Below are 569,062 nucleotides of genomic sequence, written 5' to 3'. Positions count from 1 at the left end.
GAAGTGACCTGCCTTAGGACACATGGCAAGTGGCTCAAAAGCAGGACTTCCCATTTCTGATTCCCTGATGATAACTACTAGTAAGAAAAGCACCTTGGTACATATCGGACCCACATTTTTCTTCCAGTTCAACATCTATATAAAATAATAGTTTTTACCTCAAAAGATTTCTATGGGGATTTGAGAGATAGGACAAATAAAACACTTAACATCTTACTTGATATACAGTAAGCACTCAATTGGGCTTCCCCAATGGCTCAGGAGGTAAAGAATCTGCCCACAATGCAGGAGACACAGAAGACATGGGTTGGATCCCTGGATTGGGAAGACCCCCCCCCCCCCCCCCCCAGGAGGAAATGGCAACCCACTCCAGTATTCTTGCCTGGGAAATCCCATGGACAGAGGAGCCTCAAGGGCTATAGTCCATGGGATCTCAAAGAGTTGGGTATGATTGAGCACTAGCATGCACTTAAACACTCAATAATCAGTAACTTTACTTTTTGAGGCGTATTTTAAGATTTTATTTAACGCATATGCATGTCAGCCATACATTTTTGAAGATTTGTAAATCTTCAAAAGATTTGGAGATGTCACTTCATGTCTCAGTTTTAAACTCTTCTACATTTCAAGTGTTTCTGAAAATTAAGTTCTATGAAAAGAATCATGGTGCCTTTGAAAGAGGGCAAGAGTTCCAGAGGTCAGCTTGTAAAAACTTTTATCAAGCAACTCCTGTTACAGTGTTTAACGAGTAAACTTGAGCTTTGTTGTTGTTCGGTCACTAAGTCCTGTTCTACTCTCTGCAACCCCATGAGCTGCAGCATGCCATGCTTCCCTGTCCTTCTCTATCTCCCGGAGTTTGCTCATGTAAATTACCAATAAGACTAGTTCTAGCCTTAAAGAGCAAAATGCAAGGAAAGTGAAATGTTAAATTGAAGAAGCACAATTCCTGGTTGGGGAAAGGATCTTACTCTTCATTGCTCTTTGCATGGTGTTCCTGACGGATGATAAACAAATGAAGGGAGAAAAACTGACTTAAGGGGATCATCCCCACCCAGGGATCAAACCCAGGTCTCCCGCATTGCAGGCATATTCTTTACCATCTGAGCCACCAGGGAAGAATTATTGGAAACTAATTCCTAATAATTCTGCTCAGTGGAGACTAAATCAACTCCACCTGACTGAGCTGATGTTTTAGCCCAGAGACTAAAGCTGGCAGCTGACCATCCATGGTCACATACCCAAGGTCCTCCCTCTTAGTGGAAAGGCATCCCTGGGAGATCAAATTAAAGATCCGAAGGTGTGTTTGGTGAAGATTGAATTAGATCAGAGGGAACTGAGTGTCCTTCAGGGATATCTCTAGCAGTTGAGGAGGCCCTGTGGAATAACCTTCCTTCCCTCCAGAGAAGTTTCAGTCTGGATAACTGATTTGGACTGTTCAAAGCTTTGGGAGGTTTTTTACCCCATCTTTGTTTCAGTTAACTGCCTTTTTGCTCAACTTTTCTGAACCTTTTCTCTTCCATTTACACCCCTGACAGCATGGCTTGGAGTTAACAAGTCCCAGGTGGCCTTTGCTGTATGGTATGTGATAAACAGAGCTTTCCTGGTGGCTCAGCAGTGATGGAACTGCCTGCCAATTCAGGAGGCCCGGGTCTGATCCCTGGGTCAGGAAGATCCCCTGGAGAAGGAATTGGCAACCCACTCCAATATTCTTGCCTGGAGAATTCTATGGACAGAGGAGCCTGGTGGGCTATAGACCATGGAGTCACAAAAGACTCAGACACGACTTAGTGACTGAACAAAAAGACATAGTAAACAACTTTTATTCCTCTTCACACCTTGAGATCCACATAGTTACAATGGGAATAGCCCAGAGCCTCCTCACTAGCTTGGTGTTAGGATTAATGAAAAGTCAAGTGCGAAGTTTCTGGTCTTGAGCCTGTCACATGATAATTCTTCAACAAATGGCAGCTGTCATTATTTGCATAATGTAAATTTAATTTTCCTTGCTGAGGATACATCAAGGTACATACATCATGCATGAGTTTATAAAAATATCTCTAAAATAGTTATTTCTTGAAAATGTTCACCTTATGTTGCTAGTATCATGGTGGTTAAGTTTAGATTGATTTTTTTTTTTAAATTCTGAATTTCAGAGAGTGACATTTTATGAACTTATACCTAATTGTGAGTGTGTATCCAGTTTGAGACTTGCAGTGGTCCATGAACTACCTGAAATTTAGTAATACTTATTGGGCTTTCATAGGTCAAATATTTGAGATCTGATTCTCTTGCAGGATAAAGTAGACTCTACTGGAGATTGGAAAACTCTACAATTAACTTTAAAAAAGCATGTCATTTGGGGGAATCCCTTAGAATTTCCCTCATTTCTAATTGTAGTGGGTCTGTTGTACTATTTTACAAAGAGAGGGCAAACTCATTAAAGTTTGTTGGGATAGTTCTCAAAAGTTCAAACAGGCTTTGATTTCTTTATCCATTTTGGAAGCTTCAGATTTTTCAAAAACCCTTCATTATGGCAATTGATGCAGTCGATGTGATTATAAGAACTTTGAGAACAGAAAACATACTGCTTTTCTGAATTTCTGAGAAAATTATTGCCAAAGGAAAGAATTTGACTTCTGTCCAGAAAGAATATCTGATTTGTTTGGATTTGGGATAAACTCAAGCCATATATGTTTGGCCAAGAGTATAATTTGTGGACCGATCACCAAGCTCTAAGCAAGACTCAGGTTTCAGAAAGCTATGACAACATCAGGGATCTCACGTGATTATTAAACATGCTCTGGATAGATGAATATTCAGGCCAAACACAACAACAAAAAATCCTTCTCATCAACAGGGCACTGAGCAACTCCTGGGCCTTCAAGAAATGGATGTTACTTGATGGTGTTTTGTTTGGATAGCAGGAGAGGGAGGGAACAGAGCAACACAGAAAACAGCTTCCTAGAGGAGCAGGGGCAGAGCTGATTTGGGGGAGCCCCCTTTCTAATCATGTGTTTCCTGATCCTGGCAGTCATGGAGATTTTGTCCTCTGCACTCACAAGGAGGTATCTGGGGATCCTTCAATGGCTGTGCCATGGGCTTCAAGGTGGCTCAGTGGTAAAAAATCCACCCGCCAATGCAGGAGACCCAGGTTCTATCCCTGCGTCGGGAAGCTCTCCTGGAGAAGGCAATGGCAACCCACTCCAGTATTCTTGCCTGGGAAATCACATGGACAGAGGAGCCTGGAGGGCTATAGTCCGTGGAGTCACAAAAGAGTCGGACACGACTGACTAAACAGTAAGAACAGAGGACCATGCCACATACAGGAGCGTTCCTCCCTGACATGGCATCTGTTTCTTCCTTCCTTCTCTGGGTCTTAGTTGTGGCATGCGTGCATGCTACGTCCCTGCAGTCGAGTCCTACTTTGTGCAACGCTATGGACTGTAGCCCTCGAGACTCCTCTGTCCACGGGATTTCCCAGGCAGGAGTACTGAAGTGAATTGCCATTTCTTCCTCTGGGGGATCTTCCCAATCCAGGGATCAAACCCATGTCTCTTACATCTCCCGCATTGGCAGGTGGGTTCCTTACTACTAGCACCACCTGGGAAGCCCCTGAGTTGTGGCGTGTGGGATCTATTAATAGTTCCCTGCTGCTACTGCTGCTGCTAAGTCACTTCAGTCGTGTCCGACTCTGTGCGACCCCATAGAAGGCAGCCCACCAGGCTCCCCCATCCCTGGGATTCTCCAGGCAAGAACGCTGGAGTGGGTTGCCATTTCCTTCTCCAATGCATGAAAGTGAAAAGGGAAAGTGAAGTCACTCAGTCATGTCCGACTCTCAGCGACCCCATGGGCTGCAGCCTACCAGGCTCCTCCGTCCATTGGATTTTCCAGGCAAGAGTACTGGAGTGGGATGCCATTCCCTTCTCTGAATAGTTCCCTGACTAGGGATCAAATCTGAGCCCCCTGCGTTGGGAGTCTTAGCCACTGGATCACCAGGGTAGCCTCTGACATGGAATATTTCTAATGTCTGCATTTCTCTTCAGGAAGCTTTTATTTTTAAAATTTTTGTTTGTTTAAGGTTTTTTTTTTTTTTTTTTTTTGCTATGCTGCAGGGCTTACAGGATATTAGTTCCCAAACCAGGGATTGAACCCAGGGCCATGCAGTGGAAGCACCAGGTCCTAACCACTGGACAGCCAGAGAATTCCCAGTACTCTTTCTTTTATGATTTGCTTTCTGTTTTTCTAACTGGGGCTTCCTTGGCGGCTCAGAAGGTAATCTGCCTGCAGTGCAGGAGACCCAGGTTTGATCCCTGGGTCAGGAAGACTCCCTGGAGAAGTGAATGGCTACCCACTCCAGTGTTCTTGCCTGCAGAATTCCATGGACAGAGGAGCTTGGAGGGCTACAGTCCATGGGGAAGCAGAGTCGGACACGACTGAGCGACTAAGCACAGCCCAGCACAAGCATCAGATCAGTGGCTAACTAATTTTTTTCTTTTTAACCCTTTGTGACCCCTCATTGCCTTTGCCCCCACTAAGGACTGATGCTCCCCCCTCCAACTTGGGGGAGGCCCTCTCAGGGTGTCCTCAGGCAGCAGGAACAGCTTCATGGCCTAGATAGGCACTAGATGGGGACAGTAGGGAGGAGAAGAGACACTTAAAGTCGAGATGGGGGCTGCTGCTGGTGTTCAAAGCTGTGCAGCCCAAACCAGTGAATCTAGAACATTCTGCCGATTCACTTAACAAATCTTTGACTGATAGGTGTCAGGGACAATTTACATGTAGACAAATCAATAGATACATGCTGACAAATGGTAATTAGCACCAGGACAGGAATAGGGTTCAGTGACAGAGAATATTGTGGTAGTGAAGGGGAGGGTGGGAACCTATTTACACAAAGTAGTCAAAGTCGGTCTCTGTGGGTGAGATCTGAAGGAAGAAGAGGAGCCAGCTCTCGGAGGGCGGAGAAGGGGCGCAGGTGAGACAAACAACGCTGGGAGAGTCTTGGGGTAAAAGAGAGCTCACGGGATTCATGGAGCCGAGAGGAATCCAGCATGACTGGAAAACTATTGTGAGGGAAGGCTGGCGAGGTTGCAAGATTTGGTGGTAGATTTTATTTCAAGTACAATGGAAAGCCATGGGTGGGAACTTCCAGTTGGCACAGTGGTGAAGACTCTGTGCTCTGAGTACAGGGGGCCTGGGTTCGATCCTTGGTCAGGGAACTGGATCCCACATGCTGCAACTAAGACCCGGAGCAGCCCCAAAACAGAAAGCCATGGGTGGTTTTAAGGCATGTTGTATGTGCATGTGTGTGTGCACGTGTCATATCACATGGAGACCTGTGAGGAGGTTCCTCACCAGAACTGGAAGATGGGACCACTTGATCCCTATTCCAGCCATTAAGGAAACTTCAAAATGTCATTCAAGTACGTTCCTGGCCAGTGGCACAAGATAAGATGATTAGAGATGAATAATCAAAGCCCTTTCTCCTACCTCCAGGACACTGACAAGACCGGAGGTCCCATATTGCATAGCATGTCCTGACTTTTAACTTCCAGCCTCTCATTTCAGGGTGTCTCATTGCACGGTCCCAGTGATGCCTTTCTGTCCCACACTGAGTCCCGCTCCTTTTCCTCCCTGTCTCGCTCTCCTCCTCCTCTCCTTCCTCCTCACCCCTCTGCCCTCCTCATCCCACCCCCCACCCCAGTTCTCCCCCTGCCTTCCTCATTAAGAGTCAAAGTAACTTGCCAAGCCGCAGCTCTTAGATTCCTCTTTTCCCCAAAACATTTCTTGGCTGGTCACCTCAGTCCCTGGTTCTCGCCTCTCTTTCCAGGTTGGAGGCTTCTCTGGTTCCCCATCACCTCTCCCCTCTCTCAGGCAGCCCAACCCCGAGGTCACTCAGTTTTAAACATGTCAACAGGAAGAAGCGCTCTTGCTCTCACCCTGTAAAAAGAACGTGTGAAGGGATGAACCGTGGGGACATCAGTCCGTGGGCACCAAGACCGCGGAAGGCAGCTCTTGAAAACCAGACGGGACAGAAGGTATCACTGGGCGGCCTCCCTTCTTGGCTCATGGCACCCTCTGAGTCAGGATAATGAGAGAACATTCTTAAAACATGACTTAACCACGCTCGGTCCTCAAACAAATTCCTGGATGTGTGTGGAATACGCTCTACCAGCAAGCCCAAGCACAAACATGTGGGGTGGGCTTGTCAGCACGCTTCTCAGAGTTGCTACCTTTACAAAGCCACCTTCTGAGCCAGTGAGTGTGGGTTCAGCTTTTAAAACGTAAAAAAAAAAAAAAAAAAAAAGCCAGAGACACAACGGGGTTTTTTATGGCTGTATTTTCAGAGTTTTGTATTGTGGTGACTGGGTTTCTGTCTTAGGGGACTGGGAGGGGGGGCGTGCCCTTGACATCACACATCAGCAGGAAGACATTATGGAAAAGTCTTTCAGAGATAGGAAAACAAGATATTGTCCATCTCCAAAATCAAGCAGAGGGAGAGAGAATCCCAACTAGGGTGCAGTTTGTCCTTTAATTCATTTATACCTGGAGTGTGTGTGTGTGTGTTTACCACAGGCGGCTTATCTGAGTGGATTTTAAGAAATTAATTTAACTGAAAAATAATTAAATTACAAACAGAGGAAAAAGCGTTTGGTTGGCATCGTACGGGGTCAGAGGCCGTTGCTAATGCAATATTTCATCAGTTGGCTCATTGCTATTCTTGCATTGATGTGATTTCATTTCTCAAATAGCTCTTATCGTGGCAGGCTTGCATTTAGGATACATTGTACAGATGCCTTATAATCATTTCAGTGTGTTTACTTAAAATTTTAAAAGCAATTAAGCAATTTAAAATATATTTGTGTGTGTGTGTTTGTGTGTGTGTGTGTACACACATCCACAGAGAGATTTTATAAATGTCCAGACTAGGGTTCTAAGTGAACACTGGGGCAAGTGTTACATTTATACACTGTAGGGCCCTTCATGCATTTCAAAGAGCTTCATGCAGGCGAATGTTAAGCTTGTTTCATACCCATTGAAACTACCATTATCTTCCTTAATACACTGAAGAAGCCAGAATACAAAGTCTCCCTGTGTCCCTTATCCAAGGCCACACAACTGTTACTGGAACCCTGAGCTTCCTGAGTGCCAGTCACTTGCTTGCTGCACATCACAAGTGCTGGAAAATGGTGATGAGTCAGTTTGTTAAAAAATATAATAATCTACTGGAGAGGGGGTGAGGGAGGGGAGGGTTTTGAGATACTTGCTTTTTATTTTGATACAAAATAGAAAGGGCCAAGCAACCTTCTGGCAGGGTCTGAATAGATACGTGTGTATCTAGGTGGTGGTATCTTCATGCCCCGACCTGTCCCACGCCTCTGCCCCTTCATCTTTGCTGCAGAATGTTGTGTCCAGAGTTGAGAAAAACAGTTTGAGGCAGGGGTTTGGAACTGCGTTCCCCCAGCAGGATGATAGACCCTCCTGGGATCCTCCCACCTCAGGAGGCAGGGAGGTGCAGTCATGTATTCATTCATCAAATGCTTATTAAGCACTTAAGTGCCAAGTCCTGGGGACAGAGAGGAATAAGATGCAGTCTTTGTGCTTGTGGGGGAAGAAGGAAGGTAAACAAGGATGGAACAAGCCCTACAATAGAGGAGGGTGTGGGCCTGGGAGACCTGGACGGGGAGATGGAAAGAGGGAAGGTTCTCACGGTGAGGAACGAAGTGCCTCCAAGCATTGCTGGAGGCCCCACTCAGTACTGCCTGGTGACGCGTCAGTTCCCCTTGGATGGAAGCATTTCTCACAGTGCCAGGCGCTGGCTCCTTCTGAGCCAGATGACGTTGGCCGTCAGCTCTCCCCGCCTTCCGTCTCTATTTCCTCCCTCCCCCACTTTCTTTTTGCTCCCAGTCTTATCAAATTCTACTCAGGGCAGCCACACGTGGTCCATCATTTACGGAATCAAACCGATCTGAAAAGTATTCACATTAAGGTATGAATGACTAATATGGGGGGCACCTGGGAACACGTGCATTTACCAGGCTTCAAAACCTAAAGCTTTGGCTGGCTAGGGAAAAACCATTTTCCTTAGCATGCTGGAGTGCTACAGGCACCTCTGAATTCACATAGTCTGGATAGTTGCCTATTCTTTCTGCACTTAGAGCTGGCCTTGTTTCCATTCAGTCGTATGTGTTTTTCCCTCCCGGCCCTCTATTGTGGCTGCATGATAAGGCAAGGGTGGGGGCCCGATTACTACTAATCTGAGACATTTTGGCTGGATCTCCCACAAGGCTACAGAAACAACAGCTTTGAAACGTTTGAGACACCAGTGATGGAAAACAAAGTGGCTATAAGTAGGACCTTCAGATGCTGTCCCCTGCAAATGCACTCACTCATTTAGTTCATTCTTCTTTTTTTCTTTTAAAAATTATTTTATTTGGCTGTGCTGGGTCTTGATTGTGGCACTTAGAACCTCTTAGTTGCAGTGTGTGGGATCTAGTTCCCTGACCAGGGCTGGAACCCAGACCCCCTACCTGGGGAGCGTAGAGTCTTAGTCACTGGACCACCCGGGAGTCCCTAGTTCCTTCTTGATTGCTTGCATTTTTTCAGCTTCAGGACAGAATTGGTGTGAGTGAGTGCATGAATGAGGAAAACATTGTGGGCTGGTAAATATAGTGAAATTATATTCCTAATGTTGGGTGGGAGGAAGGAGGACGTGACTAGTAACCTCTACATCATTCTCCCTCAAAGTTTTCCACTAGGATTCTCCCAAGGGCCCTCAGTTCAGTCGCTCAATCATGTCTGACTCTTTGCGACCCCATGAATCGCAGCATGCCAGGCCTCCCTGTCCATCACAAACTCCCGGAGTTTACTCAAACTCATGCCCATCCAGTCGGTGATGCCATCCAGCCATCTCATCCTCTGTCGTCTCCTTCTCCTCTTGCCCCCAATCCCTCCCAGCATCAGGGTCTTTTCCAATTAGTCAACTCTTCGCATGATGTGGCCAAAGTATTGGAGTTTCAGCCTCAACATCAGTCCTTCCAATGAACACCCAGGACTTATCTCCTTCAGGATGGACTGGTTGGATCTCCTTGCAGTCCAAGGGACTCTCAAGAGTCTTCTCCAACACCACAGTTCAAAAGCATCAATTCTTCGGTGCTCAGCTTTCTTCACAGTCCAACTCTCACATCCATACATGACCACTGGAAAAACAATAGCCTTGACTAGATGGACCTTTGTTGGCAAAGTAATATCTCTGCTTTTTAATATGCTATCTAGGTTGGTCATAACTTTCCCAAGGGCCCTACTTGACTGTATAAAAGTGTCCTATTGCCATAGAGTACTGCTTTTGATTTTGTGCATCCCCATCCAGATGAAGTTGTGTAGTTTCGGTCAATTCTATTAAAAATTATCCCTTCGTCAGCTCTGTACTCTGTGACAACCTAGGGGTGGGAGAGGCCGGGGGTGAGGAGGAGGCTCAAGAAGGGGGTGTATGTATACTTATAGCTGATTCATATTGTTGTACAGTACAAACTAACACAACATTGCAAAGCAATTATCCTCCAATTAAAAAAAAATCATCTCTTTGTGGGAGCCTGGGAAGTAAAGACTAGTCATCAAATGTTTTTCAACTTCCAACTTAGTTCATTCTGAGGAGCTGTCTTCTTTTAAACACTATAAACTTCAACAGAAGTTTCAGAGTGGACATGTCTCATTGGAACTGTCTAAGAGCAATGAAATGGGAGAAGGCCTAAGTAATTTAAAATTTTCTAGTAACCATATTTAGAAAGGTAAAAGCAAACTGGGAAATTCAATTTTAATAATATACACTTCATAATATATATACATATATATATAATATTTGCCATGCCCTATGGCATGTGGGATATCAGTTCCCCCACCAGGAATTGAGCCCACACCCCTTTTAAGGGAAGCTTGGAATCTTAACCACTAGACCACCAGGGAAGTCCCTAATAACATATTTTTTAAAACTCACTATATTAAAATATTTCACCATGGGATTGACATAAAAATTATTAATGAGATATTTTACTTTTTTGGTACTAAAGTTACATCCTATATTTTTCAACTCCAGTGCATCTCCACTGGGACTCATCACATTCTAGGTGTTCGTGCATAGGGTGTGGCTGGCAGTTACCGTTTAAATGCTGCGACACTCTTAGTATCTTTTTGTTTGTTTTACTGAAGTCCTATTGATTTACAGTGTTGCATTAGTTTCAGGTGTACAACAAAGTAATTCAGATCTACAGCTAGCTATCTATCTTTATCCTTTTCAGATTCTTTTCCATTATAGGTTATTACAAGATACTGAAAAAAGTTCCCTCTGCTATAGAGCATCCTTGTTGGTTATCTATTTTATATATAGTAGTGTGTGTCTGTTAATCTCAAATTCCTAATTTATCTCTTCCCACCACCCTCCCACCCCAATTTCCCCTTTGGTAACCATAAATTTGTTTTCTATGTCTGTGAGACTGTTTCTGTTTTGAAAATAAGTTCCTTTGTATCACTTTTTATGTTACACATGTGACATCATATATTTGTCTTTGACTTCACTATGAAAAGTTCATCATAAACCTATGATAGGTTCATTCATATTGCTGCAAATGACAATATTTCATTCTTTTTGTGGCTAAGTAATATTTCATCATATATATATATATATATACTATATCTTCTTATCCATTCATCTGTTGATGGACATTTAGGTTGCTTCTATGTCTTAGCACTATGTAAATAGGGCTGCAATGAATATTGGGGTGCATGTATCATTTTGAATTAAAATTTTCATCTTTTCTGAATATATGCCCAGGTGTGGGATTGCTGGATCATATAGTAGTTTTATTTTTAGTTTTTTAAGAAACCTCCATACTGTTCTATATAGTGGTTAAATCTTGGTATCTTTGCTGCTGCTGCTGCTAAGTCGCTTCAGTCATGTCCGACTCTGTGTGACCCCATAGACGGCAGCCCACCAGGCTCTCCTGTCCCTGGGATTCTCCAGGCAAGAACACTGGAGTGGGTTGCCATTTCCTTCTCCAACGCATGAAACTGAAAAGTGAAAGGGAAGTCAGTCATGTCCAACTCTTCACGACCCCATGGACTGCAGCCTACCAGGCTCCTCCGTCCACGGGATTTTCCCGGCAAGAGTACTGGAGTGGGTTGTCATTGCCTTCTCCCTTGGTATCTTTAAATGTTAGCAATTTAGATACTTTCTCCAGGGTAAAAATATTTACAATGTGAGAATCAGTGTGCCTTGAACAAGTGATGCCTGAATATGGTTGTGGAGAGTTAATTTAAGGGAGTGGGTGTCAGAACTGGGGCTTCTAGTCTGGGCCTCTTTTAGTGATTTATTGAAAAAAATATTTTTAAAGTGTGAAATGTATAGCCTTTACCAGCAATCTGAAATAAAGGAGAAATTAACAAAGCAAATGGTTATTCTCCTGGCATCCACTCCTGAAGTGAAGTGGTAGTTGCTCAGTTGTGCCTGACTCTCAGCGACCCCATGGACTGCAGCCCACCAGGCTCCCCTGTCCATGGGATTTTCCAGGCAAGAATACTGGAGTGGGTTGCCATTTCCTTTTTTAGGGGATCTTCCCGACTCAGGGATCAAACCCTGGTCTCCTGCTGCAGGCAGATTCTTTACTGACTGAGCTATGAGGGAAGCCCTGAGACCACAAAATGGGAGAAGGGGAAGGAACCTTGGAGATTGTATCGATTCACGTCTCTCCTTGGAAACAATGTTGTACTGTTTCCCTGTCTGTATCTCAGAATCACAGAGGGAAATGTCAGGGGAAAATACTGATTCCTGGACCCCCAGCTTAGAGAATCAGATTCAGGTGGTCTGGGGTCATGTGTAGGGTATCAGTAGTCTTTAAAATCCTCCCAAGTGATTCTAATGTATGGCCAGGCCTCTGAGTGCAGAAACATCCCCTTCATTTTATAGATGAAGAAACAGAGCTAATGATTAAGCAACTCACTTCAAGTCCCACAGGTTGTTAGGGGGAGAGTAGGGTCCAGAACCCAGGAATTCTCCTCTTGCTTATCTCATACCCAGAGAAACACTTCAGTAATACCTCCATCACACCTCTTTTCCCTGCTTGGTCTCAGAATTTCTCTCACTCTGAATTGAGATACATTACCCAGATCAACCTAGATTAGACAGAAACTTCTAGTAAAGGCTCTGAGCTTTTATTTCCCAGAAAATCTCTAAATCAATGATAACTTTAAAGTGGTTCTCATCTGGGTTGTTGTTGCTCAGTCGATCAATTGTGTCCGACTCTTCTGTGACTCCATGGATTGTAGCCCACCAGGCTCCTCCATTCATGGGATTTCCCAGGCAAGAATACTGGAATGGGTTGCCATTTCCTTCTCCAAGGGATCTTCCCAACCCAGGGACTGAACCCAAATCTCCTGCATTGGCAGGCAGATTCTTTACGACTGAGCCACCAGGGAAGCCCTCTCACCTGGGGCAATGGCCCTAAATGCCTCTCGTTTTAGGATCAGTCAGGATCTGGAAACTTTATACTGAATATTGGGTTTTACTGGAAAGGGTAGGGAGGAGCCCTGAAGAAGCTAACACCTGAGTCTGATCCAGCTAGCTCATCCTCACTGACTCACAGCTAGAGCTAGTGGTTCCTCCAGAGGGGCTTCATAGTCAGAATACCAAACAGGAAATGCGCATGCACAAAGTGGGCTTGGGGGAGGGGTTGGGGGGATGCTTGAGCCCCTGGGTGGAGAACAGCCAAGGCCTGTCTCCTGTCCTTCTGCACCCAGGGCACAGCGACGGAGGTCCTCTGTTGCCAGAACTGCTGATGGTCTAGTTACTCCAGAAGACAGAAATGTAGGTCTGTGTTTGTTTCTGTTCTTGTGAAGTACCCTGATTTGTGAATGTTGGCAAACAATCCAATTTTTAGAAAAACACAGGGTCAAGCAAAGCCCACTCATGAGGTCTCTTCTACCTAGAAGTGCAAACTTTTAGTTAAATCTAAGACTTTTTCATGCTCAATATTGAGTTGTGTGGGTTTTCAAAATGGTGATCTCATGCCTTTGTGTTTGATTTTTGCCCTGACCCTGTGAAGCTGATGAAAGCAGGTGGCAGTAACAGAAGGGAAAAATGGTAGAAAAGTCATACTGTTACTGAAAGTGGGGTCCAGCTGCTCACCACCCTGAAGTTAAGATAGAGGAAAAGAAAGGTTGCTTTATTTCTGAGGCCGGCAAGGGGTGGGGGAGCGAGATGGGGGGCGGTGGTGACTCCTGTAGGCAGAGGGAGGGGGCCATAGGTAGAAACAGCAGGGTCAGCTCTGACAGTTATCTTGAAATTGGTCATGCAGTGGTCTGATGAGCATCATCTTGATTGTTTTAAGTACAGTTAGTCTTCAGTTCCAGAGATGTTTTGTTCCCATTTCCTTGAGGCCAGTTCTCGGAACGTTGGCAGCGTCTGTCATGGCTACTATCTGGTCATTGTGTAGTTAACGTCTTCCACCTGGTGGGGGTAATGTCAGTATCTATAATACGGCTCAAAGGACAAGGCTCAGAATATCATCCATCGTCCTTGAGGAGGAACAAAAGGTACCTGACTTTGCTTAATCACTAAGCTATTATTTTGTCCTCTTTGACTGCTTTCATTTGCTTCTGTATTTTCTGATATCTCTGATTAAACTTATTCTCTGGCTAAAGTTTTTCTGGCTTCCCAGGTGGCTCAGCAATAAAGAATCCTCCTACCAATGCAGGAGATTTGGGTTCGATCCCTGGGTTGGGAAGATCCCCTGGAGAAGGAAATGGCAACCCACTCCAGTATTTTTGCCTGGAGAATTCCATGGATAGAGGAGCCTGGTGGGCTACAGTCCATGGGGTTGCAGAGAGTCGGATATGACTGAGCACACACCTGTTGTATGTATATCAATGCTACTCTCTCAATTTATCCCACCTTCTCCTTCCCACTTACCCTCACCCCCGTCCACAAGTTTGTTCCTGAGTTTCTTTTAAAATTTTACTCATTTTCTCACTGTCCACATTATTTTTGGGGTTTGGCACCTGTGACACGTCATGCATTTTCAGTATAAAAATGAAAGTGAAGATCATTACAGTGCCTAAGTTCTGACACTATTTATTTTTAACTTCTTTTTTAACGTATAACAAATCAAGCTATTATTAGCATTGCCATGGATAGGCTAGTTGTTCTATATAGGGGTATATAAGGAAAAAATGTTTTCATTTACTATGAAATGAAATGGGAGATTTCGACTCCCTCGAAGTCCTGGGGCAACCTCTTTTTTTAATATATGATATTTTTTTAAATTTGATTTTATTTATTTTTTAATTGAAGGATAATTGCTTTACAGAACTTTGTTTTCTGCCAAATATCAACATGAATCAGAAATAGGTATACATATGTCCCCTCCCTCTTAACCTCCCTCCTCATCTTACCTCTCCAGGTTGTTACAGAGCCCCTGTCTGAGTTCCCTGAGACAAACAGCAAATTCTGGGGCAACCTCTTAGCCAATGAAATGATAATCCAAATAAAAATTAGAATTACTCTTACCCACATTCTTTATTTCAAGAAAAAAGCATCCTGGCTAAGTCATCAGTGCGACTTTGAGAGCCCTTGATTTCAAATAATCTGAGGTATTAATAACACGTAAAGCCTTTTTCGTTAACAATGTAAGAATTGATGCTAAATTACCCTTTCATCCAAAGTACACTGTAAAAATAAGTGTAAGTTGTTTGTGAAGCATTTTGGAGATGAACGTAAAATATGCATGGCATTTGTGTCTTGGCTATTCTCCCTACACATAACCTTGAATTTCACCGTGATTTTTTTTTTTTTTTTTAATGTAAAAGGCTTAAAATTAGAATCTGTACTTGTGAGTATCTGTTTCAGGTATATTTCTGTGAACAGTTTCCCCTGTCCTCAGATAAACAGAGGTGGGTAACTGTTTCTGACAAAAGCTGTAGGGAACAAGATTAAACAAGAATTAGAGCGATTATATTTTCTTATCTAAAACCTTCAAGTCTTTGGAAAACTGCTTGGTTTCTATTTTGAGTCATGCTGCCCACATATCTTAACGACAGAATTTTTGCATAGTTTTGCTCTTCCTCTTTTTCTCTCTGTTTGGGTGTATTTATTATTTCATATGTGATGATGCAAAGCTCATTAAAAGGTCCATTTATATTCTTGTTATCTGCATGGGGATCTAGCTATTTCTCTCTTACTGTTTATAGAACCCACACTGTAATATTCAGATTTGCTGGCAATGGGCCCTTTCTAACACCGTATACATTCCATTCCCCTCTGTGACTCTATTTATGGGAGCTCCTGTGATTTATCCAAGACTAATAAAGACAGTGTAAAAGGATGGTCTGTGGGTTTATCCATCCATGGAATTTTAGCACTTTCAGAAGGAGGTTTGTCTTATGTTCTTTCTTCCCCCCAATTTAATTAAAACAACAACCGAAAAAAGCGTCCGTCCAAGTGAGTGACAGTTGGCAGATCTGCATTATTCAGCTGGAGGGACTCCAGCGTTTCTGATGCTTGGAGATGGACAAGTAATTACCTCCTGTCTGTGACTATTTTCTACCAGGCTAAGCCCAATGTTTATTGTAAACTATCTGCCATTAAAAGCTGTAATAGCAAGCCTTATGTTCCCACACCATAAATTTGACTGCACTGTTTTTTTATTTACCTTCGTGTTTTATTACATTCTTTGAAATGTTTCATTCTAAAGAAAGATAACAGAAGAATGAAAATTGAACAAATTCCAAATTCACTCTTGAAAAAAAGATATGCTTAGCATACATGTATATATATACATATTTTTGCATACGCCTGGACAGCCCTGATGGCCACTTTCTGGATATTGGCAGCTTCCATGAAACTATTAGATGCAGTTGCTATTAGTCCATCACTTGTTAAATGGTCCAGAAAACAGCCTAAAAATTAAAGTTTAACCAGACCATATAGGCCCAGGGCATCAGCTCACAAACTTTTTATTCTCAGGACCCCTTCATACTCTTAAACTGTTTTTGAAGACCCCAATGAGGTTTTGTTTGTATGGATTATATCTATCAGTGTTTATTGTATAAGAAATGTGAACGGAGACCATTTAAACATATTTTTTAATAAGGATATGTATTTGTTTTAAAATAACTTAAAAATCTGTTACATGTAACATTCATAACATTTCAAAAGAAAAATTGCTATTTTCTTTAAAAAAAGATGTAGTGCAAAGAGAGGGATTGTTTTTAGATTTTGTGTGATTTAATAGAAAAAAGACTCATCTGCAACTTCATTCAACTTGTTGTGATATTAATATGTTGCTTTGGTTAAAGTATGTGAAAAGAATCTGGCCCTACTCATATAGGTAGTTGGAAAAGAGTATTTTAACAGCCTTTTCAAATAATTGTGAATATTCTTCTTTGACTACCAAACCCAGACTCCACAGGTAGTAGCTTCTTAAAGGTTAGTTGCAATGAGGAATTGGAAATCCTCTTAGTGAACGTTTATTTTTTTTAAAAAAACTAACAGACTTTGAGAGAAGTTTCAGCTTTACAAAAAATTGAGCAAGTTGTACAGAGTTTCCATAAACTTCCCCCTCTCAGTTTCTCCTATTATTTATATCTTACATGAGTGTGGTTTATTTGCTAAAATTGATGAACCGGGGGACTTCCCTGGCTGTCCAGTGGTTAGGACTTCACCTTCCAACATAGGGGTGTGATCCCTGATCAGGGAGCAAGGCTCCTACATGCCTCAAGTCTAAAAAACCAAAACATAAAACAGAAGCAATATTGAAACAAATTCAGTAAAGACTTTAATAATAGTCCACATACTTTGGCCACCTGATAGTAAAGTAATGCTTAAAAATCTCCAAGCCAGGCTTCAGCAGTACGTGAACCGTGAACTTCCAGATGTTCAAGCTGGTTTTAGAAAAGGCAGAGGAACCAGAGATCAAATTGCCAACATCCACTGGATCATCGAAAAAGGAAGAGAGTTCCAGAAAAACATCTATTTCTGCTTTATTGACTATGCCAAAGCCTTTGACTGTGCAGATCACAATAAACTATGGAAAATTCTTAGAGAGATGGGAATACCAGACCACCTGACCTGCCTCTTGAGAAACCTGTATGCAGGTCAGGAAGCAAGACTTAGAACTGGACATGGAACAACAGACTGGTTCCAAATAGGAAAAGGAGTACATCAAGGCTGTATATTGTCACCCTGCTTATTTAACTTATGTACAGAGTACATCATGAGAAACACTGGGCTGGAGGAAGCACAAGCTGGAATCAAGATTGCCAGGAGAAATATCAATAACCTCAGATATGCAGATGACACCACCCTTATGGCAGAAAGTGAAGGACTAAAGAGCCTCTTGATGGAAGTGAAAGAGGAGAGTGAAAAAGTTGGCTTACAACTCAACATTCAGAAAACTAAGATCATGGCATCCAGTCCCATCACTTCATGGCAGATAGATGGGGAAACAGTGTCAGACTATTTTTTTGGGCTCCAAAATCACTGCAGGTGGTGACTGCAGCCATGAAATTAAGACGCTTACTCCTTGGAAGGAAAGTTATGACCAACACTAGATAGCATATTAAAAAGCAGAGACATTACTTTGCCAACCAAGGTCCATCTAGTCAAAGCTATGGTTTTTCCAGTGGTCATGTATGGATGTGAGAGTTGGACTATAAAGAAAGCTGAGTGCAGAAGAATTGATGCTTTTGAACTGTGGTGTTGGAGAAGACTCTTGAGAGTCCCTTGGACTGCAAGGAGATTCAACCAGTCCATCCTAAAGGAGATCAGCCCTGGGTGTTCACTGGAAGGACTGATGTTGAGGCTGAAACTCCAATGCTTTGGCCACCTGATGTGAAGAGCTGACTCATGGGAAAAGACCCTGATGCTGGGAGGGATTGTGGGCAGGAGGAGAAGGGGACGACAGAGGATGAGATAGTTGGATGGCATCATCAACTTGATGGACATGGGTTTAGGTGGACTCCAGGAGTTGGTGATGGACAGGGAGGCCTGGTATGCTGCAGTTCATGGGGTTGCAAAAAGTTGGACATGACTGAGCGACTGAACAGAACTGTGAAGGGCCAACTCATTGGAAAAGATGCTGATGCAAAAGATTGAGGGCAGAAGGAGAAAGGGGTGACAGAGGATGAGATAGTTGGATGGTATCACCAACTCAATGGACATGAGTTTGAGCAAACTCTGGGAGATAGTGAAGGACAGGGAAGCCTGGTGTGCTACAGTCTATGGAGTCGCAAAGAGCTGGACATGATTTAACCACTGAAAAACAACATAAAAAAATTGATAAGCCAATATTGGTACGTTATAATTAGCTAAAGTCCATGGCTTACAACAGAGTTCACTCTTTGTGGCATATAGTTTTATGGGTTTTGATAAATGCATGTCATGTGTCCACCATGACAGTGTCATACAAAATAGTTTCACTGGCCTAAAAATCATGTTCTCCACCTACTTACCCTTTGCCTTCTTCCCCCAGACTCTGGTTACTATTGATCTATTTATGATCTCTATATTATCACCTTTTCCAGAATATCTTACAGTTGGAGTCATACCCTATATACCCCTTTCAGACTGGCTTCTTTCACTAAAGCAATATGCATTTGGTATTCCTTTATGCCTTTTCATGCCTTGATAGCTCATTTCTTTTTGTAGCTGGGTAAAATCCCATTGATCAGTGTATTACAATTTGTTACCCATTCAGCTTTTGAGGACATCTTAGGTGCTTTCGGTTTTGGGAAATTATAACAAAGTTACTATAAACATCTGTGTGTGAGTTTTTGCAACTCAATTTGGGTAGATGTCAAGGAATGTGATAGCTGGGTGCTGTGGTGGTTGTGATTAGTCACTAAGTTGAGTCCGACTCTTGTGACCCCATGGAATATAGCCTGCCAGGCTCCTCTGTCCATGAGATTTCCCAAGCAAGAAGACTGGAGTGGGTTGCCATTTCCTTCTCCGGGGGATCTTCCCAACCCAGGGATCAAACCTGGCTCTCTTGCATTGCAGGTGAGCTCCTGCATTGCAGGCAGATTCTTTACCAAATGAGTCACCAGGGTTCTCTGATAAGACTGTGTTTAAGTTTTTAAGAAACTGCCAGACGATCTCCCAAAGTGGTTATACCATTTTGCATTCCTAGCAGCAGTGAATGAGTTTTCCTATTGTTCTATATCCCTGCCAGAATTAGGTATTATCAGTTGTCTTTTTCTTTTTTTTTAATTTTAGCCATCTAATAGGTATACAGTAGTATCTCATTGTTTTGCTTTGCAAATGGCTTCTGATGCTGAGCATCTTTCCATGTGCTCATTGCTATCTGTGTATTTTCTTTGAGTTGTCTGTTGAGATCTTTTACTCATTTTTTAAAAATTGAGTTGTTTATTAAATTGTTGAGTTTTAAGAGTTCTTTGTATATTTTGGATACTACTCTTTAATCAAATATGCATTTTGTAAATATTTTCTCCCAGTTGCTTGTCTTTCTGTTCTCTAAAGTCAATGGACCTTTCATACTGGTACGGTTTGGTGCCACTGCCTTGATTTCTACTAAGACACCAGCAATTTCACCCACCATTGTTTAACATCAGTGCAAATTTCAACACAGGGAAAGAGGCAAATAGCATCTTAATGATCTCTATAATTATAAAGATAGTTTTAATTTTGTGAGCGCCCTAGGAAGGGTCTCACAGATCCCCAGGGCCCACAGACCACATTTTGAGAGCCACTGGTCTACAGTAAACAAGTATAACCCATACTATTTAGTTCAAGCTTTGGAAAGACCAAATAGAAATCTGTTTCCCAAATGTGAAATGTTAACTTCATTTTCTGCAAAAATGATTTAGAAGGCACAAAAGAAATATTATGCACTGAAGTCAGTGTTCTAATTCATTGGGCAGAGTCAATTTTGTTTAGATTTTTTTTTTCTCCCAATGGCTCTTGGCAGGATATCATTCTTATTTTTCAAGAACTATACTGTGTGTATGTATAAATGTATTACCTAAAGTCTGTGAGCCAATGAATGTCTCTTTGATAACCAGAAAACTGATAGATATGCCCAGTAATGGGCTTATAATGTATTTGTATACATAGACAGTATATGGTGTCCTCAAGTTTTTCCTTTCTTTTCTCACTCCTCCGCTCAGATATAAGCATAGAAATGGAGAAAGAACTCTGATTTTGCAACCAGCAGAACTGGATTTGAATCTTGGCTATGTAATCTTATTTAACTTCTTTGAGTCTTTTGTTCTCCATCTGTAAAAGGGAAATAATATCATTGCCAAGACTGTGAAGATTATATTGAGTTGGCCAAAAAGTTCGTTCAGGTTTTTCCATTACATGAAAACCCAAACCAACTCTTTGGCCAACCCAATATAAGACAGTATATATAAAGCCTCTAGAACCTCAGAGGTATCACTCAAATAACCAATATCATCATCAAAAGTCATCCCTTCCATTTTTAACAGTTTCACAGTCTATGATTTTCTGGCTCAGATAATTATGCCTTAGTGTGAGTTTTCTGGAGAAAATACTAATGAGACTTAGTGTATCTCTCCAGGACTACTGTTTTTACAGGGACCAAAACCAGAGAAATAAATCCACTGTTGTCAACCCCCAGCAGGGGGACTAAATATGGGAATGAATATGAGAAGCAGCCAGAATAGAATGTAAGGATGGAACCAGAGGAGGTGTGATGAGGTGGCTGAGACCTATTCCAAAGGCAAAGGTCTAGCAGTGGTCAAAAGTTAAGGATAGCACAGGGAGCTCGGCTCAGTGCTCTGTAGTAACCTAGAGGGGTGGGATGGGAGGGCAGGAAGGAGGTTTCAGAGGGAGGGCATATATGTATACTTGTGGCTGCTCTATGATGTTGTTCAGCAGAAACCAACACAACATTATAAAGCAATCATATTCCCCAAAAAAAGTTAAGGGTGGGACTTCCCTGGGGGTCCAGTGGTTACGAATCCATCTTGCAATGCAGGGGACACAGATTTGATCCCTCATCTGGGAGATAAGACCCCACATACTGCTGGGCAACTAAGGCCTCAGGCTGCAACTACTAAGCCCTCAAGGCACAGCAAAGGTGGTGCATAATGCAACTAGACACAACTAAGACTCCTCTGTCCATGGAGTTTTCCAGGCAAGAATACTGGAGTGGGTTGCTGTTTCCTTCTCCAGAGGATCTTCTTGACCCAGGGACTGGACCCATGTCTCTTGTGTCTGCTATGTTGGCAGACAGATTCTTTACCACTAGCACCACCTGGGGAACCCCAAATAAAGTTAGGGGTGAAGGCAAATCATGGGGTGTGTTCCAGAAACAGCAGAAGGGGAAAATCAGTAGTGAGCCATCAGGGGCATGCCATGGGGATGTACACGCCCACACAGAATTCCCGTGGGCAAGGTTTATTGCATCTCCCTTCGTCCACAAACACCTCAGTGCTGCTTCTGGCAAGCATGACAGATCAAGAAACCTACTGAACGAGGAAGTATTTTTAGGACAGAGGAGACCTCAACACCCTGGAAATTCAAAGTCTGGGTTCTGAAGCTTCGCTTCCTGTACTTTGAATCCTGGTTCCTCTGTCTGCTCTTGTGTGACTGAGGGCAATCGCATGAGGCAGTCCTGCTTCCATCTTCTCAACTGTAAAAATGGAGTAGGTGTTGTTATTAGGACATTGCTTCATGTGAAGCATCTAGAACAGTACCTGATGAGGGGTAAAGACTCAACACACCCCAGCTTTTGTCACTTGTCTGCCATCCGTGTGGCTCACTCCTCTGACCAGCACTGGGTACAGCTGTGTGAAATTTCTGTGTGTTTATCTGTGGGCTCCCCTGATGACTCAGCGGGAAAGAACCCGCCTGCCAATGCAGGAGACGCAGGTTCGATGCCTGGGTTGGGAAGATGCCCTGGCAATCCACTCCAGTATTCTTGCCTGGGAAATCCCATGGACAGAGAAGCCTGGCGGGCAGTCATTCCCCAGCCTTTTTGGCACCAGGAGCAGTTCCGTGGAAGACAATTTTTCCATGGACCAGGGTTGGGGTGGGGAGATGGTTTCAGGATGACTCAAGCACATCACGTTTATAGTGCCTTTTATTTCTATGCTAATGTCATTGCTGATCTGACAGGAGGTACCAGCCCTTCGCCCAGAGGTTGGGGACCCCTGAGCTGCGATGCTATTGGTGTGATGCATTTCACATCAGGCTCCCATCTCTGTTTCCAAGTTCATGCAGGGCCAGCATACCAGTAAATATACCCACAGCATGATGTTATTTATGGGGACTCCAGACCCTCCACCGATGACTGAAGCTTCAGGCCATTGAGTTTTAAAAAAAGCTTTTCACTCTGAGTGATTTTTATTGTGTTACTCTTTTCAGATACAAAGTGTGATCATTGTAGGAAACTTAGAATGTAAGGAAATGTAAATCACCCATAATTCCATTGGGAGTTAACATTGGGATTTTTTTTTAAATTAATTTTTGTTGAGTAGAGTTAACTTTATAATGTTTTAGTATCTGTTGTACAGCAAAGTGATTCAGCTATATATTTACATATATCCCCTCCTTTTTGGACTTCCCATTTATGTTGGGATTTTGTTTTGATGAATTTCCTTCTAATCATGTTTGCACCCATACAGAGAAAGTGAAGTTCTCTCAATCATAAAGTGCAAATACTGATAGAGAAGGTATAAATCAAGTCTTTATCAATTAATAAGCTATTTTTTAAAATGAATTATAATTGCTTTAGAGTGTTGTGTTAGTTTCTGATGTATGATGAAATAAATCTGCTATATGGATATATATATCCCCTCCCTCTTGGGCCTCCCACCTCACCTGAGAAGTGCATTTTCAGTCAAATCAGTTCTAACTGTTGAGGTTTTTAAGTGATAAGAATCTCTGATGCATTTAAGTCCACACCAGGTAGAGAACGAAGCAGCTCAGTCACAATGCAGTTATTCATTCAATAAACATTTATTACTTACCTGCTATGTGGCTTGGCACTACTGAGCCCTGGTGTAATAGAGAAATGAAAAACAAGCAAACAGCCAACTAAACAGTCGACTCCATTGTTTATTGCAGTGTTGTTTCTAGTAGGAAAAAGTGACATTTATTACCAACGCTAAATGTTCATCAGTAAGTTATGGCACAGCCTTCCAATAGAGTTGTAAAAAGATTAAAAGTAACAGGGAAGGTGGAGTAGATATACTTCTCCCTGTTCTTTCCACCAAGTAAACCTGAAAACCCTGGACATTATATAGAAAATGAAAGAAGACTCTGAAATGTGGAGAAAAGGCAGAGTGGCTAAGGATGTCAGGACCTGAGGAACAGCATGGCAGTCTCTTGGATTTTTTTGCCTCGTATACCTCACACCTGCAGCTGAAGAAGCCTGCAACCTGGAGATGCCAACAGGAGCAGACAAGAAAACCCAAACAATAGCCTGCTGTCTCTTCCCAAAGGATTGGAAAAGGAACAGCCTAAGAAGACAGAAGACTTTTCAACAATGCTATGGGCTGTATTCAGATGTTGTAACCCTAACCCCCAATGTGTTAATATTTGGAGATGAGGTCTTTGGGAGATAATTAGGGTTAGATGAAGTCATGAAGGTGGGGCCCTTGTGATGGGATTAGTGGTTTTATAAGAAGTGTGAGTGAGAGATCGCTTGCTTTCTGCCATGTGAGGACAGGGTAAGAGATGGCAACACAGCGAGAGAGCCCTCATGAGATATTGACCTTGTTGTCCTTTGACCTTAGACTTTCAGCCTCCAGAACTGTGGGAAAATAAATTTTCGTTAAGTCACCCAGGCTATGGTATATCTTTTGTCATAACAGCCCAAGCTCAAGGGCTTCCCAGGTGGCGCTGGTGGTAAAGAACCCACCTGCCAATGCAGGAGATGTAAGAGATGCAGGTTCAATCCCTGGGTTGAGAAGATCCCGTGGAGGAGGGCATGGCAACCCACTCTAGTATTCTTGCCTGGAAAATCCCCATGGACAGAGGAGCCTGGCGGGCTACAGCGCATAGAGTTGGACACGACTGAAGTGACTTAGAACCCAAGCTGATTAAAACAGATTTTGGTACCGAGAAGTGGGATGCTGCTGTAACAACTACTTGTATGTGCAGAAGCAGCTTTGGAACTGGGTAATGGGTAAAGCCTGGAGAAGGGTATGGCAACCCACTCCAGTACACTCGCCTGGAGAATCCCATGGACAGAGGGGCCTGGTGGGCTACAGTCCATAGGGTCATACAGAGTTGGACATGACTGAAGTGATTTTGCATGCATGCATGCATGCCGTGGGTAAAGGCTGGAAGAGTTTTGAGGTGCATGCTAGAAATATAGATGTTAAAAGTTATTTTGGTGAGGGACTCCCCTGGATATCCAGTGGTTAGGACTCTGCACTCTCACTGCTGAGGGCTCAGATTTGACCCCTAGTCAGGGAACTAAAATCCCACAAACCACATGGTGTGGCCTACAAACAACAACAACAAAAGTGATTTTGGTGAGATCTTGGACAGAAATGAGAAATAGGAGTTTGAAAATTGAAGGAAAGGTGATCCTTGTTATAATTTGATAAAGAACTTAGCTGAAATGTGTTCTAGTGTTTTGGGTAAGGTAGAATTGTGAATGATAAAATTAGATACTTTGCTGAGATTTCCAGGAGAAGAAACCATTGAAAGAGAAGTTTGGTTCCTCCTGAATACTTCGAGTAAAACGTGGAAGAGAAGAGATGAATTGAAGAAGGAATTAAGAAAAAGGAACCAGAACTTGAAGATTCAGAAAATTTTCAACATATCCATATTGTGGGAAAAAAAAAAATGAGAGGACTTCACAGGTTGTCAAGTGGTTAAGAATCTGCCTTCCAATACAGGGAACACAGATTCTATCCCTGGTCGGGGAATTAAAATCCCACAGGCTGCAGGGCAACTAAACCCATGCACCACAACTAGAGAGCCCATACATGGAAATGAACAGAGGCCAGAATAGAGATGGAATTCCACTAGCAAGTTCAGTTCAGTTCAGTCGCTCAGTCGTGTCCGACTCTGCGACCCCATGAATCACAGCACGCCAGGCCTCCCTGTCCATCACAAACTCCCGGAGTTTACTCAAACTCATGTGCATCGAGTTGGTGATGTCATCTAGCCATCTCATCCTCTGTCGTCCCCTTCTCCTCCTGCCCCCCAATCCCTCCCAGCATCAGGGTCTTTTTCAACGAGTCAACTCTTTGCATGAGGTGGCCAAAGTATTGGAGTTTCAGCTTCAGCATCAGTCCTTCCGATGAACACCCAGGACTTATCTCCCCAGCCAGTTTGAATTAAAGGGGACATGAAGAAAAGAGGTGACATGAAGGAAGCCGCGAAGTGGAATCACTGTCTTGGGGGATCCAGGAGGCAGAGCATGGAACCAAAGAGGATTATTCTCAAGCCTTAAAATCCAGTGGAATTTGCCTTGCTAGGTTTTAGCTTTGCTTGAGATCCATCACCCTTTCCTTCTTTCCTGTTTCTCTCCTTTGGAGTGGAAATAATCTATCCCAAGCCTTTGAGCATCTACAAAACACCTACAACAGTTAAGATTATACTCGATGGGGAAAGACGGAAGCTTTTCCTCTAAGACTGAGGCCAGCCAAGGAGGTCCACTCTCACCATTCTTATTGAATATAGTGCTGAAAGGTCAAATCAGTATAATAAAGAAAGAATATGAAATGCATTTAAGTTGAGAAGGAAGGAATACAAAGTTTCCTATTTGCAGATGACATGACCACATAAAAAAATCCCAAAGAATCTGCCTCCCCCACCCAACAAAAAACAACTAAACCAACCAAACAAAACCCTTGTAGAACTAAATGAGCTCAAGGGTGTGTAATACAAGATCAAAATCCAAAGATCAATTATATTTCTGTATACTACCAATGAACATGTGGATACAAAAATTAAAAATACTGTACTATAAACAATCCTTCCAAAAAAATGCCTCGGTATAAATTTAACAAAACAAGAATAGGACTTGTATGTTGTAAATTCTACAATATGAGGAAAGATATCAAAGAATATCTAAATGAGAGATATTCCTTTTCCATGAATTGGAAGACTCAACATAGTAAAGATATCAATTCTGCCCAGATGGATATAAAAATTTAATTCCTATCAAAATTAGAGCAAGACTTTTTATAGATGTCATCAAGAATATTCTAAGCTTCATAGGGAAAATCAAAAAGCTAAAACAATTTTGAAAAAGATAAACTGGAAGTAATCAGTCTACTGGGCTTCCTTGGTGGCTCAATGGTAAAGAATCCACCTGCCAATTCAAGAGATGAGGATTGGGTCCCTGGGTTGAGAAGATCCCCTGGAGAAGGAAATGGCAAACCACTGCAGTATTCTTTCCTGGGAGATCCCATGGACAGAGGAGTCTGATGGGCCACAGTCCATGGGGTCACAAAAGAGCCGGACATGACTTAGTGACTAAACAACAGATCAGTCTACTAGATTTCAAGACTTACTCTATAGCTCTAGTCATTACAGCTGATAGTATTGGCAAAGAGACACTTTAGACATATTAATGGAACAAAAAAGAAAATCTAGAAACAGGCTCATACGAATATGCCCAATTGATTTTTGACAAATATGTAAAACCAATTCAAAGGAGGCAAACCTCAAAAAATGCTCCTGAAGCAATTAGATATCTATAGGCAAAAACAAACAAACAAAAAAAACTCAGTTGCTACAAAAAAGAAAAAAAGGGTCATAATTTAACTATGAAATGTAAAACTGTAAGACAATTAGAAAAAAAAAATAGAAAATCTTTGCAACCTAGGGCTAGGAAAAGTCTTAGACCTGACACCAAAAAAATAATGTCCATAAAAAGAAAAACTGATCATTGAGACTTCATCAAATTGAAATTTTTGTTCTGCAAAAGATTTTGTTAAGACAAAAAAAAAAAAAAAATCTCTGGACATGTTTCTCCAGAGAAAATATTTGCAAGCCATATATATGATAACCAGAATATCTAGAATATATAAAGAATTTTCAAAACTCAGCAATAAAATAGGCAAAAATCCAATTAGAAGATGGCCAAAAGGCATGAAGATGCTATTAAAGATGGCAAAAAAACACATGAAAAGATGTTCAATATTAATTGTCATTGTTGTTCAGTCGCCTAATCATGTCTGACTCTTTGCAACTCCACGGACTACCATATGCCAGGCCTCTCTGTCCCTCATCATCTCCCAAAGTTTGCCCAAGTTCATGTCCATTGCATCAGTGATGCCATCCAGCCATCTCATCCTCTGATGCCCTCTTCTCCTTCTGCCCTCAATTTTTTCCCAGAATCAGGGACTTTTCCAACGAGTCAGCTGTTCACATCAGGTGACCAAAATACTAGAGCTTCAGCTTCAGCATCAGTCCTTCCAATGAGTATTTAGGGTTGATTTCCCTTAAGAATGACTGGTTTGATCTCCTTGCTGTCCAAGGGACTCTCGGGAGTCTTCTCCAGCACCACAGTTCGAAGGAATTGATTCTTTGGCCCTCTGCCTTCTTTATGGTCCAGCTCTCACAACCGTACATGACCACTGGGAAGACCATAGCCATAATTATATGGACCTTTGTCAACAGAGTAATGTCTTTGCTTTTCCACACACTGTCTAGGTTTGTCATTGCTTTTCTGCCAAGAAGCAATCGTCTTCTGATTTCATGGCTGCAATCACCATCTGCAGTGATTTTAGAGCCCAAGAAGAGGAAATCTGTCACTACTTCCACCTTTTCCCCTTCTATTTGCCATGAAGTAATGGGGCCAGATGCTATGATCTTAGGTTTTGTAATATTTAGTTTTAAGCCAGCTCTTTCACTCTCCTCCTTCACCCTCATCAAGAGGCTCTTTAGTTCTTCTTTGCTTTTGCCATTAGAGTGATATCATCCACATATCTGAGGTTGTTTGTTTCTCCCACTTGTCTTGATTCCAGCTTATAACTCATCCAGCCTGGCATTTCTCATGATGTGCTCAGTGTATAGGTTAAATAGGGTGACAGCAGACAGCCCTGTCGTACTCCTTTCTCAGCCCTGAACCAGTCAGTTGTTCCATACAGGGGTCTAACTGTTGCTTCTTGACCTGTCTACAGGTTTCTCAGGAGACAGGCAAGATGATGTCTGGTATTCCCATCTCTTTAAGAGCTTTCCACAGTTTGTTATAATCCACACAGTCAAAGGCTTTAGCACAGTCAATGAAACAGAAGTAGATGTTTTTCTGGCATTCACTTGCTTTCTCTATGATTGAGCAGATGTTGGTAATTTAATCTCTGGTTCCTCTGCTTTCTCTAAACCCAGCTTGGACATCTGGAAGTTCTTGGTTCACATAATGCTGAAGCCTAGCATGCAATATTTTAAGTGTGATCTTACTAGCATGAGAGATGAGTGCAATTGTCTGATGGTTTGAACATTCTTTAGTACTACCCTTCTTGGAAACTGGGATGAGGATTGACCTTTTCCAGTCCTGTGACCACTGCTGGGTCTTCCAAATTTGCTGACATATTGAGTGCAGCACTTTGACAGCATCATCCTTTAGGGTTTTGAGTAGCTCTACTGGAATTCCATTGCATCCACTAGCTTTATTGACGGCAGTGCTTTCTAGGGCTCACTTAACTTCACACCGCAGAATGGCTCTGGGTGACAGACCACACCATCATAGTTATCTGGTTCATTAAGACCTTTTTTGTACAATTCTTCTGTGTGTTCTTTCCATCTCTTCTGAGTTGACTAGGTCTCTACCGTTACTGTCCTTTATTGTGCTCATCTTTGGGCGAAATGTTCCCTTGATATTTCCAATTTTCCCGAAGAGATCTCTAGTCTTTCCCCTTCTGTTATTTTCTTCTAGTTTTATGCACTGTTCATTGAAGAAGGGCTTCTTGTCTCTTCCTGCTATTCTTTGTAACTCTGTGTTTAGTTGGATGTACCTTTCCCTTTCTCCCTTGCTTTTCACTTCTCTTCTTTCTTCAGCTCTTTGTAAAGCCTCCTCAGATAACCACTTTGCCTTCTTTTCTTTTTCTTTGGAATGGTTTTGTTTTCTGCCTCCTGTACAATATTTTGGACCTCTGTCCCTAGTTCTTCAGGCATACTTAATCCCTTGAATCTATTCATCACCTTAAGTCGTACCTGGCTGACCTAGTGGTTTTCCCCACTTTCTTTAGTTTAAGCCTGAATTTTGCTATGAGAAGCTGATGATCTGAGCCAGTCAGCTCCAGGTCTTAATTTTGCTGACTGTATACAGCTTCTCCATCTTCAGTACAAAGAACGTAATCAATTTGATTTCAGTATTGACCATTTGTTAAAGTCTTCTCTTGTGTTGTTGAAAACGGGTGTTTGCTATGACCAATGCATTCTCTTGGCAGAATTCAGTTAACCTTTGCTCAGCTTCATTTTGTTCTCCAAGGGCAAACTTGCCTGTTACTCCAGGTATCTCTTGACTTCCTACTTTTGCATTCCAATCCCCAGTAATGAATAGAACATCTTTTATTGGTGTTAGTTCTAGGAAGTCTTCTAGGTCTTCACAGAACTGATCAACTTCAGCTTCTTTGGCATTGGTGGTAGGTGCATAGGCTTGAATTTCTGTGATGTTGAATGGCTTGCCTTGAAAACAAACTGAGATCATTCTGTCATTTTTGAGGTTGTACCCAAGGACTGCATTTCAGACTCTTGTTGATTATGAGGGCTACTCCATTTCTTCTATAGGACCCTTGCCCACAGTAGTAGATATAATGGTCTTCTGAATTAAATTCGCCCATTCCTGTCCATGTCCATTTTAGTTCACTGATTCCTAGGATGTTGAAGTTTATTCTTACCATCTCCTGCTTGACCATGTCCAATTTGCCTTGATTCACGGACCTAATATTCCAGGTTCCTATGCAGTATTGTTCTCTGCAGCATTGGATTTTACTTTCATCACCAGACACATCCACAACTGAGCGTCATTTCCGTTTTGGCCCAGCTGCTTCATTCTTTCTGGGGCTATTATTAGTTGTCTTCCACTCTTCCCCAGTAGCATATTAGAAACCTTCCAACCTGGGGGGACATCTTTCAGTGTCATATCTTTTCGTCTTTTAATACAGTTCATGAGGTTCTCACGGCAAGTATACTGGGGTGGTTTGCCATTGCCTCCTCCCTATTCGACATTAGGGAAATCCAAATTGAAACCACAATGAGATACTACTACTTAACTGTCAGAAAAGCTAAAATAAGAAATAACTACAATATCAAATGCCAGCAGTGATGCAGAGAAACTGCTTCACTCATATATTGCTGGCATGAAAGTAAAATGGTACAGCCACTCTGGAAGACAGTTCGACAATGTCTTAAACTAAACACATAATGACCAGGCAACCCAGAAATTACAATCTTGGACATTTGTTTCAGAAAAATGAAAACATATATTCAGTTCACATAAAAACCTATATACAAATGTTAATTGCAGCTTTATCCATAGTAGCCCCAGACTAGAAACAGCCTAGATGTCTTTCAACAGGTGAGTGGTTAAATGGTGGTCCATCCAAAATACTATTCAACAATGTAAAGGATGAATTATTCACACAACAACCTTTCCATGACTCTTCAGAGAATTATGCCAAATGAATAAAGGCAATCCCAAGTGGTCATGTGTGGATGTGAGAGTTGGACTGTGAAGAAAGCTGAGCGCCGAAAAATTGATGCTTTTGAACTATGGTGTTAGAGAAGACCCTTGAGAGTCCCTTGGACTTCAAGGAGATCCAACCAGTCCATCCTAAAGGAGATCAGTCCTAGGTGTTCATTGGAAGGACTGATGTTGAAGCTGAAACTCCAGTACTTTGGCCACCTCATGCGAAGAGTTGACTCATTGGAAAAGACCCTGATGCTGGGAGGGATTGGGGGCAGGAGGAGAAGGGGACGACAGAGGATGAGATGGTTGGATGGCATCACCGACTCGATGGACATGGGTTTGAGTAGACTCCGGGAGTTTGTGATGGACAGGGAGGCCTGGCGTGCTGCGATTCATGGGGTTGCAAAGAGTCGGACACGACTGAGCAACTGAACTGAACTGAACAAGAGGTTATATACTATGTGATTCCATTTATAAGACACTCTTTGGTTGGCTGGTTTGGTTTTTTTTTTGTTGTTGTTGTTGTTTTTAATAAATTTATTTCTAATTTGAGGATAATTTTTTACAATATTGTGTTCATTTCTGCCATACATCAACATGGATCAGCCATAGGTATACATATGTTCCCTCCCTCTTGAACCTCCCTCCCTCCTCCTACCCCATCCCACCCTTCTACATTGTTACAGAGCACCAGGTTTGAGCTCCCTGCATGCATGACACTCTCAAAATGATAAAATTATATAAATAGATTAGTGGTTGCCAGGGGTTAGGAGTATGTCAAGGCTGTATATTGTCACCCTGCTTATTTAACTTATATGAAGAGTACATCATGTGAAATGCTGGGCTGGATGAAGCATAAGCTGGAATCAAGATTGCCAGGAAAAATATCAATACCCTCAGGTACGCAGATGACACCACCCTTATGGCAGAAAGCAAGGAGGAACTAAAGAACCTCTTGATGAAAGTAAAAGAGGAGAGGGGAAAAGCTGGGTTAAAACTCAATATTCAAAAAACTAAGATCATGGCATCTGCTCCCATCACTTCATGGCAAATAGATGGGGAAACAATGGAAACAGTGAGAGACTTTATTTTCTTGGGCTCCAAAATCACTGCAGATGGTGACTGCAGCCACGAAATTAAAAGACGCTTGTTCCTTGGAAGAAAAGCTATGACCAACATACACGGCATATTAAAAAGCAGAGACATTACTTTGCTGGCAAAAGTCTGTCTTGTCAAAGCTATGGTTTTTCCAGTAGTCATGTATGGATGTGAGAGGTGGACTATAAAGAAAGCTGAGCACTGTAGAATTGATGCTTTTGAACTGTGGTGTTGGAGAAAACACTTGAGAGTCCCTTGGACTGCAAGGAGATCAAACCAGTCCATCCTAAAGGAAATCGGTCCTGAATATTCATTGGAAGGACTGATGCTGAAGCTGAAACTCTAATACTTTGGTCACCTGATGCAAAGAACTGACTCATTGGAAAAGACCCTGATGCTGGGAAAGATTGAAAGTGGGAGGAGAAGGGGATGACAGAGGATGAAATGGTTGGATGGCGTCACCAACTCAATGGACTTGAGTCTGAGCAAGCTCTGGGAGTTGGTGGTGGACAGGGAAGCCTGCCATGCTGTAGTCCATGGGGTTGCAAAGAGTTGGGCTCGACTGAGCAACTGAACTGAACTGAAGAGTTAAGGAGTGGATGGGGTCGAAGAGAAGTGTGTGTATTTATAAAAAGGTAGCCTGGGAACTCTTGGTGGAGAAGGAAATGTTCTGAATTGTGATTGTATCAGTGTCAATGTTCTGGTTGATAGTCCTACGGTTTCATAAGACTTACCATTGGGGGAAATTTGGTAAAGGATATACAGGACTTCTCTGAGTTATTTCCTACAACTTCATGTGAATCTGCAATGATCTCAAAATAAGACATTTAATTAAAGGAGTCAGGTAATATGTTTGCCACTTGAGATATGATGAATGTCCTATCCAAGTCCATCAAACCCTACTTGAAGCCCCCGCAGAATGACTGTTCAACTGCTCATCTTCAGTGCTTTTCTCTGTCTAGAGCATTCCATTCAATGCTTCCTGCAACCCTATGAAGTGCCATCATCCCCAGCTCTCTGATGAGGAAGCTGAGGTCAGTGAGGTCCCCTGACACACCCCAGGCCACACATGTACAGACCCAGTATTCTCAGATTCACCCTCAAGGTGCAGAAGATCACATTTTAATTCAAGTGGGGTAAAGGGTGGAGAAGAGAAATAATTGCCTCAGGCTTTGAGAACTCAGATCAGATAGGAGCAAATCCAATTATAGGTCTCCACCCACCTATCCTACTTTGATGTCCCTGCACAAAAGCCACTCCCTCCGGGAGGCCTTTCTGGAATTTCCAACCCAGGGACATCTTGCCTCCTCCTCTGAGACTCCCAGAACCTCTGGTTCAGTGCCTTCCCCATGGCTTCCCAGTCAGCCTCAAGGAGATGTGTCTATTGGAGATGACAAATTTCTGTATCTCTGGAAAACACGCATCTTATGTGGCAATGCTAGAGTCCAGAGGAGCCAGGTGCAGCCCAGGGGAGTGGGCACAGCAAGGTGAATCCTCCCAGATGGAAGCTCAAGATTGTGGGTTCAGGACTTCCCTGGTGGTCCAGTGGCTAAGACTCCACACTCCCAATACAGGGGACTCAGGTTCGAACCCTGGTTAGGGAACTAGAATTCCACATGCCACAACTAAGAGTTCGTGTGCTGCAACTGAGAACCAGCATAGCCGAATACATAAATATTACCAAAAAAAGACTGTGGGTCCCCAGAACTATGGTTTGTCATCCCCAGAGCTCAAGAGTGGAGGGTAGGGAGAGGAGAGTAGAGAGGTTTTTAGGGGCCAACTACACACTCGAATCACCTGGAGGGAAGATGGATTTAAAAATACTGACCTAGTGTCACTTTTAGAGATACGGAATTCAGCTTATCTATAGCAATTGTACCCCTGTGCTTCCAGCATCGTGGATGGTGGGATCTGGTCCACAGGCTCTGAGTCTGCTATCTAGTAGCTCCCATACCCAGCCCTGTATGAAATCATAACGACATTACCATCAACAAGAAAGTCATTGCTTAGAGTGGCTTCCCTAGTGATCCAGTGGCTAAGACTTTGTGCTTCCACTGCAGGGGATGCAGTTTCGATCCCTGGACAGGGAACTAAGATCCCACATGCCGAGCAGTGTGGCCAAAAAAAAAAAAAAAGTCATTGCTTAGAGATACATATTGAAGGATTTATAGATGGGACATCTTACAAAGAGCAATGAATTCCATGCTAACAGATTTGGTTTCTATCTTGACGGCAAAGGGCCTCTATTGGAAGAAGTCAAGTAGAGGTGGCTATAAGATCAGAATTGTAATCTTGGAAGACCATTGGGATTTCTCCTAGTTATCCAAATCCTTGTCCTTTATAACAAAAGAAAGTCCTGAATCACATATTGCATTCTGTTGTCACATCTCTTTAGTTACTCTAAATCTGAAATGCTTCCTCAGTGCTTTCATTGTCTCTTATGAACTTGACTTTTTTGAAGGATCTGTTACTGTTGCAGGATGTCTCTGGAGCTGGGTTTGTCTGATGGTTCATTGTGATGATATTCACATTATGCATTTTGACAGAAATACCCCAGAAGTAATGCTGTGTCCTTCTTAGTGCCTGATATCAGATGATGGGCACATGAACTGTGCTGCTAATTTAGATCACCCAGTTAGGGTGGTGTCTGTCAGGAATTTTCTTTGGAAAGTTCTTATTTTTCCTTTTGTAATTTATAAATTCCCTCTCTGAGATTTTGAGACAATTGTAAATAAGCTGTCATTTTCAAGTGTTTACCCTTTAGTAAAAATTAATAATTCTAGCTTGCATCAGTTACTATTATGATGGTTGCCAAGAGGCAGTTTTCTACTTTCATCATTTGTTCCATACTTAATGGCTAGTTTTCTTCTGTAAGGCAGAAATTTTGCTTTTCCTCCATTTATTTGTTTAAATACACAAACACACACACACACACACAGAATGTATTCTTATTTAATGAATCCCTTGACTTTTTTTTTTTTTTTAAACAACTCTCAAGAACACTTTTTTGTTGTTTTGTCTTTTTTTGTCTCCTTTCCACCTTTTGGTTCTTTTTCCTATTGAAATATAGATGATTTACAATATTGTGTCAGTTTCAGGTATGCAGTTATACACACACACATATATATTCTTTTTCAGATTCTTTTCTCTTATAAGTCATTATGAAATATTGATTATAGTTCCCTGTGCTATATAGTAGGTCCTTGTTGCTTATCTGTTTTATATATAGTAGTGTGATATATGCTAATCCCAAATGCCTAATTTATCCCTCCCCATCTTTCCCCTTTGGTAACCGTAAATTTGTTTTCTATGTCTTTGGGTCTATTTTTCTTTTGTATACAAGTTAATTTGTATTTTTTTTTAGATTCCACATATAAGCAATAGCATATGATATTTGTCTTTCTCATCTGACTTACTTCACTTAGTACGATTATCTCTGGGTCCATTCATGTTGCCACAGATGGCAATATTTCATTCTTTTTCTATGGCTGAGTAATATTCCTTCGTGTGTGTGTGTACTACATCTTCTTTGTCCATTAATCTGTCCGTGGACTTTAGGCTGCTTTCATGTCTTGGCTCTTGCAAACAGTGCTGCAATGAACATTGGGGTGCATGTATCTTTGTCAATTATGGTTTTCTCTGGATATATGCCCAGTAATGGGATTGTAGGATCATATGGTAGCTCTGTTTTTAGTTTTTTAAGGAATCTCCATACTGCTCATCATAGTGTCTGCACCAATTTACATTCCTACCAACAGTGTAGGAGTGAATCCCTTGACTTTTAGGCCTTCTGCATCATGTTTTAGGTATTTCTCTTGTAAACAGCACATGGCTAGACCTTTTTTTTTCCCCCCACACTGACTTTACAACCTTTAAGCAGTGAGTTTTATTCCTTTATATGAGTTGTGAAAATAGTATACATGGGTTTATTTCTGTAAAAAAAGATGTAGAACTACACATACTGATGTAGAAAAATGTCTAAAATGTAGTTTTTAGGAAAAAAGCAAATTGCAGAAAAGTATGTACAGTTTGAGACCATCTGTTGGGGGAAAACATATTTGTATATATATTTCCATAGTCATGAACATTTCTGGAAGGTTATACAAGAAGGAAGTTAACATTGATTACTTCTAAGTAGCTGGACTGGAGGTGGGGCATGGGGGGTCTACTCATAGTTCAATATATTAGTTAAATTTTAGCTTTGTGATCAGGTGTTCTTTTCTTTCTTTCTTTTTTAAAAAAATATTTATCTGGCTGCTCCAGCTCTTAGCTGCAGATCTTCACTGTGGCATGCAGGATCTTGTGTGTGTGTGTGTGTGTGTGTGTTTAGGCTGCAGCATGTGGAATCTTTTAATTGTGGTATGTGGGATCTAGCATGAGCAGGGATCAAACCCAGGCCTCCTACAATGGGGGGCATCTTAGCCACTGGACCACCAGGTAAGTCCCTTTTCTTTTTTTAAAAAGCAACTTTATTTATTTGTTTATTGGATGTACCATATGGCATGTGGGATCTTAATTCCCTGACCAGGGATCAAACCTGTGGCCCCTTCAATGAAAGTGCAGAGCCTTAACCACTGGACCATCAGGGAAGTCCCTTTTCTAATTAAAAGGCCCAATGTTTGCCCACTAGAAGCTCACAACTGAGGACAGTGACTGAGCAACACTTCACTGTGTATTTTGGAGACAGTCAGAGGAAAGCCCTGGTGGGGCGCGGTAACAGCCAGGTCAGAAGACAGGCGGGGGAGGCCCCTGCAGAAGACATCTGAGTGCAGTTCTGAAGTGGGGCATCTTGGCTTCATGAAAAGACTGTAGGCACTAGAATCAAGCAGGCCTCATCTGAGTTCCTGCTTAACTACTTATTAGCTGCACGCAAATTAGCATGCACCAAATTCTGCAGGTCCCAGGGGATCATTGGGAGGATTAGAAATCATAAAATGTGCTTCCAACACCAAAATAGTGCCCATGTCAACATTTCATGTACTTTTGAAGAATGCATAGGTGTTAAGCAAGGGGAAAGCGTGCTTAAGAGGGAAAGGCCATCATTCAGAGGGACAGCATGTGGTTTACCAGGCCCAAGCTTTGGGTGCTGGCCTGGGGAGTGGAGGGTGACACAGGGACAGCTTAGGAAGAGCCTTAAATTCTATGCTAAGGAGCCTGATTTGTATTTTGAGGGCAAGGGGCATCTATCAAAGGATTTTTTTTTTTTTTTTGACTGTGCTGGGTCTTAGTTGTCACATGTGGGATCTCTTAGTTGCAGCATGTGGGATCTAGTTCCCTGATTAGGGATGGAGCCCAGACCCCTTGCATTGGGAGTGTGAAGTCTTAGCCCCTGGTCCACCAGGGAAGTCCCTATTGAAGGATTTTAAGTGGAAATGGTTCTAAGACCAGATTTGTAATTTCAGAAGGTCATTGACAACAGATTGAAGGGAGAGGGGCTGAAAGTCCAGTGAGGTTGCTGCAGTAATCCAGAAGGTAGATGGAGACATGAACAAAAGTGCTTGGCTATGAGGAAGGTGGACTCATGAAGACCTTATCACCTATTGGACACAAGAGTGGAGAAGAAGCAAGAAGTCCAAATAACTTTGTCTTAAGCATGGTCTATGTGGTGGTGTGTGCAGGCAGACAGGTGGAAGAGTAGATCTGGAGGAAAGAAGAGTCTAGCTTTAGGCATGTTGAGTTTAAGGTATCTCTGGTATGTGTCACTGGATATGTGAGGCCAGAACTCAGAAGGGAAAGTCTGTGCTGGAATTAAACACTATTCTGTTAGTACAAGAGAGGAAGGGTGGCCAGAAAGGCAATGATTATTCTGAGTAAGGATCAAGCATAACAGGGTAATGACTCAGTCACAATTACTTGGTCTTAAGGTTATTTTTTTTTTTTAACTGTACTTAAAAAAAATTTGTTTGGCTGTGCCGGGTCTCAGTTGTGGCATGCAAACCCTTGGTTGTGGCATGTGGGATATAGTTCCCTGACCAGGGATCAGACCTGGACCCTCTGCATTGGGAATGCAGAGTCTTAGCCACTGGATCACCAGGGAAGTCCTGGTCTTAAGGTTTTAAATAGAGGTTGATTAAAAGTGTCAGTATCAACAACCATCAAGGCCTAAGGGAGTATGAGAGGCTTAATGATGACACCAGGAGGAGGCTAGTGCTATTAAAATAACCAAATAATATTAGATGTCTCCAGCAAAAGCCTCAATTGTTTGTTCTTCCAAGGGGAGCTATTAATACACGTGTTGAAACACCTTTGGCAAGTGGTAGACTTCACCTGAATCTGACAATTACGTTATTTCTTCAAATTAGAGATCTAAAGATATGGATTGGAGAGTAACTGATAAAGCCTATTAAATGAGATGAATCCTAAGCAAAACATTTGAAAGCCTATGTCCAAAACTTTGGGTGTGGTTCACTGTGGTTCATCAAACCAGTCGATCCTAAAGGAAATCAACTCTAAATATTCACTGGAAGGACTGATGCTGAAGCTTCAATGTTTTGGCCACCTGATGCGAAAACCCAACTCATTGGAAAAGACCTTGATGCTGGGAAAGATTGAGGGAAGGAGGAGAAGTGGGTGAGAGAGGATGAGATAGTTGGGTGGCATCACCGACTCAATGGACATGAATTTGAGCAAACTCTGGGAGATAGTGAAGGACAGGGATGCCTGGCGTGCTGCAGTCCATGGAGTCACAAAGAGTTAGACATGACTTAGTGACTGAAAAACACTGCAATTCATAGCAACATCCATATGAGTATAACTAGGAAAAATCAGAGTCACATTAAATAAAAATGAGAATTCCAGAATATTGGCTTCACAGCAGGCACCCTATGTAACTGATAGGGTAACCAAAGGTTGTTGCTGTGAGGGAGGCCTCCCATGGATGTTTTCAACCTGGGTCCCTAGATGAGGGTCTTCACAGTTGACAGAGCCCTATGGATGGTTTGCAGAGTATTATGTGAATGTGTATAAGTGTACATTTTCTGGGAAGAAAGGCCTCCAAACCACTATTGTAGAAATTAATCCTTTTCTTTCTCTGATGTACCTCTTCTTTTATTGATTTCTTATTATTTTCTTTTTTGTCCATGCCTGGGGCTTAATAGACCACAAAAGGAATCTGCTTACCCCACAGTCTAGCCTGGTTCATCCACATATGGTTGAAATGACTGCTGACTCTTGGTCTAGAACAGCTATTTCAAGCATCCCACCTTGTTTTCTATAAAAATATATACTAGAACCTGCTCTGAATTATTTTGTTTTATCTAACAGAATCTTGCATAGAGACCAGTTTATAAAACTGATTGAAAAAAAAAAAAAAGCTCTGTATGTACCCAAGTAGGGAAGTCTGGTCCCACCCACCAGGCCATCCCATAGATGTATATTTGAGGTATATTTTAAAACCACCAGTGTTATGGAATCTAGAAAAAAAGGTATAGATGTACCTATTTGCAGGGCAGGAAGAGAGATGCAGACAGAGAAGGAACCTGTGGACACAGTGGGGAAAGGGGAGGGTGGGATGAATTAGGAGGGAAGCCCTGACATATATATATACACACACACACACACCACCACGTGTAAAATAGATAGCTAGTGGGAAGCTGCCGTGTAACACAGGGAGCTCAGCTTGGTGCTCTGTGATGATCTAGAGGGGTCGGGTGGGGGAGTGGGAGGGAGGGGACATAGGTATATTTATAGCTGATTCACTTTGTTGTAGAGCAGAAACTGACAGATTGTACAGCAATTATACGCCAATAAAAAATAAAACCACCAGGGTAAATCAGGGTACTGGGGTTGAGATCAACTCCATCAGAGTCCCTATAGGGAAGCAGCATCAGCCATGGTGCCAAGAAACACAAGATAAGGATATTTCTGATCTGCTAGGCTTAAAAGATTATCCCGATGGGGTGGCTCTTATGGAGGGAAAGGAAGCCAGCCCCGGCCTGTCCTGGTTAGTTGAGTTGTCGAGGGTAATGTGAGTGAAACTGATGTTTCAAGCCTGATATCTTCATCAGTTCGATCAGCTCGATTTCATGCCTACAAGGCACACCCCAGGTTGCCGCTAAATTTCTTCGCAGAGAGTGGGATATTTATAAGAGCTTTCGAGTAGGAGAGTTTAGAGGGCTACATGCAAATCCATCTTTAATCTGGAAAAAAAAAAACAAAAACAAAAAAACCACTTAACTCTTCTACTCCCCTGGACTTTGGTGCCCACATTGTAGACCTAGCTCCTGTGCTTCCCCATCCAGTTTTTAAATTTTTTTCTGTCTTTATTTATTCATTCATTTTCGACTGTGCTGGGTCTTTGTTGCTGTGCATAGGCTTTCACTAATTGTGACGAGCCAGGGCTACTATCTAGTTTCAGTACTTGGGCTTCTCATTGCAGTGGCTTCTCTTGTTGCGGAGCACCGGCTGTATGTAGGGTGTGTGGGCTCAACAGTTGCAGCACATGGACTTAATTGCCCTTCAGCATGCAGGATCTTCCCAAGGATTGAACCCACATCCTCTGTATTGGCAGGCCGATTCTTTACTACTGGACCACCAGGGAAGTCCCCACATCCAGTTCTTTGATGGAGTCCATTACACCTTGACCACGGTTTTCTAACTATCTAGGCTCAACTCTGAAGCTGCCTTCATTTAATGCTTTTATCCCCCTCCCTCCTCTATCCAGATTTTTTTTTCAAGGTATATTTATTTGGTTGCACTGTGTCTTAGTTGCAACAGGTGAGTTCCTTAGTTCCTTAGGCATACAAACTCTTAGTTGGAGCATGTGGCATCTCATTCCCTGACCAGGGATCGAACGTGGGCTCCCTGCATTGAGAGCACAGAGTCTTAACCATTGTGCCACCAGGGATTTTATCCCTTGCCCAACTCGCCCTCGTTCCCTGCCACAACCTCTCCCCATTTCCTCCCTACGTAGGAGCAGAAATGGCAGAGAGAATCACCTGGAGAGGCCATCGCTTTATTCCAGTGATGACACCACCTCCCAGTCATTTCTTTGTAACTCTTCTCTTAAAGCCCCTGTCATGTTATTTTAAGTATCTTCAGTGACTATATTTCAGGGACTGATGTTTCCAATGGCCAGACATTATTCAAGTTCATGCACCATAGCAAAGACTGGGACTGCTCTTTGGGTCACCAAAGTAATAAGATTTGATTTTTCTCTCATAATTTGCAATCTGGGCTCCAAAAGATATTCCGCTAGACTCTAACTGAGGACAGGGGCTGTGTTTGTTCTGCTCATCACTTTATGCTCAGCTTGGAAGACTGTAGGTGTTTAAATAGTATTTGCTGAGTGAATGAGTAGGACTTCCAAAACTGTCCGGAGCAGAAGCAGCATCCTTTGAACAAGTACATGATCTCTTGTGACGTCAGCCATCCTAGGACCCCACTGGCTGAGCACAGAAATCTGGACTCGTGTGTTCTCCCCTTATTTCCTCTGCTCACATGGAGAGATACTGCCGACGAGTTGTGAGCCCAGAGAGTCAGTAACAATTAAATCAGGAATGTAAACCTTGGGATCGTCTACATGTTGAAGCCACGTGTGTAGATGTTGTTCCCGAGGGAACCTCTGCCGAGGCTGCCGGTCAGTACCACGTGTCTCAGCCTTTCCATGATAAATCGCTATTACCAGAAATCTTTACAGAATGTTTTCAAGTACAGCTCAGTGCTTTAGATAGATTTGTTTTTCTCTTCATGTGGTGGAATCACATCTGGACATTAGTTAGATGTATTTCATCTAAAAATAGCATTTATCCAATTTACTGTCACTTGAGGAGAGAAACCTCTTTTTTTTCCTTCATTCTTTTTAAAGGCAGACTCCACTGATAATTCTCTGCAGGCTAACATGGCTCGCTGCCATTTCATAGAGTTAAAAATAATAAAGGTATCAGGTTGTGTGTGTGTGAGTGGATAAATGGAAGTACAACAAAGTAATGGTTTTTATAGATGGAAAAAATATGACCACTGCATTCTGATGGCCCTTTTCTTCATTTTTTTTTCTTTAAAGTCATCACTGATCTTCCTGGTTATGTGGTTAAGCCCTAAACTCAGCAGTGGGATGAACTACAACAGACTCTCCTGAGTAATTACACCGGGGCCACAGGACATGACTTGGGGGATTTTTGTCTTAGGCTGTCTTCTTCTTATCAGTGATCATTTCGTCTCATCAATCAACCATTTGGGTTTTAGAAAGAAAGGTGGAGAGAAATGAGAAAGGAATCCAGAATAAGAGATGAAGGAAAAAACAGTAGCAGGGGTTCAAGCACCAAGCTCCTGGAGCCCTCTGGAACACTTTGCATATATTTGAAGGCAGAAACTGGAATTAAATGTGACTAAAGAAAAATCCACACTCTGCTCCTTCCACCTAAGGTGCTGACCTCGAGTAAATCAGAGTGGGTTCAGGAAGAGACTATAAGGAAGGAAGCACTGACTAGTCAGTCCCAATTTCACCTCTGTCAAGGCCATTGGTGGTTCTGGAAGTATATATCTTCAGGGACGGTTCTTGGACCTTTCTTGCCGTGTGACACTTGTCATGTCTCCCTAAAGAGAACTCTGGCTATTGTGCTATTTCTCTAAAGACACATTCTTATTCCCCACCCCACCCCCCCCTTTACCAATGAAATCATTATTGTCATCAGTGTGATAGGATGATTTCTGTTTTTCTTTTCTTTCTTTTGTTCTGATGTGAACCATTTTGAAAGTCTTCATTGAATTTGTTACGGGACTTCCCTGGTGGCTCAGTGGTAAAGAATCCGCCTGCCAATGCAAGAGATGTGGGTTCGATCTCTGGGTCGGGACGATCCCCTGGGGAAGGAAATGGCAACCCACTCCAGTATTTTTGCCTGGGAAATCCCATGGACAGAGCAACCTGGTGGGCTATTGTCCACCAGGTAGCAAAAGAATCTGACCCGACTTAGCAACTAAACAACTGAATTTGTTACAGTGTTGCTTCTGTTTTATATTTTGTTTTTTTGGCTGTGAAGCATATGGGATCTTAGCCTCATGGATTTGAACCTGCACCCCCTGCCTTGGAAGGTGAAGTCTTAACCACTGGACTGTCAGGAAGTCCCTGTTTTTCTTTTCAATGCACCTTCCAGCCAGAGTTCATGGGTCTGACCTGTGACTGTTATGAGGTGTTGTCCTTTGCCTGTCGGAGTGGCTTCCCTGGCCCTCTGTCAGTAGGCCCTGAGTTTGGAGTTCCTTTCCATGCAGCAGGGAAGGGTTTGACTGACTCTGTCCACACATCCTCTACCCTTCTCATTTGTGACCTCCCCTGGGTGGAGGTGTGAAATGGGAGGTGTTAGCACCACAGCCTGAGCTGTGGACTTGAGCCACACTGGCTGAGCTAAGTGGCAATTCAATCCAGGACCTTGACATTGTTGGTACCGTGCAAGCCTGCAAATGATTTGCCCACTGGGACAGGCTTAAGCACATCTGCTCGATTTTCTTCCAATGCATGAACACAGGGGCCTTCTAATTCCTAAGCATATCCAGCCTATAAAAACCTCTGCAGCAGCAACCCTGAGATTGGAACTGTTGAGCCGTTTTCATTTCGTGAAGTATTTTTATAGATTTTTTTTTGCTTCAGATACATCTTGGCATAAATGAAACAACAGACTTAACATTTTAAGAGGAGACTCTCATTTGCCTTCAGTTAGTTGCAACCTTCATTTCTCAGCTATAAAAATTTAACAGATATGTGAGTATCACGGGTGGAATGAAATTAATTTTTACCACCCACAATAGTTCATTAGTGAAATAAGGAAAGTATTTAATGGATTTGTGCTTGGTGCACCTAAAATTATTTCACCGTAATGAAAGGTCTTGAAAGACTAAGAAAAAGTATGATGACAATTAAATTGCCTATCTGAACAGTATTACTGTCGAGAAGGAAAACAGACTTAAAATAGCTCATTGTAGAGTTGAAAAAGATGGAGAAATCCATAAAGGAAGCATAAAGATGTTGCAAATGGAAGGAGAATCTTAAAAAAAAAAAACCAACACGATTCTTGTTCTTTCTTTGCACGAAGTCCCAGATTTTCAGGATCTTCCATTTCATTTTTTTGGGGGGTGTGACTTGTTAGATTCCTAAGCAAGCTCTATTTTTCTGCTTTAAAAGGTAAACCTTCATTCTTCCCAAATGTACCAAAAAACCACTAAAAAAAAAAACCCTAACCAAATGTACAGTAAAACTTTGTATTTTTCATGTTTGAAAACCTACTAATTAACAATTTGACACTCCTGGGACTTCCTTGCTGGTACAGAGGCTAAGACTCTGAGTTCCCAATGCAGGGGGCTGCAGTTCGATCCCTGGTCAGGGAACTAGATCCTACATACTGCAACTAAGACCCAGGGCAGCCAAATAAATAAATACTGAAAAAAAAAAAAAAAAAACTTGACACTTCTGATGGGAGAAAGGCCAATAGGGCAGAAAGACAATGGGAGCGAGTGTTTAATAAACAAACTTGCCTTCAGCCCTTGAGTTGTGTCCCCCCCCCCCCCCCATAATGTCAGAGGTGGAAGGGATCTGAGCAGCCATTTCGTCCAACATCCTTTTTTACAGATAAAGAAGTGAAAGCATAGAGAAGGCAAGTGATTTGCTCAAGGGCACACAGTTAGTGGTTGTACAAGTAGAGAATTCAGTTCAGTGCCTTCTATCATGATAGATCAAGGCTTGCTAGCACTTCAGCAGGAATCCGTTATTATACCTATTGAAAGAAAGTGAAAGTTGCTCCGTCGTGTACGACTCTGTGACCCCCATGGACCATACAGTCCATGGAGTTCTCCAGGCCAGAATACTAGAGTGGGTAGCCATTCTCTTCTCCAGGAGATCTTCCCAACCCACGGATTGAACCCAGGTCTCCTGCATTGCAGGTGGATTCTTTACCAGCTAAGCCACCAGGGAAGCCCTATTATACTATTAGTTTTTATTTATGCATTTAATTGAAAGAAATAAAAGTCCTTTGAAACGTCCTCTAATGCAGACTTTTCACAGATCCTGGTTTTTTTAATTTAAAAAATTGTATAATTCCTTTACAATGTGTTAGTTTCTACCGTAAAACAAAGTGAATCAGCTGTAAGTACACATATACCCCCTCCCTTCCACCTCGGATCCCATTTCAATACTAAGTCCTTTATGCTCCATCCCAAGACCAGATGAATGGAGTCAGGTTTTCCTGCAAATTCTGTCCCAAGCCAGTGGGTAATATGTATCCTTTGGTTTGTTAGGTCAAAGAACAGCGACCTTCCTCACACTTTGGGAATCCTCTTGGCTCCATGAAGCTTGTTTGTCTGCATCTTACCTCCCTCTGCTCCTCTTAAAAAGAAAAAACTTAAAAGTTTATTTATTTGGTTGCCCTGGGTCTTAGTTGTGGCATGCAAATCTTCCATCTTCATTGTGGGTTGCGAGATTTTTTTGTTGTGGCATGCAGAATCTTTAGCTGCAGCATGTGGGATCCAGTTCCCTGACCAGCAATCAAACCTGAGTTCCCTGCGTTAGGAGCATGGAGTCTTAGCCACTGGACCACCAGTGAAGTCCCCTTGTACTCATCTTGACTGTCAGAAGAAAAAAGCAAAGAACAAACCCCAGATTTCTTCCTTGTTGTCTGATAACATTGTACCAAAGCCACAGTTTTACCTTTCTGGTTTTCTAGCTGCTTGTGTTTTTATCATCTGAACTTAAAAATAATTTTAATGACAGATAGGTGTCTTCTGGAAGGTCAAGAGAAGGGTGGGTGTGAAATCTAGAATTCATTGTGTGTCTTGTCATTTTATTCTAATAATTCAGTGCTTAACTGTGCTGGGCATTTGATGTGTAGAGGCCAAGACTGGAAAAAAAAAAAAAAAAAAGATATGAGGGTCCCCATACTCAAAGAATTGTTAGTCTGGGGGAACTAAAATAAAAAACTAGAAATTATAGGTGGGTTGAAAGTGAAAAAGTGAAAGTGTTGGTCGCTCATTCGTGTCTGACTCTGTGATCACATGGACTGTAGCCCACCAGGCTCCTCTGTCCATGGGATTCTGCAGGCAAAAATACTGGAGTGAGTCGCCATTCCCTTCTCCAGGGGATCTTCCTGACCAACGGATCAAATCAGTGTCTCTTGCTTTGGCAAGCAGATTCTTTACTGTCTAAGCCACCAGAATGGGTTACCAATAATAAAACAACCACTACAGCTGGCCCTGGCTAACTTCATAGAATGAATCCATTAGTCTCTTCTTTCTCCCCATCTGTGAAGTCTCCCTTCCCTCATCACCCAGAGGGAGAGAGGGGCTAACAGGATTGGAACTAGGGCAAGGCAAGTGAGGCGCTTGCTAAGTCAAGATTTTAAATAGTGCATTAAAATCCAAATTAATGCAAAAACCCCACAAACAAAATATCAATATTTAAGTAGAGGACGAGTTCTACTGATTTTTCCTTTTTTTGCCTCAGGCTCTAATATAGTTTGGCATGACATTTGGAGTTAATATCCAGAAATAAAGCAGAATGTGTGTGTATGTGAGAGAGAGAAGAAAGAGGGAGAGAGGGAGAGAGGGAGAGAGGGGGAGAGAGAGAGAGAGAGAGAGAGATGAATCATAAAGTCAAAAGAAACCTTAATGCCCCAAATTTAGTTCAGTCAAGTTTATAGGTGAGGAAACTGAGAAGCTAAAGTTTCACCTTAAGCCAATCACAGATATTTATTTGTTAAACTTTTTATTTTGTATTGGGGTATAGCTGATTAAGAATGTTGTAATAGTTTCAGGTGATCAGTGATGGGGACTCAGCCATACATATACATGTATCCATTCTCCCCCAAACTTCCTTCCCATCTAGGCTGCCACATAACATCGAGCAGAGTTCCCTGTTCTGTACAGTAGGTCCTTGTTGGTTATCCATTTTAAATCTATCAGTGTTTACATGTCCATCCCAAACCCTCTACTTATCCCTCCCTCACATTATTCCCCCTGGCAACTGTAAGTTCCTTCTCTAAGTCTATGAGTCTCTTTCTGTTTTGTAAGTCCATTTGTATCATTTCTTTTTAGATTCCACATAGAAAGGATGTTATACAATATTTCTCCTTCTCTGTCTGACTTACTTCACTCAATGTACCAATCTCTAGGTCCATCCATACTGCTGCAAATGGCATCTTTTCATTCTTTTTAATGACTGAATAACATTCCATTGGATATGTGTACCACATCTTCTTCATCCATTCCACTGTTAATAGACTTAGGTTGCTTCCATATCTTGGCTATTGTAAACAATGTTGCAGTGAACATTGGGCTGCATGTATCCTTTTGGATCATGTTTTTCTCCGTATATAAATACCTAGGCGTGGGATTGCAGGGTCATATGGTAGCTCTATTTTTGGTTTTTTAAGGAGCCTCCGTACTGTTCTCCATAGTGGCTGTACCAGTTTACATTCCCACCAACAGGGTAGGAGAGTTCCCTTCTCCCCACACCTCTTCAGCATTTATTGTTTGAATCAAAGACGTCTTAAAAAATTATTTTTAATTGGAATATGGTTGGTTTACAATGTTGTGTTAGTTTCAGGTGTATAACAAAGTGAATCAGTTATACATATACCTACTCATTTTTTTTTTTAGATTCTTTTCCCATATAACAGATACCTTTAAAAACACCAAAGCTTGGGACTGTTAACCACCAGTACTGTGAATACTTACATACTTATACTTACCCAGTAATAGCTTCCAAAGCAGAGGAAACTTGGCTCCCCCCAAAGGAGGCAAGCTCAATAAATTGGTCAAATCAGGGCATTTTAATGGGCTATAGACATAGAACTTTTAAAATAGCTAAAGGTCCCAGAGCACATGCCCAGTCTCTTTGTATCCTTTGCATGTAAGGATTCCAGGAAAATAAGGCATGACCTGAAGACCCAGCCACTGCCTGATTTTGGATGGCAGTGCTTGCAAGGGGTTGAGGGGTAGGAGGGGTCTTGGTTTCAGGCTCAACTGATATTCCCCCTGCTCTGGCTAGGAGACCCACATGACTTTGGCCACTGGGGCAAATACTCTTGCCCATGTAACCCTGCCTTCTTCTTTGTCTCTGCTCAAAGGGGACTTTGCTGGCAGGGCTTTTCTTCACATTGGCATGGGTTGACCTTCAGGATTGGATATGTGCTTTGCTTCTGATTCAGCAAAAGTATCCTTTTGCTGCACTTTGTCTTCAGTGAGTAGAGGTTCCCTGGTGACCTTGCAGGAATGAGTGGATGGTGGAGGGAAGGAAGGTTTGGGTATTCCAGGGCCATGGCCCAATTCTGGACAAGTGATAACAGTCCTCAACCTACAAATAACCATCAACATCCCATTTTGGCAAGACTTAGAATACAGTCCCGGAGAAGGCAATGGCAACCCACTCCAGTACTCTTGCCTGGAAAAGCCCATGGACAGAGGAGCCTGGTAGGCTGCAGTCCATGGGGTCGCGAAGAGTCAGACACGACTGAGCGACTTCACTTTCACTTTTCACTTTCATGCATTGGAGAAGGAAATAGCAACCCACTCCAGTGTTCTTGCCTGGAGAATCCCAGGGACGGGGGAGCCTGGTGGGCTGCCATCTAAGGGGTCACACAGAGTCGGACAAGACTGAAGCAACTTAGCAGCCGCAGCAGAATACAGTCCAGTTACGTGGTGATGATGAAAATTCCTGTTCCTCCTTGCTCCTTCCCCATCCAAGTCTCCAGGGAAAGACTCTATCCTGTGCACACATGAGGGTTCTGACAGCAGGAGTTCTGAAAAACTGATCAACTTGTCCTGGGTTGCTTGGGACTTTCCCACTTTTAGCATCAAATACGCCAAAGTCCCAGGTGATCCCTCAGTCCCAGGCAAACCAGCCCAGTTGATCAGCTTCAGTGACCCGCAGCCAGTGGTCACTGGGCCACATGGTGATCTCAAGAGTCATTAGAGAGCTAGAGCATTTGGCCTTTTTTTAAAGAATAGGATGGAACCTCAAGTGAGTGGAGTAAAGGGGCAGCTGAACTTGCTTTTCAAGTTTGGGCATGGGAACTCTAGTAAAACTCGTCCTTCAGCCTCTGATAAGAATCAGCTGCTTTTGGCCAGGATCGGTGCTGAGTGCTACACTTCCAAAGCAGTGAGAGTTTATTACTACCCTCATGGAACTTGGGCTGTGGGCCAGAGGTGTCTTGTGAGGACTCTTGGGTAATCGGCAAACACTGACGCCAGCAGTACATTTGATCCCTTGTCACCATCAGAATCAGGGCAGAGGAAATGAAGACAGGATCTGCAGGACCCAAATCTCCAGGGACAGGCTTTCCAGCAGGATACACCCTCCTGTACGGTCAACCTCAAAGCATCTCCACAGGCACCAGGCTCAGCCTGACCTTGGCCAAGCCTCCCTCCAGGGACAGGGCTGATGGAGCTGTGTGAGCTCCATCATACATACATACATACATAGTGGTATGTAGCAGTCTTGCACCTGGATGTTTCAGAGGCAGCTGAGGACAGGAAGGCAAGAGAAGGAATAAAGGCAGGACCATCAGAGTTACTGTTTCCTCTTTGGTACATCTGTGCCTGCACACACTCTCTCTCCAGTCTGATAAAAAAGCACGGAGAACTCTTATGGTTGGAATCAGAAATGTGAAGTCCCAAATGAAACCAGAAATGAAAGCAGAGTAAGTGTGTGTGTAGCAAAAGAGGTGAGGGTGCCAAGCAGATCAGGAAGATTTTCGGTGTTCAGGGTCTTCCCTGGGGCATGTTCAAGGCATCAGTTAACTCAGGATATCTTAAAGGCATCACCTAACCTCCAGTGATAACTTCCATCACCCTGGAATACGCAAAGGCTTCGGAGGTTTCAAAGAGATCACATACTATGGGACAAGAGAGTATTGTTATGAAATGAGTAGCAGGAAAGCATGGGTAAGAAGCAGATAGAAAGATTGGGAGGAGTAACAGATGAGGGGTGGACAAAGGCTCTGATCAGGGAGCTGGAAGAGGTTTAAAGAACCTGTGTTGAAGCAGATAATAGTCTTCTTTTTAAAAAATTTTTCATTGGAGTGGAGATGATTTTCAGTGTTGTGTTGTTTCTGGTGTACCACAAAGTGCACCAGTTATACATATATTCACTCTTTTTAAGATTCTTTTCCCATTGTAGGTCATTACAGAGTATTGAGTAGAGTTCCTTGTGCTATACAGTAAGTTCTTTTAGATATCTATTTTATATATAGTAGTATGTATATATCAATCCCAATCTCCCAGTTTATCTTCCACTCTTTTACGCCCTGCCCTGGTAACCATAAGTTTGTTTTCTACACTTGTGATTCTATTTCTGTTTTGTAAATATGTTCATTTGTACAATTTTTCTAGATTCCACATATAAGTGATACCATATGATATTTGTCTTTGTCTGACTTAACTTCACTCTGTATGACAATTTCTAGGTCCATCTGTGTTGCTGCAAATGGCACTATTTCATTCTTTTTAATGGCTATTATTCTACCTGTGTACCATATCTTCTTTAGCCATTCCTCTGTCAATGGACATTTAGGCTGTTTCCATGTCTTGCTGCTGCTGCTAAGTCGCTTCAGTCGTGTCCAACTCCGTGCAACCCCATAGACGGCAGCCCACCAGGCTCCCCTGTCCCTGGGATTCTCCAGGCAAGAACACTGGAGTAGGTTGCCATTCCTTCTGCAACGCATGAAAGTGAAAAGTGCAAGTGAAGTCGCTGAGTCATGTCCGACTCTTTGTGACCCCATGGACTATAGCCTACCAGGCTCCTCCGTCCATGTCTTGGCTATGGTAAACAGTGCTACAATCACATTGGAGTGCATGTATATTTTCAAATTATGGTTTTCTCTGGATATATGCCCAGGGATGGGATTGCTGGATCATATAGTAGCTCTACTTTTAGATTTTTAAGGAATCTCTATACTGTTCTTCATAGTGGCTGTACCTATTTACATTCCCAACAACAATGTAGAAGGGTTCCTTTTCCACACTCTCTTGAATTTATTGTTTGATGACTTTTTGATGATAGCCATTCTGAGTGCTATGTGGTGATACCTCATTGTACTTTTGTTTTGCATTTCTCTAACAATTAGTCTTATGAACCCCTTTTCATGTGCTTTTTGGCCATCCATATGTCTTTTTGTAGAAATGTCTATTTAGATGTTTTGCCCATTTTTTAATGAATTTTTAAAAAAAATATTTGACTACATCAGGTCTTAGTTGTGGCACATGAGATCTTTGTTGTGGTACATGGACTTTCTAATCGTGGCACACAAGCTTAGTTGCCCCAAGGCATTAGTTCCCAGACCAGGGATTGAACCCAAGTCCCCTTCTCTGCAAGGTGGATTCTTAACCATTGGACCATCAGGGAAGTCCCCAGCCCACTTTCTTTCTTTCTTTTTTTAAATTGAGCTGCATGAGCTGTTTGTATATTTTGGAGATTAATCCCTTGTTGGTCACTTTATTTGCAAATATTTTCTCCCATTTTGTGGGCTGTCTTTTTGTTTTGTTTATGGCATCCTTTCTGTAAAATAAATACCATTGATATTTTTTGATAGGGATTGCACTGAATCTGTATATTGTTTTGGGCAGTATTGTTATTTTCACCATATTGATTCTTCCCATCTAAGAGCATGGTATAGCTCTCAGTTTGTATCATCTTTGATTTCTTTCATCAATATCTTATAGGTTTATTCCTAGGTATTTTATTCTTTTTGAAGTGATGGAAAATGGGATTGTTTCCTTAATTTCTCTTTCTGATCTTTCATTGTTAGTATATAGAAAGGCAAGAGATTTATGTGTATTGATTTTGTATTCTTTAACTTTACCATATTCATTGATGAGCTCTAGTAGTTTTCTGGTAGCATCTTTAGGATTTTCTACACATAGTATCATGTCATCTGCAAACAGTGACAGTTTTACTTCTTTTTTTCCAATTTAGATTCCTTTTATTTCTTTTTCTTCTTGGACTGCTATGGCTAGAACTTCCAAAATTATGTTGAATAAAAGTAGGGTAGACATCCTTGTCTGTTCCTGATCTTAGAGGAAATGCTTTCAAGTTTTCACTGCTGAGAAAGATGTTTGCTGTGGATTTGTTGTATATGGCCCTTATTGTGTTGAACCTTATAGGTTCCCTCTATACCCACTTTCTATAGAGTTTTTACCATAAATGGGTGTTGAATTTTGTCAAAAGCTTTTTCTGCATCTATTGAGATGATCATATGGTTTTTATTCTTCAGTTTGTTAATGTGGTGTATCAAATTGATTGATTTATTATATTGAAGAATCACTGCATCCCTGGGATAAACTCCACTGGATCATGATGTATGACCCTTTTAATGTATTGTTGGATGCTGTTTGATAGTATTTTGTTAAGGATCTTTGTGTCTATGTTCATCAGTGATATTTGCCTGTAATTTTCTTTTTTTATGATATCTTTGGTTTTGGTACCAGGATGGTGGTGGTCTTGTAGAATGAACTTGGGAGTGTTCTTGCCTCTGCAGTTTTTTGGAAGAGTTTCAGAAGGATAGGTATTAACTCTAAATGTTTGATAAAATTTCCCCGTGAAGCTATCTGGTACTGGATTTTTGTTTGTTGGAAGTTTTTTAATCATAGATTCAATTTCAGTACTTGTGATTGGCCTGTTTTTATTTTCTGTTTCCTCCTGGTTCAGTTTTGGAAGGTTGTACCTTTCTAAGAATTTGTGTATTTCTTCTAGGTTGTCCATTTTATTGGCATATACTTGCTTGAAGTAGTCTCTTATGAGCTTTTGTATCTGTGGTGTCAGTTGTAACTTCTTTTTCTTTTCTAATTTTATGGATATGAGTCCTCTCCCTTTTATTCTCAATGAGTCTGGATAAAGATTTATCAGTTTTTTTTGTCTTTTCAAAGAATCAGCTTTTGGTTTCTTTGATCTTTTCTATTGTTTTCTTCATCTCTTTCATTTACTTCTGCTCTGATCTTTATGACTTCTTTCCTTCTGCTAACTTTGGGTTTTGTTTGTTTGTCTTTCTATAGCTGCTTAGGTATAAAGCTAGATTGTTTGAGATTTTTCTTGTTTCCCAGTATAAGATTGTATTGCTATAAATTTCCCTCTTGGAACTGCTTTTGCTGTGGTCCCATAGGTTTTGGCTTGTCATGTTTTTGTTGTCATTTGTCTCTAGGTAATTTTTTTTTTAATTTCCTTTTTGTTATCTTCAGTGAGTCATTGATTGTTTAGTAACATATTGTTTAGTCTCCATGAAAAGTGAAAGTGTTAGTCACTCAGTCATGTCCTACTCTTTGCAACCCTATGGACTGTAGCCCGCCAGGCTCCTCTGTCCATGGAATTCTCCAGGCAAGAATACTGGAGTGAGTAGCCAGTCCCTTCTCCAGGGGATCTTCCTGACCCAGGGATTGAACTCAGGTCTTCTACACTGTAGGCCAATTCTTTACCATATGAGCCACCAGAGACACCTCCATGTTTTGTGTCCCCCCCACCCCACCCCGTAATTGATTTCTAATCTCATAGCATTGTGGTCAGAAAAGATGTTTGATATGATTTCAATTTTCTTTAACTTACTGAGGCTTGATTTGTGCCCCAAGATGTGATCCTGGAGAATGTTTCATATGTACTCAAGAAGAAAAGTGTATTCTGCTGCTTTCAGATGGAATGTTTTATCAATATCAATTAAGTCTATCTGGTCTAATCTGTCAACTAAGGCTCATGTTTCCTTATTAATTTTCTGTCTGGATGATCTATCCACTGGTGGAAGTAAGGTGTTAAAGTCTCCCACTATTATTGTGTTACTGTTCATTTCCCCTTTTAAGATGTTAGCATTTGGCTTAACCAAATGTCGCTTTAGTTAGCATTTGAGGTACTCCTTTATTGGGTGCATATGTATTTGTAATTGTTATATCTTCTTCTTGGATTGATCCATTGATTATGCAGTGTCCTTCCTTGTCTCTTGTAACAGTCTGTTTTAAAGTCTATTTTGTCTGATATGAGTATTGCTATTCCAGCTTTCTTTTGGTTTCCATTTGCATGGAATATCTTTTTCTATTCCCTCACTTTCAGTCTGTATGTGTCCCTAATCTGAATTGGGTCCCTTATCGACAGCATATATATGGCATCTTGTTTTTGTATTCATTCAGCCAATCTCTGTTTTTTGGTTGGAAGATTTAATCCATTTACATTTAAGGTAATTATTGATATATATGTTCCTCTTGACATTTTCTTCATTGCTTTGGGTTTGTTTTTGTAGGTCTTATTTCTTCCCTTCCTCTTTTTTTCTGTTCTCTTGTGGTTTGATGACCATATTTACTGTTGTGTTTCAGTTGCTTTTCCTTTTTTGTGTATCTCTTGTAGTTTTTTGATTTGCGTTTCCTACAAGGTTTTAATATAGCAATAACCAGGTTTCCCTGGTGGCTCAGATCATAAAGAATCTGCCTGCAATGTGGGAGACCCAGGTTCAATCCTTGGGTCAGGAAGATCCCCTGGAGAAAGGGAATGGCAACTCCAGTATTCTTGCCTGGAGAATCCCATGGAGCCTGGCAGGCTATAGTTCATGGGGTTGAAAACAGTCAGACACAACTGAGCAACTAACACTTTCTGCACACACAAAGGTTAAGTTGCTGGTCTCAATTTCAAATGCAGTTCCCATTTTCTGTACTTGTACTCTTCTCCTCCCACCCCCCACATCCCCCTCACCTCACCCACCCCACCCCTCTAGATCATCACAGAGCAGTGGGATTAACTCCCTGTGCTATAGAGCAGCTTCCCACTAGCTAGCTAGTTCATGCATGGTAGTGTATAAATGTCATCATTACTCTCTCATTTCATCCCGCCTTCCCCTTCCCACCCTGTGTTCAAAAGTCCATTCTCTATGACTGCATCTCTATTCCTGCCCTGCTAATAGGTTCATCTGTGTCATTTTTCTAGATTCTATATATTTATGCATTAATATACCATATGTTTTTCATTATCTGACTTTACTCTGTGTGGCAGACGCTAGGTCCACTTACATCACTATAGATGACCCACTTTTCTTTTTATGGCTGAGTAGTATTCCACTATATCTATGTACCACATCTTCTTTATCCATCCATCCATCAACAGACATTTAGGTTGCTTCTATGCCCTGGCTATTGTCTGATCCTTTCAATGAATACAACTTTCTTTAAAATTAGTCCATAAAAATCAGAATATAAACCATGTAAAGCAGAATGACAAGTGTGGATAAATGAGGTCTTTGTAGTATATTTGTAGTACTGAAAAGGCTGGTTCTACATTAGGGACAGCTGATCTTCACCCCACACCTAGAAGGAAGGGTTTATTATTACTTGCAGCAAGAAAGGAGAACACTGGGGATGTTTCCCAAAGCAGTGTCTCTCCAAGTAGCAAATTGGGGAAAGTCTTAACTGTGGGTACATGCATATTTGTGAAGGGGCTTGAACGGTAGGCAGAGTCCAAGTTTTAGTTGATTGAAGGGGACAGGCTGACCTTTAGTGCCAGGGAGGTGCTGGCTGAAGCATTTGTTGATGACATTTCTTCATTCCTCAGTTAATGTGTATCTTCCTCTTTGTTTTGGTTCCTATTATTTAATTCCCCAGCTTCTCTTCTTTTTCTTTATGTCTTCCTGTATTAAAGGGACTAAGTGCCCACATGCCCATCCCCTTCTAGAAGCCTCTCACGCTGCACACAGCCCTGCCTTTCCTTTCCCCACCACCTCACTCCCCCCCACCCCTCCACCTCCTGAAGCTGCTGCCGGTCCCCACTCTTACTTGAACTTGTTTAAGTATGCTTCTATTCTTGCAATCAAAGCTGTATCTTGAGCCCTTATCTCTTCCTTCCTCTTTGTAGGTACACCTGCCAGTGGTACCCTGAGGTGAGGAGTTGCTCAGCCTCCCTGGTGCCCTCCAGAACACGAAAGACCACCAGGCCTGCGTGCTCGGAAGCATCTGAATATTTAGAGGTTGGCAGATGGTTGGTTGAATTTTTACCTTTTGGGGGAACATTTCAGCACCTTATGGACAAGGCTCTTGGGCTCCATTTAAGCACCTTCTTAAGACCATGGATGAATGTTGTTGTGCAAAACAAGGATCCACATGCATACTGCCACTGAAGCCTGCCTAGGCGGTAAGCTTAGCTGGATAGAAAGTGGTCAGGGATTTCTTTATTTAAGAATGAAAAACACAAAATTGGGAAGGAAAGTGGACTTCATCTCCCTAAACGGAATGACAGTAGAACAGAAAAACCTTTTTCTATCTCCAGAAGGGAATTGTGGCAGGAGAATAGGAGCTTTACGGGGAATTACTGGTATTATCAAAGGCTTTTCAAAATAGACTTGAAATGAATAGCTGTGCGCTCGTTTTATTACTGCCTTGTGAGTTTACATTTTGTTTTTGTACGGTGTTTTTCTCCCCCTTATGAGACGGTTGCTAGGGCTTGTGAGCAAATAACCTTTATTGTGTTGAATTTGGGACTGAACATAATTATCTCATAATTTGGGTTCAGAGTGCCATTTTTGACAGTTGTATTATGAGCTTTTAGAGGAAAATTGAGGCCACATGTGGTAAGCTGCTTCCTATTCAGCTGCCCTTCAAGTTATGGTGTCTCAGCTTTCCCTTCCCCCCCCAACTCCGCACCAGTGCAGCCTCAGGACCAGATGCTGCCGGAGGCAAATCATATGATCCAGTGTATCGCCAAGCTCCAGCACCGTCTCTTCTGAAAAGACTCTGGTCCCGTCAGTGCCTTTTCCCGGATGACTCTGTGGACATGCATCTCCAGGGATGCTCCTACCAGGAAAGTTGTGAGTCAACAGAAGTTTTGTAAATTGCATCAATGTTCCTAGCAACCTCCCTGACCATTTCAGAGATGCTTCATCTTCATTTCTGACTTGTCTGTCTTGTGGGCAGCACTTTTTACCTAATCTGTCCTACAGCATTTCTATAAAGGAGGGTAATGTACTGTGAACAAACTCTTAAATGTACCAGGAGAGCACACTGCTTACAGAAATCCTTAAATAACAATCCTTTTTAAAAAATTTTTTCTGTTCCTTCCAATAGGAAGGAATTTGGGTTCCCTAGCAGAAATTTGGGTTCACCTAGAAGCAGGTCTCGAGAAGAGAGTTTAAGGGCAGATGGTTTATTAGAGAAGTCATGCCAGGAAACACCAGTTGTTGTTGTTGATTTGCTCCGTTGGGTTCAATCCTTTGTGACTGCAGCATGCCAGGTTTCCCTGTCCTTCACTGTTTCCCAGAGTTTGCTCAGATTCATGTCCATTGATTCGGTGATGCCATCCAACACCAGTAGGAGAGGGGGAGTTGATACAGGAAAGGAAAGGAAGTCCACACAAAGTGAATCTTGGAGCTGGTCACTACTTAGGCAAGGTAGTGGGGCTTGATCCTCGCGGGGATCTCTAGGAAACAGCGTAAAGACACACCGCAGATCTGTGCCACGTGAGGGTGAGGAACCTAGGGTTATTTATATTTGGGCTCCTTCAGTCACTGGTGGAGGGCTGCTTCTGGGGGAGAGAGTGGATGATATTTAATCATTTCCTAGCACTCTACCTTCTACGCAGGCAGGGCTGTCGAAATCCAAGACAGCTCTTGGATGGTAAATGCTGGCAAATGGAAGCCAAGCCAAATGTAAGTGGCTGTGGGCAGGAACACCAGCGCATCTGCTACATTCAGCTTCTCCGTCATGCCTGGGAGTTACTACACCCACTCTTCCTCATCCTTAAGTGTCTTCTAGCTGAATTCTCTGCAAATCAGAAAAAGGTTCTTAGAGACTTATTATTAGGAAAGTGAAGTTTTCCTTCAAAATATTTTCTTTATATAGAAACACTAGGAAATGGAACCAGTGGCCACAACCAAGGCTTAATATCAAGCCTTTTCAAAATGCTCCATCCATCACTTGCAGTGGATGGAGGATATAGAAGCAAGTATAGACAGCCTTTACAGTCAAGATTGTTTTTATTACACCATCAGTGGATTTCCATGATTAGCAAAGACTTGCTTCTTCAATGCTTTTCTTAAAAAAATATGTATATATATTTATTTATTGGGGTACAGTTGCTTTACAATGATGTATTAGTTTCTGCTGTATAGCAAAGTGAATCAGCTATATATATATCTCTCTCTCCACTCTTTTTTTGGATTTCCTTCTCATTAAGGTCGCCACAGAGCATTGAGTACAGTTCCTTATGCTATATACTCAGTTGTTGTTTAGTTGCTAAGTCACGTCCAAGTCTTTTGCAACCCCATGGACTGTAGCCCACCAGGCTCCTCTGTCCATGGGATTTCCCAGGTAAGAATACTGGAGTGGGTTGCCACTTCCTTCTCCAGGGGATCTTCTTGACCCAGGGATTGAACCTGTGTCTCCTGCCTTGGCAGGTAGATCGTTTTACTGCTCAGCCATCAGGGAAGCTGTGCTATACAGTAGGTTCTCTTATATATACATTACTTTGTACAACATAGATGTCAATCCCAATCTCCCAGTTCATCCCACCGGTTTCCCCTCCTTGGTATCCATATGTTTGTTTTCTATGTATCTTAGATGCTTTTTGAAAGTATGTGCATATACCTGGGTACCTCATGAACCATGGTGTGGCAGGGGTCCAACAGAGGTATGGGATGCTGTCCTTTTGTAAGTATCAGCTCTAAACACTGACAACTGAAAAGAGTGATGAAACCCAGGCATCCTAGTTTCTGTATCTTGGAGGCCCTGGATCCTCACATTCCTGGTGAGTTCTGCTTTGTCTTTATCCCTAATGGCTCTCTGGCAGCTGAACAAATCATGCTTTGGGTGGCTTCCTACTATTTTGAGGGTTGAAGAGTCTAAGTTCCTAACATAGCATCAGATGGGGATCTTGGTGCTGAGAATTAAGCTCATGGAGTCTCTCTTGCACAGAGATACTACAAATGAGTGGAGCTGAACTTCCCTCAAGAGGCATACTGATGGACTGGCATCTTGGCAAAATGGACTCCAGGTCAGTTCTGCATCAGATCTGCCTAAATGGCAGCCTGTATCAGATCCAGGGACCATTTCTACTCTGACTCCTCATTTCTAGTCCCTGATGTGTAATTTGTGAGGTTTTAGAGCTAGAAAAAAACTTTAAAGATCATCCAGCCAACCTGCCTATTTTGCTGATAAGGACCCTGCATTCCAGTGTGGTTGAATCACTAAACCCAGAGTCAAACAGGGAGTCAAGAGCTGGGCTGAAGGGAGAGAAAGCCAGTCTCTTACCTCCCATGTAGTTAATAAAGCAGCAAAATTTCTCAGTGGATGCAGGAGAAGTAAACGTTTGGTGCCACATTTATTTCTGGTATACCTGCTCAGGACAGTGCAAGGCTGTCTGGGAATCTGAAGAATGAGACTTTTAAAGCTCTCACACTGCTTGAGCTCTTTGCTTCCCATCTCTCTTCCCCTACTTCCACTCCCAATTCATTCTCCATCCTATTTTCACTTTTGTTTTTTGGTGCCAGAACCCAGGAACTATTTTCTCTCTTTTCTTATAACTCATGTCCTTCATTCCAGCTCCCTAATTCCCTTCCTCCACCATTTCTGTGTTCCCACTCTACCAGGTTCTTTCTCTTCTCCACTACTATATATTTCTCTTTCTCATATTTATCTATCACTTCTCTTAGCTGCCCTTTCCTAGGCTCCCTGGCTCTCCCCCTCTGCCGTCTTCGATCCTGGAAGCATACTTGGTTATGGTGGTAGGCAGCTTCTGTGATAGCCAATGATCCCCAACTGGTCTCTCTGCCCTCATGGAACCTTTTTCCTCCTGGTACAGGATGGACCTTGTATTAAATAACTCAATTCTAATGAATAAGATATGACCAAAATGATGGGACATCACCTGTAAGCTTAGGTTTAAAGAGGCCATGGCTTCCATCTTTGAGTATGAGGAAGCCGGCTGCCATGTTGTAAACTGTCCTACTGAGGGGCCATGGAACAAGGAACTGAAATCTCCAGCCTAACAGCCAGCGAGGATCTCAGGTCGGCTTACCATCACATGAGTGATCCTCTTCTTGTGGAGCCTGGAGACAACTGCAGCCCCTCTGATACCTTGATGGTAGCCTATGAGAGACCCCCAAGTCTGACGCCCCCAGCTGAGATGCTCTTGGATTCCTGACCCACAGAAACTAACATAATAAATTAAAAAAATTTTTAAGTACTGTTGATTTACAATATTGAAATGTCTGCACCCGTTTGAACTGTAGCCCGCCAGGCTCCTCTGTCCATGGGATTCTTCAGGCAAGAAAACTGGAGTAGGTTGCCATGCCCTCCTCCAGGGGATCTTCCTGATCCAGGGATCGAATCCAGGTCTCTTACGTCTCCTGCACTGGCAGGTGAGTTCTTTACCACTAGCACCACTTGGGAAGCCCCTTGGGAATTCCCTGTGATACACAGTAGGTCCTTGTTGATTATCTATTTTAATAATAGTGAAGTGTTTGTTTTTAGCTGCTAAGTTTGGGGGGCAATTGGTTATGCTGCAAAACTAAAAATGCACAGTTGTCCTTTATAGGCCTCCCCTCAGAAACGTTTGTGCTCTCTGAGCAAACTGCTGTGCCGGTTGGGCCTCAGTCTCCCCATCTGTGAGGCTTGGGGCTTAGAGTCTAGTGTCCCAAGTCTCCTGTTCATGAGGTTGTGTAGCCTGTGAGGTTGCAACAAACCCTGTCCATTCTACTGTTCAGCATAGGAAGCCTGGTTAAACCTGCACATCTTTGTACGTTAAGCTCCACATCTTTATATTTGCCTCAGATTTTTCATCCTATTATCTGAGGTCTGTTTCTAATTTCTGACGGAATCACAGTGGCCCATTGTGTGCCTCGCTCTGCCTGACACACCAGTTGCATTTTGGAGTCACGGCTATTGTCTTTTTCGCCGCTAATCTCTTGTTTTGCAAAATCCCAATAGAACCTGTGAACAGAGAGAGTTGCCCTGGTGCCAGATCCAGGCACTATGTGGCCCCCAAACAGGGTTGGATGATAGACAGACAGACAGCCTGTCTGCCACCCGAGGCATCTTTTCTTGCTTAAAGACTTGCTCCCCAGATTGCAGACTCCCTTCCAATGCTAGCAAAGACTGGAACGTATTAAATAAGAGCAGAGCTGAAATTGGATGGAATGTCTAAGCCACTTAGATTCAGACCTCTCTTTCTGGGGAGCACGTGAGAAGGGGCTGGATGCGTGAATAACGTAGAAGAAGATGTCTTCCATACCTGTCTCATACCATTCAAGCCTTAAGCAATGGTAACATAGTTTTTCTTAAACATGGCCTATAACCCAGGATCCATCACTTATATGTGGTGTCCATGGCAACCAGGCAATGGTATGGGATCCCTTCTCACTGGGGAATTCCTTTTATGGCTCATTTCCGAAACCAGCATGGCCAGTACCCGAGTCTGCAGTTTCCCAGTTGCTTAGCAACCAGCTCCTATGCTCTAGTCACTAAGAACAGCAGACAGTTAAAAAACTGTTTGTCATCAGAATCATATGTTACATTCTCTCTACTTTGTCTCTTTAGAATCAAATAATTAGTGTGTGATAAGGATGCGGGAAAGGGCACCCACTCCCTGCGGTTAATGCCTCCACTGCTCCTGGCGGGCTGCTGCAGGCAGAGGGAGGGAGGAAAATGTTAGCACGCTTTCGGCTGGTAATTAAGCAGCGCAAGCCATCTGCACATTGAAAGCTCTACATTTTTCACATCTCGTGGGGGCATCGAGTAAGTACAGGGCCAGCAATCTGTGTACTGCGTTCCCTCCCCCAAAGCAGAAAAGCCAGGCTCCACCCACAGGTGTTCACTGGACCACCGCTCCTTGGGTGACATTCTTGGGAGGGGTGAGTTGGTTTGTTGGGTTTTTGGTGGAAAGGCAAGGAGGCCATGTGGCCTTTTGAGTGACAGCCTTGGTTCTCAACCAGGGGTGATTTTGCCCCTTCTCTCTTTCAGGCAAGGTCTGCAGACATTTTTGGTTGTCATAACTGGTGGGGGAGAGGGATGTTATTGCTAACTAGTGGGTAGAGACCAGGGATGTTGCTAACCATTCTATGATGTTTAGGCAAAGGACAGCCCCCAACAACAAAGTAGTAGCCTACCCACAATGCCAGTGTGCCAAGGTTGAGAAACCTCAACGTTTAGAGAAATCAGAAGATCTAGCCACCTTGTTAAAAACCAACACTATAGCCAACTAGCCAAGACAACTTATCAAAATGTTGACAAGGTAAAGATGGGACTGATGAAAATCCATTCAATAGACAATTCCAGGGACTTCTCTGGTGGTTCAGTGGTTAAGACTTCACCTTCCAATGCAGGGGGCAAGGGTTCGATCCCGGGTTGGGGAGCTAAGACCCCACATGCCTCATGGCCACAAGACCGAAACATAAAAATTGACAATCCCAACTGGAATTTCTGTATGTACAGAACTCCTCTGCCCCTACCAGCACTCACTTGGCGCATGTAGAGCAAAGGCCCCCTGGAGTTTGTGGCAATGGAGGAGACTCTGAGGTTGCCTCCCTGTAGGAGAGACAGAGAGAAGGGACGCAACTTTGGCATTAGACAGATTGGGTTTCACATAATGAGTCCCTTGACTATGCACTGGGGGCTCTTAGTAAAAGACCTAAGAAGACTGTCTTCTCAACTCCAAAGTGGGTTTTGTAAGAACTACATGTCAGAACACGTGAAATGCCTGACCCCTATCCAGCTCTATTTCTCTTTGTGTCTTAGCCTAAGGACCCCAATTGTTCTTTCTTCTACTTTGAACTTTTGATGAATAGGAACAAAGGTGCCGATCTTATAATGACGGAGGTCATTTTATTTAGCAACGAGTCAGGGACAAAAGCATCATTTGGAGGATTGTTGGCTGGTTGTGTGTGTGTGCACGCACGTGCATGCTCAGTCATGTCCAAGTCTGTGACCCCATGGGCTGTAGCCCACCAGGCTCCACTGTCCATGGGGATTTTCCAGGCAAGAATATAGGAGTGGGTTGCCATTTCCTTCTCCAAGGGATTTTCCCAACTCAACACAGGATCAAACCTGTGTCTCTTGCTTTGGCAGGCAGATTCTTTACCACTGCACCACCTGGGAAGTCCAGTGTTACCATTAAGAGTGTTACATTGCCTCCATTTTACTGGTTCTGCGACCCTGAAGAGTTATTTAACCTATCTGAGCAATTTCTTGTCTATGAAATGGGGATAATTATTACCTCTTGTGTTATTGTAAAGATTGAAGATCATATATAAAGTGCCTAGCCTGGTATCCAATAAAAGGTAGGCACTTGATAATATGACAATATACATATCATGCAGGCATCTTACCTTATTTTTTTTTAACTAAGATGGGCATGTGTAATTCTAACCCAGGATCTTTTCCACTGATGCTGAGAATAAAGCTAATGCTATGCGTTAGGAAGATACAACTGGCCTATTTCATCTATGACAATCAGATTTCACTCAGTCATATATGGTAGTTCCAGTGGGCACAATATTATGTAAGCAGTTTGGAGGCTATTTCTATTTTCAGCCCGTGCTACCTCTTTGTGGCGGGGGGTAATGAATGCCATACATTTAGTAACCATTTTTTTACTTGCTTGAAATCTTGGGACTGTCTCAGGACAATTCCTAGTTCTAATAAGTGCATTTTAGTCTGTGTTCCTATTAACTGCACCTTTAGTAATTTTCTAGACTGTAGCACATCCCCTGTCACCCTCCACCCTGGCCTGAAACAGAAGCCTGTCCAGTCCCTGATGCATTTCTCGAAATGCATCAACCTGAGCTACACATTCCTTACAAAGGTAATATTTTCTGTGTTTTTGATCCTTATTTTTCCTAATAATTTCACAAAACACGTAGGCATCTGTGGGCCCAGAGTCTTTGCTGCCCCCTCTTGCAATGAATCCCAAGTCCTTTTTCTGGGTCACGACAGCTGGTTCGTAGTGGCAGTGTCATCTTCTGTAGTTTGTACTCTCCCGCCCTGTCATGCCCTTATTCTCAGCAAAGTTTGTCTGCTAAGGTCTTGCCCACTCAACCAGCCTCACTTAATCTCACCCCTGTTGGCTTCTTGTTCAACACCCAACAGAGACAGTCTCAAGTCTTTAAACACTTAGAAATCCCACTGCTTCTTCTAGACGGTTGAGTGATCCCACCTAATTTTGCCCAATTGACTCAAGGAGTACAGCTCTCATATGTCACTGCTAAGATTTTTCTCTTCCATGGGGGGGGGGGGTGATAATCAAATGATAAATTTAGAGGTTGCTTGCTCATCTTTTCCAAGCAGAATGATAGAATCTCACCTGGAAGCTGCAACAACCAGGAAAGGCAGAAGGGTATTTCTCAGACATATATGAGCCCAGCTCCCCAGAATGCAGCAAACAGGAGCCTCATTTCTGAACAAGTGAAAGAAGCCAGATCCACAGTCACCCCGTGGCTGTGAGTAGGGAAAACTTGAGGTTTCCCAGGAGGACCAGAAGCACTCAAAATATGTGGCAATCAGAGCAGTGGCTAAGAAAGAGTCCAGGCAGGTTGGGGGTATCAGGCAGCTGAGTGCTGGCACCACATTTGGGATCCAGGATGACAGGAGACTTAAAACAGGGTACTGTCAGAGCTCTGAATCAAGGCAAGGTTTTATCAGGGGATGAATCTGAGCTCCAGGAATGAGAGTCGTACAACTGAACCGAGCTGAAGACAGAGGCTTAAAACAATAAAGCACAAGGGTTAACAGAGAGGGAGGGAAGGGGTTGATGGCTTCTTTGGGGGCAAAGAATCTTCTCTGTATTCCTGTAACACTAGTACAGGCTCCTAGAAGATCAGTCAGTTGATCAGTTAGCAGGTAATATTGACTATGTACTCTGTGGGCATCATTCTTCGCATAAAGTTCCAGCAGAATGCTAACCTCATGAGATGCCCAAGAAAAACATTCTACAGTCACTAAGTCTGGGATTTTTGCAAACTGCAAGTGCCTCTTGGAAATCTACAGTGTATATAAGCATTTTAGAAGCTCAAACTTCTCTGTTATAGAAATCTGTGTGTTTTATTCAATGTTTCTCCAACAGTTGACAACAGGATTCTTCTGTTACATGAAAATGATGAGCATCCTGTGGACACACTGTGAGAGACATTGTTCTAGAGAATTCCTAACCTGGTATTCCCAGGCCCACCCTTGTTTCCCAACTTTACCTTCCTTTATTTTCCCACATTCCAACCACATTGAACTCTTTCCCCTTGTACCCGCCCCTATTTCACATTTCCTTCTTTACTGTTACAGCAAGTGATTCATCATCTGCTCCCAAAAAAGGAAAAAATGCTGAGCCTTTCTCACTTCAGCACACCCCCTGCACCATTTCTAGTTATCCTTTAAGGATCAAATCTAAAGAGACACTCTGCCCCAGCCTCCCTGTTTCTATAAATGATCCATTTTCTCCTCTGATCCTTTGTGTCACTCTATCTGTTACTTTTAGAGCACTCAGTACTTTTTGATTTGTATGGCCATTTATGCCTTTCTAATTAAAAGACAATCCATGACGGATTCATTTTTATATTCCTAGCCAAGAATACAGCTCACTTGTAGGATTGTTCAAGGGAACAGAAAGGAAGAAGCTATGAACAACAACAACAAATGATGTCCAAGGCAGAAGTAAGTTTCTCAATGCTCAGGCTAGAGATGGCAGCTCCTCTGGCTCACCTGTTGTCAACTCATAATCACCTTTGTGAACAGACTCATCTATCATCATGTGATGCCCCTGGGGCCCAGACCGCCCCCCACCCCCACCACCACTACCAGAATGCTTTTCAACACAGTGCTCTGGAGAGTCATAATCAACAAGTCAGGGTCGGCATGACAGAGGAAATCTAATTGTCATCACTGATTTGGACTTTTCCATGAAGTGAAAGTTAGGAGAATTTAGCAGGCTGAACATTGGAGGTGTTAATACTTTGGATCAAGGACTGTCCATAACAGAAAAGAGCAATTAGCAAAACTATTCATTATACTTTCATGTTCATGTCTAGTCTCAAGGCTAATTATTTGTATAATTAACATGTTACCAAACGCAAATAATTGATGAGCCTGATCTCTCAGAATGGAACACGAGTCTTGTGAAATGTAAATAGCTGTGAATTACTAACAGTTTCCTTTACATAGCCTAATAGGGCAATGCCTGTAAAAATTAAACCATTTTCGTGTAAGCCCATGAATGCTAGAAGACTGACAAAGTAAAACAATACGCTGTGTGCTTAAAGGCATTGAAAAAGCACAGGTTTTTAAATTCTCACTCTACTGCTTTCTAGCTGTGACCTTGGGCAAGTTACTTAATCTCTGTTTAACTCATGTTATTTATAAATCTCAGTTTCCGCATTTATGAAATGGGTGTAACAGTGGCCCCTAGTTCACAGGATTGTTGAGAATTAAATGAGGGTTGACTCATTTGTAAAGAGTGCACAGTAAATGTGAGCCATTGTTTTCATTATTATACTTAGTGTTGCTTGGATTTTATACAGAAAGAAATATTAGAGGGATACATGTATATGTATAGCTGAGTCCCTTCACTGTTCACTTGAAACTATCACAACATTGTTAATTGGCTACACTGCAATACAAAATAAATTCAAAACAAAAAATTTTGAGGGAAAGGGAATGTATACAGATGTCCCTTTTACAACACCATTCATGTGTTCCTATAAAGTTCGTATGGTCTATGGCATAGCCCATTGAAAAGAACTGGACTGCCTGGAGGAAAAAAAAAAAAGGTTGGGAAGACCACTCAAAAAACTGATACAGTTTTGTAACCCAAGCACTAACAAAAACAATGTCAGTACTAACAAAATATTAGCCCCACTAAACCTTAGCTTGAACATTGCACACTGCATTCCTTGAACTCAGGGACTGCTGGTGCTTCTTTTGAGATAAAAGTCCTGGAGAACATTCATTTCTAAGAGGGATCAGTTTAATCAAAATTGAACATGTGATTTAAGTAGTGTTCTGGTTTAAAGGGAAATGTCTTCACAGATTCATCATCAGTACCCTGAACTTCTCTAGAAAGCACAACATGATGATAACAGGGATTCTTAAAGTCACTGAATCATTTACTTTCTGCACCCAAAAAATATGCAGCTTTTCTTTAAGACTTCCATAGAGTGCTAAGGTTTTATTTTAAAGAGGTAGTTACTGTAAGAAAGAGTGCCTCTGTGTCTCTGGTTGCTTCAAAATTTTACCATGCTAAGAAAAATAACTGCATAGGAAACAACATGACTTCCATGTTATATCAATTCCCTATTTACCTATGGCAGGTAAGGTAATTCACATGTAAAACACATGTTGTAGCAATACAGTTTGCATTGCCTATCTCCTACCAGTTGCTGTGATAGGAGCTAAATATAATCATATGATTTAATCTGCTCATTAATCTAAGGTGGTGGGTATCCTTATCTCTGATAAGACTCAGGGATATTAACTTGCCTGAGATCACAAATTCTTAAGTAGCAAAGCCAGAACTCCTCTTTGGAATCGAACTGATTCCCAAACTCACATTCTTTATGACATTATACCCTTAAGAGTGGATGGAACAGGAAAGGAGACAGATACCCCTGGCTGTGGTGATGAGTAAAAGCCTGATTCCTAACCACAGGTCACTAACATTTAATCTCATTTAATTCTCACAACACCCCTCCTACTTAGCTATTCTTATCATCACTTTATAGATAAGAAAACTGAAGCTCAGAGGAGTTACAATTGGCTGGTAGCCAAGCCAGGATTCAAAATTAGTCCTACCCAGCTCCTAAACTGGGGTGTTTCTCCCTATGTCCTATATGTGTCTTTATGTTTAAAGACAGCATTCCTAGATATCTTAGTTCATCTGCCTGCTAGTTTTTTACAAAGCTGAGTTATACATCCCCATTCTCCCATTCTTTCAGCCAGTGAATTCCACTGTGCATGCATGTACACACACACACAACTGGAAATTCTCACAGGTGCAACTTATCAAGCATGTTTCATAGCACAACCATAAAATACTAGCCTCTTTCAGTGTTTTTTATTTTTCTCTTTGTGCTATTTAAATTTGCCTTTTAAACAGCCTAGAGGAGAACCTATAACTAAAAAACTGTTACCTACTTAGGATTCAAGAAAAGCAATTTGTTAAGCAGAACATCATTTATTGATTCTGTTAATGTATTTTTATTTTGTAATTCTTAAAAAATAAAAAATAAACTACTATTGCCTTCTTGGTTAAAGGAGTGACAGTGTATTCGATCAAAAATTAACAAATATTAGATTTCTTTGCCATAATAATGCTGTTCTTCATATGGAAATGTGATACCAATCTATTGATTGGAAAGCTAAGTGAAATTAGGAAAACCATGCCTCACCTCAACGAAATGAGAAGTTCAAAGAAATGGAAACCATCAAACCCCAAATAAATCCTAGAGCTGAAAAATACAATGACTGAACTGAAGAATTCAATAGAGTTTCAAAAGCAGACTCAATTCTGCAGAAGAAAGAATCAGTGACCTAGAAGACAGGACACTTGAAAGGTGAAAGAATGAAAGAGAGTGAAAAAAGCCTATAGAACCTGTGGGATATAATCAGCGGAAGCAATATTGGCATTATGAGAATTCCAGAAAGAGAAGAGAAAAATTAACAAAGTACATTTAAGGCAATAATGGCTGGACTTCCAGTGGTTGAGAATCTACCTGCCATTGCAGAGGATCCCTGTTCTGGACATGGGGCAGAGCAATCAAGCCCATGTGCCACAACTACTGAGCTTGTGTTCCAGAGTGTGTGAGCCACTATTAAAGCCTGTGTGCTGCAAGTACTGAAGTCCTCACACCTAGAGCCTGTGCTCCATAACAAGAGGAGCCGCCACAATGAGAAGCCCGCAAGACACAAAGAGTAGCCCCCACTCAATGACACTAGAGAAAGCCCACACAGCAGCAAAGACCCAGCACAGCCAAAAATATTTTTTTAATTTTTAAAAGTTTTAACAATGGCTGAAAACTTCCCAAACCTGGGGAAAGAAATGGACATCTAGATCCATGAGGCCCAAAGGACCTCAAATAAGTTGACCTTAAATAGGGTTACACCAGGACACATCATCATTAAATTGTCAAAAGTCAAAGAATTTTGAATGCAGCAAAAGAAGAGAGAAGGTGTTTCACAAGTTTATCAGTAGATTTCTCAACAGAAACTCTTTAGGCCAAAAGAGAATGGAATGATAAATTCAAAATATTCTGAATGTCTTTTGATAGAAGTATGCTTTGATTTCTTTATCTTATTATTTTGTGTAACTTCTACAGGTTTCTCCCTTGTGGGTATCATGAAGCTTTTATAAAATAAGTTAAAATACCCTATTTTAAAGTGATAACGTCAATAGAATTCTCAGACTTTACACTTTTCATTCTCCACTGCACAACCCCCCCCCCCATCTTTTAGATTATGTTGTTGGTTTATGTACAATTTATAGTGACAGAAAAAAAGCCAAACCTGTCAACCAAGAATTCTATACCAGGCAAAGTTGTCCTTGAGAAATGAAGGAGAAATAAAGCCTTTCCCAAACAAACAAAAGGTGAGGGAGTTCATCATTAGACCAGCCTTACCAGAAATGCTAAAGGGAGTTCTTTGAATGGAAATAAAAGGATGCCACTTAACATCATAAAAACATAAGAAGGTAATATTAGTAAATCTCACTGCTATTGGTAAATATATAGTCAAAGTTAGATTCTGTAATATGGTAACGGTGATGCATAATTCACTTACAACTCTAGTTTAAAAGTTAAAAAATGCTGCCACTTCCTCTGACCACACCAGTCCCAGTGGGTTGGTACCTTGCCTGATGCCACTCCACCCCCACCCACCTGGGCAGGTGAGTGCACTCTGGGGCAGCCTCAGCAGCAGATGCTGGTGGGAGGCCCCCACACAGAGGTGGGGCTGAAACCACAGCTGAGCCTCAGAGGCTGTGCAAGAAGAGCTGAGAGATCTCCTTGCAACTGTAGGAACCATAGGTTTACATCCCTGCTGTTGGCTTTGTAAAGTCAGTGCCTGGGGAACATCCAAATGGGGGATGGGTCTGGCTTCAGCAGATATGGGCTTTGTGAACTCACCGACAGCTGAGATGGGTCTGGCTTTAGCAGATATGGGCTTTGTGAGCAAGTACACATAGGGATTGGACCAGGCCAGAATCTGAGCTTCCTCTGTAACTCCCACAGTGGGTCCAGGTGCACGATTACTGCAGTCCAGGGACCTGACTTCAGTGAATCTGCACAGCTGGCCTGGTGAAAACAATGCCTGAGAGACATCAGGGCCAACTGCCAGCATACTCACGGTTAAGGTGGGGCTGAGAGCAGCTCCAGTGACAGTGTAATTTGTGAGCACAATGGGTGAAAAGTGACACAGCAGAATACACTCACCGGTGAACAGCTCCAGAGGAGGAAAACTCAGTGACCTCTCTCTCAGTGAGAGTGCTCCAATCCTGCCTACCTCACACTGCAATCAGCAACACAGCTCAGAAACAGATCTGGGGCCCTCTATTCCAACAACTAGGGAGCAAACCCTACCCCTGACAGGGAAGCAACAACTACAGAACAAGGGGGAGGCCCCATTCAACATGCAGTGCAGACTCAAGTCACCACAACATCAGTCATACCTCCTATGAAGGGATAATGGCCAGTATACATTCAGAAGAGAAGTGGAAGACATTTATGCTATAAACAGCCCTTGCATCAAAAAGTATTAAAGTCACACAGGCTACACAGGGAAGTTCCCACATAAAAATAGCCCACATAAAAAAGTTCCCACATAAAAATTGAGGGTCAGGCATTGGGAGGAAGAACTCCCAGAGCATTTGGCTTTGAAGGCCAGTGGAGACTGTCCTCACTCAGCAGGAGCTCCACATGGCTGGGAGAAACAGAGGTTTCACCCTCGAGGAATACACCCTCATATTCAAGACCCTGTGTGTAGTGGGACCCAACACAAAGCAGTATCTCCATAGGAACTGGGGCTAGACCTAACTAGGGGTCTTGAAGGATCTTCTGTAGAGTCAGAAGTTGACTAGCTTACCTTGGGGGCAAGGACACTGGTGGCAGAGACCCTAAGATATATTGATCAGCATGAGCTCTCCAAATGGTCCCCATTTTGGCACCAAGACCAGGCCTCACCAACCATCTACAGGTTCCAGAGCTGGAATGCCTCAGGCCAAACAATGAGCAAGACAGGAACACAGCCCCACCCATTAGCAGACAGGCTGCCTTAAGTCATACTGAGCTCACAACTTCCTCAAAACACACCATATGACACAGCCCTGCCCACCAAAGGATAACACCAACAGCTCCACCCACCAGAAGGCAGGCACCAGCTCCTTCCACCAGGAAGCCCCCATAAGCCCCTGGACCAACCTCATCCACCATTGGGTAGACACCAGGCATAGCAATAATTATGATCCTCAGGCTGCAGACAGGTGACCACAAGCAAAGAAAGTCAGATAAAATGAGATGACAGAGAAATATGTTGCAAACAAAGAAACAAGGTAAAAATCCACAAGAACAACTAAATCCAAGAGGAGATAGGCAATCTACCTGAAAAAGAATTCAGAGTAATGATAGTAAAGATGATAAAAAAATCTCAGAAAAAGAATAGAGGCACAGCTTCCCTAGTGGCTCAGTTGGTAAAGAATTTGTCTGTAATGCAGGAGACCACTTGCCAATGCAGGAGACGCAGGTTCACCCCCTGGGTGAGGAAGATCCCCTAGAGAAGGAAATGGTGACCCACTCCAGTATTCTTGCCTGGGAAATCCCATGGACAGAGGAGCCTGATGGGCTACAGTCCCTGGGCCCAACTTAGTGACGAAACCATCACCACAGATAAAGAAGATACAAGAAATGTTTAACAAGGAGCCAGAATATTTAGAACATCCAGAAATGAACAATAAAATAACTGAAATGAAAAATACACTGGAAGGAATCAAAAGCAAAATAAATGAGGCAGAAGAACAAATAAGTGAGCTGAAAGATAGGATGGTAGAAATCACTGCCACAGAACAAAGAAAAAATAATGAAAAGAAATGAGACAGTCCCAGAAATTTCTAGGACAATATTAAATGCACTGGCATTAACTTTATAGGAGTCCCAGAAGGAGAAAAGAAAGAGAAAAGACCTTAGAAATATTTGAAGATATTATAGCTGAAAACTTCTCTAACATGAGAAAGGAAACACAAGTCCAGGAAGCACAGAGTTCCATATAGGATGAACTCAAAGGGTAACACACTGAGACACATATTAATCAAACTGACAAAAATTAAAGACAAAGAAAACAAAATCAAAACCAACAAGAGAAAAACAACAAATAGCATGCAAGGAATTACCATAGGGTTACCAGCTAATTTTTCAGCAGAAACTCTGCAGACCAGAAGGAAGTGGCACAATATATTTCAAGTGATAAAAGGGGAAAATCCACAAACAAGAATATTCAACCAGCAAGGCTGTCATTCAGATTCAATGGAAAATCAAAAGCTTTACAGACAAGCAAAAGCTAAAAGAATTCAGTACTGCCAAACCAGCTTTGGGCTTCTCTGATAGCTCAGTTGGTAAAGAATCTGCCTGCAATGCAGGAGACCCCAGTTTGATTCCTGGGTCAGGAAGATATGCTGGAGAATGGATAGGTTACCCACTCCAGGATTCTTGGGCTTCCCTGTGGTTCAGCTGTACAGAATCCATCTGCAGTGCAGGAGACCTGGATTCGATCCCTCAGTTGGGAAGATCCCCTGGAGAAGGGAAAGGCTACCCACTCCAGTATTCTGGCCTGGAGAATTCCACGAACTGTATAGTCCATGGGGTCACAAAGAGTCGGACATGACTGAGAGATTTTCACTTTCACACCAGCTTTACAACAAATGCTAAAGGAACTTCTCTAGGTGGGAAACAGAACAACAACTTAAAACAACCTTGTGTGTGTGTGTGTGTGTGTGTGTGTGTGTGTGTAGACCACTATATCAAAACCTCATTGGAACAGCAAACCAAAGGACTACAGTAAATACATGCATGAAAAAGAAAACACAATCAAAACACAATACTAAAGATAGTCATCAGATCACAAGAGAACAAAAGAAGGGAAGAAAAAAGACCTACCAAAACAAAAAAACAAAACCACAAAGCAATTAAGAAACTGCCAATAAGAAAATATATATCAATAATTACCTTACCTATAAGTAGATTAATCAAGAAGAAATAGAAATTATAAAAACAAACTAATCACAAGTAATGAAATTGAAACTGTGATGAAAAAATTCCCAACAAACAAAAATCCAGTACCAGCTGACTTCACAGGAGCCTTCTATTAAACACTTAGGGAAGAGTTAATACCTATCCCACTGAAAATCTTACAAAAAAACTGCAGAGGAAAGAAAAGTCCCAAGCTCATTCTACCAGGCCACCATCACCCCAATATAGGGACCAAATATACCACCAAAAAAAAAAAAAAATCTATAGGTCAATATCACTGATGAACAAAAACACACAAATCTTCAACAAAAATACTAGCAAAGGGAATCTAACAACACATTAAAAGGATCATATACCATGAACCAGTGGAATTTATCCCAGGGATGCAAGGATTCTTCAGTATTTGTAAATCAATGTGATATACATTAACTGAATAAAAACCATATGATCATCTCAAAAGATGCAGAAAAAGCTTTTGACAAAATTCAATATCCATTAATGAAGAAAAATAAAAAACTCTCTAGAAAGTGGGCATGGAGGGAACCTGCCTCAACATAATAAGGGCCGTATATAACAAACCCACAGAAAACATCATTCTCAATGGTGAAAAACTGAAAGCATGTCCTCTATTGTCAGGAACAAGACAAGGATGTCCATTCTTACCACTTTTATTCAACATAGTTATGGAAGTCCTAGCCACAGCAGTCTAGAGTAGAAAAAGAAATAAAAGGAATCCAAATTGAAAAAAAACTGTTTGCACGTGACCTAATACTACACATAGAAAATCCTAAAGATGCCACCAGAAAACTCTTGGTGCTAATCAATTAATTTAGTAAAGTTGCAGGATATAAAATTAATGCACAGACATTTCTTGCATTCATACACACTAGCAACTCCTTCATGGATCACAACATCGTTGTAGTAAAGGGGCTTGCATAACTCAATGAAGCTATGAGCCATGCCAAGCAAGGAAACCCAAGACAGATGGGTCACAATGAAGAGTTCTGACAAAATGTGGTCGACTGGAGGAGGAAGTGGCAAACCATTCCAGTATTCTTGCTGTGAGAACCTCATGAAAAATATGAAAAGGCAAAAAGATATGACAGTGGAAAATGAGCCCCCACAAGTCAGAAGGTGTCCAATATGCTACTGGGGAAGAGCAGAGAGCAATTACTAATAACTCCAGAAAGAATGAAGTGGCTGGGCCAAAGCAAACGATGCTCAGTTGTAGATGTGTCTGGTGGTGAAAGTAAAATCTGATGTTGTAAAGAACAATATTGCATAGGAACCTGGAATGTTAGGTCCATGAGTCAAGGTAAACTTGATGTGGTCAAGCAGGAAATGGCAAGAGTGAACATCAACACCTTAGGAATAAGTGAACAAAAATGGACATGGATGGGAATGGGTGAATTTTATTCAGATGAGCATTGTATCTACTACTGTGGGCAAGAATCCCTTAGAAGAAATGGAGTAGCCCTCATAGTCAACAAAAGAGTCGAAAATGCAGTACTTGGATACAACCTAAAAACAACAGAATAATCTCAGTTCATTTCCAAGGCAAACCACTCAACATCACAGCAATCCAAGTCTATGCCACAACCACTAATGCTGAAGAAGCTGAAGTAGACCAGTTCTATGAAGACCTACAACACCAAAAAAGATGTTGTTTCATCATAAGGGACTGGAATTCAAAAGTAGGAAGAGAAGAGATACCTGGAGTAACAGGCAACTTTGGCCTTGGAGTAGAATATGAAGCAGGGCAAAGGCTAACAGAGTTTTATCAAGAGAACACAGGTCATAGCAAACATCTTTTTTCCAACAACACAAGAGACAACACCACATGGCCATCAGTAAATAGTCAATACCAAAATCAGAGTGATTATATTCTTTGCAGCCAAAGATGGAAAAGCTCTATACAGTCAGCAAAAACAAGACCTAGAGCTGACTGTGGCTCAGATCATCAGCTTCTCATAGCAAAATTCAGGCTTAAACTAAAGAAAGCAGGGAAAACCACTAAGCCAGCCAGGTATGACTTAAATCAAATCCCTATGAATATGCAGTGGAGGTGGCAAATAGATTTAAGGGATTAGATCTGGTAGACAGAGTGCCTGAAGAATTATGGATGGAGGTTCATAACACTGTACAGGAAGCAATAACCTAAATCATCCCAAAGAACAAGAAATGCAAGAAGGCAAAGTGGTTGTCTAAGGAGGCTTCATAAATAGCTGAGGAAAGAAGAGAAATGAAAGGCAAGGGAGAAAGGGAAAGTTATACCCAACTGAATGCAGAGTTCCAGAGAATAGCAATGAGAAATAAGAAGGCTTTGTTAAATGAGCAATGCAAAGAAATCGAGGAAAACAACAGGATGGGAAAGACTAGAGATCTCTTCAAGAAAACTGGAGATATCAAGGGAACATTTCATGCAAGGTTGGGCACAACAAAGGACAGAAACGGTAAGGACCTAATAGAAGAGATTAAGAAGTGACAAGAATACACAGAAGAATTATACAAAAGAGGGCTTAATGACCCAGATAACCACGATGGTGTGGTCACTCACCTAGAGCCAGACATTCTGGAGTGTGAAGTCAAGTGGGCCTTTGGAAACATTACTATGAACAAAGTGAGTGGAGGTGATGGAATTCCAGTTGAGCTATTTAAAATCCTAAAAGATGATGCTGTAATAGTGCTGCACTCAATATGTCAGCAAATTTGGAAAACTCTGCAGTGGCCACAGGACTAGAAAAGGTCAGTTTTTCAATCTGAAAGAAGGACAAGTCCAAAGAATGCTCAAACTACCATACAATTGTGTTCATTTCACAAGCTAGCAAGGTAATACTCAAAATCCTTCAAGCTAGGTTTTTGCAGTTTGTGAATTGAGAGCTAATGGATATACAAGCTGGGTTTAGAAAAGGCAGAGGAACCAGAGATCAAATTGCCAACATCATTGGATCATAGAGAAAACAAGGGACTTCCAGAAAAACGTCTACTTCTGCTTTACTGACTATGCTAAAGCCTTTGACTGTGTGTGGATCACAACAAACTGTGGGAAAAGTCTTAAAGAGATGGGAATACCATACCACCTGACCTGTCTGCTGAGAAACCTGTAAGTAGGCCAAGAAGCAACAGTTAGAATCGGACATGCAACAATGGACTGGCTTAAAGTTGAGTACAACAAGTTTATATATTGTCACCCTGCTTATTTAACTTATATGCAGAGTATATCATGCAAAATCACAGGCTGGAATCAAGAATGCTGGGAGAAATAACCTCAGATATGCAGGTGATACCACTTTCACTCAAAAAATGAAGAGAAACTGAAGAGCCTCTTGATGAGGGTGAAAGAAGACAGTGAAAAAGCTGGCTTAAACTCAACATTCAAAAACTAAGATCATGGCATCTGCCCGATCTCTTCATGGCAAATAGAAGGGGGGGAAATGGAAGCAGTAACAGATTTTCTTTCCTTGGGCTCCAAAATCACCACAGATGATGACTGCAGCCATGAAATTAAAAGATGCTTTCTCCTTAGAAGGAAAGATATGACAAACCTAGGCAGCATATAAAAAAGCAGAGACATCACTTTGCTGACAAAGGTCCATATAGTCAAAGCTGCTTTATATAGTAGTCATGTACGGATGTGAGAGTTCGACCATAAAGAAGGCTGAGTGCCAAAGAACTGATGCTTTTGAATTGTGGCACTGGGGAGTCACCTTGAGAGTCCCTTGGACTACAAGGAGATAAAACCAGTCAATCCTAAAGGAAATCAACCCTGAAGATTCATTGGAAGGATTGATGCTGAAGCTCCAATACTTTGGCCACCTGATGCAAAGAACTGACTCACTGGAAAAGACCTTGATGCTGGGAAAGGCTGAAAGCAAAAGGAGAAAGAGGTGGCAGAGGGTGAGATGGTTAGAAGTATCACTGACTCAATGGACATGACTGAGCAAACTCCAGGAGACAGTGAAGGACAGGGAAGCCTAGTGTACTGTAGTCCCTGGGGTGGCAAAGAGTCAGACATGTCTTAGTGACTGAACAACAACAAATATACTAGTGACGCAGGACTACAAGAAGAAATTAAGGAAATCCCATTCACCATCATGCAAAAAAGAATAAAATACCTAGGACTAAACCTACTCAAGGAGGCAGAAGACCTGTATTCAGAAAAGTATAAAATACTGATGAAAGTAATCAAAGATGACACAAACAGATGGAGAGAGATACCACGTTCTTGGATTGGAAGAATCAATATGGTGAAAATGAAAATATTACCCAAAGCAATATACAGATTTAATTCAATCCCTATCAAATTACCAATGGCATTTTTCAAAGAATTAGAACAAAAAAAATTACAGTTGGTATGGAAACACAAAAGGCCCTGAAGAGCCACAGTAATCTTGAGAGACGAAAATGGAACTGGAGGAGTAAGGTCCCTCACTTCAGACTACATGTACCACAAAAGATACAGTAATCAAGACAGTATGGTTCTGACACACACACAAAAAAAAGAAATATGGATCAATGGAACAAGATAGAAAACCCAGAGATAAACTCATGCACCTGTGGTCACCTAATCTATGACAAAGGAGGCAAGAATATACAATGGAGAAAAGACAGTCTCCTTAAAAAGTGTTGTGTGGAAAACTGAACAGCTGCATGAAAAAGAATGAAATTAGAACACTCCCTAATAGCATACAAACAATAAAAATCCTCAAAATGGATTTAGAGACCTAAATGTAACCCTATAAAACTCTTAAGAGGAAAAATAGGCAGAACATTTTTTGACATAAATCACAGCAAGATCTTTTTTGACCCGCCTCCTAGAGTAATGAAAATAGAAACAAAAATAAACAAATGGGACCTAACTAAATTTAAAACCTTTTTCACAGCACAGGAAACCATAAAAAAGAGGAAAAGACAACCCTCAGAATGAATGAAAATATTTGCAAGTGAAGTGATTGACAAGGGATTAATCTCCAAAATATAGAAACAGCTCATGCTGATCAATATTTTAAAAACCCAATCAAAAAATGGGTGGAAGACCTAAAGAGACATTTCTCCAAAGAAGACATACAGATGTCCAAAAAGTATGTGAAAAGATGCTCAATGTCACTAATAATTAGAGAAATGAAAATCTACAAAACTACAAAGAGGTATCCTCACACCGTCATCATCAAAAAATCTACCAACAATAAATGCTGGAGACAGTGTGGAGAAAACTGTTGGTGGGAATATTGGTATAGCCACTATGGAGAGCTCTATGGAGGCTCCTTAAAACCTAAAAATAAAGTTACCATATGATCCAGCAATCCCACTCCTGGACATATACCCAGAGAAAACCATAATTCGAAAAGACACATGAGCCCCAATGTTCACTGCAGCACCATTTACAATAGCCAAGACATGGAACCAAACTAAAAGTCCATTGACAGATGAATGGATAAAGAAGATATGGTACATGTATACAATGGAATATTACTTAGCCATAAAAAAAACAAAATAATGCCATTTGCAGCTACATAGATGGACCTAGTGATGGTGTTACTGGGTTAAGTACATCAGAGAAAGACAAATATCATATGATATCACTTATATGTGGAATCTAAAAAATGATACAAATGAACCTATTTATAAGACAGATGTAGAAAACAATCTTATGGTTACCAGGGGGAAAAGGTGAGATGAGAGGGGAGAGATAAATTGCGAGATTGGCCATGACTGATTCATGTCAATGTATGGCAAAAACCACTCAATATTGTAAAGTAATTAGCCTCCAATGAATAAAAATAAATGGAAAAAAAAATTTTTTTAAATAAAATAAATTGGGAGATTGGGGTTGAAATATACACACTGCTATATATAAAATAGATAACTAATAAGGACCTACTTTATAGCACACAGAACTCAATTCAATACTCTGTAATGACCTATATGAGAAAAGAATCTAAAAAAGTGGATATATTTATATGTAGAATTGATTCACTTTTCTGTACAGCATAAATTAACACAACATTGTAAACCAACTATACTCCAGTTTTTTTAAAAGATAAGTTACAGAATAGTAAAAAAAAAAGTAATAATAACTTCAATAACCTAATCTCTTATTGGTTTCACAATATAAAAAATATGTAAAGTATACCATCACAACCTAAAATGTGAGGGGGAAGAAAAGGACAAGTAAAAGTTTTGAAATGCTATTGAAGTTATCACTTCAGCCACACATGTAATACTTTCTAGGATAGACCATGTACTAGGCCACAAAACAAGTCCTAAAAACTTAAGATTGAAATCAGTCTAAGTATTAATATTTCTGACTATAATGATGTGCAACTAGGAATCGATAACAGAAGGAAAATTGGAAAACTCACAAATACATGGAAATTAAACATTCTCCTGAACAACCAAGGCATCAAAGCATCGATTAAAAGGGAAATACTGTAGATTTCAGTTATATTTGGGCTTCCCAGGTAGTGCTTCCCACTTGCCAATGCAGAAGATGTAAGAGAAGCAGGTTTGATTCCTGGGTCAGGAAGATCCCCTGTAGAAAGGCATGGCAACCCACTCCAGTATTATTGCCTGGAGAATTCCATGGACAGAGGCCTCTGGAGGGCTACAGTCCATAGGGTCTAAAGATTTGGAATCTTTTTAAAAGGGCAGGGGGAGAAACAGTCCCAAACTCATTTTACATAGCCAGCATTACAGTGATAACAAAGTCAGAAAAGGACAAAAGGGAAAAAACTACTGGCCATTATCCTGATAAAAACAGATACAAAAATTCTCAATAAGTTTTAGCAAATGAAATTCAGTAGCATTCTTAAAGGGACCATTCACCATGATCAAGCATAAATCACCCCTGGGATACAAGGATGGTTCAACACTGCAAATCAATGTAATACACCATATTAATAGAATTAAAGAGAAAAATGTGATCACCAAAAATGCAAGAAAAAAACAGATGAAATTCAGCATCCATTCATGATAAAAAAAACTCCTAACAAATTAGGTTTAGAAGGAATGACTCACAACAATAATAAAGGCATATATAGCTAGCATCATACTCAGGGTGTTTTGTTAAACTGCTCATACTCCCAAAAAGCCATATATAGGTTAAATGTAATCCTTACCAAGAGTCCAACAGCATTTTTTTAATTTAAGAAAAAAAGATCAGATTTGTGCCCCCATGAACTGTAGTCCACCAGACTCCTGTCTGTGGGAATTCCTAGGCAAAAATACTGGAGTGGGTTGCCATTTCCTTCTCCAGGGGATCTTCTTGACCTGGGGATTGAATGAAACACCTGAAGCCATAAAACTCTTTGAAGAAAACAGAGGCAGTGAGCTCTTTGACATTGGTCTCGGTGATGAAAATTTTTTAGATTTGATACCAAAAGCAAAGGCAACAAAAGCAAAATAATAAAACCAAAAATCAAATGGGACTACATCAAACTAAAAAGCTCCTACACTGCAAAGAAAACCATCAGCAAAATGAAAAGGTAACATACCAAATGGGAGATAATATTTGCTAGTCATATATAAGAGATTAATATCTAAAATGTATAAAGAACTCATACAATAGCAAACAACCTGATTTTAAAAATGAGCAGAAGATCTGAACAGACCTTTTTCCAAAAAAGACATACAGATGGCCACAAGGTACATTTTTATGTGTTTCAGGTACATTTCAGGTGTTCAAAATCGCTAATCATCAAGGAAATACAGATCAAAACCAAAATGAGATATCGTTTCACCTTTGTCAGAATGACTTGTTACCAAGACTTGTCACCCTTGTTACCAAAAAAAAGAAATGACAGATATCAGTGAATATTTGGAGAAAAGGGAACCCTTGAGCACACTGTTGGTGAAAATATAAACTGGTTTAGCCAGGAAAAGGGTATAGAGGTTCCTCACAAAATTAGACATAGAAATACTATATGATCCAGAAATTTCACTTCTCAGTATTTATCCAAAGAAAATGAAATCACTAGCTTCAAAGGATACATGCACCCTCTTCCACCACATTCACTGCAGTATTATTTACAGTAGTCAAGATATGGAAGCATCATAAGTGTCCACTGATGGATGAATGGATAAAGAAAATGTTACAGGAGGAGGGCATGGCAACCCACTCCAGTATTCTTGCCTGGAGAATCCCATGGACAGAAAAGCCTGGCAGGCTATAGTCCACAGGGTCGCAAAGAGTTGGACATATATATACGGTGGAATATTACTTGGCTATAAAAAAAGAAGAAACTACTATCATTTGCAACACATGGATGGACCTTGAGGGCATTATGCTAAATGAAATAAGTCAGACAGAGAAAGACAAGTACTATATGATCTCACTTATACTGGGAATTTAAAACAAAAAGTCAACTTATAGATAATAAAGAAGAAATTGGTGGTTGCCAGATGTAGAAGGTGGGAATGGGTGGAATGGGTGAAGGAGGCCAGAAGTTTTAAACTTCCAGTTATAAAATAAATTAATACTGAGGATGTAATGTATAGCATGGTAGTTATGTTTCTGAAAATCACTACATTAGGAGTCATATAATCTATTTCATTGATCTAGTTATAAATTCTTATGCTTTATTAAGCTCCTTCTTACTAGGATAGCAATTCTAATTATATTAAATGGGAAGGTTAATTTGTAAGGCATTTACATTTTCTTCATATTTAGATTTAATATCTTTATATGTCTTCCAGTAATATTGTATGCTTTTCTTCGTATAGGTTATAACTTGAAACTTTATCCTACTAGGTCTTCATTTATTTTTGCCAGAATCCAAGTTTCACTCACTTTTGCCTTTTACTCATTCTCCCATCTAGCTAGGCTCAGTGATTTCAATAATTTAATGTAAGGCAACAAAGTATAACCGCCTGCTCTCAAACTTTAGAGTGCATCAAATCATCTGAAGAGCTTGTTTAAACACAGATGTTCTGATTTAATAGTTCTAGCATTGGGTCCAAGAATTTGCATTTCTAACAAGTCCTCAGGTGATGCTAAAGCTGCTGGTCCAGAGATTACACTTGGAGAACCACTGTTTAGACCAATGCTTCTCAAAGCATTTGTATGCTTTAACATGCATACAAGTTTTCCAAACACCTTGTTAAATGCAAATTGGTTCTGATTTAGTAGATCTTCAACAGGACTGTGTGATTCTACACTTCTAACAAGCTCCCAGATAATTCTCCTTCTGCTGGTTCACATATCATATTTTGGGTATCAAGGGAATAGAATGAAGAGTATGGACTTTGAATTCAGGCAGAATTGAGCTTTTGGTGGTGGTGGGGTTTTTTTTTGCCACATAGTATGTAGGGACTTAGTTCCCTGACCTGGGATGAAACTTGTGGCCCCTGCGTTGGAAGCAGAGCCTGAACCACTGGACCACCAGGGAAATCCAAAGAGTTTTGGTTTTTTTTTTTCAGAACCGAGTTTGAATGCTGGTCTATACGTACTAATTGATGACCTTGAAAAGAAGTTCTTTCCCTTCAGTTCAGTTGCTCAGTCGTGTCCGACTCATTGCAACCCCATGGAGGGCAGCACGCCAGGCCTCCCTGTCCATCACCAACTCCTGGAGTTTACTCAAACTCATGTCCATTGAGTCGGTGATGCCATCCAGCCATCTCATCCTCTGTCGTCCCCTTCTCCTGCCTTCAATCTTTCCCAGCATCAGGGTCTTTTCAAATGAGTCAGTTCTTCACATCAGGTGGCCAAATTATTGGAGTTTCAGCTTCAGCATCAGTCCTTCCAATGAATATTCAGGACTGATTTCCTTTAGGATGGACTGGTTGGATCTCCTTGCAGTACAAGGGACTCTCAAGAGTCTTCTCCAACACCACGGTTCAAAAGCATCAGTTCTTCAGAGCTCAGCTTTCTTTATAGTCCAACTCTCACATCCATACATGACTACTGGAAAAACCATAGCTTTGACTAGATGGACCTTTGTTGGCAAAGGTCCTTTGCTTTTTAATATGCTGTCTAAGTTTGTCATAGCTATTCTTCCAAGGAGCAAGCATCTTTTGATTTCATGGCTGCAGTCCCCATCTGCAGTGATTTTTGAGCCCAAGAAAAAAATAAATTTCTCACTGTTTCCACTGTTTCCCCATCTATTTGCCATGAAGTGATGGGACCAGATGCCATGATCTTAGTTTTCGGAATATTGAGCTTTAAGCCAACTTTTTCACTCTCCTCTTTCACTTTCATCAAGAGGCTCTTTAGTTCTTCTTTGCTTTCTGCCATATGGTGGTGTCATCTACATATCTGAGGTTATTGATATTTCTCCCGGCAATCTTGATTCCAGCGTGTGCTTCTTCCAGCCCAGCATTTCTCATGATGTACTCTGCATGTAAGTTAAATAAGCAGGGTGACAATATACAGCCTTGATGTACTACTTTCCCTATTTGGAACCAGTCTGTTGTTCCATATCCAGTTTTAACTGTTGCTTCCTGACCTGCATACAGATTTCTCAAGAGGCAGGTCAGGTGGTCTGATATTCTCACCTCTTTAAGAATTTTCCACAGTTTGTTGTGGTTCACACAGTCAGAGGCTTTGGCATAGTCAATAAAGCAGAAGCAGATGTTTTTCTGGAACTCTCTTGCTTTTCTGATGATCCAACAGATGTTAGCAATTTGATCTCTGGTTCCTCTGCCTTTTCTAAAACCAGCTTGAACATCTGGAAGTTCACGGTTCACATACTGTTGAAGCCTGGCTTGGAGCATTTTGAGCATTACTTTACTAGCGTGTGAGATGGGTGCAACTGTGCCGTAGTTTGAGCATTCTTTGGCATTGCCTTTCTTTGGGATTGGAATGAAAACTGACCTTTTCCAGTCCTGTGGCCACTGCTGAGTTTTCCAAATTTGCTGGCATATTGAGTATACTACTTTCACAGCATCATCTTTTAGGATTTGAAATAGCTCAACTGGGATTCCATCACCTCCACCAGCTTTGTTCATAGCGATGCTTCCTAAGGCCCACTTGACTTCACATTCCAGGATATCCAGCTCTAGGGAGTGATCACACCATTGTGATTATCTGGGTCGTGAAGATCTTTTTTGTATAGTTCTTCTGTGTATTCTTGCCACCTCTTCTTCATATCTTCTGCTTCTGTTAGGTACATACCATTTCTGTCCTTTATTGTGCCCATCTTTGCATGAAATGTTCCCTTGATATCTCTAGTTTTCTTGAAGAGATCTCTAGACTTTCCCATTCTATTGTTTTCCTCTATTTCTTTGCACTGATCACTGAGGAAGGTTTTCTTATCTCTCCATGCTATTCTTTGGAACTCTGCATTCAAATGGATATTTCTTTCCTTTTTTCCTTTGCCTTTTTCTCTTCTCTCTATTCACAGCTATTTGTAAGGCCTCCTCAGACAACTATTTTGCCATTTTGCATTTCTTTTCCTTGGGGATGGTCTTGATCCCTGCCTCCTGTACAATGTCACGAACCTCCATCCATAGTTCTTCAGGCACTCTATCAGATCTAATCCCTTGAATCTATTTGTCACTTCCACGGCATAATCATAAGGGATTTGATTTAGGCCATACCTGAATGGTCTAGTGGTTTTCCCTTTCTTCAATGTAAATCTTAATTTGGCAATAAGGAGTTCATGACATGAGCTACAGTCAGCTCCCGGTCTTGTTTTTGCTGACTGTGTAGAACTTTTCCATCTTTGGCTGCAAAGAATATAATCAATCTGACTTCAGTGTTAACCATCTGGTGATGTCCATGTGTAGTTTTTTTTTTTTTTTTTTTTTAGTAAAATGTTGCTGTTCAGTTGCTAAGTCATGTCCTACTCTTTGTGACCCCATGGACTGCAGCATGCCAAGCTCCTCTGTCCTCCACATCTCCCAGAGTTTGCTCAAATTCATTAGGAAAATACTTTATATCAAATCAAGAACAATAAAATTATTTTATGAAATAATACTGCCTGGCACATAATAAATACTTAATACATAGTTGTTCTCTGTCTCATATCTCAGAAATATATCTGCTCTACAGAATATTCAGTACCAGAGTCAAACCAAAGTCCCAGAGCTTTTATTTACAGATTAATCACAGACACCTTCACTTGAATGTCTAAGGTAGCATTATCTGTGTTCTCTAGATGTTCTGTAGTATTCTGTGATGAAACTTGGGAAGCAATTCCATAGTTCACTTTACTCATTCATGATGCACATGAACACATTTAAAAATTCTGCACTGAAGCAATCTGTATAATTTTAAGATATTATATTTTTTGGTTCTAGAGTTTCTATTTTTCTGTTGAGATTTCATATCATTTGATTCATTGTGAGCTTCTTTTCTCTTATAATCATTGAACTTAGCTATAATGGCCTCTTAAATTTTTAAAAAATTTATTGGAGCATAGCTTTTAATTGATTATTTATTTTTTTATATTTAGCTGTGCTGGGTCTTCACTGCTGCATGCAGGCTTTCCCCAGTCACCGTGAGTAGGGGCTCCTCTCTAGTTGTGGTGTGCGGGCTTCTCATTGCAGTGGCTTTTGTTGTGGAGCACAGGCTCTAGGGTGCGTGGGCTTCAGTAGTTGTGGCACACAGGCTTAGTTGCCCTGTGGCATGTGGGATCTTCCCAGATCAAGGATGGTACCAGCATCTCCCGCATTGCAAGGCAAACTCTTAACCACTGGATCACAAAGGAAGCCTTGGAGTATAGTTGATTTACAGTGTTGTGTTATTAATATTTCCAGGGGTATAGCAAAATGAATCAGTTACACATAAACATATATTTATTCTTTTCTTTTTTTTAGCTTCTTCCCCCATATAGGCCTACTTTAAAATTACTGTCTGCAATCCCATTATCTGGGTCATCTAGAGGGTTGGTCTCTGTTGATTATCTTCTATCTTGAGTAGGAATCACACTTCTTCGTGTGCTGAATTTTGGATTGCATCCTGGACATTGAGAATAATCCACTGTAGAAATCCTGAATTCTATTATGTCCCTTTAAAAAGTTTTCAGTTTGTTTGTTTGTTTTTTTAGTAGAAAGATAATGTGGCTGAACTCAAATTACAAATTGTTATTTTTTCTGAGAAGGGAATCAACTGAAATCTCAGTATACTTTTAGGGTTGCTTGGAGTCTGTAACATACATGCATGGTACAAACATCTGACATATTTGAGCAGAATTTATACATAGAATGTGGGCCTTTCCCTTTCTGGTTCTTTTTCTGAAATTCCTTCCATTTTCTAGCTGCTGTGGTCACCCAAATTGTGTCTTCTAGTTCTTCAACTCAGTAATACTGAGTTTCTATTTGAGTTTAAGCCACTCTGCTTGGGGCAGCTCTCAGTAGGGCCTGCTTTACATGAGGGCCAACAGCTGTAAAAATGGAAAGTTCATCCCATGCCATTCCCTTGTACATAGTGTTGGACACATTCAGTATCTGCTTGCGTTCATTTTTTCCAGTTTTTGTTTATATTTAAGAATTACATTTTCTCAAGAATTTAGTTTTTCTCTGCAGAAGGGTTGGTCTAACATGAGCTCCTGGGCCATCACTGGAAGTGGAATCTGGGTAATTTTCTTTAATCTAGCATTCCCTAAAGAGATTCTTCTTTTGGTAGAACCTTATTAGTATATTACGGGCCTTAGTATTTCATAGAACTCATTTGGGGAGATGCCATTCTAAGATTTTTATCCTGGGAGATTTAAAAAATGGTGATAAAATTAACAGATTAGCTAGTTAAAAAGCAAAATGGGTTTTGAGGGAAAGATGATGAGAAAGGCATTAAAAATGCAATCTCTCTCAATATTCTCTAAGGGATGTTCAGTGGGGAAGAGTGGTGGTTTTCCATGATAATGCTCTCAGAAATTATGGATGTACCCCCAAATTACTTAATTCTTTTAAATCTATTAGGCAGCTGAGATCTACAAATTTTTCTCAACCCTTCTCGAACCTGTTTGTGTTGTCTACTATCATTTAAGGTCACAGTTAAAGAGAAAACAAGATGTTTGAGAGATTAAGGCCTATAATTTTGCCTAAAGTCTTCAGGCCCAAATGCTGAGAGCAGGTCATAATGGATCTACACAACGAAGTAAATAATACCAAATAACATATGGAATCCACACAATCAATTTTGTACACTCTTATGGAAAAACCTGAATAAACTTTCTGGACAACCAAATATTTACTTTTTTTTCTGGCCTCTCATTTTATTAGAAAAAGCAATTAATAATTTGATATTAGAATATGACATAGGATCATATAGTTGCAGCCTAACCTACTCCTATTCTATTTTTAATTATGATGGATATAAAAGTAATAAGATAAAACTAAGCCTTGACAGTTGCTGTTTAGAAAAATAAAACTTGGAGATAAAGTGCCTTTTTGATCACAGTAGAAGATTAAGTTATTTTCATTATGATTTTACTGTCAAGTAAATTTTATTGTATTCTCTCAGAAAATTGGCAAACCATGTGCCATAATGGAATAGAGAGGGAGGATCTCAAGCTTAGAAGCCAGACACCCTGGGGTTTAATAATTCTTCAGTGTTGTAAAAATTAAATTAGATAACATTTATGAAATATATACTGTATATAAAGTACCTAACATAATGCTTGACATTCAGTAAACTGTTGGTTTTCTTCTCCAATCTGGTTTTTTGGGACTGCAAAAAGGAAATTCTTTGATACCAAACATGGATAGGAATATTTTCCTATTATTATTTTAACTTTGGACAGGCCAAGGAATGAAAGAAATGAGTCTTTCTATTGATAGATCGACAGCCTAGATCCCAAATGAAACCAAATTTTCCAAAAGATGAACCTGATCTTCTGCATTTTTAATCCAGTTTTTAATGTACTTCATGAGAATTATTTTCCCACTTATACCTTTATTCCCAAAACTGTCAAAATATTAATAGAAACTTCCTACTTGTTATATTTATACAAGCACATAAAGGGCTTTTTAAAAAATTAAATTCGCTTTCGGTTGAATTAGATGGAATCTTTTAGAGGAAATAAATCATTCTTGTAACAGTGAGGAAGTTGACCTTGTGGACTCCTTCCTGAGAAGGATGTTTCTTCAGTCCTGAATCAGGACTGCAAGACAAATCTTTTGGTGACTGCAAGACAAATTTGAGATCTGGAGACAATGAGCACTTTCTCTCACATCCACACTCCACAGGCTCTCTACCTGGGTCCTAATTTACCTAACCTTTGTCTTCATTCTTTGTCCTTGTTATATAGACAGATACATTTGAGATTAAAAACCAATCCGAAGGTAGGAAGCCTTTAAAGATGAAAATGAAGGGGGACTTCCCTGGAGATCCAATGGCTCCAGTGCAGATTCAGTGGGGATCTCCAGTGAAGATCCCAATGCAGGGGGCCCAGGTCCCATTCCTGGTCAGGGAACTAGATCCCACATGCCGCAACTGAATATCCTACATGCTGCAACATAGATGGAAGGTCTTGCGTACAACAGTTAAGACCCAGTGTGGCCAAATAAATAAGTACATAAATATATATACATATATTTTAAAAAAGATGAAAATGAAAATGAAGCTGTTCACTATGGTCCATTGTGAAAGAGGTCCTTTGACTCTCATGTCACAAACGGAGCAGAATAAAAACGGAGCGATGGAAGGGGGGTGGGGTAGGCAGAAATGATGAGACAGACAGTGAGGTCCTTGGTTTCTTAGCCCACACATCCTGACTATGTTTAGATTTGGGTGCACAGACTTTCCAAAGATGGCTGGAGAAGTCACCTGCTAACTGCATTCTGCCTGTTGGATTTGGAAGGAATAGGCTTTACCCAATACCTCATTTATTTTTTTTTAACTGCAGGTACATGTGCCAGCCCCCGAGGAAACTGATGGTAACCAATTGTCTATATGCTTTTGTTAGTGCCTCTTTCCTGCTGTGCTGGACTACGTAATTACTGGAGCCCTTACAAACGCTGATTGTCAATGTGAGTAATTTCACATCCCATCCATTTAATGAAAAGCTGTGAAAGTTGATCTTGGTTCTGCGGTAAGACTGGAACCAGACACAGGCTACCAATGCCTTGGAAATAAATATGTGCCCATCATTGTTTTCATTAGGTGTTGCTGTAACTCAGCCTCCAGGGAAATGAACTCAAGTCTGGCTGTCTTTCTGGAGAAGTTCAGATGTATTCTCAGTTTGGTGAAGTAGGCTGTCAGTTTCATTTATTGTTAAATTTTTGTAGTGGTTGTCAAGTGAGAGGTTGGCAGCCTCAAAGAACACAGTTCTCTGTCTTATCCACAGACAGGCGACATTGTAATTTGATACTTACTGGCAAAGAGGAATTCGTCCTTCCAATTAGGATTATTGGTGTTTTTTGTTTTTTTGTTTTTTTTCATTACAGGCTTTTTATGGTTTCAAAAGTTTTCTTAAAAGGGCAGCAAAATTAGCCTTAGATAGTATTTCTTGGATTGCTTTTAACAATGGCAATAAGGCCAAAGCTTCTAGTCTTGACAGAAGTGGTTTCTTTACAATTTGCTTTTATCTTGCCAGAATAAGAAACTTAAAAATGTATTTTTGTTATAGCTAAAGACCATGTTTTAGCTGATATCTTCCACAAGGACAGAACCACCTGCATCCTCTTGGATTCTCTCTTTAGCTTTGTGATCCTGAGGCAAAAAGTAGGTTTGCTTATTTGTTTGTGTTTTATGGAGGACTTCTGCTTCAATTAGCACGTTTAACATAACAAGAATTTATATGGCCATAAGTTCTGCACTTTACTGCAAGGAATCAGAGTTTTTAAATGACATTTATTTACCAAGAGCTGTAATCAAGATGGAAATCTTTATCTTAAAAATTCACCTTGGAAACAGAGGCAAAAAAAAAAAAAAAAAAAAAAGCCTTACTAGAAACTATTTTCCAACTCTTTTTTTTCCCTTGCAGGTGACACTAGCTCCACTTTCATCTACAGACATGATATCATCTACAGGGTGTACCCAGCGCCAAACTACTGCATTCTTTTGACCAAAACAGTGGTTTTGTGCAGCCTTACAGATGCAGGCTGAATAGCTTCAGAGTTGGCCTGCGTCTTCACAAACAGGTCGGAGCAGATTTGAGTTACACAACCCCTGCAGACAGAGCTGCTTTCCCCGTAGCCAGCTGGCGAGTTTACATTTGTCAATTACTTCCTTCAGGGCCTGGCTCAAGATTAATTTCCTCCAAGACTCCCTCTTTCACGAATTTACCTCACTCAGCCATTCCCTTCTACCGCATCTGCTGATTACTCATCTGATGCTCTTTGTTCTCTTCTGCCATGCACTGTTATGTTTTACCTCGTGATCATTCTCTAGATTTTTACTTTATCCTTCGGCTAAATTAAAACTGCCTTGAAAGTAGGGCCTGTCTACTTCTTTTGTGTACTTCTATAGCACGTAAGTATACTGAGATAGGTACATAGTTTCTTCATAAAAGGAATGCTTTGTGGTTGTCGTCTTGGGGCTGGGATTCTGCCTTGCTTTCTGTACCTGAAAACCAGACTCGCCGCTTCCACACCATGGGATGTCCCCAGTCTGCTCTGGTGATGGTATGCTGCCCTGGTATATTCTTCTCTGCTCTGACCCCAGAAATTGGTAACATCACCATGGATTTGATTTTTCCAAAGGTTAGATTTTCCATAATCAAGATAGTAAGGGTAGGGAGACACAAAAAAGAGATCTGCAAAGAATGATATTAAGTGGATAGTAGAGGATCCAAGAAGGAATAGAAGGGGACTTGCCTGGTGGCCCAGTGGCTAAGAATCCATGCCTCCAATGCAGGGAACTCAGGTTTGATCCCTGGTCAGGGAGCTGGATCCTGCAGGTTGAAGATAGAAGCCCACATGGCCACAACTAAAAAAGACCCCACATGACTCAGCGAAGATCTTGCACTTGGCAATGAAGATCCTGCATGCCACAACTAAGACCCAGAGCAGCCAAATAAATAATTAAAAAAAAAACTTAACAGCTTTAAAAAGAAGGTGGCGGCGGCATAGAGTGGGGGGGTTTCCCTGATGACTCAGTGGTAAAATATCCGCCTGCCAATGCAGGAGACATGGGCTCGATCCTGGGTCTGGGAAGATTCCACATGCCACGGAGCAAGTAAGCCTGTGCCCACAGCTACTGAGTCTGAGCTCTAGAGCCTGTACTCAGCAACAAGAGAAGACACTGCAATGCGAAGCTCTCGTATCACAACTAGAGAAAAGCCCTAGCAGCAACAACTAAAAATAAATAACAATTAAAAAAAAAAAATATATATATATATATATACACACATATATATAAAGAAAGAAGGCATGGGAGCAAACCTGTAAGTTTTGGAGAGAGCGGGGGTGGGGGGGGAAGAATAGGTAGCTGGGATAAGACAGAGCAAAGAGCTTAAACTCTTGGAAGGCAGCTTGGATTGAGGAGGGGCTGGGGAAATTTAAAGCAAAAGTGTTCCGAATCAATGCTGATTTGAAGATTAGTTAGAGGTGCAGTTAAAACATCTCTGAGATAAAGATTATAAGGCCTCACACATGCTTAGGGGATATGTGACCATGTGCGGGGGTAAATATGAAGCCACAGGATAAACAAGGCACTTTTTCTGGAATGTCTATTTTACTAAACAATTGTTGAAATCTTTCCATCTCAAATGAACTAACTTAAACAAACCTACCTGCCTTTTATTGGCAGGACTCACTTATTTGGAAAGCCCATGCAACTTCAGGTATGGCTGGATATACAGGTGCTCCAAAGATGTTGTCAGAACTCCCTCCATCTCTCTGCTCTGCTTGGCCCCCTTCTGTATGGAGGCTTTCTCCAACTTACATTTAAGCTATTGTTGGCAACTCAGATCCTTATTTACCCTACTTAGCCATCCACAAGAAGGAAAAGAACTTCTTTCTCCTTATATCCATACACCTATGAAAAGACGGGGCTTCCTTGGTGGCTCAGACAATAAAGAATCTGCCAGCAATGTGGGAGACCCCACTTTGATCCCTGAGTTGGGAAGATCCCCTAGAGAAGGGAATGGCTACCCACTCCAGTATTCTTGCCTGGAGAATCCCATGCACAGAGGCGGCTAGCAGGTACAGTCCATGGGGTCACAAACTGTTGGACACTATTTGAACGAATAACACTTTCACTTATGAAGACACTGCAATTGTCCCTTGCTTGAGATATGTGCTATGCCAGTGGAGTGCCATGATTGGTACAAAATTGGTACCTTTCCCTGGTCCATGCCAGCAGCTCAGCCCTGTGACTAGGGATCAAAGCCATTATGAACAATACACCCCTGGCAATGATGCAGTAGGTGGACAGTGATTTCCCTCAGGAAATGATGCTGGCAGACAAAACCGTCATGTCCACTACATGGAATGTTAAATAATTTAAAACATTTTATATTCAAATAAACCCACTCTGGGCTACCAGCAGGGTTGAGGGTACATGGTTTAACTTTTTCTGCTGGTATTGGAACTGATGAAAACATTTGAGGAGCGCTGATCAATACACACGGCTTTTTAACGCCACAGCTACTGTGTTAGCTGTGACTGTCCTTATCACACTGGATGTTGTGCTTTTCAGATGGAAATCTGACACTGTCTGTAGGTGGTGTAAAATTGCAGGGCCTGCATTTCCAATTTCATGGCATCAATCTCCTTGCTCCAAAGACTAGACAGACCTAGGGCTGTCAAGACTTATGGACAGCTTACAAAAAAAGCCAGTTGTGGGTGTTTCCACCTGTCTTCACCCCAGAGGAATGGACACAATAGAAAGTGATAGGAGGGATGAAAAACAACTGGAAAAGTCACAGGAAAATGTGCATAAGTATAAAAAAAAAAAAAGACTAGCATGGGGAAGCACGTGGGGTCCTACTACTCCGATCTGATCTTTACATTCTTGACCCACCTAGCACTCAGCCTACCATGATTTCATGCTCCCCAAATTGAGGCAGAACCCCAACAGTAGCAACAAACACATCAGTGCCCCACCCTTATCCCCTTGCCTTATCACTTCTGGTACAAGACGATTAGACTTCTGATCACCAGCTTTTGCATTTCCTTGTCTGAGAGTTTTTCTGGCCACTGCTAGAGTGTCGGGAAGTACCCAGATATTATCCTCCTGTGGCAGCCTTCAGACAGAGTGACTGTCCAGAGGTGAAGAAATACCCCAGTTCCCTGTCCCTTGGATGGGATCACTCTGAGGAACGTTCAACACCGGCTCTCAGCTCACCCAGTGTGATTGAGCTCCAGTTGTTCATAGTAACTGACATGCAAGTGTGCATGCATGCTCAGTCATGTCCAACTCTTTGTGACCCCATGGGTTGTAGCCCACCAGGCTCCTCTGTCCATGGGATTTTTCAGGCGAGAATACTAGAGTGTGTTACCATTTCCTCCTCTAATGGATCTTCCCGACCCAGGGATGGAACCTGAGTCTCCTGTGTCTCTTGCATTGGCAGGCAGATTCTTTACCACTTGAGCCACCTGGGAAGGCCTAGCTGGTTTGGCAACACATCTTTTATTGTCTAATATCTGTTCCCTCCCTTATATCACCCACTCCCACACTTACACCACTTAAACTACTTGCACTTGAGTCCTTATCTCAATGTCAACTTGTGGAGGAACCCAAGCCAAGACGGAGGTTTCAGGTAAAGTTTCAGGAATTTTCTCGAGGCTAAGGAAGACTTTCTGTGGTTTTGGATAGGAATGGTGGACCCATTATGCAAATATCCACTACTGTCTCTGTTTATTCATTTGGTTATTAACCCTTATGATATTAGGGCTATTCTGAGGTTGTAGAACTACCTGAGTCAATATGACCCCATGACACCTCTATGGGTTAGTTGCTATTGCATAACAATAGTAATCCACCATAATAACAACATTCCTTTATTATTACAGTTCATGCATCTAGAGATTGGCTGGGGTTGGCTGATCTGGACTGAGCTTGCTCATTCATGGGCAGTCAGCTGAGGCTCTCTTGCAGACTGAGCTTAGCAGGGCAACTCTGCTCTGTGTCTTTCTCTCTTCTCCAGGGACCAGCCAGTCAGCCTGGGCACATTCTTCTCTTGGCAGTGGCAGAGGTGGAAAAGTAAGATGTTCAATGGAGCAAGTCCTTCCTTAAGCCTCTATTTATACCATCCATATGAATGTTCCTTTGGCCTAAGTAAATCAGATGGCCAAATTCAGAGTCAAAGGGTAGGAAAATCTATTCCTTCCCTCTTGGAGAGGAGGTACAAAATCCCCTGGCAAGGGACATGAAGAGAGTACGGGATTAGAAACTGAGGCCAAATCTACCCCACACCTATACATTTGTCCTCATAAACCTTCACCTTTCTACTTATCTGTCTCCTGGGAGAGTCCCGCAGGAAACATTTGACTATCATCAATTTTCGTAACTTTTGTAAATTACATTCTGACTTGCTTAGGAAGGACGTTTATCTCTGTCTCTTAGACAGTCAACAACCTGTTTTTACAATTTAAAGCAGATGCAATAAAGGCGACCATCTGAACTTGCCTTAGTACTGAAGGAATGAATTTGAACTGAAATGTATATTTCAAAAGCTGAAGCATGACGGGAGAAACCAATTAGCAGCCAGGCAGTGCTGCTTCAAGACAACACACAGATTTCCAGAAGTGTTTAATTGGAGGGATTCCTTTTCATGATGATTCAGACAGTGTTATTTCTTAAACTTGACATAGACGATCCTCCCGCCTTCCCCAGACATGCCGAAATGGCACTGAAATGGAAACACCTATCATCAGTATTCGTTGCAGCTCCTTTTTTTGTATTCTTTGTCCATCAGAGTTAAAAAAAAAAAATTATGACTCATTGTTTTTCAAGGATGCTGCTTCCTCTGCAGTTTTTCAAGTTGTTTTTAGATAAGGTTTTTCTCTTTGTTTATACACTGCCCACTGAAGTTCTTTTTATATCCTAGGTTTGTATGTTTACGGGCCCATTAGACAAACTTCATAACACTGTTTTCTGCCCCTCAGTTGTCTCTGGTGCTTTGAAACAGACAGTACTCAAAAGAGAAAGAAAATGTGCCGAGATTCAGCCAGTGCCATGAAAAATAATCATATTGTTTGACCCTGTCCCTCTGATGATAACCTTTTATGAGAGCTCTGTTTCCTTAGATCTGCCTTCTGGGATTGCCTTTGTGCCGTTTCTGAAGTGATAGGTTTCTGAGGTCCTCCAGGGAATTGTCCCATTATCTGTGGGAGCACGGGAAGGATTTTTACAGTAACTCTGCTACAGTGAAACATTTGCCTTGAGGCTGGAATCGAAAATAGCAGCTGGAAGGACATTTGGAAAAGAGGGGAAGGAGGAGGTGTGGGAGTGTGAGAGAGGTGGAGGGACAGAGTTTTTCACATTTGGATTAAAAACACTAGCTCCAAGGCAGAACTGAGACAGGCCTGGCATCTCCCACCCTTGAAACTATCCCAAACTCAATTCTCCGAGGGCTTGGCTCTCAAAGCCGGTGATTTCAGTGCCGAGCGTGCTGGCTGGGGTCAGCGCACTGCTCTTGGCGATGAACAGTGAGTACCAAGATTCCTGGATGTCGACCAGCATCCCTGGCCTCTCTTCCATCACACCAAGAGGCGCGGAATGAATGCTGCTCCTCCCACAGCAAGTTAGCATCCAAAACAGAGAGCAGCTTCCTGGAGTAACTAGGAACTGGATGGCTAGTGTTTGCCCTCTTAACACTTGAGGGAGGGAGAGATGCTCAACTCTTACCCATAAGTGTCCTTGCAGTAACAGACACAAGTTATAGAAGGTGAGGGGAAGAGCCTCAGAGAAATAAACAAAGGGATGTAAACTAGGAATAGAGGCACCTATATTATCATGATGTAAGAGGGCGTGGCAACTAGCCTGCAAATATGGCCCCCAGTGAGCCATGCTTCTCAGTACTAGCCTTTTATGCCCTTATAAAATTTCCTCCCTTGAATGTGGGTTACCTGTGACTTACTGATCACCAGTAGAATATGGCTTAAATGACAATGTGGGACTTCTTTGAGACTAGGTCATAAGAAGCCGTGCAGCTTCTGCCTTGGTCTTCTGGGCCAGTGGTCTACAGACTTTTTGGCATGAGGGACCAGTTTCACGGAAGACAATTTTTCCACGGACGGGGAATCAGGGGGTGTTGACTTTGGGATGATTCAAGCACATTACATTTATTGTGCACTTTATTTAGCTTCAGATCATCAGGCATTAGATCCCAGAGGGTGGGGAACCCCTGTCCTCGACAAAAGGAGATACTTCTTTGGGACCCTCCTTCTCGAACCTGGCCACCAAGCCCAAGCCACACGGAGAATCCAGGGGTAGACATTCTAGTTGATAACCCAGCTCTGTTCCCTGTTGACAGCCTGCATTAACTGTCACTTCAGATGACTCTAGCCCCAGTTGCCACCTGACGGCAACCACATGAGATACCTCAAGAGAAACTGCCCAGCTGAGAACACTGGATACATAGAACACAAGATAATAAAGTTGTGTTAAGCCATTAAATTCAGTGGTTTGTAATCCAGAAGAGGTAACCAGAAGTTACACATTCACACACATGGACAGATACACTTATGGATGGATCCATCCATTGATGGATCAACTGAATAGTTTTTTATTTACTCATTTATTAATTTCTCCACAAGTATCTATGGAGCATACATGTTCCAGGCACTGTGCTAGTCTCTGGGAAAACAGTGGTGAACAAATTAATTATAGTGCCTGCCTCCAAGGAACTTACAGTTTAGAGGGTAGGAGTAGGTGGGAGCTTGTGTGGTCAAGAAAGCTTCCTCTGAGGTGTGATTTTTATTTTTATTTTTTGCCCTTCCTTAGTGGCGTGTGGTATCTTAGTTCCCTGACCAAGGATTGAAGTGGCACCCCCGTCAGTAGAAGTACAGTCTTAACCACTGGACCACCAGGGAAGCCCTGAGGTGTGATTTTTTTATGAATATATTTATTTAATTGAAGTATAATTGTTCAACAATATTGTGTTGATTTTTGCCAAACATCAACATGAATCTGGAGAAGGAAATGGCAACCCACTCCAGTCCTCTTGCCTGGAAAATCCCATGGACAGAGGAGCCTGGTAGGCTGCAGTCCATGGGGTTGCTAAGAGTCGGACACGACTGAGCGACTTCACTTTCACTTTCATGCATTGGAGAAGGAAATGGCAACCCACTCCAGTGTTCTTGCCTGGAGAATCCCAGGGACGGGGGAGCCTGGTGGGCTGCTGTCTATGGGGTCGCACAGAGTCGGACACAACTGAAGCGACTTAGCAGCAGCAGCAACATGAATCAGCCACAGGTATTCCTATGTCCCCTCCCCACCTACCCCTCTAGGTTGTTTCAGAGCCCTGGTTTGAGTTCCCTGCGTCACACAGCATATTCCCACTGGCTATCTATTTTACATATGGTGATGTATGTGTTTCCATGTTACACTCTCCATACATCGCACCCTCTCTTTCTTCCCCGTCCCTGCAGCCCCACCCCCTTGCCATGTCCATAAGTCTGTTCTCTACTCTCTGAAGTGTGATTTTAAAGTGGATATCTGAAATACGAGGAGTCAGCCACGTTAGGGATAGGGGTAGGTACAAAGAAGTTTCTAGAATAAGGGAATAAAGGGAATAGTTAGGACACAGCTGGATGGCATCATCGACACAATGGACAGGAGTTTGAGCAAGCTCCGGGAGATGGTGAAGGACGGGGAAGCCCGGCGTGCTGTAGTCCATGAGGTCGCAAAGAGTAGGACATGGCTTAGCAACTGAACAACAAGAACCCTAAAGCGGTAAGGAGCATGGAGTACTGGAAGAACTGAGAGGAAGCCAGTGTACTTGAGCTGAAGGAATTCTAGGGGAGAAACACTGGAGAGGGAGACCTGGGCCACCGTGGGCAGTCTTGCAGGCCATGGTAAAGAGTCTGGATTTTCTCCTAAATGCAAAGAAAAAGCGTGAAGGGCTTTTAGAGAAGTGACAAGATCCAATTTACATTTTAAAAAGGTCACTCAGGCAGCCCGATTGGAAGAGGGGAACCAGAGAGGCAGTCATCCAGGTGAGATGATGGAGGCCTACGAAAAGCCAGTCAGAGCCTAAGAGGCACCGAAAGGCACCTGCTTCCCACTGTGTCACTGGGGCCACCGCTCTTCAAGGTGCCCCAGCAGCTGCTGTTCTAAGGCAGCTGGTCTATGGCCTGTGCTTCCGCCTGATGACAAATGCCACAAGTCCATCAGTTCACATCCAGAAAAGCTCCAATTGTTTCAGCCTTGTTCTGGCCTGATAAGACGAGCAAGGTTTACAGCTGACCCACCCTGGTAAGGGTATGCGTCAGGTGTGTTCAACAAGCCTATTCCCCTCACTCCCCTTTCCCCGTGCACCCTCATTTCACACAGGACACCCACCACCCCAGGATGCCTATCAGCTAGGAGCTACAGCAACATCACCATCCCCACCCCGGATCCAGCATCTTAGGACACTTTATGTTCCAAGTGCCAGCCCATCTGGTTGACCAGATTTACTGCCTGGTTCTGAAGCCGTCTTTCCTGACCAAGTTGGCTGTTGTTAGTAGCAGATCCTGGGTCCTTGCGCTGTCATTAAATTAGTTGTGAATAAAAGGGAACCAGAGTAACTAAAGCCTACAGTCCTCAGAGGCTAGAGAAAACCTGTCAATAGTAATTATTCCCCAGGATTGTCATTACAAAGGTATTTAGCTCTGCAGGCTCAGCTTCCCTCTAACTTTCTCAGGGTTCATAGACTGTATTTTCATAGAAACTGCCAGCCACATTCTGACCAAAAAAGCCAGTCTGCATATATATATGTGTGTGTGTGTGTGTATGTCAGGGGGCAAGCACCGAATGGAACCCTAGGGGAAGAGATCTCATCACTGATCCCCTGCCTTCCTGTCAAATCTGCTTCCTCCAGGTCTCCTGCCTCCCCCAGCACCGTCTACCCACTGCCTGTCTAGTAGTCAGCCTTGACCTCTCCCTCCCCCTCTCTACCTATTACCACTCACTGACTCTCCCCCCAGATCATTCACTTTTCTCCCTCTGCCCACTACTACCTTAGCCTAGGACACATACGGCAGCAACCTCTCCGGTCTCTACACTCAGACTCCTCCCATCCACTTTCTGCAGCTTTGTTCTTTTTTTAAAAAATATTTATTTTATTTTGGACTTCCCTGTGAGTCAGTGGTAAAGAATCCACCTGCCAGTGCAGAAGACGTGGGTTTGATCCCTGGTCCAGGAAGATCCCACATGCTGCAGGACAAATAAGCCCGTGGACCACAACTACTAAGCCTGTGCTCTAGAGCTTAGAGTCACAATTACTGAGCCCACGTGCCACATCTACTGAAGCCTGAACACTCTAGAGCCTGGGTTCCACAAGAAGAGAAGCCACCACAATGAGAAGCCCTTGTGCCTCAACTAGAGAGTAGCCCCCCGCTCGCCACAACTAGAGAAAAGCCCATGCTGCATGGAAGACTCAGCATGGCCAAATAAATAAATAAAATTCGAAAAATACTTCTCTTTGTTTGTTTGGCTGCATGGATCTCAGTTGCAGCATGCAGGATTTTCAGCTGCAGTTTACAAACTCTTAGTTGCAGGATGTGGGACCTAGTTCCCCAACCAGGAATTGAACCCCGGGCCCCCTGCATTGGAGGCATGAAGTCTTAGCCACTGGACCACCAGGGAAGTCCCTGCAGCCTTGTTCTCAACTCTTCAGACTCCTCCCTCCCTGCTCCCTCCCCATCCTCTCTGCACCAGCCACCTCAATGGACTCTCAGCACCTCAAATAAGCTTTCTCTGAACTCTGGGCCTTCCCATTTACTAAGGAGATGGCAAACTAGGATCTGTGAGCCTGCTGCCTGTTTTGTAAATAAAGTCCTTCTGGAACACATCCACACTCATTCACTTATGTTTTGTCTACAATACACATAGCAACATATTTTTACATACAACAGCAGAGTTGAGTTGTTGCAACAGAGACTGCATGACTTGCAAAGGCTTAAATATTTATTATCTGGTCTTTTATAGAAAAACTTTGCTGCTGAGGGGAGTATGAGGGGGAACGGATAGTTTTACTACCCCTGCCATACACTATTCCTTCTGGCTGGAACTCTCATCCTATGTCCTTTTCCCACTTCTGTTCCTTCCTGCTCTTGACCTAGTTAACAGCTAATTTATCCTTTGCTCTGAGCCTAGAAGTAGCTTCCTCCAGGAAGTCCTCCATGACCACATCTCATCCCCTGGAAACGTTTCCCTAGCACTCTATTACTTTATAACAACAATTACAGTGACCTACTAGACTCTCCCTTTAGACTATGAGCTCCTTAGGTACAAAGATTGGGTCTTACAGACCAGCTTCTCCATTTGAGGGCCCTGGGGCAAGAGTATAAATTCACATGTATCATTTGTCTAAATATTAAGCACTATAAACTACAAGCTAGCAAACAGTTAAATAAAATACCTTTAAATTCTTGTTACCCTGACAAGTATTCCTTCATATGTGGTGAAAAGTACACATCAAGCTATTGTTTTGATATGATTAAAAGCTGGCAAAATTTTAAAGACAATTATGAGTGAATGAGTATTCCACTGGTGGACCAATGTTTATCTGAGTAATGAAAATGACACACAATTTAGGAACTACTGTATTATTTTATTTTATAAAATTTATTTTTGTCTTCATTTTGGCCAAACCACGTTATATTATAATAATCTAGGTTTTCACATAATGTGTGTTCAATTGCTTGTAATAAAGGATTAAAAATAAAATTGTATTAAAAGTTCAAAAAATTTGGATTACTTACACCCAAAATGTAAAGTAAAAATAAGGAAAACATGATTTTATGTATGCTATTTTTCTTCTAAGTTATTCAAAACCATGCATTAAAAAGGCAAAATAAGGGAATTCCCTGACAGTCCAGTGGTTAGGACACTGCACTTTTTTTCTTTCATTTATTTTTATTAGTTGGAGGCTAATTACTTTACAATATTGTAGTGGTTTTTGCCATACATTGACATGAATCAGCCATGGATTTACATGTTTTCTCCATCCCGATCCCCCCTCCCACCTCCCTCTCTACCCGATTCCTCTGGGTCTTCCCAGTGCACCAGGCCTGAGCACTTGCCTCATGCATCCAACCTGGGCTGGTGATCTGTTTCACCCTAGATAATATACATGTTTCAATGCTGTTCTCTCGAAACATCCCACCCTCGCCTTCTCCCAGAGTCCAAAAGTCTGTTCTGTACATCTGAGGACACTGCAGTTTCACTGCTGAGGGCCCAGGTTTGATCCCTGGTAGGGGAACTAAGGTCCCATACCATGCACAGCACAGCAAAAAAAAAAAAAAAAGGCAAAATAAAACATATACTGAATGGCGAAATTTTACATTGAAATTGTTTAAACATTAAATTTAATTTTGTAAAGATTTAATGAAATCTTATTAAATAGATACATAAATAAAAGGATTTCAATTCTACTGTGCAAAGCCTATTTAGTTGACAATGTAAAGAATGGCATCACTCTTCGTATAGTATATCTAAAGACCTACAAATGCACAAATATAATACAAATGGTTTAATATAGTTAATATCATATGATTTAATAAGTACTCTGAGAGCCATAAATTGGAAGGGTACTAAGAGAAGAAAATGGGCCCTCAGCCCCACTGCAAAATCATATGTCATTTTGCAACAATCTACTGCTGAAAGGAGGATTTGACCACATATTTAATTTGCCTTGTCTCTTACCTGGGACTTCCCTGGTGGCTCAGACGGTAAAGTGTCTGCTTACAATGCGGGAGACCCAGGTTCGATCCCTGGGTTGGGAAGATCCCCTAGAGAAGGAAATGGCAACCCACTCCAGTACTCTTGCCTGGAAAATTCCATGAATGGAGGAGCCTGGTGGACTACAGTCCATGGAGTCACAAAGAGTCAAACACAAAAACTAACTTCACTGAGACCTCCCACTGCTCAAATTCTCCCTGTGTGCCAAAGAACTATTTTTCTCCAACATCAGTGGTGGTGCAATCCACAAACCTCTGTGGCATTGACACAGTCATCTAGAATTTTGAGGACATACTGTCAGGGATGTAGTGAATCATCTTCCTGGGATCTGAATAAGCTGCAAAGAGTCACTGCTTAGAGTTATAGGTCATGCTTTGCCAATGCTTAGCATGAGGGTGCAAGTGACAGAAGCACCATGTATTCTTCCACAGATTTGTGTCTGTGTATATTTGTAATATGTGTGACTTTCTAAAGTGAGGAACCCCCCAGTAGGGGTCCCTCTTGCTGGAGTATAAGGGCAATATAGTTCTCTTGTCTGCAATTGTATTCCTACTGCTTACTATAGAGTCTGGCACATAGTAGGTGCTCAGTAAATGCCAACTTGGTTACACTGTGAAGGATTTTTATTCTTTTGGACCAGTGAGACACTAATATATAAATGACTGGTCTCTGGCCTCTACACAACCACTAGGGTACAGTCATCTACTACAGGGGTCAGCAAAGCTTTTCTGTAATGGGCCAGATGGTAAATAGCTTAGGTTTTGTAGGCTACTATTGTCTTTGTTGTAAATACTCATAGTGCAAAAACAGCCATAGACCATACAAAAACAAATGTGACTGTTCTCCAATAAAACTTTATAAAAATAGGTGGCTGACCATCACCTTGATACCAAAACCAGACAAAGACACCACCAAAAAAAAGAAAACTACAGGCCAATATCTTTAATGAATATAGAGGCAAAAATTCAAAAAAATATTATCAAATCTAACAATACATAAGAAAGATCATATACCACAACCAAGTGGGACCACCCCAGGGTCACAAGGATGGTTCAGCGTATGAAAAATCAATATGATACACCACATCAACAAAAGAAAAGGCAAAAACCACCTGATCATCTCAATAGATGCAGAAAAAGCATTGGATAAAAATTCAAGAGCCATTTATGCTAAAAACTCTTATGGAAGTGGGTATAGAGGGAACATATCTCAACATAATAAAAAACTACAACAAACACACAGCCAATATAATATTCAACAATGAAAAGCTTGAAGCCTTCCCACTAAAATCTGGAGCAAGACAAGGATGCCCACTCTCATCACTTCTCTTCAACATAGTACTGGAAGTCCTAGCCACAGCAATCAGACAAGAAATAAAAGGTATTCAGATTGGTAGGGATGACAAGATACTATACATAGAAAACCCTAAAGACTCCAGACAAAAAACTACTAGAACTAATAAATGAATTCAGCAAGGTAGCAGGATCCAAGATTAACATATAGAAATGGGTTTCATTTCTTTATGCTAACAATAAAATATCAGAAAAGGAATGTAAGCAATCTTTTTAAAAATCCCATCAAGAAAAATAAAATACTTAAGAATGTAAACCTCAAGGAGGTAAAAACTTATATGCTGAGAACTACAAAACATTAATAAAGGGCTGAAGATAATTCAAAGAAATGGAAAGCTATCCCATGCTCTTGGATTGGAATAAAAAATACTGTTAAAATAGGCATACTACCCAAAGCAATCTACAGATTTAATGCAATTCCTATCAAAATACCCATGACTTTTTCTTTTATAGAACTAGAGCAAATAATCCTAAACTTTATATGAAACCAGAAAAGACCCAAGATTGCCAAAGAAATTCTGATGAAAAAGTAGAAAGCAGGAGGCATAACCCTCCTAGACTTCAGACAATACCACAATGCTACAGTAATCAAAATAGCATAATATTGGCATAAAACTGACATACGGATCAGTGGAACAGAATAGAGAGCCCAGAAATAAACTTACACACCTATGGACAATTAATTTTTGACAAAGGAGTCAAGAATATACAATGGAGAAAAGATAGACTCTTCAAGCAGTGCTGGGAAACTTGGACAGCTGCATGTAAATCAATGAAGTTAGAACACACCCTCACACCATACAAAAATAAACACAAAATGTCTTATAGAGTTAAATATAAGACACCATAAAGAGCCTAGAAGAGAACATAGGCAAAACATTCTCTGACATAAATAGAAAAAAAAGCAAAAATAAACAAATGGGACTTAAGCTCATAAGCTTTTGCACAAAAAGGAAATCATAAACAAAGTGAGAAGACAACCTGCAAACTTGGAAGAAAATTTGCAATTGATGTGACTTAATTTCCAAAATATACAAATAGCTCATAAAATTCAAAAACAGAAAAACAAACAACCCAATCAAAAAATGGGCAGAAGACTAGTTTCTTCAAAAAAGACATAAGGGCCAATAGGCACATGAAAAGATGTTCATCATTGCTAATATTAGAGAAATGCAAATAAAAACTACAATGAAGTATCATCTCACACCAGTCAGAATGGCCATCATCAAAAAGTCTACAAATAATAAATGCTGGAACAAGTGTGGGGAGAAAGGAACTCTCTTGCACTTTTTGTGGGAATGTAAGTTGGTGCATCCACTATGGGAAACAGTATTGAGGCTCCTCCATAAAACCAAAAATAGATTTGCCATATGATCCAGGATTTCCACTGCTGGGCATATACCCAGGCAAAACTATAATTTGAAAAGATACATGCACCCCTATGTTCATAGCAGCACTATAACAGCCAAGACATGGAAACAACCCAAATATCCATCAACAGATGAATGGATAATGAAGATGTGATATATACAATGGAATATTACTTAGCCATTAAAAAGAATGAAATCATGCCATTTGCAGCAACACGGATGGACCTAGAGATGATCATACTAAGCCAAGTAAGTCAGAAAGAGAAAGACAAACACCATATGATATCACTTATATGCGGAATCTAAAACAGGACACAAATGAACCTATCAACAAAATAGACTCCCAGATACAGAGAACAGACTTGTGGTTGCCAAGGGGAGAGAAGTATTGGGATTTTGGGGTTAGCAGATACAAATTATTATACATAGAATGGATAAACAACAAGGTCCTACTGTATAGTACAGAGAACTATATTCAATACCCTGTGATAAACTGTAAGGAAAAGAATATGAAACAGTATGTATATGTATAAATGAATCACTTTGCTGTATAGCAGAAATTAATGGAACATTGTAAATCAACTATACTTCAATAAAATTTAAAAACAAACAACAGAAAAAACCAGATGGCTGGCCAGATTTGGCCCACAGGTCATGGTTTGCCAACCCCCATACTGGAGCATAGGAGGAAAGGGACAGTGCTGATGGAGAGGAGGAGGCAGAACTGGAAAATTGGAGGTGGAATTATCAGGAGCTGATGACTGCTAAGAGCATGGCCACTCTACCCTGATCCCTTTAATTATTCTGCTGTGCCAGAGGAAGCCCCAAGCTGAAACTGTGTAGTGATGTTAAAGGCCTCCCAGAGGCTGGTTTCCTTTATCTGGGCTGCTCCTCCTCCTCGGCTTCCCTGGTTAGTCACCGCATTTGTCTTTTTATAGGTATCTCCTCTCCAGTTTTCTGTCTGGCTCAGTGCTTCTCCAACCTGGCTTGTGCATTAGAATCACTCAGGGAGTTTATGAGAAAGATCCCTGTTTAGACTCTCTACCAGGTGTTTTAGTTTGCTTGGGATGCCATAACAAAATACCACAGATGGGGTGGCTTAAACAAAAATTCAGTTTACTCAGTTCTGGAGGCCCAAAGCCCAAAATCAAGGTGCTGTCAGGATTGGTTTCTGGTGCAGCCTCTCCTAGGTTTGCAAAGGACCCCCTTCGTGTGTCCTCACGCGGCCTCTCCTCTGCACATGTGCTGGGAGAGAGGGCGTGGGAACTCTGGTATCTTTTTTTTTTTTTTAATTGGGGTATAGTTGCCTTACAACATTGTTAGTTTCTGCTGTGCAACTAAGTGGATCGGTTATATGTGTACATATACCCCTTCCCTCTGGAGCCTCTCCCAACCCATCCCCCTCCCATCCCACCCATTCAGGTCATCAGAGAACACGGAACTGACCATCCTGCATTATACAGCAGGGTTTTTTTCTTATAAGGACCCCAGTCCTAGGGCTCTATTCTTATGACCTCATTTAACCTTAATACCTCCTGAAAGGTTTTATCTCCAAATACAGTTACATCGCAGGTTAGCACTTCAATACGTGAATTTGTTGGCTGGGGGCAGGGGTTTGATGTGGGAGAGTTCAGCCCTGTGATATTGTGATTTACAATAAGAAATATATATTTGGTCTTTGTCCACTGTTCCTAGCACAGTTCCTAAAACCCTTATGAAGAACCATAGGGGCATCTTCTGTTACACGATCTAGCTTTGTGCTCTGTTCCTGAAATAGCTTCAGGCTAAAGCAGAAAGGTGAAATGTGTGTCTTTTGTTATTCATAACAAGCCCCTTTCAACCACACTAAGTTTATGCTAATGAGGTAATTTTTGGAAAGTTCCAGCCGATGGGAGCTGGAACCGACCACTTTTAGAGGGGTGGAGCCTATAGTTCCACATCCCAGGCCCCTACCCCCATCTCTGGGGAGCAGGGAACTCCTGAGATTGAGTCTAGTTTTTAGGGGAACCACTGACTGAAACCACTTGCCCTGGTCAGCTGGTAGTCACTTGCATGAGCTGTCTTATAAAGGGAGGTCCTGAGAAGGAATGTGGAAATAAGGAGCTACCCCCTATGGAAAGAATTCAGGAAAGGTCAAAAGGAGAGAGGGGACAGATGCCAGTCCATATGTCCTGTCAAACTCCCAGAATCCTCCTCACTGAAATCCATCTTGTCTGAGTGATGCATGCATCAGCAGGAAGGACCTTGGGTCAGAATGATTGGCCAGAGACAACCCGGAAACTAACCCCATCACCATAAAACCTGAGGCTGCAAGCCACATGGCAGAGCAGTTCTCCTGGGTTCCCTTACCCCGCCGCTCTCCTCCCAGGTGCCTCATCCCAACAAAGTCTCTTGCTCTGTCAGCACTTGTGTCTCCTTGGACATTTCGTTTCTGAGTGTTAGACAAGAGCCCACTCTGGGGGCCCTGGAAGGGGTCCCCCTTCCTGCAACACACTCACCGATGACCTATGATCAAATCGTAGCTATGTAATGAGCCTCCTGTAAAACTCCAAAAGGACAGGATTTGGAGAGCTTCCAGGCTGATGAACAAGTAGGCACCCACGTGCTGGGAAAGCAGTGCATCCGAAACACCACTGGGACAGAAGCTCCTGTGCTCAGGACCCTCCCACACCCTTCCCTGTGTATGTCTTCATCTGGTTATTCATACCCTTTAACGTCCTTTGTAATAAACTGGTCATCTGGTAAGTAAACTCGTCTCCTGACTTCTGTGAGGCAAGCTAGCAAAGTAATCATATGGGAGGAGGGGAGCCTGGGAAGCTCAGATTTATAGCCGGTCGGACAGAAGCACAGGTGACAACCTGAACTTGGACTTGGTGCCTGAAGTAGGGGAGGCAGGCTTGTAGGACTGAACCTGCACCCCTCGGTGTCTGCCACTATCTCCAGTGTCAGAGTTAAGTTAAATTGTAGGACACTCAGCTGGTATCACAGAATTGCTTGCGGTGTGGAAAATCTACACATTTGGTTTCAGAAGTGATGTAGTAGAGAATCAGAAATCGAGGAGACACATGGGAGGTGTGTCTTCTCTAAGTTCTTAACACCAGATTCTTGGATTAATTGGTTTTAGGTGAGGCCCAGGTACCCAGAAAAATCTGATGCTCAACACAGTTGAGAAGCCGCTTAGATTGGATATCCTGGTTCGGGTCTTCTCCCAGCTCTGTCATTCCTCCAGGACAAATCCAATTAAAAGCTTATCATTGCACTGGGAAGACCCAGAGGAATCGGGTGGAGAGGGAGGTGGGAGGGGGGATCGGAATGGGGAATACGTGTAACTCTATGGCTGATTCATATCAATGTATGACAAAACCCACTGAAATGTTGTGAAGTAATTAGCCTCCAACTAATAAAAAAAAATAAAAATAAAAAAATAAAGAAATGGGGAAAAGGAAAAAAAAAAAAAAGCTTATCATTTCTGCACTTGAGCTCTTCTTTGACCCAGTCTTTACTTCAAGGTAAAGAGAAGTGGACAGTATGTGGAAGATAAGGAATTAGAGGAAGGAGATTTCAGGGTATCTGCTTAGACAGTTGGCAGGGCAATTCACTTGGTGGGAACCATAAGGGGCAGGTCTATAGGAGAAGCTGATGTGTCTGGCTTTCCCATGCTGACTTTGAGAAACCAATGAGACAGTCCCATGTTGCTGTCAATAAATAAGTCTGGAACTGAGATGAAAGGTCTTGGCTAGAGACAAAAGATTCAGTCTTGAATCAGCCAAGAGTTCAGAATTACACGCATGGAGTGATTGAATGAGGGCAGAGCATCACAAAAGGAAACACGGAGAATTCTAACACTTGAGAGGGGTAATCTTGTTTCCAATGAAGAAGACTAGCAAGGACCCATTTGAGTCAGTTGGGAAACAGAGTATAAAGGACAGAGTAAAAAGGAAGAGAACACATCAACTGTAAGTTACAACCAAGAAGCTAAGTTTAACAACATCTGAAGCATCTCCTGGATCTGACAATTAGCAGGCATTGGCAAACTTGGTGAGATATGGTGGGGCCTGTGGATACCCTCGGTTTGTCCCTGCTCTGAGCCCTGGGGAGGGGCGGGGGGTGGGGTTGACCTTTTTGGGCAGCATCAGTGGATTTCCTGGCCCCATGGTTTCAGGCTGGGCTTGGCCAAAGGAAAGTATTGACAGAAAATCAGAGGGAGAGGGGAGAGGAAGGTGGAGGTCTATAATCTCTCCAGTTCCAGTTTGAGGAGGGTCACCAGAGACTGGCCACACTCTTTGATAAAGATCACCACTCCTATTGGGTGGTCCTCTCCACATAGCACTCTCTCAAGCTCTGCTCCTATAAAGCTCCTTTACCTTTTCCTTCAGGTCAGTGACAGCTTCCTGCTGTTACCAGCCCCTGGGGTGCCCTACTTGGCTTCCCTGTATCCTGTCAGCCTCTTTGTAAATAATCCTTATATAAACCCCCCTAATGTTAACCAATTTGAGTGTGCCCTTTGTTTCCTGCTGGGATCCTGATAGATGCAAGACACAATCCAGACTGTAGCTGGTTGGGGAATGAGTGGGAGATTAACAATAAGAGATTATTATTTTGAGAAGGATCATAGAAAAGTACAGATAATGTAAAACTACATCTACTACCAGAATGGAAAAAAGAGGATACTGGATCATTTTGATTCATATTTTTAGAAAAGAAAGAGTAAAAATGAAGTTCATTGTTTTCCATTTCTCTTAACAGAGACCACTGCTCTCATGAGTTAGTTATGAACTCTTATAGCTCCCCCCTTTTAAAAAATACTTTTAGTATGTGTTTTAGAATTTATCTAAATGCTGCCACATTGTATGTGTGGCTCAGAAGCTCCTTTATTTTCTCAAGAATACATTTTTGAGAACTATCCATGTTGACATTTATAGAGTTAGGCCATTTAAATTGTTTATTATTTTTTTAAATTTGAGTATAGCTGATGTACAATGTTGTTAGCTTGAGGTGTACAGCAAAGTGAATCTGTATACATATATGTCTATTTCCTAAATAAGTTCATTTGTGTCATATTTTAGATTCCACTCCATAGTATTTTTTTTATCAATTTACTTCCTAATAATGGATTTTTGTGATTCCAGTTCTTCTATTATAAACAATACTATAATGAACATCTTTGTACCTTTCTCCTGATGTACGAGTTTTTCTCCAGAGTATGTACATAGAAGAGGAATTGATGATGATCGATATTGTGCATTTCTAACTTTACTAAACATTACCAAATTGACACCTTTTCTAATTCCCTAAAAGTAGTTCTACCAAGTTCCATAAGCAGTGGATACAGATTCATTTCATGGTCAACACTTTATGTTGTTAGAGTTTATGATTTTTTAAAACTCTGATGACCATAAAATCACTACACAAAATCCAGTATACAACTGTTGCTATTAAACATAAATATGCTTTTGGAGTAGAAAATGCATGTACACAACATAAAGTTCAGAAAGGACAAGAGCATATATAGTAGAAAATAAATCTTTCCCCAAACCCCATCCCTCTGCCACCTAACTCTCTGGCCTATATTCTGTTTCTTGTGTGTTTTTCAGATATATGTAACTGCATAGAATGTGTGAATTGGCCAAAAAGTTCATTCAGGTTTTCCCATAACATTGTGGAAAAATTCAAATGAACTTTTTGGCCAACCCAATATGGAAGAAAACATTAAGACAATTCATTTCATTGCACTTCTTTTGTCTCAGTAGGTTCTATACATTTTACAAACTCAGTGTTAGTTATTTCATTTTTACCATAAGCCCTGTTTCTGTAGATCCCACAAGCATAGGTTTGGGTGACAACTTGAAGAGCTTCCATTCCCAAAGTCAAGGGCCCATCAATTCCAACAGTCCCATCACTACTGCTCTAAGGGGCTTGGGGAACATCTATTACTATATCAAGTGCTATTCTTCTAGAGTTTCCTAGAAGCTTGTGGACTAGGTCCTATTATTATCTGTCATGGTACCATCAGGAAAACAGCACTCCAGGTATTCCAAATAGGAAGTGGTTTAATGCAGGGAATTAGAGGCTTTCATGACTCTAGGAAAGCTGCAGGGAAGATGGTGGTTAGAATCTCTTTCAGGAAGTCCAGAAGTACAGGGATCATAAGGAAGCTACTGCCATCATGCCATTTACTGCCATCTCAGCTGCCTGTAAAGCAAAGGAGGATTCTCAGACCACCCACCAGAAAGCTGTAGGCAAAATCCCAAGTCAGCCATCCCATCTGCTGCTGCCCATACTTTTGCCCATAACTGCCTCTAGAAGGGGCTTCGCTTGTGGCTCAGATGGTAAAGAATCTGCCTGCAATGCAGGAGACCTGGGTTCAATCCCTGGGTTGGGAAGATTCCTTGGAGGAGGGCATGGCACCCCCCCTCTGCTATTATTGCCTGAAGAATCCCTATGGACACAGGAACCTGGCAAGCTACAGTCCATGGGGTCACAGAGTCAGACATGAGTGACACACAGCCTCTAGAAGACAGTGGCTTCTCCTCTTCCCTACCAGGTCTCATGCAAGTGCCTCTCATTAGTGGAGTCTAAGACAACATGTTCTCCTGTGGGAAAAGACAGATACCCAATAGCCACAAACAGCAACTAAAAGGATTTTCAACATGCCCGAAACTCAACTGAATAATTTGTGGTGGGCTTCCGAGGTGGCTGTAGTGGTAAAGAATCCACCTCCCAATTCAGGAGATGCAAGAGACAAGGGTTCGATCCCTGGGTCGGGAAGGTCCCCTGGAGTAGGAAATAGCACCCTACTCCTGTATTCTTGACTGGAAAATTCCATGGACAGAGGAGCCTGGCAAGCTACAGTCCATGGGACCCCAAAGAGTCAGAATCGACTGAACACTCTCCCTCTATACATAGGTGATTTTTATTACTTAACTTTATAGTATTACATTCTGCCTCTAATAGAGGCAGACCCCATGAGATTTGGTTGGATAGCTATGATGTACTTCATAAATTTTATATAGGGTAACTAATTAAAACACATTATTGATTGGGGGATTTTTGCAGAAACTAATGCCTGTGGCCAGCTGTTTGTTATGTAAGTGAACATTGAAACCTCTCTGGTCAATAATGCTGGGTAACGAAAGATGGATTAATACATCTCTGGTCATTAAGTTGTTAAGCATCTATTTTAACATCCAAGATCACCAAGTATGTGAGACAGACTTTGGGAAGAGCAACAGAAAAGGAAGACTGATTTCCTATTCTCAAGCAAGCAAGTTTTATTCTTTCAACAAACTTTGAGATCCTACTATATGTTCACATCAGAAACCTGAGGAAAGCAGAACTTGATATGGACTCATACATATGAAATCAAGGGATAAAAATCTGAGTATGAAGCAAATTTATGGTTACCAAAGGGGAAAGGTGGGGGGGGGGGAGACAAATTGGGAGTTTGAGATTGACATGTACACACTATTATATTTAAAATAGATAACAAACAAGAATCTACTGTATAGCATGGGAAACTCTGCTCAATATTCTATAATAACCTAAATGGGAAAAGAATTTGAAAAAAAATAGATATATGTATATGTAATAACTTAATTGCTTCACTGTTCACCTGAAACAACATTGTAAATCAACTACAGCCCAATAAAAAATAAAAATTAAAAAAAACACATACTATTTCACAAAAGGTAAGTACAGATTTCAAGATAGAGATTACTTAGGGGGAGAGTGGGGATACAGGCAGTTTAAACTAGATGAAATGTCTATGTTTGTATATTTTGCTTCTACTTCTATTGTTCCCTCTGACTGAAATATTTCATAATAAAACAGACTAAGAATGTCAGAAACTGTTGTTGGGCTGTGCTCAATCTTGGGTCAGAGAGTTTCTTGGGAACCAATCTTTGTGGAACTAATCAACTAGATCAAGAAAAGAAATTATACATGCTGCAATAAAAGATAACTTTTAGTGTTGGTATAAACTTTTCATTTTTAAATCAAGGTGTTCAACTTGAAATCTTTCTGGCTTTGGGAGGGAAGATAGAATAAAGCTAAAGTCCTACCTTTTTGTGATTCTACAGCCAACAGAACACTCTGCAGACCAAAAACGCAAGTATAAAGGGATATGAGGTGGGGTGGTGAGCAGCACGAGATGGGGTTTAGCACAGAAGGAGGAAAGGGAAAGAAAAGAAGGGGGGAAAAGGGCAAGCATTCAAAATTCACTTACAGTTAGGGCTATATATATATATACACATATAAAATAAATGCCCTGGAAAATTAAAAGACAAGACATGTTCCCTGGCCTCAAGGGACCTAAGGCAGGATTTGCTCAAAGGCTCAGAGGTGCCCAGAAGGATGATAAGTTTGCCATGTGCTTTACAAGAATAGTCTCATTTTTTAATTCACACACTAACCTCACAACGCAAGCACTTCTGAGCTTATGTTTCAGGTAAGGAAACCAAGGCACAAAGAATTTCCATAACTTGCTCCCTTCCAGCAAGAACTAGAGCCAAGAGTTTATGTCAGCACCATTCTTCCTAGATTTTTTTTTTTTTTTTCACCTCACTGCACAGCATGCAGGATCTTAGTTCCCAGTCCAAGGATCAAACACGCATCCCCTGTGTTGGAAGCATAGAGAATTTTTTTTATTAAGACTTTTTTGGGGGGATGTAGACTGTTTTTAAAGTCTTTATTGAATTTGTTACAATATTGTGTCTCTGTTTTATGTTTTAGTCATGAGGCATGTGGGATCTTAGCTCTCTAACCAGGGATCAAACCTACATCTCTAGCATTGGAAGACAAAGTCTTAACCTCTGGACCAGCAGTGAACTCTGAATGTCGGCACCATTCTCAACTGATGCCCTCCCCCTAGGGCAGAAAGACTCTGGTGGGCAATGGAAGTGCTTTCTCCTAGAAAATGTGTCTCTAGAAGGTAGAAACATAACTCATTCATTTCTAAGCCCCACTCTCCAGATCCCACAGATATATTTTCTAACCCTATTATTTTTAAAAATCATATTTCTTGCTTCTCTAGCCTTTCCTAATTCCCCTTTCTCCATGCTTATCTTCTCTTTCTGTCCCGCTGCTCTCCCAAAGCCTGAAATATATACATAACAAATGTAAGCTATGCTTTTAGTCTTTCCAAATTATCCTCTTTCTTTGGGTCTATGTTTGGAGGATATGGAAAAGGTGACCCCTTAGACTATAATTTTCCCCTCTGTCCAGCATCATTCCCATCATTACATAGTTTAGTACTCTCATCTGAAAATATATAGGCTTTCCCAGTGGCTCAGCAGTAAGGAATCTATCTGTAGTGCAGGAGATCCAAGAGACGCAGGTTTGATCCCCAGGTCAGAAAGATCCCCTGGAGGAGAGCATGGCCACCCACTTCAGTATTCTTGCCTGGAGAATCCCATGGGCAGAGGAATCTGGTGGGTTCACAGAGTCGGACACAACTGAAACGATTGAGCACGAGAACTTAAAAAAGTACATATATACAGGTATATATACACATATATACCTGTATATATGTACTTTTTTAAGTTCTCGTATACTTGTATATATATGCATATATATACACATAAACTATTTTTAAGAAAATAGTCCTTGACCCCTCATGCTCTTGCAACTGTATTTCTCTATTCTCCACTTACAATGTCACCTTATAAAAAGTTGTCTGTAGCTACTGTCTTTATTTCTCACCTTTCCATTCTCTCTTCAACCCACTTCATTGACTGTTGTCTTACCCTCTATGCTGACATCTCCCAAATTTGTATTTCCTGCTCCAACCTTCTTAACCAGCTGTCTGTGTGCCTGCTCAGTCGTGTCCAAATCTTCGTGACCCCAGCCTACTTCACACCTAATTTGGATGTTTAATTTCCAAATTAACATGCCCCCAAGGCAAAAACTCCTTTTCCCAGCCTGATCAATGCCTCTTCCAACCTGAAGCCCCTCCTTATCTGGCAAATAGCTCTAATAGGAGCCCAGCGAGCCTGGGGGGATCATCCATTCTCTCCTTCCCCGACCTTGAACCCACCACCAAGAGCTATCTACTCGACCTCAGACACATCCCAAACCTATCTGCTTTTCTCCATTTTGATCCTGATCCAAGCCATCACTATCTCTTACTGAAATTGTTATAGACATTTTATATAATCCATTCTCCATGTGGTAGCCAAAGTAGTATTTTTATACTCAAGTAATATCATTCTTCCGCTTGAAACCCTTCAATGTCATTCCATCATGGTTAGTATAAATTCTGGCTTTCTCAGCTCTATATTGCTAGGTTTCTGGTCCTCCCTCTGACCAAATCACTCCTGCTACTGCTCTCTAAGTCCCAGCCATACTTACTATCTTTCTGTTCCTTTTGCAGGTTTAGGTTTGGAACTTCTGTGTTATTTGCTCCCTCTCCCTAGATTATCAACTCCCTTGATCTTCCATTGCTGACTTCTTCCAATACTTGGGTCTCAATTCAAATGTCACTTTCTGTGGACTTCCTTGGTGGTCCAGTGGTTAAGAATCTACTGCCAATGCAGGGGACACAGTTCACTCCCTAGTCTAGGAGGATCCCATATGCTGAGGGGCAACCAAAAACGAGAGGCCACAACAACGTAAAGCCAGGGCACTGCAGCAAAGAGTAGCCCCCACTCATGGCAACTAGAGAGAGCCTATGCACAGCAACAAAGACCCAGCATAGCCAAAACTAAGTTAATTAAAACAACAACAAAAAACAAATGTCACCTTCTCAGAATGGCCTTCCCATATCACCCAATTTAAAACATTCAGTCATCTGCTATCACCCTATCCTAAATTATTTGGTATTAGCACTTACTGGGGCTTCCCAGGTAGTGTTAGTGGTAAAGAATCTGCCTGCCAGTGTAGGAGACGCAAGAAACATGGGTTCAATTCCTGGGTTGGGAAGAAACCCTGGAGTAGGAAATGGCAACCCACTCCAGCATTCTTGCCTGGAAAATTCCATGGGCAGAGGAGCCTGGTAAGTTACAGTCCATGGGGCCATAAAGAGTTGGACATGACTGAGCACGCAGGCATGCACCCACACACACACACAGAGCACTTATTACTACTTAATGTTTCATTGCTTTGTGTGAGTCTATCCACATTAGAATGCAAGCTCTGTGAGAGCTAGACCCTTGTCTTTCTTGTGTTTTGCCATACACCCAGCACCTAGAAGGGCACCTAGCACATAGCAGGCACTCAACATTTAATAAATTAGTACAAGATATGATCTTTGAAATCTGGGACCATTATGACTCATAAACTTCTACATAATTTTCCCAATTGCCTAACGACATTGCTACATATCTTATGAGCTCTCAAAATATGATTCATGATGATGAAAGCATAGAAAATAAATTTCCTGTAAAAATTCTGGAGAGACAGGGAAAGAGAAGATCTTAATGTCTGCTTTTATCTTAATGAAAAGCAATTTTTTTCATTTTTTTTTCCCTTAGGGGGCATGAGGGGCCTCCAAATTAAGTTTCAGATTTCATTCATTACTTCTATTACTCTTAGTGAAATTTTCCAATGAAAATCTGTTATGATAAATCTAATAATTATACTAACTACAGTCTACCAAATATGGGATTCTCATCTAGGTCTAGGGTTCAGACCTTTGAACCAATAAGTGGTTGATGAGTCCCAAGGGCAAAGCATCCCCCACACCCTCAGTCTGTCACACTTATCCTCCTTTCCCCCTTCTACCCTGCGAACTATAGAAGCAGTGAGTATTTACAATTATTTGAGAATTCTCTTCCATCAAGAAACAATGTCAAGAATTCCATGCCCTGAAGAATTTTCTAGGGTTTTTGAGTCTCTATTATAAAACACTTTTTAAAAAATGGGTTATAGGCACTTTTCTATCCACTTTGTATAACTCAAATAGATTGTGTAATGCCTCATGAAGGGCCTGGATACGCACCACCCACATCTCCAGTCTAAAACTAGGTTATGAGTAAAATGAAAACTCGGCAAAAAAAAAAAAAAAACCCTCTGTTTCTCATAAAGTCCTCAGCTCGATTCATATCTCACAGGCATGGAAATCCAGATCACGTAAAGAGGTCAAGAACCTAAATAATTATTCAGCTCGTGATGAACAGTAATAGACACTCCCTCTAAAATTGTGGAAATTCTCATTTCCACACTGAAGCCAAGAGAACACAGGCATGACGTCAGCAGGCAAGAAACTGAAAGGGTGCTTTCCTTATCTACCTGATAGTTCTTGCCCTATTTCATCCTGAACAAAAGCAAGCCTGCCACACCTAGGGTTCAGGGAATTTTAGGTGGAGGAGGGGTAGGATGGAATGGAGAGGCTTTATCCAGTCTGGGAAAGTGCCCAAGTGAAAACAATTGAATACCAAATCATTTTCCCACAAGGCTGGCAGAGTGCTCCATAGACTGTTAGACGTCCATAGACGTTTCAACCATTCTGCAAACTCTATGAAGACATCTTTAAGGCTCTATTTTTTTCCCCCTCTGGGGAAATGTCTTCACTCCAAGAGGTTAGCCCAGGAAGATAACATTATCTTCAGACCACAACAACAAAGCCCCTGGTCCCCTCATATTGAAATTCCTGTGCTCCACCCTAATTGAGTTTAGGAAACTGATAAGACAGCTGTGAAAATAGAATGAAAAACATTCTCTCATTCAAATCAGCTGGCACGGTTTGCACTTTTGAAGAAAAGACCAGGAGATTGTGGGTTTTTTTCCATTTTTTAAAAAAAAATTGGTTATGGACCAAAACACAACTAAGCAACCACACTTTTATTGTTGCAAAGTCAATTTGTCAACACATTAGCTCATACGTAGCCCATGTGTACATAATCATTTAAAACTCTGTATTATCAACATCTTAAAATGTCCACAAACATCAAACATAGAGCAAATAATACAACAAACCCCGCATACTCAATACCCAGCTTCAACAATTATTCACATAAATTCATTCCATTTTAATGTTAGTATAACAAGATACACAATTCTGCTGTAGAAATATGCCCATGTGGTTTTATAGGTTATAACATGTGTTATGATACATAATAACTTCTTCAGAGTTTTGGGGCAAAAGAATAAAAATTCACAAATTCTGGCTAATTGGCTACAACTCTGTCCAAACTATTGAAAAAGCTGCCCTATACAATGTTTTAAAAGGCAGTTTTATCACTTCCAAGTTAAAGAGTATCATAAAAAACATCGGCCAAGGAGAGGTCTTAGCTTTCCTTTAATGAACACACACACAAATGATAACTGTAAAATTATTAATTAGCTTTACATGCAAATAGGGACTTCTAAAGAAATGAAAGGAACATTTATCAGCTCAGGTTTAACATCATAATTGGGTGGCTTAAATAACAGAAATTAATTTTCTCACGGTTTTGGCGGCTTCAAATCCGAAATCCGGGAACTGACATGGTGGGGTTTTCGTTACTGGGTTGCAGACGACAGGACTAGCTGGCTGCTCAAGGCAGAGTGAGCGCATAAACTCACTGCTATCTCTTCTGATCAGACACTGACTCCCCTCATAAATCCCACCCTCCTGACCTCACCTGAACCTAATTATCTCTCAAAGGGCCTCCTTAAGTACCATTGCATTCGGGGTTGGAACGTCAACATACAAATTTGGGGGATATGCAATTCAGTTCATAGCAAAAGACTTTTTTACCCCATTCACTTTAAGCTCTTTTCTTTACAAGTTACAATTATGCAGACATTACTTATTTGACTAGCAAATCCTTATAATTCTGGTACAAACACAAACTTTGGACAAGTTCAGAACAAACATCACAAATTCCACATTAGATAAATTTTATGGAAGAGGTTTTACAGCATGTGAAATAACTAACCAGTTAGTACCTGTCAAACTGTTACTCTTCTCTTTGGGGATACATTTTCCCCTAAATAAACTGATAAGGGGCAAAAATAATAACTAGGTAGGGCTTCCCAGGTGGCTCAGTGGCAAAGAATCTGCCTGCCAATGCAGGAGACGTGGATTCGATCCCTGGGTCAGGAAGATCCCCTGGAAGAGGAAATGACAACCCACTCCATATTCTTGCCTGGAAAAATTCATGGGCAGAGGAATCTGGCAGGCTACAGTCCACAGGGTCACAAAGAATCAGACCCGACTGAGCATAAGCACAAGCAAGCCGGCTTTCTTAGTATGCTCCTGGACCTGAAGGTGGGGGCAGAGGGGGGAGGGCAAAGCTGATTTTACAGCAAACAGGCTACTCTAGGGTTTATGGAGTTACTTACCAAAGATTACCTAATGATACTCAAAAGAAATACCAAGATTTTCTAAAAGTAGCCTGAATCTAAACCCTGCTGGTGCTTTTCTAATGAGTAGTCATTTTTTTATTAACTGAAACTAGGATGCTTACCAAGAACCTGGAAAAACAGGCTCTCAAAATTCCCCTTGAATCTTCAAGTAGGCAATTCATTATTCCGTTCCTGTCCCATGGACACCCAGCTGTGGGTGGCTGAACTCTCCAGCAAAGGTGACCCCACTTGGAGAAGTGAAGTCCTGATTGCAGAGCACTGCTGAGCGCTCACCTTGGGATGAAACGGGGCATCAGTTCTCTTCATAAGGACTCTCTGACTACAGATGAAAGTGCTTTGGGGACTCAGGGCCAAACCTCGTGAACTAAGTGGGGGGGGCGGGGGGAGGTACTTTGTGAAGAGTATTTGAGTTGCTGATACCATGTGATATAACTTAAGAATGATCTGTAACTGCCCATAGTGAAACTTTCTCTTGACATTTTCCCGAAAATGGGAAGTAAATATTGAAAGTCACTACTGTGTATGAAATAGATAACTGAGAACCTACTGTATGGCATAGGGAACGCTACTCAGTGCTCTGTGGTCACCTAAATGGGAAGGAAATCCAAGAAAAGAGGGATATATTAATACATATGCAGGTGGCTGATTCACTTTGCTGTGTAGCAGAAACCAACACAATGCTCTAAAGCAACAATGTTGTTCTTTAGTTGCTCAGTCCTGTCTGACTCTTTGCAAACCCAGGGATTATAGCCCACCAGACTCCTCTGTCCATGGGATTTTGCAGACAAGAATACTGGAGTGGGCTGCCATTTTCTCCTCCAGGGGATCTTCCTGACCCAGGGATCAAACCCATGGCTTCTGCTTGGCCAGCAGCTTCTTTACCACTGAGCCACCTGGACCCCAAAAAGCAATGATACTCAAATTTTAAAAAAAGAAAATCAGAATGCTTAGGTTGAGAAGTAACAACAAATCAACTTGAATATGGCTCATTATTATATATAATCTTATTTTATTATTGTTTGCAAGGCTAAGAGTGTGGGCTTGGGATTTCATGAAGTTCTGAATTCAAATCTTGACTCCGACATTCAGCACCTACATTACCTCAGACTAATTTCTAAGCCTCCCTGTCTCTCCTTCGTCTTTTAAATCTATAGAATAGAGATAATACTATCTACCTTTACTAAGTAGTCATAAGGAATAAATAAAATAATATATATAAACAGCTTGGCAGAGTATCTAGTATAGAGTAAGAGCCAAATAAGTGGTGACTAATATTATTAGTGTAGCATAATTGAGCTTCAACAATTATAATTAATTCCACTTGCAAAAATCTGAGTAAAAGATGGCCTTACTTACTTAACAACCAGAAACTTCTTCTCAAGGGGAGAGAAGTGAAGTTTAAAACCTCTTGTCAGTTTGCATATCTTTGGGGGATACTGAAAGGTGGTAAGCAAGTTTTTTTTTTTTTTTTTTTTTTAGCACTTTCTAGTATCCTTCTGGTTCATAGGTTTGGGGAGCTTATTTGCCACTTACTAAGAACCTGTGTCTTCTTGAAGCTTCATTTTGCAGCAAATAGTGGGAATATTTACCAAGCATTTTTCAGAAATAAGAGGTAAGAAATTCAAGGTTCTGGGGATACATATTCAGGGCAACAACATAAATAAGGAGTCTCAACGTAATCTACAAAACCACTAAAAATAATAGTTTACTTCCCCAGTGATGTAGGATTTGCCTGAATGGGCTTCTCTGACGACTGCAATCACAGTGAAAAGATCAGCTTGAGCTGATGGCAGCCCTGGGGTGTGCCCAGCGAGATAGCCCAGCCTAGATACGCCTGTTTCTCATTTATGGCGAGAAAAGCAGTGTTTGCCTCTGAGAGTGTGAAATTCATCTGCAGATTTCAAGGAGGAAGCTAGAGGCCGAGGATTAAGTGAGAAGACACGAAATCTTTTGGTAAAATATTATTGTGAAGTGGTAATATGAAAATGATGCTCTCGAGTCCTATTTCCCATCCGTGAGGTGCTTGAGAATAGTTGCTTTGATGAAGACGAGGAAAAAAATATTCATGAGCCAGAAAATGAGAAGTGTAAGTCTGGGTTTGTGGTCTCCTTCCTCACTACAAACATGTTCTGTGTACTAAGAACTATGAATGAGGTGGTGGAAAATTCAGCATTTAGGAATGGTGTAAACCAAGTTTCACTAACGGAATTCTAGAACAGGGGGTGATTAGAAAAGTGTGCTTTGTCAGTGTGAAAGTCTTGCCACTGCTGCAGTTGGTCTTCTATTAATAATATATCTCTGGGTATAGGAACTGGTGAGCCAGTGGATAAGAATCCGCCTGCTAATTCAGGGGACATGGGTTTGATTCCTGGTCAGGGAAGATTTCACATGCCTCGGAGCAGCTAAGCTTGTATGCCATAGCTACTGAGTCCACAGTCTAGAGCCCCTGAGCAGCAACTGCTGAAGACCATGTGCTGACAGCCTGTGCCATGCAACAAGAGAGGCCACCGCAATGAGAAGCCTGCGTACCGCAACAAAGAGTAGCCCCCATCTCTGCAATTAGAGAAAGCCCACATGCAGCAATGAAGACCCAGTGCAGCCAAAAATAAATAAATTTTAAAATATGTATAACATATATCCCTGGGTAGAATTATGGCATACTGGTGCCCAAGAGGGCGCTTGTTGTTGTGAAATTCACTCAGTCGTGTCTGACTCTTTGAGACCCCATGGACTATACAGTCATACAGTTGTCCAGGACAGAATGCTGGAGTGGGTAGCCTTTCCCTTCTCCAGGGGATCTTCCCAACCCAGGTCTCTCACATTGCAGGCGGATTCGTTACCAGCTGAGCCACAAGGGAAGCCCAAGAATACTGGAGTGGATAGGCTATCCCTTCTCCAGTGTACTTCCCAACTCAGGACTTGAACTGGGGTTTCCTGCATTGCAGGTAGATTCTTTACCAACTGAGCTATGAGGGAAGCCCCAAGAAGGCTCCAGTTCATCCAGATTTGATAGGATCCTGACAATCATACCACTCTGTGGGCCTGGGACTATGCGTTACAGGTAAGGTATTCAGGTCCCTTCATCCTAGAGGCTTTCATAGTGTTTCTCAATCTTGGGTAATACAATGACCTATTCCTTTTTTTTTTTTTTTTCCCTTGGGCTCCAAAATCACTTTGTTTTTTTTTTTTTTTTTTTAGTTTCTAAATTAGAGGCTAGTTACTTCACAACATTGCAGTGGGTTTTGTCATACATTGACATGAATCAGCCAGGAGTTACATGTATTCCCCATCCTGATCCCACCTCCCACCTCCCTCTCCCCGATTCCTCTGGGTCTTCCCAGTGCACCAGGCCCGAGCACTTGTCTCATGCATCCACCTGGGCTGGTGATCTGTTTCACTATAGATAATATACATGCTGTTCTTTGAAACATCCCACCCTCACCTTCTCCCACAGAGTTCAAAAGTCTGTTCTGTACATCTGTGTCTCTTTTTCTGTTTTGCATATAGGGTTATCATTACCATCTTTCTAAATTCCATATATATGTGTTAGTATGCTGTAATGTTCTTTATCTTTCTGGCTTACTTCACTCTGTATAATGGGCTCCAGTTTCATCCATCTCATTAGAACTGATTCAAATGAATTCTTTTTAACGGCTGAGTAATATTCCATGGTGTATATGTACCACAGCTTCCTTATCCATTCGTCTGCTGATGGGCATCTAGGTTGCTTTCAGGTCCTAGCTATTATAAACAGTGCTGTGATGAACATTGGGGTGCACGTGTGTCTTTCAGATCTGGTTTACTCAGTGTGTATGCCCAGAAGTGGTATTGCTGGGTCATATGGCAGTTCTATTTCCAGTTTTTTAAGAAATCTCCACACTGTTCTCCATAGAGGCTGTACTAGTTTGCATTCTATTCCTTTTTTTTAAATGAGTATTTATTTGGCTGCATCCAGTCTTAGTTGTGGCACACAGGATCTTCCTTGTGTCATATGGATCTTTCACTGAAGCCCACGGACTCTCTAGTTATGGTGCTTGGGCTTCAGTAGTTGCAGTGCTTAGTTGTTCTGCAGCATGTGGGATCTTAGTTTCCCAACCAGGGATGGAACCCACCTCCCCTGCTTTGCAAGGCAGGTTCTTAACCACTGGACCACCAGGGAAGTCCTTAAAATGAATTCTTCTAAGAGGAATGAAAATTCTCCAGTGATTCTTGTATTTATTTAAATTCAGTTCAGTTCAGTCACTCAGTTGTGTCCAACTCTTTGTGACCCCATGGACTGCAGCATGCCAGGCTTCCCTGTCCATCACCAACTCCCAGAGCTTGCTCAAACTCAAGTCCATCGAGTCGGTGATAGCATACAACCATCTCATCTTCTGTCATCCCCTTCTCCTCCTACCTTCAATCTTTTCCAGCATCAGGGTCTTTTCAAATGAGTCAGTTCTTCGCATCAGGTGGCCAAAGTATTGGAGTTTCAGCTTCAGCATCAGTCCTTCCAATGAATATTCAGGACTGATTTCCTTTAGGATGGACTGGTTGGATCTCCTTGCAGTCTAAGGGACTCTCAAGAGTCTTCTCCAACACCACAACTCAAAAGCATAAATTCTTTAGCACTCAGCTTTCTTTATAGCCCAACTCTCACATTCATACATGACTACTGGAAAAACCATAGCTTTGACTAGATGGACCTTTGTTGGCAAAATAATGCCCCTGTTTTTTCATATGCTGTCTAGGATGGTCATAGCTTTTCTTCCAAGGAGCAAGTGCCTTTTAATTTCAAGGCTGCAGTCACCATCTGCAGTGATTTTGGAGCCCAAAAAAATAGTCTGCCACTGTTTCCATTGTTTCCCCATCTATTTGCCATGAAGTGATGGGACCAGATGCCATGATCTTAGTTTTTCTGAATGTTGAGTTTTAAGCCAACTTTTTCACTCTCCTCTTTCATCAACAGGCTCTTTAGTTCCTCTTTGCTTTCTGCCATAAGTCATCTGCATACCTGAGGTTATTGATATTTCTCCCGGTAATCTTGATTCCAGCTTGTGCTTCATCCAGCCCAGCATTTTGCATGATGTACTCTGCATATAAGTTAAATAAGTTATTTAAATTATCCTTAGTATAAATGTTATCTTAATATGTACACAAATAAAACTAGCTGCAGGTCTTCCCTGGTGGTTCAGTAGTTAAGAATTCGCCTTGCAATTCAAGGGACACCTGGTCTGGGAAGATCCCACATATCGTGGAGCAACTAAACCCACGGGCCACAACTACTGAGCCAGCACTCTAGAACCCGTGAGTCACAGCTACTGAGCCCACGTGCTGCAGCAACTGAAGCCCTAGAACCCGTGCTCTGTAACAAGAGAACCCACTGCAATGGGTGGCCAGCCTCTGCTTACAGCAATCAGAGAAAGCCCAGGTGCAGCAACAAAGACCCACCACAGCCAAATAAAGAAATAAAGAAATCTATATATAAAAAAAAAAACTAGGTGCAAATTCCTAAAAGTTATAGTTCTTATAAACCAAAGACTTTTTTAAATAATGAATTTAAATAAAACTAAGGAGCCAATGATATTTAAATAGACAGTACTAATTTAATGAGATGAATGATGCTATTTTGCAGCAACTCCATAACTGATTACAGAGTAAACAGGGTACTGATTGCCACGGGGCAGGCTCTTTTGATGTGGGTGCATTTATGAAATGATCTCTCCATTTTTCTTTATTTGAACTATTAGATTACCTTTATTAATACAGTGGTAATGCATTATTTCCACACTAAGGCCAATTCTGTTCTTATTTGCCTGGAACAGTTAGGAATGCTATGTCGTGCCAAAATGATCACAGACACAAAGCAAACAGGACCAAAATCCTGAGACAGCACTCAGTGATAAAGCATTCATCTTACTCTTAATTAAAATGTTCTATATCTGCACTGTCCAACATGGCAGCCCCTGGCCACATGTGACTATGGAGCACTTAACTGGGACTAGTGTAACCCAGGAACAGAACTTTTACTCAATAATTAATTTCCATTTAAATAGACATATGTGGCTAGTGGCTACTGCATTGGACAGGGTAGCATCCTAGTTCACGTATTTATTATACTACTTTTAGATTATCACTAAAATGAAATCACTAGTTGTTTGAGTAGGGCAATGTGTTTAACCCCGCTCAACCTCACTGCCTTCTTCTATAAATTAGGCATAATGAGATATAATGCATGTAACACTTAGTAGAGTGTTAGGAATAGAATCAACACTCAATCCCTAGAGATGTGAATGGGTGAGAGGTCAGGAAGAGGGTTGGTGCTTTTTCAAAGTCTTCATCACTGGCTCTTCAAGTCAACTCTGAGTGTGCTTATTCTTTGAAAACAGTTGGGACTTCCCTGGTGGTTCAGTGGTTAAGACTTCACGCTCCCAATGCAGGGGGCCAAGGTTCCATTCCTGGTCGAGGAAATAGACCCCACACATTACAACAATATCCTGCATGCCACAATGAAGACCAGGTGCAGCCAAATAAATAAAAATAAGTACTTTTAAAAAGAAATGTGCAATTTTCTCCATTTTATGTGAAGAGCTAATGAAGGCATCTTTAGACAGCATTGCTATCTTTATTCATCTATAACAGGCAAACTAAGCAAAACTAGAGAAAAAACAGTGTTTATTATGCACATGTAGCTTTGACTAGTCACCCACCTTCCAATTAGATTATCCTCCTGATCCCCTTCTGTATTGAAGTTTTGAAGCTGCCAGTGATCTTAACTCACAGATGCATCGAATAGGCAAAGTGTTTAGACCTCACTTTTATTTCTTTGGAAAACAGGAAGCCTAAAGCCCTCTCAGGTTGTAGTGGACCATTATGAAATGGGTTACATCATACTACAGTACTTCCTGTCTCTCTTGCTGCTCCAACAGGGAATGCTCTTCCAATCCCCAGGCCCAGCTCACACCCCATCTGCACCTGGCAAACATTCAGCATCATTTTCCAAAATCTGCTCAAGCTTCACCTCATTCATACCACCTTTCCTGACTCTCTCAGGTAAAATTTATTTTCTCTATCTCTGCCCTTACCATGTACTCAATACCGACTTCCATCATAGCAACCCTAAGTTTTCACATTCATTTCACATGTATTCTCACTTTGTGTTATGGACTGAACTGTGTCCCCCATGAAAAAGATGTGTTGAAGTACTTCAGATATGAACTTATTTGGAAATAGGGTTGTTGCAGATATAATTAGCTCAGAGAAGATGAGGTCATACTGGAGTAGGGCAGGCTCTGAATCTATTATGATTAGTGTCCTTAATGGAAGAGGAAAAGAGACAGAAACACAGACAAAAGAGGGGAGAATGCCACGTGATGACAGAGGCAGAAATTGAAGAGCTGCAGTTGTAAGGCAGAAGTCTCAGGCAAGCCACCAGAAGCTTCGAGTCTAGGAAGGATTCTCCCACGTGAACTTCAGAGCGAGTGTGGCCTGGCTGGTGCCTTGATTTCAGACTTTTAACCTCCAGAACGCTGAGATAATTACTTTCTGTGTGTGTGTTTTAAAATAATAGTGACAGGGCTTCCCTGGTGGCTTAGATGATAAAGAATCTGCCTTCAGTGCAGAAGACCCAGGTTTGATCCCAAAGAGTCTGACACGATTGAGTGAGTAACACTTAGAGTTGGTGATGATTTTCCTATTTAGTTTTTGGGCTACATCAGGTCTTAGTTGCAGCACTTGAGATCTTCCGTCTTTGATGTGCCACATGGGACCTTTCATTGTGGTGCACAGACCCTCTAGTTATGGCGTGTGGGCTCAGTAGTTGCCACGCATGGGCTAAGTTGCTCCATGGCACGTGGAATCTTAGCTCCCAGACCAGGGATCAAACCTGCATCCCCTTGCATTGCAAGGCTGCTAACCACTGGACCACCAGGGAAGTCTCAAATTTGTTTTTTTTTAAGCCACTTAGTTTGTGGTACTTTGTTATGGCAGCTCTAGCAAACACCTTACTAAACTACAAGCTCCTTAAGGACAAGGATCTTATTTGATATGTTATTGGCTGTTGTCACAGTGACTGAACCAGTATGTTGGATGTTTAAAGAACTGAACACACAACCTATTCCTTTGCCCCTGGTAGCTCAGATGGTAAAGAATCCACCTGCAGTGCAAGAGACCTGGGTTCCATCCCTGGGATGGGAAGATCCCCTGGGGAAGGGAACAGCTACTCACTCCAATATTCTTGTCTGGAGAATTCCATGGACAGAGGAGCCTGGCAGGCTACAGTCCATGGGGTCGCAAAGAGTCAGACATGACTGAGCAACTTTCACTTCAGTTCTTCAATCTGGTCTCAGATTGGAACAGCAGAAAAACACTTTAAATACATTCAGTGCTGCTGCATATGGCCACACAAGCTAGGCAGTGCATGGCTCCAGAATTGTGTGATGTGGTGACCTTCAGTTATTTATTATTGTATAACTAAATCCACATAAGGAAAGTCAATAGAGCTGTGAAACTCCAGGCCATCTGTTAGAAAAACACTACTATTGGGAGGTTCAGCTCTTACCCAGCCTAACAGGAGAAGCCATAAATAATTATCCTCTAGATAGGGAATCAGTGAACTACAAGCTTGGGCCAAGTCCAGCCTGCTGTCTGCTTTTGTAAATAAAATTTTACTGGAACACAGCCACACTCATTGATATACATATTGTCTACGGCTGTGTTAGCCCTACAAAGAGAGAGTTGAGTGGTTGTGATGGATAGTGGTTGTGATATAAAACCTAAAATAGTTCCTCTCTGGTTCCTTACAGAAAGAGTTTGCAGAGCTCTGCTCTGGATAATAGACATGGGTAGACATTGCCAGAATATTTTATATTAAGTGGTAAAAAATGGTAAAAAAAATCCCACCTTGAAACTGAAATCATTCATTTTATCACACTTTGGAAGATTCTACATTACTACTGTTAATATCAGCACTCCAGAAAGAAAACTATGTGTAGAAAATAATTCATTTCTTCCTCAAAAATGGGATCCAAGGTTATATATATATATATATAAGTGTATGAGCTTATTTATGTGTGTATGTGAATAGGGAGTGTGGGTGGAGTAAATTTTCAAGCAGCTACAACATATGCAACTTACAAAAGTAGGTGCTCTATAAAGGGAATTTTTTGAACTATGTCCAGCTCCCCAAATGGAAGAGAAGAGAGAAATGGATGGAGATCTGTCATGAAGTCCAGGAGGAGAAATGTTATTCCAATGTTTATGAGAACAGTCCTGCTTGAAGTTTTATTCTTTCTGGAAAGTATTGTGAGAAGTCTTTGACATTTCTGAGAAGCCCCTTATGCATCAAGTATATGCCATGTGACCCCCATCACCCTGACCTCAGCTGGTTGGACCAAGGCTGGACACCTGATCCAAAGGTCAAAGACCAATGTAATGGCCTGATCTAAGGACTGTGTTCAATAGGATTGAGTACTGGCCATACCAATCTCATGCTCACTCTTGGGGAGTTTAGAGACTTCTGGAGATAGTGAATCTTTGTACCAAGATTAGCAACAGTGGACTTCCCTGGTGGCACAGTGGATAAGAGTCTGCCTGCCAATGCAGGGGACACAGGTTTGATACCTGGTCTGGGAAGATTCCACATGCCATGGAGCAACTAAACTGGTACGCCACAACTACTGAGCTCATGCTCTACAGCCAGGGAGCCACAACAAGAGAAGACACTACAATGAGAAGCCTGAGCACCACAACGAAGAGTAGCCTCTACTCACCAAAACTAGAGAAAAGGCAAGGGCAAAGCAACAAAGATCCACTGCAATGCCCCCCTCCCCGCAAAAAAATAAAAATAATAAAATAAAAAAATATATATATAAAATAGCAAAAGCAAAAATACAGTGTATTTGTCACCACAATGACAGGACAATAGTTACCTAAGGGATAGGCAGAAAACCTGCTCGCAACAGCAACACGGCATCCTGAGTGATGCTGCCATTTCTGGAGGTGCCCCTGGGGAGCTGTCGTCAACCTTTGTCCAGTTTGTTCCATTTTCCTGTTACCATTGTGGGATGGGTTTAGTTCAAGGTCAGCTCAACTTCTGTACTTCATTACATCATCCACTTGCTTCCCATCCTCAGAACCCTTAGCTGACTGTCCTTTATTTGTAACTGCCTTGCAAATGCTAACCCTCTACCAACCCAACTACGTACTTCTCTACTGTCTCTTTGTGAGCAGCTTAGGGCTTACTCAGCCCTAAATACTTTACCTAGCCTCTGTATCGGTGCATTATAAATCATAGTTTCCATCCTAGGCTTGTCTCTTTGGAATTCCTTGTATGTATGCATGTGTGACTCGTTCTGTTCCTCGCAGCTGATACTGCAAAGCTTCTATGCTTCCCAGGCTTCCAACTCCCTTGCTCACCCAACATCCAACCACAGAGAAAACAAAGGTAGCTGGCCCCTATTTCCAGACTCTCTCCCATAACTGAGGTAAGCCTGTACCCTTTCTTTCCTGCTTTCTTGTTTTTAAGGAAGAAGTGAAGCTACCCCCTTTCAAAGCTAACTCCTCTACCTGTGTTCCAAATCCCAAGATCTTCCATTCTTGATTTAAGCCTTGTTTCTACACATATTATTCCCTCTCATTCCTGATCGGTCATTTCTCCCTCGCCCATGGTCTCTCTCCTTGTGCATGCTCATCTCTCACCTCTAAAATCTTTTATAACCTTCTAGCTAACATCTTATTAACTCATTCATTTAAAGGCTATTCATCCTAAAATGTATGGGAAATTCTGCTCAATATGGAGAATGGAGGTAATTTAAAAGAGCCCCATTCCAAGTCCATGCACATAGAAATGCTGCTTAAAATATACTCAACTATTTTTTTTTTCTTAAATAAATGAGCCCAAATTGTGTAAGAGGTCAGGAGTAAGATCACACTGAAGTAGGGTGGGCCTCTAATCCAGTTTGTTTTTTCAGTATTTAATTCTTTCCACTTATAAAAATAAATTTTTAGTGGAGTATAGTTGCTTGACAATGTTGTGTCAGTTTCTACTGCATAGCAAAATGAATCAGCCACATGTACACATAAATCCTCTCCCGTTTGGACTTCCTTCCCATTCAAGTCTCCCCAGTGCATTCAATAGAGTTTCCTGTGCCATACAGGATGTTTTGATTAGTTATCTATTTCATACATACTTATCAATAGTATATATATAGGTCAATATCAATCTCCCAATTCTTCCCACCCATCCCCTTCACCCTTGGTATCCATACACTTGTTCTCTACATTGGTGTCTCTATTTCTGCTTTGCAAATAAGATCATCTGTATACCATTTTTCTAGGTTCCATATATATATGCATTAATGTACCATATTTGTTTTTCTTTTTCTGACTTACTTCCCTCTGTATAACACTCTCTAGGTCCATCTGTGTCTCTACAAATGACCCAATTCCGTTCCTTTTTATGGCTGAGTAATAAATAGTCCATTGAATATATGTAACTGTAATCCAGTTTGTTGGGTGTCCTTGTGAAAAACAATGTCATGTGATGAGGCACAGGAAGACCTCCATATGATAATGCAGGATTGGAGTGATGTATCTACAAACTAAGGAATAGCAAGGATTACAGGCAAACCAGCATAAGATAGGACTGGGCAAGCAAGGATTCACCAACAGGTTTCAGAAGAAGTATGATTTTGGATGTCATGTGAGAATTGGACCATAAAGAAGGCAGAGTGCTAAAGGATTGATGCCTTCGAACTCTGGTGCTGGAGAAAACTCTTGAGAGTCCCTTGGACAGCAAGGAGATCAAACCAGTCAATCCTAAAAGAAATCAACCCTGATCATTCATTGGAAGGACTGATGCTAAAGCTGAAGCTGTAATACTTTGACCACCTGATGGGAAGAGCCGACTCATTGGAAAAGACCCTGATGCCGGGAAAGATTGAAGGCAGGGGGAGAAGAGGGCATGAGATGGTTGGATTGCATCACCGATGGAATGGCCATGAACTTGGACAAACTCTGGGAGATGGTGAGGCACAGGGAGGCCTGGTGTGCTGCAGACCAAGGGGTCACCAACAGTCAGACACGGCTTGGCAACTGAACAACAACAGCCTCCAGAACTGTGAGATAATAAACTTCTGTTGTTCTAAGTCACCTAATTTGTGGTTCTTTGTTATGGCAACTAACTAACTAGGAAACTAATGCAGATGGCAAAGTTATCTTTCCTCTCTGCCACACCAGTTTAAGATATTCAGGACAGAATTGTCTCATGTGGGATGAGTGGAGAAAGAATGTGTGTATAAAAGATCTGGAAGCTTCATGAGAAATTCCAAAATAGGTTCAGAAAGTCCCTCAACCATTCAATTCACATTATGATATCTATGAATGTGAAGAAGTAAGTTCCCCACTTGACAAGTCATGCCATCAGGTAGAGTACACCAGGGAAAATTACATGTTAGGCTGGGCACTGTCCCCAGCGTGTTTGTCATTGTCCATCTCACCACCCCCAAATCCAGGGTGATACCTGCAGACCTCCCGAATTATACCCAGGATGCTTCCTTCTTCTGTTCTTTGTTTTTGTTTTTTAAAGGCCTTTTTTTTTTTTTTAAGATTTATTTATTTATTTTTGGCTATGCTGAGTCTTTGTTGCTGTTCCTGGGCTTTCTCTAGATGTGGCAGGTAGGGGCTACTTTGTTGCAGCGCATGGGCTTCTCGTGGTGGCATGGCGGCTTCTCCTGTTGCAGAGCACAGGCTCTAAGCACTTTGGCTCAGTAGTCATGGCACACAGGCTTAGTAGCCCTGTGGCATATGGGATTGTCCCAGACCAGAGACCGAATCCACATTCTCTGCATTAGTAGGTGGATTCTTAACCACTGGACCACCAGGGAAGCCCAAGTGTTTTGTTGTTGTTTATTGATGTGGACCATTTTTAAAGTCTTTATTGAATTTGTTACAACATCGTTTCTGTCTTATGTTTTGGCTTTTTGGCCGTGGAGAATGTGGGATCTTAGCTCCCTCACCTGGGATCCAACCCGCACCCCCTGGATTAGAAGGTGATGCTTAACCACCAGAAGGTCCTAGAATTGACTCTTGATGTTGCACAGTCTATGGGTTTGGACAAATATGTGATGACATGTAGCCACTATTAAAATGTTATATAGAAGAGTTTCACCGCCCTGCAATCCCCTGCGCTCTGCCTGTTCTTCTCCTCTCACGCCCCGGACCACCAGGAAAGTCCCTTCTCTTTGTTTTTCCTCCCTACTCCCTACCCCCAACAACTATTTTTTCTCCCACTCTGGCTTACCTTGGTTTTACTTTAAAGCTGGCAGTGGCATCCAAAATAATTTCTTTAATCCCCTTGGAAGAAAACAGAGTACCAAAATATCTAATCCCTGCTCTAGCACTTTAATCCACATATATTCCTTTGAATAATGTTAAAACTCTCCCTGGTGCTGCTGTCAAGACAGGGAGTTGGGGGTGGGGAAGGCAGAGAGAGACAGGATCTGTGTTGCCAGGAGAGGAATAGACAGGGTAAAAAGGAACATGAAAGTAGACATGGCGGTGGGTGACTAAAGGTCACCAGCCTTTCCTCCTGAAATGGATGTTCTGAAGCCTCCTGACCCTTGGGAAAGGAGCGTTTTCCAATGCTTCCTTGCCTTCCGCTCTGAATCTCTGGTATTCTGATTTTTAGAAGTGAAAAAAATATTTTGATTTAAGCCATATGGCCTTTTTCTCCTTACACTGGAGCTGTAGAAAACTCAGAGGGGCAGGTGTGGAAAGCAATAGCAGCAAAGTGGGTGGGTACATAGGGTCTGCATGTCTATAGCTTGTGCAGCTCTGTAGCTATGGCAACTGTGTGCAATGCCACTCGCATAGCATCATAACATGGCCCTAGAGTTACCCCTGGCTCCTCAACTATTCCTTTTCATTGCACTATCTGTGCTGCTGTTTCCTAGCTACCATAGCTCTGTTATAATTTTTTGAAGTCCTGCTTAAGTACTGTTTCTGTCTGTTATGCTTGTTGTCCGTACACCTCAGTTCATCTGGTAGGAAAACTAGATAGCCAAACCAGAAAGCTATTTCTTACAGATACTGTTAATTGTTTAAAAAATTGTCTGTACTAGATATAGGAAACAGATTTATGGTTACCAAAGGGGGAAGTCGGGAAGGGAGGGATAAATTGGGTGTTTGGGATTAACAGATATACATTACTATATATAGACCAGATAAACAACAAGGACCTACTGTATAGCATAGGGAACTATACTCAATATCCTGGAATAACCTATAATGGAGAAAAATCTGAAAAAGAATACCTGAACATATATAGTGGTGCTCAGTGGCTCAGTCATGTCCGACTCTTTGGGAACCCCATGGACTGTAGCCTGCCAGGCGCCGGTGTCTGTGGGATTTCCCAGGCAACAATACTGCAGTGGGTTTCCATTTCCTCCTTCAGGGGATCTTCCCAACCCAGGGATCAAAACCGCGTCTCCTCTTGGCAGGCAGAGTCTTTACTGCTGAGCCACTTGGGAAGCCTAGATATATATGAATCACCTTGCTGTAAACCTGAAACTAATACAACATTGTAAATCAACTATATTTCAGTAAAAAAAAAAATGTTTGTACTTAAACACACTGAGTTAGGTTCTGGAGCCAGAATCTAACTGGATTGTTCAGATCTCTGGTCTGCAAAAGAGACTTGAGACTTCTTCTAGTTCTAAAAGTCCATGCTAGATTCTTTTTAGAGCTAGTGATAGTATTGAATGATTGCCTGCCTACTAAAAGTCAAAAAAGTTTTTGCCAGTTGTTAGAATTTCCTAAGTACAAGAGCCATAAAATTAAAATAAAATTTACATTATGCAAATATATTATATCCTATGGAGCATATATAATTTATGCATATGTACCCCACAAAAGAAAATGGCACTGTGTTAATTCTAAGCATATATACACAAATGGTTTCTTTCATTTGTTGTTAAAAGCAATCCCCACATCCTCAGAAATATTTCTGCTGTAATTAAATTTAAAGGTTTTTTAAAAAATTCATGTGAGTTGGCAATTTACTATGTTCATATTTTAGCTTCCTTATGTTTGGTCATTAATTGTGGTATCCTAAACAGCTAAGATTTAAAGCCCTTAACCTTCTCAGACCCAAGCAGAAGCAAAATGTCAACACCCATAAGTTATGAGCAGACTCCCAGAGGGACTGTAATACAAAATACACTTATAATTGAATTAACTCAGGAGAGGATTCTGGGAAGATGACAGCATCAGTAGCATATTTTTCATCCTCTCTGAATTCTTACATAAAAACAGACAGAACAAATGGATAGCAAAACCTAAAACCCATGAACAACATTTGCAACAAAACCAAGTGACAAGGCGTCTTCACAAACTCCAAAAATGCAAGCGGGGGGTACCAACCATCAACAGCCCCAAGCTTCATGGTATCAGTTCCATGTGAAAGAAACAATAAGAAAGTTACACCTGATGGACCTGAGAACAGGAGACCCCCAAAATAGCCCAAAGGCATTGACTGGGATGAGGGCAAGCAATGTGAGAACACCGGCTGAAGCTGGAAGGGCTTTTAACCAAAACAAGTGTGCTCCATCACTCGGTTGTGCTCAACTCTTTGTGGACCCATGGACTGTAGCCTGCCAGGCTCCTCTGCCCATGGGAATAAGGTCTGATGAAGCTGGAGCAGCCTAGCTCCTATGAACTCACAAAACCAACCCCTTTGTAGGACAGAACCTTACAAAGATAAAATACTTGGAGTAGAATAAAAGTTGAATAGGACATGGACAACAGAGAGGAGGGAGAGAAGAGCTCCAGACCAAAGTGGTGAAATTCCATAAAGCAAGCTGCCTGATGTTTTGACATGCCCCCAAATCAGAGGAAGTTCTATGAAGTAAGGAAAGTTTTCCTGAATGCCCTTATAACAAAAGTTCAGAAAAACTAGGGACTTCTCTGGTGGTCCAGTTGTTGAGACTCCATGCTCCCAGTGCAGGGGAGCCTGGGTTCAATCACTGGTCTGGGAACTAGATCCTTCATGTTGCAACTATTCATAAGAAAGCTTTTGTATGCCACAACTAAAGATCACGCATGCTTCCACGAAGACCTGGCATAGACAAACAAATTGAAAAAAAAAGTTCAGGGAAACGAATTTCACATTAAAAGAAGCAATAGAAAAATTTTGAGGTCACATAGTTCTTTTAAGGAAAGAGAAAGGGAGACAAAGAACTGAGTAGCATCTCTACAGACAGTGGAAGCACTCCAGAAAGACAACCATAAAACAGATGACAAGCATAAACTACTACTTCCAGATGAGCTAAAAGACACTAAGAAAGTAACAAAAGATATGAAGTAACAGAAATAAAGAATTTGAAACTCAGACAAGAAGTGATAGGATTCCGGAAATAATAAGAAATAAAGAAACAATAATTTAAGAAATAAAGAGTATTCTGGAGAGGAAATAAGAGCAAATAAATTGAACAGTAGTGCCTGACAAGAAATCAGTCAAACAGAGAAAAATATTTTTTAAAAATTTTAGATGAAGGGACAAAAAAGGATTTGAAAGAAAGTGACAGATATTGAAGAGTGATCAAGAAGATCCAAAATACGGATGACAGAAGTCCCTAAAGGAGAAAGCAAAACTAATAGAACAGAACTAATACTAAAACTATATTAAAGAAATTCTTTCTGGAAAAAAATATTTGAAATGATATACTGGTAGAACATACCAGAAGCACAGAATGACAAAATCTAGTAAAATTACTAGACATCCATGGACTCAAGAAATATTATTCCAATGAGGCTTTTCTGAAGAACCTACAGGTAAATGAGCTTCAGACAAAACAAAATGACTGGGGAGACATCAGTGTAAGGCTTGGTGGTGAACATTAAATACAGTTTCTTACATAAGTAAGACCAAGCAAGAGCTCAAAGAAAGAGTATGTTATGTAATGGATATATGCTCTGACAATGTAGGTGTAGTCCAACTATAAAAAAGGAAGCAGAACATTAGTAAAAAAAATTTTTTTAAAGTTTATTTTATCCACAATGGTGATAGTATTAGTACTAGTAGTATTATTTCGAGATTGTCCTGGGAAACAATAGTTGGAGTTCATAGTCTGTATTAGTCAGGGTTCTCAAGAGAAACAAAACCAGTAGGATAGATGGATGGATAGACAGCTGATAGATAATAGAAGAGATTTATTATAGCAATTCTTGTTTTTTGGCCACCCCACCTGGCTTGTGGGATCTCAGTTTTCTGACCAGAGATCAAACCTGTGCTGCTGGCAATGCAAACATAGAGTTCTAACCACTGGACAACCAGGGAATTCCTAAGACTTATAGAAATTGACTCAAGGATTTATGGAGGCAAGTCCCATGATCTTCCATCTGCAAGCTGGAGAACCAGGAAAACTGGTGGTATAATTTAGTTCAAGTCTGAAGCCCTGATCATCAGAGGAACTGATGATTCAGTCCCAGTCTGAGGCTGAAGTCCTGAGAGTGGGGACCCACTGGGGTAAGTCTTGGAATCTAAAGGCCCAAGAACCTGAAGCACCAAGGCTGGAGGGCAGGAGAAGATGGACATTCTAGCTCAAGACAGAGACAGAAAATTCTCTCCCCCTCCACTTCTTTGTTTGGTTCAGACCCTCAACAGATTGGATGATGCCTGCCCATTTTGGTGAGGGTGCTCTTCATTACTTAGTCTACTGATTCAAATGCTAAAGTCTCCAGGAAACACCCTCACAGACACCTACAGAAATTGTTTTTATCAGCTATTTGGGTATACCTTAGCCCAGTCAAGTTGGCACATAAAATTAACCATTACAGGGCTGGTTAAGGAGAAAGGACTCTGATAAACAAAGAAGGTTTTAAGTTAAAGTCCTGGAAGGGCTATGCCTTAGAATGAGGGTAAGCCAGTCTTACCTGGATAAAGGCAACGTGCCTGAAGTGTACCTCACTGCCAAAAGGTGAAGTCTTCTTTGGAGAATAGCACCATCATCCAGAGTCTTACAATTTTATAAAGTCTAGCATTCAAAAAAAAAAAAAAATCAGTAATGCCAGGAAACAGGACCAAATGATTGAAAATCAAGAGACAAAATAGACCATGGAAGTAAACCTACAGGGGACAAACATACTTGAGTTATTTATTTAGTCACAGCTGTAAATATATATATATATATATATATATATATATATATATAAAATAAATATAATTAGTATGTTCAAGGAATTATATGAAAATATGGAGAATTTCAGAAAAGAATTGGTATTAATAAAAAAGAATTACTTGTGAATCCTAGAATTAAAAAGTATAATAACTAAATTAAGAATCCAATGGATGGGTTTAACAGTATTAGACCTAGCAGCAGAGCTTACTGAACTAGAAGATAGAACAATAGAAAGTATCCAGATTGAAGCACAGAGGAAAAAAGTATGGAATATAGGTAAAAGAATATGAGACATATAGGACATGATGAAAGGTATCATTATGATTGTTGCCGGAGTCCCAGAGGAGGAGAGACAAGGAATGTGGCATGAACCATGTTTGGATACTAGCCAATAATTTCCCCAAACTAATAGAAGACATCATGGTATAGAATCAATAGGATCTATGCATCTGTTGTTCAGTTGCTAAGTCATGTCAGGCTCTTTGCCACCCCATGGACTGCAGCACGGCAGGCTTCCCTGTCCTTCACGATCTCCCAGAGTTTGCTCAAACTCATGTCCATTGAGTCAATGATGCCATCCAACCATTTCATCATCTGTGTTGCCCCCATGAAACTGAATCAGGATAAATACAAGGAAAACCACACTTAGTCAAACCACTGAAAACTAAATGCTAATATAAAAATGTTTAAAATCAGCCAGAGTGAAAAAAGTACATTATCTTCAAATGAGCTACAGTAAAATTGACAGTACAATAAAACTTCCAAGTAAACGATGGAAACCAGAGGACAATGGAATTACATCTTTGGAGTGGGAAGAATTACAGCAAACTTAGAATTCTATACCTAATAAAAAATATTCTTTAAAAATTAAGGTAAAACAGTGACATCTTCATAAAAATAAGAACCTACAGAGTTCATTGTCAACAGATGTGTGCTAAAAGGAAATAATAGAAGGAATTCTTCAAGTAGAAGTCCAAGAATCTGAGCTAGGGGAATTCTCTGGTGATCCAGTGGTTAGGATGCTACACTTCCACTGCCAAGGACCTGGGTTTCATCCCTGGTTGGGGAACTAAAATACCACAAGCCACATGATGTGGTCAATAAATAGTTTTTTTAAAGTTTCTGTATTAAAAAAAAAAAAGAAAAAAAAATGAACTTCTAGAAGCCCAGAAATGTAGGAAGGAACTAACAGCACCAGAAAGAAGATATCTAAACTAGTACCAATTGTTCAAAACAAGAATAATAATGATGTTGTTATTGTTTAGTTGCTAAATCATGTCCAACTCTTTGCAACCCCATGGACTGCAGCACACAAGGCTTCCCTGTCCTTCACTATCTCCCAGAGTTTACTCAAACTCACATCTATTGAGTTGGGGCTGTCATCTAACCACCTCATCTTCTGTTGCCCCCTTTCCTCCTGCCCTCAATTTTTCCTAGCATTAGGGTCTTTTCCAATGAGTCAGCTCTTTGCATCAGGTAGCCAAAGTCCTGGAGCTTCAGCTTCAGCATCAGTTTATCCAATGAATATTCTGGGTTGATTTCCTTTAGGATTGACTGGTTTGATCTCCTTGCAGTCCAAGGGACTCTCAAGAGTCTTCTCCAGCACCACAATTCAGAAAGCATCAATTCTTTGGTGCTTAGCCTTCTTTAAGGCCCAACTCTCACATCAGTAAATGACTACCAGAAAAACCATCATTGTTGTTCAGTCGCCCAGTCGTGTCGACTCTTTGGAACCCCAAGGACAGCAGCACACCAGGCCTCCCCATCCCTCACCATCTCCTGGATTTTTCCCAAGTTCATGTCCATTGCATCAGTGATGCCATCCAGTCATCTCATCCTCTGATGCCCTCTTCTCCTCCTGCCTTCAATCTTTCCCAGCATTAGGGACTTATCTAATGAGTCGACAGTTTGCATCAGATGACCAAAATACTGGAGCTTCAGCTTCAGCATCAGTCCTTCCAATGAGTATTCAGGGTTGATTTTCTTTAGGATTGACTAGTTTGATCTCCTTGCTATCCAAGGTATTCTCAGGAGCTTTGTCCAGCACCACAGTTCAAATAAATTCTTTGGCACTCATAGCTTTGACTATATGCACCTTTGTTGGCAAAGTGATGTTTCTGCTTTTTAATATGCTGTCTAGGTTTGTCATAGCATTTCTTCTAAGGGCAAGCATCTTTTAATTTTGTGGCTGCAGTCAGTCAGTGTCTGCAGTGATTTTGGAGCTCAAGGAAACAAAATCTGTCACTGTTTCCACTTTCCCCCCTTTTATTTGTGATGAATGGATGTGATGTTTAAAAAGCTTTTCATAGAGATGGAACAAACATCCACTGCCACTCAAACATGGCATATACATTCTTGTCTCTGGGCCTATGGTCTCTCCCTTGCTCATTCTCTGAAGCCAAATTTACATCACAACATCTTCAGGAAGAGTTCACTGACACTTCAATTATATCTCTTCTCCCACCCCTCTAACTCAGCACCATGTTGTATGGCTCACTTATTCAAAACCTAAACTGACAACTTTTTGTGCTGCTATTTTTGTTTGTTTTTATTTCACTTTGTGTTTCTTGGTTTCTTCTGTAAATTTAATGTCTTTTCAAAGTGTCTACTATATGTTTTCCATACAGTATGTGCTCAGTAAATACTTGTTGAATAATTAAACCTGTTGAAGAATAAGCTAGTAATGAGTGAGATGACCTTGAGTTTTCTAGGACAGAACCTTCTATCCATGAGTTAATAAACTTTATACTGAGATTTGATAAAGGTAATTACTATAAACATACATAAGAAAAGCTTTAATAACTTCTGAGATGAAAGAATCACAAGGGACAGATTAGATGTTCATCTTTAATCTTTTGAAATTGATTTGATACCTGTTTAATGAAATCTTTCTTGGTATCTCTGTCAAATGTCTATGACTGGTTGGAGTGTATCACAAATACAGTATTTAGTTTTTGTGAGTTGTTGTTCTATTACTAGATGCTAAAGAAATTAAAACCACAGCTCTTGAACTCTTTAAAGAATGTAAAATCTATTAATAATTTGGGGCTAAAACATGTGCACACAACACAATTTGAGATGAAATCCAAAGAAATATTTTAACAGATTAAAGAAAAAAAGTATAGTATAAATGAAAGCTGCAATAGCTAAGGAAACTAAAAATAATAAACGATCACATTTGCGATGTGATTCTTAGGAAAGGCGTGTGAAAAGAGATATGCTCTGGTTTTGAAGGTTAGTTGGAAATATATAGAAGAGAAAGGGCATAGATTTTTCTAAGCATGGAGAAGAACACCCAAAGCAAAGAGTCAAAATAGTAAGTCATGTTCAAGCAACTGTGTACAGACAGGCTTGAAGAATGGAGCGAATATGTGAATCTAGAAAGAGGCAGAGTTGATAGAAGAAATCAAATATGTTTATTTTTGAAATACTGTGGATTCTCTTTGTCTTTTCAACAGAAATAACCTTCACCATCAACAGCCCAGTCTGACCCTTTAGCTGATCTAATGACGATCCCAGCTTTGTAGGCTATTATTTGCAATAATTTCTGCCACATGAGTGTAATGGGGAAAACACATTGCAAAGTGAATTACTTTTGAAATGGATTGCATGCTGACATTTGGGAAATTAGATCCTGAGCACAATGCATCCTGATTATTTGAGGTGCCGTCTCATCCTGAAAAGATAAATTCAGTCCAACAGTTTTTTTTTTAAATCTGCAAGTTAAATTAAAGTTCTATCCTTTGGCAAGGTCCTTCTAAAAACTTTTGGTCACTATTCAGATAAATAATCATGAGCAGGGATTGTTATTAGCCTGAACAATCTAATTGGGTCTGAGAAGTCCAGAAATAGCCTCACTCAAACATATCTATTTATTTATATTTTATTATTTTTGGCAGCATCATATTGCTGTTGTGGTGCTCTTCATTGGGGTGCATGGGCTTAGTTGTCCCAAGACATGTGGCATCTCAGTTCTCCTACCAGGGATTGAACTTGTGTCCTGCATTGAAAGGCGGATTCTTAACCACTGGATCATCAGGGAAGTCCCCCCAAATGTATTTTGGGTGAGCCCCTAGCAGCTTCTGCCAGCCTACCCCCATCTTGTGGAGAATTCTGTTGTGTCCCTTCTGTGCACCCAAACGTGTCACTGCCACATATGATCCTGCTCAGTTGGCTTTCTTTCTATTTTCTGGAAAAAGCACAGCCACGCTCTCTAATGAAGAACAAATGGCTCTTCACTTCTCCATTTCCACTCAGCAAATTCCTCTGGTACCACACCAGTCCATCTTGTCATGAACATACATTTGCTTTGGCCCTTCCTCCTCCTCCAAAAAGTTTTTGTGTTGATGGGCTTCTGGGCTGAACCACAATGAGTCCTGAATCTGGGAACACAGCTAGGGAATGAGTTTGACAAAGGCCCTTCTGAGAGCTACCATAAATGTTGCTATTTGAAAGCAGAAGCCTCCCTTTTTTTCTGAACATCTTCAAATAGAACAATGTGATGAGAGGATGTGAAGATGGGCAGAGAGAAAAACAAGGCCTACAAGAAGATTAGAGAATGAATCTGGAAATTAACTAGGAGTTCTAGAGAGGAATTAAGGATATGAATGCAAAAGTTCAATTGAGTTGCTCAGTCATGTCTCACTCTTTGCGACCCCATAGACTGTAGCACATCAGGCCTCCCTGTCCATCACCAACTCCCAGAGTTTACTCAAACTCACGTCCATTGAGTCGGTGATGCCATCCAATCATCTCATCCTCTGTCGTCCCCTTCTCCTCCTGTCTTCAATCTTTCCCAGCATCAGGGTCTTTTCAAATGAGTTAGTTCTTTGCATCAGGTGGACAAAGTATTGGAGTTTCAGCTTCAACATTAGTCCTTTCAATGAACATTCAGGACTGATTTCCTTTAGGATGGACTGGTTGGATCGCCTTGCCATTCAAGGGACTCTCAAATCTTCTCCAACACCATAGCTCAAAAGTAGCAATTTTTCGGCACTCAGCTTTCTTTACAGTCCAACTCTCACATCCATACACGACTACTGGAAAAACCATAGCTTTAACTACATGGACCTTTGATGGCAAAGTAATGTCCCTGCTTTTTAATATGCTGTCTAGGTTGGTCATAACTTTTCTTCCAAGGAGCAAGCATCTTTTAATTTCATGACTGCAGTCACCATCTGCAGTGATTTTGAAACCTCCCCAAATAAAGTCTCTCACTTTTTCCACTGTTTCCCCATTTGCCATGAAGTGATGGGACCAGATGCCATTATCTTAGTTTTCTGAATGTTGAGTTTTAAGCCAACTCTTTCACTCTCCTCTTTCACTTTCATCAAGAGGCTCTTTAGTTCTTCTTCACTTTCTGCCATAAGGGTGGTGTCATCTGCATATCTGAGGTTATTGATATTTCTTTGGCATTGCCTTTCTTTGGGATTGGAATGAAAGCTGCCCTTTTCCTGCCCTGTGGCCACTACCGAGTTTTCCAAATTTGTTGGCATATTGAGTGTTCTACTTTCACAGCATCATCTTTTAGGATTTGAAATAGCTCAACTGGGATTTCATCACCTCCACCAGCTTTGTTCGCAGTGATGCTTCCTAAGGCCCACTTAACTTCGAATTCCAGGATGTCTGGCTCTAGGTGAGGGATCACACCATCGTGATTATCTGGGTCATGAAGATCTTTTTTGTATAGTTCTTCTGTGTATTCTTGCCACCTCTTCGTAATATCTTCTGCTTCTGTTAGGTCCATACCATTTCTGTCCTTTATTGTGCCCATCTTTGCATGAAATTTTCCCTTGGTGTCTCTAGTTTTCTTGAAGAGATCTCTAGACTTTCCCATTCTATTGTTTTCCTCTATTTCTTTGCACTGATCACTGAGGAAGGTTTTCTTATATCTCCTTGTCATTCTTTGGAACTCTGCATTCAAATGTGTATATCTTTCCTTTTCTCCTTTGTCTTTAGCTTCTCTTCTATTCACAGCTATTTGTAAGGCCTCCTCAGACAACCATTTTGCTTTTTTGCATTTCTTTTTCTTAGGGATGGTCTTGATCCCTGCCTCCTGTACAATGTCACGAAACTCCGTCTGTAGTTTTTTAGGCATTCTATCAGATCTAATTCTTTGAATCTATTTGTCACTTCCACTGTATAATTGTAAGGGATTTGATTTAAGTCATACCTGAATGGTCTAGTGGTGTTCCCTACTTTCATCAACTTAAGTGTGAATTTGGCAATAAGGAATTCATGATCTGAGCCACAGTCAGCTCCCAGTCTTGTTTTTGCTGACTGTATAGAACTTCTCCATCTTTGGCTGCAAAGAATGCAATAGTGGAAGGTTAATAATTTCTACATAAGTGAAATTAGATTGCTATTTTGATGATTAAATTGATCTAAGCATGCATATAACCATGGATTTTCATATAAAATATTAGCTCTTCTTCACAAACCTGTACATGGAGTCAGAGAGACCAGAGTTTGAATCCTGGCTTTATTGCTTACTAGATTAATGATCTTGGTTCTATTATTTAATCTCTCTAAACCTTCATATTTTTCTTTATAAAATGAGAATGCTAAGAGTATCTACCTCAATATGTTAATGTGAGGGTAAAAAAGCTAATAGTTATAAAGAACTTAGCACTTTGCCTAGCACGCAACTAGCACAAAATAAATGTTAACTTTTATTATTTTTGAAATTTATGTAAGTCTAATATCTCTAATCAAATTGGTTTATATTCACTAGGAGGAGTGCCTAATTAAAAGAATCTTACACTGAGTCTTTGGGGATGGCAAATTATCACCCTCTGACTGATTTTTTTGTATTTTCATTGGGTTGGCTTAAATGAAGTTGCACCTATAAATATAAATATGCCTCTGATACCACTGAGCAAGGTGTTTTCTTTTTTCTTTTCAGAAAGCTAGGCAAATATTTAATAGTTAATAGACTTTGCAATTTTCCCAAAGCAGATTAAGTGAATACCCCTAACACTAATTCTAATAGTTAGTTTATTTTCATTACAATACTGCAATTTTATAGATCAGGAAACTGTATCAGAGAAAGAGTGAAGTTATTGCCTGCTGGACACATCCACTTGACCATTTTCCAGGTGTCTCATGCCAAAGTTTGGTGCAAAACTAAACTTATTATTTAAGCCCACACATTTCCTCTTTTTATATATTTTTTCTCAGTTAATGTCACCACCATCCAGACCCAAGCCAGAAATCTGAGTCATCTCAGCCTTCTCCTTCCCCCTCATGCCTCATTACACCAAGTTTTGCAGAGTTTTACCTAATATTTTTTGAACCTGACCTCTTCTCTATTCTTACCACCAGTGCTTTCATTCAAGCTTCCACTACGTCTCACTCAAACTACTGCAATTTTCTTCTAACTGATCTGACACTAGCCATGCTGCCTTCATGACAATTTTCTACACAGCTGCCAAGATGATGTATCTAAAACACAAAACTGATCATGTCAATTCCAAGCTTAAATTTCAATGATTCCTTACTGCCTTAATGAAGCCCAGGTTTCTTAGTATGACCCTCATGATCCCAAAGCACACCTCTATCTTAGTCCTAACCAAGTTCAATTAAAATGAAGTATGTATACACTGATCTCCCCTTTTAGACTCTGGCCTCTTTAAAGGTAGAGACAAAGTCTTCTCTTTTCTTTCTTTCTTTTTTTTTTAAATTAACTAATTAATTTATTTAACTTTACAACATTGTATTGGTTTTGCCATACATTGACTTGAATCCGCCATGGGTGTACATGTGTTCCCCATTCTGAACCCCTCTCCCACCTTCCTCCCCATCCCATCCCTCTGGGTCATCCCAGTGCACCAGCCCCGAGCACCCTGTCTCATACATTGAACCTGGACTGGCGATTCATTTCACATATGATAATTTACATGTTTCAATGCCATTCTCCCATATCACCCCACCCTCGCCCTCTTCCACAGAGTCCAAAAGACTGTTCAATATGTCTGTGTCTCTCTTGCTGTCTCGCATACAGGGTTATCATTACCATCTTTCTAAATTGCATATATATGCGTTAGTATACTGTATTGGTCTTTATCTTTCTGGCTTACTTCACTCAATATAATAGGCTCCAGTTTCATCCACCTCATTAGAACTGATTTAAATGTATTCTTTTTAATGGCTGAGTAATATTCCATTGTGTATATGTACAACAGCTTTCTTATCCATTTGTCTGCCGATGGACATCTAGGTTGCTTCCATGTCCTGGCTATTATAAACAATGCTTCAATGAACATTGGGGTACATGTGTCTCTTTCAATTCTGGTTTCCTCAGTGTGGATGCCCAGCAGTGGGATTGCTGGGTCATATGGCAGGTCTATTTCCAGTTTTTTAAGGAATCTCCACACTGTTCTCCATAGTGGCTGTACTAGTTTGCATTCCCACCAACAGTGTAAGAGGGTTCCCTTTTCTCCACACCCTCTCCAGCATTTATTGCTTGTAGACTTTTGGATAGCAGCCATTCTGACTGGCATGTAATGGTACCTCATTGTGGTTTTGATTTGAATTTCTCTGATAATGAGTGATGTTGAACGTCTTTTCATGTGGTTGTTAGCCATCTGTATGTCTTCTTTGGAGAAATGTCTGTTTAGTTATTTGGCCCACTTTTTGATTGGGTCTTTCATGTTTCTGGGATTGAGCTGCAGGAGTTGCTTGTATATTTTTGAGATTAATTCTTTGTCCATTGCTTCATTTGTTATTATTTTCTCCCATTCTGAAGGCTGTCTTTTCACCTTGCTTATAGTTTCCTTTGTTGTGCAGAAGCTTTTAAGTTTAATTAGGTCCCATTTGTTTATTTTTGCTTTTATTTCCAATATTCTGGGAGGTGGGTCATAGAGGATCCTGCTGTGGTTTATGTGGAGAATGTTTTGCCTATGTTTTCCTCTAGGAGTTTTATAGTTTCTGGTCTTACATTTAGATCTTTAATCCATTTTGAGTTTATTTCTGTATATGGTGTTAGGAAGTGTTCTAGTTTCATTCTTTTACAAGTGGTTGACCAGGTTTCCCAGCACCACTTGTTAAAGAGATTGTCTTTTCTCCATTGTATATTCTTGCCTCCCTGTCAAAGATAAGTTGTCCATAGGTGTGTGCATTTATCTCTGGGCTTTCTATTTTGTTCCATTGATCTATATTTCTGTCTTTATGCCAGGACCACACTGTCTTGATGACTGTGGCTTTGTAGTAGAGACTGAAGTCAAGCAGGTTGATTCCTCCAGTTCCATTCTTCTTTCTCAAGATTGCTTTGGCTTTTCGAGATTTTTTGTATTTCCATACAAATTGTGAAATTATTTGTTCTAGTTCTGTGAAAAATACCTTTGGTAGCTTGATAGGGATTGCATTGAATCTACAGATTGCTTTGGGTAGTATACTAATTTTCACTATATTGATTCTTCTGATCCATGAACATGGTATATTTTCCATCTATTTGTGTCCTCTTTGATTTCTTTCATCAGTGTTTTATAGTTTTCTATATATAGGTCTTTTGTTTCTTTAGGTAGATTTATTCCTAAGTATTTTATTCTTTTTGTTGCAATGGTGAATGGAATTATTTCCTTAATTTCTCTTTCTGTTTTCTCATTGTTAGTGCTTAGGAATGCAAGGGATTTCTGTGTGTTAATTTTATATCCTGCAACTTTACTCATTTATTGATTAGCTCTAGTAATTTTCTGGTGGAGTCTTTAGGGTTTTCTACGTAGAGAATCAGAGACAACGTCTTTTCATCTTTGTATCTGAGCATCTAGCAGCATCAGTAAAAAAAATTGTTCAACTCAAATGAAATGGTGATTTCAGGTTTGAAGTCATGTGGATCAGCTGATACTTTTTAAAGTGACTTTTATATTTTAAAAATGAGATGTAACTCATGTACCATAAAATTTACCATTTTAATATATTCGGTGGTTTTTACTATATTCATAGTTGTATAACCAATATGACTATCTAATTCCAGAACATTTTTTATCACCTGAAAAAGAAACTCTTTACCCATTAATGGCCTCTTTCTATTATTCCTTCTTCCTCATCAAGAAAGTGAAAAGATATTCCACAGGATGGGAGAAAATATTTGCAAACCATATATCTTGTAAAGGACTATTATCCAGACTACTTAAAGAACTCTTACAATTTAACAATAAAAAGACAAACAACCCCATTAAAGAATAAGGAAAGGATGAGAATAACTATTTCTCTGAAGGAAATATACAAATGGCCAATAAGCACATGAAAATATGTTCAACATCATTAGTCATCAGGGAAATGCAAATTAAAACTAGAATCAAGGGAATTCCCTGGTGGTCCAGTGGTTAAGAATCCACCTTCCAAAGCAGGGAATGCATGTTCAAGCTCGGATCTGGGAACTAAGATCCCACATGCCATAGGGCAACTAAGCCTATGCACCACAATTATTGGGCCCATGCACTCTGGAGCCTGTGCACCATGCCAAAGATCCTGTGTGATGCAACTAAGACCCAACATAGCCAAAAAAAGTAAAACTAAAAATAAATAAATATTTTTAAAAAACTACAATGAAATACCACTTTACACCCAACAAAATAGCTATAATCAAAAGAACAGATAACAGAAAGCATTGGAAAGGATATAGAGAAACTAGAATCTGTATATATTGCTTGTAGGAATGTAAAATGGTACAGTTGCTTTGGAAAATAGTTTGGTAATTTCTGAAAAAGTTAAAAATGGTACACACAGTGGAATATTACTCAGCCATTAAAAAGAATGAAATAATGCCATTTCCAGCAACATGGATGGACCTGGAGATTATTATATTAAGTGAAGTAAGTCAGACAGAGAAAGACAAACAGATGATATCACTTAGACTTGGAATTTAAAAAAAGAGATACAAATGAACTTATTTACAAAACAGAAACAGACTCACACACAGACTTAGAGAACAAACTTATGCTTATCCTAGGGGCTTCCTTGGTAGCTCAGTCATAAAGAATTTTCCTGCCGATGCGGGAGATGCAGGTTTGATCCCTGGGTGGGGAAGGTCCCCTGGAGAAGGAAATGGTGACCCACTCTAGTATTCTTGCCTGGGAAATCCCATGGACAGAAGAATCTGGCAGATTATATAGTCCACGGGGTCACAAATAGTCAGACATGACTTAGCAACTAAACAACAACCACCCTGAGGGGCGAGTAGGGGAAAGGGATAGACTGGGAGTTTGGGATTGACATGTACACACTACTATATTTAAAATAGATCACCAAGAAGGACCTACTGTATACCACAGGGAGCTCTGCTAAATATTCTGCAATAACTTAAATGGGAAAAGAATTTGAAAAAGGATACTTGTGTATGTATAACTGAATCACTTTACTGTACACCTGAAACTAACACAACACTGTTATTCAACTATAATCCAACATAAAATAAAAATAAATAAAGAGAAACAAAACCAGAGAAACATCCTCTCCCCCCAAAAAAAGTTAAAAATAGAGTTACCATATGATTCAGGAATTCTACTCCTAGGTATATACCCAAGAAAATTGAAAATGTATATTTGCACAAAAACATGTCTATAAATATTCATAGCAGCATTATTCATAATAGCTCCAAAGTGGAAGCAACTCAAATAGCCATAAAATGATGAATAGATAAATAAAATGTGATATAGCCAAACAATGGAATGTTATTCAGCTACTTAAAAAGGAATAGAGTATTGACACATGCTACAATATGGATGAACCTCAAAACATTATATGAAAGAAGCTATACATGAAAGACTACATATTGAAAGATTTCATTTATATGAAATATCCAGAAAAAGCAAATCTATATAGAAAGAAATAGATTAGTAGTTACCTAGAGCAGAAGGGAAAGAGAGGAAATGGGGAGTGACTGCTAATGGGTAAACAGTTTCTTTTTGGAGTGATGAAATGTTCTAAAGTCTATGGTGGTGATGGTTGCTCAACTCTGTGAATTTACTAAAACCCACTGAATTATTAAAAGGATGAATCTGGGGGCTTCCCTGGTGGCTCAGTGGTAAAGAAGCCAATGTAGGAGACACAGGTTCAATCCCTGATCCAGGAAGATCCTACATGCTGTGGAGCAACTAAGCCCATGTGCCTCAACTATTAAGCCTGTGCTCTAGAGCCCAGGAGCCACAACTTCTGAGCCCACATGCCACAACTACTATGCACCCTAGAGCCCTAGCTCTGCAACAAGAGAAGCCTCTGCAATGAGAAGCCTGTATACCACAACTAGAGAGTAGTCCTCCGCTCACCACTAGTAGAGAAAAGCCTGTGCAACAGCAAAGACCCAGTACAGCCAAAAATAAACAAATAAAAATTATCTATTAAAAAAGGATGAATTTGATGGTATGTGAATTACAGTTCAACAAAATATTTTTATTTTAAAAAAAGGCCAATAAAGGGGGGAGGGAAAGGAACTTAAACACTAAATTGGCCATTTACATGTAAAAAGATAAAAGAAAAATAAAACAGATGGCTAGCCTGTATTTCCTGTCTTAAGAAAGGCTAAACTGAGGATCTGATCAGGTCAGCAGGAATTATTACTATGATAAACTGCTTGGAGCAAGAGAAAAGAAAGGGAATTTAAATATCCTTTAAAAAAAAATGATAATATAGGTCAAGGAGGCAGAGGAGGAATTTGACATTTTCAAGTTCATCCCACAATTCAGGTTTGAACAATTGTTTCCAATTCAGGCTGCGAAGGCACTCTTGGAAACAGCTATCTAGTCCTGCCTGTTCTGATCAAGGTCTTGAAAGCATAACTGAAAAGTGCTGGCACAGTTTATCCCAGTCTAAGGCTTGGTTATGATGCCAAATTTAGCCTCTGGCAATTTCTTTCTGTTGAGAATCCCTGGGGACTCATTTGACCTCCTTTTGGAGAGCTGCAAGGGAATTTGCTTCTGGACGGTGGCCTGGCAAGCGAGGAGTGGCTCAGCCGGCTGCCTAATCTTCTATTAAATTAATGATCAAGTGTACCTGGGCACCTTCACTGGAAGATCAGTTCTTTATGTGTGGGGGTTGAACTAGGAGTTTTCCAGATAACCCGAGATAATTGCCAGCATTAAATATTATAATCACCTTGAGAGGAATTCTTTTAGAATGTACTATATACATTTCTGCCTTTTTGTACTTAGGCTTCTTTTTTCCAACTGATATTGAAAGTATTACATGCCGTGAGCTTCCCTGGTGGCTCTGTGGTAAAGAATCCTCCTGTCAGTGCAGGAGACATGGGTTCGATCCCTAGACCTGGAAGATCCCCTGGAGAAGGAAATGGTAACCCACTCCAGTATTCTTGCCTGGGAATCCCATGGACAGAGGAGATTGATGGGTTACAGTCCATAGGGTCACAAATTAACAAAACAGGAAATGTGGAAAATAGAATACTATTCTCCTTCGCTAGAATTAACCACTGCTAATAGCTGGGTGTGTATTCTTTCAGACTATTTTTAGATTTGTTTATAAGCATTGATACACACACATACATACAACTTACACGTACAACTGACACTCAAAGCAGGTTTTTTAAAAACTTAAAAAAAAAAACCACACAAATTGGGGACTTCCCTGTGGTCCAGGGGTTAGGACTCTACCTTCCAATGCAGGGGACATGGGTTCAATCCCTGCATGGGAACTAGATTTAACATGCTGCAGGGCAACTAAGCCTGTGCATGATAACTTGAGAGAAGCCCGCACAACCCAACAAAAGATCCCAGCGAAAGATCCCAGGAGCCACCCTAAGACCCAATGTGGCCAAATAAATAAATATTAAAAAAAAAAAAAAAAGAAAAAAAACCACAAATGGGATCATACTCTACCTCTTGGTTTGTCACTTGCTATTCCTTTTAATACTTCCTGGAGATATGTCAGTACAAGTAAATCTACCTTATTCTTTTTTTTTTTTCTTATTCTCTTTTATGCCTGCACAACATTCCATGGAGTGTTTATACTGTAATTTAACCATTCCCTATTGATGCATATTTCCTACATTTTCTCATTATGATTTCTAAATATGAACTCATACATGTACATCTTTGTGTATATGTGAGATACTTGGGGCACAGATCCTAGGAAGGAGGATTAATTAGATTTTTGATACATCTGGAAATTATTTTTACAACTTTTTACTTTGAAATAATTTCAAACTCACTGAAAAGTTGCAAGGATAGCATCATGAACTTCCCTGTTCACCTTGATTCCCCAATTGTTATCATTTCATTACATTTGCTTCTTCTCTTCTGTTTCCCCACCCTACATACATATTATATACATGAGGTTGTTTTTTTTTTTTTTTTTCTTGAATCATTTGAGGCATCTGATCCATTGTGGACATGAAGCCCTAACCTCTAAATACTTCAGTGTACATTTCCTAAAAACAAGAACATGCTCCTATAGAACTTTAACACAAGCATCCAAATTAGAACACAGATATATAAAACTTTGAGTTCACACAAATTTCTCCAATCCAAAATTACGGAGTTCATTATGGGCTTCTCACTTTCCATGTTTGCAGCTCCCTCCTCCAAAAGAGAGAAACCTGCTCTCACCATTCTCCTTTATTTCCTTGTTTGCCCAACAGCACTGGATAAAATAAAAAGGTACCTTGCAGGCTGCAGTCTCTTCAGTCCTTGACCCTGACTGTGCCAGTTTCTGGGAAGGTGAAGAATTAATTTATTTTTGAATATTGCGATATAAGAAATATATCTTTTTGTTTGTTAGTTTAACGGATAACCAGGGGCTTCCCTGGTGGCTCAGTGATAATCTGCTTGTCAATGCAGAAGACATGGGTTTGATCCCTGATGTGGGAAAATCCCACACGCAATGGAGCAACTAAGTCCCTGTGCCACAACTATTGAGCCTGTGCTCTAGAGCCTGGGAGCCGCAGCTACTGAGCCCACTCACAGCAACTACTGAAGCCCCTGGAGCCCATGCTTCACCATAAGAGAAGCCATGGCAATAAGTAGCCTGTGCACCTCAACTAGAGAGTAGCCCCTGCACTCTGCAAGCAGAGAAAAGTCAGAGCAACAATGAAGGCCCAGGACAGCCAAAAACAAACAAATAAATAATTTTTAAAAATGGATAATCAATTGTCTAAACACCTATTTTCAATTATTTTGAAATGTCCCCCACATATGGTTGTATCAGGATTTGATGATCTATTCCCTTTCATTAATCTATTTTTTATAACTTTTTTGGGGGGCTATGCCATGTGGTATGTGGGATCTTAGTTCCCTGACCAGGGATGGGAAACTGTGACCTCTGCATTGGGAGTGCAGAGTCTTAACTATTGGGCCACCAGGGAATCCATCATTAAGCTATTTTTTAAAATTTGTGATCCATTGCCACACTTTAATTTATGTGATTACATATTTTGATGTCTGGCAGGAAGAGGCCTCTCATTACACTTAAAAAAATACCTAGCTATTCTTAAGTGTGCATTCTTCCAGATGAATTTTAGAATTAGCATGTCAGTTTCATTAAAAATCCTATTATAAATTTGATTGGAATTGCCCTGATTTAGTAAGTAATTTGGGTAAAATGGCATCTTTACAATATCATGAATCTTCCCATCTGGTCACATGGTATGTCTTTTCATTTGTGCAGTTTAAAATTTTCCTTCAGTGGATATTTGTAGTTTTCTTTACAAGAGTATTGCACATACAGTTTTTTCCTAGGTTTAAAAAACTTTTTGGTGGCCGTTATTAGGGAGAGCATCTTATTTTCTACGTGTTTTGTACACTGTACAGATTATGCTACATATACAATTTTGTACCCTGTTTTTTTTTTTAATTATTTTAAAACTATTTATTTATTTGGTTGCACTGGGTCTTAGTTGTGGCACACAATTGTATCTTCGTTGGGGCATGAAGAATCTTTACCTGCTGCATGTGAACTCTTAGTTGTGGCTTGTGGGATCCAGCTCCCTGACTTTTTGGATATGATTAGAAAGTAACAAAGGGCTTCCCAGGTAACTTAGTGATAAAGAATCCTCCTGCCATGCAGGAGACATGGATTCAATACCTGGTTTGGGAAGATCCCCTGGAGAAGGAAATGGCAACCCACTCCAGTATTCTTGCCTGTAAAATCCCATGGGGCCTGTTGGGCTACAGTCCATGGGGTCACAAAGAGTCGAACACGACTTTGCAACTAAACAACAACACACAACAACAGCAGAAAGTAACAAAACTGTGAACAAACAAATGGCAGTGTCATAATTTGAGTTAATGCAGTGAGAATCTGCATGGGGACAAAAGTCATGCAAGACTGACCATGGAAGGCCATTATCTCCTTAAACTGGCAACTTCTGGCCTTGCATGCTTACTCTGTGGTGTTCCTCTACACACTTGACTTTTTAAAAATATTTATTTACGTATTTATTTGGCTGCATCGGGTCTTAGTTGTGGCATGTGGGATCTTTGCTATATCATGCAGGATCTGTCCTTGTGATGCCCGAACTCTCTAGTTGCAGCACACGAGCTCAGTAGTTGCCGTGTGGAGGCTTCATTGCTCCAAGGCATGTGGGATCTTAGTTCCCCAACCAGGGTTCGCACCCGCATCCCCTGCATTGCAAGGGGGATTCTTAACCACTAGAGCACCAGGCAAGTCCTACACACTTCACTTCTTTGCATTTCTCAACGTGATATAAAATCTCTCACATCTTCAGAATTTGACTATGCGCCTTGTGGAACTGTTTACATAAAGTTGAGTGCTGCATAACTCTGAGAAAGGCTGTATACTGAATATAATCTAATTTTCTTGATTACTCAGGACTCATACAGACTCAGATTTTAAATTTTTCTTCCCCAAGCCCTATGGAGGTACGTGGAACCCTTTTACCCTGTGTTAAAGGCACTAAATTGCTATGCTTTTTGATCATTAAGTCGATATTTATGCCTCTTTTCATCTCTACCCTGCTTACAGACCTTCAGCCTTCTCTTCTCACTGCTATCTGCGTGTCTACATGGGATAGTTTCTCCTCCCTCTTCTAGTTTACTGCTTTTAATTTTTTATGAGTTTGGAAACCAGATTGCCAGGTCGCTTAGAATCGAATCCAAGTAAAAATTAATAGCCTCTGAGAAAGGGCTTCGATAAATCCCTAGGAGTAATGGGCATGATCTCTAGGGCACGGACTTCGGTGAGCTCTATTTTGTTTTTGCAGAGGTCTTTTTCCATCTGCTTTATTTCCCTGGTTCCTTGCTGTACTTCAGATAGATGAGATTGTCAGAGAGCAGAGTTTCACACAAATGAAGTTGCTTTACAATCACCAATTTGGTAGCATAACGTTAAAATGCCCCCTTTCCTTTTCCTCTGCTGAACTCTGATTCTTTACTCCCTTCTGTTCTTTTCATTGTGTGTGTCAGTTGACTAAACCTAGAGAAATTGTTTCTGGAGTTTCAGGTCCAGTCAAAACCTTCATTTCCCTTGCCTTTTCTGTCTCCCACCTCTTTTCAATAATTAAAACATCTCCGCATTTCACATCAACAAAACTATAATTCCCTTATATTAGAAAATCATTTCCTTGGTACAAATGAGCTTACTTACAAAACAGAAACAGAGTCACAGACGTAGAAAACAAACTTATGGTTACCGAGTGGGAAAAGACGTGAGGGAGAAAGGAGTAAATTGGGATATTGTGACTGACATATACACACTACTTCATATAAACAGATAATTAATAAGAACGTGTTGTACAGAACAGGGAACTCTACTCAGTACTATGTGATGACCTATATGGGAAAAGAATTTGAGAAAGAGTGGATATATGTATAACTGACTCACTTTGTTGTACAGTGGAAACTAACACAATATTGTAAATCAACTATACTCCAAAAGAAATCATTAAAAATAATTTATCTAAGACCTCTTTTGATTAAAAAGAAATTGTGTATTCCATTATATGAAGAAAACATTGACAACTTACACAACTCTACTGCATTCTTACCTTTTTTCTTAGTCATAACTCATTGATAAGGGCTGTGGTACTAAACCATGATTGTGTGATCATTCTCTTTACACCAGTCATTCTCCCTTGGCTACTGATGGTCTCTCTTAATATTTAACTAACTTGCAACTACTTAGGTGCTTTGGATGTGGCAGGTTCAATAAAACCCACACAATACTGGAGAATCAACTACAATTTCATGTCTTATTAGTAGGGGGTCAGTGGCATCATCTTTGTGTTTGGGCACAATAAATACCCTCAATGATGACAGTTTTGTGATTTCTTTAGCGTGGTGTCCTTAAAAAAAATGTTTCAACTATGAGTTCAAAATGGGTGGTCATCAATGTTCACTGTTTTAACTCTGGATCAACTCAAACTTTCTTATACAATGTGATTCCTCAGTCATTTTTCAATACATTGAATTGTGACATTCATGTATTTGCAGATGAATGAACATTTTAAGCTCTTACACAGTGGAACAGCCTACCAATCAAGAGTTTATTTCCAGTAGCAGCATCATTTTCAATATTTGTTTATGCAATTATTTGAACATTTTATTGCATCTTTATCACTATTTATAAATACAAGTAGAAAATGGAAACACTGATACCAGTAATAAGAAGCATGCATGTCGTTCAGTCGTGTCCAATTATTTGTGACCCCATGGACTGTAGCCTGCCAAGCTCCTCTGTCCAAGGGGATTCTCCAGGCAAGAATACTGGAGTGGGTTGCCATGCCCTCCTCCAGGGGGTGGGGTCAAACCCAGGTCTCCCGCCTTGCAGGTGGATTCTTTACCATCTGAGCCACCAGGGAAGTCCAAGAATACTGGAGTGGGTAGCCTATCCCTTCTCCAGGGGATCTTCCCGACACAGGAACTGAACCAGGGTCTCCTGCATTGCAAGTGTATTCTTTACCAGGCGAGCTACCAGGGAAGCCTCCCAATTAAGAAGATATATTTCCTTAATGTAATACAATTGAGCAAAGGTGGAGTCATTAGCCACATATAAAGCACTATCCTTGGTCAGGTAGATGTTAGGACAAAATTAGAAAATATACTATATGCTGGAAATACTTTATCAAAGATCATATCTTAAACATGAGCTGCAAATAGCAAATGAATACTATTTTCAGCTCTTTGGAGGGAAATGTTCTTGTAATATACATGCATTTAATTTTTTCATAATTGATTTTTGTATATGTTAACAGGATTGTATTAAGAAATTGGGTAGGAATGGGGAAGAAATAAAATAGGGGTTCACTCTTGAGAGTTCCAAGTGGAACTTACACTCCTTTTTCCTTCCCAGTGTCTTTTGTTGAATTTACATTATCAGTACTAAGTACCTTCAAGCTCTGTAGAGAAGGAAGAGGTCTGTGCCTAAAACACAAACAGATGTGCTTTCAGCCTGTTGCTTCTGTGTCCTTTGCTGACTTCCCTTTCCCCAATTAAAGGCATTCCTCAAGGTTCAACCATAAACTAGGGTGTCTGATTTTATTTTAAAAATTTTTTATTGTTTATTTTTTATATTTATTTTTAATTGAAGGATAATTGCTTTACAATACTGTGTTAGCTTCTGCCATACCTCAACATGAATCAGTTGTAAGTATACGTATGTCCCCTTCCTCTTGAACCTCCTTCCCACCTGGGTGTCTAATTTTAAATGGTAAAGGTATTTTCAGAGTTTCGAGTTGTAACAAACTGAAAGGGCATGGTGGACTTTCCTGGTGGTCCAGTGATGAAGGATCTGGCTGCCAGTGCAGAGGACAAGGGTTTGATTCCCGGTCTAGGAAGATTCCCCGTACTGCAGGACAACGAAGGCTGTGCACCCTAGAGACTGTGCCCTGCAGCGGCAGCACTCTGCAACTAGAGAGGAGCCCCTGCTCATCACAACTAGAGAAAGCCTGCGCGCAACAACAAAGACCCAGTGCAGCCCAAAACAAAGAAATAAACAAAATCGTAAAAATAAAAAGGGCACGGCAGTAACAAGAGGGTTCTTTGAGGAAGTTTGGTTGAAAGGTCAACTAGATCCAGAGCCGTGTCCTCAGTTCTGTAGGGCCACAAATTCTAGCCTGTCCATAACATAGAGTGGACTGGACTCTGTGTTATGGGTGGACTCTAGGTCAAAGGGTGATTAAAGCTAAATATAAAATCATGAGAAATTATATTTTCCACAGGGCCAATTTTTAATTTTAATATGCAAAATTGTACATGGATTAGAATGCTTTTGGTGGTAAGAGTAGTATTTTCATCCTCTCCTTTTTACAGATCTTGATTATTTAATAAATTTACTTCACAAACATGTATTTAGCATCTATATGAGATAGATGCCACATGAGATAGCTGCTGAATAAATATATATACATAATTAGTATACACACACACATATATATATATATACACACATTAATTCTGAGGTAGCATGCTCTATTAATTGTAATGAAAACTTTCCTTTTCATTTTTTATTCAAATATTCTAGATCCATATTTTAATTTGGATTTTGTCACTTACTGTGGGATCTGGGGCAAACCATTTTGAGTCACACTGTTTTCCTCTAGTAAAACGGGCATAATAATTCCAATCCTCTGAAGTTTTCATGAGGATTAGAGCAAATAAAATAACATGTGAAATATCTAGGCACAGGCCTGTTACATTGAATGATAACAGTCCACAGAGACTTTCTATGGATCAGGTACTTCTACCTGTATCAACTTAAGCCTCACATCAACGCTATAAAGTAGGTGTCGTTTTTAAAGCCCAATTCACAGGTGAATATCTTGAAATCTAGAAATGCAGAATAACTTGCTTATGGTCACGCATTTAGTATTAGGTTGGCCAAAAGGTTCATTCAGGTTTTTCAATACATCTTACAGAAAAACCAGAATGAATTTATTGGTCAACCCAATAGACTGTTGAGTTAGGATTTGAGTGCAGTCAGTCTGGGTCCAGGGTCCATGCTCTTATACACCTGTGCTCTATTTCCTCTCCTGAGTATTCATTATCTTCCCCTTCCTCACCTAAATTCCAACTCTCTACAGACTATGTCCACTTGGGTGACTTTCCATTATCTTAAATCAGGAATTTCCACCTGGAGCCTACAGGGTGGGTTTCAATCAATATATTCAACTTGTAATTAATTGGACTTCATATATAAATGATGGACATGTGGCTCAAACAAGCATAGCCATGGAGGAATTTCAACAAACGTCCTGGAATCCAAGGATGGGGTGTGACGAATCCATGAGCTCAAATGTATTTGAGCAATGTCTGTTTTTCGGGCTCATGGGTTAGGAAAAACATCAGTTAACAGTATCCATAGCTTCAGCTACTAGGGAGAGATTGACTTGATCCTTTGGATGTAAAGTACAAACTTTCCAAAAAGGGCCTTAAAGTGCCCAGCTGGCATCAAGAGCTCTCTGGCAGTCAATTCCAAGGGTGTCCATTACAAATCGTATAACATGTCTAAGTACAAATACATTTTTTTCCTCTGAAAAGAGGATCCATTGATTCTGTCAGATTCTCAAAAGAAGTGATTTGTAACTCAAAAGCAGTAAAAAACTACTACAAACACAAAGTATGCCAAAACCATCTCTTTCTTCTCCTATACACCAGTCCTTCTGCCTCCTCTGCTTCTGTCACAGGGAGCAGTCTTCTAGACAGTCTTGTCACCATGTTGTATTTTGATTTCTCACTGTTCTTTACTGTCTGTGTTCAGTTATTCAGAAATAATAGTAGTAGTGCTCAGTCGCTCCATTGTGTCTGACTCTGTGTGGCCCCATGGACTGTAGCCCACCTGGCTGCTCTGTGCATAGAATTTTCCCGGCGAGAATATTGGAGTGGGGTGCCATTCCCTTTACTCCACGGGATCTTCCCGACCCAGGAATTGAACCCGCATCTCCTGCACTGGTAGGTGGATCCTTTGCCACTAGTGCCACCTGGGAAGCCCTCAGTCATTCAGAAAGGTCTGTTAATTATTCCCATGCAATGGCTGTTGGAATTGTTCCTTTCCATCTTTACTGCCACAATTCTTGACTATAGCTGTCCTCTTATTTACCTTCTTAAAAGATATTAATAGCTCCTCTTAACCAAATGATTATTACTGGTCCCTCCCTGCTCAGGTCTACTTTATTAGATTATTTTTAAAAGATATTTATTTATTTGACTATGCCAGGTCATAGGTGTGGCATGCAGGATCTTTCATCTTTATTGCGGCATGTGATTTCTTAGTTGTGACGTGCAGGCTTTCTTTAGTTGTGGGACCCATGGGGGCTTCTTTAGTTGCAGTGCATCTGCTTAGTTGCCCCAAGGTGTGGGATCTTAGTCTCCCCCCTGCAACCAGGGATTGAATTCGTGTCCCCAGCAATGGAAAGTGAATTCTTTAACAGTGGACCACCAGGGAAGTCCCTGGTTCACATTTAAAAAAATACTGTATTCTGTGTTCTCATTCGCATCTTATATCCTGAGGTTAACTGATAAAGGACAAAGTGTATGTTTGGGTTCAGACTGGGGCTCTGCCAGCCATTCAGTGTGACCTTGAGTTAACTAACTTCTCAGAGCCTCTCCATCCCCCTTATCTAGAAAAGTGAGATAATAATACTCACCTGATACGATGTTGTGAGAATTAAATGTGGTATACACAAGGCATTTAGTAAAGCATTTGCAGCCAGTAGGTACTGCTAGCATCACCGACTCAATGGACATGAAGTTGAGCAAGCTCTGGGAGACAGTGAAGGACACAGGAGCCTGGCATGCTGCAGTCCATGGGGTTGCAGAGTCAGACACGACTTAGTGGCTGAAAAGTGAAAGTGAAAGTCTCTCAGTCCTGTCCGACTCTTTGCAACCCCATGGATACTCCATGGAATTCTCCAGGCCAGAATGACAGGGTGGGTAGCTGTTCCTTTCTCCAGGGAATCTTCCCAATCCAGGGATCAAACCCAGGTCTCCTGCATTGCAGGCGGATTCTTTACCAGCTGAGCCACCAGGGAAGCCCAGTGACTGAACAACAGGCAATCAATCAACAATGGTGGAGTTATGACTCTATTCAGTAGGGAGTTAAAGGCAGGCCTGGGGTTTACTTAAGAGATTTGGAGGTATGGGGAAGACCTATGCCATATGCAGAGGTGAGTAACTGTGCAGAGTTGATAGAGCAAGGAAGCTCATTTTGAATGTTTAGATCAGCGGTACCCAACCTTTTTGGCACCAGAATTGGTTTCATGGAAAAGAATTTTTCTATGGACCAGGATGGGGGTGGGGGGATGGTTTGGGGATGATTTAAGCGCATTACTTATTCATTTTATTGTTCATTTTATTTCCATTATTATTACATCAGCTCCACCTCAGATCATCAGGCATTAGATCCCAGAGGTTGGCTGCTGCTGCTGCTGCTGCTAAGTCACTTCAGTCGTGTCCAACCCCATAGACGGCAGCCCACCAGGCTCTGCCATCCCTGGGATTCTCCCGGCAAGAACACTGGAGTGGGCTGCCATTGCCTTCTCCGCCCAGAGGTTGGGGACCCCTGCTGTAGCTGGCCTGGCAAGTTGGGAGGTATACAGTATGGTTGGGTCACTTTATGGACAGTTATTTACAGGTTCCTCTTACATGACATACATTAAGTCATAGACTAAGTTACCATCTTGATTAGAATGGAGTTTTAATAGGTTAAAAAAAAAAAAGAGCATTCTCTCAGGATTTCAGGTATTAGTGACAAAGAAGGGAATCCAGGGTGAGGAGTTGAGAACACAGGTGGCTTCTCTCTTTAGTGCTGCTCTCCATCCCTACGTACCCCACCCCTACCTCTGTCAAGGACAGATTGCTTCTGCCACAACGTTTAGAGCATGGCAGCACACTGCAAGAACTATGTGGAGGAAAACTGGCTGACTAGAATCATGTTAGATGACCTAAACAGCGAAGGAATAAGTTCATTCCAGTGGACACTGGCATTGCTCAGTGTGAACAAGGGATCTTGGAAAGGTCAGCCAAAAGAAATGGAGACTGATCTTTGGAAGTATGATGAGGATAGTGAGTCAGAGTTACTCACTTCATCAGAGCAAGAGACCCTGTGGGTTATAGTTATTAGAGCTTACTGTGGGAAACTCCAATAAAGAGCTCTGCTGCTAAAACTGACCAATTACGGTGTTTTTCTAATTTCCAGGAAGAATGGATCTATAGGTTTTCATTTTGTGAACCATTATTAAACTTTGGGTATTTTCTAGTGAAAAGTTGCAGACAAATTTCAAAGGAAAAACACAGATGCATTATTTCTTAAAAATACATTATTATTTTTAATATGGGGGAGATCTGCACAAACATAATATAGCCAGATTTAGTGCTGGTAAAATTGCATCAAGTCCATATGGCAGGATTCAATCTAACAATATTTCATGGTGTTCCACAATGAGCACCATAATTTCTGAGTGCCGCCACCTGAACTAGTTTGAAAACCAACACATTACACCCCTGACTGCCTTTTGTTATTTCTTGGGGGAAAGGAATGTTATTAGCTCAGTGAAACTCACAGGCAGAGGCTTACAATCAAAGTAATCTTTAAAATAAATAAAAAAAGACCAAAAGAGAACTAAATAGGGTAAATTTGAGTGCAAGAATAACATAACAATAGCTAAAGTTTCCTGAGCACTTATTTTATACCAGGCTCTGTGATAAGTACTTTTCAAACATAACTTCATTTAATCTTCCCAACCATCCTGTGAGGTAACATCACCCATATTAAATGCCTGCATGCATGCTCAGTCGTGTCTGACTCTTTTCAACCCCACAGACTGTAGCCCACCAGGTTCCTCTATCCATGGAATTTTCCAGGCAAGAATTCTGGAGTGGACGCCATTTCCTACTCCATGCCCATATTGGATAGATGAAGAAAGACAAGTCTCAGACTTGCTCAAGGTCACATAGGCTGGGAAGTAGTAGGTGACACTGAGATTCAAAGCCAGGTTTCTGGACTTCAATTGTGATATTGTTGTAATGCCTCTTTGGTGTATACTATCTTTACAAAAACTCTAAAATTTTAGAGATACAGTAAAGCCCACCAATCTTTTTGCACCAACATTAACCTTTGTAATCATTAACTAGATCAAGATAGTGAACATTCCCAGCACCCAGAAGACTCCCTCCTGCCCCCTTCTCAGTCAGTTCCTCTGAAGTAATCACTAGTCTGCCTCTATCGCCATAGGTAAATAGGTTTTACTTAGAGCAATCTAACTTTTTGTAGTTATCACCAAAAGATCCCATATATCAATCCTTCATCTTGCCAGTTTAGCTGTAGCATTTAAAGCTGCTCTAGCTCTGACTTTTAAGAACTCACTGGAGACACTAGCTGTCGCATGTGGCTTCATATTTCTTTCATTATTCTGAAATTAATACTAACTTTGAAAAGAAAAAACACAAAGAAAATCCTGGATGAAGTAGATTAAAGGACCTTTGCCAAAACTCTCTGGGCTCCCCAGGTGGCGCAATGATAAAGAAACCTCCTGCAATGCAGGAGACACAAAAGCGGAAGGTTCAGACTCCTGGGTCAAGAAGATACCCTACAGGAGGAAATGGCTAGCCACTCCGTATTCTTGCCTAGAAAATCAAACAGACAGAGAGCCTGGTGGGGTATAGTCCATGGGGTCACAAAGAGTTGGACAGGAGTGAGCCACTGAGCATCCTGGCACCAAACCTCTCTATGGCAGAAACACCACAGACACAGTTTGCTTGACTGAAGTAATTTGGTGCATCAATTTCCAATTATGGTGTCTCATTAGGGAACAGATGACCAGGAAAGGTCATCTCAGTTCATGGAACAGACGACTAGCCAGGCAAGACTGGTAATAGCGATAGCTTTGCATCATTTTACAGCATGCCAACAAATTTATGTCCAGATATCTTCCACAGTTGAATTGCTGTTCTGTGAGACAAGAGGAAGAAAGATTAAGGTGAAGAAGATCTAGGTAGAGTCAAGTGAGGGAAATAGGACCTCAAGGAGGCTTTACTGCGGTGGCTTTCCGCGCTTGGCCTACTAGCTGTTCAAACTACATTACTTCCTGTCCAACCTGGCTGTGACAGAACCAGCGTCACAACTTCACCTCAGGCTCTCAAGCTGCGGTTGGTGAATTTCAGCACTGATTCTAGAAAATAGATCTCTCATCTCTTTCTCTCCCCTCCATTCCTGATTTTGCACTTCATTCTGTTTCCTACACCAGTTGACTTCAGACAACATTTTGAAGTTGTCTACAGACTACAGTTGAATATCAGGGAAAGAAGAACTGACAGCAATAGGACTCAAAGACTCTAGGAGCGACATGTGTGTGAGGTGACTTAAGTCGGGGGAAATCTAGAGGACCGTTCTGGCCATCAAAGCAGCAGGGCAGGCCCAGAAGTGGGCGCACGTGACAGCAGCAGCACCTCGAGAGTGACATCACCGTGGGGGCGGAGCCCAACCATCCCGGGCCTTGTCTGCTATTGAGCTCCCCTCCCCTCTTCCCCACTGAATGCCCACGACCCCGCCAGTCAAAGCCCCCTGAGGAAACAGAAATGCCCGGACCTCACAGAGCGGCAGAACCGGGGCCCAACCTCTCGGCGCAGAGACGGGTTCGGTCTCGGCTCTCTCTCCTCGCCACTCCCCACCCCCAAACGGTGGAGGGGGCGGGGGCGCGCGCGCTCCACCACGCACGCGCCCCCACGCACGCGCTCTCCCTCCGCGCTCGCGCTCCTCCCCACCCCGGCCCGGAGGGGGCGGGGCTGCGGGCGGCCTCGGAGGGTGCGACGCCCCCGGCGCGGCGGCGGCGTTAGCGAGCGGCCGGCTGGGCGCGGGTTGCAGGGCGCGCTGCTCCGGCGGGGCCCGCTTGGCACAGCCGCCTCGTGCGAGCCGCCCGCCCGGCGGGGTAAGCTGCGAGCGCTCCGAGCGTCGGACCCGGGGCCACCGGCGCTGCCCTCCCGCCGCCGCCCTCGGTGCCTCCTCTGGGCGGCCCCGCCCCCGTTCCCATCCCCCTCGCGCTCACCTCCCGGCTGTGCCGCGCGCGAGGCGGAGCAAGTCGCCCGCCGCCGCCGCCGCCGCCGCGGCGCTGAGGGGCGAGAGCCTGCACCCGCGCCGCCGCTGACAGGGGGACCGCCGCGGGCTGCGCTCGCCGCCGGGAGGCCCCGCCGCGCCTTTCCCGGACGCAAACCCACCGCGGCCGTCGGAGCGCAGCGAGGTGCTCTGGGATCGCGGGCGGCGCCGGCGGGCGGCGCGGTCCTCACAGGAGACCCCGGGGACTGGGGCTTGCCCCGGGGGGTGCAGCGAGACCCCCCCTCAGAGCGGCAGGTGAGAGACCGCGGGAGCCCGGGAAAGGAAGGTCGCTTCAGTGACAGGGGCGTTCGCCTCCGACGCCCGGGCTCCAGGGAGAGGGGCGGAGGCGAGCGGGGAGGCAGCGAAATGGGCAGCGGAGTGCCTCCGGTGTGGAGGGCGTGGGGAAGGTTGGTTCCCAGTGTGGCCCTCGGGGTGGCTTCGGATGAGTCCGGGATCGGTCACTTCGGTGTCACCGAAGGTGTCATGGAATTTGGTACCGAGAGAATCTCCGGATGACGGGGACCCGGGAGGAGATGCCAGGCAGATTGCTAAACGTGGCAGGGAAGGTGGTGCAGAACGAGTTGCAAAATGTGCCCCCAGAATGCAGCATAAAAGTAGTTGTGAAATGTGCCAGGTAAGGTACAGGGTGGGTTGGCCTGTATGGCGTTGAAATTCACAGCAGAAGTGTTCTTTAGTGATATCGTTAATTCCTCTGGGAAAGGAGGCGTAGTCTAAGAAGAGATTAATAAGGCTCATGGCTAGATATTTTATCACAGGAAATCGAGAGGAGCTATGATATGCTATTTTTTGAGATAGTGTGAGTGCCCACGTGAAAGAAGCAAGCAAATTGTGTCTAGTTGTGAGATGGGAAAGAAAAAATAGGGCTAAGGTAATTCCGGTTTGCCGTCAGCGTGTAGAGCACTGATACAATTGCAGCCTGTGTTCTATTCCAGGTGTAGGATGTTTAAAATGGTTTTCACCAAACGTAAACAATGATAATTAATATTAGGAAGATTTGGGTGTCTTTCACTGTCTTCTCTCCTCCCCTCCAGGAAAAGAAAAAAAGAAAAAAATACAAAAGACACACCAAAAAAACGCACCCCACATCTTGACCATAATTCTGAGTTCAAGATCATTAGGCAAAGGGACATTTTTTCCTAGGTGCCCCTTTCTTCATTTTTATACGAGTGAAAATTTCTGGAATGAGGAAAACAAAACAATATGGTGAACAAAAGGGATAAATTTTCAGGCATTTTGAGGGTTGGAGCCAAAAGCTATTGCAATGGTTAATTGCAGTGAGTGACAGTAGTGAAATATGCTTGATTGTTGGGGTAGCAAAATAGGAAAAAGAAATTGAATACAGTAAAGGTGGCATAAAAAGCAACAACATGGATACTGTCAGTGGAGTGCTTCTTTCAGCCTTTCCCAGGTAGATCATCTTAGGAATGTGAGCACAGAAATATTAAACATTCTCATCCCCCCTCCATACATACATGTGTGTGTGTGTATATACATATAAATATAATTACACATGCTGCAAAACATTGTGACTTCCATTTAAGAAGAACATCTGTGTTTTGAGAGGATTGTCAGAACGTAGCTGAAATTTCAGAAGTAACAAAAGACAGCTCCGTGAGCTATTTAATGTAACTTATATACATTCAGTGAGTGTCTGTATACTATGAAACAAGCAGAAATAGCTGCATGTGTTCATTAGGGTATAGTTAATTATTGACGAGATTTTAGTGCCTTCTGTTGCAGTTCTTGCAGAGAAATGGAGTTATTTGCCTGAATGTTGTTCTTAGAAGAACATTTGCCAGATAATCTGAAAATTCATACTGACTGGCTTCCTCCTGAATCCAGTTTCAGCCATTGAGGGATTGTTTGCTTCAAAGACAAAACTGATTTTGCTTCATGATTAATTTTGGGTTTTAGTCATTTCTGTTGATGTGTCCCTCACTTTGGGGGTGAGTGGGGGCTAAAGCATGAGGAGAGGGCCTGAGGAGAATAAAGAGCAATTCTGTTGGATCTTCCTGTTTTGTTCTGACTGTAAGCCATATGTACTGCCACCCCCTACTGTCTGTAGGAAGAGGTGTTACAGAGCCCCATTCTTTTCTTGTTATCACTGCCCCCTTGTGTAAGGGAAGAAATTGAGAGTTGTACTTTGGGAAACCGCTCTCCTCAGATTGTTCTGGATAGAGTGGTTATGGAGATTTATAATCACCTATTCAGAGTCTCAGGGCTTTAAACTTACTGTCAGTCAGGCTTCAGATTTAATATCTGTTTTTAATAGTATCCAATTATTGTCAGTAATTCAGATTGCTAAGAATGTTTTTCAGTATGTTTGAGACTATGGGACTACTAGTAGTGCTGCTAGTAATGCCCTACTCTTACATGGCACCTACTCTGTGCCAGTCCTGTTATGCAGGTTTTAATCGGTTCCAGCACCCTACGAGGTGTGTACTGTTATTTCCGTTTTACAAATGAGAAACTGAAGCACTGAGATGTTAAATATCTTGCCCAGGTTTATTTAGCTAGCAAGTGGAAGAGCTGAGTCTCAATTCAGGAACTCTGGCTGCACACTCTGTGCTCTTCGTAAGTGTACTCTATTGCCCTCTCAATCAAATTAGTGTTGACACACATCGTTAAAATGCAGGTGCCCATCATATAAAAGCAAATATATAGATGTGGATAAGCCCCGGTAGGTAGTAAGACACATAAATGTTAAGCCTACAAATACACCAAAAAATACTTAACAGTTATAACTGTAACTTACTCAGTTACAAATACACCAAATACACCAAAAAATACTTACGTTACTTATAACTGTACAAAAACACTTGGTTATTTAAAGTATGAATATTTCTCTTTAGGAATTTATTTTTGTAGTTTTATTTCTGGGATTATGAGTAGAGGAATATCAATACTTTTCATGTGGTTAAGGAAATATTTATGATGGAGATTTTGATTTTGGGGGGACATTTGGAGGTTGAAAGTTTTACTTTCAAGTAGTTTGGTGTGTGTGTGTGTGTGTGTGTGTGTGTGTGTGTGTGCACATAGTGTTCAGTAAAGGTTTACTGGTGCTTTTAAAGAAATAGTGTAGAGATCTCTGTGTAGAGCTATAGAAATAATTTTCTATAGAGAAATGATCTATTTTTCCTGTCTGCTTACATTTTTATGATCCTATTTAAAAAAGAATTAACAAAAATGGGTCAGATGCATATGTACTTTTTATCTTTTTCTTTAACAAATATTTGCTCAGGCTTTTCTTGCGCTTACTGTTTTATAGATATTGACTACATATGAAATAATACTTATAAAATGTATAAAATTTATAAAGTATAAAAGAATAATCATGCAGCCAACACCTATATACCTTCCACACGGTTTAAGAAATGAATATCACCTCCTATACTCAACAGTTATTTTCTTCTCTTAGTCAAACTTTCTGCCATTCCGTGAATCACATATCATGTAGTCAAACACTTCCTTCATTTTTATATACATTGTTTGATAAGGCAATTCAATATAATCTACTGATTATGTCTGAGACTAATTCATGTATGTTTATATACTTTAGTGTATTTAATAAATTGTCATAGAGTCAAGTCCTGCTCTGTATTTATATTGGTCAATGGCTCATTTTAGCATACTTGAAAAACCTCATTTTGTGTTTGCATCTTTATCATAAGGTTTTATTAAGATGATTAAACATTAGTAGATTATTTCCCTCTTCTGTCATTGATTCTTAACTGTCCTGTGCAAGCTCTCTAGCCACACACCCCCCCCCCCACTTCCTCATTAAGGCCTTTGTTCTTTTAGTATTTTCTGAATGACTCTGTATGCATTGTTTTGAATGGAGAAGGAAGTAAGCCTGGAAAAGAGTATACTAAACCAGTGTTTCCAAAAGGGGAGTTTTAAGGTAGTCAATACTAGTTAGATTTAAGGAAGAACAAGTATGATTAAAAGAATGCGTCAAAATTCTCTCCTTGTCATATTTCTTCCTCTTAGAATTAAAATTGAATCTCTGGGATCTACTGATTGGGCACACTCATTGAATTATGTTGGATTGTACTTATACAAGGGCTTCCCAGGTGGCTCAGTGGTAAAGAATCCACCTGCTGATGCAGGAGATGCAGGTTCAATGCCTGGGTTGGGAAGATACCCTGGAGGAGGAAATGGCAACCCACTCCAGTATTTTTGCCTGGAAAAATCCCATGGTAAGGGTAACCTGGTGGGGCTACAGTCCATGGAGTTGCAAAGAGTCTAAAAGAGTCTATGTGACTAAGCAACTGAGCACGCAAACATGCCTATACAGGATCACCAGTGTTTTCTGTCATATTTGTACTGTTGGTACCCAGATTTTATTTCAAGGAACTAGAACAAACAATTGCAGATGGTTGTTTACTTTTCTAGTACTAGTCTGATCAAGGTAACATATTATAAAATAGTTTGAAAATTAGTTTATTCTTTGGAATTTTTTTTCTCAACATTGTATCTGCTCAGTGCCTATGGTTATCGAATACTGTTGTCATTTGGAAGGAAGACACTGGTGTAAATAAATAGTTTTGTCTTTGTTATAATACCATGAAAACACCACTGGGTTTATTTGAATAGCATCTTTTGCAGTAATTTGTATTAGATGAAGATTGTTTATGACTTAAAAAAATGAGTCAAGGAGCTGTTTGTGTGGTGATTGAGACTACATCATGACCTTGATGACTCTCTAAAGATTGATGGAGAGAAGTAGGTTACAAGAAGACCTCAAAGACTTAACGCTGTGTTTCCCCACCCAGTGGTCCTTTTTCTTCCTTTTAGAGGATATTTTTACCTTAAGTATTTCAGATTTAAGATAATGTTAGATGGAGAATGTGATATTTGGGCCTGGGTTTTAGAAGGCTAAAGCAGGTTGAGGATGTAATCAGAGGAAAAAAGTTTCTGGTGGGGACCTTTCATATTCTAGAAAGCTCTAAGTAAATAATTGTAATTCCATAATTTTTTTTCTGGAAGAACATTTCTTTTTTTAGGTCCATTTATTTTATTTACAAAATCTTTATAAGTCATTGAAAGCTGTGTTTGTGGATGTTCTAAGTATTAGGTAAGTTGCTTTTCTGTGGGCCACACATTACCACAGTATCTTATGTTCAGCTTCTGTTTGTTCTTGAATAATTAAGGGTAAACATGACTAAGTTTAAGAGGCAAAGAGTTAATTTGATGTTAGTAATTGCTCACCTTCTTTATCCCTGCCTTCCCCATGATACTAATTTCTGCCTTTATTGAGTGCACGATATATTCCACCTCTCAAATGCCTTTCTTTTGATCAGAACTTGCGAGATTCTGATGTCAGTTATTTAAACTGAGTAGTTGCATTATAGTGAATAATCTTGTTGGTATGTTTCTTTAAAAATTTAATTGCCGAGTCGGTGTTTATCTGACAGACTCGTCTTGTGCCTCCTTATGACACCCGTATTACGTCTAACTCTGAAGTTTTTGACAAAATGTATTACTTGATTCTATCTTTTTTTTTCACCCTCAGAAGAGGTATCTCAAGTGGAAAGGTTTGGAGCACAGCATGTAAGAGAACATTCTTCCCTGTTTGGTCTCAGTCTCTCATATACATATTTTGTATACATATAACAAAGTCATTGTTATATGAAAAAACCATTGTTTTTCCAGGTAATCATGCTTATTTCTTTGTGTGTAATACCATGCTTACGTTATAATATATGATTATATCAGATGACATATCTGATCTGATAGAGGGACAACATGAAGAAATATGGCACCAGTTTTTTTTTATCACCATGGAAACTCTTTTTCCCTTCCTTAGGATCTAGCCTTATAAGTGGATTAGTTATTAAATTTAGAAATGGGAGTGGGTATGCAGATACTGTGATTTAATCATTTAGGCAGGAGACTCCACCTCAGATCTCAGCAAATTCCCTCTGCTAATTGAAGGAAGTCTCTTCTTAGCCCTTTGTTCCTAACCTTGTGTTTCGGGGGTCTCACAGTTTCTAGCTGTAATTGCTAGAAGTTTGATAAGGCAAAGTTAAGGAAGCTTGATGGGTATTTGTACTCTAGAATTCTATTTCAGTTCGAATTCCATGGAATCCTGTAGAACTCCTGAAGACTGTGAATTAGGGTGAATGAAGGTAATTAGCTTTAGTAGGCATGTGGGATGAAGACTTACTACCACACATTCAAATCCTGCTTCAGCGTCAGAGAATCTTAGCTCTTCCTTTTCAGGGATTTAAAGAGGAAGAGACTTCTTTGGAAGTTTCTCTTCAGATGTTGTTATATTGTAGGATGACAAGACTGTTGTTTGATTTTAAGAAACTTGAAATCTTAGCAATCGTGAGACCCCTTGTATAGTAGAGAGAACATGAACTTGTGAGTTTTTGAACCCTGAAAACAGGTTCAGATTATCGCTCTGTCACTTACTAGCTGTGTGAGGAGTTAAAACCTCTCTTGCAGGATTTTGATGATGATGAATAAAATAATGTCAGTGGAAAATCCTTAGGACAACATCTAATTCTTAATAAATATTCATTTTTATTAGGTTTTGGAGAGTGTCCTGGATTTCTGTTTTTTTGATGTTCTTCACATAATTCCTTCCCATGATATTTTACTAGTATTGTCAGTCTAGCTTTTCCTTGTTGTTTTGTCTTGCCCTTCTTTTCAGCCTAGTAAGTTATTTAAAAAAAAAAAAACTATGGTAATTGAGCTACTCATTAATTTAGTGTCTTGAAATTTTCATTTTTGAAAGATTTGATAAGAGCTGAGAGAAGAAGTTCTTGAATAAATGTAAACTTAAAAATAAAAACTCTTAGGCAGACTCCTAGTATGCATTTGTTTGTACTGTTTCCCTTTAAGTACCACATACTTGTGAAAAGTAATGTTTAATTTCCTCTGAAAATAGCAAACCATAACCCTTTTTGAGACATTGAGCCCTTTGGCAATTTTTTTTTTCAATTTGATCATGTGAACATTTTCTACTTTTACAAGCATTTCTCATTTTTGTGAATAATTGAAACTTCCTCTGTGTGATAAGTTTATCCCCTATTTGCCTGCCACCATGCGCCATGTTGTTAGCTTTTTGTAATTTTTCTCTTTAAAAAATTTGTGACAGTCAAGGTGGTTGATTGTCTTTTGTGATCTACTTTAAAAAAGGACTTCTCTATCTACAGTGTAAAATAATACACCAGAAAGAGTTTGCCCCTTTTTTTCCAGTATAACAAGCTAGTATTCAAAATCTCATCTTTTCCCCAAGCTTTGATGATTTCTATAACATTTTGCCCATTTCTGCTCATTTGTGTCCATATCATGCAAACACTAATTCATTGACTATTTTTCTTTAACATGACTCACTTTTTATCTTAGGTTTATCCTTGGTTGTCATAATATACACAACCTAATAAGTTTGTGCTAGTTGTAAATTAAAAACTAGTTTATCATGAAGACATCTTGCCTTTAGAAAGGCCACTCATATGCAACTTTGGTTCCAGATTGGATTGTTTTGTATTTTTAAGTAAATGAACTTTATAATGGTACCTCTTCTTCTTTAGATAATGTTATTCTGTTTTTCCTTTGGATGTATCCAGTAGCCATTTATTGAGTGAGTGAGTGAGTGAAAGTTGCTCCGTCGTGTTCAACTCTTTGTGACCCCGTGAACTTAGTCCATGGAATTCTCCAGGCCAGAATACTGGAGTGTGTAGCCTTTCCCTTCTCCAGGGGATCTTCACAACCCAGGGATCCAATCCAGGTCTCCCACATTGCAAGTGGATTCTTTACCAACTGAGCTACAAGGGAAGCCCAAGAATACTGAAGTGGATAGCCAATCCCTTCTCCAGCAGATCTTCCCGACCCGGGAATCGAACCGGGGTCTCCTGCATTGCAGGCGGATTCTTTACCAACTGAGCTATGTGGGAAGCCATTTATTAGTTGTCAACAAATGTTAATTTGTCATTAATTACAGTAGATAACTGGTATCTCCTTCCCCCACCTTCTATTTTAAAAAAAAAAATTCCAAAAGTATTCCTCTGTTTGCAACCACGGAAATAAACAAACCAGGGATGAAGGAAGAAAAAAAATATTTTCCTCTCCTCCACTTTTACCCTTGTGGTAACCAGCATTAACTAACATTTCAAGTTTTTTTTTTTTTATCATCTTTCTCTTTGCTCAGAAACCATTAAGCATGTGTGAAAGTGAAAAAGTGAAAGTTGCTCAGTCGTGTCCGACTCTTTGTGACCCCATGAACTATATAGTCCATGGAATTCCCCAGGCCAGCATACAGGAGTGGGTAGCCATTCCCTTCTCCAGGGGATCTTCCCAACCCAGGTCTCCCGCATTGCAGGTGGATTCTTTACCATCTGAGCCACCAGGGAAGCCCAAGCATATATATATGTATATAAACACATATATAGGCTTTTTGTAACTTGCTTTATTCATTTAAGAATATATCATGGCTAGCTCCAGCTTAGTAAATGAAACTCTAATTAATATTATAAAGCTGAATAACATTGCATAGCATATGACACCATAATTTAGTTTGTTTTTCTCCACCTGATGGATATTGTTTTCCTCTTTTTGCTATTATAAACATTAAGCCACTCTTATTCATGACTAGACAAGCAAACATTCTAAATAAAATATTAGCAGAATAAATCCAGCAGTGCATGTAAAATAGATACATCATGATCCAGTAGAATTTATTCCAGGGAAGCAAAGCTACTTAAATATTAACATTTTTTATATTAATGAAGTTAAAGATAAAAAGTATATGAGTATCTCTCTCTTTTGGGGTGAGTTGGGGGACTTTGTATTGTGTTTATATAAAACAGCAAAAGGAGATGCCTGCCCATTCGGACAGTAGTCTAAGTTTTGTACAATTCTTTGATCCTCAAAGTTAATAGACAAAAACCATTTTTCTGGAGTCTTTAGGAGGACTGTGTAGGACCTGGACCTTGACTCTGACCTTAGCCTCACTACCAGCTTTTGATTGCCAGAGTCTAGTCCTCTTGACAGTATGGAAATAAGCATACTTCTAGAGACTGGGATGGATGATATGGATGAATGCCTGTCCAATTTAGGGCTGGCACTTTTTAAGACCTTTTATTTGATTACTTTTGGGCTTAATGACCACCTTGTTGACCTCTGTTCAGGTGCTCATTGTCTTGGAAACGTTGGCCTAAATTTTTCTGAGGGTTTTCTTGTTGTGCTTGTTGGCAGAATATGTGTTCCTTAGGATCTATTTTTCTTGAAGTCATTTCTAGGACTGGTCATATATGATATTTTTCTTGGATTTGGCCACATCTCTATTGCTAGCTGCAACTCTGGGAGTGTTGGAGACTGGAAAAAAGAGACCTTGACTATCTTAATAGGTGCCGAAAAACATTTGATAACATTTTGGAGTAATTTCCTCAGAGTGTGTGTGGCATAATTTCTGAATGCTTGCTTAGGTGAAGATGCCTTTCTTTTCTCTTGATCAGTTAAAGTGTATCTTGACTGGACATAGTGTTTTTGGATCATAATCATTTTTCCCCCTATATAATGTAGATTGCTTATTACCACTGTCTTTAAGCTTCTTGTGCAATAGATAAGTCTGATGCTAGTCTGATTCTCCTTTCAAGTATCAGTAACTCATTCTTTATCTTCTACACAAAAAGTCTTGCCACATTTATGTGCGCTGAGATGATCAGATCTAATCTCATCATGTACTTTATCATTTTTATACTATGAGAAACCCAATAATGCCAGTTCATCTCTGATTTTATGGAGTCTATTTCCTATCTATATAGGTCTGTATTTCTCTCTTTCTCCCTTCAGTTTTTCTCTTCCTCTCTTCTTATTCTTTAATCTTTAGTGATAGTAAAATAATTTTGATCATTCTGAGTTAATAATTTCAGGTACACCTTGTACCTTTCAAAATGTAGTCTCAAATATTTTTTTTATTTCAGTGAAATTTTTTTTTAAATTATTGTTTTTACTATATGTTCTGTTCCTTGCTTTGATCTTCTTCAGGAGTTCCTGTCAGTTGTATGTTCAGTCTTCTTTGCCATCTTCAATATTTGTCACTTTTTCTCAGATCTTTTTAGTCTATTTTTTGAGTTTAATTTTTTTCTCTTTTTTACTTTCTGTTTTTCTTAAGGGGCTATCTTTTTATTTACTCTTATTTTCATTTCTGGAATATGTCTTTCCTTTTATTTTTAATTTTTACTCGAGTCATGGCTCATTTTGAGTTTTTATAATTCTTGTATTTGTTGTTCTTTAATGTCTTATGTCATTTTCCTAAGGTCTTTTCTCATTCTGAAATAGCAGGTTTTAATTTTGATCTGTTATGTGGGTATGTCTTTGCAGCACACTTTTGTTGTCTGCAATGATGTTATTCTGCTTCATATTCTCTTTCTTTTTTTTTTTTTTTGGTTGCACTGGGTCTTCATTGCTGTGTGCCCAGGCTTTCTCTAGTTGTGAAAGGTGAAGCTACTCTCTAGTTTTGGTTCATGGGCTTCTCATTGTGGTGGCTTCTCTTATTGCAGAGCTTGGCCTTCAATAATTGCAGCATGACGTCTCGGTAGCTGTGACTTGCTGGCCCTGGGGTGCAAGGGCTTCAGTAGTTGTGGATCAGGGGCTCATTAGTTGTGGCTCGTGGGCCCTAGAGCATGCCGGCTTCAGTAGTTGCAGCATGCAGACTTAGTTGTGGCACATGGGCTTAGTTGTTCCACGACACATGGAATCTTTCCGGATGAGGGCTTAAACCCGTGTCCCCTGCATTGGCAGGCGGATTCTTACCCACTGTGCCACCAAGAAAGTCCCTATGTTCTCTTCTTATAACAACTTTATGTGGGATTGACCTTGATACATTTCTGTGACTCATTTTTACTTGAAATTAATTACACGAATCTTTTAGAGTGTGACTGGGCTCAGGAAAGGGTCTAACTTTTCTGAGCTTTTTATTCTGTTGTTTTTGTGTGGTGTTTAAAAATATGGGGGCTTGCTTTCTGAGATTTCTTGAAATCTTCTAGAGGAGATTCTCCTCTAGTAGTTCTGAACCTTCTCTTTCCTTCATTTCTCTTGCCTGATCTCAAACTCCACCCCTTTATGATCATGAAGCCCTTCTCTGTGCCTTCTGGCTCTTACTGTCCATCATCTGCAAAACTTCCCTTTTATCTTTAACTTTTTCTCTAAACAGCACTATCTTTGTTCTCTAACTGAAACTTACCTTTTGCCTGAGGGCACTTACTTCTCTTGGCAAGTTCTAAAGTGGTGGTTCCTTCTAGTGAGGTGGGTTAAGTATTCTGTTTGCTTTCTCATAGTTGCTTCTAGACTTCTGGGTTCACTGCTAGTCTCCTGCTACTCCATTTATAATTGTGGTGATTTCAGTATTCATATAGATGATCCTTCTGATTTTCTGGTCTCTTGACATTCTCTTCTTCACTGATCCTGTCTTCTCTCTCAGCCATTCACTCTATTGCACACTCTATGCAGATATTTTTAAAGTCTCAGTGCATCTGCATTAACTGGGGAGCTTTGGCAAACCAGAGGTGCCTAGGACTAACTCCCAGAGATTCTGATTTGCCTGGTCTGAGGTGTGGCCTGAGATAAGGTTTTTGACAGTTTTCCATGGTGACTTTAATGCACACTCAGGATTGAGAGTTGCTGTCCTAGAACTCGCTATCTCTCAAAATTACAACTTTCTATACTATCAGTTTCTGGCATTTTACTCTCCAACTACCACTTCTATTTTTTCAGGCTCATTTCTTTTATTGCCCAGCAACCTTAATTCGTTGATCTCACAGGGACCTTTTAATTTACCACCTTTTCACTCTTCCTCAATGCATTCATGTCCTCAGTTTTTTCATTTTTACCCTCAAACTAGCTGAATTCCCATACTGCATCATTACAGTTGATCTCCTCCATCTGCCTCAACCCTCTTGATTTGACCTTTCTTCTTTGGTGGTTCTTGCCTGGTTAAAACTAACTCTACCAGGAATTTCCCTGATGGTCCAAGTGGTTAAGACTCTATGCCTCCAAAGCAGGGGGTGTGGGCTCAATCTCTGGTCCGGGAGAACTGAGATCCAGCATGCTGCATGACATGGCCAAAAATTTTTTTTTAATTCAAAAAGTTTAAAACCAGCTCTACCTGTTGTACTCCCATACAATTGTAGTTGAATGTGGCTGGAGCAGAATGACTGTTGACTTTCAATTCTTGGCCAGTACCAAATAACTTTAAATTCCTTGCTTAGTGCTGCCAAGCTCGCCTACTGTATTACTGTCATTCTTCCATACTCCCATTCACTTAGATGATCCTATCTTTCCCTTGTACTCAAATTTTCCACATTCCACTTTTTGTCTTCTCTTTCAGCTAATGACTTCTTTGCTTTCTATTTTACTGAGAAAACAGAAGAAGTCTTCCCACCACCTGCATCTTCACCAGTGTTACTGTGAATTGTCTTTTCCTCTCTTGAAGGCCATTCCCACTGAGCTCGTCCATTAGAGCTCACCCCTTCTTGCCTTCTCAAAGACATTTTTCCTGTAATTCTTGTCTGTCTCTCCTTTTCTGGATCACTGGCAACAGAATAAAACCATTGTAATTTCTTTCATCTTAAAGAAACCTTCTTTTAACATTACTACTTCTTCCAGCGACTTCCTCATTTCTTATCTCATTTATACCAGACTCTGCAGAAACAGTTGTCTTTGTTCACCGTATCAAACTCTCCTTTCTACAGCTTTATTGAGTTATTACCCACATTTAACAAAATTCACCTCTTGTAACAGCATAATTCAATGATTATTACACATCACCATCATCCAGTTTTACAGTATATCTCTCACCCCCCCAAAATTTCTTTGAGCCTATTTGCATCCAGTCTCCATTCCCAGCCCTATCCCTAGGCAACAGAAAGGTCTGCTTTCTGTTTCTATAAATTGGCTGTTGGACATTCATATAAGTAGAATCACACAATATGTAGTTTTTTTTTATACTATTCAGTCTTTTGCTTCTATCTTTTCATCCAGCATAACGTTTTTGAGATTAATCTATGTTGCGCATGTATCAGTACTTTTATTTTCATTGCTGAATATTACTATTTTTTGTATAGACATACTACATTTTGTTTATCCATTCACCAAATAATAGACTTTCTGATTTTTTTTCTGGTTTTTGTTTATCATGAACAATGCAGCTATAAACATTTGGGTACAAACTTTTTTTTTTTTTAATGATTCACAGATGTTCTTTTTGCTTTTGAATATTTATTTATTTTGGCTGTGCTGGGTCTTCACTGCTGCACGTGGGCTTTATCTAGTTGCGGCAAGTGGGGGCTACTCTCTAGTTGTGGTGTGCAGACTTCTCATTGCATTGGCTTCTCTTATTGTGGGGCATGGCCTCTAGAGTGTTTGGGCTTCAGTAGTTGTGGCTCATGGACTTAGTTGCCACTTGGCATGTGGAATCTTCCTGGACCAGGGATAGAACCTATATCCCCTGCATTGGTAGGTGGCTTCTTAACCACTGGATCACCAGGGAAGTCCCTGAGTACAAACTTTGAGTGTGGTTGTATGTTTAATTTCTCTTAGATAAATTCCTAGAAGTGGAATTGCTGGGTTTCTGATCCATTTTAAGTTAATTTTGTATGTGGTGGATTTAAGCTTATTTTTCTGTGTATGGCTATTGAGTTGCCCCAATAACATTTGTTGGAAAGATTATTCTTTCTTCCTTTAAGTTGTCTTGGCACAATAAAAAATCAATACCTAGGGCATAAAAAGGGATTATCAACCTCCTTTGGCTATCTTGACACCTGGAACTTGCTATTAAATCCCCACATAGTCCATTAGTCCATTGCTTGCTCCAAACAGGACTACAACCTCTTGGGGATACTGACTCTTCCTGTTCACTTGTCACTGAGATGGCTACTATGACTGGCAGTGCTGCACATTGAATCTTGTTTGGCAGTGGCAGCAGAGCTGCTGGTTTTCATGACCTTCCCACCATGGTTGAAGGCTGCTTGTTGCAGACAGCAGTTCTTTTTGGGAAGAAAGAGAATTCAGTTCAGTTCAGTCGCTCAGTTGTGTCTGACTCTTTGCGACCCCATGAACCGCAGCATGCCAGGCCTCCCCGTCCATCACCAACTGCCGGAGTCTATCCAAACCCATGTCCATTGAGTTGGTGATGCCATCCAACCATCCCGTCCTCTGTCATCCCCTTCTCCTCCTGCCCTCAATCTTTCCCAGCATCAGGGTCTTCTGAAATGAGTTAGCTCTTTGCATCAGGTGGCCAAAGGTGAACACCCAGGACTGATCTCCTTTAGGGTGGACTGGTTGGATCTCCTTGATGTCCAAGGGACTCTCAAGAGTCTTCTACAACACTACAGTTCAAAAGCGTCAATTCTTCAGCTCTCAGCTTTCTTTATGGTCCAACTGTCACATCCATACATCACTACTGGAAAAGCCATAGCCTTGACTAGAAGGACCTTTGTTGACAAAGTAGGGTCTCTGCTTTTTAATATGCTGCCTAGGTTGGTCATAACGTTTCTTCCAAGGAGTAAGCATCTTTTAATTTCATGGCTGTAGTCACCATCTGCAGTGATTTTGGAGCCCCCAAAAACAAAGTCAGCCACTGTTTCCCCATCTATTTCCCATGAAGTGATAGGATCGGATGCCATGATCTTAGTTTTCTGAATGTTGAGCTTTAAGCCAACTTTTTCACTCTCCTCTTTCACTTTCCTCAAGAGGCTCTTTAGTTCTTCTTCACTTTCTGCCATAAGGGTGGTGTCATCTGCATATCTGAGGTTATTGGTATTTCTCCCAGCAATCTTGATTCCAGCTTGTGCTTCCTCCAGCCCAGCGTTTCTCATTATGTACTCTGCATATAAGTTAAATAAGCAGGGTGACAATATACAGCCTTGACGTTCTCCTATCCCTATTTGGAACCAGTCTGTTGGTCCATGTCCAGTTCTAACTGTTGCTTCCTGACCTGTGTATAGGTTTCTCAAGAGGCAGGTCAGATGGTCTGGTGTTCCCATCTTCCCTGGTGGCTCAGACGGTAAAGCGTTTGCCTGCAGTGTGGGAGACCAGGGTTCAATCCCTGGGTTGGGAAGATCCCCTGGAGAAGAAAATGGCAACCCACTCCAGTACTCTTGCCTGGAAAAGTCCATGGACTGAAGAGCCTGGTAGGCTACAGTCCATGGGGTCGCAGTAGAGTTGGACACGACTGAGCGACTTCACTTTCTTTCTTTTCAGAATTTTCCACAGTTTATTGTGATCCACACAGTCAAAGGCTTTGGCATAGTCAATAAAGCAGAAATAGATGTTTTCTGAAACTCTCTTGCTTTTTCGATGATCCAACAGATGTTGGCAATTTGATCTCTGGTTCCTCTGCCTTTTCTAAAACCAGCTTGGACATCTGGAAGTTCACGGTTCACATATTGCTGAAGCCTGGCCTGGATAATTTTGAGCATTACTTGTGTGTCAGATGAGTGCAGTTGTGTGATAGCTTGAGCATTCTTTGGCATTGCCTTTCTTTGTGATTGGAATGAAAACTGACCTTTTCCAGAAAGAGAGTAACCACAGGCAAAAACATGCCGCAGGCTTGCTTTGCTGTAATCATATGCTTTTAGTTGATTTCCAGAGTGCTTAAAAATCAAGATCTCCATTCTCTTTTGAACCCGTTCCAACGAGGCATATTCTCCCACCATTTCGCTGAAACTGCTTATTACGATCATCAGTGGCTTTCACATGGCTTAATCCATTGGTGGTTTTTTAGTCTCTATCTTGCTTGAGGTATCAGCACCATTTGATACAATTGATTACTCTCCAGTTCTTATGAGATGGATGAAACTGGAGCCTATTATACAGAGTGAAGTAAGCCAGAAAGATACAGAACATTACAGCATACTAACACATATATATGGAATTTAGAAAGATGGTAATGATAACCCTATATGCAAAACAGAAAAAGAGACACAGATGTACAGAACAGACTTTTGGACTCTGTGGGAGAAGGCGAGGGTGGGATGTTTCGAGAGAACAGCATCGAAACATGTATATTATCTATAGTGAAACAGATCACCAGCCCAGGTTGGATGCATGAGACAAGTGCTCGGGCCTGGTGCACTAGGAAGACCCAGAGGGATCGGGTAGAGAGGGAGGTGGGAGGGGGGATCGGGATGGGGAATACATGTAACTCCATGGCTGATTCATGTCAATGTATGACAGAACCCACTAGAATATTGTAAAGTAATTAGCCTCCAACTAATAAAAATAAATGAAAAAAAAAATTGATTACTCTCCCCTGGGAAGGCTTTGGCTTCCAAGATGCCACTAACTCTTGGATATTCTGTGTTATGGATGCTCCATCTTAGTGAATTTCTTTCACTGACTCCTCCTCATCTTCCCAACCTAGAAGTTTAGTGTTTTAGGAATTTTCTCTCTCTTGAGAGTTTGGCTTCCCTTTTTGCTCTCTCAAGTGATGCCCTCTTCCTTTCCGTCTTTATATAACTCTCATATCACTGGATCTAGACATGGAGTAGATAGTCTTTTTATTCCCCTTTTCAGCATTCAAATCATTCTTCTCACTTTCTTAAAGTTATCTAGCTTTGATTCTCATGTCATCAGATTTTATTTGCTACCACCCCTTATTATTGCCATTGACTGTATCTCCTGTTTCATTCCCTACAATGACTTCTGAAGCTCACTACAGAGTAAGGCCAGACTTCACAAGCTAAGGGCATAGCCCTCTATAAGACTGCTCTCACTTCAGACACTAGCTGCATGTGTCTCCCTCAGTTCTCATGAACTGGCTACATATTTGAGAGTTCCTAATACTGCCTCAGATTTGATAATTCAGTAGAACAATTTATAGAACTCAGGGAAGTACTGTATTTATGGTTGTAGTTTTACTGTAACAAAAACGATATAAAGCAGAACAAGCCAAAGGAAGGGACACATAGGGCAAGGTCTAAGAGGCTCTCGAATGTGATGCGTCTGAAACAGGATATGTCACCCTCCTGGCATATCAGTGTGTTGTAGTACAGAGAGTTGCCAACCAAGGAAACTCATCTGAGCTTCAATGTACGCAGTTTTTATTAGGGTTTCAGTAGTAGTCATGATTGATTTAATCATTGACCTCTTTTAATTTCAACCTTCAGCCCTAACTTACCTTTGTGAAGATCAGACTGATACCGTGTGGCACAAAGCCTCAACCCTCTGATCATACGGTTGGTCTTCTTGGGGCAGCCAGTGCCCATCCTGAGTCAGTACCCTCTAACTTCCATCTAATTTCTCTGTTCCATTTTGTAGCTCACCCTTCAAGAGTTGTCCATATGCTCTTTCCAGTTTTTTTCCTTCTCTTCTTTTTTCAGTTTTGAAATGAAAATATACAAGAAAGTTGGAAGAACGGTACAAAACAATGTCCTTCATGTATGTTCACCAGTTGTTAACGTGGGCGTTATTCTACCTGTGTACATTTTTTTTTTCTGAATAATTTGAGGGTAGGTTGTAGTCATGTGTTTACATCTAAAGACTATAGTATTTGTTTCTTTAGAATAAGGACATTCTCATCTATCTCCTATAATTTTTGAAATCAGAAAATTTAGTGTTGATATAATACTTTTATCTAATCCACAGTCCATGGTCAAATATTCTCTCTTCACCCAGTGTGTCCTTATAGCATCCCCCTCACCCTACCACTGTCTGGGATTCATTCCGGTGTCATGCCTTGCATTTTGCTGTTGGTTTAGTCTTTAACCTGGAGCAGTTCCTCAGCCTCTCTCATGTTTCTTGGCATGGACGCTTTTGAAAGAGTAGAGGCAGGTATCTTGTAGACTGTATCTCAGTTTGGTTTGTCTGTTTCCTTAGATTATATATTTGCAGGGCAGGAATACCGTATAGTGATGTATCCTTCTCAGTGCCTCGGAGGCATGTAATTCTGATTTGACCCATTATTGGTAATGTTCACTTTGATTACTTGGTTAAAGTGGAGTCCACTGGGTTTCTTCACTGTAAAGTTACTATTTTCTTTTTTGTAGTATATAAGTAATTTGTTGGAAGGTATTTTGAAATTATGTAAATCTCTTGTTGCTCATCAAAATTTTACCTACCAGTTTTAGCATCATTAATAATTCTCACTGGAATTAATTATTACTCGGTTGGTTGCCAAATGAGAGTAACGCAGCCTCTTTGTCTGTACTTATTAGTTGATCTTCTGTTATGACAGAGCCAGCCAAACCTCCCTGCCTCTATTCCTTGAATTACAGTATGAGCTTATGGGTTCCTACTTTATTTAGCAGGTTATGATCTATTCCTATCATTTATTTTGCTGTTCAAACTGTTCCAGGTTTTCCCAGTGGATCCAGCTTCAGGCTGGCTCCTTTGTTATGTGTCCTTATCATTATTATTATTGCTTCCTTATTTTTTTTTGGAACAACATGATATCTGGTCTCCTATTTTGCTTTCCTACCCCAGCAGCAGAATCAAATGCTTCTCAATATGAAACCTTAGATTCCTTTTTTTTCTTCTTCTAATTGAGGTATTATTTATAAGCAGAGATATGAACATTCAGTTTAATAGATTTTGGCAGCTGTGTACATCTGAATAAGTATAATCACAGACAAGATGTAGAATATTTCTGGCTTTGAAGTTTACTCATAATGTCTTTCTGTCCAGTCCTCCTGCCCCACAACTGAGAGGCAGCACTTTTTTAAACTCCTTCTACCATAGATTAGTTTTCCTTACACTTCTACTTCATGTACTTGGAATCATACATTCAGTGTTTTTTGGTTTGACTTCTGTCACAGTCTGAGTCCAGTCATGAGAGACAAACTATATAGTAATTTGAGCATCAAACATTTAATATAAATAATTATTGACTATAACAGAGAAATGCAGTAATGAGGCATTGGATAGTAAGAAGTAAAGAATGTGTGTGTGTTAGTCTCTTAGTCGTGTCCGACCCTTTGCGACCCCACAGACTGCAGCCTGCCAGGCTCCCCCATCCATGGAATTCTCTAGGCAAGAATACTGCAGTGGGTTGCCATTTCCTTCTCTGAGAAGTAAAGAATGTAGGAATATTAATAGCTGTACGGAGAGGCCACTACTCCAGGGTAGAGTACTCTCCCCAGCTGCCAGCTGACATCCAGACCTTGTTGAAAATTTCTCTACTGAATGGTGGAGAAATTTCTGTGACACCACACTGGCAGAACTTTCTGGAAGTCTCCCCTTTCAGAACTCACTGAAAATTCACCCCGCCAAGGAAGGCTATACAAGGGAGAGTCTCACCAAAGGTAGTTCACTATAAAACCAGCAGAGGGAGGGTCTTGGGAGGTGGTGCAGGTCCTGGGTCCTCGTGGCCACTGTGCAGTCCACAAGCCGAACCCCGGAGAAGCTGTAGGACAGCGCGGGCGCCTCATGCTAGAGAAGGTGCCAGTGCCGTGGGAACCGGGTCCTGGAGAAGCCGCGCACACCGTCCGGGCCTGCTGAGCAAGCACGCTGGGATCCAGAAACAGAATGCTTTCCTCCCCAAGTTTTTACTACAGCTTCTACTGACAAAGCTTCACATTGTGCCAGCTGGCAAAGGAAAAAAATATTTAAAGGCCTCAGATCCATTTCCACAGAGCAGGCAAAAAAAAAAGATGAATTTGGAACTGAGAGGCACAATTGGATTATTAGTGCAGGTTACATTTTCTTACTTCTTTGGAATCTTTTAAATTTTTGACCGTATGCTAGGCATCTTGTCTAAAAGAATAGTAGAGACGAAGTGATACTATTTACCTCCAGAGAAGAGCTTATGCTACCTCTGTTTAGGAAGTAGATTGGAAGGCTGAGTTGTTCTGATTTATCTTTGACCTGTGGCTGGGCCTTGTTGTAGCTGAGTTTGTTTTAGTTCGCTGTTTGCTTCAAATGTATTGAGGGTGGTGTCAGCACTGATTTTTGTCCAGAGGGCTTGGTATCTGACCACTGGGGTTTTCAGAGATCTCTTGAGCTTTACAGTTGTGCCCCCAGCTTTTTGAGATGAGTAATATTTCTCTCTGTTTTATAGCCTTGGCTGCCAAATGTTTTTGCTTTGTCTTTCCTGTCTTTGTTCTCAAAATTTAGCATATACATGCATATTTTATCTTTCTTATAGGGAAAGTATTTGCATACTATAATACTCATGTTTTGCTTATTTTTTTTTTACTTAGCATATGATAAAATCATTTTATATTTCTTCATAGAGAACTTTATTCTTTATTATTATTTTTTTGATCAGTTGTATATAGTACTCCATGGTGTATATATTTATCAGTGGTTTCTTTAGTCAGGCTCCCATGTTTGGATATGTATGTGGTTCCCATTATGTTGCAGTAAGAAATTATACTGTAATGAAAAATCTTTATGTATTTTCACATCCTTGGAGTATATTCTCTCTCCAACCCTTTCCAAACAGAATTTTGCCCTCAGTATTCCAGTGCAGCTTCTCTTATTGAGGACTTCAGTGACCTCCATGTGGCTAAATACAGTAAACAATTCTAAGTCCTCATCTCATATGAACTCAGGCTGCACTCACTCCCGTGATAGTCTCACTCAGTCTTATGTCTTTATTTACTATCTACATGTTGATAACTCCCAGATGTCTGTATCTAATCCAGATTTCTTTCCCAGATTCCAGACTCATATATCCAACTGCTTACTTGACATTTCTACTTGAGTGTCTTATACATATCTCAAGCACGTTTGTCTGGAATTAACTTTTCATTGTTACTTCTGAGAAGTAAAGAATGTAGGAATATTAATAGCTGTACGGAGAGGCCACTACTCCAGGGTAGAGTACTCTCCCCAGCTGCCAGCTGACATCCAGACCTTGTTGAAAATTTCTCTACTGAATGGTGGAGAAATTTCTGTGACACCACACTGGCAGAACTTTCTGGAAGTCTCCCCTTCAGAACTCACTGAAAATTCACCCCGCCAAGGAAGGCTATACAAGGGAGAGTCTCACCAAAGGTAGTTCACTATAAAACCAGCAGAGGGAGAGTCTTGGGAGGTGGTGCAGGTCCTGGGTCCTCGTGGCCACTGTGCAGTCCACAAGCCGAACCCCGGAGAAGCTGTAGGACAGCTTCCATCCCCCACCCCCAAGCCCCATCTATTCAACCTGTAGTCTTTTCCACCTTGCTGATGGCGGCTCCATCCTTCTACTTGTTCAGAACGTTGAGTCATCCCTGATTTCTCCCTTCCATTCCCGGTATCCAATCTGTCAGGAGTTCCCTTGGCTATACTTTCAAAACATCTGGAATCTGGCCACTACTGACCACCTCCACCAGGTCTGAGCTATTAATCATAATAATGCTTACCTGGATTACTGTACCCAGCCTTCTAACTGGTTGCTTCTACAGTTTCTTTTCAAAACGGCAGCCAGAGTGATCTTTTAAAAATATGTCAGATCATGATTCTTCTTTAGTATCTGCCCTCTGACTTCCCACCTTACTCATAATATAAGTTAAAGTTCTTCCAGGGGTTAATAAGGCCTAGACATGGTGGCTCAAGTCGTTTCTGTGATCTCATCTATGTTCCTAACCCCTCTCCTGCCTGCTGATCCCTTGTGCTCAAGGTACACAGGCCTTCTTACTGTTCCTTAAATAAGCCCAAGCATCTTTCTGGCTTAATGACCTTTGCCTTTGCAGTACTATTTCTGCTGCCTAGAATTTTGTGCCCCTTGCATAGCTTGCTTCATCATCCTCTTTGGGTTTTTGCTCATCTCTTTACAGTTGCAACCCTCTGACTTCTCTTTCCCTCAACCCCCCAGTATTCTTGTCATTGTTGCCTGCTTTTTTTACCCCCTTGAAGAGTATCATGTTGTGACATATACTATATACAAGTTACTTATTTATATAAATATTTATCAAGATCCTGAGCTCACTAAAGGGATTGCTGACTGGTTCCTTGCTATATTCTCAGCACTTGAAATAGTGTTTGTCATGTAGCAGATAATCAGTAATTGTTGAATGAGTAATATTGAATGAATGAATTAGTCCTGTCGGGAGCTCAGAGCTCTTTAAATGTTAAGCTTAAATCATTTTTTTCAACATACAGTGGTTCTCAAACTTTAGCCTGCCTCATGGTCAGAAGAAGGAAAAACTGAAATTTCCATTTACTATAGAAGTACAACTAGAATAATTATTTAAATATTATAAATGTATGAGAAGATTATCAGAAAAAAAATGGTAGAAAAAAATAGGATTTTATAGGGCTTTCCTGGTGGCTCACTCTGAAGAATCTGCCGATGCAGGAGACACGGGTTCGATTCTTGGTCCAGGAAGATCCCACGTGCTGTGAAGCAGCTAAGCCCCTGCACTACATCTATTGAGCCTGTGCTCTAGAGCTTGGGGAACCGCAGCTGCTGAAGCCCTGGAGCCTGTGCTCCACAACAAGAGAAGCCACTGCGATAAAAAGCCCATGCACTACAATTAGTACCTCCTGCTCGCTGAAACTAGAGAAAAGCTTGTGTAGCGATTTAAGACTCAGCACAGCCAATAAATAAATAGAAGTAAGAAAAATAGGATTTTAATAGATCTTGCAGGACTCAAAGTGAAGGAAAGGGGTATTAGAGGGGGACGAGGATAATTTGTAGAGAATATAATTTAAAGAGTAAATAGAATAAATATGTTGCTTAGGTGGCAGGAAGGGATCTGACAGGGTGTAGGTGAGTGGGGTTTAAAGTTGTTAGTAGGTGAACTTTGTTCTTTTTTGTGGGGGTGGTATTCTTTACAGACTTTAAAAAAAGATTTAAAAAATTTTAAATTGTAAGATAATTGCTTTACAATAAATATTGTGTTGGTTTTTTGCCATACTAAACTTTGTTCTTAAAGCTTATGTCTCTCTTTACCCCTAATTTTATTTTCTGACTCTGTCTTGATCTGTCTTCACACTTTGTCTGCTTCTTTCCCTGATTGTAGAATTGCCTATCTATTCTGACTGTCTTGCTTTATATTACATTACATACTCTTCTATATTCTGATTCAGAAAATTATCTTGGTAGTATTGTCCTTTGGCTGCGTGTGTTCATGCAGTCGCTTCAGTCGTGTCCAACTCTTTGTGACCCTATGGACTGTAGCCCGCCAGGCTCCTCTGTCCATGGGATTCTCAAAGCAAAAATACTGGAGTGAGTTGCCGTGCCCTCCTCCAGGGGATCTTCTCCACCCAGAGATTAAACCTGAGTCTCTTATGTCTCATGGATTGGCAGGTGGGTTCTTTACCACTAATTTGTAATTTATTTCATTATTTTAAGGTAAGAGCTCTGTTTTTTTTTTTTAGACAAACTAATTTTTTTCTTAGTCTTTATCTGTGATTAAGTCTCCTTTAAAATCTTTACTCTATCTAAAATAGAATTCTTAGTTCTAGTTGTATTTACTTCCTGCTCCATCCCTCTTATCTGAGCCTTTATTTTCTAATTTCTTACAGCTGTCTCAGGTTCGTATAGATTCCATAGCATCTAGGATTTGCACGTTGTGGTGTGGATGTGCTGTAAATATTAGTGAATGAACTTATAAGCTATAATAATAGAATTTCTACCCAGTTGCATTTTTTTCTTCTACCTTATCAGGGATACCTTTCTTGATTAAAGCCATTCATTCTCTGAGCCTATATTGATGGAATGTTTATCTTAATGAGTACATTATAATACCCCATTTTTAATAACTGGGTGGTGTGATATATACGTGTATGTGTGTGTTAGTTGACATCCTACTGTTGAATTGCTTTACTGATGAATAATTTAACATATTCTGCTAAATGGGAAGTTTTGTGGAATAATTGTTTTTACCTATCTTTTGGATGGATTCTTTGCCTGGAGCTTATATACACTACGTTAGAATGTGACAGCTTCATGTGATGGAAGCCCAAGTAGAGTGATTTAAACAAATAGTTTGTTTTATTTTTTTCCCTTTGGGTAACAGGAAATATGGATATAGGCAGTCCAGGGTTTATGGCATTCCCACCATGCCATCAAGAACACTGGATCTTTCTGTGTTTCTTCCCTGCTATCCTGGGAGGGTGGCTTTTGCACTGTGGATTGCAAGATGGCTGTTTCCTCCCCAGACATCTTAGGTTTTTTTCTTTTTTTTTCCTTCTATTTTTTTAGTAGCAAAACAGTAGTTTTCTTTCAGTCCTTGCTCCTAAGCCACATGCTTTTGTCTTATTGGTTACCACTGGGTCACATGGCTGCTGTAGGTAGGGAGTCTGGGAAGTTTGATATTTTAGGCATTACAGATGAGTAATCCAAAATTAGTGTTCTGTTAGCAAGGAAGGAAGTTAGAATTTGGGGAAGGCCACTTTAGCAGTTGGTGGGTGGTATGCAGTCACACAACTCTCCATTCCTTAAAGCAGCCTTGCAAGTTAGATGGTGTGTTGTTTGTTGCAGAGTAGAAACTGGGAGTCAGAGAGGCTGAGCAATTTTTTCAGAGTCATATAGCAAGTAATTGATAGAGTCAGGCTATGAATATATGTAAATCTCTCTCCAGTGACCATGCTCTTTCCATTACATGAGCTCTTTATATTGTCCTTTTAGCAGTCTTAAGTAAAGATTTTGTACAAATAGTATTTAAGATATCTTAATAAAATGTGATTTTTTTTTAGACTAGTTTGTTCCAGTTTAAAAAATTATAGTGAACACCAGAGGGTTTCTGATGCTTGATCTTCTGGATATGTAAAACTGATGAGATTCTTGTTATGTCAGAATCAAGATAAATTGTGAATGCTTTGAATAACTTTTTTGAGGTTCAGATAGAGAATTATCACGAGGACTGTGCCTGACTCTTCAAATTACCCTAGGCATAATAATATTTAATAATCTGAGGATTGTCAGAAAGTGAATCATTTCGTGTTTGTTTTTTGTTTTTTTTTACTGAGTTCATTAGTGTTCTGTGATTTATAATCACCAAAACACCTAAATACTATTGCAGTTGACCCTTGAACAACATGGGTTTGAACTGCACGGATCTACTTGTACTTGGATTTTTTTCCCAGTAGTAGATACACATCAGAAGTTGGTTGAATCTTTGGATGAGGAGCTGTTGATACAGTGGAGCTTCCTAGGTGGAGGGCTGACTATAAGTTATAGGTGGATTTTCGACTGCTCCAAAGTTGTTCAAGGGTCAGTTGTATTTCTTAGCATATCTGACCAAAAAACCTAATATGTCAAACCATAAAATGTCCCCAGTCTTATATTGATCAGTGTCCTCAAATTGGCAAAATAGTACCCATTTTGTTTTATATCCTTTAAATTTTTTATTTGCAAATATTGTTACTTCATATACCTGTTTGGACTGCATCTTTTTTCCCTTTGTAATCTTACTGGTAACTAATTAAAATGTGTTTGTGTAACTTACTTATAAAGATGTCAAAGAGCTTATAATAAGATATGTATAGGTGGATATATGACAACAAGTAGAAATTGTTAATTGGGAGAAAAGCCTAAATTCTCTTCTTCTCCACTCTCCTCGTCTGCCAGAATTCAAATCTGGGCCTCAAGATTTATAATTTGGTTGGGGAAGAAGGTTTGTCTTAAGGAATAGTGGGAATTTCCTTATCTTTCCCAGTGGGGAATCTTTGAATGTCAGAATAATTAAACTTATCCATTCAGAAAATATTTATTGAATTTTATATGCCAGACATGCTAAAGACATCTTAAAACATTTTCTCATAGTATATAGGGAGGAAGTGATTACAGGCACAGGTTTGGGAGTTTGACAGATCTGAGTTCACTTGTTTTATTTGCTGGGTGTGTAATTTGTGGCAAGGTATTTGATCCTTGGAAGCCTCAGTTTTTTCATCCTATAAGATGAAAAGATAAGACTCATTTCATAGGATTTTGTGGTGAAATGAATGCAACTAGAATGCTTTGCCCAGTTTCTCATTTCATAGGATTTTGTGGTGAAATGAATGCACCTAAAATGCTTTGCCCAGTTTCTGGCTAAGTGAGCATTTCAATAATTATCTGCTGAAGTGATGATGATGAAGATGTAGTAGGGAGTAAATACAGTGGAGGGAAAGGGGGCGCGTGAGATGGGGACAGGATACTAAAACGTAGAAATAAGAGAAATAACATGATTAGAAAAGCATATTAGGAAGATTGCACATCCTCCGTGGTTTATATAGTCAACATAGTAAATCTCTACTAAATATAATCTTTTTGATTGACCCGTGGTATTTCTGCTTGATGAGAACAATAATTTTTCTTGCAAGTAAGGGACAACTCTCTGGGAAATCAGATTACTTTAGTCTCAGAATGTCTTAGACTGGACCTACTTTCTTGCTTTAATTGCTTTTTTGTAGATTTTCTTCAGCTTTCCTCATACTATACTTACACTTAAGCTTCCCCTATATAATAATGAGGTATTTTTCTGGTTGTATGTTGAGAACAGCAATGGTGTTCATGTGTAAGAATGAATTTTTGAAGTTTAAATGCAGTTGATGTACAGTGAGTTTGTGTATTAAGTTGTAATAACAATTACCCTGGGTTGTAGCCCTAAATAGGCAAGTCAGGATTTGGGAGGAAAATAAGGGAATATTTTTTAATGATGTACAATTTGGGCTACATAACTAGGGCAAATATAAGAAGACAGTCCTTAATATGACTTAAATACCCCACATTTACATATGCAGCACTCAGGGGCAGCTCTGAAGTTCTTTTCAAAAGACAAAACCAGTGGCAGCTCACACTTCTTCAGCATGCCCAGGAACTGAACATAGAGGCAGAAAGAATCAAGGTTCTCTACATCCTTCATGATGGAGAAAAGAAGACGTGGTTTTTATGTAAACTTTCCCTGGAAATTTATCTCAGAGAAGCTATGAAAAATTATTTTACTTATGCGGAAGTCTACTCTGGGAAGGTGCCATTTTTAAAAACTTCATTTCTTTGTTATGGCTGTGCTGGGTTTTTGTTGCTGTGTGCGGGCTTTCTCTAGCTGGCGCAAGTGAGGGCTACTCTTAGTTGCGATGTGCAGGCTTCTCATTGCAGTGGTTTCTCTTCTGGTGGTGCACAGGCTCTAGGCACAGAGGCTTCAATAGTTTGTGGTGCACAGGCTTAGTTGCCCTGCCACATGTGGAATCTTCCCAGACCAGGGACTGAACTCATGTCCCCTGTGTTGGCAGGCGGATTCCTATCCACTGTACCACCAGGGAAGTGCCTGTGACATTTTTAAAAGGAAGAAATAGGCAGCTAGTGTAGGAAGCATGTTATAAATCAAGAATTAAGGGGTTTAGAAAAGTGATGATCAGAAGATATGGGGAAAATTGATGATGGTTTATATCCCCAATTAATTCTGATTTTCGTTTGACACTTTATTGTTCATCGATCACTTCGTAGGTGCCAGACTGTGCCAAGTGCTTTTTACTTGCTGTAGTTCCCTTAATTTCCACAACAGATGATTGGAAGGGTGCTTTTCTGTTACTAGGTATAATTTGCAAGGTGGGAAATGGAGGCTTTGAAAGGCTGGTTTGATCATGCTCACCCAACTAGTAGCTGATGAGGGGAATGTCCCCCAGTCACGGATCTTGCCATTACACTATTATAATTATGTCTCTTACTTGGTTTTTTTTTTTTTTACTTGTTTTGTATGATGATTCAGGATAGATATTGGGAAACGTGATTTCTATTACTGGTTCTGACTTGGCGAAATTTCTGGGAAAATTGAGCCATCTGCTTTGCATCGTCTTCTGAGCCTTCTTCTCATCAAACTTGGCCTCCCTTCTGGTATCTCTGCTTCCTGTGTCTGTCAGTTTCAGAAACCAGAGGCTGGTACTGGCATTATCCATAAATGTTTGAAACAGACAGCTGGGGATAGGATAGAAGCCAAATAAAGGGATATATAGCATTTTTGAAATTTTGAAAATGATCCGATTTGATCAGTTTGTTTGACTGTATCCATATTTCATAATGAAATCATGGAAAAGCTTGCCTTGACAGACAGATAACCTGATCAGAGTAGTTAATTTCTTACTACAACTAATCATCATTATTGTTATCCCTGCATTAACTGTTTTGGTCAACAAAAGTTACTATTCTTGTGGGTAACTTATTTTGATCCTCTTAGTGATAACATAGCTATTGTATTAATTGCTTTCAAGACTGAGTTCACTGACAGTTTTTGGTTTTAGGTTATCATAGAGTCTGAGACCATCCAGTCATTGCTTGTGAAGTAAATTATTTCCCAATTAATGTATTGATATAGATGGATTTCTGTTCTTACAAGTCCTATTAATGTTTTGTCACTAATAAGAATGTTTAACTTTGATTACAAAGTGTCTTGTGTAAACTGTCTTAGAAACCATCCTTAGGTCTAATAACCATGCTTTATGAAGACAGTGGTTTTTGTGATTGTATTTTTAAGATAGGGGATATGATGAGATAATGTTACTTAGACTTTTTTCTTTATGTTTTAGCCCCTAAAAAATGGTCAGTAAGCCAACAGAATAATTTTGTGTTAATTCATTAGGATTATTTTCATCCACTATCTGAAAGGTGGGTAGATAAGCACGTAAAGTTTTTTGTACTACTAGGCATTTTGTGAATACCTCTATCACTGAGTTTTATAATAAGCCATTTATAAGGTTTCTTATTCACCTATCAGCTCTAAGTTTCTTGAGGGCAGGATAGTGGTACTATCCTAGTTCAGCATTGTGCTGGGCACATATTAATAGACACTTAAGAAATGTTTTCTTAATCCTGTCAGTAATCTCTCCCTCTTGTAAATTCCATTACATTTTGTATTTCTCTTGTGATACCTCACACTTTCTATTTTTCATTTTGCTTGGGTTCACTTTTTCTTAATTCTGTTTACCAGAATGGATGCTCCTTTTAGGCAGGAACTGTTCTTAACCTTTGAAAAATTTCCTTCTGTTCAAGGCCTTATACTCAACTCATTCATAATAAACGTTGAATAAATAGATCAAAAAACATTTTCTTTAAATAACTTATTTCTAGGTTAAAATTTCTAGTAAAATTTATTACTAGGTTAAGATTGGAGGCAGTTTTGCCATCTGTATTTTTCATTTTTTAGAAGCAGAGGAGCTTTCTTAAGTGCAAGAATATAATTTGTAAAGAATTTTAGTTACCCTATGTTACTAAAATAAAGTTTTGCTGCGTGTTTATGTGTTTTGGTTGTTTCTTGATGTTATTTATAAGAATGCTTAGTGCCTGAACTTTGTCTCTAAAATAGAAGTTTAATTTTAACTTCACAGGCATGCTGGACTGGTTCATTATATGGTTTGGAGAAACCAAGGGAAAGCAAACGATGCAGGAAGTGGTAGTGGCAGTTCTGTAAATACTCCACATTTCACTTGACCTTTTACTGACCTGGTGACAAAACACTTCTGTAATGTAACTTTAAACTATTTTATGAGAAAATGGGTGTATTGAGAAGGATCTAAGCTTTAAAAAATGATTTTGGAATTTGCAGGGTATATATTCCATTGGGTATGCACTGAAACATTGTAGGTTGGTGAGATATCTGAGAGGTAGCCAGCTTGGAAGGCAAAGATTTTCTAGAGTGCTCTCTCATCTGTCACCCTTTGAGATCTTACCTGCTCTTTAGAGGCATCACAGAAAATTTATGCTGACTTAATGAATAATTTAAAAATCTGTACTGACATCAATATTGAATAAATACTTTGGGGGTGATGAAAATGTTTTGGAACTTGACAGAGATGGTGAATTTACTATGGATCACACTGGTTTTTGTTTATTGTTTTTTAAAAATTATACAAATATATTTAATAAAAACTTCACATTTATCTTCCTTTCAACATTGTACTCATCTCCTGTGGAAATCACTGTAAAGTTTTATGTATCTTCTCTCACAAGTTTTACTCCACAGTTTTAAATTGATGTGTATATCTAGTACAGGTCAATACAGCTCATAGTTTTTAAAATTATAAGTCTATACTGAACACATTGCTCTGAGACTTGCTGTTTTGCACTTAAAGCTTGGAGAATTTTTAACCTTAGAATAGATGTACTGCATACCATTTAAACTATATATAGTGTTCCATCATTCATAGTATTTCATATGAATACTATGAAATTTGGTCATTTCCCTTTTAATGGATCATCCCTTCCCTTCTGCCTCCCTCGTTCTCTTATAAAAAAAATTAATAAACTTTATGATTTAGAGCAGTTTTGGATTCATAGCAGAATTAAGAAGAAAATACAGAGTTCCTGTGTACCCCTGTCCCCATATACATACAACATTCCCCGTAGTCAATATCCTGCATTTCAGTGGTCCATTTGTTAAAATTGATGAACCTACATTGACACATCATTATCACCCAAAGTCCATGGTTTATATTAGGGTTCATCCTTGTATATATTCTGTGGGTTTTGACAAGTGTATAATGACATATATCTACCATTATAATATCATACAGAATAGTTTCACTGCCCTAAAAATCCTCTACTTTGCCTGTTCATCCCTCCCTCCTCTTCAGCTCCAAGCAACCACTAATGTTTTTAGTATTCATAGATTTTCCTTTTGCAGAATGTCATGCAATTGGAATACTATAGTATGTAGTCTTTTTAGATTGGCTGCTTTCACTTTTTTAATATGCACTTAAGTTTCCTCTATGTCTTCTCATAACTTGATAGCTCACTTCTTTTTCATGTTGGATGATATTCCAGTACCTGGATACTATAGTTTATTTATTCACTCACCTGCTTAAGGACATCTTGGTTGTTTCCAAGTGTGGATAGTTATAAATAAAGCTGCTATAAACTCCCACGTTGTCCTTTACTTTTCATATGCTGCTAGAGTGAGCATCCTTGTGTGGCCATTACAGTAAGATGATTGAGCGTAAGATGGAGCATATTATCAGTTTCTCCTCTTGCTTGAGAAGCTAATTGCCCTGCATTCCTTCCTGTGCCCTCAAATCTTGAATGAGATTGCATAATTTGAAGCTCTTCAGTGCAGTTCAGAATTGATCTGTTAGGGAAATTATCAGTTTATCTGTGGACAGAACTCAGGTAATTCTGTTCAGTCCAAGACTTCTCTGGATATAACTTGTTCAAAAAAGTTCTAGAAGACATTTTATGGTTGTTGTATATTGTAGTGGATACTCTAGATTTCCCTTAGTTCTTCCCATCTCTGTATTTTCACTCCTTTATCTTTGATTAGTTATAAGTACTTCCAAAGTTATTTCATGGAATGTGTCTGAGACATTTTGCAATTTACCTATTCAATGGAAACCATTCTTGATAATATACTGGTCATTCTACATGCCTTTCAGAGATGAAAAACATGCAGCTTCCAGATGCTGGGCAAATGATTCTTCTTTCTTGTATTGATTTTGTCCTTTTATTGTTTATCTTTTTTTAATGTAGAGTTTTTCAAAAGTTCCAGTTTATGCAGCTGGATTTATTTTTTTAACTAGTATTCTCATGGTTCACATTATTACATCTGTCATTGGTTATTTCCTTTTCCTGTAATAGTTATGTGCATACTCTTTTGAGCTCTTCTTTCCTCTCTTTCTCTTTTAGATTATGAGTCCATTTTTTTGGAACCTGTTATGCCTTTAAACAAATATTTGCTAAATGCCTTTTATGTACCAGCTTCTGTGTCAGGTGCTAGGTTTTCAGTGGTGACCTTGCTGATACGGAAAATTTAAAGGGAATTCTGTGATTATTTAGCCCAAATGGTACAGAAGTGCTTAGGAGTTAATTTAATTACATTATTATATAAATATTTAAATGAAGGAGTCATATTCTGCTCCTTTTTGAGTAACAGAGTAAGAAAAGGGCTTTAAATGTGCAGGAGGGATGAACATTGAAAATGAAAATTGATTACCCACTAATAGAATAGTTCAAAAAGGTATTGAGATATAGGATATTGAGCTTCCAGCCTTGATGGAACATTAGGATGAGAATAGTCATTAGTTCCTGAATGGTGTAGACCAGGTGTCACAAACATAAAAGCTTAGGGGCCATGTAGATAACATAAGGCCTGAATCAGTTATAAGACAATTATAAATTATTGGGATTCTATGAATGTTGTTTGTTATTCTTCTGCCAGAGAGTCACTTGCCAGGAATTTATTTGATTTCTCCTGAGAGTTAACATTAAAAAAGAAAAAATTGGATCTAAAACTTGGAAAAGTAGAATGAAATTTAGCCATATATTACTGTCATAAATCCAATTAGATCAAACTGTCATTTTCCACTTTGCTTCAATTTTGTAGTTTCTATATTAATATTTTATTACAATAAATTTTCTAGTGGTGTATTAAATAAGAAAGTCATTTTTATCAAAATGTAGCAATGAGATGGATAATTAGCCTTAAATAAGTATTTTATGTTTCATTTCATTCTTTATACATTTTAGTCAATTTTTATAAAGTGTTTTAGGACTAGCAAAGACAAAAAACCTCTGTACTTCAAAAAGTGATTATAATTGTAACTAATTTCACTCATCAGTTTTTCTTAACTTTAGAATGTTGTCTTGGTTTATTTTTAGGTATAAAATTTTTACTTTTTTTGACTCCTAGTTTTAGTAAATTTTAAGTAGTAATTTTTCTGCTAATAATAACCTATGCCTGTATGTTTGTTTTCCTTTTGCAACTTTGAAGAACTGTACATAGTAGTAAGGTCTGAGTTAGGCCAAAGTTGAAGTATGACTAGAATTTCTTGGTTTTTCTTCAGATAAAAATTTGAACTTGCCCAGAATTCATATACCCTTCTCTGACACACAGTCACCTTAGTCTTTCTTCTAGTTAGTTCATAACCTGTTTTTGTCTATTGAAGTTATATTAGTCCCTTTACCAAGTTAATAATATAATGAATCAAGTCTTTGCTCAGTTTTTCATTGATTTATTTACTAATTTAAGAAGTGTTGAAAGCCTACTATGAGCTGGGCATTGAGTATAAAAAGGGTAAGATGAGGTTGCTCTACATGGGTTTGCTTTGAACAGTGATATACAAACTGAAGAAATTAATTGATTAATTCAGTAAGTATTTGGTACCTACTGTTTACCAGGTATTATTCTTCAGTTATGGGCTTATCACAGTGAGTTAAATAAGCAGCTTTCATGACCTCTTGAAGCTTATATTCTAGTAGGGGAACAGGTAATAAACAGGTTATAATATATCATTTAGAGATAAATATTTGAAGAAAAATAAAGGTTAGAAAGAGATGGATGAGAGCTTTGGAGCATACATCATTCCACATAGTTGCTCCCCTTGAGTTAAAGGAGGTGGTCTTTTGTACCCCTGTACTAATGAGTCATTGGTGGCTCTCATCAGTACTGAGCAGTTCTCTGCCAGTAACTCCTGAGGAGACGTACGTGCTGATCCTATAATGAGGATCTGGGTGGGACATCATGATGTCCACTGAAGCAGGATCTCTTTTCTCCCCCCACCCCCAAATGAGTTGTATCAAAATTTTTCTTTATGCGTTGGCAAAGACTAACGCCAACCTGTAGCAGTACTTATATGGAATTTTTAATTTGTATCACTGTATTTGGAAATTTTGTTTCAGCTCTTTTAAACGGACTTATTAAGTGTTTCTTATTTAAGAAGAGATGCTGAGGAGGACAGCCCATATTTGAACATCAGATACAGCCTTAAGCATTTATTAGCAATGTAGCTGTGAACATGCGATTTCACTTTTCTTTATTTCAGCCTCCTTTTAAAAATGAAGCAGATACTCCCTGTGTTAAGGAGGTTTTGATGAGGACTAAATTAGATCATGAAAGTGAAGAAAATTAGATCATATATATGTATATAATAGTTTGCATAATATATTTTCTCACTTGTATACACACAGAAAATCTGATACATAATTGTTCTCATCTAAGAAAATTTTGAGTTATAAAATTTACTATTCAAATTTCATAGTGTGTTTTAAAACATGAAGTGTATTTTTTATATACCCCAACATATAATTTTTTCAAGTCTTTCAAATATTAGTAAGGTAAGTACCTATCAAGCTTAGAACTTTTTGCTTCTCAGATAGTCTTTTAAAGTAAGATTAGATGGGAAAAAAACCTAAAAATTGACTCTCAAGATGAATATGTAAAAGGAATATTTCATAAGTGCTTTATATTTTTAGGATTCATCACCATGTTTATTTTCACTGGTAAAAAGAATAAGTTATTTGTTAGTGTTTACTTTAAATCTTTGTTTTATATTGTATCTAATGACCTTGCTAAATTCACATATTAATGTAATAGTTTATAAATTCTTTTAGATTGTCTAAGCAAATCATACTGTTTGTAAAAGTGACATTTTCGTTTCTTCTCCGTTTTTATATTTTCTGTTTCATATTATGTTCTTGTACTGACTAAAGACCTCTTGGACCATGTTAAGTAAAAGTGGTGATAATAAGTGGTCATATTCTTCAATCTTGGGGAATGTTTGCAGTCATTCACCATTACATATGATGTTTGCTGTAGGCTTTTAAAAAGATACACTGTGTAGTATTAAAAAAACTTCTCTTTATTTCTAGTTTTGTATAAATTTTAAAAAAATCATGAACAAGTATTAAATTTTATCAATTGCTTTTGTTTCACTGATTAAATTATTGATAAAATTGAGAAAATTAAATTATCTATTGATTATATGGTTTATTTCTCTTTTTACATGGTTAATTGACTTTCATGTGTTAAATCATTTTTGCATTTCTGAATTAAACCTCCACTTCATCCTGATCTATATATTGGTATATTTGATTTTGCCAGTATTTTGTTTAGAATTTTTGTATCTATGGCACAAGAGAGGTGTGTAATATTTCTTTCTTATAACAATTTTTTTGGCTTTTGTTAACAGGCTTTTGCTATCTTTAGAAAACATGTTTGGAAATACTCCCTATTTTTCTACTGTCTGGGACAGTTTGTATAAAATTGGTATTACTGCTTCTTTAAATTGTTGAAATCATCTGGTCCTAGAGTTTCTTTTGTGGGAATGTGTTTTTACCTTACTAAAAAAGTTCAGGTTCATAGAATATTTAGCACAGTTTTACATTTAACACATGTATACCCACTGCTTAGAATCTTGTTTAACATAGCTATAATTGCTCTATTATATGTGTGTCTTCCTTCCTTCATCCATCATTTTATCTTATTTTTTAATGCATTTCAAAGCAATTGGATCTATCAGTATGCTTTCCTCTAAATATTGAAGCATGAATATCATTAAGTAAAGTTCAATATTTTCTTTTATATTAAGTAAAATGAATATGGAATATAATCCATAAATTTGGTGTGAACATTGGCTTAGTTTTGACAAATATATGCATTTGTGTATCTCAAGCTCCCTCAAGATACAGAATATTACTATCACACTGGAGAGTTTACTCATGCCTTTTCTTAGTTAATTCTCATATCTGCCCTAAGAGACAACCATTCTGATTTTTTAATTCTAATTTTTTCTTACCATATTATTGCATACATTTTAATGTATGCAGTACAGCTCTCGGTTTTTACTCAGTGTAATATAGAGATTGATCTGTGTTGTTGAACATATGGATAGTTCATACCTTTTAATTGCTGAGTAGTATTCCACTGTCAGAAAATATCATAGTTTATCCATTTTCCTGTTGATGGACATCTGTGTTAGTTTTTGGCTGTTATGATTAAATCTTCTATGAAAATTGTACTAGTCTTTTTAAGCACATGTGTTTTCATTTCTTCTGGGTAAATACGTAAAGGGCAGAGTCATGTGTTAGGTTTAATCTTTGTTTTATAATAAACTCTCCAAAGCAAATTGTACCATTTTATTCCTGAAATGGTGTATTAAGAATTTCAGTTGTCCTCCATCCTGGTCAATATTTGATATCATCAGGCTTCACAAAATTAGTTCTTGTGGTGGGAATGTAGTGGTAGCTCATGTAATTTGTATTTGCCCAATGACAGATAATGTTGAGTTTTTTTAATAAGTGTGTTAAAGAGAAGATATATCTTTTTTAAAAAAGTGTCTATTCAAATCTTTCACCCTTTTAAAACTTGTCTCTTTATAATTGAATTGTAGATGTTTTTTAATATACCTTGGAGACAGGTATACATATATATTAGATATATTTTGTACATAATTTCTTGCAGTTTGTGACTTGCCTGTTCATTTTCTTAATGTTATTTTTGATGAGCAGATTTTTTAAAATTTTAATGAAATTTTATGGCTATTGGTTTCTGTGTCTAAGATTTCTTTGCTTTCTTCTAAATAATGAAGATATTCTCCTGTGTTTTCTTCTGAAAGCCTTATGATTTCAGCATTTATGTGATGTTTGATGTTTGATTTACTTTGAATTAACTTTCATGTATAGTGTGTGAGACACAGATCAAGGTTAATTTTTAAAAAATAGATACCTATTTGTTCTAGCACAATTTGTTGAAAAGACTTTGCTTTACCCATTAATGACTGTTGAAAACAGATGACGGTGTAAGTATAGGTCTTTTTCTGGACTATCTATTGTGTTCCATTGATCTATTTGATGAATCTTAGGCCAGTACTATACTGTCACAATTACTGGGTCTTGTAAGTGCTTCAGCTTTTTGTTCGTTTTCAAGATTGCTTTGGATGTTCTAGGCTTTTTGCATTACCGTATGCATTTTTAGAATCAGCTTCTCAAGTTCCACATACACAGAAAATGCCTGCTGGAATTTGGCTGAGATTGTATTGTTTCTTTAGAATGATATATGGAGAATTTATATTTTAAAGATATTGAACCTTCCATTCTATGAACATAGTATACAGGCATACCATGTTTTACTACACTTTGCTATATTGTGCTTTGCAGATACTGTGTTTTGTTTTGTTTTACAAAATTGATAATTTGTGGCAACTCTGAGCCAAGCAAGTCTGTTTGCACCATTTTTGCAACAATATTTGTTCACTTCATATCTCTGTCACATTTTAGTAATTCTTGCAGTGTTTCAAATGTTTTCATTTTTTATTATATTTATTCTGATGGTCTGTGATCAATGATCTTTTTAAAATTGAGGTATAACCTCAATTTAACAGTATTAGTTTCAGGTATACAGCATAAAGATGCAATAATTTAAAGATTATGCTGCATTAAAACGTCTTACAAAATAATGACTAATTCTCTGTGTTATATAGTATCTTGCTTATCTATTTTATGCCTAGTAGTTTGTAGCATATCCCTTATTTGCCTCTCCCCTTTGGTAACTGGTATATTTTTTCTCATTTTATATTTAATCTTTATGTATCCATAGTCTTTTAGTAGAGTATTTAACAGAATAACAATATAATTTGTGTTTAAAGCTACCATCTCACTGTTCTATCCACACGTACTATGCTTTTTCTCTCACGTCTTACCTTCTTTGGTTCAGTCATTTATTTTAATTATTCTTTCTCTCACCTCAGTAAACTTTTAATAGCTATACTAGAAATTACTATATGAATTTGAGTTATTGCAGTTTTCTGGAATTATTACTTCTGCCACATCCTGTTCAATGCAGATGGATATCTTGGACACTTTAATTCTGTTTATTCCTCTCCTGACTTTTTTGTCTTTGTTGTTATGCACTGAAAAATCTCTGTGGGATTCTCAGGTGGTACACTGACATAGAATCCACCTGCCAATGTAGGAGGATCAAGAAATGTGGGTTTGATCCCTGGGTTAGGAAGATCCCCTGGAGAAGGAAATGGTAACCTACTCCAGTATTCTTGCCTGGAAAATTCCATGAGCAGAGAAGCCTGGCGGGCTATGGTCCATGGGGTCACAAAGTGTTGGACACGACTAAACACCCACACTCATTATATACTTTAAGCTTAACAAGTTATTAATGTAATATTTTTTAACAATTCTTGTTCATTTTTATTTGCCAATATACCTAGCTTTTCTGTGGCTCTTCCTTCTGTGTTGCTTTTCTAGCTCTCATTTTCCTTCTGTTGGAAGAACTCTCTTTTTATATTTCTTTTACTGATAAGTTCTTTGTGTTCTGAATCACCTTTATTTTATTTTTATTTTCAGAATATTTTAAACTGTTCATAGATTTCTTGATTGACACCTCTTTTCCTTCAAAAATTTTAAGAAGTCATTCCATCATCTGTGTCATTCATCATTGCTGTTGAAAGTTTCCTCTCAGTCTACTGATTGTTGCTTCTTTCAATGTGTTTATTTTTTTCCCTAGCTGTTTAAAGATGTGGCTTTACATCTTATCAGTATTAGGAAATTCTTGATTATTATCACTTCATATATCACTTCTTTCTTATTTTCTCCTTTCTTTTCTTCTGGGATTTTAATGATATGTATGTTAGAATCTTTCAAAGGATTCCATATGCCTCTCATACTGTTCCATATTTTTCAGCCTTTAATTTCTGTGTGCTCTGGTTTGGAGATTTGCTGTTAACCTCTGTTCTAAATTCACACTTGCTCTGTTCAGTCTGCAGGTTTCAGGTACTGACATGTGGGAAATTTTGCTGTTAAGAGCAAGGATATAGGAGCAGTAATTGGACCATGTGGGAATAAAGAGAGGGGCTTACTTACTGGCTTTTGGTTAGGACATACTAGCATGTTTATGTTATGACTGGAGTGATCCTGTAGAGAGAAAAAAATGAAAGCTGTGTGAGAGAGAAAAGAAAGAAGATTTTTATATGGAAGTTCTTAAGAAGGTGAGAGAGGACAGAGCAAAATTGTAAGGAGTTTTCTTTTGATGGGAGTGGGACATAAAGAGGTTGGTATTAGTAGTATATGTGTACTGATGTTCTCATATATCAGTAGTCTTGTGAGATGAAATTCTGGCTTGACCAGTGGAGAATACGCAGCTGCTGTGAGTTCTGGACTCTTAAACTTTGGGTGTGTGTTTTGGGAAAATTGTCCAAGAAATGGAGAGTCTTGTGGTAAACTGTATTTATAGCTACCTAATTGTTTTCTGTTTCTGTGTACCCTCAGTGATATCTGCCTTTGTCTCTTAGGGTACTCAAGTATTATACTTTAAAGGGAATACTTAAATGTCTAATTAAATTAAATAAATGTTTCTGTCACATAGTTAAAATTTCTGTACTATATATATATAAGCAGAATGATTAATTCCTAATAGCACATTTAAAGTGAATTCGTAATAGTATTTGGATAGCAAACCAAGTTTTCTAACATATTTTCCCACATTTTCTTTTGTAGTTTTGTGAGTCCTAGAATAGTACAACCATGTTTCGGAATAGCCTCAAGATGCTTCTTACTGGAGGAAAATCAAGTCGTAAGAACAGATCAAGTGGTGAGTAACTCTGCTTCATTTATTTTGTGTGATGATTTAGAAAAGAAAGTTCTCTTAGGGATCTGAATTAATACTACCACAGTTCATATATTTTATTAAATGGCTTATTTAATTTAGAAAAAAAGTTTACATTCCTATAGGTTTTCATATTTTTTATTAAGAAGAACACTTGAACACTCATCAGGAATAGTCAGGTAAATGAAGAGTTTTGAAGGAAAAATGCTTATTTCAGATATATGAGAGTGGGCTTCCCTGGTGGCTCAGAGGGTAAAGCATCTGCCTGTGATGCGGGAGACCCAGGTTCGATCCCTGGGTCGGGAAGATCCCCTGGAGAAGGAAATGGCAACCCACTCCAGTATTCTTGCCTGGAGAATTCCATGGACAGAGGAGCCTGGTGGGCTACAGTCCATGGGGTCACAAAGAGTCGGACGCGACTGAGAGACTGCACACTTATGCACAGTGTTTCTATGTAGTACATATTAACGACCTTCCAGACCTAAATTTACTTTAAGAATTAACCGGTAAAATTATTTCAGTCCCAGATGCTCTTTGGGGAATGAGACTAAAAATAATAGAGATAGTCCTCAAAGGGTTATACCAAAAGTGCTATGTAAATTGAACATTTTTACAATCATTAAAAGATGTTTTTTTAAAGAAATAAGTGTGTAATTCTTAGACTTTTAAGGTAAAAACAAACCAAAACTGTATAGATAGTTTTTTGGGAGAAATCTTGAAGATTAATACACTATATATTTGTTTTCTACAAATGGATTATTGATTTTTATCATATTTTCTTTCATTGACGTGTAGCGATTTACAGTATTGTGTTAGTTTCAAGTATACAACAGCAAGTCAGTATTTTTGCAGATTATATTTCATTTGTAGGTTATTATAAGATGATGAGTATAATTCTCTGTGCTATACAGTAAATCCTTCTTTCTATTATATTCTTTTAAGCTTTTCCATTCCCTATTTTTATGCATTTGACAAGTTTTCATGGGTGATATGGGCTTCCCTGGTGGCCCAGTGGTAAAGAATCTGCCTGCAATGCAGTTGAGACAGAAGACTCAGGTTTGATCCCTGGGTCAGATCCCCTGGAGAAGGAAATGGCAGCCCACTCCAGTATTCTTGCCCGGGAAATCCCATGGACAGAGGAGCCTGGCAGGCTACTATCCATAGGATCCAAAGAGTTGGGCACAGCTGAAGTGACTTAGAGTAGCATTGGTGGTCTCTTCAAATAGCATTCTCTTCAAAATATTTTTTAGCACTCCTTGTGATTTCTTCTTGACCCATGGGTATTTAAAGTATAATTGTTAATGTCCAAACAGTTGATGATTTCCTGGTCATCTTATTATTAACTTAGCTAATTGTACTCTTATCAGAGAACCTATCCTGTATTACTTTATTGTTTTTATATTTATTGAGATTTTCCTTACAGCTTTGCATACAGTCAGTTTTGTCTAATGTTCTTGATGTACCAAGTAACGTGGATTCTGCAGTTATTGGGTACAATGTAGGTCATTTTTGTAAATGGTGATCCTCAAATGTTTTATGTCCTAACTTATTTTAAAATTATTTACTGAGAAAGGTGTGATTAAATCCTATACTATGATTGTGGAATTGTCTGTATCTGGAAGCTGTCTTACTAGGGAAGATTCCTGGAGTAGGAAATGGCAACCTACTCCAGTATTCTTGCCTGGAGAATCCCATGAATAGAGGAGCCTGGCGGGCTACAGTCCATGGGATCGCAAAGTCGGACATGACTGAGCCACCAACAGACACACACGCATGCGCACACACCCCATGAGGAAATGTTCCTCGTTATTTTTAATAATGCCTTTTGCTTGAAAGTTGACTTTGTCTAGTGTTAACATAGCTGTCTGGCATTGTTCTGATAGTATAAATACTAAGGTATAATTTGTTCCGTTCTTTTATTTTCAACATACCTATATGGTTAAACTCTTAGACGCACATAGTTGAATTTTCTTTTTGAATTCATTCAGACAAGTTTTTCCTCTCAAAGGAGATGTTGGAATTCATTTACATTAATTCAGCCAGTGATACAGGCTTTCCTCGTAGCGCGTTCAGTAAAGAATGTGTCTGCAATGCAGGAGACCCAGGTTTAATTCCTGGGTCTGGAAGATCCCCTGGAGAAGGAAAAGGCAACTCACTCCAGTATTCTTGCCTTAAGAATCCCATGGACAAAGGAGCCTGGCACGCTACAGCCCATGGGGTTGCAAGAGTCAGACATGACCGCGGTTAAACCACCACCAACCAGTGATACATCTGGGGTTTAGTATGGCACTGCTGTTTGTTTCATGCTTGTCCTGCCTGTTCTGTCCTTTCCCCCTCTCTCTTATTGCTTTATTTTGGATTGATCAGAACATTTTTTATATTCCATATCTCTCCCTATTGATTTGGGGATTTTGAACTCTTATTATAATTTGTTCAGTAACCACTTAACTTTCAGATTAAAACATCAATCAAAGTTTGGTGTCAATTGGTACTTTTATCCTCTCCTTGGACTATGCAAGAGTCTTAGAATCTTTACATTAGTTTAAATAGTTTGTATTTAAACTCCACAAGACATTATTATTGTTGTTTTATATACTCACTGTTACATAGATTTATTCACAGATTTGACCTTTTTATTGATTTTTATTCCCTCCTTCCTTCACTTTCTAAATGGAATCACCAAATTTCTTTTTGTTTCTAGAACACCCTGTATAATTTCCTTTAGTTGGAATCTTGATGTGGCAAATTTGCTTCAGTTTTCTGAAAACACCTTTATTTTGCCTTTATTCTTGCAGGATGTTTTTGCTGGGAGTGGAATTATATATTGGCACTTGTTTTCTTTCAGCACTTTGAAATATTGTTCATTGTCTTCTGGCTTCTTGAATTACTTCTGGTGAAAAGTTAGCTGTCAGTCTAAATGCTGTCTGCAATCTGTCTTTTATCTCTTTGTTTTTAGTTTTCTAGATGTTACATTGATGTGCATAGGAGTGCTTTTCTTTTTAATCTATCTTTGTTTAGCTTCTATTTATTTATGTTTGTAGGGTTTTCAGATATGTGGCTTGATGACTTTCATCAGTTTGGGAAAATTATTACTAATTATCTTTTTAAATTTTATTTTTCCCCATTTTCTCTTTGTTCTTTCCTTCTGGGACTCCAGTTATGCTTTTGATAAACTACATGTGTGTCATTTATGTCTCTTACACTTTCTTTCTATCCTTTTGTCTCTGTCCTTTATGTTGGATAGTATAAAAAAATCTGGGTTTTTTTGTTCTTGTTCGGTCGCTAAGTCATGTCTGACTCTTTGCAACCTCATGGACTGTAACATCTTCTGTCTTCCACTAGTTCCCAGAGTTTGCTCAAATTCACGTCCATTGAGTTGGGTGATGTCATCTAACTATCTCTTCCTCCGTCACCCCCATCTCCCTTTGCCTTCAGTCTTTCCCAACATCAGAGTCTTTTCCAGTGAGTTGGCTTTTCTCATCAGGTGGTCAAAGTATTGGAGCTTCAACTTCAACATCAGCCCTTCCAATGAATATTCAGGGTTGATTTCCTTTCAGTTAGTTCAGTTCAGTTGCTCAGTCATGTCCGACTCTTTGCGACCCCATGGACTGCAACCCGCCAGGCCTCCCTGTCCATCACCAACTCCCAGAGTTTACTCAAACTCATGTCCATTGAGGCGGTGATGCCATCCAACCATCTCATCCTCTGTTGTCCCCTTCTCCTCCTGCCTTCAGTCTTTCCCAGCATCAGGGTCTTTTCAAAAGAGTTAGTTCTTCGCATCAGATGGCCAAAGTATTGGAGTTTCAGCTTCAACATCAGTCTTTCCAGTGAATATTCAGGACTGATCTCCTTTAGGATGGACTGGTTGGATCTCCTTGCAGTACAAGGGACTCTCAACAGTCTTCTCCAACACCACAGTTCAAAAGCATCAATTCTTCTGTGCTCAGCTTTCTTTATAGTCCAACTCTCACATCCATACATGACTACTGGAAAAACCGTAGCTTTGACTAGACGGACCTTTGTTGGCAAAGTGATGTGTCTGCTTTTTAACATGCTGTCTAGGTTGGTCATAACTTTTCTCCCAAGGAGCAGGCAGCTTTTTATTTCATTGCTGCAGTCACCATCTGCAGTGGTTTTGGAGCCCAAGAAAATAAAGTCTGCTAGTGTTTCCACTGTTTCTCCATCTATTTGCCATGAAATGATGGGACTGGATGCCATTATCTTAGTTTTCTGAATGTTGAGCTATAAGCCAACTTTTTCACTCTCCTCTTTCACTTTCATCAAGAAGCTCTTTAGTTCTTCTTCACTTAATCAGTGGGGAACTGATTTCCTTCAGGATTGAGTAGTTTGATCTTCTTGCTGTTCAAGGAACTCTCAAGAGTCTCCTCCAGCACCACCATTCAAAAACATCAATTCTGGTGCTTAGCCTTCCTTATGGTCCAACTCTCACATCCATACATGACTACTGGAAAAGCCATATGCACCTTTGTCAGCAGAGTGATGTCTCTGCTTTTTAATACAGTGTCTAGGTTTGTCATTACTTTCCTTCTAAGGAGCAAGTGTTTTTTAATTTCATAGCTGCGGTCACCATCTGCGGTGATTTTGGAGCCAAAGAAAATAAAATCTGTCACTGCTTCTACTTTTTCCCTTTCTATTTGTTGTGAAGTAATGGGACCAGATGCCATGATCTTAGTTTTTTGCATGTTAGTTTTAAGTCAGCTTTTTCAGTGTCCTCTTTCACCCCCATCAACAGGATCTATAGTTCCTCTTCATTTTCTGCCATTAGAATGGTATCATCTGGATATCTGAGGTGGATATTTTTCCCAGCAGTCTTGATTCCAGCTCGTGATTCGTCCAACCCAGCATTTTGCATAAGGTACTCTGCATATAAGTTAAATAAGCAGGGTGACAATATACAACCTTGACATCCTCCTTTCCCAGTTTTGAACCAGTCCATTTATTTCGTGTCCAGTTCTGCCCCCCACCCCCCACCACCCCCACCAAGTCCAGTTGTAACTATGGCTTTTGACCCACATACAGATTTCTCAGGAGGTAAGTAAGGTGCTCCGGTACTCTTGTCTCTTTAAGAATTTTCCACAGCTTGTTGTGATGCATACAGTCAAAGGCTTTAGTGTAGTCAGTGTAGCAGAAGTAGATTATTTCTGGAACTCCCTTGCTGTCTCCTTGATTCAGAGAATGTTGATAATTTGATCTCTGATTCTTCTGCCTCTTTGAAACCCAGTTTGTACATCTGGAAGTTCTCAGTTCACGTACTGGTGAAGCCTTGCTTGAAGAATTTTGAGCATAACCTTGCCAGCATGTGAAATGAGCACAGTTGTATGGGAGTTTGAACATACTTTGGTATTACGATCTCAAAGAAGGGAAATGCCAAAGAAAGTTTGTTCACTAACATTGGTCTATAATCTGCTTTTAACTGCATTCAGTTCTTAATTTTAGTTTTTGTACATTTCAGTTCTAGAAATTCCATTTGCTTCATTAATTTTTTTTTTAATTTGGAAATAATTTTGGGTTTGCAGAAAAGTTGCAACAATAATACAAAAAACTCCATATACCCTCCCACAGATTCATGAACTTTTCACTGTATTTGTGTCAGCATTCTCTTTCTGTATGTACATACACAGAGCGTCTCCTCTCCTCCACTTCACCCTTTCTGTCTCACTCTTTTTTAAAATCATTTGAAGATGGGTCAAATGCATCATGCCCCTTTACTGTTAAAAATTTCAGTACGTATTTCTTAAGGAGATTACTTTTTATAACCACAGTACATTTGTTCACGTCAAGCAATTGTTGATATAATACTTTCATCCTATCTACCATTTATTCTCTAAATTTTGTCAGTTTACCTAGTGATTTTTAAATAGAATTTCATCCCTTTGTTTCCAAGATTCAGTCCAATAAGGTATTACATTACTTGTTGTGTCTTTTTACTCTCATTTAATTAGTTATGGTTTCACAGCCTTTCTTGACATGTTTGAAGAATAACTGAACTACTCCTAATTGTACATTTTTTTTTTGCAATGATTAGATTCAGGTTATATATCTATGGTCTGAATGTTACATAAATGTATGTTGTTTTCTTCGTAGGGTATTATAGGTGGAGGTGCACAATGTCCATCTGTTACTCATTTGTGATTCTGATGACCAAATCAGGGTACTGTCCGCTTTCTCTGCTGTACAGATATGAGTTTTCCCTTTTAACTTGAAAACAATTTATAGGTAGACACCATTAGGTTTTTTAAAAAAATTCTTTGTGTTCCTTGTCAGTAGTATTTCAATCTTGTCTCTTAACCTGTGAACAATAGTCAGTTGCTATTTATGTCTATATCTGTCTTAAAGTCTGTACCTACGATAGACAGTCTAAATGTATCTGTTTCTCTTGGATTTCACTTAAATAATTATATTTCCTCCTATGCCAATTTTTTTGTGTGTGTGTGAGCTTTTCATTTTGGGTTAATTTTAGCTTTTTACAAGAGTTGCCAAGATAGTACAGAGAATTCCTGTATACTCTTTACCTAGTTTTCCTTATTGTTGCATCTGTGTGTTACCATGGTGCATTTGTCAAAACTAAGAAACCAACATTGGTACACTGCTATTAACTAAACTCCAGATTTCTATTTGGATTTCATTAGCTTTTTCATTAAAGTCCTCATTGTGTTCCAGAATTGAATCCAGAGAACTATATAGCATTTACTTATTGCATCTCTCCAAACACTGATTGGATATGACAAAAGACAAATAATAGTTGACATCACCATACTGGTTAAGTTCCCCCAACTCCACTGACCACATTTTGAAAGAAGTGCACACGGGTGTGCACACACACACACACACACACACACACACTCACTCATACATGTCAGAGATCTGAACTGCCCTCAAATTTGACATTTAAAGAAATAGTTTATGCAAAATTTGTTTTCTGGCCAAGAACTGTGGTTTTCTTAGTTTTTCACTTTTGATACCAGCAGTAGGATTTTCTGTCCCTTCATAACAGTTAATCCATATAAAATAGCTAGTAGAAAAAGAGTTCAGTTCAGTCTCTCAGTCATGTCCGACTCTTTGCGACCCCATGAATCGCAGCGCGCCAGGCCTCCCTGTCCATCACCAACTCCCGGAGTTTACTCAGACTCATGCCCATCGAGTCGGTGATGCCATCCAGCCATCTCATCCTCTGTCGTCCCCTTCTCCTCCTGCCCCCAAGCCCTCTCAGCATCAGGGTCTTTTCCAATGAGTCAACTCTTCGCATGAGATGGCCAAAGTATTGGAGTTTCAGCTTCAGCATCAGTCCTTCCAATGAACACCCAGGACTGATCTCCTTTAGGATGGACTGGTTGGATCTCCTTGCAGTCCAAGGGACTCTGAAGAGTCTTCTCCAACACCACAGTTCTAAAGCATCAATTTTTCGGCACTCAGCTTTCCTCACAGTCCAACTCTCACATCCATACATGACCACTGGAAAAACCATAGCCTTGACCAGACGGACCTTTGTTGGCAAAGTAATGTCTCTGCTTTTTACTATGCTATCTAGGTTGCTCATAACTTTCCTTCCAAGGAGTAAGTGTCTTTTAATTTCATGGCTGCAGTCACCATCTGCAGTGATTTTGGAGCCCAAAAAAATAAAGTCTGACACAGTTTCCACTGTCTCCCCATCTATTTCCCATGAAGTGATGGGACCAGATGCCATGATCTTAGTTTTCTGAATGTTAAGCTTTAAGCCAACTTTTTCACTCTCCTCTTTCACTTTCATCAAGAGGCTCTTTAGTTCCTCTTCACTTTCTGCCATAAGGGTGGTGTCATCTGCATATCTGAGGTTATTGATATTTCTTCTGGCAATCTTGATTCCAGCTTGTGCTTCATCCAGTCCAGCGTTTCTCATGATGTACTCCGCATGTAAGTTAAATAAGCAGGGTGACAATATACAGCCTTGACGTACTCCTTTCCCTATTTGGAGCCAGTCTGTTGGTCCATGTCCAGTTCTAACTGTTGCTTCCTGACCTGCATGCAGGTTTCTCAGGAGGCAGGTCAGGTGGTCCGGTGTTCCATAGTAAGATGCAGATGCTGTGTAGACTTTTTGCCTTGAGTACTAGGTGAGTGATTTATTTCTAAATACTATGCTTATTAGAGGTAGGCACCAAATTTGTGCTTTAGCAAGATTACCAATCATTGTATTCTAGACATTTGAACAACTGCTGCTTTAGTAGTGATCATATTATTAAACCCATGTATGTCAAGGTTGTACTGTAGTATTAAAGCTTATTATTTTGATTTACTAGGTATTTCATTATGTCTATAATGATTTTGGGGGGTCTTATTCTAGTACTTTTTCTTTTCCATGGTTTTTCATGTAAAATGTTTATAATTTAGAGTAGCTATAAAAATAGTGATTTGTGTTCTGTATAGCAGGAATTTGAAGAGAAGCAGTCTGTTTTTCTTCAAGTGTTCTCCGAGACAGAAATTCCAAAGCAAGAATAAATTTGATATTAAAAGGAAAAGATGTGTTTATGGAATGATATCATTATTGTTTTCATCATCACATTTTTTTTTCTTTAATCATTAGTGAATAATTGGGTGGGTGCTTTATTCTTTATATTATTATTTTTGGCTCATGGCTTATTTTTAAAATTAGTAAGGTAAGTTTTGTCATGACTTAATCATTTGTTTTATTTTAGAGAACCATTTTAATTTTTAGTTTGAAAAGCGTTCATAATAAAGGAAATTGGCTATTCTAATTCGCTCTTTGAATAGTTGATCTGAACTTTTATGTGGGCCACTAGATGAAGATTTAACAAATAGATTTTATGTCAAGTAATAACAAATGAATTTTCTTAGGCATCTCATGTCCTCAAAGGACATGTGAATATCAACTTTGAATTTTATAGCTTACTTCAGATTTATAATGTGAAAATTGTTTCTGATGTATGTAGGACTTGGAACTCTTGTGAAAACACAACTGTGCGGTTCTTTTGAATTATGAGTGATAAAGGAAAAATATGTGTTTTTGTGTTTTATAAAATTTAAATATTTATATATTTTTTAACTGTAGTTTTTATTGTTTACAGTCATGCAAGTAATTAGTAAAAGTTCCAGTACAGTTCTTTGATATAACTAATGCCACTATTTGGTATCATTGTTTTGGTAAATCATCATTCAGGTATGAGGAAAAAAAATACTGTCAAGTTCAGATTATTCAGAAACTCAGAAAGTATAGTACCCCTAGTATAACACAGCCACTGGAAGAAAAAAATATCTTGAGGCTATCTCCTTCCAAAATAAAAAATGAACATGAAAAAGCAGAAATGTAGAAAGAAAAATAAGCAAAGTAAATAAAACTATAGTTAAATGTAAATAATTCCTGATAATATACTACAAGTAGAATTTGTTCCAGGAAGGCAAAGATGTTTCTGTATCAGAAAATCAATGCAAATTTTTACTTAGAAAAAAAATAAAACCACATTATTATATCATTATATTCTGCTAAAGCATTTTATAAATTTGAGCAGCCATTAAAAACATCATTAATATAGAAGGATACTTTAAATGTAATAAACGGTATTCACCAAATCCAACAGCAAATATCATTCTGAACAAAGAAATGAATCAGCCATTTCCATTAAAACAGAAACATGATAGAGATTTCTCCTATTATCAACCTTTTTCAAAATTGTTTAGAAGTTCCTAATATCCAATAAAGACAAGAAAATAAGGTGACTAGAATAAATATTGGAAAAGACAAGACAGTGCCATTTTTATTTTTAAGCAAGGTCAAAACCCCAGAATTCAGTAAATATCTATTAGAAACAATAATGTAATTTGGCAAGGTGATTGACACTTTTAGCTCTGCCAGTATTTACTGATTAGGAATGTAAATGAGAAAAAAAAATTACATTCACAGTGATAGCAGCCATCAAATTCTCAGGAATAGATTTAACAGGAAACCTTACTGAAGTGTGTTAAGACTTTGGTTCAGTTCATTTGCTCAGTTGTCCAACTCTTTGTGACCCCATGGACTGTAGCACGCCAGGCTTCCCTGTAAGACTTGGACAAATGGAAAGACATATCATGCTTCTGGATTTACATATAAATTTATTTCAGTTCCATTCAGGAAACAGGTTCATTTTCAGTTGGATTCAGTTCAGTTCAGTCGCTCAGTCATGTTTGACCCTTTGTGACCAATGGACTACAGCACATGAGGCTTCCCTGTCCATCACCAACTCTTGGAGCTTGCTCAAACTCAAATCCATGGAGTCGGTGATGCCATCCTGCCATCTCATCCTCTTTTGTCCCCTTCTCCTCCTGCCTTCAATCTTACCCAGCTTCAGGGTCTTTTCCACTGAGTCATTTCTTCACATCAGGTGGACAAAGCATTGGAGTTTCAGCTTCAGCCTCAGTTCTTCCAACGAATATTCAGGGCTGATTTCCTTTAGGGTCGACTGGTTTGATCTCCTTGCTGTCCAAGGAACTCTCAAGAGTCTTCTCCAGCACCACAGTTCAGAAGCATCGGTTCTTTGGTGCTCAGCTTTCTTTATGGTCCAACTCTCATATCCATACATGACTACTGGAAAAACTGTCAGTTCAGTTTAGTTCAGTCACTCAGTCATGTCCGACTCTTTGTGACCCCATGGACTGCAGCGTGCCAGGCCTCCCTGTCCATCACCAATTCCTGGAACCTACTCAAACTCATGTCCATTGACTCGGTGATGCCATCCCACCATCTCATTCTCTGTCATCCCCTTCTCTCCCACCTTCAATCTTTCCCAGCATCAGGATCTTTTCAGATGAGTCAATTCTTGACATCAGGTGGTGTAAGTATTGGAGTTTCAGCTTCAGCATCAGCCCTTCCAATGAATATTCAGGCTGATTTCCTTTAGGATGGACTGGTTGGATCCCCTTGCAGTCCAAGGGACTCTCAAGAGTCTTCTCCAACACCACAGTTCAAAAACATCAATTCTTCTGTGCTCAGCTTTCTTTATAGTCCAACTCTCACATCCATACATGACTATTAGAAAAGCCATAGCTTTGGCTATATGGACCTTTGTTGGTAAAGTAGTGTCTCTGCTTTTTATTATGCTGTCTAGGTTAGTCCTAGCTTTTCTTCCAAGGAGCAAGAATCTTTTAATTTCATGGCTGCAGTCACCATCTGCAGTGATTTTGGAGCCCAAGAAAATAGTCTGCCACTGTTTCCATTGTTTCCCCATCTATTTCCCATGAAGTGATGGGACCAGATGCCATGATCTTAGTTTTCTGAATGTTGAGTTTTAAGCCAACTCTTCCACTCTCCTCTTTTGCTTTCATCAAGAGGCTCTTTAGTTCCTCTTTGCTTTCTGCCATAAGGGAGGTGTCATCTGCATATCCGAGGTTATTGATATTTCTCCCAGCAGTCTTGATTTCAGCTTGTGCTTCATCCAACCCAGCATTTCACATGATTTACTCTGTATAGACATTAAATAAGCCAGGTGACAGTATACAGCCTTGATGTTCTCCTTTCCCAATTTAGAAACACTGTGTTGTTGCATGTCCGGTTCTAACTGTTGCTTCTTGACCTGCATATGGACTTCTCAGGAGGCAGGTAAGGTGGTCTCTTGAAGAATTCCTGTCTCTTGAAGAATCTTCCAAGGTTTGTTGTGATCCATACAGTCAAAGGCTTTAGCATTGCCAGCGAAACAGAAGTAAAGTAACTTTAAAATTCTGTGGAAGAATAAATGAAAATAATGAAATATGAAAAGGAATCATTGATTCTGGTATGACTTACAAGATATTAAAACTGATAAAAATACATGGTTACATAGGCAAATAGGCTATATTTGTCTAGGACAGAGAGGAAGAAAGCCATGGTATTAGTAAGGCCAGAGCATTATTGCCACTTCATTTTGTGGGACTGTCTGACACATTGTAGGACATAAATGCCATTATGACCAAAAGATACCTTCTAAATGTTAAATAGCCAAAATCTGTCTTTGATTTAGACTTAAGCTAGAGATAGAATGGAGGTATTGGAGTGGAATTGCTGGTAATTTGGAGAAATGTACAGGATTTTGTGTGAACAAGTGCTTTTGTTTCTTTGGGGTAAATGTCCACGAGTACAGTTCCTAGGACATGTTTTAGTTTCATGTTTTGTTTTTAAAGAAAGTTCCGTCTCTTTTTCAGAGTGTCTATGCTATTTTACATTCCCACCAGCAATGTGCAAATAATCTAATTTCTTCTCACCCTTGCTAGCATTTGGTGTTGTCACTGCGTATATTGGTATCTCATTGTGGTTTTAGTTTGTGTTTCCCTAGTGACTCAATGATACTGAGCATCTTTTCCTGTGCTTATTTGCTTTCTATATGTCTTCTTTGGTGAAATATCTCTCCATGTCTTTTGGTTGTCTTCTGGTTGGGTTGCTGTTGTTCATATGTTAGCTTTTGAGAGTTCTTTATGTAATATATTCTAGCCTTTGTCAGATAATGTTGTTTGCAAATATTTTCTGTCAGACTATTGCTTGTCTCTCTATAACCTTAGCAGAGTCTTTTCATAAAGTTTTTAACATGATAAAGTCCAGTTTATTGTTTTACTTTCATAGATCATGATTTGGTTTCTGTCAACAGATACTTATTTGTTAATCACTAAGTGCTGGGTAGTCAAGGCTATGGTTTTTCCAGTAGTCATGTATGGATGTGAGAGTTGGACTATAAAGAAAGCTGAGCGCCAAAGAATTGATGCTTTTAAACTGTGGTGTTGGAGAAGACTCTTGAGAGCCCCTTGGACTGCAAGGAGATCTAACCAGTCTGTCCTAAAGGAGATCAGTCCTGGGTGTTCATTGGAAGGACTGATGTTGAAGCTGAAACTCCAATACCTTGGCCACCTGATGTGAAGAGCTGACTCATTTGAAAAGACCCTGATACTGGGAAAGACTGAGGGCAGGAGGAGAAGAGGATGACAGAGGATGAGATGGTTGGATGGCATCACCGCCTCAATGGACATGAGTTTGAGTAAATTCTGGGAGTTGTTGATGGACAGGGAGGCCTGGTGTGCTGCAGTTCATGGGGTTGCAAAGAGTCAGACATGATGAGCGACTGAACTGAACTGAGTATGCTCTCTGAAATATCAAATATCTCTTGATATTTGAGTTTGAGTTAATTTCTCTTTAATCACTTTATGAGCAAAAACTCTGTCCATCTGTGAAAATAGGGCAGTTTGTTAGAAGAATTTGTTATAGGCACTCCGCCCCCGCCCCCTCACTGTCCCTAATTGGGCATTGAAATTAATTAAAACCTTCATTGCTCTCCGAATAGTGAATGCTCATAACAAACTATAAAGAAATATGTACATTAGTATGCATATAAATATATTTGTGCTATAAAAGTATCTTTTTCCTTCCAGGGACAGTAAGTTTTATTTCACTAATAAACCATGAAATTACAGCATAAGCTTTTCAAGGGCTTTTACCTTTTCTGTACCTTGGTCTAACAAATTTGGTTAGAAAACCCTCCTATTTAATATGAGGAAAGGATTTTTCTTATTTAATTATAGAACTGCAACATCTTTTGTAATAAAACCCAGACCTGTCATATTTTTATTGACTACTGTTTCGCTTTCTGGTCCTTGCCCATCTATTTGCCCAATTTATTTTGTCAGTTGAGATGTCTACTCTTTATGAAATTCATTTGTCCTTGCCAATTAAGATAGACTGTCATAGAATTTGAGGTGAAAAGTCATTAGAGAAAGTGACAGTGTGCCTGTATTAAAGAGAAGAAGGATTCTTATTTGGTGGTAGGCTGCGAAAATGAATATGACTGAGAGTGAAGAAAAGTGGTGAGAACCTTGAAATTGCATTTTGAAACATATCTGATTTGACTGGTTTTATTTATATTTCAGGTATTTGTAGCAGTTTAGCAATTAAACTAATATCACTTCTCATCAGATAGACACATACTCTTGAACTCATATTTTCACCTCTATTTTCAATTTTATTTTTGTCCTATTTATTCAGAGTTGTTTGAGCTATGCTAAACTTCACAAGATGAATTGTGATGATTTCATCTTTTACTGTGCTTCATGTATCATATGAATTATTTATTTCTTGAAAGTTTATTGGAACTCAGACATAAAAATGGCTAGCCTGAGTTTCTTGTGGGGGGGCAGTTTAGGTAGTTTTTTGACAATATTTTAAATTTTACTGTCATCAGTCTAATTAGGTTTCCTCGAGATGAGCTTGGATAATTTATTATTTTCCTAGAAAGTGTCCGTTTCATCTGTTCATGGCATTTCCCAATCAAGAATCCTGGAGTGGCTTGCCATTTCCTTCTCCAGAGGATCTTCCTGACCCAGGGGTCGAAATAATATTTGATATGTAATATTCTCCTTATTAACTTTTTACATAGTGTGATTTTATTGGAACATAGCCACACCTCTTTGTGATAGAGACTGTACAGTCCATACTCCTGAAATATTTATGATCCAATCCTGTGAAAAATATTTTTGCCAATTGAGGTTGATTTTCTTTGTTTTGTATTTTATTCTGACTGTATTTTGATCAGATCTTATAACTACGTCATGGATGTTAGAAAACAGAATGTATTTACTCTCGATAGAGTGAACTTTACTCATTTTTTAGCTACCGTATGTTAATGTTGACTTTCTGATACTTTTGCCTCAAATCTGTCTAGATTTTGTATTTAAGGTGTATCTCTTATAAATAGGTAGTTTTCTTGTTGTTACATCCAATCTGATTATCTATTTTTAAATGGTCTATTTAGCCCATTTCACTGACTGTATAACTACTGATGTGATTTGGTGGAAGTCTCATCTTTCTCTTTGTTTTTTTGTTTTTAGTTTTTTGCATTCCATGTGTTCCTCATTCCTTTTTTTCCCTGCTCCTTGTCTTTTTTAGAATTTATGAAATATTTTAAATTATGTTTTCTTCAGCTTTTAGCTGTACCTTTTTGGATTTTTTTTAAAAAAGAGACTATGCAAAGAATTGGGCTTCCCAGGGGCACAGTGGTAAAGAATCTGCCTACCAATGCAGGAGACAAGGGTTCATTCCGTGGATCCAGAAGATCCCTTAGAGGAGGAAATGGCAAACCACCCTAGTATTCTTGCCTGAAAAATCCAATGGACAGAGGAGCCTGGTAGTCTACATAGTCCTTGGGGTTGCATGGACTGTAGGTTGCAAAGAGCCGGACATGACTGAGAACTGAGCACACATGTGCAAAGGCTTACATATTAAACTTTTTATGGTCCAACTTGAATTTTTATTCTTCTACTTTATGAGCACTGTAAGGACTTTAGGATGTTTAATTCTACTTATATCCCACTTTTTGTTGTCCTGCATTTTACTTCTGCTGTAGTTTATATGCCACAATACATTTCTCTTGCTTAGTCATTAGTTTTTCAGATTTTTTCAAATGTCTTTTTAAAAAGTTGGCTCATATATTTCTTTCTTCTAGTATTCTTCATTCGTTCTTTAAAATGATATTTTATCTGGAATAACTTTTTTCACCCTGCAGAACTTTCTTTGCATTTCTTGAGGTATAGGTCAGTATAGTGAATTATCTCAGCTTTTGTTTTCTCATAATATTGTAATTTTACCTTCATTTTTGAAGGCTATTTCCCCTGGGAATAAAATCTTAGATTGACAGTTCTTTTCGTTTTCTTTTTTATTTTATTTTATTTTATTTTTATTAGTTGGAGGCTAATTACTTCACAACATTTCAGTGGGTTTTGTCGTACATTGATATGAATCAGCCATAGATTTACACGTATTCCCCATCCCGATCCCCCCTCCCACCTCCCTCTCCACCCGATTCCTCTGGGTCTTCCCAGTGCACCAGGCCCGAGCACTTGTCTCATGCATCCCACCTGGGCTGGTGATCTGTTTCACCATAGATAATATACATGCTGTTCTTTCAAAACATCCCACCCTCACCTTCTCCCACAGAGTTCAAAAGTCTGTTCTGTATTTCTGTGTCTCTTTTTCTGCTTTGCATATAGGGTTATCGTTACCATCTTTCTAAATTCCATATATATGCGTTAGTATGCTGTAATGTTCTTTATCTTTCTGGCTTACTTCACTCTGTATAATGTGCTCCAGTTTCATCCATCTCATTAGAACTGATTCAAATGAATTCTTTTTTAACGGCTGAGTAATATTCCATGGTGTATATGTACCACAGCTTCCTTATCCATTCGTCTGCTGATGGGCATCTAGGTTGCTTCCATGTCCTGGCTATTATAAACAGTGCTGCGATGAACATTGGGGTGCATGTGTCTCTTTCAGATCTGGTTTCCTCAGTGTGTATGCCCAGAAGTGGGATTGCTGGGTCATATGGCAGTTCTATTTCCAGTTTTTTAAGAAATCTCCACACTGTTCTCCATAGTGGCTGTACTAGTTTGCATTCCCACCAACAGTGTAAGAGGGTTCCCTTTTCTCCACACCCTCGCCAGCATTTATTGTTTGTAGACTTCTGGATAGCAGCCATCCTGACTGGCGTGTAATGGTACCTCATTGTGGTTTTGATTTGCATTCCTCTAATAATGAGTGATGTTGAGCATCTTTTCATGTGTTTGTTAGCCCTCTGTATGTCTTCTTTGGAGAAATGTCTGTTTATTTCTTTGGCCCATTTTTTGATTGGGTCATTTATTTTTCTGGAATTGAGCTGCAGGAGTTGCTTGTATATTTTTGAGATTAATCCTTTGTGGCTTCATTTGCTATTATTTTCTCCCAATGACAGTTCTTTTCTTTCAACACTTTTAAAGATGTTATTCTGTTATCTTTTGTTTCTGATAATAAGTTGGCATCATTCTCATTGTTTTTTTACCTTGGAATGAAATGTGACTTATTTATTTAGTCTGATTAAAAATTTTTTCTTTTTTTTTTTTCATTTATTTTAATTAGTTGGGGGCTAATTACTTTACAATATTGTAGTGGTTTTTGTCATACATTGACATGAATCAGCCATGGATTTACATGTATTCCCCATCCCAATCCCCCCTCCCACCTCCCTCTCCACCCGATTCCTCTGGGTCCAGGCTGGATGCGTGAGACAAGTGCTCGGGCCTGGTGCACTGGGAAAATTTTTTTTCTTTATCTTTGGGGTTAGCATTTAGCTATGATGTACCTTTCTTCCTGTTGTTTGGATTTATATGTTGAGTCTATGTGTTGATGTCTTTCATCAGTTGTGGAAAACCTTAGCTATTATTTCTTAAACGATTTCTTCTATCCTTTTATCATCTATGTTTTGGAACTTTAATTTGTACTTAGATTATTTGACATTACCTCATGCATCTCAGGGCTTCTCAGGTGGCACTAATGATAAAGAACCCACCTGCCAGTGCAGGAGATGTAAGAGACACAGGTTTGATCCCTGGGTTGGGAAGATCCCGTGGAGAGGGCATGACAACCCACTCCAGTATTCTTGAGTGGAGAATGCCATGGACAGAGGAGCCTAGTGGGCTACCGTCACAGAGTTGCAAAGAGTTGAACACAACTGAAGCAGCTCAGCACAGCACAACACACGCATCTCAAACTGTGTTATTTTTTTTGCTTTTGGTAATTTTTTTCCCTTTGGTCAATTTATGTTGGCCTGTCTCCAGGTTTATTGACATTTTTCTGCTGAGTTCAGTCAGTTTTTAAGTCCAGTTGGTTAATTCTTAATTTAGATGGTGTTTTTCAATTATAGAATGTTCATTTGGTTCTTTTTAAGATAGTTCGTTTCTCTGATGAAATGTTTAACCTTTTCACCTGTTGTTTTTATATTTTTAACCTTTTTTTCTTAACTTTTATGTAATAGGTAAAAATAATAGTTTAATAGTTGATGTCTCTGCTAAATCCAACATTTAAGTCATATGTGCATCTGCCTTGTTAATTCTTTTGTTTCTCCACACATCTCATCATTTTTATGTTGTTTACCAGACATCGTGTTTCTGTAGAGGTTAGAGTAAATATTAATAGTATTTTTCTCTAGATGAAATAAAATATATATATTAAGTCAGGACAAGAAAGATTAAACATAAAATTCTTTGTGTTTATTTGGAACTTCTTCCTCCCTAATGTGCAGTGTGCATATGCATTATATATCAACCTGAGCTCCTGAAAAATGAGAGTGTCTGCTTAACCATAAGCCATCTTTTTTCTTTCTTTCTTCTAACACTGGCAATGTAACTTCTTAAAAGAATAGTATTTTTTCCCAGCTCTGTAGGGAGTCATGGTGACTTGCTGTTTACTTGCTATTTGCTTTGTTTGTGTTTACCTGAACTGTTGTATCCTTGATGAACTTTATGTAAAATATCAGTATGCCATTATGATGTATGATCCTTTGTCTCAAAAATGTATTTGACTATGCTTTCAACTTCTAACAAGTGGAATAGTTTTCAGAGCTTTCTGTGATTCTGCTTTTTGGGTTGTAATTCTGTTTGGCTTGAATAAAATTCTCTTTTTTTTCTGTTTGATAATTGAATTTCTGTTGAGACTTAGAGAAGGAAAGCCTTTTCCTGTGTAAGACAGCCATGATGAGGGTCTGACTTTCTTGGATTTGATGAAGGGTTGAGGTGGATAAGGGCTAGGTTTAGTTTGTCTCAGTTCACATGTATTTCTGATGTCTAGGTAGAAGTCTCTTCTGTGTCTATGTCAATCCTCTCTCTGTAACAGGACTCTGGGATCTAAGTACCATTTCATTATGAGCTCTTGCTCAACATTATTGTCAAGCTTCCAGCCCCCCAGACTGTTGTCACCTTGAACGTGGTAAAAGGCCTGTGTGGAGATTCAGAGGACAGGGAAAACTAGCTCTGAATTTGAAGAAAGGGGTTCCTTCACTTTCTATACCAGGAGTTGACAAATAGGGTCTCCAGACTAAATCTGGCCTACCACCTGTTTTTGTAAATAGAATTTTGTGTGGACATAGCCATAATCATTTGTGTATGTATTGTCCTTATTGTCTGCTCTCATACTGCAAGAGCAGAATTATGTAGTTGGAAAGGAGACTAAAGTATTTTCTGTTTGGCCCATTAGGGACAAATTTGGTTGCCCCTATTCTATAATGTCAAACCATTCACAGAGTTGTTAAAAAAATTTCTGATTTCTCTTACCCACCTCCATTTATTTGTTGTTCTCTTTATTTTTTAATTTCCTTATTTTAATTTATTTTTATTGAAATATAGTTGATTTATAATATTGTGTTATTTCACAATAACCGGTCTTCATCCTCCTACCCACGTTTTGACTTAGTAAATAGCTGTAGTGATCTTAGACTTCATCAGATTTTATAAACCATAATCTTAGAACCCTGTAATAGATTTCAGTAGGTTTTAGTATAAAGTTTAAAGTCTTTCACTATACAAGCAACTCCTGCAGCTCAATTCCAGAAAAATAAATGACCCAATCAAAAAATGGGCCAAAGATCTAAGCAGACATTTCTCCAAAGAAGACATACAGATGGCTAACAAACACATGAAAAGATGTTCAACATCACTCATTATCAGAGAAATGCAAATCAAAACCACAATGAGGTACCATTACACGCCGGTCAGGATGGCTGCTAGAAACCAGAACTGAAAGAGACACGTGTAGCCCAGTGTTCATCTCAGCACTGTTTATAATAGCCAGAACATGGAAGCACCCTAGATGCCCATCAGCAGACGAATGGATAAGAAAACTGTGGTACATATACACAATGGAATATTACTCAGCCATTAAAAAGAATGCATTTGAATCAGTTCTAATGAGATGGATGAAACTGGAGCCCATTATATAGAGTGAAGTAAGCCAGAAAGATAGAGACCAATACAGTATACTAACGCATATATATGGAATTTAGAAAGATGGTAACGATAACCCTATATGCAAGACAGAAAAAGAGACACAGATGTATAGAACAGACTTTTGGACTCTGTAGGAGAAAGCGAGGGTGGGATGATCTGAGAGAATAGCATTGAAACATATATATTATCAAGTGTGAAACAGATCACCAGCCCAGGTTGGATGCATGAGACAAGTGCTCAGGGCTGGTGCACTGGGATGACCCAGAGGGATGGGATGGGGAGGGAGGTGGGAGGGGGATTCAGGATGGGGAACACATGTAAATCCATGGCTGATCCATGTCAATGTATGGCAAAAACCACTACAACATTGTAAGGTAATTAGCCTCCAACTAATAAAAATAAAGGAAAAAAAAAATAAAGTCTTTCACTATACTTACAGAGACCTTGATAATAACACTGCCTGCCTCCCCAACCTTCTTCTTTGTTTAATAGACTTTTTTTTTTTTTTTAAGAGCTCTTTTAGGTTCTTGACAGTATTGAGGGAAAAATACAGAGATATCCCATGTACTGTCTGCCCCTCATATGCCTACAGCTTTCTGTTTTCAACACTCACTGAGCTTCCTTCTCTGCCTCCACCACATTCAAGTCTCCTCGTTACCCTTTCTGTCCTTACTGTTGTACATATGACTCATTGAGATATTTTTCTTTGTTTGCATGGTTTGTATTCCTTAATAGACGTAAGTCCTACAGGTTCACTGACTGTACTATTCCCAGCATCTAGAGTGGTGCCTGGAAATTAGTAGATCAATAAATATTTGTTAAATGAACGAATACATTTACTATAGTCTCTGACTCAGTAGCACTTGCCCTTCTCTTGTCTTGCTGCCATATTAATTTTCCTGATTAGAAAATTCTTAGCTTGGCACCTGACTTTACCTAACTTCTCTGGCTTTATTCCCTATAACTCTTACTCAGAAACTTTCTACTTTATCCAAATTGATCTTAATGCTTTATATTTTCTGTGCCCCTTTGATCATGACATTCACCTTGTCTGGAATAAACTTGCCATTATACTTGTCTCTTCTTTAAATCCTACCCAGTCATTAAAGTCCAGCTTATATCTTATTCAGGTTCACAGTGATCACTCTTGTGCCTCATGTACTGTAGTGTTTATTCCTAATGTAAAATTTAAAGTAATGCTTGTTATTACATGTAAACTTTCTAGAAATGCTTCCCTAATGCAGTTTAACTGTCCTAAGGGTAAGAAGTGTTCACTGCCTTTTTACCCTCCACAGTTCATACTGTCATTATATTAACATTTATATTTTGTTGAAAGAGAATGTAAGAAGTCATTTGGTTAAATTTCTTGTCTTTGATAGAGGAAAGTACTTTAACATGTTATTACCTCATTTAATCTGTACAGCAAATAGCATTCCATTTTACAGATAAGAGGTGAAAAGATTTACCTGAGATTAAAAGACTTTATCTAGTGTTTGTAGCTAGTAGACATCCATAGGAATAGAAACAATTGAATTCTCACTCTTCCATATGTTGCCTGTCACTGAATAAATGGGACAGTTAGTAATGGAATTAAGTCTAAACTGAGATCTGAACTCTAAATGTCATTTCTTTGAAGTAGTGAGTCAGTTTTTAACAAATCTTAAATTGTTAAGGATTATATCAAAGCAAAAAGTAGCCAAGAGTTTGGCGACTTCCTTTGGTAGTTGAAAGAGATTTTATTATTTTAAGTTGTGTGTATTTTTGCTCTCTGTTTTTTCTTTTTCACACTCTCGTTTTTTCTGATCATCATGAAAACATGTTAAATATGGGTAACAATTAGACATTGTGAGTTGATTTGTCAGTATTTTGTATGATTATTATTTGAACAGTCACCTTAGATGTAAACTAATTACATGAGTATCTTTGACTTTCCTGATTTTTAAATGGACTTTAATTCAATTGATATTAATTTTAAAAATAAAAAAATTATACAATTTTTAAAGGTTATACTTCATTTACAGTTATTATAAAATATTGGCTATATTCCCTGTGTTGTAGCATATATCCTTGTAGCATATTTTACACCCAATAATTTGTATTTCTCACCCTCCCAGCCCTTTATTGCACCCCTCCCCCACACTGATAACCACTAATTTGTTCTCTGTATTCGTGAGTCTACCTTTTTTAAATTATTTTTTGTGTGTGTATATGTGTGTTTTTTTTCATTTATTTTTATTCGTTGGAGGCTAATTACTTTACAGTATTGTAGTGGTTTTTGCCATACATTGACATGAATCAGCCATGGATTTACATGTGTTCCCCATCATGATCCCCCCTCCCACCTCCCTCTCCATCCCATCCCTCCGGATCTTCCCAGTGCACCAGCCCTGAGCACTTGTCTCATGCATCCAATCTGGGCTGGTGATCTGTTTCACACTTGATAGTATACTTGTTACAATGCTGTTCTCTCAGAACATCCCACCCTCGCCTTCTCCCACAGAGTCCAAAAGTCTGTTCTATACATCTGTGTCTCTTTTTCTGTCTTGCATATAGGGTTATCGTTACCATCTTTCTAAATTCCGTATATATGTGTTAGTATACTGTATTGGTCTTTATCTTTCTGGCTTACTTCACTCTGTATAATGGGCTCCAGTTTCATCCATCTCATTAGAACTGATTCAAATGCATTCTTTTTAATGGCTGAGTAATATTCCATTGTGTATATGTACCACAGTTTTCTTATCCATTTGTCTGCTGATGGGCATCTAGGTTGCTTCCATGTTCTGGCTATTATAAACAGTGCTGAGATGAACATTGGGGTGCACTTGTCTCTTTCAGATCTGGTTTCCTCGGTGTATATGCCCAGGAGTGGGATTGCTGGGTCATATGGCAGTTCTATTTCCAGTTTTTTAAGGAATCTCCACACTGTTCTCCATAGTGGCTGTGCTAGTTTGCATTCCCACCAACAGTGTAAGAGGGTTCCCTTTTCTCCACACCCTCTCCAGCATTTATTGCTCATATTCTTTTGGATAGCCCCCATCCTGACTGGCGTGTAATGGTACCTCATTGTGGTTTTGATTTGCATTTTTCTGATAATGAGTGATGTTGAGCATCTTTTCATGTGTTTGTTAGCCCTCTGTATGTCTTCTTTGGAAAAATGTCTGCTTAGATCTTTGGCCCATTTTTTGATTGGGTCATTTATTTTTCTGGAATTGAGCTGCAGGGGTTGCTTGTATATTTTTGAGATTAATCCTTTGTCTGTGGCTTCGTTTGCTATTATTTTCTCCAATTCTGAGGGCTGTCTTTTCACCTTGCTTATAGTTTCCTTTGTTGTGCAAAAGCTTTTAAGTTTCATTAGGTCCCATTTGTTTATTTTTGCTTTTAGTTCCAGTATTCTGGGAGGTGGGTCATAAAGGATCCTGCTGTGATTTATGTCAGAGAGTGTTTTGCCTATGTTCGCCTCTAGGAGTTTTATAGTTTCTGGTCTTACATTTAGATCTTTAATCCATTTTGAGTTTATTTTTGTGTATGGTGTTAGAAAGTGTCCTAGTTTCATTCTTTTACAAGTGGTTGACCAGTTTTCCCAGCACCACTTGTTAAAGAGGTTGTCTTTTTTCCATTGCATATCCTTGCCTCCTTAATTCACTAGTTTGTTGTATTTTTTAGATTTCATAAATGAGTGAATCAGTGTTGTCTTTCTCTGACTGACTTACTTCACTTATCATAAAGTCCTCCAAGTGTGTTCACGTTGGTGCAAATGGAAAAATTTCCTTTTTTTTTTTTTAAGGCTGAGTAGCATTCCATTGTATTTTATGCCACATCTTCTTTATCCGTTCATCTGTTGATGGACACTTAGGTTACTTCCATATCTTGGCATTTGTAAATAATGTTACTGTGACCATTGGGGTGAATGTGTCTTTTCTACTTGGTCTTTTTTTTTTTTTTTTTTTAATCAGATATATACCCAGGAGTGAAATTGCTGGGTCATATGGTAGTTCAGTTGTTAGTTTATTGAGAAACCTTCGTACTATTTTCCACAGTGGCTGCACCAGTGTACATTACCACCACCAACATGCGAGGATTCCCTTTTCTTTGCTATCATTTGTTATGTGTTTTCTTTTTGATGATAACCATTCTGACTAGTGTGATGTGATATCTCATTGTGATTTTGATTTTCATTTCCCCGATAACTAGTGATGTTGAGCATTTTTCCATTTACCTATTGGCTATCTGCGTTGGAAAAATGTCTATTCTTTTCTTCTGCCCTTTTTAAAAATCAGGTTATTTGTTTTTTGATGTTGAGTTGTATGAGTTGTATGTATTATATTTAAATAAATAAAAATAAACAATATTTTTAATGCAGTAGAATATTTGTCTCGGTTATTTTTCTGCCCATACAGTCCTATAATATTTACTGAAAATGTTAGGGATTCTTAACTACAGTGGAAAATATGAAGAGTAGAATTGAAGGAATTAAGTTAAATAATGTCTCCAAATAGTTGTGGATGTCTTCTCAACCATTCTTACAGGCTTAAGGTAGAATATTCGGGGATGGGGATGTGGAGCAAGAAGGTTGGCAGGCAGAAGCAAAGGCCATTGTGAGAAATTTCAGCAGTGAGATGCCCAATACAGTCATTAGAGACTGCCATGAGTTGTTCAGAAGCCTATGTCCTCCCTTAATTCTATAAGATCTGTTCTTGATTACCTTTGACTTCATTTCCTTTACCTGTACCTTTTGTTCTTGTTCACATCTTTTCAGTCATATTAGCCTCCTCCTGGCTTAGGAGTTTAATGCTTGTTCCCTTTGCCTGAAATGATAGCTCCCTTTCTCCATTATGGACTTTATTTAGAAGTTTCCTTCTAATTAAGGTCAAACCCTAACCCCTTCATGTCTCCCTTTTTATTCTGTCTCCCCTTTTATATTTTCTCTCTGTTGTAATTATCACTAGTTATCTTATGATATATCTTGGTTTTTGTTTTTTTTTTAAAATTATCTGTCCTTCCTATCTAATACAAGTTTCATGATGAGTTTATTCTCTTTTCTCCTGCTGTATCTTAGCACCTGGCTGGCATATAGTAAATACTGAGTAATATATGTTCTAAGAATGAGTAACATTTTAAAAAAGATAACTCTGGCATCAGTGTAAAAAAAATGGACTGTAGTGAGGAGTTACTAGTGAGATGATGAAAAGGCTAAAGAAATGACAATAGGAATAAAGAGGATACACAGGAAAGACATTTTTGAGGTAAAATAGGAAGGAAATGGCAACCCCCTCCAGTATTCTTGCCTGGAGAATCCTGTGGACAGAGGAGCCTGGTGGGCTGCTGTCCATAGGGTCTCACAGAGTCGGACACGACTGAAGCGACTTAGCAGCAGCAGCAGCAGAAAGGATTTAATTAACAGAGTGGCTCAGAAAAGAAAAGAATGGGAGGAAATAACTTGTCCTGAAATTTCCAGATAGAGAAACTGGCTAACTGGTGACATTGCTTTATTCCAAGCTTACATTAGGTATATAGTGATTCGTATATCAAATGAGTAACTATCCAGAGATAAATAGTTACCTTTTGCACTAAATTTTGCTTTCAAATGTAATTTATTTAAAAATAAATAAATTTCTATTTTTCTCTATTATTTCTATTCTTCTGGGTTCCTTTCTAGTTTTCCCTTATTTGAGCTTTGGGATTGTGCTTCCCCTGAACTTCAGGAAAATTTAATGTCACAAATCTTTTTAGTACTGTATTGTAATATTCAGTATTTCATCCCAAAGATCCATTTTCACCATCCATTGTCTGCTTTCATAGTTTGGTACTTTCATAGTTTACTGTTTACATTCTTGTTGCTAAAGAAGGAAGCTAGAGGAAGCTATATAGGGTTTATGCTGTCAGCCCAAGCCATTTTGGGAGTGATATTTTCTGATTTAAAAGAAGTAAATGTCCATTCTTCCATTTAGTTTCTGCCTATCTTCAACTTGTACAAGGTGCTTAAAGTTTAAAATAGTGGTTTCTTAATACTGATTGCAGTTCCCTTGATACAACTGTTTTTGACTATTAATTCAAGCTTATATATTTTTAACAGCAAGGTTTTTTAAGAAGAGTAGGTTATTTAAACTGGTTTAATTTGCACAGTATTCCTGCAGACCAATTACTTTAAAAATCCAAGTGTATGTTAGATATGTACTTAAAATCCTACATTCATAAATCTGAGAGTATGCAATGAGAAATTAATATTTAGGAAATAGTCTAATTTTTAATTTAAAATTAGATTTAAATAGTGAGTTAAATAGGTAATTTTAAAAAATGCTTTACTTTTCATAAGCATATTTTGATATATAGTAATACTTTTATCCAGTTAAAATTATCAGTTATTTTAATGTCAGATTTTTACAGTGAGTATCTTTTTGTTTTCTTAGAAAATTTTACATATTTCAAGTAAATAAAACTCTTATAAATTTGTTTTTTGTAAATGTGTGATATTCTGTAGTCTAGTCATCCCTTAATCTCCTCATGTATAATATAATCACACTCACTTCCACTTGTGTTATATGGGAATTTTAGTAAATATACATACATGTACTCATGATAATAAAAAAACTGGAGCCCATTATACAGAGTGAAGTAAGCCAGAAAGATAAAGAACATTACAGCATACTAACACATATATATGGAATTTAGAAAGACGGTAACGACAACCCTATATGCGAAACAGAAAAAGAGACACAGAAGTACAGAACAGACTTTTGAACTCTGTGGGAGAAGGTGAGGGTGGGATGTTTCGAAAGAACAGCATGTATATTATCTATGGTGAAACAGATCACCAGCCCAGGTTGGATGCATGAGACAAGTGCTCGGGCCTGGTGCACTGGGAAGTCCCAGAAGAATCGGGTGGAGAGGGAGGTGGGAGGGGGGATCGGGATGGGGAATACATGTAACTCTATGGCTGATTCATGTCAATGTATGACAAAACCCACTGGAAAAAAAAAAAAAGATTAACAGTAGAGCCAAGAAATAAATGAATTGCTAAAAGGAAAATAGTATCTTTTAAAAATTGCTATGGTATAGCATTCATAGACTCTTTCTGAAAAAATATATTTATTTATTTGGCTGCATTGGGTCTTAGTTACTTCTCTCTAGAGGTGGCGCATGGGCTTGCTTTCCCCGCAGGGAAAACAAGTTCGATCCCAATGCAAGGATCGACCCCACACCCCATACCCTGGAAGGCAGATTCTTAGCCCCTGGGCCATCAGGGAAGTCCCACATTCATAGACTCTTGTCCTCACGAAACTCTAGAATATATTTTTATAAAAGGAAAAGCACCTACAGTACAAATTGAATGTCTTTAAAGAAACTCAGTAACCAAAAATTCAACCTTAAACACAAGCTCTGCACACCCACCTCATTTTCTTAGATTTTTTTGTGTTCATGTTTTCTTTGATTTCTTGAAGAAAATAGGTTAATTCGCTTTTTCTCTAGATTCAGAGTATTCTCACTTGGGAGTCATGATTGTCTTTTATTCATCCATCAATATGCTGTCATCAAGAATCCTGCTTTTTTTTAAGAGTTCCAAAGGTATCTTCAATGCTTTGAAAGTCGTATTTGCCAATAGATGACGGTGGAGGACCATGTGGTGTATTCTAGCAGCTATAAGAGTTCTCTATTCCTGGAAACTAGGGTGAATTAGAAAGTTGCTGAAAAGAATGGACAGTTAATCATTCATCAATTAATGCAGTGTTTTGTACATACTAAAAAGTTAATGTTATATCCTTAAGGCCTCAGTGAGCCATTGTAGGATTTTAAACTGGTAAGTAAAAGAAGATTTTAACCTCTAAACTCAGTACCTCTGCCCCAGATTTATTAAATTTGAGCTTTCTAGAGGAAAGAAGAATTTTATGTTAAAATTTAAATTTGATTAGATCTTATAGTCATTTCCCTGGCCATTTTTTATTTGCTCTTTTAGCAGTTAGAATGGTTATAGTTACCAAAGATCTAATTTAGAATGGCGCAGATATGAAGGGAATTTATTAGTTCACATAATAAAGAATTTTGGAGGTGTGGTGATTATAGATCAGTTAATTCTGAAGCTTGATAGTATCATCAAGGACCCAGTTTCTTTGCAACTTTCTGCTCTGCCATCTTTAGAATTTTTGTTATTCTTCTCAGGTTTGTCCTTGTACAAGGACTGCCATATCTTCAATTTGGATATCCACACACTATGTTGTTCAAAGTCAGGTAGAACAACTGGCCCTTTCCTGGGTCCATCTTTAAGATTAAGAAGAACTTTCTGAAAGCTACTGCTCTCCTTTCCCCATTTGCCTCATGTGCCACTGGCCAAATTATAGCACATAACCTTTTTTATACCAGTTAATGGAATTGCAGTTGATGTTCTTAAGATTCATTTACTAATTAAGGTTTGGCTCTGAGGCTAGGGAGAAGACCAGCCAGCCTCATTTGAAAAATAATAATAAAAATTGGAATTCTATTAGTATAAAAGAATGTAGATAACCAGTGGAGCCCACCACTTTGATTTACTGATGTAGTTATGGATTTGTTTGTTTATTTTTAAAATTAGTGGTGTTTCCCATGCCAAGAGTTGGAAAGCATGCCCATATTTGCCCCAAAATAGGAAAACCACTACCTCTTTACATTTGTCAATAATGCTGATATTTTGCAATGAAGTTTTAGGTGATACAGACCTGCTATGGTGGGACTCAGTCTCTTTGAGGTTTACCCACTTTGAAAATCTTTAAAGACTTGGTTTCTGATCTGCAAAGCTGAGGATTGGATCCTAAACCATATGATTTTACTCCTAACCATAGGACAGAGACTTTGCCTGGGACACAAACCTGCCAGTCATCTCAGAAGACAGATGTCTGTGGTTGTTTCTGGTCAGGGGAATTCTTTTTGTGTCTATAAGGGACCAGGTTTTCAAAAACAAATATTTGGAATAGATTTGTCTGCTTTTTTTTTTTTTTTTTAGTCTGATAACCACATACACACACACACACACTCGTAAGAACTTGCCTGCTTGAGAAGGGGAATGTTTAGTGGGAGAAAGACACTGTTGAAATAAAAAATTAATTTTTTTTTCAAAATAATGCCTAGGTTTACTCTCAAATTTTATCTTGAGCCTCATTCTATTACTGCTGATATTTTTCCTATCAGCCATTTCTTTACTCAGAATTTTGTTACCTTGCCATTCTTTGTTCCCATCTTAAAGACTGATGGTCCAGCTGCTAGTACATCTCCATTCTGTTAACCTTCCAATTGCTTCATACTCTGAGGCTCCAGTACTATTAGATAGTATTTAAATGCTGCTTTCCTTCCTCCTCTGTGTTCTGTCTTTTCATCCCTGATTATACAGTGAGTACCTACCATGGGCCAGGTAAAGTCCTGAGGGGTACAGTTTATTTACGTAGATCCTGTTAGATTTGATTATATGATACAAGTAATTCAATATGATTAAAATGTAATGCAAGAAGTATTATGATAAAGTTCTACACAGGATACTGTTGGAGTATAGAGGAAGGACTCCATCTGAGACTGGGAAATAGAACAGTTCTTGGAGGAGGTAGTGGCTCTCATTGAACCTAAATAGTAGTTAGCCATTTTGAGAAATGGAGAAAGGTAAGTTTCAGGCAGAGGATACAGCAAATATAAAGCCATAAAGCTGTGAGCGAGCTTGACAATTAGTAGATGGAATGAGGATTGCTAAAGGGTAGCTCCCAGAAAGGGGGTGTGTGTGATGGTGGGCAGGCAAAATAATATGTCATCTTTAGGAGTAATTACAACAGCAACCAAGTGAGAGTGATCAGAACCTAAAACAAGAGGGTGGCAGTGAGCACGGAGAGATGTCAGGAAAGGATCAACTGAACTTGACTGATTGGGTGTGGGTCCAGTGAAGTAAGAGCCATGGCTTTATTCATTCACTCAACAGAATACTGACGGAACACTTGCTGTGTGCTGGGCACAGTTAGCGCTATTGGAGGTACAAGTAGTGCTATAGATCAGGTTGCTGTCCTAGTTACAGTTCAGTCTCTCAGTCGTGTTCAATTCTTTGGGACCCCATGGACTGCAGCACGCTGGCCTCCCTGTCCATCACCAACTCCTGGAGTTTACTCAAACTCATGTCCATTGAGTCAGTGATACCATCCAGCCATCTCATCCTCTGTCATCCCCTTCTACTCCCACCTTCAGTCTTTCCCAGCATCAGGGTCTTTTCAAATGAGTAAGTTCTTCACATCAGGTGGCCAAAATATTGGATTCAGCATAAGTTCTTCCAATGAATATTCAGGACTGATCTCCTTTAGGATGGACTGGTTGAATCTCCTTGCAGTCCAAGGGACTCTCAAGAGTCTTCTCCAACACCACAGTTCCAGAGCATCAATTCTTTGTTGCTCAGCTTTCCAACTCTCACATCCATACATGACTACTGGAAAAACCATAGCTTTGACTAGACGGACCTTTGTTGGCAAAGTAATGTCTCAGCTTTTTAATATGCCTAGTTATGTAGTAACTCACAGGATTGATTCAAGGGTGACACCCATGTTCTGACTTGGGTGCCTGGGTGTACTGTGGTTGCCATTCACTTGAGGTTTGAGGGGGAATGTAATGAAATCAGCCTTAGGACAGTAAGTTTGAGGGGATGATGGGCTATCTGGGGGAAGTTAGATATTTGGGTCAGGCTTCTGGAGGAGAGGGCAGAGTAAGAGATCTTAGAACCATATGGTAGTGATTGAAGTTTTAAAAACTATCATAATGTAAAATTTACTTGGTGTGTATGTGTATGGCATTCACGTTCAATTAGTTTTAATACACACATTGATGTATTGTGCTGCTGGTAAGTCACTTCAGTCGTGTCTGACTCTGTGCAATCCCATAGACGGCAGCCCACCAGGCTCCACCATCCCTGGGATTCTCCAGGCAAGAACACTGGAGTGGGTTGCCATGTCCTTCTCTAGTGCGTGAAAGTGAAATCGCTCAGTTGTGTCCGACTCTTCACAACCCCATGGACTGAAGCCTACCAGGTTCCTCTGTCCATGGGATTTTCCAGGCAAGAGTATTGGAGTGGGTTTCCATTGCTTTCTCCGATGTAGCTGCCACCACACAATTAGTGTACATGATGGTGCAGATTCTGTTATGCTATCCCTTTCTAGTCACAAGCTTCCCCCACCGCTAGTCCTAGAAACCAGTGCACTATTTATTCTCTATCTCTGTAGTTTTTAAAATTTTTTCAAAGAATGTCATTTAATGGAAAGTGGAATAATACAGCTTTTTTAAGATTGGCTCCTTTTGTTCAGCATAATGCCCTTTGAGATTCTTCCAAGTTGGTCTTGCAACATTGTTCTTTTTTATTGTTGAGCGATATGCCATTGTATAGATATAATACAGTTTGTTTATTCATTCACATTGTTTATTCATTCACCCACTGAAGAACATTTGGATTGTTTCCCATTTTGGGGCAATTATGAATAGAGCCACTATAAACATTCATAGACAGGTTTTTGTGTGATCATAAGTTTTTATTTCTCTAGGGTCAGTGCCTAGGAGTAAGACTGTTGGATTTTATGGTAAGATTATGTTTAACTTTATAAGAAACTGCCATGCTGTTTCTCAGAATGACTGTACCATGTTCATTCTCAGCAGCTGTGTATGACAGTTCCGGTTGTTTCACATCCTTGCTAGCACTTGATATTGTCAATATATATATTTTTCATTTTAGTCACTCTATTAAAATGTGTACTGGTATCTCATTGTGATTTTAATGTGCAGTTCTCTAATGGTGAATGATGTGGAACATCTTTTCATGTGCTTATTTTGCTTTTTGTATATCCTCTATGGTGAAGCGTCTGTTTAGATCTTTGTCTAGTTTTTAATTAGGTTGTTTGTTTTCTTACTATTGAGTTTTGAGAGTTCATTGCGTATTCTAGGTATAGGTCCTTTTTGGGATATGTGATTTGCTTATTTTGTTTTTCTCATAACAGTGATTTTTGCAGAACAAAGTTTTAATTTTGATGAAGTTTAATTTATTTATTTTTTAAAATGGATCATGGTTTTGGTGTTTGTGTGTGTGCACACGCTCAGTCTTTCAGTTGTATCCAACTCTTTGCAACTGCATGGATTGTAGCCCACCAGGCTCTTCTGCCCAAGAATTTTTCAAGCAAGAATACTGGTGTGGAGTGTGTTGCCATTTCCTTCTCCAGGGATTCTTCCCCACCCAGGGATTGAACCTGCATCTCTTGCATAGGCAGGTGGATTCTTTACCACTGAACCACCTGGGAAGCCCCCAGGTATTTGGTATCATAACTAAAAACTCTGCCCAACATAGCCATAAAGATTTCTCTTACTTTTTTTCCTTAAAACTTTTAAGTCTTTGTAAATCTTTTTATATTATGTCTGAGGTAAAAGTTGATGTGTATGTTTGTTTTTTTTGCATCTGCATGTGCAGTTGTTCCAACACCGTTATTGAAAAGGCTATATCCTTTTTGCTCTAATTGCCTTTGCACCATTGTCACAAATCAGTTGACCATACTTGCTTGGGTCTGTTCTGTTCTGCTGACCTGTTTATATCAGTTTACCAATACCACACTGTCTTGATTACTGTAGCTTTATAGTAAGTCTTAATACAGAGTACTGTGATTCTTACAACTTTGTTGTTTTTTCATACTTGTTTTAAATATTTTAGATCCTTTATCTTTCTATATACGTTTTAGAAATGTGTGAAGGATGTAACAATATATGAAAACATCCTTCTGGGATGTTTGTTAGAATTGCATTAAATCTGTGGAATTGGAGTAGAATTGAAATCTTTCCATGTGGGATCTTCCAGTCCATGAACATATGTTTTTCATTTATTTAGGTCTTATTTGATGTCTTTCATCAGCACTTTGTAGTTTTAGCATACAGATCTTGTATTTGTTTTGTTAGCTTTGTAACCATCTCTTTTCTTTTAACTATTGTGTGTTTAAAGTTTTGGTTTCTAATTGTACATTGCTAAATATATAAAAGTATAAATGAATAACTTAAAAATATGATTTTTTTTGGTGTTGTGCTGTGACCTTGCTAAACTTAATTCTTAATTTTAAGAGGTTTTTTGGGGAGAGGGGCTTGTTTGCTTTGGATAGATTTGTTTGAATTTTTTAAGTGTAAAATAATGTCTTTTGAGAACAGGGATAGTTTTATTTCTTCCTTTCCAGTCTGTATGCACTGATGAGTACTTCTAGTCTGATGATGTCTAAGAGTGGTGAGAGGGTGTTCTTGCCTTGGTCATGATCTTTGGGGTTTACCACTAAATATGATGTAGGTTTTTTGTAGATATTCTTTATCCAGCTGAGGAAATTTCCCTCTATTCCTAGTTTTTTGGTTTTTTTTTTTTTTTAATCATAAATAGATTTGAAATTTGTTAAATGCTCTTTCTACATCAAGTGATATGATCAAATGATTTTTCTTTGAATTGTTAATATTACTTGTTTTGTTGTTCAGTCTCTAAGTCATGTCCAACTCTTTGCGACTCCTTGGACTACAGCCTGCCAGGTTCCTCTGTCATGGGATTTCCCAGGCAAGAATACTGGAGTGGGTTGCCATTTCCTTCTCTGGGGGATCTTCCCCACTCAGGGATTGAACCTGAGTCTCCTGTGTTGGTAGGTGGATACTTCACCACCGAGCCACCTAGGAAGCCCACGTACGAGTGATTATGTGAGTGATTTCCAAATGCTAGCTAGCTTGTTAGCGTTCCCAGGATAAATCCCTCTTGGTGTATGTGGTGGTTGTTGTTGTTTTAAATACGTTACTGAATTTGATTTGCTAATACTTTGTTGAGGATATCTGTTTTTATATTCATGAGAGATGTTGGTCTATAGTTTTTTGTAATACCAGCTTTGATATCAGAGTGATTTTGTCTTCATAAAATGAGTTGGGGATTTTCCTTTACTCCTGTGTTCTGGAAGAAATTATGTAGAATTGTTGTTTCTTTAAATGTTTGTGAATGTAGAATTCACCTGTGAAACCATCTGGGCCTAGAGATTCTTTTTGTAAAGGTTTTTTAATCACAAACTTTATTTAATAGTTATAGGAATATCCAGGTTACTATTTAATCTTGGGTGAGTCTCAGTAGTTATTAATTATTTTATTAAAAGATGTGTTTAGAAATCCAAGTTTTGCTACTGACCAGCTATGTGACCCTCGGAAAGGTACTTTAAGCATTAACCTCTCCAGTTCTTAATTTGTTCATCTGAAAAATTAAAGAGTTAGATTTGTCTTCTTTAAGGTTTCTCTCAGTTTTCAAATTCTGTAATTCTGGTAGAATGAGAATGTGTATGTTTGAAGTTTATGTGAAAGAATTGTGAGCCTCTGTTTTTTGTTTCATCTGTCAGTGTTTGAACAATGGTTTACTTAGATTCACTTTGCCTTTTAACAGAGAAGTTCTGTATTTTCTTCTTATCAGTGGATTATTTGTTGATGAAAAGGCATGGTTAGAGGCAGGCCTTTTAATGTACTTATTCATGACATACTTAAATGGTATGTGAAAAATTACACTTATAAGCTATTTATATAAGAAGATGTGAGACATATCACATTACTTTCTAATGTTATACTTTCTTGAAAAAACTATTAATTTAAAATTTTTTAAATGTTAGAAATATTTCTTTTGGTGATTATTCCTCTGAATCTTCATAATTTGGTAATTATTCTACTGATTTAAAAAGCCACTCTTTTTTGGTGACTTAATAAAGTCTATAGGTATTTTCTGTGAAATTCATTTTCAGAAGATGCATACTGCTGTGAATCCTGTACATTTATTGGGTTAAAAGAAAATGAAAGTAGCATACAGATCTGCTGCTGAAGGAAACAGTAAGTTGCAGGCTGCAGCTGGAGGATTTTACGTAGGCACCTGTGGGTTTGAGTGCGTTCAGTGTACAGACTGCAGTAGGAGGCTGGCACTGCCTCTGCTGGCTCCACTACACTCCTTCATTGCTGTTCTGCCGATCTCTCCACTGTCCAGAAGACAAAATGGTGCAGCACGTAGGGGGCATGGGGAAAAAATAACCATCAATATGAGCCAAAGGTGGGTTTGCTACATGGAATAGCAGAGAAAATTACTTAACAATATGAAAAGCTTAGATATAGTTCAGTATGTCAGATATCCTTAGCTGTTTTAATATTTGATTATGGCCACTAAAGAATGAAAATGTATAGTTCTGAAATCTGCATGCCCTCTCTCTATAGAGGTTTCAGGTATATTGCATGTGTAGCATTGATAAATGCATGCCTGGCAGCTTGTAAACAGATGTATATTTGTACTAAATATGTATAATGTGTATATAGAGAAATAGATGTACATATTCATGAATACATGAAGGGTTTTTTTTTAAGCACTAGGTTTTTTTAAAAAGTAAAGACTTACAGGTTTTTTATTTTCTGTTGCACATTTGTCGCAGCTCCTGGTATTGTCTCTGTCCTTATATTGTTCATTTTTATAATAGTAGAGAGCATTAGTAGAGCATTCTCTGGTGAGATGGAAAATAAGTAGAATGAACACTGGAGTTGGCACTTAATATTTTATTGATGAGTGTGATGCAGTGTGAGTTCGCATTGCACATAGTCATGATTTAAATGATTACCTCTTTTAGGAAAGCAAAATGTTAGTAAGAACGGCCATGTTTTAGACAGTGAGTATAAAATAAGGAGAGGAAGTAGGACAAGTAAAATTTGTCTGTCCTTGGTTTCTTGAGCAACGCTCAGCATTGACTCAAGGCACTGTCATTTCAGAAGTACAGTATAGAAACAATTGAACATCAAGCATAAAAAAACCATGGAGGTTTAGTTTCCCACCCACTCCCGGAAGCACTTATGTACTCATATATTTTGGGTGTCCGTGACTGCATGTTACTGAGGAGCTGTCCAGTTGAGACAAGATATATTTACTTAAGCCACACCCAACAGACTCAGCTTTTTTATGCATTCGGTCACTATTTTAATCCTGTGCTGATTTGTAAGCATCATATGTGGGATGCCTTTAAGTTGTAAAAAGAAAGAGAAGGCTAGATTCACAGGTTCCAGCGGAATCTGTTCTGAATATCTGAGTTGTTATATTAATAGCACAGAAGAGCAGTGTTTTAAGTTATGCAGCGTGATCTCTAGCAGGGAGAGAGAGAATATGAATATTTGTGTGGTTCCAGTATAAGTGTACTGCAAGTATTCTGATCATATAGGTAACAGTGCTGCTGGTAGACTGTTTTTTGGTTGCTGTTGTGGGTGTTTAATTGGGCTATGACATTTAGAGTTCAGATTCTCTTGTTTGAGAAGATATTTAAGTATGAAATACTTAATTTTTCTTTGCTTTAAAAAATTAATGAAGATTAAGCCTGAGTTTAAAAATCTATGTTTTATTCTATATTAGTGTCATGTTGTATGTGCTAAGAATTAACTGTATGGCTGTTTGCTGCTGTGTTGAATTACCTCACCCACTTTACTGTAGACAGAAATAAGGAGGATCAGTATTGATCTTAGTAGTCTGCAGAGGGCTCATATTTTATATTTTCAAAAATTCTTTCTTTTAGACAAAGCAAGTTCACGCTATCTTCTCCCCCCAAAAGAAATATAACCTTCTCATCTGTACTATATTCCTTTGATTTTATAGAATGACACAGAAGAATAATATGGGATTTTTATGTGCCAACTTTAGTGACAATAGATAACTAGCTATAGATGGAAATACACTATATTATTAGGATGTTTCATGTATCTAAGATGTTATATAACCCTGATGGAATGTTGCAGATGAAACAAAGAAATCTGATTGGTTCCTCACAAGACACAGCAGCCTTGAAATCCATTCTAACCAGAGGTTTCTACAGCAGTCTGGATGGTTAGTTAGCATCACAGTAAAAACAGAAAAATGCCTTGGAGACAGGGAGGGGTTTGGAAGAGAAAATGGTTAAAAACACTTTGGTAATCCTTACCCTTGAGCATTATATTTTCTTGCAGCGTTTTTTCCCCCTTCAGACTCCTTGTTGTTGTTTATTGTTACTTAAAGGAAGTATTGTATTCTATTAAGTTAACAAACTTTCTAGATAGTATTATTTAATGAGCTAGAAGAGCCTCTTTAAAGAGTGTTATGTTAAGTGATGGAATGGGTTAATGAATAATATAATTTCAGAACATTTATTAAATATGGATGAGTGGGACTTACTGGGGGAAGAGGAAGGATGGGATGGAAAAGAGTTCTGAAGAACAGGACACTGGTAGAAACTCTTTGGCTCTACCCTTTCCCATCATATTAAAATTGCTTTAGATAATTTGTCGTCTAAGACTTTAGTGATATTTGGTGAGGGCGCGTTAATATTGACATTCAAACAGCAGGCTATTGCAAGTCAAAACAGGTGAAGAATTGTTTGCTGTCTGCTGGCTACTAGAAACACCCTTGAGATGTGAGAACAATATATGTTAGCTTTTATATATTTATTATTCTTGGCTAGGTGGCCTGCTGGAATATATAGTTATAAATTAGAGCACCAGATATCCAACCCTTTTATCCTTTTACAAAACATGTAAAATACACTTGTAGTTTATTCTATTAAAATTTGAAAAGTCTCATATTTAAACAGTGATAGGTCAACTTCACTTATAGAACCTGGGAGAAGGAAAAATTATTGTGTGCAGGAATGAGCATTTATATTAAGAAAATAATGATTGTGTTCAATTATTATACTGAAAAGAAGTAAAGAAGTATGTTTAAAGAGTTTATCTAATGTATCATTTTATTCTGATACAAGCCACCCATATCTTTTAGTTACATTTCTGTGCTTATTTTGTAAATTATCCGATATGCTAATAGAGTCAGGCTGAAGGCAGCTGGCTGCTAGTGTTACAAGCTGAAAACAAAATGGCTGGCAAGGATTAGCACTGTAAATTTTCGATAGAGAGCTGGATGCAATTAAGATATCTTTTGTTGAAGGAGAATGTTGCAAAGTAAATTGATGAGGGAATAACTAGATGCTTTTGACAATAAAGAAACATCATTTTATTAAAGAAAATATACAAATACTCTTACAGAATAAAAACAAAAAGGTTTCACGCTAAAGAGAATGATTCGTTTTCAACTAAGCAATAAAAAAACTCTTGTTAAGATTCATTCAACCATCTTTGTCTTTATCGTTCTAAGATTCAGGTAGTTTCTTAGGGTATTATTTATAATTTCACAGTAACAGTATAGTTAAGAATAAAAGAAATTTAAAAATGAAAACATTCTTAGAACAGAGGGAAATTTAGAGATAAGTTTCTAGAAGTTTTTTTCTTTGTGAATCTTTCAGATTAGCATTAGATTTATTTATTTATGAATTTTTAGATTAGAACCTTTCAGGAGTATAGAAGAAATAGAATAATGTACAAATTTAGAGATAAGAGTGAAAATATAGTTTAGAAAATGACAATGTCCATAGATTTGTATATTAGTAAAGATTTTTTTATGTGTAATAAGAAGCCTTTTCCATTGATTTTTAGCAATTGTTGAAAGATTAAGTGACATTAAAATTGTTGATGGCCTCGGATGGATTGAGAATTAGATTCAGGAATTGTTAATTACTTAGGGTGGAGAGAGCACATTAGGTCACATGCCTGTCTTTCAGTGTAAATGGCTATTTACTGTAAGGGAGCAAAAATGTAAATTTGTCATTTCCGCTTCTCTAGCACATAGTACACTGTCCCAGCACTTAGTGGGTATCTAGAATGATGAATAACATATCTAGAATGATGATAACAGCGAACACATACACACACGTGCACAAAACACATACATAAATACAAAAAAACACATAAAAGACACACATACATACATACATAAATACACAGTTATATTCATTTAATTTTCACAACCTTATGGGGTAAAGTCTATTATTTTATTTTACTCATTTAGTAGCAGCAGAGATAAAGAAACGGAGACAGAGAAAAAGAAGTTAAATGACTTGACCAAAGTCATACAGTATATGTTGGAGCCAGGATTTGTAGTTATGTGGTCCCAGAATCTTTGATCATATCTTCCTTCAGTAATTGAAGATTAAGATACACTAGTACTCAACAGTATCCGTAGCCCTCAAGAACATATACTGTGACACACACTTTGTCAGAAACTACAGAGCAGAAAAAAAACCTTTCTGCTACATCTCTTTCAAAATTGCTCTGATATTTTGTTTTCTAAAGTGCTTTTCTACTACTTAGCTATCGCTGATGGTCCATTATCAGCTAATGCAGATGTCAGTTCTAAAAGCTATTTAAAAGTGAGAGCAATTGTAGTCAGGAAGCAGTTGGAAAACACATGAAGCTTTCTACACTCCACAAAATGACTGCCAACATCTAATCAATCAGTCATCAAGTCCCGATGATGAAAACTTCTGAATATTTCTCAACTTTGTCTTCTCTTTTCCTCTGCCATTCTCACATCTTTATATTAGGATTTCCTCTTTTCTCACTTAAATTATTAGGTTGGTGCAAATGTAATTGAGGTTTTGGACCATGACTTTTATTTTATTATTATTTTTTTTTTGTATGGACCATGAATTTTAAATCATTATAGCTAGGCTCAAACACATCTTTATAAATCAAAATAGGAACCATTACAATCAATATATTTTTTGCCAGGGAGAAGTAAGTTTATTTATTCCTGTAGCATAAAAATCCATGCTTCAGGACTTGATGAACTCTTGGAAAGCATTTTCTGCCTCCATCTGGTTGTGGAAGCGTTTTCCCTGCAAAAAGTTTTCAAAAAGCTTGAAGGAAGTGGTAGTTGGTTGGCAAGAGGTCAGGTGAATATGGCAGATGAGGCAGAATGTCGTAGCCCAAATCATTCAACTTTTGAAGCTTTCTGTGGTTGGGCATCATCATGGAAAAGAACGGGGCCCTCTCTGTTGACCAGTGCTGGCTGTAAGCATTGTGGTTTTTTAGTGTACTTCATCAATTTGCGAGCACACTTCACAGATGTAGTGGATTCACTAGCATTCAGAAAGCTGCAGTGGATCAGACATGCAGCAGACCACCAAATAGTGACCGTGACCTTTTTTTGGTGCAAGTTTGGCTTTGGGAAGTGCCTTGGAGCGTCATCTTGGTCCAGCCACTGAGCTGGTTATCACCGGTTGTCATGAAAAATCCACTTTTTGTTATATGTCACAGTCCAATCGAGAAATGGTTTGTTGTTCTTATGTAGAATAAGACAAGACGACACTTCAAAATAATGATCTTTTTGATTTTCAGTCACCTCATGGGGCACCTACTTACCAAGCTTTCTCACCTTTTCAATTTGCTTCAAATGCCTAATGACCATAGAATGGTCAAGGCTGAGTTCTTTGGCAACTTCTCATGTATTTGTAAAAGGATCAGCTTTGAATGATGGCTCTCAGTTGTTGTTGTCAACTTCTGATGGCCAGCCACTGCACTCCTCATCTTCAAGGCTCTTGTCTCCTTTGCAAAACTTCTTGAACCACCCCTGCACTGTACGTTCATTAGCAGTTCCTGGGTCAAATGTATTGTTGATGTTGTGAGTTGTCTCTGCTGCTTTACAACCCATTTTGAACCTGAATAAGAAAATTGCTCAAATTTGCTTTTTGTCTAACATCATTTCCATAGTCTAAATATAAAGTAAACAGCAAGCAACAAGTCATTAGCAAAAAAGAAAGAAAGAAAGAAAGAATTGTGCATTAAAATGACATATAGTTCAGTTCAGTTGCTTAGTCATGTCCAACTCTTTGCGACCCCATGGACTGCAGCATGCCAGACCTCCCTGTCTATCACCAACTCCTGGAGTTTACTCAAACTCATATCCATTGAGTCAGTGATGCCATCCAACTATCTCATCCTCTGTTGTCCACTTCTCCCGTCTTCAGCCTTTCCTAGCATTAGGGTCTTTTCAAAAGAGTCAGTTCTTTGCATCAGGTGGCCAAAGTATTGGAGTTTCAGCTTCAACATCAGTCCTTCCAATGTATATTCAGGACTGATTTCCTTTAGGATGGACTGGTTGGATCTCCTTGCAGTCCAAGGGACTCTCAAGAGTCTTCTCCAACACCACAGTTCAAAAGCATCAATTCTTTGGCACCCAGCGTTCTTTTTTTTTTTTTTTCCAAAAAAAAAAAAAAAAGTTTATTTATTTATTCCCCCCCCCCAAAAAAAAGTTTATTTATTTATTTTTTTTCAAAAAAAAAAGTTTATTTATTTATTCCCCCCCAAAAAAGTTTATTTATTTCCCCCCCCCAAAAAAAAAGTTTATTTATTTATTTATTCCCCCCCCCCCAAAAAGAAAAAAAGTTTATTTATTTATTTACTTTTTTTTTTCCCAGCTTTCTTTATAGTCCAACTCTCACATCCATAACATGACTACTGGAAAAACCATAGCTTTGACTATGTGGACCTTTGTTGGTAAAGTAGTGTCTCTGCTTTTTAATATGTGGTCTAGGTTGGTCATAACTTTTCTTTGAAGGAGCAAGCGTCTTTTAATTTCATGACTGCAATCACCATTTGCAGTGATTTTGGAGCCCCAAAAAATAAAGTCTGTTACTGTTTCCACTATTTCCCCATCTATTTGCCAAATAATATAACCACATTTACTTAGAATGCATTCCAGTTTCAAATGGCAAATTTCAACAATGCCAAAACTGCAATTACTTTTGCACCAACCTACCACTAAGTTTCTAGTGTCAGTGGCCTTTAAGGCTATTCTCTTATTTTGCTGTAAGAATAAATTTTCATAAATACAAATTCCCATAACAAAATAAAATATAGCATGGATTTTTACTAGTTCTCCTTGCTGTAACCATATTCTGATACAGATACACACAGGCATAGGTAATACAAAGACTTAATATAGATATTTTGATTTTGGTAAAAGAAAAAAATTGATGTCCCTTTTTTGGAGATGAGAAATTCCAGTATGAATATTATCTGTGAACAAGTTTTAGCTTAGTATTGTGTGTGTTTTAAAATTTTACTAGGTGTTGGTATTCTCTCTGTATAATTCTGCATCTTGCTTATTTTGCTCTTGTTGGTGTATGTGGTTGTGGTTTATTTCTTTTAGGTGTTGTATGGTATTCAGTTTTATAAGCATATTTTAAAAATCCATTTCTGTCCTAATAGAAATTTGAGTTTATTTTAGTATGTGTTTTGTGTTACTACAAATGATGCTGCAGTGAATTCCTTACTTACGTATCTAGGAGCTATACCTAGAGGTAGAATTGCCCAGGTGTAGGTTATTTGCATTTTCACTTTTCCTAGATAATTTCTCTTCTGTGTCACCGTATTAGTTTACACTCCTCTCAGAAGTGTTTGAGAGTTCCTGTTTTGCCATATCCTTGCCAACACTGACTTGGTCACACTTCTTCATTTTCCCCATTCTGGTAGGTAAAAGATAATACCCTACTGCTTTAATTTCTGTTGCCATAATTTTTAACAAGGCTGAATATCCTTCCATTGGCCTTTTAGATGTGGATTGGGCTTTCAGATTTCCTCTTTTGTTAACAGCCTCGTCATACCCTTTAGGTATTTTTCTCATGGATTATTTATCTTTTTAAAAAAATTGATCCAACCCACCACCTGTTTGTACAGATAGTTTTTACATTTATCTTAAATAATTCAGAAAAAATAAATAAGAATAAAATATCATAACATGTGAGTTCAGTTCAGTTCAGTCGCTTAGTCATGTCTGACTCTTTGCCACCCCATGGACTGCAGCACGCCAGGCCTCCCTGTCCATCACCAACTCCCGGAGTTTATTCAAACTCATGTGCATTGAGTCTGTGATGCCATCCAACCATCTCATCCTCTGTCATCCCCTTCTCCTCCTGCCTTCAATCTTTCCCAGCATCAGGGTCTTTTCCAATGAGCCAGTTCTTCGCATCAGGTGGCCAAAGTATTGGAGTTTCAGCTTCAGCATCAGTCCTCCCAATGAACACCCAAGACTGACTTCCTTTAGGATGGACTGGTTGGATCTCCTTGCAGTCCAAGGGACTCTCAAGAGTCTTCTCCAATACCACAGTTCAAAAGCATCAATTCTTCGGCGCTCAGCTTTCTTTATAGTCCAATTCTCACATCCATACATGACTACTGGAAAAACCATAGCCTTGACTAGATGGACCTTGTGAAAGGACCATGTGAAAATTATATGAAATTCAGATTTATGTGCATAGACATATTTATTGTAACATAGACATATTTATATGTCTATAAATATATATATATTTATAGTTTCATTGTAACATAGACATATTTATATGTCTATAAATATATATATATATTTATATTTATGGCTATAGTTATATAGCCATATTACATAGTTATATATTGTCTATGGCTGCTTTTGCACTATAGTGGCAGAGTGGAGTAGTTGCAACAGAAAACATGTTGTCTGCAAAGCCTAGAATATTTTTTCTCTTTACAGAAGCTTGTGGACCTTTAGATTGATTCACAGTCTGTGACATTCATGGCAGATATCTTCTGTCAGTCTCTGTCTGGTCTTAAAACTTTGTTTTTGGTTATGAGACTAAAACTCTAAACTCGTATTGAATACAAGTTTAAATTTTTAATTTATTCATATTTAACATTCTTTCCCCTTATTTTGTTTCAGAAATCTTTCTTTAAGAGATAACAAATATATACTGTATTTTCTTAAAATGCTTAAAGTTGTGTTTTTCAGTTTCAAATTTTTAATTCTAGTTTTTCTCTTTTCCATTAATTTTTGGTGATAGGATTATGGTGTGAGAATGGGATCTAATTTTTTTTTTCCTCCTATGGAGAAAGACAATTTTCCCACCTTACTTGTTGTCTAGTAGCCTTTCCTTGCTCTAGTGTTTTTTAGGAATGCTATTTTGTCATATTCAGAGTTCCTTTGTTTACATGAAAGTCTGTTTTCTGGTTCTTTATTCAGTTCCTTCCATATTCTTTGATTAAATATTTTTATATTCTGTTTGATCCTAATGATCTCTAGTATTCAACCACTTCATCATTGTATTCACATTTCCTGGTTGCTTGGGAAAAAAATATAGAATGGTAATACTCTAGTAAGAAATAGAATGGTAGTACTCTAGTAAGAACCTTACTAATGACAAGCTTAAAGAAAGGAATATTATTTTTGAATTTTGTATATTATGTATATCAATAGAGTCAGCAAAAACAAGACCTGGACATGACTGTGAGTCAGATCATGAGCTCCTTATTGCAAAATTTAGGCCTAAGTTGAAGAAAGTAGGGAAAACCACTAGCCCATTCAGATAGGACCTAAATCAAATCCCTTATGATTATACAGTGGAGGTGACAAATAGATTCAAGGGATTAGATCTGATAGAGTGCCCTGAAGACTATAGACAGAGGTTTATAACACTGTATAGGAGGCAATGACCAAAACCATCCCAAAGAAAAAAAAATGCAAGAAGGCACAATGGTTGTCTGAGGATGCCTTACATGTAGCTGAGAAGAGAAGAGAAGTGAAAGGCAAAGGAGAAAGGGAAGGATATACCCAAGTGAATTCAGAGTGCCAGAGATAGCAAGGAGAGATAAGAAAGCCTTCTTAAGTGAACCATGCAAATAAATAGAGGAAGACAAGAATAGAATGGGAAAGACTAGACATCTCTTCAAGAAAATTGGAGACACCAAGGGAACATTTCATGCAAAGATGGGCACTGTAATGGACAGTAATGGCAAGGACCTATCAGACGCAGAAGAGATTAAAAAGAAGTGGCAAGAATACACAAAAGAACTACATAGAAAAAAGTCTTAATGACCTGGATAACCGTGATGGTTTGGTCACTCACCTAGAGCCAGACGCCCTGGAGTGTGAAGTCAAGTGGGCCTTGGGAAGTATTACCACGAACAAAACCAGTTGAGGTGATGAAATTCCTGCTGAGCTGTGTCAGATCCTGAAAGGTGATGCCGTTTAAGTGCTGCACTCAGTGTCAGCAGATGTGGGAACTCAGCAGCGGCCACAGGACTGGACAAGGTCAGTGTTCATTCCAGTCCCAAAGAAGGGCAAGGCCAACGATGTTTGGACCAGCGTACAACTATGCTCATTTCACCGGCTAGCAAGGTAATGCTCACAATCCTTCAGGCTAGGCTTTAGTGGTATGTAAGTCAAGAACTTCCAGATGTACAAGCTACATTTAGAAAAGGCAGAGGAATCGGAGATCAAATTTCTAACATCTGTTGGATCATAGAAAAAGCAAGGGAATTCCAGAGAAATATCTACTTGTTCACTGATTACACTAAAGCCTTTGTGTGGATCCCAACAAACTGGAAAATTCTTAAAGAGATGGGAATATCAGACCACCTTACTTGCCTCCTGGGAAACCTGTATGCAGTCAGGAAGCAACAATTAGAACCAGACATGGAACAATGGACTGGTTCCAAATTGGGAAAGGAGTACGTCAAGGCTGTATATTGTCACCCTGCTTATTTAACTTATATGCAGAGTACATCATGAGAAACGCTGTGCTGGAAGAAGCACAAGCTGGAATCAAGATTGCCGGGAGAAATATCAGTCACCTCAGATATGCAGGTGACACCACCCTTATGGCAGAAAGCAAAGAACTAAAGAGCCTCTTGATGAAAGTGAAAGAGGAAAGTGAAAAAGCTGACCTAAAACTCAACATTCAAAAAACAAAGATCATGGCATCCGGTCCCATCACTTCATGCTAAAAGATGGGCAAACAATGGAAACAGTGACACACTTTCTTTTCTTGGGCTCCAAAATCATTGCAGATGGTAATTGCAGCCATGAAATTAAAAGACGCTTGTTCCTTGGAAGGAAAGCTGTGACAAACCTAGACAGTGTATTAAAAAGCAGAGACATCACTTCACCGACAAAGGACCATATCATCAAAGCTGTGGTTTTTCCGCCAGTCATTCATGGATGTGAGAGTTGGACCATAAAGAAGACTGAGCACCAAAGAATTAATTCAAACTGTGGTGCTGGAAGAGACTCTTTGAGAGTCCTTAGACTGTAGGGAGATCAAACCAGTCAGTCCGAATTGATTTCCTAAGGAAATCAACACTGAATATTTATTGGAAGAACTGAAGCTGAAGCTCCAATACACTGGCCACCTGATGCAAACACCCAGCTCATTGGGAAAGACCCTAATACTGGGAAAAATTGAGGGCAGGAGAAGAATGGGGTCACAGAAGATGAGTTGGTTGGATGGCATCACCAACTCAACGGACATGAGTTTGAGCAAACGCCAGGAGATGGTAAGAGAGAGGGAAGCTTGGCATACTGCAGTCCATGGGGTCGCAAAGAGTCAAACACAACTAGTGACTGAAAAAAACAAGGTCATGTTGTTAGCTTTAATAGCATTTTTTCTTAAGTCATTTTGATTGTGAATTTTCATTTTCCTTGCCATCATTATCACAAATAATACAGTAAAGATTAGGTATTACACATACTATCATGCTGAGTATTTGAAAAAAAAAATTATGTATAAACCAGTGGCAGCAAAGTATTACTTAGGTATACAGGGTAAGAATAATTTTTCTGCAAAAATTGAAGCTATTTAGATAATATATGATTTGTGGGCTTTTTTTACTTTGGGGTTTTCAGTGTCAGTGTATTTAAACCTAGTTATCAGTCAGAACAGAAAGATGCTGTGCCTTGGGAATGAAGTGGGGAGGGAGAGATTTGAGTTTTAGTCTGCCAGTAGCTATCTTTATTTTTAGGGAATAAGAGAAATAAATAGGAAGGTTTCTTTTGTTGTGAACTGTATGACATAAAATTCTGTGTTATTAGTGCAGTTGAAACTTATCTTCATATATGAAGGCTAGAATTTTGGGCGAGAAGCATTTTATCCTGACTCACTGAGTATATGGTAGTTATTTCTCAGGTTTCTGCTCTAGATATCCTGAGAATAGAGATCAGAAAATGAAAGAAAGCCAATATTAAGAAAATAAAGGGAGAGCTAATTAGAAATGAAGCTGAAAAAAATAAAACTTTATAGATCATGTTAAGAATTTTTATCTCTTCTGACGGGAGGGCATTTAAACATTAAATGGGATAACGACTGGATTTGCATTTCTAAGTGATTACTCAGAAGAGTAATATAAACGTTCAGAAGAGAATGGATACAGGAATGGATGCAGATTGGATATGGAGACAGGAAGATGGATGCAAGAGATATTTAAGAAGGAAAATCAACAACATTTGGTGATGAATTTATTGAGATGGGGAGCTCTGCTACACAGTGTCAGGTTTGAAGGGTAAGGAAAGGTTCAGAATTTCATGTTTGGATATTTTGAGTTTGAAGTGTATTTAAGACATTGAAATAAAGATTTAAGAAAGCTAATTGTTATGTAGATGGATCTTTCCAGTTTTCATGCAGTTAGGTGAATAAGGAGCGCCCTCGTAGTAAAGCAGAAATGTTTGGGTTGAGAATCATTACTGAACTCTTATTTGAGAGTGGCTAACTTGGTTTTCAAGGGATTAAATTATTCTATTTCTGGCTCTTCATGTTTCCCTCCACCTAGTTCTAAATTTAGAAATTGATGCTGCTCTAAATCAGATTTTACATTGACTCCTTGCTTAGAGTGACTTATTTTTTCTCTTTCCCAGTCTCCCACCTTCTATCCTATAGCTTGGTTAATGACATTGTAATCAGTGCAATGAAATACCCAAGTTAATAATTCTAAGGCAGTCAGAGTTTCTTCCTTTTACTCATTTCACCTAGGCAAATTAATTAATTCAAGAGTTATTTTTTGAGTGCATCTTATGTATTGGATACTGTCCTAGGCATAGGGATAGAACAATGAATGCAAAATGATTTACCCTCTTGGAACTTAAATTCTAGTGGAGAACATGGCCAAAATTAAGATAAATAAGTAAAATGTAGAATAGGTTAGTGATAGCTACTAGGAAAAATTGAAGCAGGGAAGGGAGAAAAAAGTATATCTGTCTAAGTATGGTGTGTCTGGGTGGAAACAATTTTACTTAGGGGTGGTGAGGGAAGGCCTCATAGAGAGGACAGTTAGGTATCAACCTGAAGTAGGTGAACAAACAAGCCAAATGGATATCTAAGAAGAAAGTATTCCAGGCAGGGATTTTGATATGGGTACATTCTTGGGGTGTTTGAAGCATAGTAAGGGGAACCTAGTACCCCTCAGTCAAGCCAGAGAGGCAAGAGTAAGTAGGAAGTGAAGTCAGAGGAGTCAACACCTTGACCTATGAATTTTGACTTTTACTCTTATTAAGATGGGGGAATCTTTGAAGGTTTTTGAAGAGAGGAGTATCATAGTCTGATTTGTGTTTTCATAGAACCATTCTGATTGCTATGTTGAGACTAGATTGAAGCCAGGCGGGGGCAGGGAATCAGGTGATACATGAAGGTGGCTTGGACCAGTAGCAAAGGGTGAGAGGTAGTTTTGATATGTTATGAATGTATGGCTGACAGGATTTCCTGTTGGCTTGTATGTGCAGTGTGAGAGAAAAAGATAGGTTAAGGATGACTCCAAGGTTTTTGACGTGAGCAACTAAAAGAGTGAAGTTGCTCTTTACAAAGATGAAGAGGGTTGTGAGAGCAGCAGGTTTATGGAGGAATATTAAGACATTAAATCTTGAGATGTCCTTCCAGTATTCATAGTAGAGATGTAAGGTAGATAACTCCATAAATATGGAGTTCGTTCATGGATGAGGTCCAGGCTAGAGATATAAATTTGGAAATCATCAGTGTATAGATGAAACATAAAACCACGTATCTGTTTGAGATAACCAAGGGAATTACACAGCAAAGACTACAGATGATCAGAAAAATGAGCCGTGGGGCAGTACAACATTTAGAGATGAGGGAGATGAGAAAGAATAAGCCAGGCAGACTGACAAAGGAGCCACAGAGGTAGGAAGGTGTGGGCTCTGGGAAGCTAAGTGAAGAGAAAGCTCCAAAATGATTAACAGCATCACATGTTGTCAATCAGCCCAAAAATAAAACTGAGAACTGACCATTGGATTTAGCAGTGGACCTTATAGGCGATCTTGCTAAGTGTGAATTTTTTGGAGTAGTGTGGGCAAATGCCTGATGGAAATGTATTTAAAGAAGAAAAAGAGAAAGGAAATTGATGATAGTGCTTAGAAACAACTCTTTTAAATGGGTACAAAGTCTTTGTTCTGAGTCCCAAATAGTCCATGAATCTAGCTTTTCCTCTGTATTCTTAACGTTAGTGCATTTATTCAGGCGTCTTTCCTATGGACTTATTGGAGCTATCTCTTTGCCTTTAGCCTGTGACCCCATAGTGCCAGTTTATATACGCATTCCAAATTTATCTTCTCGGAACACTAGTCAGATCATGCTCCTCCCCTGCTTAATGCCTGTCATTTTCTTCCCCCCACTTACAGGAGAAAGGTCAGATTGATCGTCATGAATAATGATTATGCCTTGTGTGATTTTGCCTCTGCCAGCTTTTCTACTTTTATATCCTGCCTCTTCCCCCTACTTGCTATTCTCTAGCCATTACTTTGAACTTCTAGCTGTTCTTCTAACTTCTTGCTATTCTCTAGCCATCTTTTTGAACTTCTCTCAGTACACGATGTTCTTTTATTCCCAACTGTCTTTGCAAATAAAATCTGGTACTGTTCCTGAACATCCCGTCGCATACTTTAGAGGCTGTGACTCCCCTGAGGCCCAGGTTAATAGAAAGAAGCAGAGGCTATTCTAGTTTCCAGAATCTTAGGAAACTTTACATTTAGATAAAAAAATTCTTAAAGAGATGGGAGTACCAGACCACCTGACCTGCCTCTTGAGAAACCTATATGCAGGTCAGGAAGCAACAGTTAGAACTGGACATGGAACAATGGACTGGTTCCAAATAGGAAAAGGAGTACGTCAAGGCTGTCTATTGTCACCCTGCTTATTTAACTTATATGCAGAGTACATCATGAGAAACTCTGGGCTGGAAGAAGCACACGCTGAAATCATGATTGCCAGGAGAAATATCAATAACCTCAGATATGCAGATGACACCACCCTTATGGCAGAAAGTGAAAAGGAACTAAAAAGCCTCTTGATGAAAGTGAAAGAGGAGAGTGAAAGAGTTGGCTTAAAGCTCAACATTCAGAAAACTAAGATCATGGCATCTGGTCCCATCACTTCATGGGAAATAGATGGGGAAACAGTGGAAACAGTGTCAGACTTTATTTTGGGGGGCTCCAGAATCACTGCAGATGGTGATTGCAGCCATGAAATTAAAAGCCACTTACTCCTTCGAAGGAAAGTTATGACCAACCTAGATAGCATATTAAAAAGCAGAGACATTACTTTACCAACAAAGGTCCATCTAGTCAAGGCTATGGTTTTTCCAGTGGTCATGTATGGATGTGAGAGTTGAACTATAAAGAAAACTGAGCGCCGAAGAATTGGTGCTTTTGAACTATGGTGTTGGAGAAGACTCTTGAGAGTCCCTTGGACTGCAAGGAGATCCAACCAGTCCATCCTAAAGGAAGTCAGTCCTGGGTGTTCATTGGGAGGACTGATGCTGAAGCTGAAACTCCAATACTTTGGCCACCTGATGCGAAGAGTTGACTCATTGGAAAAGACCCTGATGCTGGGAGGGACTGGGGGCAGGAGGAGAAGGGGATGACAGAGGATGAGATGGCTGGATGGCATCACCGACTCGATGGACATGAGTTTGAGTGAACTCCAGGAGTTGGTGATGGACAGGGAGGCCTGGCATGCTGCGATTCATGGGGTTGCAAAGAGTCAGACACGTCTGAGCTACTGAACTGGACTGAACTGATCATCTCAGTAATATAACTTATCAAGCCCAGTACAAATTTGGACATCAGACTAGTTAACTGTATGTTAAACTCTTCTCTGCATTACGCAGTATTAACCCCATTTAGTCTACAACATCGCCACACCCAAGTCACTAAAATAAATGATAGTAAAAGGTAAACAGAAGAAAAGAGATCAGAGAGTAAACCTATGATTATAATCTTTGTCCTCAATTGAGAGATCATATCCTTCCATGCAGTTAGTAGCTTTGACCTCCAGCATTAGCCCTGGAAAATTTCAGATGGATTCAGTTCATCACTATCACAGCACAACTTAATCTCTATTCATGTTTCCCAACTATAGCTGCAATTTGGAATCATCCAGGGAGCTTTAAAGAAATGTTCCTGTCTGGGATTCAGGCTCAGTCATTCTTATTTAATTGATTTGGGAGAATAGCTGGAGTTTTGAATATGTTTCAAAATCCCTGGGTTCCTAGATCATTCTGATGTGCAACTGAGATTGAGACCCATATATGTCCTCCTCAGCATCGGGTTTCAATAGATAAGAACACTAAATATAAAGTATGAAGTGAAGTGAAAGTCACTCACTTGTGTCCGGCTCTTTGCCACCCCATGGACTATACACTACATGGAATTCTCTAGGCCAGAATACCGGAGTGGGTAGTCTCTCCCTTCTCTAGGGGATCTTCCCAATCCAGGAATTGAACCCAAGTCTCTCACATTGCAGGCAGATTCTTTACCAGCTGAGCCACAAGGGAAGCCCAAGAATACTGGAGTGGGTAGCCCATCCCTTCTCCAGCAGATCTTCCCAACCCAGGAATTGAACCAGGGTCTCCTGCATTGCAGGCGGATTCTTTACCAACTGAGCTACCAAGGAATCTCCTAAAAAATGCATGTGTATATATACAATTATTGTTGACATTCATTTATCTTTTTAACTATTATAAATTGCTATGCTGGACTTTATTTTAAAGCTTCAACTTTACAGAATGTAAAAAAAAAATAAATTGACAGAGACAAAGAAACCCCCAATTCCTTCTGGCTCTATCATTCTATGCATCTAAGAAGTATTTATGTGTGGAGATATCTGTGCCTACTAGGAAACTCCATGTGGAGAAGAAAACTGTTAGATCAAGCTCAAGAACTTTAGTGAACTGTACTAAGTACCCAATCAGGGGAAGAAGTTTGAAATCAGAGATTATTTCAAATTCACCTTGGAATTTTTTCATCTCCTACAACCAATTGTTAGAGCTCCTTAACATGTCATGGTATGTCTGTGTATAGATGCAAAAATGACTCTGTTCCCTTTTGCAGGGAGGTGACCTTGAATGGTGGAGAGGAGAATGGGCCTTAGAGAATCAGGCCATTTCAGATCTGAGTCCTGCACTTAATAACTCTGTAGTTGTGACTGTTTTTGCTTAAAGTCTCAGCTCTTGTTTCTTGATCTAGTTAAAAAAAAAAAAGAAGAAGAAGAAGAAAGCTAATATTTATCTCATAAGGTTTTATTGAGAATTGAGTGACATAAATTCATAAGGCGTTGACCATAGTGCCTGGCACATAATGTAGACCAAGTAGGTAATGACTATGTTCATTAATATTGGCACAGTCTAAGAAGCTTGAGCTTCACTTTTTCCTTTTCAGTTATGTAGGATATTTAACGAGTTTCATGCTATTAATAGTGTGTCCTCTTGAAATGATATGATTAGGATGGCAATTTGCCTCTGTGTCTTTCTCCCCAAAACCTATAAACTGAGTCTAATCCCAATCTAATCATGAGAAAAGCATTAAACAAACCCAGCATTTGCTGGATCATAGAGAGAGCTAGGGAGTTCCAGAAAAACATCTACCTCTGTTTCATTGACTGTGCCAAAGCCTTTGACTGTATGGATCATAATAAACTGTGGAAAGCTCTTAAAGAACTGGAAATACCAGACCATCTTACCTGTCTCCTGAGAAACCTGTATGCGATTTAAGAAGCAACAGTTAGAACCCTGTATGGAACAACTGGTTGGTTCAACATTGAGGAGTATGACAGGGCTATCTGCTGTCACCCTGTCTGTTTAATCTATACGCTGAGCACATCATGAGAAATGCCAGGCTGGATGAGTTACAAGCCAGAATCAAGATAGGCGGGAGAAACATCAACAAACTCAGATACACAGATGATACCACTCTAATGGCAGAAACCAAAGAGGAACTACAGACCCTCTTGATGAGGGTAAAGGAGGAGAGTCAAAGAACCACCTCAAAACTAAATATTAGAAAAATTAAGATCATGGTATTCAACCCCATTACTTCATGACAAGTAGAGGGGGAAAGGTGGAAGTGGTGACAGATTTCCTCTTCTTTGGCTCTAAAATCACTGCAGATGGTGACTGCAGCCGTGAAATCAGAAGATGATTGCTTCTTGTCAGGAAAGCAATGACAAACCTAGACAGTGTATTGAAAAGCAGAAATGTTACTCTGCCAACAAAGGTCCATATAGCCAAGGCTGTGGTCTTCCCAGTGGTCACGCATGATTGTGAGAGCTGGACTGTAAGAAGATGGAGTGCTGAAGAATTGATGTTTCCAAACTATGGGGCTGGAGAAGACTCTTGAGAGTCCTCTGGGAAAGCAAGATCAGACCAGTCAATCTTAAGGGAAATCAGTCCTGTGTATTCATTGGAAGGACTGATGCTGAAGCTCCAGTATTTTTCATGTGATGTGAACAGCTGACTCATAGGAAAAGTCCCTGATGCAGGGAAAGATTGAGGGCAGAAGGAGAAGAGAGCGTCAGAGGATGAGATGGCTGGATGACATCACCAATGCAATGGATGTGAACTTGGGCAAAGTTCAGGAGATGGTGGGGGACAGGGAAGCCTGTTGTGCTGTAGTCCATGGGGTTGCAAAGAGTTGGACACTACTGGGTGACTGAACAGCGACAGCAACCACTTAGTGTTAGGCTTGTACACCTTGAAAGCACAGTCATCAGCTTTTAAAATACTGACATTATTACTGGTGATTGCTCCATTTACAATTAGCAAAACTGTTTTGTTTCCCTGTTATTAGTCATCATCACTGATGCATTAGTTCTATCATGAGAATTGAAACATTCTGTTTAGCAGAACTTTTCTTGAGCTACAGATCAGACTTTCTAGGACATTTTGGATGCCTTAGGCAAATATAAATTAATAACTCATCATAAAGAAGTTAACTCTTTTTTTCTATTCAGAATCTACAAGCTAGGTCTATGAAAACCTGTGAACTAGGCAGTTTTATATTCTGGCAAACTTTGAAAATATCTTATAGTATGCTTTTGAAAAGCATTAGCTATGGTACTGATGGCCTGCTAATCGGTTGTTTGGTGTGCAATCCTTCATTTTCTCTTTAGAGAAACTCTGTATATGTCTTCTTAAGAACTAAATAAACTTTTAGGTAGATCTGAGCTTCCCTATGAATATTTTTATTGAAAGATAAAGATTATACTTCTCCAGGGGACCTTCCCAACTCAGGGATCGAACCTGGGTCTCCTGCATTACAGGCAGATTCTTTACCATCTGAGCCACCAGGGAAGCCCGTATAGCATACTAACTACCAGCTGTAGTACTGATGGCATGTTAACCAGTATATTTTGTCTGGTATAGAATGTTTCCTTTTCTCTTTAGAGAAACTCTGTGTATGTTTTCTTAAGAACTAAATAAACTTTTAGATGGGCCTGGGCTTCCCTGTGAACATTTTTATTGACAAATAAAGATTATGGAGATTGAAGTGGAAGATAAGGTCAATAGTGCTTTAGAATGATGCTGCTCATCTTTTCTTTTTATAGCAATAGTTGGGATAAGAAAAGAAAAACACTAACTTCTAAAACTGTGTCTCAAACCATTTCAGTACCACTTTTTATTGTTTTCCTTGACTTGATTTGATAAAGGCATTCATTTCAGAGCTGGGCCTTGACAAAATTAATTCAACTTCTTTTTTTTAAGGAATAGCTATATATTCCAAAGTTGGCACTGAAAATACCATATGAATAAGGCTGTCAGAGACAAGTTTTGAACATTTTACAGTCCAGAGATAGTCATATAAATAATTATTATTCAGTGTGGCAGTGTTGTAAAACAGATAGGTATAATGTGCTTTGGAAGCACAGAAGAGGGAACATTTAATTCTTTCTGATAGGCCTCCAGAAAGTCTTTACAAAGAAGATAGGAAATGACATTTAAGCCATCTTTTGGTGAATGGATGTTGTTGATCATGATGATGATAGATGAAGAGTACAGTTATCATTTAATAAGTGTCTACTTGGTGCCAGATGGCATGCTGTGTTTACTCTACATTCATTTCTCACCACAACTTCATAGGGTGTTACTGTATCAACTTCACAGAAGTATGTAAATGAGTGATCATGACCGTATTCTAATAAAACTTTATGGACACTTAAAATTTCAATTTTATGCCATTTTTATTTGTCACAAAATATTATTTTTTAAACTTTCTCCCAGTTACTTACAAATTTAGAAACCATTCTTAGCTCACTGGCTGTCTTTAAAAAAAAAAAAAAAATGGCAGCAGGATAGATTTGGCTTGTGGTCTAGTTTACTGACCTGTGCTTAATATGACAAAGGAGATTTATTGGGTAATAGAGTAGTTTTCTTCAGTAATTCAGTGTTCACAAGGATCTTGGTGTTTTCTATTTCTCTGCCATAACTTTCATAGTGTTAACTTGATCCCATAGTTTATTCCCCCTTGTGTGTATAAGATGACAGAATATCCAGGGTCTCCATGGGTTATCTTCCATGTCTAGGGAGAGACAAGACCTTTCCCAGAAGCTCTTTCTAATCTCTCTTGAACTTAATCCATTTAGATTTTACCACTTCACAGGAACCATACTAAATCAAATACATTGAACAAATTCAGTGATCAGTTCTCACTGTTTATATTACTTGACCTATCAACATTTGATCTTTTCCCTTCCATGAACTCTTTACTTGACTTCTGTACTCTTCTGGTTTTGTTCCTCTTCTCTGGCCACTACTACTTATTGTCTGCTGGTCTCTCCTCATACCCACAGCCTCTGCATATTGAATTCAGCCCCAAGGCTTAGACCTCTGACCTCTTGTCTCTGTCTCTTGTCTATACTCCCTTGGATATCATGCATTTTAAATGTGATTATGTAATGACTGTATTCATGTATGTCTGTCCATATCTGCTTATTTGTCTAATAGGCATCTCAAACTCAATATGTCCAAAAGAGAGGTTCAAACACTCTTCTCATCCCCAAACCTGTTCTCTCACAGTCTTCCCTTTTCAGTAAGTTGCAGATCCATCATTTACCCCAAACATCAGAATTAATCCTGACTTCTTTTCTTTATTTTTCTCTTCTGACAGCAGATTCTCTCCACTACACCTTCAGAATATATCCAGAATCTGACCCCTTCTCACCACCACTACACTCCCTTAGTCCTGGTGTTCATCTTTTCCTGGGTTTTTGCAGTAGACTCTTGGTTGGTCTCTACTTCTCTTCTCTTTCTACTTCAGTTCCAAACCACTACCCCCACTACCTTAATGATTTCTTTGTTATTGTAAAAGGCAGTGGAGGGTCTGGGAATGAAGCCAGATTTCTGAAACCAGAGACTTAATTTTAGGAGTACTGTTAGGTTGGTGCAAAAGTAATTGCAGTTTTTGCATTGTTGAAGTTTTCCATTTAATGTTGGAATACATTCTAAGTAAATGTGGTGGTTATTTTATACATAATTTTAATATACATTTCTCTCTTTTTATGTTTTTTTTTTGTAAATGACATTACTTGATGTTTATTTTATATTTATTTTAGACTGTAGAAATGATATCAGACAAAAAGCAAATTCGAGCAGTTTTCTTGAGTCCAAAATGGGTCATAAAGCAGTGGAGACAAGTCACAACATCAACAATGTATTTGGCCCAGGAACTGCTAATGAATGTACAGTGCATTGGTGATTCAAGAAGTTTTGCAAAGGAGATGAGAGCCTTGAAGGTGAGCACAGTGGCTGGCCATCAAAAGTTGACAACAATGACAGTTGAGAGCTGTCATCAAAGTTGTTTCTCTTACAACTACACGAGAAGTTGCCACAGAACTCAGCATCGACCATTCTATGGTCATTTGGCATTTGAAGCAAATTGGAAAGGTGAAAAAACCTGATAAATGGGTGCCTCGTGAGCTGACAAAAAATTGTCATTTTGCAGTGTCTTCTCTTACTCTGTGGAACAGCAGTAAACCATTTCTCGATTGGAGTGATGACCAGCTCAGCGGTTGGACCAAGAAGAAGCTCCAAAGCACTTCCCAAAGCCAAACTTGTACCAAGAAAATGTCGTGGTCACTGTTTGGTGATCTGCTGCCCGTCTGATCCACTAGAGCTTTCTGAATCCTAGCAAAACCATTACATCTGAGAAGTATGCTTAGCAGATTGATGAGAAGCCCCGAAAACTACAACACCTGCAAGCCAGCATTGGTCAACAGAAAGGCCCGACCACACATCGCACAACCAATGCTTCAGAAGTTAAACGAATTGGGCTACAAAGTTTTGCCTCATCCGCCATATTCACCTGACCTCTTGCCAACTGACTACCACTTCTTCAAGTATCTCAACAACTTTTTGCAGGGAAAACACTTCCACAACCAGCAGGATGCAGAAAATGCTTATAAGAGTTTGTCAAGTGCACAATTTTTTTATGCTAGAACAATAAACAAACTTATCTCTCATTATTAAAAATGTGTTGATTGTAATAATTCCTATTTTGATTAATAAAAACATGTTTATAATGATTTAAAATTCATGGTCTGAAACCATAATTACATTTGCACCAAGCTAATACTAACTGTGATTTGGGGAAAGTTCACTTTACTTCTCTCAATCTGTCTTATGTTTAAAATGGGCATAATACTTGTTTCCTGGAATTAGTATTAAATGGAATAATGTAGAGACCTACTGAACCCATTGCCAGTAGAGAATAGATACTGAACAAATTGTAGTTCTTTTCTCTTTTCTACACCCAACTGATGAGCAGTTTTTCATCTTTTCTGTTTATCATTGTGCTTATGTAGCCAGTGACCATCTTCTGTACTTATTTTTTCGTAAATAGCCCTTGGCTAATAAATAAATCCACCTTATGTTCCTGGGTCTTTTGCATTTTCATTACATTCTATATGCCACCTAGGGTGGCTCAGAGGGTAAAGCGCCTGCCTGAAACGCAGGAGATCTGGGTTCAGTCCCTGGGTCAGAAAGATCCCCTGGAGAAGGAAGTGGCAGCCCACTCCAGTACTCTTGGCTGGAAAATCCCATGGACGGAGGAACCTGGTAGACTACAGTCCATGGGGTCACAAAGAGTCAGACACGACTGAGCAACTTCACTTTCTTTTCTTTTCTTTCTTTCATGTCTGCCCTTGTTGGCATTAAGTGTGTAGAATTCTTGCAGATTCACACCGGATAGTAAAACTTTATGTGCATAATAGATTATATGTATGTAGTCGTAGTGCCTCCCACCCCTTCTATTAAGGGTCATATATTTATGCTTCTAAAGGAGGATTGAAGACAATCAACTTTAAAATCTTAATTCACAAAATCAAATTTAATTTTTATTCTGGCACATTATCTAACTGAGAATGCTTTAGTGGGCTGAGGCTACCTTATTTTTAAGCTGTAATATTTTGATCCTGGACTGAGAAGAATCATCATTTAAAGTATCCTTTGCTTGCAGGAAAGAAAACATTTGTCTTAGAGTTAGTTAGGCACTGTCTTATTAGACTTTCTCTAACTTAAATTCCTTCATAGGAAATCACTAAATACGGAATATCTGTATGTGGTTGGTTTTTGTTTGTTTGTTTGTTTAACTAACACTGTTGTAGTGCATTTATAACCTGAGTTGAAAGCTGTTCACCTTAGGAAGTAAATATTCCTATGACATTTTTCCCTTTTAAATAATGGATGAGGAAGTCTATTAATAATGTTTCTTAGTATTAAAAGTGTATTGTTCTATATTATTTGCTGGATTTAATTTAGGATGCTGATTAAAAAAACAAATGTTCTCTGATCCAGGAAAAGTAAGCTCTGATTTTAAAAGCTAGCACTTAAGTTGGACAGTCAAGTCTTTTTTTTTTTTTTTTTTAATTTTGTACCTGTCATAGATAAAGACTATGCCAAAGCCTTTGACTGTGTGGATCACAATAAACTGTGGAAAATTCTGAAAGAGATGGGAATACCAGACCACCTGACCTGCCTCTTGAGAAATCTGTATGCAGGTCAGAAAGCAACAGTTAGAAGTGGACATGGACCAACAGACTGGTTCCAAATAGGAAAAGGAGTACGTCAAGGCTGTATATTGTCACCCTGCTTATTTAACTTATATGCAGAGTATATCTTGAGAAACGCTGGGCTGGATAAAACACAAGCTGGAATCAAGATTGCTGGGAGAAATGCCAAAAACCTCAGATATGCAGATGACACCACCCTTATGGCAGAAAGTGAAGAGGAACTAAAGAGCCTCTTGATAAAAGTGAAAGAGGAGAGTGAAAAAGTTGGCTTAAAGCTCAACATTCAGAAAACTAAGATCATGGCATCTGGTCCCATCACTTCATGGCAAGTAGATGGGGAAACAGTAAAAACAGTGTCAGACTTTATTTTTGGGGGCTCCAAAATCACTGCAGATGGTGATTGCAGCCATGAAATTAAAAGATGCTTTACTCCTTCGAAGGAAAGTTATGACCAACCTAGATAGCATATTAAAAAGCAGAGACATTACTTTACCAACAAAGGTCCATCTAGTCAAGGCTATGGTTTTTCCAGTGGTCATGTGTGGATGTGAGAGTTGGGCTATAAAGAAAGCTGTGAGTGAGTGAGTGAAGTCACTCAGTCATGTCCAACTCTTTGCAACTCTGTGGACTGTAGCCTACCAGACTTCTCCATCCATGGGATTTTCCAGGCAAGATACTGGAGTGGATTGCCATTTCCTTCTCCAGGAGATCTTCCTGACCCAGGGATAGAAGCCGGGTCTCCCACATTGTAGGCAGATGCTTTGCCATCTGAGCGACCAGGAAAGTCACCAAGAAAGCTGAGTGCCAAAGAATTGATGCTTCTGAACTGTGGTGTTGTAGAAGACTCTTGAGAGTCCCTTAGACTGCAAGGAGATCCAACCAGTCTATCCTAAAGGAGATCAGCCCTGAATACTCATTGGAAGGACTGATGCTGAAGCTGAAGCTCCAATAGTTTGGCCACCTGATGCAGAGAACTGACTCATTTGAAAAGACCCTGATGCTGGGGAAGATTGAAGGTGGGAGGAGAAGGGGATGACAGAGGATGAGATGGTTGGATGGCATCACTGGGTCAATGGACATGAGTTTGGGTAAACTCCGGGAGTTGGTAATGCACAGGGAAGCCTGGCATGCTGCAGTCCATGGGGTCGCAAAGAGTCAGACACACCTGAGCAACTGAACTGAACTGAACCTGTTATATCAGTGGGCTTTCCTCTGTGAAGTTCAAATAAGTGTATTTGAAGAAAGTCTGAACATCTTAACTCAAGCTTGATGAGTAAATTTTAACTTCACAGACACAGCTCTGTTCTACCTTCTACACTCCAGGGTGAGGTAATCAGTCTTATGCAAATAGTTTGACTTGCTTGATGACTGAAGGTCTTCTGTTTTGTCCAGAAATGTAGATGTATGTATAATGTGTGGGAGGTCTTATCTGTAGTGAAGGAATTGTGTCTTAAGCAAAGCAAAAAGATTTAAAATACTGTACATCATTGCAGTCTTGCTGTTTTGGATAATGGAGTCATTGATTGCATAAGCATACTACAAACACTTTTAAAGAGCTTGAACTTTTTTTCTACACCATCTTGGGTCAATGGTGAGTTTATTATTTTTAAAAAATCTTTAACTGTTTACTTTTACCTGAGAGTTGATCTCAACACTTATGACTAGCCTCCTCTGGGGTAAGACATGGTTAAGATTTCAGTCTTAGAGGAGTGAATTGCTTAAGTTTATTGCCATGGATTTCAGATTTAATTTTTAAAATTCAGGCAATTAAAACATTTTAGATTATGATGATATCAAAATTGATGACTTTTTGTCTTGCCTTTGGCTGGATGACTCAAAACTATCTTAAACCATTACTGTCTGTATTTTTCTTGTAGGTTGTTTTATTGATACCCCAACATTTTGCAGATCATGCAAATTTAATACTATTTGAAGTCTTGTTTTTTATTTCTCTTTCTCCTTTTATTCTTTAGAAAGACAGTGCTGGTAGGGGGAAATGTCTGTATTTTAGTTGTATTATTTATCACACACTTGAAGGGCATGTTTTGATGTTAAAACAGAATGTTATGTATATAATATAATTTTATTCACGTGGAAAAATGAAAATTTAAGACATGCCTGAATATGAGTGTTGCTCATTGTAATTTATTCCCAAGTAAAAAAGAAGAAAGAAATTTGCATTAAAAATTAGATGATCACTAGTAAGGAAAATTGACTAGGAGTGTACTTACACATCCTGATACAAGATGCCACAGATTTCTGGTATAGTTGTATCTTTTCATAAAATGAACCATAATTTCATAGTAATTTAGGACTTCATAATACTTTTTTTTTCCCCCTTATCTGTTGAGAGACCTGGGTTGGTTGTTTGACCTGCTGAATTTCCCACAGTTGGTATTTTGTTGATTATACACTCAAGAACAGTTGAACCTGTTTTTTTTTCTTTTCTATCCTTCGATTTTCCTGAAAAGTGACAGCTAGATCCAGAGGTTTGACCAGACCCAGGTTTGATTGCTTTGGCAAAACTGTGTTGGTTGTGTTTCTATCGTCAGGAGGTATATCATGTCCAGTTTTGGTGGGTTTTTTGTTCTCTTTTTTGATGTTATTAGCCATTGTTGCTTGATGCCTACAGAGATATTAATTAATTTCAAGTTGTGAAATAGTGGTGTTTTATCTTTTGTTTCCCACTTATTACCTGGAATAATTTTAAAGAGAGCTCTTTCTTATATACTTTTTGGCTACTAGTACAGTTCATATAGGAAATGTGAGATGAATTGCTAAATCTTTCATTTCCCCAGTTTTCAAGATGATGAACTAGGTCCCTCTCAACCTCAGAAAGTGACCAGTTAGTGTGTTGGTGCCTTGGTTTTTTTTTTCCCCCCTCCTTTTTTCTTTTTTCTCAGCGTCATTATGATCTGCAGTCAGTTGTACCCTTAGTTAGTTAGTTCTTTGGTAGAGCTAGGAAGAGGTCCATGGGACGATGATACTCCCTGAGTTATTGCATTGTTCATAAGCTGTTTCACTCAGTCTTTTTGATGACCTCAGTTTTATATTGTTTTTGATAGTGTCTTTACTGTTGCATATGTCAGGGTGACCCAAGTTCATCTAGTACATTTCCTTTGATAAACCAGCTAGTTCTTTAAGACGTTCTGATTTCTTTTAATGGAGAATGGCATTTTAGGATCACAGCCTGGGCCCTAGGGATGGACATCACTACTTAATTAGTCAAGATGCTAGATATTTTAAATGACAGAGCTTTGCCAACAAATGTCCGTCTAGTCAAGGCTATGGTTTTTCCAGTAGTCATGTATGGATGTGAGAGTTGGACGGTGAAGAAAGCTGAGAGCTGAAGAATTGATGCTTTTGAACTGTGGTGTTGGAGAAGACTCTTGAGAGTCCTTTGGACCTCAAGGAGATCCAACCAGTCCATCCTAAAGGAGATCAGTCCTGGGTGTTCATTGGAAGGACTGATGTTGAAGCTGAAACTCCAGTACTTTGGCCACCTGATGTGGAGAGCCGACTTATTTGGAAAGACCTTAATGCCAGGAAAGATTGAGGGCAGGAGGAGAAGGGGACAACAGAGGATGAGATGGCTGGATGGCATCACCGGACACAATGGACATGGGTTTGGGTGAACTCCGGAAGTTGGGGATGGCCAGGGAAGCCTGGCGTGCTGTGGTTCATGGGGTCGCAAAGAGTCGGACATGACTGAGCAACTGAACTGAACTGAACTGAGGAAATTTGTGTGACTCATAAGATTTTACTAATGTTTGTAATATAGATTCAATACTCTATAGAGTTTTTGTTTACTTTCTGTAATATCTCTAGTTCCTTTCTTCCACATTGAGAATCTGCTTCTCAAGGGGATGACATCAGAGTATCCCATAGTTATTCATTGCCTTATCCCTCTTTTTTAAATACAGTGGTCTCACAACTTTACCACTACCAATTTTGATTACTGAAATCAGTTATTTTCTGTTTGTTTATTCTTTCTCCATTTGTTTTGGTTGTACTGTATCTTCATGGTCAGATTTTATAGCTATTGCATACTATAATCTAAGACCCTAATTTAGTGTTAATTCTACAGTCAATCCTATGTTTATTGCTCATCTCCAGTCCTTATTTAATGTCTAGTCACTTTGATTGCCTCAAATGAGTTCTCTGTTAGAGCTAGGAAGAGTCCCACGGGAACAATATTCCCTGAGTTCTTGCATGTTAGTAATAGTTTTTCTTTCCCCTTTATACTTAAAGGTAAGTTTTACTCATTGTAAAGCCCGTGACTCAAACTTTCTTTGTGTTTCAAATATGTTATTCCATTTTCTTCTGTTGTTTTCCCTTATTTATCATGTGATGCCTAAATGCTCAAAGGATTTTTTTCCCCTTTTTTCTTTAAAGTCTAGTAATTTTAGTAGAAAATGTCCTGGTCCATTGATCTAACTTGATTAAGTAGTATACAAGGTGCTCTTAAAATATGTAGTTTCACATGTGAAAGTGAAAGTGCTAGTCACTCAGTAATGTCCAACACTTTACGACCCCATGGACTATAGCTCCAGGCTCCTCTATCCATGGAGTTCTCCAGGCAAGAATACTGAAATGGGTAGCTATTCCCTTCTCCAGGGCATCTTCCTGACCCAGGGATCAAACCCAGGTCTCCTGCATTGCAGGCAGATTCTTTACCATCTGAGCCACCAGATATAATAGTTTCAAATATATATGTATGTACATCTGTATATATAAATGTATTTATACATGTAACTATATTACATATACTTAGCCACTTTTTTCCCCCTAAAAAGCTTTCTTGAATTACAGTTTTTTAGTATTTGTTCTGTCCTCTCACTTCGGTTTTCTTCCTTAGGGACTCCTATTTTTATCCTTATACTGGATCTTCTTTGTCTATCTCCAATGTGTATCCCCTTTTTCCAGATCCTTTTTAATCTATTTCTTCTTCTTAAAAGATTAGTTTAAGATTTTCTTCCATCTTACTTTGTATTCCTTTTTAAGATCTTTTGTATTTATTTGCTCTCATATTTCTTATACTTCAGACTTCATTATTGAAATGATTTTTGTTTGATTTCTTAATTCTTTCTTGGTTTCTGCCTTGTCATTTCTGAGTTTTTTTATTCTGATTTATATTGCTCTTTCATGTATTATATAATTTTCCTATGATCTCTCATAAAACATGTAATTTTTATTATAGTAAAACATATAGCCCTAAGGATTATTTGACGTACTATAGATAAGTAAGCAGCTGTAATTAACTTAGACATTGCTTTAAATCAAGGCTTTTAAACTGAAATTCTGTGAATGAACTTCAGAGTAGACTACATTGCTTCATTATATACAAAGTAGAGTGTGTATGTTTGGTGGTGGTTTAGTTGCTGAGTTGTGTCTGACTCTTGCTACCCCATGGACTGTTTCCCACCAGGCTCCTCTGTGCATGGGGTTTTTCAGGCAAGAATACTGGAGTGGGTTGCCATTTCCTTCTCTAGGGGATCTCTCAACCCGGGACTGAACCCAGGTCTCCTGCCTTGCAGGTGCATTCTTTACCAGCTGAGCCACCAGGGAAGCCCTGTATATATGTTTGGGGATCGGGAAAGAATGCATTCACTTTCTTTAGACTTTCAGATAAGGGTGTAAACCATCTCCAGAAAAATAAGGGTAAGAACATTTGGTTTGTGTATGATAAGAAAACAAATGATAGATATAGGAATTTTAAGATAAAGATGTCATCAGGGCTGGTATTACATCAGTTTCGTTATCTATTTGCTTATGGTCTTTCTCATTTTATTCAGATGGAGGAAGCGAGGAACCACCGGATCGAAGACAGTCAAGTGTAGACTCTCGCCAAAGCCGCTCTGGGCAAGGTAAGTTTTCATTAAATTTATTAATAAATTAAAAAGGAAAGATATCAGCTCTTCCTTCCCAGTACTTAATCTGAGGACTGAGGTTTTTGCTGGGTCTAATTTAGATATTCTCATTTCTCATGTAGGAGTTTAAATGTTATAATCTAATTGGTTCTGTGTGATAATCATTTATTCAAGATTAAAGAAAATGAAAAATGGTCTCTTTTTTTAAACGGTATTAAAGTTTTAAGTAATTTGGAGCACTGTGGTATATGTCTGGGTATCACTTTTGGAATATAGCCAAAAGTAAATTTTTAGCAGGAGCATTTGTTGCAAGTGTTTTGTCCTGGCTTTTAAAAGTATTTGTCTTAAGTCTCTCAGAAGAAATAGGTTTTGTTTGTAATTGCTCTCAAAAGTTAGGGTCATTTTACTTATTTTCCTTTTCTGTTTAAAATTTATTACTGTAGGCTTTTGAATAGTTTTTTTTTAAGTGACAACCTGAAAACTATGTTAAAATACTCTATCAGTAGATTTTCAGATAGGCCCTCCCTAACTAACATTTAAATTTTGCAGGACTAGCACCTATTCCTTTTTCTTTGTAGTACTTTATTTTCTTCGTCTAAAACTAGAATGAATGTTTCATGATTTCAGAGATTTTTGGTTTTCTTTATTCACTGTTATATTTCCAGTGCCATGATTAAGTACCTGGTACATAGTAGTTACTGAATAAATAGTGTTGGGTGAATGAAGTCATTTCCAAGAGAATGAGAGTTGGAACCCAAACCAGTTAAATATATTATAAAATTTCAGGCAGTAATTACTGAGTTTAGTTTTTAGAGAGTCTTTATTTACAAACAAAATAAAGCCTTAGATATACAAATGTGAGGTGTTTTAATCCTGTAAAACCTCTGGTTCATTTATTCTATAATCCTTCTCTTTTTCTACAACTTTGCTCTTCCCAAGTTTTAGAAAGTACTATTTTTACTAAAACTGTTTGTTGCAGAATAAAAAGAGGGGTAATATATGCAGGTTGATTTGGAATTTTTAACCTGCACTAGTACTTAATCATTCTTAGTATGCATGTATTATAAATATGTTAGAAACTTGTCCTTTTTTCCCTTATTATGAGTATTTTGATACAAAAAAAGAAATTAGAAAAAAATGAACTGTAATATAAAACAGAATCAAACACATTATACACCTTAAATAACATTTTATGTTAGTGATATCTCAGTAAACCTTAGTGGGGGCAGTGAGAAATAAAATGAGCTTGTGTATATAAAATCCTTGTTGGGCTACACCTTGGAGGTCTTGCCTAGCCTCAAGACAGAAGAAAGAGTGCAGACTCGGCAACAGAGGCATCGGTGATTTAATGGATAGGAGACTCTTACACATCTGAAGCATGGTCCTGTGTGTGGCACAGCAGGCAGGACATGGCAGCAGTCTTTACTGCTGGGAGAGGACGGAGTGGGTGGAGGTGTTTACCAGGTGTAGGGAGAATTGACTTTAGGTTGGCTCATTGGTTACCAGGTAAACGAGCAAAGGACCACTCCCCTCACTGCCCAGTTGATAAGTTATCAAAGAGGTGGAGATGTTCTGATCTAAAAGTTCAGTTCAGTTCAGTCGCTCAGTCGTGTCTGACTCTTTGCGACCCTAAGAATCGCATCACACGAGGCCTTCCTGTCCATCACCAACTCCTGGAGTCTACCCAAACCCATGTCCATCGAGTCGGTGATGCCATCCAGCCATCTCATTCTCTGTCGTCCCCTTCTCCTCCTGCCCCCAATCCTTCCCAGCATCAGGGTCTTTTCCAATGAGTCAACTCTTCACATGACGTGGCCAAAGTATTGGAGTTTCAGCTTCAACATCAGTCCTTCCAGTGAACACCCAGGACTGATCCCCTTTAGGGTGGACTGGTTGGATCTTCTTGCAATCCAAGGGACTCTCAGGAGTCTTCTCCAACACTGCAGTTCAAAAGCATCAATTCTTCAGCTCTCAGCTTTCTTCACAGTCCAACTCTCACATCCATACATGACTACTGGAAAAACCATAGCCTTGACTAGACAGACCTTTGTTGGCAAAGTAATGTCTCTGCTTTTTACTATGCTATCTAGGTTGGTCATAACTTGCCTTCCAAGGAACAAGCGTCTTTTAATTTCATGGCTGCAATCACCATCTGCAATGATTTTGGAGGCCTAAAAGCTAAAGTCTGACACTGTTCCCCCATCTACTTGCCATGAAGTGATGGGACCGGATAGCATGATCTTAGTTTTCTGAATATTGAGCTTTAAGCCAACTTTTTCACTCTCTTCCTTCACTTTTATCAAGAGGCTTTTTAGTTCCTCTTCACTTTCTGCCATAATGGTGATATCATCTGTCTATCTGAGGTTATTGATATTTCTTCCGGCAATCTTGATTCCAGCTTGTGCTTCTTCCAGCCCAGCGTTTCTCATGATGTACTTTGCAGATAAGTTAAATAAGCAGGGTGACAATATACAGCCTTGACGTACTCCTTTTCCTATTTGGAACCAGTCTGTTGGTCCATGTCCACTTCTAACTGTTGCTTCTTGACCTGCATACAGGTGTCTCAAGAGACAGGTCAGGTGGTTTGGTATTCCCATCTCTTTCAGAATTTTCCACAGTTTATTGTGATCCACACAGTCAAAGGCTTTGGCGTAGTCAATAAAGCAGAAATAGATGTTTTTCTGGAACTCTCTTGCTTTTTCTATGATCCAGCGGATGTTGGCAATTTGATCTCTGGTTCCTCTGCCTTTTCTAAAACCAGCTTGAACATCTGGAAGTTCACGGTTCACGTATTGCTGAAGCATGGCTTGGAGAATTTTGAGCATTACTTTACTAGCCTGTGAGATGAGTGCAGTTGTGCGGTAGTTTGAGCATTCTTTGGGATTGCCTTTCTTAGGGACTGGAATGGAAACTGACCTTTTCCAGTCCTGTGGCCACTGCTGAGTTTTCCAAATTTGCTGGCATATTGAGTGCAGCACTTTCACAGCATCATCTTTCAGGATTTGAAACAGCTCAACTGGAATTCCATCATATCCACTAGCTTTGTTCGTAGTGATGCTTTCTAAGGCCCACTTGACTTCACATTCCAGGATGTCTGGCTCTAGGGGAGTGATCACACCATCGTGATTATCTGGGTCGTGAAGATCTTTTTTGTACAGTTCTTCTGTGTATTCCTGCTACCTCTTCTTAATATCTTCTGCTTCTGTTAGGTCTATACCATTTCTGTCCTTTATTGAGCCCATCTTTGCATGAAATGTTCCCTTGTTATCTCTAATTTTCTTGAAGAGATCTTTAGTCTTTCCCATTCTGTTATTTTCCTCTATTTCTTTGCATTGATCGCTGAGGAAGGCTTTCTTATCTGTCCTTGCTATTCTTTGAAACTCTGCATTCAGATGGGAATATCTTTCCTTTTCTCCTTTGCTTTTCACTTCCCTTCTTTTCACAGCTATTTGTAAGGCCTCCTCAGACAGCCATTTTGCTTTTTTGCATTTCTTTTCCATGGGGATGGTCTTAATCCCTGTCTCCTGTATAATGGCACTAACCTACGTCCATAGTTCATCAGGCACTCTATCTATCAGATCTAGTCCCTTAAATCTATTTCTCATTTCCACTGTATAGTCATAAGAGATTTGATTTAGGTCATACCTGAATGGTATGGTCTAAAGATCACACCAGGCATTTACTGATTAGGCTCTGTGATAAAGAGGGAAAGTCAGTCATATGATTAATGTGTGGGTGAAGCAGAGACTGGTTAAGCAGGGGATGTGTGCAGAGCAAGAGAACAGCCATCTTGGGTGGCCTCACCATATAACCCTAAAAGTAAAATTAGTACAAATTAATAGAAAAAGATGATACTAGTATTAAATGTCAGATTAAATGTCAGATGTAAATTTGGGAGATTATTAATTTACCTTATGCCCTCTGAATTATGTTAGTTGAAATAGTTTTCAAATCAATGAGTGTAATTGAATTTTAGTAGCAAAAGTCGAACTTAATAACAACAAAATCAGTGATTTTCATGATCTTAGCACAGCTGCCTGATCTCACTTTATTCAAATGACAGAAATAGAAGTACAAAGCCATCTATAATGACTTGGGATGAATAAGAATCCATATTACCAGTAGTAAAGAGAAAGGATGGGTACATACTTCTACTTTTGCTCCTTCCAGAAACCCATTAAAAGATCAGTAAAGGGGAATTAGAGAGGAGACAACATCAACACAATTTTAGAAACTAGAGAGTGTATGAATAATTGAAGACTAAACATTAAGCTCAGTAGCAGAGAAAATAAAGAAAATAACCCATCTTATCCTCCAAAAGACAGAAAGCTCAAGAATGGCAGCATGTAGAAGTGAAAGGAAGATTGTTTGAAAGTTGAAGAGGCCTTTGGACCCTGGGATGTCCTCCTCAAAATGAGCTAGCCAATCAGCTGGACAAGTGCCTAGCTCTTCACCCCTAACCTTGGCAAAGTCCAGAAACTCACTCTTTGGAGAGGGCAAAAATAGAGACTCTAGGACAGAAGACATCAGCATAGTGGAAGGCAAGAACCCCATCCTGAAGATAATCACCCTTTTAGTCCTCTTCTCTTAATTATGAGAGCTAATCAAGGATTACTAGATATTTGAGGAACCCCTGTAGTGTATGAAAAAAAAAGAGATTAAAATAAATAGGGTAGAGCAGCTTGGAGAAAACAAATCTTTTGCAGAGGAAAATATTAGAACCATTATTAACATCCTCAGGGAAATGAGAGAAAACAATACAGCCATGAAATAAGAAGGAGTTCACTATAAAAAAAAGTAATACTCTGGGCTTCCCTGGTAGCTCAGGTGGTAAAGCATTCTACCTACAGTGTGGGAGACCTGGGTTCGATTCCTGGAGAAGGGGGTGGTATTCTTGCCCACCCCCACCCCCCTGAAACAAGGGGCTCAACGGGACATTTTAAATCTCAGGCAGAAAACTAAAAAAGTAATACTCTGATTTTTAAAAGAAGTTCTCAGGCATTAAAATTTTGATTTCAAAAATTAAAAAGCTTTGTAGAAGTACTTAGAAAATTAATATTGAAGAAATCTGATAAAAAGTTGAGCAGGACAGAGGTTATAGAAAAGAAGTGAGGAATATGAAGAAATTTACAGGAGCTGTCCAGGAATTTCAATATTCAAATAATAGCAGTGTCCAGAAGAAACAAAGGAAATGAGGAAGAAATCATCAGGATGATTCAAAAACATTTTCTTGAGCTAAAGAACATGAGGTTGAAAAGGCTTATTGAGTGCTCAGTAAAATGGATGTATTTAAATACAAACTAAGACACATCAGGGTGAAATTTCAAATCACTGGGCCAAACAGATCTTTCCATGCTTCCAGAGAGGAGAAAAATTTGTTAACTAAAGTAACAGGAATCAATTGGCTCTGGACTTCTTTGTGGTAACTTTAGAAACTAAACAAGCAATGGCACATCACCTTCAAAATTCTGAAGGAAAGTAATTTCAACCTCATTTTATTTCATATGCATTGAAACTATTAATCAGATATATGAGTGAAATTACGATGTTTTAAGACATGTAACGTTTTTTGTTTTTTTGGTTTGTTTGCCTGCCTTGTACCTTTCTGTTGGAGGGTGTGATCCATCAAAATGATAGAGTCAGACAAATAAAAAAAGAATAGATGACAGGAAATAGGAAATTTAACAAAAGAGAAAGGTAAAGAAATCTTCCACGTACAATGACAAAACAGGGTTGAAGGGCAAACAGACCAGATTGGAGTAGGTTAGAAGCTTCCTGAAGAGCCATTCTCAGGAATGAGATTGTTAGAAATCTGATGCATTTAATTATCTTTAGGAAAGTTGTAAGTAATTGATGAAGGACTCAAGGTTAAGTTGATGATAAATACATAAAGTAGTAAGTGAAAAAAGTTCTAAACACAAGTAAAAAATAATGTGTAGGAAAGGAAATGTTAGAATAAGTTCTCAGTCCTTGGGGTAGAGTAGCTGGTGTCTAGAGTAGCTGATGTACATGTCAGTTACTTCCAGTGGTAAACCTTATTGGTTTACACCAGTGTGATACAGACATTTTTATTTGATTTGGGACCTTTATGGTGAAGGCTTCCCTGGTGGCTTAGATAGTGAAGAATCTTCCTGCAATGCAGAAGACCCAGGTTTGATCCCTGGGTCAGGAAGATCCCCTAGAGTATGAAATGGCAATCCATTCTAGATTCTTACCTAGAGAATTCCATGGACAGAGGAGCCTGGTGGGCTACAGTCCATGGGGTTGCAAAGAGTCAAACACGACTGAATGATTAACACTTAGCAAATTATGATTGGGAAGTAGTGCTTTAAAGCAGGGTGAGCAAATCTGGCCTGTGTTGCCTGTATTTGTGCAGTTGGCTGGTTTAATTTGATAAGTCAGTTTTAATTATTTTTGTATCTGTGTTCATGTGGGATATTGGCCTTTAATTTTTCTGTCTTAGGATGTCTTTGTCTGATTTTTGTATCAGGGTACTCCTGGTGTCATAGAGGAAGTTGAAAGCTAATTCTCCTTCAATTTCCTGCAGTATATTTTATAGAATTGAGATTACTTCATCCATAAGTGTGTGATAGAATTTTCCCGGGAAACTGTCTGGGCCTAGAATTTTCTTTGTGTGAAAGTTTTAAGATATAAATTAAGTTTCTTTAATAAGTATAGGACTATTCAAATTATCTATTTCTCCTGACTGTCCTTTTAAGAGCTGTGGCATCTGTAGTGGTGCCACCTCTCTCATTCTTGATATGAGTAATTTTGAGTATTCTTTCTCTTTGTTCTGGTCATTCTAGTTGGAGATATGTCAGTTCTGTTGATCTTAAAGGATCTGTTTCAGTTTTCCTTCATTTTCTGTATTGTTTTCCCGTTTTCTTTTTTATTGGTTTCTGCTCTGTTGTTGTTGTTGTTCAGTCACTAAGCCGTGTCTGACTCTAAGACCCTATGGACTGCAGCACACTAGGCTGCCCTTTCCTTCACTATCTCCCAGAATTTACTCAATTCACAGCCATTGAGGCAGTGATGCTATCTAACCATCTCATCCTCTGTTGCTCCCATTTTCTAGTGCCTTCAATCTTTCCCAGCATCTGGGTCTTTTCCAGTGAGTCACCTCTTCACATCAGGTGCCCAAAGTATAGGAGCTTCAACTTTAGCATCAGTCTTTCCAGTGAATATTTGGGGTTGATTTCCTTTAGGATTGACTGGTTTGATCTCCTAGTAGTCCAGTGGACTTTCAAGAGTCTTCTCCAGCACCACAGTTCAAAAGCATCAATTTTTCGGCACTCAGCCTTCTTTATGGTCCAACTCTCACATCTATACATGATGCTGGGAAGACCACCATAGTTTTGACTATACTCACCTTTGTCGGCAGAGTAATGTCTGTGCTTTTTAATACACTGTCTAGATTTGCCATAGCTTTTCTTCCAAGTAGCAAATTAAAAGACTTTAATTTCATGGCTGCAGTCACCGTCCACAGTAATTTTGGAGCCCAAGAAAATAAAGTCTGTCACTGTTTCCACTTTTCCCACTTCTATTTGCCATGAAGTGATGTAACCAGATGCCATGATCTTTTTTTTTTTACACTGAGTTTTAAGCCAACTTTTTCACTCTCCTCTTTCACCCTCATCAAGAAGCTCTATAGTTTCTTCACTTTCTGCCTTTAGAGTGGTATCATCTGTGTATCTGAAGTTGTTGATTTCTCCCAGAAATCTTGATTCCAGCTTGTGATTCATCCAGCCTGGCATTTTGCAAGAATGTACTCTGCTTGTAAGTAAACAAGCAAGGTGACAATAAACACAGCCTTGCCATACTCCTTTCCCAATTTTAAAACAGTCTGTTGTTCCAACGAATGTTCGAATGACCATATGAAATGAGTTGCACTCATTTCACATGCTAGTAAGGTTATGCTGAAAATCCTTCAAACTAGGCTTCAACAGTATGTGAACTGAGAACTTCTAGATGTACCAGCTGGGTTTAGAAAAGGCAGAGGGATCAGAGATCAAATTGCCAACATTTGTTGAATCATAGAGATTGGGAATTCTAGAAAAACATCTAGTTTTGCTTCATTGACTACGCTAAAGCCTTTGACTGTGTGGATCACAATAAACTGTGGAAAATTCTTAAGATGGAAATACCAGACCATCTTAGCTATCTCCTGAGAAACCTGTATGCAGCTCAAGAAGTAACAGAACCAGACATGGAACAACTGACTGGTTCAAAATTTGGAAAGGTTTGTGCTTTGCTCTTTATTATTTCCTTTCTTCTTCCTGCTTTGAGTTTAATTTTCTCTTCTTTTTATGGTTTCTTAAGGTAGAAACTAAGATCACTGATACTGGAGCTTTATTTTCTAATACAGAAATTTTAGTGCTATGAATTTCCCTCTGTGTACTGATTTAGCTGCATTTCACAGACTTTCGTGAATAATGCTTTTATTTTCTTTTATTTCAAAATACTGCCTAATTCCCCTTTTGGTTTCTTCTTTAACACGTGTGTTATTTAGAAGTGTGTTGATGAAGCTTTCAAACATTTGAGAATTTTCCAGATATTTTCCTCATATTAATTTCTAGTTTAGTTTTGCTGTGGTCAAGGAATACACATCCTATGAGTTAAGTCACATTTTCTTGAGACTTGTCTTATGGCCCAGGAAATTGTCTATCTTAAATGTTCTTTGTGTACTAATTAAACTTAAAAGCTTTTGCACAATGAAAAAAACTATAAGCAAGGTGAAAAGACAGCCTTCAGAATGGGAGAAAATAATAGCAAATGAAACGACTGACATATAATTAATATCCAAAATATACAAGTAGCTCATGTAGCTCAATACCAGAAAAATAAATGACCCAATTAAAAAACAAGCCAAAGAACTAACAGACATTTCTCCAAAGAAGACATACAGATGGCTAACAAACACATGAAAAGATGCTCAACATCACTCATTATCAAAATGCAAATCAAAGCCTCAATGAGGTACCATCTCACACCAGTCAGAATGGCTACCATCAAAAAGTCTACAAACAATAAATGCTGGAGAGGGTGTGGAGAAAAGGGAACCCTCTTACACTGTTGGTGGGAATGCAGACTAGTACAGCCACTATGGAGAACAGTGTGGAGATTCCTTAAAAAACTGGAAACAGAATTGCCATATGACCCAGCAATCCCACTGCTGGGCATATACACCCAGGAAACCAGAATTGAAAGAGACATGCATACCCCAATGTTCATTGCAGTACTGTTCACAGTAGCTAAGACATGGAAGCAACCTAGATGTCCATCAACAGATGAATGGATAAGAGAGTTGTGGTACATATACATGACAGAATATTACTCAGCTATAGAAAAGAATGCATTTGAGTCAGTTCTAATAAGATGAATGAAACTGGAGCCTATTATACAGAGTGAAGTAAGGCAGAAAGAAAAACACCAATACAGTATATTAACGCATATATATGGAATTTAGAAAGATGGTGAAGACGACCCTATATGCAAGACAGCAAAAGAGACACAGATGTAAAGAACAGACTTTTGGACTCTGTGGGAGAAGGTGAGGGTGGGATGATTTGAGAGAATAGCATTGAAACATGTATATTACCATATATGAAATGGATGACCGGTCCAAGTTTGATGCATGAAACAGGGCACTCAAAGTCAGTGCACTGGGACAACCCAGAGGGATGGGATGGGGAGAGGGTGGGAGAGGGGTTTGGATAGGGCAGAGGACACATGTATACCTGTGGCTGATTTATGTAAATGTAAGGCAAAAACCTGCAAAAACACCCTTTTCCAACAATACAAGAAAAGACTCTACACATGGACATCACCAGATGGTCAACACCGAAATCAGATTGATTATATTCTTTGCAGCCAAAGATGGAGAAGCTCTATACAGTCAGCATAAACAAGACTGGGAGCTGACTGTGGCTCAGATCATGAACTCCTTATTGCCAAATTCAGACTTAAACTGAAGAAAGTAGGGATAACCGCTAGACCATTCAGGTATGACCTAAATCAAATCCCTTATGACTATACAGTAGAAGTGGGCAATAGATTTAAGGGACTAGATCTGATAGACAGCCTGATGAACTATGGACGGAGATTCGTGACATTGTACAGGAGACAGGGATCAAGATTAAGAAAAAGAAATGCAAAAAGGCAAAATGGTTCTCTGAGGAGGCCTTAAAAATAGCTGTGAAATGAAGAGAAGCGAAAAGCAAAGGCGAAAAGGAAAGATATTCCCATTTGAATGCAGAGTTCCAAAGAATAGCCAGGAGAGACAAGAAAGCCTTCCTCAGCGATCAATGCAAAGAAATAGAGGAAAATAACAGAATGGGAAAGACTAAAGATCTCTTCAAGAAAATTAGATACCAAGGGAACATTTCATGCAAAAATGGGCTCAATAAAGGACAGAAATGGTATAGACCTAACAGAAGCAGAAGATATTAAGAAGAGGTGGCAAGAATACACAGAAGAACTGTACAAAAAAGATCTTCATGACCCAGATAATCACGATGGTGTGATCACTCCCCTGGAGCCAGACATCCTGGAATGTGAAGTCAAGTGGGCCTTAGAAAGCATCACTACAAAGAAAGGTAGTGGAGATGATGGAATTCCAGTTGAGCTGTTTCAAATCCTGAAAGATGATGCTGTGAAAGTGCTGCACTCAATATGCCAGCAAATTTGGAAAACTCAGCAGTGGCCACAGGACTGGAAAAGGTCAGTTTTCATTCCAGTCCCTAAGAAAGGCAATCCCAAAGAATGCTCAAACTACCGCACAATTGCACTCATCTCACAGGCTAGTAAAGTAATGCTCAAAATTCTCCAAGCCAGGCTTCAGCAATACGTGAACCGTGAACTTCCAGATGTTCAAGCTGGTTTTAGAAAAGGCAGAGGAACCAGAGATCAAATTGCCAACATCCGCTGGATCATAGAAAAAGCAAGAGAGTTCCAGAAAAACATCTATTTCTGCTTTATTGACTACGCCAAAGCCTTCGACTGTGTGGATCACAATAAACTGTGGAAAATTCTTCAAGAGATGGGAATGCCAGACCACTTGACCTGCTTCTTGAGAAACCTATGTGCAGGTCAGGAAGCAACAGTTAGAACTGGACATGGGCCAACAGGCTGGTTCCGAATAGGAAAAGGAGTACGTCAAGGCTGTATATTGTCACCCTGCTTATTTAACTTATCTGCAAAGTACATCATGAGAAATGCTCGGCTGGAAGAAGCACAAGCTGGAATCAAGATTGCCAGGAGAAATATCAATAACCTCAAATAGACAGACAATACCACCCTATGGCAGAAAGTGAAGAGGAACTAAAAAAGCCTCTTGATGAAAGTGAAAGAGGAGAGTGAAAAAGTTGGCTTAAAGCTTAACATTCAGAAAACTAAGATCATGGCATCTGGTTCCATCACCTCATGGGAAATAGATGGGAAGACAGTGGAAACAGTGTCAGACTTTTTTTGGGGGGGGGGCGGCGGAGCTCCAGAATCACTGCAGATAGTGACTGCAGCCATGAAATTAAAAGACACTTACTCCTTGGAAGGAAAGTTATGACCATCCTGGACAGCATATTAAAAAGCAGAGACATTACTTTGCCAACAAAGGTCCATCTAGTCAAGGCTATGGTTTTTCCAGTGGTCATGTATGGATGTGAGAGTTGGACTGTGAAGAAAGCTGAGTACCAAAAAATTGATGCTTTTGAACTATGGTGTTGGAGAAGACTCTTGAGAGTCCCTTGGACTGCAAAGAGATCCAACCAGTCCATCATAAAGGAGATCAGTCCTGGGTGTTCATTGGAAGGACTGATGCTAAAGCTGAAACTCCAATACTTTGGCCACCTCATGCTAAGAGTTGATTAATTGGGAAAGACCCTGATGCTGGGAGGGCTTGGGGGCAGGAGGAGAAGGGGACGACAGAGGAAGAGATGGCTGGATGGCATCACCGACTCGATGTGCATGAGTTTGAGTAAACTCCGGGAGTTGGTGATGGACAGGGAGGCCTGGTGTGCTGCGATTCATGGGGTCACAAAGAGTCAGATACTACTGAGCGACTGAACTGAACTGAAGGCAAAAACCATCACAATATTGTAAAGTAATTAGCTTCCAATTAAAGTAAATTTTTAAAAAATGTGTTTTATACTCTTTGGAGGTGGGGGTAGAAGGTGCTACAAATGTCAGTCTGGTCAAGTTAATTGATGATATTGTTCAAGGTTTCTGCATCTTTGCTGATTTTCTATATGCTCGTTCTGTCAGTTACTAAGAGAGGAATATTGAAATCTCAGACCATAAGTGTGGATTTATCTATTTCCCCTTGCAGTTCTGTTTCATTCCTCATACCACTGATCCTTTGGTCAGAATGGATTTAAATATTCCCTACAACTGCCATTGGCTTTTCTGATGGGTCAGTGGTAAAGAATTGACGTGCATTCCAAGAGACACAGGAGATGTAGGTTTGATCCCTGGGTCAGGAAGATCCCCTGGAGAAGGAAATGGCAACCCACTCCAGTATTCTTGCCTGGAAAATCCCATGGACAGAGGAGCCTGAAGGGCTACCATTCATAGAATCACAAAGAGTCAGACATGACTGAAGCAACTTAGCACGTGCTTGCTTCATTTTCACCCAGAACTAGAGCCCTTCCATTTAATTATATTTTGTGTTTGCCTGTCTAGGGGGTAATATTCAAAATAGTTAATAATTCAGTTCGGTTCAGTCACTCAGTTGTGTCCGACTCTTTGCGACCTCATGAATTGCAGCACCCTGTAATTAGTATGTCATAAATACCAGCCAACCAGAACAGATGCCAGTCTGTTCAGAACAAACGTTGTTTAGTCGATAAGTCATGTCCAACTCTTCTGTGACCCCATAGACTGTAGCCCACCAGGCTCCTCTGTCCATGGATTTCCCAGGCAGGAATACTAGAATGGGTAGCCATCTCCTCCTCTAGAGAATCTTCCCAACCCAGGGATCGAACCTGCCTCTCCTGCATTGGCAAGCAGATTATTTATCACTGAACCATCACGGAAGCAGCAAACCTTGTCTTTAAACATCTGTTAGGCCTGTGGAGGGCCATGATGCACGATAACCTGCCCTGCCTGATTGCAGATGCAGTTGCTGTTTAATGCCTCTTCTGGTGGCTTCCCTGGTGGCTCAGACGGTAAAGCGTCTGCCTACAATGCGGGAGACTCGGGTTCAATTCCTGGGTCGGGAACATCCTCTGGAGAAGGAAATGGCAACCCAGTCCAGTATCCTTGACTAGAAAATCCCATGGATGGAGGAACCTGGTAGACTCCAGTCCATGGGGTCACAAAGAGTCGGACACGACTGAGCGATTTCACTTTCTTTCTATAGTTATAATGGCAGACATGTAAGATAAGGTGCCTGGTGAGGTGTCTTATCCTTTGGACATGAAGGCTCTCTCCTGTGTGTTAACTAACTAGCCTGGCCTCTGCTCTGTCTCTCAAATACAGTGAATTCTGACTCAAACATACCCACACTCACTGTCCTAGTTTAGGGGCAGAGACCTCTGATGTCATCTGCTCTCAAGTGTAGAAGATGGGAGATGGCCTGACTAAATCAGATTCCACCCCACTCCTTAAGATTGCTGCCCCTGGGCACTTCCTGCTCCTTGCATCTCTTGCTTTTGTGGTTAAAACAGACCTGGAAACACTCTCATCTTTCACAGTTATCCTCCTACACATACACATGGGCTATAATTTCCCCACTCCAGTTGCATCTAGTTTCTGTCTCCCATGGATTTCTGAACATTTCTCCTCCATTATTGACTTTTTGTTCTGTTTTATAATGCTATAAGAGTTTATTCTTTTTAAAGATACATTTTCTGTAATTTCCACACCACCTATATTGTTGCCATTTTCATCTGAATTACCATCATTTCTTTACTTTACTACTGTTAGAGTGTCCTAACTTTACATTTCTGTTCTTGCCAACATATAATCTGTTGTCCATTTGATAGCTTTTACTGCTTTTGTTAAAACAAATCAAATCATTATTTCCCCATATTTGAAAAGAACTTCTCCAGTGTCTTCCTGTCACATTCAGAATAAACTGTAAAGTCTTTATCATTCCTTGTATATCCTGACCTGAGCTGCCCTTTCCCTAGTACTTTACAACCTCCCACTCCCTTCATTATCCACTTTGTTTCATCTCTGTCGGCCTTTTTGCTTAAACATGTTAAGAGTGTTTTCAGGGTCTGTACATTTGTTCCTTCTTGACTAAAGAACTATGGGTTTCTTCTTAGGAAAGAGTGGTCTTCTCTTTGACCTCCTAAACAGTCAGCTCTAATGTTCATAATAATTGCCACTACTCGTGTTTATTTACTTGGTCATTGTTGTCTGAGCAACTGGAAACTTAGTTTTATCTGAGCAGAGACTGTCTAATCCACCACTCTAGCTGTAGAACACTTGCACATAGTTTTTCCATTATTTGTTGAATGAAGGAATGCACGAATATCTAGCAGTCAGCGTGCATGGGGAAGTATGCGGATGTACCCAGGACACATATGGATCCGATATTCACCTTTGTTACTTACGTAGCTGAGGAAGTAAAGCAACAGTGTGAGAAATTTGTTGGATGTATGTAGTTTGTCAGACTGTCAACCGTCTGTTGATTTGTGAAATGAGGCTCTTTTTAAAATAAGACTGTAAAAACTGATTGTGACAGTTTGACCCTAGTATAGTCTTCTAAGATTGGGTGGTTACTTTCTGCTTTCCAGTGTTGCATTTTGTATATTATTGGGTTATATTATTTACTGTATTTGGTCTTATTTTTCTGTTGGATCTCTATTTTTCTTAGCAGTCTAGAAGTTCATTAATGGTAGGATCTTAGCGTTTAGCACAGTGCCAGTGTCCACATTTAAGCCATCGAATTGATGAAGGAAGCTTATCAGTTCTAGGAATTCTTTTTCTGTATTTTAAGAATCATGGGTTACTTCATCAGAATTGTCTTTTTGTTGTTGTAGTAGCTCCATTTTCTGAATCAAATGATTTTTCATTCGAGATTATCTATACATAAGCAGAACTTACTGGTTCTAAATACTGAATAGGTACATGAGCCATTGTGATATGGTTGAAACCCAGTTTTGATTTACTTCTGCAAAGGTAGCATCATGTAGGCATTAGACTCTGGTATGCAAGATGTATATTAGTATAATAATGCCTCAGATCAACTCATGGTGGAAGACTGGGAAATTGTACAGTGTTTGAGTTTGTGTAATTCCCATTATTTGTAGCCAGTTCCATTTGATTATTGCACATTGGTATATCTATAGTAATAATGTACTAAATTTTCAAATATGCTGTCTCCTGATTCTTTTTCTTTCCTTGTAAATATAAAATTTGCAAAAGTGAAATGCTCATGCACTTTAAACATATACAAATTATTCTTTAGTCTGGTGACAATAATTTCTTTAGTAAACCAATAGTATTATATAGAATGGTAAGGAAAATTATTTCAATATTTCTTTATTTCAGTGTAATAGTGTATCTGGCATAGTGACATCACTCATGTACAGGATTATTTTGTTATTTTAGCACTTTCTCATTCTGATAAAAATTATTTTGCTTTCAACATAGATTTATTTAGGAATAAAGAAAAAAACTAATAACACGTATGTGCCGAACTCTGAGCTAGGTGCCTTCACAGAATCCTCATTTAATTCTCTAATTTAATTTAATCCTCATTTAATTCTCAGAATATTGCTGTGAAGTGTGTATTATCTTCAGTAGGAAAATATTTCAGACTTTACACTAATCTACACAGAAAGTTTCAAATCAGCCTTATTGGTAGCATGTATTTAGAATCTTTTCATTCTGATATTTAAAACACAAATTTGTTTGTTGGTGGTTGGATCAACAGACTTAAAAAGATCTGACCTTAAATGATAAATCTGTCTATGCCTGCTAAGTTGCTTCAGTTATGACTGACTCTTTGCAATCCTGTGGATTGTAGCCCACTAGGCTCCTCTGTTCATGGGATTCTCCAGGCAAGAATACTGGAGTGGGTTGCCATGCCCTCCTCCAGGGGATCTTCCCAACCTAGGGAATGAACCTGCGTCTCCTGCCTTTTGGGCAGATTCTTTACCACTGAGCCACCAGGGAAGTCTGCACAAGTGTCTCTATTTCTAGTCATATGTGTCTTCTGAGGTTTAACTTCTTGTTGATATTCTTTCTGTAACACTTTCTTCCAAACAATTAACCTTGAAATTAGCCCTCCAGTCACCAGTTTCTTATTATCTTAGGGTGCTCAGGATGTGTCAGAATGTGTTCATATATATCAATCACAATATATTTTTAATATGAGTTATAGTAATCATATTAAGTAAAAAAATTATTTTTACCAAACAATGTAGACATATAAAAAGGATATGTTAGGGCTTTTTCGTCTTCCGCTCCATGGAAGTAGCTAATATTAACTATATTCAGTCTGTATCCTTCCATGTTTTCTCCTAAATTCATACTGGCACAGGCATGGATATGTGTGTATTTGTGTTAGTTGGAATATTTAAACATATAAAATGCAATTTTAGTTGTCTTCTCCCTCAGTTAACAGTATAGCATGGCCATCCCTCCAGAAACATACTTAAATTCTAATTTCTTAAAATCTGTATAATCCTTTTTAGCTAAATAATTCATAATTCCACCATTTCCTCATCTGAGTGTTCAGATTTTCAGAGTGGTTCATGATACTTTATTTATCAATATCTTACACACTTGGAATATGCAACCCTAAGCACATTTTGTGTCAGAACATACTAAGGATCCTACTTAATATTATGGTAACTGGCCTAGTGAATACTAGAAGGCTTATAAAAGTCACTCCTTGCTTATACGTATTTATGAATGAAAAGGAATAAAAGTATAGCGGCTAAAAAGGTTGGAAAAGGTATGTTGGACATTTAGAAATATTTTCATTTAAAAATTTATCTGAATTTTTCTGGTAAGAGATAAAAATGACAAAACCTCTTTGGAAAGCTTCATGAATTTTAATGAAGAGTCATGAAGAGTTGAGTAACAAAGGATGAGGAAGGAACCTACTAGTGAAGCCTAGGGTAAAATTATTGTCTAGTCAATACACTTTGTGCTTTGTTTTGTTTGAGGACTAGGCTGGATTTAATGTTTTATTTTTAGTGAAAAATTCAAGCGCTGGTTCCCACAAGGGGGCAGACTAAGACAATCTGAAAGCCTTAACACTATAAGCAATATTTATTTTAAATTCATAATATATTTACTAAGAAGGAAGAGGAAGTCTCTAGAGACTAGAAATGAGTAGCGAGACAACTGACTGACCATCCTGAGAAGGGTGCCATATTGGAGACATCCACATGCCTCTTCCCCAGTACATATGTGAACTTTTGGTGGGTTGGACACTCAGCTGTGGCTGTAGTCAGGTTGGCCTTGGTAAGCAGACGTCCCTATTGAAGAGCCCATGTATAAATTGCATTCCTGCTGTCGTGGCCTCTTTGTTAACAAGCGCATTGGACAAAGATAGAATGGCTTTGTAAAGAGACTAGCTGAGTCCTCCAAACTGGTCATCTTATTTCCAGGGTTATTAAGTACCTTCTCTGTAGTTTCCTCTTTGGTAAACATTCACAGGGGACATAAATTGGTTTCATACTCTGTGCCCTTTCAAAGAGGTCTGTCCTGTGCCCTTTCAAATAGGTCTGTCCATATACCTTATCTCCAGAACTCCTTGTTACCAGTTCTCTAATTATTCCTTCTGAATCTCTGGATATCCAGTCATACCATTAAACACCGTCCAGGAGTTGGTATAGAACAGTATCTCTGTCATCTCTCCTTCCAGGCAAAATGAACAACTAGATACCCTGTTCAAACTTCTGCCCCTGGAAGGTTTGCCCTTCACCACTGTCCTTCAGGACTACCCCAGAATCGTGCAGTAGTATTATTGTTATCTGCATGTTATCATGCAGAGCTATGAGTCAACCAGCTTACTTTTCTTTTTCCTTCAGTTGCTCATAGAGAATTCTCCATGAGATAAAATATTAATACATCCAAGTTGAGAGAAAATAAGCACTATAGCAGGAATTAGGAACCTTGGGCTTCTGGTCCACTTGCTTATGCAAATTATTTATGCCTTCAGAATCTGCTCAAGCCCAGTCTCCTGTACAACTCTTCCTTTTGATAATGAAGTACTTCAGTACACACTCACGGCTTCCCTTGTGGCTCAGCTGGTAAAGAATCCGCCTGCAATGCGGGAGACCTGGGTTTGATCCCCGGATTGGGAAGATCCCCTGGAGAAGGGAATGGCTACCAACTCCAGTATTCTGGCCTAGAGAATTACATTGAGTGTATAGTCCATAGTGTCACAAAGAGTCGGACATGACTGAGTGACTTTAACTTCACTTCAGTACACACCCAACCATAGTGCTTTGTTGATCCAGCAGAACTTAGTTCATGATGGGCTGCCCAGGTCACATGGTAACATGATGGCCCATGTCAGTCAGTCAGTCAGTTCAGTTGCTCAGTCATGTCCGACTCTTTGCGACCCCATGGACTGCAGCACACCAGGCCTCCCTGTCCATCACCAACTCCCAGAATCTACCCAAGCTCATCTCCATTGAGTCAGTGATGCCATCCAACCATCTCATCCTCTGTTGTCCCCTTCTCCTCCTGCCTTCAATCTTTCCCAGCATCAGGGTCTTTTCAGATGAGTCAGTTCTTCACATCAGGTAGCCAAAGTATTGGAGTTTCAGCTTCAACATCAGTCCTTCCAATGAACAGTCAGGATGGATCTCCTTTAGGATGGACTGGTTGGATCTCCTTGCAGTCCAAGGGACTCTCAAGAGTCTTCTCTAACACCACAGTTCAAAAGCATCAGTTCTTTGGCACTCAGCTTTCTATATAGTCCAACTCTCACATCCATACATGACTACTGGAAAAACCATAACCTTGACAAGATGGACTTTTGTTGGCAAAGTAGTGTCTCTGTTTTTTAATATGCTGTCTAGGTTGGTCATAACTTTCTTTCCAAGGAGTAAGTGTCTTTTAATTTTCATGGCTGCAGTCACCATCTGCACTGATTTTGGAGCCCAAAAAAAGTCAGCCACTGTTTCTCCATCTATTTGCCATGAAGTGATGGGACTGGATGCCATGATCTTAGTTTTCTGAATGTTGAGCTTTAGGCCAACTTTTTCACTCTCCTCTTTCATCAACAGGCTCTTTAGTTCTTCTTCCCTTTCTGCCACAAGGGTGGAGTCATCTGCATATCTGAAGTTATTGATACTGCTGTCGGCAATCTTGATTCCAGCTGTGCTTCATCCAGCACAGCATTTCTCATGATGTATTCTGCATATAAGTTAAATAAGCAGGGTGGTAATGTACAGCCTTAATGTACTTTTTTCCTATTTGGAACCAGTCTGTTTTTCTGTATCAAGTTCTAACTGTTGCTTCCTGACCTGCATACCTTTCTGCATAGGTTTATCAAGAGGCGGGTCAGGTGGTCTGGTAGTCCCATCTCTTGAAGAATTTTCCACAATTTATTGTGATCCACACAGTCAAAGGCTTTGGCATAGTCAATAAAGCAGAAATTGATGTTTTTCTGGAACTCTCTTGCTTTTTTGATGATCAGCAGATGTTGGCAATTTGATCTCTGGTTCTTCTGCCTTTTCTAAAACCAGCTTGAACATCTGGAAGTTCACGGTTCACGTATTGCTGAAGCCTGGCTTGGGGAATTTTGAGCATTACTTTACTAGCCTGTGAGATGACTGCAGTTGTGCGGTAGCTTGAGCATTCTTTGGGATTGCCTTTCTTAGGGATTGGAATGAAAACTGACCTTTTCCAGTCCTGTGGCCACTGCTGAGTTTTCCAAATTTGCTGGCATATTGAGTGCAGCACTTTCACAGCATCATCTTTCAGGATTTGAAACAGCTCAACTGGAATTCCATCATCTCCACTAGCTTTCTTTGTAGTGATGCTTTCTAAGGCCCACTTGACTTCACATCCAGGATGTCTGGCTCTAGGGGAGTGATCACACCATCATAATTATCTGGGTCGTGAAGATCTTTTTTGTACAATTCTTCTGTGTATTCCTGCTACCTCTTCTTAATATCTAATGCTTCTGTTAGGTCTATACCATTTCTGTCCTTTATTGAGCCCATCTTTGCATGAAATGTTCCCTTGGTATCTCTAATTTTCTTGAAGAGATCTCCAGTCGTTCCCATTCTATTGTTTTCCTCTATTCCTTTGCACTGATCACTGAAGAAGGCTTTCTTATCTCTCCTTGCTATTCTTTGGACCTCTGCATTCAAATGGGTATATCTTTCCATTTCCCCTTTGCTTTTCACTTCGTTTCACAGCTATTTGTAAGGCCTTCTCAGACAGCCATTTTGCCTTTTTGCATTTCTTTTTCTTAATCTTGATCCCTGTCTCATGTACAATGTCCCAAACTTCCGTCCATACATAGTTCATCAGGTACTCTATCAGATCTGGTCTCTTAAATCTATTTCTCACTTCTGAGCAAGCATTTATTCTGTGGCCCTGTGGTAAGCCAAAAGCTGTTTTTCACTAAACGGTAATAGTTATTTGCACAGGATGGCATAGCTTTTTTACAAAATGCTAGAGATCTGTCCAGAGTTCACCTAAAGTTGTGCAGTAACCATGCAAGCATCCCTAACTAGCACTGATACATCAAGCACTTGGGTTATATAACCCAAGTGGCAAAGCAGCTGTTACAACAGCCCATAAGTGTTGCAGAGCCTTCAACTGTTGTGAGCCTCCTCACATCAAACAGTCCTGGTAAATGGTTCATAATTGCCTACTCAAAGGAGGTACAGATTGCTTCAAAATTCCAAAGAGGTCTCCTGGGCATGGTACCTCTTTCTCAGTATTAAAAGAGAGTAGGTACAGCACCTTCTTCACCTTGGAAGGGATGTCTTGAATTCCTCAAAACCGTAGGACTCACAGAAATTTTACCAGTGTGGAAGACCTGTGAGTTTCTGTGGAATTTATTTCCCGCCCTCTGGCATGCATGTATTTTATCACAGTGTTTAGATCAGTTGCTGCCTCTTGTTCGCCAAGTCTTATCAGCATGAAATTATCAAAGTAGTAGGCCAGCATGGTGCCCTTATAGAATAGAAAGGCAGTTAAGGTCCCTGTGGATTAGATTATTACTAAGAGCAGGAGAATTAGTAGGTAAGCACAGTGAAAATGTATAGCTGGCCCTGTAACTGAATGCTTACTGTTTATGATGACCTCATTCTCAGGTCTATAGCTTCAAACCTTGTGCCAGGAGTATGTTGATTTCTTTAGGAACAAAATCATACCTAAAGCAGCAGCAGCAGTGGTATTCACAACCTGAACAAGTTGCAAAAATTCACTGTCATTCTCCAAGATGTGTCTATCTTCTACACAGGCCATGTAGATGAGTAGAATGGGGATGTAGTAAGAATCGTCATCCTTGACTCCTTCCAGGGTTTAGTGATTGGATCATACTTTTTATCTTTTTTTTTTTTTGTAGTACATTTATTTTTTTCCATTTATTTTTAATAGTTGGAAGCTAATTACTTTACAATATTGTAGTGGTTTTTGCCATACATTGACATGAATCAGCCATGGATTTACATGTATTCCCCATCCACATCCCCCCTCCCACCTCCCTCCCCACCCCATCCCTCTGGGTCTTCCCAGTGCACCAGCCCTGAGCACTTGTCTCACATATCCAACCTGGGCTGGTGATCTGTTTCACCCTTGATAATATATATGTTTCAATGCTGTTCTCTCAAAATATCCCACCCTCGCCTTCTCCCACAGAGTCTAAAAGTCCGTTCTGTACATCTGTGTCTCTTTTTCTGTTTTGCATATAGGGTTATCATTACCATCTTTCTAAATTCCATATATATGTGTTAGTATGCTGTAATGTTCTTTATCTTTCTGGCTTACTTCACTCTTTATAATGGGCTCCAGTTTCATCCATCTCATTAGAACTGATTCAAATGAATTCTTTTTAATGGCTGAGTAATATTCCATGGTGTATATGTACCACAGCTTCCTTATCCATTCATCTGCTGATGGGCATCTAGGTTGCTTCCATGTCCTGGCTATTATAAACAGTGCTGCGATGAACATTGGGGTGCACGTGTCTCTTTCAGATCTGGTTTCCTCAGTGTGTATGCCCAGAAGTGGTATTGCTGGGTCATATGGCAGTTCTATTTCCAGTTTTTTAAGGAGTCTCCACACTGTTTTCCATAGAGGCTGTACTAGTTTGCATTCCCACCAACAGTGTAAGAGGGTTCCCTTTTCTCCACACCCTCGCCAGCATTTATTGCTCGTATACTTTTGGATAGCAGCCATCCTGACTGGCGTGTAATGGTACCTCATTGTGCTTTTGATTTGCATTTTTCTGATAATGAGTGATGTTGAGCATCTTTTCATGTGTTTGTTAGCCATCTGTATGTCTTCTTTGGAGAAATGTCTGTTTAGTTATTTGGCCCATGTTTTGATTGGGTCATTTATTTTTCTGGAATTGAGCTGCAGGGGTTGCTTGTATATTTTTGAGATTAATCCTTTGTCTGTTTCTTCATTTGCTATTATTTTCTCCCATTTTGAGGGCTGTCTTTTCACCTTGCTTATAGTTTCCTTTGTTGTGCCAAAGCTTTTAAGTTTCATTAGGTCCCATTTGTTTATTTTTGCTTTTATTTCCAATATTCTGGGAGGTGGTTCATAGAGGATCCTGCTGTGATTTATGTCGGAAAGTGTTTTGCCTATGTTCTCCTCTAGGAGTTTTATAGTTTCTGGTCTTACATTTAGATCTTTAATCCATTTTGAGTTTATTTTTGTGTATGGTGTTAGAAAGTGTTCTAGTTTCATTCTTTTACAAGTGGTTGACCAGTTTTCCCAGCACCACTTGTTAAAGAGGTTGTCTTTTTTCCATTGTATATTCTTGCCTCCTTTGTTGAAGATAAGGTGTCCGTAAGTTCGTGGATTTATCTCTGGGCTTTCTGTTCTGTTCCATTGATCTATATTTCTGTCTTTGTGCCAGTACCATACTGTCTTGATGACTGTGGCTTTGTAGTATAGTCTGAAGTCAGGCAGGTTGATTCCTCCAGTTCCATTCTTCTTTTTCAAGATTACTTTGGCTATTTGAAGTTTTTTTTGTATTTCCATACAAATTGTGAAATTATTTATTCTAGTTCTGTGAAAAATACCATTGGTAGCTTGATAGGGATTGCATTGAATATATAGATTGCTTTGGGTAGTATAGTCATTTTGACAATATTGATTCTTCCAATCCATGAACACGGTATATTTCTCCATCTGTTTGTGTCCTCTTTGATTTCTTTCATCAGTGTTGTATAGTTTTCTATGTATAGTTCTTTTGTTTCTTTAGGTAAATATACTCCTAAGTATTTTATTCTTTTTGTTGCAATGGTTAATGGTATTATTTCCTTAATTTCTCATTCTGTTGTCTCATTGTTAGTGTATAGGAATGCAAGGGATTTCTGTGTGTTAATTTTATATCCTGCAACTTTACTGTATTCATTGATTAGCTCTAGTAATTTTCTGGTAGATTCTTTAGGGTTTTCTATGTAGAGGATCATGTCATCTGCAAACAGTGAGAGTCTCACTTCTTCTTTTCCTATCTGGATTCCTTTTACTTCTTTTTCTGCTCTGATTGCTGTGGCCAAAACTTCCAACACTATGTTGAACAGTAGTGGTGAGAGTGGGGCACCCTTGTCTTGTTCCTGATTTTAGGGGAAATGCTTTCAATTTTTCACCATTGAGGGTAATGCTTGCTGTGGGTTGTCATATATAGCTTTTATTATGTTGAGGTATGTTCCTTCTATTCCTGCTTTCTGGAGAGTTTTAATCATAAATGGATGTTGAATTTTGTCAAAGGCTTTTTCTGCATCTACTGAGATAATCATATGGTTTTTATCTTTTAATTTGTTAATGTGCTGTATTACATTGATTGATTTGTGGATATTATAGAATCCTTGCATTCCTGGGATAAAGCCCACTTGGTCATGGTGTATGATTTTTTTAATATGTTGTTGGATTCTGTTTGCTAGAGTTTTGTTAAGGATTTTTGCATCTATGTTCATCAGTGATATTGGCCTGTAGTTTTCTTTTTTTGTGGCATCTTTGTCTGGTTTTGGGATTAGAGTGATGGTGGCCTCATAGAATGAGTTTGGAAGTTTACCTTCTTCTGCAATTTTCTGGAAGAGTTTGAGTAAGATAGGTGTTAGCTCTTCTCTACTTTTTATCTTATACTCTGGAAACTAACTGAACTTCAGTACAGTAGTCATTGGCCACATATAGCTGTTGAGTATTTGAAATGTGGTTGGTCTAAAAGGAGATGTGTTGTATGCGTGAAATACACATCAGATTTTGAGACTTTCTGTCTTTCTGTTCATTCAAGAATGTTTGCCTTTACATATCGAAGCATTGTAATAGTTGCTTTAAGGTCTTTGGTATTTAATTAGACTGTGTAATCTTGGGAATAATATCTGTCTATTAACTTTTCCTTCTCATGTTGAGATGTTCTGTTTCTTCGTATGCCGTATGATTTTGGATTATATCCTGGATGTTTTCAGTGTTATGATATGTGACCCTAGGTTTTATTTAAGTTCTAAGGAGAATGTTTTGTCTGTCTCTCTGTATGCATGTGTGTGTGTGTGTGTATGTCAGTAGCTAGTTGACCGGATTATGTTCAGGCACAAATTCCTGCCTGCATTTTGGGACCTGTGGTTCCAATGTCTGTTCAGTTTTCTGAGTGTTTCATGTGATTCAATGTCCATTCTGAGACCAGAGTGGCAGTAACTACATCTTATTGCTCTGTTCTGAAATCCTGTGGTAAGGCTGTTTAGGGTCACACCATGCACGCAGAACTCAGAAGTGAACCCAGAAGTTCATATACAACTTTATGGGATTGTTTGCTTGTTATTCCTCCATACCCCAGTGTTACCAACATTTTCCAGTCCTCAGACTCTCCTTTAGCCCTCTGGCTAAAAACTAGAGACTCTTAATTTTTCCATTCCACTGTTCAGTTCCTGTGACTGTGTCTGTATCCAGGTCAAGTGATAAGAGGCAGAGAGATTCAAAAATCAATGAGGATTTGCCTCAAATTCTTGGGATTATAATTCCTGGGGTCATAAAAGAGAGTTCCCTTCTCCTAGAGTTCGAGGTACCTGCCCAATCAGCATGAACATCTCTTTGCTGCTACTGTTATAGAATTGGTTGGATACCAGAAGAGAAGAGAAGGGAGAAAAGAGGGATTTCCCCTAGTCTCTCACACCAACATGTACCCCCCTTTCATTTTCCTCATTAGAAAGGGAGGGGTTTTCTTGGAGTTCTTTCTTAACCTCATGTACACTTCTGAATTTGGGGCTGTCTTTGAGTCCAGGCCAGGCAATACCTAAGAAAAAACATGGTAAACTCGCACAACTTCAGTGGGACTTCATATTCTGTGCTCCTTTCTGAATCTACCTGCTACTGTTTATTTTCATAGTCTTCAGATAGCTTCCCTGATAGCTCAGTTGGTAAAGAATCCACCTGCAATGAAGGAGACCCCAGTTCGATTCCTTGATGGGGAACATCCCTTGGAGAAGGGATAGGCTACCCACTCCAGTATTCTTGGGCTTCCCTGGTCGCTCAGCTGGTAAAGAATCCGCCTGTAATGCGGGAGACTTAGGTTCGATCCTTATGTTGGGAAGATCCCCTGGAGAAGGGAAAGGCTACCCATTCCAGTATTTTGGCCTGGAGAATTCCATGGACTGTATAGCCCATGGGATCACAAAGAGTCGGACATGACTGAGCGACTTTGACTTGATGCATTCTTTTTGTTTGTTTGGTTTTTGTTTGTATATTTATTTTTACTAGATTTTATATTTTAGAGTAGTTTCAGTTTCACAGCAGAATTGAGTGGAAAGTACCAAGAGTTTCTGTTTGCCTCTCGTGCTCACACACCCACAGCCTCCCCTACCATAATGGCACTTTTGTTACAATAGGTGACACATCATTACTGCATACACTGCATTGACACATCATTATCACCCAAAGTTCATAGTTTACATTATGGTTCACTCTTGATACTATACATTCTATGGATTCTGACAAATACGTAATGATATATATCTACTATTATAGTATCATATAGAATGACTTACCTGCCCTAAAAATCCTCTATACTAACATCATTTCTATAGTCTAAAATAAATATAAACAGCAAGTAATCAGTCATTAGCAAAAAAAAAAACCATAAAGAAAAAAATGCACATTAAAATGATGTATAACCTAAATATGTTTATTTAATAATGTATTCTTTAAAAAAAAAAAAACCTATTCTAATAGCCTTCCCTCCCTACAGTCCCTGGGAACCACTAATCTTTTTACTGTTTCCATAGTTTTGCCTGTTCCAAAATGTCATATAGTTGAAATCATACAGTATGTACCCTTTTGCTATTGGCTTCTTTCACTTAGTAATATACATTTAAGGTTCCTCCATGACATCTCATGATTTGTTAGCTCATTTCTTTTTAATGCTGAATAATATCAGTTGTTAGGATGTACTAGTGTATCTATCCATTCACCTACTGAAAGGGCATCTTGGTTGCTTCCAGGTTTTGACAGTTGTTAATAAAGCTGCCATTAATATCCTTGTGCAGGGTTTTGTGTCGATATATGTTTTAAGTTCATTGGGTAAATGCCGAGGAGTGTGACTGCTGGATTGAAAGGTGAGAGTTTGTTTAGTTTTGTAAGAAACTGCCAAGTTGTCTTCCAAAGTAGTTGTACCATTTTTCATTCTCACCAGCAGTGAATGAGAGATCCTGTTGCTCCACATCCTCACCAGCATTTGGTGTTGTCAGTGCTTTGGATTTTGGCTGTTCTAATAGGTGTGCAGTGGTATCTTGTGTTGTTTTAATTTATAATTCTCTAATGACATTGCCAACATTCGCTGGATCACCGAAAAAGCAAGAGAGTTCCAGAAAAACGTATATTTCTGTTTTATTGACTATGCCAAAGCCTTTGACTATGGATCATAATAAACTGTGGAAAATTCTGAAAGAGATGGGCATACAGACCATCTGACCTGCCTCTTGAGAAACCTATATGCAGGTCAGGAAGCAACAGTTATAACTGGACATGGAACAACAGACTGGTTCCAAATAGGAAAAGGAGTACGTCAAGGCTGTATATTGTCACCCTGCTTATTTAACTTATATGCAGAGTACATCATGAGAAATGCTGAGCTAGATGAAGCACAAGCTGGAATCAAGATTGCCGGGAGAAGTATCAATAATCTCAGATATGCAGATGACACCACCCTTATGGCAGAAAGTGAAGAGGAACTAAAAAGCCTCTTGATGAAAGTGAAGGAGAAGAGTGAAAAAATTGACTTAAAGCTCAACATTCAGAAAACTAAGATCATGGTGTCTGGTCCCATCACTTAATGGAAAATAGATAGGGAAATAGTGGAAACAGTGTCAGACTTTATTTTTGGGGCTCCAAAATCACTGCAGATGGTGATTGCAGCCATGAAATTAAAAGCCACTTACTCCTTCGAAGGAAAGTTATGACCAACCTAGATAGCATATTAAAAAGCAGAGACGTTACTTTGCCAACAAAGGTCCGTCTAGTCAAGGCTATGGTTTTCCCAGTGGTCATGTATGGATGTGAGAGTTGGACTGTGAAGAAAGCTGAGCGCCGAAGAATTGATGCTTTTGAACTGTGGTGTTGGAGAAGACTCTTGAGAGTCCCTTGGACTGCAAGGAGATCCAGCCAGTCCATCCTGAAGGAGATCAGTCCTGGGTGTTCATTGGAAGGACTGATGCTAAAGCTGAAACTCTAGTACTTTGGCCACCTCATGCGAAGAGTTGACTCATTGGGAAAGACCCTGATGCTGGGAGGGATTGGGGGCAGGAGGAGAAGGGGACGACAGAGGATGAGATAGCTGGATGGCATCACCTACTCAATGGACATGTATTTGATTAAACTCGAGGAGTTGGTGATGGACAGGGAGGCCTGGTGTGCTGTGATTCATGGGGTTGCAAAGAGTCGGACACCACTGAGCAACTGAACTGAATGACATATGGTGTTCAATATCTTCTTAATATGCTTATTTGCTTCTATAGTGAGGTGTCTGTTCAGGTCTTTTGCCCCTGTTTTAATTTTTTTTTTCTTGTCATTGAGTTTGTATACTTTGGATATTTTTAAATTTTTAAATATTTCTACCAGTATGAAGCTTGGCTTCTCATTTTCTTAGCAGTGTCTTTCACAGAGCAGACATTATCAATTTTAATGAAGTCTAGATCATCAGTTATTTCTTTCATGAATCATGCCTTTGGGACTGTTTCTGAAATCTCATCACCATACTCAAGGTTATCTAGATTTTCCACATGATATTCCAGGAGTTTTAACACTTTTGCACATTACATTTAACTCTGTAATCCATTTTGAGTTAATTTTTTGTGAAGGATGTAAGGTCTATGTCTAAATTTATTCTTTGGATTATGGATGTCCAGTTGTCTAAAGATCATTTCTTGAAAAGACTTAATCTTTTCTCCATTGTGTTGCTTTTGCTCCTTTGGCTATATTTATGTGGGTCTGTTCTGGGCTTTCTATTCTATTGCATTGATTTCTTTGTCTATTCTTTCATCAGTACTACACTGTCTTGATTACTGTAGCTTTGTAGTATGTCTTGGAAATTCAGTAGTGTCAGTCCTCCATCTTTGTTCTTCTTCAAATATCGGGTTGGCTATTCTGGGTCTTTTGCCTCTCCACGTTAATGATAGAATCAAGGTCAACAAAATAAATTACTGGGATTTAATTGGGTTTGTAGTAAGTCTATTAGTTTCAGGAGAATTGACATTTTTATAGTTTTGATTCTGTGCATTCATGAATGTGGAGTTTCTCTCCATTTTAGATCTTCTTTGACCTCTTTCATCAAGAGGTTTTGTAGTCTTCCTCATAGATCTTCTGTACATTTTGTTAGAATTATACCTAAGTATTTCACTTTTTAAATCCACAATTTTATAACTTCAACATCCTTGCCATATCTGAGGCTGGTCTGATGCATGTACTGTCTCCTTGTACTGGGTTGTTTTGTTTGTTTGTTTGTTTTTATTTAAGTGTGCCTTGTAAGTTTCTGCTGAAAGGTGAACTTAGTATACTGGATAAAATTAACTGCAGTAAATAGTAATGTAATTTTAATGTGGGAGTAGGGTGGGCAGCATCTTTAGTCCTTTGATTTTGGTGAGCTTGTGCCCCTGGACTGTGAACTTTGCATGTGCCTCTGAGTTATTGTGTTCCATTGATTTTGTGTCCATTTCTTTTGCCAATACCACCTGCTCTCTAGATTGCAGTAACTTTACATTCGTCTTGAAGTTAGGTACTGCGAGAGTCCAAACATTGATTTTATTGTTCAGAATTAGTCTATCCTAGCCCCTTTATTTTTATGTAAAAATTTAAAGTCAGCTTTTTGATTTCTACAAAAATAATTGCCCACTGGATTTTCATTTGGATTACTTTTAATCTATAGATCAGTTTGATACTTAGCATCATAAAATGTTATGATCCACGAACATAGTATATCTCATCATTTAGGTCATCAATTTCTTTCATCAATGTTTTGTAGTTTTTAGCATACAAATATTATACATATTTTGTTAGATTTATTCCTGATTTCATGTTTTTAACGGTGCTATTTTAATGTTACTGGTTTAATTTTTTTTATTTTCCACATATTCATTGCTGGAATATAGAAAGACACCTGCTTCTTGTATATGGACTCTGTAACCTTTGAGTTTGCCTAACTCACCTTTTTTTTTTCTAGTGGCTTTTTTTTTGGTAGATTTTTCAAAATTTTTTACCGAGGTAGTCATGCTATCTGGTACATGACCCTGTGCTAGTTATTACTCTTCTCTTGGCCTGTTTCCTGCTTGATATATGGACTTGTTATGAGACTATTACTGAGTAATGGAGTGATATAAGTTAAAAGGACTTTTGGAATAATTTTAGCCAAAACTCCTTTGTTTATGAAATATGTAAAAGCCCATTGATTTTAAGTTTATCACTGTGCTGTGTTTTGTTTCTCTGAGTACTTTTTAAGAATAAGCTTTTAATAACATATTAAACTGGAAAATTCACAAATTTTATCAAAAGCCTTTAGCATGATAATTCACTGAATTATATGTACAGTTCAGTGAATTATCATGCTAAATGCTTTTGATTTATAAGTTTTATTTGTGGTCATTTATGCAACTTGAAAAATTAGAAGGCAGTTCTGTAGAACAGGTATGGCCTTTGGCTAAAGAATTTCTTTATTAACTTGAACTTTAATATTTCATAATCATCTGTACTAAATATAAGACTTAGTGAAGACTGAAATTTTTATTGAATCATAATTGCTCCTAACATTACTTTAGTGTCCATATACTTGATATCCTTGTGCTTTCTCAGTGCAATTTTTGAATGCTTAATTACCAGGTATCTAGCATAATTGAATTTTTTCCTGTGACATTAGCAGTTTATTTTTTCTGCCTATATCTCTATCACGTTATTTTAGTAATTTTTACTCTGAAGCAGGACAAAGTGAGTAGTAGGAAAAAGAAAGAACGAAAATGAAGACTGGACAGTTTGGGGTGCCAGTAGATCCTACCTTGCATGCGTGCCAGCTTGCTTCAGTCATGTCCCACTCTTTGCGATCCTATTGACTATAGCCTGCGAGGCTCCTCTGTCCATGGGAATCTCCAGGAAAGAATGGAGTGGGTTACCATGCCCTTTTCCAGGGGATCTTCCCAACCCAGGGATAGAACCCGTGTCTCTTCCATCTCCTGCATTGGCAGGTGGGTTCTTTACCACTAGTGCCACCTGGCAAGCCCCAGATACCATCTTACATGCTTGGTATATTGGATTTCAAATTTTTTACTTCCTTACTGGTTATAAAATTATTCATCCATTCCTTTTACTGTGTAGCTTTTTAGTGTTTCCCACTGAAATGGGCCAAGTGTATTTCCATGCTCCACTGATGTCTTACTTGGACTTGGGCCAGTAAAGTGTTAGTGAACAGAGGTCTTAAATACCCTCTTCTGATTTAACTTGGTCTCTTGCAGCCCTGTGATCTTCCATGGGAAGAGCATGCCCCACGTATTCACTGAAACATATTTTTATAGTTTTTTCTCTATAGCTACAATGAGTTCAAGCACAATTTATAGGGCAGAGAAGATAGAGGGAAAATATTTTTAAGCAGAAAAGTAAACTAGGACATCCATACTGGACTAATTGCAGTATTATTCCTTAAGGAGTATTATTAGATTCTAAAATTATCAGCCAAGATTTAACATTGGAAAATTTCAAGTAAAAAGAAGTATTTCACTAAATCAAATGCATTCTTCTAGATATATATATATTTTGTGATTTTTCTCTAATTAGGGAATTATTACACTAATGATATACCTCTTTGTTTGTAAACATGTAAAATACTATACGTGCATGTGCACGTGCTCAGTTGTGTCTCTTTGTGACCCCATGGAGTGTAGCCTGCCAGACTCCCTCGTCCATGGAATTTTCCAGGCAAGAATACTGGACTGAGTTACCATTTCCTACTCCAGGGGATCTTTCTGACCCAGGGATTGAACCTGCATCTCCTGCATTGGCAGACGGATTCTTTACCATTGAGCCACCTGGGAAGTGTAAAATACTATAATTCCATATAAATTATAGTAAAATACTATAATTCCTTATAAATCAGTCTCATGTCTATTTATGAAAGCCCCTAAGTTAGAAATCTGTTAAGAAAGAGACTTGATAAATAGGTTTAGGAGATATAGTATTCATCTGATCACAGCTCCAGAGAGAAAGAGAAAAGAACCATTGGAAGAGAAGAATTAGTCAACATAGCGAAAGAAAGGACCTAGTGACTAATGAGAAATAAAAAGTTAAGACCTATTCTGGTAAAATATCTGAAATCCAAAGATAAGGAATAAGTCCTAGATTTCTACCAACAGAAGTTTTGGGGAAAGATAAGAGTTATCTGGACTATGGTAATAATAGAAGAAATGAAGAGAACATGGCAGATTTGAATTCTATTTGAGATTGATAACCTGCAGAATAGCTATTGCATTTGTTGCAAAGGGATGTGATGGGAAGAAATGATTACTAGGTTTTTGGTTCGAGTAAATACATAAGTACGTGGTAAATATCTATGTAATATTTTTAATTGAGGTAATTTTAACCATTTTATTTTATACAATTCAGTGAACTTTAGTACATTTACAGTGTCGTACAAACATCACTGCTATATAATCCATCACCCTAAAAGGAAACCTGTACCTATTAAGCATTCAGTTCCCATTCCTGTAGTCGTTCTTGGAAACTACTAATCTCCTTTCTGTCTGAATTTGCTTTCTCTGAACATTTCATATAAATGGAATCATACAACATGTAGCATTTTTTAGTCTGGCTTCTTTCACTTAGTATAATGTTTTCAAAGTTTTATCAGTGTTGTGGCATGAATCAAGCCTTCATTATTTTTATTGCTGAATAACATTCCATCATAATATGTCACATTTTCTTTATTGATTCACCAGTTAATGATGTTTGCGTTGTTTCAGTTTTGGGCTATTTTGAATAATGCTGCTGTGAATGTCCTGGTTTTTCCTTGAAAACCTGTTTTCGTCGCCTTTGGGTATCCACTTAGAAGAGGGTTGGACTGTATTAGATGGTAATTCTGTGTCTGACTTTTTGGGGAACTGCGAAAATGTTTTAGACAGCAGCTATAATGTCTCATATTTCCACCAGCAATGTATGAAGGTTCTAAGTTTTTCCACATCCTTACCAACACTTCCCTGTTGTTTTAACAGCCATTACATGGAGTGTGAAATGGTGCTGCATGTAATACTATGTGCTTTCCCCTCTTTCCCCTCAGTTTTATTGAGATATGATAGACAAATAAAAATTGTATATATTTAAGGTGTACGACATGATGTTTAACGAATATGTACATTGTGAAATGATTGCCACAATCAAGCTGATTAAGGTATCCATCACCTCACATGTTTATCCTTTTTGTGTGTATGTGTGAGGATATTTGAGATCTACTCTCTCCACATATTTTAAGTATACAATATATTATTATTTGCTGTAGTCACCATGGTGTACATTAGGTCTCCAGAACTTATTCATCTAATAACTGAAAGTTTTACCCTTTGACCAACATCTCCCTTTTGCCTCTACCTCCTAGCCCCTGGCAACCACCATTCTTCTCTTTGCTGCTATGATTTTGACCTTATTTTTTTAGATTCCACATATAAGTGAGATTATGTGGAGATGTTTCTTTCTGTGTCTGGTTATTAGCATAATGTCCCCCAGGTTGTATGTTGTTGCAAGTGAAAGGAGTTCCTTCTTTTTTTTTTTTTTTAAGGCTGAATAGTATTCCTTGGAGAGAGAGAGAGAGAGAGAATGTGTGTGTGTGTAAAATCACATTTTCTTCATTCATCCATCCATCCTTTGACAGACGCTGAAGTTGTTTCTATATTGTGGCTACTTTGAATAATGCTGCAGTGAACATGGGAGTGCAGAGATCTCTTTGAGATAGTGATTATATTTCCTTTTGGTATATACTCAGAAGTAGGTTTGTTGGATCATATGATAGTTCTATTTTTAATTTTTGAGGACTCTCCATTACTGTTTTTCATAATGGTTGTACCAATTTATATTCCCACCAACAATGTATAGGGGTTCCTTTTTCTCCACATCATTGCCAATACTTGTTAGCTTTTGACATTTTGATAATAACTGTCCTAACAGGTGTGAGGTGGTATCTCATTGTGATTTTGATTTTTGTGATTGATGATTGTTGATGTTGATTGCTTTTTCATGTGCCTGTTGGCTATTTGTATTTATTATTTGGAAAATATTTATTCACATCCTTTGCCCATTTTAAATTAGGTTTTGTTTTTGTTATTGAATATGGGTACCTTACATATTTTTAGTATTAACCCCTTATCAGATATTTGGTTTGCAAATATTTTCTCCCATTCTGTAGGTTGCTTTTTCATTTTGTTGATGCTTTCCTTTGCTGTGCAGAAACTTTTTAGTTTGATATAGTTTCACTTGTTTTTATTGGTTATAGTTTTGATGTCAAATCCAAAACAAAAAATTTTCAAGATGAATTTCATGGATTTTTCCTCCAAGGTTTTCTTCTAAGAACTTTATGATTTCAGGGCTTACGTTTGTCTTTAACCCATTTTCCATTGATTTTTGTATGTGGGGTCAGACAAGGATCCAGTTTCACTTTTTGCATGTGATTATGCAGTTTTTCCAATACTGTTTATTGAAGAGACTGTCCTTTCCCCATTGTGTATTCTTGGCACCCTATCAAAGATTAGTTGACCACATATGCATGAATTTATTTCTAGATTCTCTGTTCTCTTCCACTGATATATGTGTCTGTTTTTATGCTGGTACCAAGCTGTTTTACTACTGCTTTGTAATATAATTTGAAATGAGGAAGTGTCAGCTTTGTTCTTCTGGCTCAAAATTACTTGATTACATTAGCTGTTTAGAGCTTTTGTGAAAGATTGTGAAGGAATTTTAGGATTTTTTTTTTCTATTTCTGTGAAAAAATGTCATTGGAATTTTTATAGAGATTACATTGGGTCTGTAGATTAGTTTGGGTAGTAAGAACATTTTAATAATTATTACAGTCCATTAACACAGGAAATCTTTCCATTTATTTATATCTTTAATTTCTTCATGAATATCTTGTAGTTCTCCATGTACAGATCTTTTACTTTGGTTAAATATATTCCTAAGTATTTTAATCTGTTTGGTGTTAAGCATACTACTTTAAATTCTGTTCCTTATTGTTCTGTGTTCCCTCTGAGACTGTTTATTTTGCATGGTCTTTCTGACTTGCTTTTTTCATGTTATGTTTCTTTGTTATTGTTAGTTAAGGGTCAGATACTGTATATGAAAATGGTGGAAATAATCTGAGACCTTATGATGATGTTAGCTTCCTCTGAGAAGATTTATGTTTGTTTCTGGCAGGCACAAGCAATCTGAGATTGCCTTGATTAAATTTTGTGGTACACATTTGGAGCTGAACTTCAGTCCTGTAAAGGCCAGTCTAGTTTTGGTTTATACTCACTCCTAGAATGTAGCCCTTTGGGGTTCCAAACAAAGTGTTGGAGTTTTACCAGCTCCCTCTTAGAAACTTGGTTCTCCCAGCTTGTCCTCCCAGCTCTGTAAAACTGTCAGTGACTTCTTAGCCTTTCAGATGCCACTAAATGAAAAGTGACCCCACATACCAGGTCTCAGTCTTCTTGTACTTCTTCATCATGCTGTTAATCTCCAGTGCCTTTAGGAAGATTTTAAAAACATACACAGTTGTAGTTTTCGTAGGGCAAAATTGGTCTGAAGTGTGTAATCTGCCGTTACCAGAAGTAGAAGCCAACAGCATATCCGTGGAAGTAAACAACATATCATTTACTCTTTTTTTAAATGTTTGGGCAGATTCAAAATTCACCATATAATGTTAGTCTTACCCACTTGTATTTTCATGTGCAGTCTTGGAGAAAGAGAATAAGAAATAGTTACAATGATCCTACCAGGAATTGCACAGATTGCATTGTCAAGCAGGTGAATATCTTCTTTCATGTTGATCTTATCAGGGACAATTGAAGATTGTTGTTCTAATTATAACACTTGTTGTATTATAATTATTATTTTTAAAAGATTTTTTTTGATGTGGACCATTTCAAAGTCCCCGTTGAATTTGTCATAATATTGCTTCTGTTTTATGTTCTGTTTTTTTGACCATGAGGCATGTGAGACCCCAGCTCCCTAACCAGGGATTGAACCTGCACCCCACCCCCTGCATTGGAGGTGGAGTCCCAACCACGCGCCCACCATGGATGTCCCCTGTAATTATTGTTTATGTGACTATGTTGCTCATGAAACAGTGAACCCTTACGAGGAGGAATCCTATCTTATTCTTGTTCAGGTTCTTAGTGCTAGACCTCAAAGTAAGTACCCAGTAATGGAGAAATGAACGAATGTGTTGGGAATACCTTATTTGTCTTTTCAGAGTGAAGAATCAGTATCAGTATACACTGTGCTGAGTCATCCAGAAAGGTCAATTTTAATAGAGAAGAATTTTAGGAGATGAACCTCTTCTCACCAGCTCTTTTGTCCTGTCTTCTCCTGTATCACAGGTGGCATCTCCACAGAAAGCGACTGTGCTTTTGAGCCAGACTACGCCGTCCCACCACTTCCCGTGAGTGAAGGTATGCAGCACATTCGGATTATGGAGGGCATGTCTCGCTCTCTTCCATCCTCCCCCTTACTCACACATCAGTCTATCAGTGTTCGGCTCCAACCTGTGAAGAAGTTAACTGGTAAGGACTTTACCTACGTTGAGTATGTTTAACAGGAAACCTAACAGTATGCACTCTAGATCATAGCAAATATGTTTATGTGCATCTCTAGGTTTTTCCTCTTTGGCCTTTCTAATGTCACTGACTCTTGGAAAGTAGAGCTCCCACTGATTTTAATTTAGGAAATTAGACGAGTGCTCCATTTGACAGATTGATGTATTTATTTTCTAAATGATCCATCTGTTGTGGACATATTTTTCCAGGCTTTCAGGAAATTTCTGGTTTTGCGAGAATATACTGTTGTTCTGATTGCATTTATCAGCTTGTTCATGTCAGATTACCAGATGGAGATATTGTAATTTTAGAATAATGAAAGCTTCATAGTTCAGTAAGGGTACATATTTTTTGTTTGAAATCTTGATTTGTATTTTTCATCCCTATTTTTAACAGCTAATTTAGATGTTTACTTCTCCATGGTACTCTCCACATTTACCTCTCCAACTTCTTAAAATATTCACTATAGTATAGGTTGTGGATTGACTTTAACATGATCTCACAGTAGGTATTGTACAGCCAGATCAAGTTGTTAGGTATCAAACTGTGCCTTTATTAAATGAAATTTTATCTCTTAGAACTTTTTCAGGAAAGAAGATTTAATATGTTAAATGATACTTATGTGCAAAAGTATGTATGCCTGGGTCATTTTGTTAGATTTCCTTTAACATTATTAGTTTATATCCAGTATCAGTAAGTTGACTGGCATTGAATGGATTATAAGTGTACGGAGGCAAGAAATAAAGTCATTCCCAAAGGATATATTGACTTCCTCCTATGTGTCTGGCATTGAGTTAGACAATAGAGTTGATTATCAAACAACATTACAAAAGAAAATAAAATGATGGGGGGAAATGAGATTTTCAGACTCTTCCGTCTATTTTGAATGAAACTTGTATTACAGTGTTTATAATTTTCATTAAAATGATAGCATTTATTCTGTAGACCTGCAGAGCATAAGTTATGCTCTTATATTGCTTATTTTTGTTTTAGTCATCTTCAAGTGTCTGACTCAAAGTCTGTTTTGATTCTTGGATTAGGTAAAAATCAATAAAATATCTTAATACCATTTTACTAAAATACTTATTCCTTCTGTTATCTAAAAATAGGAAAATTATATGTAATTGGTCTTGAATAAAAATTTCAATGCTTAGAAATTTCCCCTTTTTCTTACAGTTTAAGGTATTATTGATTACTGAAAATGCAAATAACCAAATCTGATGGCTGCCAAGTGATGTGCTTCATTTTACCTCACATATGGGAAGAAATAGCAAGAAAAATTGTTTCCTTATAGAACTTAGCTGTATTGCCTGTATTGCCCAAGATTTTAGAGATACCACTTTCCTGTCCCATTTGACTACCCCAGTTTGAACTTCAGCTTAAATAGACAACCTTTAGGTAACCCAAAAGATAAGTACGTATAATAACAAAGTCAACAACCTGCCTGAAAACAGAGAGGTGGTAGAGGGAAGCAGCAATAAGTATACTTGGTTTAATTACATGTATGAACTATTCAGGTTTAATATTACGGTACTTGAAAGGTAAGTATCCTCTCAGATAATTTTGTTTTATTCACTGAAGAGATTTTCAAAGCCTTAAGAGTTTAAAGTTTGAAGATGCATTTTAAAATATCTGAACAAAAGAAATCTATCTCCTGAAAGAGGATGCTGTGAAAACTTTTCTGTGACAAATTTTCTGCCAAGTGAATTAGGTGATAAAAATCTTTTGGTTTAACCCAGAATGAAATTACTTTGGAATTTAAATTTAAAATATTATTTAGTAGATTACTCATCAGTTATCTTTCCTTTCCTAATTATATTTTGGTATAAATAAGTGAAAAGAACATTGAATGGAAAAAGATTAGCTGACCATAAGGGAATGTCCTCCAGAGAGTTGTTCTTAACAAAATACATTAATTGAATATGGCCATTAGGGCTACACATACTAATTTATCCATTTCCATTCATTTAAACTTCCAGCTACCTTGTCTTGCTTGTATTCGTATTACAACCAAACTGAGTAAGTGCGGCTGGAATAGTCATCTTTTTCTGTTTTCTTTCTGACTTTATCTAATATTTAGTCCCCTGTCTCTATTACCATCAAGGTAGTTTGCTCATTATTCTGTGCTCCTTACTTAATCATTAAACAAATATCTGTTTAGGACCTACTGTATCAGGCACTGCTCTAGATAAAGTAAACAGCGTGCAGGAAAAGACACTTGAAGCCCCTGCCTTTGGAGATGTTTATATTCCAGTTGTGAGGGAGCTGTAATAAACATAATAACCAATAAATAAATAATTTTAGATAGTAGCAAGTACTGTAAGGGTAATAAAGTAGGAAAAGGGAGAGAGAAAGACTGGGGTAGAGGTAGGTTTCTCTCTATGGAGTGATTGGGGAGAATCAGAGGAGGAGGTATTTGAACTGAGGCTCAGTGATAAAGAATATGCCTGCAGTGTAGGGGCCCTATGTTCAATATCTGGGTCTGGGAGATGCTCTGGAGGAGGGCATGGCAACCCACCCCAGTATTCTTGCCTGGAGAATCCCATGGACAGAGGACAGAGGAAGATCTGGGGTTAGAGCCTTCCAGGCAGAGGGAACAACCAGAACAAAAGTCCTAAAGCAGAAATCAGTGCTGGTGAGTTGAAGAATTAGAGAGAAGGCAGTGTGACCTCAGCAGAATAAGTCAGAGGGGAGGGGTGTATCAAATAGTTGAAGACATGGGCAGAAGCCAGAGTTTTTTATGATCATGGTAGGGAACCTACTCTGTAGGATTTTTAGCAGAGCTGGAATGGGAAATAATATGATCTGATTTACCTGTTTATCAGAACTTGATGGCACATGTGTTATGAGTGGCCTGTGAGAGTCTAGAGCAGCGGTCCACAACCTCGTTGGCACTGGTTTCGTGGAAGACAATTTTTCCACAGACCAGGTTGAGGGGGTTGGTTTAGGGATGATTCAAGTGCATTATATTGATTGTGCACTTTGTTTCTATTATTGTTACATCAGCTCTACATCAAATCATCAGGCCTTAGATCTCAGAGGTTGGGGACCCCTGGTCTAGAGAATCCCACATTGATTAACCATGTGTGTGTTTTCCAGACCTTTAACAAGTCTTTACCTTCTGACAAGTTAATAGAGTATCGAAAGACAGTCATTCTTTTTGTTTGTTTTATCCAGTAAAACGTAACAGAGTAACATTTCCCTATTACTGTTTTTTTATAACCTTTGTACTTTCAACTTATTTGTCTTAGTCCTTCACACAGTTGTATATGAAGATCTGTTTCCAAATACTTTGACTTATCTTTAGTCTCACGGGAGTGAGAATGGGGAAAGGCCTGCTCAAGAATAAAGATATGTAATTTGGAGCTTGAAAACTAAGTGTGTGTGTGTGTATATATGTGTGTGTGTGTGTGTGTGTGTATGTGTATATATATATATATAGTTATTGTGTGTGTGTATATATGTATATGTTTAAAATATATATAGCTCTATCCAATACAAAAACAGGTTACAGTAAAAGTGGTTAAGAGAGGAGTGGGCTCTGTGGTCATGCTACTTGTGTCTGTATCACAGCTCTGAGAAAATCACTTAACTACTCCCTGCTTCTGTTTCTTCATCTGCAAAGTGGGGTTAACGATCCCTCCTACCTCATGGATAGTCAGACCTGTCCATTGATGGTTACCAGTTGCTTAATACATGCATAAATACATGTATTTGTTATTGTTGCTAAGTTGTGTCAGACTTTGTGACCTCATGGACTGCAGCACACCAGGCTTCTCTGTCCTTTGCTATTTCCCAGAGTTTGCTCAAACTCATGTCCATTGAGTCAGTGATACTATCTAACCATCTCATCCTCTGCTGCCCCCTTCTCCTTTTGTCTTTAATCGAAATGCTCAGAATGTGTGAGCAGTTATTGTTGAAAAAATCTGTTTAAATTTGGTGAGAAGTTCTTAAAAACTCTATTGAACATTAGATACCAATTTGGAACTTTAAAATTTGTCATGTTTTAAAAATTATACTTTTTAATGAGTAATAGTAATAATGATAACAATTCTCATTTGAGTGCCTGTTGTGTGACATACCATATAAACACATATTCTTCACTGTATCTCCATTTTACACATGAATAAATGAAGCCTTAGAAAGGTAAAATGTCTTGCTCAAAATAATACAACTAAAAAGAGATCAATGCCAGAATTAATACCTAAGCCTTTAAACTCCAAGTGAGGTTCATTTTACCAATGAAAAAGTTGAGGTTTATAGAATTTACCCAGGGCATCTGGTATATCAGTTAAGACTTTTTGTTTAAAAAAAAGAAAGTAACAAGACATAGCCATGGTTTAAGCAATATAGGGAAACTAGAAGACCTGGAGGTTGGTCATGCCTCAAGGTTCATTTGGCTTAGTTGGATATTGCTTTGAAGAGAGTGCAGAGATACACTATTGGCCCTCATTAACTGTGGTAACAGAATTGCCACTGTTCTCCAGCTTTTTATTCAGTGCTCTTTCCAAGATGTTTTTGTTCATAATATCATAAAGTCCCTAAGGGTGCTTCTTAAAATGTAGAAGTTGGAAGTGACAGTGGTTCATTCATCAACACTTAATGAATTTACACGCTTGAGTTTAGTAGACGTTAAATTTTGAGTATTCATACTGTTAGTAGAGCTGTAAATTGGTGCACTGTTTTTGTAGGACAGTCGGAAATAGGTGTCAGAATTGTAATGCTCATCATCTTTGACCCAACAATTTTATTGCTAAGAGTTTATTTTATAAATAAATTTGAACACATTTAAAAATTATGTGTATATGTAATATTGTTTATGTAGTAGAAAAAAAAAAGACAGTCTAAATATTTATCAGTAATAGTCATCTATTTATGTTTTTAAATGATATGCAAACATATACATATCGCACATGCGTTCATTTGGTGGTGAAGGGGAGAAATGATAGCTCAAACTCAGAAGCAGGGGGAGGAAGACATGAATTTTGTTGTATGCCCTCCTGTAATGTTTGTGTTTCTATGTGTAAATCCCATTCTCAAGAGGCAGTATAACAAAATGGACCCTGACTGCCCTTTCCTAATTGTGTCAACTTGTGCAAAGTTGCTTCAAGTCTCTATACTTCAGTTTCTTTGTTACTAAAATAAGGATTAAAATAGTATTTACCTCATAGGACTGATAAGAGAATTGGATGGGTTGATTTGTGTAAAGCTCGTAAGACAGTGTCTGGCATAGAGTAAACAGTCTAGTAAATATTAAAATAGATTTGGATGAAATAAATTATAAAGTAGATTTCTATCAGCTGTCAAATATGAATTCTGAGTCTTTGAAACATGACCTTCAAATAATTTATTTAATTGCCTTAAGTAAGTCATTCTCCTGTTGCAGGGAGTTAACCTTAGAATACTGATGTCAAAAAACAAAAAAAATACTGATGTCAAATGGATTAGTAGCTAGCCTCTGGGAAAAGATTTTTTGGCCTGATTTTTAAAGTATTTGCTACCGATAGGTTGTAATGACCATGTGGCAGTCCAATTTAGATGGTAAATAATTCACAATATCCAGTACAATCATGCTGCAGCCTAGTTATTTTAGATGCTAGCTAAGGCCAAAATATTGTTTTCATTATTCATAAAATGAAATTATTAATTTGTTTCTGAGACATCCTGGGAAAATTGCTTAAAGCTATTTTGACATTAAAAAGAGCCTATATAGTTAGCCTACATAGTTTGATACATTGTAGTGTACTTATGATATGTTCTTTGCAAAGGAATAATTGTCTTGCAATTTTTAGAACCACTGAAATTCAGGGTGTACATTAGTTAGTTTTATTAGAAAAAAAATAACAGGGTTGCTATGAAGATTAAGATTTCTTAAACATACAACCTAGCTAGCATATAATAAGCATTGATAAGTGTTACTTTAATTTTATGCCTTGATAAAGTGGAAACATAGTTTGAGAAAATTATTGAAAAGCCACTTTGGAAATATAAAGAGCCTGGAGAGCATGTTAGTCTCTGTAGTCTGATTTATCTCCGTGCACTCATGCTGCTGTGGCGTAAGAGTAAAAATAACTAGGTTATAACTAGGGCGTTATAACCAAGGAGCAAGTTGGGCAGGGTGGCAGTGGATGAAAAACTCCTAAGAGGAGAAATCAAGGGTAGGGGAACTCTTGCTGAAGATCTGGGTAATTAGATACCAAGTGTGGAATATTCTTGCTGAACTGACTTCGTAGGATTCTTGCCTGCTGCTGGGCTAAGCTGAGGCCTTGTCAAATAATTGGGTTTGACATCAAACAATAGGGATTGACTACAAGGGTGTATTGTACAACACAGGGAATATAGCCAGTATTCTGTAATAACTATAAATGGTGTGTCACTTATAAAAATGGTCAGTAGGTAGATGGGTGGCTACCTACTGATGGCTCAGTGGTAAAGAATCCACGTGCCAAGCCGGAGACAAGGGATTGACCCCTGGATTGGGAACATCCACTGGAGAAGGAAATGGCAACTCACTCCAGTGTTCTTGCCTGGGAAATCCCAGGGACAAAGGAGCCTGGCGGGCTACAGTCCACAGTGCTGCAAAGAGTCAGACATGACTTAGCAACTGAGTAGCAGGTAGGTAGGCAGAGGACTCAGAGCAGCCTGGTTACGTGTTAGTTAAGAAGAGAGTCTCTGTCAACATATATATTTTGAACCCCTAAATGACAACATACATTATCCAACAGAGTTCTTTATTTGGTGTTTGCACATACTAGATTTGCAACATAATTAAATTTGCTCTTTAGATTTTTATAGAAACATAAGGTAGGAGTTTGTATTAATATATAGCAAATACTTTTCTACTAATTTTTGCATATTTGAATGGAAGTTACTCATACAGAATAAAAGCATTATTTATGCTATCATAGTATTTATTTATAGTGGAATTATGTAAGGTAGTTGTAGGATTGCTGTGTAAATTCCACTGAAATATAGTTGTTCTGTCTTCCTTTCTGTTCAACCACTACTAGGTGAGGTTTGCAAAAATGACATAATGTCACTTTATGGAGAAAGGGCCAAATCCTCTGGTGAGGATCAGCAATGTAAAGGAACCTCTGGACTCAGTTACTCAAACATTTAGGGTCAAAGTTGACTTAGCCAAGTACATGCAAAATTGTAAGAAACCATCATAGTATTTTTCAATAGATCTCTTGTCAGTATTTACCTATGGGAAGTCATCCTTTATAAACTTGTGCTCGGTTTCTCATTTCCTTGTGTCTCTCTAAATGCTCCTTGCCTCCTACAATGTATTCTTTTTTGTTTGAAGATCAATGCTTTCTAAAAGAAAATAGTGTGTTCCTAGGAAAATTACAGCATATACTACAGATAAGGATAATTCCCAGAAAGATGTTTTTATAATTTTCCTGTGAAACAGTTATTACTAGCCTTCATCTGTGTTCAAAAAAAAAAAAAGATTCCTGAGATGTGTTCTTTTCTTTGATGTACCATTTAACTAGTAAGCAGATAAGCTGATTCACTTCTTTCTTTTTCTGTCTTAGCATTATTAGTTGTTTGGTTCTGACTTTGATTGTAGAAAACTGAGTCACCTTGGCTAGTCTAAACAGAAAGACTTTTAGTAAAGGTTTATGGTGGCTTTCAGAATCTTCCAAGAAGGCCTGGCTGCAGTCAGAAACTTCACCACCCTACAGTCCTAAAGGAACAGCATGACAACCTCTATCACAGTTGCCCTGGAGGAACCAGTTGCCTCTTCACCGCAGAGTTTATCATATACTAATGAGTTTTCTTTTTCCCAGTGTGCATATATGTGTATATGTATGTTTGAGTGCTTTTATTAGAAAACAAGAAATACTGAAAGTGAATTTACTGTTCATTTAACTCAAGGATACAGAAGAAGCATAAGTAAACATAAAAGAAGTAATCAGAGAAGAATTAAAAGCAAAAATAAATACAGGTAAAGTGCAGAATAAAATTCTTGATCAGTGAAGCTGCAGACAAGTTCATTGAAAAGATTAAGAGAGTAGAAAATTCTTTGGACCAGTGTAATTTTCCATCATAGTGGAAAAGAGGAGAGAGAGGAGTTAAATAACTCTCAGGGCCCATAGAGCAAGAAATGAAACAGCCACTGATAATAATGTTCTTTGTTAGAATACATAGTATACAGGTTTATAGTAGGACCACATAAAAATTAGATAAATGGAAGAAAACAAACTGTAAAACTGACTCAAGTAGACAAAAATATGACTAGTCCAGTAACCAGAGAAATCAAAGAACCCTAAGAATCAGCAGGTCCAGATGATTTTGCAGTTTTACTAAACTTTTAGGTAATAGTAATAATATATAATGTTTATTGAGCTGTTTCTGTGTTCCAGACAGTATGAAATGCTTTACATAGTGAGCAGATTTAATTTTCATGGCAATCTAAGTGGATAGTCAGTGGCTTCTACGTCAAAACTTTCAGTAATGGCAAGCTTTCTGCTTTGTCCTTAGCCTGTTCTTTTGTTGAATAGTTTTAACCATCAATTTTCTATTTAAAAGTGAAAGTGTAGTCGCTTAGTCATGTCCAGCTGTTTGCAACCCCATGGACTGTAGCCTGTCAGGCTCCTCTTCCGTGGATTTCTCTAGGCAAGAATACTGGAGTGGATTGCCATTCCCTTCTCCAGATCTTCCCAACCCAGGGATCAAACCCAGGTCTCCTGCATTGCAGGCAGATTCTTTACCATCTGAGCTACCAGGAAAGCCCCATTTTACATATGTGCAAATATCCTCTGTTGTTTCCACCTAGTACTTCTGTTCATTTATGTCATAAATGAACTTCCTTTTTCACATGGCAGTCCTTTATATCCTGGAAAGCCATTTTCATATCTGCTTTCTCTAGCTTAAGAGACTTCATTTAAGACCTATCCAGTATGACAAACCCACTGGGAAAAAAAAAAAAAAAAGACCTATCCAGTATCAAGGTGGTACTACATCTATGTTATTTTCTTTATCTTCTAGTCTGATAATTATATCAAAATGGACATGAGATTATTTCAAAATTACTTTCCTTTGTGACCCTTTATTGACTCTCAGCGTTTTTCCTTTTATTAAGATTTTGTAGAAGCTATTATGATATTCATATTTTCTCACTTTCTAGTCCAATAGTCCTAGTTTCCTGCGTGGGTTTACAAAGATTTCTATTAGTAGTTTCATGTTCTGTCCTCATGTTCTTTTAGAACTCAAATGCAAACTGTGTGGTCCTGGATTTCAGGTATATGTTTTTAAACTCATAACTTGGACTTCAGTGACTTCTTAACAATGTTTACTTTACCCTTTTTAGTTTAAATACCGTTAATGGAGAAGATTAAAGCAGAGTAAGGAGTGAGTGATTGTTCTGTCTCTTGCTTAGAGGCAGTATGTGAAGCATGACACACTCTGCAGTCGGTTAATACTTGTTACACGGGTTCAAGCCCTGACTTTGCCACTTACTAGCTGTATGACCTTGACCAAGCCACGTAGTCCTCTGAGCATGCTTTCTAAACCATATTATAATGCTATCATTATTCTTATTATTTCCGCCTCACAGGGTATTGTAATATGTATGGTCAAGTACAGCTGATTGATTCATAAATGGAAGCCTAGAACAGTATCATTACGTTTATTATCTTTTCCATACACTGGATCTGGCCTTCTCATTTTTATTTACATTATTTATTATTATTATTTATTATTCTCATGTTTTCTAAAAATATCCAGACCTTCTTTTTTTGCTATCTTAAAAACATAGCTCTTCTCCTAAGGGACTCTATTCTTCCTTAACGATATAATTAGAGGGTTTTCCACTCTTCATCTTTGATTATGTCCTTCTTTCTTTGTATGTTTCTATTCTGGACACAAATCCATATTTATCAGAGAATGCATGGTATGCCCATGTTTCTTTATATTATTTCGTACATTTGTGGTTGTGCAAATTCCTTTTTAATTTTTAATCTATACTCTCAAGCTGGCTTCTCTGTTAGAATTACTGACTATTGGCTCACAACTTCCTTTCTGTGCTTTTTATTTGGAAATCTACTTGCCTAAAATCTGAAGTATAGATCTGACCTTTTCCAGCATTCCTGTTAGAGTGGTGACCCAGTACAGAAATGTTTGTATAGATAAATTTCTCTATGTGTCAAGCAGTTACTGCGTCAAACCTGTAAGTATGATTTTACAGTTACTACCATGAAGCCCTGTTACATTCAGTACTGTGCCCTGGATGTAATTCTCAATATTTGAAAGAGCCTAAAATAAAGTGTACATTTACTTGTCATAAAGTTATAGAGGCTAGCTTATTTTTTTTTGGATGAAATTATATCACCTTTTCTGTGATCAGCTTATGTTGACTTGAAACTCCAGTTAATAGTTTGTTATATCTGTGTGAATTAATAAATAAAGATTTTGGCATATAAAATCTCTTAAAATTTAAGTCTGTGGAGGAAAAATAACAAAAGGAATCCTGACAGGTGAAAAAGTTGACAATTACTTGGTTGATAATCTCTGATACTCCTTTGAGCTAGTGTGTGGTGTTTCTCAGAACTGAATGTCACTTTTAAAGATGGTAGTGAAGTTTATTAAAAAAAAAAAAAAAAAAATTCTTCATTGTCGAAGCTTCCTTTGTGATTTCCCCCAGAAAACTTACCACAGTTTTCTGGCACAGTTCCTAGGAAGTCTATTTTTAAGCCTAATTGTCCCTGTTTTCCCTACTTATCTACCCACCTGCTCTGCAATATGAGCAGTTCAAAAAGTGTCAGATGTTGAATGTAAGTACTAAATAATATTGGTCGTTAGTAATACCTTTCAGTCACAAAGTATCAGGAAAGGCAAATAAGTAAATACCCATGATTCAAAAGAAATCCTCTCGGTGACTTTCCAGACAGGAAGTAAATGACAGCATGAGATTATGTAACGCTGGTGTGCTCCGTGTGCTCAGGTGTGTCTGACTCTCTGCAGCCCTGTGGACTGCTCTTCTGTCCATGGAATTTTCCAGGCAAGAATACTGGAGTGGGTTGCCATTTCCCATTCCAGGGGATCTTCCTGACCTAGGGATTGAACTTGCATTTCTTGTATCTCCTGCATTGGTAGGCGGATTCTGTACCACTGCGCTGCCTGAGAAGCCCCTTTTAAAGCTTAGCAGAGAATATATATTCACTATATAATAACAGAACTTATTATAATGCTAAACTGTGTTTTTTTCTCATTATAGAAAATTATGTGCCCTAAATGATGCCACTTGTAAGAGTAATAAATACATTGTTGCTGTTCATTCGCTCCGTCATGTCCCACTCTCTGTGACCCCATGGACTGAGGCATGCCAGGCTTCCCTGTCCTTCACCATCTCCCAGAGCTTGCTCAAACTCACATCCATTCAATCGGTGATGCCCTCCAACCATCTCATCCTCTTCGTCTCCTTCTCTTCCTGCCTTCTGTCTTTCTGAGAATCAGGGTCTTTTCCATTGAGTCAGCTCTCCACATCAGGTGATCAAAGTATTGAAACTTCAGCTTCAGCATCAGTCCTTCCAATGAATATTAAGGGTTGATTTTCTTTAGAATTGACTGGTTTGATCTCCTGGAAGCCCAGTGGACTCTCAAGAGTCCGCTCCAACACCACAGTTAAAAAGCATCAATTCTTTGGCGCTCAGCCTTCTTTATGGTCCAACTCATGGCAGGGCAGAATTCTCCCTCTTTGAACATTTTAAACACCAGAGGGCAGAGTGTTTCAAAGGACATTTTCTTTATTATAAATACATTATCCCATTATCATTCATTCTTTCATGTCATTGGCTGCATGTTAAAAAATAAGAAATATGGCCGTTTGAGAATCATCTGTGTGTCTGAGTGATCTGTTTTGTTTAGACAATATCATGAGTGATATTCGGATATATACGAGTTAGTTAATCTATGTTTTCCCTCCCTTTCTAGTTAAAGTCTGTATTTCTGGCTTCTGAAAGTGACTGTTTCTTAAGCCATATGTACATCTATTATCATTTAGTGAATTTCATAAATTCAGGATTTACTTAGTGAATTAAGTAAAATGAGAGAAAGGAGATTGATAAGTATACCTTTTTAGTTCTACTTATCCATAAAAACTTTCTTAAAAAGCCCACCTGCCAGCTAATGATCTTTTTCAAATATTGGGATTGTAATTTAGAGATCACATTGAGGAAATTTTATTCAAGGGTTAGGTAGTAAAGTCAACATATCAAGTAAAAACTGTATATAATAAAAGTTATCCCCAGAAATCCCTTAAGTACCATTCATAGCATTCATTAAGCAGAAATACTGCTTCTCACTCTGTCCAACCTTGCCAGTTTTTAAAGCTCCTTTATTGACCACCAGATGAATAGTTGGCTCATGGGTAGAGGCTACATTATATGACTTTTAAAGAATATGTTTCCTTTCTTTTCTCTGTTAGTCATCACTCTTCTCTTAGATGTTGAAGTCCTAATCTGGAGCAGTAGCCATTCCTGGGAAAGAAAAAAACCAAAATTAGAATTTAGTCAAGGCTTGAGTTTTTATAATAAGTAGTGTGAATACTCTCTTCTGTGACAATAGAGAGTTCATATATTCACCTCTTCATAAGTATTACCCTACCTTTAAACACTATAGGGTTTAGCACTGATGTTTACTCCTTAGCAAAAGCTTATCAAGGGAGATGATTGGAAAAAGAATAAAAAGAATATAAAACTCTGTGTAAGGTTTAGAATGACTTAGCTAAATTAATCATAAGGGAGTTAAAAATTAGTACTCAGGGGAATAGCTTAGTCTCTTAAATCTCTTCCTACCCTTAAGTTAAACCTAATTTAAAAAAATAAAAGCAAAACCTAGGTATTTTGTCTTTTAAAATATCTTAACCACGTCCTTATCCCTATCAGCTCCTACAGAGCATAAGCAACATTAAAATGAAAATCAGTGAAAAAATGATTTGTTACCCAGGTTTGCATTTTTTCCAAAAGTACTCTGGGATCTAATGTGTAAATCAGCTCAGCATGATTTGGGGGAGAAGGGAACTTTCCCTCTTTTTCCTGAATTACTGAGTTACTGGTATTTTAAAAGATACAAAGAGAATTTCCCTTAAAAATAACCACTGAGGCAAAAAAAATTTTTTTTAATTAAAAAAAAAAAAAAGACACCCTAGGTAGATTAGTCTGTCAGGGAAACAGAGAACAGAGGTATGCTATCCATGAAACTTTCAAATCTTACCTGTTAGTGTTAGTTGCTCAGTCATGTCCGACTTTTTGTGACCCCCGTGAACTGTAGCCTGCCCGGCTCCTCTGTCTGTAGGATTCTTGAGTCAAGAATACTGGAGTGGGTTGCTATTTCCTTCTCCAGGGGATCTTTCCAACCCAGGGATAGAAGCTGGATCCCTGAATTGCAGGCGAGTTCTTTACTGTTTGGGCACCACGGAAGCCTTCACATCTTGCATAAATGCTCGTTTTTAGGTTTGCCTTATAATTTCCTGGTTAACCGAGAGAAAAAGTAGTTGAAGATCATTTGAAACAAGTTTCTTATTTTGCATGGTCTTTAGTATTACTATTCTATAGAGATTGCTTATACTTCTTTATCTCCAAATTATTTTCTAAAGATGCTTATAAGTTACGTTGGGGCAGTAGAATCACATGATTATCTTAATACACCATTAACACTAGTCCATGGAATCTCTGTTTATCATGATTCTAAAATGAAATTTTGTTGTTTTTATTTGCCAAGTCATGTTCAACTCTTTTGTGATCCCATGGGCTGTAGCCCACCAGGTTCCTCTGTCCATGGGATTTCCCAGGCAAGAATACTGGAGTGGGTTGCCATTTCCTCCTCCGTGGAATCTTCCAGACCCAGGGATTGAACCCACATCTCCTGCATTTGCAGGCAGATTCTTTACCACTGAGCCATGTGGGAAGCCCCAGATGAATTAGCTCCTGCTGCAAATATGCACAAATGTGTTGACACCAAATATTCAAACATAAAAACTAGCCTGAAAAAACATTTACTCTTTTTTTTTTTAGTATTTACTCTTTTAGACTGTTTTTCATGTCGAGTTCTATTGAAATCCATTTTTCCTTTTCATCTTTGCTATTTTGCTTAATTAGGTATTGTAAAATAATATGACATAGATTTTTAGTGTTTCAAGCCTTTGCATTGCATTATTTTATTTCCACAGTAGCTTTAGGAAGAAAGTAGAAAATATGTTGTTACCTACCCATATTTCACTGATAAAGAATTTGAGGGTTGGAGTTAAGTGGCTTACCCAAGGTTATATCTAGAAAGCAACTGAACCATTATCAAAACACAGTCAGAAGACTGTCCAAGTGCATGTCTTTTCTACTACATTGCAGTCCTTTTATTCACATTTTACTGAGCTTATCATCATTTATGGAGAGTAATGCACCATAAATTGATGACTAACAATAATTATACCAAAATTATTATTACAGTGTAAGGCTGCCCACATAAGAGAACAATATAATAAAACAATTATCTAATTGTTTTGCTTTGTTTCTGAACATTTCATTAAATATGTGGTGATGGGAAAGAAACCCATACTGATATGATACAGAACAATTCCGTGTAGAATTGCCCTATCTAAAATAGATGTGTAGTACTAGTGAACCGAGCTGCAGAAGACTAGTGAAAGATTTTTTTTCTCTGAACAAGTGAGTTCAGAACCTTGTCTCCAGTACTGCAGAGTGCCATTCCCACTGCTGAATCCAAGCATTGACACTTGCCCTAGCTCCCTCTTCTCCATGGTTCTGTTTTGAAGCTCTTCTGTCATCCCCTGAAAGAAAAGGGACTTATCTGGATTCCAGAGAGGTGAGGAGAAGCTGTGACAGGAGAAAAGTTCTCCAGGCTCAGGGCAAGGTCATCAGAAGCATGAAGTGGGATACTAACCCTTTCTCACCAGTGACTGACATAGGTAGGAATTTCCTTGATCACATGTGAAGGTTGTGAGCATTTTCAAGGCAGTTAGTGTCTTTTGCACCTTTCTCTATCATAAGGAATACAGGGGGTAGTATGCCTCTCTTTGAAATTGAAAGCATGGCTACTATATTAGTCAACTGATGATTCTGCAGTTTTGGTGTATCTGGATGCTCCATCTGAATGGAAGGCATTTAATCGGGTTTTTAACATCTCTGTTTAAAAATAAATTTTCTGCTATCTCACATTTTAGTTCCTTATTTATCACTGTCTAATTTTACCATTTAACCCAATAAACTGTAAAGGTATTACAGGCTCATATTCACTTGCTAAAGTATTACTGATCTATTTAGAAACCTCAATATGCAGTTTTTTGTTTGTGTCTATTTAGTTACTGTATTTTGCAATACATATTCGCATAGTTCTGATTTAGGAATTCAGAAGAATAAGATCCAAGGAGGAATCAGTAAGAAAGGAGTTTATTGCTTTAAGACATGAGGAGCTTACAGCTCTTTAATATAAATTGTTCCCAGAATCCATGTCACAGCTCCTTATATGGCGCTGCTTTTTTCCCTTCGGTTGCTATGACAACAGCAGCACTGCACCATTCATCAGCTCTGGACCTGGGCTGCATTGCTAGCCTTCCGTGTTACTCCTGAATGTTAAGAACATCCGTGAATCATTCACTATGTTAACGCTGCGCCATTAGAAACCTAAGAACCAGTTCTTCCAGCAATTTGCTCTAACCGAAGGATAAAGTAAACTGCGCCACAGAGAAAAATTATGTGAAAAAATTTTTTTCCTAAGAGAATCTTACAATCTATATTTGCTGCTGCATTCTGAAAGGATAAGCTTATATCAGGCAGTCTAATGAAAAGAACTCGTCTATGTGATCTTTCTTGAAATCATTAACTGTTCAAAACAAATACCACCTTGCATCTCTGGATACAGGAAGAAGCAGGTGATGTTGTTAGGGGTTCTAAGGTCCTCTGGGAGCATCACTTGTGCTTTGGGACCATAACCAGCATCTGCTAGAAGAAGTATCACCTGTAACGCACAGTAAGTTCTGGGCAGTGTGAATTGCTGGCTGGAGGAGATTAAAGTGTGGATCGTTACTGATGTGTCAGATCTGATAACAGCATGACCAGTGAATAAAAAGAAGCCTTTCAGGTTTTCAGGAGAAAAGACTGTATAGTATTGACTAATGAGGAAGAAAAACTAAAGCCTGTGAGTATGATGAGTAGAGTATTTGTGTGTTACAGGGAATTTGTGTGTTACAGGGGTTTCTGAGCTGTGAGGCCTACTTTGAGCTTTGTAGAAAAAGAAACGTAACCTAAGAGAATTTTACACTTAGTTTTCAGGGAAGCCATTAAGAAATATCATTAGGCACATTATTTAACTTTCAATTATGTGTTCTTTTACTTGTGTGTGTATATATAAAAATCTTTTTAAAATAGTTTCATATTTTTAAAAATAACATTTCATTGTAAGGAAAGCTGTTTAAGTCAGTGTTTTAATGAAATATGAAGGTCAGGTTGTCTTTTTATGTTGTTGTTAGGTTGTGATTCCAGAATAGATTTCTACTTCCTATTGCAGTATCTTATAAGTAAATGCACCTTAAAAAATAACAGTATGGAAAACTAGAATTTTGTAAGCGTATTTCCTTAGTACATCAAATCTTTCTTATTTCATTAACTGGAGTGTTTACAGATGGATGTTCTTGCATAGTTTAAGGATTTTTTTTTTAAACTTGACCTTATTTGTTAGTTATGTTGATTTATATTGTCTGTTTTCCCAGGTGAGAGGGGTGAATTAGAGAGTTACCATTCATACGTGTATTTTTAGACCACTTGGTAATTATCAATTTTAAGAGAAATTGGATTTATAGGTTAAATTTTCTCAAAAGACTCTGCTCATCTTTGGCTTTTGTTTTCTCTTTTTAGTTCTTTAGCTAACCATGACAACTTAGAAATATACTAAAAGTAGGAACTTGATTTTTCAAAATTAGAATATTTAGACTAATCTTCAGCTACCTCACAAAAGAAAAAAGCATTTCATCTGGGCTTATTTTTTCAGTTATTTATCTTCTTAAATTGTTCTTCTTAAATAGATGTTATTCAGAGTAGATAGATTCCAAAGACATAATTGGTTTCCTTTATTTAGGATTAAATTACTGTAAATCTATACTTATGACTTTGCCCAATGTTTAAGAACCTTTAAGTAGGGAGAATTAATATATTAAAGGATAGTGAAAGTACCGATCACTTATACTTACTGTCATTAGTAGTAATATTTTACTTCTATTTGAAAACCTGTAATTAATAGGTTAAATTGATTCACATTTTAATCATTTCCATGTAAGAAAATATGAATTTTAAAATTTATGTTTAGTAACTCTGTACATTGTAAGTTAACACTCCTTTTTGACTATTCTATCCTCATAATTGTGTATATACAAAGGGTTTTATATTCCATTGTCTCTGAAACCATAATTCTCATTAATAATAACAAAGACTGATTTGGATATTTTTAATAAAGATAGCATTTTTAATAACAGATTTACTCAATTTAAAGTAATCTCCCTTGGCAGATGCTATGATTTTTTTGTTGTTTTTTTTTTAATGTTTGGGTCCTTGCCTAATGGATATATTCCTGAAAGATTGTATGTAAGTGTATTTGTTTGTAAATTGTCTAATTTAAAATCTGCTAGTGAAGCTCCTTATTTTGAGAAATTCTGCAGTTGATTTGATGAATCTGTATATCATATCCTAGGTTTTCTTAAAGTAAGAGCCACCCAATTTATTTCAGTATCTAGGGTTTCAACTTTCAGATTTAACTGGCAGCATTCTGTGAAAAAAATCAAACTTCATGCTTTGGACTTAAAGTTTAACCCCTCAATCTCAAGATAGTTTGACATCTTCAGGTTTACTTACTGAAATCCTTTAAAGTCTTTACAATATTTTTCATATAACAGATAACTGGGTAAAATTTTAGTTGAAAGTAGGCAATGCTTTCATTTGGGGGGGAAAGTTCTAGTGAATAAATAATATATAAAATTTATAAATGTAAGAGGCTTAGGTTTCTTCCCTAGTTTCCATTAACTAAAATTTGTCATCCTAATACCACTTCTGAATGTTTGGAAAATTGTTAGTACCACTAATAAACTTTTACTAGAAAATAAGTTCCTTATTTCTCTCAGGATCTACATTAAGACTGAAAGTCTCATATTGGCAATAAGTTATTTTAAAAGAGTTATTCCTAGTTATTTCTCATGGGCATCAGTTCTGATATATCTGTGATAAGTGTGTCTTCTTTCCACCCCAACATTGTATGTTAAAGCATTTGGGGGACTTCCCTGGCAGCCAGTGGTTAAGACTTTGCCTTCTAATCAGAGGGTGCCGGATCAATCCCTGGTCAGAAAGCTAAGATCCCACATACCTCTTGGCCAGAAAAAACCTCAGAACATAAACAGAAGCAATATTTTAACAAATTTAATAAAGACTTCTTTTTTTACACTTTAAAAAATTAAACATTTTAACCACTTTTGTAATCTCTGCAGTTTGGAACACTTTTACCTCTCTGAAGTTTCTCTTTTATAAAATTAATGAAATAATGCCTTTTGTAGTGTCATTGTTGGCATTAAGAAAGATTATATATATCTGAAATACCTAGTATAGTAATTAGCACAAAGGAAGCATTTTCTGAGTAATAATTCTCTACCCTTCGTCTTCATTGTCCAGAAGTTCTTAGGCTTTTCCTTTGGGGGTACCTCAGGACATAAGAATTTGAGTGCACATCCAAGGGGTCTGGGATGTAGCCTAAAGGGGTATATACAAAGCAAATCTGGAAATTTCACAAGAGTCTCATATTTTCCCTTTACAATAGTCTACATTCTATATTTTAAATCATAAAAATGTTCCCCAAAACATCTTTGAGTAGAACTCAACTCTTCAGGAAAATATGCCACATTTTCTCCTGTAAATTTGCATATCCCAACATATTGCTGCCTGTCCTTAGGAATTCCCATGTTTAAAACATACTACTCAGATCTCTTCATCTGGATATCATTTTATTAGGAAGTAAAGATCATTCATTAAAAGACGCATGTGTTTCTCTGGAGATACAGATTAAGAATCAAGCAGCAGAGATGAAAAATGAATCTGGTAAAAGCTGAAGGGCCATTACTCAGTTCAAAAGAGCAAGTAGTGGTCTGGAGCTGGGTCGAGCTGTTGTGGATGAGAATGGAAGACCTTCATGTCAGAAATGAAGAACTCTGATGGAGGAATTAACAATGTTAGCATTTTTAAAGCTGCAAGAAGTCCTGAAATGTACTTATTTAACTGCTTAATCTAGCATCTCTGAAACTTACATCAGACTCCCCCTTTATTCATAAACTCCTACAAAATCATGTGCAACAAGTAAGTGTTCTAAGGAGTACATTAAATAAGTGATCAAAGCAAAGTTATGTCATTTAGAAGGAAAGAAGAATGGATAACTGGGGATTCAAGTTGTTTTATTCAATGGATAACAGAACAAAGTATGAGAACAATCACCTGAGCACTCCAGATGATTATGGAAAAGTTACATTTTATTCAAATTCCGCAGATAAGTTGTGCTTTAATATTTCAAAGAATAGTATTTTTTTAATGAGAGAAAAGGTATTTATCGTGTGTATTAGAAAGTGAAATGATAAAGTGAGAACTTGAAACAAGAGTGTACAGGACATGTGTTTGTCTAGGCAGAGTTTTCATAAAGGATACTGTGGAAGAGAAAAACAGGCCTGGATTTGAGGAGGCCTTTGGTTTGGTAAACTAAGTTGGTATCAGTGGAAAAGGTACAAAGAGAAGGTTTTGAGGAATAAGTACATTGGTGACTGACCAGTTATAGAATCAAGGAAATATGAAAGAGCTGTCCAAGATGAGTCCAAGACTAAGAATGGAATTAGTGGCCTCATTAATAGGATCAGAGAGATTAGGGCTGCTGGTTTTGAGAGAATGAGACACTTGGAGTTCAGGTGATGAGATAATATGGGTTATGTAGTTACAACACTTAACAAGAGTAAGATTTTAAGATGTGAATTTGGAAATTATACCCATAGAGAGTAGTTAAAACCCTTAGAATAGGTAAACATCTCTTAAGAATGAGAATTGAACAAGTAAACAGAAAAAGATGGGAAATGAGTATTTTACAGGCATTTACCAAGCATTATCACCTTAACTCATTTGAACTTTTCAGTGGCAGTTTGAATTATTATGGCCATGAAAGCAGGACCTAATCAGCTTCACAATTAAGCAATTTAGGCATTAAGAGATCAGTATTCCAACTTTGGTCTTTCTGTAACTATAGTTCCTACTCTGAGGAATGAAGAAGTAAACCTTAAGGAATACTCCACTTAAGGAACCAAAAGAGAAAAACTCATGTTAAATAGATGAGATGAATAAGCAGTAGTCTAAAAGACATTGGGAGAACCACAGTGGTATAACTACTACAAAAGCTGAGGTTTGGGAGGGTTTTAGGGAATATTTAATCACTGTTTTCAAATTCACTTAGAGGTCAAGAATACAGGTTCACATGGGGCCATGAATCTGTTTTTATGTGATCTGCTTTTTGCTTTCCTGAACTGGAGCCCAAACTCCTAGCTGCAGTGGTCTGTATTAGGCAAATAATTGGATTCAGGTTCTTTACAGAGGAGAAAGGAGAAAAAGCTGTGTAACAAAACAGGTGGGAGTGGAGCTGAGAGAAGGAAGTATCTAATGAAAAGTTAACAGCCAAGTGCACTTTTAGAGTTCTAGTAGTTTTTTGGTGTCTGATACATAGTCACATACAGGACTCATCAATGCTTTTGAAGTTAATGTTTCTCTTTAATTTAACATCATTACTCCAGTAAATTTCCCAGGAATTGAACCAGAGTCTCCTGCATTGCAGGCAGATTCTTTACCAACTGAGCTATCAGGGAAGCGCTTAACATACTTAAGCTATCCCTCAAGCAGGGTGACTGTTTTCCATTAACTCCCGTGATACGGTGCAGTAGTTCAGGTTCTGCCACTTAACTAGTTTTATGATACTGAATGTGTTAATGTAATCTGTGTTTCAGTTTTCTCATCTGTGAAATAGATGTGTAACAACTCCTGTAAGGTTTGTAAGGATTAAGTGAGTTTTTGTAGGTAAAATGCTTACAGTGGCCTCTAGTAGATAGTTAAGTACTGAATAATAATAATTGATGCTAATGTCACTTATTGGCAGTTTCAAGACCTGATTTATCTCTTTTGTACCTCTTTTACTTTTCCAGGTTTTCCTTTAGTGAGAAGGGAAGCTGTTTTCACTACTACTTGTTAGGTTGTTTTTTAAGTGAGTTGAAAGTATTAATGAGCTTAAGGTTTAAAGCATAACTGGATTTAGAAAACATCTTGCTGTCAAGAGCAGTGGGTACTGGTGTTGACTTCTCTCTGTAACATTGATCCAGTAACTATTAATGTGCAGAGTATTTCATTATGAATTTATATTACTTCCAGTGAAAACTAGTTTTGTAGTCAAACATAAACAACTGAGAAGTATGTAATTTCCCCTTCTTTGTTGAATTTAAAAGAACCCCCTTCCAAAAATGTATGAATAAATATGTTGTCATATTATTATGATATGATGGCAAACTTAGAATTATGGTAACATTATACCTTCATTGCCCAGTAGGTTTTTCCGTTTTAGCGTTTATTATAATATAAGTTATAAACTATTCAGCTATGTGGTGGTGGTGGTGGTTTAGTTGCTACGTCATGTCTGACTCTTGTACCCTCATGGACAGTAGCCCACCAGGCTCCTCTGTCCATGGGATTTCCCAGGCAAGAATACTGGAGTGGGTTGCCATTTCTTTCTCCAGGGGATCTTCCTGACCCAGGAATCGAACCCAGATCTCCTGAGTTTCGGGTGGATTCTTTACCATCTGAGCCACCAGGGAAGCCCCAGTTAGCACTGTAGTATAAAGGCTGTATATGACATACTGTATAATTTTTGTCAACTCTGGAGCCAGACTGTTTGGATAGGAGTCCTGACTGACACTCGTTCTATGTCCTTGGGCAAGTAATTTAACCTCTTCTGTGCCTCAGTTCCCTCGTCTACAAAAAGCAGGTAATAATAGTATCTACTTCGTAGGGTTATTGTGAGGATTCAATGAGTAAAATACTTGAACAGTTCAGATCCTAATTGCTCAGTCTGTTACCATGTTAGTTAGTATGTGTGTAATTTATCTCTTGTCTCCTTACAAGGCAGAAACAGTATTTGTCCTCTTTATTATTATATCCTCAATCTTTAATATAATGCCTGGTATGTAGTAGATGTTCAGTACACATTTGTTGATCAGTAAATGCCTAGGGCCTCAATAATAGTCTTAGCTTGAATACTTTCAGCCAAGCAGACCAAAGCAAATAACTCATGTAATGTTAAGAGCCTTTGTTCACTGAGGGGTTTTTTTGTTTTTGTTTTTTTAGATGAAATCTTGAAAAGTCACCATTTCATTTATTGATCATACTTGTGCCAGTAAGCATTTTAAAACTGAGGCTGGAAGTAGGTGTAACAAATGAGTGAGGCTCCTTCTCTCCTTCCTGATTCTTAGGATTCTCTATAGGCTTTGTAATGCCTAGAAAAGGAAGAAATAGCTTTCTTCATGCCAATTTTGACCCAGTTTGAAAACATCTTGCTGAAAAGTTGCTCTGATGTGTGAAGTCAGGTTACCTAGGCCTGAGGTTGGAGACATGCTGTAGGTATGGCAAAGTTTCTCATTTTTAAGTACCATAAAAGGTCAGATATAACTTGGCAAAACTGAGGTTGAAATCTGCTCTTATTTTGTTATGCTCCCCATTAGGTTTTCTCTATTGTGTTGTGGAATCTTCTTCATTGTACCGTTGTACAGGGTGCAAAGTGTTTGCTACTCACACCCATTCTGAGGATAAATCATTCCTTTAATGAGCAGTTTCTATATCCATGTCAAAATCTAATCTACTCAGCATAGATTATTTTAAATGATATTTCTTTTGTGTAGGCAGTGTAATGTGGAACCATGGGCTACCTCTTCTATGTTGAATTTAACTTTAATTCATATTTCCTAGATTATGCCTTGGGTTTTGAAAAGTCATGTTTTTGGCCAACATCTATCTGTCTGAAATGGCTTTGCTTTATGTTTCTAGTATTGCTTTTGATCCTTCACTGCTCAAATACTTTATTGTTAAGAATATAGCTAGTAGAATGTCACAAAATAGTGTAGTTTTAGAGAGTGAAATATGACAAAGTATAAGCAACTCACTCTGTGGAAATGTATTCATGTTTTAATTTCCCACTCTATCACTGTCCTTTTTTATACTCTTGTGTTTTATTTTTCAAATCTCAGTCTTGATAATCAGTGCCTTACAGGCTTGGTAATATCTGAAGTTGTTCAGTTAGACTTCTGAGTCCAGTCTTATGTTCTCATCTGCATTCTGCATATCATTTGCCCAGGGCAGGGTAGATTACCTCTACCAGTTACAAGAGGTGGCTCCTTAACTGACCTTCACCTAAACACTTGTAGGGTTAATGTTCTCCATTCCCTTTTTTGACACCTATTAACTGTTGCCAGGGCAAGGTGGATTTTATAGGCCAGTAGGCTACCTTCTGATATACCTACATACTTATGTTATCCCTGAAGTGGCATGTGCTTATTGAAAGTGAAAGTCATTCAGTCATGTCCAACTCTTTGCAACCCCATGGACTATGCAGTCCATGGAATTCTCTAGGCCAGAATACTAGGGTGGGTAGCCTTTCCTTTCTCCAGGGGATCTTCCCAACCCAGGAATCAAACCCAGGTCTCCCTCACTGCAGGTGGATTTTTTACCAGCTGATTCACAAGGGAAGCCCAAGAATACTGAAGTGGGTAACCTGTCCCTTCTCCAGTGGATCTTCGTAATCCAGGAATTAAACCGGGCTTTCCTGCATTGCAGGTGGATTCTTTACCAAATGAGCTATCAGGAAGCGCTTACTGAGAGGCAGTTAAATTCATGGCCATTGTATGTCCTATTAGGAACACATGATTAAATTCTATACATTAACTAATAAAATACAAATGTAAGAAGGAAAGCATTTATAAAGTTATCGTTCCTACTAAATTATGTTAAAAGCTTGGGGAAACATCAATTAAAATGTCAGTAAAGGTACTTTGAAAAAAAAACAAGACAAGTGCTGTAATGAACTAGTGCAAAAACACTATGGGGGGTGGATAAGATTGTTGGTATTTAAGGGTAAAAAATTATAGTGAGTAGTAACAGAGAGAGCTAACGTAGAGTATAATGAATACAGATAATAATACTGTACTATAACCCTAGTGGCTTAGACAGTAAAGAATCTGCCTGCAATGCAGGAGACTTGAGTTTGATCACTGGGTTCGAAAGATCCCCTGGAGAAGGAAATGGCAACCTACTCCAGTATTCTAGCCTGGGAAATCCCATGAGCCAGAGGAGCCTGGCAGGCTGTAGTCCATGGAGTTGCAAAAGAGCCCAACACAACTTAGTGACTAAACAACAACTGTACAAGTTTGGTGTATGGCACAATGATTTGACTTACATACATGATGAAATGACGATCACAATAAGTTTAGTAAACATCTGTCATCTCAGATACAAAATTAAAGAAATAGAAGCAAAATTTTTTCCTTGTGATGAAAACTCAAGATTTACTCTCTTAACTTTCGTATCTAACAGTGTTAATTATATTCATCATGTTGCACATTATATCTCTAGTACTTACTTATCTTATAACTGGTAGTTTGTACCTTTTGACTACCTTCATCCAATTCCCCCTCCCACCACCCCCTTCCTGCCTCTGGTAACCACAAATAGAGATCAGTAAACTTTTTTAAAGGAACAGATAATAAGTAATTTAGGCTTTGCTGGCTAATAGTCAACATCAAAGGTGTTATGTAGGTACATAACCATTTAAAATGTAACAATTTGATATGGTAAAATCCATTCTTAACTTGTTATTCATTCACTAAGTTGTGTCCCGCTGTTTGTGACCCCATGAACTGAAGCATGCCAGGCTTTCCTGTCCTTCACTATCTCCCAGAGTTTGCTCAAACTGGTGTCCATTGAATCAGTGATGCTATCCAACAATCTCATCCTCTGTCACCCCCTTCTCCTTTTGCCTCCCATCTTTCCCAGCATCAAGGTCTTTTCCAGTAAGTTGGCTCTTTGCATCAGGTGGGGAGCTTCAGCCTCAGTCCTTCCAATGAATATTCAGGGTTGATTTTCTTTAGGATGGACTGGTTTGATCTCCTTGCTGTCCAAGGGACTCTCAAGAGTCTTCTCCAACACCACAGTTCAAAAGCATCAATTCTTTGGTGCTCAGCTTTCTTTATAGTCCAACTCTCATATCCTTACATGACTACTGGAAAAACATAGCTTTGACTATACCAACCTTTGTTGGCAAAGCGATGTCTCTGCTTTTTAATACGCTGTCTAGGTTGTCATAGGTTTCCTTCCAAGGAGCAAGTGTGTTTTAATTTCATGGCTACAGTCACTGTCCACAGTGATTTTAGAACCCCAAAAATAAAATGTCACTGCTTCCACTTTTTTCCCTTCTATTTGCCATGAAATGATAGGGCCAGATGCCATGATCTTAGTTTTCTGAATGTTGAGTTTTAAGCCACCTCTTTCACTATCCTCTTTCACCTTCATCAAGAGGCTCTTTAGTTCCTCTTCACTTTGCCATTAGAGTGGTATCTTCTGTATATCTGAGATTGTTGATATTTCTCCCAGTAATCTTGTTTCCAGCTTGTGATTCATCCAGTATGGCATTTTGCATGATGTACTCTGCATAGAAGTTAAATAAGCAGAGTGACAATATACAGCCTCCTTTCCCAATTTTGAACCAGTATATTGTTCCATGTCTGGTTCTAACTGTTGGTTCTTGACCTGCATACAGGCTTCTCAGAAGACAGGTAAGGTGGTCCGGTATTCCATTTCTTGAAGAATTTTCAACAATTTGTCGTGATCCACATAGTCAAAATCCTTGTTCATGGGGTTCTTGAGGCAAAAATATTGGAGTGGTTTGCCATTCCCTCCACCAGTGGACTACATTTTATTAGAACTGTCCATTTTGACCCATCCATCTTGGATGGCCTTGCACAGCGTGGTTCATAACTTCACTGGCTTATGCAAGCCCTTCTCCATGATAGGGCTGTGATTCATCACGAGAATTCTTAGCTTACAGGTCATAAAAATACAGCCAGGTGGCCAGATTTGGCTCTCAAGCCATAGTCTGTCAATCTTTGACTTATGATATAGAGAGGATACTTAGGTATTTACTCTTCATATTTTGAGATGGTATAAGTCAATGATATTATAGATTAATTATGCATTTCCACATAGTATAGTTGATACTGTAAATTTGGTGATTTTTTCCAGAATATTTTTTAAAAATACAAACATTCCTTCTTTACATAATTAACAAGCATTCCAAATTGTAGAGTTTAATTTCATAACACTTTGCATTAATAGGGAATAAAAAAGATGGGTTCTTAGAGGCCCTTTAAAATAATTTTCATATACTGTCTATAGTACTGAAAGAATTATAGACAGATATGAAAATTTACATCAGTTCATGAATAAGAAACCCTTAAGAAATTTACAAGTGAGAGAATGGGGGAGAAAAGAAAATGCATGATAATATGAAGAGAAATTAGTTGTGTTTTACGAATATGTAGAAAAATTCAGCAAAGTTTGAAATTCATAAACTCTTTAGAATTTCATAGCCTAAGGTATGCATATGCTATGTATCTTACTGCATAGGAAGAAAGAGAGTTATTGGGGACTATTTCTTGTAATATTTTGGAAAGATTACCCAGTATTGACTTATTTACTGAAGCAGAACAGGATAGGGACAAAATATGCACAAATAGGAGGCTGGGGCTAATCTTAACCATAAGTCATGAAACGATATCTCATTACTTGAGAAGAGTGTGGTATTAGAAGATCTCTCTCTCTGCCCATTCTGTCTTCCAGTTGATCTAATACATCCTGATGATTTTAAAACATCATCCATGTATTCCTATCAAGAACTCAGAAATGTCTTATTATTAATAAATCCAGCTGTTTTACTGACAACTCTGTATAGAGTGTGTCAAGGACTTGGTATTGAGGAAGAAAAAGCAGATTTTGATGCCTGTCATAATGTCTTGCATACCAAAATTACCCAATAAATCTTAGTGGTCTCAGAATTCTTAGATGGGAGGAACATTGGTTCCCTAGTAGTTTTATGTGTGTATTCTTATTTTAATGAAGGTATAAATATACATGCTTTTCTAAAAAATCAGTTTGTACAGAAGAGTTTGAAATGAAAAGCTACAATCCCCAGATTCATCTTTATTCTCCTCTGGGGGACAGTTGCTTAAAATTTTGCTATATATTCATATCTCTAAATTATTATGCTTCTGCTGAAATTCCTCGATTGAACAGGTTAAATATGTCTCATGAAACAGTAAGCTTATTTGCAGTGTCCCCTATTTTCCTCCCATTGTAACTGTTTTTTGTTTTCTTGATTATAGCTATAAATACTATTTCTTCTTCTATCAAGTATAAACAGTATTACTGATTTCTGCTTTATAAGAAGATGACATTGGCACCCCTGCACACATAGTTTCTGATGAGAAGTTAAACATCACTCAAATTGTTGGCTCACGTATGTTTATGTTGTTTTTCTCTGGATACTTTTTAAGATTCAGATCTGCTTTTCTTTGGTTTTCAGCAGCTTGACTGTGACAAGCCTAATGTTCTGTTTCTATTTATCTTGCTTGGGGTTTCTGGGCTTCTTGATATAATATTTAGCTATCATTTCTTCAGATATTTTTCTGCCCCATTTTCACTTCTTCTGAGACTCTAATTATATGTATATTTGACCGTTGTATATCATCTTACATGACTTAAGGTTTTTTTAGGTGGTTTTTTTTCCTTTTAAGTTTGTTCTCTGTAGTTCTCAGATTTGATAATTTCCATTTATATATCTTTGAGTTCACTGACTTATCTATCATTTTAAACTATCTGCAATGTACTATATATTATATTTCTATGTGTGTACTACATATATGATATATATATATCTATACACAGTCATTAATTATCATGTTTATAGATTTTTTATGGTAAGCACACTGTAGGATATACAGAAATGAAAATATAATGTTGTACATATGAAACTAACCATAACCCAGTGGTATCCCAATTAAAAAATTGTCTTGTTTAAACACTTAGATATATTATTAAACCCATTCAGTGATGTTTTTATTTCAGCTATTGTGTTTTTTGTTCTAGAATTTCTATTTAGTTCTCTTTTTATAGTTTCCACTTCTCTCCTAAGATTTCCTCCATTTTTTAAATTAAGAGAATATATTTCTTTACCATGCTGAAAATACAATAGCTGCTTTAAATTTCTCATCTACTAATTACAGTATCTGGAGTGTTTTAGGGTTAGTCTCCATCTTTTCTTTGATAATTAGTCATATTTTCTTGGTTCTTCTGTATTGATTAATTAAAAAAAGAAACAATTTTGTATTGTATTGTGGACATTTGATTTAGTGGATATTCTGGATTTTGTTATATTCCTTCACAGAGCATTAATATCTTTCTTTCAGCAGGCAATTAACTTGGTTTGACTCAGTGAAAACTTTTGTCTGTCGGGCATCGGTTCATTCAGTTGTTTTAATGTTCGCCAATCTGTTCCATGTGCGCATGGTTTAGGAATCAGCCAGAGATTTGAATGAAGTTTATGCACAGAATCTGGGCTACCTTCTGTAGCTCTCTCTGTTTCCTGGAAATCCTCCTCCCCTCACTTCTCAGAGACTGTTGTTGCTGCAACCTCTGTCTTTTGATACTTCAGACTAGAAAAGCTGTAGGTTTTCTATTGGAGTTTCAATGATCCCATCCGGTGGTAACTGTGGGCTGCTTTTAAACCTAAAGCGGAAAGTCAGAAAAAAGAGAGAGAGAGAGAAACTAATTCCAGTCTGTTTCCTCAGGGTATATACCCAGCAGTGGGATTGCTGGGTCATATGGTCGTTTAATTTCTAGTTTTTTAAGGAATTGCCATACTGTTCTCCGCAGTGGTTGTATCAGTTTGCGTTCCCACCAACAGTTCCCTTTTCTCTGCACCCTCTCCAGCATTAATGTTTGTAGACTTTTTGATGATGGCCATTCTGACCGGTGTGAGATGATGCCTCGTTGTAGTTTTGATTTGCATTTCTCTATAAAAGAGCAATGTTGAGCATCTTTTCATGTGTTTATTAGCCATCTGTATATATTCTTTGGAGAAATGTCTATTTAGGTCTTCTACCAACTTTTTGATTGGGTTGTTGGTTTTTTTGGTATTGAGCAGCTTTCTTGCAATTGTCAGCTCTCCTCCAGAATCTATTGTTTTCAATCCAGGGGCCTTGAAGGTGGTTGCTTTTTGTGCTTTATCCAAGTTTATTATAGTTACTGTCTGTGTGAGGGTCCATCGGATAGAGGATCTTACTTGGCTTTACAGAAACAGAACCTCCTTAAATGGGATTTTGAAATTTTTATCTTTGATTAATACTGACCTTTTCTCAGGTTACTTATTACTAACCATAGAAATATTTATGTGTTAGGGAGCTGACATGTAGTTTTTTAATACCAAATTTTATAGAAACTCTGATTTTTATGTTCTTTTCCTTACCACTTATGGTTACATACTTACATATTTTCTCTTCTCCATACATCTAGTGAGATATATTATTAAAGTGACAGAAATCATAAGAAAAAATGTATAAATGTTTTAATTTCAGATTACTTTTTGGCTTCTGTTCCTCTTTACTGTATTACATAATACTGCTTCTTACTAACAAACAACCAAGAAGAGTAAAAGAAACAGTATTTCATGCTTTTGTTTATTTAGAGAAACCAGAAAAAAAAAATCTCTGCTGCTGCTTCTGAATCAAAGCCTTGCCTGGTAGAGCAGTAGTTCTGTTCTTCCAGCAAGGAGATCCAACCAGTCCATCCTAAAGGAAATCAGTCCTGAATATTCATTGGAAGGACTGTTGTTGAACCTGAAACTCCAATAATTTGGCCACCTGATGTGAAGAGCTGACTCACTGGAAAAGACCCTGATGCTGGGTAAGATTGAAGGCAGGAGAAGAAGGACACAACAGAGGATGAGATGGTTGGATGGCATCGCTGACTCGATGGACATGAGTTTGAGTAAGCTCCGGGAATGGTGATGGACAGGGAGGCCTGGCGTGCTGTGATTCATGAGGTTGCAAAGAGTCAGACACGACTGAGTGACTGAACTGAACTGAATTGAATTTGCATTAGAGGCTGCAACTCATCTTTCCATACCCCGTTCATCTCAGGAGTTAATCATCTTATTTTCCTCTCTGGTCCTTCCTAGTCACGTGATCCCAAGGTTTCAGAGTGTTGTGAAGCAACTTGCATTGTTGCAAAGACTGGAAATTGCTGACAGATAATCTAAGATAGAGAAAGATGGTGATTCTTTACCCCCAGTTAGTGGATAGTGAAGTATTCTGTGTTGTGAGTTCTTTATTATAAAATCAATAGCAACTGTACACTCCAAAATCAAGCCAGAAGGTTATTGGTTCTCCACACTTAAGCTTTGAAAATGTTTCAGGAGTCTTTTTTGTCCATGGGACAAAGACTCAATTTGTTGTTTTCTGTCCTTGTAGAATTTTATCATAGTCCAGCCCGGTGTTTCCTTTTATGGCAGATTACAGCAGTTATCTGCCTTCCCCATTGACTACCTAGGACCTTCTTCAGCATACTTTCCTGAAGTTTCATAAAAGAAAAAAAAAACTGATTTTAGTTTCCTTTCTTTAACTGTTAGTTTTTTGAGTTTTTTAGTTTTTATTGGAGATAATTGCTTTACAGTGTTGTGTTGGTTTCTGCCATACAACAATGCGGATCAGCCACAAGTATATGTGTACCCTCCCTTTTGAACCTCCCTCCCACCCCCATCCCTTCGCATGTCTCTAGATCATCACAGAGCACTGGGTTGAAGTTCCTGTGTTATATAGCAACTTCCCAGTAGCTATCTCTTTTACACATGGTGTTGTATATGCCTCAGTGCTACTCTCTCAATTTGTCCCACCCTCTCCTTCCCCCACTTTGTCCACAAATCTGTTCTCTATGTCTGCATCTCTGTTCCTGTCCTGCAGATAGGTTCATCAGTACATTTTTTTAGATTCCATGTATATGCGTTAGTATACAATATTTGCTTTTTTCTTTCTGACTTACTTCATTGTGCTTAATAGCCTCTAGGCTCATCTACCTAACTAGAATGGACTCAAATGCATTCCTTTTTATGGCTGAGTAATATTCCATTGTATGTATGTACCAAACTTCTTTATCCATTCATATGTCCATGGACAACTAAGTCGCTTCCTTGTCCTGGCTGTTATAAATAGTGCTGCAGTGAACATTGGGATCCATGTGTCATTTTGAATTATGGGTTTCTAAGGATATATGCCTAGTAGTGGGATTGCTGGGTCATATGGTAGGTCCTTTCAGAGAAGTCAATTTAGAATTGTCAGAAATTGATGGCTGACCATTATTTACATGATTACTATTCAAATCTATTTCTCTCCATTTCTTAAGTGTATGTGAAACAATTTTTTCCAAGGAATTTTATGTTGTTGCACCTTGTCAGTGTATTTTCAGCCACTACTGGTAGTTGATGCAAGATGAAAAACAGCAGTGTAATGGCATTATGCATCATTCTCAAAATACTGTTCTGAGATGATTATTCTGCAGTCCCTGCCTTAAAAGAGTCATAATAAGGTTTCACAATTCAGACACAAATAATAGAGGGATGGAATTTGTACTTCAAATTTATAATTTCTGGATCCAATAATTTAACACACTTTTAAATTATACTTTGTAAAATGTTGAAAAGGAACTAACCACTAGCTTTCTGATATTCTAAATACCACTTTTTCAACAAACTGTGCCTTTCCCCATCATACAGGTAAGAGGACCTATACTAGTACTCTTGTTATAATTCATATTCCAGTAAAGAAAGTAACTTCACCCATTAAAAAGCTTATGTTTTTTGGGGGTGCAGAACAACTGCACCAGAAGACAGAACTGAGGCAAGAAGCATGAGTAAATTAATTCTTGTACTTGGACATCATAAACCATCCCCTCTGGATACCAAATTTTGATCAGCCTCTTAAAATTTACTTTGTGTATCTCCATGTTCCTCCATTACTTGTCACATCATCATCATCACAGATACTAATAACAGTGACAACATCCAGTATTGAGCACAGTTCTGTATGTAAACCACTGTGCTAATTGCTTTGCAGAGAAGAGTTCATTTAAATCTTTACAGTAATCATGAGGGTAAGTGGCATACTATTAATGTTACTATGATTTTGTAGGCCACTTAGTTCAGAGATGTACAGAGCCTCTGCTGTGGCATTATGGTTGATCTGTGAGTCCAAGATCCACATTTTAGTTTCTGTTCCAGGGATAGCTCTGTCTGTGGCCTTGAGCAGCACATTTTGTTTCAGCTGCCTATTTCCAAAGAATAATAAGTATTAATGTCTTCTTCTATCTGTACTTTATTCTTTAAATTTAATCTGTATAACAATTCTAAGAGAGAGATTATGGATCACATTTTAAAGACGCAGAATCCAGGCTTGGAAAAGTTAAATAATGTGTTGAACCATATAACATAGGCCCTGTAACATAAGTCCTGCTTTAAAGCTCTTTCTTTTAATCAATGTGTTCTTTTTTTTTTAATCTTGCTTCTTTCTTCCTACTTTATCATAGGTGTATGATGAGAGAATATGGATTATACAGATGTAATACTTCTATCATAAAGGTGCTAGAAAAGATACATGTCTCCTCTAATTTGGGAGACATGGCGTCTAATTTTTAGATCTAATTTTCAGAACATTTACAAGTACATCTAACCTTTTGCCTTCCAGTCTTATCACATCTGTTCTGTATTATTGCATAAATTACATATATAAATACATATATAAATGCTGTATTTTCAAGTTACATATGTAAAATTTGTTTGAAACATTTTTTATTTGAGGAGGTATACCTTTAGGATAGGAAAATAGGAAAGGCCATATACTCTGAAACTTTAATAGAGGTAGGATTCTGATAATTTTTAGTTGCATTATTTTCGCTGCTTGTAGTTTCATATTTTCCTATGACAAAACATGTTTGTGTAATACTCTAAATTTTAATGTTGTTATATAATCTAGGTACTTTAAAACCCAGAAGTTGGCCTGACAAATATATAGAATTGCTTATATATCACTAATTATACATAAGCCAACATACTGAAAATTTTTTAATTTGGAACTACTTTTCATATTATTAAAAACCTAGCCCTTCTTCAAATGCATGGAAATGAAACCTAATATCATTAAACTAATTGGCATTTGAATATTGTGTTAGAATATTTAAAAGGCTTTTCTGAATTCTTGATTATTTGCATATGCAAAGATATTAAAATGGGCATTTGACAGCTACACTCCATTATTTTATCTAAACACACTGTTTTGCCATTCACTACTGTAAAGAGATGGCATTTACAGAGTGAGTTGTAGGCTGTAATAGTTTGCCTTTTTCTTTGTAATAATACTGTGTATGATAAACAAGGGATTCCCTGGTAGCTCAGCTGGTAAAGAATCCGCCTGCAATGTAGGAGATAAACAAAGGTTTAAATCTCAATTTCTTATTGAAATGAGAATTTCTACTTAATATTATTAAAAATTCCATTGAAGTAATGTCTTATGGGAATGTCCTAAAAGTCATTGCCTTCATATTTGAAGTAACTGTTCCTTTGGTGCACCATGTTGTCTCCATATTTATTGCTTGTATAGTCTATCTAAGTATCAGTTTGTCTAGTATATCTCTTTATGTAGCATAGCATAATTGCATGAAAATAGAACTTATGTGGGAGTTACCTTGGATACAGCTTAGAATCACCGGTTTTCATCACTAGATGGATGATGAACATAAAACAGATCATTTATACCTGCAAAAATATGGAGATAAGCATAGTTAATTCATTTAACAAATAATAGTACTTGCTCTGTGCCCTGCACTATTACAAGCATCACTAAGGCTACAGCAGTTATAAGCAGACAAAAGTTCTGCCTTTTGTCAGCCACATTATGAATACTAAACATCTGGAAAATGCAAATGAAAATACCATAAGAGACTTCTTCCCATCATGCTGGATTAACCAGTACCAGACTTGCCCTCCCACTACAAACAACTTTTTTCAGATATTGGACAGTTGACAGCATGGTAATGTGGTAGAGGAAGAAACTAGGTGAATCCTGGCTTTTTGCCTAAAGGTATTCTCCTGATGATGAAACTCAAGCAGAGAATGGCAGTCTTGCTGAACTGAGGAAACAGAGATCAGAAATTGGGATTGGTTAGATGTAAACTATTAAATACAGAATGGATAAACAACAAGGCCCTATTGTATAGCACAGGAAATTATCCAATCTCCTGGGATAAACCACGGTGGAGAAGAGTATTTTTAAAAAAGAATGTATATAACTGAGTTACTTTGCTGTGCAGCAGAGGTTGGCACAACATTGCAAATCAACTGTACTTCAATTTAAAGAACAAAAAAAGTGGGAGTTTACAGAGTACTGAAGAATGGGGAGCTTAACAGAAACAGAACTACGAAATTCTGCATAGGGGGCCTTTTGAGTCTTTAATGTAATACTGAATTGCACATAGGTGGCTGAGACTCCAGGAGGCTGAAGAAAGAATAAATCCCAAACTGTTCTTAGGGTTCTCCCAGAAATGGGAGGTTTTTTCATTCTGACCGAGCAAACTATAGAGTTCTCATGAAAAACCTGGAGCATTCAGTAGCAATTGAAGAAAGGACTTACTTTGGCAGTAGTACTAAACATCTTCAGAGTAGAGGGTTACTCCAGACCTGCCTAAACAAAGGCTTTAAAATAAGGCTCAAGAAGATCAGACTGATCAGCCAGGGACTGATATGCCTTGGAGGGTCAGAAAACAGCTGCTTAGCCTTCCTGGTGAAAGTCAAGAATAAAGAGGATGTTGACTTCCTTTGTTAATGCATCCTTCAGATATCCCTGAATGTGGAAGAACTTGGACACAGCCAAAGTATCCTTTCTAGTGTTTTTCTTTTAACTCAACTATGTTCTCAGCATATTTTGTTGGATATTATTTATGGAAAGTAAAGCTGGAAATTAAATAATTATGGTCTAATTATAATGATGATTTATACAGTGTTTGTTTTCTGGAAGTCTCAGTCTCTCAGTGAGGTGATTTAGAGTGTGATTAACTTTTATATTATCCATGAGTGCTTTTTAAAACTCACATTTTAAGACATTTCTTTTATTAAAGCTATTATTTATAATTCCTTCTTTGCTTTGATTTTCTACTGTATATATTCTTCACTAGCAAATAGTTAACCAGATACCATGGGTACTGCAGTATTCTAGGCACTATAGTCTAAAGAATTGTGCATGAATGAAAAGAATTGTGTATATTTAGGCTGCTCCTAATTCTTAATGATGTATGTGCAGCCAATTTAAAAAAAAAGGGAAGGGGGCTAACTTTATATAGAATGTTGCTGCTTTGTTCATTAGTTCTGCATCTAATTTGTATGAGGTCTTCCCAGGTGGCTCAGTGGTGAAAAATTGGCTGCCAGTGCAGGAGACACAGGAGATGTGGGTTCAATCCCCAGGACAGGGAAGATCCCTTGGAGAAGGGAATGGCAACCCACTCCAGTATCTTGCCTGAAAAATTCCATGGACAGGGGAGCATTGTGGGGTCGCAGAGAATTGGACACAACTGAGCATGCACGCATTTAACTTGTACGAATTTCAAAGCTATTTTGTAGAATATGGCAAAACCTATTCCTCTTTCCTCCTGAGCACATAGTAAACTATATATCTCAGCCTTCTTTGCAGATAAATGTGCCATGTGACTGAATTTTGACTAACATGAGTGGAAATAATATATACCAATTCCAGACTGGGCTATAAAAGCTTTACACATGCAGTTGTTTTCATCTTGTAACTTCTGAACTTCTTCAGAAGAATTGAAAGATAATGGAGAGGGAATAACATTGTAGCTATTCCATTAGGCAGAATAGGCTAGACAATTCTGTCATAACAAAAAAACCTTAAAAATCTCGGTGGCTTAATACAGCAAAGGTCTATTTCTAGTTTAACCAGCAAGCCTGGGCAGCTCTCTAAGACAACTGTCATTTATGCAGTAACACAGAAACCCAGGCTGCTTCAGTCTTGCATCTCTACCATCTCAACATGATACCTCTTTATGACTTTTGTGCCAGAGGAAGAAACAGACTGAAAAATCATACAGGGACTGTGTCACCTCTGCTCTTATTTAATAAGCCGGAACTAGGCATGTAGTCATCAGAAGCTGACAACGGTAGTCACACCTGTGCCTAGAAAGGAATGATGGCTGCAGGGTGCTGGTAGGCACCAGTAAAGTCTACTGTACTATGTAATTCAGTTTACTGCCACTTTTATAGATTATGTAAAATCATCTCTTCCTAAAATGAGTGCTGCCTTTTGAAGGACTGTATTCAAGTGTGAATGAAACAGTACAGTATTCTGAATCAAAAGTCTGTAATCTACCACTTGAATAATGTGATCTTGGGCAAGAGATCTTTTTTTTTTTTTTAATAGATCTTTTGAGGCTGTTTTCCCACTTGTTCTTCATGGAAAATTATGAAGGTTTAATGAGTTAGGTATGGGCTTCCCTGATGGCTCAGACAGTGAAGAATCTGCCTACAATGCAGGAGACCTGGGTTCAATCCCTGGGATGGTTAGATCTCCTGGAAAAGGCAAAGGCTACTTATTCCTATATTCTTGCCTGGAGAATTCCATGGACAGAGGAGCCTGGCAGGCTACAGTCTATGGGGTCTCAAAAGAGTTGGACACGACTGAATGAGTAACACCTTCACTTTTCAATGAGTTAGGTAAAAATATAAATAAAGATGTAAAATAAACTGTTATACACATGTTAGCTGTTGTGTTATTGGTTATTGTATAGCTTTTCGAGAGTGAGCTATTTGTTTTTAGAGCTGTGTACACAGTGTTATAATTAGTCTCCAGCAAGAAGTTAATTTCACTAACAAAAGAGGCTCTGCAAGTCTCAGACAAAATTACACTTCCCACTGATCTTTCTAAAACAAAGTTTAAGCATATTTTTCTACTGTTAGAATGCTCTTTCTACGAAATCATTTTTACTCTTTTTTTATTTTTACTCTTAATTTTGCTTTGCTATACCAAATAAGGTCAGAGCAATATTATATTTTTTATAAAGCTTTGTAAGAAAATGATTATCAATAGATATAATATTGGAAAAAGCTTAGTTTTTAAACTTTTTTTATTTAATAAAACCTAAAATGCTATCATATCAACTAATTTTTAAAACAAGGCAAAATGTGATGTTATTTATTTAAGTGCTTAAACTAAATATGAATAAGCTAAATTCATAAATCAAATAAATATCACTACAGATTTCTTGTAGACTGTTGATACAAATCTAGCCACAGGTACCTTAACTAACCTTTTTTAGGTCTCTTGCTCTTGTCCCAACCTCTTTCCTAATTTTCTGATTGAGTTTGTAAAAGAGTACTATTAACTTCTGCTTTTTTAAAGTATTTGATAGAATTCACCAGTGTTGTCAAGTAGAATTGGGCTTTTCTTTATAGGAAGATGTTTAATTATTAATTCAGTTTCCTTGCATGTAACAGTCTATTCAGATTTCCCATTTCTTAATGAATCAGTTTTGATCATTTGTGTCAGGAATTGTCTATTTCATCTAAATTGTCTGATTTCTTGACATAAAGTTGTTCATAACATTCTCTTATAATCTTTTTCATTTCCGTAGAGTTGATAGTGATGTCCTGTCTTTCATTCATAAGTTTTGGTAATTTATGTCTTTGCTGTTTTTCTTAGTCTGGTTTAGAATTTTTCAATTTTTTAGGTATATAGTCTTTTACTTTTGTAAAATATGAAAGTTCTATGTATCTTTAAAATATAATGCATCCGTTTTGTTTGCTTTTTGTTTGTTTATTGAAGTATAGTTGCTGTTGTTGTTTCTCAGTCTTTCAATCGTGTCCGACTCTTTGCAACCCAGTGGACTGCAGCACGCCAGGCTTCCCTGTCCTTCACCATCTCCTAGAGCTTGCTCAAACTCATGTCCATTGAGTCAGTGAAACCATCCAACCATCTTGTACTCTCTTGTCCCCTTCTCCTCCTGCCCTCATCTTTCCCAGCATCATAGTCTTATCTAATGAATTGGCTCTTCACATCAGGTGGCCAAAGTATTGGAGCTTCAGTGTCAGTCCTTCCAATGAATATTCAGGATTGATTTTCTTTAGGATGGACTGGTTTGATCTCCTTGTAGTCTAAGGGACTCTCAAGAGTCTTCTCCAACACCACAGTTCAAAAGCATCAATTCTTTGGTGCTTGGCCTTCTTTATAGTCCAACTCTCACATCAGTACATGACTAATGGAAAAAATCATAGCTTTGACTATACGGACCTTTGTTGGCGAAGTAGTTTTTCTGCTTTTTAATACGCTGTCTAGGTTTGTCATAGCTTTTCTTCCAAGGAGCAAGTGTCTTTTAATTTCATGGCTGCAGTCATCATCTTTAGTGATTTTGGAGCCCAAGAAAATAACATCTGTCACTGTTTCCATTGTTTCCCCATCTATTTGCCATGAGATGATGGGACCTAATGCCATGATCTTAGTTTTTTGAATGTTGAGTTTTAAGCCAACTTTTTCACTCTCCTCTTTCACCTTCATCAAGAAGCTCTTTAGTTCCTCTTCACTTTCTGTCATAAGGGTTGTGTCATAGTTGCTGTACAGTATTATATAAGTTACAGGTGTATAATATTATATAAGTTACAGGTATACAATAAAGTAATTCACAATTTTTAAAGGTTATGTACTCCATTTATAGTTATTGTCAAGTAATGGCTGTGTTCTCTCTGTTGTACAATATATCCTTGTAGCTAAATTTTATATCTTATTATGGGTTGACCAAAAGGTTCATTTGGATTTTTCCATAAGATGGTACAAAAACCCCGAAACTTTGGCCAACCTAATAGTCTCTGCTTGTTAGTCCTCTGCCCCTATTTGTCCTCTCCTCTCTTCACTGTGTCTGGGCTTCCCTGGTGGCTCAGATGGTGAACGATGTGCCTGCAGTGCGGGAAATCCAGATTGGATCCCTGGGTCAGGAAGATGCCGTAGAGAAGGGAATGGGCCCTCCTCTTTTTCCTCTCTATGGGTAACCACTAGTTTTTTCTCATATCTGTGAGTCTGCTTCTTTTTTGTTATATTCACTGGCTTCTTATATGTTTTAGATTTCACACATACAGTGTTTGTCTTTCTTTTTCTGACTTAGCATTATTGCCCTTCAAGTCTGTCCATCTTGCTACTAGTGGCAGAATAGTATTATGGCTGAGTAGTATTCTGGTGTGTGTAGCGTGTGTGTGTATGTGTTTGGTATACCACATCTTCTTTATCCATTCATCTGTTGATGGATGCTTAGGTTGCATCCATATCTTGGCAATTGTAAATAACACTTCTAGGAACATTGGTATGCATGTATCTTTTTTTTTTTTTTTTTTTTGCATGTATCTTTTAGAATTAGTTGTTGTGTTTTTTTTTTTTTTAATATATACCTGGGAGTGGAGTTGCTAGGTCATATGGTAGTTCTCTTTTTAGTTTTTTGAGAAACCTCCATCCTGTTTTTGACAGTGACTGCATTGATTTACATTCCTATGAACAGTGTACAAGGGTTCCGTTTTCTCCACATCCTCACCAACATTTGTTACTGTGTTCTTTTTGATAGCCATTCTAACGTGTGTGAGGTGATATCTCATTGTGGTTTTGATTTGCACTTCCCAGATGATTAGCAGTGTTGAGCATCTTTTTATAGGCCTATTGGCCATTTGTATTTCCTCTTTGGAAAAAGTCTATTCAGTTCTCCTGCCCATTTTTAAAGATTTTTCATTTTGTTCATCTTTTCAAGGAATCCTTAATTCATTACTGTCCTCAGGTTTTTTATTTACTATTTAATGCTTCTGCTCTGAAAAAACATTTAGCCCTAATATCACATCCTCTAAATTTTGGTCAGTAGACAGCTTTATGAATGTATTCATGGTATCCTCTGACTTTGAAGTTATTACTTGCAAATAAATACTACTAATATACTAACTAATGTCTAGGTTGGTCATAACTTTTCTTTCAAGGAGCAAGCATCTTTAATTTCATTGCTGCAGTCACCATCTGCAGTGATTTTAGAGCCCCAGAAAATAAAGTCTGTCACTGTTTCCATTGTTTCCCCCATCTATTTGCCATGAAGTGATGGGACCAGATGCCATAATCTTAGTTTTCTGAATGTTGAGTTTTAAGCCAACTTTTTCACTCTCCTCTTTCACTTTCATCAAGAGGCTCTTTAGTTCTTCTTTGCTTTCTGCCATAAGTGTGGTTCATCTGCATATCTGAGATTGTTGACGTTTGCTCCTTGGAAGAAAAGTTATGACCGACCCAGACAGCATATTAAATAGCAGAGACATTATTTTGCCAACAAAGGTCCCGTCTAGTCAAAGCTATGGTTTTTCCAGTAGTCATGTATGGATGTGAGAGTTGGACTATAAAGAAAGCTGAGTGCCGAAGAATTGATGCTTTTGAACTGTGGTGTTGGAGAAAACTCTTGAGAGTCCCTTGGACTGCCAGGAGATCCAGCCAGTCCATCCTAAAGGAAATCAGTCCTGAATATTCATTGGAAGGACTGATGCTAAAGCTGAAACTCCAATACTTTGGCCACCTGATGCAATACCTGACTGATTGGAAAAGACCCTGATGCTGGGAAAGATTGAAGGTGGGAGGAGAAGGGGCCGACAGAGGATGAGATGGTTGGATGGCATCACTGACTCAGTGGACATGAGTTTGAGTAAGCTCTGGAAGTTGGTGATAGACAGGGAAGCCTGGGGTGCTGCAGTCCATGGGGTCGCGAAGAGTCGGACATGACTGAGCGATTGAACTGAACTGAACTGACTATCTAATATACCATTTCAAATTGCATTTTTTGTTACTTCTCTGTAGCAGTTGGCTGTGTTACTGTTCGTAAATAGTTGTTTTGTACTTTATTGAATTATTTATTTAAAATTATTAATGTCATTTCAGTTATTTAGATTTTACTTGTTCAGAGTTTGTTTCGTTTTCATTATTAGGAAGTTAGTATTGAAGTCTTTAGGTGATAGATACTTTCTTTAAAAGAATGTACTTAGAAAAAAAAAAAGAATGTACTTTGGTATTCAAATCCCTAAATTTTCAACAGACTGAGTATTTCCTCTGTACTTAGATAGCTGCTATATTCTTTGTGTTATGTTCAGATGAGCTCCTCCTTTTCATTGGGACCATATTGCTGTAAGTTGATGCTGATAGCTACCTTTCAGTTTTTTTAGAAAGTGGATATAGTTGCTGTTAGTTTGGAAATTGTAAAACTACATAATATTGCTTTTTTGTTCAAATAAAATGAACTCTTAATTTCTTCTTTTTAAAGCTGTTCTCTGTGTTCAGTGGAGATAGGGAATGTTTGTATGAGAGTCCATCATGGATAACTAGTGGCCACACACTGATATTTGTATTGGTAAACACAGTTGACTTCACTTTGCCACACTGCACACATTTCATATACTTACATTCATACAGGTTTCAAAGAGATCAGATTTCAAATAGTCTGTTGTCAGAAATATGTATATTGTGTTTCTAACTATTAATGTATCTTTATTCAGATTTAAAATAAATGTGTTCTGATTATTTGATACTTCACAGAATAGCATGGGTGTAAAACAACATGCAGTCATTTTTGTTTGTAGTTTAGAGTCAGAAGAATGGGGAGACTAAAGAAGGTAACACATGGTATTTGGGAAAGAAGCAAGGAGAAATGTATAAAACATATACTTCATTTTTTATACTTTATAGATGAAAAGAGAACCAGAAAGGTACTTTGCCAGCGTAATGTTAATTTTGTAATTGGTTGGAGCAGTAAAGTTTTATTTTTCATTATAATGTGTCAGAAGCTCTTTTCTATAGTGGACTAGCCATTATTTGATAAAGACTATCATGTCACATTTTAATTTCCTCTTTCTGGGTTGCATCTGAGGGTGTTCATTTCCTTTATATGTTTTTTCTTTTCTATAAATAGATACTTTCTTCTTGCTAAAAAACAGGAAACTATATGAATTACAGTTCTTTCTTTTCATCTGCTTTTCACTTATATCTAGCTGGTGTCAAATTGTCATATTCTATTGGTTTTTCTCTCTCAATTTTTTTAAACTTGTTTTTGATCCCTCTGTTTTAGGGGATTCATTTGTTTTTTGTTGCATAACTGGCAAAAGTTCCTTGGCATTCTTCCTTTATTCACGGTGTGGTGTGTGTCACCATTTAAGCACAGTTACGAGAAGAGGTTGATCAGGATAGATTGGAAGGATACTGTTCTTACCATTTCCCAGTTTTAAACCACCATTAGATTGGGGGTTATGAAGGAGGAAATAAAGAGTATCACAAACAATCTCTCTCCTTCTACCCTTCCTTCCCACCCTTACTCCAGGAAATCCATTGTTACTCAAAGGTTTATTTTTCTAGTAAATGTTTAGGAACTAAAATATTATGAATGTTTCAAGAGTCTGCCTATGAAAGCTCTGTTAAAAACTTTTTAAAATGCAGTTTTTTCTTTCCAAATAAATTTTCCACTCTCTCTCTCTACTTCCTTAACAGTTAAATGGTTCATATCTTTCCTCCTAAGTTTTCTTCTAAGAATTATATAACTTTAACTTATATTTAGGTCTTTGATCCATTTTGAGTTAATTTTTGTATTTGGTATAAGATAAGGTTCCAGCTTCATTGTTTTGCATACACATATCCAGTTTTCCCAACACCATATATTGAAAAAATTCTCCCCTTTAAATGGTCTTAGTATATTTGTCAAATCATTTGACCGTAGGTTTTATTTCTGAAATCTCTATTCTATTCTATTGTCTGTGTGTCTGTCTTTATGCCAATACCACACTTTTAATTCTGTAGCTGTATAGTGAGTTTTGAAATCATAAAATTTAATATCTCCAACTTTGTTCTTTTTAAAATTATTTTGGCTATTCAGAGTTTCTTGAGATCCATATGAATTTTAGGATGACTTTTTTATCTATGCAAAAAAAAATCTGGGATTTTGATAAGGATTGCATTGAATCTATGGATCACTTTGGGTAGTATTGCCATCTTAACAATATTAAGTTTTACAATTCATGAACAAGGGTTTTCTTTCCACTTACTTATGTCTTCTTTATTTTCTTTCAGCAACTTTTTGTAGTTTCAGTGTTTCAGGTCTTTAGCTTCCTTTATTAAATTTATTTGTAGGTATTTTTTGTTGCTATTTTAAATTGAATTGTTTTCTTAATTTCTTCTCCAGATTGTTCACTAGTAGTGAATTTTTGTATGTTGGTTTTGTGTCGTACAACTTAGATGAGTTCATTTATTGGTGGAATCTTCAGGATTTTCTATATTTACGATTTTGTCATCTGCAAACAAAAATAATTTTGCTTCTTTCTTTCTAATTTGGACGTCTGTACTTCTTTTTCTTGCCTGTAACTAAAATCTTTTTATCCTCCTTTCACATTTGACAGTGAATTTGTCTTTAGATTAACCTTACTAAGTATGCATTTAATCTCAAAACCAACTTTGTGAAAGTACTTTTTTGGTGCTTTATGTTCCACTCATCTTTATATTTATCCTTCAGTTCTCATTTTCCTGGTCCTTGCTTTGTTGGATCTGGCTCCATACCATTCTCCCATGAGTATCTGAGTCTTATGCCAATTTCTCCATAGAAGTTCCCCTTTGCTGTGAAACATTTATTGAAGACAAATACTTAAGTAGTTATTAAAATTTATATTTTAATGTCTTTATAGTTGGTTGGGGCTTCCCTGGTGGCTCAGCTGATAAAAAAAAAATCCACCTGCAACGTGGGAGACCTGAGTTCAATCCCTGGGTTGGGAAGATCCCCTGGAGAAGGGAACAGCCACCCACTCCAGTATTCAAGCCTAGAGAATTCCACGGACTGTGTAGTCCATGGGGTCACAAAGAGTCAGACACAGCTGAGCGAATTTCACTTACAGTTGCTTGAGCAAGGTGTGCTTCAGCATCATCTACAGCATCTCCGTTTACAGAGGAACTTCCATAGATGGATTTTCTTTTTCACCATTAACATTTCTTTATGATCTATCTGATTGCTCTTAATCCCCTGTCCTCTACCCCTCAGTGATCTTGGTAAAAATTAACGAGTACAGACACATTGGTCTCTCTTCAAAGGAGGCTTCGAATGATGGATACTTTATATCCTGGGATTGCTTTAAAAAATAAATAAATAAACTCATAGCTTGAGAGTTGTAGTGCTAAAAGAGTGATTGAGAAGAAATCCTAACTTTTACCCATAGATGTTAATACTTTCAGAAATGAGGCCTTGATTTCTATTTTGTTTCAACTTTTTTCATTAGATGATGTCCTCTAGCGATCCATTTTCATGAGATATTTATAGATATCTCTCTCTAATCTGGTGTCCACAGAGTTTAGTGTGCTTTAGAATCACTTGGATGATTCTAAGCACAGATTGCTGAGCCTATACTGTCTCAAGTTTCTGGTCCTCAGCTGGTTTGACATGGGGTCTGATCATTTGCATTTCTAACAAATTCCCAGGTGATGCTTTACTGCTGGTCCAGGCACCACAGTCTGAGAACTAGCGGTGTAAATCATACTATTTAACTTTCTATACTCACATATTTCTCTTTGTCTAACCTAGACCATTATGACTTGGGTTTTCTACCACTTTCTAAGTTATAGCCTGTTTTCTTCAACATCATTTCCTTTTCAGTTTTAAAAACCTAATTGGTAATAGCGCTGTTCTTATCATTCCCCCATGGCATCTTAGACATCTTTGTTTTACCCCTCTGTCACACAGTTCAGACTTTCCAAAGCATGCTGTATCTGTGATGGTGATGATGATGACGATAACACCTGAAACAATGATAAAAACAGCTAGCATTTATAAAGGATATTCTGTGCTGGGCACTTTTCTAACCATTTTATTTGAGTTAATTCATGTAATCCTTGCAACTGTCCCCTGCTGTAGCTACTGTTATTAACCCTAAGTAACTGATGAGGAAACTTAGGCACAGAAAAGTTCTCACAGCTAGGAAAAAGTGGAAGAGATGGGATCTAACTTAGGCTTTCTAGTCTCAGGGCTCAGATCCTTCATTCCTCTGTTATCCAGTCCTTTCCTCCTATGCTGTTGAATTGACCAAAAAGTTCTGTTGGGTTTTCCAATAAGATCTTATACCATGTTATACTGCCTTTCCATTCTCTGTCTTGAAACCATGTGCTTATTTTGTTTTCCATAATCATAGTCTCTTTGCCCCAGGCCTAGTAAGGCTAACTTGCCCAGTTTCTTATTACCTGTAAGTGCTAGAGCTACAACCTCAGTCTCTCAAATGACTGAGCCCATACTCTACTAGGATTCCCCGGTGGCTCAGACAGTAAAGAGTCTGCCTGCAATACGGGCGACCCGGGTTTGATCTCTAGGTCAGGAAGATCCCCTGGAGAAGGAAATGGCAGCCCACTCCAATATTCTTGCCTGGACAATCCCACGGATGAAGAAGTCTGGCAGGCTACAGTCCATGGGCTCACAAAGAGTCTGACATGACTGAGCGACTTCAGTATACTCTAATCAGTATGCATCCTCTGCATACAGTATGCATCTCAACTCAGCCATATACTCAAACTCAGGTCTCTCACAGTATAAGAATCATATACCCAGTATTGGTTCAGATTTCAGATTAGTGGTTTCCTGTTGTCTCTTATATCACAGCAGAATACCTGGTTTGGTTTTAGAGTCCCCTTTGTTGTTGTTTAGTTACGAAGTTGTGTCTGACTCCTTTGCAGCTCTGTGGACTGTAACCCACCAGGCTCCTCTGTCCATGGAATTTCCCAGGCAAGAATGGAGTAAGGTGCCATTTTCTTCTTCATTAGAGTCCCCTACTCATCTTATTTCAGCCACTTAAAAAAAACTATTTGGTAAACCCTTTGACACAGAGTTCTTTTACCCATCTAATTCATCTTATATACCATTGATTTTACAGTAAAGTGTTATTAGCATTCTAGGCTTCCAAACTGCTATGTCGCATCTTTCATGTTGACCAATTGTGTTCTCCACCAAGTAGTGGTAAGCATCTTGGACAATCTGTCATGCTTGTGATTGTACCTCCTGGGTGTGTTTGACTTAAGATAACACTGCTGCTACTGCTGCTAAGTCACTTCAGTCGTGTCCGACTCTGTGCGACCCCATAGACGGAAGCCCACCAGGCTCCCCCGTCCCTGGGATTCTCCAGGCAAGAACACTGGAGTGGGTTGCCATTTCCTTCTCCATAAGATAACACTAGTTCTCTATAATTTGAGTGAGAGCAACGTTATAATCTACCTTATAAAATAATGTAAATTCATTGTTAGACATGTATAGTGTCCCATAGATGACAGTTAGAGATGAAGGTAGAAAATAATTAAATGTCCACTGTGAGCTATAAAGGTAACAATTGGAACTCCCTGAGAAAAGAAAATAGAGAAGTCTACATGGTATTGAATTTTCCAGATCTCTAGGATCTTGATTTTCCCGCTTGACTTCATCTCATAATTCTTAAACATTCTTCCTACCTCCCTCAACTTCTCCTGCCATCCTTCAATTTCTTTCTTACATATCTACCCTCAGTTGCTGATTTCTGTCTGTCTACTAGCCCCAAATTTCATTATAAAAATTGTTACTAAAATTTTTAGATGTATAGGGTCCCTTGAGCAGGGACCAGGGCTGTCTTTGTCAGAACTCAGCAGGTAAAAGAATTATTCTACTGCAGTGATAAAATAATAAAATTCTAGGAAAGTATTTAAGAGATTTAAGAATTAAAATATTAAAAATTTCTCCTATACAAAGCAATATTGGATAAATAAAATGTTTTATTATTTTTGAATTGGTGAGATTACAATGAAAGAGGTTCTAATATTGGCTGCAGATAAAGTAGCCTGCAGATATGCGTATAAGTCACTTGAGATCTTCATTTGTGATAGTGATTTTTTAAAAATAGGCTCAAGTTTTACAGTTAACAGAGGTGAGAATTCTGCTGTTCCAAAGCTTGCTTTTGGCAGAGAACCATTCTGTTAGCACCCTCAGTCTTGGTTGCCATGGGGACAGTAGACTTTATTTTAACATACGCTTAAAATATACATACATACCCTAAGATTTAAGTGTGATTTAGTTCACTGTAGATTTTGAGTATCAAAAATACTTTCTATTTTTTAAAGACTTTGTATTTTTGACCTCCAAAGAAAATAAAGTAGAATTCTGGTCATGGTAATGACAAAGTTTTACATTACTTTTTACATGGTCTTCTAGGAATAACTTAGAATCCCCCTGTGAATCAGTAATGGATGAGGATTTTGAAGAACATGCCGAAACTTTTGATAAAAGAAATGTGATCTTAAGCACTCACATGTCTGGAACACCTATAGTTATGATATAGTGTATATAATGCATACAAATCAACTTCAGATTTGGCTGGTACTTTTGCCACCAGTATTATACTAAGCACATTCATCCTATTAACAGTTTATTTCATAGAATTCAGTTTAAAAGTACCAAAGCAGTCTTCATAATTTTAACTTTTAATATATTTAACTATTTAAATGTATATCAATAATGTTCCTTAACATTTTTGCCTAAAAATCATTAAATAAAATTCACACTAGCTTTTAATATGAAGACTTTCAATTCATGAATTATGCTTTTTTTGTTCATTCATTCCTTACAAGATTGAGTGAATTCCATGGCATGGAATATTACTGTTCCATAGACCTCATAATTATATTTGTAACCAAATCACATCTCTTTATCTTTAGCAGCCAGTTGCAAACTCTCATGGCCTAGTTAATATCTTAGTCCACTAGCAGTTTTGACTTCTTACCTAATAGCTGAGCAGTTAGGTAATTGATTTCCTTGTTAAGCTAAATAGGTTAATCCTACTTAAGGTAGTTATCACAACCCGGTGTTGTATTGATAGTTATTTCTGGATAAAGAAAACTTTTGGTTACATTTATTATAAACAAAATCTTAAAGCTTAGTCCTATACTTTAGTCAGTTAATACCTGCATTTAACGGCAAAAGAAGACAAAATCAGAAAGCTCTTTGCTTTATAAGGAAAGAGAAAATAGCTAAAGGTAATAGACTTGACAGGTACAACTTACACTCATAATTTTAATGATTAGATTTTAGTTTTTCCAGTTGGCAGTGACTTTTTAACAAGGCCCATCTCCTCTATGAAGAATGCGGTCAATTTTTTTCTGGCACAAAAAAAAAAAAAAAAATAGGGTAACCTGATCTGAGTCTGACAGAGTGTGTCGTTCATTTAAGTGCTTCCATCTGTTGCCTGCTGTTCCCCTTACTCATGACCCCTCTATGTTTCTCTTTCCTTTCTCTTTCCCTGTTTCTCTTTCCTTTTTCTTCCTTTCTTTCTGTTTTCCTCTCTCTCTCTCTCCTTTTTTTTTCCCCTCTCCCTCTCTCTCTGTCTCTATTTTTGTCCTTAGCCCCTCTGAGGAAGGCAAAGTTTGTTGAGAGCCCACGAATTCCAGAATCCGAGCTTGGCTCACCAACCCTCACTTCAGCTCAGAAACTGGACGTGGATGCATACTGCCCTGGTAAGCGTGCATGCAAAGTATCTGCTTTGAAAGAGGGAGGTTTGGATTAGGCCCATCCAACAGAGCAGTGTTTTGCATGTATATTATTCATAAAATCACAGCTGTTATCTCTTGTGCAATTGACTGTGTATTTTCCTTATTAGAGCAGTTTCTACTGAACATCCTTTTTGATTATTGATATAATTATGTAGATATTGAAAACAGCTTCAAGGATAATTTTCAAAAGAACCAAAATAATTTGGTAGATACATTCTCAGGGTGATTTGTGTGACCTGAGATACTTGAAGAAATTTTGCTTTGGCCATGTCCACTCAGCAGTGTTCAAGTGTGAATAAAAATGTCAGTTCAACCCTAATCCTTTGCATATGATCTTTTTTTTTTTTGCCTTAATCCCTGTTGGTTTTCTGAACAGTTATAGAAAATAGTTGTGATGTTGGAAACATTATACTTGAGTTAGGAAAAAAAGTTACCGTTTCCTGATTTGGACTCCTGGACACTCACTGTTAGAAATACCTCTCCCCATGAATGGCCTGTCAGCACATGTGGGAGTTCACTAAAACCCTTCTTGTGTGGGAGCCAAGCTGACACAGACTCATTATCAATGCTTAGATTCTTCCAAACTTAGATGAGTTGCTTGGCAACATCCTTTACACTTACTCTACAGTGAGTCTATAGAGCCATGTTAGAAATGTTCACAGCTCTAGTTGAGTATACAGATCAGAGCTTCAGTAAAGAACTTTAGGAGACTTGGTTTTAGGTCTGTTGTTTATTCCTGCTTATTAAAATCAATGTTAAACCACAGTGGATACAACTACTGCATATTTACCGTACTAGAGATTAGCAGAATAAGGTGATTTCTAGTTCTAGGTAAGATATCAGTAGCTGTAATCTGAAATGTCAAGCTAATATACCTCTGAAGCCAGGTAAGACATGTATTTTTTTTAAAAAGACAGGAGGCAAAAAACTTGAGGCAAACCTAATCAGAGATATTTGAGTTTATGAACCAGCGTTGAATATTGAAGGACCTTGGGGATTTCGCTTTCAAGTTGCAGAACCTTGGTCTTCATCCACTGTTGTAAATGACTTTCATTTTTAAATCAATCACAGGTAGGTGTTAGAAACCAACTTTTCTGTTTCTAAAAGGAACAAAGTAGCGTCTTAAAATGACACTGTAGCACTTTGTTAAAAGAAGCCCTGTTTTGAGGTATTGTCACATTTCTTGGACATTGGAATATTATACTCTGCATTTCTTATGCAAATTTAGTATAATAAAGTAAAATAATTAAATGCACTAATTCTCTGTTCCTGCATTGAGTTTTGGAAGAGAGGTTTGGAAGAAAAAAGAGGTCTTTTCTTTTTCAGATTTGCAAATCAGAATTAGTGTGGGGGGACTAATCTTTCACTTCCTGATTGCCCTATCTGACATCTTTAATCTAATCTAGTGATTGTTACTGTCAAGAAGCAAGGGAGCTGCTGTTATTTAGAATGCCAGTGCTGAATCACTGTGAAAAATCTTGTCCATGTTATTACTTATGAATATTTTTTTCCACAAACATGAATCTTCGCTGAATTGGAATTGAACCAAACTAAACCTCAATTAACATTTTCAGAAAACCAGGAAGAAACTAAAGCACATTGCCAAAATGTTAATTGCCTTCTCTGCGGTCTCTCCTTTTCTTATCTGAAGCAGATTTAAGGCATAGACGCTTCTTAGTGATTTGTTCTTTTATAACAAATTCTGTGAAAATAAGTTTCTGCTGAGATAAGATTAGTGACCTGAGGGTTGAAGCTGTAATCTTCTACATAGTACCAAAAATTAACAATAAACAAGTCAATTTAGTATACTCATAAAGCAAACAAATAATCCATTCTTTCTGAATTTCTCTTACATAGGATATACTAACAGAATAATGATCATATTAATATTTTATGATATACATAATAATGCCATTAAAACTAGTGATCTGATATCTTCCTGCTTTATTTATTATCACATGCAAATTTGGAAAGAAAGTATATGTCACAGAGGCAACAAGCATAAGCTAAAGGTTAAATGAGCACTGGTTCTCAAATTTTAGCATGCTTCTCTGGTGGCTCAGTGGTAAAGAATCCACCTGCCAATGCAGGAGGTGCAGGTTGAATCCCTGGGTTGGGAAGATCCCCCAGAGGAGGAAAGGGCAACCCACTCCAATACTCTTGCCTGGAAAATCTAATGGACAGAGGAGCCTGGTGGGCTACAGTCCATGGGGTTGCAAAGAGTCCGACATGACTTAGCGACTAAACAACAATACCAGCAAGAATTACCTGGAGGACTTCTTCAAAGGCAGGTCGTGGGACCCGACCCCAGAATTCCGGGTTCAGTAAGCCTGGGTAGGTTGAGAATTTGCTTCTCTAACAAACCTGCAGCCGGTGCTGAAGCTGCTGGATGAGGTGCCACACTATGAGGACCAGCTGGTTACAGGGTGGCTGCAGGCTGCACCCTTCAGGCTCACTCTGCTGCTGACTTCTGAGGAGTAATTGGTGATGTTGTTTCTTTATTATCCAGACCTCAACATTGTGGTGTCTGTATTTTAGGTGGGAAGAAGAAAGCTTTTGTTTCTGAGAAATGGACATGTATTTTCCTTGGTTTGTCTTTTGGTCCATGGTATCTGAGTACCTGTAACTAGTTTTCAGTGTTGTCCTGCCAGGAAAAGGAAGTTGTGGATCAAATCAGAGCAAGTCGTTGATGTTTGGTCTACAGGGACTAGGGAAGGCTACAATGGGATATAGATATTGATCCAGATTATTCGTCTAATAAACTGAGGGATTCAGTCTGTATAGCATTAGATTCTAGAATACTGAAGTTTTACTGTCCCTCAAATCAGATTTGTTGTATGCAGACAATGTGAGGAACAGTACAAGTAAACAGTATGTTTTGGTTCTGCAACTGAAACCATAGAGATGATCGATGATGTTACATAACTGAACTTCCAGAGTCAGGGGGAGGTCAAGTGAATTGTGTTTGATAATCGTCTTACAGTGAGGAAATTAGGACCTAGAGAATTTGAGTGATTTGTGTGAGGGTATAAGCAGGATTTATTGTTGAACAGAAATACAAGTGCCTCTAACTTTATTACTGTGTAAAATTCTATAAGCATCCCTTGCTTGACCCTTAAATTAAAAAGTAGAAAATTCAGTTTTCAAGTATGAGACAAGACTGTATTCTCTTTTAGGGTAACCAACTGATATCAGTGATTGCAGTGAAACAATTGCCTAAATAAGAGAACACACTCATCCTACCCTCTAACTTTTCTGCCTACAGCATTGGTTATTAGCTGTGTGATTTTAGGCAAGTCACTTAACTTGTCTAAGCTTCAGTTTCCTCATCTGTAAAAATGGAAATGGTAATCTTAAATCAGATTAATAAATACAGAGCACTTAGTAGAATGCTTGTTTTATAGTAAATGCTTATAAATGTTAGCTAATTTTGTTATTATTATAGTGATGATCCTGAGTGTATAACACAAGATCTTAAAAGTGTTTTTAAACAGGAAATACAAGATGTAAAGGTTTATGGTCATTTTTAGTTAGAATGTATCTGCCTATGTTTCAGTTACAGTTGTCCTCTTAGTAGTTTTGTGATCTTGAACATGTTGTGTAATTTCTTGGTGCCTCAGTTTCCTATCACAGTAGCGTTACATATAACATGATGTTACTTGATAATTTAACAAATTAAATATATATTTGCATAGATACATGAATACACACTCAAAGGGGGAAATGTCCAGAAGAATACACCAAACTAACCTTGGTTGCCTAAAGAGGGAGAGAATTGGGATTCTGTTTGCTGTCAGAAGAGAGAGTAGCACTCATGAGCTAATGTTCATGTTAGCAGTGGTTGTAGCTGACTGGTGGGATTACAGGTGATTTTTTTTTTCTTTATTGGGCAGTATGTGTTAGTTTCAGAGAGCTCAGGTTCTGAAATTAACTCTGCATTTAATTCCTGACTCTCTCACCTACTAGCTGTGTGACTACATGTAACATTCATAGCCTTAAATTCCTTGTGGGATTGTGATTAAAAACAGCTCTTTTTTTTTTTTTAACAATAAATCTTACTCATAGAGTTGTTAAGATTAAGTAAAATAATGTATATGACAGATGCTCAGCTCAGGTGAAATAAATAAGAAATATATTACCCTTCCTGTTGTTCATCATCATCATTATACTTTTTCTTTTCCAAAATTTCTGCAGGGAATTTGTATTGAGATTTTTTTAGTAATCAGATGCTAGTTTTTTTCAAGCTTTTTATGTTGCACATTATAACAACACATAATTTCAGGTATAGAAATGAACCTCGATACAGATGGCAAGCCAAGTTGACAGTTTTATAGGACTTTTGATACATGTGCAAGGTTAAGAGCCAAAGTCCAGACCAGAGTTCTGAAAATAGACAGGCTTTTATCCACAGCAGATACTTTCAGGAATTTGAGATTAATCTTTTTGTAATAGATCCTTTTGAATCTCTTTAAAAATGGCACTGTCCTTCAAAAGACAATGTTATTTAAGGTGACAACAAAATTAGGATGTATTTGAAACTCAGGAATGGAAGAGAGTTTTATGATACTTTCTTACTTGAAAGTGCATATTCATATTTATATAGTTTTTGAATTCATAAAAGACTTTTCATTTGGATTTCTTAACAGCATTGTGTATTCTATAGCACAAGTGCAAACCACTGTACATGATGAAATATTTCACATAAAGTGAGTAGTTCCTTGATTCCTCTTTTCCCAACTCCTGTGTAGTCATGGTCATTCCACTTAGAAGAAAAGGATGATCTGTTTTCTCATCTTCTGTTGTTTGTTTGTTTTTCTGAAAACATTATCAGATGTTACCTTTATTCCAAATGGTTTGGCATTCTTCTTTACTTTGCTGTGAATTTTATACTTTAGAGATAAAACCTTCTGTTTGGTTTTTGATTGGCTTATGGGTACCAGGAGCCTTTTTCTTGTAATTCACAGCTTCTATTATGTTGTATTTGTATTTCTTATGTCTACTGTGTTGAAAACACAGGTATACTGCAAGATTTTTAACCAGAGTTAAATTCGTGAGTTATGGGTGAAGGGTTTCTGAACCCCTTAAAATTATATACAAACACTCTTCTACATGCACCTATGTACTTCTTTCTGTTAATATAACAGCTTCTCAGAGTGATCTGTAACACATCTTTCCCTACTACCCACCCCCAAAAAGAAGGAGAAAAATGCTGTTATAAATGTTGAAATAAAATGAAGGTTGTTAATGGTACAACTGTTAGAACAACAACAACAAAAACCCCACCTAAATGTTGGGTAGTAGACAGACTTATAAATCAGATGAAGGTAGAAATGAACTGCATTGCTGCCCTAACCAGGATGTGAAAGTCCATATAACAACTAGAGAGAGGGAGCAGAGAGATAAACAGGAATGATTTCAGTGTATTTTTTTTTCTTTCTTTTTCTTTCTTTTTTTTTATTAGTTGAAGGCTAATTATTTTACAATATTGTAGCGGGTTCTGTCATACATTGACATGAATCAGCCATGGAGTTACATGTATTCCCCATCCCGATCCCCCCTCCCACCTCCCTCTCCACCCGATTCCTCTGGGTCTTCCCAGTGCACCAGGCCCGAGCACTTGTCTCATGCATCCTTGAGATGGATGAAACTGGAGCCCATTATACAGAGTGATTTCAGTGTATTTTAAGCATGAGAGATACTGCCTGAAAACTGATTGTGAGCATAAGCACATCAAAGAGCTAGAATAAGAGAATGAATAGCTTTTCATCCACATACTCCTTTATCAACTAATAAGTTCTTAACATGTTAGAAAGTTCTTTCAGTGGACAAGTGCTTTATTGAATAGAACTTTTCACTTTGAACGTTTTCAGTTGTTTTCTTGATTTACATTTTATCATTATTTAAGAAATTAGCCATCTTTTTAAATCGAAATATAGTGAATTTACAATGTGTGCTAATCTCTGCATACAGCACAGTGACTCAGTTATACACATATAGACCTTCTTTTTGTAATATTCTTGTCCATTATGGCTTTTCACAGGCTATTGAATATATAGTTCTCTGTGCTACAGTAGAACCTTGTTGTTTATCCATCCTCTGTATACTAGTTTACATCTGCTAACCCCTAGCTCCCAATCCTTCCCTCCCCCATTAACTGTCTTTTAACTGACCTTTAGATTAACTCTTCTCAAGGTGTTTTACATCACAAATTATAAAGACTTGGCCTGTAAGTATGGTGCTTAGATCTGTAATTTAGTTAGGTATCCAAATGGAAGTTTTTTTAATTAACTCTAAAATCTATCTTAACTTTGGGTTTTTTGAGGCAGTGAAATGCACTAGTTTAGACTGCAGACCCGGGAGCCAGGCTGCCTGTGTTCAAATACTGAGTCTACCACTTTGTGCTAGTATGACCTTGGGCATATTACTTAGTGTAAGAATGATTAATTTCCTTATCTGTAAAATGGGGATTATAATATTACCTGTATCGTAGGAATGCTGTCAAGATGTAATAATTAAAATATATAAAATAATGACAATTATGTGGTCCAGAGTTAGTTTTAATAAATCTTAGCTACAGTTAAAGTGTTCCACAGCCTTTACTACTTTTCCTCTAAGAATGCTATGTGTGGAACTTTCCTGATGGCCCAGTGGTTAAGAATCTGCCTCCCAATACAGGGGACATGGGTTCAGTTCCTGGTTGGGGAATTAAGATTCCACATGCTGTGAGGCAACTAAGCGCATGCACAACAACTAGAGAGAGGCCTCTGTGTCACAACTAAGATCCATTGCAGCCAAATAAATATTGAAAAAATGCTGTGGGTAAGATTATCATTATCCTTTTTATGAGAGCACTTCACAAAGAGGATAAAATTGCACCTATAACCTGCTGTCACTGGCCTGTTTCCATAAGCAGTCTATGTATAGATACTAAGCTTTGTGGGTTTTGGTTGTTTTTTTTTTTTTTAATGAAGGCAGTTTTTCATAGTGATAAATAGCCCTGGGATCATATAAACTTGGCTAAGTCTAACCATGCCACTTACTAGTTGTATAACTTTTATTATTTAGTTTTACTGATTTTCTGGTTCTTCATCTGTAAAGTACAGAGAGTAATATCATGTACTCCATAGGGTGTTTGTGATGATTAATTAAGATATAAGGTACTTACTAGCACAAATTTCTGGAGCATCAGTTATTATGATGAATAACATCTCTCACATATATATATATATATATGTTATTATAAATTTATTTCTGAAAAAAAGCAGTTTTATGTTCTTCTTTCCCTATGCAATATATATATGTTCCTGCAGCCTAGTATTCATGAAAAATTCAGTGGAACAAAGAAGAGATGGAAAGATATTCTTGACTTGTGTTTTGATACTTAAGAAACTAGAGATTTTAGGAATTCTGTATTTGATGTCACCACTGCCATCCTTTATCTCTAAGTCACTTGAAATCCTCTTTGTCTCTCTGTTTTTCCTTGTTTAGAAGTTGTTTGTTATAACATTTAAATTTAGGGAATTCCCTGGCAGTCCAGTGATTAGGATTTCATGCTTTCACTGCCAAGGGTCCAGGTTCAATCCCTGGTCAGGAAACTAAGATCCCACAAGCCACCAGGATCATCCAAAAAAAAATTAGTTAAAAAGAAAAAATGACAGCCTAGGCTGTGGTCATCTCAGGGTTCAACTGGAGAAGGCTTGTCTTTCAGGTTTATTATGCTTATGTTTGTTGAAGGATTCGGTTCCTCTAGGCTGTTGGAACAGAGGGCCTCAGTTCTTTGCTGGCTTTTATCAGAGGCCACCCTCAATTCCTTGCCATGGGTACTTGTCCACAGGTGACCTCACCCATGGCAGCTTGCTTCCTCAGAACAAGCAAGATAAGAGAGACAGTTTTTTATAACTTAGTCTGAAAAGTGGCATCGTATCACTTTTTGTTGTATTCTCTTCATTAGATGCAAGTTCCATCTCACACTCATGGGAGTCAATTGAAATTTTAAAGTTGTTTAAGTGAAGCAATGAATTCTCCTTGCTTTTTCTGTATATTGATACATGCTATTCTGTATTCTGCTTTCCTGGTGGCTCAGATGGTAAAGAATCTACCTGCAATGCAGAAGACCTAGGTTCAATCCCTGGGTTGGGAAGATCCCCTGGAGAAGGGAACAACTACCCACTCCAGTATTCTGGCCTGAAAAATTCCATGGACAGAGGAGCCTGGCAGCGTACAGTCCATGGGGTCACGAAGAATAGGACATGACTGAGCAACTTTCACTTCACTTCATTCTGTATTCTGGAAGCACAAATCCTTCTCATCCTTGTCTCCATAGTATTACTAGTATCCCTCCCTTTTATATTCAGAATTCCCTTGCTGTTCTTCTAATAACTGTTTATAGGTCTGTCTTCTTGCCTAATCTCTACTGTTTCGGTTCAGTGAAGTACCTCTTCCTAAAATCGTCTTTTTCTCTTTAAGTCTGAGTAACTACATCACATTATTTCAATGTGCAGGTTCTAGAAAAAATTTCAGATTTGGAAGCCAACAGAGAATACATTTGCCATGTAGACAAAGGTGACTTTTGAAGATAATAATTTTCCTACTGTAATCAGTATACAACTGCCTTGCTTTCCACATTAAAAAATTGTATGATGGGTAAGGAAATCCAGGTCAATAGGGGAATAATATGGAAATATTTGTATTACACAAGTAATGCATTTTTGCCATATTTTGTATCTCACATGTATGTCTATTCAAAGCAGTTATTGGAAACCTCAGTTTAAAACCCAAAGGAGCATTCAGTGATGAACAGTCTTACAGATTTTTATGAAACATTTAAGGTTCTTTTAATACTGCTTTTCATTTCAGCTAAATAGTCATCATCATACATAGATGTACACATAGTATGTCTCAGCATTGGAGGCAGTTATGTAGCAAGGAAACACTAGTGTAGGAGTTGCCAAGCAGTGAGTGCTTTCTGTCTGTCTGTCCTGCCTCTGCAGTGATTCTCGCTTCCAGTGGGAGAGAATCAGAATAGTGGGATGTTGTAATGGAAGATTATAAGTATTTAAAAGCCTCTTCTCTAAGCTAAGTGCCAAACTAATGAATTTTTTAAGATGCAGAAAGTCTCTAATCTTATAAAAATTTTGTCCCCAAATAGCACAAGGGAGAACCACCGTGTGTGTGTGTGTGTGTGTGTGTGTGTGTGTGTGTGTTCAGAGGATTTTTTCCCCCCATTTGTTTCTGTATGTCTGTAAGTTATTAGTAAAAAGAGTATAGGATTATTAGTAGATAAATTTACTTTTTAGGCAGCATTTTTTCCTTATCCAGCTTTATTGAGATATAATTTACATGTAATATTGTGTAAGTTCATTGTGTATAACATGATTTTTATGTATATGGATTATTGAGGAAATTTATGGAATCTCTCCAGAAAATTGTACCCACATACAAAATTTTGCCTATTGTCTGAGTTTTGAAAAAATTAAACTTTTGGTCTGTTTGCCATCTGTTAACAGTTTTTTCTGAAAACCAGTCTAAGCAAACCAAAACGAATAAGAATCCATGAGTAGAATTTTCCAAGGAAAGTTACGTTACTGCTAACTCCTATTCTGTACCCTAAAACTAGGTATCTAAATACTGCAACTGGAGAGATGCCCTAAAAGCAGATTCTTTAACTTAGATTCTAGGTGAGTTAATTTAAAGAAGGCAGCAAGAAAGTCATTAGGAAGAAAGTGGGTGAAAGGAAGGGTAAATAGGAGAAATTCAAACACTTCTGCTTTTAAGACATGGAGTTCTGTGATTATAAGTTCCTTAGATTTCTCTGCACCTGTCTCAGCTAAAGCACTTTTTCCTCCTCAGTTGAGGATTAACAGTAACTTGTGTCATTGGTGCCTGACTTGGATCTCATTTTCCCATCCACCTCCAGGGACCTTTCTTCCCCACCTTTCTGCCCTCTAGACCCTCTGTATTGAGAGGTGATTCTCACCTAGAACTATGGAAAACATATCAGACCACTATCTTAACCTCTGACTTACATTTAATTTTAAAACAGACAAATTTTTCTAGAGAAGGTATTCAGAAACTGCTTAGCAATCACATTAAAAAGAAATAGAGTGCTTTCAGGCTGGCTGCATATTCTGCAACTCATCATGCTCTTCATCATTCCTACTGCCATTACTGCTAGCCATACCAGATGTGTTAAAATTGCTTATATCCTGAAGGTATTTGAGTTTGCAACCTCTGCTTTGGGTTACAGGGAGTGGTTACATTTTCTAGGAGGTGGCAGACCAGGTGACTCAGTGGCAAAGAATCTGCCTACCAAGCAGGAGACTCGGGTTCAATCCCTGGGTTGGGAAGGTCCCCTGGAAACAGCAGTCCACTCCAGTATTCTTGTCTGGATAATTCCATAAACAGAGGAGCCTGGTGGACTGCAGTCTATGGGGTCGCAAAGAGTCAGACACAACTGAGCAACTGAGCGCACACACACACACACAGAGAAATGGATGATGAAAGAATGAAAATTTCCCTTACTCCCTCCCTATTAAAACATGCAATTTCAGGAGATTCATAGACTTCCAGGAGAGTGTGAATCAGAGGATCTCATGTCGAGAGTTCTTGACTTAGATCCTTCAGTAGCTTATATATGCTACCATTTAGTGTATGGTTTGTAATTGGCTACTATGGTTTAGCTCTACCAGAAGAAAGTATTGTGCATGACTGAACAATTGAAATCTCATGTTACTTTAAAAAGAAAAAAACTAAAGGAGAATTTCCTCAACCAATAACCTCTAGTGGTGGTAGGGAAATAGTCACCTTCTCCAAAACAGTGATCATCAAATGTGACTCTTAATTTTGTAATTCTTCCTGTGTGCTCACCTTCCTCCATCTCCACCACTCATCTCACAGACTCTAGCTCTTTTCTACTACATTTTTGCAGTATTATATTAAGAATAACCTGAAAAGATTACCTACACTACTCTGATTCTATGACCTTTACCATGATTTCTTTTGTGTATTATTCTGCTAATTCTCTTGCCTTTTCATACACCTAATTATTTTGGGGTGCTGGATTTAATATTTGAACATATGTATAGAAATGATCTTTTTTTTTTTTTTTTTTATCCAGAGAGGGTTTTCATTTCTTCTGCCACCTGTGAGCAGTTCAATCCAATTTCCGGGTTGAAAGTTTTCTAGGCCAGTGAAATGACACAAATCAGGACTGCAGAAACTATTTTACTTCTGGTTCATCTTTACCCTAGTGTGTAGCTCCTAAGGGTCTCAGGTATGGGGTGTTTTACTAGAGTTCCTATTCCTGGCAGATCCTAGACTCCAGTTTTGTTCCCTTGACCTTGTGAGACAGCTAAACGCACAGTTCTGCTGCTCAGTTATTTCTTACCTGTTAACAAATGCCCCCGTGCTAAAGTGGCCCTCTGTGCTGGGCAAGATCTCCATTTAGGATTTTCATCTTCTCCCTGTTGTTATAATGATACTCATCACCTCCTTGTTGGGTCTTTAATGTTTTTAAAAGATTTTTAAAATACATTTTACCCAGTTTTTATTAATTGTTATCAGCTGGAAGGTCTCCAATTACTGAAAAGTGTCTCCCACCATTATTTCCTTTGGGGAAAGAAATTCTAGCATTTATATTTTTAGACTGTACATACATCTAAAAGTATGCGAAAGAAGCGTTTTTATTTTTCTGTTCTGTGCTTTCCATGATGCTACATGGCAACAGACTGTACACTAGTAAGTCAGTCTTAGAATACTACCTCTTTGGACAAACCAGTCTCTGTAAATTTTGGGAGCTGTCTACTAAGAAGTTGAAATGATATTATTAGCCAGTTGATTAAATACAAAGAAATTATCTTTCAAATGAACTTTTAGAGTTGGTTCATGGACCATCTCTTTGAGCAAGTTGTTTCTTATTTGGACTTGGAAATTAGAACTTTACATCAAAATTTCAACAAGTTTTGCATACAGTGGTTATGATATTACCCATGATACTGAATTGTTGAAAAACTCGCCTTTCTGCCCCTGATCTCAGTCTGGTGTTATTTGACCTGCTACCATTAAATTGGGGAGGAAAATGTCTGCTTCATCCAGTAACAAATCCTACGTGTAGTTCATAGATCATCGATTTAAGTTCAACATTATCGTTTTCAGCTTTTATCTTACCCTCTACAATAGCCATAATAGTTAAATTATAATTCTGAGTGGATGAATCTGTTTCTATTGCTGCCAGAAAAAAAATTAAATAGGAGATAGGAGTCATCAAGCAAAATGATTGGAGAGTTTCTTTTAATGTTTGAAGAGGATCATGAGACCCAAGTTTCCTATAGTCTGGCTTCTATTTCTTGGCTCTGTTGCAAACCAGTTTTAAAAGGAATGGTCTTATCTGCTGGTTAATGTTTCATTAAAACATTGAGTATCAAAAGCTGTGTAATACATTTTTTGTGTCTACCATAAAATGCCTAGTGCATATATTAAAGACTCAATCTTCTTTTAATCCACATAAGTCATCTTTGGTACTGTAGAACAGAAGGCTACCCTTAAAATGCAAAGGTATTATTTATTTTGTGTAAATTTTTCTAAGTCTTAAAAAAAAGAAAGAACTCTGGTTAGAACTCATTTGTATACAAATAAAACTTCAGTTATAATCAAGGGCATAAAATATGGATGCTATTTTCTGGTACCTTACCAGAGAAATGATGTTTATTTTCTTAGTTAAAATTTATTCTACATGATGAATTCTCCAGTATGGCAAATGCCTTATCTGTTCCCTAACCAAGTAACATTTTATTATAATGACCCAGGATGATATGCTTTGTGGCTAAGAGAGAAGAAAGAATTAAGCTATAAGTGAATCATCACAGCATTTTTCTAGTGAAAGTTTTGAGTAACAATTTTCCTAAGTCGTTTCTTCTCAAATATCCAAACAAGAAAAAAATAAACACTAAAATGATCAAAAACACTCATCTGGACAATTTATGCATTTTCTCCTTTATGCTTACCACTGTGTCCACAGTGCATTAGTGTAGTGACTGACTAATACATAGTAGATGTTCATTCAGTGCGTGTTGAATGAATGAAAAGAAAAATGAACCTAAAAAGTCAGAGGAAGGCAAAATGAAAAAATTTAGTATGCTATAAATATGTGTAAATTACATAGTTTTCCCTTTACTTAAGAATGTGTCTTTTCTGGGAATTCCCTGGTGGTGCAGCAGTTAGGACGCTTGGGCCTTTATAACTGAGGGCCTGGGTTCAGTCCCTGGTTGAGGAAGTAAGATCTGAAAAGCCAAGTTGTATAGCCCAAAAAGAAAGGAAGGAAAAAAAAAATATGAAAGAACGACAGCAGAGACAGTACCATTGGGCTAAAGAAGAGGTTTCTGCCTTATTTAAAATATATAAATAAATACCCAACTAAGATAGTGGTATTGTGAAATATTCTTTTTAAAAAATGTCTTTTTTCTTTCTAATTTATTGCAGAGGTCTTTGCACGCTTGAAAAACCAGAACCATGATTTCTTATCTGTTCTTATAACATAATTTCACTATGACGTTGAGAAAGAGGGAGTGGTATTTCTTTAGTGTTTTTTTTTTTTAATGTATAGTATCCCATTTGTTTTAAATTCATAAACTTTCTCCTCCTATGGAAGGAAGACTCCCTGCCAGTGTGACTAGCATATGGGAAGGGGCATAAAGCTGCACTGGATCAGAATTCAGCCATGGCAGCCAACTGAGATCAATCAGCTTTAAGTGAACTGTAATAAATGTAATTTGAGAACATAATCAGTTAGTATAAAACAAAGAATGAGGATTTCAGAAAATCCTGCTGGCCAAACGTGACACGTGTGTGTGCACTCAGTTGCTCAGTCATGTCCAACTCTGCAACCCCATGGTCTGTAGCCCACCAGTCTCCTCTGTCCATGGAATTTTTCAGGCAAGAATACTGGAGCAGGCTGCCATTTCCTACTCTAGGGGATCTTCCCGACCCAGGGATCAAACCCTTACCTCCTGCGTTGGCAGGTGAACCTGTTTATCCTCACAAGTCAGGAAAAAGAAAATAAATACATGAGTAAATTTAACACTATCCTTTGAGAAACTGGATACATATACAATGACAAGACCATCTATAAAAATAGAATTCTGACACCCAATTTTCAGCAAATAGCCTAGGAACACAGCTTATATCTACAAGTCAGACTTGTAAGAAGTAAGATTACTATCTCAAGCAACCAGTCCAAGAAGCCAACAGTAACCCTTGTAACAACTGTAACTAAATCACCAGGACTTGATTATTAACTGACAGTTTCCCTAGTATTTGCCCTCACTTCCAACTTAAGACTAATGAGAGAAAGCTAACTATGCACACTTAACCTGTCATATAAGATGCCCACTTCTAGTTAACCACCTTCAGCATCTCTGTTCCAGGTGCCTCCAATCGGCATACCTGAAACCTCTCCTTTCTTCCACCTATAAAGCTTTTCCACTCCACTGCCTGCCTTTGAGTCTCTGCCAGATGCAAGTGATGGTAACTGATGCACTTGCAATAGCAAGCTCTGAATAAATAAATAAATATTTGGGTGGTCGTCATTTATTTCCATGCCTTTTTTCCCACATAACATAATTATGGTATTCTGACCTAGAGCATATTAACATATGACTTCCATGCTTGGATGTAAACAAAAACACACAAAAGAAATGCTTTTTTTTTTTTTTTCAGATTTTTTTTTTCATTTATTTATTTATTTATTTATTTTATTAGTTGGAGGCTAATTACTTCACAGCATTTCAGTGGGTTTTGTCATACATTGATATGAATCAGCCATAGAGTTACACGTATTCCCCATCCCGATCCCCCCTCCCACCTCCCTCTCCACCCGATTCCTCTGGGTCTTCCCAGTGCACCAGGCCCGAGCACTTGTCTCATGCATCCCACCTGGGCTGGTGATCTGTTTCACCCTTGATAATATACATGCTGTTCTTTCGAAACATCCCACCCTCACCTTCTCCCACAGAGTTCAAAAGTCTGTTCTGTACTTCTGTGTCTCTTTTTCTGTTTTGCATATAGGGTTATCGTTACCATCTTTCTAAATTCCATATATATGTGTTAATATACTGTATTGGTCTTTATCTTTCTGGCTTACTTCACTCTGTATAATGGGCTCCAGTTTCATCCATCTCATTAGAACTGATTCAAATGAATTCTTTTTAATGGCTGAGTAATATTCCATGGTGTATATGTACCACAGCTTCCTTATCCATTCATCTGCTGATGGGCATCTAGGTTGCTTCCATGTCCTGGCTATTATAAACAGTGCTGCGATGAACATTGGGGTGCACGTGTCTCTTTCAGATCTGGTTTCCTCAGTGTGTATGCCCAGGAGTGGGATTGCTGGGTCATATGGCAGTTCTATTTCCAGTTTTTTAAGAAATCTCCACACTGTTTCCCATAGTGGCTGTACTAGTTTGCATTCCCACCAACAGTGTAAGAGGGTTCCCTTTTCTCCACACCCTCTCCAGCATTTATTGCTTGTAGACTTTTGGATAGCAGCCATCCTGACTGGCGTGTAATGGTACCTCATTGTGGTTTTGATTTGCATTTCTCTGATAATGAGTGATGTTGAGCATCTTTTCATGTGTTTGTTAGCCATCTGTATGTCTTCTTTGGAGAAATGTCTGTTTAGTTCTTTGGCCCATTTTTTGATTGGGTCATTTATTTTTCTGGAATTGAGCTGCAGGGGTTGCTTGTATATTTTTGAGATTAATCCTTTGTCTGTTTCTTCATTTGCTATTATTTTCTCCCAATCTGAGGGCTGTCTTTTCACCTTACTTATAGTTTCCTTTGTAGTGCAAAAGCTTTTAAGTTTCATTAGGTCCCATTTGTTTAGTTTTGCTTTTATTTCCAATATTCTGGGAGGTGGGTCATAGAGGATCTTGCTGTGATTTATGTCGGAGAGTGTTTTGCCTATGTTCTCCTCTAGGAGTTTTATAGTTTCTGGTCTTACATTTAGATCTTTAATCCATTTTGAGTTTATTTTTGTGCATGGTGTTAGAAAGTGTTCTAGTTTCATTCTTTTACAAGTGGTTGACCAGTTTTCCCAGCACCACTTGTTAAAGAGGTTGTCTTTTTTCCATTGTATATCCTTGCCTCCTTTGTCAAAGATAAGGTGTCCATAGGTTCGTGGATTTATCTCTGGGCTTTCTATTCTGTTCCGTTGATCTATAAAGAAATGCTTTTTTTTTTATAAGACTCAGATTAGGCATGTAAAAAGTGAACGGATAGAATTAGATTCCTTACACATCTTGAGAACAACAACATGGCATTTGTGTTAGTTATAATGGTATTTCACCTGGAACATCATGGCTGCTGTCGTCCCACCGAGCAGGTGATCTCTTTTCCTGATCTGGGTCATCTATGCCTTTGTCTCAGCCTCCCCCTCGACAGCCACTTGAGTCATTCTCTCATCTGCACTTTGTGACTTACGTGGCAGCTGCCATCCCGTCACTCCCAATGACAAAGGCAGATACTGACATGGCTCTGGAGTCTGTTAAGGCCTGGGTGACGTATCACTTTCCACATTAATTGATTTTGAGTTAGTCATCTCGTGGCCCTGAAGCTATGCTGTGTGAGGTAAAGCGCTTTTCTGGTATACCAGTGTTACAGCTTCTGTCAGACTTCTACAGTAGAGTTAAGTTACCCTTTCAGTTCTTTACAGTGTCCCTAGCTTTATAGCTCTTATATCAGTGTCATTTTCTTACCCTCTTACTTTACCTCCACTCCTCTTACTTTTATCCCCAACTAGAGTAACTCAGAACCAGGTTCCTGGAGTTAAGTTCAAAAAACATTTTAAGTGGCATCTTCTCTTCCACCCCAAATTGTTTTCCCTAGGAACTCTTAAAAAAAAAAAAAAGAAAAAACAAGTTTCTGTATATAGTTAGAGACATGCCTGAGGAGTTTAGGATATAGTCATAGACTTTCCTGTCTAAGAATCCTAATGGCAGAACTAGCTAATTCCTGAGTGTCTCATCATTGTTCCTCCCAAGTTTGGTGTAAAGCAAGCCTCTGATGAGCTGCCTTGATATATCAGTGTTCTGTGTGGATGTGGAGATTCCCTCCCCAGCTCTTAACTACCTTTATTTTATTTGTTAATATTTGTTTATTTACTTATTTAATTTTTTGGCCGCACTGTGAAGCTTATGGGATCTTAGTTCCCTATCTGTCTGTAGTCTATAAGAAGCACTGGAAGATGACTATGCTTAGTCGCTCAGTCTTGTCCAACTCTTTGTGACCCCATGGACTGTAACCCACCAGGCTTCTCTGTCCACGGGGATTCTCCAGACAAGAATACTGGAGTGGATTGCTGTGCCTCCGTCAGGGGATCTTCCCAACCCAGGAATTTAACCCAGCTCTCCTGCATTGCAGGTAGATTCTTTACCATCTCAGCCACCAGGGAGCACAAAGAGATGCATAGTCGGAAGGATTTGAACCTGCGCAGGGAGATCCCATTGGATTTCTAGTTTATCACCTATCACTCGGCCACGACTAGTTCCCTGACCAGGGATCAAACCCAGATCCTCAGTAGTGAAAGCTTGGAGTCTCAACCACTGGACTGCCAGGGAATTCCCTAACTACGTTTGTATTGCATCAGTCAGTTCAGTCATTCAGTCGTGTCCGACTATTTTCGACCCCATGGACTTCAGCACTCCAGGCCTCCCTGTTCCATCACCAACTCCCAGAGTTTACCCAAATTCATGTCCATCAAGTCGGTGATGCCACCCAACCATCTCATCCTCTTCTGTCCCCCTCTCCCGCCTTCAATTTTTCCCAGCATCAGGGTCTTTTCCAATGAGTCAGTTCTTCGCATCAGGTGGCCAAATTATCAGAGCTTCAGCCTCAGCATCAGTCCTTCTGATGAATGTTCAGGACTGATTTCCTTTAGGATGGACTGGTTTGATCTCCTTGTAGTCCAAGGGGCTCTCAAGAGTTTTCTCCAACACCACAGTTCAAAAACAACAATTCTTCAGCACTCAGCTTACTTTATGGTCCAACTCTCTCATCCATACATGACTACTGGATATGTTTACATGCTAGCAGAGTAATACACAAACACAAACTGATACTTGCAGCCTACTTTTCCAATAACATTTATATAAATGTAAGTTTAAAAGAGGAGACAGTAAGGTCATTATATAAAAATCAGTATTTCTATATTCTAGCAAAGAACAGTTGGAAAAGTAAATCTAAACACAATTTCACCTACAGTAACATCTGGTCCCATCACTTCATGGGAAGTAGATGGGGAGACAGTGGAAACAGTGTCAGACTTCATTTTTTTGGGCTCCAAAATCACTGCAGATGGTGACTGCAGTCATGAAATTAAAAGATGCTTACTCCTTGGAAGGAAAGTTATGACCAACCTAGGTAGCATATTAAAAAGCAGAGACATTACTTTGCCAACAAAGGTCCATCTGGTCAAGGCTATGGTTTTTCCAGTGGTCATGTATGGATGTGAGAGTTGGACTGTGAGGAAAGCTGAGCGCTGAAAAGTTGATACTTTTGAACTTTGGTGTTGGAGAAGACTCTTGAGAGTCCCTTGGACTGCAAGGAGATCCAGCCAGACCATTCTAAAGGAGATCAGTCCTGGATGTTCATTGGAAGGACTGATGCTGAAGCTGAAACTCCAATACTTTGGCCACCTCATGCGAAGAGTTGATTTATTGGAAAAGACCCTGATGCTGGGAGGGCTTGCGCGCAGGAGGAGAAGGGGACAACAGAGGATGAGAAGGCTGGATAGCATCACCAACTTGATGGGCGTGAGTTTGAGTGAACTCCGGGAGTTTGTGATGGACAGGGAGGCCTGGCGTGCTGCGATTCACGGGGTCGCAAAGAGTCGGACACAACTGAGCAACTGAACTGAACTGAACGTTAAAGATCATGAAATATATTGGGATAAATTTGACAAAATGTGTACACTGAAAGTTATAAATAAAAGACAAAGATCCAAATAAAGGAAGAGATATATCATATTTATGGATTAGAAGATTCAGTATTGCTAAGATAGCTATTTTGATTTAATAGAACCCCAAGAAGTATTGTTAGAAATATATAAAATTTACATAATTGCAAATTTAGATATTTACATGATTTAAAAATTCTTATAGGAGTCAAATGACCAAGAGTGGCCACAGCAAGTTTCCAAAAGAACAACAAAGCTAAAGGACTTCCATTATTCTTCTTTAAAGGTGTCAGGGAAATGAACATCAACCCTTACCTCTTACCATGCACATAAGTTCACTTAAAGTACCATAGACCTAGGGGGTATTTTTACCCCCTATAGTGTATGTATAGCTGATTAACTTTGCTGTACAGTAGAAACTAGCACAATGTTGCAAAGCAGCTATACTCCAATAAATTTTTAATAAATAAAAATTTAAAGTAACAAAAATAGTACCATAAACCTAAGTGTAAGAGCTAGGAGCAAATCTCTGCAATCTTAGAGTAGGCAAAAATTTCTAGGATAGGCCATAAGTGTGAGCTATTAAAAAATTAAAAGTTGGGCTTTATCTAAATTTAAAACTTTCACTCTTCAAGACATTTTGACAAAAGGAAAAGGCAAGCCATAGTATAGGAGAAAATATTAGCATGTATATGTCTGACAGATTTGCATCCAATATAAAGAACTCCTACAAATAATAAAAGAATCTTAATTTAAGTATAAAAAATTTGAGGAGATAATCACAAAAGAAGATGTAAGAAGGGCCAGTAAATAAATGAAAAGATGCTCAACGTCATTAGTCATCAGTTCAGTTCAGTTCAGTCGCTCAGTCATGTCCAACTCTTTGCGACCCCGTGAACTGCAGCATGCCAGGCTTCCCTGTCCTTCACCACTTCCTGGAGCTTACTCAAACTCATGTCCATCGAGTCGGTGATGCCATCCAACCATCTCATCCTCTGTCATCCCCTTCTCCTCCCACCTTCAATCTTTCCCAGCATCAAGGGCTTTTCCAGTGAGTCGGCCCTTCACATCAGGTGGCCAAAGTATTGGAGTTTCAGCTTCAGCATCAGTCCTTTCAATGAATATTCAGCACTGATTTTCTTTGGGATTGACTGGTTGGATCTCCTTGCAGTCCAAGGGACTCTTTTTTTTTTTCCCCATTTATTTTTATTAATTGGAGGCTAATTACTTCACAACATTGCAGTAGGTTTTGTCATACATTGACATGAATCAGCCGTTAAGAGTCTTCTCCAGCACCACAGTTCAAAAGCATCGATTCTTCAGCGCTCAACTTTTTTTATAGTCCAACTCTCACATCTGTACATGACTACTGGAAAAACCATAGCTTTGACTAGATGGACCTTTGTTGGCAAAGTAATGTCTCTGCTATTTAATATGCTGTCTAGGTTGGTCATAGCTTTTCTTCCAAGGAGCATTAGTCATCAGAGAAATGCAAAGTGAAACCTTGAAATAGCACTGTACACCCTTGGTATGGCTAAAGTCAAAGTGGCTCACAATACCAAGCATTGGTGAGAATATAGAGAAACTAGAACTCTTAGATACTACTTGAGAGAGTGTGAACTGAACATCACTTTGGAAACAAGCAATTTCTTATAAAGTTAAACTTTTAACTTTATAGCCCAAACATTATACACCTTTGTATTTGTCCTAGAGAAATTAAAATATATAGCCACATAAAGGTGGGCTTAGTTGCCAGCAACATATGGGATCTTCTCGGACCAGGTATTGATGAACCCATGTCTCCTGCATTGGCAGATAGATTCTTTTTTTTGCCTTCATCCATGCTTTTTTTTTTTTTTCCTGGGTTTTTTATTGGGGTTTTTGTGTGTTTTTTTAGTTAGTCTATTGTTTTATTTATTTTAATTGGAAGATAATTACTTTACAATATTGTGATGGTTTTGCCATACACTGACATGAATCAGCCACGGATATACATGGGTTCCCCCCATCCTGTAACCCCCTCTACCTCCCTTCCCACCTCCCTCCCCACCTTATCCCCCTGGGTTGCCTCAGAGCACTGGCTTTGGGTGCTCTGCTTTATGCATATGCCAAACTTGCACTGGTCACCTGTTTTACATAGGTAATATGCATGTGTCAGTGCTATTCTCTCAAATCATCCCACCCTCACCTTCTCCTACAGAGTCCAAAAGTCTGTTCTTTACATCTGTGTCTCTTTTGCTGCCCTGCATGTAGGATTATCATTACCATCTTTCTCAATTCCATATATATGTTATTATACAGCATTTGTGTTTCTCTTTCTGACTTCACATTGTATGATAGGCTCCAGTTTCATCCACCTCATTAGAGCTGACTCAAATGTGTTGCTTTTTATAGCTGAGTAATATTCCATTGTGTATATGTACCACAAATTCCTTATCCATTCATCTGCCGATGGACATCTAGGTTGCTTCCATGTCCTAGCTATTGTAAATAGTGCTGCAGTGAACAGTGGGGTACATGTGTCTCTTTCAGTTCTGGTTTTCTCAGTGTGTATGCCCACCAGTCGGATTGCTGGTTCATCTGGCAATTCTGTTCCCAGTTTTTTAAGGAGTCTCCACACTGTTCTTCATAGTGGCTGTACCAGTTTGTATTCCTACCAGCAGTGTAAGTGAGTTCCCTTTTCTCCATACCCTCTCCAGCATTTATTGTTTGTAGACTTTTTGATGATGGCCATTCTGACCAGCGTAAGATTCTATGTCATTATGGTTTAGATTTGCATTTCTCTAATAATGAGTGATGTTGAGCATCTTTTCATGTGTTTATTAGGAATCTGTGTGTTGTCTTTGGAGAAATGTCTGTTTAGTTCTTTTGCCCAATTTTGATTGGGTTGTTCATTTTTCTGGTATTCAGCTGCATGAGCTGCTTGTGTATTTTGGAGATTAATTCTTTGTCAGTTGTTTTATTTGCTATTATTTTCTACCATTCTGAAGGCTGTCCTTTCACCTGGTTTCTAGTTTCCTTCATTGTGCAAAAGCTTTTAAGTTTAATTAAGTCCTATTTATTTATTTTTGTTTTATTCCCATTACTGTGGGAGGTGGGTCATAGAGGATTTTGCTCTTTTTTATGTTGGAGTGTTCTGCCTATGTCTTCCTCTAAGAGTTTTATAGTTTCTTGTCTTACATTTAGATCTTTAATCCATTTTGAGTTTATTTTTGTGTATAGTGTTAGAAAACATTCAAGTTTCATTCTTTTATATGTGGTTTTCCATTTTTCCCAGCACTACTTGTTGAAGAGACTGTATTTTCTCCTTGTATATTTCTGCCTCCTTTGTCAAATATAAGGTGTCCATAGGTGCATGTATTTATCTCTGGGCTTTCTATTTTGTTCCATTGATCTATATTTTTGTCTTTGTGCCAGCACCATACTGTCTTGATGACTGTAGCTTTGTAGTATAGTCTGAAGTCAGGAAGGTTGATTCCTCCAATTCCATTCCTCTTTCTCAAGATTGCTTTGGCTATTTGAGGTTTTTTGTGTTTCCATACAAATTGTGAAATGATGTGTTCTGCTGCTACTGCTGCTGCTGCTGCTGCTAAGTTGCTTCAGTTGTGTCCTACTCCATGCGACTCCATAAACAGCAGCCCACCAGGCTCCGCCATCCCTGAGATTCTCCAGGCAAGAACACTGGAGTGGGTTGCCATTTCCTTCCCAATGCATGAAAGTGAAAAGTGAAAGTGAAGTTGCTCAGTTGTGTCCGACTCTTCGCGACCCCATGGACTGCAGCCTACCAGGCTCCTCTGTCCGTGGGATTTTCCAGGCAAGAGTACTGGAGTGGGTTACCATTGCCTTCTCCATGATGTGTTCTAGTTCTGTGAAAAATGCCATTGGTAGTTTGATAAGGTTTGTATTGAATCTATGGATTGCTTTGGGTCGTATTCTCATTTTCACTATATTGATTCTTCCAATCCAAACATGGTATGCTTCTCTATTTGTGTCATCTTTTATTTCTTTCACCAGTGTTTTATAGATTTCTATATACAGGTCTTTTGTTTCTTTAGGCAAATTTATTCCTAAGTATTTTATTCTTTTTATTGCAATTGTGAATGGGATTGTTTCCTTGATTTCTCTTTCTGATTTTTCATTGTTGTATAGGAATGCAAGGGATTTCTGTGTATTAATTTTATATCCTACAGCTTTACTATATTCATTGATAGTAATTTTCTAGTAACATCTTGAGGGTTTTCTACATAGAGGATCATGTCATCAGCAGAATGGATTCTTTACTACTGAACTACCAGGGAAACCCAGGTGTTGCTTTTATTGTTGATCACTAGTAGGCAGTGACTTTTAAAATCAGGATCTCAGTTTGGGGAGGATGTGGAAGAGCTCCATGTCAGCTCTAGAGCTTACTGTGACAGATAGCAGCCACTATTTATCAGTCACCAGTTTCCAATATTCATCAGAAGATTGGTAACTCACTTCCAGTTTCATCAGAAAAGAAAAAATTGAGGTTACCATTTAAGAGCTAGGAAACGAAAACATGACCAGGTTTACTTTGGCAATTGGGCTAAGCTAATCATAGGTTTTGTAACTCTGTTAGAAAGAAAGCATGGGTTTCTTTATTTGATTAAATGTGGTACAAATTTCTGAGTCTTGAAATAGATGAGAACAAGCAGTTTATAATTAACAGATCATAAAGGAAAATGTAAACAGCCCGATGAGAAAATGCTAAGAGAATGCTGAGAATTAAAAGTCTGTGGAACTGTTCTGTGTGTAGCCTGCCATGTTAGGAATACAGATTAGTGATTTGGCTACATTAGCTATTAGACATTCATTTCTTGGCACAGTTTGTCGTCGTTTAATCCCTCTGCAGTTTGAGAACTTTAAGTAGAAGGGACTTTTTGCAGATGTTGTGAAGTTTAAACCACCTCTGAAAAGAAAATTCAAATCATCCAGAAAAATGAACACCAAAATACTATGAAATATTTGCCACTTGCTTTTTTGCAGCATCCTATTTTTTGCCTGAGTTATATTTCTGTGTTTAAATTACTATGATTAAATCAAATTACTTTCTTCTTTTCTACACGAGACTATAAGCTCCTTAAGGATAGAGACTGTGTCCATTGTCCATAAATGTGTATCTAATACCTCAGAGAGTGCTAGACACACAGAAAGTACTTAGTAAATATTTATTGAATTAATTCTTGCTTTCCTATATTGTCTGTGGAAGTTATTCTGCTGGATACCATTAATAGATAAGATAACTATTTAAACAGTTTGTACTTAATAATCACATATTTCCTAGCCACATAATGAATCCAACATCCAAGCAGCCTGTACTTCAAAATTGACTGTCACTATATAGTTCAGCTGGTAAAGAATCCATCTGCAATTCAGGAGACCCCAGTTAGATTCCTGGGTTGGGAAGATCTGCTGGATAAGGGATAGTCTACCCACTCCAGTATTCTTGGGCTTTCTTTATGGCTCAGATGGTTGAGAATCTGCCTGCAATGCAGGAGACATGGGTTCCATCCCTGAGTCGGGAAGATCCCCTGGAGAAGGAAAGGCTACCTACTCCAGTATTCTGGTTTGGAGAATTCCATGGACAGAAGAACCTGCCTGGCTACATCCATGGGGTTGCAAAAAGTCAGACACCACTAAGCAACTTTCACTTTTTCACTTTCATGCCTAACTCTTGAAAAGGGAATGGCTACCCCCTCCAGTATTCTACTATTCTTGCCTGGAGAATTCCATGGACAGAAGTCCTATGGACTACAAGTCCATGGGGTGATAAAAAGTTGGACATGACTAAGTGACTAACACACTGTCTTAACTCTGTAACCGTGGTCAAGCAAAAACTTAGACGTCTTTGTGTGCCTTACTTTTACTATCTGTAAGATAAGGAATGTTGTGAAGATTAAATGATTTAATATATATAAAGCACTTGGAAAAGTACCAGAGAGTATTATTTCAATAAGTTACTGTTACTATTGCTACTAGTACAGAAATACAACACTCTTTTAAAACAACACTAAATATGCTGTATTTTCAGTTTTGATCTTGGAGTTCTGTCTTTGTGTTGAACTGGTAAGTCATACAGAACTTGAATCTGAAAATCTTTCCCTCTTCTCTTTTTTCCCTCACTCTGTTGTTAAGAAATCAAATAAGTATTTCAAGTATGGCCTCCTGAAAAAACCTACTCTCCTCCTTTTCCTCCTCCATCCTTGTGATTACTGTTTCATTCTCAAACCCAGTGTCCTGTGACCTGAGTACATTTTCTATCATATTTAAAAGTTAAAATATAACATAAATACAAAAAGATATCAGAGACAACTCATTGGAAAAGACTCTGATGCTGGGAAAGATTGAGAACAGGAGGAGAAGGGAATGGCAGAAGACAAGATGGTTGGATGACATCATTGACTCAGTGAACATGAGTTTGAGCAAACTCCAGGAGGTAGTAAATGACAGGGAAGCCTGGTGTGCTGCAGTCCATGGGGTTGCAATGAATGGGACATAACTGAATGACTGAACAACAACAATTCAAATAATAATTATGCATCTCTGTGAAATTATATGACATGAACACATGTATAGCCACTACCTAAATTCAGACACAGAACGTTCCCAGCACCTCAGAAGCTTTTCTCATGCTTCCTCTGCATCATATTCTACTCCATGTAGGTGTGACCTTTAATCTGACTGCATTATCATTTGTTTCCTTTAGCACTTTTCAAACTTTACATAAATGAAATCATTTAACCTATACTCTTTTGAGCCTCTTTTGTTTAATTGTATATTTGTGAGATGCTCTTTTATTGCTGTTGTGTTTCATTGTATGTCTACTATTGATGAGCATTTTCAACTTTGGCTGTTACGAACAATTCTATGAATGTTTGCCACATCTATTTCAAAGCTCCTGTGTTTACTTTTCTTTTTGATATATACCTAGTAGTGGACTTGCTGGGTCATGGGGTTTCAATATGTTCCATCTAATTTTTTTTTACAAAATTTGATGCTACCAATTTACCAAACAGGTTAACTGTCCTTTTGCCCCATATTCACTTCAGTCACTCAGTCATGCCCAACTCTTTGCGACCCCATGGACAGCAGCACGCCAGGCTTCCCTGTCCATCACCAACTCCTGGAGCTTGCTCAAACTCCTGTGCATCAATTCGGTGATACCATCCGAACACATCCAACCATCTCATCCTCTGTTGTCCCCTTCTCTGGCCTTCAATCTTTCCCAGCATCAGGGTCTTTTCAAATGAGTCAGTTCTTCCCATCAGTTGGCCAGAGTATTGGAGCTTCAGCATCAGTCCTTCCAGTGAATATTCAGGACTGACTTGCTTTAGGATTGATTGGTTTGTCATGGCAGGCCAACAGACTCTCAAGAGTCTTCTCCAACACCACAGTTCAAAAGCATCAATTCTTCAGCACTCAGCTTGCTGTATAATCCAACTCTCACATCCATACATGACTACTGGAAAAACCATAGCTTTGACTAGATGGACCTTTGTTGACAAAGTAATGTCTCTGCTTTTTCATATGCTGTCTAGGTTGGTCATAGCTTTACCTCCAAGGAATAAGCGTCTTTTAATTTCATGGATGCATTCACCACCTGCAGTGATTTTGGAGCCCAAGAAAATAAAGTCTCTCACTGTTTCCATTGTTTCCCCATCTATTTGCCATGAAGTGATGGGACCGGATACCATGATCTTAGTTTTTTGAAGGTTGAGTTTTAAGCCAACTTTTTCACTCTCCTCTTTCACTTGCATCAAGAGGCTCTTTAGTTCTTCGCTTTCTGGCATAAGGGTGGTGTCATCTGCGTATCTGACATTATTGACATTTCTCCCTGCAGTCTTGATTCCAGCTTGTGCTTCATCCAGCCTGGCATTTCACATGATGTACTCTGCATATAAGTAAGCAGTGTGACAATATACATCCTTGATGTACTCCTTTCCCAATTTGGAACCAGTCCATTGTTCCATGTCCAGTTCTAACTGTTGCTTCTTGACCTGCATACAGATATCTTAGGAGGCAGGTAAGGTAGTCTGGTATTCCCATCTCTTGAAGAATTTTCCACAGTTTGTTGTGATCCATACAGTCAAAGGCTGTGGCATAGTCAATAAAGCAGAAGTAGATGTTTTTCTGTAACTCTCTTGCTTTTTTGATGATCCAGCGGATATTGGCATTTTGATCTCTGGTTCCTCTGCCTTTTCTAAATTCAGCTTGAATGTCTGGAAGTTCTCGGTTCACGTGCTGTTGAAGCCTGGCTTGGAAAATATTGAGCATTACTTTGCTAGCATGTGAGATGAGTGCAATTGTGAGGCAGTTTGAACATTCTTTGGCGTTGTCTTTCTTTAGGATTAGAATGAAAACTGACCTTTTCCAGGCATGTGGCCACTGCTGAGTTTTCCAAATTTGCTGGTATATTGAGTGCAGCACTTTCACAGCATCATCTTCTAGGATTTGAAATAGCTCAACTGGAATTCCATCACCTCCACTAGCTTTATTTGTAGTGACACTTCCTAAAGCCCACTTGACTTCAACATTCCAGGATGTCTGCCTCTATGTGAGTGATCACGTCATCATGGTTATCTGCGTCATGAAGATCATTTTTGTATAGTTCTTCTGTGGATTCTTGCCAGCTCTTCTTAGTATCTTCTGCTTCTGTTAGGGCCATACCATTTATTTCCTTTATTGTGCCCATCTTTGCATGAAATGTTCCCTTGATAGCTCTGGTTTTCTTGAAGAGATCACTAGTCTTTCCCATTCTATTGTTTTCCTCTGTTTCTTTGCATTGATCACTGAGGCAGGCTTTCTTGTCTCTCCTTGCTATTCTTTGGAACTCTGCATTCAGATAGGTATATCTTTCCTTTTCTCTTATATCTAATACTGTGGGCAAGAAACCCTTAGAAGAAATGGAGTAGCCCTCATAGTCAACACAGGGGTCTGAAATGCAGTACTTAGGTGCAATCTCAAAAACAACAGAATGATCTCTCTTCATTTCCAAGGCAAACCATTCTCTATCACAGTAATCCAAGTCTATGCCCCAACCACTAATGCCAAAGAAGCTGAAGTAGAACGGTTCTACGAAGACCTGCAAGACCTTCTAGGACTAACACCAAAAAGAGAAGTGCTTTTCATCATAAGGGACTGGAATGCAAAAGTAGGAAGTCAGGAGATACCTGGAGTAACAGGCAAGATTGAGTTAAAGATATTCTTCCCACTTTGTGGCTTGCCTTTTTTTACTGTTTTAGTGGAATCTTTGGGGAACAGAAATTTTTCTTATTAATAAACTTGCCTATCTTTTTCTTTTGTGGGTTAGTGCCTTTTGTGTCCTATCTGAGAAATCTTTGCCTAGTCCTAGTTCATGAAGACTTTCTCTTAGGCTACCTTCCAGAAAATGTATTCTCTTTTGCATTTGGGTCTATACTCCACCTGGAATTGATTTTTGTGTATGGGATGAGGTAGGGACAGGTTTCATGTTTATTCTGACAGAGATCCATCACCAATTATTGAAAATGCCATTCTCTCAGGGTCACCCTGTAATATATGAGGCCCTGTGTGAATATTTTTGGTGGGATTTTTGTCTATATATGCAATTTAGTTAAAACACATATTATAAAATTAATGGGTCTACTTGAAGCACAGTGTTTTATCAATGAGGATTTGGAGTAATGGATAGAGATATATACTTATGTGTTTGTTTATTGTTTCATCATTGTACATAAAGAGTCTTCATAGTAGATGGGCACCATCGCTTCATGTTAATGTCCAGAAGGTATCGCTTTACAGTCTTTATTGTCAAATGTGCCATTATTGTCAAATTTCATATTACCCACTGCAAGTAAATGTAGCATACTCATAAAAAAAAGAGAGAAAATGCCAGTCTCTTACTAAACAAGTGCAGTGGCATTGCTGTCCTAAATAAGGTGACTCCACTTGTATAGATATGTTTCTGGATTTTTTATTCTGTTCTCCTGATCTTTTGGTCTATGCTTGTACCATTCATACTCTCTCTTAATTATTTTAGCATTAGATTAAATCTTGACGTTAAGTAATAGCAGTCATTCTTCTTCACAATTTCTTTACTATCCCCAGACCTTTCCATTTCCATGTAAATGTTAGAATATTTAGTTTTATGGTGCTGTCTTCCTCATTAAGTCAAAACCTATTGCATAAACACACTGCTTCCAAATAGCCAAGATAAATTTCAGTATCTTTAATCAACAAAATGTATAAATGATATATGGTCTTACAGTGATTATTTTTCAACATCCTACCAGCCGTCTTGTTTTGTGTATCATATTCCAAGTTCATCGTTACTAAAGAAGTCACACTAGGATCCCACTTGAAGAAAGTGCTATCTTTGTTTAGGCTCATACCTTCATTGGGCATGTTTGGTTAGGAAGATGACACCTTTTTCATGTTGCCTGAATGGTTATGGATGAGACAGAAAGATAGGTAAGGTATTCAGTATGACAATTTCAGAGGAATTTTGAGAGTTTTGCACAAATACACTCGACAGAGGGGAGGTAGGAAATGATACCTAGCAACATTGTGAGAGGCTGGAATCAAGGATGACAGTAGAGCTTAGGGATTAAGAGCCTGAGGTCTAGATCCAGATTTCTTAGTTCAGTTACTTAATAGTTTATAAATTTGAGTAAGTTACTCAACTCTGTATGATTCACTTTTCTTATCCATAAAATGGGGATACCTGCCTACCTCATAGGGTTGTTATAATCATTAAATGAGTTAATGTATATAAAACGCTTAGTAATAGTACCTGGCATATAAACTAATCCCCATATGTGCTGGATGTTGTTATAATTTTAAAAAGATAATCTGAAAAACCGAGATATATTTTTAGTTTCATTTACTTGTTCTGTGTCATGATATAATCCCCCACCCTTGACATATACAATATAACACCAATAAAGTCCTGTCCACACACCATTGGCTTCCCAGGTCACTTAGTGGTAAAGAATCCTCCTGCCATTGCAGGACACCCATGTTCAATCCCTGGATCAGGATGATCTGTGGAGAAGGGAATGGCAACCCACTCCATAGACAAAGGAACCTGGTGGGCTGTGGTCCATGGGGTTGCCAAGAGTTTAACATGACTGATTAATGGAGCATGCATGCACACACCATGCACCGTAAGACTAAGGTTCATTAAAGACTGAAAAGATTATAGCAGAATGTAGTAGTGCAGAAAACAGACCCTACACCCAGGAAGGAAATGGTCCAAAGAGCAAAAATGCATAGTAAGTTGGAAACTGAAGCAATTTTATTAATAAGAATCCTCAGAAGTAGCAGCTTGGGCACTTGTTTTCCTGCTGTGTTGAGTTCATTCAGTTTGATAGATTTTTAAAGGATAAGGGATTTCAAAGAGTCAGACACGACCTGGCAGCTGAACAACAAACGATAAGGCGGTTCGAGCTGTTTCAGGGTTTTTCAACCTTAATACTATTTAATTTCTTTCGGAGCTGGATAATCCTTTGTTGTGGGGAGATGTCCTGTGTATTGTAGGATGGTTAACACCATCCTTGGCCTCTACCTACGAGGTGCCAGGAGCAACACCCCTCCCCACAGTGTGACAGCCAGAAATACCTCTAGTCATTGCCACATGTTCCCTGGGGGCAGAACTGTCACCAGTTGAGAATCACTAAGTTATTTAAAAGAAACTTCCCTGAATAATTTTTTCTCAAAAGTTCCAAATATTTACAGTGATGGAGAATAGAATGATGCACTGCTATGTACTAACTTTCTAGCTTCAATAATTTTAACAACTTGTTTTATCTATATCTTCCCCCATTTTTTCTGTAGTAATTTCAGCAAAATCTGGTCACTATATCATTTCTCCCATCAATCCTTCGATGTATATAAAGGATATGAACTTGGAGGCTTCTTCAAAATAATAAATATTAGTAACCTTTAAAAGAAATATTTAGGAAAACAATTAAGACACTAGAGTGACATAGTAAAAATAACTGTAACATGAATAAAAGAGCCTAGAAGACAAAGGAAGAATTTGGTTTATTTTTCTTCTGGCCTCTTTCTTAAGTGAGTAACACTTGGACTTTTGTGAATAATGCATGAAATGATAATGTAATTATAGTCTCTGCCTGCCATTTGTATGTAGTGTAGTAGTATGTTGTGAAATCTGAAGAGGTCAGGGACTAGTGCATTTTATTATAAATATCTTCAAAATAACTTTCAGCATTTTACCCAGAATCTGTTTACTTTTGATTTCATATAAGTATTCTTGTTATTGTAGTAGACTTTGATAAATTTTAATAATATTAAATAGATGACTTAGTAGTTTAGAACTTCCACACACTATAGTAACAAAATGAAAAATTCTTTCTAGCAAGGGTTTAAAGGTGGAAATTTGCTTGAATGAAGAGAGGGGATTTGTTTGTTTTTATTGAAGTATATTTGACTTACAATATTGTGTTACTTTCAGGTTTACTTACATAGTGATTATTTTTGCAGATTATACTCCATTATAGATTATTATAAGAAAATGGGTGTAATTCCCTGTGCTGAACAGTGTATCCTGTTGCTTATCTGTTTTACATGTAGTAGTTCGTATCTGCTAATCCAATACCCCTGATTTATCCCTCCTCCCTTCTCTCTCCCCTTTGATAACCACAGGTTTGTTTTCTCTCTCTGTAAGTCTGTTTCTGTTTTTTATATACATTCATTTATGTTATTTTTTAGATTTAGGGTACTTGTTTCAAAGATGCATTTGCATATATAACAACTTTTTCCTGAGATTTTGTTAGTGTATCTTAGTTGGGCAGAGGCAGAAAGAGAAGGAACTGTTTATAATGTTGGACATTATAGAGGTGATAAAGCCCCAGGGATATCTTTCTGTTCTGTGGCAGAGAAATCCATTTTTGTTGTTTCTTGGAGAGGAAATGGAGAAGGGAATATATACTGTTTTTCTACTCTGACATAAATCCAATAAGAATTCTATATAGATTTTCCACACTTTGAGTTCAGTAATGCTATACAAAAATGTGGGGCTTCCCAGGTGGCTCAGTGGTAAAAGAACTGCCTGCCAATGAAGGAGACACAGGGGACATGGGTTCGATCCCGGGGTCGGAAGATCCCCTAGAGTAGGAAATGACAACCCACTCTAGTATTCTTGCCTGGAAGATCCCATGCATAGAGTAGCTTGAAGGGCTACAGTCCCCAGGGAATTTGGGGGCTAGATAATCTCATTTTCCTGGCATTTGGAGTGATTTAATGTGTAACACAGACTATCCAAAGAAATTAAGCTATTGTGCTTTAGTATCAAACCATATGACACTATAGTTAATGCTCGCTATGGTGAAAGGATAGCCAAAAAAACAAAACAAAAAAAATTTTTGGTAATACCATATACAGGATATGTGCTACTGTGAATTGTTATAAATATACTTGAGCATGAAACAAAATCTGAAAAAATGTTAACAATGAATCAAGTTAATGTAAACAGATAAATTCAGTTTAGGTAAATTAGTTCTGCATCAAATTTAAAATAGATCATCTTGAGTTCCCTGGCTCATTTTTTATCTGTAAATTTCTATAAATTCTTTATTTGGAAATAAATTTATTTTGACGATGAGGCTAAGGAAGATACTCATATTGACTTTGTTCAGCAGCCTTCCGTGAAAAGGTATGAAAAAGAGCAATATCTGTAGTTGGTTACCCCTGAAAAATAGCCTAAATACAGAAGCTTAAAAACTAATTGTATGGAAAGAAGACAACAGACTGGAAACAGAATTACAATGAATTCCAGAGATCAAAAAATTTAAGGGCCTAAATTTCAGGGCAAAAAAGTGAACCTGAGTAGGGTTTCTTTTTGGAGTGATGAAAGTGTTCAGGAATTAGAGTGGTGATAAACTTATGAATATACTAAAGCCACTGAGCTGTATACTCTAAGGGGGAAGAGCTTATGGTATATGAATTATACATCAGTTTTGGAAAAATATCCTGATTGGGAAAGTGATAGCTCAGGGTAGGAACCCAGCCAGGGTGAGTGGAGCATCTGTGTGCAGGGTAGCAGTGAGCAGCAGTGAGATTTGTCACGTGCAAGGAGAATAGATGAAATAAGTAAGGAAAATGAAGATCGGGTTTTTCACTGTTGCAGAAAAGTTACCACCTTGGAAAGGAAGAAATTCAGATTTAACCCTGTGGTATTGAATTAGGGCTCAGCTGTGAACTTTTGGGGGGTGTTTATATATGGATTTACAGATTAAAATGAATATAGAACTGTGTGTCTGCATATATGTATGAACATAATTGTGTAACTTTGCCCACATGGTGGACCTGCAAGGCAGTGACATCCTCATCTGATGAGCATATTTGATATTCTAAATACGTTTACCCTCTTAAAAAAAATCAGGCTTTCTTGGAAAAAAGGACTGATTCAAGGGCTAGGGCAGAGAAAATACTTGAGGAACCTGCGACATCTTGTGACAAAAAGCAAAGAAGTACTCAGAAAATGACAGGGATATGTCAGAAGGTTACAGGAGCCAAATTGAAAAGGCTTGCCTGGCCAACTCTGGGATGGTTTGAGCAACAAAATAAATAATAACAGTAACAGATTATAACTCATTGAGTAAAATAGGAGTCTTTGAGTTCAGATAGTTAGGTACATAGATAGACACATAGATAAAGGAAAAGAAACTAAACTGTAAAAGAGTGATGGATTTATTAAAATTACTATTTGGCAAGCATGATAATAATTAATTAAACTGGGAAACATTAATGGATGCTAAAAATAGTGGGCAAAAGTTTATTGAGGAGAGATTCAAACTGCTATTGTATACCAGTGTCCATACGATCATTACTTATAATATCTAGTAGGTGGAAACAGCTCAAGTGTCCCATGTGATGGACAGATGACTAAATAAATGGTTATGTATATAAAATAGAATATAATTTAACCATTACAAGGAGTGAAACTCTGAAGCATGCTATAAAATGAATGAACCTTGAAAATGTGCAAAGTGAGATAAGCTAGACATAAAAGGACAAATACTGTCTGATTCCACTTATATGAGGTGCCTAGAATAGACAAATTCCTAGAAACAGGAAGTAGAATAAAGGTTACTAGGCATGGGGAGTTTTGTTTAGTGGATGCAGTTTCTTTGGGGGATGATTAATCTGTTCTGAAAAATGGAGATGGTTGCACAATATTGTGAATGTACTTATTGCCACTGAATTGTATGCTTAAAAATGGTTAAAATGGCAAATATTATTACATGTATTTTTATCAAAAATTTTTTTAATTTAAAACCTTGGTGAGGAATGGGATATTTATATATTCTCAAAAGTATCCCCCCACAAAACACTTATTAATTATGAAGAGAAATTGTATAATTTTAGAGTGGAAAACCTGGCAGACACTACCATAACCAAGTGATCCAAGTTAACACAGCATTAATTTTGTGAAAGTGCTGCCAAAAATGCTTACCCTGAATTAAATCATGAGATACCATGAGAAAAGTTGAAATTGAGGGACATGGTACAAAATGTCTGAATTATAATCTTCAAAAGTGTCAAGCTTGTGAAAGTTAAGAAAAGACTGAGGAACTGTTCAAGATTTATAGAGTCAAAGAAAACTGAGAACTAAATGCATTGCTTAATCCTGAATTGGATCTTTTTGCTAGAAATGACGTTACTGGATAAATATCAAAACTTAAATGGGGTCTGTGGATGAGATCATAATGTAAAATGTTAGGTTCCTGATTTCTGTGTTGGTATTGCGGTTATGTAAGAAAATGTCCTTGTTCATAGAAAATGCATACTATCTGGGCCTGATGGGGTAGCATGTCTATATTTTAAAGTGATTAAGGGAAAAAAATTGTTCTTTGTACTATTCTTGAAACTTTTTTGTAAGTTTGAACTGATTTTAAAATAAAAAAGAATATTTATACAAACTAAGAAAAAAGAGATAAAAGAAGCTGAATGAAGGCAGTGATTGTGGCCAGGAGCTAAACCCCAAGACTAGGACTTGTGTTGGAAAGCCAACTGCCAGAGAAATGGGAAACTTCTTTTGAGTGAGTTACAAAAACATTCTCTCAAACTCAAGGGTTTCAAGTAAATATATTGAGAATTCTGAGTAGACTGTCAATTGTAATATGTAACAGTGGAAAAATAAGCTTCTGGTCAGGGACCTGGTAATTTTAGATTTAGAATGTGAAACAAAGAAAATGCCCAAACAGAATGTAAAAAACAATGTAAAACTGGCTATTTAATTTTGAAAGGCTCAGGTGTTTCGATGTCTTCCTGTTGCAGGTGATGCTGAACAGGAACTTGGTCCCCCTCCATCTGTAGATGAGGCAGCAAACACACTCATGACTCGCCTGGGTTTCCTCCTTGGGGAGAAAGTCACGGAAGTTCAGCCAGGTGACCAGTACAACATGGAAGTACAGGATGAAAATCAGGTAAACTGCTTCCCATCAACTTAGTGAAACGTGGGATGAATCGGCCTATTATAACCAGGAAAGAAAAAATGTTGCAGGGCGTGGGTGTGGGTCTTGTCAGAAGAATGATCCCAAGTGTCAAATGCCTTTTCAGGCCTGGAATATAACTTCATTTTCCTTAATCACTGTATTGCTTCAGTTCATGGAACACCTTTTAGTTTCGTTCTTAAGTTTAAAAAGCCACTTCAAGGTTTTGATTCCTTTAGTGAATGAATGAGGAAATAACTAAATAAACCAACAAACAAGACATGTGTGATGTGTGTGTGTGTGTGTGTGTGTGTATATATATATATATATATAAAAGCACCATACCCCTAAATTGCAGAATGCATATTGTTTTCAGATACACATGGATTATTTAGCAAATTTACAATATGCTGATTCATAGACCAGATCTTGACAGATGTAGGGCTTCCCTGATAGCTCAGTTGGTAAAGAATCCACCTGTAATGCAGGAGACCCCAGTTCAATTCCTGGGTCAGGAAGATGTGCTGGAGAAGGGATAGGCTACCCACTTCAGTATTCTTGGGCTTCCCTTGTGGCTCAGCTGGTAAAGAATCTTCCTGCTATGTGGGAGACCTGGGTTTGATCCCTGGGTTGGAAAGACCCCCTGGAGAAGGGAAAGGCTATCCAAACCAGTATTTTGGCCTGGAGAATTCCATGGACTGTATAGTCCATGGGGTCTCAAAGAGTTGAACATGACTGAGGAGCTTTCACTTTCACTACTTTAGTAGAATTAATCGATTATAAAATAACTTAGAAAATGATAGCTGAAAGATAACATATAGAAAATCAAAATCCCCACGTATTTGGATATTAATATACTCCTAAGTAGCCTTTCCACAATTGCAGCCATGAAATTAAAAGACGCTTACTCCTTGGAAGGAAAGTTGTGACCAACCTAGATAGCATATTAAAAAGCAGAGACATTACTTTGCCAACAAAGGTCCGTCTGGTCAAGGCTATGGTTTTTCCAGTGGTCATGTATGGATGTGAGAGTTGGACTGTGAAGAAAGCTGAGCACCGAAAAATTGATGCTTTTGAACTTTGGTGTTGGAGAAGACTCTTGAGAGTCCCTTGGACTTCAAGGAGATCCAGCCAGTCCATCCTAAAGGAGATAAGTCCTGGGTGTTCATTGGAAGGATTGATGCTGAAGCTGAAACTCCAGTACTTTGGCCACCTCATGCGAAGAGTTGACTCATTGGAAAAGACCCTGATGCTGGGAAAGATTGGGGGCAGGAGGAGAAGGGGATGACAGAGGATGAGACAGCTGGATGGCATCACCGACTCGATGTGCATGAGTTTGAGTAAACTCCGGGAGTTGGTGATGGACAGGGAGGCCTGGCGTGCTGCGATTCATGGGGTCGCAAAGAGTCGGACACGACTGAGTGACTGAACTGAACTGAACTGAAGTAGCCTTTATGTTGGAGAATCACAAGAAATTAGAAAATACTTTAAACTGAAATAATAGAAACAAAATATAACAAAACTTGTAGTATATAAAGATACGCATTTAAAAACTTTAGTTTGGGATACATACATTAGAAAAACCAAAAATCTGAAAAATTAATGATCAAAATATTCATCTCAGTGCAGGAGACACAGGAGACTGGATTGGATTTCTGGGTCAGGGAGGTCCTCTGGAGTAGGAAGTGGCAACCCATTCCAGTATTCTTGCCTGGGAAATTCCATGGACAGAAGAGCCTGGTGTGCAATAGACAGTCCATGGTGTTGCAAAGAGTCAGACACGACTTGGTGATTGAGCACACTCGCATTTACTGCTGTATCCTCTGCACCTGGGACAAACATAGGCCATTGTGGAAAACCTGAATAAACTTTTGGCCAGCCCAGTATTTTTCTGCTCTCAACCTTCCACTGTATCCCCCAGATTTAACAGTAAATCTGAAATCCTTACCATGACCAGAAAGGGGCTACCTGATCTGACCCCTCGCTGCCTCTCCTGTATCGTTGCCTGTCCCTCTCCCTTTCACTGCAGTTCTCCCGCAACACTGGCCTTCCTGTCATTCCTTAGACATATAAAACATTCATTTATACTGGAATGTTCTTCCACATAACTCACTTCCTCACTTCATCCAGTGCTCTGCTCAAGTGTTCTCTCCTCAGTAAGGCCTTCCTTAGTTATTTTATCTAATAGCCCCTGCCCATCACTGTATCCCCTTACCCTGCATTATAGCTCTTATCATTAATTTATTACATGATATATTTAGTTGTGAGGGGTTGTTTGATCTCACACAAGAAAGTAAGCTTCATGATGACAGGGATTGATTTTTTTCTTTTCATAACTAATTTACATTGTAACCATGTCAGTATCATGTGATCTGAATAGAAAATGGAAATGATATATGTTGAGGGCTTTTTTAAAATTGCTATAAATAAAACATCTGTTTTACTTGTGAGTTTTTGATATTCATGTCAGGTTAAAATATGACTGCTATAATAATGACCAAGCAACATGACATTACAATCTGAGAATTTGCCAAGGACCCTGTTGTTTCTAAAATGCTACATTTCTTCAGGTGCTAAAATTTATATTGGGTTGCTTTTGAGATGCCTTATTGTCACAGCATGTTGCAGTGGTTTCTGAATTAAGTCACAAGTCAATAGAGTGTGTCTTACTTGTGCATTAACTGCATGATTCGTCATAAAATAAGTAAATGAGTAGTATCATTGATTTAATGTAGCTAAAGTGATGTCATAATAGAAAAGTCACTGAACCAGTGTCACTGAATCTGTGTCCCGGTTCCAGCTCTACCACCTACCATTTTGTAAATTTGGACATGTCGCTTAACCTCTCTCAGCTTTAGGTTTTTCAAAGTTAATAGTAACTAACAGTAAATAAGTGTTTAATACTGTGTATAATCACTGTACTAATTGCTTTATTTACACTGTTTCATTTAAGTTTCCTTACAACTGGATGTGGTAGAGTCCTTTTATATTTCAATTTTCAGTTAAGAAAAAAAAGAAACACTGCCAGAAAGTGATGGAATAGTATTCAAATCCAGGCAGTCTGCTTTTACAACTTATGTTCTCAATAGCTACACCATACCAGTCCAGAGTAATATGAAATCATGACAGAATTATTTTGAAGATCAAGTTAAATCATGAATACAAAAGCACTTTGTAAGCTGTAAAATGTCATGCAAACAAAATATATAAAACAATGTGTAATATAATTAGTATGTAAATGTATTCAGAAACTGTATGAGTTGGAGGAAATTGCTTCATAGCTTTTACATTTAGTGTAGTTTTTACACCTCATACTTGGTTGATAAGGAGAAATGAGGTAGTAACATTTAAAAAAACAACTTTAACTTTGAAACATTAAACAAATTAAGATATTAATAATAAAGCTATATGATAGCCTGCTTGAAATGTAATATACCATGACACTGTCTTGGAACCACCTAAGAAAGTGGCTGAATTGATCACTGGAATTTCTAGTCTTAGGAAGATTATTAGTGACTTCTGTGCTAAAGCGCGTACTAACAAAGATAGATTGCTTTAAGAAGACCCTATAGTGATGGTGTCCTCAGAACAGTATTAACAATAGTAGAATCCAGCACATGCAAGTTAGCATATATCATTTTTTTGCAAAAGACAAGATATTCAAAGTGATATTCAATTGACCACTGTATTTTCTTTTCTCTGTAGTTTCTGGAGTATTAGGATGTAGGACCTTGAATGATCCAGATTGGGAGTTTGGGATCCAATGGGATCAATGGGAAAACCACCAAAAGGTTTTAGAAGTAGAGTGGCTTAATTAGGTGTCCATTTTAGCCTACAGTATGGCGAGTAAATAATGTTGTCTTTCTGTGCCTAAAAGAGATTTCTGTATCTCATTAACTAGCCTCCTTAAATAAATATAAGGCTCGCCTTTAAATTCACAAGCCATGAAACAAATTTCCTGCTTTCTGAATGAGTTGATCTTTAAGCTTTGCTTTTACAGTTAAAGCTTTTAAAGCATACATTCTGTGATAAATGCTGTATTTTCCAGAAAATAACTTACAGTAAAAATTACATGTCATTTGAGCTTAACCTTCACTTTTGCTGTATTATGCATATAATGGTTTCCTTTCTCAGAGAACAGACTGAGAATCTTGTCTGAAAATGGAAATGAGTTACCATAGAAGTAATAGATTCATACCAAAATGAAACTTTTTCAATATGGAATGACTATAAATATATCTAATATAAAAAGATTCTAGTACAATTCTAATAAAGTACCCACATGTTTCTTAAACTGAGAATGAGGCGGTTAAGAATTGCTATGCCAGATTCTAACTAGGGAGGATTCTAACTTAGTAAGACTGGAGTGGGGTTGAGTATCTGTCAGTTTTGTAGTGAAACTTGTTTTTTACATTCCACAGGTAATTCTCCTACAAGCCCTACTCATGCTCTGATAGACTAACATCATTTTGTAGAAATAGAGGCAATTACAGACTAACATCATTTTGTAGAAATAGAGGCAATTAGAAAGAAATTGAAACTCCTCCCTCCAATGGTGAAAAATTATGTAGAAGAAAAATGGCATAGATTTGAGGGCTTATTGTATTATTAAGAATCAGTTTCTAATATTAGTTATACGATTGAAAAGATTTACTTGATTGCAGTGTTCTGAGAATGTCATTTATGCTTAGTTGAGTTGCATGTATCTTTTATATCCTGGTTATAGCATTTAAATTAAAATCAAAACCTGTATTCAACATAGATAATTAAATACAGGGGATTGCATCTGGCACTCATTTAGGGATGAGTCAAAGAGCCTTAATATTCTCATATCCAGTGATCAACATATTTTCCAATCAAGTTATAAAATGTAACTCTTCAATTTATCAAAGAGATTATGAGTAGACTCTGTATGTAAAGAAATTGAAATGCTTTTTTTTTAAATGTCAAATTTATCATTAGTCCTCCTTCAAGTAATTCTGCCATTGACCAGTTACTGTTTTGAAAAGGAAAAAATTTCTGAAGTGTTCAAAAAAACATATATACTTTCATTCATTATTTCATTAATTTATTTGGGTAGAAAGAGCTAAAGAAAATGAATTGTCATTAAACTAGGTAAACCAGAATATATTACCATCAGTCTTTTTTGTGATTAGTCATTGCATCCCATCAAAAATGTAAAAAGGAGGTAACTTCAGGTATAAGAGTCACTCAGTGATCTGTCTATAATCAGTTTTTACAGAGAAATTATTTTGTTTGTATTAAATTAATATTATTCTACTTCATTTGACAAACTTTTAGATAGGCATTTTCCCTACATTCATTTATTACCTCTGAGAAGCCACCTATGTATCAAAAAAAGCCCATCTATATTTGCATTAAGAGCTTTAGTTTTATTACTCCTTGGCTGCAAAGATTTTTTTTTCTATCCAAAGAAAATTATTAGCAAGACCAAGTTCTAAGCCTTTAGAAAATTTTTGTTGATTGAAAACAGCAAGAAAAATTTTTGATGAATAAAAAAAATCATCTATTAATTTATAGCAATAATAAAGACTACTTGTCACTGTAAATTTCCTAGGCAGAAAAAACAGACCACAGTCTCTGCTCATGTTAAATTTATCAAGTTTCACCTTAATTATAGAACACAGAATGCTTTATCCTGGAAAGCAAAAACAAACAGAACCTAATAGCTGTAAAATCTGTGCATGTAGATTTTTTTTTCTTTTTGTTATCAAAGCATATGTTTTACCATAAGATACACTTTCACTTAACAGCTGATCAGCTTATCTTATTTTTCATTTCAATTTTTCAGACCTCAGCAATCACCCAGCGGATAAGTCCCTGTTCCACGTTGACTAGCAGCACTGCCTCTCCACCAGCCAGTAGCCCCTGTTCCACCCTCCCACCAGTCAGTACAAATGCGACCGCCAAGGACGGCAGCTATGGGGCTGTCACGAGTCCAACCTCTACCCTTGAAAGCAGAGATAGTGGAATCATTGGTGAGTTGGTTTATATACTAATCATTTTGTGTCTTTTTTCTTTTTGTAATAATTACACAAGCTTAAGGTTTTCACAAATTCTGCTTTTGAGTTATTGAGATATATTTATATATATTTATAAAATATGTGTCCTTTTCTTTTTAATGTTGCTGTAGATTGACATAAAGCATAAAAAAAAAAATAGAGGTGCCCCTCCCTGCTTAACCAGTCCTTTAAAGACATTATCTCACTGATCGTACGAAAGTCCAAGATTGTCTACTTTATGAAAATAAAATACCCTGAATGAGCAAAAAGTAAATAAATAAAGATACTATCTGGTGAAAGAAGGGGTGAATAGAAAAAGTTCTTCCTACTGCTTCTTGTAAATTCACCTGCATCATCCATCTACCGACAGCAGTCGTTCAGAAAAAGTTCACTTCTCACTAAACTAGTAGAGTTTCTTGGTATTTCTCAGTTTGTCATATACTTACTGCCTGTTGTATGCTTGTTAAGGGGAGTCAGTCACGTGGAAATGAGGAAAGTTTGGGAAAAGAATCTGAGGAAAGAAATGCAAAGGAGGGAAACAAGACTGAGCACAGAATCTTAGGGAACATTCTAATTGATCAGGGGGAGGTGAGAGGTATGAGAATGAGCCAGTGCATACAGAAATGGAGCAATCAGACAAACAGGAGAAAAGTCAAGGCAGTATAATACTGCCAGTGCCAAGGAAGGTAAAGGTTTCAGGGAAGGGGTGAGGAAATGCTGCTCAACAAATGACAGATGCTGAAGAGGGCAGGAAAATGGAAATAAGACCATAAAATATTTTTTCCTCATTTGGCTTGCTTCTAAAGGTTATCAAATCAAAATATTTGTTTAGATGTTATGGCAAATAATTTAATGCCATGTCAACTAAGCATATCTCTTTCACTTAATATATTTCAGCATGTGAATTTATTCATTTTAAATAATGAGTCAATAAAAAGAATATTTTTACAGGATGCAAAATTAACATACAAAAACCAGTTGCATTTCTTTTTTTTTTTTTTTTTTCCAGTGGGTTTTGTCATACATTGATATGAATCAGCCATGGATTTACATGTATTCCCAATCCCGATCCCCCCTCCCACCTCCCTCTCCACCCGATTCCTCTGGGTCTTCCCAGTGCACCAGGCCGGAGCAAAAAGAAGAGAAGCCCTATTTTTAAACCGAAGATTATTCTCTCCCAATCCAGTTGCATTTCTATACACTGACAATAGATAACCAAAAAAAAAAAACAAGTTAAGGACACAATTCCACTACAAGAGCATCAAAAAGAAAAAAATACTTAGGAGTAAATTTAACCAAGCAGGTAAAAGACTTGTACACTAGACATTATAAAACATTACTGAAGAAATTTTAAAAAGACTTAAATAATTGGAAATACATCCTGTTCATGGATTGTTAAAATGATAGTATTTCTCAAAGCAATCTATAGAATCATTGAAATCCCTGTCATAATCCCAACAAAGTTCTTTGCAGAAACACCCATTCTAAAATTCATGTGGAATCTCAAAGGACCATGAATAGTCAAAACAGTTTTGAAAAATGGAACAAAGTTGGAAGTCTCAAACTTCCTGATTTCAAAACTTACTCCAAAGCTCCTTAAAGGCAGGATTCCTATCTAATAATTTTATATGCTCTCAGTATTTAACATAATTTCTAATTTGTGATTTCTTTATATGAGGAGTGTTTATGAAGATACTATCATTAAAGAGCTAAATATTTTAACAAAACAAAATATATAGATAAAATATGAGGAAAAGTAGCCTCTTTTCCTAATCTCTGAAATAATTTGTAGAAAATTGGAATTATCTTTTTCTTGACCATTAGTAGGATCTCCCATTAAAGTGGGCTTCTCTGATGGCTCAAGCAGGTAAAAAATCCACCTACAACACAGGAGACATGGGTTTGAGTCCTGCTTCGGAAAGATCCTGATATTTTCTTCATGCAGATTTTTTAAACTACTACTTCAATGTATTTAATACTTTAGGACTTTAAAATTTTTTTCCTTCCTGAATCTGTTTTCCTTAATAATTTTTCTTATCTTTTTCAGATTTACTTGCATAAAATTGTCTAAAATATTCTTATTGTGACATCACTATCTACGCAGGAACCCAAGCTAGAAAGCCAAGGGGAATCCTTGCCTCCTTCCTTCCCCTGTATCTCTCATCCCTTTATTTTCTTTTCATCTCTCCTAGCACTGCCTTCATAATCCTCATTATCTTAGACCTAGATTAATACAGATCTAACTGTTCTCTCTGCTTTTTTTTTCGTGTCCTTTCTAAGTCTGTTTTTTCCCACAGCCACCAAGTAAATTAACTGAAAAGTGATTACTACTTTGATTCTGTTATCTGTAAGGTGCAGTAATCTACCTGGAAACCAAATCTGATCAGATCACTCCGGATCTGTCCACAGCCAATTTCTCCAGCCTTTAATCCCACTACTAGAGTCTAACATTAGATTTTGTGGTAACCTGACACATTCCAGTTTTTCACCTCTATACTTTTGCCCATATTGTTCATTCTGCCTGTAATCTCCTCTCTCCCTCTTAAATTTGATTAACTCCTACATACTTTTAAGAATCACCTTAGGTATTCAGTCACCTCTGCCACCGCCACCTCTCTTCATTTCTCCACTCCGCCTCCTCTCCAGTACATACTACTATTCCATGTTCCCAGATATAGCGTATCTGTATCATTGCATTTAACACTAGTATTATAATCCCTTTGAGAGCCTGCTTTTCATCCTTAGACTATTTAATTTCTTGTTAGGAGAAAGTGTGCCTTATTCATCCATATCTGTAGCGCCTAGTCCAATAACTGAAAATGTGGTAGCATGGTAGGCGCTCAGTAAATATTTATAAAAAGGAAAGAAAGCTTAAGAGTGAAAGGATGGGAGATGAAGGATGACTGACCTGGCACTTTTAGTTACTTTTTTGACAGTGTTTAGAGTGACCATTGGGTACAAGATGGAACATTATTATTAAATTGTTAATAAATAGTAGAGTTTAGAATTCTCCACTGACTATTCTAAGTTCTTTTTATGATTCATTTTGGCGCAGTGACTTTTACAATCTCTAGCCAAACCTCTTCCTGGGTTCTTCTGTCGGTATTATTAGTATCTGTAACTGCATGTCATCAATATTGCCATACCAAAAAAAATTACTTTAGAAATATATTTATTCAAGCAGTGGGCATGGTGCTGACAGATTGGACAAAATCCGTTTACAAGTACATTCTAAGTGGAAGCTTAACATGTCAGTGGATGTTCAAAATAAATGATCATAATGTTCTGAAATTAAAAATGAGATTCCCGCTTTGACATATAACAGTGTTCCTCATTTTTTTCTGGTATATTTCCAAAATTGTGTTCCTTGTAAAAGTAAGTACCTTTGTGGATAACAGAGCTAATTTGGAGAATAATAAACTTCTATTATTTAATGTATATAAATACTGAAACAGATTTACTTGCAAAATCATGAGACAAGAAAGAGAATAATGTCTTCTGCTTCTAAAATTACTTACATTGTAGAGTAGTTATCAAATTATATATGTGCAGCTTATCTTGAGAAACAACTTGTTTCTGTTTAGTTTTTTTTTTCATTGCATTTGAGTTAGAAGAAAATTGTATGTGGCGTAAGTAATAATAGTCAAAGATATTGTTATTACCTTGGAAATCTCAAGGCTCGCCTATCTTAACCGTTTTAATATGTTTTGTTTAAGTATTTTCCCCACTGATTATAGAAATCTCTGCTTTTCCAAATTAAATATTGCTTACATTATTTCAAACAATAACATCTGTTGTTTGTTAGTGTACCATTTTTAAATCTTGCCCCATCAGCAAAAAACACAAAAGCTATTAAAAGTTATCATTTGGATTATCCATTTTTATTCCTTTATATATCAGTCAGTTCAGTGTGAATTCCTTTTGATTACATTTTGTAACTGTAGCGATCAGAATTTTAGTGATTCCTGCCTGTATCACTTTCACAGCTTGCCAAAATATGTATAATTCTAGTTATAAAATCAGAATATTAGAAATGCAGGTTTCCTGAATTTTTAAGTCTTATAAGGGTAAAAAGTTCCTCTCTTGGATTCTAAAGGATTGGAAATAGCTATGATTTCTTATATTCTCTGTGATCTGAATTCACCCCATACGTGATTTAATTTCTACCATAGAAAGCATTCTCTGTAACAGTCATAGCTTCTCTCTCTTCAAACTCACAGCTTTCTTAAATATGTGGTAAAATATCACTGACATGGTTGTCAGGTATTTACAGTATAATTTCATATTTATGACTTTTATTGGTATTAATTTAATGGTATAATGCCCTTATGTATGTGCCTAGGTAGATACCACTAACTATGTATAATCTATCAGCTATACATAGCTTCAAGCAAAAATCCTGATAATCATAAACTCTGTGAAATACACATCATTTTTCTAGCCTATCCTCTTTCATGTGAAGTTTTAATAGTGGTCTGTTTTGGCATGGTGGTGTTTAGTAAAACAAAATTAAGCATAGATCCATTGTGTTTTGGCCTTTTGTTTATTTGGAGATTCACAGTTCCTTCCAGAAAGGTATAATTCTTGAATTCCCCCTTTTAATCAAATCTCAGGGGGTTTTTTTGTTTTTTGTTTTTTTTTTTTGTCTTTAGGTCCTAATTTATTGCCAAATTTTATCTTACATCTTTTAGCCTTGTATCACTTGTTCAGTGATTTTTTTCCCCTAATATTTCACATTAGTAACTAAAAAGCAAAGTCAGAAACTCCTCATCAAAGACCCTTGTTCCTTTAGTAACATATATTCCAGTAGGCAGGGCTTCCCAGGTGACGCAGTGGTAAAGAATCTTCCTGCAATGCAGGAGACCTGGGTTCGATCCCTGGGTTGGGAAGATCCCCTGGAGAAGGGAATGGCTACTCACTCCAGTATTCTTGCCTGGAGAATTCTATGGATGGAGGAGCCTGGTCCATGCGGTCACAGAGAGTCACTGAATGACACACACACCCACACACATTCCAGTAGGGTGTTATGTGTTCTCTGGTCCAGATTGTCACGTTTAAGAAGTCACCCTTCTGAGTCACAAACTGAGCATTAGATAATTTTTCATATTTTCTACAACCTGTTTTCAGAAATGTGCAACTGTGTCTTCACTAAGTTCTTCCAGTTATTGTGCTAGTGACTCTGTCATCCTTGGTGGTGGTTTAGTCGCTCAGTCGTGTCTGACTCTTTGCGACCCCATGCACTGTAGCCCACCAGGCTCCTCCGTCCATGGGATTTTCCAGACAAGAATACTGGAGTGGGTTGCCATTTCCTTTTCCAGGGGATCTTCCCCCGCCAGGGATCGAACCTGATTCTCCTGCATTGCAGTCGGATTCTTCACCAACTGAGCCACCAGGGAAGCTTCACCTTCTAACTACTTAGCACTAATAAATCTTGGCAGTTATATTGCATGGATATTTGTTAAAGATGTCTGTCTGGACATTGCCTATTTAAATGATCAAGAAGACCAGAGCATTTCCCTTGCATGATTGACCTAACTAATATAATAATAACAATGACAACAACCATTATTGAATACAGAGTATGAGGCAGGTTGTTGTTGTTTAGGCAGGTACCATTATTTAATTCTTACAGTCATCTTATAAGAAAATAGAGTAAAGAGTCCCCAGGATCAAATAATTGAAAAGATACATAAGCCTCCACAGAAAAATTCTTCAAAAAAGCGTTTAGTAAAGAGACAATCCAGCAGGCGAAAAAGAATGCAAGTGAGCACAGAGGACCCAAGACCCTCCCAGGTAGAGCTCTCCAGGTTCCTTTTTAATCAAATAGGATGGATGTGCTCTGTCCCCAGGGTGTAAATCACCAAGATTTGTATAAGGAATCTTGGTTTCAGGAGAGCTCCCCAAAAGTTGACAGTGAAGCTTTTTATCCATCTCTGGTCCTATGACTAAGACAGGCTGTCTGAGTACTCCAGGTGTAAGCTGTCAATAAACAACTAGACCTGGGTGCTACCTGGGGAATTTCAAACTTTTAAACAGCAAATTATAAGTCGTTAGTTATCCCAGTTGACCTTATCTTGGCTAAGAGTCAGTTGCAGACTTCCAGTCATCCCTAGAGATAAGTATAGGGCTGGCCCAGTCTAGCTGTAAATTAACTCTGTCTTACATAATAGTATAATAGTCTTTCTTAGACTTAGAAAACTGGGGTTCAAAAATAATTGGTCCCAGATCACACAGATGTTAAGAGGCAAAGCTGAGATTCAAGTTCAGGTCTGTATAACTTCAAAACCCATGGTCTTAATTATTACAAAACACTGCATAGTTCTAAATCATTCTCTCTCAGAACAGATGACCTAAGACCATTATCCAGTATTAAAAATTTAGTCTTTATCAACAAAAGCAGAGTAGTGAATCAAGATAAAAATGATTACTATCAGATTAAAAAAAAAATGATTACTATTGCTATTACTGGAAACATGATTTCTGGGCCCCTTAGGACTGACACAGATGCCAGAATAAGGAATGTTAAGCTTTTTTGAAAACTTATTGCTGTCAGTTTTTAAATATTATTGGCAACAAGCAAATGTGCCTATATCCATGTATCAATCTGTTTACAGAGGGTATATTTTATGGTATGTGAATTATACCTCAGTAAAACTTTTTAAATGTATGGAGTTAATTTTATTCACAATGAGCCTATTTATAAGCCTGTGGTTCCCACTTCCTCACACTGTCTTCCTGTCCTATACGGCCATGTCAGCACTTCTTTATACTGAGATAGCAATTTTTTTTTCTATATCAAGGAGAGAAAATGCAGAAAGTCTCAGAAACATCCCTTTAGTTAGTTACAACTCAATATTTTCCCACCCTTCGTTGTTCTACCTGGAAATGACTAGCTCTAAAGAATTAAAGTAGGGACAGAATAGGTCTATTGGAAAACAGATACATATATTTTTCAGTGAGAGGCCATGTCTTCCTCTTCAGCTCCATGCATAGAAACTTTGCCTGTATGGGTTGTTAATTCATATAGGCCAACATCTAATATATAGATTGTGTGGGCTTTAGACTTTTGAAATTTTTAGTTACCACATGAGTCAAAAATATCATTGCATTCTATGATGCTTCATTCACTTTGGTAACTTTAAATTATATGATATGGTCTCACTATAGAGGAATAGTTGAGTAAAATAGAAGCATCCATTAAATGATATATGGATATTAGCATGTTTTTATTAAAAATAGCATTTCATTTTGTGAAATAGCATCTTCATTTTTTTTTTCTTTGTATGGCCTCTTCTGCCACAGAATTGTCCTTTTTCTGGGATTAATGATTTAGGACCTATCTTGTTCACCACTGTACTCTGACACAAACTAGTTGCTCCATAAAATTTTATTGACTAGATAAGTGAATGAAATTAACTCAAAGTCACCATGCTCTGGGAAAAGCATCAATGAAGCAGAAATGTACAAAATTCCTCAATAGGAATGTTTACCCAGAGACTCTTAACTTCTGGTACTTTTTGTGAGCTGTCTGTTCTCACTCTGCTCCCCAGTGGTTCTGGACCATTGAGCATTCAATAAAACTTAGTTATTCATCCTCTCAACAGATATATGTTGATCATAGTTTAAACTGTGTGCCAGAACCTAGATATTTTCTCTTTAGTTAAAAAGTACAGAGGATACTTTGGGTTCAAAAAACAAATGAAGTATGAAGTATCAGGTTTGGTTTATGCAGATAGTACAATTAAAATGCAAAATGACATCAGTGCTCTTCTTACTTGGGAAACTGGATGTCTTCCTTGTCTTTACTGTAAATACCATGACCATAGATGCCTTTCCTTATTGTAAGCTTCATCATTTAAATGATAAAATAGGGTCCATAGGTCACTGAATATTTCTGTCTTTGTACCATGAATTCAAAGTTTCTTAGATCTTTTCACCACCAATGAGGACTTTCATAATTTTTATTGATAGACCTCATGTTTTTTAAAAATTTTTTGACATTGCACTGTGCATCATCAAATAGTTTATACCTCATTTTTATTTATCAAGCATATATATGTATGATATGTTCATGTATCATGTTGTTGTTGTTACTGAATTGCTCAGTCTTGTCCAACTCTTTGTGACCCTATGGACTATAGCCCTCCAGGCTCCACTGTCCATGGAATTCTCCAGACAAGAATACTGGAGTGGGTAGCCATTCTCTTCTCCAGGGGATCTTCCTGACACAGGAATCAAACCCTTGTCTCCTGCATCTCCTGTTGGCGGGCAGATTCTTTACCACTGAGCCACCTGAGAAGTGGTATCATATTATGTGTATATATACATATGTGTGTGTATGTATATATATATATATGCCAAAATTTCTGTTCAACATGTAGATAACTAGTGTTATCACCCCTGATGTAACTGCAGCTAAGTTTATAGAATCTTGACGTTTTAGTTAGCTGGTCACTAGTAAACATATTATTTCTTATAAATTATTTGAAATATTGAAAATAGTGAAACCAATTACTACCTTCTCAGACCTTTAAAAAGTGTAGTGTTTCAGTGTTTGGAACCTACTGAATGTGCTCATGGTTTATCTGGGGAAAAGGGCTCTATTTCTGGAATATATACCAGGGTAAGACCACACAGATACAAGTGAACCTTAGCCAGCTCTTGATTTGGGCCCTAAGGATAAAATAAAAACTGCTGCTGGGACATACCACCAAAAAAAAAAAAAAAAAAAACCAGACGTGAAAGGCAAAGGGTTAAATAACAGACACTTTCCTTGTGGATGAGTCTTTTGGGAACCAGAAGTTTGCATGCTCCATCTTTCAGTATACTGACCCTGGCAGCTGTGTGAACTCCAAGCTTCTAGCTCAGAATACAAAGTCAGATGAATCACATCTTTATCCCAAACGAAATTATACTTCAGTCAGATTTTTCTGAAAGAAAAATGTTGAAATATATTTTAAATGAGACAGTTTCCATAAATTAGGATAAGAAACATGCATCTGTTTAAAAAGAATACTCACAGACACATAAACACATAATATAAATATACACTATATACTATCACTGAACATATTCAGAGATTATAAAATATGCTGTAGAATCCATAAAATCTCATTGGAGAAGGTATAACATTGTTTTTGGTGGCACAAAGGTTGTGATCCATCGGGCTATTTATGATTGAAAGTCTGAATGTATTAAATGAATTTTTAATTAAGAATGGAGGAGAGGGTAGCTCTTCAAGAAGGCTGTATCGTGTTTCCTTATTTAGACAGATTCTTTCTCCTGTATTAGGTTCTACTTAAGGACTGTTTATATATTCTAATTCTATGTTACGTGTAAATGGCCAGGAAATAATTTAAGTGAGGAAAAATACAGGATAAAAAGAGTATAAAGACCTTTTTGATACCTCTGACACTGTCCAGCAATCCACAAAGTATGTAAACTCCCTTTTGATGGGATCCTGAAGTTTTTACCATTGATAGGCCCTAGTTGTAAGTCCTGTAGTACTGATGTATGAATTTCTTTAATTCATTCAAATAAGAGTTGTTAAAGTAAATATATTGGAATCTATGTGAAAGAAAGTTATATTTTGGTTTCAATTATTTAATTTCATGATGGAGAGACTTCCCTGGTGGTCCAGTGGCTAAGGCTTTGAGCTCCCAATGCAGGGGACCTTGGTTTGATCCCTGGTCAGGGAAACTAGATCCCACATGCCTCAACTAAGAGTTTGCATGCCACTACTAGAGATACCACATGCAGCAACTAATGATCCTGCATGCCGAAACTTAAGACCCAGTGCAGCCAAATAAATTTTTTTAATTAAAAATAAATAAACTTCATGTTGGAGATGAAATGATCATCGCAACTTTTTAAAAATAATGTTACTAACATTTTTATAATCTAGTCATGCATTTGGGTAATTATAAACAGGTTAATCTCTCGGTTTTCATTTTACTCTTTTTCAGCTACCTTGACAAGCTATTCTGAAAACATGGAACGCACAAAATATGTTGGGGAAAGCAGTAAAGAATTAGGATCTGGAGGAAACCTAAAGCCTTGGCAGTCTCAAAAATCCAGCATGGATTCCTGTTTGTATCGAGTAGATGAAAACATGACGGCATCCACCTACAGTCTGAATAAGATACCAGAGAGGAATTTGGAAACCATTTTATCACAATCAGTACAGTCTATTCCTCTTTATCTTATGCCACGGCCAAACTCAGTAGCAGGTGAGTTTTATTTTTTTAAGTCACCATTTTACTGGCATATGTACTGAAATGAAGATTAATTCTGCTCTTACAATATTTAAATTTTCTGTTTATTTTCTTCAACTAAGCTATTATTTTGTGTTTGGGTAATATACTTGAGTATATCTTTTTGAACCTGGGGAAAGGTTCGTGTTCCTTAAGTGACATTTTAGTTCTGCTTCCAAAATACAGTTATAAAATTAAAACATGCATAAAATCAAAAAGGGGCTTCCCGGGTGGTGCTAATGGTAAAGAACCCGCCTGCCAATGCAGGAGACATAAGAGATGCAGATTTGATCCCTGGGTCTGGAAGATCCCCTGGAGAAGGGCATGGCAACCCACTCCAGTGTTCTTGTCTGGAGAATCCCATGGTCAGAGGAGCCCAGAGGGCTTCTCTCCATAGGGTTGCAGAGTTGGATATAACTGAAGTGATTTAGCACCCAAAATCTAAAAGAGAACCTGTAAAGTATATTGTCAGACTCTTCAGTCTTTTCTCACATCAGAAGTCTTTTGAAGGATTTCAGTTTGAGATTTTAGGTTTTAAAAACCTTGGTTTTAAAAATATTATGTGGGAATTCCCTGGGATCCAGTGGTTAGAATTTCACACTTTCACTGCCAAAGCCCAAGTGTGATCCCTGGTCGGGGAACTTAAGATTCCACAAGCTGTGCAGTGCAGCCAAAAAATAAAAAATGTTATTAAATTGAAGCATATTTCAGTAGAATTTAGATTATCAGAAATCATCACCTATAGTTTGAGAGTGTGGCAGGCAGGCAGCAAGAATTAACTTCCCCATTCAAATAGCTAGGTATTTTCGCAGTACTCTGGCTATATTATCATAGTAGAATCGCCAGGTACCTACATTGCCTGAGAATAACTCAAGACACCGCTAGCAATCTCAGTCATAAGGGGGTGATACAGAAAATAAGTGGCTGGAATATGAAGCCATTATTCTTTAGCAGCTGTTCAGAACAACATCAAGGGATCATTTTAATCCAACTAAGTTGCTGTCTAATAATTGAGACCAAGACTTTTGCAGAACAGTCGGGCACTCTGACATTACCAGAATGAACCATCATATCCTGACCTGGTCCAGGCTACAAAGTCAGAGTTATATTTGTCTCTCTTAGTTACCTGATGAGTGCCTAGATAGGTTTATCTCACTGACACAAGATAATAAAATACTTATTGTAGGCAAGAGCTCCTGTTTTCCAGATGAAATTATTTATGTTATGCAGATGATAGTGCGATACTTCTTGACTTCCCCCATCTCCCTTCTGAACCTTTTCTAAGCCAATACTCTTTGTTCCATCCTCTGGGAGACCATCAGCATCTGTCATCAGATGTGATTATGAGGAGAATGGTTCATCCAGAACATCAGTGACTGTGGAAGGTGTTAATACTCATTTCTCAAAGAGTATTCACTTCTATATAATGACAAAATTTTCTCTCCTAGGTTCTTTTAAATATGATGATCCCCAGCCATGATGTCATTTTAGAATCCTAGAATGCTATAACTTATGAGAAATTGCTAGGTAAATTCAGTCTATCTGAAAGAGAAGCATTTAGATCCTTACATAAAAATGGAAACTATAGCTACCAGCCTTCATGGTGCATCCCAATTTACTTCTTAACTAAGCTGCAGTGACTCCTAAGAGAATTCTGGCTCTGTTGAGAAGGGCACTGAGCACTTCACTGGAAACAGAAGTATAAGCTCCTTTTGTTCTCTTTTGAGTTTACTGAAGAGACTATAAATTATTTCCCTTCTTGAGCATACATGCCTGTTGAGATTCATTATTTTACCCAAGGCAAATACTAACATTTGTTGTTGTTGTTTAGTCACGAAGTCATGTCTGACTCTTTTGCGACCTGGTAGACTATAGCCTACCAGGCTCCTCTGTCCATGATATTTCCAGGAAAGCAATACTGGAGTGGGTTGCTATTTCCTTTTCCAGGGGATCTTCCTGACCCAGGAATCAAATCCATGTCTCCTGCAAAGGCAGGCAGATTCTATACCACTGAGCCACCAGGGAAACCCAATACTAACTTCAGGTTTTACAAAAAGTTGCCCACATGTCCATCAGCAGACTGGATGAACGGTGTACAACAAAGAAGAAGAATGTACTACCACTGCAGACAACATCATGGAGAGTGCATACTGTATGAAGTACATATATTTATATAAAGTTCAGAAAAACAGCCAAAGCTATGGCACTTCTATGGTGAAAAACTGAAGTAGTGATTACCTTTGGTGGGAATATCAATTAAGGAAGCCTTCTCTATATTGATCTGAATGGTGGTTGCCTTGGTGTATACACAATAAAAATTTATTGAGCTAAACATGTAAGATTTATGTACTTTATAAACTATACCTCAACCTAAATATATATAAAGTATATGTTTAGATTCTTGTCTTTCTAAAAGGGTTTTCCCTTGTCTTTGGTTTAGAAATAGCAGTCCTAGGTGACATAACTAGATCTTTGAAAAAATACCTGCTTTTTAGTGCTGATTAAAAATATTCAGATAATTTCAACAACTGGATGATTTACTTAAAGCTATCAGAAGTTTGTTTCTTTTTATTGAAAATAGTATTCCATTGTATACTTGTAGCTCATTTTATCTGTCCATCCCCAGTTGATGGACATTGAGGGGTTTTTTGTTGTTGTTGTTGTTTTTCATTTTTTTTGCTATTCTGAATACTGCTGCTGTGAACATTCTTATGCAAGTCTTTGAGTAGATACATGTTTTCATTTCTCTTGAATAGATATCTAGGATTGGAATTGCTAGATCATAGGGTAAATTTATGTTTAACTTTTAAAGAAACTGCCAAAGTGTTTTCCAAAGTGTCTGTACCACCCACAGTGTCTGAGGGTTCCTGTTTCTGTACCTCCTCTCTGCCATTTGTTACTGTCTTACCTCTTATTATGATTATTCTAGCAGATGTGAAATGCTGTCTTGTTGTGGGTTTAATTTACATTTTCCTAGTGACTAATGATGGTGAGCTTATTTTGTGTGCTTTTTAGCTATTCATATGTCTTCTTTGGTGAAATACCTATTTTTTAATGGGTCATCTGTCTCCCTATTATTGAGTTGTAAGAATTTGTTGTATATTCTGTATCAAATCTTTATCAGAGATATGTTTGCAAAATATTTTCACCCGGTCTGTTGCTTATCATTTTGTTTTCTTATTGGTATATTTTGAAACATAAAACTTTTGAAATTTTTATTCCTTTTTTGAAGTATAGTTGATTTACAGTGTTTCTGGTATACAGTAAAAGTATTTCAGTTATACATATATATTTGTATGCATTCTTTTTCAGATTCTTTTCCATCATAGGTTATTACAGGATACTTAATATAGTCCCCTGTGCTATACCGTGGGTCCTTATTGATTATCTATTTTTTATATAATAGCGTATATCTGTTTATCCCAAGTTTCAAATTTTCCCCTCCCCCCTTTTCCCTTTGGTGACTGTAAGTTTGTTTTCTATATCTGTAAGCCTATTTCTGTTTTGCAAATAAGTTCATTTGTATCACTTTTTAGATTCCACATGTAAGTGGTAGCATGTGGTATTTGTCTTTCTCTGACTTCACTTACTATGATCATCTCTAGGTCCTTGCATTGTTGCTGCAATGGCATTATTTCATTCTTTTTTATAGCTGAGTAGTAGTCCATTGTGTGTGTATACCACATCTTTTTTACCCTTTTATCTGAAACACAAAAATTTTGATGACATCAGTTTATCTGATTTTTTTCTGTGGACCATGCTTTTGGTGCCATTTTTTTTATCACTTTAATAGAAAGGAAACTGTTTATATCAGGTATCATAACAGTGACTTTTCTTTGTTATTAAGGTTTATTTTAATTTGAATATTGAAAATTATTTACTTACATACTTAAATGCTCTCTCCTATCTTCGTTTCCTTCTCCCCTCCCCCATGTTAAAACATAAATAAAAGGGATAATATAAGTCTAAATTGTTATTCCTATAAACCTTAATTATTATGTTTTCATCTATCACAATGGTCATCTCGTAACACTGGCTTTTCTGGCTAGCAGAGATTTTCTGGTTCTTAAGCAATACTAATCATGCTTCTTCAATAGCTCTGTCCTGGGATTAGGATTAGAATAGGGTTTATACTGTCTGAGTAACATTTACTGTGTTGAACAAGATACTTCATTATAGAGTTATTTTCTTGTCAGTGTTGAATGTAATACAAGCTGACCACTAGTAACCTACAAGGCAAATCATAGGTCAGAAGTAGTTTGTGTTGGGTTGTTTTCTCTATCTGGAAACCATGATTTCACATCCTCACACAGAGGGAGGAGGATAAACCAGATTTCTCAGTTATTTTCAAAACTTAATAGGTTATACATTTAAAGTGTTTCCAGAATGTAGAAAGACAAATTTACTTCTACCTGCTAACCATGTGATGTGTGTAAATATTTGATAAATCACAGTTTCCAGTAGTTTATGTGATTAGATCTCTCAATCAGTTTTTGAAGTATATTTTCTTAGCTCAGGAGGGTCCTCTCTTCTCATTTTAGCTCTCGATATACATGTTTTGGACTTTCCCAGTGGCCCAGTGGGTAAAGAATCTCCCTGCAATGCAGGACACGCAGGTTCAATCCCTGGGTCAGGAGATACCCTGGAGGAGGAAATGACAACCCACTCCAGTATTCTTGCCTGAAAAGTCCCATGGAGAGAGGAGCCTGGCAGGCTACAGTCCATAAGGGTCACGAAGAGTCGGACATGACTGAGCAACGAAGCACACAAAGCAAATACATGTTTTCCTTCACTTTCTAACATGTACACAGAGGCGGTTCCCCAAGGTGGTGGAAGAGCAGATGCTCAAATCTCCTTGGTGAACAGGAATAATTGAGGATTTCAAATATGAGATGACCTTGAAATAGGGGGAAATGTTAGTATATTATACTTACCAAAATGTTCTAAGCATATGAATGGGATGGGGGTGATGAATGCCAAAAATAAAAGACTTTTTTTCAAACCCAACTTTTAAATTTCCATTGTTTTTTTAAACTTTATCTCAGTATGACTGATGTAATTATTTATTTTAGAGATTAATTAATGATGAATAATGATATGAAAATACCATTTGCATCACTTAAAAGAAACCTGGGGGGGACTTCTTGGTGGCCCAAGGGTTAAGAATTCACCTTCCAATGCAGGGGACATAGGTTCAATCCTTGGTCGGGGAACTAAAATCCCACATGCAGCAGGCAACTACTGAGCCTGAGCGCTCTGGAGTCAGGAGCCTGTGAGCCACAACTGGAGAGAAGCCTGCTCGCTGCAACAAAAGACCCCTTGTGCTGCAAATAAGACCCACTGAAGCCAAATAAATAACTAGATAAAAAAAAAAAAAAACCTGGGGGATTGATTGTTTGATTGGTCCTTGCTGTGTTATAGACTTCTCGCTTCGGGAAACGAAACATCCTCTTTAGCCTGAGCTTTATGCCATCTCTGTAGGACCACATCTGTCAGGACCAGGAAACTGTCAAGGAATTATTTGAGGCTAATGCAGGATTGAACTCTAAAGAATAAAACTGTTATTCGTAAGATTCTTGAATTTGAAAAGACTTGGAAAGGATTTGTGGCTTTTATAACACTTTTATTTGCAGGGAATAGAGTCAGCATGTATAAATGCTTGTGGTGGGACTTTCCTGGAGTCAGACGATTACAACTCCACGCTTCAATGCAGGGGACACAGGTTTAATCCGTGGGAGGGAAACGAAGATCCCACATTTTTTTTTAAGTAAAAAATATTTTAAAAACAAAAACCATAGCCACTCACAGTTTTAAAAAGAAAAAGATGGATAAACCACTTTAAGAATGTCCTTGATGACACAATAAAAAAAATTTTAATGTTTATGGTGATTTAAAAAAAAATAATTTTGGAGATTTTCAACTCACTACAACATAAATTGAAGAAATATAGGTAATAAAATTTTTTGAGCAATCATGTCCTTTTTATTAATTACTAAAATAGGTCTGATTAAATAAATATATTGGTCAGTTAGACTTAGCTATAGAAACATAAAGATTCTTAAACAAGTAAAGTCTAAAGTTAATGTACCAATTGAAAGTTTCATATGCCACATATGAAGATAATACTATTGATAGTACTATTTAATGAAAACAAAACTTTTAACTTGAATAATGAAGTGATAAAAGGTGAGTTTTGACAGTCTAGCATTAAGGCTTGGGATTTTCCTGGAGCAACTCTTGTTTTCTGAATATAAATTTAGATATTTATGCAACTTTAAAATTCTAAAATAGGAAAAAATAAAAACTGTCTTTTATTGTTTTCAAAATGTAAATTGCTATTAACATTTATTTTTAAGCCTGTTATGTTGGAAGGGGGTAAAGAACTCTCGTGGATTTGTGGTTGCCTGGCAGAAATTATCAGAGTAGGCTGTCTGTGGTCATCCTTGATGTCTTAAAATGAGATTGGCAATGAATTGGAGGGATATGGAAAGCAGGAAATGTTCACTTACAACAGCTGTCCTCAGTGCTTTGTGTGAAAATAAAAGAGTATCATGGAAACATCCAACAACAGAAGTCAGTTAAAATATAAACTCTCACCATCAACATCTTAATGTTCGGAGCTGCACATTTTCCTAAGGAAAGGATCTTAAAAATCAGGTAAATGCAAAATGGGAATCTGGGGAATTTAAATGAATCCAGTCAGAAACTGGTGGCTCAGATGATAGAGAATCCACCTGCAACACAGGAGATCAGGGTTCAATCCCTGGGTCGGGAAGACCCCCTCGAGAAAAGAATGGTTACCCACTCCAGTATTCATACCTGGAGAATTCCATGGAGAGAGGAGTCTGGCAGGCTGCAGTTCATGGGGTCGCAGAGTCGGACACAACTGAGTGACTAACACTTTCGTTTTCAATCAGAAACTCTAATAAAGATTTTTACAAAAAGAAAGAAATCAGAAATGGGCTTTTCCACAGTCAGAATGTTGGCTTTATGAATCAGTGGTGCTGGGACAGCAGAGTGGCGTCTTGCCCAGGCTGTAGCAAACATAAAGTATCGTTCCAGGCTCCCTGCTAAGGTCAGCCAGAACGGCAGTTATGCTACTAAAGTCCGTTTGTGTAAGTGGCAACTGATATAAGAAGAAACGATTTAAACTGATTCCAAACTCTATAATAGAGAGTTGCCTCTGGAATGTCTTGTACCAAATGTTGTCTGCTGGATTTTTTTCCTGCCCACTTGTGTGTTAAATTCAAGAAGTATGTCAGTTAATTGTTCTGTCAGTGAGTCAGCTGTTCCAATCTGATGAAATCCCAGGAAAAAATATGCTCCCTTTTCCACTTCCCTCTTCCTTCTCTGAAAACAAGGCCTGCCTTTTAGTGACATAGTTTTATGGGCTTACTTTTTAAAAGCATTTTCTTTGCACATAAAATTTTTTATTATTGATTTGGTTTTCTTCTTTTGTCAATTCACTTCAGCTAATTATCTTTTTTTTTAAGCACCGACATATATACACTACCGCGTGTAATATAGATAGCTAATGGGAAGCTGCTGTATAACACGGGAGCTTAGCTCCATGCCCTATGCCAACCTGGGGGGATGGGGTGGTGGGAGGAGGGGGTTTGAGGGAGGCTGGAGAGGGAGGGAACATGTATACTTATAACTGATTCACACTGTTAGGCAGCAGAAACCAACACAACATTGTAAAGCAATTATCCCTTCAGTTAAAAACAAAAAAAAACTAATTATCTTATATTTGTATCTGTATTTGTTCATTACATATTATAGTACTAATTTAATTTGACAAAATTATCTCTAAAGAAATCGCCAGGACAATTTCACAGTAAAAGTGGCACTATGAAGTGGGAATATGTATGTCCCCATAGATCTATCACCAGTGTTCATTTAGAATGATGATGTGCAAGATACTGTTGCTGCCAACCTCTTTCATCCTTAGCTTTCAGATAACCCAGGGAGACAAAGCCAAATTTGTTATTCATTGATTGTTTAAATATAGCCAAAACACAAATGTGTCTGTTAAACACAGTCATTTAGTCGTTAGACTAGCACTTATATATGCCGGGCACTCTTCAAAGTGCTTGAGAATTATCAATAAACAAAACAAAGACTCTCACCTTCATGGAACTTGCATTCTCACCAGGGAAAGTAAAATAAACATAAACAAGTAATTTATATAGTACAATAGAAAATGATATGTGTTCTAGAAAAAAGTAAAAGGTCAGCAGTATCTGAAGGAAGATAGTATGAACGTCATTGGAGCCAAGCATGTTAGCATGGTGATGTCTGCTCAACATTAAGCAGAACAGTGAGGGAGGTGAGGACAGAGCCAGACAGATCTCTAAATCTGAGTAGGACTAGCCTGGAATTTAGTTCTGTATGGAGCATTTTTTCAGGGCTCTGAATTTAGGAATGGAGTTATCAAAGATGAATCAGACATTGCCTTTTTATCCTCAGGAACTCACTATAATCTAGTAAGAGAAGACAGACATGTAAACAATAAGCTGAATAACACAAGTTCTAATTAGCCATATATGTATGTGATTGCTGAAAGGGAGAAGCAGTTAATTCTGACTAAGGCAGCTGTCAAGGAAGCAGAAAAAGGGTAGCCTGAGCAAGTTCTGATGGTAAGTGAGATATTTGACAATGTATGACAGAGACTTTTTCTCAGAAAGTGGCTTGCAAATGGAAAAGATTCATGTGACTGTGCTGAAGAATACAGGTCTGTACAGTTGGTGAAACAAAGGCCACCAGCACACAGTCTCCTGGCTGATCTTCCCAATATTTGTCTCACATGCCTCTAAATACTGTATTTGAAGGATAAGAATTTTGAAGATGATTTAGCAGAAGGAAACAAAATAAGACTAAGGAGAATAATTTAGTAAGGAAAAAAGTAAAGAAATTATTTTGGATTATTTGATCAAATAGTGATGGATTCAGAAGCCAGCAAAAAAAAAAAAAAAGATATTAATTGCTAAAATAAGAAAAGCATTGAATGTTTTAATAGACTTCAGTCAATTCAGTTCAGTCTCTCAGTTGTGTCCAACTCTTTGCAACCCCATGGACTGCAGCACGCCAGGCCTCTCTGTCCGTCACCAACTCCCAGAGTTTATTCAAACTCATGTCCATCGAGTCGGTGATGCCATCCAACCATCTCATCCTCTGTCATTCTCTTCTCCTCCTGCCTTCAATCTTTCCCACCATCAGAGTCTTTTCAAATGAGTCAGCTGTTCGGATGAGGTGGCCAAAGTATTAGAGTTTCAGCTTCAACATCAGTCCTTCCAGTGAATATTCAGGACTGATTTCCTTAATAGATTTGGGTAACCATAACTTAGTTGCAGTCCATATTAAAACAAGTTTCCCATTGGTTTCAGATCTCAGCCCTGAATCAGGACTTGAGAGCTATTGTGCCTAATATTGAATATCTCTTCTTTTCCTTAGTTCAGTTTGCTTGTAAGTATTTGGACTTGTAAAGGAATGAACTGTTATTCAGTTCAGTGATTACAGTATTTTTTCTTTTTCTTCTAATGTCTTCTGTCTGAATTGAAAAATGTGCTCATTTTTTGTTTTGTGAGAAAAAAACAATAGAACAACTGATATTTATTTTCTAGGAATTACTGAGGTAAGGCTTAGTTTAATAAAACTTAAGTTCCCACTAAACATTTATATTTTACAAAAGCTGCCAGTAACTCATCACTTAATTTAAGAAATTGAACATGTAAAACGAAAGCTATGCCAAAATATTTTTTTTAATACAAAGTAATTAAAATGGATTATGTAACTGTTACTTAGTTTGAATCTGTACTCCATGTATAGATCTCCTGTAGTTTAAAAGATTCATAGATGGATATAATGTATAAAAAGAAGAGATTTTATGTTTTTAACAAAACTTTTTGCTATACTTCATGTTCTTTGTTTCTATTATCATTCTGCCTACTATCAATGAAATATACACTCTCTTTTTATTAAAACATGTCAGATCATTTTAGTGTGTTAGTACCCCAGTCGGGGTGGTGTCATTGTCCATGGTATTTTTAAATAAGAGATTAGATAGTTATCTATTCTGGATAGTTTGGTTTTCAGAATGCATAAATCAAGATTATTTTTTATTCTTCTGATATCCTCTTCCTCCCTCTGGTATGTAATGTAGCATTTGTCTTCCCTTTTGATTCAAGTTCCTTGGGCTGACTTTCAGAGACTTTTATTTCTTTTTAAAAACTATATGTGTAATTTAGATAAATTCCTTTTGTCTGAGTTTCTAGTAGATCCAGGTAAATAAAACAGTTGCAGTAATTGAAGAGTGAAGGGGATAAATGTCTCTTGCACTTATTTTTGCATTCTTTTCTCTCTTCCTCTCCCTCTCTTTGATTTTCCCCATCTTTTCTTTTTTTCAGCTCATGGAACACTTTGTAGCTTTCTCTGTGCCACTTTTCATAACCCACTTTATTATTGTTTGTGTCCTAACCTTGCTTGGGGATGTGAACAATGCTTCATTGGAACTCAGCGGTCGAGAGGGATCTCAGTGTGCTTCCTCTCACCCACTCTACATAAAACAGTCACAGAGGTAGACTGGCAACAAAGCCAGTGAGAACAAAACCTGGCACGTAGAAGGCTCTCAGTAAATCATTGTCGTGGAATTACTGAACTAACCCTCAGCGCACCCTACATAGTTGGCAACAGACTGAATTAACAGTTTTTTAAAACATATGTTTTTTACAATTTTATTTATTTAGGCTGTGCTGGGTCTTTGCTGCTACGTGGGCTGTGATGAGCGGGGGCTTCTCTTGTTGCTCAGCATGAACTCTGGGGCACAAAGGCTTCAGTTGCAGCTCCCAGGCTCTAGAGCACAGGCTCAATAGTTGTGGTACACGGACTTAGTTGCTCCATGGAATGTGGGATCTTCCCAGACCAGGGAGTGAACCCGCGTCCCCTGCATTGGCAGGCAAATTCTTAACCACTGGACCACCAGGGAAGTCCTCAACAACCATTTTCTGACAGAAGTTTTTTTTGTTGTTAAAAACTTTTTTGTCTTCAGCACTTCCTGATTCTTTTTTTTTTTTTTTTAACTTCCTGATTCTTCATTTCTTCACTTTTCTCTTCATTGTGAGTGGACCCAACAGCTCTCAGTGTATAGCAGTGGCAATACATTCCCACTCTCTTCTACCATTTTTTCTCTTTTGTGGCTAGGTTAGAGGTTAAAAGATTTACAGATGCAGTGGGACACCATTATCACTTGATTATCTTCAGAGAGCAACAAATGTTTTTTGGAATTCAGGAACATTGGCAGTTCCCTAAATGCTAACATTTCCATAACATCCTATTGGGGGGATAAAAACCTGAATGAACATTTTTGGCCAGCCCAGCATGTGCAATTCTCTGTTCATTGTCCCAGGTGTCCACCTTTCTGTTATATACATACGTATACACACGTAAAAATTATTTTCAGTGTTTTTGTATTTCATTCTTTACCATGAAGGGAAAATGTCAAAGATAGAGTTTCATGATCCTTTTACAACTTAATATAATTTGGAACAGATTTCTCCACTGATGGTGTTTGTGACCCAAAAGAAGCAAACACTAATCATCTGTGCTGTCAGGTAATGTGTTTGCCAGCCTGTTGCAAGTATTCTTCATAAACTAAGGCATTTGATAGTGAAAAAGGAACTTCGGACAACTCTTGACATGTTTCTCTGGCCCATGTTTCAGACATTGTTGGGGACTTTGAGTTAAGCAAATTCTCGGTAAAGTGTCTGCTCTCATTCCAAAGTTTGGAGATACAGACTAACTGAAAGTTTTCTAAACTTCTGTCTTCTGACTAAGCTCTTCTGTCTTATCAGCCACAAGCTCTGCCCACTTGGAGGACCTCGCTTACCTGGATGAACAGAGACATACACCTTTGAGAACTTCTCTTCGAATGCCAAGACAGAGCATGGCCGGTGCTCGCACACAACAGGATTTAAGAGGTTAGAACCACAGAAGGGCATTGCATGGGGGTACCCAGGGGAAAATGGAAATGCGCGGTAGGCAAAAAGTTCCTTTAGTTCCAATTTTCACACTTATGTAAGCCTCCCTTAAGATGTGGGCATGTCACCAGTTCACTTCTGCTATATCTAGAGAGAAAGAGGAACACATACGTTGTACTCATCCTAGAAAGGCAGTGGGATTACCAACAGTTGGAAGCATTGATTCCTTGAAATTCTGAAAGAAAACAAGTGAAAAGGGCTGGTGTTGATGGGGGAAAGTCTCTAAGGTCTTGGATTTTAGAAGTAATTATTGATCAATTTCAGCCCTCACTCTATTTCAGGTGAACTTGATGCTGATAATTATGTGTTTGATTAAAGAATGCATCTCATTTACAGTCTAGTGGCCATTTCTAGTTAAATAAAATGCTTTTATTTTCTTAGAATTTTAGTGCCTCTAGTCCTATTCTGGCAGCATGTAAACAATTTATCCTTTCCCGCTCAGATATCTGTTTCTTTATGCTCTTTGTGCCTCTGCAGTCAGGCACCTGATCCTTTTGAAGACTTTCATTTTGTTAAAACCACAGTCTAGTTGAGAAGCCTGTTATTGGTATCTCTGCTTGTGCCTCTTGTTTACACAAATGAACCAATCTGTGATAGTCTTAACAAATGGTCTCGCTTTTTCTCGTATCTAGTAATCCATAGCTCTACTACATCAGGTGCACCTTATTTTATCTTCAGACTGTCTTCATCTTTGCTCTGTTCTCCTCACCCCGTCCCATACCCTGCTGTAATCTGTGTAGCACCATATGCATAGTTCACACAAGAAGGGACTCAAAAAACATATGCCTGCTGTCCATTCTGGAAGTCATTATACTGATGGTTTTTCATTGATGGCTGGGCAACTATAAGCATAAAGTAATTGGTTGTGTTGCTACAGTTACCATACCTGTCATCAACATGGTTTTAGTTACCAATCCTGTCTGTCTTGCTTTTCATCATTTCTTCAGTTAGCCACATACTAGTTGCTTATCCCGGAAAGTGGAATTATGTCAAGTACTATTTTAATGCTGGTAGATTATGTCCAAAGCCTGAATAAATTTAGTCAAAGAGCAAATAAATTATTTGTGCCAAGGCCGAAATGCATGGCTATAATAAAGAAGATTGGCTACAACTGTTAATCTTATCTAGACCTTCAGATTTGATTGAAAATCTGCCACATTGGCATAACCTTGCATCACATTCTGAAAAACATACTGATATTGTTGATAATATTTTCTGCTTTGCTAGTCATTAAATAATGGATTTGACACTACATCAAAAACAAAATTAATGATGTTGTGTATTTTTTGTATAATACAGCTGTGTATTTTTTGGTAGTGTACTTTAAAAATGTTTTTAATTGGAGGATAATTGTTTTACAACGTTGTGTTAGTTTCTGCTGTAAAACAAAGTACGTCAGCTGTACATATGCATACATACCGTCCCTCTCGAGCCTCCCCACTGCCTTCCCCGCCCCCCATCCCACTCCTCTAGGTCATCAGGAGCACTGAGCTGAGTTCTCTGTGCTATACGGCAGCTTCCCACTAGCTATCTGGTTTACAGATGGTTCAGCTGTGTGTTTTTGAGACCTCTTCATGTTGGGCTGGAGAAGGCCTTGGCACCTCACTCCAGTACTCTTTCCTGGAAAATCCCCTGGACGGAGGAGCCTGGTAGGCTGCAGTCCACGGGGTCGCTAAGAGTCGGACATGACTGAGCGACTTCACTTTCACTTTTCACTTTCATGCATTGGAGGACATGGCAACCCACTCCAGTGTTCTTGCCTGGAGAATCCCAGGGACGGGGGAGCCTGGTGGACTGCCGTCTCTGGGGTCGCACAGAGTCGGACACGACTGAAGTGACTTAGCAGCAGCATGTTGGGCTCCACTGATACTTGATGGCACATGTCTGCTTTTAGTATCTAAAGATTTAGTAAGATCTTTGACAAATACACCCTGGTGAGTTTGATGTTTATACATAGATATCAGCTGTGTAAAGAATACAATGAAAATCTTTTCCATTTCACTGAGCTTCAGCCTAAAGTGAATCCAAAGATTTTTTCCAAAACATACCTAAGTCTTTAGGAAGCTCTCCACCTGAATAATGCATTCCTCACAAAACGAATATCCTGTCCCTTGCAGATAGGGTTTCAACTTATTGTTTACATTCATACTTAAAGATGGAGTTTGTCCACTGTAGGGAAAGAGCAAATCAGCCAAGATGGCGTGGTCAGCCTCCCTCGCCCCACACCCTCTCGCTTTCACCCCACATTTTGTAAATGATGATTATGTAACAGCTAAGATCACTTATAGCACCGCACATGCACATCACAAGGTACTCGCTTGACCACAGGCTACTTATGTTCTGTAAGCAAATATAAGCTCCACCTGAAAAAGTCTCTGTGACTGCATTCTGGTGGTGAGGCTGCATTAAGGCTGTGTCCGCTGGGTCAGCCCCAAGAGGAGAGGATACAGCACTGTCTGCCACTCCAGCTGCTGTGCCACTCAGGACAGAAGAAACGTGTCTGCAGTTCCTAGGATTCCTTGAGTTTTCTTCCAGCTTCCCTGCTCCCACCTTGCCTACCCTGGGCTCCGTGAACAGTGTACACAGTGAGATACAGCGAGACAGTTGGTGTAGTTGACAGGATCAGCGAGACATCCATTGATGAAGATGCTACGGTATTATGATATTAGTGTTTCAGTTCCTTAAAGTTGTCTTTTCTTTCGCATTTTAGCAGTCAAAGGTTGGAACATGCCATCCGGATGAGTGCATTAATCCATGAGATGAGTGTTTACTAAGAAGTATTTTGTCTTCTAAAATTAGTTTATGTTAATTTAGAACTTTGAGGCCCTAGACAATAGCCTTCCCTCAAAAACATGTTATCTTGATTACTATTTACAAATGAACTCCATAGCTTAGACATTAACAAGAAAGGAAAGCAAACAGGAACAGACTTCCTTGTGTTTCTGTAGACCTGTTTGGCAAGCCTTTATAATTTGTGGTTGTTATATCTAAAGCATTACATTTTGTTATAGAAACAGAATCTCATTGTTTTCCTGGCATAATTTTAAAAAAACATGTCACGTCACATTTTCTAATTTCATTTAAAGGAACATACAAATTGCAGTTGTATTTCAGTTTTATATCTTTCCCTAACTCTGGTTATGATTGAAGTAAAGCAGCTTTACCCCCAAAAAGTAATAAAGTGATTGAAAACCTTCTTTAATGCACATTAAGATATATCTTTCTACATTAGAGATACATCTTTCTATATTTTAAAGTGTAACTCAAACAAGTCCTGTTAGATAGTTTTTAAATCACAGTTCTGGTTTTAAATGAACCTGAATCTTCACAGAAGGTAGTTAATGGTCATGTACAATGTAGGATATCCAGTAGGTATTAAATTTATGGACAGATTTCAAGTATAGAGATTATCTGAAATAAAATCCCTTGAATATATGAAGAGGTGGCAAGCATTGGACACTTCATACAGGCAGTCCCATACTAGTTTGTTTAGAGCAGTGATTCGCAAACTTTTTGGTCCCAGGAACTCTTTACACCCTTAAATTATTGAGGACCCTACAAAGTTTGTGTTATGTGAGTTATATCAATTGATATTTACCACATTAGAGATTAAAACTGAGAAATACCTGCTATCTTTTTTTTTTAATAGTAGACCCATTATGTGTTAACATCATGTAAGCTCTGAAAAATTCCACCCTACCCTTGTGAGAGAATGAGAGTGGGAAAAGGCAAATAACCTCTTATGAAAATAGTCTTGCCTTTGTGGACCCCTAAAAGCGTCTTAGAAAGCCCCAGGGGTTCCAAGATCACACTTTAAGAAAAACGAATTTAGAGGATACCATTGTAATTCACAATTAGTTTTATGCCTTTAAGGATCACAACAGCCTGTTTGCAGAAATATGGAAAAGTGTAGTTTGTGAGTTGGTTAGAAGTTATTCATGGACATAGTTTAATAGTAGAGGCATAGTTCATTTAAGCAGTTACCTTAATAATAACTGCAGTTGTTTGAACATAATAATAGTCTTTTGACTGCTTGAAGCAAAAGTTGCTGGGATAATCCACAAGCTATAGTTTGGATCTTCAAGTTGGGCATTAGTATTAACATTTGCTTCAGTAGTAAAAAAAAAAAAAAAAAAGAACCTTTTTTTTCCTTCACCTCTCATGACAGCTGTTTTGAACAACTGTTCTAGCAAAATTTATGTTTCCAGAGACCCAGCCCAACAATGAGAAGGAGGTCACATGAGTGCACTGGTCAGAGTCTTAGTTTAGCAAGTTAGTAGTTTCCTAGCTGGCAACCATCCTAGAGCTTGAACTCTAATGACAAAAGAGTTACAGTAGATTGTGTCCCAGTGCAGAGTATGCAGCTGACTGACCTACTGCAAGTGCCTTTCGGGTCCCAAAGCCTGAATGTCCTAAAGAGATACTAATTTGAAACCTTCAAGTGTTTAACTCAAGTCTTAAAAATTGTTTTGAGGGTCCACTTTTAATTTAATCACACTGTGTAAATGTGGAGTTTCATGCTAGACCTGAAACTTCTCACTCTTTCTGACCATCCTAATGGAATCTCTTTTTACCCAGAGAAAGACAGAAACTAAGTTTGCTGTCCAGTAAAAGGAAAGAAGAGGGTGTTGGTTTTTATGCATAAATGTTGTAAATCTTATGACGGGATATATAAATAGAACCAGGGGCATTAAAATACACAGAGCATACCATAGCATAATGACTTTGAATAGTGGTAGCTACTTGGGGTAAATTAATAACAGATTATTAATGATAAGATGCTGGAACCTGCCTGATATGAAATCATAATCACGCTGTTCTGCTTAAAGAGATTATATGTTCCTTATTAAAATTTCATTTCTCAATATGTGTTGGTTTCCTTAGGACTTTTACTAAATCCCATTACATAAATGGCCATATACAAGCATTGGATTTAGGTAATAGCAGCTTTAATAGATACTAGGTTGGGGGGCATATATGCAAGTGATAGTCTTGACTCACTGGCAGAACTGATGTGAAATTGACCCTGCCACTGTTAACTTGGCTTTGTCAAAGCAAATAATTGAATTTTTATCAAATACAATCAGGGCTTCTTGCCATTTGTGAGTCCCTTCCTTTTCCAAAACAATGACTCCTTTCTAAAGATGACTAAGATGTATGTCATGAAGCTAATCAGCTTGCATTAAACCACTGAGTCACACATCCCTGAGGTTGCTTAGTCATCTTCATCATTGCCTGGCTTGCTCTCACATTTACAAGGGGATATTTCCATCAGTGTTTTCTGTCTCATTGTACATTGTTTTATTTTTACAAGATTAAATTTCTTTCTTTTTAGGTAAGTTGAAAATCCAGCAATAAAGTTGCATGCACATAACTGCCTATATATAAATATTCGAGTAGGTTGTAGATTTTGGTGTATGAATTGATGCTCTCACCCCTAGCCAGCTCTTTTGCATAGTACCCTAAAATTTGAAAATGCAGTGCTCAAACTGGATGTCTTTGAATGTCTTCTAGAAACGGATTTGTACTTTTTGGAGTAGTCAAATTGTAATTTTTTAAAATGGATCACTACTTGTTAAAGTAGCTACAGACAGGCCCACAGGTCTGGTTTTTATGTAAAGCAGCTTTAGTTGGTAAGTTTTATCTTAAAATTTGAAAGCCTGAACAGTGGCTAATATACACCAAAGTTCCCCAAGACAGACCTGAAAAGAGAGAATTAACCTTTGAGAGAGAAGAGTCTATAAACCATTTAGTCTTTTATCAGGCATAGATCAGCCTCTTGCATTAAGTAACACACTACTGAAGAAAGGCTGTGGGGTAACATGAAAGGAATTCCAATCGTGATCGTCAATTCTGCAGAAATAAATCACTGAAAATGTTTTTAAACACCTTAAGTGCAATAAAGAAAAATAACCATTAAGCCGTTTTTATGTTTTGATCTAAATTAGATTTAAAGAATAGCTTCCCAGTTAATCTTTCTATTTATTTTCTCCAAAGGTGACTAAATCTTATTAAAGTTACCATAATGCCAGGAAATTTATTTAGGTAACACTTTGTAAAACATTTTTGATTCAGTAAAATGATCTTAAGTGTTCCAACCTTGCAGTATGTAATCAGATATTTTTTATGGAATAACTTCCCCAGATACTAATAAAATATAGCATTGGAGAATTTCCTTTGTAGGTTCATAGCTATTTCATCACTGAGTGTTCAGTCTAAAAATGTTTAATCTTAAATTTCAAGTAATTAGCCAATTCTGATTTCCAAGTAAAAATCTCACCTTCAAGACCAACAATCTAATAACAAAAAACAATGTTGATATAGTTATATACTTTTTATCAGATGTTTCACATTTTAAAATCTTTACTGTTTTTATAGTTTTCCTACATTTTGAGGTATTAAATGTGAGGAAACATGTAAAAATTGGCAACATTAGGGAGAGTTGGATTTTCCCTATTTCTTTTACTGTTTTTCAAAGATCATTGTTTCCTTCCTGAAAATTCCACTCAGTAATGACTCCAAAGTTTTTCTCAACAAATGTTCTAAGACCAATGTCTGAAAGCTGAAATTTAATATTCAGGTTATTTAAAGACTCAAAATATTATTTCCCAGAGTAAAATAAGCCTTTTACCTTTTTTATCCTCACATTAATAGAATACAATAGACTTCCCAAAACACTTGAGACAAATGCTGAGAATAGGAAACTTTTAAACAGATAACAAGTGATAGCTTACATTTATTGGGGTTCTTATTCTTTACAGACACAATGCTAAGAGTTTTAAACATGTTGTTTAATCCTCATAACTCTGATGCAAGTGGTAGTAGTAAAGAAACTGGGACTTTGGGAGGTTTCTAACTTGCTTAGAGTTACAATGTCTAGTCATTGGCAGTGCGAGGATTCATTTCATGTCTGGTAGACTCTGGAGCCTGTGCTCTTAACCACCGTGCTATCTTATGTCAGAGACAATATAATATAAAAATCTTTACTATAATAATAGCAATACAGTAGCTTACTGTACATAGTGCAGTGCACTGGGGTGTTGGGGATGGGAAACAGTTGTGTATAAACGCTTGATTGCCGGATGGTGGTGACCAGGGCCTGCGGGGAATGGGAGATGGGGAGCTGCTTTTCAGTGGGGATGTGAAGTTTGAGACATGCAAGATAAAAAGGTTCTAGGGATCTGCTGTACAATATTGTGCTTATTGTTAATCATCTCATATGATTATTGGCCATCAAATATCTTTTTTAGTGAAGTGTCTATTCAGATATCTAGTCTGCTTTTGTATTGGGTGGTTTCTTTTCTTATTAGTGAGTTTTGAGAGTTTGTTATGAAATTTGGATGCTAGTCCTTTATCAGATGTGCTCAGTGAGTAAAGAATCTGCCTGCAGTGCAGGAGACCTGGGTTCAATCCCTGCGTCAAGAAGATCCCTTGGAGAAGGAAATGCCTGGAGAAGGCAACCCACTCCGTATTCTTGCCTGGAGAACCCCATGGACAGAGCAGCCTGGCAGGCTACAGACCATGGGGTCACAAGAGTCGGACACGGACTTAGCAACTAAACCAACCACCACCACTTTACAAATATGTTTTCCCAGTTTATGGCTTGTTTTTTCATTCTCTTAACAGTATCTTTTGAAACAGAAGTTTTTAGAAGTTGAGCTTATGAATTTTTGTCTTTGATGGATTGTTCTGGCGTGTATCTAAGATTTCTTTGGCAAACCAGAAGTCACAAATACTTTCTCCTATATTTTCTTCTAGACATTTTACAGTTTTAAGTTTTATGCTTAGGTGATTGATTGATTTTGAGTTAATTTTATATGTGGTGCATTGTATATATCAGAGTTTTTGGTTTTTCTTTTTAGCATATAGATTTCTATTTGTTCTAACATCCTTTGTTGCAGAGACTGTTCTACTGAATTCCTTTTGCACCTTTGTACTGTCAAAAATCAGTCATCCATATATGTATAGATCTGTTTCTAGGCTACTTCTGTTCTATTCATCTTTGTCTATTTTGATGTTAATACCACATCTTCTTGATTACTATAACTTTATAATAAAGCTTAAAATTGGGATTGTTAACCCTTCACTGTTACTATTTATTTTCAGGGCTTTTCTAGGTTCTATGTATTTCCATATGAAACTTGTAAATTTCTACCCAAAAAGCCTGCAGGAATTTTGACAGGGATTGCATTGGATCTGTAGATCAATTTGGGGAAAACTGACTTTTTATCATTGTTGAATGTTCCAGTCCATGAACATAGTATGTCTCTCTATTCATTTAGATCTTCCTTAACTTCTTTCAGAAATGTTTTCTCGTTGTACAGATGTTGAAAATATTTTGTTATATTTATCTTTCAGTATTTTGTATTATGCTATTAAAAATAGTATTGCTTTTGTTCTGATTTCTAATTGTCCATTGCTAACGAACAATTATATAAAAAGTACTATTAATTTTTTATTTTTGTATATTGTTCCTGTATCCTGAAACCTTGCTAAACTCACTTGTTATTTTTCGTGGCTTTTTTATAGACTCTGTAGGCTTTTCTACATAGATAATAATATTGTTTGCAAATAAAGATAGTTTTATTTCTTCCTTTTTCTTTTTCTTGCCTTGTTACTCTGACTAGAACTAGTACAAGGTTGAATAGAAGCAAAGAGAGCAGAAATCCTTGCCTTATTCTGATCTTTGGGAGACAACATTCAGTTTTTCACTCTAGGTTTTCAGTAGATGCACTTCATTGGATTGAAGTTGTTCCCCTACTTTTGTTAGTTTGCTAAGAGTTGTTTGATTATTTTTTTAAATCAAGAATTTTGTGTTGGATTTTGTCAAATGGTTTTTCTGTATATATGTGGAAATAATCATATAAGGTATCTTTTTTACTTTGTTAATGTAATAAAGTACATTGATTTTTCAAATGTTAAGCCAACTTTGAATTCCAAGTGTAAAATCCACATGATCATGATGTATTTTTTTTAATATTGGCCTCAATTTACTATAATTTTGTATATGTTTTTTGCATCTGTGTTCATGAGATATATTGGTTTATCGTTTTCTTGCAATATCTTTGTTTGGCTTTAATATCATAGTAATGAGAAAGTATTCTCTCCTTTTTAGGTTTATAAAGAGTTTGTGTAAAATAGATATTATTTCTTCCTTAAATTATTGGTAGAATTTGTTCATGAAGCCATTAGGGTCTGGAGTTTTCATTATGGGGAAATTTTAGCTGTCAATTCAGTTAGTTTATTAGATATACATTATTCAGACTATGTGTTTCTTTTTTAGTGGGTTTCATTAGCTTGTGTCTTTCAAGAAATGTGTCTTTTATATAACCTGTTGAAATTTATTGGTGTAAAGTTGTTCATAGTATCCCCTTACCCTTTTAATCTTTAGTCATGTTGCCCATCATTTTTTGTTCTATTCTTACTGGTATTGTATGTCTTCTCTCTTTCCTTATTAGTGTGCTTACAGGCTTATCAGTTTTATTAAGCTTATTGTAATCTTTTATTTTCATTAATTTTTTTCTGTTGTTTTTCTGTTTATTATTTTATTTCCACTGTAATTTTTATTGTTTCCTTCTGCTTACTTTGGGGGTTTTTTTCTTTATTTTCTAATTTGCTGAGGTAAAAGATGAGGTCATTGACATAGACCTTTCTTCTATCCTAATATAGGCATTTTAATGCTATAAATTTATTTAGTAATGCATTAGCTGTATTTCACAGATTTTGTATTTTCACTTTTAAAATACTGGTTTGCTTTTTGATTTTTTCTTCAACTCATTGATATTTCTCAGGAATTTCCAGATATATTTCTGCTATTGATCCCTAATTTAGTTGTGTTTTGGTCAAGACCATACTTTGAACAGCATGAATTCTTTTAAATTTATTCACAATTTTTTATGAGCCAAAATATGGTCTCTCTTGATTAATTTTTCAAGACAATTATAATACTTGTGTTTGGGGTGCCCTCCCCCCAGATTCACTGATTGACTGGAAGGACTCACAGTCCACAGCATATAGTCATTCCCATAGTTATGCTTTATTACAGTAAGATGATACAAAGCAAAATCAGCAAAGGGAAAAGATGCATGTCCAGAGGAAACCAGACAGAAGCTTCAAAGTATTCTCTCCCACTAAAGTCACACAGGATGCATGTGGTTTCTCCAGCGAGTTATGACATGTGTGAACATGAGAGCTCATTAGAGATTCAGTGCCCCAAATTTTTATTAGGTTCTGGTCATATAGACCTCCTTGCCTAAAACATACCAAAATTCCAGACTCCCAGAAGAAAAGGAAACATTCAACATAAACAGTATTGTTTGTACACACAAATTAGGCACAGTGAGCCATTCTTTTTAGTTCTGGGAATCATGGGAATCCTCTTGAAATCTACATTCCCAAACTTCAGGTAAGGACCAGCCTTGCAAGCAGGCTTTCTCAAGGGTAGCAGTCTCAAGCTATGAACAGTTATGGTAACTGTTTTGTTTGCCATAGTATAATTTTATTTCTCTCTTCCCAGCCTGTATGTTGTTATTGTGAGACAGTTTACTTATCTAAATGCTATAACCATCCCCCCGCCACACATATAAAGGTCAGTTATCTTTTAGAGTTTTTAAAAAATCTTATATGTTAATCCACATAGTTCCCATTTCTAGTGCTCTTCATTTCTTTCTTTGTATTTTTCTATCTGGTGTCATATTTATTCTGCCTGAAGGACTTCTTTTAATATTTCTTATACTATGGATCTGCTGGTGACTAATTATTAATTTTTTTGATTTTAAAGTGATATTTCACTGTTATTTTTGAAAGATATTTTCAATGGTATAGAATTCTAGATTGACGTGTTTTATTTTCTTTCCATAAATTAAAGCATTAGGTCTACTACCTTTTAATTTGCATTGTTTTTGACAAGAAATCTGCTATCATCCTTATGTTTCTTCCTCCGTACTTAATGTGTCTTTTTATTCTCTGACTGCTTTTAAGATTTTTTTCTTTATCACTAGTATGAGCAGTTTGACTATGATTTGCCTTGGTGTCATTTTCTTCATGTTTCTTCACTTGAATCTCATTGAGTTTCCTTGATCAGGAAATTTATAGCTTTTGTCATTTTGAAAATTTTATAACCATTTTTCTTTAAATGTATTTTTTGTCCCCCACCTTCCAAGACTCTAATTACACTTATTATTTGACCCCTTGAAGTTGTCTCACTGTTCATTGATGCTTTTTTATTTTTTTTAATAATTTGAAAAATTTTATCTGTTTTCTCTGTGTATTTTATTTATTTGTTTTTGGTTGCACTGGGTCTTTGTTGCTGCATGCAGGCTTTCTCTAGTTTTGGCCAGCGGGGTTGCTGTTCACTGTGGTGCACAGGCTTCTTCTTGCAGTGGCCTCCCATTGTTGAACACAGGATCTAGGTGTTTAGGCCTCAGTAGCTGCGGCTCACAGGCTCTAGAATGCAGGCTCATTAGTTGTGATGCAAAGGCCTAATTGCTCCATAGCATGTAGAATCCTCCTGAACCAGGGATTAAACCCATGTCTCCTACATTGGCAGGCAGATTCTTAATCACCGGACCACCAGAGAAGTCCCTCTCTGTATATTTAATTTTGCATAGCTTTTTTACTATGTCTTTAAGGTTACTCATCTTTTGTAATGTCAGATTTCTCACAAATCTCATGTAGGTGTTTTATTCATTTCTGATTTTTTTTCTCTAGAAGTGCAGTTTGGGTCTTTTGTATCTTCTGTCTCTTTTGAACATGCTGAATATAGTTATAATCATAGTTTTTGATACTTTTCTCTGCTTATTCTAAAATCTATGTCAGTTCTGGGTCAGTTTCAATTGATTGGTTTTTCTCCTAATTATGGTTCATATTTTCCTGCTTCTGTGCATGCCTGTTAATCTTCACTTGGATGCCAAGCATTATGAATTTTACCTTATTGGGTGTTGAATATTTTTGTATTCTTCTACTTTTTTCTGGAATGTGCCTTAGTTATTTGGAAATAGCATGATCAGTTTGGGGTCTTGTCCGTAAGATTGGAGTAGAATCAGAACAATATTTGCAGGTGTCATTATTCTGTACTACTGGGTCAAGGTCTTCCTGGATATATCCAGTGTCCTGTACATTGTGAGGTTTTCCATTATGACTGGAAGAAACAGGCACTATTCCTGGCCCTATGTAAGCAGCAGGTACTCTCTTTAATCCTCACACTTGTGTCAGTCACTGCTCCGCTGATGACTCAAGGGTTACTCCACAGGTCTCCAAAATTATTTCTTTATAGCTGTTTGTCCTTTGAATTGTCACTGCCTTAGTCTCCCTGGATTCTCAGCTCTATCTGCTCAACTAAGGGAGTCTGTCAGACTCTGACTGGATTCTCCCTCCCTGCATTGTGGTCTAAAAACTCTGTCAGTGTTGTGAGTGGTCATAGCATTTACCTCATTTGTTTTCCATCTCTCAGGGATTATTATTACTCATTGCCTATGTCTAGTGTCTTAAAAACCATTGTTTCATATATTCTGTCTAGAGCTTTGTTTGTTTATCTTGGTTTTAGGTGGGAGGGCAGATCTAGTCCACATTTCTTCATGTTGGCCAGAAATAGAAATTGGATGCCAGATTTTTAAAATGAAAATTATAGATGAAATGAACCAAAGCATCAACCCATCTTTCATCAGAAAATGACTGTCTTGAATTGGTTAGAATTGGGTTTTATGTAAGCTAAAATACATATTTTACCTATAATAATGAGGAATTTTAAATATAGTTGTTATTTACACAAAATAAACCCCACATGTCACATTAGCAAGACATTAGTTACTAAATGGATGTGGGTGGCATCAGCCTTCTCAGTAACTTTTCAAAAAGAAAGGGAAAATAGTCTTTAAAAATATATATAATCTATCCTCTTTGGACACTAACTCTAAAGCACATTTTCTTCCTTCTCCCAGTTTCCTATGGGAATATGATTGTTTGATTATCAGTGTCTTGGCCAGCATCCAGGCCTTGCCTGTGATATGCACAGAGCTTGGAAAATAACGGTTTTTCTTCCCCAAATGTCTTGTTACTTAATCGCCCTCTTGTTTATGACAGTAAACTTTAAATAAGAATTTATCCCTGAAAGGTGGAAAACAGATGATTCATTTATTTTTGTTATCATTGTACAGTTCAAGTGATTTTCAAAGACCTGGGTTTGCATCCTAATAACTGTCTTCTTGTAGCCTTCCTGTCCTACTAAAGACAAGTCTGTGAACATTTCCCTGCAGTTGAGAATGGAAAATTCATATTCACCGTTTTCATTCATGAATTCATTTATTAAACGTTATTGAATGTACATTCCCTATGACAAGAGCTGCCCTAGTTAGTAAGGACTTACCAGGTTGGGTAATTGTGGTAGGGTTAACTTGATGAGATGGGCTTCCCTGGTGGCTCAGAGGTTAAAGCGTCTGCCTGCAGTGCGAGAGACCCAGGTCCGATCCCTGGGTTGGGAAGATCCCCTGGAGAAGGAAATGGCAACCCACTCCAGTATTCTTGCCTGGACAATCCCATGGACGGGGGAGCCTGGTAGGATACAGTCCACGGGGTCGCAAAGAGTCGGACACAATTGAGCGACTTCATTTCACTAAGTTGATGAGATACAAGGATAGAAGTGTAGGTGCTGACATGATTTTATCAGATACATATAGTTGATGGCCAAATACAGGAAGGATGTGTGGGATGTAAGGTTATTCATTTAAAAAGCTTGTTGAAGTATATGGTGAAAAGCAAGAGATGTTGAGAATCTGAACCATATGTCACTCAGTTGAGGATTAATTAGGTTCTGAACTAAGAAATTAATGTGAATTTTGTTATTTAGCCTTATGAAATAGATATTCTTATTATTCCCATTTTACAGATAATTAAACTGAGGCTTAGAATGATTTGGAAGCTCCTCCAGAGGTTATATCACTGTAAATAGCAGTGGAATGGCAAAAGAAAACAGGAAATATATCTGAAAGAAATTCCTCAAGAATCATTGTTAGGTCCTATGACAAATCAGATATAAAGGTCCAGAAAGAAGAAGTCCTGATGAGTCCCAGGTTTCTATCTTGGGAGACCAGACAGATGGGAATATTTAATTCACTGAGACGTATGGAAAATAAAGAATAGGTTAAGGTGAATGATATCACACTTTAGTTCTAAACATTTTAAGTTTGAGACAGCTACTGGAAATCCACAGAGATAACTCTTATAAGTTGCTGAAAATGCTATACAGGAGTTTAGAACTGGGATCTGGAAGAGAAATATAAGCCATCACCACTTAGATAGTTGTAAAAGCCATTAGTCTATTCCTTTGAGATTACCCAGGAAGATCATGAAGAAGAAAAAAACAATAAAATATAGAACCTAAGATTGGTAGTATTTCAGAGAGAGGCAGAAGAGAAGAATCATTGAAGAAGAAGAAGAGAGGGCCCAAAAAGAACTAGAAGAAAGGGTTACTGTGTCAAACCCAAGAAGGGAATATATTTCAAAAAGTGGGGATTTGTTAAAAAGTATTAAGTACTGAGCTGCGGTTAAGCATAAAAACTAAAAATAATTCACTGGACTTAAAAGTTAGAACGTCTTTAGTGTCATTAACAAAACAGTTCAACAGAGTAATGGGGGAGGAATCTAGACTAGAATGAGTTACTGTTTCGGAACTGAAGACAGCAAGTGTGGCTCTTTCAGTAGTACGTATATACCATGGAATAGTACTCAGCCATAGAAAGGAATAAAATTGAGTCAGTTTATGTGGATGAACCTAGATCCTGTTACACAGAGTGAATAAGTCAGAAAGAGAAAAATAGATATCATGTGTTAATGCATATATATGAAATCTAGAAAAATGGTATTGATGAACCTATTTGCAGGGCAAGAGTAGAGGCATAGATGTAGAGAGCGGATTTGTGGACACCGGGGTGGGAAGGAGAGGGAGGGATGATTTGAGAGAGTAGGGTTGACATACATGATAACACTACCATGTGTGAAATAGATAGCTAGTGGGAAACTGCTCTATAGAACAGGGAGCTCAGCTCGGTGCTCGGTGATGACCTTGATGGGTGGAATGGGGGGTGGGGTGGGAGGGAGACTCGAAAGGGAGGGGATATATGTATTGTTATGGCTGATTCACAGTGTTTTACAGCAGAAACTAACACAACATTGTAAAGCAGTTATATTCCAATAAAAGTTTTTTTTTTAAATGTTGGGGGGTGAAAGGATGAAGGGATATAAGTCAGCAGTTCAAAGGGGTGAGGGGTCTAGGAGAGTCCACATGTTCTCAATATCCTTTTCATTGTTTTGTTTTAAATAAATGTGTGTGGGAGGAAGGTGATTAGGTTACACTGGATTCTTTTTTGGCTTGATGGTGTGAACAGAGGTACCCACAACCGCAGTTAACCAACAGACTCTGTCCTAGGCACACTTTTGTAGTAACTTGCTTTAATCCTCTGATGTCATGATTATCCCTGATTTAAAGATTAGGAAAACTGAGAGATCAAGAAGATAAGTAACTTTCCTAAGGTTGCACAGCTAGTGAGTAACAAAGACAGGATACCAACTGAAGCAGCCTGGCTCCAAGTCCAGTTTTACCCACTCTGCTATAGGTTTTTCTGCTGACCCCAAAAGTGACTCTGCTTTATTTAATCTGTTTGTTTGTTTTTTTTTAAAGCAGAAGTTATCTGAAATGAATATGTCTCAAGCTGTTATCTTTAGATTGTTTTTTAGGACCTGTTTCAATTTGCTTTACATTTTTCAAAAACTCCATTTCCTTGGATAGGAGGACCTGCCTACTGTAGTCCTTTTCTTGAGTGCCATAAATAAGCAACAGACCCTAAACAGATTGACTCTTATAAAGGGGAGTGTGAGCCTTCCAGAAACTCAGTAGGAAGATGAGCCCTGCCTTAGTTTCATAAGCATACTTTAGAAAAAATATAACATGTTTATTGACTTATGTTGGGTGCTGATGTGATACCAGGTTTTGTCTGAAGCACATGTGTTTTTCCTGTGCTGTATGGAGAATAGCATGCACAGCCTAAACCCTGAGAATAAGCCTGAAATTATCTTTTTGTTCTGAGGAACAGAGGTGCTTCCAGGCTAGACTTTACAGCCATTGTGGAAGAATGTGAGGAAACACAACCCTACTCGTGTTTGTACCAGACCTTGGCTGTATGACACAGACCCTTTCTTCTGCCAGTCCTGTGACTGACTTCTTTTCAGATGATTCATGGTTGTTTTCCATGAGTAAATATGCTTTAGTCTAAATCCAGTTAGAGCTCTTTTGCCCCCACTTCCCCTTCCCCTTTTCCTCTGGCTGCAGCTGTTTATATTTGCGTTGGGACAAGCTGGTCTATTAGCCCTAATGCACTTTTGTTTGTTTTTTAAATGTTTACTCTTTGCTCTAGCTAAAGAAAGGTCCGTTTTCTCTGTAAGTCTAGATGCATGATTATTCATATTGATGGTCTCACAGAGACCGTTTCCTAGAGAGCTTTCATTTGTCTGTCGAAAGCCTAATTTGCATTGAAGAGATGTACACACAGATCTGAGTCTTGAGTGGTTATTACATTTCTTAAAAAGAAAAGAAAAACTGCTTTCCAAAACTTTTCGTGTTTGTGTACTCTATTGGAATGTTTTTCCTTTTGGTGCTTTTTCTTTCAACATTTTATTAGCAAAATTTTCAGTATACCCCAAAAAAGACAGTTTCACAATAAACACTCATATACTTGCCTTGATTATGTCATTAATGTTTTTTTATTTCTATCACATATCTATCCATTCTGCCCTTCTCTTCAACCACACATCATTTTTTTTTTTACAAATTTCAAAGTAAATTCCAGATGTCAGTATACTTGGGAATGTTTTGAGAAGCATGGGATGATCTTCCTGCTCTCTTGCTGCCCTGGGACAGCCACTTCTTGGGTACCAGGGCTTAGAGAACCGAATCTGTTGCTAAATGTATGGTTTAGCTCAGTTTTTTTCCCTTGGCTCAGCTACAGTTGCAGTGGTCCTTTCTCCTTAGATTATTTCAGTGGTTTCTGCTTTAGAAAATCTCTTGGAAGCCAGCTGATCTCCTAAACAAAGAAACATTTATTTAGGAAGATGAATGCCACAGAAAGTATTCATTACCTCCGAGTCCCACAGCGCAGGCCAAAGCGCCTCCTTGTTCATATGCCCTAAATTTATTGTTGATACATAGAGATTGTGACTTTCTTTTATCATATTGATCTGACAAAAGCCTTAAATTCTGAGGTACAGAAATCATTTCTGGGCTGTTCTTGGTGTCTACAGTTGTTTTACCATATGGTGCTGGGTTAATTTTGTCTGTTCTTCCCTTGAGGCTTTTGTGAATTGATTACATTTTTAGAAATTTTTTAAAATAACTTTTCAAAATGTCAAAGCTTTCTCAGTAGAATAAAATATGATGAGAGATTACGTCAACATGAGAACAAGTTATCTTAATAGCATTTTTCTCAGAAACTTCAGCATTGAAGTTGAGTCCGTACTTACCCTGTATTATAAATTGGCATCGGTCAGATTCGTGAAAGCCCCTTTTGAGACAAAATGTTAAGTAATCTTAGACCTGAACAGATAAGTCTGTTAGTCTAGAAAACACCTGAGTGTCTCAGAAGTTCTTCTGTCTCTCTCTGGCCAATCATGCCATTTCTAAAGGGAAGCATATAGGTGATTCCCTTTATGAGGTGAAGGAGAAAGAAGCTAGCCTAGCCAGTCAGCCAAGTCTGCTCTGTTCTCGTCATCAGTGATGTAACTGATGACCAGATTTCAAATTTAATACTGATATGCTATAGAGAAACAACCTAGTATAATACAAAAAAAACGTGGAATTTGGAGTCAGAATTAGGAGTTTTTTTCTTTATTACCAATTCTTTTTAATGGGAGTATAATTGTTTTTCAGTGTTACACTAGTTTCTGCTTACAACAGTGTGAATCAGCCATATGTATACATATGTCTCCTCCCTCTTGAGCCTCCTGTCTCATCCCCAATCCCACCCCTCCAGGTCATCACAGAGCAGCAGGCTGAGGTCTCTGTGCCAAGCAGCAGCTTCCCCTTAGCTATCTGTTTTACACATGCTAGTGGGCACATGTCAGTGCTCCTCTCCCAGTCCATCCCACCCTCCCCTTCCCCATCCCCCATGTCCACAAGTCCATCCTCTATGTCTGTGTCTCTACTCCTGCCCTACAAATAGGTTCATCAGTACCATTTTTCTAGATTTTATATATATGAGTTAATTTACAATATTTTTTTTTTAAAAAAAGAATTGGGTTTTGATTCTGGTTCTGAAACCAGCTGTTTGTGACCCGAGATCTCTTCTTGGACTCATATCAAGCCAGTTGATCTTCTGTTCTCTCCTTCTTCTCTGGGAGTCCTGTGATTGCTCAGCCAGAGCTCAGCAGGTCTGTGTGAGTGTCTGCCCACCAAGGGCACTCAGCCACCCAGGAACCCCCTTGCATGGTGAACAGCCCTCTGCTGTCGAGTGACATAATTGGAAAGGATGGAGTGAGGCGCTCCAAGGATCAGTCCTTCCACTGAAGCAACCGTTAAGCTGGCGAGTCTGACAGAATCCACTTTTTCAGAACTTTGGAATTGCTAAGCAAAGCGAGAAAAGCAGGTTATGAAACAGTATCTATAGTACGATTTTTGTTTTAAAAATAAGTATCTATTGGTACAGACAAAACTCAGGAAAAAAGTGAATTGTGTTTCTCTCTGGCTAGTGGGAGTAAGATTATTATTCTGTTTATCTGCTATTCCTAAATTTTCTGTAGTGAATATGTATTACTTCCGTAAAAAATAACAAAACTAAAATAGAACAGTTTGGCAGTCTCTCAAGAAGCTAAAACATATAGAGTTTACATATGACCCAGCAGTATGTTCAGCCGTACTGCTCCTGGAAATATACCCAAGAGAACTGAAAACACGTGTACAAAAACCTGTACATGAATGTTCACAGTAGCATGATTCATAATAGCCAAAAAGTGGAAACAGCCCAAATGTTTGTCAGATGATAAATGGATAAACAAAATGTGATATATCCATATAATGGAATATTGTTCAGCAATAAAAGAACAAAGTACTGATACATGTTACAGCATGGATGAACCTCAATTCAGTTCAGTCGCTCAGTCGTGTCCGACTCTTTGTGACCCCATGAATCGCAGCACTCCAGGCCTCCCTGTCCATCACCAACTCCCTGAGTTTACTCAAACTCAAGCCCATGGAGTTGGCGATGCCATCCAGCCATCTCATCCTCTGTCGTCCCCTTCTCCTCCTGCCCTCAATCTTTCCCAGCATCAGGGTCTTTTCCAATGAGTCAATTCTTCGCATGAGGTGGCCAAAGTACTGGAGTTTCACCTTCAGCATCAGTCCTTCCAATGAACACCCAGGACTGATCTCCTTTAGGATGGACTGGTTGGATTTCCTTGCAGTCCAAGGGACTCTCAAGAGTCTTCTCCAACATCACAGTTCAAAAGCATCAATTTTCAGCGCTCAGCTTTCTTCACAGTCCAACTCTCACATCCATACATGACCACTGGAAAAACCATAGCCTTGACTAGACGGACCTTTGATGGCAAAGTAATGTCTCTGCTTCTTAATATGCTATCTAGGTTGGTCATAACTTTCCTTCCAAGGAGTAAGCGTCTTTTAATTTCATGGCTGCAATCACCATCTGCAGTGATTTTGGAGCCCAAAAAAATTAAGTCTGACACTGTTTCCACTGTCTCCCCATCTATTTCCCATGAGGTGATGTGACCAGATGCCATGATCTTAGTTTTCTGAATGTTAAGCTTTAAGCCAACTTTTTCACTCTCCTCTTTCACTTTCATCAAGAGGCTTTTTCTTCACTCTCTGCCATAAGGGTGGTGTCATCTGCATATTTGAGGTTATTGATATTTCTCCTGGCAATCTTGATTCCAGCTTGTGCTTCTTCCAGCCCAGCGTTTCTCATGATGTACTCTGCATGTAAGTTAAATAAGCAGGGTGGCAATATACAGCCTTGATGTACTCCTTTTCCTATTTGGAACCAGTCTGTTGTTCCATGTCCACTTCTAACTGTTGCTTCCTGATCTGCATACAGGTTTCTCAAGAGGCAGGTCAGGTGGTTGGTATTCCCATCTCTTTCAGAATTTTCCACAGTTTGTTGTGGTTCACACAGTCGAAGGCTTTGGCGTAGTCAATAAAGCAGAAATAGATGTTTTTCTGGAACTCTCTTGCTTTTTCGATGATCCAGCGGATATTGGCAATTTGGTCTCTGGTTCCTCTGCCTTTTCTAAAACCAGCTTGAACATCTGGAAGTTCACGGTTCACGTATTGCTGAAGCCTGGCTTGGAGAATTTTGAGCATTACTTTACTAGCATGTGAGATGAGTGCAGTTGTGCGGTAGTTTGAGCATTCTTTGGGATTGCCTTTCTTAGGGATTGGAATGAAAACTGACCTTTTCCAGTCCTGTGGCCACTGCTGAGTTTTCCAAATTTGCTGGCATATTGAGTGCAACACTTTCACAGCATCATCTTTCAGGATTTGAAATAGCTCAACTGGAATTCCATCACTTCCACTAGCTTTGTTCGTAGTGATGCTTTCTAAGGCCCACTTGACTTCACATTCCAGGATGTCTGGCTTTAGGTGAGTGATCACACCATTGTGATTATCTGGGTCGTGAAGATCTTTTTTGTACAGTTCTTCTGTGTATTCTTGCCACCTCTTCTTAATATCTGCTGCTTCTGTTAGGTCCATACCATTTCTGTCCTTTATCAAACCCATCCTAGCCTGAAATGTTCCCTTGATATCTCTAATTTTCTTGAAGAGATCTCTAGTCTTTCCCATTCTGTTGTTTTCCTCTATTTCTTTGCACTGATCACTGAGGAAGGCTTTCTTGTCTCTCCTGGCTATTCTTTGGAACTCTGCATTCAAATGGGAATATCTTTCCTTTTCTCCTTTGCTTTTCACTTCTCTTCTTTTCACAGCTATTTGTAAGGCCTCCTCAGAGAACCATTTTGCCTTTTTGCATTTCTTTTCCATGGTGATGGTCTTGATCCCTGTCTCCTGTACAATGTCACAAGCCTCCATCCATAGTTCATCAGGCTCTCTGTCTATCAGATCTAGTCCCTTAAATCTGTTTCTCACTTCTACTGTATAGTCATAAGGGATTTGATTTAGGTCATACGAATGGTCTAGTGGTTATCCCTACTTTCTTCAGTTTAAGTCTGAATTTGGCAATAAGGAGTTCATGATCCGAGCCACAGTCAGCTCCTGGTCTTGTTTTTGCTGACTCTATAGAGCTTCTCCATCTTTGTCTGCAAAGAATATAATCAATCTGATTTCAGTGTTGACCATCTGGTGATGTCCATATGTAGAGTCTTCTCTTGTGTTGTTGGAAGAGGGTGTTTGCTATGACCAGTGCGTTCTCTTGGCAAAACTCTATTAGCCTTTGCCCTGCTTCGTTCCGTACTCCAAGGCCAAATTTGCCTGTTACTCCAGGTGTTTCTTGACTTCCTACTTTTGCATTCTAGGCCCCTATAATGAAAAGGACATCTTTTTTGGGTGTTAGTTCTAAAAGGTCTTGTAAAAGGATGAACCTCAAAAACATGCTAAGTGCAAGAAGCCAGATGCCAAAGGGTAATATATATGTGAAAGGTCTCAAATAGGCAACCCTGTAGAGACGAAGTTTTTGGTTGCCAGGGGCTAGGGAAATGGAGCCTAGAGAGTGACAGCTAATGGGTAAGTGGTTTTCTTTGGACAATGATGAAAATCTTTAAGAATTAAATAGTGATGGTTGTGCAGTTTTGTGAATGTACTAAAAAACCACTGGTTTACATACTTTAGAAGGATGAACGTTACAGTATGTGAATTATAGCTCAATAAAATAATATTTAAGAAAAGTAAAGTAGAATCTATTTAACTGTAAGATACTAGAGTTAAGAATATTTTTAGCAAGTCAAAGTCTATTTTTCACCTAATTCTGTAATTATATATGTAACCATGTATCTATATCTCCACAGCCTTTTCTTTTTTTAAGTGAAAATTGGGAACATTTTAAAACTGACATAGGAAACTATTTGCTTCTATTATTAGAGTTTGACTTTATATTTTTAACTTTTGTACTAGTTTTGGAATTAACCTTTTTTAAAATGCTCAGTTATCATTCAAATGGCTTTGCAGTAGTTTTAAATGAGAGTATTTACATGTGTGTGTTTTTCTCAAGTAAGCTGCCATCTCCAGGTTCTATATTAAGATGTTGGAATGGTTTAAGTATGTTCTAGAATAATATAAGCAGTATAAGTAGACCTAATTTCCATTTTTATGATTTCCTTTCTCCCATCTCATCCCCTTCCCACCTCTGACATTTATTCTGTAAAACATAATATGGGGTTATAATATAATGCTTTGTTTTTAATTAAATCTTTCAGTAAGCATTTATTGAGCACCTACTGTGTGTCAAGGTACTGTGCTAAGGTTAACAATACAGAAATGAAATTTTTAAAAATAAATAATAATATAAAAATAAATGATACATCTTGTTCAGTTGCTCAGTTATGTCTGACTCTCTGCACTACCATAGATTGCAGCATCCCAGGCTTCCCTGTTCTTAACCATCTCCTGGAGTTTGCCCAAATTCATGTCCATTGAGTCAGTGATGCCATCCTACCATCTCACCCTCTGATGTCCCCTTCTCCTCCCGCCTTCAACCTTTCCTAACATCAGGGTCTTTTCCAATGAGTCAACTCTTCACATCAGGTGGCCAAAGTATTGGAGCTTCAGCTTCAATCCTTCCAGTGAATATTCAGGATTGATTTCCTTTAGAATGGACTGGTTTGATCTCCTTGCTGTCCAGGGGACTCTCAAGAGTCTTCTCCAACACCACAGTTCAAAAGCATCAGTTCTTCAGCACTCAGCCTTTTTTTATTGTCCAGCTCTCACATCCATACATGACTACTGGAAAAACCATAGCTTTGACTTGATGGACCTTTGTAGGCAAAGTAATGTCTCTGCTTTTTAATACGCTGTCTAGATTTGTCACTGCTTTTCTTCCAAGGAGCAAGTGTCTTTTAATTTCATGGCTGCAGTCACCGTCCACAGTGATTTTGGAGCCCAAGAAAATAAAGTCTGTCACTGTTTCCATTGTTTCCCTATCTATTTGCCGTTAAGTGATGGGACTGGATGCCATAATCTTTGTTTTTTGAATGTTGATTTTAAGCCAGCTTTTTCACTCTTCTCTTTCACCTTCATCAAGAGGCTCCTTAATTCCTCTTCACTTTCTGCTATAAGGGTGGTGTCATCTGCATATCTGAGGTTAATGGTACATTTAGAACAACTCTTAATTAAGAAGACATTTAACTCAGATATGAGAGGTCAGGTAGGACTTCTTTTTACCATCAGTATTATTAGGAGGTTGATCATTGAAACCAAGTCATATTACGGGTTTTTAGAGAACCATTGCACATAGAGCTCATGCTTGGCACTTACCACATCTCACAAATGCATAAGCACAGAGAAGAGTCTTGAGGAAAGCAATAGGGATTTGTCCCCAGTACATGTGTGTAGAAGCCAGAAATCTTTTTTAATTGGCATGAATACAAGCAGTACAGGTGCAGAGATGTTAAGTGGAAGTTGAGTTTCTGCTTTCTTGACCACTTAACGTACCGAAAACCTTTTACACCATCAGAACTTTTACTTCCCCTAATATGCTTGCTATTTTTTTCTTTAAATATCATCATGAACTTAAAGGAATCACTGTTTTTTACTAGTGTTTTTAAAGAAACAGACAGGTTCTCTTCACATTGCTTTCCATGGGACCGATGTGTAGTAGTGTAGTCGTATTGGTGGTTAAATACTGAAATATGACCTTGCAGGTTGGTAAAGAACTAATGCTGTCAGCCATCTGGATTCCCTGCCACACCCCAGCCTCTCCCGAGACTCCAACCCTACATATCCCCGCAATCCAGCATTTTAAAGGTTATCCCCGGGCCAAGGAGGAGGCTTGAGGGACTCTGCATTTTTACTACTGTTCCTAATTGCCAGCACCTGGGCCAGCCCCATTGTTAAATCATTTTGAGTATCACACTGATTTTCTGACTATAACATAAGTTACTGCTGTTTTAACCATGTTTGTGTTCTGCCAGCTGCAGTTGCAAGTAGCTCTAGCTCATGTATCATTGCCTCTCTATACAGAACCAAAATTCAGAGTTTTCTTATTTTCTGAATAACCCAGAATACCCTCACAGTGTAACTCTCAATGGTCTTGTAAACCATACTGCTTTTTTGCTCTTCATTTCTCTCAGTGTTGACAGTTTGGCCTGAGTCCCCTGTTCTCTTATTGTTCCTTCCAGTCCGCTTTGCACCTTACAGACCTCCTGATATCTCCCTGAAGCCCCTGCTCTTTGAAGTGCCCAGCATCACTACGGAGTCAGTGTTCGTTGGTCGGGATTGGGTTTTCCATGAAATAGATGCTCAGCTTCAAAGTTCAAACGCCAGCGTGAACCAGGGAGTCGTGATCGTGGGAAACATTGGGTTCGGCAAAACCGCCATCATCTCCAGACTGGTGGCCCTCAGCTGCCATGGAACACGGATGAGACAGATCGCCTCTGACAGCCCACATGCCTCCCCCAAACGTAAGTACCCCCTTTTTTTTAAAGAACTCTCTGCTACATGGCTCTGAAATTTCATCTTTATATTTAGTCTCAGATCCTTTCATTTTCTGATCTGCAAAACCTGATTTGTATGTGAGGGTCTTCAACTCAGAGTTGGGAGAAGGAATGTAATACTCTGCTGACATTTAGCCCGCATAGCCGACAATCACCTGAGTGTAACAGAAAAACCCTTTCTCTCAGAATGAATGTATGATTCTGCCCTCCTGACTGGCTGGCTGGCCCGTCCTTTGGGTAATGACTATAGCTGTTGCCTGTTAGAGCTGTTTGCATCCATTGCTGTCAGCTTTTGCTCAGCCTGTGCCCAGCTTTTCTGGCACAGCCTGTTTGCAGCCTCCATTTCCTTGCGATTGGTGTCTGATGCGCTGCTTGGGTGTGAATTTCGTTGTGTCCTTGAAGAGTTTCTCCTGCTTCCTTGTGAAGAGATGTTGAGATCTCATTATATATTCATGCTTCTTTAATCACAGGCAGGGTGCAGTTTAACGATCACCGTCAGGATCTTGTTTGTTTTTAAAATACTTGCATGGTCCTTAGTACCAGGTCCTCTCTAAGAGTTTAACAAATATTAGTTCATCCAGTCCTCTCAGCAACTCAAGTGAGGTAGTTCCTGTTATCTGCCTTTCACAAATAAGTGGTTTGAGGCTCAGAGAGGTTAAGTAAGCCTCCCAGGTTTCACAGCCAGTAAAGAGTGAAACTAGAATTTGCGCCTAAGCAGTCTGGTTTCAGAGGCCAGTCTCATCCATTTTGCTGTGATCCCCTCTGTTTATGCCTGGAACTCCCATGAGTTGAGGAGCTAAAAGGAAATGTATGGGTATTCTTATACATAGTATATGTAGAGAACCACAAATTAGATGATCTTTAAGATTGATTCCTATGCTAAAATCACACTCCTATGTGATTCTAAGATGTCTTCATGTTTAAAAGTAACTGTTCATACCTATTCCAGTATTTTCCTTAGCGTGCTTACATATCACACCAGACTACTACTTATCTGAGTCATCCAAGAGGTTAACTGTTTGAGTGTGTCTACGTGGCTTCTGCTAGTTATAAGAGAACAAAAAGAAACTATTGCTCTGCTAGCCCAAATGAGTAATCTAGCTCATCATAGATTTCCAGACAGCAACCACTAGAAGTGATTGGTTTGAGGTCATAGTAGCTACAGAGTCTAGCACAGTGCTGTGGGAACTCAAGAGAAAGTCACTGAGCAACCCCCAAATATCCTGGCTTCTGTTGACATTAATTAACGTAAGCAGATCGCCTCTGGTAAACTTACAGATAATCTGACATGTAGAAGAACTAGTGTCTAGAAAGAAAACCAGTTGAATCAAGAGTCCCTGTTTGCCTGGGTGTAGTAAGAATTAGTACAGAAGAATTCATGTCTTAAGAGCCATATCATGCTTAGTTTCTGGATGAAGCTTTTCTGAGGTAGATTGACAGAATGTCAGAGGAGTCAAGAGTCCACAGATTGAGTCCCAGTGCTCAAATTGACAATACTCTGTAACCTTGAGAACCTTACTGTAATTCTTTAGACCTCAGTTTTGTCACCCATAAAATGCATCAGTAGGATTTGGTGATCTTTAAGATCCATTCCTGTGCTACAATTCTGTGATTCTAAGAAGATGTCTTCATGGCTAAATGTAACTTGCCATACCTATTTCAGTGTTTTCTTATTTTTTTCCTTTTTTATTTTTAGGTATAATTTTTTTTTTACTATGTTAGTACACAAGTTGTTAATTTTTAGTAGACTTTATTTTTTTAATTATTTTTTTGAGCTGGATCTTCGTTGCTTTGCACAGGCTTTCTCTAGCCGTGGCAGGCGGGGGCTGCTCTTTGTTGCAGTTCAAGAACTTCTCATTGCAGATGCTTCTCTTGTTGCAGCGCACGGCCTCTAGGCGTGCGGGCATCAGTAGTTGTGGTGCATGGACTTAGTTGCTCCCTGGCATGTGAAATCTTTTGGACAAGGGATTGATCCCATGTCCCCTGCATTGACAGGCTGGTTCTTACCCGCCGTACCACCAGGGAAGTCCTATTTCAGTATTTTCCTTAATGTGTGTACATATTACACCAGACTACTACTTATCTGAGTTATCCAAGAGGTTAACTATTTGACTGTGTCAGGAAGAAAACCAGAGAGATGATCCTCTCTCTGACTCCTCTGTATGTCACTGTGGCAGATAACAGAATGGTAGAATCATGGCTCAAGGGCAAGAAGATCTGCTTTCTCTGAAAGCAAAAGTACCTTGGAGTGCCCCCCTCTAAGCCTGGGAGAGCAGGAGTTAATAGAAAACAACCATGTGCTCCCCAAGCAGAGGTTCTCTAAAGGTAGTTCATCAAGTTATTCTCTAACATCCATTGCCTTTTACCTCCAGAGAAACTCTAAAAATACCAGAACACTCCCATTCATGTAATAAATGTCCACATGTTAGATTGGAGATTTGGCCTGATAGTTAACTTTCACAACTTGAAAAGGTGTTAAAGGGATAGAGTGTGTGGCTATGTATTTATCAGAATTGCACAGAACCAGCACTGCCTTGTTGTAATCTTTGATGTAGTAATTTTTGTTGTCATCTTTGATGTTCAAACCAAACCACTACTCCTTAAGAAGGGTCAGGAATAAGTGGTTGACGTCATTTACTGGTATTTAAATATTAACTCTGAACAAAAAAATCAACTCTTGGAATTACCCCAAAACTACACACTTCTATAAAATTTTCATTTTCTGCCATGCAAATGATTAATAATAAAATGTAACATCAGTTTGTTTTAGAACTGTCTCTCTCATTAAATTTTCTAGTTTTGAGGGCACATGTTTTGTCTTTCTTGTATTATTATCCTCATGAGGTTTTGGTTAAAACTTTTCAAGTATTGGGACTCAAAAGTACTACTTTTAAAAAATCAGCTATCTGTATGTTTCTATTTTATATTTCTGTTATTTCTGTAAACAGATATGAATTGAATATATATTAACCAATTTTTTTTTCTATATTAACCAATTTAAAGGTATTTCTTTGAGGAAAAAAATAGAATAAAGAACAAGCTGTTTATCAACATCAATCTTTTACTATAGGAGCCAGCACTGGAAATGTCACTGGCAGTAGCAGAATTTTTTTCATTAGTGAATAAGGATGATGTCTATAGAGAGAGAATTGAGTTCAGTTTTTACAGTTTAATTTACATTAAACTTTGATAGGTGTATTCGGAATCTCACTGGCCTTCTCAACCCTCAGTCAGTGATGTAGTTGTAGTAATGATGAAAATAGGTGAAACGTTATTGGAACTCCTGGCCTTCATCTCTGCATCCTGTGTCGTTCTTTTTTCTGTCTCCACCTCCTCCACGCTGAGTAGCACTGCTCTGGAAGATGTGAGCAGTCTAGCCTGCAGCACTGCATTGCCTGGCTCTGTCCTTCCCCCACAGACACCCAGCCCCCAGCCGCCCCCTCCTTGTCATTTCCCTGGGAAGGCACAGAAAAGCTGTCAAGGCAGGCACTAGCCTGTCATCCTGTTTTCCACCTACACCCCTTCCCAAACCTTACTCCCCCGTCAGTCTCTACCACCACCATCATCACCCACCCCTCAACACATACACTCTTCTAAGAACAAAAACATTTTGTGAAGCTGGACCTGTTGTATAATTGGGGTATTATCACATGAACTGCAAAGATACTCAGTACAGTAGTTAGGGAAGTTCGGTCTAACACAGGACTCTATTCTCCTGTCCCTAGAAGTCTCAGTGTAGTTATTGTTTGGATTTGATATTTGCCAACAGCTGCCATGCCCCCAAATAGCTGTTCAGTGGGTAGCTCCTCCTCTCCCCACCCCGCTCATTCCAGAAGTCCGTTTTGCCAATTTGCTGTGCACACCGGTGTCTCTTCCTGATTCACTTATTTTCTGCTGTTCTCTGAATACCAAGTGGAAAGTAAAGACACCCAAACAGAAAGGAGGGCATCTCCAGAAGGGAACAGCTAGAAGACAGAAGACCATAATTACCCACAAAATCAAGTAACAGATAAAGGGAAACGGGGTGGAACATGGGAGTGAACAACAGGCGTGATAGACTGACAGTCGCTGAACCCACTGTTCTTCAGTCTTTCACTGCCGTCTCCCACACCTCCCCTCCTACAGTGTATTCAGAACTCTAGGCAATGGCCAGTTGGATGGAAGAGGTCTCAATTCAGTCCTCATGGTAGGGAGCCACATGAAAACCATTTTCCCTGTTCTTCCTCCTTTTCAATAGCTGTTGACCATTCGGTAACAGCCTACTTATTTTTTACCCCTTGTTAAAATATTATCTGTATTCACAAATGTAGTCCATGATTTCTAGTAGTAGTTAAGATATTACCTAAATAACATGAATAAATGGAATTTTTTAAAAACAGGTTTATTAAGCTACAATTCACCTAACCCTGTAATTCACCCATTTAAATTGTTCAGTTCAGTGCATTTTAGTATATTCACTGAGTTGTAAAGCAATCACCGTAATCTTAGAATGTTTTCATCCCCCCCAAAAGAAATCCCATGCCTGTTAGCAGTCCGTCTTCATTTCCCTGCTAAGTCCCTATTTCCACCCCTAAGTAACCACTAATCTGTTTTTTTGTCTCCTGTGGATGTTCCTATTCTGGGCATTTCACATAAATAGAATCATACGTTATATGACCTTTTGCAACTGGCTTCTTTGAATGAGGGTAACATTTCCAGGGGTTATCCATGTTGTTTTGAATGTGTTGGTATTTTATTTCTTTTTATTGTCAAGTAACGTTCCCTTGTGGGGCTGAACCACATTTTATCAGTTCATCAGTTGATGGACATTTGGGTTGTTTCCACTTTGGAGCTGATATGAATCCTGCTTCTTTGAGCACTTGTGTACAAGTTTTTTCATGGACATACATTTTTAATTCTCTTGGGTACATACCTAAGAGTAGAATTGCAGGAATGTTCAACACATTGAATTTAGCCAGTCTTCAATCAGTTCAGAGTTTTACGATGATCTGATGCAAACATCTCATCTTTTTAATCCAGATGTGGATGCCAACAGAGAGCTGCCACTCACGCAGCCACCGTCAGCCCACTCTTCCATCACCAGTGGAAGCTGCCCAGGAACTCCAGAAATGCGCAGGCGGCAGGAGGAGGCCATGCGGAGACTAGCCTCACAGGTACGAGAGGATCCCCACGCTAGTGCCGTTTTAACATCAACAGAACAATGGTAGGGAGACCCCAGCAAAGTAAACAAAAGTATATATGGGTATACCATTAAAACATAGAGAAAAGTTTCTCTTTGTTTGCCGTTCCTAGAAAAATACTTTGTTATTTCAGAATCAGAAACTTATTGTTGGAAGGACCCTTAGAAATAACCAAAGTCCCATAACAAATAGATAAGAAAGTGGAGACTCAGAGTTATATGATTTACCCAAGATCACAGTATAAGTAATCAATATAGTTTTTAAATTTTCATTCCTAGCTCATAACTTCCTGCTGTACTGCACTATCCATAAATTTTTTATATGTTGCATTGTAATTCTCTTTATTTTTGTCAAAGCGATATACACACATAGTTCAGGAAATCAAATAATGTTCAAAGACTTATAATAAAAACCAGGAATTCTTTTCTCCTCCCCAAGCCACCCTCTCCCCAAAGGCAAACACTTTCAGTGTTTAGAGATATTTTTCTGATCCATATCTCCATCTTTGTAAATAATATTTATGAACTGCTATAACTGTTTTCATCAGTTCTATACATTATCTATTGCTTCTTATTATGAATGATGAGAATTTTGGCTCTTTCACCTTCCTTGCTCTGTCCATCATGTCACTACAGTTATATCATTATTTTTGTCTGAATCCATGTTATATTATTTTCAGTATTAATACTGGGCAACACGGTTCACTGTGGAACCAAGAATAACATTTTCTTCTTGAGCAGTTTTGTTTTTCCCAGGTTATGAAATGCCTCATTTTAAAATTTGCTTCTTTTTCTTCAAAGCGATGATTGTCGTTCCATAACTCTTAATGCTTTGTAAAATGGCTCTCAGTACAATTTTCCACATCAATTATATTCACCGCCACACACATTCTGGAAGCCCCAGAGTTCTCCATCAAACTAACCTGGACCTCAGATGCTGTCAAGGCTTACCACCTACTTATTATCCTGGAAATTCTGTTACTGCTTTTCTGTGTTTGATCCCATCTCATTATCTTTCTTGATTAAATTCCTTTCTTTGATGGAGCACATCCTCTAGTAGCTTCCCAAGAAAAAATGCCAAGGAGGTAAATTTTCCAAGATTTAATGTTCATAAAAGTGTCTTTATTTCATTCTCATACATTACCATTTGTTTGATATCATAAAACTGGAGTTTAAAAATTGTTCTCCCTCAGAATTTTGAAGGCATCCACCTTTTAAAAAATTTTTTTAAGTTAATTTTTATTGGAGCATAATTGCTTTAGAATGTTGTATTAGCTTCTACTGCACATAGCTTGGATCAGCTATACATATACATATATGTACTCCCTTTTGGAAGACATCCATCTTGAACTTCCAATATTACTATTTAAGTAATATGGTTTTCTTGTTGTTCAGTTGCTAAGTCATATCTGACTCTTTGTGACCCCGTGGACTGCAGCACACCAGGCGTCCCCTCCCTTCACTATTTCCCGGAGTTTACTCAAACTCATGTCCATGGAGTTGGTGATGCTATCTAACCATCTCATCCTCTAGTTCCATCCTAATATGGTACTATTCTTATTCCTAATTCTTTATATATACTTTTTTCCCCTCCAGAAGCTCTAAGAATCTTCTCTGTCACCACTCTTACTAGGTCTTTTTTTTTTTTTCATATTCTATTGGTGCCTAGTGAACCCTGGGTATATTCTTTGATTCAAGGAAATGCTTTTGTATTATTTATTGATAATTTCCTCACCACCACTTCCTCTGTTATCTCCTTCTACAACTCGTTTTAGTCAAAAATTAATTTCCTATGTTAATACTCTTCTTCACTTCTCTGTTTCCTATACTTTTGTTTTCCTATTTTGATTTATGATCCACTTTAAAGAGATTTCCTCAACATCACCTTGCAATACTTTCACACACACACAAAAAAATTGGCTATCATAGTTTTAATCTCCAATAGGTCCTTTTTTCCCGCAGGTGTTCCCCTCTTTTTTTATAGCATACTGTTTTTGTGTGGTGCATGCATTATGTTCTCTTATCTCTTCCTTAATAGTTAGGTAATGAAAACCTGGTGGAAGCTTATGTATGCAGAGAGCTTAACTGTAGAGAATTAAGATGACCTGTCAACTTTTACTGGAAAACCCCAAAGTCAGTGTCCATAAGTTTTTTCTTGCACTGTTCATCTTATCTAGCAGGGAATCCACCAGTCTCCTGGAGGGCGTATATCCTGGTTGCCAGCATTCTAAAGCTAGTGAGAGGAAGTGAAGTTTCATCGCTTAGATTGCAGACTTTTACGTAAGCCCCTTGCTTCAGCCCTGCACCTGTTCCTCACCTACCCTGTGTCTGGTGTCCCTAAGCCTGGATTCTCTTAGTTTCTTGAGTGAATATAATCCTCTTTCCTGTGGGTTTTGGGGAAGGTAGTCACCCAGCTGGGCAGGATGGGAGGGATATCTGGGGATCCAACTGCTCCTTCCATAAACGTCAAATAATTTCTGTGTTTTCAACTTCCTTCCTCACCCCTCTTCTTCCACAGTATCTGGTCCTTGTAATTCCTGTGCTTTTCTGAGGTTTGACAGATGATTTGGCCTGTATCCTCAGCTAGCACTTGCTTCACCTTCTTCTGTTAAGCCATTTAATCCTACATTCATATTCCATCTTTATATATTATAATCAGAGATTAGATATTTCTCATCAACAGAGTTTGCATTTCTGTTTCTTTTTTTTTCCCAAATCACTCTGTGATAATCTTTTCTTTATTTTGTGACGATTGTTTACTTATTTGGCCGCATGGTGGGATCTTAGTTCCCTAAGTCGGGATTGAACCTGTTCCCCTCCCCCACCCCTGCAGTGGAAGCACGGAGCCTTAACCACTGGACTGCCAGGGAAGTCTCCGCATTTCTGTTTCTTATTCTCCTTATTTTGGAGGAATGCCGTCTCCAGTGTTTGAAAAAGTCTCTTGTCATGATTAATTAGTAATGAGGAACAGGAACGCATCTTCACTGTCATAAGCTTCTAATTTCTTCATAGAAATCCTGTCCAGGTGTGAGCCAGAAATAGCATGTTTCCCCCAACTGCATTTTCAGTTGTCCCCACTTAGTAGTATACACCCATGTATAAATGGGCTTCTGAAAACAGTTTGCGATCTCCCTCATTTCACTGCTAACTCAGTGCAACTTTAAAAGACATCTTTGTTTTTTCTTTTTTCTAAATATCCCATGTAAGCCGACTCCAGCCTCTTCTTTAGAAAAATCAGGATAAATGTCATCTGGAAATACACAAATGCTGAAAGCTTTCATCGTCACAGTCGTTTATTTATTCATTTGGAATAGATGTTTGGAACGCCTGTAATACAAGATTGAAGCTAAAGCAGTGATCAAGACAGGCACAGTCCCTGTTATTAGGTAGCCTGCGTTTTTGTGGTGGGAGAAGGCCAATAAACAAACAAATACATGGTCTATCAGATGGTGATGGGTGCTAGAAAGAAACTCTTCACATGTTGTCACTTCTTAGTCTGTCATCAGGAGAAAAGTCCCAGGACTTCCCTGGCTGTCCACCCATTAAGACTGCACTTCCACTGCCGGTAACACAGGTTCAGTATCTGATGGGGAACTAAGATCCCACATGCCTTGTGGTGCAGTCAAAAAGTTAGAAGAGAGAGAAAGAAAGAAATCCCAAGATTCTATATGTTCAATATTGGGAAAGTGTTATTTATTTTTAGTAGGAAATTAGTAACTATACTTACTTGAAAACTGATCACATTTTAAATTCCATGGTTGTGCCTTCCTTGAGCACAATATAAATAAATCTCTTTTGTACCTAGAAATGGGATATTTTTTAATTTATACTAAACCTTCTATACAAAATGGCCCCTTAGATTAAAGTTGATGTTGGATTCAATATTTTGAAGACGTTAAATGTTAGAAGTGAGATATACTAGTCATTATTTACACTTAAGGAATATATTTAAAGTTTCATGCTTATTTCTTCCTTAAGCAAAATATAAATACCTCTGTTTGTACGTAGAGATGGAATATCTTAAAGTTTACACTGAGCATTGTGAAACAAATGGCCCCTTAATTAAAATTGAATATTATCCCAGTAATTGCACCACATGTCCCAATTCAGACACAGCTTTGTGCTGTAGAAGCATAGGGCAGAAGTCAGCAACCTTGTTTCTCATCTGTGACAAATGATGAGATCTTTTCAGTTCAGTTTAGTATTTTGATAATGCAAGCTATTATAGGAAAATTAAAAGTACCCTTGAAAAACTTCTTGATTTGATAGAGTTCTTAGTGTCAGTTCTTGTGTATCATTCATTATTATTGATATTTCATAGTATTCTTGAGGCTTCTTATGCTTCTTTGTAATTGAGAACATTGAAGAGTTCTTGCCACAACTTTAGAGCAGTTTTACTTATTGAAGAAACACTTTCCACTTGAAGTAACAGATTTTGCTAGGTCTAGATCTCTTAATGTATTTCCAGTTAATATTATGTATTTCTTCTGAAGTACAGTTGAGGTATGTGGAGATCTCGTTCAGAGCCTTTCCTGGATGTGTGACTTTAGAACAACCATCACTGTTCCAGGTTTTCATTCTGTTATCTGAGTGGTCAGACATGCAGAATTCTCCAGACAGAGAGACTGACTTCTATTTACTGTGCGCATTACGCACATTGAGCTTAGTACTTTTTACATTATATTTGTTATTTCGCTTCTTCATTCTTACCTTGAACCTCTGAGGTGGTCATTATCATCCCCATTTTACAGGTGAGGACACTGTGCTTCAGTGATAGTTCATTTTTCCAGTGTCTTCCTGTTAGTAAATAGCAGAGCTTGGATACAGAGTCAATGTTCACCCCAATAAAGTGAATCACCTTCTCCCCATTTAACAGATACAGAAACTCGCCTCACACTGAGGTTACATAACTCACCAAGATAACTAGAACATGACTTGAAACCATGATTTAAACTGAGGCAGGCAGGCTCCAGAGTCCAGGCTTTTAACCACTGTACTGCTCTCCACTGCGACAGGAAGGATTTTTGTTTAGTGTTCTTTTGGAAAAATCTGTCGATAATTGAAAGTGGCTTCAAAGCAAGAAACTTATAATGAAGGAGCACCTTCCAGAAATTTCGCTGACCTCAAATTCTTTCTTCAAAAAGTTATCTTTTTCAAAAGTGACTAGAAGCTCTTGTCACATTAGGTAAGTTGTCACTGGCTTAATCCTTAAAATAAGAAGCTAATATCTCTTAAATAAGCTAATTAGAGAAACTAGCTAATTTTAAGAAGTGTCATAGAGACACAAAAAGCAGAGGATTTTTACCCCCTAAGGAAATCTATGTAAGAAAAAAAACTGAGATGTCATCCTTGCCAAGAGACTAGTTCTGTACTAAATCAGGATGATGTCAAGTGATCATGGTTCCTGAGCTAGTTGTTGCTACTGTTAAAGGTATCAGCCAAGAAAGTGATCATGTCAGCAGTTCAGAAATGTGTGTTGACCATACTAAGAGACTTACACCACACATACACACACACACTCATAGGGAGACAGGAAAACAAAAAATAACAACAGCAAAGTATGAGATTTGGAGAGAAAAAAAAAAGTATGAGATTTGGTTTAGGTTCCAGTCGGCTCTTTTTGAAAAGACTTACATTTTAGGAGAAATGTGATCCAAACTAAACAGCAAATAACCTATAGATGATGTTTTATAAAATGTGTCTAGGGTTTTTTTCTCTCTAAAAATTAACATCGAAATTTTATAGTGAGACCCAGATGCGTCTACACTCAGGATACTGAATATGGAAACAACCTTATTTATTCATTTCTCAGTTTTGTTTTTTTGCTTTTTAATCTTGTCTCTTCCACTAGATGGGTCAGTATTTAAATAATTGTTCACCACTCTTATCACCAGCTCCTAGCACAACGCCTAGCACAGAAGTATGTGTTAAATGAGTGAATAAATTGTCTGTTCTCTGTACTGAAGTCTGAGTAATCTTTCTAAAACATATTTCTGTTCTTGTTACTTAAAATCTGTCAGTGGCTCCTCCTTGCCCTTAAGTGGAATCCAAGCTCCCTTCTTGAAACTTGACTGTTATCATAAAGGACCTTTACATGCATGGGTATTAAGTTGCTTCATCTGTATTGGTGTGCAACCCCATGGTCTGCAGCCAGCCAGACTCCTCTGTCCATGGGATTCTACAGGCAAGATGCTAGAGTGGGTTGCCATGCCCTCTCCAGATCTTCCTGACCCAGGGATTGAACCCAAGTCTCCTATGTCTCCTGCATTGGCAGGCAGGTTCTTTACTACTAGCACCACCTGGGAAGCCCAGAGGGCCTTTACATTTTCTATCTAGCCCAGGGTTTCTCAGCCTCCACCGTTGACATTTGGGGCCAGATAACTCTTGGTCTGCAGGCTGTCCTTTTCAGTGTACTATGCTTAGGAGTATCCTTGACCTCTGCCCACTATGCAGTGGTATCCTCCCACTCACCGTTGTGCTGACCAAAACTGTCTCCAGACATCACCAAATGTACCCTGGAGAGCAGGACCACCCCAGATGAAAGCCTCTGCTCTGTCTATCTGCTCATATCTCCAGCCTCTCCCCACTCATTCGCATTCTAGCCGCCCTGGAGGTGTAAGGGGATTCACATGTGCTGTCTTCCTCTGCCTGGGACACACCTGCGGCAATCTGCTTGTCATCATCCTTTAGATTTCAGCTTAAGTTTCACCTCTAAGAAGGCTTTTCTGTCTCTCCTTAGTTCCTTAGATGCCCCAGCTTGTGTTACACCTGCATCTTGTATTTCCTATCTCATCATGCTTTTCCCCAGTTCTATCGAGATTAGCTGACATAGAATATTGTATAGTTAAAGATGTACGGCTTAATGATTTGATATGTGTATAAATTTAGTTAATAACCATTGCCTCACATAGTTACAGAATTTTTTGTGTGATAAGAACTTTTAAAATCTATTCTCTCAAGTCATTTTCAACTATATAATGTAGTACTGTGAACTGTAGTCACCAGGTAGCACATTATGGTAATAATAATAATAATAATGTTCCAGATGGATACTGAAATTAGTGGGTAACAATTTGGGGAGGAACAGGATTTGCACTGACTCAAAGTATCTCCTCTAAGATATTTAACTATGAAGGGTAAGATAGTAGCTGTATACTAGAGAAACCTGGCGGAAACCTTTACCTTAGCCAAGCAATCAAGGTCAGCACCACCAGTATCCAGACGTGTCACATCATGAACCCTGTGACATGATCCGCTGAAAAGGACAAAACATCATTTTTGTGGTTTTCTTGCCAAAAAAATCTCAAGTGGAACGTGAGGAAAACACGAGAGGAACTCACATTGACTGATACTCAACAAAGTAATGGATCAGTGCTCTTCAAAAGTGTCAAGGTCATGAAAGACAAAGACTGGGGAGCTCTTACAGACTACAGGAGTCTAAGGAGAAGTAACAACTGGATAGAATGCTGGAACAGAAAAAGGTCATGAGTAGAAAACTGACAAAATTTGAATACTGCCTTTAGTTCATAGTGTTGTGCCAGTGTTATTTCCTGGTTTCAATAATTATGCTATGATTATGTAAGATGTTAAGGGAAGCTGGGTAAGGGATATACGGAAACTCACATCTTTTTGCAACATTTAAATCTAAAATTAGTTCAAAATGAAAAGTTAAAAAAAAAAAATTCTACTGCAAAAAAAAAGAGCTCCAAGCTGGAAAATTACTGAGGCTGAACCCAAGTCTTGAGCTATTCCTAGCTGCCAGTCCCAGGATGCAGATTACAGCCACAGTTGAGGGACAGGAGAAAGGGCAAAGAAAATGTTTTTACCCTGAGCCGCGAGGTCACTAGACACAGGAAAAGCCAAACTGAAGTATTGGGAGGGATGTGCCGAGTAGGAAATTAACCAGGTGGTAGTGAGAGAGTTCAAGAAAGACTGATGAGAAAGAGACAGCGAATAAAAATACCAGAGCATGAAGGAAGGTCAGCGGCAACATTAGAATTTAAGTGATGCTGGGACCTCCCTGGTGGTCCCATGGTTAAGAGCCTGCACTTCCACTGCAGGGGGCACGGATTCGATCAGAATCCTGCATGCCGTGTGGCATGACCCCGAAAAAAAGTTTAAGTGATGCCAATGACAGCTGATGTGAGAGTTGGACCATAAAGAAGGCTGAGCACCAAAGAATCGATGCTTTTAATTGTGGTGCTGGAGAAGACTTAAAGAGTCCCTTGGACAGAAAGATCAAATCAGTCAATCCTACGGGAAATCAGTCCTGAATGCTTATTGAAAGGACTGATGCTGAAGCTGAAGCTTCCAGTACTTTGGCCACCTGATGTGAAGAACTGACTCATCAGAAAAGACCCTGATGCTGGGAAAGATTGAGGGCAGGAGGAGAAGAGGGCAGCAGAGGATGAGATGGTTGGATAGCACCACCGATACAATGGATATGAACTTGGGCAAACTCCAGGGGATGGTGAGGGACAGGGAGGCCTGGCATGCTGCAGTCCATGGGGTCACAAAGAGTCAGACAACTGAACCGCAACAACAATGGCAGTCATTATGTAAATTAAACTTTTATGTCCAAATGAATTCTAGATATTCAAATCTGCCTTTTGTTTTTAAGAGATTGGTTTAATCCTGTCATAGATGATTCATTTCATGTAAAACGTAGCCTGGAACTTTTAACACAAGCCCGACAGGTTGGCTGTCATTCAGTCATTTGATTAGGGTGTTTGATGAGGAATATGCTTAGTTGTATCATTCCTCATGTGTGGCTTTAAATCAAAACCTCTCCCTATCCAAGGCTATACTGACCTCCTGTCTTTTTTTTCTTTTTTCTTTTTTTTTGTATAGTCAGTCTGCAGACCTGCCCTTTTTTTCTTTCTCACAGGAGTAATCTAAAAGTTACCCACTGTCTTCTTCAAAGAATTGATACAGTTCTAGTCATATTAGATATATTTTGCATAGAACTGTTCTAGTCAAAAGTTGAGGGGGACTTCTCTGGTGGTCCAGTGGTTAAGACTTTGTCTTCCATTGCAGGGGCATGGGTTTGATCCCTGGTTGCCAAAAAAAAAAAAAGGAAGCATTATTATAACAAATTCAGTAAAGACTTTAAAAATGGTTCATGTCAAAAAAAATAATAAAAAAATTTTTAAGTTTGGGCATTTAACATAAGGAAAACTCGAGATGGAAAAAAATTAATAATGTAAGAAAAACACAGCTGAAAAAGAAATTTCAGCAAGTCATTGTAAGAGACAGGAGTTCACCAAGGAGAAAAGTTTTACCTGCTGATATATTGTGGGTGGACTACTTCTGAACCATTCCCAGGAAGTTGGAATCAGTCAGTTCAGTCGCTCAGTCATGTCTGACTCTTTGCAACCCCATGGACTGCAGCACACCAGGCTTCCCTGTCCATCACCAACTCCCAGAGCCTGCTCAAACTCATATTCATCGAGTTGGTGATGGCATCCAGCCATCTCATTCTCTGTCGTCCCTTTCTCCTCCTGCCTTCAATCTTTCCCAGCATCAGGGTCTTTTCAGATGAGTCAGTTCTTCACATCAGGTGGCCAAAGTATTGGAGCTTCAGCATCAGTCTTTCCAATGAATATTCAGGTCTGATTTCCTTTAGGGTTGACTGGTTTGATCTCCTTGCAGTCCAAAGGACTCTTAAGAGCCTTCTCCAACACTCCAGCTCAAAAGCATCAATTCTTGGCGCTCAGCTCTCTTTATGGTCCAACTCTCACATCCATCATGACCACTGGAAAAACAGTAGCTTTGACTAGATGGACCTTTGTTGGCAAAGTAATGTCTCTGCTTTTTCATATGCTGTCTAAGTTGGTCATAGCTTTTCTTCCAAGGACCAAGAAGCGTCTTTTAATTTCATGGCTGCAGTCACCATCTGCAGTGATTTTGGAGCCCAAGAAATAAAGTCTGTCACTATTTCCACTGTTTCCCCATCTATTTACCATGAAGTGATGGGACTGGATGCCATGATCTTTGTTTCTTGAATGTTGAGTTTTAAGCCAACTTTTTCACTCTCCTCTTTCACTTTCATCAAGAGGCTCTTTAGTTCCTCATCACTTTCTGCCATAAGGGTGGTGTCGTCTGAAGTTATTGATATTTCTCCTGACAATCTTGATTCCAGCTTGTGCTTCATCCAGCCTGGCATTTTGCATGATGTACTGTGCATATAAGTTAAATAAGCAGGGTGACAATATACAGCCTTGACATACTCCTTTTCCTATTTGGAACCAGTCTGATTTTCCGAGTCCAGTTCTAACTGTTGCTTCTTGACCTGCATACAGATTTCTCGGGAGGCAGGTAAGGTTGTCTGATATTCCAGTATTATTATTCCAATAATACCAGTTGGTCAGGTATGACTGGAATAATAGTGACTGAATACAGGCCATGGTGACTTCCTCAGAGCTGTAGGGAATGATCTGTTACCCTTCACTGAACACTAGCACAGTGAGAGGCTGAAGGAAAAAAACTATTTGTTTCCTATTTGTGTATGTGGGAAAAGTTGTTGATAATGTCAACAGATAATTTGGGAGAAATACCAAGTGTTTTTGACAGATTATATGTACATTTACATACCGTGTAAATGCCTGGAAATATCTAGTAAATGACCTATTTTGAGTCAAAGTACAAATTTCATGAAGATGTTGAATGATCTTTCTACCTGAAGTCTGCAGAGGAGTTAAGATTTTATATTTGGAATACCTAAAAAATTTTAAATTCAAAGAAACAAATGCAGCCCCAGAAGGGGCAACTTTTGCAGTGATCTCTGTTAGTTGAAACTTCAGATAGCCAGGCATGCAGATGATTTTTAATGAAACCAGGGCAAGAATCCTCTTCCTAAATTTTAAACTTTTTATCTTCAAACTTGTATCCCATTAGTTTAGGTAAAGGGTAAGTTATAGTTGATTTGCTCAGCTGTGCTTTGCCTCGACATGGGAAATCAATTGAGATAAAATATGATGAAAGTTCATATTGATTCAGAGATTTACTCTTTTCTTTTTATAAAGTGGAGATTTGTGTCCTTGTGGACATAACCACTGACTTTCACTGTTCATTGAGAGGGCAGATCAGTTGCTGTCAAGTTTTCTCTTTGGGTTCCTTACATTGCGTTTAAGATCAGTAGTAAAGCAGTGATCAATCTATCTACAGAAGAGAGTGGAGATTTCTAAGTACACCTCCTGATTTCCATTTTCACAGTATGCTCAGACATCACTGCTTCACTTACAAACAATTCCTGTCCTCAGCTTTCCATATGTAGTAACATTTCCTGTGTTGTTCAGTTTTTTAAATGTTAATGAGAAGGATTTCAGATTTTTTTTAAAAAACTGATATTTCCAGCATTTGTTAAAGAGCTAGGATGACCATACCTACAGGTTAGGAGTCATTTCAAAGCAGAACACTTTTGTGGATGATTCTGTTCTTTGAGAGCTGGGGTCCCAGTAGTATATCTGCGCATGCTCCTAGGGCAAATTTCAAATGCTTGAAGGTACAAAGGCAGTAGATGAAAAGAAGAGAGTGTACAGAACCTTGATGATGACCGTGATGATGATGGAGAGGAAGAGGAGAAGAGGACATTGATGGTGGTGGTGGTGGCGGCATCCGCTAACATGACTGCACTTCCTATGTTTTGAGCACCATGTCAAGTGTGGTCTGTGCATTCAGGCTGAATCTCCCCTGCAGTTACTTGTTATCTACACAGGCCCATCACTTTTGTAGGTAGTACTGAGCCAACAGAGTGGTCTAGGTTAAAATCACCCTCTGCCCTTCTTGCCCTTGAGGCAAAAGGAACAACCGGAAGATACAAGCAAACACTGCAAATTTAAACAAACAAAAAACAGAGCTTAAAATTGCAAGTTCCATATAGGGTTATCATTACCATCTTTCTAAATTCCATATATATTTGTTAGTACACTGTAATGTTCTTTATCTTTCTGGCTTACTTCACTCTGTATAATGGGCTCCAGTTTCATCCATCTCATTAGAACTGATTCAAATGAATTCTTTTTAACAGCTGAGTAATATTCCATGGTGTATATGTACCATAGCTTCCTTATCCATTCGTCTGCTGATGGGCAATTAGCCTCCAACTAATAAAAATAAATGAAAAAAAAGAAAGAAAGAAAGAAAAAATAATTGCAAGTTTCAGCCAGACTGGCTAGACCCTAGATGATATTAAGATGCATGCATTTTCTGAGTTCTTTGAATTTAACACATGCATCTGACAAAAATCTCACTCCTTCTCCCTATTATCTAATTCTGATCCTCTCTGTCTCTGGGTGCTCAGAAAACTATTTAGTGCTAATTCTTAAGTCTGAGTTATTTTATTTTCTATGAGACTGATTATAACACAATTATAATTTTTTAAATATGCCTAATAAACATATGTTTGTTGAGTCTAACATATGGTATTTCTCTGGTTATTCTATTCCTAATGCTTTGTTACAGTATCAGATTGTTTCATGTACTACTTCATGCTGAATAAATATTAGAGATATTAATCTTTATTCTCAGGCCTACTTCCTATTTTAATTAGAGGAAAAGCTCAGTTTGTATTTATAAGTTTTAACCATGAATTATGGTACCATACACATACAAGAGAAATATTGGGTCAAATTTCTGATATTAGATAAATCAGGGCGATTTCCAAGTTAACAGCTTTTGTTTTCACTTGAAGAAGTTGAGGAGTGGGGTGACAGAGGACAGTGTTAGAGAATAACCATGCAGTAACCATGACCACCTTAGTGACTAAACACACACACGCACGACCCTGACTGCTGCCCTTGCTGCTGATCAGCCTGTCTCTGTGCTCACCTTTCTTTCTTAGGTGGTTGCCTATCACTACTGCCAAGCAGATAACGCCTACACCTGCCTGGTGCCTGAGTTCGTCCACAACGTTGCTGCCCTGCTCTGCCGCTCCCCTCAGCTGGCAGCCTATCGGGAGCAGCTTCTCCGGGAGCCTCACCTCCAGAGCATGCTGAGCCTTCGGTCCTGCGTTCAAGACCCCATGGCCTCCTTCCGGAGGGGAGTGCTGGAGCCCCTGGAGAATCTCCACAAAGGTACAGATGAGGTGCAGGGCAGGTGGAAGGTGGAGGCTCTGGAGCCCAAGTTCACCTGGGGGCATGTTATAGAAATGATTATTTTTATCACACTGCCAAAACTTAAATGTTCCTACAGGGTACAGTCAACAAATAAAAGGTTTTACTCAGCGAAAAAAAAAAATAAGAAATTCCTCTAGGAATTGGTACTTCCTCCTCTCTGCGTAAAAATTCTCATTCTCATTTCCCAATATAATGCATTCTTCTTGAACTAAAGACAGTTGAGCTTCCAGTCCTTTCTGTGGAGTTCAAATAGATCACTAGAGCCATGGCTCCCACTCCACGCCATGGAGTTGCTATGGTTACAAACATCCTCAGTCTTTATATTTGCTTTTTTTTTATTACTCCACAGTCAGGCAAAATGAAAGGGTTACATAACTGTGTGTATGCAAAAAAAATTACTTAATCATCCACTAAAAGGTATTAAGATATTTTTAAGAAGTGGGGGGAAGTGATCATGTCCATGACTTTTCTTTGTTTTAACTCTGCAACTCTGGTGGTATTGTTTTTCAGTTGTGTCCGACTCTTTGCAGCCCCATAGATTGCAGCATGCCAGGCTTGCCTGTTCCTCACTGTCTCCCGGAGTTTGCTGAAACTCATGTCCATTGATTCAGTGATGCCATCCAACCATCTCATTCTCTGTCACCCCCTTCTCCTGCCCTCAATCTTTCCCCGCATCAGGGTCTTTTCCAATGAGTCAGCTCTCTGGTATTGGCCGAGGCCTAAGTGTAACTACCTCATTCTTCACTTCTGCCCCTTCCCCAGCATGTTCTGTCTATGCTGGGATCCGAAGAAAAGGACCTGAGTGAGCGTGAGATGCCTGAGCAATCCTGTTTATCCCAGAGACTTACATACTTTCCTTGAGCATTTCTCAGGTACTCGTATAAGAATTTGCATTCTCGCTTTTTCGGCCGGAACTGCCATCTTCCAGTAATTTGCCAAAATGACCAACACAAAGGGAAAGAGGAGGGGCACCCGCTACATGTTCTCTAGGCCTTTTAGAAAACATGGAGTTGTTCCTTTGGCCACATACATGCAAATCTACAAGAAGGGTGATATTGTAGATATCAAGGGAATGGGTACTGTTCAAAAAGGAATGCCCCACAAATGTTAACCATGGCAAAACTGGGAGAGTCTACAATGTTACCCAGCATGCTGTTGGCATCATTGTAAACAAACAAGTTAAGGGCAAGATTCTTGCCAAGAGAATTAATGTGTGTATCGAGCATATTAAGCACTCTAAGAGCCGAGATAGCTTCCTAAAATGTGTGAAGGAAAATGATCAGAAAAAGAAGGAAGCCAAAGAGAAAGGGACTTGGGTTCAGCTGAAGCGCCAGCCTGCTCCACCCAGAGAAGCACACTTTGTGAGGACCAATGGAAAGGAACCTGAACTGTTGGAACCCATTCCCTATGAATTCATGGCCTGAAGGGTGTAAAAATAAAGACCTGGACTGTACAAATGTTTCTCTTAATTGAGTAGAGGTGTTGTGTCCAAATTCAGTGGGTGATGTCTTTTCAAATTTAGTGTTTTTTCTTCCTTAAAGATGTAAGATAGTTTGTTGTTCAGTATGCTCCATTTTTTAATAAATTGACAGATATTATTTAAAAAAAAAAAAAGAATTTGCATTCTCCTGGCCACTGTCTCCAGTTATGTCGACTTCCATGCTGATCACTGTGTATCAGAGTTTTTCTTCTTGACTCCGATGACCTCTGTCTATAGCTCTGCTACCTACCAATTAGCTTTCCCACACCCTAGACTTTTTTAACATTGAGATTTCTCCACAAATATTTTAAATGTCTTTTCTGTCCATTCAGTCAACCTTTAAATCCCATTAATTGTGCCTTCTTGATGTTTCTCACGTCTGAAGATCATTCCTGCCACTGTCACCCGAAAGGCTGCTCAGCTGCCTGTGGCATCACGTCTGTGTGGCTGCCTTTCCTGGTCTTTGGTCTTCTGGTCTAGTGCTGTGTTCACATCATAACACATTTGGAAAATTATTCAAATGTATATAGCACACAAGGATAAAAAATGAAGACTCCTCATGGCTGGACATCTCTGGCTCTGAGGCTACAGCTGCATGGAGCTCCTGATGCCCAGAGGGCTGAAGGGATTCATGTTTAGGCTCATCTCTAACTCATTCATGGCATTCCTGGCGGGTAATATCTGCCCCAGTCTCTACAGTCTTCTAGACTTTACGTACTGCTTCCAGATAGAGCTTTGTAGAACAGTGCTCTGGTCGCTGAAATTCCCTGTTTGGAAACCTCCAGTGACTCCCTGTTACCTCACTGAATTAACTTTCAGCTCCTTACTCTGTCATTTAAGGTATTTAATGGCCTGGAGCCAACCTACTTTCCAGCCATATGATCTACTTTTACCTTATGAACCCTGTGCTTACATATAAACCAAAATATTCACAAATCCCTAAATACTTCCTTACATTTTCCTGCCTCCATACATCTGCTCATTGATTCCTTTTCTTGATATGCCTTCTCCTCACATCTCAGAATCCTACCCATCTTTCATGGACCACCTTAAATACCGCCTTATTCATGAAATACCTGCTGATCCACCTGCTTCCTCCAGTAAGTTATAGTGTCCTTCCAAATTGACATTAGGGTTTTTTTTATATCTTACTTATGGTACTTCATGTATTACTACATGTTTAATAGAACTTAAATTTTTGTTACTAAAATTTATTGAACTTTTATTATATGTCAGATATACTTTGTGCTTTATAGGAATTAGTTATTTCTGTACTTATTCCTTTGTCTGAATTGTATCCTGTTGAGGCTAAGAACTTATTCAGCTTTTATCCTTCATGGTGATTACCTCAACCATGAATGTAGCAGGCATTTCAGGACATAAATTTTGAACAAATAAGTGAAGATAGAAACTGATCCCATATATGGGTACCTTGAGGGAAGGTCAGTGATACAGGATCTACATCTTAATGCTAATTTAAGAATATTCAAATGCTTGCTGGCTCAGCTCTAGATTCTCAACTGTAATTCATGTGTTTTATAATTTTGCTACTAGATATATTTGCTGCTCATTTAGGTCTCCACAACCAGCTTTAGATATCCCCATTGATAAATGTTCTCTGAGTGAATTTAATTATTCTATCAAATTACCATGTTCTTACCCTGAAAACAAAATCACCATTATGAGCAACAGCTGGAAACACAATTTGTAAAATAAATGAGATACTGAAAATTATTTGATTAATCCCAAAGAAGACTGGAAAGAAAAAACAGAATATTTATATATTTTTTTAGTATGGAACAAGCAAAATGAAAGACTTAAATCAACTGTATCAGTAATTACATTAAATTTAAATGGACCAAATAATTCTGTTAAAAGGCAGAAACCATCAGACTGGATTATAAAAGCAAGACCCAATAATATGCCATGTGCAGGAAAGGTTATTTAAAGACACAGATTCAAAGTGAAAGAGTAGAAAAATATATACCCTATAAATGTGGAGCATAAGAAAGCTGGAGTGAGTATATTCATGTGAGGAGGAGTGGACTTCATGACAAGGAGTATTACCAGAGGGGCATTTGATAAACATAAAAGGACGAGTTCATCAAAAGATAAAATAATCCTAAATGTGCATGAACATAATAGTGAAGTTTCAAAATACATGAATCAAAAACTAATAGAACTAAAGAGCTAAATAGACAAATAATTATAGTTGGAGATTTTAACTTCTCTGTCTCAATAACTGTTAGCACAAATAGACAGAAAATTAGTAAGTATATAGAAGATTTTAACAACACTGTCAACCAACTTGACCCAGTTGGCATTTATAGAACACTGTCAATAACTGCATAATACACATTCTTTTCAAGTGCACAAGGATTGTATCTGGGCCACAAAATAAGTCTGAATTCAAAAAACTAAAATCTTACAGAAAATGTTCTCTGAGATAATGGAATTTAATTAGAAATAAATACACAGAAAATCCCCAGATATTTAGGAATTTAGCTGTGTACTTCTAAACAACCCATGAGACAAGGAAGAAACCACAGAGGAAATTATAAAAACTTCAAACTGAGTAGTAAAAAGTCAGTGATTAAGTTTATGACTTAATAAACTAGAAAAAAATGAGAAAAATAAACCCAGAGTAAGCAGAAAGAAATAATAAAAAGCAAGAGCTGCAATCAGTGAAACAAAAAAAATTAATATTTTTAAAAATTAAAATTTATAGCAATAAATTCAACAACTTAAATTGGGCAAATTCTATAAGAAACACAACTTACACAAAAGTGACTCAAAAGGAAAGAAGAAAATCTGAATAGCTCTTATCTTTTTAACTTATAGCTCTTACCTATTTAAGTTCAAATGAAAAAAAACCTCTAAAAAGAAAACTCCAGGTTCAAATGGTTTTATTACTGAGCTGTATCCAGCATTTAAAGAAGAAATAATATAAATAAGTGTTTTCAGAAAATGAAAGAGACGAGAACATTTCTCAGTTTGTTTTATTAGACAAGCGTACTGCTAAAACCAACATATGGTAAGGACCATACAAGAAAAGAAAATTACAGGCAAGAATTCCTCATGACCATAATAGCAAAATCCTGGGAAAAACAAAATAGCAAATTGATTAGTTCTACTTGATCAGGAATATAATGTTTAACATTTGAAAGTTAATTAGTGTGACTCATCATACTCGCAGGATAAATGAGAAAATCTATGTCTTTATATAAACATATATTTATAACCTCAATAAATGCAGAAAAATAAAATTACAATTAATATTTAAAAAGGTCTGCAAACTAGGAATAGAAGGAAACTTAGTCTCATAAAGGACAACTCCAAAACATATACCATGAAATGTTAAATACATTTCCCCTTTTATCAGGAACTCGGTGACTTACTTTCAAAATTCCTCAGTGGTCCAAGCTAGCACAGTTAAGAAAACAAACAAGCAAAAATAAATAAATAAATAAAAATAAAATAAAATACAGATTGTCCTGGAAAAAATAAAAATAAATAAAATTAGCACAGAGATAAACACTCTAAAAATAAAAAAAAAAGAAAACAAACAAGCAAACAGTATGAAGACTGGAAAGGAAGAAGTAAAACTTGCTTTATTTGCTGATGAGCTTGTTTACTGAAACACTCTATGGAATCTACAAAAGAAAAGAAAAACCTACTAGAATTTGTAAATGTAGAGCTATCATTGATATGGTCAATATGTGATATCTATTGTGTTTATTTTGGATGACATCACCAACCCAATGGACATGAGTTTGAGCAAGCTCCGGGAGTTGGCGATGGAGTTGGAGTTGCAGCCTGCCGTGCTGCAGTCACTGAGCGACTGAACTGAACTGAATTGTGTTCAACTCAGCTGAAAAGTGAAATTTAAAAAGTAGTGTGGCAGTTTTAAAACATGGCTGCAAATTCTTTGACATTCCTCCCATCCAGAGTTAGGGTGTGTATCTCCTTCCCTTGACTGCTTCAACCAAGAAAATATGACAGAATGATGCTGTGTATAGTTGAGGCTAGGTTGTAAATGGCCACGCTGCTCCCATCTCATCTACTGAAACACTTGTGTTTGGGAGATGCATTGCCATGTCGTGGGCTTCCCTGGTGGCTCAGTAATAAAGAATCCGCCTGCTAATGCAGAAAATGCAGGTTCAGTTCCTGAATCAGGAAGATCCCCTGGAGAAGGAAATGACAACCCACTCCGATATTCTTGCCTGGGAAATCCCATGGACAGAGGGTCCTGGCGAGCCCATGAGGTCGCAAAAGAGTCAGACACAACTCGGCAACCAAACAACAACAATTGCCATGTGAAAAGACTGCCTACTTTGAGTTTATCAAGAAGTACAGACCACATGTAGCAGCCATATTGATGTAAGTTTTCCAGTTGACTGTTATAGTCAATCAAGTCATTCTGGCCCTGATACCAAAACATGTGAGTTTTTATTGCAGATGATTCCATTTCCCAGCCATTTGAGTAACAGCTTTTTGGTGCACCAGTAGATAACTGGAGCAAATACTATTTTCTATAGAATCAAAATGCCTAAGAATAAATTTAACAAAAGGTGTGTCAAGAGTTCCACTATGAGAACTACAAAACATGCAAAGCAAAATTAAAGAAGTTAGTAAATGGAAGAGATATGCCATGTTTGTAGATTGGAGTTTTTCCCCAAACTGGTCTATAGATTCAATATAATCCCAATCAAAATTCCAGCAGGATTTTTTTTTCTATTTACAACTTTCAGAAATTCAAAGAACCATGAATAGCCAAAGCAATCTTAAAAAAAAAAAAAAGAATTGGAAGACCAGCAGTTACAGGCCAACAGTACTGGTTTCAAGACTTAATATAAAGCTGTAGAAATCATGACAGGTAGTAATGTGTTAGTAAATGTTTAACAATCAGCCCAGGGATAGGGGCCTGATTTGACCATAAAAAACTTAACAGTCAGCTCTCATGAACCAACTTGAGCTAGCTCTAGCACTCCACTGACAAAGTGGTATTCCGACAAGGAGAGAGAAATAAATCAATGGAACACAGTGGAGAATCCAAAGATAAGCCCACGATATGGAGTCAGTTGACCTTCTTCAAAGATGCCAAGATAATTTGGAAAAAAGAATTTTTTGTCATTAAATGATGCTACAACAACTGGATACCAGTATGGGAAAAAATGAATCTCAATCCTTTCTTGCATCATACACGAAAATTAACTTGAGATCGTATCCAAAATATAAAAGCGATATCTCTAAAGCTAATAGAAAAAACTTAGAATATCTTCACAACCTTGGGGGTAGGTAAAGATTTCTTAGATCCTAAAAATCGTTAATCATGTAAGAAAAAATTAATAAATTGGACTTCATCAAAATTTTTAATATCTGCTCAACATAAGATACTACTAAGAAAAAGGAAAAGAAAATCACAAAGGGGAAGAAAATAAGTCACTCTCCGTGTCATGTGTGTATGCGACATAGCTTATATCCATGGTATTTAAAGAATTTCAGTAACTTATTGAAAAAAGGATAAAGCAGTTCTGAAATGGACAAAAGATTTAGGTGCTTCACAAAAGAAGATATATAAATAGCCTACCAGCACATAAAAAGGTATTTGCCATCATTAGCCATCAGGCAAATACAAATTAAAATCACAATGAGATACCACTTTACACACACCACAATGGTTAAAATTTTTAAAGTTGAGCATCAAATGTTGATGAGGTATACAACTAGAACCCTTACATTATCACTGGTGGGAGTTTAAAGTGGTACAACTACTTTGGAAAACTAGTTGGCAGTTCCTTATAAAGTTAAATATGAATCTGCCTTATGACCAAGCAATTTCAAGCAAAATACGTTTTAGGTAGATGTATTTACCCAAAAGAAATGAAAACATATATCTACAAAAAGACTCATGCAAGAATGTTTATATCAAAGATTATTCATAGTTGTTAAGAACTGAAAACACCCCCAAAGATCCTTCAACAAAAGCATACATAAATTGTATATTCATTTGATGCATATTAAATGAATTCTTAATATGCTTCTTAGTAATAAAAGGAACCAATTAATAGTACATTCAACAATGTATTGATAAGATGAATCTCAAAAACTTTATGTTAATCATAAGCAAGTATAGTCAATGGTGATGTGAATCACAACAGTGGTGTCTGTTGAGCACTGGACCTCTGGGGTGATGGAGATGTTCTGTCTTTGCTCAGGATGTTAGTTACAAGGGTATATGTATTTGTCAGAACTCACCAATGTGTACGGTTTAGATCTTCACAATGAACTGTATTAATTATATATTAATTTTTATCACAATAGTTTTTAAAATAGGGAATTTTTTAAGGTAACTGGAGTTTTCTTCCCAGGAAGGTTCAGTAGAATACAGCTTCTATTTAAATTCAGGAGCTACATTTCAACTTATATATTTTTCTTTAAAAAATGAGAGTCAACATTTTTCACATTTCTTTAAGGTTCTACAAGTGTGGTGGCTAAAACACAAACACAAATACATATAAAACAAATGTTTCAAAGTTTCTTGATGAACTTTTGCTTCGGCCATCAAGATGAAATGCAAGGTGATACTTATTTGTTATCACAACTAAAAGGAAGTGCACGTGAAGTGCAGCTTTTTTGAAGAAAAAATGTTGTCTTATGTGAGCCTTCTTTTCATTTTTGAGAATCCCTATATAATACACCAGTAATATTAATACAGTAGAATCTCATGCACTAGGATCCAGTTTTGCCTTTAGTTCTAGCTGTCGACTCTTCTCTTGCAGTCTCTTTAATTCTTATTTCTCTCAGGTATCTAGGGAGAGTCTTAGAACAGGACTACTAAGGAAGACAGTTCAAGTATTTACTAAGCATATATGTAAGTGAGGGCAGTGGGGCATCCCTGATGAGTACATATGTACAGGGAATTTAAAACAAGAGTTAACGGGCTTCGGAGACCTTTCCAGGGACTTGTCAGCCAGAACAGTGGCTCCTAAGCATCAGTCCATTTAAAGTTTTCATTGGTTCATGACAAAATAAGAAAATAGAAACAGCCTAGAATTTGTGTGGATGTAAAACACAGATGCAGTTTTGCATAGACATATATGTAAAAGTTAGATAACATCCCTCTTCTTCTAATGTTAAAATATTTTTTAGTCTATGAAATAATGGTAGTAGTTGTACTGTACATGTTCTTACATGGCAAATTATGAAGCAGATCCTTCATCGATCCCCAATTTTTTAAAAATTTTCATTGATAAAATCTTTTAAAAGCTACTGAGTCAGAGTATGTATTTAAATATACAAAGTTTGAAATAAGCAAGCATTCTTGTAAGGCTGGTTGCATTTGAAAGGCAAAGTCTAAAGATCACTAAGGTCTCACTTCTTAAATTTATAATTGAGAGACCTCATCATTTAGCAAAAGAAAAGGAAATTTTTTAGGTTTAAGTGATTCACATTTTTTAAAAAAGAAATGATATATTGTCTAGTCATGAGATGAATATTCTAGTCTATTGGGAATTTATGGAAATGAAAATTTAATTTAATTAGCATTTGAGTTATTTCATTCATTAAGATGTTGAGATGATAATTTAGAGCATGTTCTTGATCTTGATGCTTGAAATGTTTTCCCAAAGAAAATTTCAACAGATGCGTGCATTATCATCAGCCTTTTTCTCCACTTGACAATCATGGCTTTCTTACGAAGGAAGCCTGGGTGAAGTTAAAGGAGGTCTGACTGAAGTGGTGGAGACAGTGGTGTGCTTGTAAATTTTAACAACCAGCTGTAGGAAGGAGGGCTTATAACATTTGTGGTTAAGAGTTAGACACAACTTAGCGACTAAACAACAACAAATTGTATAAATAAATAGTCCCACTTGGACCAATTTGAAGCTACCAGTTGCTTAACAACAAACTCCTGAAAATATTTCAGTGGATTCTCCTGAACCAGCACAGGATGGCTCCAGCACACCACGGGGTGGGGTTGGTGATGGTACTCACTAACTGAGGACAGCTGTAATGTATCTGCCAAGCAGATTGCAATAAAGACATGATTTTGCTTAAAGGAGCCAAGGTCTCAAAGTCAAGAACTTAAGAACCCCCCATTTGGTGGGTAAATTCCAATTTGTTCCAACCAGCTCCTCTCTCTTCCTAAATTCTTTTTATTCCCTAAAGGAACCGTGTATTTTCTTAGCTCTACATCATCTAGATGACATTTCATTAATAATCATTGTTAATAGAGCTGAAATCCATCATTTCTCTTCCTAAAGTCACCAGATGAAAGTAATACTTGAAACTTCATAATTTGAGAACTGATATATAAGTACTTAAGCTATTGAAATTAAATTTCTTTATGTAAAGCTAGTACTTTAGGGGGGAAATATAAAGTTGTATTAATCATGCAAAAAATCTGCATACAATTTGAAACAAAAATATATCGAGTTTTGATTGGTTTTGACTCTTTCAAAGGCTAACAGAGCCAATGTGGTACCGAAGTCCACAGACTTCCTTCTGTCCCCAGCTTCACCTTCTTTTTCTTCCTCACATGTTTCCTGCTTCAATCATCCCATGACTTCTCTCTTTCTTCCCCCCTGCTTTCCTCTTTTCAGAACCTCTAAGTTCAGTTCAGTCACTCAGTTGTGTCTGACTCTGCAGCCCCATGGACTGCAGCACACTAGGCTCTCCTGTCCATCACCGGCTCCTGGAGCTTACTCAAACTCATGTCCATCAAGTCGGTGATGCCATCCAACTACCGCATCCTCTGTAGTCCCCTTCTCCTCCTGCCTTCAGTCTTTCCCAGCATCAGGGTCTTTTCCAGTGAGTCAGCTCTTCGCATCAGGTAGCCAAAGTATTGGAGCTTCAGCTTCAGCATTAGTCCTTCCAATGAACATTCAGGACTGATTTCCTTTAGGATGGACTGGTTGGATCTCCTTGCAGTCCAAGGGACTCTCAAGAGTCTTCTCCAACACCACAGTTCAAAAGCATCAATTCTTCGGTGCTGAGCTTTCTTTATAGTTCAACTCTCACATCCATACATGACTACTGGAAAAACAATAGCCTTGACTAGATGGACCTTTGTTGGCAAAGTAATGTCTCTGCTTTTTCATATGCTGTCTAGGTTGGTCATAGCTTTTCTTCCAAGGAGCAAGTGTCTTTTAATTTCATGGCTGCAGTCACCATCTGCAGTGATTTTGAAGCCCAAGAAAATAAAGTCTGTCACTGTTTCCACTGTTTCCCCCCCTATTTGCCATGAAGTGATGGGACCGGATGCCATGATCTTAGTTTTCTGAATGTTGAGTTTTAAGCCAGCTTTTTCACTCTCCCCTTTCACTTTCATCAAGAGTCTCTTTAGTTCTTCACTTTCTGCCATAAGGGTGGTGTCATCTGCGTATCTGAGGTTATTGATATTTCTCCCAGCAGTCTTGATTCCAGCTTGTGCTTCATCCAGACCGGCATTTCGTGTGATGTACTCTGCATATAAGTTAAATAAGCAGGGTGACAATATACAGCCTTGACGTACTTCTTTTCCTATTTGGAACCAGTCTGTTGTTCCATGTCCAATTCTAACTGCTGCTTCTTGACCTGCATACAGATTTCTCAGGAGTCCTCCTGCCTTAGAACCTGTGAAGGCCCTGCTAACTAGGAACTTTCCTTTGTTCTTTGCAATTCATTTATACTGCAGTGTTCATTCAGCCTGGAGATTTTTTAATCTCTAATTATTCAATATTGTTTGAGAATCAGTAAGCATTTCATGGGAGTAGAAGCCTGAAATCTTACCAAGTCTTCTTCTATAGTCCAGCCAGCCCTAAAGATAAACTGATTTTGTCAATTAGGATAGTATAAAGTCCAGGAGGGAACAGGAAACAAAAGGGGCAGATAGTTGTCTTTTCTACATGACTCCTTCCCTGGGAAAATCACATTGAGGGTCTGGTCTCATTGAAGCTGCTTCAGATGTAGTCTAGGAAGCTGCTAGTTCTATAAGATCTCGGAATCCAGCCTGCCTAGTGTAGGTCTGTCTACTGGCTGAGATTCCTTTTCTCTGTCCCTCCATCTCTTCCATCCCACTGCACATTCACATATAATCCTATATACTGCTTTGTACTTCAGATTAAACTTTTTACTTATTTGTTTATTTTTGGCAGTTCCCAGAGGAACATGTGATATTGTTCTAAGACTGTCAGAAGGGTTGGAACAAAACATTCTTTTCCAGCTTTTTCAAGTGTGTGAGAAAAATGAATTTACGTGTGCAGATTCTCATACATGCAGTGCTCAGACTGTCTCATAGCTGATAACATGGGAGAAATGTTGATGATGATACATGTGCTTTATAGATTATTCATGTGACAAATGTATTCGTACCTGGTGAAAAACAAAATGAACTCACTAAATGAATTATTCCGTGTCTTTATAATAAATTATGTGCGCTGAGCATTCACTAAATACACAGAGACCTTTTTAAATTTTTTCTTCCAAATAGATACATGATTAAAGACCCAAAAAGAGCTCACTTATATACTTGGTAATTATTTAGTAATTTGTTTCTTTCTGTCTCAGAGAGAAAAATTCCAGATGAAGATTTCATCATCTTAATTGATGGATTAAATGAAGCAGAATTTCACAAACCGGATTATGGGGATACAATTGTATCATTTCTGAGTAAAATGATTGGAAAATTTCCTTCCTGGCTCAAACTAATTGTAACAGTTAGAACCAGTTTACAGGTATGTATTTGTTTCCTTTTGGACCCATAAATTATTTCCCTTGGAAAGTGCTTAAACTGAAAAAGTTTAGGTCCTTGTACCCTTAGTAGTGAGCTTTTCTAAATCTCTGCCATGTTTTAGAGCACTGGCAAGAGTAATTCCCGAAGAGAATATTTTGAGAGTAAGTGGTACTGTCTAGAGAGACCATTTTCAGTATTTGACTGTCTTAGCTCAAATTCCCATTCCCATTGCTCTGGGTAAGTTCTAATAAAGTGTCCCTCAAAATAGCATGAAAAGAAAGTCCATTTTTCTAGGCTTTGTCCTGAGGATAGCAAAGCAAATAGATCCTCTAACATGTTTACTGTTTGACTTTTGTTTTATATTTTTTATCATTTAATGCCAGGCAAAATCCAGTTCAGTGTATAGTATAGAGTCAGATTTTCCAGTTCTTCCTTCTGTTTCTCAACTTTTCATAGCATGAAGATGGACTTTCTTCTGTATATACCTTTTTCTAAGAAATATTGGCACTATTCAGGCTTTATATTAAATTTACTACCCCTGGGAGATAATTTTTTTTAATTACCTTCTCTGTTTACTCACTGACCACTCATTTTATGGCCTGGAATAATGACTAGGAATGTTGGAACTGAATCTGTAGACACATGGGCTAAGGATAAATGAAATGACTCCACCTTCTCTACTGTTCACAGTATACCTGAGTTGATATTTTCCTTCTTTACATATTCACACTTGGTTTGAAACAGGGTTTCTCAGTTTTTTTTTCCCCAAACCATAGCTTCTTTTGATGAACATTAAAATCTCACATTGGGACTTCCCTGGTGGTCCAGTGGCTAAGACTCCCCACGTTCCCAATTCATGGGGGCCCAGGTTCAATCCCCTAGTCTAGGAACTAGTTCCCATATGCGGCAACTAAGAGTTCACCTGTGGCTATGCTGCACCTGCCACAACTAAAGATCCCATGTGCGGCAACAAAGGTCGAAGGTCCTGAGTGATGGAGCTAAGACCTGGCACAACCAAATAAATAAATTTTTTAAATATAATAAAAATTAAAAATCAAATCTCACATTATATATCCATCCCACTATTTTGATGCAACACCCTTATATCAGTAGTCAACATACAGAAAATAGCCTCAATGCCCTCCTTTTCCCCACTCTCAGGCACTTAGTATTTTTCCTGCAGATTGACCAGTTAAGGTCAATCTGCCTTCCTTGATCAGAAACTGTACTTCTAATTCTGACCATCAACTTGCAGATGTTCATTATTAAGATCTCAAAGTAATTTGAGTTAAATTAAAATAAATCAACATAAATGTATCTTTATAACTAAAAGTTATGTAATCTACCATTATTGGTCAGTAGCTTGATTGTTAAAAGATGAAGGGTGAATAAAATAAACTTCCAGGAACACAGTCTGACTAGTTTTACTAAATATACACTTAGATAATATCTTTGCTTATATTTTTACATTATGCCATGTGCAATCTCAAAAGATGTTTTAAGTATGACTTGGTAGACCAGATGACTAACTTTTCGGCTGTGCCAAAGAATAGGAAAAGTATTATGTTTGAAAAGTCAGTATCTTCATAAATCAAGGCCAGCAATAACTTTTCAGATACTTCATTCACTTCAACTCATAACTTTTTTTTCTCTTTCTTTTTTAGTTTTTAAATTATGAAAGTATGATAATGCATTTACAGGAGACTTGGAAAATACAGAACAAGGTTACATATAGTTCCACTATATATTACAATTATTTTAAGTAGCTAAATTAACCAGTAACTTTTTAAAATTATTTTTATTTAGCTCTGAAAATGAAATAATTCACAGATCTTTTGAAATGAACCCTCATAATTGATCATTCATTATTTCCACAAACATTTGTTAAGTATATCAAGTGTAAAAGCTTATTTTTAAGAACTAAGAATAGGACAGTGAGCAAGATGGACAATATTCCTCATAAAGCTTATTTTCTAGTGAGGAACACAAATAATAAGACAAATTAGCATATGTTAAAATTTAGGCAGTGTTAGTGCTATGAAGATAGATAAAGCAGTGAAGAGATAAATGGGGATGACAGTTATTTTACATAGAACAGATAGGAAAGGCCTCTCCAAGGAGCCTTGTAATGTGATGAAATCTGATTTACCTTTTTAAAAGATTTCTTTGGCTCCTGGCTATGTAGATAATAAAATGTAGGGGATCAAGAATGGAAGCAGAAGTATAGGTGAAAGGTGATGGCTTAGACTAGCGTGGGAACAGTGGAGACCCTATGAAGTGGTCATATTTGGGCTGTATTTTGAAGAAGACGGTGATGGGCTGAATGTGGACATAAGCAAGAGAAGAGGTTCATGGATGAATTGTGGGGTTTTGGTGAGCAATTGGGTAGATGCTGGTTTGAGGAAAAGATCTAGATAGTTCCTTCTCAGCAGAGATCCTGTGAAGTGGTCATATTTGGAGTATATTTTAAAGAAGATGATGATGGGCTGCATGTGGATGTAAGCAAGAGAGGAGGTTCAAGGATGAATTGTGGGATTTTGGTGAGCAATTGAGTAGAGGCTGGTTTGAGAAAAAGATCTAGATAGTTCCTCCTATTTGATGGTAGGATCAGTGGTGATACTGTTTATTGACATGGGAAGGTTTGTAGTGGGGGAAGTTTTCATAGTTCTGATTTGGTCACAGTAAGTTTGTCTATGAAACATCCAAGTGGCAATGTTGAGTTAGTGGATATATAAGAAGAGAGCCCAGGAGAAATGACCAAGCTGGGGATATAAAATCAGGCGTCACTCATGTATAGACTATATTTAGAACCATGGGATCCAGCTATTCTAGGGAGTGAAGGTAGCCAGATAAGAGGAAGAATGGAGACGGGAGCCCTGGGTGGACCGAGAAATGAGACAGGACCCAGCAGAAGAGGCTGAGTAGGAGTGGCCAGTGTGCTGAGAGGAAAATGAGGGGAATGTGCTGTGAAAGCAAGCTGCAGAAAGGAACTCAAGAAGCGAGACATGATCACCTGTGTCAGAGACTGCTGAGAGGTTGAGGAGGATGAGAAATGAACCTCCATTATTCAGCAAGGTGCAGATATGACTGATCATCTTAACTAGGACCATTCCAGTGAAGTGATGAGATCAAAGCCTGATTGCAGCAAATGGAGGAGAGAATGGGAAGGGAGGAATGAAATACAGTAAGCAGAGAAAACTTTTCTGTTAAGTTTTGCTAAACATGGGATCAAAGATACAGTAGTTAGAGGGAGGAATATTGAGTCCCATGTCTGTGTGATCCAGGAGAGAAGAAGAAATTGCTGCAGGAGAGGGAATGGATACTTACAGGAGCAGAGTCTGTAAGCAGATAAGAAAAGATGGATTCCAGAGCAAGAGAGTCACCCCAAAGCCCTGTCACCTTCCCCCAACATAATTTCCAAGCAGATCACCAGGGTGCCAGGCTTCCCACTGTTAAAAGATTTTTCCTTTGGGCTGAGGCATCTCCAAAAGACCCCCATTAAAATAAAGTCATTTTATACTTATGGCTGATTCACATTGTTATATGGCAGAAACCAACACAACATTGTAAAGCAGTTATCCTCCAATTAAAAATAAATTTTAAAATAATTTTAAAAAATAATGAGGGATAGAAAGTCAAATTCTGTATGACATTTTTTGAGTCTTTTGGCATTCTGTTTTCTGTTTTAGGAATGTTATTTAGAATATTGACCATCCAGTCGCTCCTAAAATACCCTTTATGAAGACTCATAAAAGTTATTTTAAGTCTTAATTTTAGGGAAGGTTGTGTCCCTTTTAGGCAACTACTAATGTTTTAATCCTTAGACACTAATACGTCATCATATTTCCCTCTTTTCTTTGGCCACTCAGAAGTTCAGAATAAATTTGTGGACCTTGCAGTTTATCACAAGAGTTAGGGGAAACTGAAGGTCTTTCTGTCTCTCTGTCTGTCTCTCTCCATCTGTTTTAGGAAATTACCAAGCTGCTGCCTTTCCATAGGATTTTCCTGGATCGACTAGAAGAGAATGAAGCCATAGACCAGGACCTGCAGGCCTACATCCTGCACCGGATACACAGCAGCTCAGAGATCCAGAATAACATTTCTCTTAATGGCAAAATGGACAATACTACATTTGGCAAACTCAGCTCTCATCTCAAGACCCTCAGCCAAGGGTCCTATCTGTACCTGAAACTCACATTTGACCTCATAGAGAAAGGCTACCTAGTGTTAAAGAGCTCTAGCTACAAAGTAGTTCCTGTTTCGCTCTCTGAGGTTTATTTGCTCCAGTGCAATATGAAGTTCCCAACCCAGTCTTCCTTTGACCGGGTGATGCCCCTCCTGAATGTGGCAGTGGCATCTCTCCACCCACTGACTGACGAGCACATCTTCCAAGCCATCAACGCTGGCAGCATCGAAGGCACGCTGGAGTGGGAGGATTTCCAGCAGAGAATGGAGAACCTCTCAATGTTCCTAATCAAGCGCAGAGACATGACTCGTATGTTTGTACACCCTTCTTTTCGAGAGTGGCTCATCTGGAGAGAAGAAGGCGAGAAAACCAAATTTCTCTGTGATCCCAGGTAAGCCATAGATCGGTAATAAGCAATTGTGAGCCTGTTTTGTATTTACTGCATGGAGCGTGGGTATTGGAAGCAGTGAGAAGTGGTCTTCATGGAACATTTCACATAAAGGAGACATCGCCTCTGTTTCTTCTTAACATAAGGCTATGATGACGTTAACTTGTTTTGTCACAATTTTACTTCCATAAGGCTCAAAATCTGCATAGATGTTTAGAATGCTCCCTACATTCCCATATTTTTCTAAATAATTTTCTCTGATTCCCCTTTCAGAGAAGTCCCCTATAGAGATCACAGGCTATAATTTAACCTTTCAACAAACTCCCTTAGTGCTTTTCAGAAAGATTTGATACACTGTTCACCTCTTTGACTCAGAGCAGAATTCTTTTAAAATTGTGATTGCCCGTTTAAAAGCCAGGCCGTTCTTAAAGTCACCAGCGACTGACCTCATTAGAGCCCAAGCTGGTCCTAAGATTTACGCTGGAAAATGGGATCTTAAACCTTATATCTGAAAAAGACTGGAAGAGATCAGCTCATCTAGCCACTCTACCTTTAGATAAATTAAGTGTTATTATCCCCAGTTTACTATAAAGGCCTTAAAATACTGAATCACTTGCAAAAAGGCATAAAGGTAACAGGGGGGAGAAAGGACAAGGGGCTAGAAGAGGAATGACAAGTGGATCATAGGTACGGCTCCTCCCCTGCCCCCCACACCCACGGCAGATGTCACTGACTTACCTCAGTACTCTCCCCATGCGGTTGACTGTGACTTAAGAATCTTTCTCAGTTCTGCAAACCACACTCCATATGAGACTATTTCCCATCCTCTTGGATAGAACCTAGATCTCTAGCATCCTAATGAGGTGTGCTTTCTACTCCTCCCCACGCATAATTCTTTCAAAGAAAAGAATTATTCTTTTAATTAAGTTGATGTTATCAAAAGCAGGTGTAGTCTTGATTTCCTAGAAATGAAGAAGACACCAACAACATAGCTGCCAAATGCAGAGCTTATTCTGGCTCAGAAAGAAGATAGGCCACATTTGACTTCTTCTGTGACTCATCAGAGAGGCTGACCATCTTTGTCTGTTCTGGGGTTTTGTTGTTAACTCCTGGGGCATGTTCTTCACCCTTGTTAGAGACACCTGTGCTTGTGGGCACACTTCTCAGCCTACTTCCTGCCGACTCATTAGAAAATTAGTTCCAGATTCTGGTGATGATATTAAGCCAGGCAAATTTTGTGCTATCTTCCCTAAGAGTTAAACTTGTTAAAGAAACATTCTGTAGTGGAAAGAACATGAACTTTTGAGTCAGATGACCTGCTTAATAAGTCCTACCTTTTCTAGGAACTGTGTGACCTTTGGAAAATTATATAATGTTTCCGAGACAGTTTTCTTACCTACCTAAAAGGAATAATAATTCCTAGAACTGTTGAGAATTAAGTGAGGTCATGTAGTATAACGCTTAGACTTGTGCACAGTACAAAGAATGGGGTTGGGGAATGTTCTTTGTCTTCCCCCTCTCTTTGTGAAGCTGCACACCTCAGATTGGGGCTTAAACCCACGTGCTGGGACTTGAACATGGCCAAAACCCAGTCTTCCAACTGAGATCACACACTTGATTTCAGGACTTAATGAAGCTCAGGTTCTTGATGTCTCATCACAGAAGGAATTCAGTGAGAGACAAAGTGATAGTTAAGAAGTGGATTTATTTAAAAAGAAACACACTTCACAGACAGTGCGGGCCACCTCAGAAGGTGAGAGTGGCCTCGAAATGTGGTGTGTTTAGTTTTTATGGGCTGAGTAATTTCATAGGCTAATGAATGGAAGAATCATTCCAATTGTTTGGAGGAAGGGGTGGAGATTTCCAGGAACTAGGCCACCACCCAAATTTTGGTCTCTGATGGTCAGCCTTGGAACTGTCTTGGCACTTGTGGTTATATCATTTGGCTTGCTGACGTGTTGCAGTGGGCAGCACTAAGGATTAAGGTCTAGTGGAAGTCGACTTGTCTGCCATCTTGGACCCGTTTGGTTCTAATCAGTTTGTCGTGTCCTTGGGCCATGTCTTCTTTCAGAGACTGTGCCCTGCCCGCCTCCCCTCCTGTTTCATGTGCAGCAATAGACCTTTCAGGTTTCCTTTAACTAAATCCCTGTGGCTAACAGGATAGGTTGCAACAGTCTTCTGCTATTAGTATTTGGGGGCACAAGATTTAAAAAAAAGAAAAAACTGGGTCTGAGTTCTCTATGAATTGTATGTGATTCCCAAGAGGATTTTATTGTAAATCCTGCTAGTACTGCTGCTGATGTTAATACAGAGTTGGCAATGACATATTTAAGAAAGAGACCAATCTAGAATTGCCTAATCAATACTGAAATCAGTTTCCAGAGGAACTTTGCTGGCTGATCTGCTCTCTCATCCTGGAACATCTCAAGGGATTGAAAATTGAGGTCCAAGGCAACCAGACTAACCCTGAATTAAGAGTATCCTTACAACAGATAAAAACCCTCAGGCTCCCAAAGGAGAAAAGATTGTATTTATGCAGCCACATCATGGCTTTCCAGGCTTACCTTCTCAACGTTGTTTATTAACTAGGATCACTTTGGCAAGAGGCTGATGCACTGGGACAAGAAGAGCAAACACGTCTAACTTCAAATGCTGTGTAGTCTATTCCCTGGTGATTGAATAACACTCAAGACTTCTGAGGGATCATCATATATCCCTTAATGGCAGAGAGTAAACAGGACCAGGAGTTATCAAAAAAGCTTCCTTACATGTTTCATCTCAGTTGGAATTCAGCCTTCTATGCAGCACTGTCTGGCGCCAGCTTTGTTACTAAGTTATTGATCTCAGAGCTTGAGGCCCCCTGGGTCAATGAGATGGAAATTCACTAAGAATTTGATGTCACCGGCAAAGCCCAGGCTGGCCTTTCAAAGAAGCTGGCTCTAATTGCTTTCCATTGTTGGGGAGTCTGGTTAGCAGGACTCTGCTCCACGCAGGGTTTGCCTGTGAGGCCCTCAGCCTCTACTTCCTGTACATTATTTCCTGCTCTGTTCTCCTCTTTCTCTCCAGCTTCTCTCTGGAGCATTTCAGTAGACCAGGGAAGGCTAGCTCAGTGCCTCTGAAATCACAGTAAATAGTGCAATGCCTGACAAACTCTGCATAAGGAGAACTTTCAGAAGCTACAGAACATCTCTTCTGGTCTGTTTTCCTGGGCTTTCAACACTCACTTCTTCACCCTGAATTTGTTGACCTTATTAGGGAATTAGTCACAGATGAGAATATTCTACTGATGCCAAAAAGTAGTTGACCTTCATCAGAAGTAGGCCACCCAGGGCGATCCTTTCTGCTAAGTGAAGAGAGTCAGTAATCTGAGGATGGTGCTAGAAGAGGAAGTAGCAGAGCTGAAGGTCAGTGCTTCAGCTGAGATAGGGTTTTCCCTATTTTAAATATCAGACTGCCTACTGTCCCAGAATCAGGGCACACAATTAACATCCCGGAAAGAATGACCTAAAGTTGCATACATATCTGACTGCCACAGAAAGAGATGAGTTATGGATGCCTTTTCTTGGCTTGGTAATAGGGTAAGGGTATTTGTATATATACACATGTTTATGTTTCTCAAACTGTAAGCAAATTATAGTGCAAAATATTTTATTACATCAAAACTTGGAAGAGTTTAGGTTTGCATTCTAGATAGAACTTTGCCCCTTGAAGCACTCAGAAGCCTCAGACTGCACCGCTTTATTCTGCCTTCTGTTTCCCGCTGTTCATCACTGTCATATTCTGTCATACTCTGAAATTAACCTGTCCTGTATGTTATTCCCTTGGGCACTGAGCTATCAGCTTAACTCACTAATAAACTAATCTCTGCTATTATGCTAATAAAAGGGAAGTAGAAAACTTTTGAAGCAACTTGTGCATTTTAAGTAAGGCATTTGAGAGATGTCACCAGCCTTAATAGCTCAGTCGGTAAAGAATCTGCCCACAGTGCAGGAGACCTGGGTTCGATTCCTGGGTCGGGAAGATCCTCTGGAGAAGGAAATGGCAACCCACTCCAGTATTCTTGCCTGGAGAATCCCATGGACAGAGGAGCCTGGCAGGTTACAGTCCATGGGGTCACAAGAGTCAGACATGACTTAGTGACTAAACCACCACCAGCCTTTATAATCCAACCTATTGATGCCTTTGATTGTTGAAATGTGAGGTTGTTAGAGTAGACAGTTGGGGGCCACCAGGTACCTTGTGGTGCTGTCCAGTTACTGCTTAGTATTTCTACATAGCTTTAAGCTAGCCCTGAGTGAATCCCCGCTCTTTTTTCTCTGTTTCCTTTCCTGTTATCTCTGTTCTCATGGTATTGTTAACCTTCCCTTCCCAAGGAACAGCTCTCAGATCAACATTTTGTTGTATGTATATGTAGTATTCCAACATAGAAATTAGAAGACTCTGCTGTCTTATTTTTAACTGTTCAACTAAAACGTTGTAAACTTTCACAAGTATTGAGCTGCGCAGCCTGATGAGGTTTGATTTGGAAGCCTATTTTGGGCTGACCTGATTTCCTCAAACTCAAGAGAATCAAATTTAGGCTGGAAGAAGGGGGAAAAGTCTACTCAAGTCCTACCTGTACCTGTAGGAATAGTTGAGAACTTACTCGATTCTTTGTGGCCAGAGCTGAAATCTTACAATAAATGTTCTTTAATATTTTTAAAAATCATTTTTATTATGTTGGTCAGCAGATTCCACGTTGGAGACTGGGTGCTCTAAAATCCACATCACAAAGCAGAGTGTCAGAGAAGAAGCAGCTTGTCAAAGGGCAGGGGAAAAAGAGGGCATTCTCCCTGTAAAGGGAAACTAATTTGTGCTAGGGACTTGTACATCCTGGCTTCTGGTAGAATGCTTAAGTCTGAAGTGATCACAGAATGGTGAGTTGAGGATTGTGGTGGTTTTATTTATTTGGTTTTTTAATCCACACAGGAGCCTCCCAGCAGGGTGACCCTTAACCTTCATCGTCACAGAAACACAAACTTGAGGTGACTACTTCTCAGAGCGATCGCAGGCATCCACAATAACCCCTTGAATAGGTGGATGGATTCTGCTTTCTAAAAGCAGGGATGAATTCAGCAAAGTGATAGATCATGGGAAGAAAAAACAGGGTTGTGGAGCTAAGTCAGCCCTTAGGGTTTGGAAGAGTTAAAGCTGAGAGAAAAGAGATACACCAAACACCTTTTCCTAGTGCATGACCTTTAGTAGAATGACCTTCTGATATCATGATTTTGCTGTGATTTTCATTGATCTCTAATAATTGCAGAAATTTTTCTCATTTGCTGATAAATATTTTTCCTCTTTATTTAAACCAGTTTCTAACTCCCTGTTAGAATCAAGAATAAATTTTATCAAGAATCAAATTTGAGATTCAAGAATAAATTTGAGACACAAAACTCAAAATAATAATGGAATATTATTATTATTATAGAATATTAATATATTATTCTAGTGACCCAGGTCATGGTTTCATAATATAATGCAAGGGGATACTGCATTAAACCTAATGTGTATCTTGGAATGTGTCCAGTTTGCCCATGCATAATGGGCATGGCACGCATGCCGTTAAACTTTACAGATTTGTTTCTCATAGCATAGATGATAGAACCCACATCTATTAGTCAAATAGGTAAATTGTTCCCATTGCTAAAATTCTCGTATCTTCAAAGATGGGTAACAATAATGTATTTTTTTTCCTTTTACAAGTCCGAAATTAAGTTTGGAAAAAGTTGGTAATCAGAATTCTTGTCCAAACCTATTTAAAACTGAGAGCTATTTATTTTTACTGTCATATAAACTCATGTGAAGTTTGCTAAGTTAATAAATATATAGAGAAGTAGTCCTGCTTATAAAATGGAGAGAAGACATCATTTTAGGACCTTGACAGGCATGCAGAAGGGCCAGCTAATGAAAACACAGAATGGACTTGTACTCTTGGTTTCTTGATAGGTTTGTAACAAAATACTTGATTTTGTTACAAAAATAATATTGCTTCGTATATTTAAATTATATATATATATTTATATATATATATTGCTTTTTTAAAGTGGATATGCCCAGTCTAGCAATTACTGGTTAAAGCAAATTCACCTAAGTAGTTGACAGAGAAATTTTAAGGGAGATTTCTGGTACTGAAAGTAGCATAGGAAATAGAGGCTCATTTGTCCTGCTAAATGAGTCTCTGAAGCAACACTGGCTGAATGAAAAGATGGGAATCCCACAGGCTCTCCTAGATTGTCAAACCAAGATCCATGGCACAGCATTCAGGAGTTCCTGCCAGCTTAGTGGGATATGACAGCACATTTTGTTTTTTGGTGTTTGGAGCAACTTCTTGGCTGTCTCCAGACTTTCAAAAGCAGCTGGAGCTCCACATTTCATAAAATCAACACCAATAGCCTTCTGTTCGCCCAACCATAAGAACCCACAGCTGTAAGACATGTATTCACTGCGGCCATCAGCATATCCAGTTGCTTCTACCACCCAAATTTTGCTTCTAAGTGTCCACTTATTTCCACCTCTACTGACTGCACCCTAGGCTCTCACATGGACTGGTTTAGCATCTTAATTGGTCTCCCTTTCAATCCATTCTCCACCAGCACCTGAAGTGATTCTTAAGAATATAAATCAGACCATGTAACCTCCTGCTGAAAAATCCTTCAGTGGCTTCTTTTTGTGATTAGAATAAAATCAAAGCCAGAGTCTTCAAAACCCTGTATTATACGAAGATAGCTTCTGCCTACCTCTCTAATGAAGTTCATTCATTCTCCCTGTTAGTCACAGTATTCTGGTCATAAATGGTCATCTGCTAGTTCCTAGAATTTGCTAAGCTCTCTTCTACCCCTGGCTCTGCACTTAATAGATCCCTCCGTCTGGAGCGTGCTGTCCCTCTGTCATCACACAGCATAATCTCTCACTCCTTCCAGTCTCAGCCTAACAGCTACCTCCTGAGACTTCCTCATGTCACATATCTAAGAAAGTCTTTCCTGGCCTTACTAGTCATAACAATCTTCTAACTTTCTAATCTTTTATCAATGTATTATCTGTGAATACTTGTTTATTGTCCACTTTCCCTTCTAGAATGTGAGCGAGCTCCATGAGGACAAGAACCTTCCTATCACGCTCACCTTGGTGTTCCTAATGATTGATAGAGTTCCTGGGACACAGTCAGCACTCAGTAAATATTTTGTTTAACAGTGAATTAATGAGTGAACAAAGAAGTGATCAGTTCCATTGCTCAGTCGTGTCCGACTCTTTGCAACCCCATGGACTGCAGCACGCCAGGCCTCCCTGTCCATCACCAACTTCCAGAGTTTACCCAAATTCATGTCCATTGAGTCGGTGATGCCATCCAACCATCTCATCCTCTGTCGTCCCCTTCTCCTCCCACCTTCAATCTTTCCCAGCATCAGGATCTTTGCAAATGAATCAGCTCTTCGCATCAGGTGGCCAAAGTACTGGAGTTTCAACTTCAACATCAGTCCTTCCAATGAACACCCAGGACTTATTTCCTTTAGGAGGGACTGGTTGGATCTCCTTGCAGTCCAAGGGACTCGCAAGAGTCTTCTCTAACACCACAGTTCAAAAGCATCAATTCTTCGACACTCAGCTTTCTTTATAGTCCAACTCTCACATCCATACACGACTACTGGGACAACCATAGCCTTGACTAAATGGACCTTTGTTGGCAAAGTGATGTCTCTGCTTTTTAATATGCTGTCTAGGTTGGTCATAACTTTCCTTCCAAGGAGTAAGCGTCTTTTAATTTCATGGCTGCAGTCACCACCTGCAGTGATTTTGAAGCCCAAAAAAATGAAGTCTGCCACTCTTTCAACTGTTTCCCCATATACATGCTACTAATTTTATTTATTTTAAAAATTTGAAAAACTTTTCACACAGTTCAATAGAATACATCTTGTTCATTCTGTTACCATGCATCAGGAGAAAACAAAGACATGCATGTCAGCACACATCCACTGAACATATATTAAGTAATATATTCAAGGCTCTATGTTAAGCACTGCAGGGGATACACATATGAGTAAGATAGATCTGTCTACCGGGACTTACAGTTAGTGGTTTTAACAGACACATTTATAACCAGCTATAATTCAAGACAGAGTGCTGTACTAGAGGTACAAACAAAGAACTGAGGAACGTGGAGAAAGAAGAACTGATTGATCTTCCTATGCCTGTTGTTGGTGTTTCAAACTGTGACAGTTTGATGAAGTCATAACTCTTCTGCCTTAAAAGCCCTGCCAACTGCCTGAAGACTTCATTGGCAGAGGAGAGGCAGAGAAGTTTCCATTCTCCTAGGGCCAGTTCTGCATTAATAGAACAGAAGGACATTAGGAAACCGTGGAGCCAACTGAGAGAAAGCAGCAGAGTTCTACCTGAGTTCTGTGTTTAAAAAGAAATGATGTCGTTCCTTCCATTTCTACAAAGGTACATCTTGGGCATACTGCTAGTCTTCTACTTCCCATCAGCTCTTTCATTCCCACCTTGAATATGAAACAGCAAGACAAGCTGACTAGAAATGGATTTTGTATTCCAGTTCCATGAGAAAGCCACAAAAAGAGCATGCCAAGGCAGTTACTAACTGATAGGCTGAAGATGGAGGCAAGCATTTTTTTAAAGATGTGGGTGCCACTTGCAACAGGCCGACTGACTGTAAGGCATCAACCCCCAGAGTTTAAGTGCAGGCAGAATTTTTAAGATGAAGAAGATCAGGATTGTCAGTCTGTTCTCAATATTTGAGTCATAGTCACATTTGCTTCACAGTTGATCAGTGGCAACAGAGATGCCTGCAAATTCAAGGCTGAATTAAGTAGTGAATTAGACAGTGGATCTGGAGGTCTTTGTATTGCTCTTCCTCAAACCCATCTACTTGGTATTTATTTTCATGAAACATCTATTGAACTTTACTGTACACCAAGGACTGTGCTATACACTAGAGAAACTTAGGTATTTAACATAACCCTTGACACTAAAGCCATTATCAAGGACGGTCAGCTACATAGCAACCAATAACAGTACCACAATACAAAGTACCATAGGAACCGAGACAAAGAGAAAGTAACTTTTCAGGGACTACCCTGGTGGCCCAGTGGTTAAGACCCACCTTGCAATGCAGGGAACATGAAGTCAAGTCCCCAGTCACTGTTCAGGAAACTAAGATCCCACATGCTGCAATGCAACTTTTGAGCCCACGCACCCTGGAGCCCGAACCACAACTGGAGAGTTCATGCTCTGCAACCAAAGGTCCTGCACAATGCAGTGAAGATCCCACATGCTGCAACTAAGACCCAGTGCAGCCGAATACTTATTTTTAAAGAGAGAAAATACTTTTTCAGAGCAAGTAACGGTCAAGTTCAGCCTTGAAGGATGAGTTGATCCCGTTTAGCTGCAGAGGAGCAGGAGAACACTCTAGGGAGGCTAGAGAGCGGAATGGCAGGAGGAAAAGCAAGTTCAAGATATTAAGTGCCCTTGAGGAATTGTGAGAAGCCATAACTAGAAAATAAGACATGCAGTCAGAGAATGATAGGAAGTGTCACTAGGAAAAAAGTCTCAAAAGTTTAAGACTTCTTGGTTTATTCTGTAGATAACAGGGAGTCTCTATAATTTTTGAGAAAAGAAGAGACAGTGATTAGATAAGTCTAATCAAGTGCAAAATAGCTCTGACAAGTAGTGTATGAAAGATGGGTTGCAGGAGAGACTGCAGGCAGGGAAACTAGTTACGGGTCTAGAACAGTAGTCTAGTTGAGAAATACTAAGACTGCAGTGTGAGAACAGAGAGCTATGTGGACATTTTAGAGATACTCAAAAGCACCTGGTCTTTTTTTGTGTATGGGAGGTAAGGGTGGAGGAATCAAAAATGACTTCAGAACTTATCTTGGATGTGGAAAATAGTGAAGCTGCTGATCGACATAGAGCATTCCGAATGGGGGAAGACTTCTAGCATGAGTGAAGGCAGGGGGAAGAACAGGCTTCTGGAGAGAGGTGAGTCCTGTTTTGGACATGTTTATAATGAATTGCCTCCAGGGGAGGATGCACAAATGTGTTTAGAAATATGACCATGGAGAATAGGAAAAGAGAAAGTTGAAGGCATGAGGTTATGGATTGAGTAGTTACCAGCAAGTAACTGACAGTAGAAGCCATAGTAACTTAACAAGGTCATCCAGGTTAAAGAGCATAAAGCAGAAAGTTTGAATGTATGGAAACAGAATAGGTTTTTTTTTTAACTGAAGTATAATTGCTTTATAGTGTTGTGTTAATTTCTGCTATACCAAGTATAGCAATACCTGCTATACCAGGCTTTAGATTGTACAGCCAAGTGATTCAGTTATACATATGTCTGCATTTGTTTTTATAGTCTTTTCCATTATGGTTTATCATAGGATATTAAATATAGTTCCCTATGCTATACAGCAGGACCTTGTTGTTTATCCATTCCGTGTACATTAGCTTGCATCTTCGAACCCCAGCCTTCCACTCCATCTATTCACCAGCCTCTTCCCCATCGGCAGCCACATGTCTGTTCTCTATGTCTGTGCGTCTGTTTCATGCATGCGGGCTAAGTCACTTTAGTCGTGCCCGACTCTTCGTTACTCTAAGGACCCACCAGGCTCCTCTCTCCATGGGCTTCTCCAGGCAAGAATACTGGGGTGGGTTGCCATGCCCTCCTCTGGGGGATCTTCTGTTTCATAAGTAGGTTCATTTCAGGTATATTTAAACACTAGGAGAAAATGGTGAGCCAAGTAATAATTTACAAGAGTAATATTACAGTTACAGAAACAAAAGAAAGTAATAAGGTTGTGAAATCAAAGATGAAGATTTTTCTGCACTAGGTCTGATGTGATGAATATAATTTCTGCCTATGTTCCATTAGCCAGAACTCGGTCACATAACCCCACCTGAATGTGAACACAAGGTCCCTGGCAAAGTAACTGCTTCCAACCAACCACCCTTGACTGTGGACAGGAGCACAGACCTTTGGTAGACAGGTATTCATCTCTGCCCTGTAATTCTAATCTCACTAGTTCTCCCTAAATAATTCCCACATGTACCTCTATAATACAAAGACATTCCACAGCGGCACATGTTATTTCAGCCCACACTGTAAGATAGCTAGGACAGGCTTTAGATTGTACATAGTTGCTCGCCAGCTGGCTGTCCCTGTTCCACTTTATCACATCCTAGCACCACACAGAAGAATATCAAAACACTTAAGTGTTGTTTCTCTGAAATGCTGAAGTGTTGTATATTGAACTTGCCCTCCCAGGAGCTGATGACATCTATGTGACCACACATAAGTGACTCTGACTAGAACAATGGAGGACCCTTCCATGCTGGAGATATTTGAGTATATTTGTTAGTACTACAGGTAGAGACTTTAAGATCACTTACTCTCTGGGTTGCTAGGTGAAAATCTATTAGAAAAACAGACATAGTACCATTGTATATTTTATAGTTGTATAAAACAAAAAAGTTGTATAATAGCTGTTAGGCAACTTCCAAACCAATAGATGGGCGGAGGGTAGGGATGGTGACTCTTGCCTTAGAAAGCTTTATCTGAGAGACTCCACAGCTCTGAATCCTTTGAGGTGCTCGGGCCTCAGGTAAGAGCAGCTCCTCATTGTCTTATCATCTGTAGTTGTCCAAGGGTGAACATCACTTGTCTCTGATAATTTCGTGTCAAGGGGCTGCTGAAGCCTGCAGCTGGAATTGAGATTGGATCTACCCTGTGTTATGCTGGGTACGACCTTCCCTGCCTTTTGTTGGGAGAGAGGTGAGGGGAGAATGCTGGGGGAGGAATCTTCAACTCTGACATGTGATTGATTCTCTCCTAAAATATGTCAAAGCAAATCTATCTTGAATGTAAGGCTTATATCCTCCTGAAAATCTCTGATGGACATGAGAAATTCATATTCCTCCTGTTAGCTTAACTTTTACCTTACTTCTTAGGATCTGGTTAGCTCTGTTCTTGTCCCCAGTCTCTGCCTGAATTGACAGTACCAGGTTTTCCTGCACAGCTAACTGTGAATGGCACTCATCCCCAATCATTTTCCCCTGATCCATGGGCTTCCCTTCTGGCTGTAAAGGTAGAGTGAAGTTAGGTGTGGAAGGGCAAAGATTGGAGTTAAGGATAGGGTATCACGTTTCACCGTGCCGCACACTTTAAAACTCTGAGCACACAGTCATCCTCTTACGTGTTTGAAGTCTTCTGTGATTGCTGTTCATTCCTTTAGTTTAGCACTGTGCCAGTGACTATGGAGGATATAAAAGAAATATAAAATACCTTTACCTAGTATCTCTCACTTAATTCCCACCCCAGGCCTGAGAGAGAAGTGTTACTCTCCCTGTCTTACAGAGAGGTTAGAAAACTTGTCCAAAGCTGAAAGCTTGAAAGAGACAAAACTGGAATTTGACTTCATTTCAGGGATAAGGAAGCAATGTTGTGAATGCAGATAAGGAGTCTGCAAGGTGACTGAATCACAAAGTGACCTCATTACATAAACTATGTGGAAATCCTAATACTTCTACCCTCACCATGGCCACCGCCCACTGGTCTTTATAACCACATATGAGCTCACATGAAAGTCAATTTTTATCACCATCATCTGTAATTATAGGGGGAAACACAGTTGTGTTCAGTCATACGTAAAATGTCACATATACTCTGGCTTTCTCTATTTCTTAACTGCTGTCTCCCAAAATGCTAATCGAAAAATGTCAAAATCAACAGTTGCCGATTTTGATTGTAAGAATTCAGATTGTGTACTATAAAAATGAACGTACTCTTCTTTACGTTTTAATCTTATCAATGTTGCAGTGGAGCAAGGTTTCAGAAGACCCTGGGTTCTCATCTCTTTATGTCCTAGCCACGTGAGCTGGAGTCTGTTCTTCAGTCTTGCTGAGTCTCAGCCATTCTACCACATTAGTAATATTCACACCTGTGCCCATAGTAAAGGTGTACGGGGGAATCTAAATAAGTGCTGTAGTAATTTTGGAAACCACAGGTAGTGTACAAATGTACATTTGTACAAAAGGGACTGTTATTCATTCACTCTGCAAGTATGGACTCTTGTTAGCTCAGAGAACATATGTGAAAAAGCATAGCTTCTGTCCTCAGTAGAGTCTAGCAGGAAGACTGATGTGCAGACACAAACAGTGCATGGCTGTAGCAGGTGTGATGGTGGAGCGGTGTGCTAGATATGTCAGAGCCTCAAGGAAAGAACTGCTGACCCCGTCTGGGGGACCAAAGAAGACTGCACAGAGGAGATGCTGTGAACTGAGGCTTGAAGACTGGGAAGTGGTTTACCTGATGAGTTACAGGCAGAGGGAAAGCATGTTTGAAACTCTAATTTACTCCATCTGGAATTAGAAGTACAAGGTTAGGAGGTGAAGAAACAGATAAGGGACAGATTATGGGGAGGCTTTGAATACCATGTTTAGATTTAGGATTTAGAGTTTAGATTATGTAGAGGAGGAAATATAAAGCCATTGAAGGATTTTGAGGGGATTTGATCAGGTTTCTGCTGGATAGGTATTGGTACGAGCTGGGGAGGAGGCCATGGCAAGAGTGAAGCTCTTGCAGTTATCCATGAGAGGTGATGTCCAGGGAGGAGAAAACGACTGCTTGGTGTTATGCCTGAGCAACTGGAGGTGTTTTTTTTTTTTTAATAAGCCTTAGGGGATTTGGTTTTAAGGGAAATCTTCAACTTCAAACAGCCATCGTTTGACAGGTCATTTGGAGGTAGCGGAATCTGCTGGCAGCTAGAGAAGCAGAGTAAATCTCAGAGAGCCAAAGCCGGGAGTCGAGGTGAGGGCTGCCTCTGAAAGACGAGTAAATGGGGAATAGAGCAAAGAAGTTATGTAACCAGAGGAAAGTGGAAGAAAAGCACCAGGGTAGTGTCTTAGATGTCAAGAGAAGAGAGAGTTTCAAGGGAAACAGTCCATAAGACCTAATGCTGGATGGAGAAGAAAAAAAGAGGAAAAACAAAAGATCAAAGGCAAAAAGAAAACCAATTAAGAGGCTGCTGGTGATCTTAGAGAATACTGAGGCTAGAAGTCAAAAGAAATAGGGCTCAGAAGTGAGCAGATAATAAGAAAAATAGAAATAAATGTAGACAAGCCCACATATAGACCCATTCAGACTGGGTTAGCCAGTGACATCGTAGTTTGTCAGAACAGTAAGGTATGAATGGGAATGCCTGCATGTAATGGAAATTGCTATTTTACTTTTCATGTCCTCAATACCATAAGCTTTGAGTCCAATGAGCTGATCGGAATCATTCTTTCATGAATAATACAACAGCTTGTATCCAAAAAGAAGGAAACTACAGTTGTCACCATCTTTTCCTTGACCTGTGTGGCTTGCTGTTTCTCCTCCGTGCTTGATCAACAATAACAAAAGGAAGCGCTGTCCTGTGGGTGGCTGCAATGCATGCTGGAAAGGTGCAGAGGCATCTTCCCAGGGTGTCTTGGTCACGGTGGTAAAGTGAAAGCACTGGGGCAGTCAGGTCTGTGTCTACCTGACAGCTCATGGCCTTGCCCTGAGCTTTTTCCTTGATCCTCATAGGCATGGGTTCTCCTTAATGGCCTGAAGCATAAATGATGGATCAGAGGCCTGTGTTCAGGAGTTCTTGTCTCTATGGACAGTCAGAGATGAGTCATTTAAAGTAATAATTCTTATACCAGGGACGCTGCAATCCTTTCATTGTTAATAACCAGATAGGATTTTGAGAAGTTAGGGCACTTTTATAAATGGTTCTCATTAACTTCTGTTAAAATAGCCTATGAACTACACTGGGCTTTCAAGGGCTATGTAAATGTTCAGTAGCAATTTCTGGGTTTTGTGAGTGCAAAACAATTCCAGGCTCATACCTTCAGATGACGGGCTTCCCTGGTGGCTCAGCTGGTAAAGAATCCACCTGCAATGCAGGAGACCCCGGTGTGATTCCTGGGTTGGGAAGATCCTCTGGAGAAGGGATAGGCTAACCACTCCAGTGTTCTTGGGCTTCCCTGGTGGCTCAGCTGGTAAAGATTCTGCCTGCAATGTGGGAGACCTGGGTTCAGTCCGTGGGTGGGGAAGAGAAGGAAACGACTACCCACTCCAGTACTCTGGCCTGGAAAATTCCATGGACTGCATAGTCCATGGGGTCTCAAAGAGTCGGACACAACTGAGCGACTTTCACACTTACACCTTCAGATGACACTGATGATTCCATGCAGGATACACTTGTCTGAGACATTCTCTCAATGAAGTAACTCTCTTTTCTTTATGGTCAGCCTTATCGAATCAAATAAGATGACCTGGTATCCACTAGAACCCAGAAATTCTATGAAGCCAAAGGTTAGAACATGGTAGAATTTCTTTTTGAAGCTTTATAGGATGATTCCCACCTAAGTGGGTAGCCGTTCCCTTCTCCAGGGGATCTTCCCCACCCACAGACTGAACCCAGGTCTCCTGCATTGCAAGCAGATTCTTTACCATCTGTGCCACCAGGAAAGCCCACCTAAGTAAGATGGGGGCTGTCTCATTTTCTGTTCTCCAGGTTCTTTACTGAAACTTTATTTATGAAGGAAGAAAGGAAGGACTTGTTTGTTTTTTCAGGCTTCAGTTTTAGACATCTTCAAATGTTAAACCTGGCAGCATAGCCAATGTTAATTGTGAGAGAAGATCTTCCAGTAGACATTTGGGCCTTCTCTCAAGTAGATGTCACCAACAAAAAATTCACTTGCTGTTTTTCCTTCTGTTTGATGGATTCGTTGGGCTTGAAACTGAGATCACAGTTTGATTTCCCTCCTTTGTGACACTCCCGAGTGAAAGGAGTAAAAGCTGGGTTGTCAGTGGCACACAGAACTCTGCTGACTGCTCACCTGATGGGGAGTAGAGAGACAGTTGTCACTCTGCAGTGTTACAGTTCCTACAGACTGTAGCAGTGTGGTAAGAGGGCAGAACCCGGAAGTGACCCAGTGTCCTTTATTTAATGTCTAATCTTGCTTTGTGAAGAGTTTATTGAGAATTTTTATGTGCCACACACAATGGCACTGTGGAGAGCATAAGCAACTCGAGATTTCTGTCATAAATGTAAATAAAAAGAGATATACAACCCTGTATTCATACATATACTTCACATGTATACACATATATTAATACATTCACTTACACTTAAAAGAGTATATCATTAGGATACTTCAAGCTGGAAGAAATAAAAAACATCAACTCAAATGGATTAAGCAGTAAGGAAATTTATCACTTCATATAACAAGGAGTCCAAAATTAGGACAGATTCCGATGCTATACAGTTCAGGCCCAGGCTCCATGTTTTGGCAATTCTCTTAACTTAGCCTCTCTGTTGGATTGGTCTTCAGACCAGCTGAGTGTGTGATTACAAGAGGCCTGTGGCATTTCTGAGCATCGTGGGCAGATAAGACAATGTGCAGAGGCAGAGAGAAGGGTTTTCTGTTTCATGAACAGACTGGAGATTTGTTGGCAAGCAGATGGGGGCTGGGAATGATTGCTATCAGGAAGCTTACAGTCTAGTAGAGGAGAGGGCTTGTAATAGTGTGGTAGATCCTGTACTAAAGGTATATACAGCCTATGATGTAGCACCAGAGAGAGAACTCCCTTCTCAGCTGGAGAAAAAAAAATGCTAAAGAGAAGGAATAGAGGCTTGGTAGAGGCTGATCAGAGAAGACTTCCCTTGCGGAGGTTTTTAATGCAGTTTGGGACCCAATGAGTTTAAGGTGCCATTGGACCTCTAGGTAGAGAAATCCAGTAGGCAGTTGGATGTATATTGAACTAAAGCTGAGACGTCTAGATAGAGGAAAAGGTAACAGGGTTTGCTACTGCTAAGTCACTTCAGTCGTGTCCGACTCCGTGTGACCACATCCCTGGGATTCTCCAGGCTAGAACACAGGGTTTAGGTGGTGGCAGAGGCTCTTGAGGATGGATGAGCTAATCCAGAGGACAGACTGGGACCAAAAAGAAGATCCTGAGGAAGCAACACTGACATTTAAAGCATGGGTGAAATAAGAGGAGTTGACAGAGACAGAAAATAAAAATGGATCTTTTAATGCCATCTGTGTGTGGGAAGGGTGTAAGCCAACTAGAAGTGACATTTTGTGATATTCACACGTGTGATTTGGGTAAAGGACCAGGAAAAGCTCGGAACTTTTCAGAACCATGACTTGCCCAGGAGCAGGTGCCCTTCCCTAAGAAGTTGGGTGAACAAGACAGAGTTTCACTGGAGGTATGGCTCGATGTGAACAGTCCTCCACCCACAGGAGAGTTGGAGCATTAAATTTCCTAAAATGAGTCTCTCTCTTGCAGGAGTGGTCACACATTACTTGCCTTCTGGTTTTCCCGCCAAGAGGGAAAACTAAACCGACAGCAGACAATTGAACTGGGACATCACATCCTCAAAGCACACATTTTTAAGGTAATTAAAGAAGTTGGAGGCGTTTTTCTTTCCATTTCCAGCAGGCGTTCCTTTAGCACTGTGTGTATGAAGCTGCCTGCTATGTCAGTGTGGTCCCTGAAATTAGTTTGTTGCAGAGTTGGTCCATCTCCTAAAATGTCTGGCCTGTTCCTCCCTAGGACTTTGGAAAGAAAACCACATTTGTCATCCCCCAGTTCAGTGGATTGCTAGGCTTTCTAGGAAATGTACATGTATAATCATTTAGGTAAGAAGCATATAGTTGTGTATACTTCATACATCAGAGGTCCCCGACCTCTGGGATCTAATGCCTGATGATCTGAGGTAGAGGTGATACAATAATAATAGAAATAAAGTACACAATAAATTTAATGTGCTCAAATCATCCCGAAACCATTCTCCCCACCCCAATCAGTGGAAAAACTGTCTTCCCCAAAACCAGCCCCTGGTGCCAAAAAGGCTGGGAACCACTGTCATGTGACCTCCTGTCTCCTGAGAGTAGTCATACAGCATTAGTTATAGGTTTTCACAGTATTTTTTAAAAGTCTCTGAGAGCAGTTACTCTTTCCATGTTCTTATAATTGTCTTGATGATGATTTTAATATTCCTGGTGCTGTGAATTTCAAACTCTTTTCTCTAGAACCAGCTGTAACCTTCCTTTAAGCTACTCTCCCCATCCTGTTTTGAAATTATAATCCCAGTTTTTCCCCTGAGTCGTTTCAAAACTTCTAAGAACTCTAAGCATCAGCTTTCTTTCTTCCAGCATCCACACAGCTGGGATGGAGATCCCATTTGTTTGTTTATTCAGTGCTTGCTGAGGCATTGTACTTGGGATGCAAAAATCAAAAGTATATACAGCCCCTAATCGCAAGGAATTTATAGTCTAGATAGCAGTTGTGGGACAGAGCACAGAAGTTGAGGAAGAAATTTGTTCTCCTGGTTTTTCTAGTCTGCAGTTTGCTATTGCATCTGCCACCTCCAATCCCAGTCTCTTCAGACCAATTTTGCTGCCTCTGGACTGAGAAATGCAGGGATTTTAAATAGTCCTCTGGCTTGGACTTCCCCCCAGAGATACTATTAAAGATAAAACAGTTCTCTTCAGAGAGAAAACAGCATGAAGGGCAACTTTAAGAGCCTAACGAATTCTCCCCAGCATATAAGCACATAGCTGGGGAAGGCTTTTCATCAGATGGACAGAATTGAAGCCTACAGTGGCAAGTCCTATATTTGAATCATAATTGTCTATCTAACAAATCTCTGTACCCAAAAATGACCTTACACAGTGACCTTACTTAATGGGAGCAGAGTGAGACTATTTTAACAGGCAAGGTGTCTCATTCCATCTTCAAGTGGACCAAAAAGTGCCTGCCACTTCTACAGACTCTGAGGTGATTATCCTTCAGTTAGATGGGAAAATAGCTTCGGTATTAAGCATCATGACTTTAATCACTTAAGCTTTTAGCATCACCTTCTGCCTGGGATCAGATGCCAAGAAGTTGATGCCTGTCTGTATGCCCTGCACCCTAAAATAAATACCACATGAAACAGATAAATGATATGAAATTTCATTTGATCACAGGTGACTATATCCAATACATGGAAACCAATGTTTACTTATTTTTTTTACATCCCTATGACTTGTTTATTTTATAACTGAAAGTATGTTATCTCCTAATCCCTTTACCCACTTCATCTTCCCCTCAGCCTTCTCCTTCCTGGCAGCCACCAGCCTGTCATGGAGACCTGCACTTAAATCGTACACTCCTGTCATTGACACAGCGTTATCTTATTTTGCTGCAGACGACATGGTCAGCTGAGATATGACTGGCTCCCTGTGTGTTTCAGGCCATAAATACTAGGGTGTATAACGTGTGGTGATGACATGACTGTAAACTGAAGAATGTGGACTTGGACCATGGTTTTCCTAATGCTGCACTTTTCAGGGTCCTTTAAATGCAGGGTGCTCCCTACTGATTGACTTTAGCTTCTCCCAGACTGCTAGAATTCTCAGTTCCTATCAGCTGAGGGTCATGAAAAGGCAAAGACAGACTCAGTGCTTATAATCAGCACCACTTAGAACTGCCAGTCAGCAGTAACATATAGTCCAGTTTATATTTCTTTCCAATTAGTTTTAAATTTCCCTTATTTTATCTTTGTTCATGAAGAATTGCATATGATGTTATTAATTACCTTAAAAATATAAGGTTGGGGGTCTGTAATTCTGGATATTTGGTATATTTATACAGTTATATAATTATTACCACTATTAGTACATTTCCATCACCTTAAAAATAAACCTGATGGACCTCCCTGGTGGTCCAAGTTAAGAATCTGCCTGCCAGTGCAGGGGACATGGGTTCTATCCCTGGTCCAGGAAGATCCCACATGATGCAGAGCAACTAAGCCCACACTCTGCAGCTAGAGAAGGCACCACAATGAGAAGCCTGAGTTCCACAATTGGAGACTAGCCCCAGCTTGCCACAACTAGAGCAAGCCCTCATGGCAGAAAAGACCCAGCCCAGCCATAAATAAATAAACATTTTTTTAAAAAGAAAGAAGAGACTAAAAGTCTGTTGTGTACATCTGTGTCTCTTTTTCTGTTTTGCATATAGGGTTATCATTACCATCTTTTTAAATTCCATATATATGCGTTAGTATACTGTATTGGTCTTTATCTTTCTGGCTTACTTCACTGTAGGGATGGAATGGAGAGGGAGGCGGGAGGGGGAATCGGGATGGGGAACACATGTAGATCCATGGCTGATTCATATCAATGTATGGCAAAAACCACTACAATAAAAAAAAAGAAAAGAAAAGAAAGAAAAAAGATAATAAAAAAATAAATAAAAAGAAAGAAGAGAGAGGTATTGAGTAGGTTTGTTGTCACAGACTGCCGAGTTAGTTAGCTTGTTCCTACAAGACCAGTCTGTGTCCCCCTCAGTAGACTGGCTTTGTTATGCCGGATATCGTTAGAGCAAGACTCTATTCTCATTTGTTAGTACCACAAATCTTGAGGCTCGTAACTTACTGCCGAGGGTACTTTTTAGCTGGGCTGATCCCTTAATTGTGTCTCTGTTTCTTTTTCAGGGTTTGAGTAAAAAAGTTGGCGTATCATCCTCCATCCTCCAAGGCCTCTGGATCTCCTACAGCACAGAAGGTCTGTCCATGGCGTTGGCATCTTTACGAAATCTCTATACACCAAATATAAAGGTAAGTGCATCTAAGTTACAGGCAGATTGAAGAATTAGCTATGAAAACATAAAACTCAGAGGACATTTAAGGAGTTATTTGATTGATCTTTGACTCTTCTATTAATTAACCTTTTATTAATAGTTTGATATATTTTAAATCATTACATTTTATTCTGTGAGTTGAAAACCAAACCTGTTGATCTGTAAGATGAGTCTGATTTATAGAATAAGTCCTGCTCCTTCTAGGGAGTAAAGCATTCTTAGATCACTTTTGTTTCAGTAGAAGTTCTTCTGACCAACAGTTCACTTAGTGGAGACTGCACTATAGTATGGGTGGTGTTTACTCTAGTTCCTGGTAGTTTGTATAAAGGAGACATGTCACATCCCTTTCCAAAGGCAAGGTATTAAAAAAGGAACAAATGAAGATTTTAACATAAAGAAGTTACTCAGTGTTTCTGGGCACTTATCGAGGGGTCCTGGGTGACTTAAGGCTTCCCAGGTGGTGCTAGTTTGGTAAAGAACCTGCCTGCCAATGCAGGAAATGTAAAAGATGCACGTTCAATCCCTGGGTCGGGGAGATTCCCTGGAGGGGGATACATGGCAACCCATCCCAGTGTTCTTGCCTGGAGAATCCCATGGACAGAGGAGTCTGGTGGACTGTGGTCTGTAGGGTGGCAAAGAACTGGACACGACTGAAGCCACTCAGCATGCATGCCTGCAGGTGACTTAAGAAAAGGTGACTGATAGGATATAACTGGTATGTATGTGAGTATCATTTCTGTTTGCTTTCTTATGACCAGGTCAGCCGACTGCTGATTTTGGGAGGTGCCAACATTAATTACCGGACGGAAGTTTTGAATAATGCTCCAATTCTGTGTGTCCAGTCTCACCTCGGTTACACAGAAATGGTGGCCCTGCTCTTGGAATTTGGGGCCAACGTGGATGCCTCCTCTGAAAGCGGCCTGACCCCCCTGGGCTATGCCGCGGCGGCAGGCTTCCTGAGCATCGTGGTGCTGCTGTGCAAGAAACGGGCCAAGGTAACTGCTGCCCGGCGCTGCGGCTGGTTCTTCCCTCCTGTGTCTTTCTTCCCGTCTCAGACTCGTCCTTATCTCCTGTGTTGCCTGAGTATAGGTAGAATATGCATCACATCCTATTAGGAAGCAGATCAAAGGAAGAACTGGCTCTGATTACATCCTACTGTTTGCCTGCTTGCCCTGGGCCAGTTCCAGGCTGCCTCTGGACACAGTTCTAAAACTTTTGAGAGATGCTTAGGAAACCGCATTTATCAGCAGCCACAAAAAGTCCCTCGCTCACAACTAAGAAATTCTCTCCTGAGCTCAGAGTGAGGAAAGCGGAGTGGGGGAGCGAAGAGTCTGCACTGTGAGGTCTAATCTGAATGGCGCCTGCTAACTCTCAGCCTTTCATGTTAGTCATGGACGTAAGAGCAGAGACCAGGCACCCTCATCTACCCTCAGAGGCACCCTCATCTACCCTTGGAGACACCCCTGTAGACATCTGAGATGACTGTCTGACCAGAAGCACTCAAAAGGGTTTCTATTAGTGTATTTTGATTTTCTCAAAACATTTCTTTAAAATATATTTGCTTTATGGAGAAGGAAATGGCAACCCACTCCAGTATTCGTGCCTGGAGAATCCCACGGACAAAGGAGCCTGGTGGACCACAGTCCATGGGGTCGCAGAGTCAGACACGACTGAGTGACTAACACACACATCAGCCTTTTTCTCACTGATACTAAAATAGCTTTGAACTGTTAGAAGAAAGTGACACGCGTGGACTAGGGTCTCCGCCTACGACCCCGGCTTGAGGAATTGAGGGGCTGTTGCTGTGCCCTAGCTGCTCTTCCAGGCACTGACAGGACAGAGGAGTGAACGGCCGGCCTTTCCTTCCTCTGCCCTCCCCCCAGACGGCGTCAGAAACCCTCCTCTCCTCCGCGTGCGAGTCATGATTTACGTGCTGGTCGGTATGGAAGCAGCTGTGTTTTAAGAAGTTGGACTTTGGCGAGTGCTTCCGGCTCTCCAGCACCACCTCCGTCTCAGGCAGCTCTCCAGGGCACCCGGTGGGCGGGGACAATACCACAGTGTTGGCGTGGGACTGAGCGAGGCTGGCCTCGTGCCCCATCTGGGCTCCCTGTGCCCCTTCGTTCCACCGTAGCCCGACAGTGACTACCAGCCAGGAAGCCAGAGGCCCCGCTGGAGGTCACTCACCGCAAGAAAAGGTCGAGGTGCCTTGGGTGTCCACGTGAACGACCTGGCCTCCGCTCCCCTCCCTTCCTTCCTTGCAGTTCGGGCATGGAGAGGGGCTACCGCGAGAAAGCGCTAAGATTTTGTTAAAAAATAAACTTGGATTTGTAGCGAAAAAATAAAATAAAATAAAATATATTTGCTTTATAGTACCTCAAGAGCTGCTGATAATGATAAAACTCAATTTCAAAATATTGATGGAAAAAAAAAAAGTACCAGGGGGCTTCCCTGGTAGCTCAGTGGTGAAGAATCCACCTGCCAATACAGGAGACACGGGTTCAATCCCCAGTCCAGGAAGATCCCACATGCTGCAGAGCCCCTCAGCCCATGTGCCACAACTACTGAGCTTGTGCCCTAGACCCTGGGAATCACAACCACCGAGCCCATGCGTTGCAACTGCTGAAGCCTGTGCACCCTAGAGCGCACGCTCCACAATAAGAGAAGTCACTGCAATGACGAGCCCATGCACCACAACTAGAGAATGGCCCCTGCTCTCGCCGCAACTAGAGAAGAACCCACACAGCAGTGAGGACCCAGCACAGTGAAAGATAAAATTTAAAAAAATAAGCATTTTTTAAAAAGGAGAAATGCTGGTCTCAAAAATGTAGACATGTATGGAACATTTTATTTCCATTCTGAAAACAAACCGAGGATTTTGGTGGGTTTGCAATGAACTGTAAATAATATGCAACCCTGACTAGTCATTGGAAGGACTGATGCTATAGCTGAAGCACCAATACTTTGGCCACTTGATGCAAAGAGCCAACTCAATGGAAAAGACCCTGATGCTGGGAAAGATTGAAGGCAAAAAGAGAAAACGGCGGCAGATGATGAGATAGTTGAATAGCATCACTGATTCAATGGACATGAACTTGAGCAAACTCCAGGGGATAGTGAAGCACTGGGAAGCCTGGCATGCTGCAATCCATGGGGTCATAAAGAGTCAGACACGATTTAGCAACTGAACAATAACATAAATGACCTAATTCTGAGGTGTCCAGTGTTCTTACCAGGGAAGAATTGGGTCTGTCTCCCAAGACTCTTTTGAGAGCTGGGACCTGGGGACCTCAGGGAAATCCCTGAGCTGTAAATGCTAACTGTGACACAGAAATGGTCCACCTATAATGTCCTTGTCATTTGGATAAACACCTCTAGAAATAGCATGATAACTTATTATCAGCCTTATTATTATTGCTGTAAATTCATATTCTAATCTCAGCTAGGTCTTTCCTGTTGCTCAGCTATCATTTTATTTATTTCTCATTTTCCCCAGAGCAGATACATACATCATCTATGATCTTCTTGAGACCCTGTCAAAACTCTTTTGCCCTCCTACAACTACCAAGATTGTGTTTATCTCACTGTTCCTCTATCTCAAAACTCTGTTAATCCTTACAAACTTACTTTACTTCTGCCTCAGAGAAGGCAGTGTTTACCTTCCTTATCAAAATTATTGCCTCTTGTATACATATATATACACATATACATATATAGGCACATATACACAAATACACATATGTATACACACACATAGGCTGCACCACAAGGCTTTTGGGATGTTAGTTCTCCAACTAGGATTGAACCTGTGACCCCTGCAGTGGAAGTATGGAGTCCTAACCACTGGACCACCAGAGAATTTCCCACCTGTATTTTTTAATCTCAGTATGTTGCTCTTTCGCTAACATCATTTCATTCTCTTTCTAAATTCATGCTACATTTCTTCTTAGTTTCTACAAACCTACACATGTCTTCTCTAACCCTAAAAGAGAGACTTTCCTCTCTCCTAACCAGAAACCACTATCCCATCTCTTCCCACCCACATCCACTGAGCCTGTCTAAGAGTCCTCTCTACTTGCTACCACTGCTTCCTTACTGCTCCTTAACCTCTTACAGTCTGGCTTCCATGAGAGAGGGGAAGCAAGTCATCAAAATCGTAAACTTTGGCGTCAAGTACAACGTGTTCAAAGCCTGCATTGACGCTTGCTTTCTATGAGGGCTTGGACAAGTCATTTGATCCCTCTCAGCCTCACTTTGTTCATCTAGAAAAAGGATGAAGAGCACCTTGCACACAGTAGGCATTCAGTAAACATTTGCTATTTGGATGGCTGGATGGAACTAAAGCTGGACAGAAACAGATGCAGAACTTAGGCTTCACTTGCTCTAATGAACACTGGAACATACCTTGCCCACCTGCCAGGAGAGGCTGTTCATCTATTGAGACTTGTGGCTAGGGACCTTCTGGTAGCTTGTTCTTAATCAGGCTCCTCTTTCAGCCTAAACCTGTAACCAACACCACAACTGTAAAAACTGCTGCTGGAACGTAGTCTAGCATTAAGTTCCAAGTCCCTCCAACCATTTTGGCCAAATCGTCAAGATTCCACCCTCCCATTGGAAGAAAGAAGTGGCATCTGCCAGAGCTTAGTGGTTAACTGTGTGATTCATGACATGAGATACTTTGCTTCTTTGGAACACCAGAAAATTTAAGCTTCAAGATGTTTTTCTTCCCTTTCATGATTTCAAAGACAGTGTTTTGTGCCAGTAGAGCTTATAAGCCTTTCAGATTTGAGTCTGAAAAGACCTATTTGAGGACAAAGGAGAGTGTACATCAGGAAAGCAAAGCTGGAGTTTGGGGTCGTTTGGGGCATATTTTTGGTTTCTTTTGATGTGAAAACAAAAGCCTGACATTATACAAAGAGAGTCTCCCCAGAGGAGCATCTACCAGAGTTGTAGCTCAGTGAAGATCTAGCCTGAGTAAGAGAATATCACCTGAATTTTCTCAGAAAGTGGTCCAAGGAATATGGGAGAGGGTGAATCTTCGTGGTCCAGACTGTACTCACTGGGGAGGCCAGCCACAGGCTTTTTCACACAGGTTTCTCTGTCCCCTCCCGCAGGTGGATCACTTAGATAAGAATGGGCAGTGCGCCCTGGTCCATGCCGCACTCCGAGGTCATCTGGAGGTCGTCAAGTTTCTAATTCAGTGTGACTGGACGATGGCAGGCCAGCAGCAGGGGGTGTTTAAGAAGAGCCATGCCATCCAGCAGGCCCTCATCGCTGCAGCCAGCATGGGTTACACTGAGGTAAGAAAGTAGCCAATAAGGCTTGGGTTGTTTTTCGTTTTTTTTCAAGCTATGTCTTGAAGGAAACCAGGGGAAAAATAGTTGCATTATTACAAAATTGCCAGGTTAACATGAAGTAGCTTTTTGGTCATTGGTCTGAGAAATAGGTCTGAGAAATATGCCAGGGTACCTAGGATGATGTTGGAAAGGACCTTGGGAATTAATCTAATCTGATTCCTCCTCATCTTCCACCCCTATTTAACAATGACACTGGGCTCGGGGGTTATTTCTTGACCTTTGTTCACATGGGTGGGCAGAGTGGAATAGGGAGTTGGAATATCAGAAGGACCAGGTTTGAAGCTCAGCTTTCCTCCACATTGGCTCTGGGCAATGTAACTCATCTCTTAGAACCTTAGTCTCCCACCAGTATAGTGAGGCTTTCTAATAAATTCTTTTTTATAAGGTTGATATGAAAGGTGCCTTGAAAACTGTTAAACACTGTGCAGATGGTATTTTTGCTAAGTTGTTTATTAATAAAAGTAATGTAGTGGCACAATATGTGGAATTGGTAGTGTGCTAGGAAATGTTTAACAGTCAGCCTTGGAGAGGGGAGTAGAGTGCAGACGGAGTGTTTTGTGTGTCTGTGTTTGTGTGTGTGTGTGTGTACATACAGACTTAAATTTATTATAAATTTACTGATATAAAAAAACACATCACACACAGTTTACAAGTAATAATGAATTGTGTAATACTCTTAATTGAATGCTTTTGTCAATTTTTGCTAAATTTATATCCATACCCAACCCTGTGGTTACAACTCAACTGTGGTTTGATAAATGAAACTGCACCCGTTTGCTCTTTTCCCAATAATTTTGTCTTTAAATCTGGTGTGTGATTCACTGTCAAACTACATTTCACCCTCATACAAATTATATTCATTAAACTGGAACCTCTTTCAGCTTTGGCACTAAATCAAATCCTGATCTGCAAAATTTGCCAATTTCCAGAGTATAAAGTTTGAGCAAACTCCAGGAGATAGTGAAGGACAGGGAAGCCTGGCATGCTGCAGTCCATGGAGTCACAAAGAGTCAGACACAATTTAGCGACTGAACTACAACAGCAAATACCCCCACCATGACTGATTTCAAGCTACCTACACTGAACACAGAGGAGCACACAATTATGTAGAATTGCCACCATGAAGACACAGTCAATATAAATAACCTCACAAGCATAGGTAATAGTAAAATGTAATTTAATAATTAGGGAGTTATGAGATTTTGTATTTTAACCTATTGATATAATTTCTTTCATTATTATTTTTTTTATTTTTTTTTCTCTGGTGCTTGGTTTGTGGGATCTTAGTTCCCTGACCAGGGATCAAACCTGGGCCCTGGCAATGAGAGCACTGAGTCTTAACCACTGGGCCACCAAGGATGGGCCACCCATCATTGCTATTTAATTGTTTTTAAATCCCTCCCTGTTATTTAGTTTTTAATAAACAACTTTGTTTAACAACCAGCTTGCAAAACTCTGAAAATTGATGAGTCAGCTTTCATGGGCCAGGACAAGCTGGTTCACACTACATGGGATGCTTCAGTGAGACAGCCACCTCTTCCACTGACCTGATATGTCCCCACGGGAATATTAAGTAAAATTGGAACTGTTACTATCTGTGGAAGGTTGTTTAGCACTCCTTACAGTCAGATTCCTGAAAACAGAGCTATCACTTGCCTTTGTTGTTAGAAGATTTTCTCCTTTCACTGTCCCCAAACAGTCCTTGTAATTCCAAAAGATAAAAAAAGAAGATAATAGCTCTACTCTGAAAAAGTACAGGCCCTCAGTTTTCTCCATATTTATTTTCTGCTTTTTGCTTATTGATTTTTTTTTCCTGTTTATTTCTGGTAGTTTTATTAGGAGGAAGAGGGATTGCTTTTTTAACTCAATGTGATAAATGTGTAATTTTTAAAAATCACATGCTGTATAAATTAATTGTGTTCAAGGGAAACATGTAAACTGTACCTGGTAGAATGAATGCTCATCTTGGCAGCTTTGTACTCTTTTGTGAGGACAATCTGTTCTGACGCCTATGGTGTGCAAGAGAGAGAGTGGCACTGGGTTATCCAGATATCTTCCAACCTCACAGGTTCACAGTATCAGTGTATAGTTTTCCACCTGAACTTCGAGCTGACACAACTTCTTGTTTCAGATTGTCTCCTACCTACTTGATCTTCCAGAAAAAGATGAAGAGGAGGTGGAGCGAGCACAGATCAACAGCTTTGACAGTCTCTGGGGAGAGACAGGTACCTCTCGTGGACAGCTTTTTCTTCTCTCACGAATGTACTGTGTTTGTATGGAGACACTCTGCATCTCACTCCCAGGTGTTTTCTCTGCCAGACCTTTGGCAGTCTCTCTGTCTTATGGCTCCTGTACTGGAGACCAATTCAGCCAAAGTAAAAAGTCAAGCAATTTCCTTCTTTCAATCCTCTCTCCCTTTGGATGCACATGCCATTAGCCCTGGAGTCTTCTTTCAAACAAAACTTTCCCCGCTCTTGTTTCCAAATATTTTAAAAGACTGAAAGTTTCCTCCCAGTGTGCCAAACCAGAACAGAAAATAGTTGTGGACTTTATGTGTGTGTGTGAGAGAGAGATCCTTGTAATAGTTAGGAATAAATATTTCCCCTGTAGTTATAAACCAAGAAGTTAAATTTTTATTGACACCTCCAGCTTAATGAACCAAGTGTTACCATGGTGGAGTGAGTGGTACCTGACCTGATTAAACTGATACATCACGAGAACAGTTGGTATAGGGTGCAAAATGAAGGTCCTGTCCCCTGTAGGGTACAGCCCTGCACAGTCTCTCTGCGTCTGTAGCAAAGCTATTTCTATATTGCTTGGTACTTACTCCATAAACAGAAGCATCTTCCTTGTGTCCTTTGCAGGAAATGTTTGTTGTCTTTCCCCCAAGTCTAAACTGGAACATCTGGAAAAACATTAGTAACCTTTTATGTGTTTTTATGAAACCAGGGCAGTGAAAACTGTAGTGTTGCCACAGAAATGTGTCATATTTGCCAGGAGAAGGAGACCAGCATTGAGACGGCCAGTTTAGGGAGGATATTTTACTAAACAAGAAGGGGGATACACTTTGGTTTGGGTCAGAATGTTATTAAAAATCAAAGAAGATGCTTGAATTCACTCCAAATTTATAATTACCTATTGAATTGGGATGTTTCCACAATGGCAAAAATCTTACATGGGTTTCATGGCTTCCTCAACACCGTGTGGAATGGTCCAAAGCTCAGGAATTTGCTTCTCAAACAATCCTTCCCTCTGTCAGAGCCAAAGGGAGCAGATGCCAGGCAGCTGCAGCTTAAGAGCCCGTGACAGATTAAAGGAAAATGTGCAGCTGGAAACAGCTGCTGTCTCCGGGGCTCCACCCTGAGGGAAGCCAGAGGACACACTGAGGGGAAGGGGCTGGCCGGGACAACGGCCGTGGTGTCCTGAGACCCGGAGCTGTGGGAGGGGCATGATGGTTCAGGCCCCATCAGTGCAGCCTCCCAGAGTCTCCCGTTCTGAGCCACGTGTGTGTGACCACTGTGGAGGGCAACAAAAGTAGCTGCCCAGTGGTGATAATGGACAGAAATTACAGACTAACAATCGCCTGCCAATGCAAGAGACATAAGAGATTTGGGTTCAGTCCCTGGGTCGAGAAGATCTCCTGGAGGAAGGCATGGCAATCCACTCCAGTATTTCTGCCTGGAAAATCCCATGGACAGAGGAGCCTGGCCGGCTACATACAGTCCATGGGGTCGCAGAGTCAGACATGACTGAAGCAGCTTAGCATGCAATCATAGTGATGACTATGACACATATTCTAGTGCTGTCCTTGAAGGAATTCCTTCAGAATGTTCAAAAAGGGTGTGAACTCAGACCTTTTGGGGGGAATTAACCCTGAAATGGAGTTTTAACAAGAAAAGTAACTTCCTGAAAAGGAAATTTAAACCATACTACATCCATTGCCAAAAGTGAAAAAACATACAATTAAAAAAACACAACTCTTGTAAAAATTATGAAGAGAAGAACAAGATCCGTGGTTGCTAGGCGTTGGGGAAAATGGGGAAGGGTGAATAGGCGGAGCACAGAGGATTTGAGGGGCAGTTAAAGCACTTCATTTGATACTGTTACAGTAGATACAGGTTATTATACATTTGTCCACACACTCACAGGATGTGCAACACCAAGAGTGAGCCCTAATGCAAACAATGGACTTTGGGGTGATTATGACGCATCAGTGTACGTTCACCAGTTGTGACAAATGGGCAGCTCTGGTTGGGGTGTGTACAAATGTGGGGGCAGTGGTAGGGGGAGTCTCTGCATCTTCCCCTCAGTTTTCTTAGCCCATTAAACTGCTCTAAAACAACAACAACAAAGGGCGTGAACTAAGTGGAAGACTTACTTTTATTGATATGAATTTCTTATTAGAGTAAAACTTTATGACCTCAGGACTTTTAAAATATTTCCTGCATTAAAGTGTGTAATAAAGTTTGTTACATTAATTTTCCTAATAGGTACCATATCTCAAGATGGTATAAAAAATTAATTTCATGTCAGTTTGTTTGTGGTCAGAATTGTGTTGTGCTTAATTTGATACTTAGATGAACTAATTTCAGCATTATGAACATAAGATGTTATTTAAATGAGTTAGAATGAAATGCATTTGTCGTATAATTTGTAGAGCCATAAAGTTATTCGACTTCAGAAAACTTTCTGAAGAATCATGTCTTCGCTGTGTAAGGCATGTCCGTGGAACTCACCACTGATGTGGAATAGGCTCTAGTTGCTTTTCCCCTAACTGTGCTCAGCTGCTCAGTCGTGTCTGACCCTTTGTGACCCCGTGGATTCCAGCCCGCCAGGCTCCTCTGTCCATGGGATTTTACAGGTGAGAAGACTGGAATGGGTTGCCATTCCCTTCTCCAGGGGATCTTCCCAGCCCAGGGATAGAACCAGAGTCTCTTGCATCTCCTACACTGGCAGGCAGACTCTTTACCACTAGCACCACCATCTATAGTGATGGCTTTACTAAGGATCCATGTTTCTTTCTAACTTATAGCACATAATCATTTAAAATTTATCATAACCCTTTGAATCATGTATCCTCCAATGGCAAAATCTTATGTGTTTCTCTTAAATAGAGAGTGAAAGTATGTGACCTGCAGCCAGCTGGTTAGGGTCTTATATCTGCAACCCTGGCCTCAACACACAATATGTATTAATACATATTTGCTTAAATATGATGGTCATGATGTTTCCAACAGTTTGTATCATTTACTATATTACTGTATAGCCATTATTTTATGTACCATTCCAAAAAGAAAAACTCTCTGCCTATTAAACTGACAGAGTTCTTTATTATCACATCAATTATAAGACACATCCTGACTTTGAGATGTTAAAATGCAGAGGGAAGAAAGTGCCTCTTAGAGTCAATGAAATACATCCTAGCACAGAGTGAAATATTTATTGAGGTGTAATTTTTACATATCAGATTTTCTAAAAGTAGGTCACTAGAATATTCTGTTTGTTTTCATCCTACTTCTATGGCCTTTTTGTCCTTCCAAAGAGCATCTGCCTACATCGAGCTTTTACCGTCTGACTGACCCCCTCCCATCCTGCAGGGTTTTCACAGATTTCTTATAGAACTACACAGAAGACCAGCACTTAAGATGACAAGATTGTTCAGTGGTCCCTCCTCTGCTCTGCCTCAACACAAAACCAGCATTAAAAAGCTTCTAGCAACTCTGGAGAACCTGAGCCATCCCATGGCCCAAAAGTAGCAAAAATTCAGAAAATAAACAAGATACCCTTAAATCACACCTTCATCATCTTTTGTCTAGTTTACTGCAACTGCCTCCTCGATGATCTGATCTCAGGCCTTACCATTTTGTGACTTATCTCGCAGACTTCCACCAAAGTGATATTTCTAAGCCACAATCTGTCCGTGTCACTCTCCTGGTTACCACCCTTCATTGACCACCTGTAGCTTTAATGTAGCATAAAGAGACTTCCCTGGTGGTCCAGTGGTTTAGACTCCATGCTTCCATTGCAGGGGGCACAGGTTCAATCTGGGGTCAGGGAACTAAGATCCTACATGCCATGTGGTGCAGCCAAAAAATAAATAAATAACTAGCATAAAAAAACCAGTCATCATCTCTAGCCTCCTCTGTTGCCCGTCTTCTCCAGTAACGGTAAACGTGCTGTCCCCACGTCGGTGCCTTTACACGTGCTCGCCCTGTGCCTAGAAAGCTTCTCCATGCCCTTGCCTATAAGTCTCCTGTTTCTCTTTCAGCATCTGGCTCAGATTGTCAGCTCTTCCTGGAGACCTTCTCAGACACTCTTGCTCTGTGTCACTTCCAGACAGCCCCCATGGACTTATCTCTTTTGTGCTTATCACACTGTATAGCAATATATTTGTTTATTTGTCTCCTATCCTTACGCAACCCTGAGTTCCTTGAGAGCAGACAGGATCTGACAAATAGCTCCATAAATGCTTACCTAATGAATGTTGTTTTGGATAGCAGTGATCAGTTTATGTCTCCCCCACCACCTCCAGCCCATTGGTCTTACATGACCTGTCTGTTCTGTAGTTTTTCAAGGTTGACAAAAGATAAACAAAAGAACCGTTTGCTCCTCTGCCTTCTATTTAGCATCAGCATTATCCCATCCAAGCAGACTTTGGCTGTTTCCTCAACTCTGAGCTGCATCCTGTCTGTCTCTTCAAACTCCTTAGATGTTTCCCTTTGAAAAAGGACCATTTTGGTCAGATAATCTCATCAGATGCTGACAAGCCAGGGAACAAATTCCATTACTGGTCTCTCAGGAAAAGAGATTGGGCTCCCGACTGTTAATGTTTGCTCTAAGAAGCAGTTTATTGTTTTACAGAACTGGCTTTGCCTTAATCATCTCTCTTTCAAAAAGTTTTAACAGTTTCTGATAAGACTCATATAAAAAATCCAGCCAAAGCAACTCCGCTCTTGCATTTTGAAAAGTACAGACCCAATTTTCCATAGTTGTGTTGTTCTGAGATGGAGTTGGCCAGCTGTGTTAATGACCGTGTCCAGCTATCAGCAGGAGATTCCTGCCAAATGACGTCAGAGCTTAAGCAGCAGAGATGGTACAAGGAGAAAGGCCGAATGGAACATTCCCTTTCATGTAATGTGCTGTCCAGTGGGTTGAAAGGGGCCAGTCCCAACAACAAGACTCCAGATTAGAGTGGACAGTGTTAAGTCTAATTTTCAGGACAGGCACTGCTTGTGAATTTTCAGCTGTGTTCTGTGAGCCAGCATCATTGATGAGAGGCTTGATTCCGAAATACTGTCTGTATTTTCTCCAGAGTGCTATAAATTCTTTCGCAAAAAAGAATGGATTTGCACACGTGTGCACCACGCAATATACAAGACATTGAACAGAGATTTGCTGCGACTCTGCCCCCAGTAGCTGCTTTAAACTTGGGAGAGTTAGAAATTTTTCAAAGTCCTTGTTTTATGTACCAACAAGATGATTCTTATGGTTCCTAACAAGCATCAAAGCCAGTCAAGTTCTTTCTCCCCCCCCGATCCCCCGCTTTAAGTTAGAGATATAATTGACATAGAACATTGTGTAGGCGAAAGGTTGAGGGCAGGAGGAGAAGGGGGAGACAAAGGATGAGATGGTTGGATGGCATCACTGTCTTATGAGTTTGAGCAAACTCCAGGAGATAGTGAAGGACAGGGAAGCCTGGTGTGCTGCAGTCCATGGGATTACAGAGTCAGACACAACTTAGTGACTGAACAACAATGTAAACGATGTGATGATTGTCAGATTCTTAAGCTACTCTTGTGTTCTGACCCAGGAACTGAAAGTTTTTCTTTTTCCCTCAACTATTAGATATGTGAACTTGAGAAAGAGGGAATATCACTTTGATTTAAAGAACAAGAGACAAAACTTCTCTGTCAAGTAAACAGTCAAACCCATCAGTACCTGTAGCTCAACTTGGAAATGACCCTCACCTCAGACAGAATGAAGCCTCTGCCCTTCTGTGAGGGACAGAACAGAAGTACCTAGGTTAAGCGTGCCAAAATAAAACAAAAAATACACATAAGACAAGGCCTACATATATCTAGTTTGAGAATGAGTATATCTTCTAAAATGGTCACATTTTCTTTCAGATATCCTTCTATCCTTGAGGAAGGAAAAGGTTACTCTTTGCAGGTTTAACTTAGAGAAAATTACAGGTAGTTTTGCTTTTGCATATAAGTCACTTGCAGATAAATTTGGCCAGGCTCAAAGATAAAATGCCATAATTCGTGCTTAGATGAAAAAAAGTGACCATTTGATTTGAATTTCAATTGCTTCCCTGATTAGATCCCAACATTTGCAAACTGAAATCCTGTCTGCACCTGCCAAGTATTATCTTCTTCTGATTTGTCACTGGAGTAGGTGGCCCTTAGAAGGGAAGAGCCTGCCAATCACCACATCAGGTTTTCAGGTCTCGGGGAGAAAAAAGGTCTCCATCCTCTTTGTTGAAAAGCACAACTCCTGCCATTTTCTGACAGTGTTTACCATCCTCCCTGCCGTCATCCATTTAAAACACTAGGTGTACACATTTGAAATCCCTGGTTAGAAAGAGACAAACACATATTTGTTCAAATATGGACTTAGTAGAAGGTATACCGACAAATTCCTCTTACTACTGTTGAAATAGCACTCAAAGGATGAAATAAGCGCTCTTCAGATCTCCACTCCATCAGAGATCACGAACATAGACTGGAGCACAGAAAGAAGAATGTTTACGTTTCTTCCTGCACATGGAGTATCCTTTTTCCTCCCTATAGTTGCTTTTTATCTGCGACTCCATTATTCTGTCTTCAGAAGAAAAGAGCCTTTGCCATATTTCTTCTCTCATCTTTAAGACTGTTACCCTGAACAGTTTTGACCTTCATATAAAAATGGTTACACATGTACTAGAAACTTTTATCTCAACTGATGAAGAAACAGAATGAAAACTGGCCTAAAACTTAGACTGAAACTTTTCTTTTTTTTTTTTTTTACAGTTTTTTATATATTTTTATTGTAAAAACTCCCTTAAAATCTATACAGGAAACTGTTATTTAAGAAATCAGCAAAATTAAGGCTGCCATTTCTAACTTTGGTTCTCTGAATTTTAGAGCCCAGAAGTAGAAATTGGCCCAAAAGTGGTTCCTAGCTAATTCTAAAAAAAGCATTCTTCTGCAAAGACCCTTCTTTCTTTAGTCTTACCCATGCACATACCAGTGAAAGTTTTGTACCTGGAAGGACGTACCAAAAAAGAGATAAGTCAAAGGCTGAAAAAAGACAGTCTGGGTAGGATAAATGAAACCAAGTAAGTTTTGGTCGGAGGTGATTTTTCAATAAATTTATTATCATAATTGTCTCCATATATGTAAGCCCTTTTAAATGTGGTTTTATTCATTATTTTTCTTTGAAAATTTCCTCTCTAACAAGAGTAGCCAGAATCATCATTCTTGGAGGTAAAGTAGCAATTACATCCATCAGACACAGGTCTGCTGCCCTCTCCCGGCAGAAGGCTAGAGAGGGCGAGACCCCCGTCCTCACTCTGCGTTCTCTACCCTCAGCCCTGACAGCTGCAGCCGGAAGGGGCAAGCTAGAGGTGTGTCGTCTGCTCCTGGAACAGGGGGCAGCTGTGGCCCAGCCCAACCGCCGAGGAGCCGTGCCCCTCTTCAGCACCGTTCGCCAAGGCCACTGGCAGGTAAGCATGTAGCTACTTTAGACTGTGTCAGAAAGTCAGTATGCAGAATCATCCTGATGATCTGTGCTGGATAGAAGGACTGGCTGCTTTTGACTGGTTATTTCATAGCATCCACAGGTTCTCTGGCAGGTTCAACAGATGCCTGACAACCACTTACTTGCAGGAGTCTCTAACTTACAAAAAGAAAATGTGATGTATGTAAATTTGCAAAAAGCCAACTCATTGGAAAAGACTCTGATGCTGGGAAAGATTGAAGGCAAAAGGAGAAGGAGGCAGCAGAGGATGAGATGGTTAGAGAGCATCACCGACTCAATGGACATGAAATTGAGCAAATTACAGGAGATAGTGAAGGACAAGAGGAGCCCGGCATGCTGCAGTCCATGGGGTCACAAAGAGTCAGACACAATTCAGCGACCAAAAAACAACAAATATAAATTCTATTTATAGTTATGCAGTCTTTACAGATGTTTAAATTCTGAGTAGGACAGAAAAGAAAGCATATTGGTTATAATCTTTGAAAAAAATTTGAGTAGTCCTAGGTGCCAAACAGTGCTGAAGAGTTGTGAGAGGCACTTTACTGCATTCTGTTCAGTGGTAAATATTCACTGCAGGCAGCTTTGCAACCCCTGGAAGTCAATAAAATGGCCCTGACGTAGGCAGTGACTCCTGTTGGTGCTTCCATCATGAGGTTGTTTAGTCTACATCTTGGCCTCTGTTAATCTTGAATTCTTTTTTACTTAGTGGCTGAGCCAGACATTTAGAGTTGAGTTCTCATTTGGCTCTCCCTAAGAAAGTCAGTGATCAAATCCCATGGTACTAGACCATGCAGGAACTAGAGGGGGTTCTTGCAGTGGCAAGTTTCGTTAGAGGTGATTTGCAGGGAATTCACGTGGTGTGGGGGGTGGCATGCTTCCTGGCTCATCCGTCCCCCCTTCTCTGCCCCTGCAGATCGTTGATCTTTTACTCACCCACGGAGCTGATGTCAACATGGCGGACAAGCAGGGCCGTACTCCCCTGATGATGGCGGCTTCCGAAGGCCACCTGGGGACTGTGGACTTTCTCCTTGCTCAAGGTCAGTCCTAGGATGCCAGAGCTTGGTGGTCAGTACCCATCATAACCCAGAGCTCGTGATTTCCAGGGCTGGATTCCAAGAGGTGTTAAGAATGAGTATTCTTAATCCACTTGATTAGAAAGTGAAAGTCTGTCTCCTCTCTTCTCTTCTAGATTCTGATGTTCTAATTCTAACATGGTGCCTTTCTAACTCTGACATTCTCTATTTCTTTATGGCTTGAGGGGTTTTGGGTATCCTAATCAAATTTACATAGTATACATTCTTTAATTCAAATCAGTACTCTCCCAACTTTGAAGTTTTTAATATGCACTTGATAAATATTCATCTTCCAGAGACTGTATTTTGACTTTAACTTTGTCAATTCTTTTGTCAGCCTGCACAACTAATATTTTTCTTGTATCCGAAGGAAGCAAATGAAGGTTTAAACGATTGTTGACCATGGGACTTATTTGAGGAATCAGGGTATTAATATTATCCTCCTATTGTAATAAATTCCCTTTAACATTTACCAGCATTCACATATTCCTGGTGAATGAGAAGTAAGTTAAAGGAGATTGTGGTCACACCATCCAGAGCATTCCAGGCTCCCCTCGAGGGCTGTGACTTGAGACCTCTGCAGACCAGTGATGAGTGATGCGGGAACCTCTGTAGTAGAAAAGCTCCAGTCACTGACTCTGCAGTACCACCTAGTGGAGCTTGAGTGTTTCACTGAAGCAGGAGGTCGTGTGACTGTGACCAGACTTGACTCCCATCCCAGTGAGCCTCCCTCATTCATAATTAGTATCCACAAGTGCATATGCTTCAAGGAAAACAAGCTCCTGAAAACCATGCCCAGGCTGGAGCTGCTGAAGGGTAGTTGATGTGGGAAGAAGGCAAGGTTTGTTCTCAGATTTCAAATTACATCTCAGTCAGACTTACTGGATCTTTCGCTCTCACCCCCGAAGATGTGTCTTCACTACCTCGGACTCAAAAAAGTCAGTTCAAATCAGAGAACTCTTTTCCCCATGTGCAAAGTGGGTCTTGCTTCCCCAGTGCAAACCACCGGACCAACCTGGTTTCACAGTATCTATCCTTCATTCAGAAAACAAAGATCATTGCATCCAGTCCCATCACTTCATGGTAAATAGATGGAGAAACAATGGAAGCAGTGGCAGACTTTATTTTTTTTGCTCCAAAATCACTGCAGATAGTGACTACAGCTATAAAATAAAAAGACACTTGCTCCTTGGAAGAAAAGTTATGACCAACCTAAACAGCATATTAAAAAGCAGAGACATTACTTTTCGAACAAAGGTCCTTCTAGTCAAGGCTATGGTTTTTCCAGTAGTCATGTATGGATGTGAGAGTTGAACTATAAAGAAAGCTGAGCACCAAAGAATTGATTCTTTTGAACTGTGGTGTTGGAGAAGACTCTTGAGAGTCCCTTGAACTGCAAGGAGATCCAACCAGTCCATCCGAAAGGAGATCAGTCCTGAATGTTCATTGGAAGGACTGATGTTGAAGCTCAAACTCCAATACTTTGGCCACCTGATGTGGAGAGCTGACTCATTGGAAAAGACCCTGATGCTAGGAAACACTGAAGGCAGGAGGAGAAGGAGACGACATAGGATGAGATGATTGGATGGCATCACCGACTCAGTGACTCAATAGACATGAGTTTGAGTAAACTCCAGGAGTTGGTAATGGACAGGGAGGCCTGGCGTGCTGCCCTCCATGGGGTCACAGAGAGTCGGACACAACTGAGCAACTGAACTGAACTGACTGATCCTTCATTCCACTGACATGGGTGTTGGGGAGCAAGGGGGATATGCCTGGATACTCAGGATAAGACATGGCAGGAGTAAATGTCCCTGAACACCCCAAGTCTGCTGGAAAAGGGAGACCCTTCACCACAGATAAGCAGTAGATGACTGCACAGGGTCTGCCGCACACCCATAGAGAAAGCTCATCAGATGTCGATGTATGGCAGAAACCAGCACAATATTGTAAAGCAATTATCCTTCAACTAAAAATGAATAATATTTTTTTAAAAGAAGCTCATCAGACACAGATTTCAGAGAGTTGTCCTCCTTCACTGCAGGCATTCTGGTCTCCATACTGTTTCATTCTTTCACATTTAAATCAGAGACTTTCTCTCAACCAACGAATTCTACAGATGTGTATTTAGCCTACATTATTTGCAAAACACTGTGCTAGGAACTGTGATCTTTTTTTAATTAATACACTATAATCTGTGTCTTCAAAGGGTCTATAATCTGGCAAGGAGGGGATGAAACAAAGATAAGTAGCTGCCTTAAAAAGCAGATAATCCTGAGTGTGCTGATAAAGGTATTTGAGTTAGAACAGGACAGACTTTGAAATTTGAGTAGGAAAAATGTTCTGTATTCAGGGAGGGGATATAATGTAAATGAAAGGTCAGAGAAGAGGAACAGGTATACAGTAAGACTGGGGAAATATGCAAGTTGTCCAGTGATGTACATGAGGACTGTTGGAAACGTATATGGAAAGAAATTGAAAAGGAAGAGATTGGGGCTTCCCTGGTGGCTCAGTGGTAAAGAATCCAAGTCTGCCTGCCGAGGCAGGAGACATGAGTTTGATCCCTGGTCCAAACGGATCCCACATACTGAGGAACACCTAAGCCCATGCGCCACTACTATTAAGCCCGCACTCTAGAGCCCAGGAGCTGCAACTACTGAAAGCTGCCTGCCCTAGAGCCCGTGCTCAGCAACAAGAGAAGCCACCACAATGAGAAGCCTGAGCACTGCAGCCAGAGAGTAGCCCCCGCTCTCCACAGCCAGAGGAAAGCCTGCCTAGCAACAGAGACCCAGCACAGCCACAAGTAAATCAATAAACTTACATAAGGAAAGGAGCAGATGCAAAGAGTTTGGACTTCTCTGAAGGCAATAGGGAGCCTTTCAAGATTGTTTTAAAAGGGAATCAATCAATGCCAGAGTTGTGCCTTAAAAAAAGAAAATCTGGCAGTAGCGTGAATAGTTTTGTTGATGAAGAGATGATAGTGGACCTGGGGATCAATTAGGAAGCCATTGTCATTAAATAGATGAGAGGCGATGCCAAATACAGGTGCAGTGGCAGTTAGCATAGAACAGAAGGGCCAAATGCAAAAAAGATTGTGGATATAAAGATTGATCATACGTAGGACAAATGGATAGATGAGTTGACGAGAACTCCACAGACTTCTAAAATTGAGGCTTGGTCTGGGATGGACCTCTACACACTGCTATATTTAAAATTGATAACCAACACAGTCCTACTGTGTAGCACTTTGAATTCTGCTCAATGTTGCGTGGCATCCTGGATGGGAGAGGAGTTTGGGGGAGAATGGATACATGTGTATGTATGGCTGAGTCCCTCTGCTGTCCATCTGAAACTATCATGACATTGTTAATCAGCTATACTCCAATATAAAATTCTTAGAAGTTTCAAAATAAGTGAATAGATGTTTGGGAGGACTACGATTCTATTAACTGCTGGGAGAAGGAAAGAGAGAAGAAGAAGGTTTCAAATTGGATTTTCAGAGTAAATTGGATAATATGTTTATGTATCTCCTTTTCTTAAATTCCAGCCTCCCTCATCTTCATAAAAATCAGTTTATCTGTAATATACATCCAGAACCTTCTTTTTCTGTTTATTCAACCCCTGGAGACTCTGTCCAGGAAATTTATAGATGCTGCATCTGAGAAACCTCCTTAGATGCTGTCCCATATTCAAATTCATTCTGTGTTAGAATCAGCATTTGGGTCCCAAACTAGAGGACCCAGTACATAGATGACTCTCCTCAGGGTTAGGAATATGGTACCATTCAGCCCTTCATCCTGTCTCGGGAAGCCAGAATCTGGTTATCTGACATCTCAGGACACAGAGGGGATAGGCCACATGACTGCCGAGGAGCTCCAGAGCCTAGTTGTGGCAGGTCCCAAGCTTAATCTGACACCCGAATCAGATCTGACATCCGAATCTGACATCCAGCGAGGAGGCAGCCTGAAAAGTATACTGTGTGTGCAGTAAGTTGATCTCATTTTGTTAGTGAGCATGACACACCAACTGTGTGGAAAGAGTCACCTTAGGTACTCTTCAAAACCCGCAAGGGAGTGACAGGCTCTTTCCCACCCAAGTGCTTACAACCTAGGCTAAGGACCAAATGTAGATTGAATTTTAGACTCATTACAAAACAGTGTGTCAAGTATGCTTGCTCCTAGAGAAATGTTGAAGGGAAGAAGATGCAGAATACAAAATAGGCAAAGCGAGTGGGGATGGAATTGTTGAAGGCTGACTAGTTTAATTAAACTCCTAGTTCCCTTCCTGGCCTGGGCCCAGCCTCTTCCCTTGAGTCCATTTCCCTCCCACTCTAAGGAGGGAGAAGGTGGCCTGGTGCTATCATCAATGATAAACATGTTCTGAGCTCCTTATTCTATTAGAATCTCTCAAGGAGTTTATACTATTAAAAATGAAAGACTTTTGCTGAGTTTAGAAAACATTCCCTGAGAATTTATAAGTGGCATACATTAAAAAAAAAAAAAGACGAATAACAGAATAAGGTGACATGTGTCAAGCAGATTCAAGATGAGTAACAGTGAACAGGAGAGGCCTCTTGGAGACAGGGAGGTTTGTGATGGTTCCTAGAGAATGGGGGGAAGTGAGGCAAGTCCCATATGGGGAAAGAAAAGGTGTCCACATGTGGGACCAACATAACCAGAAGTGAGGGTACAGGAACACTTGGGGGGGACTCTCAAGGCAGGGAGCACGTCCATTTTGGCCAAAGTAGAAGATTCTCACAGGGGAGTAGTGAAATTTCAGGAGAGACAGTAAGGTTCAGGAGAGACTGTGCAGACCCTAGGATGCCCAAAGAACTGGACTCTTCTCCTGACCACTCCTGGCAGCAGTTTTGTTAGCAGCTTTATTAAAAGGTAACACACCAGAAGCAGAAGCTGTGCTTTGGCCAAATATACACCTTAAATGGCTCAGTGGTAAAAAAAAATCTGCCTGCAATTTTGGAGACCTGGGTTGGGAAGATCCCCTGGAGGAGGGCATGTCAACCCACTCTAGTATTCTTGCCTGGAGAATTCCGTGGACAGAGGAGCCTGGCGGGCTACAGTCCATGAGGTCACAAAGAGTCGGACACAACTGAGCACACGCGCACACCTTAAAACCCAGCTTTCGCTCCTGCTGTGAGTTCTCCTGTTGTTCCTGTTTCCTCAGCCCTGTGATGTGCTTGCTCTGTAGGTGCCTCCATTGCTCTCATGGACAAAGAAGGACTGACCGCCCTCAGCTGGGCTTGTCTGAAGGGTCATCTCTCGGTGGTCCGTTCTCTGGTGGATAACGGAGCTGCCACCGACCACGCCGATAAGAACGGCCGCACCCCGCTGGATCTAGCCGCTTTCTACGGTGACGCTGAGGTGGTGAGTGCCTTTAACCAGCCCCCAGGGTGGGAGGAGGAGGGAAGGCTCTCCATCCACAGTGTTTTCCGGGGTTGATGATTCCCGATACAGCGTTCTCAGATCTGTACTTGCTTGAGCTCAGGAATATTCCAAACACGACTGAAAACCAGGCCCAGGGGTCTGGCCCTGGAGCACCAGCGCTGTCCCGCCTGGTTCACACCTGTGCTGCGCTCAGTGGCTTCAGTTGTGTGTGACTCCACGTCCCCGTGGACTGTATCCCGCCAGGCTCCTCTGTCCGTGGGATTTCCCAGGCAAGAATACTGGGTGGGATTACCGTTTCCTCCTCTGGAGGATCTTTCTGACCCAGGGGTCAAACCCACGTCTCCTGCATTGGCAGGCGGGCTCTTTACAGCTGCACCACCCTGGGTTCACACCAGCAGTTGACTAAAGGGCAGGCAGCAGCTGAAGCCCTCACACCCAGTTGACCATGCTGCTTGATCGTGTCCTAGGTCCAGTTCCTGGTGGATCACGGGGCCATGATCGAGCACGTGGACTACAGCGGAATGCGCCCTCTGGACAGGGCTGTGGGGTGCCGGAACACTTCTGTTGTTGTCACCCTTCTGAAGAAAGGAGCCAAGATAGGTAGGAGAAAGGAGGAAGGTGCTGGCCATCTGTGCCCAGCGGCCAGCCTGGCCCAGTGGCCTGGCTGCCCTGGGCGTTCGGTGTGAACGTGTATAGTCTCCCCTCTGCCTGGGCCCTGTTATTATCCGAGTGAACAGAAAGACTCTTGGCCCAGAGAAGAGCCCTCGTCTACACTACCCCGTGTCCAAAGTCACGTGGTTATCTGCCACGCCCCTAGTCGCCTTAGCCGGGAGGCTGCTCTGACCTTAAGTGCATCTCAGCGCTGTTGCCTCGGCAGCAGCCGCGCCCTGTGAGCGTCCTGGAACCCTGTGCTGCCGCGAGCCTTCGCTTTGCCCTGCTCTGTATGCGCTTCGGACCCGCGGGTCCCTGCGGCTGCTGCCCCCTCCGCTGCCCCTCCCACGGACCCGTAGACGAGGGTTGGCTGATATGCTGGCTTTTCTGCTGCCTGCCTCTCACTGCTGCTTTTTCCTTCTTTTTTTTTTTTTCACCTTCATCCATTTTTTTTTTTCCTCTCCTACAACTTTTTGTTTTCTCCTTTCTTTGAAGGTTGTCAGACGTTACCGAGTCGCCCACGAGGTATATTTCACCGCTGTCAGCATCAGGCGTGGTCTGATGGCTTGGTCAGCTTTGCCTTCTCCTCTTTGATTTAGCCTGCATGAGTCCCCAACACCTCTAATCTTTTAATTTACTTCACCTTAAAAGAAGATATTTTTTTTAAATGACTGTTGTAGAGAATAACTTGAACTTTTGATAACTAACCCAGAAAAGCTTAGTTGGTAAATAATTCAGGCATCTGTAAACTAATCAAGTTAACCTTTTCTTTCTCTTTGTGGGTAGAGTGGTCCTCTGTCACGATGGCTTGTTTCACACTGGAACAGTTCAGTGTGAATCCCAGGGGTCCTATTTGGTACTTACAAATTAAGGGAGCCTTTAGAAGTGTTCATGGTTTCCCTTCTGCAGAGTACATGCTTAAAAATTAAAGAGACTGAACAGCTGGGGGTTTTGAGTCCCAGATTCTGAAATAAATCACCCTTTTTGGATTTTTTAAAATCTTACGGTGACATTTAACGTAAACCCTTTTCTCCCAAGTTCTTATTTAAAGTAACTCCAGACTAAGCATCGCCTGCCTGAATACAACACGCAGGCTCTGCTGCCCTCCGATGGTGCAGACTCTGACCATTTAGAGATTCTTATTTTAAGGTGAATACAAATCCAACGCGGCTTCTTGGCAGTGGGAGGCGCTGAGACACTCCCAGTTCTAAAAGACAAGGCCAGTGTTGTGGAGCAAGTTGTTCTCTCAGCAGAAATCCCCCCCAGGGTGTTTTTTTCACCTAGCTTCCTACCACCCTTACATTGTATGAGTTTTTTACCCATCATGCATCCTGTACACTACAGGTCCAGCCACATGGGCGATGGCCACCTCCAAACCAGACATCATGATCATCCTGCTGAGCAAGCTGATGGAAGAGGGGGACATGTTTTATAAGGTGAGGAGAAGAAGGAGCTTTCTCCAGATGGCCGCTGACTCTTCCCTGCACGTAGACTTCACCAGAGTCTTGGTAGAATGGCATTGCTGTCAGTTCTGCTTCTTAGTTCTAGAGTCATCAGGAGAATGCCATCCCTCAGTGGAGGGCTCATAAGCTGAGGATACCAGGTTTTGCTTTCTCAACAAGGGAGCAAGAGTAGCCTATACGTGCCCACAGCCGATCAACCTAAAGACCTGGTTTTTACCTGGTCGCTGATAGGCGGTGCCATAGATTCTACCTGGAATCTGTTTATCAGAGCCTGAAAACCATGGGACAAGGAGAAGAAAAATAGGTAGTGCAGATATTCCCAGTCTGTGGGCAAGAGGCATTGATTTTAGCTTTTATGTTTACTATATGTTTAGACTTAAAAGTCTGTAGTAATAATAGCTTATTGGCCTCCCTGAGTAAGATAAGGAAACCGAGACAAAGAGCAGTTACAGACTTACTTGAAATCATTCGCTGAATGACAACCGGAAAAGATATGGAGTCTTATAGTCACAATTCAGGCTGAAGGCTCCATACCCTAACACACACACACTCCCAGGGGCTGTAGGAAGGCCGTTAAGAATGCTCCATGTCAGAGTCATCTCATTGTATGAGGACTTGCTGAACCTTCTCCTCCTGAAGGTAAATGCAAATCCACCCCAGCTTTTGGCAGCGGGTGTCACTGAGACATGCCAGGCCCAGAGATGAGGAAATGACTGTGACACACATTATTTCCGCCTTACGTAAGGAGTATAGAGCTCCTGTGAGCAGAGTTGTATTTCCTGAGGACCATTGCGTGAAAGCTTAATAATCTGGGTCCCTTAGGCTTCTGGGAAGCTTGAGCTCTGGCCCAGTCTTGATTTTACATGACTTCACAGAAGGGCCTCTCTAGGTGTCGTGTTGATGGACTTGAGAATGGCAGTGCTGTCCAGAACCTAAGCCCGATCTATGACATAACTTCTGGCATCCTGAGACATGGTGTCCTGCCTCCTAATGAGAACAGCCAGAGCTACTCCTGTTCCCACCCAAAATTCTGCCTTGGAAGACTCCAAGTCTGTTCTCAGTGAAAGAGAAAATACAAGCTCAGGATCTCTGGCTGGAGTTACAACTACACAGAAGGAATGGAAGGAATAAAAAGATGAGCTAACAGAATGGGAGGTGCCTCCTGCACCATTCTGGGCTCAGCTTACAGATTTTCAGAAGAAAAATGTAAGAAAAGTTCAAGGCCCCTGTGACCCAGGTCCCTCGGTGACTCATAGAGTTACTTGGAAAATGCCTCCTACCTAGTCAGGTGGAATCACAGATTCTCAGTTCCACTTCTCTAGCACCACTGTGCCCCATGCCTCTTCCAAAAACAGAAAGACTCACTGAGACTATTTTATCAGTAGTATTAGGGAAGCAACAGATAGACTGGTTTAGCTCACATCCTCTGTGAGGAAGAGCATGGCCTTTTCTAGAGGACTGGCAAGGTGGAACAAAAAGAGTTTTCCAGATAAGCCAAAGGTCAAGAAATAGTGATAAACTTGGAGCAATCGGGACTAGGAAATGCTGTGTCCCAGGGAGATTGGGCCAAGAACAGGCTCCTTTGGAATGAGTACGATCAGTCGTTTGGGAATCCGGCTGGGAAGCTGGGGCCCCAGGTCTTTCATTTGCCAAAGCTTTGTGTCTCTGGCTTGTGTCTTGGGAATCTCCCTCACTACGCCTTGCCTGCCAGGCGAGCTTCCAGTGGAAGAGAAGGGACCTTGTCCTTGCACCACTGGGGTGGAGGTGGGGAGGGCTCACCCTGAGTGGTAACCGCGGAGAAACGATGGGAACGGGAACAGACCTCCTCAGCGGCTCTGCAGACCAACAGTGTGTTTTGCCGTCTTGTGCCCCCACTAGAAAGGTAAAGTGAAGGAAGCCGCCCAGCGCTACCAGTATGCCCTGAAGAAGTTCCCCAGAGAAGGGTTTGGTGAGGACTTGAAAACCTTCCGGGAGCTGAAGGTGTCCCTCCTCCTCAACCTGTCTCGCTGTCGCAGGAAAATGAACGTAAGTGCCTCTCAGCCCAGCTCCTTTCCACAGCCCTGAGAGTTGATGATCCATGTCACGCCCTGGCTTTTACCAGGCCCCTGAAATCCTTGTCTGCCCCATTTGAAACTTGGTTGTCCTTCACAGAGCACTGACATTTGCAATTTAAAAGAAATCAAGACTTAAGCATTACAATCTGTATCTCAAACTGTAAAAAAAAAAAAAAAAAAAAATGAATTCTGTGGGCACTTTGTAGCTTTCTGAATTTTCCTGATTCCCACTGAAAGTAATTTCGAATACTCATCACCATCCTGCCCTGCCCCCAAGTCAGGTTTTTGGTCTTTGGGAAAAGGTGAGCGCAGTGGACCCTGGAACTCCCAGCTTCAATTAGATTCAATTGTAGTCATTCCCTTCCTTTCTGGGAGACCCCCTTATCATTTAAGGAAGGGCTGAAAAGAGGGCCCAGGACCACGGACTTCAAGGTTTAATGTGTAAGGCTAATCTTAAACTTTCACTTCTTTCCTCATCCTTTCATTCTAATGTGCCAGGTCCCTTCTTGTCACAGAAGGAGTCTCAGAACTCCTCCTGGTCCTTTGGTTCGTTACTTTAGCCCGTAAGTCATGTCCAACTCTTTTGCAACCCCATGGACTTTAGCCACCAGGCTCCTCTGTCCATGGGATTTCCCCAGCCGAGAATACTGCAGTGGGTTGCCATTTCCTTCTCCAGGGGATCATCCTGAGCCAGGGGTCAAACCCGCATCTCCTGAATTGGCAGGTCCACCAGGGAAACCCCTCCTGGTCCTTTATTATCCCCTAAATAGCCCTTGGTTCTTCTTGCCTGCCTAGATACAGCCTGTGATGCCCTCAGCTGCTGCCCTCTTGATATACCGACACTGCTGAGCCAAGAACCCTCTCTCAGATCCCTGGAATAGCCAGGGTCATATCAGGAACCTCTGACATCCACCAGCCTGAGGTCTCAGGTTCCTCAGGAGACAAAAATAATCCTAGCCAAACAGGAACGTTTGAATAACAGAATAAAGAACTCAGGTGTCCAGCAGTGACCTTACAGCCTCTGTGGCAAGAGATCTTCTGTCAGCTCCAGAAAAATGACCTTTTGACCATCCATCTAAAAGCTGGCAGTGAGAAGAGCCCTGATAAATAAGCAGACTTGGGTGTCTCAGCACAGCGATGCCCTAAGAGGCAGAGTTTTTCCAGGTGCTGAGGAATACGGGGACGTGGTGGAGGTTCTCAGGGGGAAGCAGTGAGGTTCTGACGTGGAACAGGAGGCAGAGCACTGAGGGTCTGCTAAGCTCCAGCTGGTGAGCATGAGACGAAGCTCCGAAGCTGCCATCGACCTACTGGCTGCTTTATGCCTCACAGATGCTCTGCTTCTTAAAAAAGTTCTAATCACCTCAGAAATAATGATCATTACAAAAGAAAAAATTAACGGGTTAGGTTGAAAATAGTAGAGCTGGAAGCCAATGCTATAAGATAGGAGATTTTCTCTTAGGCACCACATAGGATTGCCTCCCAGGGCCACCTGAAATCTGTCAACTTTGGTAGAAAGTTGCCTGTTAACTTTTTTTTTTTTTATTTTTTACCTCCACCACAGGGCCTTTGCTCTGCTTTAGGAATCAGAAGCTTAACCAGAGGCTACTGTGCTATCCTATGGCTTTGATATTAGAAGAGGAGAAAACCTCCCCCTTTAGTGTGTAAAGGTGTCTTGAAAATGATGGCTTCATTGCCGTGGTTCCTGTTCCCAGGGCTTCTTAGGACCAATGGAACCGTGTTCCTCCAGGGAACCTCAGTGATGGAGAGATGAGGTGACAGCAGAGAACCCAGTCACAGCCCGGCTTCCCTCTTGTTTCAAAATTGTTTTTTTAACTTTAAATGTTTCCTAAGCAAGGAACAAGTTAAGAGGAGGAGCAGGCCCCAGAAGCCTCTGTGAAACAGAAGGGAAGCTGCCGTTTCTTGAGCATCTCCTGTGTGGGGGGCTTTCAAATGCTCTGTTGCTCTTAGTCCTACCTGGGAGGTCGGGACGGATGAGCAAACACACGGGCTTACAGAGCAGAACCGAGAATTGAACCCAAGCCTGCCTGACATCCCTCCTCCATCCACTCTCCATGGCCAGTCAGTTCTTTTTCACACAACCCCATCTTCCCGGATTTTTCTTGCCCCTTTGAAGCCAAGGAATAGTGGGGGAGGGAGGTAGATGGGGGGGGGTAGGATGAGGGTCCACACGAGATGCCAATGTGTGTGTTTGCCTCATACACAGGTGTGCAACAGGAGTTCAGGTTTCCAAATTCAGGAGCTTCGGTGGGTTGACATTTGGCTTCTGGGACAGAAAGAACATTGTTACAGAAAGAGGGCAGAAGAAAAGCATTTTTGTTCTTCAGGGCAGATAAATTCCCAGGAGCCACTACAGGGCCACACAAGGCAAAATGCCGAAGGAACTTGCATTTGGGCCACGTGGCTAGAGCCACGCCAGGCATGTCGAGAACCCCAGGTGCCCCATCCATAAATGTCAAAGAAATGTACCTATAATCTGTTTTCTTCCCAAGCTGTCTGTTTCTCATATCTCTTCAATGACTCATTTGCACACCTATTGTAATGACAGGATTTTGGAATGGCGGAGGAATTTGCTACTAAGGCCCTGGAGCTGAAACCGAAATCTTATGAAGCTTACTATGCGAGAGCAAGGGCCAAACGCAGCAGCAGGTGAGGAGAGAGAGAGAGGGTGAGGAGCCAGAGGTCTCTCTCTGGAAATTTGGCCGAGGTGACACCGGCCACCCTGGGGCATTTGTACCCACTGTGTCTGTCCCCGAGGATTCTCAGGGCCAAGCTTTGGGGACGGCCCCCCACCTACCCCACGCACAGAGCGCATCTCACAGCTTGCACACCTTTGGGGCTGTGGAGATAGAGCATTGTACTGTGGGAGAAAAATGCCTCTTCACTGTTGGAGAATGGCACCTTCTTTCAAGAGGCTTCTGCCATCTCTCAGTCACTTTTTTTAACCCCCAAAACAGACAGCACAGAGACACCAGTCTCTTGAGAGAGAGCAGAATATCCTCCCAACCCTTTTAGAGGGAAAAGTAGGATGGGTCACGTATGACAGACTCCTCTTTCTTTGCTTAGAGGCATTTGGGGGGTCCCCTGCTCACTTAATCTTCCTTCTGGGGCTCCCGTCTAGTCTGATGGCATCAGACCTCCTTCTCACCTACCCGCCCCTCCCAGCACCACACCATAAATGCATGGAACACAGGAGCACCTGGGGCCAGGACTGCGAGGGCCCCAGAGAAACCCATCCCTCACGCCCAGGGGGCAGGAAAGGCTCCAGAAAGATCTAGACAGCCATCAGTGATCTTTATAGATCATTGATCCCTGTCCTTGATGCCACCTGCCCAATGCTCTGCCCTTCTCCCCAACTCTGCCTGTCAGAGAACTGCTTCAGGTTCATGGCCATGACCAGGGAGCTGTTGTCCTGAAAATCAGACCCAGGTTAAGTCTCGAGATGACGGTGGCAGTGATCTTAGTCTTGGCTAAGTGGGGCGACAGAGGCCTCACAGAAGCTGGACTATCAGGTTCTCTTTCCCTGGGATGGTTCCTTCCTCACAAGGCCACTGCCCCTTTTCTGGGCAAGGTTGACAGAGCAGAGGGGAATATCTCTGACAGTTTGTGTCCTTGTTTGTAAACGATAGTCTGAGTTTCCTCGTCAGCACACCTGATACCTGCCCAGCTCTGCCGTAGCCGGGTGGAGGAGCCACAGTGCAGAGGGGCAAGAGGTAGACGGGGCAGAAGAGGACAGGGTTCTTGCCTGGGATGGAACAGGCCTGAAAATTGGAGCCAAAATGTAAAGAAAAAAATTCTGCTGGATCAGCAAGATTCTTTAATATCGTAGTTACTGATTTGTTCCTAAGCTAATTGACAGTGACCCTGTAAATGACAACCCCACCCAACCCTCAGACTACCTGGTGTGCATTTGAGCACTAAGAGACACTTCCTGAAGGGCCTAGCTGGACTAAACAAAATGGGGACATTTCTCCACTGATCCCAGAGAGGCCAGAAGGAAGATGGAGGCTGAAGGAGCTAGGGAATCATTCTGGGCTCTTCCGGAATGACAGCCTGCCTATTTCCTTCCTTACAAATCAGACACAACGAAAGCCCCCAGACGCCCCCCACCCCCAACCCACCCCACTCAGGCGCTAACACTTCTCTAAGACTGTGACTAGGTCCTCAGCTCCTGGTGATTCCTGTGATTCAGAATAACTCCAGTTCCTATGTTTACATTTCGTCAAGCAGACAGTTTGCAGCAGCCTTAGAGGACCTGAACGAGGCCATCAAGCTGTGTCCAAACAACCGTGAGATCCAGCGGCTTCTGCTGCGGGTGGAGGACGAGTGTCGACAGATGCAGCAGCCGCCGCCGGTGCAGCAGCCGCCTCCGCAGCAGCAGCTCCCAGAGGAAGCGGAGCCTGAACCCCAGCACGAAGACATCTACTCCGTACAGGACATACTCGAGGAGGAGTTCTTGGAACAGGACGTGGAGAACGTGTCCATCGGCCTCCAGACAGAGGCTCGGCCCAGCCAGGGGCTCCCCATCATCCAGAGCCCACCCTCCTCCCCGGCCCATCGGGACTCAGCCTACATCTCTGGCTCGCCCCTCGGCTCGCATCAGGTTTTTGACTTCCGGTCCAGCAGTTCCGTAGGTTCTCCCACCAGGCAGAGCTATCAGTCCAGCTCACCCGCGCTCTCTCCAACTCACCAGAACTCACACTATCGGCCTAGTCCCCCACACACTTCCCCGGCTCATCAAGGCGGCTCCTACCGCTTCAGCCCGCCTCCCGTGGGAGGGCCAGGCAAGGAATACCCGAGCCCGCCCCCTTCCCCTCTCCGCAGAGGCCCCCAGTACCGGGCCAGCCCTCCAGCGGAAAGCATGAGTGTCTACCGTTCCCAGTCAGGCTCCCCTGTGCGCTATCAGCAAGACACAAATGTGAGTCAGCTTCCTGGCAGACCGAAATCTCCGCTGTCCAAGATGGCCCAGCGGCCCTACCAGATGCCCCAGCTTCCCGTGGCCGTGCCCCAGCCCGGGCTCCGGCTCCAGCCGGCCAAAGCCCAGATCGTGAGGAGCAACCAGCCCAGCTCGGCCGTGCATTCAAGCACTGTCATCTCCACGGGGGCCTATGGCCAAGTGGCCCATTCAATGGCCAGTAAATACCAGTCTTCCCAAGGAGACATAGGAGTGAGTCAGAGCCGGCTGGTTTATCAGGGGTCAATTGGGGGGATCGTAGGGGATGGGAGACCTGTGCAGCACGTCCAAGCCAGCCTGAGTGCGGGTGCCATCTGTCAGCACGGAGGGTTGACCAAAGAAGACCTTCCCCAGCGACCTTCCTCCGCCTACCGGGGCGGCATGAGATACAGCCAGACGCCACAGATTGGGCGCAGCCAGTCCGCGTCGTATTACCCAGTGTGTCACTCGAAACTAGACCTGGAGCGTTCCTCCAGCCAACTAGGCTCCCCTGACGTGTCGCATTTAATCAGAAGACCTATTAGTGTCAACCCCAATGAAATCAAACCCCACCCACCAACTCCCAGGCCACTGCTGCACTCCCAGAGCGTAGGCCTGCGTTTCTCTCCATCTAGCAATAGTATCTCATCTGCCTCCAACCTAACACCTACCTTCCGGCCATCCTCCTCCATCCAGCAGATGGAGATCCCGCTGAAACCGGCATATGATAGGTCATGTGATGAGCTGTCGCCAGTGTCTCCCACGCAGGGAGGTTACCCTAGTGAGCCCACCCGATCCAGGACCACACCATTCATGGGGATCATAGATAAAACAGCCCGGACTCAACAGTACCCCCACCTTCACCAGCAGAATCGGACCTGGGCGGTGTCGTCCGTGGATACCGTTCTCAGCCCCACGTCTCCAGGCGGCCTGCCCCAGCCTGAGTCCTTCAGCCCACCGTCGTCCATCAGCAACATCGCCTTTTATAACAAGACCAACAATGCACAGAATGGCCATTTGCTGGAGGACGATTACTACAGCCCCCACGGGATGCTGGCGAACGGGTCCCGCGGAGACCTGCTGGAGAGAGTCAGCCAGGCCTCCTCATACCCCGACGTGAAGGTGGCTCGGACCCTCCCCGTGGCTCAGGCCTACCAGGACAACCTGTACAGACAGCTGTCCCGGGACTCTCGACAAGGGCAGACATCCCCTATCAAACCAAAGAGACCATTTGTGGAGTCTAATGTTTAAAAGACGTGTGTTGGAGTGAGACCCATATGTTTTCACTGCACATCTTCAGGCTTGGTTTCCCACATCCGAGGTAGTTCTCTGGCTTAATTTCTCATGTAGTTTCTGCGTGGTGTTCGGAGGTGGCAGCCCACGTGCTGAAATCCTTTGCATGCAGCCGACTGAGAAGCTGGCCTCCACGGAGCCGGGACTTGGGTTTCTTTCGTCCGTGCCCCAGCCACACGCTCTCTCCCTCTCTTCAGACGCCAGCGAGGAGATTGCTGTGCCCGCGTGCTTCAACCCAGGGAGATCAGACGCACTGGTCGGCTTTTTCCAGGAGACAATCGCTTTCACTGATGTTCTTGTTGTGTAAAATGTCTTTCTCCTTTTTTACGAAAATGAGATGAGATGTTCGCGTTCGTTTTATTCTAGGAACTTTTAGAAAGAGTGTGATGCCCCTCTGCCTTTGCATTCTTATCCACTGTTATCCAGATAGCAGCCCCGAGCATTCTTGTGCCGTGGTCTCCTCCCCCCAGACCACCAGGTCCCCACGGCTGTCAAGTCTAGAGTGTTCATTTAGATTATTGCTGGTGTTCCTATGGGGATAAAGGATCGAGGAGAAAGAAGAAATAAGAAAAACACCAATACAGTTATTTGAAATGTCGCTCCATGGATTGCCCAAGAGGCATGGTAGGAACATTCAGGAAACAACCAGCCCTTTAATATTTCAGTCAGCCGAGGAAATTGGATGAGAATCATACATATTTTTAAAATACTTCACTGCAAACTATTCTTTTTATGTTTTTAGCCAAATTAACCATTAAACGCTACTGATTTTCCATGGGTGGGGGAGAGAATAAATAAGTATATGGGGGAGAGAGAGAGAAAAACTGTTCTGGACTCTCAGTGAAAGGCTGTAGAAAGTTCTTGTCTTGGAGAAATCTACTTGTTAGGTCCTGCGTCACTGAGTGTCCACGCAGAGTATATATACTCTCCCCAGAGATTGACTGGTGTGGTAATCCTGTTAGTTGGATCTTTGCCTCAAGCCAGATTTTGTTCTACTGGCCCTCTTTTTTTTGTTTTTTTTTTAACCCAGATGGTTTAGTGAAGAATTGGTTCTTTAATAAGGAAATTGAATCCTCTGGGGATGGTAAGGCTGACTCCCAGAGCTTGCACCCAGGGCCATTGCATTCCATGGCAGATGTGGTCTTAACTCCACCCACCATAGTTTCAAGATCCGTAGTTTCATTATCTGTCATTACAGGAATTGTTTATTTTTTTTCTAAGTAGGAGTGTTTGGGAGAGGGGATGCTTTTTATTTATTTTTTTTTTTTTTGCCACTTATCACGTGGCATCTTAGTTCCCCGACCAGGGATCGAACCCGCACCCTTGCAGTGGAAGTGCAAAGTCTTAACCACTCGAATGCCAGGGACATCTCAGGAGTGATATTTAAAATCCAGACACAGTGAAGTGTTTCAGGGTGGAGAAAGACCCCTTTCAGCCCGCTGTAGGAGAACGTGAGATGGACAGTAAGCCTTCTGACCCCATGACCCTGTACCCATCGCCTGTGTCATGGTCATTTGCTAACCAGTCCTTTTGAGTGACTGAGGCCAGCATGTGAAGGACAACAAGAACCCTGGAACCAAAGCCTTAGCACAGGCCTGGTAGCGGCTGTGCATCAGCTCTTAAATTAACAAACTAAACAAAAGGGAATCTGTTCTCTGTTACCAGGAATCATTCTGCTCTTGTTAGTAAAGGGCTACAGGAAGGGCAGTTTCCTGAACAGAAATCCAGATGTGACCAGACCTGTTTGTAATACTAAGTGTCCTCTGAAAAAATCGTTAAGTCATGGGGACCATGAAGCTGAAATCAGAAACACTTCTGTACTAACATAGGTTCTGCCAAATAGATGCACCCCTCCACCCACCCTCCCCAAGCCTGGAACAGGCCAGGATGTGTGTGTCTCTGTGCTGGAAGTAAACGGCAGGGCTGGTCCAAGACCCAGACTCTGCCCACTCTCTGATTTTTAAGGACTATCTCCCACTCAGCTAGCCCAGAGCGGACATCCCTGTCTCTTTTCTGCTCTCTCTTTCTCTCACCGAGATGATGAAATGTACAGCTGTAGCATCAGCCCATGACCAGGAGCCCAGCAGCCTCTCAGCATTTTCTGTCCAGGTCTCAGCCCTATTGGGCTCTTTGCATCTCACCCTTCTTAACCACCTCTCACTGAGGAACTGCTGCCGCATTTTGAACATTTCTCAGTTTCTGTTAGAAAAGTGCCCCTGTTTATTCACAGCACCACACGTACCACCTGCTCTTGCCTGAGTGGGTGAGCAGGTTCTGTAGTTTTATAAATATGCCACTGATGCCACTTCTTCTGAGCATGTCTCTTAGGATTTTCTAGGGCAGATAGGTTTAGGGTCCATGCCTTATTGGACAAAACACCTAAACTGTCAGCAGTCAAAATACAATTCGTTTGTAGGCATTGTAAGAGGGAGTGAATACCACTACTGGGCGCCAGTTGTTTTTGACTAAAAAATGCCAACTGGACCTTACTGGAGCAGGAGACAAAGTTTTTCTTTATAAAGCAGACTGCCTGTGCCCTGTTTTGCTACTTCACTGCCATGGGATGATCTTAGTACTGTATGTTAGAGACGCCCCCTCACTTGCTGGCATCAGTGTCTGGCTTCAGGTGGGGGGGAAGTTTTTCAGATCAACCTGGTAAGTTCCACTCACCCACTTCACATCACCCTGAGACGGAGACAGCGGTGACAAACTTCAGCTTACAGGTTTCTCATCAAATCATACCTTCCACTCACCCAGAATTCTTGCACTAATGGGTTTCCATCACATCGTGTCTATAATGGGTGCACTTTATTGTTTGAATTTGTAACTCTTGATAAATAACTGGATATTTAAGTGTGAGTAATGTCTTCATTAGAAAATAGCAAAAGCGCCCTTGTCTCTTAGTGTATTTTTCAAAGGGATAAAAAAAGGAAAGCAAGCAAGCAGTGGATCACAACATTTATAGCACAAGAAATAACTTGTATATAAGCATCAAAAAGAGTAAGACTTTTTAAAGACAAAAAAAAATATTTGCAGTGATTTTAAAGTGCTTTTCCAGCAATTTTCTTAGGGACTCCTGAGACATGGTTACTTTATTTACTGGATCAGTAAGGCACACAATTAACAATTAAAAATTAATGTTTATTTACAAAGTAAAGGGAAAACCCTGTGTAACATGAGAATTTGGCATGGACAAAATGGAGACCATTTTGTATCTGCTCTTGTATCTTCTCCGGGTTGCAGACGTGCGCTATTAAAAGTCCCAAGTTAATAGAGCACAAACCCTTCCCGTCCCTCTCCCACATGCCCTTCTTTCTAGACGTGTTTAACTTGAAGGCTCAGGAAAACTCCACGAATTAGAATCATGTACAGTACCCAAGGTCGTTGTCCAGAGATATGAGTTTGCTAATTTAGTTAAGCCTGGATTATTAAACGCTTTTCCTAAGTTACTGTAAACAGAACAGCTTAGAGAAAGGTATTCTTGGTCCTTATATTGTACAGTAGTTTATGAACCCCCATCTCTAAATATTGGTATTTTTATATCCCAGAGATGTACCCAATAGAAAAATGAATCCGTATCTAATTTAATGTCCATAAGTATTTTCCTTAGATTTTAGTCACGGTGGGGTTTTTTTGTGGATGTCACCTTGCTTCACCACACTTCACCACTAGGTGTCACTGTGGCTCTGTACCAGGCTTGTCTGGTAGCAAAGAATGGCAGCATCTCCGGGAGCCACAGCCAGGCCAACAGGCAGGCCAGCAGGCTGAGGATCCAGGAAGGAGGGAACAAAGGCCTGGAGAGGGGTCTTCACACATCTGTGCCAGTTGCGGCAGGATACGCTCTTTGAACACTACCTGCTTTGGACCTTCAGCCAGGCAGAGACTGGGGGTAGGCTGACCAGATCTCCCTTGCTCTCTCCGGTGGATGGATGGGAATGTAGAAGACCCCTCCCTTCCCCACGAGCACCCCTCAGTTCCTCTCGGCCTCCAACTTTTATAACTCCAGAGGTGTCACAGTTGGATGGTTCGATTCAAAGATAGTTATTTTTCTACTGCAGAATTGCCTTGGACAGCACCCGTTGCTCACTGAATCTTTGCCACAAAAATGGAACAGGCACCCCCATGGGGCAGGGTGTGCCCAACCCCATCCCAGCCTCAGCACCCCAACCCCCACCCTGCCTGTCTGTCCCTGGGCTGCCCACTCCTCCAAAAGCCACCCCAAAGAGGCAGCTGCTGCTGCTCCCACACCAGGCCTGTGCTGCCTGGTGGCGGCGGTGTGCGCGCTGGGAGGTAGGGCTTTCTCTTCCTTCTCCTCTAGGAATTCCAGACTGACCATCTACCATGACTAACAGCAATGAACAAAGGGCTTAGGGGTAGGAGCTACCTACAAAGACGTGTCACGGAAACCTTCACCAAGCAATGCCTTGAACTCAGCTCTGGCTGCTCCCAAGACGAGGTGGCTGGTTGGGGGCCTGGACGCAAGCACAATGGGGCTGGTGGAGCCGCTGTGCAGAGGTACTTGAATACTCACTGGGTCTTCATCAATTTTTATAACACAGACCACTCAAGGGCTGAAGTGTTGGTAACCTGCATTTCTGTGTCCAATGCCTCGCAGCAGCTGAACCACCCTGAGATGCTTATGGCCAGCTGATGGCCACAGTCAGAGCTTTGAAAGTCAGTACCAAATGAACACGTTAATTGGACACCAAAAATCAAGTGTTACTTTCATGTTTCCTCACCCGTTTCATCTCATTTCTTCCTGCTGACTCTGTGGTATCTCCGCTAAGCTGACCTGTCAGGTTTTCGCTGGACACACACAGGTGCAGACCAGCATCCCTCTTGTTTTTTTTTTACACCTACTCTGTGGAAAGGAAGGAGCCTAGCTGCTTTGTTGTTGTAGCACTCGCTGGCTGGATTTTTCTTTTGCCTAATCACTAACCAGAACACCTGGTTAGGGAGACTCGACTCAATCCCTTTGGTTCCCAGGACCAGACAGAGTTATTTCTGGAAAATTCAGTACTTGAATGTACCTGCCTTATTGTGAACCAACTTACTGGAAAAAAAATTAGGAATGCTGGCTCCAGATCTCTTCATCCTTCACAGGTTATTCTGGAAATCCTGTAAGATACACTTCCTGTTCCAGTTTGGGTTTTTTTTCGGGGGGAGGTGTTGTTTTCATTTCTATTTTTTTCCTCTTTGGCTGATTCCTGCTGAGTGGGGCCAGTTCCTCGTCAGGCTCAGGGCAGGTGCCATTCTCAGGCATGGCCTCCTTTCCATCCAGCATAGCATCTTTGTCTCTGTTCTGTCTCCTCCAAATCCAAGATGATTTTAATTAGTACAGACCTGTACAGTCTACAATTAAAGAGTGATTTGTACTAACATGATTTTGATTCTTCCTCCTCTTTGCTGTCCTTTCAAGACACTTGCTGGAAAAAGCTTTAATGCACTTAGTTTTCCTTTAGGTTTTCTATAACTCAGATGTAAAGGACTTTCTCTGTACAGTATATTATCCAATGCATGTTTGTTCTTTATCCTGATATATTGAACACCACACGGTTGTGAACTCGTGCAGTGGGGATGTCCCACACCCAACAGAGGCATCTAGCCCCCTGTGTATAAGGAAAGACATTTTCCTTTGCTGTACTTGCTTGAGCAGTTTTATTGTCTGTACATGTGAGCTGTGTGAGATAGATGTGAAAAGTTAAATGAATGCAATTTCCTGCCCATGTATACAGATCGCCATCTGTACAATGAACTGTATGTATGAAAGCAAATGTACTTATTTATAAATGGGTAACACTTGGAAAAACATGGTGTTGTGGTGCTTTCTCCTTTCATTACAGTACCTCTCCAGGAGCTGACTCGGGTCACCGTCACTGAGGCCCACCATGCTAAGGATGCCTCCCCAGGGACAGCTCGCTGGGGCCCAATTCCTCATGATTTGGCTGGTCGTTCATGGGATATTTAGAGTCACCCCTTTGGGCTCTTGTTCATTCAGAGAAGTTACGGAGCTCTCTTGAGAGCTGGACACTGTGAGGGGCTCAAGAGAACCGTGGACAAGACAGTCCTGAGGGCCCATCAGCCAAGGCCCACTGCACTCATTGAGACAGAGAAGGCTCTTTCTCCCGTGGAAGAGGTCTCTCCAGCCAGGCCAAGGGAACACTGAGTTCCTCCTTGTTTGATTTTAATAGCTGAGGCTACACCTGAGTCCAGTTACCGTCCCAAAATCCAAGGCTGCCCATCAGAGCTGTTAGATTGAGAGACTGCATGCCCGAGGCAGGGGGACAGCACAAGTTCTAGTTCCCGAGGCTGACTTGGTTAAAGCTGGAAGCCCACTGCTTCCAGTGACTTTTTTTTTTTTTTCCCAGAAGTCCGGTCAAGGGGCTTCCCTTTGGTCTGGTGGTTAAGAATCCAGCTGCCAGAGCAGAAGACACATGGTCAATTCCTGGACCTGGAAGATCCCACGTGCTGTGGGGCGACTAAAGCCCGAACGCCCTAGAGCTCCTGCTCTGCAACAAGAGGAGCCTCTGCAATGAAAATAAAGCCTGTGCACCACAACTAGAGTAGCTCCAATGAAGACCTAGCGCAGCCGAAAATAATAAAATTCAATTTTAAAAAAGAAAGAAATCTGGTCAGAAATTTCCAGTCCTCACCATGTAGGGAATTAGGCAGCTGCACTGCGGAGAGGTTACAGATTTCTGGAATCTGGCTGGAGACTCAATACCTTTCCTTAAGGACAGAATCATGGGTTTTTCCCACCCAGCTGCGACCTGTCTGCCTGCTTCAGGGACAAGCAAGGAAGGAGACCACTTCCTCCCAACACCAGACTGTGAGGAACAAACATTTCTGCTGTGTTTCTACATCCATTTCCCTCAAAGCACCCAACTGGGGAAACAAGAACACCATGTGTGCGGTCATCCCAGTCTGGATGCTAGAGCTGCGTTCAAAGAGCGGAGAACTCTGGAAGCTCAGCCTGAGCAGAAAAGATACGTGGCTAAGTGGCTGGGACGGGGGGGAAAAAACAGATTTTTCAGGATTCCTGAGGCAGTGGATGAAAGGTAAAAGGAATTCCTATGAAGCTAATTCTGAACAGCTGTTGGCTCTGAACCAGACTAAAGAGCCACTCAAGCAGCAGGAAGCACTGCCCCCTGTACACTCCTGTAGGTCTTCCCCTTGCTGTTTTCATTCCCTGACAGGTGCTCTTTGTAGTCTGACACACCACTGTGCACATATGCACGTGGGCGGTCACACTCCCACAGGCCGAGGCTGAGTGGAAACGTAGCATCCTCTTCTTTCACCTTTAAAAATGGGAGCTCCGAAGTTGTGTTCCTTCGGAGACACAACTGTGCCATGGGCAAGAGAATTCTGTGACCTCTCGGGGTTCCCAGCCCAGTGGGAAGGTGATCTCCCTTGGAGAGAGAGGCAGCCTGGAGTCTGGCATCGTTTGAATAATCAAGCACAGAGACCCTTAAAATTCAGAAGCTGGTGCAGAAGCCATGAGAGATGGCACACGCACTGGGTCAGGATGCCTCTGCCCTTGCAGACAGCCACCCCTGAACCTGACCGCGAGGTCACCTCATGGCATGCAGCAGGCCACACGGTACATGTTCAGGCTGCTAAGCAGATGAAGGTCCACACAGACCCCTGATTCAGGAGGCTCTGCAGATGGATCAAGCAAGGACCTCTCAAGCTCTGGCCCAGACATGCTAAACACCAGATTTGATACAGAAAAGAAAGTGCTAAGAAGTAAGAATCCATGTCACCAAAGGATGACTTCACCGTATCAGAGGATGTGCTGTAGGGTCCCTTCAACAGTGAGCCCCCGAGTAAGTTTCCATTAAGTGACAGGAGCACGTGGTGCATCCTGGTGAGATCTGAGGTCACACCCAGCTTCGTTGGAAACACATTTGCCTGACCCTCAGGGATTGATCTAAAGTGGAATCTCAGCTTGTTCTCAAAGCTTTGCTCCTCTTCTTAAGAAATGAAGAGACATATTTTTGTTTATTTTTTGAGACATTTTTAAAACAAAAAAGGTTAATGGAATATGCAGGGCAACTTCTTGCCAAGGTTGCGTCAGGCTCTTGCGGTTCTATGCCCCAGGACACCCTGTCTGGGAAGAGAATTTCTCTAACCCTTTGGAAGAGCCTCCCTCACTGGGTCCGGAGCGAGGACCATTTCAGAGCCCGTAGTGCTCTGAAGTGATAAACAGCATGAGTCACTTTCTGCACCCAGCCTGGGGATATGCAGTTTCTCTCGACCCTGGTAGGCAAACTTCACGTATCTGCTAAAAGAGCTGGCTCCTTTTATTGCCACAGGAAATGAAGATAACAGGCCAGAGATCTGCTGTAGACATTTATTGAATCATCTGTTGTACCAGCACTACACTGTACTTCATTGAAGATTGGCCACAGGCAAAATGAAACAAGCCACCACGGATCAGCTTGGTTGGGGGGGGCGGGGGGTGGGGGGCGCTTTTTGGCTCATTAGTTATCCAGCATATGCTTTGGCAAACAGGCCAGTGTTCAGACTTTTTTTTTTTTTTGCAAATCCAAGGTTCTGTTTCTCTCTGTGCCGTTCTGGCAAGGGAGATACACAGTCCTAACCTGGTAGTTGGTCTAAGGTGGAGTTTTCCCACGGGTAAACATCCTATAGCAGGTGATCAAAGAACAGTGTAAACGGCGTGGGGGGGTGGGGGGGCAGCTGCAGCAGAGCCGGGAGCGCCCACGGGGTGTGGGTGGGGAGCAGGCAGCCCTGCTGGGGAGGGCGCCCACCACCGCCCGCTGCCCTGAGGAGCAGCATCGCCTGAGGCAGGACCCACGGCAAAGGCGGAGTTGTAGGAATCTTGAGTATTAGAGGTGGTAAGCCCCCTTTCTCCAAGGCAGCATTTAGCTGGGAGAGGCAGCTGCTGAAAAACGGTAGTCAGAACTGGAAATTTTATTAATGTCTTAAGTCAACTCTGTCTTGTCTGAAACTGCGTCATGTTCCTCAAAGCCCAGAAAATGAGGAAAACAGGAGACAGCATTTGCCAAGCCCAAGAAGCACAGATCAATGCTCTAATCACGTTATTTCTAGACCGAAGGCAAACAGCGACTCAGCTAACAGCGTTACACACTCACCGGGTTGGGGGGGGGGGGGGCGGGTTAATCTGATTCCGTCTTGGTCCCAACTTCCTGCAAAGACCCACCGCAGGTAGGAGAGGAGGAGACCGTCCTCCCGAACCCTCCTCATGGAAATCGAAAGGGGGCTCCTTATCCTTTTATAGCGGCAGCTTTTGGTTTAACGGGGAAAGGCCTGTGCCCTCTTGTCAGAGCAGCCTCCCGTGAGCTCCGAGGGTCAGGAGCGGAGGCCTGGGCCCTCGGGGACAGAAGCCCCTGCAGGTGGCCCAGCGCCCCCCAGGCCCACCTCCAGCCTCTTCTGTGGGCTGCCCTCTGAAGGGGCTCAGGGCAGGTTTGTCCCAAGTCTATGGCCCCCAAGGCAAGCCGCCCCGGGGCTAAAGGGTTAAAGAAAGGGAAGGCTCCAGAACGCAGCTGGGCCGAAGCCTGGGTCCAGAGAGTCCCAGGGAGTCCCTCCCCTCTCCTGGGGAACCTGGCCCTGACACCAGCATATTTCACATATAATGTCACTAGCTCCGCTGCCAGAGGCTAGGCCCCTTCAGAGCGCCGGTCCTCCGGGCCGCAAGACTCCTGGCAGGAGTTCGGGGTCACACAAAGCAAGTCTCAGCTTCGCTGCGGCCTCGAGGAGGGAGCGGCCCCCACTCTCGGACCCATTTAGGCCCAGAGCCTTACCCAAAGCCGCTCCATCTGGGGAAGGAAGTCGGGTGGCAACAGGGGCGGGGGGGACGCGTGCTCAGGACTAACAACCGCAGCAGCCGCAGCGCGGGGTGGGACGCGGAGGGGGCCTGAACCCCGAAAATCTGCGCTCAAGGAGCAGGACTGCCCCCACCCCCACCTCCGCTGTGCCCAGCCCTGCCCGGACCCTCAGCGGCGGTTGCGGGACGGACCCCTGTCACTGGGAGCTGGGGCTGTCGCCCTCCGTCAGCGTCTTGAAGTCCATGGAGAGCGCTTGCTCTTCCGCCTGGAGGGGCCGCTTCCAGTCGGCGCGGGTCAGGATGTAGAGCACGACCGTGGCGAAGGCGGCCAGCAGCAGGCCCAGCACGTTGGCCAGGACGCCCTCGGGCTCGAACGTGCTGTACTTGGTCCTGCGGGGTTGGGGCGCCGCCCTTAGGCCCAGAGCTGTGCGCCCCAGCCGGAAAGCCGCCCTGGGGTCCCAAGCCCGCGCCCGCCGCCCCCCACAGAGAAAAGCCCCGCTCGGCGGCCCCGCACAGAGCCGCCGGGAGGGGGCGCTCACCCGAGCTCGAACAGAAGCGCCTCCTTCAGGCCCAGCAGGGCGGTGGCCACCGAGAGCAGGAAGATGGCGGCGCCGAAGAAGACGTGCTGGGGGCGGTAGCGGCTCCGCAGGGAAAACGAGGCGCCCGGGAACAGGAAGAAGCTAAAGCCCACGAGCCACTGGGAGGAAAGGCGAGGTGCTGCCGGAGCCCGAGCTGCGCCCGCTCCGCGCAGCCCGGGGACGCCCCGGGCGCACACCTGGCCACGGCCTGTTCGGGCCCTGCTCCCCGCCCCTCCCCGCCGCCGTGGGGCCGAGGACTCACCTGCACGAAGAAGAGCGCGAAGACCAGGATGCCGCACCAGCTATGTAGGCTGTACAGGTCGGGGTAGCCCTCCTTCCTGTGGTGGTCGAACACCGCCACCAAGCCTGGCGGGAGGCAGGGGGCGCGTGAGGACAAGGCCGACGGGGACGGAGGGGATGCGGTGACCCGAGGGAAACCTGCCTGGCCGGGACTTCTGGGCTCCAGTCCCGGCTCGGTGGCTGCCAACACCCAGTGTCCCTGCCTGGGGGGGTGGGGGGGGACTGGAGAGTGAAGCAGCTACTTTCCCAAGTCAGCAGAGGTAGAGGAAGGGCGCGCCGGCCCCCAACTCACCCACCAAGGCGATGACGAAGGCGAAGACGTGCAGCAGCCCGTGCAGGACTTTGGTGGTGCGTTTGGCCTCATTCCTGAAGACGCGGTAAACCAGCAGGGCTTGTGGGCCATGAGAAAGGGAAGGTCAGCGCGCTAACCCCAGCCTGCAGCCCTCTGGCCAGGGCAGCGAGGAGACACACCCGCGGCTGAAGAGGGGACCTGAGTCTAGGGCTTGTCCAGGTACCCCAGCCACAGGAACTGGGAAGGAAGCAAGGCTCCTGTGCCCTCCCGCTCCCCAACCCGCCCCTTCTTATCAGCTGTCCCAGGTATTCCAGGCTGTGTTTTAGGCTCATCAAACAGGCACTCCAAGTGCCTTCTCAGTTCACCGCTGAGCTTTGATGGTCCTCCGTTTGTCCAGCACTGAAGCCTGATCACAGATCCACTACTTTTAGCAGGCAGGCTCCCTGGTTGGGAAACCCCTGGTTCTCCAAGCAGAACCTTGTGATCCCAAGTGAATTCCCCCTCTTCCTGCTGAGGTGGTCAGGGCCAGGGGGCCTGGGGAACACCTCTTAGGAGTCTGCTGCTGAAGGGGTTGCTGACACAGGGACCACCTTGAGGAAGAATGCATAGATGCAGCTTCCTTGATCCTAGAAAGCCATGGCCCCCTGGCTTTGAGGCAGAGTGCGTGGCCAACCACAGGCTGGATCCTACCCCAGAGAGAGGAGCTCTAGCTCTGCCAAGTTCATCATCTACACACACACACTGTCTTGCTCACCGCCCAGCACACACAAACACACACACACACACACGCTGTCTTGCTCACAGCCCAGCACACACACACACTGTCTTGCTCACCGCCCAGCCCCTGGGCCTCCATATATGAAGCACACACACCCTTGGATGCTCCTTGCTAAAGCACGAGGTGAAAGAGCTGGGAGAAGTCAGAAAGGAGTTGCCACCCAGCAGCCTCGGGGGGCCCTGATTTGGATTCCCAGTGTCCCCAGGCTCTGAGCCAGCTTCCGGGGTGAAAGGGTCCCTCAAACCCGCTCCCAGGTGGTGTCAGCCAGAGACTCACCGTCTCCCTGCAGGAAGACCAGGCCTATGATCATGCAGAGGGGGTGCACGTTGAACTGTAGGGCGCTCTCCCAGGCAATGCCGCCTCGGTACACACCAAGCCAGGCGCCAGTCGTGGCCACCACAGTCAGGCCCAGCAGCTGGGAGAAGGCCACGTGGTAGGGCAGCGCCCCAGGGGCGGGTGCTGGGCTGGCAGGGCCCTCCATGCTGAGGCGGCTACTGCGGAGAAGGTGGCAGAGCTCAGAAGAATGGCTCACAGCTTCCAAAGATACGCCCCATGCCCGGCCCTGCCGCCTCCCTCTCAGCCCACTTCCCTGGCCTCTGTGCTCTTGTAGCCAGCGCCCAACGGGAGGGGCCTGGCTTCCTGCAGAACCGGACCGCACCTGGCTGCACTTCCACCTGCAATGAGGGTGCAAGTCAAGGTCCTCCACGTTCTGGGCAGAGCAGGAGGGCCCCATGGCAGCGCTTTGTTTCATGAAGCCCTGCGTTTTCTCAAGTCAGGTTCATGGGTAAAACACAGAGAAGTAAGCACATTCCTTGAAGATGCAGGAATTTTTCCTCCAGATGAACCATAAAGGGCACCTGGGGTGAGAAATGGGAGCCTGACTCCCCCTTGCCTACTGTTTCAGCCCCAGCCCCAGGTGAGAGAAGTCCTGCCGACAGGGCAGTCCCCAGCAGCGTGGCAGCAGCCAGTGGAGGGATGTGCTCTGAGCTGCTTCGCCAGGAAGGACCTGGGAGACAGGAGCCTTCAAGCAGCCCTTTGCCTTCCTGCCTCCACCTGCTCCTCCCGGCCACACCTGCCGCAGTGGGCCTGCACTGCTCCCAGGCCAGGCTTCCTGAACTGAGCCCTCCAAGGTAAGACCAGACTCCTGGGGTCACGTAGCTCACAAGGACCCGGTGAAAGAGCATGCGTGTCACCGCTCCATCCAGCAGACAAGGAATGGGGGCAGGAGGGAGGGGAGAGGTCTCAGTGGGGCTCGGGGAAGCCAAGCTCAGGGACCAGTGGGAGGCATTTCCTGGCTCCTCTGCGCAGTCCTTGGTGTCGCCAAAGCCAAGCCCCAGCTCCGAAAGGCCTGTGTGCCAGCTCTTCACCCGGAACCTGCTGGTTCTTCCCACACTCGGGCGGGAGTGGCAGCCAGGGGGGATGGGAGGAGAGGAGGCAGTGGATAAGCAAGTATAGCCTCGGTGCCAGCGTCCTGTGGCCACAGAAAGGCTGCGCCAGGGCTCCCAGAGGGCCCAGCACTCCATTCCCCTGGCTCACCTCTTTCACTACCCCAGCCTCTCCCAGTGGCCCTGGAGACACCCTCCTTCTCCTTATTACCGGCAGAGAACAGCAGCTGAGCAGAGGTTTGACTAATACGTTGTGGGATCCCTCCTAATCCGTACTGAGCCAGTGGGTTTCCTGGTGGCTCAGAGAGTAAAGAATCTGCCAGCAAACCTAGGTTCAGTCCCTGGGTGGGGAAGATCCCCTGGAGAAGAAAATGGCTACCCACTCCAGTATTCTCGCCTGGAGAATCCCATGGACAGAGGAGCCTGGTAGCTACAGTCCGTGGGCTAGCAAACAGTCAGACGCGACTGAGCGACTGACTTTTCACTTTCACTGTTCACCCTCTACCCTGTGCAGCTCAAGAGAGCTAGTGTCCGGTCGATCAGGCCGTGTCCTCCTGGTGAGCGGACCGTCTTTACCCCCACTTCCCTCTGCCACCTTGGACTACTGTCGGCAATGCCACTGTTTTTTAAAGGGGGGCGGGGGTGGGCAGGCAGTGTTGTTAACCCACTCCCTGTAGTAAAATACAGATAAGCAAAAAAAAACCAAAACAGAGAAATTACAAGTAATCAATGTTTTGATTTGTATCCTTTTCATACTTTCTTTTACAGAAACATGACCATACCAATTTCTAACCTTTTTTCACTTAATTCTAGACCACGCACATCTTTTCGTGTCAGTGAACATACATCCACATCATGGTTGTCTTATTACATGACAGTTTCATATTTTAACCAATCCCCTATCTCCTGTTAAATATTTAGCCAGGTTTCAACTTTTCACCAAGTAAGCAACACTATGTTCTCATCTCTGCACACCTGTCTTAATTCCTAAATGGGATCCTGAGCAAGGGCTAGGTTCTTTTTTTAGATTTTGGATACATTCTGTCAAAACACCTTCCCGAAGCACCCCCATTGCAGGTGGGAACACCTGCTTCCAGAAGCCCTGGACACAGTGATGCCACCCTTCAGGAACTCCTGCTTGCTCATCTGTCACCTCGACCCCTACCCTGGAGGCTGCTGAAACTGCCAGTCTGCCTCTCCTCCAAATTTCAACCCCATTTCTAGCTGTCCACTAACACCCCTACCTTGACATCCCCCCAGCACATCCAAAGCCACATTGCTCTCCTGACCTCCCAGGTCACCAGTGTGGCCGTCTCCCGCAGGTCTCACCATCACTTCCCTCCCAGCCACCTTCACTGCCACCACCCAGCAGGGCCTGGAACTTCTGCCCCCGTCTCCCTACCCTCCTCGGCCTGCCTGACCCTCAGGGACGGACAGGGCCAGCTTCCCAGTCATGCAGCCCTCCAGGCACAAAGGGCCGCCAACACATGATGGTCAAACGCCAGCTCCCCAACTGATCCCGTCCAGGTTTCCACCCGCAGCCGCCACCCTTTTCCTGCCAAGTCCACTGGGAGGAGATGCTCCCGGGCCACGGCTCTGACAGCACAACCTGGTGGTAATCCCTCCACCTCACGCTCCCCCACGCTTCGCCCCACGACCTGAAATGGGCATTTTGTTCACCCCTTTGTCCCCTCCTCTGTGTCCCCAAGGCTGGCCTAGGGCGTACTTACCCCGGTCCTGCCCTGCGCTAAGCCCACGTGGGCCTCTCTGCTTCCAAGCCCTGTGAGCTCCCTGCAGGCAGGGACTGCGTCCGCCTCCCCCTTGGGTGTCCTCAGGGATCTGATCCCTTGCGCTGACTCCAACAGGAAAACTGTTCTGAATAAAGAGATGCTGTCCTCCTCTCCTTTATTAGATTCCTCTTGAGAGCCCGGGGCACAGTCAGAATCTGATTAGCTCTGAATTAGGAAGAACGGAAAGAATGGGCTCTGCCCCAGCCGACCTGCCAGTCTGCCCGCCCATTAGATGGCGAGGACAGAGCGGGGCTCAGGGCTGCAGGGAACGGCACTCCTGGGTCCCGAGCCGCTCCGCCGTGACGCAAGCCACAGCCAGCTTTTTCCCTTCCCAAGCTGTCTCATCATGAGATGGGCAGAAGTGGGAGTTCTCTTCTTAGCCATGGCACTCTGATTTATAATAAGAAATGTATGCAACAGAGCGTCTAAAACCCTAGGAATTTTCAATGTGAAGAAAGCTGTAAACGTTTCTTTTGTTATGTTAATATTACATTATGTTAATAAAGCCCCTAGAAAACTGGGGAATGGTTACCAGGGGAACCAACCTCAGGACTGCAGGATTGGAACTTTCAGTCCCGCCCTTGACCTCTGGGGAGGGAGCGGGGCTGGAGATTGGGTTCAGCCAGGAGTGTCCAATGATTTAATCAGTTGGGCCTGAATAACGAAGCCTCCTTGAACCCCCAAAGGGCAGGGTTTGGAGAGCTCCTGGGTTGGTGAATGCATCCACGTGGTTCCTCGGGGACAAGCTTCAGTGCTCCAGACTCTTCCAGATCTTGCTCCACTTACCTCTTCATCTGGCTGGGATTTTTTTTAATAATAAACCAGAAATGTAGCAAATTTCTCTGAGTTCTGTGAGCTGCTCTCCCAAATTAATTGAACCCGAGAAGGGGGTCATGGGAAGCTCTGATCTGTAGCCTGTTAGTCAGCAGCACAGGTGACAGCCTGGACTTGCAGTTAGCATCTGAATGGGGTCAGGGGACAGTCTCGTGGGACTAAGCCCTTAACCTGTGAGATATAACCCTGTCTCCTGTTAGGTAGTGTCAGTGTTGAGTTAAACTGTAGGACAGGGACTTCCCTGGCAACCCAGTGGTTAAGACTTCAAGCTTCCAATGCAAAGGGTGCAGGTGGGAACAGTGTGATGACAAGACGTGGCTTTAATGTCCTCACTGAAAACTTCCTGAGTTCCCTTGGGAGTCTGAACCCCAGTGCGCTCAGCACCCCAGTGCTCTCAGCACCCCAGTGCTGTCTGCACCCTGAGGTGGTAGCCTGGAGATGAGAGCTTTTGTGCCTCAAGGGTGGGAGCCCTGCTCTACTCAGCTCTTCCTGAGTTCTCTCAGTCTTCACAGTAGTCTGTGATGATAACAGGATTATTACCCCCATTTGACACGTGAGTAAATTGGGACTCAAAGGGGATAATTAGTGAAAGTGGAGGTGTTAGTCACTCAGTCGTGTCCGACTCTTTGTGATCCCAAGGACTGTAGCCTGCCAGGCTCCTCTGTCCATGGAATTCTCCAGGCAAGAATACTGGAGTGGGGAGCCATTTGCTTCTCCAGGAGATCTTCCCAACCCGGGGATCAAAACCAGGTCTCCTACATTGTGGGCAGATCCTTTACCATCTGAGCCAGCAGAGAAGCCCGAGAGGATTTTGTTGCAGGTGATTTTGGACAAGAGGATAAATGACTTGTCCAAAATCATCCGCAGCAAAGAACTGCTCAACTCAGTTGTTTATCAAGTGCCTGCAAAGCAGTTGCCACACTGCTGGATGCTGGAACATAGAGACAAGACATGGCCCCGGCCTTCCAGAGACTTGCAGACAAGATGCAGAGCAGAGGCAGATTCTAGAGTAAAGGGCCCCTGAGTAAACTCCGCTGTGCATGCTGGATCCGTGCTGGAGTGGCCATCCTCAGGGGAGGCCCGCTAGGGGTGTGGCTCTGCGCTTTCTAACGCCAGCAACTAGGCGACAGTGGACAGCTTCCTCAGCACTGAAGCCAGGATTCAGAGGACCTGACTCTGCTCGGAAGCACGGCCCTGGGACAGCCTCTCCCTTCCCATGCCATCCTCCTGGGCCCTCCTCAGCCCCTCGAGGACCCACTCTAAGGCAGCTCACACCCACCATGACTTCAAGCATTGGTGTTCCCCGTGGGCTTTCTGGGGAGAAAAGGCTACAGGAAGAAACGGGCGGGTTAGAGAGAAGAGGTGACGGGGACAGACTACTGCAGGATCTTCATGACAGCTGCTCCAGAGGCATCTCTCCTGGTTACTTCGCCCCAGTAACGAGGTATCCCAGAGGAAGTCAGAGATAAAGAATGACCATGGACTCACAGAAGCCTAAGCAGTTTCCCCTGTAGACCCTTCCAATCTGAAGGTGATTCTAAACCTGAGTATGAGGGATGACAGGAAAACACAAAGGAGAAAGGAACCTGTAGGTTCCCCTCAGCTGAACTCACAGCCAATAAGATCTAAGTGAAAAAAATCCAGATATACAGAAAAGACAAAGCATCGAGCAGATTCTGTGCTTCACGGAAAATGAGCTGAGACCCCTTCAGCAACGTGACTGCCTATCACGTCTTCGGTTCAGTGTAACTGACAGCACATCTCTCTGCACAGACGGGCTGCTTCCAACGACGAGGGGTGCAGAGAAGATACTGCAAGGACTCCAGTTGGAATCCGGCTCACCCACAAACACGGGTGCATCTGCTACCCCTGGAATCAGTTGGGATTCACTCCCTAGTAAGCAAATGCCTTTGAATCCTAGCCCTGCATTTCCTTCTCCCGACCTTCCCTCTTTCCTAATGGTGGTACCTCAGAACACTGGCAGCTTTGGGGCCTCCTGTGTTCCCAGAGCAGCCATGCAGGCCGCAACGTCAAGGGCCTGGAAGCAGCCCACCTGCACCCCAAAGGCTTCCTTGGCCCACCAGACCGAGCGCCTGTGCGAGCTCGTGTGGGCCTTTACCCGGCTGCCCTCCTTCCCGTCAGAGCACAGGACGGGGATCTGGGGTCTCTGGCAGCTTCTGGAACCTCGGGCTGTGACGTCACCCCACCCTGCCCCCGCACACCTGCAGCCAGACCCCACTTAACTTGATCAACCAGGGCCAGGAGCTGCCGCAGGGTTTGAACGTGCCAACAAGCATCCCTCCCTCCCTGAGCCCGGGGGGCTTCACTGAAAGGCCACCAGGCCTAATCTCATTATGAGGACCAGACACTGCGCACGTCCACAGCCTGGAAGCAGGAGCCTGGCCTGGCCACAGACCTTATCGGCAGCAGCGTTTTAATTGGGTTAGAAAAGATTTTGTTGGGGGCGATCTTTTCTTGGGTACAAGGGGTAAATGACTCAGTTGTCTTAGAATGTCCTCAAATGTAATGAAAGACAAGGCAAAATGAGGGCTGGGCTGTTAGATGGGGCCCTTTCTTAGCACTGGCACCCAAGTAACCGCCAGGAAGGAAGCTTGAGGTCAGACACCGAGCCCAGTTCTCCATTAGGTCCCCCGGCTCAGTGTCAGGGCTCTCAGTACTTGTAGGGACTCACAAAAAAAGGTGTGGATTTCTGTTAAAATTATAAGAAAAAACGAACTTCTAGGATTGAATAAAATATTTTAATTTTTAGTCCAGCCTGGATTATATCTGTCTTTATACTGATATGATTGTAAAATACAATTCTGTTTATTTATTTATTTCAATGGAAGAAGGAGAATGTCACAATGCAGCCCTGTTCAGATGGATGTGATTTCAAAGCCAGCCCCACTGTTCATGACAGGGAGCCAAGAGCCTTCTGTGAGCCCGATTCCTCTTCCAAAAGGTAGGGGCATGTTGAGATCCACCTTACTGGCCTGTAGCAAAGACGAAGCAGAATATGTACCAGGGCTAGCACACTGCCCGCCACATAGTAGGCATTCAGTTAAATAGCAACCTCACAAAAACGAAATCTTTTTCTAAGAGCACCTTAGGAAGAGGCACACATCAGAAGCTGTTGACACATGAGGTTTGGAGCTGTAGACAGCCAGATGGCAGCAGACAGCATGACCCCCTCTAATAAATCCACACCCCCACTTCTGCCTACCATGAATCCCCACACTGGGCAGAAAGCCCTGGATCTGGGGTGAATTCCTCCACCAGAATCTTCTAGCATTAGAACCACTTTGTATTAGAAGCCGCCCAAGGGAAGATGACGCAGGTAGGGAAGCAGTGGGACAAGCAAAGGCTCCACTCAGGTCTTGGAGGCCCCTCCTGCCCAGGGGTGGGGTGGGAGGTTGTAGCAGGCCTTTCTGTGTATGGGGCTCCCCTCGGCATTTACAAGTTGCCTGTATTTTCTGCCTCAATCCAATTACACAGAAGAAATCAAGATATGTATGAGAAGGTAGCAAAGCTTTGTGGGTTTTTTATTTGTTTTTGCTATGAAAACGAAGGAACAGAACCCAGATAAGATAGAGCTTCATTTAATGAGTCTTAGAAAATCATCAAAGCCAAGGTGGCATGAGAGAGGAGAGGGGCAACCCGAAGGGAGAAAGACTTGGGGGGTGCCAGCCTCTAAAGATGTGGCTGGGACTTTGGGGTCCACCTGGATCCTCCTCTCTGTGGTGCCCTAGGGTTCAGGGCAGGCGGGGGGGGGGGGGGCGGTGCCCCCTATACCCAGGTGTCAAAGGCTGCAGCAGATCCCTTCCTCCTCTTAGTTCTCCAACCCCTGTACCCACAGTTCAGGGCCTACCAAGGCCAACCCGAGGAGAAAGGATTTCCCAAAGGGGAGACTCCTGCTTGCCCACCAAGAGGCTGGGGGTGTTCCAGAAGAACAAGGAAGGGACCTCCTAGCTAGACACATCACCCCAAAGGAAAGAGGCAGAAGGAGGGGGCCCCCGGCCACTAGAAGCAGTTCGGCAGCTCCATTTCAGGTTTCAAAAGCACAGTCGTGGCAAATGTTGGTTGATGCACTTCTACCCTACCTAGCTTCTGGAATATGGCGAAACATTAGCCGTGCATCTATGCATAAACTTGGGGGTCCCCTGCCGCTCCGTTCTAACTTCCAAAGAGAGGAGGCACAGAGGTAGACCGGGGCCAACGGCCGACAGCTCCAGGAAGGAGCGAGTTGAGCTCTTTACTCGCAGGCCGGGTGTAGGCCGGGTTCCGTGGCTCAGAGCCCAGGGAAGCAGGTGCAGTGAGTCAGGTTGGCGGCGGGAGAGGACAGGAGAAAGACAGGCTGCGGCGCCGGGACCCTGGCCTGTTCCGGCGCGGGTGCGGTCCCGTCCCAGGCCCGGCACCCCTGAACCCACGGTGCCCCGGCACAGAGCCGGGCCCCCTCCCCATTCCCCGCCGAGGCCCGGCTCGCCCCCTCCGGCCCGGGCCGCCTACCTGGCCGGACGTCGGACCCGGACCTCGTCCTCGCTGCTCCGCGCCGCGCTGCCGAGTTGCCCACGAGCCGCCCGCGCCGCGCCCGGGCTGCCCCGCCGGTTCTGCCGGCCGCGCTACCACGTCGCCATGGCAACCGGGCGGCGGCGGCGGGTTGGCAGCCAGGCTGGCGACGCGGCGGGCGGAGGGCGCGGGGGCCGGAAGTGCCCCGGCGGGTCCGCACCCGGGACCGGGACCGGCCCCTCGTGGTGCCTGGTCTGGGGACAGGGCCCCGCCAGGCCCGAACCTTGACGCCGGCATGGCAGGCACTGCGGCGCGAGACCCGCGGCTACAGCGACCCGGCCTCCGGACCCGAGCTCGGGTAACGTTCGAATGCGGGCCTCGCGACCTGGCTTCCGGGGTCCGGTGCGTTCGGGGGCGTACGGGGCTCTGCTGCCCCGCGGGTGCTGGGGCCGCCTAGTGTAGGCCGGACTCGGAGGCCGCGGGCGACGCAGAGCGGGGGTGGGCTGCCTGGTCCGCCTAGGCGGGACCCGGGGCAAGACGGGAGGGGGAGTACCGGTGAACGGCCACCCTCCTCCGGCCTGGTCTCCGCGCTTCCAGATGCCCTCGCTCCATGCCCTTCCTTTCCCTCCCACCTTCATCCCTCGCCCCGCCCAGGGCTCAGGTGGCCACTAGGTGTCAGACGTGGCCCAGGGCTTGGCCCTCCTCGCCGCTCCCGCAACCCTGGGGACTCACCCCTTCCTGGCAATCTGGAAGGTGGAGGTGTCACTCTGCAGGAAGGCTGGATTCACTGCCTCCCCAGTTCTGCAGCACCCACACCCCTAAAACATACACACACACACACACGTGCACACAGACACACACTAGGTGATGTGCTCCCTTTTCCCAAGCCAGGGACCTTTCCCAGACTATACCACCTGCCACCCCACCCGCACCCATACACCCCCCTCTCCCATCAGCAGCCTAAAGATAAATGTCAGCTCTCACCAGTCTTTCAGGAAGGTCTAGACCTTGCCACTGCAGCCTCCCCAGCCCCAGTGGCTAAGAGAGGAAGGAACCAAGGCCAGCCCCTAGCAGAGCCCCATCCAGGCCCCCCTATCCAGGAAGCGCTGAGAGTAGATAACAAGTCCAGCCCAGACTTTCTACAAGCTCAGAACAAAAGGTTCTTTCCTGTCCGATGCCTGGCACGACTCACCAAGCGCCTGGAGGTAGTAGTGAAATGGGGTTTCCTCCTATAGAGACCTGAAAGAGCCTCGGCGAAGGGACACCACCCCCACCCCCCGCCCCAGCTCTGTGGGCTCCCCATGGGCCTGGCCAAGGTGGCCTTGGGGATCCAGTGCCTCCTTACAGATAGAATATGCTCTCAAGCCCTGACAAGACCCCTAAGTGTGCCTGTTGCCCTGGGCACACCTTCTGATGAGGCAAACACGGCTGGGCCCACCCCCTCTGAGTGACCAAGCTTAAAACCTGCCATGAACAGGAGTTTTGCTGGGGTAGCGCTCCAGCCAGAGGGAGTTAATGGACATTTTACATTAAGAAACAGCTTCCTTCACATGCCAATAGGCAGACAGCAGGCCACGAGTACCTTGTGAGTTGTGTCCTTGGAAACGAGCCATTTCCCATTGTTTGGCCCGTGTATTTGGGTTTGGAGGCGTGGGACTGAGGCGGGCAGGGCTGCAGAGAGGAGCAGAGCCTCCCTGGGGACCTGATTTGAGCGTCCTGGTGTAGGGCTGGAAGCCCCTTGTGAAGCCCGGAGAGAGTTGCTGAGGTGGGAGGGCGGTCTCCCCACCCACCCCGCGGCCCTGTGGCCTGGGCAGCAGCACTTGCCCCTTAGAGAGGACAGCACACGGGGCCCCCGGCAGAGCTCTCAGGAGGGGGTGGAGGTGGCTCTCTGAGCGAGGCAGCCTGCCTCCACCGGGACCAGTCACACAGGGACTAGCTCTAAGGATGCATGTCTCCACCACTGTAAAGGGCAGACGATCCAACCACGCCACAGTCAAGCACCAGGGCCACGTGGCCTTGCCGCCGCTGCCAGTATCCCTGAGCCCGGCTGATGGATACTCACTCTCTTCCTCCCCCGTCCCTGCTGCTGAGGCCCTCAGCCTGGGAGGCCAGAGAAGCATCCACCCTGCAGTTGGGGGGTGGTGACCGGCAAGGGGCACAGCCTTAAACCCCTTCTTGGGGACCAAGGTTTCCCCGTGCAAACCCTGCCTTCCTACACTCACTACGCTGCACTAATCTCCGTGGTCCTCAGACTCACCAAGTTCACAGGCCACTCTCCTTCAGAATGTTCTTCCCCGATCATCACTTGGCTTATTCCTTCAAATCTCAGCTCAAATATCCCCTCCTCAGAAAGGCCTTCCCTGACCACCCAGTCCAGTAGCTGGGGTCAAGGGCTGAGGTGCAGGGAGATGCCCTGGATTACTGTGCTAGTGACAGCCCTGGGAAACCACACCTTGAGTGTTCCCTGTTCTCTGGCCAAAAGCATTCAAAGAGCAGGAAGAACCCAGACTGAGCAGAATGCACATTATAAAGGGAGCTCAGATCCCCTAGCAGCTGGTGGGTCACATCTGTCTTACTACGGTTCCCAGACTTAGAAGGAAAATACCCCCAGGGTGCCCTGTTAAATTTAAATTTAATTTTTTTTTAAATTTTTTGGCACACGTATGTCCCACATATGACATTGGAGAAGGAAATGACAACCCACTATAGTATTCTTGCCTGGAGAATCCCATGGAAAGGGAGGCTGGAGGTCTACAGTCCATGGGGTGGCAAAGAGTTGGATACTACTGAGTGACTAAACCACCACCACCACATACGACATACGATATACTAAAAATGTATTAGCTGTTTATCCAAAACGCAAATCTACCTGACTATCCTATATTTTATCTAGCAGCCCTACTCTTGCTCCTGTGTGGGAAGGACAGAGGGGCCTCCCAGCAGTGCCCACCCCGCCCCCACCGCCGCCAACAAAGCATCCCTGCCCCCAGCAGGCTGAGACACCAGTCACCTCCTCTTCAGCACGTGCCTTGGCAGAGGCCTTGACCTTGGGCTGCAGGGAATACCAAGTCAAAGGGAGTGGAGATGGGGTTCCCCAGTTCTAAGTCACTGTAAGATGCAAACACACATAATCCATTCACTCTTTCCAGTTTTCATCAAGTCGCTTCAACATGCCGGGTGACATTGGGATGTAAGAATGAACAGGACGGGCACAGCCCTGTTCTCTCCAGGCCCTCACAGTGCAGAGGAAGGGCACTTCACCCAGATGTGAGGGTCACAGAGGCTTCTGGAACATGGCATAGTGTCAGAGCCGCAGGGCGAGCAGGGGTTAGCCTGGCAAAGGGGCAGCAGGGAGCGAGCAGAGGTGTTGGCCAGAAGGCAGGCAGGCGGGGAGGCCCAACCGGCACTGCTGCCGTGGGGATCAGGGATCCGCATGCCAGATCCAAGCCCCATGCCAGCTCTGGGAGGTAGGCCTGGCGCTCAGGTGGCACATGGTCGAAGGTCACACCCTCTAGGAGAGCGGCCTCCAGCCAGGGGCGGCATCCTCAGACCTGCTTCCTGGGGAACTTGCCCCAACTTCCTGGAGAGAAAACTGGTCTGACTCTGAAAGGCCATGGCTACTCTGATGAGTTTTGAACGGAATGATGATTACCCAGCGGGGAAATCCTCTCTTCCAGCCCCGAGAAGCAGGGGTGGCCAGAAAGGCAGCAGCCAGAGCAGGAGCAGCCGGGCATCCAGCAGGGCCGCAGTGATGGTGGCAGAGCGGCAGCACCGAGGCAGGGAAACTGCAAAGCTTCCAACAAAGGCAGTGAGTCATCTGGGACTGCCGGAAGGCGAGGGGAAGGGGCTGAGGGACGTCATAGGCTATGGGTCCCGGGTTGACCCCAAAGTTGGTCCAGTCTGGGAACACAAGACTGAGATAAACAAGAGTGAGCTGTCCACGAGCCAAGAGAACACCGCAGGCTGAATGGAAAAGCCATGAGAACTGGGACGGTCAGGCCAACTTTCATTTCTGCCACTCCGAGCAAACAGGATGTGGGAGGCACAAGTGACTGGGGACCGCCAGTGCTGGGACCCCAAGGTGGGGGGCAGTGGACGGGGTGGGTTTTCCCAGCCTCTGTGTGATCTGTGCAGCCCTCGGGGTACGAGGGGTGAGGATCAGGAGGAAGACCATTTTTCCTTCCTTTCTTTCAACAAAGGTTTATTGGGCACCCACTTATGCCTTACATTGTTCCAGGCCCCAGAGAGACAGTAATCCATAAGACAGACATGGTCCCTGCTTTCATGAAACTTACATGAAGTGGGGGAGACAGATAATTAAAAGATAAGCAAGCGACACACACACGAGAAGCATAATTGCTTGTAGTAACAGGTGATAGGAAGAAAATTAAGCAGGGGAAGTGGATGGAGTGCCCCAGCAGGGAGGGCTGTCATAAAGGGGTGCTGGCAAAGGCTGTCGGAGGAGGAAGAAGTAAGGGTGGAGGGAAGGCCCAGGGAAGTGACTCCAGCCGAGGTATCAAGGTATCGTGTGGGAAGAAGGGCAGAGGCCCGGGACCGGAATGTGCAGGTCGTCTCCATCCCGCCTCCCCACTGCCCCGGCCCGCCTCATCCGCCAACACAGGTGATGTCAGCCACACGTGCAGACAGAGGAGAAAGGAGGTCTCAGGTCACTTAGAGGGCAGAGGTTGAAGATGTGAGGTGTGTGGCAGAGACCCCACCAGAGGTTCCGGGGTTGTGTCTGGGCACTGACCGTGTCTGTCATCCACTGGAGAATCCAGACATCAGCCCTGATCATTAGGGCACCACTAAGCTCCCCCGGCCCAGCCCATGTTTGCCTGTGGCTGCTGGTACAGCCTGAGCAGGAGGCATTGGACCCCCAGCCCCAGCATGACCCCCACTCGGACCAGCACCCCCCTCTCGCGCCCCCATCATGAAACCACAAGGAAGTGTGTGTCCCCGTCGTGCCATGAGCCCCACCTCCCCATTGTGCTCCCTGAGCCCGTCAGGCGTTGAATCAGTCAGCAAACGCTGAAGACCTGCTATGAGTGCAAGGTGCATTGTGGAGAGCGGGAAAGACATCGGAGGAACTTCCCTGGTGATCCAGTGGCTGAGACTCTGGGCTCCCGATGCAGGGGGTCTGGGTTCCATCCCTGGTCAGAGAACTAGATCCCACATGCCCCAACTAACACCTGGAACAGCCAAATAAATAAATAGAGAGACCCAGGAGAGCAAGGGTGTAAGGCGGGGGTGAGGACTGGCCAGAGCTGGAGTGGTGTCAGCAGAGACAGGAGGAGGAAGGTATGAGCTACCAATAATGACAGCCATCTAATCACCTTGGCTCACCAGCCATAAACCGCAGGACTGGGCCTCCTGCACTTTGTTCAGAGCCTGTGACAGCTGAGTGCTCATCTTGGCTCCTTAAGCTGCTGCAGCTCTGGCCCCACAGCCCCAGGTGCCCAGCCGAGCTCCTCATGCCAGGAGCGTGGTGAGGATGTGGAGGCCTCTGAGTCAAAAGTACAAGGTGACCAGGCCACAGTCAGGAGGATGCCCCGAGCGTGAGATGGGCCAAGGCTCAGGCAGTGATCCCAGCTGTAGCTCTGTGATGACCCGCTTCCAGAGCAACATGCAACTGATCCCCAAGGAGCAGGAGGAAGGGGCAGACAGACCAGGCATCATCCCTGATGAGTGCACCAAGGCTGGTGGCTCTTCCATGGTCAGAGCAAGTCAGCCGCCCGCTTGTCCTGAGTCAGAGGTTTCACTTCACCCCTCTCTGCCCTGCCCCTCCCCGCATCCTTTTTACTTCTCTTGACCTGTACCATCGCCTCCTGCCTGAATGCTCCTATCAGGCCAGCTGATAGGGGTGGTGCTCCTCTCAGGTCCTTGATAGGAGAGCAGATTAGATTAGACGGTACCTTGACCTTAGCCCTTGGACTGCAAGGAGATCAAATCAGTCCATCCTAAAGGAAATCAGTCCTGAATATTCATTGGAAGGATAGATGCTGAAGCTGAAACTCCAATACTTTGGCCACCTGATGGGAAGAACTGACTCATTGGAACAAACCCTGATGCTGGGAAAGATTGAAGGCAGGAGGAGAAGGGGATGACAGAGGATGAGATGGTTGGATGGCATCACCGACTCGACAGACATGAGTTTGAGTAAGCTCCGGGAGTTGGTGATGGACAGAGAAGCCTGGCGTGCTACAGTCCATGGGATTGCAAGGAGTCAGACACAACTGAGCAACTGAACTGACTGACTGACTGACCTTAGCTCAGAAATCCCCTCACCAAAGAAGCCACATTCCTCGGATCCCTCCGAGCCAGTGGGAGACCCTAAGAGGTAGGCAGGTGCCAGGGAGAACCAGGGCCCTCAGCTGGTCCCCTTGTCTCTTGCCTCATGGCCCCCTGTGGGGCAGTCACACCGCCTGCTCTTGAAGGGATCCCAGGGGCCAGAGCCAGGCCCTCCTGCTCCTTCAGTAACCAGTAGCTCAGGTCTTCTGGGGAGCTCACCCCAAGCTCCAGGGCCCATGAGTGATGACCCTGAGAGCCATCTCTCAGGCCCCACAGACTAAGGCTGTAGGAAGGCAAGGAGACTCGAAGTCATTACCATCCTGACATCCCTTTGTCCTCTGTGCCCTTCACAGCTTGGAAGGCAAGGTCAAGTCTAAACGGCTGTGACTTCGAGTGCTCTCATCCATGTTGAGTTTTTCTCACCTTCCACAGGCCTGTCTTCATCTGATAAACCCAGGCACCTCTGAAAGCTTAATTTGGCCCTGGGCTCAGCCCTGGTTTCACTTTTCCAAGGAGTCAAGACCGATGGGGCCATGCCAGTGAGCCCAGCTTCTAAGCCCTTAGAGACTCTGTGCTCTGCTTCCTGCCCCTGTGGCATCCCCACAGCATCCTGGTGACCAGGTCAGTGGCAGTCATGTGCAGTGAACAGCACTAGCTTCTCCAACCACCACCCCCCCAAGATGACTGGGTCCCACTGGGCCTGCCCCATCCAGGTTCCTCCATGGAGAGGTATCTCCCCGGAAGCCCCAGCACCTCCCTTGCTGGCTGACCATCACAGAAGTTCTGCTAAGATAAAAGGGAATCATCTCAGGTTCTTTCTTCCTCTTATGCACATTGGTCAACCCACCCACTCCGCTGTCCAGGGAGGTGACCTGAGGGGGCCTTTGCCCAGCCACAGAAGGCCACTACCTCTTCTCCTCCACAGACTTTGTGCTTGATGTCTGCATGAAAGGCCCTCTGGAGACATCTGCTCAATGTCTCCTAAAGCAGGGAAATGACTCCAAGGTGAGCAAAAGACAAGGTGTTGTTTTCTCCCCTAGGAACCACTCCTCTCACCCACCTTTGATGCCTTCCGGGCAGTTTGTTTATGGAAGGGTCCCAGGGGAGGGACATGGCGACCAGACTGGGGGCAGGATGCTGCTGGGACAGGCAGTGGGGCTGGAGGCCCTTCCGGGGCCCTGGGTATGTCAAGGTGCAGGCAGACCCCAAAGGTGCACAGCCCAGCGGGAGGCTGGCCAGACCCTGGTTCCAGGCTCCCACTGCCCACCGTTCTGATGGCAGCTATCCTCCCAGCCCCCGTCTCTGCAGCTCCCCACATTGCCCTCTCTGCAGCCACTGCAGGCCTTGTATTTCCCTCTGAGTCTGTTTCTCTCAGCTTCTCACTCGGTCTCTCCCCCTCCCCTCCACCTCTGTCTTCTGTCTGACCTGAGAGTCCCCAGGCTTCCAGGAGAGATGATCTCCAGGCTTCAGGGCATGGGCGGTTTTACCCAGCTTCCTGGCCCCTCTGGGGACAGTGAGTTAAGGTCCATTAGAATCCTGAGCTCCAAACCGGGCCCCACTGGGGTTGGGGAAGTGTCTCTGGCACCCAGCGGGGCCATCTGAGCAGGAGAGAGCTGGCCGTGCCCCGGTCTGACAGCTGAGGCCAGTGGGAGCCGGGGCACGCCCACCCAGGGCCCCGCACCACCACACGCTCCACTTGCTGCAAAGAAGGCTTCAGTGCCTTCGTTCTGGTCAGGCTCTCAGCACACCAGCCAGGCGCACGGGCGGCTGGGCCTGCAGCGGGCTCTGGAAATGCGAACGTGATGATGGCACCGCACATCTGCCTTGGGGGAAGGAAGGGCCGGCCTTGGTGGACAGTGGTGATAACCAACGTTGGGGACTGTGAGCATTGCAGACAAAAGGAAAGAATGGCAGGAAAGACTCGGGAGCCCAAGGATCAGGGTCTGCTTCACAAGCCAGTGGGGCAAACTTCCGTCAACCCTTGAATTGTCAGCATATAAAAGGAATCTGACTACAGTGGTAAACATGTAGTTTGCCACATGAGGACATTAAAAAAAAAAAGTCATCATTTTTTTCCCAGCACCGATTTATGAGAGAAATATTTGAACTATTAAAAAATAAAAGATAGAACACTTAGAAGATACCGTGACCAAGACAGGGCAGCTGGCAACTTGGCTGATGTGTCCTGATCGATTTTCTGTATCTCACTGTCCTTTGATTTTCTTGCTTTATTGCTGACTGCTGAACACTTTATCAAGGGCCAGACCCGCCAGGGGACTGGCCCTCTGGGAAGCACTGATAGAGGGGCCTGTGCAGAGCCGGATCCCTGGGGCGGGGTGGGGGGCCACACAGGAGGGACTCTGGACCTCACACTCCAGAGTCCAGATTTTATCCCCCAGCCGATGTGGAGCCAGGAGGGGCTCCCAGGAAACGGATGCAGTGGTCAAGTCCCCAAGCATTTATTGCCACAGCTGTAAGGATAGACCGGAGGGAGAGAGACAGGGGAGCCTAGGGGAGGGGGCTGGTGGAAATGATGAGGGTCTGTCCCACGGTGGGGACAGTGGCGGTGGGCCTGGAGAAAGGGGCGGAGCCAGGAAGAGGAAGGTGTCCTCCCGCATTCACGTAGGACCATGAACAGAGATAACCTTGCGGGGGCAGAACCGGGAGAAGTGGGCTTAAGACTAAGGATTAAAAATAAGAACACCCTGACTGGGAAGAACGTGGCTAGTGACACTTCGGTGAGAGTGGTGGACCAAGGCAGAGAGCGTTCCGGAAGGTGGAAGAGGAGTGGGCAGCAGGCGGCTCACAGTGGGGGTGCTTGTACTTGGGGTCCACCTCTTGTTCCACTTTAGTCAACTTATAACCTCTCTGTGCCTTAGTTTCCTCATCTGTAAAATGGGAACCAAATAGTAGCTGACCCACAGGGTTGCTGGGAAGTTTACATTAAAGATGTGTAGAGTGCGTAGATGCCCTGCTCCATAGACATGGCCTGACATTAATATGCATTTGTCACGTTATCCCCCAGTACCCACACAGCCCCCAGAGCACAGAAGGGATTATTGATTTTGGTGATGGGGGCGCAATCAGGGCAAAATACTAGGCCTGGCTTCATGGGAGGCCCCGGGCTCAAAGCCTGCCTTCTGGGGTCCTGGGCGGTGTTTTGACCACTCCTGGGCTCCCTTGGGCAGCTCTTACCTGCCACTCCCACACACGCACCTAACGGCGACCAAGATGGAAACTTGCTGAACTTGTGACAGCACTGGTCCCAAGAACAGAAGGGACTCACACTCCCTGGAAGGTTCTCTGGGGTGGATGCCCAGTCCACCTACAGGAGGCAGGCCGGGAAAGGGGGGCAGAGGGTCTGGGGGCCACAGGAGGGAGCGCGGACTGGAGGAGCCGGGAGTGCCGAGCTGGCTCCTCAGTCACCCGCCTCCCTCCCGCAAAGGACCAGCGCCCTCCAGAACCGAATCCTGGAATCCTCGTCCCCTGCCCCCCTCCCCAGACCTGCTGCTCACATGTTTGCCACCGAGGAACACGCCTTCCAAGGCACCGTCACCCCTCAGCTCCCCCACCTGGCCCCATCCACTCTCCCTCCGTAGACCCTGAGTCTCCCACTTCCCTTAGGCTCTGTGGGGCCCTGAGCCCTGCCTTCTCCTGCCACCGCTGGGCCTCCAGAGTTTGCTAAGCACATCTTCACTGAACACCCTGAAACACAACTGTGGTCTTGGCACCGTCCAATGCGAGCCCTTCCTTAGGAGGAAGTCTGACCGCCCACCTTGACTTGGCAGCCTCAGCCAGCTCACCAGCCCCCGCTCACTGCCCTGTGTTGACCCGGGGAACTTGCTTTCTCTTTCTCCTCTGCTTCAAATGCGAGTCCTCCAGAGACTGGCCTGCCCAAGTCCTACCCCTCCTGTCAGGGCTCAGCCAAGCGACACCTCCAGGCAAGGCTCAGGGCCTGTCCCCGCTCTGGGAATTGCTTGAGGAACATCCAGGGACTCTGTGTTGGTGAGACCATCTCCAAGCAATGTGCCTGCACCCCGTGGTCTCAGGAATGTGCAGAGAAACCAGCAAACAAAAGAAAAGGAGGGAGATATTTTTAATGCAGACCAGGCAAGATTAGGCAAGAGGAGACAGGACAGATGTGAGTCAAAGATTACTCAGATGTTCCTGGCCTGGGAGGCAGAGATGGTCGTCACTGTCCACGGCCATGGCAGAGCTGGGCCTCCGCCTGGGCCTGGAGTAACACAGGGCACCTCCCCTTTCGCTGCTTCCTGGGGCTGGGGGCCTGACATCCCAGAGGCGGAGCGCAGTGCAGACCGGGGCCACAGATGCTTAGGGCATCTACAGGGCACAGTCCTTGGGATGTCAACATTAAAAAAACAACAACATCTTGCTAAAATATAAACAAGTAAAACAAAACACAAGTTTGCTGACCAAGTATGTGCTGTACGTGAAACCGAAGGGAAGACCTAAAAGAAGACAGGAAAGTTAAAGTTTTCTCAAAGGATACGATTGCTGAGTCAAAAGCAGTAAGACTGAATTCTGCAGATATTCTGCATTTAGACAAGAGGGAAATCAGATGCACATAAACAAACTGGTTATTTTTCACATGAAAAAAATCTAAGGGTTTTCATCAACTCCCAGGCTCAGGCCGAGCCACAGGACAGATAAGACTGCCACAACAGCCATGGCCCTCAAGCTACACCAACAAACTCACATTAACTGGGTCAGGACCCCTCTGCGCCAGCTCTGGGGTTAGACCAGCCCGGGGTCCTTCCTCAAACCTGGGAGTGAGATCTACCGGGAACATGGAAACTGTGGTCCATTCACTAGCAGACGGGCAGGTATGAGGGGTCTGGGGACCACCTCTTCCCAGGAACCACTGAAAGTAATGGACTTCTTTGGAGAAAAAGAGACATGGATAGACAGACCTCTCCTGTTTGAGGGACGTTTTCTTTGCCAAAGACAGAAAACAGGAAGTGTTTCTCTGGAGAGCAGAGAGAAGAAGCATAAATGATAAAGCATCAAGATGATCAGTGAGAGAAAGATGAGAATGATGAGAATCATTAATGATCAATCCTGCCATTAGCAGGAGAAAGCAAAGAGTCCTTCCGACAGCAAGGAAATCAAACCAGTCAATCCTAAAGGAAATCAACCCTGAATATTCATTGGAAGGACTGATGCTGAAGCTCCAATACTTTGGCCACCTGATGCAAAGAGTCGATTCATTGGAAAAGACCCCTGATAGTGGGAAAAATTGAGGGCAGGAGGAGAAGGGGGTAACAGTGGATGAGAAGGTTACATAGCGTCATTGACGCAATGGACATAAGTCTGAGCAAACTCCAGGAGATAGTGAAGGACAGGGAAGCCCGGTGTGCTACAGTCCACGGGCTCACAAAGAGTCAGACCCAGCTTAGCACCTGAACAGCAGCAATTTATTTGAAGTAAAATGTATCCCATTTTAATAGTCAAAAACCTATGTAAAAAAAAAAAAACCTATGTACTAGGACGTTAGTGGCTAAGACTCTGCACTCCCAATGCAGGGGACCCAAATTCATTCCTCGTTCAGGCAACTAGATCCCACAGGCTACCACGAAGACCTGGTGCAGTCAAATAAATAAATATTTAAAAATAAAATAGCCCCTCCCTCCCCTGGAAGCAGGAAAGGAGCAGGCCCTGGAGATGCCTTAGGGCTCAGCCCCAGGGTCGGGGGGTGGGGTGGGCAGGACAAAAAGAAAAAAAAAAAAGAAAAAAAAATAATAAATAAATAAAAATAAAATAAACTTGTGTACCGTTAATCACCTGATCCGCAGCCTGGCCGGGCCCTGCTGACCAGAGGAAGGAATGCTCCTGTGAAAAGCAGGCTGTGCCTCTCTTTCTGAGCCACCACCTTCCAGTAACTCACCAAAGAGACCAACAACAGAGTGGGGAGGAGAGGCTCCTGGTGTGTGCTCTCCAGGCCTTTTAGAAACGGGGAGCTGCTCCTGTGGCCACATTTTCACCTGAGCCTACGAGAAGGGGGTTGCTGCAGATGTCAAGGGAAGGGGCGCCATTTAACAAGGAACACCAGTGTCCCCATGACAAAGGGGAATCGCCTACAACGTACACAGCATGCAGCTGGCACCGTCGGAAACAAACAAGATAAAGACAAGATTCTTGCCAAGAGAATTAAGGTACACACTGCGCTCAGGAATTACTCCACCAGCCAAGATAGCTTCCTGAAACATGTGAAAGAACGTGATCAGAAAAAGAAGGAAGCAAAAAAGAAAGTTCTCTGGGTTCAATTGCAGTGGCAGCCTGCTCCACCCGGAGAATCCCAGTCTGTGAGAACCAGTGACAGGGAGGCTGCGCTGCCGGAACCCGTTCTCTGAGAAGTCGTGGTTTGATAGCTATAAAAAGTAAATAAATAAAGACCTCTGTGTGTGGAAGCGTCAGTCAGTTCTGTCCAACTCTTAGGGACCCCGTGGACTGTAGCCCCCCAGGCTCCTCTGTCCATGGAATTCAATACTGGAGTATTCCCTCCCCTAGAGGATCTTCCCGACCCAGGGATCAAACCGGGATCTTCTGCATTGCAGGCAGATTCTTTACCATCTCAGCCACCAGGGAAGTCCATAAATGACCTCTGGACTGTAGGGGAAAAAAAGAGAAAGAAGAGAGGAAGGGGGAGGGGCAAGGGAAGAGGAAGGGAGAAGAGGAGCTTGTGCCAGAGCTGAAATTTGAGGAGCGTCAGGGTTCTCCAAGTAAATGAAGGGAAGTCTTTGCAGCCAGGAAAGACTCAGGGGTGAAAACAGAAGCTTCAGAATAAACTACTGAGTGTAAAGTGGAACTGAGATGAGGCTGGAGGTAGGAGGTGGTCCATGCTCTGCTCCGAAGCGTATCAGTTCAGTAGGAGCCACTCAGAGGCTTCGACTAGGAAATCGGCATGGTCTGCAAGGAGCCAAGAGGTGCTAGCCAAAAAAAGATAAATGGAGAAAATCCAGCCACTTTAAAAGTAAGACCTTCTCCAGCTAGGAAATCCAAATGAGTTACACACCAGGAATACTTTCTGCACCACGTTTAAATGACACAGGACTAACGCCCAGAATACATAAAGATGGGGGTGGGGGGCAAAGGAGACAGCAATAGCACAGAGGAGGAAGCACAGTTGCCCCACAAACATATGAAAAGATGTTCAGCCTCATTAGCAACAAAGGAAAGTCTGTCTTGCCCACATTGGCATAAATTTTAAAAATAGGAGAATCACTAAGTGTTGATGAAGGTATGGAGCAGTGTGGGAACTCCCACCCACTGCCGTCCAGAGCACGGATCAGTACAACAATTTTAGAAATCAGTTTGCCATTCAGACACCCTTGAACTTTGGTATGTCTCTGAACATCTGCATATCCTTGGCTCAGCAACTTTAACTCCCTAGAGCCATATTTCTCAATGTTGAGGAGCAGTTTTGGTTTTTCATTTGTTGGGGGAATAATACTTTTGTAAAATACGGTAAAAATGAATTCCAAAAGATGAGGTGAAAATAGACATACAGTATACAAGCCCGGATATCTTATTATTAGATTCAATAGACATCAAGTTACTTATGTATATCAAGGAGACGCACGAGAATGCTCCTGGCAAATTGTTTTATAGGCACAGAAACAAAAAGTAACTCACATGTCCGATCACAGGATTAGAGCTTGGAGGAAAAAATGTGGAATAATCACATAATGGATTATCACGGACTATGATAAAGTTATGAAAATAAATGAACTGTAACCCGGCAGCAACAACAACAATAAACTTTCAGAAGCTTAATTGAGAAGAGAAAAAACAAAACTTAGAAGACTCTAATATGATGCCTTTCATGTAAAAATATATACTTACGTGTTTATTTGGCTGTACTGGGTCTTAGTTGTGGCACATGGGATCTTTGACTTTCCTTGTGACGTGCAAACTCTTAGCTGTGGCATGTGGGACCTAGATCCCTGACCAGGGATCGAACCTGGGCTCCCTGCATTGGGAGCATGGAGTCTTAGCCACAGGGAGGTTCTCTATGATGCCTTGTTAAAAAACAGCTTCATTAAAGTGTAATTTACACTTCCCTGTTGTTGCATAATTCACTCATTTTAAGTGTACAGTCCAATGATTAATAGATTATTTGGAGAATTGTGCAGCTACCACACTATCTAATTTCAGGGCATTTCCATCACCTTCAAAATAACCCTCCTGCCCATTTTCAGTCACTCATCATTCCCACCCCCAGCCAACCCCTGATCTATATTCTGTCTCTGTAGATTTGACTTTGCTGGGCATTACATATAGATGGAATCATATCGTATGGAGCCTCTTGTGTCTGGGTTCTTTCACTTAGCATTATGCTTTTGGAGTTCATCATGTTGTAGCATGCATCAGAACTTCATTCCCTTGTATTGCCAACTAATATTCTATTGTGTGGATCTACCACATTCTGTTTCCCCATCCCCTGGCTGATAGACATTTGGGTTGCTGCCACCATTTGACTCCTTTGAGCAACACTGCCCTGCATGCAAGTCTTTGCACAGACAAGTTTTCGTTTCTCTTAGGTACATACCTAGGTGACACCGTACTTGTAAGTCTCTAAAACAAGCAAATTAAAAAATGTGATGTTTAGAGATACATATAAAGTACTGAAACTGTCATTCACAAGAGAGAGAATGAAAAAAGACAGCACTCAGGGGCATGTGGGCGTGGGGCTGGGAGATGAGAGGGGAGGACGGGATGCAGCTAGACAAGAGTAATGGTGGGTAGAGGACTTACGGGTCTGCATTCTATTCTGCTTCATAACTTACATGTACATTAGATATCATACACACACAGTTTATATTCTACATGACACATATGTTGCATAATAAGAAGACACTAAAAAAATGAAAGCCTGTCTCCAATACTCAACAATCCCACTGGGTTCTCATCTCAGGATAACCAGGCTCCCGTTCTGGCCACCTGTCCACACTCAGCCTATTCTCAGCTCCCTCTGCTCCAGCTGCACTGGCCCCTTAGCTGTTCCTCAAATCAGGGAACAACCCTTAGAGGGAGAATGGGTAAAAACGTTTGTAGCTGTTTTACACAAGAGGAAACTGAGGCTCAAAGAGGTTATTTTGCTCAGGTCATAAGGCTTTTAAGTGTGGACCGGATTTTTCTGGCCCCTGATCCAGTGCTGTTTCTCCTGCAGCTGGCTTTTGGCATCCATGTGAGTTAAGGCTGAATAAATATCGAGAGGTGAGGTTAGCATGAGTTGAGGAGCCAGAACTCTGCATGTTAGCGTGCGTGCGTGTTAAGTCACTTCAGTTGTGTCTGACTCTGCAACGTTATGGACTGTGGCCCGCCAGGCTCCTCTGTCCATGGGATTTTCTGAGCAAGAATACTGGAGTAGGCTGCCATGCTGTCCTCCAGGAGAATCAGAGGAGTGAATCGAACCCTCACCTCCTGTGCCTCCTGCATTGGCAGGCAGGTTATTTACCACTAGCGCTACCTGGGAAGCCCCTTCTTGTTAGAGGCAGAACTTGATCTGGTCATTGAGAGATGAGAGGGTTTTGGTTAAGCAAAGAGGACCAGGTGGGTATCCAGTGAGAGAACCCCTGGCTCCTCTGAAAACCAATCAATAATCACAAGATTTCTTGATAAACATAGAATGATGGAAGTCAACATTTGGGCATTTTTTAAAAATTATTTACTTTTTAAAAATTGTTTTCAGCCATGCCCCACAGCCTGTGGGATCTTAGTTTCCGAACCAAGGATCAAACCTTGGCTTCTGGCAGTGGAAGTGCTGAATTCTAACCACTGGACTGCTGGGGAATTCCAGGGAATATTTTTTTAATAACAGCTTTATTGAGATATAATTTATGTGTTATAAAATCCCCACTTTTAAATTGTATGATTTGGTGGTTTTTAGTATATTCAGAGTTGTGCAACCGTCACTGCTAATTTTAAAACATTTTCATCATCTCTTCAAGAAAGTCCACGCCATTGGCAGTTGCTCTCATTCCCTCTCCCCCAGCCGCTGGCAATCACTCATCTACTTTCTGTCTCCCTGGATTTGCCTGTTCCAGACATTTCATGTAAATGGATTTATACAACATGTAGCCTTTCCCTTAGCATCATGTTTTAAAGGCTCATCCGTGTTGTAGCAAATAGTCATTTCTTTTTATGGCTGAATAATATTCCATGGTATGAATATACCACATTCAGATTATCTATTTCATCGGGAGATGGACATTTAGATTGTTTCCCATTTGGGGCTATTATGCCTAGAAATGGAATTGCAAGGTCACATGGCATCTCTAACATTTTGAGGAGCTGCTGATTTTTTTTCCAAAGTGGCTGGACCATTTTACAATCTCACCAATGAGTCAAGGGCTCCCGTTTTTCCATATCCTCAGGAGCCTTTGTTGTGGTCCATCTTTTTGGTTTTAGGCCTCCTGGTGGGTGTGCTTCCCAGGTGGCGCAACAGTAAAGAACTCGCCTGCTGATGCACGAGACATGGGTTCGATCCCTGGGTTGGGAAGATCCCCTGGAGAAGGAAATGGCAACCCACTCCAGTATTCTTGCCTGGGAAATCCCGCGGACAGAGGAGCCGGGTGGGCTTCAGTCCATTCGGTCCTGCAGAGTCGGACAAGACTGAGTGACTAAGGATGCACATGGTGGATGTGAAGTGTCTCGTTGTGATTTGATTTGCATTTCCGTGATGACTGATGAAGTTGTGTGTCTTTTTATGTACTTATTGGTCAGTTGTGTTTCTCTGGAGAATCCCCTGCCCAGTTTTAGTTAGTATTTGTCTTTTTATTGTTGAGTTATAAGAGCTCTTCATACTTTAAACACAAGTCCTTTGTCATACTGACGCTTTGCAAATATTTTCTCTCATTCTGTGGGCTGTCTTTTTTTTTTTTGTCCACACGGTGAGTCTTCCCTTACCAGGGACCTAAGCCCAGGCACCCTGCAGTGGAAGCACAGAGTCCTAACCACTGGATTGCCAGGGAATTCCCTCGTGAGTTGTCTTTTCATTTTCTTGATGGTGTCCTTTAAAGCATGATTTAATTTTGATGAAGACTAATTTGTCTAATTTTTATTTCATCATTTATACTTTTGGTGTCATATCTAAGAAGCCATTGCCTACTCCAAAATCACAAAGATTTATACTTGTTTCTTCTAACATTTTTGTGGTTTTAGCTCTTACAGTTAAGTCTGTGATTCATTTTGGGCCAATTTCTGTAAATAGCATGAGGTAGGGGTCTAACTTTATTCTTTTGAGTGTAGAAATTCAGTTGTCCCAGCTCCATTTGTTAAAAAAAGACTTTCGTCCCTTTCCCCCTACCCCAAGAGTGCCATTTAAATTGTCCTCATATCCTTGTCAAAAATTGATTGAACATAAATGCAAAGGTTTATTTCTCGACTCTCAATTTTATTTCATTGTTGGGTGTATTTTCTAAGGGATTTAAAAAACAATAATTTTATTTATTTATTTATTTAGTTTTGGCTGCACCGAGTCTTCATTGCTATGCAAAGACCTTCTCTAGTTGTGGCAAGCAACGGCTACTCCAGCCGTGGTGCACGGGCTTCCCTTTGCAGTGGCTTCTCTTGTTGCAGAGCATGGTCTCTAGAGCATGGGCCCAGCAGTTGTGGCGCATGGGCTTAGCTGCTCCGTGGCAGATGGGATCTTCCCAGACCAGGGATCGAATTTGTATCCCCTGCATTGACAAGCAGACTCTTAACCACTGGACCACTAGTGAAGTCCCTAAAGGATATTTTCTAACTGTGGTGATTGGTGACCTGTCTGTCCTTCCCCAGAAGAGTGATGCAGAGACGGGGAGCTCTCCAAAGCAGACTGCATTTCCTGGGTGGGTCAGGCCCTCGTGGCATCATAATCACATCCTCCCCCAGGATTCGGAACTCCTCCATTGTTCTGCTGGCAGCTAGGCGGTAGCTGACTGAGCTAAGGGCCTTATCTCTTCACTACCTCTTAAGGTTATTATAAATACCAAATAATATCATTTATACAAAAGAATTTACAAAGGTCTAAAAAGGTATCCAAATGTAAGTTGTGTGTACTTTTAGATCATCTTCCAACCCCTTCAGACTTTACTTTTATGGTTTTTCACGGAGGCCGAGGCTGTTCCGTGCTGAACTCAGCCCCTCACCTACATGTTCCATAGACATGGTCCCCAGGCCATGTGTCTGACCTGAAGCTGGAACACTTGCCCCCCAGCCTCCCAGACCCGGTGCTCAAGAGCTCCTCAGAGATGAGGCCCAGCTCAAACCTGCCTCCCTCCTGCTTTCCACGCTTTCTTTCCTGACAGAAGAGAAGGACTCCCTGGTTTCAAGCTAAGCCTCAGACTCCTTATTCTCTCTACCCTTCCTCCCACTCCAAGACCCCTGTTTTGGGGCCTGAAGGGGTACCACTCTCAAAATCTCCCCCACCCAAGCCTTAGCTGGCAGAGATACCGTTCCCTCCTGGAAGACATCCGCTCCCTGCGCACACACGACCCACAGCCCTCCAAGCCTTAGGACCACTGGATCGCGAGCTGGCGAGCTCTGCGGAGGAGAGGCCAGAGCCCTGCTCTCAGTGGGGCTGCTCTGATCCCAGGTGCCCACTTCGCCAGTCCTGAGGTGTCCACTGGTATAAAGGAAAGTGAGGGCCCCAGCCCTCCTCGCCCCTTCTTCCCCTCCCCTCCCTCCTGCCCCCCTCCACTGACAACGCCCTGCCACCCCCTCCTCCTAGGCTGGGGCAGCCACCCTTCTCTTCTCCCCACCTCCTTCCCCCCGCCTCCATCCTCCTCCACACATCTCCCTGGCACCATGCCACCTGACAACCCAGCATGGGCACGGGCCCCTCGGCCTCCTGCACCCACTCCCCAGGTGCGGCGAGCCCACGGCTGCAGAACAGGTGGGGGTCTCCTGAGCAGCTGTGGCCGGCTTCCTTGCTCCCTCTGCACAGCCTCCGCTTCCTCCGTCTCCCTGTCCACACCCTTGTCGGTGTCTGGTCCGTCCCTCCCACCTCTGGGGATGACACCGTGATGCTCAGCAGCCTAAGGGAAGGACCCTCAGCCTCCACAACCGCCTCAAGAGGATGCCACTGTCCTTCTTCCCCCTTGCCTGTCACACAGGGACACTGGATGAGGCAGGGAAAGACTGATGGGGAGTGGAGACCTGGGGTGACTGGGAGCAAGCCATTCAACCTGGGTCTTAGCATCTTCCTCTGTCATCTCTGTTGTCATCTTTGTAGCGCTCCAAGTTGGCAAGTCTGTGTGATTGTTCCTGCCTGAGCGAATGACAGCATGTGTGAAGGAAGCAGGTGTGCCTGTGGTTCTATGCCTCCCCTCCCAGAACAACCCCCCATTCTTTCCCCCATCTAAACCTGCCCCCCCGCCAGTCCCCAGGTGAACCGGGGTCCCTGAGCCTCCGCCCAGATGCCTGCAGAAGCTTAGGCTTTCCCCGACCCATGCGGGCCACACCCTCTGCCCCCAAGGCCTCGTGAAGAAGCAGGACCGGGTCACAGTCATTAAACCTGTCTCGCAGCACTAGCGACTCTGAGGACAGCTCCCCCACCTTGTCACTCCGAGCCCAGAGAGCCCCGGGCGGTAAGGCTGGAAGACTGAGCGTCAGAGGCCGCTGGGCC

General features: G+C 40.1%; 3 protein-coding genes, 2 long non-coding RNA genes and 1 pseudogene across 19 annotated transcripts; 4 read left to right on the top strand and 2 right to left on the bottom strand.

The window, feature by feature from the left end:
• Positions 1-88,646: 88,646 nt before the first annotated feature.
• On the top strand, positions 88,647-90,113 carry LOC122439889. Its single transcript, XR_006269010.1, has 4 exons — positions 88,647-88,771; positions 88,905-88,991; positions 89,728-89,884; positions 89,979-90,113. It is a non-coding gene; the product is annotated as an uncharacterized LOC122439889 (long non-coding RNA).
• Positions 90,114-133,078: 42,965 nt separating this feature from the next.
• Positions 133,079-180,973, bottom strand: LOC122436850 (translation initiation factor IF-2-like). Its single transcript, XM_043461462.1, has 4 exons — positions 180,886-180,973; positions 163,230-164,169; positions 136,498-136,598; positions 133,079-133,134 (listed from the first exon to the last, which is right to left on the bottom strand). Exons 1-3 carry the CDS (start codon positions 180,971-180,973, stop codon positions 136,529-136,531), a joined length of 1,098 nt encoding a protein of 365 aa, XP_043317397.1. The 3' UTR covers positions 133,079-133,134; positions 136,498-136,528.
• Positions 163,463-534,684, top strand: TANC2 (tetratricopeptide repeat, ankyrin repeat and coiled-coil containing 2). 5 transcript variants are annotated; one of them, XM_043465338.1, is made up of 27 exons: positions 163,463-163,569; positions 202,822-202,915; positions 267,474-267,545; positions 303,740-303,922; positions 352,602-352,712; positions 387,997-388,145; positions 393,964-394,150; positions 404,140-404,403; positions 416,277-416,402; positions 440,805-441,086; positions 446,139-446,272; positions 459,140-459,371; positions 471,442-471,608; positions 475,577-476,184; positions 493,553-493,661; positions 496,746-496,868; positions 497,650-497,886; positions 502,003-502,188; positions 504,377-504,470; positions 511,818-511,951; positions 512,900-513,023; positions 518,265-518,440; positions 518,929-519,061; positions 520,457-520,548; positions 522,454-522,600; positions 525,196-525,296; positions 526,878-534,684. In XM_043465338.1, the coding sequence occupies exons 2-27, from the start codon at positions 202,849-202,851 to the stop codon at positions 528,829-528,831; spliced, it is 6,192 nt and encodes a 2,063-aa protein (XP_043321273.1). In that variant the 5' UTR covers positions 163,463-163,569; positions 202,822-202,848; the 3' UTR covers positions 528,832-534,684. The 5 variants fall into 5 exon arrangements, with proteins under 5 accessions (XP_043321273.1, XP_043321290.1, XP_043321266.1 ...); XM_043465355.1 differs by lacking the exon at positions 163,463-163,569 and adding an exon at positions 163,861-163,988 and having other exon boundaries at positions 303,740-303,811; XM_043465331.1 differs by lacking the exon at positions 163,463-163,569 and adding an exon at positions 163,861-163,988.
• LOC122439869 lies at positions 460,096-460,866 on the top strand (annotated as a pseudogene). The gene has a single exon (XR_006269009.1). The product of XR_006269009.1 is annotated as a 60S ribosomal protein L21-like (transcript).
• Positions 534,685-537,212: 2,528 nt separating the features above from the next.
• Positions 537,213-551,418, bottom strand: LOC122439790 (transmembrane ascorbate-dependent reductase CYB561). Of its 8 annotated transcripts, none has more exons than XM_043465294.1 (7): positions 550,129-550,210; positions 549,877-549,962; positions 540,906-541,120; positions 539,852-539,950; positions 539,522-539,625; positions 539,221-539,378; positions 537,213-539,071 (listed from the first exon to the last, which is right to left on the bottom strand). In XM_043465294.1, exons 3-7 carry the CDS (start codon positions 541,108-541,110, stop codon positions 538,879-538,881), a joined length of 759 nt encoding a protein of 252 aa, XP_043321229.1. In that variant the 5' UTR covers positions 541,111-541,120; positions 549,877-549,962; positions 550,129-550,210; the 3' UTR covers positions 537,213-538,878. The 8 variants fall into 8 exon arrangements, with proteins under 8 accessions (XP_043321229.1, XP_043321182.1, XP_043321220.1 ...); XM_043465247.1 differs by having other exon boundaries at positions 540,906-541,123; positions 550,129-550,209; XM_043465285.1 differs by lacking the exons at positions 549,877-549,962; positions 550,129-550,210 and adding an exon at positions 551,402-551,418 and having other exon boundaries at positions 540,906-541,123.
• LOC122439828 lies at positions 539,261-544,924 on the top strand. Of its 3 annotated transcripts, none has more exons than XR_006269000.1 (4): positions 539,261-539,578; positions 539,811-540,070; positions 541,534-541,759; positions 544,491-544,924. It is a non-coding gene; the product is annotated as an uncharacterized LOC122439828 (long non-coding RNA). The 3 variants fall into 3 exon arrangements; XR_006268997.1 differs by having other exon boundaries at positions 539,267-539,578; positions 539,811-539,907; XR_006268999.1 differs by lacking the exons at positions 539,261-539,578; positions 539,811-540,070 and adding an exon at positions 541,118-541,428.
• Positions 551,419-569,062: the final 17,644 nt, after the last annotated feature.

This window comes from Cervus canadensis, chromosome 1, assembly GCF_019320065.1.
Source record: "Cervus canadensis isolate Bull #8, Minnesota chromosome 1, ASM1932006v1, whole genome shotgun sequence".
Classification (NCBI taxonomy): Eukaryota; Metazoa; Chordata; class Mammalia; order Artiodactyla; family Cervidae; genus Cervus; species Cervus canadensis.
Note: the sequence above shows the minus strand (reverse complement) of the source record. Positions and strands in the feature narration are given on the sequence as shown.

What these genes read in the sequence shown, in the direction of transcription:
- LOC122436850 (XM_043461462.1), bottom strand. Translation starts at nt 180,973, where the DNA reads ATGGGCACTGGCTGCCCCAAGAAGACCAACCGTATGATCAGAGGGTTG. An exon ending in TCAGTCTGATCTTCACAAAG is followed by an intron (nt 164,170 to 180,885) that starts GTAAGTTAGGGC and finishes ACTCATCCGAAG; the next exon opens with CCACCCCGAGGGCCACACTG. An exon ending in CGGTTCTGCCGCTCTGTGAG is followed by an intron (nt 136,599 to 163,229) that starts GTCCGGGCATTT and finishes TTTGAATGCTAG; the next exon opens with ACTTTATAAAATTGTAAGAC.
- TANC2 (XM_043465338.1), top strand. Translation starts at nt 202,849, where the DNA reads ATGTTTCGGAATAGCCTCAAGATGCTTCTTACTGGAGGAAAATCAAGT. An exon ending in CCAAAGCCGCTCTGGGCAAG is followed by an intron (nt 267,546 to 303,739) that starts GTAAGTTTTCAT and finishes CCTGTATCACAG; the next exon opens with GTGGCATCTCCACAGAAAGC. An exon ending in CACACAACAGGATTTAAGAG is followed by an intron (nt 416,403 to 440,804) that starts GTTAGAACCACA and finishes TGTTCCTTCCAG; the next exon opens with TCCGCTTTGCACCTTACAGA.
- LOC122439790 (XM_043465285.1), bottom strand. Translation starts at nt 541,110, where the DNA reads ATGGAGGGCCCTGCCAGCCCAGCACCCGCCCCTGGGGCGCTGCCCTAC. An exon ending in GGTCTTCCTGCAGGGAGACG is followed by an intron (nt 539,951 to 540,905) that starts GTGAGTCTCTGG and finishes ATGGCCCACAAG; the next exon opens with CCCTGCTGGTTTACCGCGTC. An exon ending in CTTCGTCATCGCCTTGGTGG is followed by an intron (nt 539,626 to 539,851) that starts GTGAGTTGGGGG and finishes GCCTCCCGCCAG; the next exon opens with GCTTGGTGGCGGTGTTCGAC.